The sequence below is a fragment of the Lygodium microphyllum genome, chromosome 11, assembly GCF_053477565.2.
Source record: "Lygodium microphyllum isolate KBCC chromosome 11, Lygodium_microphyllum_v1.1.10, whole genome shotgun sequence".
In the NCBI taxonomy this organism is placed as follows: domain Eukaryota; kingdom Viridiplantae; phylum Streptophyta; class Polypodiopsida; order Schizaeales; family Lygodiaceae; genus Lygodium; species Lygodium microphyllum.
This window is the reverse complement of record NC_141145.1, coordinates 142,759,607-143,336,322: the sequence shown is the minus strand read 5'-3', so window position 1 is coordinate 143,336,322 and position 576,716 is coordinate 142,759,607. Positions and strand designations below refer to the sequence as shown.

The window sequence follows — 576,716 nt, the reverse complement described above, 5'->3', positions numbered from 1 at the left end:
CACGCTCATCAACCTCCTGAGGAAGGCAAAGCACTCTGTAGAGAGGCTTTTCTGAGTAGATTTGCAAGATTCTGATCAATCGAGATCTTGACAAGATCAACAGACTTGTCCTCAACAACCCCACGTATGAAGTGATACCTCACCTCAATGTGTTTCGTCTTCGCATGGAAGACAAACGGATTCTTGGCTAATTGAATAGCACTCATAGAATCCGAATGCAGTGTAGGGATAGCATCAATACCAAGGTCAGCAACCAAATGACCCAACCAAATGGCCTCCTTGCAAGCTTTAGTGGCTACAACATACTCGGCCTCTGTACTAGAAAGGGCGGTGCATTTCTACACCCTAGGCATCCAAGAAACAGCACCTCCAGCATATGTGAAGACATAGCCGGAAGTGGACTTTCTACTATCTGGATATCCTGCATAATCAGAGTTAGTGTACCCCACTACTCCTGTATCCTAGCTATCATAGCATATGTACATATTTGCAGTGCCCTTCGGGTACCTCATGATACCTTTCACGGCATCCCAATGCTTCTTGCCAGGTGTAGCCATATAGCATGCCACAACACCAACTGCAAAGGCAATATCAGGAGGACGAGTGGCTATCATGGATACATAAGACTGCCCACTGCGGATGCATAGGGAATCTTGGCCATCTCGGCCCTCTGCTCATCTGTCTGCGGACAATTAGCCTGTGATACCTTCACATAAGAAGGCAATGGACAGCCAATAGGCTTTACGTCCTGCATGCGGAAGCGCTCAAGGACTTTATGAATGTACTCCCAGTGTGACAAGTAGAGGAGTCCCTAATGACTGCTGCGTCTAATGCGCATACCAAGTATGTGAACGGCATGTCCCAGATATTTCATCTCAAAGCTCTTCTTGAGCTGAGCCTTAAGAGCATCTAGCTCATCATGAGCTTTCCCTGCTATTAGCATATCATCCACATAGAGTACCAAAATCAATAAAGAACCATCATGGGCTTTCTTCGTGTAAAGACACGGATCCATAGCACTCCTACTGTAGCCCTGTGACTGCATAAAGGCATCAAACTTATGATACCACTCCCTAGGTACTTGTTTCAAGCCATAAAGACTTTTCTTCAATTTGCACACTAGGTGCTGCCTACTAGGTTCTGTAATGCCCTTAGGCTGCTCCATATAAATCTCATCATGCAAGTCCCCATGTAAGAAAGCCGTCTTGACATCCATCTGGTATAAATCCAAGTCAAGCTAAGCAACCAAAGCCAAGACTAAGCGCAGGGTGGTCATCTTAACCACAGAAGAAAAGACCTCATCAAAGTCCACACCATGCTCCTGCTTAAAACCCTTTGCTACGAATCTAGCCTTGCATGCCGGCTTGGGGTGACAAGGGGTGCTTTTCAATTTATACACCCACTTGCATGGCAAAGCCTTCTTGCCTGTAGGCAAGGAAACCAAATCTCAAGTGTCATTCTTATGCAAGAAGTCTATCTCAAACTGCACAGCCCTCTCCCATGAGTGACTATTACCCCTGCACATAGCCTCATCATAAGTGAAAGGCTCTCCTACATCTGTAACCAAGACATAATGCATCGAGGACTGAAATCTATTAGGTGGACGTCTATCTCTAGTAGACCGTCTCACGGCAGGCTCTGCTGCCTGCCCAGCTGCCTGTCCAGCACCCTGACCATGAGTATCTGCTGCAGCTGTAGGCTGTTCAACTGGCTGTGCGGGAGCTCTCGGCTCCTCCTGAAATATGACCCTACGGATCTCAACAACTCTCTCAGGCTGCTGATGCATCTTGTCTTCATGGAAGACTACATGAGACTGCGGATGACTTTTCGCGTGTGCGGATCCCATAGGCAGTAATCCATCTCGCCTGCATCTCCATAACCAAGGAAAATGCATTTGACACTTTTAGGATCCATCTTACTTCTCTTATCCCTGGGCACATGGCAAAATGCCTCACATCCAAAGCCATGGAGATACGCATAAGAGGGACATTTTCCAGTCCATACCTCCTCGGCAACTTGGAAATCCAAACCACTAGAAGGTGATCTGCTTATGATATGCACAGCTGTACTAACTACCTTAGCCCAAAAGCTCTGTGGTAGGCATGTGTGGCTAAGCATACTACGTACACGCTCCTGGATGGTTCTATTCATCCGCTCAGCCAAACCATTTGGGGGGGGTGTAGGGGGCGGTCAGCTGACGCTTAATACCCCTCTCATCACATAACTGCTCAAAAGCACGTGAGACATACTCACCCCCATTATTAGTCCTTACACATTTTAGCCTATATCCAAACTGGTTCTCAACCAATGCAAGCCATCTCTGAAACACAGCCAAGACATCGGATTTTAGCTTAATGGGATAAGCCCAAACTTTCCATGAAAAATCATCTATGAAAGTAACAAAACACTTGGCACCACCCATAGACTGACAAGGCATGGGCCCACAGACATCCGAATGTACCAATGCCAAGGGCTCACTCATGCGTGGCCTACCATACTTTTTATGCGTAGACCTAGTCTGCCTACCATAAAGACAATGCTCACATGAATCAAAACATGCAGGAGTGCGGCTAAGCATACTACGTACACGCTTCTGGATGGTTCTATTCATCCGCTCAGCCAAACCATTCTGGGGGGGTGTAGGGGGCGGTCAGCTGATGCTTAATACCCCTCTCATCACATAACTGCTCAAAAGCACGTGAGACATACTCACCCCCATTATCTATCCTTAGGCATTTTAGCCTATACCCAGACTGGTTCTCAACCAATGCAAGCTATCTTTGAAACATAGCCAAGACATCGGATTTCAGCTTAATGGGATAAGCCCAAACTTTCCATGAAAAATCATCTATGAAAGTAACAAAACACTTGGCACCACCCATAGATTGACAAGGCATGGGCCCACAGACATCCAAATGTACCAATGCCAAGGGCTCACTCATGCGTGGCCTACCAGACTTTTTATGCGTAGACCTAGTCTGCCTTCCATAAAGACAATGCTCACATGAATCAAAACATGCATAATCAAGCGGTGGTAAGTACTGCAAACCAGAAAGTATTTTCATTTCCTTCAAAGACATATGGCCCATACGGGCATGCCAAAGAGATACATGTGGGATAGAACCCACAGACAAAACATGATCAAGGGAAGAAGTTGATACAATCAAGGGATAGAGGCTGCTAGTCTTGGCACCTCTCACAATCACAAGTTTGCCACGAGTGATCTTCCATGCAGAGTCTCCAAAAGATACATGATAACCTGCATCATCAAGCTGTCCAGCTGACATGAGACTGTGTGTCAAAGCAGGTACATGATGTACAACTTGCATAACAAAACTGCTACCAGAAGGAAACTGCAGCCTAACATCACCAATGCCCACAATATCAAGAGAGCTATCATCATCCAAGCACACAGAACCCGAAACAACATGGTATGAAGGAAACCACTCTCGGCAAGGTCTCACATGAAAGGACACACCTGAGTCCAAGAGCCAACACTGTGTATAGATAGAGTGTATCTCTGTCATCTGTGAAGCACTAGAAGAAGCTGCAAGGATATAATCATCATCTTCAACATCCTCAGGCTGCATAACATTGATCTCTTCAATTTTAACACTAGATTTTGCAGGCAATATGCTGCGATCAGAAGACTTATCCTGCACTTTGTCTTTCCCCTTATCTTTGCGCCTTTCATTGTGCAGTTCATGGCATTAATATGGCCCTTTTTCCCACAATGGTGACAAGTAACATCTGCATTCCTGCCATTGGATTTGCTACGTGACTTCCCACGAGACTTGGACTGAGATTTCTGAGAATCTCGTCCACAGCCACCACTGCCATTGCCATGCTTTCCATATCCATCATTCCTGCCTCTAATTGTCATAGCATGTGACACACGAGAGGCATCCAAATTCTTAGGGTTAACCTCTTCCTGTAGAAGAGCACTCTCAACATCAGATAATTTCAAGGTAGCAGTAGAGGCACCTAATGCAGTGTGGAATACATCCCATGACTCGTTTAAGAGTACCAAGCAAGAAAAGAGGAGTGACATCCTATGCAAAAGTGATGTCCTGTGAAGTCAAGTTCTTGAGTATAGCATGGAACTGGCTCAAGTGAGCAGACACAGTCACATTCTCCTTCATGCGCAGATTCATAAGTTGCTTTAGCCAATACATCTGACTCGCTAGACTTTTCTTGTCATAGAGATTCTTGATTTTATCCCACAAGTGCCATGCACTCTGCTCTTCCTTAAATACATTGTAGTGAACCTGTTCTATGAGAGATAATACAATAGTGGACTTGCATAACTCATCAAGCTCAAGCCATTCCTCATCTGGCATAGTTACAGGTGGATGCTCGCTCAACCTCAAAGGTTTGATTTGTGATTTCTGCACCAACACCTACCAAATCTGGCTCTTCCAATAAAAGTAATTCGTACCATCAAGCTTAGTGATGTTGAAAATAGCATACTCGCCTTAATACAAGTTGAAAGACTGTAGACAGTTCAAAACTGCTTGCTGTTTATTGTAGAAAATGACCAAAAAATCACAAAAATCGAGAGAAAATGGCGAGAAAAGTGTAACCAAAGCTGCGCCCACCAAGTACTAGTGAAAGTACATCATTTCAGACTATTTCAGCATAAAAAATTAATGTCAGTCCATACATATGCTTGCTGTAATAAATTACAGATTTCAGTAAATGAGAGCTAACAGTGCCAAAATTGAATCCCAAGGCAATCAGATACTGCCAAGACCAAAGATGGCATCATGTGGGCATAACATAGGCATATGACAATCGATAAGCATGAATCCACCACCCAAACATGTCATACAAACATCTTCCAGTGAGTGCCTTAGGCACACCCCCAGTCAACGGGGCAAAGTGTTCATGCCACTACCAAAACTTGACACAAGTAGGTGTCAACTCACAAAGATACGGACCCAAATCTAGGACTCAGCTCATAAGCATACAGTGAACCAATACATATAAACCATGCATCATCCCAAAGGGTAAGAAATCCCAAAGTCTCAAGTGTCTGTAACTGCTCAAAAGCATGTAACTGCTCAATGCATAAAAGCACCGCATGCTCAATGTTTGATAAGCATTCAAGAATGCTCCCACTGGCACAAAAGCCATATGTATGAGCTCAAGAGCTCAAACCAAGGCAAGACACAGTGCCAATGACATAATTCCAAGACAATACATCAATAGTACATCCTGAACATGTAGGCGGTAGAGCATCCGTATGTAGCATCCATAAGCATGTAAGACATCAAGTACAGCCCAATCCAAACTTTGACAAGCCAAGTAACATGTAAGACAACTCCAGATAATCCAAAGTGCATCTAAGGTAGAGCTTCAATGAGTACTTAAGCTCAACGTATGCAGAGGGTAATCAACCAGGACATGAGCATCAAGCCGTAGGCAACGAGTATGCATAAACCCAAGGAGCATCACTGTCAAAGCATATACCAATGTCAAGCATGAACCATGTAAATGAGTGCGTAATGTCAAAGCTCTTCCAAAAGCATCCAGAATGAAATCCAAGCTCGAAGTCGTACCCCGAAGATCAATACTTCATGGCATATATCCAAGACATAGGCTGGAACCAATAGGCATAACCCAAGGCATGTATAATAGCTTCAGCCCGCTTTTATTACAGCCAATAATGACTGCCAAAATTGAGAAATTTCAGCATGCAAATCAACTCGAAATGGTTGCCAAACAATAGGCATACATTCCCCTAACATGTAGGCATCATACGGGACAAACCGAGCATCAAATGACAATGCCGAGCAAGCATAAATATCAAATGTTACTGTATCACTGTTATAAACTACTTGTGGACTATTATGATAGTCCCAAAATAGTGCTAAATCAGACCAGAAGCAATGTCAATGCTCAAACCTTCGATACCAAGCATCAAAGCATGTGCAAATGCCTCAAATGAAGCCTGTTTAAGTGCCCCATGGCCTGGAGCTTGAGTAGTAACCTATGATGTAGATGGAGACCAGCCTGGAATTAGGCACAAACAATGTGCTGTTGTCCTGGGTGGCTTGCAATCCACATGGCACAAATGGGGTGGAGGAGGGGCTCAAGTAGGTGCCCAAGGGGGCACACAACAAGCCTCAAGGGGTCTTGATCAAGGGCAATGTAGATATGAAGCAATGGAGCTTCAATGGTGGATGCCCCAAACTACACAGCCTGTGTGACCTAAAAAACAATATAAAACCCTGTGGAGAATGAAGCAATACCTCTGATGTAATGCCCTGAGGGTGCCCAACAATGTCGGGAAGAAACTCGGGAAGCTGGGGAGTGATGGGGAGCTTGAAGGAGTCGGATATGCTGGGAAGGAGTCGATGGGAAGCTGAGAATGCCATGAACCAAGCTCAAGAGTCAGGAAGTTGAGCTTTGATATCAGTTGAAAGGAGAGAAGGATCGAAGCTTGGACTCGAGAGATCAAATTATCACTAAAAGAATAAAGAATAAAGTGATGGTGATGGGCACCCGCCACCTGTAGTGTGCAGTGGCGGTGACTGTCAGTGTAGTAATACACGGGTGGCTAGGCGGAGGTGCCATTACCCCCAACAGATGGTGATGATCCTTGCTAATGCATAAGCAAGCTTCCAATGGGAGGCACAAGTGAAAGAAGCGTAACAAAATATGGCATTACTTGTTATTGGTGGCTATACCAGGAAAGGAGGTCACAAGATGAGTGATGTGGTCTCACACTGATGTGCTTCTTTTCTTAGGGAGGCTTGAAATTGGGGGGGATGAGAGCATAGAAAGAAGCCTTTAAAAAACATGGATTACTTGTTAGTGGTGGGTATGTCGGGCAAATAGTTCATGTGATAGGTGTTATGGTCATAGATACACTTTTTCTAGGGGGCAGGCTCAATAGTGTGTGTGAAGGTTGGGTACATCCTACATGTAGAATAAAGATAAATGGAACCAAGTGCAGGTGTAAGTGAATAAAAAGGGAAAGACAAGGGAGGGAGTTAAGTTTAATGTAGAACCCCGCCGACCGGGGGGGGAGGGGGTATGTTGGAGTATACACATTACTCTATGGAAGCACATTGTTAATAAACCTAGTATCTCTTCCATGTACATTGGTTACCTCCCAAACTTAACCAGGATTAGGTAGTGAGTGCTTGCATTAATGGATAGGTATACCTTGCATTGCCAAGGATCACCCAAGAATCAAGGGTCACTCAAATGATTCATAATATAAGGGGATGTTGAGGATTTTGAAGCTCATGCTAATCACATTTGGGGATCTTTCTCATAGTGTTGTTATTGCTCTCCCTTGCCCTTGCACTGTCTTGCTCTCCCTCGGCCATGCTATCTCTCTTGCTTAATTAGTCTCGTGTTCTCTATTGAGCCTGCTCTCTCTTGCTCTCTCATGCACTTCACCCTTGCTCCCTCAACATGGTAGATCAATGATCCCAATCAGCTCCATGGATGGCCCATGTTACATGTGTAAGGTGCCATCCAACAACATAGTAGGTGTGGGCTATTACAAACTCCATGCACCATTAGATACACTTCTTTTGGGGGGCAGGCTCAATAGTGTGTGTGAGGTAACAAAAACTCATCAATGTAAAGTATGCCATGGATCACATTGTCCAAACAAAAAGATGATTACTAACTAACCTAGAGTTATGAGGTTATTGCGAAAAACTTGATTGGGGTATGCATAAGATCTGGAGAAGATGCCATCGATGAAGTTTTGCTGGAAAATGTGACCTGTATAACCTTGGTCCAAAGTCGACATTTGGGGCTACTTTTTTGCTGTGTCCCCAAATTCTAGGCTACATAGTAAAGCCATATAGGCCACATTTTCTGGCAAAAATTCATCCGTGGCATCCTCTAAATAGATGCACCCCTCGATCAAGTTTTGTTGCAATAAAATATATCAAACTTAGAAAACTTACTTTCTCTAGCTTATCTTGCACCTTTAACTCCTCACCCATGAATGATGCACCCTTTTGAGAAAAGGGATCAAGAAATTTCCTTATCCTTGAAATCATGGACCTCAGTTCAAAGAAGTCATGTTGTAAAGCTTCAAAATCAGTATCAAAGATGCTATAACCTACGTTGGCTGCAGCAATGTCCTCCTAGGTTATGATTACACTCACTATGTCTACATTCGTGCCATCATGTAAAGTAACTTCCAACCTCTACCATCATTGGATTCACATCCATGTAATGGTAATCAATGATGTCATCTATTGAATCTCTAATGAGATTCAAAAAGAGCTCTTCCTCCATCTCGAAATACTCTAGCACATTAGGCAATAGCAAGTATTGTATGCCCTCAATCTCTATAGGTGTCAAGGAGGTGAGATTGGGTTTGGCTCTCCTAAAAATGATGGCACTATGATAGCCTAGCCTTGCTTTGCCACTATATGATACTCCTCTTCAAGGTTAATGGGCTCCTTCCACATGCTCTTCTTTATTGTAGGCAATAACAAGAATTGTTGAACCTACATCTTGATCATTGCTCCCCTCCTCTATGGGTACGCCTAGGGCAAGCAAGTAGGTGACTAAGGCAGCATCGTGCTTGTTAACTACTTTTTTCTCATTCTTTCCACACTGCATGCCCATTAGCTGGTCCAAAGGCACCCATGATGTGGGACCAATTTCTCTACCTAAATGACTGCTTTGCATCATGTATAGCCAATAACTCTACATAATGCACATGGTTCAGTATGAAAATTATATGTCCCAATAAAGTAACAGTGGGATCCTTATGGGATACCTAATAGAATTTTTAGTAGTTAGATTTTGAGATATACATTCTCCAAAATTGACCCTCGAGTGTTAGAGAGGATAAATAATAAATAAATTTAAATAATACAAAAATATTACTTGAATTTCAAATTGCATGAAACTCAATGAGAAAGTAGTGTCTATTATGCTCTACCTATAAGTAAGAGAATGTGCTCTAGATTGAAAACCTTCAAGGTTAATGGGCTCTTCCACATGATCTTCTTTCTTGTAGGCAATAGTAAGAACTATTGAACCTACATCTTGATCATCGCTCCCCCCCCTCTATGGGTAGGTCTAGGGCAAGCAAGTAGATGACTAAGGCAACATCGTGCTTGTCAACCACTTTTTTCTCATTCTTTCCACTTTGCATGCCCATTAGCCACGGTCCAAATGCACCCTGATAGATATGATCCCTCAATAGAGTATGAGTGAGGGGCAAAGGTGCTCACAAAGTCTTCCTTGACCTAGAGATTGAGATTTAACACTAAGAGAATGTGCCCTAGATTGAAAACCTTTGAGAAGACCTCAAAGATCTCATCATGCTGGGTAGTGAATTATGTATTGTGGATCCACTCTCAAAGTGCACGTGAGCATCCATTACAAGAGGTAGGAGAGATGTGTTGGATGTGAGGAGATGAAGAGAGTTTGTAAAATGAAATAACAAAACCAATAGTTAAACTAGACTTATCTTAAAAATCCTAACTTTTACAACAAAAAGGGCTTGTTCTCACATGATTTTAACTTATGTTTTTAACTAATGTCTTTAAAAAATTGATATACTTGTCTCAATGTGCCAAGTGAGGCTTGTTCACTCCATTGACTAATCTCAATCTCAAGTCCACGATCCTCTCTCTCTCCCCCCCCCCCTCCCCCCCCCCCCTTTTGACACATGGACATGCATGTATGCATCGTATTTAAACAAAAAGTGTATACATATGTTTTTTAAAGTGCAAAAATAAACACATAATCTATCAGCTAATTTTGAAGGAAAGGTGCATTCTTCCCCTCCCCATTAATGAGAATTAGTGCATATCCTTCTTATCTCAATTTTAAAATGCATGTGCACAAGTTCAAAAGATACAAAATTAGCATAGGTACCTTTTCTTTCTTGATGAATGTTCAGGCGAGTCATATTTTTATAAAAATAAGAATATGCATAAACATGTTCAAATAATTCCAAATAATGTCATGAGTATATGACAAGTTGAAGAGTAATAGATACTTAGAGGATTGTGAGCATTGGGTATTGCAAAGTACTTGTATCCTATTACCCAAACTTACAAGTACTTGTATTCTTTTGTAAGTGTAGGACATTGCAAAGTACTTGTAGTTTATTACAAGCATATGATATTTCATCTAATTTGAAATAGAAGTTAGTAGGTGGATTCATCGTTAATGTCATGATTTCTTGATGCATTATACACAAGGGCCAATCATCCTCCATTTGCAACACTCAGGGCTCATGACTCTCTCAAATGATGGTAATATCCATAGCTCACTATCACGTGTTCTTGGTCAAGGCACAACCATTCACGTTTTAGCATCCTCCAATTGTGATACTTGAATAACAAGCACAGAGTTTAGCGAATGACAAAGTACTTGTATTTGGAAAGGAAAGTTAGCCAAGCAACAAAGTACTTTGATACATCTTTTATGTTGCAAATGATCTCACCTTGAAAGATGAATAATTATACATGTCAATGATTCAATTCCCTTCTCATCTTTCCTATTGTGCACTTCCATTGAGAGAATATTTATTCTTTTCTCTAGCATTATGAGCTAGGCAATTCATGTCTCTGAATTATTTCTTAAAACCTTACATGATAAGCATTTTAATATAGATAAGGAAATATGATTTATGCCATAGAGATCAACCATAGAATTAAGAGGTATTGAACCTTTTGTAATTAGGCCCATACATTGGAATTAAAACACTTGTGTACATTGGCACAAACATAGATTGAATTTGATATCATTAGATTGATTGATAGTTACAAGGATGTAGCCAAATAACATGCAGATTTGAATGGACACCTTTGGTTGGAAGCTGAGATGTTTTATGGGTCAATAAATTGTGTGATATATGGGTAGCACAATATAGGATTTACAAGGTTGCCAATCAAATGGCATGTAGATCCAAACAAGCACAAGGGGTTGACATTTAGAGAATTTCTAAACCTTGATCTCCAAAACACCCAATCCATTTGGTACAAAATGATAACTCACCACAACAAAGTGGATTGAGAGTTATGTGCTTCACTTAAACCTATATTGCACCTACATGTTGTGGTAGAACATATTATCTCAATAAGAATGAAAAATAGCTACTTGTTCACATGACTTATGGCAACATAATAGGGAAAAATTTTCTTATAAAGCAAGTTGTAGACAATATGGAATCTTTGACTTGCATTGTATTGATCAATGCAAGAAAATTGATTATATAGTTGTGGTCATCATCAAAACCTATTGAAACTATTAAATATAAGAAAATATCAATCTCCTCATAACCAAACATGTCTAATCAATCATGTGAATTTTGGTAGCATATAAGCATGCAATTTTACTTTTAACTACCTTCTAGAAAAGAACAAATAATCTGTGCTCTATCCTACCTTGATTACTATAATAACAATTGATTTTAATATTAGAGTTGACATCAAGTCCTATTTTAAAGGAAAAAGTGCATTTTTAAATGCAAGGCACCTCTAAAACTATTTGTAAAAGAGTGTCAAGCTCCCTCTATGCAAACTATAAAGGCTAATGGGAAGTAGAAAGAAAGTTAGGAAGATAGGAGGACAATGGGAAAGAGGACCTAGGCCACAGCCGCCATGTAAAAAAGGGGATGACCACCTAAGAGGGATTTAGGGTTTTGTATATAAAGTTGAAAAGTGAATGAGAAGCTCATTCTTTGGTGTGTGGCAAAAGTGGACTTATCTACTTCTCTTCCTCTCTTCTCTTTGCTTGCTTGTATGTGCTTGAGAGAGGGAGTGTGAGGGAGTGAGTGTGTGAGGGTGAGGGATCTTGGAGGTGAAGCTCTCCATCCTCTCCTCTCTTCTTCTTCTCTTCTCTTGTCTTGTGTGCAGCTATGGAGAATGGAGCTTGGACATGGAGGCTTGAGGGTGCTTGAACTTGCATCAGGAATCGTGGAGCTATGGATGTGCTTGAGGGAGGAGGCAACTCATTCGAGCATCGAGGTAAGTTCACTACACCTTGGTAGGATCGAAGGCGCATTGGCTAGGTGAGAGATAGCCATAGGTGCTTGCTTGAAATACTTGAAGGGATAAGCGGTCCGTTGGTCTTGGTGGTTGAGGATCTCTCTCTCTCTCTCTCTCTCTCTCTCTCTCTCTCTCTCTCTCTCTCTCTCTCTCTCTCTCTCTCTCTCTCTCTCTCTCTCTCTCTCTCTCTCTGTATCTATACCTCATGCCCAAAATAATATTTGCAAAAAAATAACATTTAGAGTTAGAATTGACATCAAAACCTATTGAGAAAATATCATAAAAGAGAAAACATAGAGAGAGACCTAAACGTGTGCTTTGCCCAAAATTTGTAGTTGTATATGGGGAAGAAATTGTAGAGATAAATGAAGAGATCAAAACTATGATTACCCTCTCCACAATGCATCAATAGCAATGAAATTTCACCGAACTAGAGAAGAGAGGAAAGTTGTATGTTGCTCAATTTTTTAATCAAATTGATTTCATGAGAGGAAAAAAAGTGAAATTAAAAATTTGCCAAAAAATGGAAAAAGTATGAGGTCAGAGAAACTCAAGATTAGTGCACTATTCATTCCCTCCTTTTAAAAATCCCCCACTATCCCTTTTTTAAATCACAACCCCATGATTTTGAGAGAGAAGATACACCCTCCATGGATGTCAACATCTAACCTTTTGTTGGACAATTGAGATCAAAAGCAATTTACATTGCGAGAGTTTAGCCTTGCATATAGATGCCAAGATTTAAGGGCCGCCACTAATAATATGCTACTCATGCCATTGTAGTGGGGGTCAAGGAACTAGGCAACATGCATCTGTTGGTAGTAAAGACACCTCTGTCTAGACGCCCATGTATTACTACATTGATAGCACCCGCACCTGCACACTGCAGGCAGCGGGCGCCTATCACTGTCACTTCATTCTTTATTCTTTTAGTGATATTTGAATAAAGGGAAGGCCTATCACATATTGTGACAATTGGACTTCCCACATTTGGAGTCTCTCTCTTTCTTGCTCTTGCTCCATCCGCCATAGCTCTCACCTTCGTGCTCTCTTCCTCGATCCTTCTCACCTTTCAACTGGTATCAAAGCTTGGTTCTTCAAGGTCTTAAGTATGGTCGGGTACTCGTTCAACATTTATTCGAATACCTACACTCTTGTCTTCACTCTTGGCAGTAGCCATAGCCACACGTTTCGAGCTTCCGGTCGGTCTCATCCTTCTTGGGTAAGCATTGGGCCTTCTTGGGAAACCTCAGGGTATTTATCTACAGGTATTGGAGCTCTCATTCCACTCTTTATTTTAGTCCATAGGGTTTGAAGAACAAGGCATACATGGCTAAACCCATGAAGGCTTGGAACTGAGCTCTCTCTCTTCTATACCTATTGAGGTCTCTTGGGAAGCTTCTTCGTTGGGAGCCATACAAGCTCCCTAACCATCAAGTAGTGCCATAGCTCCCTCAACAACATAAAAAACATTATTTCAGTAGGTTGTGCCATTTTCTTAGCTTGTCAAAAACGTGGCATTTATCTCCAATACCTCTTCAGGCCATTGGCACTACACAAAGGTCTCATGTGAGGCATAGGAGCATGCTTCATCCATGGCATTGAAGGCTTGAGCTTGGCATTGATATTTGGGTCTGATATACTTCAGTCTAGGACTATCATAATAGTCCATAGGCAGGCTCCAAATAGTGCTACATTAGCATTTGATGTTTATACTTGCTTGGTACTAGCTATTGATGCCATTTGGTACCCGAATCATGCCCGGATGTTATGGGAAGCTATGCATATGATATGCCATTGATTTGGTGCCGATTTTGGCCCTATTTATGCTTGGTACTAGCTATTGATGCCATTTGGTACCCGAATCATGCCCGGATGTTATGGGAAGCTATGCATATGATATGCCATTGATTTGGTGCTGATTTTGGCCCTATTTATGCTTGATACTAGCTATTGATGCCATTTGGTACCCAAATCATGCCCGGATGTTATGGGAAGCTATGCATATGTTATGCTATTGATTTGGTGCTGATTTTGGCCCTATTTATGCTTAGTCTAATAGTGAATTTACTACTGTAATAGAGCGAGGCTGAAGCTATTTAACTCAGGTTATGTTATGCCTATTGTTCTAGGTGCTTCTTGGATGCTTGTTATGACTATTTGGATGCAAATGGAGGTTGGAAAATGTCTTGGATGGCTTTGGAATGTATTTTGAGCCTCGTTTGAGCTCTGTATTGGTTGGCACTTACTTCACATTGGTCTACACTGGCATGCTTTGTGACAGAAGGCTATACCTATGGTCCATGCATGACCAATTGGTACATGCTTTGAAGTTAGTGATGCATGCTTTGAAGTTAGTGCATGACCAATATGTTAGTGATGCATGCTACCTACATTGTTTGAGCTTTTTTGCCACTTGGAGCTTCAAATTTGGATACTTTGGAACCTCTTTTGGATGTTTCTTGGCTTGTTAGAGATTGACTTGGGTTTGTACATGATGTACTTGGATGCAATCAGATGCTTGACCGCTTACATGCTCTTGATGCTCTCATGATGTATGGACTTGGCTATGAGATGTCTTATGCATTTACATGCTATCTCTGAGCTTGGTTGCTCATTTGCCATTGACTTTTGTGCCAATGAGAGCTTTATGCTTATGGTCTTGGATTTACCCAGAGCTTGTAGATTATGCATTTGAGATATTACTTGAGATTTGAGATTGGGATCTCTTACACGTCCTTGACTATGATATTTGCTTGATAGATGCTTCCATGTCTGCTCTTGGATGCTTATGAGCTTAATTGATTCGTCTTCATTGAACATACACCGACCTTTTTCAGGTCTTGCCAGTTGTGTGCACATCTTGCTTATTACTTAGGGGATGTATTGGTTGTATTGATGGACTCTCTTGATACATTTGGGTGTTTAGCTCATGTTCATTGGCTGTCTTAGTGCCTCTGTTATGCCCACTTGATGCAGGATTAGACTTGGCAGTCACTATTGTCATTGGATCTCTATTAGCTCACTGTTTGCTCTCATTTACTCACTATTGTCATTTATTATAGCAAGTTGTTTTATGCACACTGTTATGTATTTATTGGGCTAAATCATGTCATTTTGATGTACTATTGATAGTACTTGGTGGGCACCATCATTAATCACTTGTATTTCACCATTTTGTCTTGGTTGTCTTGTGGTTTTGGGTTATTTATAGCAGTATACATCAAGCTACTTTGACTATCTACAGCTTGCATTATGGCTAGTTCCTCCACTGATAATGCTATATTCAACATCACTAAGTTGGATGGTACGAACTATGACTAATTGAAAAAGTCAAATATGGCAAGTGTTGGTACAAAAATCACAAGCTAAACCAATGAGATTGAGTGGGAAGTAGCCCCCAATGATGCCTAATGATAAATGGCTTGTGGAGCCCCAAGAGGAACACCAAGGAAAAGGGGATTCTACTGCAAGAAAATCTATCTTGTAACATCAACAAGCTTTTATTTCATTTTTTTGATGACCAAAACAAAGAAAACAACAAATCTTTACGCAGCATCATAGTAGATATCTCCCACGGATTTGATAGAATCAACTATAATCTTCAACATCTTCATAGAATCCATCAATAGAACAAGGAACACAAAGGAATACACCATTTCTGAATGGAAATCAATCACATAGTATTCATCTTCAATGTCTTCATAGTTTTCTCTCTTAATCTCTCATATATAGCCTATTTACACTGTTTTGATAGAATTGACTATTCTGGCTCTCTCTCTCTCTCTCTCTCTCTCTCTCTCTCTCTCTCTCTCTCTCTCTCTCTCTCTCTCTCTCTCTCTCTCTCGATAGTACATCATCTCCTCACTAAAATACTCAATAATGATTCTCCATAATCCTTCTTAGGTCGTGGATGCACCTTCCAAGAGGTATGTCTGATATGAAGAGGCACCAGAGCCACTACAGTGTCTCTTCATAGCTCACTATTGTCACTGTCTCTCCAATCTTCTCTTCAGTCTTTAGTAAGCTACTTCTTCCATTTTTTTTAGCTCTTAGATTCATCCTTTCCAAAATTTAGAAAAAAATTTCAAAGTCTCATATACATTCTAGAGAACACTTACAGAAGATCTACAGAACAGTACAGACCAGGAACAGAGTAGAGACAGAACAGAGACAGAGCATGTATAGAGGCTCTACAGAAGGTTTACAGAGGGTTACAGAAGGTTGTCAGAGAACATCAAATCCTCATAACTCATACTAAAACCATTCCAAACTATAAAAACTATTCAATAAACTTTCAAAATATTTCAACCTTAATCAATCATCAATCCATGCTTCATACAGAAGAAAATCAGAACAAAATAGAAGCTATACAGAAGGTATCAGAACCAATCAAAATCTCAACATAACCTATCAGAACATCACAGAGCTTCATATTTCTACTAAGAATCATCATAAACTTCCAAAACATAATCAATATCATCCAAAATACTCTCAAACACTTCCATTAACAACCATACATCACTCTAAATCCATTAAAAATCAATAATTCAAACATAAAAAACAACAAAAATTAGTCAAAAATTGAGTCTTTTTCCACTCTCAACATATCCCCACACTTAGAAAGGAAGCATCCTCGCGACCTAAGGAAAAGAAGAATATAAGTTCACTAAAGAGCTCAATTTAATCTTCTTCAGTATCTTTAATAATCACTCCACCACGACCCCAACTTATTATCTGTATCTCTAGAAAAGAATACTACTAAATGAAAACTTCGTTATTCATTAACACATCTGATAATCAATTGAAGAGTCATAACAAATTTATAAAGGATATAAGAAGTTCTTCTTCATCATTTCGAACTATCCAACCAGCATCACCATCACTACAATTCTCCAAAAATGTATCTCTTAAAAGAAAATTGAATAGGCAATCACCACGATCTCATCACATAAGATTAACCAACCCATAACACAAACACTAAACACAAAACAACCATCTGAATGACACCTCCAAAAAGAGATATATATCATTAAGAATCATCCAAAATACATTGCAAAGGCATCAATGAAGGTGATCCCTTTTGAAGGCTTGGTGATTACGAAAATGATCCATGGATAAGGACTCATCCACAAATGTCTTGGGAGGATTTTGAAAGAACTGAAGGCAGCACATCATTTCTAGCAAAACAAGGTATCTGCTAGGTAGACATAGGGCATGAAAATATAGGACATCCAACTGTTGGGAATCAATGTTCACATTGATATTCATACAAAGCTTTGGAATGGCCTTTTGATCGTTATGGGAATGCCTATGCATATATGCTAAGTACCAAGCAAAATAGGTTGTCAATCTCACTGAACGATCAAGAGATTTTGAATATTGGTGAGAAAAATGGAGGTAATTCTAGTATGCTTGAATAGCAGTTGTCCAGTCCCCTGGAATTAATGGCCAATTAATCTGTGGTCCTGTGAGAGAATCAGTTGAGCTCCATCCTCTTCTTCTTGGAATCTGCTGATCAAATCCTTTGTACCCACTAACCAACTGAGGGGGTTGAAAAATAGAAGTGGCAGGAGATGGAAGTGGAATAAGTAAAAGAGGATGAAGAGATGAGTAGGAAAAATCATAAAAGGAGGAATAAGCTAAAGAAGGAGTGGCTGAAAATTTAAATGAATCAGTTAGGAAATGTGTCAATCGATAAGCAGGAAAAGTAGAAGGTATATGGATAGATGGAGAAGGGCATGGCGGAGAAGGGGAAAAGACTTGATCTTCAATGAAATAACAATAGGTAAAGATGGGAATTTGAGGAAAAACCAGAGGTTGGAAAAGGAGAGGTAAGATAGCTGCTGAGTTGGATTGATAAAGGGAAAAATAAGCATAATAGTGATGGGCCATTTGTTGATAGTATAATAAGCTAGGAATAGAGGGACCTAAAATAGATCGTCTATGGTAGGCATCAAAGAAGGATGAATCAAATGGATGGTTATTGGAAAGACAAGCTAGGAGATCCGCCCTCGGTTGGTTAGTGCTTTGCACATAAGTAGAAGCTGTATTCTAGCATTGGTTCAGGACTACAGAATCAATCATTGAATGCCATGAAATATTAGGACAAGTAGCCACTTTAGAAGAATAGCATTGGAACATGTCATCTATCCTTAACTCCAAATAGTTGACATATAAGACAGCTTGCAAAACCACATCCCCCACATATCAAGCTAGATCTACACCATCTGGAATCAATAGATCACCTCGTAGATACATATAAGATAGCAACATGGTATCCGTCGTCATAGAAACTTCAAAGACCATATGGACAACTTCTGTTAGCAAATCAGAAGACCAAGCCCCACTCCAACCATCCTCTAGAAGAGGGAGATCCATTGTTGAAAGCTTCATATAGAAGGCCAACTTCTACATTTGATAGTGGACAAAAAAGAAATGGTCCAAAGGAACATACTCCTGAAAGTGCTCAAATGTAGACCATAACAAATCCATCCTGGACTGCAATATTTCCACTTTATCTTGAAAGAGCGGACATAATGTGGCCTGTCTCTGGAGAACTGCCAAGTCCTGCTGAGATATAGAAGGAATAATAGGAACACTGGGGCTTGGAGGAATGGATTGTGACTGCGCGAGTTGGTCCTGCAACTGCTTAATTTGGGAAGCTTGTGATTCCAATGTATTATGAGCAGTCTGCAAAGGTGACAGTTTCGTATCTAAAAGAGTCTTAAACTCTTGGGCTTCTTTGGACATTTTCTCTTTCTCCTTTGAAACTCTAGTGACCTCTAATTGAGCCTCTGCTAACTGAATTTTCAAAGAAGATATTTCATCTCTCTAGATCTCAATCATTTGTGTCTGTTGTTCCATTTGCTTAAACAGATTGGCAAGAGTGTCTTTAGCAGAGGCTAACTCTGTGGTTATCTTATGCAACTGGTCTTTGGATTGCATCAATTCTTCATAGAAAGAAGCATATAACTGTTGAACACAGGTTGTCACTGAGAGTTCAACAGAACTCTGGATGTTGTTACAAAGGAAAGGAATGGCATCTCCTGACACTAAACTGTTCACTGAAGGAACTGATATTTCCAAAGAACCCTCTCGATGTGCCCTGAATAAATTGTTGCATGTGAGGTAGGCAGGGAGGTCACTACCAGAAGTAGCAAGAACTGTTACTGAAGGAATGACTGGGGGAGTTTTCTCTGCCACATGCTTCAAGTGCTTCTGCTGAATGACCAATGAAGGAGGGGAATCAAGATCCTCTATGTCAATGGGTTTTGAATCCTCTGAAGGTGGAGGGGGAGGTACTGGATCAAATGGAGGAGGGGGAAGCACACCCTTCTTAAGGCCTGAATATATCAAGAAAGCATATAAGTATGAACCATAAGTGACATTGGTAACATTCACTTTGGTCACTTTGATAAAATGTTGATCCATCTTCGTAAGCAGGTAAGTACTCCAGTCAATGGCAACCCCTTTTAACACCATTCTGGAGGCTATGAAGAGCTCCTTGGACAAATAGTGAGATGGTGTCTTGGTACAGCATGGCCCCTACACATATGTGATTGAAAGCTTCATGCAATTCAACAAGCAGGCACCCAAGACCCCGTATCAGGCAACAAAAAGAAAAACTATAAACCGCACCCGTAATCGTATCACACAAGCAAACCATAATACCTCAAAAATCTAATCAAGACCTAACCATAACTTGGATAAACAATGTCAACTTAAAGGACTGTACGTGCCCATCCCACGAAGCGTATTTATTCAAAAGGGAAAAAAAGTGCAGTGAGGGGAATGATTTTAATGAAGGGTTCATTTTAATCAATTATTAACAATGGTTGAAATTTTATTAGGTTGTAAATCTTAATAAGAAAACGGCGGTTCCTTTTAAAAAAATTAATTACAAATTATTAGGATGAAGCGGCGCTTAAACGAAACCTGGACTTCGATACCCAGATTGGGGTCTCTAAATGCAAATTCATTAATTAGAAATTCATAGTGATGTGGAGTGCTTTTTTGCCAGTGCGTGTTTTTTTGTGATGGCTGTTTTATTTTTTATTTAAAATTAAAGTGCTTCTGAAGTACACGTAGCGCGTGCAAAGTGAATGATGGGTTGATTTTAAGTTATTAGAAAAATGTGTGTTTAGCGCGAGCGCGCGTGCCATGGTGGTGTTTAGGATTCATTTTAAGAATTAAGTGTGAATTTTGGAGTAGTGAAAAATAAAAAATAAGAGAAAAATAAAAATACCTCAAAGTGGATATGTGTATATGCAAGAAAATGGAATACACACGTCTCAATCCCAAGATAATGAAAATGAGTCCCAAAAATAAAATGCCAATAATTGAAAAGTTTTAACAGAATAAGCTTTTCAACAACAAAACCAACATCTTATAAAAATGTCAATAAATTTGGTGTGTTTTGATTGTGTGATTTGGTGAATGTTCAGTTTTTTTATGATTTGTGTTTTTTTCCTCTTTTTTTAATTTTTTAAATGATTAAAACGGGATATAAGACACATGAATATGTTCTAAAGTGTAATGGTGGGATTTTAACAATCCAACAAGTATCAACAATGTGTTTAAATTTATCCATAATTTTTCAATTGATTTTTGAAATTTAAAATAAATTTTCATGAGGTGAGGTATTAAAAATAGGGTTTTGGCTTTAAATAATACTTTGGCCATTTATGAAAGTACTTTCAATTGAGAAATTATTGGAAAAAGGGGCAAGGGGGTTTGTAAAAATTTTGAAATTTTCTTGGAAGTATTTTTGAATTTTTACTCATTTTTAATTAATTTTGCTCATTTTGCATGTATTTTTGAAAGAATTTTGAAGTTTTGAATTTTTTGCAATTTATTTTCTTGAATTCCCACTTTAGAAAATAGTGCAAATGATTTTAGAAATGTTAAAAACTTTTTTAGGAATTTTTTTACAATTTATTTGGAGTTTAAATGAATTTTTGAAGTTTTTTGGTTTTTTATGTTTGTTTTTATGTGTTTTTGTGTATTTTTAGGGTTTTTCGGGTTTTGAAATGAAAAGTCGGTACAAGATCTGCATTTTTCGGGGCCCGCAGGGAAGAGGTGAGGGAGGAGGAAGAGAAGGCAGGAGGTGGGGGGAAGAATGGCCGCGGAGGAGGCAGAAAGCGGGGGCGTTGTAGGCGGAAGAGGACGGAGAAGGCAGGGGCGCTACAGGCGAAGGCGACAGGGGCAAGCACTGCAGGCGGAAGAGGAGGGAGAAGGCAGGGGCGCTGTAGGCAGAAGCGGAGGGAGAAGGCGGGGGCGCTGCAGGCGAAGGTGGCGGGGGAAGAGGGTGTCGCCGGGGGCGTCGCAGCAAGGGAGAGGAGGAGGGCGTCGGAGGATGCGACGAAGAAGGAGGGAGGGGAAGAAGGGGGGGCGAGCCAAGCGGGGGAGGAGGGAGAAGGGGAGGGGAGGTTGTGGCGAAGGCGAGAAGAAAGAGGAGGGGAGGTCATGGGGAAGGAGGCACGACGCGAGGAAATGATAGGTACATTTTAAAAAAAAAACCATTGTTTCTTTTTCATTTCTTTTTCTCTTCTTTTCTAATTTTCGTTTTTGGTTTTTGTGTTAATGATTAGGTTTTTTTTTTCTTTTTTTTTTGTTCTTTGTACTTGTGTTTTTGTTTTTGTTGTTGGGTGGGGTTGTTTTTTTTTTTTTTCTAAAAAAAAATTCTATTAGGATTGTTGTTTTTTGTTTTTTTTTAATTATTTATTTTTATTGTGTTTGTGTGTGTGTGTGTTTTTGTTTTTGTTTTTGTGTTTTGTTTTCCTATTCTTGGTTGGTTTGTGTATTTGTGTATTTTTTAAAAAAAAATTGTTATGGGTGTTAAAAATGAGTGCACCCTTATCCCGCATGCTTGCGCGGGGCGGGAGTAAAAAAAATTTGCATCGACGGGATCAGACGGGGCGGGGATGGCGACACATGAGTCACATAAGTCACGGGGGCATCTCGAGGCACGGAAAACCAAAAACAAGCGCGTTCATGCGCGACACGAGAAACGCGCCCACACGGCAAAAAGGAAGAAAATTTAATAAAACCCAAACCGTACGTTGGATTGAAAAACCGTAAAAAGAAAAAATGTGTCGGGAGACGAGGGGAAGATGATAGAAAAAGGTGACACTGGTTTTGGGGCAAAAGCAGGGTGTTCACATGGAAAAAATGCAAAAAAAAAAAATCGAAAAACACATACGTGTGTTAATATTGGAAAATCCGCTCGTCGAAACAAAGTGCCAAAAAAATGAAAAATGGGCAAAATAATGTGTCCAAAAACCCTATCATGACAAAACACAGTTCCGATCAAGATAGGATGAGTTCACATGGAAAAAACCTCAAAAACGGATCCGAAAATGGACTCGAAAATTAATACGAGAAGAACCAATTGCCGAAACAAAGTGCAATAAACATGAAAAATGTCTGAGGGAAAGGGATTCATAGGGTTGGCACATCAAAACCCAGTTTGGGGGGATTGGGGAGGGTTCACATGGAAAAGACACAAAAAAGACACCTGAAAACACTCGAAAAAATTAATAACTAAAAATCCAGGAGTTGGAAGAGGGGGAAGGAAAAATGAAAAAGTGGGGGAAAGGCTGGTGGGACACGACTGTCAAATGAAACTAGAATTTTGATGAAAATGGGGCATGGTCACATGGAAAAATGTGAAAAATAGGCACGAAAAGGGTCCGATAACTTGCAAAAATTAATAATGGATGAACCGTGCATCAGAATGACATGGCATAAAAAGGAAAAATGTCAGGGAAAATGGATAGGGTAGGGCTGGCACATTAGATCAGTGTTCCGAAGCATAAAGATGCATTCACATGGAAAACTGACCAATTTACGGGAATTGCTTCAAAAATTAATAACTTTAGAACCGTCTATCGGAATAGGGATTGGTAAAAAGGAAAAATGGGTAGTTCAAAGGGAAAAACAGGGCTATGAGGTTGGATTTAGATTCTAGGGAACGTAGGGTGCATTTACATAAAAGAGCATGAAAACAAATGACAAAGGGAAATAGAGAAGGAACGACCCCAAGGGAGTGGAAAAATAGACAGGGGGTAGGTAAGGGACCCCATTAGGGTAAAATGAATTCATGGTATAGATGCATGATCTGAACAGGGTATATGCATGGGGGTATGCAATATAGATGCGTAGGGACGCGTCCCCATACTTAAAACCTTAACAGGAAGGGTAAACTGAACAACAAGGACCTAGTACCACACATCAGACCAACCACGAACATCCCCACACTTAAGACATAACCATCACTGAGAAATAGAAGGTGTAGGGTTAGAAAAACTTGGCCCATATTGCCGAGGAGTAATGTCGACTATCGAGGTTGCGTCTTGTATCGTTGTCGACTGCAGGAAGGACCGAGGTGTCTTCACAGCACATGTCCTTTGTGGCAGAGACCATGCAGCAGCACCTAGGGAGGTAGCTAATTGAAGGAATCGCATGAAATTCATAGATGACAAGGGATATTACACTCAACTCACGATCACTCAAATGGAATAAAAGAGCAGTCACTCGCCCCATTACTAACATCACTCGAGGTAATATTGATGGAAACCCAGATCTCACATCCGATTTAGGAATCGATAAGAGAATGGTGTAGAGAGAGTATACCAGGGTGCACAATTGATGGTGCATTAGTGCGTCCAACCCATCTGGCATAAGTGTAAGGAGGAAGGTCAGAGAGCCTTGCAGTACCGTATACAGAACAGAGTGATGTGTCCTGTGCTGATGGCAGAGACCCATCCCATGGGTGCAGAGGGAAACGAGAACGTACCTGACTCCAATGGTCGTAATGTCCCTCAATCCTCACCTCTTGATAATTGATTGAAGAAACACCAATCACACTCAGCCCACCCTTTGTCTTACGCTCTGTTGAAAGATACAGGGGGTAGCCCCTTCCCAAAAATCCATTAATGTAATCCTAACTGTCACTTGTGCAGAGGTTGTATGCCTTGTGTGCTTTTGATGGTGCAACTATGCATCCCGCCCTATGCCGGCATACAATGCAAGAAGGAAGGCTAGGGAGCCTTATGGTACAGTGCACAGGAACAGATCATGCGTTGTGCATTGAGAGGCCCATCCCGTGCGTGCAACACTCCGTTCACACATCTCACCTCTCATTTGATTTGAGGGGAAAGACTGGCCACTCACCCCACCCTCTGTCTCACTCTCTGATAGATACAGAGGGCAGCCCATACTCACATCCCCATTCTATTAGGATAAAAGCTCACATCACTCAAGGGGTTGGTGATGAAGGATATACGAACATATATTGTAGAGACAATGCGCCCAGGGAAGTGGCTTCCAAATTACTTGCTGAAAAGGTTTGTTGATGAGTCAGCTATCCTGAACTGCGGGATGTTACCACCTTTTCCACAGTCAGCTTCCCACTCAAGGGTGTTTCCACCTTTTCTTGGAACCAGGCCTGTTATGACAGGGAATTTCTTTATTTTCTCCCATAACAGTTTTGTTTGTTTTGTGTTTTTTTTTCGTATTCTTTTTCTTTTTCTATTGTCTTTTTTTTCGCTACGAAAGAGAATGGTAGAAATACCATGTGTCAGGACCAACCTCACTACCGTTGTTGAATCAGACGAGAAGAGAACAAGGTCGGATTGAGAGGTATTTGTGAGGGGCTAACAGAACGAGACCACCTCATGAGAAGAATCATAAGGGCTATCAGAAGCAAGAAGAGAAGGACAATGCAACGCCCAAAAGGAGAGGGTAGGTCAACTGTGATTGTCAAGATCCCTAGGGAGAGAAATACTTCTTCATATGATAGCCATTGATCAGGAAAGGATCATCAAAGGCATCAACGGTCTGCACCTGAACAGAGCCATTAGGATTGACAGCAACTACCTTGTACGGGCCCATCCACCATTGTTGAAGCTTGCCAAGAAACTTGCCAAATCTCAAATCATAGGCTAGGACAAGATCACCTTCTTTGAACTCCTTGTGCTTGATGAAACTATCATGATAGGCTTTGCGTTACACTTGAGTGGTTTCCATACACTGTAGGGCCATCCGTTGTATCTCATCTAAACATTCCAAGTGCAGGAGGCGACATTGAAGTGACTCATTATCTCCCAAGCGTTCTTTAACTGCCACTCGCAAAGAGGGCAATTCCAGTTCAATAGGGAAGACAACTTTTGTACCATACACTAGCTGGAAAGGGGTCTGTCCTGTAGCTGCCTTATGGGAGGTTTTGTATGCCCAGAGGGCCTTTGTAAGTCAATCGTCCCAGTCGCGAAGATGTGCGGCAATCGTTCTAGTCAGGATCGAGCAAAGGATGCGATTGGTGACTTCAACTTGGCCGTTGGCTAGATCTAGGGTAGTAAGGAGTGGACTTGCGATGGTGGATCTTATACAGCTCCATTAACTTCTCCATGGTTTTGTTAAGGAAATGAGTAGCTCTGTCACTTACCAGCTCGAGGGGACTGCCAAAGCGGGTGATAATATTCTCGTACATGAACAGGGCTACGCAGCTACCATCGTCCCGCTTCAACGCTTTAGCTTCACACCACTTTGTGACATAATCCGTACATACTAAGATGTATCTGTTCTGCTTCCGTCTGGTGGGTGGATCAATGGGACCCACAAAATCAATCCCTCAATTCTCAAACGGCTTTAGGGAAAGAATGGGTTGCAGTGGCATGGCACTTGTTTTGGTGGGTTTTCCCATTTCGATCACAAGCATCACATCTCTTGTAGTAGTCATGTGCATCCTTGTGGAGGGTAGGCCACCAATATCCTGCTAACAGAGCCTTCTTGGCTGTCACTTCTCCTGTAAAGTGTCCACCACATGGTTTGTCATGGCATGCTTTCAATACTATGCCGTTTTCATCCCCTACAACACATATTCGTAGCACTTCATCTTTGCCTCTCTTGTACAATGCACTGCCTAGAAAAGTGTAGGGGACTAATTCCAACAGAAGCTTCTTCTTCTCACGGCTTGAGATGCCAAGAGGATACTCTTGAGTGGCCAGGAGGTTGACTATGTTTGCATATTAGGGAGTAACTGTTTCAACTAGAAACAAAGAAGCATCAGGAAAGTCTGGATCATCCTATTCCTCTTCTGCAGTTTGAGGGATCCATGATAGATGATTGGCTAGGACATGGGAATGGCCAGGCTTAGTGACCACTTCAAAATCGAACTCCTGGAATAGGAGCAACCATCTCATCAGTCGTCCTTTAACGTTTGCTTTCTTCATCAGGAAGGACAGGGCTTCATGATCCACATAGAACTTGAAATGCGTTGACAATAGATAGTGCCTAAACTTCTCTAGTGCAAACACCATTGCCAAGCACTCAAGCTCTGTCTCACTGTGTCGTTCCGTTCCCTATCAACAGTGACCTTCCCGCTTGCATAATATATTGGTTGATCTAATTTAAAGGAGCCCTTTTGATAGGTGCTTGGATAAGGCGCTGTTTTAAGGTATTAAAGGCTTCTTCATAGTCATTAGTCCAAAGAAAATTCGCATCTTTCCTGAGGAGCTTGTGCAGAGGGGGGAGGCGAATTTTCCTGAGGAGCTTGTGCAGAGGGGGGAGGTGTGTGTTGAGGGGGGAGGCGAATTTTTGAGGGGGGGACGTCATGGGGGGGGGCGCATCGCGTCGTGTCGTGTCGCCTTGGTTGCAAAATGTGCAATAAATCTTCTATAGTAGTCCACATGGCCAAGAAATTCTCTCAATTGCTTGAGGTTTGTTGGTGCTGTTAAGGCGGCAATCTTCTCAATCTTTGTCGAGTCTGTGGCAATCCCTTATGCAGAGACAATATGGCCTAGAAGAACTCCTAATGAGACGCCAAAGACACATTTGTCGGGTTTGAGAGAAATCCCATACTCTCGGCATTTGTCAAAACATTGCTCTAGGTGTCCCCAGTGCTCACGGATTAAGCTATAGACACAGGAGTCATCAAGATACACCTCAATGAAATCATGCAAATGATTCTCGAAGGTAGCCATCATTACACGTTGGAAGGTGGCAAGAGCATTATAGAGCCCAAATGGCATCACTCTATAGGCATAGGTCCCCCATTCTGTGGTGAAGGTTGTTTTGGATTGGTCATCTTCTGCGATTTGTACTCGGTTATATCCGATGAATCCATCCAAGAGGGAATAGAGCTCATGACCTACCACTATGTCCAATAGTTGGTCTGTAAAAGGGATAGGAAAATGATCATTCTTTGTCTTTGAATTGAGCTTTCGAAAGTCCACACATATTCGAAGTTTCCCGTTCTTCTTGGGTACTACCACAATGGGCGAAACCCATTTACTGTTAGCCACGGGATAAATGAACTGGGCTTCAAGAAGTTTTAATAATTCAACCTTCACCAGAGTAGAATAATTAGGATTCATACACCTTTGTCTTTGTCTTACAGGTTTGGCATCGGGCTCTAGATCAATGTGATGTTGGCATACTGTGGGATCAATTCCCTTTAGGTCTTTGTATGACCAAGCAAACGCGTCTAAGTTCTCTTTGAGTAGGTCTGGCAGGACCACTGGTTCTTCTTCTAGAAGATTGAGACCCACTTTTAGGTGATGTTCAGTACCGTCAGTATCCAGGAACGTCACTTGTCTTTCACCTTCCACTTCACGGATAAATGTCCCACGGATTGCTTCTGGATAGAGGTCTACTAACTCTTTCAAGGGGGTTGTGTCCTCGTCTGATATTCCACTAGAACCAGTGTCCTCCTTCTGAATAGATGACTCATTTGTCTGTTGGAATTGTTGGAAGGGTATCAGAGCTTTGTTTACTTTTGTGTGAGTGGTAACTTCTTCTGGACTTAGGGATTCATCTTCAGAGGATGCGTCTAGGAATGTCACATAGCACGGACCTTTTAGAAGCCGAGGCTTTGATGGCTCTCGCTTTTGTTGGCAGGGGGCATCATCATCATCTATTCTTTGGATTGAACGGTCAGGGCGACAGGAGCCACTGGTGAACTTAATTTTTATGCCTTTAATCCATTGCTTATACAGATTTTGCATAATTTGTGGTCCATTGATCAACCCAAATGGAACCATGGTCATTCCATCCAACACCCTGAGATCTTCGGCCTCTGAGGTCTCTATAGGGATATCAATAAGATCATCTGCTATCATAGGAAATTCTTCGTATGTACTTTCATAACCTGCTTTATTTCTTCCTCATCATTTTTATCCTTTGCTTCTGGAGGCTCTGTCTCTGCTTCTGTAGAGGTTTTGTAGGAGAAGAACAGATCTTATGCCTTTGCCTCTGCTTCTGCTTCTGCTTTTATTTCTAGCTATGTCTCTGCTTTGTATCTGTTTTGTCTCTGTTACTGTCTTTGCAACTGCCATGTAACAGGGAGAACAATACATCCATGCTTCTATTTCATTGTCAGAGGTGATTTCAAAAGTCAATTCTAGTTGAGGCATGAGGTATTCTCCCATGGACAAGGACTTTGCTTCCCTTGGTAGTTGACTTATAGTGCCCACTGTTAGAGACTGTGCCTCTGTTTTCTTGGGAAAGATCTGCTTAACAGCCTCTAAATCTTCTAATGTACCATCAGTTACCTCATTGGAGGAGTCAGTTATGACTTCGATGGATGTGGATCCATTGCCTTTTTACGATCCATACAACTTCAACACCACTTTGTTGGATCCTTTGCCTAGGGTTAGGGTTCCTTTGAACCAATCCGTCCCAAAGCCAAGGTCTTCCAACAACAAAGGGTATGAGGTCCCATAATGGTGCATAGATCGAATGCTGTAAGCGCGTAGTGAGTATCAGAAGGTCCCCAAGAACAAAAGAACTCTACTTTTTGCACACAAATCAATGTAGAAGACTTACACGACATGAACAAGAGACCAATTGGGTGCAATCTCCCCCTATGCCTTGTGTGAGCGCTCCACAAAGTATGTATTTTATGTATTAATCATCTTCAAGCTCAAATAATAGCCCAAATTACAAAATAGCATGCTTTAGCTTTTGAGTTTGCTTTTGTGCCAAATAGAAATAAAGCTAATGGGCATCTAAGAAGTCGGGCATACCCAATATAATGTCCAAATACAAATATCTAAATTGTGCGCCCATGTGCATACAAAAGTAATAAACAAATATCAAACGCCTTGATAAATAGGCGTGAAAAAATATAGGCGCCATGCCTAAGGTATGTGCCCATCAAAATATTGATGATGAATTTGAATATACGCTATCCTCAAATGCTTTCCACTGCCACCACTGCTATCTCTACATATCAACTGAAGCATTCATAATTGTTAGTAAAATAATACAATTAAACCGACAAAAGTGAATACCTAGCAGTCTTCAGCTACATAAATAAATTAATTGGTTAGAAATCAATCATAACCTTAATTTATCATGAGTGCGCACTCTAAACTCATAAACATTTATTAATTTAAATATGTATTTTGTGGAATCACCCGCTATGGAATCACCCATGTACACACTAAATTAACAAAACGCCAAAAAAGGATAGGCATCCCCATCGACTTCTCGCACAAAGAATCCACTTTGTGTATGAGCCCCGGTAATAAAAGTTTATGGAATCCACCGTAAAACCTCACGGAATCCACAGTGGCACAGAATCCACTGTGTAATATGCCTCCTAGCATCATACCCCCGGGGTGGGATAGCAATTGTCCTCAATTGCTATTAGCTCAATGTGAGGCTAACAGAGTGGGGAAAGCATTTAAGTCTCTAAGGTGCATCCATTGGACCTCTTCAACAGGATGCTTTTAAAACTTGACCAAATATCTAGAATATCCACTGCCAATTCTAGTGGTCATAAAGTCAGTATCTATAATAGTTTCAAGCTCAAGGATTTCAGTCTCTTCATCTAGTAAAGGTGGATTTTCATAGACAAGGTGTACAGGTAATTGGCCTCTAAAGAGTCGTAGTAAACTAATATGAAAGGTGTTATGGATTTTCCAATGTTGTGGTAATTCTAATTTAAATGCATTGTCATTGATTTTGTGTATGATCTTGAATGGTCCATAGAATCTAGGTGCTAATTTCACAAGTGGATGTTTATCGATGCTTTGTAATCTACGTTTTTCTATTCGTAACCAAACATAGTCATCAACTTTGAAATTCATAGCCTATCTTTTCTTATTTGCTTGCTTTGTATATGATTGCTGGGCTTTGGCAATCATGTCTTTAACTTCATCAAAAATAGTAGTGTGCATGTTAGCAATATCATCAGCAGTCTGAATTTTATTTGATAATGATGCAACAGGTGTAGGCAATCTATATCCATAAATAACTTCAAATGGTGCTTTGTTTGTAGGTATATGTGGTGTATTGTTATATGCAAACTAAAGTAAATGTAAATGTGTATCCCATGTGTGTGGTTTTGAAATAGTGTAAGCACATAAAAGATCTAAAATAGTACTGTTAGTAGCTTCTGTTTGACCATTAGTTTCAGGATGAAATGCAGATGAAAAATCAATCTTTATTCCTAAGTTAGCAAACAAAGTAATCCAAAAATTATTACAAAATCTAGAATCACGATCAGAAATAATAACTTTTGGTAAACCATGATTAGTGAAAATAGCTTTCAAAAACAATTGAGCTGCTTGAGATGCTGTTAAAGTTTTCTTGCATGGATTAAAATATGCTTGTTTGCTAAACTTGTCTACAACAGTCCAAATCATATCATGGTTAGCTTTAGTGTTAGGTAAACCAGTGATAAAATCCATTGAAATATGTTCCCATGGTCGTGATGGAATAGATAAGGGCATCAGTAAACCATACTATTTACCATGGTGTCTTTTAACTCGTTGACAAACTAAACATTCAGAAAAAGTTAGATACATTAGTGTCCATATGTGGCCAATAAAAATCTTCAGTCAATGTACGCAAAGTAGATATAATACCTCTACGACCTTGATATGGAGGACAATTGATCTCATTCAAAAGAAAAGATCTAAATGGAACTGTCACACATAATCTCTTTTCATAAAACATGAATCCATTATTGTAAGACAATGAATAAATAGGAATCCAATTATTTGCAATTAATTTATTCCAATCAGCATGAAAAGTAATATCTTGATGATAAGTATCTTTCATAGGGATAAGAGAATCAAATGATATCACAGAGATATTATGAATTGTCGGTCTTCTACTTAAAGCGTCGGCTACAATATTCTCTTTTCCTGGTTGATATTGTATAAGGGGATGAAAACTTTGAATGAAAGCTGCCCATTTAATATGTCGGTCAAATATTTGGGATTGACTAAGGAGATGTCGAATGCTTTGTTGGTCAGTTTTGATCATAAATTCAAAACCCATTAAGTAATGTTTCCATTGACGTAAGGCTTGTACTATAGCTAGCAATTCTTTATCATAGGTAGAGTATTTAAGTTCAGATGGTTTCAATTTATAGCTAGAGTAGGCTATAGGATGATTATCTTGCATAAGTACGGCTCCTATTCCAGATCCACTAGCATCAGTAACTACTAAAAAGAATGGTCTATTGAAATCAGGTAGTTGTAATACAAGAGCATGGGTTAATGCATGTTTCAATAAATCAAAAGATTTTTGTTGCTTATCAGACCAGTTATAAACAATACCTTTCTTTAAAAGTTTAGTCAAAGGTAATGCAAGTAATGAGAAATTTCGCACAAAATTTCGGTAAAAACTAGCAAGACCTAGAAAAAAATGTAACTCATGCACATTTTTGGGTATGGGCCAATTTAAAATTGCTTCTATCTTTTTAGGGTCAACCTTAATACCTTTTGATGAAACAATGTGTCTTAGATATTCAATTTCTGTTTGAAAGAATTCACTCTTTTTTGGATTAGCATACAATTGATTATCTTTTAACAACTTGAAAACTAAAGACAGATATTCATAATGCTCATTCTCATTTTTATTGAATACCAATATATCATCAAAGAATACTATAATACAATACTGATATTTCAGAAATATATGATTCATCATTCAACTAAATGTAGCTGGTGCATTAGTTAAACCAAAAGGCATCACTAGAAATTCATAGTGTCCAAATTGTGTTCTAAATGCAGTTTTGAATATATAAGATTTATCCAATCTTACTTGATAACCAGATTTAAGATCTATCTTACTGAATATGGCAGAACCTTGTAGTTTATCCATAAGATCATCTACCCTAGGAATCAGATATCTATTCTTAACAGTAATTTTATTTAGGGCACGATAATCAATGCACATGCGATAAGTATTATTATTCTTCTTTACTAATAAAACAGGTGCACCAAATGGAGAACTACTAGGTCTAATTAATTCTCTGTTTAGCAATTCCTCTATTTGATTTTGAATTTCTTTCTATTCAATTTGGTTATGCCTATATAGTGATTTACATGGTGGTTGTGTACCAAGAATTAAATCTATTTTGTGATCTTCAGGTCGTGAAGGTGGTAGTCCAAGTGGTAAATCATCAGCAGAACAATCTTTAAATTGAGCAAGAAATTGTGTATGCCTAGGATGCATATGTTTTTCTTTAGCTTGAAGTTCATTCACCCATATTAAATAAGATTTGCTACTTTTACGTAATGCATGTTTAGCTTGAGTATGAGTAAGCAGTGGAAATTTATTAGAAGCGTGCATACCATTCAATGTGATTTGTTTTCCTTGAAAATAAATTTTAATTGAATGTGTAAAATAATCTATGTCAGGATTATACTGATGACGCCAAGGCATACCTAAGATAATATCACTAGACTGCAAAGGTACAACTAGGAAATTTCTTCGTTTAGTGTATTGACCAATTTTAATTTCTAAGTTATGCACCTCTTGTGTTCCATTATATCTCATGCCTAGGAATGCTGCTTTAATGCAATAATGTGTAGAAACAGTCTGTAAATTCAATTCTTTCACTAACTTTGCAGAAATAAAATCATGTGTGCTACCATCAACATGTAAAATAATCTTTTCTTTACCATGCACAAAACGTTTCATTGTCAACAAAGAATGTAGAGTTGGCATACCTGGCAAAGTATCCGAAGTTGTACCAATGTCATCATCATCTTCCGTAAAGTCATGCATTTCCTCACGTTCTTCATCTTCCATTGCTGCAAGATAATTGATATGGACAAGTGGCTTTTTCGATTGACAATTGGTTGCTGGATGTCTAGGTTGATGGCATTTGTAACAAACTATTGGTTTGGCTTTAGATACATTGTTGGCAATGGTAGGAAGTCTAGGAATATTAGGATTTGGCTGTGAGGATGGCTTAGGGTTTGGATTGGTATTTGATGGCAAAGCAGGTGGTTGTGTCCAAGACTTACGAAAGGAAGATGGAAGAAAACGACTTTGATTGAATCTTCTAAAATTTGAATTGAATTGCTTGGAACCATAGTTACCATTAGCTTGAAATTGTTGTGGACGCTTGTCTCTTCCTCGAATCTTGTCTTCAGTGTCGTGAGCCAAGGAAATTGCATCTTCAAGGGTTGTTGGCGTGAACATATTAACTTTAGTATAGTAATGTCCAAGTAAACCAGACATAAACTTGCGTTTGTGAGTCGCTTCATGTACATCTTCAAGCATGCATAATTGCAGTAGGGCATTCCAAAAACGTTCAGTATATAGGGAAATAGGTTCACGATCTTTTTGCTATAGAAGATCCCATTGCTTTATGGATTTTTCATGGAATTGAGGAGGAAGGAAATTCTGCAAAAACTTCTTTTGGAAACTCTCCCAGGTAGTGGGACAATCAATGCTCTTGCGAACCACAGTCCACCATAGAGATGCTCGATCAACTAAATGGTTAGTGACACATTTAATTTTGTCTTTCTCAGCATATGTCTCTTCATAAAAGTAATCATCAAACTGATTGATAAATGCAAGTATAGTCTTTCCATCTCGAGATCCATTGAAAGTACAAAATTTGAACTTTCTTTTACTTATCTTTGTTTCTTTGCGGATGGATTGAGCTTCAAGTGTCGCATCGATAGTACATCGTATAAGATCTTCGGGTTGCGGTCCATCTTTGTCGGTGGTAGATCGTTGCAGATTGGCCAATTGAACTTGCAAAGCTTGTCGGGCTCTTCGTTCTTCATCAAGCTGCATCATAATCAAATCCAACTTTTGTTCCATCGTTGGTTCGGAAGATCACCTTCAGCCATAAAATCGTCCATATTTTGTTCCGTCATCCTGTGAAATCCAAAAGACCTCACACTCTCGAAATCTAATTAGCGGGATGAGCGTAGCTCAAAGTCGAGTATACAAGGCTTATAAATTTTTGTTGGGCTTTTGTAGTCTTTGTCTTTTGCAATTGTGGTATTCGTTGTCTTCGTAGAAGTTGCGTATAATCTTCGTATGACCTGCGTATGACCTTCTGCGTTTGCTGAAACTGGTTCAGCAAGTTTGCAAATAGGAACAGGGTCTTCTAGAGAGCAATAAATGAATTTTGTGCTTCTGCTATGAACAGTCTTTATGAAAATAGTTGGTTAAGTCTATGGTGACTTGATTGACCTTTGTGACTTGCAGGAATTACAAGACTTGGAGGACTTGGGAGATTAGGAAGCTTAGTAGCAGGACCTGCGTGATCGTCGTGTATAAGAGGACGTTTGCTGCCGTTTTGACGCCACCCAGTACACACTCATGCCACTCGATGACAAATTTGATAAGTAAGCTTTTTAAAGCTTACTATTAAGGCTTAGTAAGCTTTTAAGTTAAAGCTTTTGAAGCTTTTGAGTTATGGAAGCTTACTGTTGACTGTTTGGAAAAAAAATCTTAAAGAAGGAGATGTAGAAGTGGTCCTCCGCCTCCTCAGACCGGTCCTTCACGACAGAAGCTGCAGATTGGGGTTCTTGACTGCCAGGAAGTCACCGGTATCGACCGTTCACGATGAAACTGACTGTAGAGCTCGATCGTTCCAGGAGCTCCGCCTTCGTGCAAGATGGCAAGCGATTGGAAGCTCTCGATCTCAGCTTCGCTCTGATACCACTGGTGTATAGATTGGATGCCGTAAGCGCGCATAGTGAGTATCAGAAGGTCCCCAAGAACAAAAGAACTCTACTTTTTGCACACAAATCAATGTAGAAGACTTACACGACATGAACAAGAGACCAATTGGGTGCAATCTCCCCCATGCCTTGTGTGAGCGCTCCACAAAGCATGTATTTTATGTATTAATCATCTTCAAGCTCAAATAATAGCCCAAATTACAAAATAGCACGCTTAAGCTTTTGAGTTTGCTTTTGTGCCAAATAGAAATAAAGCTAATAGGCGCCCAAGAAGTCGGGTATATCCAATACAATGTCCAAATACAAATATCTAAATCGTGCACCCATGCGCATACAAAAATAATAAATAAATATCAAACGCCTTGATAAATAGGCACGACAAAATATAAGTGCCATGCCTAAGGTATGTGCCCATCAAAATATTGATGATAAATTTGAATACACGCTATCCTCCAATGCTTTCCACTACCACCGCTGCTATCTCTACACATCAATTGAAGCATCAAAACATTGACGATAAATTTGAATACACGCTATCCTCCAATGCTTTCCACTACCACCACTGCTATCTCTACACATCAACTGGAGCATTTACAATCGTTAGTAAAATAATACAATTAAACCAACAAAAGTGAATACCTAGCAGTCTTCAGCTATATAAATAAAAAAATTGGTTAGAAATCAATCCTAACCTTAATTTATCACGAGTGCACACTCTAAACTCATAATCGTTTATTAATTTAAATATGTATTTTGTGGAATTACCCGCTATGGAAAAACCCATGTACACACTAAATTAACAAAACGCCCGAAAAGGATAGGTGTCCCCATCAACTTCTCGCACAAAGAATCCACTTTGTGTATGAGCCCCGGTAATAAAAGTTCACGGAATTCACCATAAAGCCTCACGGAATCCACCGTGGCACGGAATCCACCGTGTAATATGCCTCCTGGCATCACATAAGAATTTGGTTTGACCACCAAATATGTCAACCAATAGTCCCTTCGTACAATGGTTGTTTGTACATATGGGAGGATGCCCAACGGTTTAATTCTGCTTTGGTCTGCCAATCTGATAAACCACTATGTAGGTTGAATTCCTTGCAACCCTAAGTCCTTCATTGTCACATCCGTCATTATATTTATTGATGAGCCTTCATTAATCAATGCATTTGAAATAAAGCATCCTTCTACCCATACACTAATCTCTAGGGTTCCGAGATCTAGGAAGGCATTAGCCACATCTACTTCCTTTACAGGCTCTAGGGTCTTATTGGTCTTGGTCGTTGTTGAAGGAGTGATCCTTAGTCCACGTCTTCTTATCAATATGCTTATGAATTTCTTTGGTAGCTGAGAGACAGCATTAGCAACTTCCAGAATGTTAAGTTAGGTTTAAAAGTGTCTGGGTCTTTGACCAAGTCATAATCTTTGATAGGATCCACAGGCTTCTCCAACCGGATGGGGAATGGGGCTATACCCATTTTCATCTTTCCTTTTTCTTCTAATAATTGTAGCATTGGCACTTCCTCTGTTTGTGGAGGTTCTTCTGCATCGTCTATCTCCTGGACCTCTGGTCCTATTTCTGGGACTGTCTCTGTGACTCTCTGTGGCACTACAGTGCTCTATACTACTGTTTTGTCTTGTACTACTCTGTCCCTCTGTTGACAGGTTGAACTTCAGAGTCTTGACAGGATAATTATTTTTGTTCTGAACAACTGGTTTCTTCTTCTTGGTGTGCGTGACAGCAGCAACCTCCAACTCTGCCAAATTGGAGGCAGGCTCTTGTACCTTCTGTTGACTATCAGTGCCATTGGCCTTTACAAGGATTGGACTTGGACAATCATTTGTAGTGTGGCCTTCTCCTTTGCATCTGCTGCATAAGGGCTTGTAATCCACAGATCGTCCAGGGTTTGGACAATTCGGGGAGATATGACCCTTTTCTCCACACTTGTAGCATTCCACTTCTGATCTTTGACCACTGCCAGACGGTCGACCTCTGTAACTTTGAGAGGAAAACCTCCTTGGACCGAAATTAGGACCAAACTCCCTAAGCTTTGATCTAATATCTTGTGTTGTCATTTTGAATTCTAGCAAGTTGAATCTTGCATTTCATCTTTCTGTCTTCGTTCGTGCATCTCTTTCAGAGAGCAAATATCCTCTGTATGGTTCTTCCGCAAACACTAGGAACAGAAGGCTCCAGGAATGGTTGGTTTTCAAGTACATTCAGTGGCTAAATGTCCAGCTTGATAACACTTTCCGCATCATGTATTAGAGTGCATCACATCTCTCCCAGCTCCCGTAAGGGTGGATATATTGGCGGTATTCACCTTCAGCATCTGTAGCTGCTCTGTAATCACATCCATAAGCTCTTTCTTGATACTTGCAACTGAGTTGGATAAGTAGTCCTTTAGATTTTCACCTCCTGAAGTACTTATAGTAGGGTTTTGGGAAGCTTCTATAATTATTGCATACACTAATTGGGTCGATCCAGAGGGTCCTCTATTCTAATTCTGATTCTAAACTCCCGTTGAGACTTGGGGTTGTTGATTCTAGTTGGTAGGGTTCTACTGTTGTTCAATCGCCATTGGAGAAATCGTTTGAGGCCATTATTGTTGTGGTTGAACCATCATTTGAGGCACTGTCATCTGTGGTGACCACAGAGGATTAGGTGCATTATACTGTGGCACTATTTGCATCTGGGGATAGGGGTGGGGAACAATCCCTGGGATTGCATTTGGTGGATATACCATTCCTGGCATGGGAGGAGGTAAGACTCCTCTTCTTGGAGTCATTGACAACCTTGCTTCAACTTCGTCATACAATCTTGCACCTTCCACTGCATCTTGCAGATTTACTGGTCTTCTCAATTCCATGAACTTATGAACTTCTGGTTGTAGGCCTCTAAGAAACACTCATTTCTGGATGCCTTCGTCCAAATGATGGTTATTCCATCTCTTCAGGATGGATTCCATTCACGAGACATAAGCTTCTACTCTAGAGGACCGACTTAGGTTCATGAACTCCTCTCGCATCCGCTCTTCAAAACCTTCACGCCTGAATTTAGTGAGGAATGCCAACTTTAGGTCGTCCCATATGCCAAAAGTTCATGATGCTTGTCTCTCATACCACAGAAACGACGTGCTCTTGAAAGTGGCGAGGAATATCACTAACCAGTGCTCAAGGGTTCTGGCATTGTTAGCCACACATGCTACCATAAATTTTGCTACATGAAGATCAGGACCTTCATTGTACTCTCCCTTAAAAATTGGCAATGGGATTGCATTTGCTGGCCTGTCATCAATATTTCCAGGACAAATTTGACTAGGAAGGGGACCTTGAGTCGCCATGGGGACTTCTGTAAAGAGTGCTTTTAGGGCGTCAAAGGAGGCTTCTACTGCAAGCTCGTTCTCAACTTTGATTTTTGCCTTCTCTCTTCTCACGTACCTCTAGACTCGTTCTAACGCTTGCCTCTTAATTGCGTCATTCATCAAGGGGTTGGCTCCAACCAGTTGGTCTGTACTCAATAGAATAGTATTAGAGAGGGCTTCAATCTCTAGGGGATTCTCTGGCCAATATCTCCTCTACTTCTTTCTTTTCAACATCTCTGAATTCGGCTTTCAAACCGCTATAGAGAGGGAGATATTCCGTTCTGAAAGTATCAAAACTCATTCTTCTTAGGATCGTTGTTGTGCCATTATAATAATGCTAGCTTCCGAGGGTTTCAACAGTGTATGTTGTGAAAAACACTCTATCTACCAACTTCCAATGGGTTGCTAATTGGACAAACAGAAGATTGTCAGTGCACCAAGCATCCAACGTATCTTGTTATTGAGCATCCACAAACAAATTTCAACTCTTTTTCTTCTTGTTTTTGTGAACCTCCACAGACTAAGACTCCTCAAGCTTCTTCATAATCTCCCACTTGATGATGTCTGGAAACTTCTCAATGAATACCAAATCTTCCATGGATTGTCATTCTCTCTGCTTCTATTCTTCAGTTTGTTCCCAAACAATTAGCCACCAACATGTAAGTTTCTGCTGCTTCAACAGGAAGAGGAAACAGTCCACCACATAGAGCATGTATCATAAAGGTGATATGTTTCTGCCATTGTGGGATGAACTTCTTGTGGAAAGTGGCTTTGGCAACATGAATCTCCAACTCTTCAATGGAAGAAGAAACTTTCCAAACATCCATTGAATTCTTCTCTTCTTGGCAATGCCATTTCCTTCATTTTCAGCCTCTGCTAATGCTTGTTGACGGCAGGTTTCCCTGGCTGTGCACAAAAAACATGGAGCCCCAAGAGAAACACCAAGAAAAAGGGGATTCTACTGTAAGAAAATCTATCTTGTAACATCAGCAAGCTTTTATTTCATTCTTTTGATGACCAAAATAAAGAAAACAGCAAATCTTCACGCAGTATCATAATAGATATCTCCCAAGGATTTGATAGAATCAACCATAATCTTCAACATCTTCATAGAATCCATCAATAGAACAAGGAACACAAAGGAATACACCATTTTTGAATGAAAATCAATCACATAGTATTCATCTTCAATGTTTTCATAGTTTTCTCACTCAAACTCTCATATACATTTATACTATTTTGATAGAATTGACTCTCTCTCTCTCTCTCTCTCTCTCTCTCTCTCTCTCTCTCAAAAAAAAAAAAAAAAAAAAGTACATCATCTCCTCACTACAATACTCAATAATGATTCTCCATAATCCTTCTTAGGTCATGGATGCACCTCCTAAGAGGTATGTCTAATGTGAAGAGGCACCAGAGCCACCACAGTGTCTCTTCATAGCCCACTACTGTCATTGTCTCTCTAGTCTTCTTTTTAGTCCTCAGTAGCTGCTTCTTCCATTTGTTTTAGCTCTTTTGAACTTAGATTCATCATTTCCAAAAGTTAGAAATCTTTTTCAAAGGCTCATATAAATTCTAGAGAACACTTATAGAAGATCTACAGAACAATACAGAACAGGAACAGAGCAGAGACAGAACAGAGATAGAGTAGATACAGAGGCTCTACAGAAGGTTTACAAAGGGTTACAGAAGGTTGTCGAGAACATCAAATCCTCATAACTCATACTAAAACCATTCCAAACTATCAAAAACTATTCAATAAACTTTCAAAATATTTCAACCTTCATCAATTATCAATCCATGCTTCATACAGAAGAAAATCAGAACAAAATAGAAGCTATATAGAAGGTATCAAAATCAATCAGAACCTATTAGAACATCACAGAGCTTCATATTTCTACTAAGAATCATCATAAACTCCCAAAACATAATCAATAACATCCAAAACACTCTCAAACACTTCCATTAACAACCATACATCACTCGAAATCCGTCAAAATCAATCATTCAAACCTCAAAAACAACAAAAATCAGTCAAAAGTTCAGTCTTTTTCCACTCTCAACAGCTTGAGCTTGATGAATTGTGCAAGTCCACTATCATATTGTCCCTCATAGAACATGTACATTACAATGTAGTTGAGGAATCACAGAGTGCATGGGATCTTTGGGAGAAAATTAAGAACTTGTATGACAAGGAAAGTCCTGGTTCCTAGATGTATTGGTTAATACAACTTATGGATCTCTGCATGAAGGAGAATGTGACTATGTGTGCTCATTTGAGCCAGTTCCATGCTATCTTGAAACATTTGGTTTCGCATGACATTGATTTTAAGGAGGATGTGACTCCCTTATTCTTGCTTTTGGCACTCTTAATGACTCTTGGAATATCTTTCGTGCTACTTTGTGTGCCTCTGTACTACACTTAAGCTATCTAATGTTGAGAGTGCTCTTCTTCAGGAAGAGATAAACATAAAGAATTTGGATGCTTCACGTGATCGAATGGGATTCTCATAGATCCTGCTCCAAGTCTAGTGGAAAATCATGCAACAAATCCCATGGCAATAATGCAAATGTTACATGCCATCATTGTGGGAAAAAGGCCACACTAGGCCACAATGTCATGAACTGTGCAATGAAAGGCACAAGGAAAAAGGAAAAGGGAAAGTGTATGAGAAGTCCTCTAATTGCAGTATTGTACCTGCAAAGTCCAGTGTTAAGATTGAGGAAATTAATGTTATGCAGCCTGAGGACTCTAATGGAGAATATATTCTTGTGGCTGCTTTATGTAATGCCTTATAGATGACTGACACTCACTCTATGTATGCCCAGTGTTGGCTTTTGGATTCGAGTGCATCCTTTCATGTGACACCTTGTAGAGAGACGAGTTTCATACATATCGCACTATTTCTAGTTTTGTGCATCTTGGTGATAATAGGTCTCTTGATATTGTGGGCATATGTGATGTTATGCTGCAGTTTCCCTCTAGCAGCACTTTTCTTATGCATGATGTATGCCATGTACGTGCATTGACCCGCAGTCTTATGTTAGCTAGACAGCTTGATGATGCAGGATATCATGTGTCTTTTGGGGACTCTACATGGAAAGTTACTTGTGGTAGGCTTGTACTTGTAAGAGGTGCCAAGTTTTGCAATGTCTACCCCTTGGTTGTATCTGGTTCTACTCTTGATCATGATTTGGTAGTGGTTTCTATCTCACATGTATCTCTTTGGCATGCTCGTTTGGGGTATATATCTCTTAAAGGAATGAAAATGCTTTGTGCTTTGTAGTATATCCCACCTTTTGACTCTTCTGACATTGTGTCATGTGATCATTGTTTGTATGGCAAGTAGATTAGGAACTCACATAAGAAATTTGGTATGTCAAGCATGGGTGAGCCATTAGCTCTTGTGCATTCTGATGTTTATGGATCCATGCCTTGTTAGTCTCACTAGGGGGTGCAAAGTACTTTGTTACATTTATTGATGGCATTTCACGTAAGATTTGGACTTATCCCATAAAGCAAAAGTTAGATGTCTTGGCAGTATTTCACTGTTGGCTTGCTTTAGTCGAGAACTTGTCTGGGCATAGGCTGAAATGCCTAAGGACACATAATGGGGATGAGTATGTCTCAAGTGCTTTTGAGCAATTTTGTGATGAGCGGGGTATTAAGCGTCATAGTTGACCACCCCTTACACCCCTCCCCAAAATGGTATGGTAGCTGAGCGTATAAATATGACTATCCAAGAGAGGGTACGCGTATGCTTAGCCATGTAGGCTTACCAAAGTATTTTTGGACTGAGGTAGTTACGACTACATTGCATATCATTAATAGATCACCTTGTAGTGGCATTAACTTCTAGGTTGCAGCAGAGGAGGTATAGATAGAAAAGCCTCCCTCTTATACTCATTTGTGTGTCTTTGGATGTGAGGCATTTTGCCATGTGCCCAAGGACAAGCACAATAAGTTGGATCCTAAAAGTGTGAAATGCATATTCCTTGGCTATGGAGATGCAGGTGAGATGGGATATCGTCTTTGGGACCTGCATGTGTACAGAAAGTCATCCGTAGCCATGGTGTTGTGTTCCATGAGAACAAAATGCATAGGCAGCTTGAGAAGGTAGTGGAGATACAAAGGGTTATCTTTTAGGTGGAGCTTCTTGCTCCTGTACAATCAGTTGGATAGCCTACAGCAGCAGTTGGCACTCATGGCCAAGATGTTAGACATGATGTTGGACAAGTAGCACAGCCCTGTAGTGACTTTAAAATCTCACATAGCACATTGTACGATGATTAGAATGAAAAGTTTATAATTGATACTTGTAACATAAAAAATCGCATAAGCTATTATCAATATAGGTAGAGCATTATATGTGTAGTGTGTATTGTATACTCACTACATACATGGTGCATCGTCAAAGTCAAGGTACTTGAAACTCTAGACTTAGTATATTAAGTAAAAGACATTTCAATTTACATCTATTTGACATAAAAGACTAATGTAGACAATTAATTAGATACGGCCACAAGAAAATATCTTGAACACCACAAAATAAGAATAATGCATTAATTAAATTCAAGGTGTAGCTTGTCAGATTTTACAATTGGAATGCCCACATGGGGTGCTATAGATAAAAGGGATATTAATTCCTTTGATGTCTTTCTTTTTTGAGGATACTTCTCTAAGGATTATACATTCATTGACTTGAATTTTCCCAAATAATCAAAATGAGTATCAAGGTTACAAGGTGTATACTTTAGTAAATGATTGATTACATAGCCGACACAATGTATCTCTTAATGCATATTATAAAAGAGGGAATTACTAGAAGTACATTTTGGAGCTACCTAACAGTGCTTTGTGCTCTAGGACTTTCTAATGGAGGGATTTATATCTGCGACGAGCATTGAAAACTACTACTTTTAGGATACAAAATAGCATGTCCCCAATCCACTATTCCTACATATGTTTTGTGTGTACAAAGGTCATCATGCAAAAAAAAAGATATGCACAAATCTATAGTACATAGGAAGCCATTAATAATGGCCCATATCCTAGTCTCTATTTGTTGTAGGTTCCTTGATATCACTATAAATCTTTTGCCATTGGCTTGATTACATCTTCTTTTAGTAAACTTAGCCATTGTAGTTTACCTTGATTTTGCAAACAAATGCAAATGTTCCCTTTCCAATATGAGTTTTGGGCAAAAAAGTAATATTCGAGGGCCCTAACATGTATAGTGAGGGGGTCTTATAAGCTAATATGTACCCCTAGAGCTTTGTTGTACTCTCTTGTGTACCTATTTGTGTTGTATTATTGTCAATAGTTCCACACACATGCATGTTTATGTGACAATCCTTCCAATTGTGCTTTCTCTATACATTTGCAAGAGTTGATACACTCATTGCATCCTCTCAAAAAATGATTGGTGTAAAGTGGGTTGAGATAGTCTTCTTTCCACAACTAAAACTTGAACCATGATTCATCTAATTTCCCCAAACAATAACTTTGATATACAAAAGCTGACATTCGAATGATGGGATGGAAAAGTTGTTGGAAGGCACTTGAATATGTGTGCTAACAAATTGGCAATGAATTGATCATGTGCACCATTTTCATCACTATTAAAGACTACATGAAGATGATGTTCATCGCCTTGATATAAGTGTTAGGACACAACTTCACTCAAGCATTTTCTATGGCTCTTAGAGATCATAACCTCACCAGTTGCCATTATTGAGACAATCACAATAAAATTAATTGAATAATATTTTGAAAAATCATATGTAACCTTAAATTAAAAAATTGCAAGCAATGCCATGTAAAAAACATTGCCAATTCAAAAAATATATATTGTCAATATGTGTTAAAATGTGTTTGTAAGTACAATAGTCAAAGAGTGAGCTAATTGAGTCAATGCCATGTACAAAACATTGCCAATTCAAAAAATATATTTTGTCAATATGCGTTAAAGCACATTTGTGAGTACAATAGTTAGAGTGTGAGCTAATTGAGTCAATGTAGGACATAAATAAGAAAATAATGTCTAAAACTATGATCGAAAAGTTATATTGTGTGTGTGAGTACAAGTCTCTAACATGGTAAAAGTACAAGCATTACAAAGTTTAAATTTATCTTATGGCAAGCCTCTAATACATGTAGAAACAAATGTTTTATTGTTGTGAAACTATTGGAGTGCAAGTGCAAACCTCGGACACTAGTAGTAGAAAATTAAAGCAAATCTTTTTCGTATATTGTGATGTGAGTATATGCCTTTAAGATAATACAAATGTAGATACCATATAGCTTGAATATGTCCTTGGAGTATGACAAAAGCCTCTAATATACACAAAAATGAATATTTTATTACTAAAATTTACTATTGGAGTGTGAGGGCAATACTTGAACATTAGCAATAACAAATCCAAACAAGTATTTTGCTTTTGTTGTTGAGTGCAATCGTGTTTCTCTAACATCACAACACAACACAAGCAAATTAATCCTAACATTCCAATTCTAGAGCGAGAGGCAAGTCTCTAACATACACACAAAGGAAGACTAAATTAAAAAATAGTCTTGAAGTATGAGCTAGATCACTAATATAAGAAAATATGTTTAAAGTGTGAGGTAAAAATTCTAAAAAACAAAAGTATTAAAAATATTAAATTAGATTTAAAATAAATTTGAAGTATGGAATAAACCTCTAATATTAAAAAATATTTAAAAACACAAGTTAGATTGAAAAACAAAAAAAGTTTTAAAAATTTGTGAAGAGCTGACTAAAGGCTTGGAAAAGCTAGAAGGCAAGAGAAGAGGAGAGGATGCAAAAAATAGATTTCAAAATTTACTTATGTATCGTATATTTCATAACTCATTTTATCTAGATATTTTTCAATTATTGGGGTGAATTTTGAATAATAAAGTAAAATATATTTGACAACCATAATTTAGAGCAAACAATGCAACCTAGATTGTATGCTTTTATTTTATTTGGATCTTTGTAATGCAAGAGCTATGTCTGAGTGTTAACATATTCTCTTTGCTTCTTTTGACCCATTTTATATCAAATTAATATGTAAAACTATTTTATAACTTCAAATAGACTATTTGCCTTCTGTGCATTACCACTGTGCCTTGAATGTCCTTATTCGGTAATGAGACTTATCCATTCTTTGGGTGGATCAAATAGACAAAATCCCATGTTTCCTCACAAACCAATGATTGTGATTATAAATAATATGGTGTGTATAAGAAAAGAGATGGAGTCAATCAAGAGCTAAATGATAAGTTCAAAGGCCTAAAAACTATTTGCAAAGTTTCTTATCATATAATGTGAAATTATCATGCACCTTCTTGAAGGCTACGAGATCTTTCTTGGACAAACACATTTTACCACAATATACAAAGACTATCTCTAATTCCTCCAAGACTTTAGTCTTCTTGTTCCTTCTCCTCCATCATCTCCATGGTCTTTGACTATATTATGTAGCAATTTCCCATTAGGAAAAATATGTGCTAAAAAAGGACCCTTTAACTTAGGAGATTATCACCTTCTTAAGCATGAATATTATGATGTGGACCAATAGGAGACGGGGTGGTGTGCACATTTTATCCACTCCCTTTCCCACCTTGGACCTATTAATTTGGCTTTGTTCAAAAAGTAGTAGTATTCTCAAAATAAAATTTTCAAAAAAGGGGATTGTGGTTTGAAAGTTGTGGAGGAATCCTCAAAATTGAAATTGAAATTTGTTTTATAAAGGGAGAAGTTTTGGTGCCCAAAGTGTGAGAAGCATGAGTTGCACTCCATGTATGCACATGATTCACAATGGGTGGACAACCCTAGATTTGTGTACAGGTGGGAGTTGAACCTAAGACCTCTAACTAGTGGAGCATAGGCCCTACCACTAGGCCAAGGGCCAATGTTATTTATAATATAAAAATTAAATTTTATAAACAAATTTTAAGTAAATTTCCTTTTTCTTTTTGGCCAAAACAGCCCATGATTTTGCTCATAACCAATTTTGCTGCCATCATTTCATCTAGTCCTCCTTGGATTCCATTTTTTTGATTTGCCATGGAAGACCAAACTCCTTTTGGCCTTAACTTTACCTATTAAGGGTTTCCTACTAACACTATTTCCACTTTTGGACCTTTGAGGATCTGGCTTGATAGCAACATTGCTACCATGGAGACCAATGTTTGATATGGCCTTTTCAATGGTCATGATAGCATCATCGCTAGCTAACTTAGGTTGTATTTTCCACATAAAACCTATGATGTGCAATTTTTTAAAGAACTCTATAGAAGGCATGTGATGTGCACACATGAACGTGCGAGAGGAATATCTTGAATGCCTTGGAAGTCTGTATCTTTGATACATCTATCGCATGCATTATTTCAATTAGCAATAATGTAGTCCTTGGTTGGGGCCATGTGATAAATGCAATGACTCTTAGCATAAGCACCCCTTGACACATTATACATGCACTTTATTGTCTTGAATTCTATAGCCATGTGTCAGTCCACTTTACCCTTCAATACTTAGTCTCTTCCTTACTTATTGAGACCTTATCATATCATGTATGGAAGTTTATTGAAACATATAGTGCAACACATCAAAATCTTTAGAATCAACTTGAAATACTCCTAACCACTAGATGTCTTGGCTCTAATTACACATTGAAGTGTACTGAACTCTCCATGCCTTCATCCCCCTTAGTACCTCACCAAAAATCCCTATTCATTAAGTGATACGAATTGTCTCCATTTTCTTAGCCTTCATAACCTCAGTTTCATCTAGCTTGATAAAAAATAGCAATCCCATTCGCATGACATACTCTAGCCTATAAAACCTAATCATAGTTCTTTTGCAGAGTCCTTAGGTCAAATAAGTTGTTCAAACTATTATAGTTTAGCTTTATTTTCTTTCTAGGATAGTTCTTGCTTATGATGTGGAAGGGCACCAAGAACTTCCATGACTCTTTGATTGATATTTTGTCTTATTTGCTAAATTGAATATGGCTTTGGAAGCAAATATCCCTTTTCTTATTCAATGTCTCTTGCATGGCTTTGAAGAGTTAAGTGTAGCTTTATCTATTGATCCCCACTTTGTCCATAGGCTTTGGATATCCTCTTTGTCCAAGCAAGACCTTTGTAGAAACTTTTCAACACATTGTTTCTTGGCCTTCTTGAACCTCTTCTTAGCCAACATATCCCTTATACTCTAGGAGGAATGATGTTCTTGTAAGTTTGTGATACTCTCTCTACATTCCTCTTTGCTTTGTTCGGATGAAGAAGGGTCCTATAAGTTACAAAAACAATAAGCATGGATTCATAATGCAATCATATAATGGGCACTTACTTACAACTTGATATGCCTAAAACAAAATAGAAGAATGTAAAACTAGTTTCAAGTGGGTGGGTAACTGTTACCATATTGCTCTTATTCTTTTGCTCCAACCTTCATTTTTATGCATGAGACTCAATATTCTTCAGACTTCTCTATCTTTCATACATCTTAAGATTGTTTTTTTTGCATTTGGTTGCATGTAAACTAGGTTTGGAGACTCCTTATTTTTATTGGCTCTCCTCTACTTGTTTTCCCATTGTATCCCTTTCTTGATGTAGCAATTGATTCTCTAACTTAAAAAGGGTTGAATGGGCTACTAGATTTTATGCATATTCTTGTTGTAGGACCAATCGGATACAACCTACAAGTAGTCTATAGATCAATATTATTTGTACCCTCGAACCTTAGTACTTCTATTGTACTTGGTATAATTATAGTAACCTTATTTCTTTTACAAATAGGCTCATACTCATCTTCCATATCAATATGAAGACTGTATAGACATCCAATATGAAGATTGTATAGACATCTTTTATAGCAATCCATGAGTATTACGATGTGATCAAGTCCATGCTTGTAATAGAGTTACTAAGAAGTGATTTATGTTTGCAATAGGGTTCAAAGGCCACCAAAACAAAAATGTGAATTCAAGAGGAAAGACTTTGAGCTTGGTATTGAAGCTAACAAGTGCATGCAACACTACCATCATCAATTTAGAAGGGAAGATTGTGAGTAGTAGGGTGAGGCATGGAAGGCAACAATTGCATGTGATGCTTTTGTCATCAATGATTGACAATGTACATATTCCCTTGAATTGGGATTTTTTTCCAAGAAGGTTTTTAAGAAATTACACCACACTTTATCTCTCCTCAATTTCTTACAAGGCCAAAAAGTGACTTCAATTTTCTCCTAATGCCATAGAGTTTGGGTGCACTAAATCCATACCAAAAAAGTTCATTGCCAACGAGAGTGGCTCAAAAACCTCAACCAACAACAAATTAGAATGATGCAGAGTCAAAATTGGATGTTGTGCCTCACTAGGGTATTGATATGGTAGAGCACATGATGACTATAGAAGATCGAAAGGAAACCTTGGTTATTGTATCTTATTGAGATATATGCTTGAGGTATTCAAGAAGTGAAAAAGAAAAAGTGATAATGAGTGAGATATCTTAGTAATTCTTGAAATTTCTCAAGGCATTATGAGATTTAGCCAACATTAACTACTTCCCCATCTCTTGTGTAAGATGGACCTAGTAAGAAGGTAAAAGAAACACCCAACTAATCAAACCACCTAGAAGAAAAAAATGCATATGATGGTGATAGATGGAGTTATGGGTGCTATTACCTTTTGAATTGAGCATTTTTCTAGTGAGAAGTCTTTGTGATAGCATCATTTCTAACCATACCCTTCATGTCTAACTTAAAAACTTGATCATTCTTTTAGTGAGAAGCCTTCATATCTAACTATAGCATCATTTCTAACCATACTCTTCATGTCTAACCAAAGTGAAGGACAAGGTTTGTGGTTATTATGAATTATGAAATTCCTAAGAGAAGTAACAAGTCAATGATGACGATAACTGATTTAGGGTTGCATCAATTTAAAAAATCCTTTAAGTTAGTTGTTGCATTTCATCTATTCAACTTTTAAATCGACTAGGTGGGCTTTTAGATCAATGACGAATGCATAATAGTGTAGATAATGCTAACAAGTCCTTGGAGTTAATGATTATCAAGGAGCCTCTAAAAGAAGAGAGACTACATTCTCAAAAAAAAAGAAAGGTTCCAGATTTTGTCAATATTACATGGCCCCACTAATCTTAGATTTGTAAAGATTTTTTTCAAAGAATTCATATTGATACTAGTCTTATACCCCCCATCATTTTGAAATATAAGTGGCACTTTTTTTTCTCTTTTGAGTTTGAACTTTGTATGGAAATCAAAACTTTCGACCCTTCAAAGGCTTATTAAAACTACTTAGTCCTTCCTTATCGTGAGTAATCAATGTCGAAAGAGCAAACACCTATATAGACTTTCACAATAAGTGACAATGCCAAGGATCCAACACTTAAGAAGGTTGAACCAACAACAAAATCATGAAGGTCAACATTAGGAAAGAAAGGGGATGAGCTTATCATCAAACACATAGACTTTCACAATAAGTGACAATGCCAAGGAGCCAACACTTAAGAAGGTTGAACCAACAACAAAATCATGAAGGTCGACATTAGGAAAGAAAGGGGATGAGATTATGACCAAAGTCCACCATGACAATGGTGATGTCTATAATAATTTTTTTGTCAAAGTAAAAACCACCACAATAGCTCCCAACCTTCATGTTCAACATCTTTGGTTCCAAATGGTGTAATGTTTCAATTGTAGGAACCAAAACAATAGCAACCTCTATAGTAGTTGGTTGATGTTCCTTCAATTACATATTTATGATCTAAATTTTCCAATACAACCTAGTTCTAGATTGCTACAATTCTCCAAAGTTTCCCAACCTCCCATCAAGGACCACTATCTCTCAACTCCTTCCAAAGCAAATGTGGATCCACAATAAGAGCAACTCTCAACTCCTTCCAAAGCAAATTTGGATCCACAATAAGAGCAACTCTCAACTTCTTCCAAACCTAGCAAAGAGAAGGAAGCCAAGAATAGTGTGATCAAGGACCCACTAGAATCACCAATTCACAAGTGTGTTGAGTTTACTGGTGGTCATCCACTTAAAGAGGTATGCTCAACTAAACCCAACCTCCTCTTGGACTTAATTTGACCATGCTAAACATCAAACATGAATCAACATAGGCACTCATTGAGAAAAGTGGCACAAAATTACAAACTTTCCTTAAACAAGTCAAGGGAATGATGATTGTGCTTGCAAAAATTTATCAATTGAGGGATATAGGAGCCTTAAACAAGAAACATGCACAATGTGCAAAAGTTCTCCATGCTATCTAGAAAGAGCATGAGCATATTTTATGATAAATATGTCACCATAGTTGAGGAGACCAGACAAAACCTACAAGAGTACATAGCTAAGCACACCCATTTTATCATCTCATATAAACTTAGTATCATTGAACTTATGGAAGGTTTGGAGGAGGAAAGCACAAAGTGATACTTGTCCTTTAGAGTGGTATCTATTAGGATAAAAAAGACAACCAAATAATGACCAAGATTGGACAAAATCGGGCCATAAAAATGGCTAAATATAATCCCGTGTATGTTGTCTCAACATCCATGAGAGTGATGTGCATAACATGTCAAATGGACCTTGGCTTTAACATAACTATGAAGCACCATCCTTTCTTAGACAAGGTGTTAATAGAATAAGAGATTCACATTATTTTCAATATGCTAGGAGTAGAGATGTCTTACATGATGCTCGCACTTACATCACCTAATAGACATCAAACCATATGATTTGGATGTATATGATTCTCTTTGATATAGCCCTCACTTCTATGAATCACTCCTTCCAAGTCCATCCCATGTTGTCCACATAAATAAACAAGCCCCATGTATCTGGAGTTACGAGGTGTAGTTATCATACTATCCGGCTTGTTGTTTCTTGCTATTATCTGGCATTGGGTGTATTGGGACCTGGATCTGCTTCGCGATGGTTGCATGGTTGTGGGGCGAAAGATGACTCATTTTCTTGCATGTAGGTTCTTATGGCCCTTCAGACTTCAATAAAGGAATAGAGTCGTAGCTTTCTGATTCACCCCTAGCCACTTAAGTACTCTTGAATACTTAACGCTAATGCTACAACACCGCACAGGTCGATACACGTAGCGCTTAGTATCCATTGTTTACGGCTAGGACTATTGGCCCCACTCTTATGCATTAATAAGATCTAGACATTTAAAACATTCCCCTCACACCAAGATTATAGTCAATTTAACAAAGAGGAAATGCAAAATGACCTAGCTCTTTGAATATTTGAGTCATAACTCCATGCTATGCTAATGGTTTGTACTAATTGTCAATACAAAGGATAGGTGACAACATTGTAGGAGAGAAGCTAGAATGAATTGAAGGAAGGGGCCCTTGATTCACTTCAAGGCCATGGTTAGAACTAGGGAAAGGTAGAGTAAAATGCATAACATTTCAAAATATTTTATGTGTGTCTCCAAAACCAATTTAGAAAACATGGTATAGACGAGCAATTTTCACCCCTCCAATGAGAATGTGTTTGTTGTGCCCAATTGACCAATAGAGCATTGACAATTGTCACACCCAATTGACCAATAGAACATTGACAATTGTTGCACCCAATCAACCATTAGAACATTGTCAAAAAAAATTATATATCAAAACCCTTTGATATAAAAGAATAATTAGATTCAATCAAGCTCTTATTAAGCTTATATAGCATTGATGATATAGTAGAAAAGAAAGAAGGTATACACCTCAAGCAAAGAAGTTAAATATATTGTTATTATGGATACTTGTTTTGTGCTTTGAAGATGGTTTGATTGTCTCATCATAAGGCATAGACAATAATGATACTAGGGAGGGTGCATGGGATAGAGTAGACTCTAGTATTGGTGGCACAATGTGTCTTCTATCCTTTCCCATACTATTGTCCTTTTCGATGCCCCTATGCTCTTTGCGGTGTTTATTGGTGCCTATATTATTTTGAAAAACAAGAGGAAAAATCATGGCAAGTATTCTACCCACAAATAAAAGTAAAAGGCCCATATATTTGTTGGTATTGTAAAACCCACTATCTTTGACATCAATCTTGAAGGAATTTGTACTCTTTTTGAAAAAAAAAGGTGTTATCTTTCCCTTTGACACTTGCTTCTCTAAGCTTATCATATCTAACCCACATATTAGCACATATCATAGCACATCAAACGAGAAGAGTGCAAATGTACAAAAACAATATACAGTGATTTTCAAAAAAAATTGTAGTATCTATTGTCTCTATCTCTTATGTGATATTATGCATTGCTAGACTTTGAATATATTATATTTTTTGTTTTCTATGTATTAACATGGAACAAATATGGTTCTCTATTGCATATTTGATATTTACAAGAATTTTATTGATTCAAATTTCCCCCTTTCGATTTTCTTTTGAATGCTTAGGAGCTCTAGTGCAACATGAGCCTCAATTACTATATCGGTCTCAATGTCTCCTTTTGCACATGATGAAGCCTTGCCTTTGACTTGGACCCTTGATTAATTGCAATGAAAATAGCTAGTGAAAGTGTCAATCGATAGAAGGAAAACATAAAAAATACATGATAATGGATTGCATATATGAAATCATGCTTTTCCATAGCTTTATCTATTGTTTAGAAATGATGTTATGAGAGTAGCATAACTCCCATGGAAACTCTTGAGTTTTCCATGTTATTAGTCCCCTTTCAAAAGATGACTTTGAGTGCATATAATTATCACCATGCAAATCTAACCACTCCTCCAAAAGAGGATGTATAATCTCAAATCCCTTTACTAAAAAGGAGAAGGCCATGACACCATCTACAAAAACCATTTGATTGTTCACTTTCTATGATCACAAAAAGCAATGGAAACTTATCAAATCAAGCCGATTAGAATCCATTTTTAAACCCAAGTAAAACACCTATAAACTAATCTCTTCTTGATTGTGTCAACTTATGCATCTTCTCTAAGTTCCAACATTCTTAATGTCAACAAAAGCAAAAGGGAGAATAGCTTCACCACATGAAGGCACATGTGGACTTTAAAGAAATCTTCAAATCCCTTTGCTAACTTGATACCATCTACTTGCAATACTTGAATCAATAATGAGGCCTCCCCAAAGAGATGGTAGCAATAGGTCTCATGATTTGCAAGTATACACATAAATTTTTCATATTAGTTAAGTGTGACACTGAAGGCATTTTTTGCCTTCATCATCATCAAATTCTATTGTATTTTCTTTATCCTATTCCAATTAAAAATAGAAAGATGTAACTTTAGGATATTACTAATCATTTGATAAATATGAACATGGCACTACATCAATGTTATTTATAGATCACCTTTTGGGAGTCATATTGGCATTACAAATTGTATAATGGTCATCATGTTTTTTTCATCCCATTTAAGTTTATATAGCATTGAGAAAAAATCCTCTCCATGAGACAAGTTGGCTATGCTTGAGTATTTGTACCCCTTGTCTCTCAATTTGTTCTCTTCTTTGTTAATGAATTGTTTTCTTTTAGACTCATAAGTAGCATGAGGTAAATTTAAGTCTTTCAAGAATGCCTCCTCTTTTCTTAGTTCATTCTTATATTCATCCTACAATATAACAAAATTAACCATTATTCTTTCTAATCAAGTGAATGATGATGTAAGAAGAAGCAAACCAATTAGAGAGCATTAGAGTGCTATCAGAAGAAGGCATGCACTTTTGCACCAAATGGCATTGCCATGGTGTTGCCTTCTTTCAATTTCATATTTAATCTTAGCCCAGCTCCTATGTTGTGCAATGAGCTTTTCTAGAAATGTTGTCTTTGTTGGCAACTCTAGAATTTTCAAACAAGAAAGTTTCATGATCTAGGTTGGGTTGATATGTGCCCTTGTTATATAGTGTGAAGAGCAAACAAAGAGTTTAGAACACATAAACTCTAAACCCTAAATTAATAAATAAAGCTACATGGTGGTAATGTGTTCAATGCATGTTTGACAAGAGGGACCCTCAATCACAAGAACTAAAAAATAACACAAAAATTTATAAAGAAAATCCTAAACACTATTGTACAAGAATGCAAAAAATAAACAAAATTTTGACACTCTTCCTCTTGGATGGAGAGATGAGAAAAATGAATAGAACCTTTAGTATGATAATGTGCATAGAGAGAGAGAGAGAGAGAGAGAGAGAGAGAGAGAGAGAGAGAGAGAGAGAGAGAGAGAGAGAGAGAGAGAGAGAGAGAGAGAGAGAGAGAGAGAGAGAATAACAAGGAATGCTTAACATTAGTTCCATGATTATTGGATGGAGAATGAAAAAAATGAGCATAACCTTTAGTATGATAATGTGCACAAAGAGAGAGAGAGAGAGAGAGAGAGAGAGAGAGAGAGAAGGAAGGTTTAAGATTAGTTCCATGAGGCTTAGAGAGAGATCTTAGCATCAAGCAACAAATAATACAAAAGAAGCACAATGTACTTACACATATGGTGTATCCAATGCAAGCGGAAATTCCCCTTCCTTACCTTGGACAACTTTTATGAAGTGACACTTGAGTCTAACATGCCTTTGGATGCTATCATACGTTACATACACTTTCACTTGGGAAACTTGAAAGCTTAAAAATGAAAATTTTGGAGAGAGTACCCTTGGGATGTTTTTAGTAGCACTACCTTTAGGGCTCGTAATGGTGCATGCATGCATAAATTAGCAAAAGCCAACTATTGCATGGGCTGATATCATATCCTCGTAATACTTTGTGTCAAGGCATTGCTTTACATGAGTTATGATTGAATTGCTTGATTGATTTGCAAAAGTTGTGATTAAATTGCTTGATTTATTGAGAATTTTAGTTGTGAAGTCTATTTTCCTATAGAGAAGGGATTACATTATAAATCCAAAATCTTCTTTTTCCCTAGGACTCATGGATTCTTTGTATCTCTTGCCACTAGTCTTGTCAAGGAGCCATAAAACTAACTTAAAGCCACATAAGTGGCTAAAACATGATTTGTTATGATTTCACTAATTTGCTAATAACTTATGTATTACGAAAGAGTTGTAAGATTGATCAATTCTAGATTAATAACCATAATAGAAAATTTGAATGAATCTTATTTCATGCTTTTGATTGATTTTTAAAATGGCATTACAAAGAAAGCCACAAAAGTGATATTACTTTTGCTCTACACCCTTAACTTCAAGTGCTTCAAAAAGTTGACAATTCTTATTCAATTGATATAATATCTATATGGATGAGTTTCATAGATGTCACAAGTATTTTTAGTAAAAAGTTTGAAGTGTTCCAAAATTTATTGAGAAAATTGTCAAATTAAACCATCTTTTCATAAAACACCTTTAATTATGCCCCTCCAAAAATATATTTTCTTAACAAAAAAGCATATTTGTATTTTTTTCAACTCCTATCTTGTGTTCACTACAAATTCTTGAAATGAATTTCATTGAGAAGATATATTCAAAGAGAAATGAGAATTCAAAGAAGGTATACAAATAGCCACAATTGTGGCTTTTTTGCTACTAGACTAGTGTTAAACACATGACTTTATCTAGTGGACCATCCCTTTCATGTTGACTACTTGCTTGGCTTAAGTACCCTTCAAGAGAGTCTCCCCATGCATCCACATATGCTTGAAGCAAAGAAAATGCTTAGGGGATGAAGTGCTTTTTGTATTACCACTCCACAAGCATTGGTAGGGTAGAAGTTATCTTAGATGAGTCTTGTTTTACATTGTTTTGCACTTCGAAAAGTATAAAAGCATCACATTTTGGTGTTTGGAAAACATAACGTAGTTAGGAAAAACTTCTAGGAATATGCTAAGGGCATCCATCTATTCAATTAGGCATGCCTTCAATAGCTCAACACACCACATGTATCTTGCACATGCCTTGTCTCATAGTCATGCATGTATTTGTCTTTTTAATGCATGTTGTTTGTTCCACTTTTATCATATGCCTTTGAAGTGACTTCAATGCATGTTACTTGAGCTTCATGTGCATTCTAGTTGTGCATGAAGTTCTCTTGACTTATTTTAACTTTAGGAATGCTTGGTGCTATTGATCCCTCTCCCCTATTTTGATAATGTTGGTCCATTTGGTATGCATCCCCTATTGAGTTATGGAATGATGGAGAAGACCAAATAGACTATCCCTTTTGATTTATCTACACTTTGAAGCTAGGAATTTTCCCTAACTACATAGTACCTTAACCCATCAGATATTATTAGAAAATACCTCAAGGACTAATTAGTACCATTGACATTCTTGGTTGAATAGATTGATTTCTCTATTGCATTGTAATCGAATTGGTTGTGCATTGGTTGGTCATGCTCCTTAGATTTCTAGAATTCCCCACAGAGTCAATTCCCTTGAGAAATCAATTCATTGAGGGGCACCCCTAGTTATACTTGAATGAGCTTGTTGATTCTCCTTATCCCAATTTGGTTGACCTAACACATTTCTTATTCATTGGCAAATCAAAGGTTTAATAGTCTAAATGTAAAGCCTTGAAAATCAACATACTCACTCTTAAAAGTTGTAATATCCTACCCCTCAATGGTAAAACTAGAGGATCCTTGTGTGTAAGGTAATGAACCTGAGACTACATATGTTGGATCATTTGGCTTGCCAACGCTTGGTTCATAGTGGGCATAACATTGTTTGGAGTATAGTTAACTTGTGTTGGCAATAAGACATCAAAATTAAAGAGGGGAGGAAATACCTTAAACCTCAAGGTAAAACTAGAGAATACCTTGTAGTTTGATTAGGACACTCTAGCACACACATTACTGAAGAAGTTGAAAGAACATAGATCATTGGGTTATTGAGAACTATCTTGGAGCATTTGCAAAACATTAGGCGTATTGATAATTAAAGAACTTCTCATCCCAACTAACACCTTATTACTAGAGGCAAAAACTTGGGAATACCTTGAGGGCTAGATGAGACCCTAGAAGATTGCATTTGAGTACATAATTAGAAGTTATCAAACGTTATGCACTCTTCCTACTAGTCAAGCAATAATGCAATCGAAGGCTTGAAAAATCATCAAAATCTTTAGGAAGACCTAGCCTATTCTCTTATATAAAACTTCTAGCAACATTTTGAGGGTAGTCTAGGAACATTTTGAGAGCCAATTAATCCATAACAAAGCCATGATTTTTGTGTAGTCTAGGGACATTGTTTCTAGGGATTGTAGCTCACATCTTGCAACTCCTTAACCCAAGAACTTGAAATTCTAGGACCCTCCAAGTGAATTATTAAAAGCAAAGGACATATCTTGAGAGATAATTGGCCTTGCACATCCAAACCTCATAACATCTTGAGTTGATTCTCTTACATTTATGCTTCTCGTTCTCTCTAAGAACACTTCCCATGTTTGGATTCGCTCTAATAAGAGGCTCCAAAATTACCAAAGCCCTAATATCTTACTCCTCAAGGTAAATTCAAGTAATAGCTTGATAGTTGGAAAAAAAATACTTGGAAGAAGCTTTAACAATTTAAACTTGACCTTGGCATTCATTTGTTGATGAGAAAGTGGCATATCTTACTTTTGAGCTATCAACTAACAAAGTCTTGATTTAGACCATCTAGAGGAATACCTTACCCCTCAAGGTAGAAACTAGGACAATATCTCGAGGACATTCTAGCTTAGGCAAGAGGAGGATCACATAGAATTGACCTGATTGCCTATCTCAAACCTTGCAAATGAATCTTTCAAAGACTTCGCATGTGATCTAACTCAACACACAATCTTCATTTTGACCAAAATGCATAATACCCCATCTCTCGAGGTGAAAATTCTAGAAATACCTTGATAGCTAATAGATCTCCTTTTGATTTAGGTAAAGATTAATGCAACCTAAGTAGACAAACATATTTAAGCTAGGCAAGTGACTTGTGCATCATCTTAGAGAATGTGGAGCTCCAAGTATGCTTTACAACAATGTCCTAAAAACACCTTATCACTCAAGGTAAATATCCAAGAATATTGTGAGGAATAATTCTCTTGGTTGGAGATCTAAATGGACTTCAATTCTTAACACTAGGCAAACACCCTTGCCTAGAGAGTGGACATAAGCCAACACCTTGAAAAGCTTGTCTTCTAGGCAAGAAACCAAAACCATCTAGTAGAGCACCTTAACTTAACCCTTGAGGCATTATCCAAGAATAACTCAAGGGAAAGAATCAATACTTATTGACCTATAGAGTTAGGCAATTTAGAGAAGTACTATTTAGTCATACAAACCTAAATAAGATTTGGATTCCAATTTTGTGAAGACATAAGCCTTCAAGGTGTCTTCATCAAGGGACTACTCTTTAAAAGAAACTCCCATCCTCCTACTATTTGACCACATAAAAGATCCTATAAAAATAGATGACAAAGATGATTGTCAATGTCATAAAAAATCTACTTTGACCCTACTAGAACAATCTTAGAATTTACCTAGAGTCATCTAAAATAAAAAACAAGGGAAGGAAAGTAGGATAAATCACTGCCAATGTAGGAGCTACAAAAGAATAAGGAATGTCATAGAAAGTGTTATACCATAGATTTAGAAAGAAGCCAACATAATACAAGACAAAGAGCTAAAATTATTTGGAGAATAATGGGTAATGTAGGTGTAGGGAGCTCATGCTCAAGTGCCAAGACCCATAGACCGCTTACACATTCTACGTATTTCAAGTGAGCACCTATGGGTATCTCTCACCTAGCCAATGTGCCTCTGATCCTATCGGGGTGTAGTGAGCTTACTTCGATGCCCGAATGAGTTGCCTCCTCCCTCAAGTGCATCGGTAGCTCCACGATTCTTAATGCAAGCTCAAGCATCCTCAAGCCTCCACCTCCAAGCTCCATCCTCCATAGCCACACGCGAGACAATAGAAGAGAAGAGAAGAGAAGAAGAAGAGAGGAGATGGTGGAGAGCTTCACCTCCTTAATCCCTCACCCTCACACACTCACTCCCTCACACTTTCTCACTCCCTCTCGCAAGCACTCACAAGCAAGAGGAGAGAAAAACAGAAGAAGAGTCTCTTGTTTTGCCACACACCCAAGAATGAGCTTTCATTCACCTTTTGAATTTTATATACATATCCTAAAATCTCATGGGCAGTCATCCCCCTTTTTACATGACCGCCATTTTGTGGCATGGCCCTCTTTTCCATTCCCTTCTATTTGGCCTATTTGTCTACCCTTTTACAATTTGCACAAGAGCAAGCCTAGTGCTCCTTTACAAAAGTTTTGAGGTGCCTTTCACTTAAAATTGCACTTTTGCCTTTAGCTTAATTTTAGAGGCCGTCCTTGAACCTTTGATTGTTCTCCAACCTACTTCTTCCATCTCGATCTGGGGTTAACATTAGGAGTTGCGAGAAATCCAATTGAATTTGTATCAAACCTCTTGGAACATAAGTTGCTTGATAACTCCACATCTACACAAACTAGTAATGACTTTGTATCAAAACTCTTGGAACATAAGTTGCTTGATAACTCCACATCTACACAATCTAGTACACTACTTGGAACAAATTTGATGGGTGGATTATGACCAAGTTTGAGAAATATGAGTGATAAGATGTCTCCATGAATATCAAGAAAATTGAGCCATATAGGGTGATGATGAATGGTATAGATTTGTACAAAAGTTTGAATAATCATATGAGACTAAAAATCTCACATCTAGTGACAAGAAATCACAATCTTTTAAATTGTGCTTAAGCAAAAATGAATACATGTGGTTCACAAGTCTAGCTAATGTAGAAAAGGCTAGGTTTACAACTCTAGTAGGTATGTTCATTCAATTACTTTTTGAGGCTTGCTATATGTAGACAATCCTGTAGACAAGCTAATGAATGTGGGCCAAAAGGAGGATGAGAGCTAGTAGAGGCTATGTGAAAATCATCCAAGGTAGACTCCAAGAAAATTCCAATTGTAGAAAGGAAAACTCGAAAGCTTGTGACAGTGTTCTTCATAAATGGCCTCAAATATGAAAATTGTATAGCTCCCTAGTTGGAGACTCAAGTCTAAATGGATCTAACCTTAGTGGAGTTTTTAAACAATCCATGAAAGTTGAATAGGAGAAACAAGGGAAAACCATGTGCCTTTAGCATCATAAATATCTAATGAATAATAGTAAGAAAAAATAGTCAAATCTATCCTAAAAGGTAGCTGATCTCAAACAAGAATTGTTCAGGTTTTTTGAAAGCCTTAAACTTAGGTATCAACATTCGTTTTCTGCAGATTGATTGGCAAGTGTGCACATGCCTTAGGCTAATAGGAGGCAATGGCTTGATGGTCTAATTTGGAGGTTAGTTTGGGTTGTTTCCTTAAGGTATTTATGGATTTTTTCTTGTTTATATTAGTATAACTAGTGGATAGATTTGCAATGCCCAAGGTGTTGATTGATTGAGAATTTTAGGTCTCAAACATGTGACTCTTGGTGACAATGTTCTTGGGATAGCCTTTCATATGGCACTCTACTTTTGAGCCTTAGATGAGTAACAGAAGTGGAGAAGAGACTAAGACCTTAGGACTTGCAGATCATAGCAAGCTTAGCTACTTAAGGCTTTTGAGAACCCATAGAGGACTCTATGGGCCCAAATCTAGTCTTATCAACTCACTCAGAGGATTATTGTGGACAACTCCTTTTTTTCCTACTGCAGATCTATTTCCTTCTTTTGAGCAATGATATTAGGCCCTTGCTAGTGTGGTTCCCATTGTTTGTTTAGAATGGGTGTCAAAGGTTGTTCAGTTGCCTTAGGCTATGCCTTGGGAATAGGTTTGTAGCTAGCTTTGGTGCATTTGGGGATCCACAAATGACAAGTGCCTTGATACTATCCTTGCACCTTGTGAAGAGCTTTGGATACTCATGTGAATGATATATTGGGGCCTTCTTGATTTGACTTTATGCACAATGGTTTATTGGCTTTAGGAGGCTGTGACTTTATATGGGACTTATCCTTAGGTTGCCCTTAAAAATGAGAAGTTTTCTTTGTTTGAGAATATGGCTTCAACTTGCTAATAGGTTTTAGATTCTTGGCTTGTGCATCCAATAATGTTTTGAGCAAGATGCATCCTTCATGTCAATTAAAGGTGCATGTGATGGAGTAGGAGTGTCAGGTTCCATGTGCCCCACTTGTCAACATAGTTGACATTACAATAGACTTGATACTTGAGAGGTTTCCCTAAGAGTACTTTAGTCCCCCACGTCTCCCTAACTTGATAGAACATAGAAGAGGAGATGAATGCTATCAATATCTACCATGATGATAAGCCTACACTATTCTAATAAGTAGTAGGGTCTGTCCCTTCAAGGCATCCATTTAATGATAGTGGGATTCAATAGTGGTTGACCAAGTTTATTTTAAACATAATAAGGCAAGGCATTGAAATTTGATCCTTCATAGATGAAGTGTCTACATTAGCAATATCTTTTTCTACTATCAACTAGACTCAAAGGTACATTCAATGAATGATGGGATCATCCTTTCATTCAAAGTTATTGAGGACAATAACTGTGATATTGCTATATGAGTTTGGAATTAAGGGACCTAGCTAAGACACCGATTGAGTTATGCATATTCTTCAAGTTTCTCATATCAATTTTATTCCACTACCATGGTATCACTATAATGGGAACATCAACGTCCTTCTTGGAAGCTTCATCTAGTTAATGCCTTGGAAATAATACTTCTTAATGGAAGTCTATTAAAATGACCAATGATGTCTTCTTTCACGATTTCAAGTTCTACATTTTTTATCCTAATAATTAAAAAACATAGACATGATAACACCATATTAGAGAATTTGGAAATTTTCCAAGTTCTATTTTCAAATAAGTGATAAATATTTGACCTTGTGGCTAAATCTTGGTCCATATTTGAAAGTGGGATTTGGGAAGGTAGCTTATATAGTACTTAAGGTAGACTCCACCTTTAAGTAAAAATAAGATTTGACTATGTGGTCAAATAATAAATGTATGGAAATTCCCAAATTCCCTCATATAGCTTTTGATAGGGTCCGAGGCCTCTAAGTTTAAGTTTTTTCGTATGTGCAAGAGCACAAATCTCCCTTGTCAATTTATTACCATTCAACCAAATGATTACCCTTATCTTTGGTGCCTTTTAGCATACTTGCACTACTTACTATTCAAAGACTAGGGATGAGAAACTCAACAAGTATGATGGCATTAAAGTCTTATATGAGCCTAGCCAGTGGTCCTATAGTTCTCTAAACTCACTTATCCAAAACTAGTGCTTCCAAAATTCTAGAAAATATGACATAAGGTATATTGTTGTGTAGATGATTATTCTAGATATACTATTGTATATTTTCTCACAAGGAAATCACAAGCATTTTCAAAATTCCAAGAGTACAAAGAAGTGGTGGAGAATAAGCACGAGTTACAAGCCAAGGCTTTATGAACCGATAATAATGGAGGAGAATACACCTCCAATGAGTTTTAAGACTATTGCAAACCTTTGGAATTCATCACACGAGCTTACTATACTATGTCATCCACAACAAAATGGAATTCTTGAAGCTAAGAACTACACTCTACTAAGTGCTACAAGAGCTATGCTATCAGTGGCTAATCTTGACAAAGAATATAGGAAGAAGCCATTGCTACCACAACTTATCTCCAAATTAGGTTGTATTCTACCTCTCTTCATAATCACTCCCTATGAATTATGGTTTCAATGAGCTGAAATCTCTCTTAGTTTCAACACCTATCCTTGTATGCTCGGATTCCTTTAAGGAATTCATTATATGTGCAGATGCAGTGGGAGAGGAGTTGGGGTTGTTCTATATCAAGATCATGGATTTATAGCCTATGAAAGTCGCAAGCTTGATGATAAGGAGCATCAACTACATGTCTATGAACAAGAGATGTTGGCAATTTTACATGCTATTAAAAAGTGGTATCATTATATATATAGTAGCCATTTCAAGGTTAAAAGTGATCACCGTGTGCTGAAATATTTCCTTTCCCAACCAAATTTGTCCCCTAAACAAAGGAGGTGGCTAGCTACTCTTCAAAGCTATGATTTTGAAATATCATATATGGCTGGAAAAGATAATATTGTGGTAGATGCTTTATCAAGAATGTGGACATGTTACATCTCTACAATTCCAATTGTGCATAAGGATTGGATACATGATATCCAAGAAGAGTATTTGCTTGATGAGCAAGCATCAAAGATGATGAAGGAATTTCAGCAAGGCAAAGCAGAATAGTATCCCGATTTCAAATGGCACAACTATTGAGAGTGGAAAAAGACTGAAATTTTGACTAATTTTTGTTGTTTTTGAGGTCTGAAATCGTGTTTTTTTATGGATTTAGAGTATGTATGGTTGTTAATGGAAGTTTTTGAGAGTTTTTTGGATGATATTGATTATGTTTTGGAAGTTCATGATGATTCTTAGTAGAAATATGAGGCTCTGTAATGTTCTGATAGATTCTATTGAGGTTCTGATTGGTTTTGATACCTTCTATAATAGCTTCTGTTTTGTTCTGATTTTCATTTGTATGAAGCATGGATTGATGATTGATGAAGGTTGAAATATTTTGAAAGCTTATTGAATAGTTTTTGATAGTTTTGAATGGTTTTAGTATGAGTTATGAGGATCTAGTTTTATAACCCTCTGTGGACCTTCTGTAGAGTCTCTATCTTTGCTCTCTTCCTATTCTATTTTGTTCTATAGATCTTCTATAAGTGTTCTGTAGAATGTATGTGTGACTTTGGAAAAAATTTCTAACTTTTGAAAAGGATGAATCTAAGTTCAAAAGAGCTAAAACAAATGGAAGAAGCAACTGCTGAAGACTAAAGAGAAAACTGGAGTGACAAAGACAGAAGTCAACTATGAAGAGACACTGTAGTGGCTCTAGTGCCCTTTCATACCTCCCATACCTCTTGGGAGGTGTATCCATGACCTAAGAGGGCTAATTAAGTGTCATTATTGAGTATTGTAGTGAGGAGATGATGTATTATTGAGAGAGAGAGAGAGAGAGAGAGAGAGAGAGAGAGAGAGAGAGAGAGAGAGAGAGTCAGAGATAGCCAATTCTATCAAAACAATGTATATGTATATGAGAGATTGAGAGAGAAAACTATGAAGACATTGAAGATGAATACTGTGTGATTTATTTCAATTCAAAAATTGTGTATTCATTTATGTTCCTTGTTCTATTGATGGATTCTATGAAGATTATGGTTTATTCTATCAAATCCGTGAGAGATATCTACTATCATGCTGCATGAAGAAATGTTATTTTCTTTATTTTGGTCATCAAAAGAATGAAATAAAAGCTTGTTGATGTTACAAGATAGATTTTCTTGCAATAGAATCCCCTTTTCCTTGGTGTTCCTCTTGGGGCTCCATGTTTTTTGTTCGCAACCGAGGAAACTTGCCATCAACAAGCATCAGAACATGCTGAAAATGAAATAAATAGCATTGGCAAAAAGAAAAAAATTCAATGGATGTTTGCAAAGTTCATTTTTCCATTGAAGAGTTGGAGATTCTTATTGCTAAGGCCACTTTCCACAAGAAGTTCATCCCACAATGGCGAAAACATAGCACCATCATGATGCAAGCTTTATGCGGTTGATTATTTCCTCTTCCTGTTAAAGCAACATAAACTTGCATCTTGGTGGCAAATTGTTTGGGAACAAACTAAAGACCAGAAGTAGAGAGAATGACTATCCACGAAAGATTTGGCATTTATTAAGAAGTTTTCAGACATCATCAAGTGGGAGATCGTGAAGAAGCTTCAGGAATCGTGGTTTGTGGAGGTTAACGAAAATAAGAAAGAAAAGAGTTGGAATTTGTTCGTGGATGCTCAATAGCAAGATATGTGGGATGCTTGGTGTTCTGACAATCTTCTCTTTGTCTAATTAGCAACCCATTGGAAGTTGATAGACAGAGTGTTTTTCACAACACACACTATTGAAACCATCAGAAGCTGGCATTATTATAATGGCACAACAATGATCCTAAGAAGAATGAGTTTTGATACTTTGAAAACAGAATATCTCCCCCTCTGTAGTGGTTTGAAAGTCGAACTCAGAGATGTTGAAAAGAAGGAAGTAGAATAGATATTGGCCAGAGAATCCCCCATAGACTGAAGCCCCTCTCTGATTATATTCTATTGAGTACTGAACAACTGGTTGGAGCCAAGCTGATGAATAACGCAATCAAGACGCAAGTGTTAGAACGAGTCCAGAGGTATGTGAGAAGAGAGAAGGCAAAAATCAAGGCTGAGAACGAGCTCGCAGCAGAAGCCTCCTTTGATGCCCTAAAAACACTCTTTACAGAAGTCCCCATGGCGACTCAAGGTCCCCTTCCTTGTCAGATTCGTCTTGGAAATATTGATGATAGGCCATCAAATGTAGTCCCATTGCCAATTTTTAAGGGAGAGTACAATGAAGACCCTGATCTTCATGTAACGGAATTTATGGTAGCATGTGTGGCTAACAATGCCAGAACCCCTAAGCATTGGTTAGCAATATTCCCTGCCACTTTAAAGGGCGTGTCATTTCAGTGGTATGAGAGACAAGCAACACTAACTTTTGGCACATGGGACGACCTGAAGATGGTCTTCCTCACTAAAATCAGGCGTGAAGGTTTTAAAGGGCGGATGCGAGAGGAGTTCAATAACCTAAGTCAGTCCTCTGGAGAAAGAGTAGAAGCTTATGTCTCGCGAATGGAATCCATTGTGAAGGGATGGACTAACCATCATTTGGATGAAGGTATCCAAAAAGGAGTGTTTCTCAGAGGCCTACAACCAAAAGTTTGCAAGTTTGTGGAATTGAGAAGACCAGTCAATCTGCAAGCTGCAGTGGAAGGTGCAAGATTGTATGACAAAGTTGAAGCAAGGTTGTCAATGACTCCAGGAAGAGGAGTCTTACCTCCTCCCATGCCAGAAATGGTATACTCACCAAATGCAATCCCAGGGACAATTCCCTACCCCTATCCCCAGATGCAAACAATGCCACAGTATAATGCACCTAATCCACTATGGTCGCCACAGACAACAGTGCCTCAAATGATGGTTCAACCACAACAATAGTGGCCTCAAACAGTTCCTCCAATGGTGACTCAACAACAGTGGAACCCTACCAACTGGAATCAACAACCCCAAGTCTCAACAAGAGCTCTGAATCAGAACTAGAACAAAGAACCCTCATCCCAACCAATGTATGGATGTGATTACAAGTACTTCAGGAGGTGAAAATATGAAGGACTACTTATCCAACTCAGTTGCAACTATCAAGAAAGAGCTTATAGATGTGACTACAGAGCAGCTACAAACACTGAAGGTGAATACCACCAATATGTCCACCCCAGTGGGAGCTGGGAGAGATGTAATGTGTTCTAATACATGGTGTGGAAAGTGTCATCAAGCGGGACATTTAGCCACTGAAAACCAACCATTACAGGAGCCTTTTGTTCCTACTGCTTGCGGAAGAACCATACATAGGATGTTTGCTCTCTCTAAAAGAGATGCACGAACGAAGACAGAAAGATGAAAATGCAATATTCAACTTGCTAGAATCCAAAATGATGACCCCGGATATTGGACCAAAGTCTAGGGAGTTTAGTCCTAATTTCGGTCCAAGGAGGTTTCCCTCTCAAAGTTATAGAGGACGACAGTCTAGCGGTGATCAGAGGTGGAATGTTATAGGTGTGGAGAAAAGGGTCATATCTCCCCAAATTGTTCAAACCCTAGAAGATCTGTGGATTACAAGCCCTTATGCAGTCAATGCAAAGGAGAAGGCCACAATGCAAAGGACTGTCCAAGTCCGGCCCCTGTCAAGGCCAATGCCACTGATATCCAACAGAAGGTATAAGAGCCTGCCTCCAATTTGGTAGAGTTGGAAGTTGCCACTATCACGCGTGCGAAGAAGAACAAACCAGTTGTCTAGAAAGAGAACAACTCTCCTGCCAAAACTGTGAAGTTCAACCTACCAACAGAGGGACAGAGCAGTACAGGACAAAACAATGTTGTACAGAGCACTGTAGTAACACAGAGAGTCACATAGATAGTCCCAGAAACAGGACTAGAGGTCCAGGAGATAGACGATACAGAAGCACCTCAAGAAACAGAGGAAGTGTCGATGATGCCATTGCTATAAGAAAAAGGAAAGATGAAAATGGGTGTAGCCCCATTCCCCAACAGGATGGAAAAGCCCATGGATCCTATCAAAGAATATGCCTTGGTAAAATACCTAGGTACTTTTAAACCAAACTTAACATTTCGTCAGTTGTTGCTGATCTTGTCTCCCAGTTGCTGAAAGAAATTCAAAAGCATCTTGACAAGAAGACGCAGACTAAGGATTGCTCCTTCAACAATGACCAAGAGTAATAAGGGACCGGAGCTTGTAAAGGAAGTAGATGTGGCTAATGCCTTCCTAGATCCTAGAACCCTAGAGATTAGTGTATGGATAGAAGGATGCATTATTTCAAATGTATTGATTGATGGAGGCTCATCAGTAAACATAATGATGGATGTGACAATGAAGGACTTAGGATTGCATGGAACTCAACCTACGCAGTTGCTTATCAGATCGGCAGACCAAAGCAGAATTAAACCATTGGGCATCCTCCCATATGTAAACACAACCCTTGCAGGAAAAGATTACTGGCTGGCCTATTTGGTGGTCAAACCAAATTCTTACGGGACCTCATATCCTCTGCCGTTGGGAAGACCTTGGCTTTTTGAAGCAAGAGCCAGGACGGTCTGGCTCAAAAGAACCCTAACCCTAGGCAGAGGACCCAATAAAGTGGTGTTAAAGTTGTATGGATCGCAACGAGGCAATGGATCCACATCCATCGAAGTCATAACTGACTCCTCCAACGAAGTAATAGATGGTACATCAAAAGATGAAGAGGCTATTAAACAGATCTTTCCCAAGAAAACAGAGGCACAATCCCTAACAGTGGACATTGTACGCCAACTACCAAAGGAAGCAAAGTCGTTGTCCATGGAAGAATACCTCATGCCTCAACTCGAATTGACTTCTGAAATCACCTTTGACATCGAGATAGAAGCATGGATGTATTGTTCTCCCTGTTACATGGCAATCGTAGAGATAGTAACAAAGACAGAGCCAAAGACAGACACAGAGGTAGAGATCTGTTCTTCTCCTACAGAGCCTCTACAGAAGCAGAGACAGAGTCTCCAGAGGAAGAGGATGAAAATGATGAGGAACAAAATGAAGCAGGTTATGAAAGTGCGGATGAAGAAGATCCTCTGATAGCGGATGATCTTGTTGATGTTCCTACAGAGACCTCAGAGGCCGAAGATCTCGGGATGTTGGAGGGAATGACCATGGTTCCATTTGGGTTGACCAATGGACCACAAAGTATGTAGAACCTGCATAAGCAATGGATCAAAGGTATTAAAATTAAGTTCACCAGTGGCTTCTATCGCCCTGACCATTCATTCCGAAGAAAAGATGATGATGATGCCCCTTGTTAACATAAGCCAGAGCCATCAGAGCCACAGCTTCTAGAAGGTTCGTGCTATGTGACATTCCTGGATGCATCCTTTGAAGACGAATCCCTAAGTCTAGAAGAAATCACCACTCACACAGAAGTAAACAAAGCTTTGATACCCTTCTAGCAATCTCAATAGACAAATGAGTCATATGTTCAGAAGGAAGACACTGGTTCTAGTGGAACATCAGATGATGACACTACTCCCTTGAAAGAGTCAGACCTTTATCTAGAAGCAATCCGTGGGACATTTATCCACGAAGTTGAAGGTGAAAGACAAGTAACATTCTTGGATATTGACGGTACTAAACATCACCTAAAAGTGGGTCTCAATCTTCCAGAAGAAGAACTAATGGTCCTGCAAGATCTACTAAAGGAGAACTTAGACGTGTTTGCTTGGTCATATAAAGACCTAAAGGGGATTGATCCCACAGTATGCGAACATCATATTGACCTAGAGCCTGATGCCAAACCTGTAAAGTAAAGGCAAAGGCATATGAATCCTAATTATTCTGGTCTTGTGAAGGCTGAATTATTGAAACTTCTTGAAGCTGAGTTTATTTATCCCATGGCTAACAGTGGATGGGTTTCACCCATTGTGGTTGTACCCAAGAAGAACGGGAAACTTTGAATATGTGTAGACTTTCGAAAGCTAAGAAATCGAAGATGAAGAAGGATCATTTCCCTATCCCTTTTACAAACCAACTGTTGGACATAGTGACAGGCCATGAGCTGTATTCCCTCTTGGATGGATTCAGCAAATATAACCAAGTCCAAATCACAGAAGATGATTAATCCAAAACAACCTTCACCATAGAATGGGGGACCTATGACTATAGAGTGATGCCATTTGGGGTCTGTAATGCTTCTGCCTCCTTCCAATGAGTAATGATGGCTGCCTTCCAAAATCATTTGCGTGATTTCATTGAGGTGTATCTTTATGACTTATGTGTCTATAGCTTAATACGTGCACATTGGGAACACCTAGAGCAATGTTTTGACAGATGCCGAGAGTATGGGATTTCCCTCAACCCTAATAAATGTGTCTTTGGTGTCTCATCAAGAGTTCTTCTAGGCCATATTGTCTCTGCACAAGGAATTGTAATAGACCTGGTGAAGATTGAGAAGATTGCCGCCTTGACAGTACCAACAAACCTCAAGCAAATGAGAGGATTTCTTGGCCATGTGGGCTACTATAGAAGATTTATTGTACATTTTGCAACCAAGGCAGCCCCTCTGCACAAGCTCCTAAGAAAAGATGTGGATTTCCTTTGGACTGATGACTGCGAAGAAACCTTTAATATCCTAAAACAGTGCCTTATCCAAGCACCTATTTTGCAGCCTCCTGACTGGGCAAAGGAGTTTCACGTGCACACAGATGCATCAATCGAAGGGCTAGGTGTTGTCCTATGTCAAAAGGACCCCTCTAAATTAGATAAACCAATACATTATGCAAGCTGAAAGGTCACTGATAGGGAGTGAAACTACACAGAGACAGAGCTTGAGTGCTTGGCAATGGTGTTTGCACTAGAGAAGTTTTGACACTATCTATTGTCAACACATTTCAAGTTCTACGTGGATCATGAAGCCCTGTCCTTCTTAATGAACAAAGCAGATGTTAAAGGATGACTAATGAGATGGTTGCTCCTAAGAGTTTGATTTTGAAGTGGTCACTAAGCCTGGCCATTCCCATGTCCTAGCCGATCATCTATCATAGATCTCTCAAACTGCAGAAGAGGAACAGGATGATCCAGACCTTCCTGATGCTTCCTTGTTTCTAGTTGAAACAGTTACTCCTTGGTATATACAGAAATAGCCAACCTCTTGGCAACTCAACAGTATCCTCCTAGCATCTCAAGCCATGAGAAGAAGAAGCTTCTGTTAGAATCAACCCCATACATGTTGTTAGGCGGTGCACTATACAAGAGAGGAAGATGAAGTGCTGGGAAGATATGTTGCAGAACATGAATTTGGCACAGTATTGAAAGCATGCCATGACGAACCATGTGGTGCACACTTCGCAGGAGAAGCGACAGCTAGGAAGGCTCTATTGGCGGGATACTGGTGGCCGACCCTCCACAAGGATGCACATGACTATTGCAAGAGATGTGATGCTTGTCAGCGAATGGGAAAACCCACCAAAACAAGTGCCATGCCACTGCAACCTATTCGTCCCCTAAAGCCGTTCAAGAAGTGGGGGATTGATTTTATGGGTCCCATTGATCCACCCACCAAACGGAAGCAAACCATATACATCTTAGTATGTACGGATTATGTCACAAAGTGGTGTGAAGCTAAAGCTTTGAAGCAGGACGATGGTAACAGCATAGCTCTGTTTATGTATGAAAATATTATCACCCATTTTGGCAATCCCCTCGAGCTAGTAAGTGATAGAGGTACTTATTTCCTTAACAAAATCATGGAGGAGCTGACAGAGCTGTATAAGATCCGCCATCTCAAGTCCACTCCTTACTACCCCAGAGCCAATGGCCAAATTGAAGTCACCAATCGCATCCTTTGCTTGATCCTAACAAGAAAGATTGCTGCACATCATCGCGATTGGGATGATCGACTTATAGAGGCCCTTTGGGCATACAGAACCTCCCATAAGACAGCTATAAGGCAAACCCCTTTCCAGCTAGTGTATGGTACAGAAGCCCTCTTCCCTGTTGAACTGGAATTGCCGTCTTTGCAAATGGCAGTTAAAGAACGCTTGGGAGATGATGAGTCACTGCAATGCCGCCTCCTACACTTGGAATGTTTGGATGAGATTCAGCAAATGACCCTACAGTGTATGGAAACCACTCAACCGCGACGCAAGGCCTATCATGATAGTTTTATCAAGCACAAGGAGTTCAAAGAAGGTGATATTGTCCTAGCCTATGATTCGAGATTTGGCACGTTTCCTGGAAAGCTTCAACAAAGGTGGATGGGCCTGTAAGTACCAGGTACTTGATGTCAATCCTAATGGCTCGGTTTAGTTGCAGACTATTGATGCCTCTGATGATCCTTTTCTGATCGATGGTTATCGTCTGAAGAAATATTTCCCTCCTTGGGGATCTTGACAATCATAGTCGACCTACCCTCTCCCTTTTGGGTGTCGCACTGCCATTCTCTTTGTGCTTCTGATAGCCCTTATGATTCTCCTCATGAGGCAGTCTCGTTCTACTAGCCCCTCACAAATACCTCTCAACTCTACCTTGTTCTCTTCCCGTCTGATCCAACAATGGTAGCGAGGTTGGTTCGGACACATGGTATTTCTACCATCTCTTTATTAACAAAAAAAACAAAACAAACAAAACTGTTATGCGAGAAAAGGAAGAAATTCCCTATCATAACAGGCCTCGTTCCAAGAAAAGGTGGAAACACCCTTGGATGGGAAGCTGATTGTGGAAAAAGTGGTAACACCCCGCAATTCAAGATAGCCGACTCACCAGCAAAATCTTTCCAGCAAGTAATTTGAAGCCACCTCCCTTGGTGTGTTATCTCTACAATATCAGTCCGTGTGTCCTTCTTAACAGGCAACCTTTCTTATAAATCATTGAAGTATCAGATTTGTTGGCTGCCTCCATGGGTACGCCTCGCCTCGTCTTCAAGATCCTAATGACAGTAATAGTCGACACGATCTTCATCACCAACCCCTTGAGTGATGTGAGCTTTTATCCTAACAGAATGGGGATGTGAGTATGGGCTGCCCTCTGTATCTATCAGAGAGTGAGACAGAGGGTGGGGTGAGTTGCCAGTCTTTCCCTTCGAATCAAATGAGAGGTGAGATGTGTGAATGGAGTGTTGCACGCACGGGATGGGCCTCTCAATGCACAACACACGATTTGTTACTGTGCATTGCACCATAAGGCTCCCTGGCCTTCCTTCTTGCACTATATGTTGACATAGGGCAGGATGCACAGTTGCACCATCAAAAGCGCACAAGGCATACAACCTCTGCACAAGTGACAATGAAGATTATATCAATGGGTTTCAGGAACGGGTTGCCCTCCTGGATCTTTCAACAAAAAGTGAGACAGAGGGTGGGCTGAGTGCCCACCGGTTCTCACCCATCAAGGGGGAGAACTTTCCTATAAGGACATCTCACATACCCAAGTAGCGGTCTGTAGCCTTAGGTAGTTTTATTCTTCCAGTGAAGACCACCTGCATCTCATCCAGCTCTATCAAAGATACGAACATCATTAGTATCATGTATAAGATTTTTGCAAACAAAGTCAATCATGAGAATATTTCAAAAACTATCATTTCTAGACAATGCCAATGGTAACTTTTTCAATGGAGTCTCAATAACTTATATTCTAATTAATAATCTTATAATCAACTCATAGTTTGAGTTTAATTTATGTCCATATACATGCATATACCTAAATATGATGGTGATTCGATTAGTTTTTAAATTACTAAAAATGTAGAAAAATAAAACTAAATGATTTACTTTTCATTTTCAACTAAGTTATGGGGAAAATGTATATCAAACATGCATTATTCATAAAGGAGCCTAGGCTATTATTTTTTAAAAAATATTAATATTACTTAGGTATTTTAATGACAACTTAAATAAAAAATCTTCCTAAGAGTCTAATAATTTCAGAGATTTTTATAAATGATAAATTTATAGAATTAAAATATAAGTTTTTTATTTTTTCTCTTACTAATTTAGCCAATAGCTTTAAAAAATCAATTTTTTTCTCGAACCTAATTTACTTATAACTTATTTTATTTATATAATAATTTTAATTTTCAATTAATTATTTATAAATTTAAATTTATTTTTTAATCTCTAATTTTAGTTTTCAATAAATTTTAACATATATATTCTCTCTCTCTCTCTCTCTCTCTCTCTCTCTCTCTCTCTCTCTCTCTCTCTCTCTCTCTCTCTCTCTCTCTCTCTCTCTCTCTCTCTCTCTCTCTCTATCAATTTTAGTAATTAATGGATTTAACTTTAAAGGAGAATTATTAGAGAAAGTGTTAAGGGTAATTATAATTTACAAAGTTTTTAAAGCCAAATTATTCATTTAATCATTTTTTAAAGAATTTCAAAATAAAAGTAATAAACCTTAGTCATGTCAATTGTCATGTGTTTAGCATTAGGGGCAAAGGGGGGACCTGCAACCTTGACACACGTTTGTGAGGCCATAGTAAGAATGCTAAATTGACATCGCCTAAATGGGATTTTCTTTCCTCGCAGATTTTGTTTTATTAAAGGGGAAGGAAAGGTTGAAACAAAGGAGGGAAAAGTTTTTTTATTTTTTCCTTTTGAAGAGGTAAAGGGAAGTTTTTAAAATCAAATTTTCCTTTTGACAAAAAAAAAGTGGGCCATAAGGGGGGGAAACCCTGCTGAGTGCACCCCCCATTTGTGGGGGGTCCCCCCCCCCCCTTTCCCCCAAGTTGTATATTAAGCCCTTTTCTTATTTTTCTTCCTTCTTCTATTTTTTAAAAAATCTATCTCTTCTATTTTTAAAGTTAGTTTAAGCATGTGCTTGAGTATTCAAACATATATTTAAGTATAAAATTTGATAGTTTGCATGTGAGGAGGAGAATTTTTGGCATGATTGTGTGCATTTATTAGGAAAATTTTGGGTATGTTGCATATAAGAGGACTTAAGGGACTTGGTTTCATTTTTAACCACTTTAATACATTGAGCAATGTGTTCATCTTACACCTTTGCCAACTTTCATGGCTTCTTTTCTCTTTCTTTGTCTTCTTTCTCTATTGCCTCTCCTCTTCTAATTATTCTCTCTATTGCACTCATATTGTTTGTCTCCTCGAGTTCATTCCCTTACAACTAGTATGAGAGCTATGTCTTTGATCCATTTCTTTCATCTCTATATTCTTAGTGTTAATTCAAGAAAATCCAAAAGCCAAGTTGTACAACTCCATTAATATTGTATGTTCTAGCCAAATGATCTTTTACTATTAACAAAGGACAAGTCTAGAGTTATTTGGGACAACATTATTTAAGAATGGAAGAGAATTGTGATAAGTTCAAAAGGTTATGTCATTCTCATGATCATTTTGGGGAAAGAAGGTCATCTAGACTTGGAAGAGGGTTTAGTTTTCACTACTTTTTGAAACTATGTTATTCTTCTCTCTTTTCAAGCTTCCATAGAGATTCTTAAGCTCATATCTCTCTCTATTTTCATATTCTCTAAGTTCTAACTGCAAAATACTTTTTATGTATCTCAAGCAACAAATAAAATAGGCTTTGGAAGAGACTGAAATAGATCATGATGCAAGGAGATGCAAGGAGATCAGCTCAAAATTTGCACTTTATGCTAGAGTGGACAAGATCACATTTTTTGCATAATCTTCATAAGAAGCTCCTCAAAATCACTCCCAAAATGGAGATCAACACAGCAACCCAAGGTAATGGTAGTTTTCAAGAATGAATTGGCCAAATGACAATAGCAAAAATTGGGTAAATTATAATTAAATAATTTTATTTTAACTATTACTTTAAATTCATTATTTTTCTCTTTAGATTATGCATGTAGTCTCACACACATTGGCAATATTATAAAATTTAATCCCAAAGTGGTTGAGAAGGCACTACAATTGATTATCCTAGCTAAGAATTGACTTGATAAAAACCTAAGAAACCTCAAAATCAACTTTAGTTAGATATTTTCTATTTATCAATATAAAATGAGATAAAAGCAAGGGTAGTTTCATGCTCAATATGGTTATAAACTATGAAAACATGATGTTTTCTAATTATCTTTAGATTTTGAATGTGATGGTTATCCTACCCTAAGAATCTATGCTTGTGGTAGCTATACAAAAAAGAGTTAAAAGTGGTATAGGCCATTGGGATCCCCATACTAACATATCTTAGCATCTTGCAAGATATTCGAATAACTCACCTTGCAATGTGACGATTCTATACTCTTGCAAGAGCTAGGTGTTTGTTTTGTGATCACTTGAGTACATGATAAGGCAAAGGACAAAGTGGTAAGTGCCCCCTTGATGTAAGAGGGCTTCGAAAGCTCAGAGAATCTTAGTAGGGCTCTGAACTCATAAATTCCCAATGACTATGAAAGGAGTGTGATATTATAGTGTAAATCCCTTGTGACAATGAAATGAGTGAGATTCTCGGGTAAGTTACTCATGAATATATGTGTGCATCACGTGGGTTCAAAATAATGGATTTTTAAAATACCATTTTAATATTTTTTTTACATACAGAAGGGTGTAATATAAAGGGGTTATTTACATATTGAAGAATTATGTTTTATTCAGTTAAAATTCGCAGATAAGGATACTTATAAATAGGCCTTGAACGCACGTGATGTAGAGGACATATATATAGTAACTTCCCTGAGAGTGAGATTACACACTATGTGACCTTATGGGGCTAGAAGGTCACATTAACCTAATTGCTTAGTACTCATACGCACAATACATCATTGTGGCATTAGAATGCCCCATTAGCCTAACTAATCAATACTCATAAGCATGCTACATCATTGTGGCAAATCAATTACATGACAAAGTGGGTATAGGCTAGGACTCATAAGAATAATACCAAAGGAGGTGAAAGTGCATGCAGGATACAATGATCCTTAATAAAGAAGTGAGCAGTGAGAGAGGCTTGAGAAGTGAGCTCACCAATGCATAGAAGATTTTTCTTGAGATTTGGAACATAATAAACTTTATGTACCTTAATGATATAATTGGATGAAAGCTCCACTTGAATGGTACTGTAGCCTTTAGCTTACTAGGTGCTATTATCACCCATGGTTACACTGAGTGGAGTAGACACCTCTTTAAAATTTACCAACCATTCTTTGTGAAAAATCATATGATGAGTCTCCAGAGTCTAGGAACTAGGTGTATTCTTCTTTGGAGTCTTGATAAGGTACCCAGACACTTGTAGTTAAGCTGGTGATAGTGTTTGATTAATCTTATATGTCATAGTTTCCAATACTAACAAAGTGAGCTTGCCCTCTTGAGTGATTTTTGTTAATTCTATCTCTTTGGCAACAATCCTTCTCTATATGACCTTATCTTTTACAAACATTGCATATGAGATGGTAGTGAGAATTTCTAGAAAAGGATAAGGATTGAAATGTTTGATGAAAATTGGGTTTGTGATGAGGATTCCCAAGGATTCATTTGAAGTTGGATTGAGGAGAGAACTCAAGCTTTGGGTGAAGGGTGTGAACTCTTTTGTGAAGATGTTTTGGGTTGTGGGTGGTTATAGCTAGGGCTTTGGTCTTTTGAGTAGAAGAAGTGAAAAGAGTATCCCTCATAACTTGTTCTTGCTTGATTCTATTGATAAGAGGCTTAAGTTTGAGTATACTAGTGGAGGTTTGAGTGGTGATAAAGGCTCTTTAGGAGAGAAGAAACATAGCTTGTAGTTCTTTAGAGATGACTAATCCAGATATTATGATTTCATCTAGTAGGGACTACCACTGCTGTAAGAACTTACTGGTAGATTAATCTTCATGCCTAGTGGCACTCGCAAACTTTAGGAACATGGTCATTTAATATACAATATATATGTGTTCATAGGAATTATTGAAGAAATCCAAATACCCTTTGTAGTGATGGGTATTGTTCTTACTAGTTGCCCTTGTTGATCTCCACAATGGATCGGAATCTTCATCCTTGCAGTTGCATCTCTTTACATCTAGTATTATTTGTTTGCTCCTTCTTGTTCACGTCATTCTTCATTGCTATTGATGATGTTCTAGAGGTTATCTTGTGATAGGTATAGTTCCATCCCTCGGGGGGAGGGGGGGTCACTATGTATAAAAAAGTGTGTAATGTGAGTTTAAAATAAAGGAATATAAAAATTCATAGGCTTATAGATGTACATTTATAGAAGGTAATATTTTAAAAGCAATAAGTCTGTTCACAAAAGGCATCTTTATATTGAACATGTAAAGTTTCTACAAAAGGGTATTATTAAATCATAAAACTGGTATGGATCTTTAACAAAAGGGTATGATGAACCTCAACAAGTAAACATAGTACCCCTAATCTTTAGGGTATTATGCTCTCTCTCTCACTCACTCTCTCATACAAGAGGTGGAGGATGAGTGAAAAGATCTAACATTGAAGAGACATTCTCTAAAGTGGTCAAGCACTTGGACTTAGATTTTGTAAAGCCAACCCAAAAGAAGAGAAAGAGTGATTGTTACATTATTTTGTGGAGTTGCATGCTCTCTCTCTCTCTCTCTCTCTCTCTCTCTCTCTCTCTCTCTCTCTCTCTCTCTCTCTCTCTCTCTCTCTCTCTCTCTCTCTCTCTCTCTCTCTCTCTCTCTCTCTCTCTCTCTCTCTCTCTCTCTCTCTCTCTCTCTCTCTCTCTCTCTCTCTCTCTCTCAAAGATGTGAAAAAGATGGAATGAATCTTCATTCTTCTATTAGAAGTTAATCAAAAGTAATAGGCACATTTGGGACTAAAGTATTCTCTGAAGGCAACTATCAAGATTGTTTATACTTCTTTTATTATTAATAGATAGAATATGCATGTAGCGTGAAGGTTTGATTTGTCTTCTTTTTCTTATTCCTCTATTTATATATGAAACTAGGTTCAAAGGAGTATGGCCATGAACAGTTGATGGCATTCTTTTCTCTTCTTAGGAGGTATAAAAGTATAATTTTTAGAACACTCCAATTTAAGATGCAAGGGACACATAATTAGCAAGTAGCGATGTAAGTCAGTAACGACAGGATTTTGTAACACATGCCTTCAAAAGTGATTTTACCTATTATCATAAGGCACATGTTAAGCTTCCTAATAATAACTATTGTAAAAACCTTATGTTTTATCTTTATCTTTAACATAACATGTATTTCCTTCACACACACACACACACACACACACACACACATGCACTTTCTTTATATATATACATATATATACATCCACACACATATGCACATAAGCACAATATAGATGCTTTTTTGTCATGCAAAAGATTTGTGGCCAAACTTTCTTATGTAGTTTTACACACTAAAACTAGGGTTTCAAATGGCACAAAGCTCTCATGAAATTAGCTTCACATACATCATCATTGTCTCTTTGTTTACTAGTTGCTATGACAAGATCATTGTGGATCTACTCACATGGAGTGGTGATATGACAACCAAAATTGTTTGATAGTACCCATCTCATTTTCACATAGGTAAAAGGGACTTTGTAGCCCCATCATATGCTAGACCCTACTTTGAAGCAACCATATAGTTTCTAGAATGTGCATTGATGAAGTTACATGAAAATATGGATTCATAGTCCATTGAAAATGGCCAAAGTTGCAAGAAATGTTTTGTTAGTGGCATGAAATAATTGTGTAAGATTTTGTCAATAGTATATGGTGCAAATTGTGAGGCTCTCTCATAAGAGCCTAAATAGGACTCAAGGTACAATTGGATATAAGCATACACATAGTGGTTTGACTTAATGGAGGTTATCTATGGATAAATCAAGGTATTATGCATCAACTTTGATCTCAATCATGGTGGTGGGGACTAGTCTATTGGTCATATAGCTTTGCAAAGTATAAGTCATTGATGATCACAAAGAATCATCATGTGTCTATCTTGGCTCAACCCATTTTTCAACACACTCAATTGCCCGACCACCCGCCGCATGCATGCTCAACCGCCCATGCGATCCACCCACCCAGTGTCAACATGAAGCGCACTATCAAAATTTAATCATACATGGTGGATGAAATGCCTTAAGAAGTGTAGAGTGAACTAGTTGGGTAGTGGCTCCATAACGTCTTTATTGTTCCTTCTTGTGGCCATTATTGCAAGAACATGTGTAAATATAAATGCATTCTCTCTCCCTCCCTCCCTCTTTCTTTTTTTGAATGGTCTCCCAAGAAGGAAGGAGAAGCAAGCGTTAGATAAAGGGCAAGAAGGCAACACACGACCCTCATCTAGCTCTCTCAACTACGTGGAGACTAATGAGGGGGACTTGTAGTAGCACCCATCAGTCACACTTGCTTCATCAGCAACACCCATCAATAGCATTATGAAGTTCGTGATCAACCCCAGCAATGCCATCAAGAGCGTCATCAATGGTTAAGTGCCCATGATCAATGTCAGCAGGTAGTTGCAGTCGTATCAAGTTCAGGACTACCCACAACAATGCCATCGATGCTATCATTTGTGGTCGAGTGCGCGTGACCAGAGCCAATAGTCAAAAGCAAAGTCAATAGAGGTTAGTAGCTCATTTTGAAGGAATACATAAGGCATTCATTGGCAATAAAAGATATGACTTTTAGCATAGTAGTAGCCATACAAATAACGTGTTTTGTATGAGTGCAATGATTCCAAGTAGAGGGTGTTTTCTTTTCCATAATACATGACTTGAAATCACATTATTCCCAATAAGAGTTGTGTTAAATGATAATGGAACCCCTTATGTGTACAAACTCTATAATAAAAGGAAGTAAGGTTATTAGAAACTCTATAAACTAGGGAACGGTGCCATGCCCTAGTTTAGAGAGAGAGAGAGAGAGAGAGAGAGAGAGAGAGAGAGAGAGAGAGAGAGAGAGAGAGAGAGAGAGAGAAAGAGAGAGAGAGAGGGAGGGAGGGAGAGAGAAGCCTTCTCATTGGCAAATATGAATCACTCAAAACATGTTTCTTGGTGTTTGGAAGGACTTCATAATGTTCAAATATCAATTATCAATATTTCTTTAGGTAAAAGATTATTGTGTTGTTCTCTATTGGAGGAAATGAGGGTTTGATCACATCCTAATATTATAATAAATGCTTGAATCTTTCAAGGCCTTTTTTTTTCTATGATTCAATCCACCATTACATGATGTGACATTTATATTGATGGTAGAGTTCAAACTAATGAATGCATATATTGTTGCTTTGTCTCAACCTTTTCCTTGACGTGCAAACATCAAACCACAAAGAGTTACATGCAATATAAGTGGCCCCTCTACCCTACAAAGTGAAATGGTTGAGTGAAAGTAAAGGGAAAAAAACTAAAAGCCTTGCACTACTAGATAGCAGGGAAATTTTACAAGAGTATAATATCTTTTACAAGAGTTTACTTAGGTAATATTAAATAAATTGTTTGACTAGTATACTTTTTAGGGTTAATACTTTCATTGTAGGATTTATTGCATGTGTAAATATACTATTTTCATATGATCAATACACATTTATATGATTGCACTTGGCACAAGTTAAGAGGCCATAGTTCTCATCTAGTGTACTTGGTTTGTGCATGCCATTGTTAACATCATTTTGATGCACGAGTGATCACAAGCACACCTTAGGAACATTTAATATGGGTCATCATACTGTTTAGAAGTACTTTTCTATCCCCCATACAAAGCTCACATTTTTCTTGTATCTAAACATTAGTTATTGTCTAGTATACTTGGTTTGTATGTGTACATGTAGATTCATTCACAATAAGGAGTGTTTTAGGCATTAGAAGAACTCTCTCTCTCTCTCTCTCTCTCTCTCTCTCTCTCTCTCTCTCTCTCTCTCTCTCTCTCTCTCTCTCTCTCTCTCTCTCTCTCTCTCTCTCTCTCTCTCTCTCTCTCTCTCTCTCTCTCTCTCTCTCTCTCTCTCTCTCTCTCTCTCTCTCTGGACTCATTAGTGAGATTCTTTCTCTTCAATTATCTTTTAAAGGTGTTTAAATTTTGAAAATATTGTATATAAGACGATAGAATGTTAATTAAACCAATACATAACCCATCATCATAGTCCAAATCATACATGATCCATGATTGGAGTAACAAGTTCTAACATATGAAGTGACCTTGTATATAGTTCAAAACCTTTTTGGAACTTTCAATGGCATTCATTCAAGAGAGAATATATCCTTTACACTATGGCTACAGAGTACTTTACACTATGGCTTTTGCAAATGGAATACACTAAACATGGTAATACACAAGCCCATTTGGCTTGGCACTACAGGATACTATATTTAGTGTCATTATTTTCACATCTAAAGAGACATAAACTTTACATACTCTTACTATGTAATGTGTTACCCAATGTAGTAACTATACATAAACTACTCATAATCTAATAGAAGTCTAATGCAGGATCCAACTGAGAATATTACTAAAGAGATATAAAGATTATTGATAAAGCATGACGTTGATCAATTTATGGAGTTTAGGAAGAATAGTTAGTGATGAATTGCACTAAAGATGGTATCTATGTCCCATGTCTTTATGATTTTGGCACTAATATTCTTTTAGAAAATAAGGCATTTACATCCATTCCAAAGAGAAAAATCAACCAAAACCCAAGCTACCACCCTACCCTATTCATCCCAAGTCTTTTGATGCTAAAGCATGTGAGCTCATATAGGTTTCATTCCCTATCAAAGGATCAAGTAATGAGATGATGTAAGTTATGGGGCGGGTCACTATTCTCTCATCCCATCTGAGTGCCCGTGAGTTGAGTGACTATCCTTCGTCAACGACACCTCCCCCGACGGGCTTCATCAACCAGCTACCTCCCTGGGTGCTGCTGCATGGTCCCTACCATGCTGGCTAAATGCTGGAGCAAGCCGTGGTACCTCTTGTAGCCGACTCCAACCTTTCTGTAGCAGTGACGGTTCCTTCGACCATTCGCGAAACGGGCCAAGTTTTTCTAACCTTATCCTTATGATTGCAAGTGTGCGTTATGTTTTAAGTGTGGGGATGAGTCCCTGTGTGTCTATGATGCATACCCCTCTGCATATGCTTCACTTTAATTTTGCATGTATGCCATGACCTGATTTTACCCTGATGGGGTCCCTTCCCCACCCACTTGTCCATGTTCAACCCATCCTTGGCACCGTTCCTTCTTTTTTTTCCCCTTTATCCCTTATTGTGACGATTTTCTATGAGAACGCATCCTACGTTCACTGAGACCCCCATCCAACCTTACAATCTTGTTTGTCCCTTCGACCTGACCATTTTTCCTTTTTACCAACCCCTGTTCCGGGCGACAGTTGAGTTATTAATTTTTGAAGCATTTCCCATAAAATGGACGGTTTTCCATGTGAACGCACCTTTATTGCTTTCGAGCAACAATCTGGCGTGACATCATGTCCTCCATATTCCTCCTGACATTTTTTCTTTTTGCTCCTTGTCCTTCCAATGCACAGTTCATCCGCTATTAATTTTTGCCCGTTTTCGGGTCATTTTCGTGCATATTTTTAACATTTTTTCATGTGAACATGTCTTATTTTCACTAGAATTCCAGTTTCATTTGATTGTTGTGTCCCACCAGCCTTTCCCCACTTTTTTTTTCTCCACCCTATTTCGACCACTATATTTTTTGTTATTAATTTTTTAATATATTTTCAGTTTTGCTTTTTCTGTTTTTCACATGTGAACCCCTTCTAATATCACCAGAAGTGAGTTTTGACATGATAGCCCTGTGCATCCCCTTCTCGCAGACATTTTCTCTTTTTACTACCCTTCATTTCGCTACTCGGTTCTTTCTGTATTCATCTTTGCGCCCATTTTCGGGTTTGTTTTTTTGGTTTTTTCCATGTGAACGCGTCCTCTCTCGGTCGAAACTGTGTTTTGATATGATAGGTTTGTCGGACACATTATTTGGAATAATTTTACTTCTTTCTGTTCTGCATTCCAATGTGTTGATTTTCCAATATTAATCCCCGTATGTATTTTTGGCATCATTTTTCGTATTTTTCCCATGGAAACGCCCTAATTTGATCCCGGCCACCCCATTCTAAATTTTTGCACTCTCCCCCTTACCTTCCGGCCCAATTTCCCTTTTTATCGCATTGTGTTCCGACAAATGGTTTAAGAGTTATTAATTTTTCTTTGTTTTGCCATGTCCCCATGCGCCTTGCCTTGCACGTGAACGCGCACATTTTTGAATTTACGCCCCTTGACATGCCTCGTTGTTGTTGCGTCCTTTTGCCCAACATCCTAGCCCCTGTTGTTTCCTATCCCTTCAAAATTTTTTTAAACCTCACCCCGCGCATGCGCGCGGGATGAGACCAACTCCCCATTCTTTCTTTTTCTTTATTTTCAAAAAGAAAAACGTTTTAAACAAAACAAACAAACAAACAACCAAACCACAACAATAGATCAATAAATAAATAAAATACCAACAAAACCATTACCAAAAACACACACACACACAAAACCACCAAAAAAACACACAAACAAAAAAGCAAAAGAAAAACAAACAAAGCAAACAAAAAAAAGAAAAAAAAAAGAGAAATTTAATAAAAAACACAAAACAAAGCACACAAAATAACAAAACCCAAAGAAGAAGACAATAAAAAAAAGGAACCCCCCCCCCCCCCCCCGACAGTTTCCCTTCCCCCCCTTCTTCCCTCTCTTCTTCTTTCTCTCTCCCCGTTCTCCTCCTCCTTCCCTTCTTCCTCCTTCCTCTCCTCCTCCTTCCCCCCTCTTCTTCTCCTTCTTCCTCCTTCCTCCCTCTCCCCCTCCTCCCTTCTCCTTCTCTCTTCCTTATCCTCCTCCTCCTCCCTCCCCTTTTCTTCCTCCCCTTCCCCTCCCTACTGCCACCTGCGTCGCTCCACCGCCTGCACTCGCCGCTCACTGCACTCCGTCCGCCACCTTACTACCCGCTGCCTGCGCCCACCTGTGCCTTCTCCTCCACCACCATCCCCTTCTCCTTCACCTCCACCTCTTGCTACTCTCCCACTCCTCCTCCTCCACCACCACCTTCATCCTCCGCCTCCCCCCCCCCCCTTGCCCGTCCTTTTGAAACTAACCACCCCCAAATTTAACCCACCCCGAACTTTATCCCCACCCCCAAATTTAACCCCCGCCTCCAAATTTAACTCCCACCCCCAACTTTATCCCCACCCCCTAATTTACCCCCCCCCCCCCTTATTTGACCCCCTCCCCACATTTACCCCTCCCCTTCTCTTAATTTACCTCACCCCTCACCTAAGCCCCTTGTCCCACCCCCCTACCTCTGCCCTTTACCCCTCCACCCTTGTTCGCCCCCCTTCGTGCGCTGCAGTCGCCGTTTTGGTGTCAGTGGATATTCGCGTGCATTCACGAGCGAGGACGCACATCCGCCTTGTTCATGCGGCAGGGTCTTGCAGCCATTCGTATGTAGTCACAGTCATCAGCAGTCGTTCATATGCAATCATGGTACTTCAAATCCCGAAATCTCTAAAAACACATACAAAATTCAAATATTCATTAAAATTCAATTGAAATCCAAAAAATCTTGAAAAATCTCCAATATTTTTGCAAACAATTGAAATATTTTTCAAAGTGGAAACCTTTAAAAATTTACAAAATTTTCAAAAATCAAAAATTCTTTTCAAAAATATTAAAAAACTGGTCAAAATTCATTAAAATTTGATAAAAATACCGATATGATTTCAGAAAAAGTTCAAAAAATTCTACAAACTTCTTTGTCCCTTTCGTCAATCATTTCTTGATTGAAAATGCTTTCATAAGTGGCCAAAGTATTATTTGAAGACAAAACCCTAAATTTTTTACCCAAATCCATGCAAAATTCATTTTCAATATCAACAATGAGCTGAAAAATGTGAATTAAATCTGATTACCTTTTTGACACTTGATGCTCATGATTGATTGCTGAAATTTCATGTTCACATCCTTTTTTTTAAAACACCAAAACATATTTTTTTATAAAAAATTTAAAAAAATCATTACCATAAATCCCAATCAAATCAACATCCCAACATATCCATCTTTTTGTTTTGGTCATACGTATCATTTGTTTTATTCTTTGTGGTCAATGTGCTGGTTGTTTTTTTTTTCGTTTTTCTGTACGACAAGATAACTCGTTTTAGTCGACCTTTTGTCCGTTGTGTGGAATATTTGTGGATTGCACCTTTCCTTTTTTTTTTAGGACATGGTATCAGACTTTGTAGATAGGCCCACCTATTGCCAAGTTAAATCAACCGACCATTGCACCCACCAAATAAACAAAATGTATTTCATTAATGTTTAATTTACAAGTAACCCGACCGTTAATTGTAAAAGAAACCTCGTCATTGCACGAGCACATGGCACAATAACCCACATAATTTTCTAAAAATAAATCCACAGTGCATGCGCACACGCGCTACAAACACAATTTATAATGAACCCCCATCATCATCCATGCATGCGCTTTGCACCACAGATCATGTAAGTTGTAACAATGAATTGCTTTTTTAGGGACCCCAAGTCAATCAAGTCAGTCTAAGTAGGGGTTGGGATTGCAGAATCGACTCAGTATGCATTAATGGTTAATTAATAATGAACCGCAATCTAATTTGTACATGGTTAAAATGAATTCGATAGTGTTCACCCATCCACATTCATTGCATCATAGGTTTGCGCAATGTGTTTACGGGGATTGAGATTTATTAAGTTAGAGATGTTGGTCTTATTCATCTATCTTTATTTAGTTGGTCCAAGTCTTGGATTCTATTTGAGTCTAGTCATTGTCTGGGGTACGGTGTGTTTGAGTTTTTTTTTATTGATTGCTTGATTCCACGGGGTCTTGGGTGCCTGCTCGTTGTATAGCATGAAGCTTCCGGTCGCACGAGTACGTAGGTCTTGTCAAATTTTTTTTGTAGGATGTGGATTGTTTGCGGAAGTTTGGTCCAGTCTGGTCTGGTCGTTTATCCTTTGTTTTGATATTCTTCTCAGTGTTGATTTGTCTGGGTTTTGTAGGAAATTTTTCGTCTTTTTCCTTGGTTGTGTGTGTGGGTCTTCTGTGTAGCCTGAATGGCATCTACCTCTATTCCTCCTATTGTCATCCAGCTATGCCGTTGCTAGTGCATGACTATGCTCTTCTCCTAGAGCCGGATTGCATTCACCGTGCTGGTCTTCATCCTTTTGTGGCTTTGAAGTTTTCGCCAGTGGGACAACATGATTTGCTACTCCTTCTTGGCATCCTACAAGAACCAATTTGGCTTGATTTATAACCGACACTTTTGCTTATCCACAGCCAATATCAGTGATGCATTGTGTTTGCCTCTTTCAATGTCTTTCGTCCCTAGTGGAAATCAATTATTGACAGATGAGGAGATCCTTTCTCTCTTGCAAAAAGAAACCTCTACCCCTTTGGTCTCCAGCAAAGTTATCACCGGTTTTGGGGTTTCTATAGCTCACATCTCCTCCCCAGTATGGAAACAACTTTGCCAGTTTCTACAAGACATGTTCATGTCAGGGAAGCCTACTTCCAAATGTCTCTCCAAGGAGTTGTTCACTACTTCTGTTAGGATCCTGGAGGGAGCCAAGTTCAATTGGGCGGCATTCATGCTCGCAAAGATGGATCATCATTTTCAAAGAGTTGGGAAAGGTCAGGGCAATAATGTCTCCTACGGTGTTTTTCTTCAAAAGATTATCTCCCTTGCACCTCCTCCTAGCGGTGTGCCACTTCCTAATTATGCTCCTCTTCTGAAGCAACCTCCACCTTCTATTCCAACTCCTCCTCCATCACAGCCCAATTCTAATTCGGAGGATGAGCCCCCTACCAGATTCTCTCGCAGTAAAAGATTACGTCCTAAAGGGCCCCTTAGTCCTATTTCTATTTTAGTTTCTAATTCTCCTACACATGACTCCGTTCCTCCTGTTTCTACCAGTTCCCTTCCTTCATTCTTGTCATGTCCTAATCTATTTGCAGCACAAAGGGATGGGCAATTGGATAAACAGATCCCTGCTTCCTAACAAAAAATGTTAGCTAGACCTTTGCTTCCTCAGCTAGTTTCTGGTGTCCAGGCTACATTGGAGACTTCACTAACGACTTATCTTCAGTCCATTTACATAGGGATGTATACTTCCTTATAGGACAAAGTGGATTCCCTAACTAGTCAATTGAGTAAGGCTTTGGAGGATCTAGCATCTGAGAAAGCTGCCCTCACGGATATTCACAAACAAATGATTGAAGCTACTACCCTGATGGATTCCGAGAAGGCCACCATTCAAAAGTTAAAAGCTCAAGTAGTTAGCTTGGAAGCAGAGAATGCATCTTTGACTAAAGAGAAGAATTCTGCCCTTGAGGAGATGATTGACTTAGCCAATAGGGTGGATACTTGTGAGGGTCAGCTATAGTCTTCTCAGGAAACTATTGAGTCACAAAAGAAGATGATTGCAGAGCTTAATCAGAAGATTGTTACTCTTTCTGTTCCTCCACCTCCTATGGCTTCTTCTATAGTATCTTCCAACAAGGAGCTTGACCAGTTATAGCAGAAGGCGAAGTTGTGTAATGGTTTTTCTACTAAGGTCGAACACCTTCAACAACGTATGAACTACGTACATGATGATTTTACTAGTTATGCTGAGCTGGTGTCACCCCCACTGTCTTTCTAGATCAAGTATAATCGACAGTGTTTTTCCTTGTATATCTCTTTGAGCAATGTGGATTTAGAACCTCTAGAGGATGGGTGGCATAATTTGTGGTCTGCAGATTTGTTGAAGTCTATGTTTGACAAATTTGTTGATAAGCTAAATTCGCATGAAGTACAGTTGCTGTCTTTCATGTATCTTACGGGTCATTTGTAGATTCCTGATGAGGAGGATTTGAATTTCTATGTGGGAGATGTCATCTTACAGGCTGTGATGTATATACATTCAGTGGAACTTCTTTAAGCTGAAGGGTTAAAAACTTATCATGAGTAGATGTCTTGGTGTAGAGGACATGCTTGGCATCTACCTTCGGAGGATGTTGCTTTGGAGCCTTGTCATCTCAGGGGTGTATTCCACAAATCTGATATCAAGCCTTTGCAAAATCAACTATTGTGTCATATTGCTGATCATCCATTATTCGCTGATTCTTTTTTCCAAGATTTTGCTTATCGTTGTTCTTTTTATCCATTAGATCCCACTGATCTTTTGTCTTATTCTCTTATGTCCTATGGTTTCCCATTGTATATTTCCCTCCTCACTTCCAACCCTAACACTATTCCTATGTTGTCTTTTACTCCTTCTAATTCCCCTCACATTCCTATTTTTACTTTTTGTCCTTTCATTGTCGATCTGACATTATCGCCTACCCTTTTTGGACCTTCTCCTGTAGTTCCTCCTGTTCCTTCTATTTTCTCAGCAGATTCCTGAATTTTCCATCTCTTCGATCTTCCTTATCTCTTCATTTCCCTTCTTTTTATGATCTATCCTATCCTCCTTTACAATGCTCTCCTCTTATTCCATTCCCCTCTCCTTCCGATTACATTAACGTTCCTCCTCAATTAGTGCTGGATACACTAGGGTATGATAGTGACATACTTCGTCGACGACAATGGACAGTGCATGATTCTGTGACAGGACCAGTATTTAACTGGCCTTTCATTCTAGGGTCCTGGGATACCTCTGCAGCATGTTTGAACTCTTACCTTCATTTTTCTCGAGTGCATGCTCATTCTAAGGATACCTATGTATGTCTTGCGGCTCATTTTTGCTGGTATCTTGCTTTTATGCGTCAGCAGTCTAATTTGAACACACGCAAGTGTATCCCCCGTTTGATCATCAATCCGAATGTGGATGTGATTGTTGCTCATATGGATATTCTATATTACTTCGCACAAGCTTTCCCTACCAAGTTTCTTATTTTGCTGGAAAGGATGTGTTGTATACAGTTCCTCCAGAAATGTGCATTTGCATTTTGTAGATGAGAGTAAAACTCTGGAGCGTCTCAAGTCTAGCATGCAGTTTAAGAAGAAGTGTTTGCATCCTGCTTAGCAATGGAGCTCTTTTTTTATGTATTAGTTTTTTTTTTTTAATGAAAATCTTTTTTTGTGCTCTCCATTTTTGGGAGCATGTGCCATTCAGATTACCTAGTGTTGTGTCTATGTGAGTTGTATATATGGTATGTATGTATTGTTTATCTTTGTTGGATGGAGCTGAAGTTGAAGATGGATTGATGAAGAAGATGTTGGACTACAAGCTAGCAGAAGATGATGCTAATCCAAAGAAAACTCGTATATCCTTTATGACTTTGTGACTGCTAATAATTTTTATATTTAAAAAATAGAGATAATATCCACAAGGGTGTTTTCCTTTCATTTTAGTATTTTTTAGATACAAGTGATAAGTTGGGGTCATGGTGGAGTGATTGTTGAAGATACTAAAGAAGATCAAATTAAGCTCTTTATTGAACTTACATTATTCTTTTCCTTAGGTGGCGAGGACGCTTCCTTTCTAAGTGTGAGGATATGTTGAGAGTGGGAAAAGACTGAATTTTTGACTGATTTTTGTTGTTTTTGAGGTCTGAATTGGTTTTTTGATGGATTTAGAGTGATGTATGGTTGTTAATGGAAGTTTTTGAGAGTTTTTTGGATGATATTGATTATGTTTTGGAAGTTCATGATGATTCTTAGTAGAAATATAAGGCTGTGTGATGTTCTGATAGGTTCTATTGAGGTTCTGATTGGTTTTGATACCTTCTATAATAGCTTCTGTTTTGTTCTGATTTTCGTCTATATGAAGCATGGATTGATGATTGATGAAGGTTGAAATATTTTGAAAGCTTATTGAATAGTTTTTGATAGTTTTGAATGGTTTTAGTATGAGTTATGAGGATCTAGTGTTCTCGGATGACCTTTTATAACCCTCTGTAGACCTTCTGTAGAGCCTCTGTCTTTGCTCTCTTCCTATTCTATTTTGTTCTATAGATCTTCTATAAGTGTTCTGTAGGATGTATGTGTGACTTTGGAAAAAATTTCTAACTTTTGAAAAGGATGAATCTAAGTTCAAAAGAGCTAAAATAAATGGAAGAAGCGGCTGCTGAAGACTAAAGAGAAGACTGGAGTGACAAAGACAGAAGTCAGCTACTATGAAGAGACACTGTAGTGGCTCAAGTGCCCTTTCATACCTCCCATACCTATTGGGAGGTGTATCCATGACCTGAGAGGGTTTATTAAGTGTCATTATTGAGTATTGTAGTGAGGAGATGATGTATTATTGAGAGAGAGAGAGAGAGAGAGAGAGAGAGAGAGAGTCAGAGATAGCTAATTCTATCAAAACAATGTATCTGTATATGAGAGATTGAGAGAGAAAACTATGAAGACATTGAAGATGAATAGTATGTGATTTATTTCCATTCAAAAATGGTGTATTCGTTTATGTTCCTTATTCTATTGATGGATTCTATGAAGATTATGGTTGATTCTATCAAATCTGTGAGAGATATCTACTATGATGTTGCGTGAAGAATTATTGTTTTCTTTGTTTTGGTCATCAAAAGAATGAAATAAGAGCTTGTTGATGTTACAAGATAGATTTTCTTGCAGTAGAATCCCCTTTTCCTTGGTGTTCCTCTTGGGGCTCCAACAACGGTCTTTTATGGTATCATGGTAGAGTCTACTTGACACCACAATCTTCTTTCAAAAACCGTATCTTACATGAGATACACTCTTCGCCTTTAGCGAGACACCATGGATTGTTCAAAACATTTGATAATATCCATAAGAGCTTCTATTTGAAGGGCATTTGGAGGGATGTCAAAGGATTATGTTATGCAATGTCTTTCGTGTCAACAAAATAAGGACTCCTCTCTTCTACCCACGGCTTGCTTCAGCCACTCCCTATTCCTCAAGGAAGGTGGACTGATATTACTATGGATTTTATTATGGGATTACCTACAACTAAGCATGGATGGAATAGCATTTATGTGGTAGTAGACTGGTTGACTAAATTAGCTCGTTTCATCCCCACCAAGACTCAATTTATAGCAAAGCAAGTGGTTGAATAATTTATGGAATGTATTTTTAAGCTCCATGGTATGCCATTGAAGATCATATCCGATTGTGATACTAAGTTCATGGGAAGGAGCTTGTTCACTTCTATGGGAACAATTTACAGCATATCATCCCCAAATGGATGGCCAAACGGAGCGTGCCAATAAATGGTTGGAAGTCTATCTTCAACATTTTTGCCACCATGGCACTCAAGCTTCGTGGGATCATTGGCTATATCTTGCTGAGTTTTGTTGTAATAACACTCATCATATGAGCATTGGCATGTTGCCATTTGAAACGCTTTATGGATACAAAGTGCAAATACCTTCAGTTCTCTTTCATGAAGATGTGAATCCACAAGCCAAGGTTGAAGTTGAGAAAATGGAAGCTCTTTTACATCAATGTAAAGAAAACATTAGAAAGGCAAAAGATGTTATGAAGGCTTATGCTGATGAAAAGATGAGGCTTTTGGAGTTTGAAGAAGGAGATTGGGTATTTATCAAAGTGCCTATATCTAGGTATGCTTCTCTCAAAGGCGGTCATAATAAGTTGGCTCATCATTACTATGGGCCTTATCAAATCCTCAAACAAGTTGGCAATCTTGCATACAAGCTTGATTTGCCTTCTTCAATAAGGATTCATTCTACCTTCCATGTTTCCCAACTTAAGAAATATGTGGGTCCAGTTATAAAGGTTTTAGAGGAGTTATCTCCCATAGATGAAGATGGTCTCATCCCTTATGAGCTTGAAAAGATTATTGGCAAAAGAGAAAAGGTTTTAAGAAACCGTTCACTGCTGGAATACCTTATTAAATGGTGAGGTTTGCCCATGGAGGAGTCTACTTGGAAACCATCATCATATCTTGATTCTTTTCCATGGTTTTTGTAGGAAACTGAGTAAATTCTGAACATGACATCTTGCTATATTAAAATTCTATCATAAAAATAATTGATCTATGGTCATCAAAATTAGATTTTTATAGCATGGCTGGATACTAGGGATTATCCTCTACATTTCTATAGTTCATACGTGGTGATTGGACATTTTTTCTTCAAGTTACAGCCATTCTTGTGCAACAGCGTCTTTTGGACAATTTCCAATAGTATACTCAGATTTCATATTGGTTCTTCATTGACATATGAGATCTTCTTCAACTTGGAGTTTCATTTCAGCATGGATCCATTACTTACAAAGATATCCTTGTAATCTTTCCTTGTAAATTTTTCCAATTCTAGCTGAGGACAAAGCTCTTTTAGGCAAGGATGGCTTGTGATAAAGCATAAATGCATTAGTCTAGAGTAGGCTAGGTTTAAGTATAAAAGGTAGAGATGTAACATGTAAAGGATCTTTTGCCATTTTGAAGAATACATGTTTTGAGGTTTCCTTCCTCCCACCATCTAAAAGGATGCATACTCTTAGCCACCAAGATCATGGGGTGCATACTATGTCCCACCTTGGCATGAGGGTTGCAACATTCATCTATGATTCTCATCCTTTCATGGCAATATAATTTCATGCCTAGCCACCTTGGCTATGGTTTCTTGGCACATATGGTGTATTTCTTATATTTCCAGTTATCTTGTTGCTTGATGTGAGAATTAGCTATTTTAGAGAATAGAACTCCCACAATTGCAGTCCATGGGATAACCCCTAACACATGCTTCATAGATAAGAATCCCAATGTGTCACACTTGAAAGTATTTGGCTATATTACATATGTTCATGTGCCAAATGAGCAATGAAAGAAGCTTAATCCAAATATTTAACCATGTATTTTTACTAGATACTCTTTAGATCACAAAGGATATGGTTGTTATAATCCTATCACAAGTGAGTTTAGAGTGAGCAGGGATGTTATTTTTAATGAAATGAGCAATTGATATGCATCTAGTGGTGATGCATTGGATGATGATGATGTGGATGATGATAATTATGTATAGAAAGAAAAAGTAAGAATCACGTAGCCTTAGTAGACTAAGGAGTAGCCCTACATATTCATGTGCATCTACAACTATTGCAGGTAAAGACAAAGGGAAAAAGAAAGTATCAGATGGTAACTATGCATCTACTAGTCTTTTGGGATTTGGAATTTGATGGAGATTCCAATGGTTCAGAGAGTTTGAATGATGATCTTGGTATTCCTTCAGTCAAGACACTAAGTGTACAGAGAGCACATGGTAATGTAAAGGCTCCAACGAGTGATCCAATGGTATGTAGGTCTAGTAGGGCCAAATATCCTATTAAAATATTTGGTTTTGAAGGTTATACAACTCACCATTATGCTTATATGATAAATGTGGTTGAGAATATTGAGCCCACTTGTTTTGAGAATGCTATTGGTCATGCTCATTAGGATGTAGCAATGGATGAGGAGATGTCTATATTAGAAGCTAATAAGACTTGGGATCTCATACCCTTTCCTAAGGGCAAGAAAGTATTGGTTGTAAGTGGATTTACAAAATCAAGCATAATGTAGATGGTTTTCTTAGCATGTACAAGGCTAGGCTAATTACAAAATGTTATACTCAAATATATGGCATAGATTATGAAGAGACATTCAATCCAATTGCTAGAATGGTAACTGTTAGATGCATGCTTGCTTTGGCAATAGCCAAAGGTTAAAACTTGCAACAAATGGATATTAAGAATGCCTTCTGTGGTGAATTCCAAGAAGAGGTGGAGTAGCCAATAGGCTATGAGGATTTAGATCATCCCACGTATGTGTGCAGGTTAAAGAAAGTGCTCTATGGGTTGAAGCAAGCACCTAGAGCATGGTCTAACAAGATGGAAGAGTATCTTATCAACATTGGCTTTTATGTTTCTAATGTTGACTACTCACTTTATGTGAGAAAGGGAGATATAGGCTTGGTAATCATAGTCATCTATGTGGATAACTTGATTATTACTGGTGATAGTGGAATTGCTGAAGTTAAGGACTTTTTGAAGATGAAGTCATCATAGTCATCTGTGTGGATGACTTGATTTATTACTGATGACAATGACATTGGGATTACTAAAGTTAAGAAATTTTTGAAGATGAAGTTTGAGATGAAGGATTTGGGAGAGCTGAGGTACTTTCTTGGTATTAAGGTGATCAGATGTGATGATGGTATATAGATGTCCCCAAAGGTAGTATAACTTGGATATATTATCCAAGTATGGTATGACAACATGTAAGCCTCTTTCAATACCGTTAGACCAAAATGTGAAGTTGAGTGCTGATATTGGGGATGAGATAGAAGACCCTACTTTGTTTAAGAGGATAGTAGGAAGTTTGATTTACATGACTATCACAAGTCCAGGCTTGAGCTATGTTGCTAGCCTTGTCGATCAATTTATAGAGATACCTAGAAAGCCTCAATTAGATGAATATTTAGGTATCTAAAGTCCACTTTGCATTATGGACTTTTTTATAAAGCAATTAAGAATATACATGTGTTTGGATACATAGATGCAGATTAGGCCAGTTGCACGTTTGACAAAAGATCTACTCGCAGATTCATGTTTTCCCTTGGCAGTGCAAAAATTACATAGAGCAACAAAAAGCAACCTACAGAGGCTGAGTATAGAGGTGCTATTATGGTAGCATGTGAGGTGGTATGGCTACAAAAGTTATTGGGTGATTTGGATATGCAAGGAGATGGTCCAATTGTCATTCACTATGATAACATGAGTAGTATACAACTAGCTACGAACCCAATATTCCATGCTAGGACAAATCACATTGAGGTGCATTACCACTTTGTGAGAGAGAAGATACTTGCAAGAGAGACTGACTTGTTATATGTCAACACACATGATCAGATAGTTGACATTTTCACAAAGGCATTGGGTGTAGAGAAGCTTTGAAAGTTTCTAGAGTTGCAAAGATATAGTTGAGCTTGAGGGGGAGTGTTGAGATGGCAAACTCAACACATGAGAACATTGATGATGGACCGCCTGGCTAGATGGGTCTGCATATCTTCACTTAACATGTCGATGGTCATTATGATCCTCACATGGCCACTACCTTATCACTTATTATATTTCATTTGTCGTACCTACCTAGAGCTAGCATAGTTATAGTGCCAATTGATTAGTATAGGTAGTTATGCATTGTTTGACTTAGTAGGCCACTTTTCTTTATATTATATATTATCTATAATTTGTGCACATTGTATTATGTGTAGAAGAAGAAGGAAAAACCAATAAGAAAACATTTTGTCTTCCATCTCCCTTCTTATATTCTTGAGTAAGCTTTCTCTTGTGTGTATGGTGTGTGTTTAGTGCAGCAACTCAAGCAAGTCCCCCTACCACATGATTAACAGACCCCTCTACTACTTCATTTATAGATGATACATTCAAAGATGGCTTTGAGACTTGAAAAAATATTTATCACTTAGCATAGCCTTGATGATAACCCTATGAACACAACCCTTTAGGAGTTACTACTGCTATAACTCTGAATTTTAGTAGCATTTTCTTTGTAAGAGAGTGTGCATCAAGAAGATCCCTTCACCATATATCTTATTGTACATGTGTGTGTGTCTGTGTGTGTGTGTGATAGATAATTATAACAATGGTTGTGACGCTAGGTTTTTTTTTGTAGAGGGGGTGGGGGTGGGGGAGGGGGGGGGGGTTGGTTGCACAAAAAATGGTGGGCTACTTGCTCCTCACATGCACACTAGCCAAACTAAGTAGAAAACATAATCTTGAAAATATCAAGTGTAATGATAAAAACCTAGTGCCAGCTAGATTGCCAATTGTACTAAAAAACTTCTTAAAGTTTATCTCAAAGATAATCTACACAAAACAATATGATATTTTAATTGGCACTTTATTGTGAGATCCATAATCTATGTAGAAACAATACAATTGATTCTTTTAGTCCTTGGTTAAATAGTATTTAAGATCTACATCTATATTCAATCACAAAATTAATTCAAAATTTTTATTGTGATAGAGTTATATTTTGTTCATAGTAAGACTATTAACCTATCATTTTTAGGCTCTATCAAAGCTCAACAATCAAATATAGATGGATATATATTCTTTCATGTGTTTCTTCTGTCTCTTGTTCAAGCTATCTTTCATCTCACTAACTTATATTATTGCTTCAAACCAACTAGTTCTCTTTTCTCAATTGCATAAAAAGAAAGAAGTTAAACAATTCAAAAGTGGATGTAGTGAGCATTACTATATTCCTCTACACTCATTTTAGTTCTATCTTCCACACAATTTTTGGATAAGCTCCACAATTCATATGTGTCACACCTCTTGTTTTTCCATCTCTCCTACTTTTGATGATCTATTGCGACCACTCCAATGCCAAGAGGAGAATAGAGAAGAAAAGAAGGATCGATTTCCAGTAAGCTCTAAATTAGAGTGTGGCTCCTCTTGATCCCTCCTTTGATTTGTCTACTACTGCCACTCCAACACCAAGAGAAGAAGAAGAAGAAGAAGAAGAAGAAGAAGAAGAAGAGGATGGAGAATTGAGATTCTCACAACTTATCTGTGTGTGTGTGTGTGTGTGTGTGTGTGTGTGTGTGTGTGTGTGTGTGTGTGTGTGTGTGTGTGTGTGTGTGTGTGTGTGTGTGTGTGTGGTCAAGCAAGCAAGAAGATAGAGAAGAGAAGCTCTCAATAATTTGCACACACAAGAATGAGCTCTCTATCCACTTATACACATCATATGTAGAAGGGTTAAATTTTCACTTTATGTTGGGTACCCTTTACCCCTTTTCCACCAGTGACTAGTTTTTTTGGTTTTAACATTTCACTTCGAGTATTGTGGACATGGTCTTGAGGTAAAAGCAAATAGAGTTGTATGTGACCCCTTTATCAATTTTGCAGATCTTCTAGTTTAACCTTAGGTGATATTACAACTTACATAAGAGTGATCCTAACTCTCACTTTGTTTATACAAAAATACGAGAGTCCCAATCTGTAAGAATGGAAAAATCTAGTCTAGCCTTAGGTGATATTACAACTTTCATAGGAGTGATCCTAACTGTCACTTTGTTTATACAAAAGTATAAGAATCTATAAGGATGGAAATTACATATTCACCTCGCACACACATGGTGCCTAAAGTAGCACATAAAGTTTTTAAAATTTACAACCCTTTAAAAAATTAATTTGAATACATTGATTGAGATTTTATGCTTTTGGAATCTTACACTGCTATATTTAGTGGCTACTATTTTTAATAGTTCCTAAACTAGGTTAACATTTTCCCCCTCCTAGATCAATGCTATCAACATTGCACTCTTTGTCAAAGGTAGCATGTTTGGCATAGAGTGCATGGATTTGAGTTGTGAGGTTGTGGGAGGAGCAAAAGGATGCTATTGATGACGAGGATTGATATACCATGGTTGAAGAATATAGTTGGCCTTATTCTTAGATGGAATTTGAATGGTTGACTTCTTATCAAGGTCCTTGAGGATTGTGAGTCTCACTATTGGTACGTTGACCACAGTTCTTCCTTCTTGGGTGGAACTTGAAGGGTTATGGAGGATTGATTGTGAGTTATTAGAGGCTAAAGGCTTGCTATAGCAATAGAGGTGATGGCTTCAGATCCGTTATGAACTTCTATCCCTACAATATGAACCTCACATCTATTCAATTCCTAGGAAGAGTGCTAAAATTTTGTTCTTATGCATATGACATGTATTATTGGATTGGCTCTAGATAAGCCTAAAGTGTTATCGCATACTTAAGGATCCAATCTGTGTACAGGCTATGGTAGAAATATTATGTTAGTATACATGCTTACTTAAGTAGTACTTAGCTAGAACACTATTTTTGTTTGTTGCACTTGTTGGGGATTAAAGATGCATGTGCTTAGCTACCCACACTTACTCTATACATTGTACCCACACACTTGTAGCTACAAGTGGCAAGTGCCCATCATTGTCACTTTATTATTTATTCTTTAAATGACAACAGAATAAGAGAAGGTAGGTCACACATTGTGACTATTGGAGTTCCCATATATTGCCTTGCTCTCTCTTGCTTGAACCTCCATTGCCCTTACTTCTGCTTGTGCTTCTACTTTAGCTCCATCTTTCAATTAGTGTCATAGTAGGCATTCAAGGAGCTTCACTAACATTGCATTCAGCTTAGGAATAGAGCTTGACTTACACCTTTCTTCCCAAGGCTTAGCGAAAGCCTTGTTTAGTACTTACTTACTGAGCTAAGAAGCAACCATTCTATCCATTTTGAGTGGATACAAAGCATGTTGTAGAAGTCATAGATAGTAATGGCAACTTAATAGCACTTTCATATTTTGGCTGTAACTTTTGCATACAATATCGAATTGAGGTGTTCCATAGCTAGAAACAAATAGCATGATGAGACTATGTATTTGGGCACTCATAAAGTTGATTCTATATAGTTTTCAATTCTCTATTTTATATAGAATAAAATAGTTCTGATTTGGATAACACACATAGGTTACAAAGCTTTATGTATTACATGTCTATATGCTATGCTAGTCAACTGTATGTATATATTGATGCTCGATATTGATGTTTATGCCTAGATATGTTTATGGTGACCTATGAAGCTTACATTTGGGCTCTGTTGGACGTATTTGGGAATTATCCATTTGCTTCAATGATTCTTCACTTGCAGGTTGAAGATATATTGAATCTATATACTTTTGAATGTATCATTAATATGCTTAGGCTTCCCAAAAATGTGCTTGATATATTGAGCTTTTTTATGCTCTTGGGGATTCCATATTCACTTCCTATGGGTGCCATTTGTATTTATATTGCAAAGCTTCTTTCTTTGAGTCAGTGGAAGACTCTTTATACTCTTTTGGTTTATGCTACACTATTATTTGGAAAGATTCATGACTGTGGAGGACTAATTACTTTTGAGCTTAGATACCTTATACCTATCATTGTCTGTGGTGGATACATGCTTGATACGCATTGTTGTATGCATCTATACATCTAATACCCTACATGTTTTGATAGTTCTTGGTACTTGGCTACTATATTGCCAATTGCATTTTATATATCTTGGTTGCTACCTCGATATTCCTAGCAATGGGATCTTAATCCTTTGGTCATTTGCCTATAGATGTATGGTCATTTACTATAGTTTTATGGTGGAGAATAATATTGAAAATTGTTTACAAGTAGTTTCTTTGAGAGCAAATGCCTTGTTTGAATACTCTAGTATCTATTGGTTGTAAATAGCTTTATATTCTTTAGTTCCCCACTTCTTGCCCAAGCTTTTGCCTCAATTTTTTTGTAATTACAACAACCCATACTCTTATACTTTGTAGTTATTTGCAAACATAATGTCATGTACTTCAAAGGGATCCAATGATAGTGCTATTTTTAATATTAAAAAGTTGGATGGTAACAACTTTTATTATTAAAAGATGAAAATATAGAAGGTATTGGTGCAAAAGACACATATTAGGCCATTGAAGGCAAGGGCATAAAGCCAAAATTTTGGGATAGAGATGATTATGATGAGCTTGATGTTTACTATCATACTTTCTTTATCTAAGTTATAGGTGTATTTCAATGTTATTTTAATTTATGGTGGTGCATATGATTTATGGAAGAAGATATGTGACCTTTATGACAAGCATAGTTTTACACCTTAGTTATATTGGTTGAAAAAGCTTGTGGACCTTTGCGTGAAGAAGGGCACCCCTATGTCTACTCATTTGAATGAGTTTCACTCAATTGTCGGCCAGCTTATCTTGTAGGATAGTCAATTTGAGGATAATATAAAGTCTTTGTTCTTGCGGATCTTATAGCAAGGCATTTAGTTTAAAGCTAGTGTAAAGTCTTTGTTCTTTCTTGTCTCGTAGGGCATTCGGTTTGAGGATAACATAAGGTGTTTGTTCTTGCTTATCACACTTCTATAGTCATGGAATACATTCGATACTGCTATGAATGCTTTACTTCAAAAGAAGTGAATATGAAGAACATTGATGCAACTCCTACTTCTCATGCACTTATAGTTAGAGGAAAAAATGGTGAAAATAGGAATAATAATAATGGTAGAGACTGACAACCCAAGAGGGACAAGTCTTAGCCTTGAGGGCAATCATGTAGCAAGTCACGCAGTCATAAGCCCTCTTTGACATGTCATTATTATGGGTAGTATGGTCACATTAGGCTGCGATATTATAAAATATGCAATGATAGGTACAATGACAAAGGTAAAGGAAAAGTATATGATAATGATAAATCTTCTTATAATCGCAGTATTGTGCCAAAGTCCTGTGTGTAGATAGAGGAGATAAATGCCTTGGAGTATAGTTCCAATTATTACATACTTGTTGCTTCATTAGTTGATGCTCCTCAGTTGTTGACGAATACTCCATCTTCTTACTCTCAGTGTTGGCTTCTTGATTCGGGGGCTTCATTTCATATTACTCCACATTGGTATTAGTCTCATTGCTATTGTACTATTACAGGTTTTGTCAGACTAGGAGATGACACATTGCATTGGATATGATTGACATGGGCAATTTTAGACTACAAGGTGCTCCTTTTGCGCTCTATGATATACATCATGTCTTGGCTTTGACTAAAAGCTTTATTTTAGCTGGACAACTAGATGGTGATAGGAACCATGTATCTTTTGGTGATCCTTCATGGAAGATTACCCTTTGGTAGTCTTGTTTTTCCTAGAGGTGCCAAGATTGGTAGCTTCTATCGGTTGTTTGTCTTTGGATTTGCTAACTATGTTCTGGCTATGACTAATCTTTCACATGTATCTCTATGGTATCAATATGTCTTTGAGAGGAATAAAAGTCCTTACTTATTTGCATTATCTTCTATCTCTTGATTATTCTTGTTTTGATTCATGTGATCATTGTTTCTATAACAAGCACACTTATTGCTTGCATAAGAAGTATTTATCTATGTGTGTGGGTGAGTCTTTGGCTCTTGTTCATTCAAATGTCTATGGTCCTATCCCGATTAGTCATTGGGTAACACAAAGTACTTTGTTACATTCATAGATGGTTATCCGCATAAGGTTTGGGCCTATCCTATTAAGTAGAAATCATATGTTTTGCCTACATTTTAGCACTTTCTTGCTATGATTGAGAACCAGTCTAGGCATAAGCTAAAATAAATGCCTACAATCTCACAATGGGGATGAATATATCTCTAAGGCTTTTGAGCAACTTTGTAATAAGAGGGGTATCAATTGACTACTCTAGATACCCCACCCCAAAATGGTATTACAAAGCACATCAATAAGACTATTCAAGAAAAAGTTTGCAATATGCTTAGTCAAGCATGATTACCATAGCATTTTGGGACTAAGATAGCTACTACTCCTATTCATGTCATCACTAAATCTCTATGCACTGCTCTTGGTGGTAGAGTTGTAGAGGAGGTATAGTCTAGTAAACATCCTTCGTATGCACACTTGTGAGTCTTTGAGTGAGACTTTCTACTATATTTCCAAAGATAATCACAACAAATTGAATCTAAATTCCATCAAATGTATATTTCTTAAATATGGTGATGTAGATGAGATGGACTATCACCTTTTAGATCCATAAGTTCAGAAGGTTATTTGCAGCCATGATGTTATCTTCCATGAGAAAAAGATGCATATAAGACTAGAGCATGTGATTGAGGTATGTGGGGTGACCTTTTAGGAGGAGCCTCATGTTAAAATACAATTAGCCTTAGCGAGAGAGCCTGCTATAACTATCGATGATATCGTGGCGGCCTAGGATCCACCTATTGTATATAGGGTCATGATGTTAGACAAAGAGATATACATGCCCCATAGTCTTAAGTTGCTCCACTAGAGCTTCATGTCCTCTTAATCATTTCAACCCTCTATACATCATATTATAATGACAGATATTGGTGAGCCTCACACTTATGAGGAGGCTATGTGTAGAGGTGATAGTCACTTTGGAGAGAGGGCCATGCAATTTGAGTATTGATTCACTGCCAAAAAATTATACATGGGATTTGGTTCCTTTGCCCAATGGAAAACATGCATTGCCATGCAAGTGGGTATATAAATTGAAGAGTACTCTTGGTTACCCCAAGTCAGCATATAAGGCCAAATTGATTGCTAAGAGTTTTAGGTAGGAGAAGAGAGTTTATTTTTATGAGACATTCTCTCTTATGGTTAAGATGACTACCCTATGATTGGTATTAGCATTGGTTGCACAAATGGATCTGAACTTGTATGAGATGGATATGAAAATGGCTTTTCTTTATGGGGACTTGCATGAGGACATTTATATACAACAGCGTAAGGGCTTTGAGGAAAAGGGCAAGAAACACCTAGTGTGCAAGTTGAGGAAGAGTATTTATGGACTTAAGCAAGCACCAAAGGAATTGTATCATAATTTTGATGCCTTTATGCATTGATAAGGTTACTTCCATAGTGATATGGATCCATGTCTTCACATGAAGAAGGCCCGTGATGGTAGCTTATCATTTTGGTGCTATATGTTGATGACATGCTGATTGTTGGGAGTGCTCATGATGAGCCGAATGCTTTGAAGACTCAATGCAAAAAGAGCTTTGAGATGAAGGACATGTTGTATGCCTCTCACATACTTGGTATACACATTATACATAATCACTCTAAAGGACTCCTCTACTTTCACAAAAGGAGTACATTTATAAAGTCCTTTAGTGATTCCATATATAAGGTGACAAGCCTACTAGTTGCCCATTATCTTCTCATGTGAAGATTAGTCAAGAAGATTATCCCCAATCAAATAATGAGAAGGTCGAGATGGCCAAGATCCCCTATGCATTCACAATGCATAGAGTTTAATATATGCCATGATAGCCAGTAGACCAGACATAGCATTTGCAATGGGAGTTGTAACTCACAACACCTAGCAAGCAACATTGAGACACCTTGAAGTGTATCATGTGATACCTTAAGGGTACTGCAAATATATGCATTTGTTATGGTGGCCAATATACTAGAGTTGTGGGCTACACATACTCTAAGTATGCAGGGTATGCATACAAATAGTATAAAGTCTATCTCTAGATGTGTCTTTACCTTTCCTAAAGGTGTTGTTTCTTGGATATCCATGGTGCAAAAATGCATGGCCTTGTCTACTACCAAGACTAAGTACATTGCAACCACCACTAAGGCTTACAAGGAGGCCCTATGGCTAAGCCATCTACTGGGACAAACCTAGGTATAACTATGACTCCTACATTGCATTTAGACTCTATGAGTGCCATTCACTTGGCATATAATCTAGTCTTTTATGTGAAGACCAAGCACAGAGGTCCATTATCACTTCATGAGGTAGATCTGCTCATTAAAAGTCTCCTAGTGGAACATTATACCTTCCTTAGGAAGATGATAGGCATAGAATGAGATGACATCTATTCCTCATCCTATTGTACTTCTATGTATAGTTTGTACTTCATCACTTTATTCTTGTTTTCTCCACACTTGAGCACATTCACATTTAAATAGAAGGTTGTGGGGGGTTAAAGATACTTATGCCTAGCTACCCACATTTACTATGTACATGCTCACATATTCAAAAATACACATTGAAAATCATCAATAATGTGCTCTCATGGCAACCTTGAAGCTTCTAAAGGCTCATAGACGTCATATTTGTAACATGTTAATTATTGTAAACAACTTGCACAAGTTATGAATATTGCATTCTTAGTGGTCTTGCCTCTGACTTATGACTTGTATCTAGATATTTGTATATATGAAAGAGACCTTCAAATTTTCCACTTTTGATGTATCTTACAAGATGTAATTTTTGTGTCGCTTTGTTGGCCTAAAGAAGATGGATGTCATTTTATTCTTTATTCTTTCAAGTAATGAGCACCCATCACTGTCATTTTATTCTTTATTGCAAGTAATGAGCACCCATCACTGTCATTTTATTCTTTATTCTTTCAGTGGCAATATAATAAGAGAAGGCAAGTCATACATTGTGACTATTGGAGTTCCAATATACTATCTTGCTCTCTCTTGCTTGAACCTCCATAGCTCTTACTTCCACTCATGCTTCCACTTTTGTTCCACCTTTTATTACTTCTCATTCATAATCATTAGGAAACATCAATCCTCCATGGTGATCAGTAGATGATACACGAAGGAATAGATCTTTGTCATTGGTCACCTTGCTATACACATATTTAATGCTTTGGTATTGGGGTGTTGAATGGCTTAGGGGGGATGGTGCAAGTGACTTACAAATATAGGTTTAACCATAGGTAATTCAAGACTTCCTAGGCACATCCTATGCTTAATTCACCCTCTGCTTATTTGGGGGAAGTTGAAAGTAGAGGCTAGGGGATTAGAGACTATGTTGATTGTTTGAGGCCACAAGATATCTCTAACTTGAGGACCTTAAGTGCTATGGAATGATCTAGGTACCTTTTTTCTCTTCTATAATCAATATGTGTTGGGCTTTTAGACAATGAAGATTGAAATACAATGGCTACTTGGAAATAGCAGCCTTGTAGCTCTCTAGAATGGTTACATGGAAATAGGTTTGTATGATAAAAGTTGAGGACCAAGATGATTGAAGTACAATGCCTTGATGTTAATAGGGTTGTTATTGAAGAAGAACTAAGCTCCATTTACATGTTTCTATGAATAACTCAAGTTGTTGAAGTGGATTGCAACTCCTCTAGCAAAAGGTTATGTTTGGTAAGGTCAAATCAAGGTTTATTTGCTTAGAGAGGGCAAGGTATGGTATGGTTATTGATGAACGAGTCTTGACTTCCTTCTTGAGTTGTAAAGAAAGTAAAGTTGATTTTTCCTCCTTTGAGCCTATTATTCTTCATAAGACCATAAGAATAAGATCTACAGCCACTTCTTCATAAGACCATAAGAAGTGGTTGTAGATTTTTCCTCCTTATGAAGAAGTGATTTTTCCTCCTTTGTAGATCTACAAGCACTTCTTCATAAGACCATAAGAATAAGATATAGCTGATCAAGAAATATAACTTGAAGTGCTATGCATTTCCTCTTTGAATTTTTTATTGTGTTTTAATGCTTTTAAAATTATTATTTTTAATAGTTATTTATGTACAAGAAAGAATGGGTTTTTCTACTTATTACAAAAGGAATGTGACTTAAGGAAGAAGCCATTGGTAGAAAATTGGATTATATTGAAGAGAAGGGTATACGTCTAGATTATGGGATCAGACAATCAAGTACATAGTATAATATACAATACATGAGATCATTTTACCTTTGCCTAACTTGCTAGCCACATGCATCTCTTCTTTGGTTAAAAAAGTATCTACTAAAGGATGATTTACCATACATATGATAGTTTATAGTGGAAGCCACTATCACTCTAAGGCAAGTGCAAGCTATATATGTTGTATTATACTCAAATATCTTTATGACCCTCACTTTGGATTGCTATTGATTCTAAATTAGGTGAGAAACATTACTACTTTAACCGAATCCTTTGGTAGGGCGCCTTTAATTCCATCTATTGTTGTTTGTTGGTGGCAAAAAAGGTGCTTGTGTTCCTCCCAAATATTGGGCCTTCTTTTCCTTGACTTCTTCTTTCATTTGAAAATCAACAATAAACAAGGATTTTAGTGATTCCACAATTTATGAAGATTTCATGGTTTCAATTTAATCCTCCCTATTGCTTGAATTCTTAAATCCATTTCAAATCCTTTCAATATTTTTCCATTTTCTTTTCTAGGACTAAACAAAACAATCTAATCAAGAAATCCATTAATCAACAAAACAATTGTTGGGTTTCATGTTGACTTAGCAAACTATCTTGATTTCATTCTACGATTGTTGTAAGAGTTCTTATTTCATGAGATCTTTATATCATCTCAAATCTAAGGACAATAATAAGGTTTAAAGAATTTCAATCTAAATTCATAATCTCTAGTGGTTAACACAATGCTAGATTATAGGAGTTACACCTAAATTTGGTATATACTTGACTTATTATTTAAAACGAAAAACTTGATTATCTCTAATTTGAATGAAACTAAGCACTAGGACGGGATTAAAATTATTATTTATCATAACTAGTTAAATCTATTGTGTCATTAATCATCTCTTCTATACTATTACTTTTGGCACTTGATATATGGATGGTGGGGGTAGTAATGGAATTACACTCATGTTTGCAACAACCAGCTTCGCTTCTACTGTGTCCATCATGGGCTCTGCTCTATTGTTGCACAATGCTTTGGGGACATTGGGGATGAAATCTCCTATCGAAGATGCTCCTGTTAGTTGTAGGTGAGTTGATAGCTCCATTTTAATAGCCAATAACCATGCAAACTTTTGGGCATGTAATGAAGTAATTTTTGGAAATTATGGCACTCAAGATCTAAACTAATTAAAACTAAGTCAACATGTGGAATAGATCAAAATCATAGTAGTGAAATTTTTGGAGACAATTGGCTATTATAGACTAATAGTGTGAGCAAGTAACATAAAAGGGGCATTTTGGGGCTGACTTAGGGACTGATTACAATGAAATCAATGGATTTCCAAAAGAGAAGCTTGAGATTAGTCCAAAGGAGTTTTATACTGATGAGAGAGCAAGAGAGAAGATGATTCAAATTTAGGGTGCGCATGCCTAGGCAAGAGACTGCTAATTTGTGAAGCTTTAGCAAGCTTTCTTTTATTACTATTTTTCCTATTTTCTATCTATTTTTCATTGTAATGTGGTCTTATGGGTCTTTTTCACCTCTCCAAGGTTCATGAACTCATGGGCCACTTCTAAATGCCTATAAACATTAATATTTATTTCAAGAATGCTTGCAAGCACTACTATTTTATGTCAGCACCTTCTAATTAATGTGGCTTTTTATGTCGGGTACTTAAATGCTTAGGTCATCAGCTAAGATAAACTATGGAAATATGATTGTACGAGTAATAAAAATAAATTTATGGGATTGTCTTAATGGTTGTGATGGGTTTAAAATATTATATGATTATTTTATTAGGTGAATTGCACTGCTAAATCTTATCTGAAAACCTACATATACTATAGCTTTCTAATAACGTAGAATAAAACTGATGTAACCAAGTTGCACTGGAAATAAAATAAACTTATGAGATCATTTGAATTTGTCAAGATGGTTTTTGATAAGTCATGTTCATTGAATAAAGTAGGTCCTAGAACAAGTATATTATATTCCCTACCCCCAGAGGAATTGAGGTATCCTCACCTTGAGAGAACTCGGGGGGTGGAAGTGACTTCATCTATCCAAGTAGCATCTTCTTCAAAAAATTATTTCCATTGTACAAGATGCTCATGATAGTTTTATTTCTAAGGGTTCTCTCCTTTGTATCAAGAATTCTTTTAGCTATACTTTGAGAATCCCTTGTTTGGGCATTATAGTTTGGCTAATCATCTAACACATGATCAAGGTTAAGAACATATGCTTTGAGGAGACTAATATGAAACATATCATGAACTTTGATATTGTTTTGAGAGTTGCAACTTGTATGCATGTCTTCCTAGGCACTTAACAATCCTGTAAAGACAATAGTATCTTAGGCTCAACTTTCCATATCTTCCTCCTGAAATATCTACTTTGATCTCTTTGGATCTACATATGTTTTATGGTTATCCTAAAGTGGCTTTAATATCTTGGCAAATTACCATCACTTGCTCCTATATATATTCAAGTATTCTCTTCAATTCTTCCACCTTAAGAATAGGGTCCAAAAATTTTACGGGGAACTAGTAATATTGGCCGTACATTGCTTGGAATGGGGTCATCCCAATGCTCTAATCATAAGAGGTGTTGTATGCAAACTCCATTAAGGTTAAATACTAAATCCACTACTTGGGTTGTCTAATGCAATATACTCTCAGTATATCCTCATTCACTTGATTTACTCTTTCTATCCAACCATTAGTTTGGGGATGATAAGTTATACTAAAACAAAGCTAGGTTCTAATTTCTTAAAAAAGGCTTGTCTAGAATCTAGAGGTAAATAAAGTATCCCTATCACTCACTTTTTTTTAAATAATCTACCCTACACAAAGATCCTCATGATGGTTAAGGTTTTAAAGATAGTCTTTGGAAGATATGGGCTAGCTTTGGTAAGTATACTATGATTAGTATTGAATCATAGCCCCCTTGTATAATGGGAAGTCATATAACAAAATCCATGTTAATGAGCTTCTGTTTCATTTGAAAAATATTAAGAGGTTGTAACTTCCCTTTGACTTTTCCTTTTCCTACACTTTGCCCTTTCCCTTTCATTGCACTTGTCATCATGCATTTTATTGCATTACAGCCAAATATAACCCTACTTCACACACTAGTGACAAGTCAATGTGGATTTATGGCCATGGGACTTACTACATGACTGACAACGAGACTTCTGAGAGTCTCTCCCATGGTGGTCATTACCACTCTTACCATTATTGCCTTTGACTATCAAAGCATGAGAGCTATGGGAAGCATCAACGTTTTTTTGTTAACTTCTCCATTCAATAATGCACCCTCTACAGCCTACAATTTCAGCCCATCAGCAAAGGCAGGCATATTTGCACATATTGTAGTACAAAATGTGTCCCATGACTCAATAAATGTAACCAACAAGAATAATGGCAAAAGATTGTCCCTAAAGCTAATCCCCTATGAAGACAAGTGGCTGAATATAGAAGGAAACTCATTCAAGTGGACAAACATGGAAGTCCCCTCCTTCATACAAAGGTCCATGAGTTGCTTCAACTAATACATCTAAGAGGTAAGGATCCACTTATCATAGACATTACAGATTTTGTCCCATAAGTGCCAGGCTATTTTCCCTTTAGAGACAACATCCTATAATGAATCTCCTTAGAGAGTGACAAAATAATTGTAGATTTACATAGCTCATCCAATTCAGCCCAATTCTCTATATTAAAACATTTGGGGTTTATACCCTCATGTCCCAATGGCTTATTTTGTAATTTTTGTACCAAAACTTGCCATATTTGTGCCTTCCGATAGTTGTAATTAGTGTCAACTCGTTTGTCAATTATCATTTAATCCACCAGTCATCATACCAATAATGAAAGCACGATGCAAGCAAATGGGCTACTATAAATTACTACAAATCAGCCCTAAAATTATAGCCAACACAAGGGCTAATCAAGATAAACCACCAAAATAGTGAGCTATCCACTAGTTGCAACAATCAACGAACAGTCAAGACAAAGTGTCTGCTCTTAGAAATGATGCTAAAAATTGCAATTACAACATGCTAAAATAAATATAGTAGCGAATCCAAAACCGTGTGGGAAAATCAACAAAAGACCAAGCTCCCACTATGAGAAATATCCAAGAAACAATGGGGATATGAGGAAGCAACTAGCAATGAAGATGCATACAATAGATACCAAGATCTATCACATCTCAATGTGTTAGTGAATCATACATCCAATAGGCATAGATATCATGCATGTAATAGGTCTCAATAAGAATGAAAGAGAACTACCAAAATGCTCGACTAAGCAAGAGTAATAAAGCTCAATACATATCCAAGCAATATGTACCCATCATTGACATCACACTGACAAAGATAGGTGCCAGATCCAAAGCACAAATCAAATCAACCCACTAAAGAGTAACTACATCAAATAAGCATATGAGAGCATGTGTGCAACTCAATGAGTCCCATTGTCTCAATGAAAGAAGCTCAATTGCATAAACCCAAAGCTCTACTCAAATGCAAAATATCCAAGTAGCTCAAGTGACTCCCAATGGAACAAAATCAAGTGCCAACCGAGCAAGACAAGCTCAATATATCATAGACATGACATTCGAGCATCCAAGATACATGAACCAAAACCCGGGAGTATGTAAGTCACTAAAGTAACCAAGCCATGTAACTGCAACTAATATGAATGCCACCAAGCTCAAAATTGAGGCTCAAAAGCATCCCATAGCATATTCAAGTGCATAGACCAATGCTAAGTATTAATACATTCATATGAAGTACCCAAATGACATTTAAGAGCAATAGACATACATTTTCCCTAATAAAAAGCTTGTTGCTTTGTTATAATAGCAATGCAAAAACCTTTGAAAGCTAAGCCAAATGAGGGCTCAAATCAACCAAAAATCATCCCAAGATAATGTCATAACATCCACAACCATCGGGGTACCAAATGAGCATTAGTAGATATAAACAGGGGCTCCAAGCCACTGAAGTAAACCCTCCTAGATTTGTATTATAGTAGGTTTTCTATATATTATAGCAACTAATAGAAGTTTGGGGGACTTGAATCAATGCCTAAAGCATCTCAAGACATGGGCCAAGCATTCATCAATGATCCCAACATCATATGAGCATCAATAGGCATGGGTAGAAGCTCAAAGTGAAATGGTTATCTTTGTTTTATGATAACATGTTATCTTGAATATCCACCCACAAATAGAGGTTTAGAATCTCAAGATTTGTGTCCAATGATGAATGTTAATGTTGAGAGGGTAGGGAAGCAATGCCTAGCGATCAACAAGTACTAGAGTAAGCAGTAGTACTACTGTTAATGCTAGGAAGAAGAGGCCTGAAAACAAGTGCAATATGAGTTGTCCACACTGACTTATTTGTTACTATTGTTAGCCACATTGGAACACTTATTAGTGCTCAATGATTCCTTTGGAAAGGCCTTGGCAAGCTCAATCAACCATGGAGTAAGTCAAGTTCAAACAATTACCTCAAATGGAAGAAATGGAAATTGTTAAACCTTGAGCTATAGGCATTGACAAGCTAAAGCAAACTAAAGAAAGGCTCCTCAAACCAATGTTCTAATACCAATTGAAGGGAGAAGCCCAAGTGAGAGCACAAGCAATCAAAAGCACTAGAGGTGAGCTATGGTAGATGGAGTAAGAGAGTAAGAGAGAGAGACTCAAGATGTGGGAACTCCAACATTCACAATGTGTGACCAGCATCCCTTATTTTATTATTTCACTAAATAAATAAAGAATGAAGTGACAATAATAGGCATCTACCATATGTACAAGCATGCAAGTACCATTAATGTAGTGAAAACACATGCAACATAAGCACACGTGCCTTTACCCCTAACAAGACATGATAACAAGCATCATCCAACTGTCTCTAGTAGAAATAATGGTTTTTGTCAAACTCATGACATGATGTGCATCATGAAAAACAAAAGAAGTACTCCTAGGAAATTGCAAGCAAACTTCATTGATGCCAATGATATCACATACATGATCATCTCCCAATCATACAGAACCTAAAATGGTATAGTAATAAAACCAACTACGAAGTGGGGTCACATGAAAGGAAGCCCTTGAATCAAGTAACCAATACCAAGAGAATGAGGACTGACCATCAGTCAATTGTGTGGTAGCAAGTAAAGAAGCACCCAATATGGTGTCATCTAAATTGTACTCTAATGTATTGATCTCTTCAATGTTGACAATGGATTTAGTAATGCACTAATCATCCAATGAATTTTTATTTTTTATTATGCATTGTTATTGGCCTTTATCATGCCTATCCTAGCACATCTTATGGCAATGTGATCGTATGTTGATGACCAACAAATATGTGCAAGTAAAGGCACCAAAATGTGCTTGTCATGGAAACATCTTTTGTAGAATGATCCATTGCAAATGTAATTTTTGTCAAAAATCATTTATGAAGCAATGTAACAATGTGGGTCCTTAAGCTCACATCTTAAAATATTGAAAGGAAAAGTAAGGTCAAACACCTTCATCTCATTCCAAAAATTGAAGGGTCTTTAGACCTTAGCCAAAATGTATGCAATTCAATTTTATAATATCAAGAAAGGAAAATGAGGAGGCTTGTCGGGTGATTTGAGGAGGTGGGAGGCTGAGGTGGTTATACTCTCTCTCTTCCTTTATCTTCTCCTCTCACGCTTCATTTTCTCCTCTCTCCCATTTTGGCACAACTCTCATCTTTCTTGTTCTTGCTTTTCTCTCTTGTGCTTCATGCTCATTTTTAATGGAGAGTGAGGAAGAGGAAGAGGGTGAGGATGGAAGAATTGTCCAATTTCTTGTGTGCCTCTTTCTTGTGTGATTGGAGAGCATGGATTCTTGGTGAGAAGGAGAGTTTTCTTGCAGGTTTTTATGGCCAGCAAGTGTGCTTGTAGCCTCTCTTGGCCGGTTCGTGGTTCTCATGGTGCTGTGGCAAGGTGCTCTTCATATGTGTCTCTCTACTACCTATATTAATGGCATATAAGTGAAGACTTATGACCACAAGATATATATGAGCCTACCCTTGACATCTAGACTTAGATCTATTCTGTAATGGGTCTCTACCACAATGGTCATTATTGCCTCTAGCATCATGCCAACCTCAAACTATGAGAGCATGAGAGGTGCGGAATGCATCAGCATTCTTCTTATTAACCTCTTAAATAAGTAAATCTCCCTCTATATTTGAGCATTCAAAGCTACCCTTATGAGCATTAGTGCTTATGGTAGTACAAAATATGTCCCATAACTCAAAGAAAGTAACAAGCAATAATTTTATTTCTATCAAGTGAATGTAGGATAATACAAGTGACTACACATATTAATGGATCAATTGTTCAAATTACCAAATGCACCATCAAGCAATGAAGACCTACCTAAAATATATCACTAGAAGAGGCTTTAAGGACCACATCTACAAAGATCATGCTTCATATACGTGTGCCTCCATAAGTATTTGCTTGGCTACTCTCTCTACCAACAAATAAGGCACAATATTAATGAGAAGGTAAGCCTCTATCAATGGTAAAAGCTCAAAAATTTTGGTTCGTCATCAATCAAGCCATAATTTTAGTAACACCATACCTCAAGTTTCGTGAATCACTCCATTGTTACATCTTCGACATCGACCAAGTTATTTCTTCTTAAGAGCCTCCTTAAGTATATTAATCTTGTCATATTCTTCTCACTAAGACTAGAACGTTTTTTCATATTGCATTGTATTTTAAAATAAAGAAAAGAACAAAGAAAAATATGCACGTAGAAATATAGCACCACACCTAGGGGCCCTTAAGTTAGGCATGCCTAGTGGCTTCAATCAGGTACTAGCAACATCCCTAACCCCCCTAACCTTACTTCCTATTCCCCCACGTAACTCATGGCACATCAAGGGTAGGACACACCTAGGGAGCCTCGACTTGCATATGATTAAAACTATCTCCCTAAGTCACTTGCATAAGTTCTTCCAACCTTTTCCGATCTCTCATAGCTATAGTAACAATACAGGAAGCACGATAACTAGCAAGTGAACTGGGTATTACTCAATATTGTAGTCCTACTCATCAGCATTGTAGTCTCTTTTCATTGAAAGAAACCTTCACCATCACACTTATGATTGTGAATCCATGCATCTCATAGTACTTTGAGGTCCTTCTCATGATTCCCCATTGACTCCGTTATCCCTCAACAACAACAATAATACTTCCCATCAACTAGTTATCCATTAGTGCCCTGGTTCATTGATGATCGATGAACTAAAGACATTTTGTTGTCTTCTAACTATCTAATAGCCTATGTAAGAACATGCATTTACATAGTAATTCTACCACCTATACATGGATTAGGTCCTCAAGTGTGGGAAAACACTCTGGCTTTTGCCTCAAGGACCGATCTCCCAATCCATACATACATCATATGCATGCAAACTACCTAGAATTCCCCTAAGGAGAGAGCATGAGAGGTTTTCCCTTGCAAGTAGGGGCAAATCTGGCAGCTTACAAGTTCTACCTCAAGCTAACATTCTTTATGATTCCCAACTTCAAAACCAACCATTTGATCCCAAATGGCCTTTGCAAGAAGATCCTATTTTCAGGCTTAGATGATTATGTTATTTATATTATCTCGAATGTATTACTTGGTATCTTTGGGCTTTTAGATGTTATAACATACATATATTGTGCTTACTTTGCTCTTGGATGCTCTAGTTTGCTTCTAATGGGAGTACTTTCAAATTTTATTACAGATCTTGGCTTTTAGACATTATGGGAGTCTCTCATCTATGCTCATTGGTTTATGCAGACATTGTCTTTGCAATTATTAATCATTGGGGGCTTATCTTCATTTGATGTTAGAGGCAGTTATGAGACCGTCGTGGTAGAGATCCATAGCAGAATAGATCTAAGTCTAAATCTCATGGGCAATCTCGTAGTAGTAAATTCTATGGTCCTAAGTCTTCACTTACATGTTATTATTGCAATTAGCAGGGATACATACAACCATAGTGCCATAAGATATGCGAGGATAGGCATGATAAAGGCAAAGGGAAAATACAAGATAAGGCTAAATCCATTATCAAGATTGAAGAGATTAATGGATTTGAGTATATTATAGATGACTACATATTGGATTATTCTTCACTTGGTGCCACACAATTGACTAATGATCAATCCTCATTCTCACAGTGTTTGTTACTTGATTCAAGGGCTTCCTTCAATATGACCTTGCATTGTAATTGGTTTTATACCTACCATACCATTTCACGTTTTGTACAATTGGGAGATGATAATATATGTGACATTATTGGCATCAGTGATGTTCACTTGTAGTTTCTTATATGTACTTCTTTTATTTTGCATGATGTACATCACGTCATTGCTTTGATAAAAATCCTTATCTCCGTTGATGGATAATTGGATGATGTTGGCTATCATATCTCTTTTGGTGATTCTACTTGGAACATTACTCTAACCTCATTTTTGGTAGAGGTGCCAAGGTTGGCAATATTTATCTCTTGCTTATTTTTAGATCTACTAATCATGTGCTGGCTATCACTTATCTTCCTCACATATCTTAGTGGCATCACTACATTGGACACATGTCATTTAAAGGAATGAAAGTTTTAACTCCTTCGCAATATCTTTCACCCTTGGACTATTCTAGTTTTGATTCTTGTGATCGTTACTTATATGGCAAGCAGACTTGTGATGCTCATAAGAAGTTTGGCTCTATGCACATGGGTAAGTTGCTAGCTCTTGTTCATTTTGATGTTTGTAGTCCCATGCCCTATTAGTCTCTGGGTGGTGCTAAGTATTTTGTTATGTTTATTAATGATTTTTCACATAAACTCTAGGCTTATCCCATAAAAAAGAAGTCAAAAGTTTTAGTATCTTTCAGCACTTTGTTGCTTGCTTGAGAAGCCCATCCCATAGGCATGGTCATTAGATCTACAATCTATTTGCAATGCATCAAAAGAGAATACATAGGATGCAAAAAGTCAAGGTCTTAGAGAATAATACATCTAGCATGTGCTACAAGTCTCTACAAATTGTGAAACATCCCTACACATGGCTTTTCACCAATATCTCTATATGAATCTTCTCAAAGGTAGCCCATAATCCCTTGTGACTAGCCCATAAGCTCTGATGAGACTCTTGCTCAGTATACAACTCAATACCCTTGTCACACATCACTCACTATGGGATACCTCTTTTGTGATTTAGATGTTTCCAAGAGAAAATGTCACACAGGTTTTCAAAACTTTTTTCTCAGAGTGGCATTGCTATTAGCGTCGCTATATATGTTGCAAATAGAACTTGCAATGCTAATAGCGACACTTTTAGCAACACCACTATTTTGCGTTGCAAATGGACGTTGCTATTGCCCCATTTCCTTGTAGTGGCATATGACAAAATATACGTGAAAAATACCCAAAATATGTGTTAAACCTAGTGGTGGCATATGGATGGCAAATATGTTATCTAGAGCCAGGTATGAAGTTGAAGAGTATTTGGTGCTTGATGATGATGAGGCAAAAGTTGCAACTACTAGACTTGTTCATGACTATCATATTTTCTTAATGGAAACTTTTTCAGAGGAATTATATGATGGAAAGTGGCTACAAATCAGAGAGTATTTGAGTACCTCGTCTAGGAGAGATGGATGGATTGATGATGATCTCAAAAGAATCAGGAGAAAGGTGTATAGTTACTTTCCAAAGAATGGCTTATCTGTGAAATTTTCTTGAATAAAAAATAGTCATTTTCTATTCAATTTGTAAATAACCCCTTTATATTATATCCTTCTATATGTAAAAATGTATAAAAATGGTATGTTTCTCTCACTCATCCTCTTCTCTCCTTCCCTTCCTCTCTCATTTCTCTCTTTCTCTTCTCTTTGGTTCCTTTCTCCCCTTTCTCTCCCTCTTTCTCCCTTCCTCCCTCCCTCTCTTTCCATGCATCTCTTTGCAAAGAAAAACAAAAAACTAAAAGAAAAGAACACAAAAATAAGGCAAGAAGAGGCAATGTACCTACCTCAAAGGCTTAAAGATGAAACCCTTTGTGCCTCCTCTTCACACCTTCCCTCCCTTCTCCCTTGCACACTTCTCTTTATTCTTCGTGTACAACGGTGGGCAACGACGATGGTGGTGATGAGCTCCGCTCCCCCCCCCCCCTTCTCTCTCTCTCTTCCTCTCCCTCTCCCTCTCAAAGCTTTAAGCTCTCTTACTCTCTCTGTCATTCTTTCTCAAGATGATCAAGGCATTAAGCATCAATTGATTACTCCCTATACCCCACCCTAAAATGATGTTGTCGAGAGCATGAATAGGACCATTTAGGAGAAGGCTCATAGTATGCTCAATTGTGAAGACTTATCCCATACATTGTAGGTTGAGGCAGTTACTACTACAATTCATTTGATTAATAGATCCCCGTGCACTACTCTTGGTGATAGAGTTGCAGAGGAGGTATAGTTTAGTAAAACTCCTTAATATGGACACTTGAGAGTCTTTGGATGTGAGGCATTCTACCATATTCCCAAAGATAAGTGCAACAAGTTGGATCCAAAGTCTGTTAAATGCATCTTTCTTGGATATGGTGATGTATAAGAGATGGGCTATCGTTTGTTGGATCCACATGCTAAAAGAATTATCCAAAACCATGATGTTGTGTTTCATGAGGATAAGATACATAAGAAACTTGAGCAAGTAGTTGAGGTGTGTAGAATAATCTTTCAAGAGGAACCTCCTATTATTGTATAGCTAATCTTCCCCCTTAGGATAGCATGTAGTTATTGTTGATGCTCCAATGGCCAAGGATTTGCTTGTTGTTTGGGATCATGTCAATGTTAAACAAAGAGAACAAGATGCACTAGCTCCATAAATAATTTTGCAATGCTCTACTAGAGCCTCGTGTCCTCTTTATCACTATGCACCCTCTATAGATTATGCCAAGATGACAAGCTTTGCTGAGCCCATTACTTGTATGGAGATTATGCACAAAGGTGACAAATTTTTCTGGGAGAGAGCTATGCAGTCAGAGTTTGACTCATTGCGAAAAAACCATACTTGGAATTTGGTTTCCCTACTAAGTGAAAAATATGCACTGCTATGAAGTGGGCATATAAGTTGAAGAGCACTCCTAGTCACCCTAAGCCAACATATAAGGAATGTTTAGTTGCAAAGGATTTTAAATGAGAAAAGGGAGCTGGCTTTGATGAGATCTTCTCTTTTATGGTCAAAATGACTACCCTTCACTTTGACCATCAGTTTGGGGATGGTAAGCTATACTGAAACATAGTTGAGTCCCAATGGCCTCGAAGATAGCCCTCTAGGAGTGTGATGTGAAGAGAGAATCACGATCACTAATGATTCTTCTGGGTAACCCATGCAGTTTGAATATTTCCTTGATGAATAATCTTGCGATGTCTGAGGCTTTGTAGTTTGTCTTGACAGGGATGATATGTGCATTTATATGCAGCAACGTAAGGGCTTTGTAGAAAAGGACAAGGAACACCTAGTGTGTGAGTTGAGGAAGAGTCTCTATGGACTTAAGCAGGCGCCTAGGAAATGGTATCATAAGTTTGATGCCATACAAGAATCAATAATCTTACTCCGGCAATGCTATGAATCCATATCTGCACAAGAAGAAGGCCGTGATAGTAGGCTTATAATTTTGATACTCTATATTGATGATATGCTGATTTTACTGAAAGTGCTCTTAGTGAGCTAGATGCTTTAAAGACTTAGCTCAAGAAGAGCTTTGAGATGAAGAACATGGGACATGCTTCTCATATGCTCGGTATGCATATTATGCACAACCAATCTCTCTAAGGGACTCTTCTACTTGTCCTAGAAGGAGTACATTCACATGATGTTTTAGTTTTATATGCAAGTTGGTAAACATATTGGCACTCCTTTACCTTCCACATCTGAATGTTAGTTAGGTAGATTGTCCCCATTCAAATGATGAGAGGGTTGAGATGGCCAAGATTTTCATATGCACTTATTGTGGGCAACTTGATGTATGCGATGATAGCCACTAGACCTGACATAGTATTTGCAGTGGAAATTGTAGCTCGTTACGTGGAAACACTTGGCCAACTACATTCAAATGTTGTGAAGGTTATCATGAGATACCTTAAGGGCAATGTAGACTTGTGCCTTTACTATGGTAGCCAAGATATTGGAGTTGTGGACTACACTAACTCAGATTATGCAAGACATGCCAATAATAGAAAGTGCATCTCTAGCTATGTCTTTATCTTTGGTGGATATGCTATTTCTTGGATGTCTAGGGTGTAGAAATGCATTGCCTTATCTACTATCAAGGTTGGGTAGCCACTAAGGCATGCAAGAAGGCCCTATGGTTAGTCCATTTGATTGCAAACCTTGGTAATACTTCTATGACTTCTATACCATATTCATATTCTATGAATGCCATCTAGTTGGCACCTAATCTGTTCTTTCATGTGAAGTCCAAATATATTGAGGTGTGATATTACTTCATCATAAAGGTCGTTGAGGACAAGCATATAGAACTTGTCAAGATCTCTACAAACAAGAATCATACTAATCTGCTCACTAAAAGTCTTTTAGTGGAATGCTATGCTTTCCTTAGAAAGATGATGGGACTAGGGTGAGATGATGTCTTTCCTCATCCAATTGTACTCATATCTACATGTTGTAATTTTCTCCTCACTCATGACACATTCACCTTTAAGTGGGAGGTTGTTTGGGGTTAAAGGCTTCATGTACCTAGGCACCTATATTTACCTTATACTCAGTGCCCACATACACTACATATAGTAGTTGTCCATATCATTGTCATCTTTATTCCTTATTCTTTACTATGATAGAATAATAAAGGAAATGCAGGTCATATAGTGTGATTGTTGTAGTTCCCACACATTGGTCTTTCTCGTTGGGTTCAAAACCTCCATAGCCATTGCTCTTGCTTCCACTTGTGCTTTTCTCTCTCTCACTCTTGTTCACCCTTTCATTAACATCAATTGGAGAGATTATGATAGAGATCTTATTTTACACTTTCTTATAGATCCCCTCCCCCCCAGAACACATCACATACATACATGAAGAGTTGTGTCTCCAAGGTGGTAGTCAAGTTTAGAATCATTTTGTATTGTTTAGCATGTTTGAATGCATTATGTAATATTTACTTGACTAGGCCCTCCCTTATATATTAGTGGTATTTACTACTATGAAATATTTACTTGATTAGGCCCTTCCCTATGGCATATCAAGCAAAGAAAAATATTATTCTTAAGCTATCCCTCTATCTACATATACTTTTGGTAAAAATAGAAATTTTTTTTATCACACTATAAAAACTAGTTGGGAGCTACATGATACCTTTGTATATCAGTTGCCAAGTATCTAGCTTTTATGCATGCATGCACTTATGAAAAAAAAAAAAGACTTTAGAGTTGAATTTTGAAAGTTGAGGCCACTATGAAAAGAGTAGCATGATGAGAAAAAGGACCCTCATGGTTTTCGAGAATATGTATGTAATCTACCACTAGCAAGTACTAGGTCTTGATATTGAAAGACTTGGTTTTCTTCAATTTTCATGTTAATGATGTTGTTTGGAATAGGCAACACCTTAAAGACATGAAGCCAATTCAAGAGAGTGATGAAGAAGGAGAATAAGACAATGAAGGAGAATAAGAAGATAAAAAGCATCTTGAAGCCTTTACCATGATCTTCAAGAAGAGAGGAGCTAAACCTATTTTTCCAATTGATGAAGGACTTCTCTAAAGTATGTATCTCTTTTGAAAATTTTAAACCCTTCAACTCAATATATATAAGCCTTGGCTATACTCATCATGCTTAAAAGCCCAAGTTTCTTAAATGATTGAAACCTTTGAGCCACAATGATCAAGCCAACAAGAATGTCGTTGAGCTATTTAAGGGTGGACACTTAAGTCCTTAAGCCATGCAATGACCAAGCAATTGCAAAATATGGTCATGCCTAAAGTTTTGTGCACCATGAGTTTGAAGGGGGATAGGGAGATATGAAATCCATGATGTGCATTGAGGAGATGCATGAGAAGTGCACTAAGTAGCTTTGATTATTTTATCCTATATTTATTCATGTCTTAGTATAGAGTTTCCCTACACACATTGCACCATAGGAATCAACTTTTCCATCTTCCCACTCTGCTCATTCGAAGATTCACCTAGAAACCAATTAGGTGTGATTACACCTAATAAAACTACTATGAAATAGCACAATTTGTAATGGCTTTATAAAGGCATCTCATTCTCATGGAATAAATAGTTCACTTTTCTTGTTTCAATGATGTGATTCCATTGCATTTTGCACTCTTTCATTTCCTCTCTTATTGATCTCCCACAAAATCTCAATACATTAGGATTGTGATAAATATGTATACACATTTATCTTTGCTAGACTAGATATGCAAGGTGTTAAGACTTCATTTCATTATGTTTGATACACACACAGAAAGAAAAAAGTATTTGATTGCTATCCCTCTCTTTCTCTCTTTTCACACACACACACACACACACACACACACACACACACACACACACACACACACACACACACACACACACACACACACACACACACACACACACACACACACACACACACACACACACACACTCTCTCTCTCTCTCTCTCTCTCTCTCTCTCTCTCTCTCTCTCTCGTAATCAAGTGGCTATTAGCCCCTAGTGGTGGTAATGGTAAGCCATTTGTTTTATCAACCCATTGATCTAGGCTCAAATCTCCCTTTCTAATTCATGTACTAAATGACCATGTGGATATATCAATTGAACTCAAGACCATTTGGTCATCATGCATTCAACTTAACTAATTGAGCTACACCTATTTAGAGACACACCTCTCGTAATCAAGTGGCTATTAGCCCCTAGTGGTGGTAATGGTAAGCCATTTGTTTTATCAACCCATTGATCTAGGTTCAAATCTCCCTTTCTAATTCATGTACTAAATGACCATGTGGATATATCAATTGAACTCAAGACCATTTGGTCATCATGCATTCAACTTAACCAATTGAACTACACCTGTTTGGACACACACACACACACACACACACACACACACACTCTCTCTCTCTCTCTCTCTCTCTCTCTCTCTCTCTCTCAAAAACTTATAAAGCACTCAAAAACCGATTTCCAAAGTGAAATTTCTTTCCTTTTGATTTAGTTACAAATTTGAAATGGCTATATTCAATAATGGAGATATTGCATGATTCTCAATTGTTCACACGTTTAAACAATTGCATGATAAAAAAGACAAAGTACTACTATAGTTTGGTGTTGTACATGATACATATAAGAGACAGTCCATGCCTACATATATGAGACTTTAGAGGACAACAAAGTGTTGCACCTTTCACTCTCCTTCTATTTCTCTCCATTAGCATGATCCATACCTAAGAAACAACTTATTATTTGGTAATAGGAGTTTGTGGTATGGTTCCTTTTTTGTAGGGTGAAGAACTAATGCATATATTTCAAGAGGAAGGTGTTTTATCATAGTCTTTTAGTAGCAAACATAAGCTAAAACAATAATTCGCAATGTGTGTTTTTTTTTGTTTGTTGCAGAATTGTCATGTAAGAGGAAGAAGAAGAGCTATGGTATATCACATGAAAACTATTATCAATGGTAAAAAGCATGGTGATGTGATTAGGTAATTTTTGATTGGAATATTTGGGCTCCACTCTAAGATTAGTGGCCCACAATTTATATGTGTCCATATACATTTCAAATGTTTGCAAAATGATAAGGTGATACTTCCATTTGATTTACTATGCTGATTAAGGAATTGTGAACACTATGGCTTGGAATCCGCTATAGTTTCATGTTAGTGAGAAGTAAGGGCCCCAATTGCCTTGATTTTATAGAGAGCACACAATATTGGGGGACAAAGGATGATTGCTCACATGCCCATTTTGTCACCTAGGAGGAGGGGGAGACATAGGTTTCCTTATTCTTACACTCCATTTTCTATGCTACTTTGCATCACAATTAAGTTGTTGTAGTTCCACCCCTTAGCACGACAATGTCATGTGTTAAGATATCCCTCGTGTGATGTGGCTTGCTCATACCTCATTGAACACAAGGGGCCCAACTACCACAACTCCATAAAGAACATTGTGATACTAGAGGGCAAATGATAGTTACTTCAATGCCCATTGTAGCACCTAAGAGGGTGGAGATACACATTACCCAACTCCTAAGGGCCCTTATAGATGTTGTAGATGGTTTGCATTGAAGAGAAGTTCACAAACATGTATCAAACAACGCCCATCAAAATTGCTACGCCCTTTTACTAAGCCGAGACTAGATTTGACGATCTCCCAATCACAAGTTAATTTCTTAACCAATTACACTAACTTAGTGGGATGACAAGCCGTTGTGATATGTTATGTGTGTGACCAGCTCATTTATAGACCCCTCCTTTTTAGAAAGCCTTGATGCAAGTTTGTAAGCAGCATAAGCCTCTCACTCCCTCCCCTCATAGCAACACTCTATTTCTACGCATGCTTAAGGATATTTGGCCCGCACACAAGAAGTTTTTGATATTTTTCCATGGGGAAAAAGGGGCTCTTTTCCCTAGCTAGGTGTGGTTGGGGGCAAGGGGCCTAGACCGGCAGCGCCCTGCCTCTAACCACATCTAGCTAGGTATGCAGTCTCTACCTCTCAAAAGCTCATGTTGATGTCGTAATTCACAATATGAGAATTATGGTGAGAGTTTGTCTAAAACTTTATTGTGATAGCTCTAGACTCCTAATTTCTAAACCCTTGGGGGACAAAAAAGGACAAAATAGAAAACAAACACACGTACGTGTGAATAAATCCGTGAATTCATCATGTCTTCATTCTTATCAAGCAAATCACGTTCTTAAATATATGAAACCAGATCACTGACGGGGCTACACAAGTAGAAACAGAGAGAGCACAGCTGAAATGGGAAACGAACAGCACGATGCGATGGAGCCTCCCTTGCTACCCTCACAGAAAGCCGATTCCAGGTTTCTTTTCATTCTTGGGTGCATTCATTGTTCTGATATGTGTGATAGACTTCTCGGGACATGCCATGTTTTCAACCATTGAAAATTCGGATGAGCTGACGCCTAATCATTAACATGACTATGATGGCCCTTTAGTGAGGAGAAGCACCCACTTGCACCTGGGGATGTAATGAAGGCAATCATTAGACCTGGGGAAGGTGCTGCAACCCCCCAAAAGGGTGATCAGGTATGCCTCTTTGACATTAAGTTATCCGAGGAATTCCATAAGGGATATTCTAGAATTCAGTGCAATTTTTTGGTGCAAAATGCATCTATATTATCTGAGGATCTCCATAAGGGATATGCTAGAATTCAGTCCATTTTTTCATGCAAATTGCAGATTGTCATGCATTACACAACACGGACTTCTGATGGAGTCGTTGTTGAGTCCACTCGACTTGATTTCGGAGGTGCGTTGTCATACCTTGTGGCTTAGTCTTGTAATCCTATCGAGTTGCCATTTCCAGACAAAAGTTCAAGACTTGCTACATCATATCTTTCTACCTAGAACTAACACAGATTAGTCTTTTGGTATGAGTGGAGAAATCAGTGTACAGCAAGAGAGAGCTAGCTCTACGGAGTCCCAAACCACCAGATTTTCCATGTACCTAAATAGTATACAAGATTTCAAAAAGCTCATAAAGTTCTCATTTTCAAGCCAATGAGATTGAAGATATTTGAGTACTTGCAATTTGAAAAATCAACCAAACAATCTGTTAAACCAAGACCATTGTATTTTGGTGATAAAAAATCATACCCATGAAAGGAAAACAACACCTCTTTTTTTTAAATGTAGGAAAGAATGCTTATGAGGTATCTCTTTCTAGAGAAAGCATATATATATATATATAGATATTGGTTAGAGAAGATAAACTAGGTGGTTCCTCAAACACTCCCCACTCCCCTTTCTTTGCCTTGGGCACCAAAGTCCCCACAACGAAAGGAGAGTATTCACTTTTCTCCTTTCATGGAGTGAGTGTAATTGGTGGATGAGTCAGCTTAGGTTGTAGTTTTCTAAAACTATTTTGAGAGTGACAATCCTTGGCTGGAAACTTGGTTTCAAAGTTGACACCATACTACAATAGATTGGGACAGTGGGACAACATAACACCAAGTGGATCATGCAAAATCACACAGGCACCTCAAAGCTGCTTGAAATTGTAGTTCGAGTCAGCTTCTCAAAACACGATGATGGGAACAAGGACTTATCGAACTTAAGGGTGAACTTGCATAAAAGGAGGCAAAAATACAAGTACAAGCAGTATGCGATTTGGCTAGTTTCAAAGTAGCATTCAATGCAATTATTGCGAGAAAGAACAGACAAACAAAAATGAAAGCAAAGTGGATGCTGAACACAGCAATGGGTGAAGGCAATTAACTAAATCACATAGATGACGTTACAGTCTTCAGCTCTTTCATGAGGTGCAATGTGCAGAACCATTTGAGACATTGGGATCACTTCACAATGTCTAAAGACTAAAATGATGACAAAAAATGCTTTAATTTAATTGGTGAAGCTACAAGTATGGCAGTAAGAACTTTACTGGCTCAAGGTTGGACTTACGCAATTTCTAGCTGGCAATGCCACTAATGGTAGTACATGTCTGGCCAACTTCCAAGTGCTAACTAGCCTTAAATGTAGAATACATGCGGAAGCAGGAATTGAAACTGATTTAAAACCTGAACACAAATGGATGAAGGCAACTGATGTGAGAGATGGGAAAGATCAAAGCTCAGCTGAGAGCATATAGTTGATAGTGAAGAGAATGTGAGAGTGAAGACACGACTCCCAATACATTAATCAAAGAGTGATGCGCAAGTACAAAGTACAATCCTTAAACCTTAGGGTTGTTAATATGTGTTCACACCCGAAAGGTGTAAAACACAATAAGTGTCCAAACTATGTAACATAAGCACATAAAATGAAGAAGAATATAATTGGGGAAAAAAGCCTCTCATAAGGAGAGTAAAAAGTGCCAGAGTGTCCTACCGAGGATCATTGATACTCCTCTGTGAGTGCAGGCGTGAGTCAAACCCCATAGGCATGAGTCAAACCCAACAAAACCCCTTGGAGTGAAGAGTGATTAGTATACAAAGATCATCCACCAAAGGAGATTTAATTTAAAGCATTGCGGAATGCTTCAAATTTGTCTTGAGAAAGAGCTTTGATGAAGATGTCTGTCACATTACTGGTAGTAGGAAGTAGACAAGGCTGATATCTCCTGTATGTAGCCTCTTCTTGACAAAGTGATTGTGGATCTTTGTGTGTTTCGTGTGTGCATGAAACTTTGGGTTCTATGCTACTACAATGGCACTCTGACTATCAGTAAACAAAGAAGTAGGCTACGTGATAGATACATCAAGATTAGCGAACAAACGTCTCACTCGAAGAGAACTTGAGCTTACAAGAAATGAAGTTGTACAAGCTCCCGTGATCCAGAATATACCAGATACTTAGAAAAAACATAGAAGATATCCATGAGATGTAACTACAATAAATTTTCTCTTGTTATCAGGATATATCAAATACAATAGGTGGTTGTTTCAAAAGACTGCATGCTTGTGAGTGATCAGAGTAGCGCAACGAAAGCATGGTGGATCCATAACCCACAGGTTCCAAAATGATACCCTCGGATTCTCTCGAGATGAGAACATATTGATTTCTCTAAGGGAAGGAGGATGTAATATTTCCACACAATAAAAGTTAGTTGGTTAGTTCGAAAGTTAGTTAGTCAAATAATGAGTTAGTAAGATTACTAACTAAAGACTAACTAAGATAAAAACTAACTAACATTAATAACTAATAATTTTTATTTAATTAAAAATATTTTATCTAGAAAAATCGAGTCGTAAACTTGATATTTTTCTCGGATTGACAAGGACCGTAGCCACCCTTCACATAAGTTACAACGTGAATGAGACTTATGAGCTATATTAATCACTAGTATTAATGTGTATAGTTTGGATGGTCCGAAAATATTAGATTTTGGGCCAAAATTGTATATTTTGGATATTATCTTTAAAAAAGATATGGAGATTTTTAGAACTGGATGTCATTTAAAAGACAAGACAAGTGATGTTTTAGTTAGTTTTGGAGATTTTATAAAAAGAAAACTAGAGAAAAGTGACTGGCGAAATCGCGTGTGCCGTGATCGTAGTCTACAGACAAAAAACAATACTTCGAACAGAGAAAAGGAGTGAATTGAGAGCTTTCTAATCAAGCGTCTCGGGGTTTTACTCCTATTTCATAGCCAATGGAACCATTGGATTTATGATCTGAGCATCAGATCACTGATCTTTCCAAGATCCCCCTCCACAAAGAGCTCCACTTCTCAGCTACAAGCCCTCTTCTCTAACTCACTATAAATAATGCATGGGGAAGGCACAAGCAGGAGACCATGAGAGGCTGTGAGAGAGAGATAGAGAGAAGGATACCCCTCCAAGAGATTGTGAGGGAGTGCTTGAGAGAGAGAGAGAGAGAGAGAGAGAGAGAGAGAGAGAGAGAGAGGAGTTACCCTGAGAGGCTTCACAATTTCCTCTATCTCGATCCTCACCTTAGCCATCTTCTCCTACGCTCTCCCATCTCGAATCTATTCCGCCTTCTTAATCTCTTGAGCTTACTTGCGGACGATGGCCCCCAAGCGAAGAATGTCACGTGTGGATGGCAATCCCATAACCAACAACAAAGCTTCAGACGAAGGCATCACCGTCAATCCAAATTGCGGTACCGGTCGTAAGTAATGTATTTTCAAATTGATAGATGCTTGTTTTGATTCTTGTATGAGATACGTTAGGCCCATATTATGATGCACGAGTATAGATCATTAGAAGGGATAAATTTTATCTCACAGATTGAAAAGGTCAAGCTTGCAAAGTGCATGTATTAAGGAAAGTTAATTGCACCTAGTTGCATATGGCTTGTTCCTTGATAGAGCAATTACAAGGAGGAATCGTTCAAGGGTTATGAATGGCATAATCATGATATTAAAAATTATGTGTATAAGTGTTAAGTAAAATTTACATAGAATCGCTCTTTGATCCCAAGGGAAAGAACATATATGCGATGGTAATGTTATCACGACTATTCTTGCATTGTTTGGCAAGAATACAATTGGTTTTTTTGTTGGTTGATCTAACAACATCCTAAATACTTTTACATTCAATTGGTTGTTAGTTGTTGTTTGGATGATTATTCCAAGTGCTTGTGATTTATGGTGAATGCATGGCAAGGGTCTGTGATGACAAGTCGTTATGGGAATAAATAAATGTTTTCTTGGAAAATGATATTAGGCCTGAATGCCTTGTTTGTGCTTGATTATTAAAGGATTTAATTAAGGAAGGATATTTTGCACGGGTGGATCACCTCCACGATCACACTGTGAATTAATCCAAAGAGGGCATTACTCGATTCATGGGTCGAAGGTCGAGTGGTGAAAAGGCCAACCACGGGAATGATGTTTTGCTCCTAGACAGCTTGCGAGTCAGTTGGAGCTTTGGACACCCCTTGCTAGGTCTAGAATGGAGTTGAAGACCTCCGTGGCCCCTAACGTCTGGGCATGTTGGGAGATCCTATTCTTGATAAATGATTGAGTTTGTGGTGCCATGTGATTTGGACCAGTTACTTCTGCAGGGTAGAGGAGATACTTCTGTTGGACAAAAGGGATATATAATTTCTCCTGTATGGGTGGGAGACAAAGATTAACTTGAAGATAAGTTAAGGAACTTGTTTGTTAATAGATTGCTTTACTTTGTTTTTGTGTCTGTGCAGTAAGTTATGCGAACGAACCTTGTTCCCTAAAAGGCTTAATTAATGAAGCTGACTTTAAGTGTCACACATAAATGTGGTAGGACCTAATTAGAAAACTAAAGCTATTAAGAGAAGCGGGTGGGCGGAACCCCCGATGGGTCCGTCCTACGGCAGGGTGGTCCCAGAGAACTGGGAGGCTTCTCACAAGGTTTACCGTCTTTGACTTTAGGAACTGTTAGGATAGAACCTTGATTCATGCCATTTTAGGGGACCGGAATGGGACTATGCCTTATGGGCAGAGATGTTGAGCGCGCATGCCTCTCGTTTCCCATTCTCTTTGAACCAAGTGCGGTATAGATCTGCTTCGGATTAGGTATCTCTGCGTAAAGTAGGATGTCCAAAACCCGATGTTAAAATGTTGTGAGGAGACCTTGACAACTAGGAACCTAAATTTCAGATCGATCGTAGTGGGTTCGGCTGTGAACATTCTGTTGTGAGGTGGATTCGGAAAACCCTAGGCGACAAAACTTGGAACATTCCATGGGAGTGCCGGGTAGCGACGCTTAGATTCGTTTCTCGATAGACCGCTAAAAGCGTGCTTGGACAGCCGATAGGCGAGCACTTTACAGTAATGACCTTACTTCTTATAATAGTGGCACTTGCCCTTCTTGGTTTGCATGTCTCTTTGTTTCTTGTTGCTCTGTGAAGATCCAGAACTTCCAGAACTTTGCGGAGCATTTTTTTTAATTAGCTGCCCTTGCCTTTTTGACTCGCCATAAAAGGCATGTTCAAAGACTTTTACATCCATCCCACAGTTCTTTCTGGTTTGCTCTTCTTCTAGAAGTAAATCAACCAACTGAAGGGAAGCAAGTGGCTACGGAGAAATTCTCATGGTGAGATTTAGGGTTGTATGAAAGGCCAAATGAGAGGGCGGCAATGAATTTAGAGTAGTAGAGATTAACTGTGCATCCGAATAATACTCATCTACATTCATTGGCGGCTCACATAAGTCCTGAATTTTGTTAAGATGATCTTGCATGGAATAATCTTCATCCAACTTTACATTCTCAAGCTTTTTCTTCAAGAAAGAGATGCGTGTCTCATTTTTTCCAGCAAACATTTGCTCAAGTGTTAGCTATGCTTCTCATGAAGAAGTTGCAGACCGTATGTGTGGGATTATAGACCGCTGAATTGCCAATGCAATCATTGACAATGCTTGAGCATGCCGTGTGTCCCAAGCCTTTTGTGCTGTTGGTCTTTGGGGAAGTGATTGAGCTGGAGTGGGCCTTTGACCACGTCCTGCTGGAAGAGGTGTTGCAGGAGCCACAACTCTAGGACGAACTTTTTCACCATTAACATAATCCGAAAGATTTTTCGCAATTAGCACATTTTTCATCGTGAAAGTGTCAGAGTCCAGCGGTGTGGAAGCGTAGGACTGAGAGAGAGAGAACGTAGAGAGAGAGAAGAGAGAAAGAGTGGAAGATGAAGATCTGCTGTATAAAGTGTGCTGTATACAAAGATATGCAGATATATATGTCACAACTCTATAGTAACAGAATTTGTATCCTTTTTCATTAATTTGTCAATATAATGATTTATTAAATTTATTTCCTTTGCACTAATTAGATATAAAGAAAAGTGCATTGGAGCTGGCCACTGATGAGTGGTCACAGGTTATGGTGGACCCACGCGGTGGGTTAGAGAAAAGATAGTTCACACTTCCACCTATATGGCCCGATTGGGCGCCTGTGACCAGAACTCATATATATCAGGGTTAGACTCGCACATAGAAAGGATTGATGCCTTGAAGTGTGGGCTAGATCCACCAGAACAGACAGTTACAATCAACAAGATGGCATGATCATGAAATGCTTGTATAATGTGCATGTGTGGGCTGAAAGCTTGAAATGCACATTTCTTTGTATAGGAAAGTCACATGAAGATTCTGATACCGTTTTTGGGATGTACACGGAAAAAGCTTTTATATGACACCCATATTGGGGGGGGGGGTCCCTAAATTTTAGGAGATTTCTAAATTTTAGGAGGTCCCTAAATTTTAGGAGCCTCGAATTAGCCTAAAAATGCTAGTCCTAAAAAATAGGGATGTCATTCTAAAAATAGTAAGTTCTGTACTCTGACTGTGCTTACTAAATTTGGTTGTTTCTATTCTTGACAGTATTCAGCCCAAAAAGGAAGGCCATAGAGAAGAGACAAGTGTCAAGACACTTGCCACACAAGTTTCCAAGTGTCCCACCACTTGTCACATCTCATGACATGTGGCTGGACACTTGTCTTGTGCTACTCCACTTTCCCCTTTTGTACTAGCTCTTCCCTCTCCTATAAATAAGAGCTCGTTTTTCTTCATTGAGCATCATTTTTCTTTGCTGTAAACTCATGTACAGCACCCACAGATAGCCAGAAACTGGTCCCGTCCATCGCCATCATCATCCCCCACTTCTCCATTATCAAATTCCTCCATATTCCCTTTTCTATCACTGCTATTTTACAGGATAGCAAGCCTGTAAATTCATTACAGCACCTCCTTCTCGAGCTCTTTCTTCCATTTTAGCAACAAGAAGCAAGCCCTATCCATGTATTGCTGATCAACGATGGAGAAAGGCTGATTTCCCCTCTTTCTTCTCTCATACTGTAAAGAAATCAGTTCTTATCATTGCATAATAGATAATGCATGTGTGTTTGTACATCTTTGCATGATCTTGTGAGAGTGAGAATTACTTCTCCTTACTCTCAGGTTGATTGTAACTGAGCTCTTCCCTAAGAGACTTGGGTTGAGCAGAAATACATTCCTTCGGGGGGGGTTGCCCACCTTCAACCCTCAATCTTGTCTCCATTACTTTTACATTTTCATGGCTGTAATTTTGTGAGTAATTTTCATTTTCAGCTTTAAGTGTTCATTCTCTTTTATATTAAATCTCGAAAACAAGCGAATATCATAATTATTAAGCATACTACGTTGTTCAGGGCGTTTACAATATACACGGGTGCAGTGCGCTGGATTGCGTGTCTCCACCTCGACGATGCAACTTGCTGTTCATCTCGAAGTCCGCTGCAGTCTGCACGATCTCCTGTCTGAAATCTGCGAACAGAGACGGAATCTGCGCGAGCCTCCAGCCTGTAATCTGCAAGTAGAAGAATGTGGGAGACGGCTGGAAATCACGGCTATAAATAGCCAAGAACTGGGCGCCAAATAACTGCTTGTGGGCTGCATTAAATGCAGCCGACTGTACTGTACCAGATCGGACTGCCATGTGGCAGTCCGACTGTACAGCCTGGCAGTCCGACTGTACAGCCTGGCAGTCCGACTGGATTGCCTGGCTCTGATCGCTAACACCCCCTCTCAGAGCCTGGGCGGGGCAGAAGCCTGAGGATCTGGTATGTCTCCGAAGTAGAGCCTGGGGAAGCGCCTTCGTAAACAAATCTGCAAGATTGTCCTCCGTCTTGCAGTACGCCACGGTGATGGTCTCATCCAGAAGCTTCTCTCTGATAAAGTGGTATTGGATCTCTATGTGCTGGCATGAAAAACAGGATTCCGTGCCAAGGCAATGCAACTCTCATTGTCGCATTGCAGCAAAGTAGGACGAGTCTGGGGGCAGCCAAGCTCCTCCAACAATCTCCGAAGCCACACAGCCTCACATGTGGTGGAAGACGCGGCCCGATACTCTGCTTCTTGCTACTCCATGATATAACACTTGTACCCAAGGTAAAACAGTAACCTGTACTAGACCGCCTGTGGTCCACATCACCGGCTCAATCCGAGTCGCTCCATCCTGCAAGAACAAGATTTGAACCACCTGTGCCGGTTGGATAATGAATCTCTAAATCAGACGTCCCCCTCAAATACCGAAGTATCCTTTGGGCAGCCTGCCAATGCACCATCTGAGGTTCACTCATGAACCCCGCCTAGAGCCGAACAGCAAAACAAAGATCAACATGAGTGTTGAGGAGCCAAATCAATGATCCAATCAACTGACGATAGCGGGACGCATCCGCCAAGGGAGAAGCTGAATGGGAAGTGGCCTTCCAGTTCGGATCCATAGGAGTAGAAAGGGTCCGACAATCCTCCATCGCAAAAGAAACCAAGAGCTCCTGTACATATCTCTGCTGAGAGATGAAAATCCCCCTCTGAGACTGATAAATCCCATGGCCCAAAAAGAAATGGAGTAGACCCAAGTCCGTCATCTCGAACGTCTGATGTAAAGCTGCCTTCGTCTCTTTGATCTTCTGTGCATGATCACCTGTGACAATCAAATCATCAACATACAACACAAAAAGCACACAACCAGCCTCGGAAGTGTGTACATAAAGTCGTGGATCGGCCTTGGAACACCGATATGCCAACTGTGACTAAAGGAACGAATCAATCTTCTCGTTCCATGCACGCGGAGCTTGCTTGAGGCCATACAAGGCCTTCTTCAACCTGTAGACTTTCCCATCTGAAGATCCAAAGCCAGGAGGTTGCTCGACATAGATCTCCTCCTTCAAATCACCATTGAGGAAGGCCGACTTCACATCCAACTGGTAGACATGCCATCTCCTATGGCCAGCCAAGGCAAGAACAACTCAAATAGTCGCCATACGAGCAGTGGGAGCAAAAGTGTCATGACAATCAATCCCTGGGCGCTGTGCAAAACCTTTAGCAACAAGGTGAGCCTTGTGCTTGTCCAAAGAACCATCACTAAGGTACTTGGTTTTGAAGACCCATTTGACGCCAATCACCTTCTTATTCGGGGGGCGTGGCACAAGTGACTAAGTGCTATTCCTCTCAATAGCCTCCAACTCGGCTTCCATAGCTTTCTTCCATGGTGCAGACTGTAAAGCCTCCTTCACGGAGGTGGGCTCTTGATCCTGCATAACACGGGTCATCAAACAATAGTTAGAGCAAACAAGCTCCGTAGAATGTGCGTGGTGCCTTTGTGACTGCCGCGGACCATCCTCCGGTCCCCACTCCTCAGGGACCCCCTCCATCCCTGAATCACGGAGTGTGTCACGGGCCCAATGAGGAGGAGGCCGGACCTCTCCTCGTCTCTCTCCATCAGCTGAAGACTCTGGGATATCCACCGGTGGTAACTCCTGGGGGGTGACCGGTGGAACAATAGACTCTATGTCAGAAACAGAATCAGAATCAAAAGGCGCAGGCTCCAAAGGAACTGTCGCGGGAGCCGAACTCTCCCCTGGATCTCCAAGAACGGGATGCTCCTCACCTGCTGCTATGGCCGGAACCTCCACAAACCGCACATCTTGATTGGTGTACACATCCCGCTTGATGGGATCATACAAACGATAGCCTTGGGACTGGGAGCTGTAGCCAACAAATACCTGTCTTTGGGAAGCTGCTTCAAATTTATTGCGATGAGCCTTGGGAATGTGAACATAGGCATCACACCCAAAAACCCTAAAATAAGAAACATCGGGCTTAGTCCCAAAGTAAGCCTCAAAAGGTGTCATTCCATCAACGGCCGAAGTGGGGGATCGGTTAAGGATGTGGACTGCAGTAGCCACAGCCTTTGCCCACAGAAACTGAGGTGTCTGTCGGTGCTCCATCATGGTGCGCGCCATCTCGATCACACTTCGGTTCTTCCGTTCAAGAATTCCATTTTCTTGAGGAGTGTTGGTGTTAGCAAACTCCTGGTGAATACCTTTATCTGCACAAAAACAAGCAAACTCATTAGAAACAAATTCAGCATCCTTGTCGGATTGCAAGGTCTTCAATCTCCGGCCTGATTGGTTCTCCTAAAAGAGAAGCCAATCCTTGAAGTGGGAGAAAGCTTCTGACTTCAATGCCTAGAAATAGGCCCATGTCATCCTGCTGTAGTCATCTACGATCAACATGAAGTACGAGCTTCCTCGCAAGGACTCGTTCCGCATAGGGCCACAAAGATCTGTAGATACAAGCTCCATCGTTGAAGTAGACTGCTGCGAAGCTTTGTTGGGAATCGCATCCCTATGCTGTTTCCCATGAATGCAGGAGACCCATGACTGCTGGCTCACCACTATGTCTGGCAACCCTCGAACAAGCTGTCCACGTGACGCCCTCCGAAGATAATCATAGTTGAGGTGACCAAACCGAGCATGCCATAGCTCTGACTGTGTTTGAGAGGTAAGAAGAAGAGTAGAGAGGGTGGTAGAAGACTTCAATTTGTAGATGCCGTTCTCCTCATATCCAGATGAGAGAACCTTGATCCACGATCAAGGACCCGCACCGAATTATTGTCAAACTCTACCAAAAGTCCAAGGGAACAAATCTTATGAATTGATAGAAGATGATACCCTAAACCGGGTACATGCAAGACCTTTGAGGTATGGGTACCACCGCGTCCATCTGGAATAAGCTGCATCTCACCCCGTCCTGCAATAGACACCGAAGAGCTATCTCCAATGAGAATCTGCCCACGCGAAGGTCGCAACTGGGCAACACCATCTGATGAAGGAGTCATGTGCCGGGAGGCACCACTGTCAACGATCCACTCTCGAGCTTGGGGAGCTGTCATCGCAGCATCAGAAGCATTCGGTGTAGAGTCCTCAATGACAGCTAGATGAAGAAATGCAGCTGATGACGGTGCAGCCACCACTCTAGAATCCTTCGTGTCCTTCTTGTTGGTGTCCTTCTTGTCTTTGTCAGGGCAATCCTTCTTCCAATGGCTGGTCTTTTCACAAATATGGCATGTGGATTCTTTGTCCTTGTCCTTGTCCTTCTTTGACTTGTTATCCCCCTTCTTCTTCTTTGGGTCCTTCCTCTTCTTCTGAGAGGCTTGACCTGTCAGTGCCTCCGACTTGGAAGCATTCTGTCCCTTCAGTTGTTCCTCTTGGTCCAAGACCATAGGAACCAACTCTTCCCACCGAAGAGTGGACTCTTGCCCCGAAGCAATGAGGGCGGAGTAGAAAGCACCGAATCGTGGCGGCAACTGGGACAAGAGTGTGATCGCCATGTCTTCGGAGGAAATCGGCTTCCCCGCATTCTGAACCTGCATCTGAAGCTGTCTAAGCTTGTTGATGTGCTCCTGCAAACGAAGAAGACTTGTTCATGGACAAGGTCCGCATCTGCACCTCCAAAGAAACCCGCTTCATAAGGGTCATCTGGTTATACATCTGATCAAGCTCCAGCCATATCTCCCGAGCCACCATCAAATGCTCGATGTGGGCTATCATGGCTGTAGTACAAGACAGAAAAAGAAAGGAATGAATCCTGGCATTCAGTTTGTCCCAGTGAGACTGCGCCTTGGCCAACTCCGCACGAGCATCGGAAGAGAGTTTGGACTCATCTCTCACCGAGGGCCGGTCGATCTCCTCCTGTACAAGCTCCGCCAAATCGTAGGACTTAAGGATGGCTAACATCATCACGCACCAGATGCGGTAGTTGTCGCCATCGAGCTTCTGATCTGTGGGAAGAGCCGGTAAGACAGGCACCTTCCGGTCCATAATCGTCTGGAACTCCAAGTCAATCTCTGTAGATATCTTCACTTGTAATGCCTTCACAAATGCAAAAGCAGCCCCCTCTGACTGTGAAAGCTCAGCCTGCTAGGGCTCTTCCGGGTCCCGAAACTTCTTCACCTGCCGGAGGCGATGAAAAAGCAAAACCTGCACTTGAAAGCTGAAAACTCAAACTTCCTCCTCGTCAAACAGCAGCAAATCCACCACCTGGACTCCTTTCCCGCACGCCCACGCTCGGTTCAGCCTTGTTCCGAGGCGCAGCTCTCCTGCCTGCCCTCAAACGCTGAAAACACAGCCTTGTACCATGATGGAAACTCCTCTTCAGGTTGGTTCTGCACTCAGTCAGCCCTTCAACACTGCTCTGATACCATGTCAGAGTGTAGCGGTGTGGAAGCGTAGGACTGAGAGAGAGAGAACGCAGAGAGAGAGAGAAGAGAGAGAAAGAGACAGTGGAAGATGAAGATCTGCTGTATAAAGTGTGCTGTATACAAAGATATGCAGATATATACACGGGTGTAGTGCGCTGGACTGCGTGTCTCCACCTCGACGATGCAACCTGCTGTTCACCTCGAAGTCCGCTGCAGTCTGCACGATCTCCTGTCTGAAATCTGCAAACAGAGACGGAATCTGCGCGAGCCTCCAGCCTGTAATCTGCAAGCAGAAGAATGTGGGAGACTGCTGGAAATCACGGCTAAAAATAGCCAAGAACTGGGTGCCAAATAACTGCCTGTCGGTTAAATGCAGCCGACTGTACTGTATCAGGTCGGACTGCCATGTGGCAGTCCAACTGTACAGTCCGACTGTACAGCCTGGCTACAGTCTGACTGGACTGCCTGGCTCTGATCACTAACAGAAAGACCATAGAGAATAGTTGTTGCCATCCAATCTATCCTCCTTGGATACATATGTGAATACATTACTCTCCGTGATTTCCCTTGGTAAATGTCACCTTTTCAAAGAGAACAAGAGCAAGAGCTAAATTTGGAACAACTTGAAAATCTGGAAATTTCCAGAAATTACAGCAAGCTCTACGCTGTAATTAACAAATTTGATCACACACTGTCAAAACTGTCCAATGCACAAACAATGCTCAGCAGCACAAAAAATGCAAAAGCTCCAAAATCTTGTTATTCACAATGTACAATTTCAGTCAGACTGAACCTAATGTACATATGCCAATGTCTACATTGAATCAAAAAACCCCAAAATTTTGGCCTGAATTTCAAGAAATTTCTGCAATAAATGTGTCCCAGACATGTCTAGAAGCAGAGATAGCCTGCCAGGGCAAAAGTACTTGTCTGAAATTCAAATGTTGAATTAAAAAAAAAATGGATAAATGTCTCCTTTTACCTCTAATGCTGGCTTTGAGCCAATTGGCTTGGTGGTGAGATGTTGGAGGAGACCCGGAACAGGCAACACAGCTGTGGATTGGAGCTGCTGGCGGTTGGATGGCTAGGTTGGTGGCAGTGGCTCTCGACAGGGCGTAGGCGACCGGGGCAGGGCGCAGGTGGTGCTGGAGCAGGGCACAGGTGGCACGGGCGATATAAGTTTCTCTCGATTTGTGGTATAAAAGAGGATCTTGGTACCGATTCCATAAAATAGTCTTTCTATCTGTACTCTAGATTTTGGTTTGATGTGGTATGTTGCTAGTTTCCTTGTCTACAATAGAAAGCCCAAAAGGCTTCAAACTCCTCTTAAAGTGTACAAAAGGAAACTGGAGAAGGGAATTTGGTGCTGCTAGACTGGCTGCTCTAGTGTGTTCCAATCTTGTACTTTTGTAGTTGGTGGCTGGATGCCAGAAAATTTATTTTACTGCGTGTTCTGATTTTTGGTGGATGTGGTATGCTGATGACTGTATGGTCTCTTGACAGGTAACGGGATTCCTAAAATGTATGTGTTGGGAAAGAGCAAGCTGATAAGGGGCTGGGAAGAGGGAATACCTACAATGGGGAAGGGGGAAGTTGCAATGGTAATTCTTAAATATCTCATTTTATGACAATATTCAGCAAGATTTATTGCTTATTCTTTTCAGTTTCACCATGCTTGTTCGAATCTACAGCTACATTTGCAATCATGTTCGGCGCCATGATGAATACATTTGTATGAGCTCAACTAGTTTTAACATTGACTTCCAGAATATGGGTGGCCTATTCTTGTTTGTTTGTTTCTTTGATTTGAGTTGCCCAAGATTGTACAAACATAGTCTGTTTGTCCTTCTAACAAAAACATAATTGATGATTGATGGTTGTAACATCTAAATCTGAGGTTTTGAGATGAATTTCAATGAAATGGTCCACTTGCAATAAGCTTTTCGACTTGCACCAAATGCAGAGCTTTGGATGGCTATGGAGTTGAATACCTCTTCAAAGTGAGGTGTCATCCACTAGTCAGCTTCTTCAAATTGTAGTGTCAAGATGAATTTAAAAAAAAAGATGCCATTCTTGATAAATCTCTGGTCTTTCATCAAGTATACAGCTATAGATGACTAAGGACTTGAATACCTCTTCAAAGTGAGGTGTCATGATAAGTTGGCTTTAGCATTTCAGCCTTATGATGTTTAAAGAGATCCTTGCTTGAAAGAATTAAGACTAACAATCCACGAGAATAGTGTGCAAGTATCTGTGTTGCCATGATGTGGCCAATCACCATCTTTTCTTGTTGTTTTCAAAGTACTGAAATTGAATTTGGTTGCTGCTCCAATTTCCCCCCCGTACCCTAGTATTTTACACATTTTGTGTGCAGTTGGTGCATCTTGAGTGGTTTGTTGTTGACTTAGCTGTATCACACATGTTCAGTCAGTTAGTTCATTGTACATATTCATTTCTATTTGCAGAGTTGCGATGTGGTACCTCTTACCTGACATTGTTCTTCTGACCTAGCACTTATGTGACACACTTATGTGACATAGGTGGATTGGCATAGTGAAGCAGCAAGAGTGTCAAGGCTAGGGTAATAGCTGCACTTATGGGGGTGAGGTCTGCTGAAGTTGCAGTTTGAACTGCCGAAGCCATTTCTTATGGCAACAGGCTAGATGCAAGTAGAGTCTTTCTTATATGTTCGTAATTGATTTGGCATTGCTATCATGGGATGTTGATTTTGTCAGGAGATTCAACAGGCCAAATTTAATGGCCCAATTTTCTAGACCTTCAGTCCTTTATTCTTTTTGAGGAATAACACTGTTGTGCATGATAGTTCTGTTTAATTGGTGAGACTCTGTTATTGATTTTCAAGAATCTTAGGCAGCTGCTCTTTTGAAAGAGAGGGAAAAATAATGAAAGCAGTTGAGGCAGTTTTCAACAATGAATGGATGAGTGTAATGGCAATGCTGGTGGTACGATTGTGTTGATCGTTGCTGGTCCTGCTCATGACTGCTTGCTGCATTTCTGGGTCCCCCCGAGTCTATTAGAGTATGTGCCCAGTTCCATATCAGGGCATGATTGAACCACATTTTCCCCTTATTCAGCCTTGGCCAAGCCATTCACTTTATGCCTATGTTTAGGCCTCCTCTACACATGCTCCATTGCACATTCCATATAGTATTTTGCCTTCAGCCTGGAGGCCCTTATTTCATTATTTGCCTTTGCATCCATCTGTTCCCTTCAGTGGTCACTCTCCTTCTGTTGTGCCTCTGATTTCTTCATGGTATGAGAGCATCGTGTACATCATCGTGCAAGGTGAAACTATCTGTTCATGGGAGTGTTGCAGTTTGGAGCTGCATTTCCTTGCAACAAGAAGGCCTCACAAATGATGCTTTTGCTGGTGCAGCAGTGGTTGGTACTTTCTCGACCTTTCCAGGCAATTGTTTGTGTTTGTGGCTGCAGGAGGCTGCAGTTGCAGCAGCTTGCAGACCCATCCTGGTGTGTTTTGTGTTGTGTCCCTTTATAGGTTGTACCATACACCTAGGAGCTGCTCCCACCCTCCATCACTCCTTGGGATAATGGACCGTCTTTTGTTGTCAGTGATTAGGGGGCTCTAGTTTCCCTCATCTCTCTTGTTTCAGATAAAGTGTTCACCACTTGTGGTAAGCAGAAAACTGCTCAATCTCTATAGACTTATCTTGTTGACAGGTTTGTTGGTATGGACAACCTACAGCACTATTAGCTTGGGAGCAGTTGGTGAATTTCATGTTAGAGGGAGCAAATCTCAATGGGATTGACCTCATAGGTCAATTGACCAAGGTTGGTAAGTCTTTTGATGAGAGTGACTATGTTATATATTTCTCAGAACTTGTCAGAGTCTGTTATTCTTTCAAGCTACGATTGATGTTCAAACGAAGTTGCCAAGTTGACAACTTTTTGCATTATGCTTCAAAAGGAGATTATAGCTTCTACCCCCTCCTAGTGAAGGTTTGTGGATGGTGACATGACAAGAAGTGTAGCAGCGGTAATGGCAATGAGCATTAGTCTTGTGATCCCCCCTGCTCTGATAAGGATGAGGATGCCATTACAAGGAATGCCACCAGCATATGGACGATGAAGAAGCAATTGATTTTTCGAGGTGGATGAGGTCATGGTTGTGGATGTGATGGTTGGACAGATGCCCACAAATCTCCTATAAAAGGATTTGTTGTGGACATTCTTTCCCCTCATCATTTCATCATTAGCCTCACATCCAGCTGGTGCCCTCCTATTGCCATTGTCTCCATCCTACCCAGCACCCATTTGGAGCCATTGCCCGCATCTTTAACCTATTGCCCACTTGTCTGCTGCTGTCTTTGGTAATAAATCTCCTAGAGAGGCATTGTAAGGCTACTGTTGTATAGTTAGTTCTCTTGGGCACAGTTATGCATTTCCTCTTTATCAGGTCAGACAGTTCTATTCAGTCTATAGGCATTTATCAGCTTCACTGGGCAGTGGAGCAAGCTCAGCATGTTGCGCAGGTTGCCACGTGGCAGCTGGCAGATTTGTGCAGCATTTTTTGTCATTATTTTATTCAGCAATTGCAGTTTTTCAGCAGTCGTCCAGTTCCCTCGAGGTTCGATGAGGACGCCCTTGCTAAAGGTTGTGACTATCCTCACATCCGGTAGTGTCAGGTGTATCCTCTGTGCTACATAGTCAGCCTCACACTTGGTTGCCCTTTTGAAGGGTCTTCCTAGGAGGGTTTCCTTTCCACAATTCGCACTATTTAGAGGGACATGGAATAGGATAGGCAAGCTTTTCGTTTCAATGGTCACAAGGACTTTGCACTTTCCCATAAGTGCTTGTGGGTGTCCCCCATAAGGACTAAAAGTTGCATTAGTCGGTGTGAGCTCTGGTTGGCCTAGTAGGGTCCATGCTTCATAGGTCAAGATATTAAAATCTACCTCTTCATCAATGAAAGCATCGATAGTATGCTCTCTTTTCGCGGTGAGTTTGACCCTAAGATGAGCAAGCGGTACTATGTTTTCATTTTCCCGGTCTTGGCTTATAAATTTAAGCCTTCGGACAAATGCCCTTGAGTCCCTAACCGCACAACCAGATGTGGATTCTTCACTGATGTCTTGGATCGTCTGTGTAGTGCTATTCAAGTTGCATCTATCGTTAGGACTGTCATATCTAGTCATCCTCGCCATTGTAGCTTGATGTTGTTGCTTTCTGCTTTGACTAGCTGCAGTTCGAATGCAACACGTACGTGCTTTTGCAATGTGACCTTTTTGCCCTTATTGGCTAGATTGGCCCATTGAGGTTCTAGGGTCTTTGTTTCGGGTATGAACTTTTGGTTGCTCTTTTGCAAGTGAGAATTCATGCTTGTGTAGAGCCATTACTACACTAGGGTCTAATTTGGAGGTCTTGTCATGGCGCATGTTTTCTCTCCAACCTACTTGGGGGAGGTGCGGAGGGGGCAGATCCCCCTCTGCGGGGGTCCAGGGGGGGAGTCCCTCGCGGTCCATAGGGCCGTTACGGTAAATGCCATGCGCGTTTTGGAGGACCGTTTATAGCCAAGTTTTAAACTATTTGCTCTAGATTTCAGCCCAGTGATAGATCTATGATGTGGTTTCGGCTCTATATGGTTTCTTGGTCAGTTTCAATGTCTATATATTAAAATTTGAAAAAATCCAAATTCGGCCCAACAGGTCTGAATTGTAGGGGTCAAATGCCCGATTTGGCTCGTTCGAGGCCGACGGCCGAATGTAACTGGGCCGAATGTCAAATTCAGCCAGTCTGAGTGTGGTTATTCGAGGGCTGAGTGGGCCGAGGGGCGAGTGGTGAATTCGGCTGGGCCGAATGTCAACTTGTTCGAGTGGGGTTGGGCCGAGTCGGTAGGGCGAAGGGCCGAATACTAAAGGGCCGAAGGGCCGAGCGGTCCGAGGGCCGATTTTGGAACTCAGCCCAGAATCGCCGTCACTCGGATGGGCCGAGCGCGATGCGATTTTTGCTGGACTTCACAGAATTCTTCGTTCCGAGCGATTGAGGGCTTTCTACCTGTTGAGCACCTCTAGATCCAAGCTACTCATGTAGGGGAAGGTGTGAAATTACCTGGGCTGGGCAAATAACTCCTAGATGACCAGATCGAAGTAAGTCCACGCAATGAAGCTCTCTCCCTCTCTCTTACTCTCTTGAAACCTCGCAATGTAAAATGTGGCCTTTCTTGCCACTCCTGGCCCCTTATCACCCTGCCTAGGCCTGCACTCACCTTAGTTTTGCTCCCTTCACCAACAATTAATCCAAAATTTCATTTTTTTCCCTTCTTTTTCCTGTTTCAGCGTGTTATATAGCAATAGAAAACCCTATTATTTGCTGCAATGTTTTGCTCCTATCCCTCCTAAATGCAAGAAAAAATCACAAGGGAAATACCTACACTACTCCATCATGCTTTTCTAAGTCCAAAAACCAAAAACCTACTTGCTAAGGAGATTGAATATCTCTTCAAACTTCGTCGCTTCCTACCTATCTACCTCAAGCACCGGTTCGGGGAAAAACCTATTTTGATGCTTGATTCGAAGCACATAAGTGCTTAAGGCTTGAATCCATTGGTCTCGACAACGGAACCAAAATGTGGGAGCTTTCGCTCAACTGCCAAGACCCACGGACCGCTTATTGCTTCAAGCGTTCCAAGCCGAGCACTAATAGCTACCTCTCACATAGCCAATGCGCCTTCCATATCTACGGGTGTAGTGAGCTTACCTCCATGCTGATCGAGTTACCTTCTCTCCTGCGCACTCTGGTAGCTCCACGATCCAAGTGCAAGCTTCAAGCAAGCTCCATCCTTAAGCTCCACGCTCCAAGTTCCATTGCCACGAGCAAGAGAAGAGAAGAGAAGAGAAGAAGAGAGGAGAAGATAGAGAGCTTCTCCTCCCCGGTCCCTCACCCTCACACACTCACTCCCTCACACTCTCACACTCCCTCTCTCAAGCACAAGCTCAAGCAAGCAAGAAGAAGAAGAAGAAGAAGAAGAAGAAGAGAGCCACTTTTGGCCACACACAAGAATGAGGTTCTCATTCACTTTTCAACTTTATATACAAAACCCTAAATCCTCTTTGGGAGGCCATCCCCTTATCCCCTTTTTTACATGGCGGGCCGTGGCCTAGGCCCTTTTTCCCATTGTCCTTCTATCTTCCTAGCTTCCTTCTTACCGTCTATCTAGCTTTACAAATTGCACGGGTGAGAGCCCGATGCTCTTTAAATTAAACCATGATGCGCTTGCGCTCTTTTACAAAAGTATTGACTTGCGCTTTTTCTTTTGCGTCTTTTTCCTTTATTTAGGGCTTTTTTGCACTTCTTGTGCTTCCATATTTTTCTTGGCGCGCCTTCATCTTCTATTTCACTTTTGCCTTGGCCATGTCTTTTACTTTAGATTTTCCAGCTTTTCCACCTTGTTCGTTTGAGGGTTAACAACCTGGCTCCCTCCTCATTTATTTACATCATCACCTACAAGTTCTGTGGAGAGAGGGAGCTAGTGCCAGTGCCTAGGAGCCGGAGACTCACTGTTGCATGCGTCATTCTTGTGTTTGGTATATGGATTTAATTTCTCGAGCACATTTCTGAGTTCTGTTCTTTTGTAGTGCTCTTCAGCTTTCTTTCTCTTTTGTCTTGTGTTCAGTAGTTTATTTTAGCACTTGTCTATGCTTCCATTGTTGCATCACTTTTTACAAGTCTACCTCTGTGAAGGAGGCTTTACAGTCAGAGCATTAGAAAAAGGCTACGAAACAGGAGTTAGATGCAATTGAGCAGAATGGCACTTGGGATCTAGTACCTTGGCATGCTCATAGGCTGCATAGGCTGGTGATTGGAGTCAAATGAGTCTCTAAGACGAAGTACCATAGTGATGCACTCTAGATAAGCACAAGGCATGGCTCATTGCAAACACACTCATTGCAAAGGGCTTCACTCAGCCGGCCAGGGGTGAATTTAAATGACACCTTTGCATTTACAACTCGAATGGCTACTATTAGATGGCTAGTTTATCAGCTTGATGTGAAGTTTTTTTAAATTAGTGGAGATTTAAAGGAGGATATCTATATTGAGTAGCCTTCTGGCTTTTCCTCATCAAATGGCAAGGTGCACAATTGAAGAAGGCCCTTTATGGCCTCAAATAGGCTTCATGTGCTCAGAATGAGAAGATAGACTTGTTCTTCCAAGGGAAGTTAGGATATCGGTGTTTCTCTTCCGATCCCTAGTTGTATGTCCACATCTTAGTTGGAGGGCATGTGTTGTTTGTGTTTTACGTGGATGATCTCATCTTGATAGGTGACCATGCCCAAAAGTTCTAGCAAACAAAGGAGTCACTACATGAGATGTTTGAGATGATGGATATGGGCCTTTTCCAGTTCTTTCTAGGTCATAAGATTTAGTAGACTTTGAGGGGGATTTTCATATTCCAATAGTGGTACATGTAGGAGCTTTTGACTACGTTTGAGAGGGAGAGGTATATGGCTATTTCTACTCTTATGGTTCCAAATTGGAAGACTAGAGTCTGTGGAGATTCACCGGTGGTGAATGCTACCTACTATAGGCAATTGATTGGGTCATTTATATGGCTCCTAAACACTCGGATTGATTTGTGCTTTCTTGTAGGTTTGCCTATATGAGTGAACCCAAGCTGGTTCATTGGAAGGTTGCTATGAGGATTTTGCAGTTCTTTAGGGGGATCCCTGACCTAGGTATTTATTATTTAGTACAGCCTATTCTAGAAGTTTACTATAGCTTTTGAGGATATTTACAAGAAATAATGTCAAAAATATAAAAAAAGGCTAAAATTATAAAAAATCCTCGTAAATTTGAACCATCCATACTATGGACGCTAACACTAATGACTAATATGACATTGACTCTCTAGATTAATAAGAAACTCGGATGATGATGTACTCGAGGATTTTTCACACTATGTCCATGTAGTAGCACAATATCGTAACTGCATAAGCCTCTGAAGCAATCAGGGCATGTAACCACAACCAATATCAATGTAACGGAGCTCAAATTTGAGCTCAAAAGATGCCATAGTTTATGGCAAAGTATACATAACAATCGAAGTAGCGGTATATCCATTGAGTATCCAGTAAAGCATCAATGAACATTTGGCATAAGCTTTTCATTGATAAATGACATTCAGTCCTATTATTACAGCAATGAAATCTTTGAGAAAACTAGACCAAATGTGTGCTTAAATTAGCCCAAAAGCATAACCATACCGTCTCGGCACCAAAATATTATCTCTAAAGCATCAAACATGCATTATGAAATTTACTGTTTACTGTCCAAACTAAAACTGTTTTGTTCTGTGTAAAATAGAGAATATAAAACTACACAGAGTCAACTCCATGAGTGCCCAAATTTGTAGCTCTCATTGCACTCTTCATTTCTAGCTGTAGATTACCTAAATCTGATACTGTATGCAAAAGTTATGGCCAAAATATGATAGTGCTATCAAGCTGTTATGGCTGTTTACGACTTCTACAACATGCTTTATGTAAAGAAATGCCCTAACACAGAAACATAAACGGAAACCGTACGACAAAGCACAGATTGATAAAAGAGCACAGTTAGGGTTAGGATAACTCAGAGACAATGAAGAGAGTGAATGAATGAAGTGATATGATTACTGAATATACGATGCTCATGCAGCAAACACACTATGTAGCGAATGAATACTATACCTCGAACTCCTGTATCTCAAGGATCAGGGCAGGGATAATGAGCTAGAGAGTGTCGTACTCTAAATGGATCGCGAATCGCAATAAGGCAGCCTCCAGATGTGGAACACCAGCAGTGAGAAGCTGGATCTGATGCAGACAGCAATGAGGGGAGAGAAAAACTAAAAACATTGGCAAGACAGCTTGCAGGAGAGAGAAAGACTAAAAACGCAGGCATGATAGCTTGCAGGAGAGAGAGAGACCAAAAACGTAGGTAGTAGGATGTGGCAGGCTGTACGGCTGTAGGTCTGCACAGGAATAGCAGTCGCTTGGCTGGAATCAACTCCAAATTGCGTGAAGAGGGTTGGAAATCAGACGCCAACTGATGGAGACAGCAATGGACACCTTCGGTTGAGATGTCCTCCGCAAACGGAGTGTGGGCAGCAATCTGAAACACTTGAAATTTGCAAAAACGAGATTAGAGAAGAGTGGAGGGCTGGCTGCCTATTTATAGAAAATTAGGGTTCTAGATCCTCTCCCATTTAACTCTCTCGATCCGCTCCCCATTTTAGGGTTTTGGCTAAAATAAGCCTAAAATTAGCATGTTTTGGGGCTGTTTGAGTGGCTAAGTGCATTTCTTAGCATGACACTTTATATCCACTTAAAATGGATAAAATGGCTGCTCCTCAGCTCAATAAGCACTCAACAAGGCTACGAAGTAGCCTGTTTCTACTACATGTGAGATGTTGTGGCTTCGACGATTGTTACGAGAGCTTGACTGTCCTCTTGTCCTCAAACAGGTCACAGTATACTGCATTGTGACAATGAGAGTTGCATTGCTTTGTCACGGAATTTCATATTCCATGCTAGGTCGAAGCACATTGACATATAGTACCATTTCATTTGGGAGAAGATCTTGGATGAGACCATTAATGTGGTTTATTGCAAGACCAAGGACAACTTGGCAGATTTATTTACAAAGTCTCTTCCTAAGACCGTTCATTGATAGCACTCTAGATCCTTGAGTCTTATGCCCTCCTGTCGAAGATCTGAGAGGGGGTGTTAGAGATTTATTCATCCCTTGGACAGGCATTGTCAGGGTATTGTTGTATTGTTAGTTCTCTCGGGCATAGTTACGCATTTCCTTTTTATCAGTCGGACAGTTCTATTCAGTCTATAGGCATTTATCAGCTTCATTGGGCAGTTGAGGAGGCTTACCATGGTGCATAGGTTGCCATGTGGCAGCTGGCAGATTTGTATAACATTTTTTCTCATTATTTTATTTAGCAATTGCAGTTTTGCAGCAGTTGGCCTGGCTGACCTGATTATCTTATTATATTTCTTTATGCCTATTTATAGACAGCCTGCATAGGTCACCACACTTGTTTGTTTCATGTGGAGAGAGAGATTGGCTTGCATAGATATTTCGATAGCCCATTTGTATATCTGCCACCTTTATTTCAGCATTGTTTTATTGCAGATTTGTGCTTTTTACAAACTCTTTTCTCTCTCCCCCTCATCTCTTTGTTCATTGTCTTTCAGTCTTGTCCATACACTTCTGCATTCGTTGCACTCTGACACTACCATGAGTTGGAGGACCTGATAATCTCGGCAAATTCCAGCCTTCTCGAGCAGATCTTGAGTGCAGATGAAGTTACAAATGTCCATAATACAATACAAAAGAATAAATGAATTTAATGTCTAAAAACTGTAAGCATCATCACTGTCACGATAAAGAGTAGAAGCCGCCCCCTCTCAAACTGGAAGGGAAAGCAAGAGGGAAGCACCCTCTCCTCGTCAAGCTGAAGAAGTAGGGGAGGGTGTACCTAGGCCGATCCTGGGAAGCAGGTATTGAAGAACAGGCCGGTTGACCACTTTGGTCAAAATGTCTGCAAAATTATTTGATGAAGGCACAAACTCTAGGCGAATAGTGCCTAGCTCAACCTGCTCTTAGGAAAAGTGAAAGCGGACTCCCACATGCTGCATCCGTGATGTGATAATCGGATTGCCTGCAAGGGCAATGGCACTCTCGTTGTCGTAGTAGACAACTGTGGGAGAGACGAGGAAAATGAAGTGCCGCCAGTAAACTTCTCAGATAGATAGCCTTGGTGGTGCCATCGAAGAGAGCCTGGTACTCAGCCTCGGCCGAGGAATCCGCCATCGTCTCCTGCTTACGGCTGGACCAAGAAATGGGAGCCGTGCCCAAGGTAAAGAGGTAGCCACCATGGGAATGCCGAGTGTTAGGATCTCTTGCCCAATTAGAATCAGTGTATCTCTGCAAACATAAACCAGGGTCCAGAACCATATGTCAAGCCATAAGAATAAGTACACCGTAAATAATGCAACATACGAAGACATGCAATCCAATGTGACATCCTAGGTGTTGTGAAATACTGATTGAGTATGCTAACTGAGTAAGCTAAATCTGGCCTAGTGTGAATTAACCAAAGAAGTTTGCCTACAATAGAGTGATAGGTATGTTCATGTGCCATTTCCATGACTGTCCAGTTTCTACGCTCTGCGATTCCATTCTGAGAGGGGGAGTTAGTAGAGGTGAGTTGGCGAGAGATGCCATGCTTCTTTAGAAACTTGAAAAACTCATGGGAGATAAACTTACCATCGGTATCACTCCTCATGCAATCGACATGACGACCAGTTTGGTTATGAACCAGCAACACCCAAGCAAAAAAATATGCGAAAGATCAGACTTATGCTTGAGAAAGTACACCCACATGTATCTAGAATGATCATCCACAATAAAAAAGAAGTACAGTGCGCCATTCAAGGCAGCAGTGGATATCGGCCCACAAAGATCAACATGAATCGATCTAAGAGGCGCCTTAGCTCTATGTGAGGTTTGTTGAGGAAAGGAGAGAGAGAGAGAGAGAGAGAGAGAGAGAGAGAGAGAGAGAGAGAGAGAGAAGGGTATTGATCAATTTGTGCCACAATGGAGACCCATCTAGGGCAAGCAACAGCAACTAACACCTTCTAGAAGGCATGCAACAATAGAATTAATCCCTCCTAAGGTTGGCGACAGTAGATGGGGCCAGCAACTGCATTTTTGGGGCTCCTGGGCAGCAACCGACAACTTCCTACCAGTCCTAGACAAGGCAACAATCAATTTGGAGAGTCCCCCATGAAGAAAATCTGAGATTTCTCCTTGCAGCTTTCTCTCATCTTCTCTAGCCTATTCTCTTCTAATTTCAGCAAATCTCAGCCTTCAGGAGCAAATCTCAGCCATTTTTGGTGGACAGGAGAAGGATTTTTGTTGTAAACCTTAAATTTCTACAGAAATTAGAGTTTAGAGCCACCTTGGGACCTGTGCCAATAGAATGCATTGTACATTGAAATCAACACGTGAAATTTATGGAATTGGCAGTGATTCCAGATGCCAAGCCAGCCATTGTGAAGTGGGGCAACATTTGGCTAGTTGATGGTTCCATTTGTGTAAGTCCTGGGTGAAAATCAAGGGGCAATTGGCCCAAATTACTTGTTGATTGCTTGAACAACAAGGGGCTTTTGGATCAGCAAAGGAGGCTGCGCAATCTCAAACTTGTACTCAATCCATTAGCAATAAAGTTAAGGAAATATCGAAAGGGGCACCATTTTTGGGGCCAATCAAGCATGTATTGTACTAGATTGATAAGGTAATATGTGTATTTCAGTTTATGCTCATTTATTAATTGCTGTAATTAAGTGCTTGATCAATGATCAGGTTTTATGACCCTATCCAAGTAGGAAGACTGGTTTCACCTCCAAGTCCCTATATCTAACACAAAGGGCAAGGACTTTACCATAGCCAAGCCACGTAGCACTTGGTAGACTCCTCTAAGCGAGCAACCAAAGAAAGAATGAGATCTTTCTTAGTCTAAACATGTCTTCGAATCTCCTCCAAAAGTCAATAAGGAAAGGTAGAGAAATTCCATGTGCACCCCAATGGTGAGTCATCGTTGGCACTACTCTGATCTTGGCCATCTTTATCCTCCTCCCCAAGCTAGTGGTGTATCCAAAAGAGGGACTTGCCTAGTGTCTCTACTCAAAGCATGGTGATCACACGATAAAAGTGCACAAATGAGCCTTGGGTGCTATTTTATAGAACTTCATCGTCCTAACCCTTTTTATGCCAATACTTCCAAGCGCCTAGGTTGATTATCCAACAATGGGATAGTAATCCTTTAATTCAAGGTATTCCCTTCTACCCCTTTTAACCCATGTTTCAAAGTCGTGATAACACTCCCTTAGAGCCAATAAAAAGAAGAAAATTGGATCCATAGAAGCAAGCTCCAACAGTGGGTCTCTAGTGAGGTTGGTTGAGACTTCTCCTAAAGTGTTTTGTCTGCTCTTGAATGTCAAGCTTCGAAATCATTCCACTCTAATACCATTGAAGCAAATGCTAAGAGAAATGAAGAGAACTACAAAAACTATGACACACAATAGACACAAAAAGAGTTTGTATAGAAATGAGAATGATGCAATCGGACCTCAAACCTTTGTGTCTCAAGGACCAAGGTAGAGATGAGTTGTGTGAGGAGTTGGAGATGCCAAGAACAGCTCCATTAATGACTCGTAAACAAGATGGTTCCCCAAATGTGGTAGCATCAATCCATCATGAATGATGATGATATCAGCAGCAGCAAAATGCAGTCCCTCGAGCAGCAACCTAATGAATAGGCTGGAGAAGATGAAAGAAAGCTGTAGAGAGAGAAATCTCAGATTTTCTTCATGGGAGACTTTTCAGATTGATGGCTGCCCTATCTAGGACTGCCAGGAAGCTATTGCTTGCTGCCTAGGAGCCCCGAAAATGCAGTTTCCAGCCCCGATCTGCTGTCACTAGCTTTTGGAGGGATCAATTTTGCTGTCTCATGCCTTTTGAAAGGTGTTGGCTACTGTTGTCTGCCCTAGATGGGTCTCCACTGTTGCACAAATCGATTAGTAGCCTGCTCTCTCTCTCTCTCCCCCTCAACCTATATGAATTGAATCCATCTCTCTAGCCTGCAAAAACGTTTTCTCAGTTTGCATGGGCATTTTTGCCAAGTGGCAGCCTTCTAAACCCCTTTTCTAGCATTTTCTAGCTATTAAATTATTGAAAATTAATTTAATCCCTTTTGACCTTGCCCAAAATTGAATGTGCCCATCCTTAATTAAATTGGCTAGGCCATTTGCAACTTGGAGTGGTCGCTAATCTCTGTTAGCCCTTAGAGTGGCATTAATTAATTAATTAATGCTAGTCTCTAGTGTCACCAGTGACACTTATTAGCCAAACAACTATCTTGGGGTCAAAACTAGCACCAACAGACTACCAAAACCTAGTTGGCATAACTTATCATAACTTTTGCCTTTGACACCCACTACATCTTCGGGGTCCTTGGCATGTTACCATGAAATAACTGTCATGTGCATCACATGTGCTAAACAACCTTACATATTTGATTAATAGCGTAATCAATTGTTATCAACAAGATTAGAGCATCTCAAAATTTCACATCCCCATGACAAGAGGAGACACAAAGACACTGCATTTGGGATTGCCCTAGGGCCTACGAGATTTGAAGGAGAGCCCTTAGGATGACATTTCATAGTACTAAATCTCTATGATTCTTAGATGGGGGACGATTGCTTGGTCACGGATAGAAGCCTAGATGGGGATATGAGTGTAAGGGTGGTATGCCTATTTGTCTTGGGGCAGCTTGTGATGATCGTCATGCTAGATTTCGAATAGAGGGTGTGGACCCAAAGGCGTTGTCACAAATGGGAGCTCATAACTTGTAGTATCACTTGGCACGTATGGGACACTGCATCAAGCCATGCCATAGATTTATGATATCTCTCTTTCTAGGATTCGAATAGGGACTGTGCAGACTCTACATAAGAGATGGGAGAGGATACAGGGAATTTTAGAGACTATGAGGAGTAGATATGCTTCTCTTAGGAGTTGGGACTTGGGCATTTTGGAAGCCATTGTTAGCCCATATAGTTTGAAACTATAGATCTCTTGATTGACTGTTCATTTAGGCCTTGCAAAGACATTCCTTGTTGTATATTTTTGGCATGGAAGTCCCTTACAATGCTGTTTAGTAATTTGTATTTTGCCTTAAAATACATTGTCTTGAGGGGATTTATTAATAGATTTTTACTCTTTTTGGAGAAAAAAAGGAACTTTTGTTTGATGCACAAGAGAAGAGGTACGAATTGTTGCTTTGAAGTATTGCCAATTCAGTCATGACATCTAGGACATCTAATGGTGGTCTAGTGGGACACCCAAGCAAAGTCCTCATGACGTCTCTAATCTTGCTGTCTACTAGTGCAAAATATCCATACAGTAAAATACTTGTGCCGGTTGATTAGAGCACTAGATGCTCTGCTAAAGATCTCCATGGCTGCAACAAAGGCCCTAAAGTTGCTCCCATCCATGTCTAAATATATTGTTATGCCATTTACAAACTCCACATCAAGGTGCTCCTCGAACTCAGGTATGAGCAACCTTATATCTCTAATAACAACATGTGTCATTGAATTGAAAAACATCATGGCCTTTGCTGCAAATAAAAATAGTAAGTGGGCTAATGGACACCTTTGTCTCATTGATTTTGAATGATGAATCTCTTTCCTCTAGCCCCACCAATGGGAACTTGGCTATGTGTTGAAGAATAGAGGGCTGCGACTCCTCTCACCCACTGCTATCGAAATCACATCATCTGTGGTGTCCTCCAAGAACTCCCAATGTACACGGTCATATAGTTTTTGAAATGGAGAAGCAGCACAATGAATCTTGCTTCTTGGAATGTGTAAGAGCAGTGGACTCCTAAAGGTGGAGATCTCCAAGATGTGCTGCTCTCGAACAAAACTAGTTTGAGTGGGGTGGATAACGTTTGACATCAAGGGGGCCAATCTAACAAGATTGCCTTTGTAAGGATCTTATTAGCAATTCCAAGCAAAGTGATTGGTCTCCATCGTTTAATATCCAATCTATCCTTGCTACCCTTAAGAATGAGATGGATCAATCCCTTAGATAATGATTTTTTGTAAGCAATGGTCTCCAGTGTTTAATATCCAATTTGTGCCCCCTACCAAATGAGATGGATAAATACCTTGGATAGTCTCGCTAGCTTGGTTATTGATGCCATTATCTCTTCAAAGCTGCAATGAGACATTTACTGATAAGATCCTAATAATTTAAGGAAAAGGACTTGTCCAATCCATCATCCCCTAGACACTTGCTTGAGTGCAAAACCAAAAGTGCCTTTTCAAGCTCATGTGTGGTCAATGGTCATCTCACAACTAGTGCATTTATGGAAACATGCTATTCCATCTAATTAATCTCCATTAACTTGCATGTAAATGATTGGGAGAGCAGGCAGTACTATATTTAGGAGTAAGGGCTGTCATTATGCATTTGATTATAATATAAGATTAGACATTCTCTTCAAACTAAGACCTTGCTACTAGATTTTGCTTGTGTTTCATGTCACGGATACTTTCACCCTTGAAGGGAAATTCTAAGGAATAGTTGTGTGTGTGTGTAAACACACTTTTGTGTGAAGATACACCCTGAGTTTATGTGAAGTTTAGATGCATTGAGTAACTATTACATCCTTGGACATCTGGATGGTGGCCAGCGTCATTGTCTTGGGTCATAAAGTTATCTGTTGCATATGCACTAGGGCTGGTTTTGTGCATGCATACGGTCATCCTTGATCTGAAGGGAAATTCTAAGGAAGACTCCTCCCTGTGTGTAAACTCGTGTGAGAAAACACCCCTAAGTGTGTGTGCAAGTCTGTGTGAACTTTAGAACCATTTAGTAACAGTTACATATTTGGATATCCGAATTGGTGCCAACATTGGTCACAGATGTAGCCTTTGGGTCACAAAACTTCATTGACGTTGGGCATTAGAAAGTGGAAGTAAATCTATGCAGATGTCAGAAAACACAGTCCTTGGTCTAGAGCCTTCTCTTTTCCTTTCCTATCTACATGGACACACTCCCCCCCATGATCTTATCCAAGGTAGCAAGAAAGATAAATTTCTTATGGAAACAAGTAACAAGCTTAAAATGAACATACTAAAGAGTTACTCAAAACTCATGATAAACTGGTGAATCTGAAAGTTACTGAAAACTCCCTGAAACTCCTGTTTCGATTTCCATTTTTATTATTGTCTCCATTTTGTTTCATTGATTCCTCACTACTTAGTTGCTGTAAACACCTTGATGCTTCAAGCCTTTGCTGTTTCCAATAACTGTGGTGAATATCCTCAAGTAAACATACCTAAGGTGGATCGGCTAAAATTATGACGAATATATATTAAGCTCTGTTGACACTATTGTTCCTTTAACTTGTTCAAATGTCACATTTCTTATCAATTTTCAATTACCTTTTATGCAACAGATAAAGATAAAGCCGGAGTTCCACTATGGTGATCAAAAGTGCCCAGTAATAGTGCCAGAGTCCATCCCCAAAAATGAAGACCTAATTTTTGAAATTGAGCTTTTAGACTTTTATCCTGTGAAGGTAAGCAAATCTGTTCTGCCCATTTTATGTTCTTGTTAGTATTAACTGAAGTTGAATTCACTTGATAAAGCATATTTTGTCCCAAAGGTAAGCTGCATTCTAATCTTAGCCATGTATGGGTTGTCAGACCAATGCGGGAACTCAAAGCAGTAATATGAAGGTTGCATTTTCACAGTCAATAAACCAAATAAACAATGTGGGTTAGAGAAGAGAAGAGAAGAGCAGATTTCAGATCAGAACAGAGGAGCAGAGGGCAGATTGCAGATTGCAGAGCAGATTTTGGAGCAGAACAGAGCAGATCTCAGATCACAGATCAGAGATCAGTCAGATGATTTGGTGAACATAACCCATCTACTTTACTGCTGCAGTAGTCATGTCTGAATTGAACACCCTTTTATCGATCAACCCCGTCCTGATGTGCAACCACCAGTCAAATGTAGCAAACATACTTCCGATGCTTTGATGGAAGACCATGAGGAACCTCTGCTAGATAATCACCGGCCACGCTTCTATGCATAGGTCGCATCAGCCATTGAGGAATCACAAGATTTAGATTGGGAACACTTGCTGGATTTTGCTAATACGTTATTGGGAGATTATGTCCAACACAACCATGAGACCTTCCATGTCAAGGATCAGGATGATGCTTTGGAAGCTGCCGTGGATACAAAGAGTGTTGCGTTCATTTTTGGCATTTTATGAAAGAGGGGTTATCCTTTTCTTTACAGGCCGAATCCCGATGCTTTCATGGATTCACCACTGGTTGAATTCCCTTCTCTTGGGTGACTGTGTGGAAGAGATTTTTGTGGGAGCACGGGGCTTTTATGAAGTAAATTGTAATGTTAAAGTTAGCCATGCTTCATGATAATCTCCTAGCCAAAGTGCCTTTGTTTTTTGAACTCCGCCTTGTTCATGCCGTGCCTTGGCAACCGTTGACTGATTTTCAGTGCTTGCTTCTGCATGAGTGCATAGCGTGGGTAGATGTGGAAGCTTATCCTATTGTGTATTGGCCTTTGCTAAAGAAAGCTATGATAGCTTTTGGTACAATCCTGGTGCCTTCCAGTTTAAGGGCCACCAATCGTAACCACATGTGTATGTTATGGGACACCTCTCGCAAGAGGCCTAACTGGCTGCGGCTTAATCGCCTTAGCATGCCATCATTGCATTTTCGTTTGAAATGCGGCATTTTTGCTGGCCGTTGTTTCTCTTGTGGGCGGTTGGGGCATTTTGTGGCTGAATACCCAGAAAAACATGCATCTCCAGAGGCTGGGAGTGCCCCAATTATTAATGAGGATCTTATGGTTGACAACCTTCCAAATGATGAAGCCCTTGCCACGATCAATGCAGACAAGGGGATAGAGCCTATGCAGTCTTTTGATCACCCGGATCAAGGTTGGGTGGATGCACGCCCTAAAAGAAGCGAAGAGTAATGTTGACTTTTCAGTTGCTATGCTTGGTCTTGCCTAAGACTCTCTACGTACCTATGTTCAACGAAAAGATAAGGCCCCCATGGCATTTCCAGATAATGACATCGCCTCTTTTGGCTCTTGGACGCCTTTTGTTGCAAAAGGTTCTGCAGATTGTATTAAAGATCTGTGTCAAGACATGCCTTTAACACACGGGTGAGGTAATTATGCCATTGGATCACCGTTATTGAAGGTCCACCTGAAAAAAAGGAAGAGGATCCCTCTACCTCAAAATGGGCAAGTTAGAGGATGAACTCATTTGCAGTTTTGGTTGATTTTCTTGATGAGGGAACTCTTGAACTGCTAGCACAAAAAGTTTAATCGAGGCAAAACTAGTCTTGGATTTGATCATCTTTTTTTTTTTTTTTTGCAAGTAAAATGTGGCTAATTATATTACTCCTAAGGCTGATTACAATAAAGTGCACGTGCTCAATAGACTAGTTGGAGATGATGCAAATCACAAATCCATCATGTATACAAGCCTCTCAAGGCGGTCTGGGGGTGGATGGGGGCAAGAAGCCATGGGGGGGGGGGGGTGTATCACCATTTGGGGCTGCCTGCTTGCATCATGAAGAACAAGTCATGGCCGTCCCAAGTGAGAAGAAGGTGAAGACGGAGCTCCTAACGAGCTCGAGACTCTCCTTGCACTTGGTCCTAATGGCTGCGGAGGGAGTGGATGATGGAGGTCCAAAGCTTTGGCAAAGTTGCATATTTTGAAAGGCGCTCGAAGAACCTCAAAGGCTTCTTGGTAACCGTAGTGGCCGGCCATAGCCACTCTCCAGGGTCCCACTCTAGCTCATTAAGTGGCTTGCTCTCCCATATCCAAAGACACCACTCTCGAAACTCCTCCCGGGGCACATAAGGGTCCAATCGCCAGGTCTTCTCCTAGAGTCCAACCACACGAATCCTCCTCCAAGGAAGGACAACAATCTCCTCATCTTATTGCCCTTTGTCAAGAACCAATCCCCTCCCCCCATTTTGCATGGTGAAGAAAGTTCCATAGGGGGCATTGCCCACTCTACTTGCCACTTGTAAGGGGATACCTATCGGTGAGAATCTTGCAACCCACACCTCACCAGGCTCCACTGGCTCTCGGATCAGGGGATCTAGCCACTCCTGAGGGATTGCTGAGTCAATCTCCCTGCGCCTCACCTCAGCTCCTCACTGACAACTTGATGCCCCTTGCAACACCTGATTTGCTATCTTGTACACCTCCCGCCACGTCATGATAGTACGAGCCAGGCCAGCCTCCTAGTCAGCCCACTGGATGTGGGGGCGCTCACCAATCTGCATCCCGTCCCAATCTCTGACGTCTCAATGTAGTCGAGGCCATCATGCTACCCACGCTCACCTAATTTTTACCACTTCTACCTTGAACATCGCTTCTTTGAATGCACTCACTAAACATATTTTTATTAATGTTGTGGAAAAAGGACTCCTTGCATGTAGGTATCTCTTGGATATCTTGGAGCCATGTTTGCACCTTGAAAAGCATGGGCAGTGGGGCGATTTTGGATGTACAGACCCATATGGTGGCCCTTCATTGGTCACTCTTCAGAGTAATGTGTATTGATCGTCATCCTTGGGTCTTTATAGTCTAACTTTTTTCTGGAAGACCGAGATATTGTACATGGTAACACTAGTATATAGGCATCATGGTGGCGCGTGCTTAATTTGAATACTCACTTTTCCACACCCTCCATTTTGGTAAATCATTTGGTTTGTTCTTGGAGGCTTGTTCTTCAGAAGGCTCGTTGGCATCCTACAAAGGATTGTCTAGAGGCAAATTTCTTTTATTTGGAATTGTTGGTGTTGTCGCGGTTGCTCTCTTGGGATAGGAAACAGGAAGACAGGCCCAAGTTCAATTGTACGGCATATTTGGGTTTGTCTTTTGTTGTGGGTGCCACTTTGATGAGCCGTGGGGACCTGATGTCTTTTCATGCAACGATGAGACTTTTCCGGATTTCTCGTGGATACACAACTTATGGGGTCGAATTGAAAGGTTGATGTAGCCCATGTAGCCTTTTCTTTCACTTGAATTCGGATTGCCCTTGGTAAGCTTGGGATCTTGCTAGTTGTCTTTGTCTTCAAAAGACTTTAGCTAACCAAGTGTATCATATCTTGATTAAGGATAAGCATCGGCTGGTTACTAAAGCCAATATGATTTGGGACATGCATAAATCCAAGGCTTGGTGGAAAATGACAATGATAGTGTTAGCAGTCATGTTTGTCATGCCTTGTCATCTCTTGCTTGTGAGCCTCAGTCTAAGTCAGACGAGGACATTAGGAGCTCTGACATGTCTGTCATGTGTTATGATGGGGGAGGCTAGTCACTCTTGACTGGTTGTCTTAGGATGTGTATTTCTTTTTGGCCGCTTTTAGTGGGTAGCCACTGGCTGCTCGGCCACTTTTTTGATCACTGATGTGGGGCGCCCATTTTAGGGCATTTTTAGGGTTTGCGCCCATTTTAGGGTTAGGGTTAGGGTTTGTCCTTTTGCCTATTTATAGGCAGCCCCCCTCCCCACTTGATCACTTGTCTTCTTGCAGATTCCGACACTCCTCCTCCGTAGTGGTGCTGCCATCGTCATCAGCCTGATTTGGTGCCCTCACTGACGCTGTGGGCTGCGTGCAGGGATTGATCAGTCTCCTTCCGCCTTCCCGTTTGTATTCAGCATTCATTTCAGTCAGTGCAGATTTCTCTTCCTTATTTTCTGCATTCTCTCTCTCTCTCCCTCCGTGTTCGTATTCCCTCTTCCGTAGCGCACTCTCACATGGTATCAGAGCCGAAGGAGAGTACACGGAACTGAGATTTACGCGAGAGATCACCCAAATCTTTGCATTTGCTGCTGGCCTCATCCCCAACAGCCAAGGCGGCCCTTCCAGGAGGTCACCATCCTTGCGTTTGCTGCAGGCGCCCCCTACAGAGACTGCCACGTCATCAACCACCACTTCTTGCTTGCGTTTTCAGTCAGGGCGGCCACTCCTACAGCTGGGCGACATTCCTCCAGTCAGCGTTTTGCTGATCTGGTTGTTGTTCCATCTCCTGGCGGTTCTTCTCCTGCTGGTGATCTACTCCCAGGCTGCGTTTTGGTGCTGGCGGCTTCTGTCTCGGTGCTATTTATCAGACAACCTTGCGTTTTGCAGCTCCAGGTGTCTGTAGGCCTCCCCCACCTGCGTTTTGGTGATCGGTGACCATACTGCTGGTCATTATTCGGCATCGGCAAAGTTTTCTTTGGTGTTTTGTAGATTGGAAGATGTCTTCTCATTAGTTTACGGGCTTTGATGACTCAGATGACGAGCTTTTGTCTCAACACTCATCTGAATGGAGGCGTGATTTCTATCACAAGGACCGTCGTCCGGAGTCTATTCCTCTTTCCCGTCCCCCTTCTATTCATGTATCTCGGCGAGCCCCTTCCAGTGGGCCGAAGATGCAGCCTTTGGTACCCCTTGTACAGGTACCCGTCCTTTCTCAGCTGCCCAAAGAGGACCGGTTGGATGGCTCCAACTTTTCTCTATGGTCCTGCAAGGTGGAGTGTATCTTGGACTTCTTTGATCTTTGGGAGCTTGTTTCTGTTTCTGTTCCCCGGCCTAAGGTGGATCCCGTAGATGGGACTTCTATGGATCGTGTAGCCTTATGGGATCGGCTCAATTCTAGAGCCAGATCTTTTCTCTTTCTAAGTTTGCAGGATTCTGTCCTTGTTCATGTTCACAGGTTGAAGACTGCAGCAGACGTGTGGAGAAAGCTCGCGTTTCTCTATCAACAGAAGACATTTGCCCACCGGATATCTCTCGAAAAGAAGTTGTGGATGCTCGCTATTGATGATAGTCCTTCCATGAAGGACCACATCAACAGATTACAGGATATGAGGGATGAGCTTGCATCCCTCGGTCGGACGATATCTTTTGAAGACATGGCTATGATTCTTTTGACGCAGGTGCAATCGCCTCGGTTTGATGTCTTCTACACCAACCTTCTTACTTCGAGGACCCGTGCCCAGCTTCTATGGAAGGAGCTATCCCCGCTTGTCTTGGAGCATGACGAGTGACTCAGAGAGGTCAGTGCTAGTGGATCCGACTCCACTAGAGCCTTTGTTGCAGGTTCAGGAGGACAAAAGAAGAAGAAGAAGTCAAAGGCTAAGAAGAAGGACCGTTCTTCAGGCTCTGACTCAGATTCAGAGAGACCGAAGTGCCCACACTGTGGGAAAGGGACACATCCCGAAGAGAAATACTGGAAGAAGTACCCTCACCTTCGTCCGGGAGCGAAGGATGGATCTACATCGGAGCCTTCTTCTACCTCTACACCAGCTGTTACCCATGAGTCAGTGTTCCTTCATATCCATGCTTTGGAGGAGGATCCTTCTTCCGTGGCTGTAGTGTCTTTTGCGCAGCCTTGGTTAGTGGACAGTGGTGCTTCGAGTCATATGACTCCCCGAGGTGATTTGTTACAGGATCTCCGTCCATCAGAGGGTTCAGTCACTGTTGGTGACATTTTATCGGTGCCTATTAGTGGTGTTGGCACATTGCCTTTGTTTATTGACCGACCTTCGAGCTCCTTTTCACAGGCCCTACATGTTCTGGATTTGGGCCTTCCCCTCCTCTGAGTTTATGGCCTTACGAGGCTTGGCACATGAGTGATCTTCACCGAGCATGCCGTTATTATTGAGGATTCTTTTACAGGAGCTGTCTTATCTACAGGTTGGTAGGAGAGCGGGCTTTACAGGCTCCATTCCCCTTCTTTGATGCAGGGTCCTCCAAGGCAGTCTATTGCTACACCCGTTCCCGCTTGTGCACCTTCTATTCCACAGGTTCCTTCCCATCCCCCACCTTCTCCTCCGGTGGTTCCCTCGTACCCCCCCATCCCTTTCAGAGGGGGACGATCTCGGTGATGCGGCTGTGGATTCCCTGGCCCCTAGTGTTTTAGAGGGGGATTCCCAGGATCATGAGGAGCTCCTTCAGCGGCAATCTACATCGATGGACTTCATCGACATTGGCATTCCTCTTGCCACCCCAGGATCTATTTTTTCTTCTGCCTTGTCATCTAGGATCTGAGCAGGGGTGTTAGCAGTCGTGTTTGTCATGCCTTGTCATCTCCTGCCTGTGAGCCTCAGTCTGAGTCAGATGAGGACATTAGGAGCTCTGACATGTCTGTCATGTGTTATGATGGGGGAGGCTAGTCACTCTTAACTAGCTGTCTTAGGATGTGTATTTCTTTTTGGCCTCTTTTAGTGGGCAGCCTGGCTGCTCGGCCACTTTTTCAGTGGCCAATGCCCGGCCACTGATGTGGGGCACCCATTTTAGGGCATTTTTAGGATTTGCGCCCATTTTAGGGTTAGGGTTAGGGTTTGTCCTTTTGCCTATTTATAGGCAGTCCCTCTCCCCACTTGATCACTTGTCTTCTTGCAGATTCCAACACTCCTTCTCCCCCGTGGTGGTGCTGCCATCATCATCAGCCTGATCTGGTGCCCTCACTAACGCTGTGGGCTGCGTGCAGGGACTGATCAGTCTCCTTCCGCCTTCCTATTTGTATTCAGCATTCATTTTAGTCAGTGCAGATTTCTCTTCCTTATTTTCTGCATTCTCTCTCTCTCCCTCCGTGTTCGTATTCCCTCTTCCGCAGCGCACTCTCACAGATAGAAGGATGGTTGAACAAGATCCCATTCAAATGCAAGGTCTTTCTTTGGAGAGCGATCATTGGTGGGCTTCCCCTTGCTTTGGCCCTTTCAAAGCACTGAATGTCAAATGGCAATTTCTTTTTTTGTACAACCAGCGTGGAATCTTCACATCATAGATTTATTTCTTGCCCTTTTGCTAGGAAAATTTAGGCTCTTTTGACAGATATTTGGCAAGCGATTGTTGGTCTATTGCTGCGACCTTTGATTGGGTTTTTGCCAAGGCCAAATATACCAACTAGTGCGGCCACATATAAAGGTCTTGTTCCATTTTTTCGGATTTTGGGGCTGTTGGCATAATTGGCTCACTTGGAATGCTTTTTTCTTTGACTCTGCTATGGGCATCCAAAGACACATAACCATTTTCAAGGGTCTTCTACACTGGCTGTTAGATCTTATGCAGCATGCTAATATTCAGCTCCTTGGCATACGCAATCTTTGCTGCTTCTTTGTCGTGATTTTGGACTCTTTAGGTTATTTGATCTTCTGTAAAGTAAGTTTAAGCACGATGGTCTAGAGCCATCTTGCATCTTGTATTAGTGTAATCTTGTATATTTTTCGTAATTAATACAATTACCTAGAGAGAGAGAGAGAGAGAGAGAGAGAGAGAGAGAGAGAGAGAGAGAGAGAGAGAGAGAGAGAGAGAGATCCTTTATGTTTCTTAAGGCTGATGGCTCGAATGTTAATCGGGCAATGGTCGTGTGGAAACTTTTTGCTATGGCATCGGGACTTCATATTAATGCTCAGAATTCCACTCTGCTCTCTTGTACAGAAAATGATTTGCAGGCTTTGGGTTGGAATGGTATTGTGATTCCTAAGGGGAATATAACCAGACACTTGGGTTATCCTATTGGTGTGAAGGTAGCTCCTTGTGCGTTGTTGGATTGGATGGCATCTCGTATTCATGATCGGTTTATGTACTGGAAGTCTCAAGGCTGGCTTCTCCATGTGAGACTTAAAGTTACTCAATGCATTATGATCAGCATGATTTCGTTTTTCTTGCCATTGCTTCCTTGGACTAAGAAGTCTCTATTGGAATTGGTTCAACCTATCCGATTCATGTTATGGAAGAAGAAAGGAAATCATCTAGGTCAGGTGTGGATTTCATGGCAGCACGTGACTACTCCTAAAAGGATGGGGGGAGCAGCTCTCTTGGATGTTAATTTTCATATGGCCGCTTTGAGGTTAGCTCTTGTGCAGGCACTTTGTGCACAGACTCATCCTTGTACAGATATAGCAAAATTTTTTATAGAAAAGATAGGCATTTCTCATGGTAACACGATTATTCATGCTTCTTGATGGCATGTGCTAAACTCCACAAGATCTATTAAGGTCTCGGAGATTTTTCCTCCTTTTCCATATGATCACATCTTGGCAGGGGATGCTATGTTTTGCAGTTTGGCACCCCTCGGATTTTCGCAAAGAGGAGAATTCCTTGCTAGATGAGGTACTGGTCTCCTCTAGGTTGTTGGATTGGCTTGAAAAGGATTTGCAGAGAGATAAGTTTAATCGGATGGCTTGTCTAGGAATACAGATAGTCCAGGATGGTGTCATTCCTGGGTAGGGCCATCTTTACTCCTTTCGGTGTATTTGTCAACACTTTCGGGTGCCTAGAGGATATCATGTTATTTGGACAGCCATATAGGACAGAATTATGAGCTACTATCCTTAGCATGCATTACAGCTTTTGTCTCCTTGGTGCGATTGGATGTTTGTGATTCCTTATGATTTTGAGAAAAGATCAGCCAACCAGATATATCATCAGATGGTAGAGGCCAAGAGATGGGTCACAGATAAGGAAAATAAAGTATGGCATTCTCGGGAAAGCAAAAAGAAGTGGCAGGACAGATTCATCCAGCTCAGGAAATCTAAGGTTTCGTATCAGGGAAAAGTGTTTATGTGGAGGCTACTTATTGGGGCTCTTCCTACTGGGAATGTGCTGTGTGCTTGTAAGATCTTTGTTGGGCGATGTATATTCTGTACTACATGTGATGAGACAATGCTTCATCTTTTTGTCTCTTGCCCTGTTGCAAGACAGATTTGGAGTTTTATTTTCTGTATCTGGTCCTTGTTGACTCGACAACGGATATTAGCTCGTTCATGGATCTTGGGGAAGATTACCTCCATGACCTCTTTGAGTTTAGATTATTCCTGCCTTTTCCATTTCCTTAGATGGACAACCTTGTGACATATTTGGCGTATTCGGAATGCCTTCATTTTTGATTCAGTATTTGGTATTCATGGTCATGTGGACCGAAATAGGGTTGGATATTGTTTGCTCCACATTAGTTGTACTTTCAGTGTGACATTTTTGTGTTAGAGTCACTATAGACTTTCCTTCATGTTTGTTATTTTCAATGCTGACTTGATGGTTTGATGTAAATATTTACTACTTAATTTAATTATCTTCACGGAGAGAGAGAGAGAGAGAGAGAGAGAGAGAGAGAGAGAGAGAGAGAGTGTGTGTGTGTGTGTGTGTGTGTGATGTTTGTATGCTAGGTTTTGGTAGTCATTTAGCTTCACATGTGAATTGCTAGGATTTTCTAGTTGGCCAGAAGACTTGCTTCATGTGAGTTGTTACCATTCTATTTGGTTTGTAAAAAATAACACGTGTGCTCACATACCATATTAAAATAAGTGAGAGTGCAGAGACATAGTAGGATTTGCGGGAAGTAACACAGAGTGTGTATAGCAAACACTGAGAGAGAAGAGAAACTCAGAAATACAAGAACATGGTAATGATGCACTGAATCATGCTATGAGAAGAAAAGCTGATATAGTGGAGCCAAAGCTCAAAAGATAATTACATTGTCTTGTTTGAATCAGGCGGCAACACGTGTGGTGGTGACCGAAGATGGTCAAGAATGACTGAAGAGAGAGAGGCGGTAGAAGTGAAGAATGAATGAAGTGACTACCTATTTATAAGCATAAGTTGTCTAGGGTGGCACACCACTGTGTGGGCACCCATTGAAAAAGTGGCCGAAATACCATTGATAGCATTGATAGTTACAGCCATGCTTTATGCTAAATTAATGCTTTTCTATGGTTGACAGTGAGAACAATTTAAAAACATAAGTTATGGATGCATTCAATGAGTTTCTAGCAACAATTCTCGATTGATTATCAATTTTATGTTACATATATGTTGGCTGGAAATTTTCTACAAGTTTGGGGCATGTATCATGGTTGGACAACAGTGACTAATGTTGTGATTGTGATATCTTATGGTAATTTCAGTGCAGTATGCTTTTCCTTTGGCACAATGCGACACAATTGAGGACGATTGCAAGGATTTCACAAGGGAGGCTTGTCATGAGGACATGGAATTTTGAGATGCTTTAATCTTGTTGATAACATTTCATTAAGTTATTAATCAAATGTGCAAGGGTGTTATTAATTTTTTGTTATATATATGTTGGCTGGAAATTTTCTACAAGTTTGGGGTATGTATCATGGTTGGACAACAGTGACTAATGTTGTGATTATGATACCTTATGGTAATTTCAGTGCACTATGCTTTTCCTTTGGCACAATGCGACACAATTGAGGACGATTGCAAGGATTTCACAAGGAAAGCTTGTCATGAGGACATGGAATTTTGAGATGCTTTAATCTTGTTGATAACATTTCATTAAGTTATTAATGAAATGTGCAAGGGTGTTAGTACATGTGATGCACATGGTAGTTATTTGATGATGATAGTCCAAGAATCTTGAGGATGCAGTGGGTGTCAAAGGCAAAAGTTGTGATAAGTTATGTGAGCTATAGTTTGGGCGTCAATTGGTGTCAGTTTTGAACTTCGAACAGTTATTTGGCCAATAAGTGTTGGTGATGACACTAGGGACTAGCATTAATTAATTAATTAATGCCAATCTAAGGGCCCCTGCAAACTTGGCCAAAATAGATTTAGAAGGTTGCCACTTGGTAAAAAATGGGTTTAGAAGGTTGCCACTTAGCAAAAATGCCCACGCAAACTAAGAAAACGTTTTTGGGGAATGGGTCTCAGCCATTTAGTTAGTTTATAGCTTGGGAGAGAGAGAGAGAGAGGGAGTTGCTAGTCCATTTTGTGATCAGAGAACAACAATTTGATGCAGAAGACGGCCATTTGGGGGCCTCACTAGGTAGAGGACAGTAGGGAGTCATCTTCTAGGACCTGGCAATATTATTGCTACTTAGGTGACAATATTTTAGAGATGCCTGGTGGTAGTTGACTGCATTAAATGTAGGCTGGAGCAAGCAACAGGTAGAATTTAGCGTTTTCTCGGAAAGAAAATCTGATTTCTCTCTCATCTTGTCTTTCTCTCGCCTTCTCCAATCCATTCTTATGAGATCTCAGCATTTCTTAGCCATTTTGAGTAGATGTTAGCCAAATTTGGTGGACAATAGAGAATTCTCTATTGAAACCGTAAATTTTTGCAGAAACAAGGGTTTGACAGCCTCCTTGAGAGCCCCTCCAATTGGTGAAGGCATTGTACATTGAATTTTGTACTTAAAGCACTTTACTAGTTGGTGGTTCCATTTGTGCAAGTCCTAGGTGAAAAATCAAGAGGCAATTGATCTGAATTGATTTTGTGGATTGTTGCTAGAATAGAGAGGCTTTTTGGAACAACAAAGGAGATTGTGAATCTCAGGTTGTATTCATTCCATTAGCAATCAAGTTAAAGAAATACCGAAAGGGGCGCTAGTTTTGGGGCCAAGAGGTTGTGCAATCTCTAAGATTATTAAGGTAATTTGTGCATTTTAAGTTATATTCATTTGTTGATTACTGTAGTTAAGTGTTGAATTAGGGAATTATCGCCCTTTCCAAGAAGGGATACTGGTTTCAATCCTGTTGGATGAGTTCAAGGAGTGGCTTGAAGGAAAGTTTACATCAAGCCAATTGGAAGCAAAGGTTGTCAAAGGCTTTGCTTAAAGGAGGAATTTTGGATGGATATGAGAGGCATTGTCATTGCTGTCACTCCGATCTACAAGGTGCTTCGCATGATGGATATGGGGGGACCTACTATTGGCCTTCTCAATCATCTTATGGCGCATGCAATGGAGGAGATACAATTATCGACTATCTTGGATGGGGAGGCTGTTAAGAAATCCTTCACCCTTCACCTGCAGTTTGCGTTTTTGCGTTTTGGGTTTCTAGCCCCAAAAATGGGCGCCATCCTAGACTGATTGTGCCTATTTATAGTCCACTCTCTCATTCATTCCTTACGGCTGATTCATTCAGTCCGTCACCTCTTCTCTCGAGCCTCTCCACTACCCTCACACCTCTTCAAGGGAACATTGCGGTTCATGGCTGTCTTCATCATCTTCCTTGTGCTACGGCACCCTTGTTCTCTTGTATCACATTCACTTTATGATTCAAATCTTCATTATTCCATTCATTAGAGTTTCTTCTCTCTTCTCAGAACTTCTCCATGTTTACTGAGTTCACTCCGTGTTTCTTCTCGCCAACTCTACTGTCTTGTTGGTACATCATCTTTTGACATGGTATCAGAGTTGGATCTGCTCACCTAGCAGCGAAGATCCTCCACTCTAGTGAAGGCAGACACCGGTGGCGGGTTCGGCATCTATTTCTCTTTTTGTTCCGCTGTATCAAAATCTCGTTTCTGTAGATTTCAGGTGTTTCAACTTGCTGTCCACACCCCGTTCGCACAAAACATCTGAGCCGAAGCTGTCCATTGCTGTCTCCATCAGTTGGCGCCTGATTTCCAGCCCTCTTCACGCAGTTTGGAGTTGATTCCAGCCAGGCGATTGCTGTTCTTGTGCAGACCTGCTGCTATGCAGCTTGCCAGGTCATCATATTCTTGTTGCCTGCGTTTTTAGTCTTTCTCTCTCGTCACCTGCGTTTTTCTATTGGTTGCAGTCTCTTACTGCTGGTTACATCCTCTTCCCATTGACAACTCACATCTAGCCCTTTTACTATCCTCCCACCCCTTGAGGCGAACATTGCGGTTCATGCTTCACACTGCCCTCACACCCCTTGAGGTGGACATTGCAGTTCGTGGTTCATGGTGGCTGACCTCTTCCTTCTTCAGCTAGGCACACTGGTATCCATGGCTTCTTTACCTATAGATGGCCAGACTATTAGGTGCTTCTACTGTGGCATCGCTAGACACACCATCGATGCTTGCCAACTTCGACCTTTGCTCCCCACCCCTCTGGAGTACATGCATCTTCCATTAGGCACTCCTTGTGCCACCTTTTCTTTTTGGGCCACAGAGATCGTTCTGCATCGGCTATCAAAGTACTATGCTCAAGGCAATAAAACATATCCGATGCGCACTAAGTCCTTTCGAGCACATAGAGGATCGATTGATGTATGACCTCAAGGATATCGTGCCAATGCCAATGGCAGTCTTTTCCCACTTATTTTTAGGTACAGTGGCTTCCACGACCTACAACTCTGCAATCTGCTCCACCGGGAGACAATGATTGTTTGATACTGTCTCCTCGTTAGTCTGCTCCTTTGAGAGATAGTGGTGGCTGCTCAACTCCTTCCTCTTCTTCGGCTACCCAGTCCGCTCTACTAAGAGACAGACTGTTGCCCACCTCTTGCTCATTGTGAGCCCCACGCTTCCCCATTCTCAACTACTCAAGTCGAGAGCCTAGAGGCTACCTCTTGGAGCTCTTCGGCACCCCAGATACCTTCTTCGGCTCGGACCGGCGGCACTTCCTTTGTTATCGGACATTTCAGAGTCTGTGATCCATGAGTTTCTGGATTCTGTATCTACTTCAGAGGGGATTCAGAGGGAGATGTTATTTCTTTGCCCTCAAAGGGGGCATCTACTTTTTCTTCGGCTTCAATGGGGGCCTCTCCACCTTCCACCTCAGAGGGTGAACCTACTCGACATGAAGTTCTTCACCCATCCTCTACTTTCTTGGGGTGGCTGTCTTCGACCAGTCATCTCTTCTACTGATACCCAGGATCTTCAGGTACCACCTAGATCGGGACCTCGGAGGTTCAACCACGACTTAGTGACGAGGCCTTCATATTCTTTCCAGTATGGATTCACAGAGCTCATGGCTTCTTTGCCGAGATTGAGTCTCGGGTTTTCCAATTCACTCTGTCTACTGTTCTTTACTGTAGGTTACCTTTCAGGTGGAAATCTTGGAATTTGGAATCCTCTACATCTTTTTCCTCCTCTTCTCTGCTTGCCTTGGTCACTTGGTTAGCATGGAGCCACCTCCTGAGATCAAGTACGGGCATATCCTTATGGTTCTCGACACTACATAAAGTTTGACATTTCTTCTATGCATTGCATGTTTTCATCATCTTTGTACTAGGGTGCTTGGGCAAGTGAACAATTTTCCCATGAGGGACACTGTCCAAGTAGCACGTGCTGCATAAGCATTACATCTCGACCTCACTCTTCTCTTGTTCCCCTTTTTGGGCCTGAGAGGGGGTGTTGAGAAACCCTTGACCCTTCATCTGCAGTTTGTGTTTTTGCGTTTTGCGTTTAGGGTTTGTAGCTCCAAAAAGGGGCGTCATCCTAGATTGATTGTGCCTATTTTTAGGCCACTCTCTCATTCATTCCTTACGGTTGATTCATTTAGTCCATCACTTCTTCTCTCCAGTCTCTCCACTATTCTCACACCCCTTCAAGAGGACATTGTGGTTCGTGGTTCATGACTGTCTTCATCATCTTCGTTGTGCTACGGCACCCTTGTTTCCTTGTATCACATTCACTCCATGATTCAGATTTTCATCATTCCATTCATCAGAGTTTCTTCTTTATTCTCTTCTATTCTCTTCTCCATGTTTGCCAAGTTCACTCTGTATTCCTTTCCGCCAACCCTACTGTCTTGTTGGTATGTGAAACCCTTCACCCTTCACCCGCAGTTTACGTTTTTGTGTTTTTGCGTTTTGCGTTTAGGGTTTGCAGCCCCAAAAAGGGGCGCCATCCTAGACTGACAATGCCTATTTATAGGCCACTCTCTCATTTATTCCTTACGGCTGATTCATTCAGTCCGCCACCTCTTCTCTCTAGCCTCTCCACTAGCCTCACATCCCTTCAAGAGGTCATTGCGGGTCGTGGTTCGTGGTTGTCTTCATCATCTTCCTTGTGCTACGGCACCCTTGTTTCCTTGTTTCACATTCACTCCATGATTCAGATCTTCATCATTCCATTCATTAGGGTTTTTTCTCTCTTCTCTTCTCTTCTCCATGTTGCCGAGTTCACTCTGTGTTCCTCCCCGCTAACCCTACTGCCTCGCTGGTACGTCATCTTTTGACAGAGGCATCTTCTTAATTATATTCTTTTTATTTTTTATTTTTAAAAATGATTGATGCTTCGTTTTGGTCTTAGAATTTATAATTGACATTGTCTCTCTCTTTTTCTTTTCAAATCTCATCCCTAAATCTCCCTCTAAATCTTTACTCTCTTACACCTATTATAGTGATATCTTCGATACCACCCCTAAAAGAGATGACATTCTTTTTTGGATGAAGAAGAGATGGGAGTGGATGAAGTGATCCATATATAGATTCGCGGCACTATCACATCCCGCCCTCGAAAAACCCGCTCTTTTCATGGATGCCAATGTCCTTGTTGATTGTGATGTCTTTATTTCAAAGGCTTTGGCGGAAGAGCATCATGGTGCCTTTCTCCAAGAGCTCATAAATTATAGTGATCAAAGAGGCATCGCTTTCGCATCTAGCATTTAGTGGAAGTGGGAAACGTTAGTGAAGTCCCTTATTTGGTGAGGGTCATTTGGTTACCAATTTGTTTTGTTTTGTTTTGTTTTTTTTTTTTGAGTTGATGTTAAAAGAAAAGTGATTTTTTACTTTAATCTTTTCTTGTTTATTATCATTGACCTCTACCTATACCTCACTAACCACCTCCTCATCAACCTCTCTCTTACAAGCTCCTCTACTCTTTTTTCTCCTCCATCACTTCTCACTACTTGTATATTCTTATCTTCCTCTTGTCTCTCATTCCCTTTGTGTAGCTCTATTTCTATTTTCTCTTTGTTTACCTTCTTATCTTACCCTTTTCTTTTGCCTGTCTCTACCTATGTCTCTATGTTCTTTTCCTTTATCACAATGCGTGAGCTTCTTCATGGAGCCTTCACATTACACACAGCTCAACTTGATTCTTAGCCTTTCTTTTTGTATGTACTACTTTTTGTTCTTGCCACTTGGCACTTGTGACTTGCTATACCATGATCCATGAATCACGATTCATCATTGTAGCTAGCTTCTTTTTTCAATCCATTGTTCGGTACGGTACTTAGTGTACGGATTTGACCGAACCTGACGAATCATACTTGACTACCTTGATGTTGTGTGTGAGGATTCTTTTTTTCAGAAATTCAAGAAATGTGAGTGTTGTAGTGATGTCTTATCCGATCATTTTCCTTTGCAGTTTGATATGAGTAGGCAACCTGTGGATCCTTTTGTAGGTCTCTTGGGTAGGTTGTCCTTGCAATCTAATTGTTCCTTTTTTAGTCATGCTATCTTCAAGGGATGCATAAGCCAATTGCTTGAAAGATTTCTATGCCACTTTCCATTCTAAGACTTGGACTTGTTTGAAAGACCGATTCTTAATGTGCAAAAGGTGTCAAGGCAATATGGGATTACCAAGCTTTGCTAACTAGGTAGTGTTTGCATACTATAGAGGACATGTTGGCCTTGGTTTATCTAATGTTGCTTGATTCTCCGTAAGATGCTTTTTTGGGCTCATTATCCGCAAAGTTGGATGTACTTATTCAAGGCTTTCAGTTGTGGTCTTATCAACAAGCTAAACTCCAAGATCTGACCAATGGTCTTTGAGAAAGTTCTTATCAAACTCATAAATTTTTTTTGACCTTTGTATGCATTCCTTGCACGGGAGAATATGGTGAGGCTGCAAAATGCAGATGGTCACATAGTCAGGGACCCCTGATCTATTGTTTGTATGTGTCAGGACTATTTCACAGACTTTCTAGGTTTGTAGTAGGCATGTTCTCCTTAGGCTGCTCAGGCTCGTGTAGCCTTTTGTACCTTGGTCAGAGATCAGGTTTCTTGGGACATGCAAGGCTTCCTTGATGCTGATATTTGTGAGGGTGAAGTTATGGATGCCTTGTTGCACATATGGCCATAGATTATGTAGATACATATAGGAGGAGGTTGTTCTAGTGCAATTGGACTTGGAGAAGGCATTTAACTTCCTGGAATGGTCTTTTCTTGCGGATCTCATGCGAGCCATGCGCTTTGGGCCTTGTACGTCTAGGTTGATCTACACCATTAGTATGGGTGCTACTTTTGGTGTTATGCTAAATGGTGGAGTCATTGAGCCCTTTTCCCGTGCACGCTTGGGTTGACAAGGTGCCCTTGGAGCCCTCTCTTTCTCTCCCTTTGCAACAACATTTTGTTGGTTAGTTGCTGGCTGATGATAGATTTATGATTGTGAAGGCAAATGCCTCTAATATTCACTAAGCTTTAGATGTTTGGGAATTGTTTGGACATGCTTGCGGTCTCTGTATCAATGTTGCTAAATCCTCCCTTATTGCTTGCACTGGCTCAAATTTGCCAGAATTGGGATGGCAAGGCGTGGTTGTTCAACAAGGAGACATTGTTAGGCATCTTGGTTATCCCTTGGGTGGATGTTGATATGCAGGGAAGACTCTTGCTGAAATGGATATCACAAAAATTGGAACCCAAGTTTGTTTATTGGAAATCTCAAGCTTGGCCATTTCATGTGCACTTAAAGTGGCGCAAATCATTATGGTCCCAATTCTCACTATATATTTTGCCATTGTTGCCTTGGAATAATGTTACATTAAAGGATCTCAGCCAACACTTCCGTTTCATGGTATGAAAGAAAGATTCTATACATGCTAGCATATCATGGATATCTTGGAGTCATGTTTGCACCTTGAAATTAATGGGTGGTGGGGTTGTTCTGGATGTGCCCTTCGTTGGTCTCTTTTTCAGGCAATGTGTGCTTGCTAGCAACCTTGCACTGTTATTGTTGGTGCTTTTCTTGAGGATCGGGACCTTGGGCATGGTAATATGAATATTCAGGGTTCATGATGGCATGTGCTTAATGCTGAGATTCTGTTCTTGACCATTTGATGTGTTCATGGACAAGGGTGCTTTGCAAAGTCTAATGGCATCATGCGGCAGAGGATGGATTGGTTTCAAATTTGTTACAGATGGAAATTCCACTAGTGTCTTGCTTGCTTTCTTGGGAGGACAAATGGGAGGAGAGATGAAACTAGCCTTCCTTCCATGGATGGGTGATAATTTCCTCGATCAAGTACTTAATTACAACAATCCATAAATAAGCATAAATTGAAATGCACCCTTTACCTTAATATTCTTGGACAATAGGCACCATGTTGCCCCCAAAATTGGTGGTCCTTTCGGTATTTCTTTAACTTTATTGACTAATGGATTGGTACAAGCTGAGATTCCACAATCTCTGTGGTTGATCCAAAAGCCCCTTGCTATAAATGCAATCAACAAACAAATTGGGCAAATTGCCCCTTGATTTTCACCTAGCACTTGCTCTAAAGGGACCCCAACTAGCCAAATGTTGCCCCAAATTCTCAATGGATGGGGTGGCATTTGAATTCCTTGATAATTCCACAAATTTCGGGTGCTGAATTCAGTGTATGATGCTTTCTATTAATTGCATGGGTCCCGAGGTGGTTAGTAAACGCTAATTTCTGCAAAAATTTAGGGTTTGTAGTAGAACTCCCTCTGCTGTCCACTATATTTGGCTGAGATTTACTTTGAATGCATGAGATAAGCTGAGATCTTTGGAGAATGGGCTAGAGTAGGTGAGACAGTGCCAGAGAGAAATTTCGGAGATTTTTCATGCGGAAATGGGTGAAATTGACTGCTGTGTGCTCTGATCAGCCCAGATTGTTGTCACCTGTTGTCAAGGAAGTGCCCAACTGGTATCACTTGCATCATTAGGGTCTCCTACAGGTGCTGGCAGTCTCGTGAATGTCTCTTCTGCAGAAAATTCTGATTAGCAGCCTCTTCTCTCTCTTCCATAGGCTGAAAGTTCAGTGAATGGCTGAAACCAGGCCGAAAAAATGTTGTCTCAGTTTGCATGGGTATTTTTGCGAAGTGCAGCTTTCTAAAACCAAGTTTTAGGATTATCCAACCATTAAATTAATTTTGAAAATGAATTTTAGCCCTATTGACCTTGCCCAAAACTAAATGTGCTAATTTATAATTAAATTGGCTAGGCCATTTTGCAACTTGGAGTGGTGCCCAACCTTTGTTGACCCTTAGATTGTGGCATTGAATAATTAAGTAATGCCTAGTCCCTAGTGTCACCATTGATACTTAGTGGCCAAACAACTATCCCAAGGTCGAAACTATCACCGATTGACCAACAAAACCTAGCTGGCATAACTTATCATAACTTTTGCATTTTGCCACCCATTGCATCCTCGGGGTCCTTGGCGTGTTACCATGAAATAATTGCCATGTGTAACACATGTATTGAACAACCTTGCACATTTGATTAGTAACTTAATCAAATGTTAGTAGTAAGATTAAAGTATCTCAAAATTTCATGTCCTCGGACAAACCTTCCCCTTAAGGCATGATAGCCACAACATTGGCCTTTGTAAAAATAGATTAGTAACTGATGCAAAAATTGATCCTAGAATCGGCCATAAACCGTCCTCAAAACTTATCAAAAACCGAGCTGAAACTAATAAGAAATTTTCCTTAAAACTAAGGCAAAAACCCATGCTAAACTGATCATGAAGTGATGCAAGTTTGAGTGCCCGGGTGAAACTCATACTCATTCGCATATATCTCACAATGACTAGTACACGGAGTAGTTTCCTTATGAGAGACGTACTATCAGTGTAGTACCTTGGATGCATGTTGATTTCATCCGAGATCCACTACATAACTAAGCTGTCCATCAAACTAGGGAAGTCAAGATGCAACCTTTCCATTGAGCATTGGGCAATACTCTAGACCTTCTATACTCTGTTGAGCTTGAAAGAGCCCAATCCAAAGTTGGCTCCAATTGAAACACATTAAGGTAAAGTGTATCATTGAGGGTAATCTACCAAGTTACCCTCCATCCAATTGCATTCTTTCATAGGTGAAACAATGCCGAAGCTTTATTAAGAAACACATGGAAACTTTACCTCTAACTTAACTTGCCTCAAAACCTCCACTAGGTTCTAGGCCTTTTTTTCTCTTGAAACTTGACATATTGGCCCTACAAGAGGAGAAGATTAGTGTTGAGGAAGTGGTAGGTATGGTGTTTGTAAGTTATCAATGCATTATTGAGGCTACAATCAAGGGAAAAAGACTTACGAAGATGGATTTAGAGGGACGAACTATGTAAAGACCAACTTAATGAATTGCCTCACTTGAGGCATGGTGTGCCGTAGCAATAATCGAGCCAATGCACCTAGATCCTAAGAATTTGATAACTTGGGAACATGCCTCCCAAACTTGATATGCAAAAGCAGAGGAGCCAAGCGGAGTAAAGTTAGGACTTTAAAGCCTCCAATCCTCAAATGTAATTGTGTTGAGGGTATATAGGAATGAAAATAAATAAAAGAAAGAGTCCAAATAGGTAGATATTGACTAGTTGGATAGGAAAAGATGTGTTAAGTTATCTAATTTGTAGTGTAACAGACACTAACTAGTTTAATAGGAAAAGTTGTGTTAAGACTCCGTGAATGAGTCTGGCAAACATTGATAAGATTGCCTTTGTGTACCTGGCATGCTAGTAGGACCAGATGCATTAGCTAACATTCCTATTTGCATACTTTGAACTATGACAATGTGATTGTGCATGGGAAGTTCTTTACTACTAGCCATACCAATATATATCTTCCCATGCATTGCATACATTACTAGCTGAATTTCCATCATGACCAGCATTGTATGGAGCATTTGCATGATCAACATTAATACCATGAGTTCCAAATGTAGTTGTTTACATATATGCATTGCCAGACTTGGCGATTTATACCCCAGCCACATACCAACATTGCTCTACATGAGGTTATTCATATTACCAGCTATATGCAGAGATCAAATTCTAATAAGTTTCAATTCATTTTTTGATCAGTTTGAGAATTGTTTATAGTCACTTTGATATCAATTTTGCATCTGTCTTCGCATCAACTGCTGATTAGTCCTTGCAATCAGTTTGTGATCAGTTTGAGCTCACATTTGCAGTAGTTTGTGTTCAGTTCTCAGATCAGCAAAAGTGATAACTTTATGATAAAATTATGGTCAGTTTTCAATGTTTACATTTAGTTCCATGGACAATAGTATGTTAATAAATGCCATTGACAATTTCAGCAATGGTTTATGTTGGGAATATGCTTTACTATGGTTTTGAAGTTAGAACACTTGAGAAACATCAGTTATGGATGCATCTAGTGGGTTTCTAGCATTAGTTCTGGACTATTTCTTAGTAGTATTTGATGTTTATGCAGGCTAGAAATTCTTAGTAAGCTTTGGGGCATATTGCATGGTTAGAAAACAGTGGCCAATGTTGTGATTGTGCTGCCTTAGGGAAATTCGAGTGCAATATGCTTTTCTTAGGGCACAATGCACTGTAATCGAGGATGATTGCAAGAACTTGAAAGGGGAGGTTTGTCATGAGACGTCAAATTTTAGGATGCCTTAGTCTTACTGACAATATTTGATTAAGTTATTAATCAAATACACAAGGTTGTTTAGCACGTGTGATTCACATGGTAGTTATTTCATGGTAACAGGCCAAGGATCCCAAGGATGCAATGGGTGTCAAAGGCGAAAGTTGTGATAAGCTATGAATTAATGCCAGTCTAAGGGTCAATAGAGCTGGAGGGACATTTAATTATTGATTATTTATTTCATAATTAAATTTAGACATGATTAGAATGGTTGAAATTAATTTTCAGGATTATTTAATTCTTAGATTAATTAAATGGTTAGATAATGTTGAAAAATGGGTTTAGAATGGGCAAAAATACCCATGCAAACTGAGAAAATATTTTTGGGAGTTGGATCTTAGCCATTCAGTTAGTTTATAGTGGGGAGAGAGAGAGAGAGGGGGAGGGGGAGCTGTTGATCCATTTTTTGATCAAAGAACAATGATTTGCTATAGAAGATAGCCATTTGGTGGCCTCAACAAGCAAGCGACAACAGGGAGACACCTTCTAGAGCTAGCAACAACATTGCTGATTAGATGACAACGTTTTTGGAGGTGCCTAGTAGTAGGTGATTGCATTAAATGCAGGTTAGAGTAGGCAACATGCAGATTTTAGGGTTTTCTCGCAAAGAAAATCTGATATCTCTCTTATCTTGGCTCTCTCATCTTCTCGAGTAATTTGTCAAAAGATCTTGGAGTTTCTCAGCCATTTGGAGCAAATCTCAGCCATATTTGGTGGACAGCAGGAGAATTTTTGTTGTAAACTCTAAATTTTGGCAAGAATTAGGGTTTAACACCCACATTGGGACCCAACCCAATAGGAGAAGGCATTGTACATTGAATTCAGCACCTGAAATTTGTGTAATTGTTAAGAATTCAAATGCTAACCCATTAATTGTAAATTAGGGCATCATTTAGTTAGTTTGTGTTTCCAATTGTGCAAGTTTTGGGTGAAAAGCGAAGGAGCAAATGGCCCGAATCGCTTATTGATTGTTATTACAGCAAGGGGCTTTTGAAACAACAAAGGAGATTGCAAAATCTTAGCTTGTACTCATTTCATAAGCAATTAAAGTTAAAGAAATATTGAAAGGGGCACCAATTTTGGAGCCAACAAGGCTATCCATTGTCCAAGATTAAAGTGGTAAAGTGTGCTTTTTCAGTTTATGTGAATTTAATTCTTGTTGTAATTAAGTGCTTAATTTGGGAATGACCACTCTCTCCAAGAAGAAAGGTTGGTTTCATACATAGTGATATTTATGGACCCATGTGTGTCAAATCCATCGAAGGATACTTCTACCTTGTTACCTTCATTAATGACATGACTTGTCGTTGTTGGGCATATGCTTTGAGGCACAAATCTAAAAGTGTTTGTAAGCTTTAAAAGCTTCTTGGCAAGCTGATTACACTGTGTACAGATCGAGGTGGGGAATACATGTCATGAGAGTTTTAATCCCTTTTTGGCGAAATGGGGTATTACACATCAGTGTAGTACGCTTTACGCACCTCAACAAAATGGTGTGGCTGAAAGAACAACTTGCATTTTGATGGAAATGCCATGTTGTGTTGTGTCACACATTAAGTTGCCCCCAACCTTTTGCCTTGATGCTATGATGTGTGCAATGTATGTGCTGAATGGAGGCCCACTAAAACATTGGCTGAATGTATGCCTTATAAGGCTTGGAATGGCCGGAAACTAGTGCTATCACATATTCGTGTCTTTGGTTGTTTGGGATATGCTTTGGTGCCATAGCTACAAAGGCATAAATTGCAAGACAAGGCTATCAAATGCATTTCTATTGGTTATAGTGCAAAGCATAAAGGATATCACTCGTATCAACCCCCCATAAACAAGATTTTTGTTAGTGGAGATGTAGTATTCGCTGAATATGCTGGTTGGCTCTTCATGGACTGCAAAAATCAGCCCAATATGGGGTCTATGGGCGTGCTTGATAGTTTGTTGCCACTATTTTTGCAAACTCCACTTGATTTTGGTTAATTTCAGCATCCTATTGAGGGCTTACAGCAGCAAATCAGAAGCAAGCACATGCTGAACAATAGCCTGATTTTCAGCCCATTGATCAAGGAATTGCTGATGATGAAGTGGCCGATGAGAGGGCTACTATTTGAGAAGTTAAAATAGCCCCTAGATGGCTGTTAGATACATTACGGGACAGCAAACAATCCATTCCACTTTTCGGTAGAACAAGAGCAACCACTTGCCATGCATAGGGTAACTTTGTTGCATAGGCACTCATAGTTGCTGCATGCAATGAGGATCGTGTCTCTTTACATGAGGCTTTATAGGATGAGCATTGGATGGTAGCTATGCAGCCATCAATGGAATATATCTATAAAAATGGTGCATGGGAGTCATGTGACTTGCTGGTTGGCAAGTGTGCTTTAGGCACAAAGTAACTTCACACATTAAAATGTAGATTCGATGGTAGCATTGATTGCTACAGGGCACATCTTCTTGCCAAGGGGTATGCCCAACAACATGGGATTGACTATGATGAAACGTTTGCACCCACTTCATGTATAACCACTAATTGTAGTGCCATTACTTTGGCTGCCCATTTTGATTGGCATGTGCATCAGTTGGGGTTGACTGCTTTTTTGAGTGGTGATCTTCATGAGGAGATTTACATTACAAAATCTTCTGGCTTTGTTGAGAAAGGCTAAGAAAGCAAAGTGTACTAGTTTAAGGGAAATATATTGAGAACTTGTATATTTGATTTCTCTTGGATTTAGTAATTCTCACATTGAAAGTACACTTTATGTCAACAAAGATGGGGCCTTAGGAGATATAGATTTCAGTCTTAAAAGCTTAATTGTAGCATGCTTTTGATGTGGCAGATCTTGGCAACTTGCACTACTATCTTGGCATACAGTTTACAAAATTTGAGGGGGGCATCGTTTTGCGATAGTCTAAGTACATTGGGCAGCTCATTGAGCCATAGTTGTCAGGTACGAAAGGTATGGTACGCTAAAATACAGTACTAAATGGTACCTTATGATTTTATAAGGTATGGTACGATATTAGTACAAGAAAAATTTAACATGGTTTAAAAAAAAAAACCATAAATCATGAAATAATAGAGTACATGTTTAAACTTGAAATAGCCATTTTATTACAAAATAAGATGAATACATGAGGGTGTCCATCGTGGTCACATGGACTGCACAAAACATGCGATACAACTACAGCCTAGATTCTAGTGTGTCATAGTGGCATCATGCATATGGATACAATGATAGCAGATACAAAAAAGAGAGGGACCTATGAATCTATGATGAGGTATCACTATCATCATCATCATCAAAACCATCTGAGTGCTCATCAAGAGAGTCTGAAGATGACTCCTTGGCATCGGATAATGAGACACACTCATACTCATCCTCACTGATGAGGTTACCATCATCATCAAATGATGGCTCCCTAGGTGGCGGCTGTGTAGGGAAGGGGGGGATGTTATCATGAGACACAGGATGTGAGCTACTAGAGCCGTGCCTTATATATGTCTACAAGCCACTCAAACCATCCCTCCTTGATGTTAGAGAATGTCGAATAACCATGCTCCTGCTACCACCTACTCGAACTCCTTGCCCACGAGTACGTTGACTGCGAGTGTTACGAGTATCTGTTGCTATAAGCTCTATATAGAGCTCTGTAAAAATCATCTCCTTCTTCTCATCCACCTGTTGATGTACACTTGGAAGAGTGTTGCCTGTAAACTTAAATGTATAAATATTCACCTACACAATGTACGTAAGATTGTAAATGCTAAAGGCTAAATTGTAAAGTATAGACTTTAAAATTCAAAGTTTAAACCAATAATATTTAAATTTTATGGTGTGTTTAATCTTTACGTGCTTCGGACTACCCATGCTCATCATAGCCCTCATCATGCATAAGTTAGTGCGGCAATAGACTAGCTGCTCTAACTATCATGTGCTAAGCCGATTGCGAATCTGTGTGAATGAGAGAATAGGCACTCCAGTTTCTCTCACATACGGTCGAAGAGCAATCTTGCACAACGACCCTCATGGCTAAGGGTTGAAGGGTCTCCAATGCGTATCCAAAGTTTTGCCACCAAAATAAAGGCTTCACAAGTGACTCTCTCCTCCAACAAGTGGGAGAAGCAAAAGCCACATGCCCTCTTTGATCTGCATAGCATCCTAGGTCCTCCAGTATTGCATTGTGGTCATCCATAGGGACCACACGAGTCAAATAAGCAAGCTGGTCCGAGCGGAACTCTCTATCATCTATGAGCGCCGGTGACTTGTAGGCCCGATGTACCAAGGCAACAAAACCATGGATGGGCTTATGCATCCATGATGCCCATCTCCTCTCTACTATCTCTAAAACATGTGTACGCTGTCTCTGTGATCACTATACAAGCATGTGCCTCTACCAATGTTGCTCTAAAGAAGTGAATGAGAAGGCCCATGGTGGACCCCTCACAATCACTCATATGTAACACCCTATAAAAAGGAGTCACGACAATGACAACAATATAGACTTTTTGCCAAAACTACTCATTAAGGCACAAGCGTTGCACGGCTTTGGTCTCCTCTGTCTCATGCTCATCCCACTCATTCCATAGAGTAGATACCGTTGTTTGACGCAAGGTGGCATCATACTTATCCCACTCATTCCATAGAGTAGACACCACTATCTGGCGCAAGGCAGTGGACCGCACCTCATAATGGTGCTCTAGCAATAACCACATGTAAGCAAAGCGAGTTGAATAAGGCTTCTTCAACTCCAGTGTGCTATGCTCAAGATACATCGCAAGCACCTTTACCTTTACTGTAAAGAAGGTGACAACTGATGTAGCTTTGTGGACCACCCTCTTCACCCACTTGAGCTTCCCACTGTCCTCCATGAGCAAGTCCAAACAATGACTTGCATATGGAGTCCACACAATCATGGGAAACTCGGCCTCAAGCAAATGGCCCATGTGCCTTATTAGTAACGACTTGCATCACATTGAAGGGGTCCATCTACAACCATAATTTACAAATTACAAGTAAGTATGCTAACAATACTTGGAGGTTAGAGAGAGAAAGAGAGACTCGAGAGTTGAGCCTTCCAAGTTTGAACTTTCAAGATTTAAGAATAAAGAGAGCCTGGGGGGAAGAGATAATCAAGATAGATATTAGCATAGAAACAAGAAATGGCCGGAATGGCCCCTTGCCACACGGAATCGTCATCCCCGGCACGAACCTGGTCATGGGATGTGTTGCAAATCTGTGGAACGTTCCTTGTCCTGTTTCAGATAGGGAATGCAACAGGGAGCGCGGGATAGGGAACACCACGTGGCACCCACTTACCTTTGGCCCACCGCTGCTCCTGCCCGATTGGCTGCGACTCTGCGCTTTTCCGCCCGCTTCTCTCTTGCCTATTGCTCCTGCCCGATTGTTTGCGCGTTCCACCCCCAGTGACTAGTTGACCTGGTGTCCATTCCCTGTTCCCCCGTCAGGCCAGCCGTGCCAGTTCCCCTCTCTGCTCCCACCTACAACCTCTCTTCTTCCTTCTTCCTTCTCTTCTTCCTTCTTCCTTCTCTTCACTTCTCCCTTCTCTTCTTCCTTCTTCCTTTGACCTTTTCCCTTCTCTTCCTTCTTCTCCTCTTCTCTTGAGTCTTCCTTCTTCTCCAAGCTACAAGTTCATCATTCTTCTCCTCTTCTCTTCTTTCTTCTCTCCTCTCCTTTTCCCTTCTCTCTTGACTCTTGACTCTTGGGCCTTCTCCCTTCGCTTGAGACTCAAGTTCTTACTTCTCTCGAGCCATTTTTATTTCAATTTTCAGCTTGAAATGGCTTCATCTTCCTGTCTCGCTCATCGGGTTGGTGGTTGAGGAAGAAGGTCCAATGATTGGTCATGGTGGGAAGAACTAGATGTTGACTGCCTATTGAGTGGTGGAGGATCTCGACCATGGGCTTGCAAGCTTTGCCCATACAAGCGAACTAGTGGAGCAAACAATGTTGAGAAATAGACAAATGATGTATGCTCCAGAAAGAGCTGTCCTAAATCCCATATGCATAGTGAGGATAGTGGAGAAGCTGGAAAGATATAAAAGTATGTACTTGGTTCACTTTTTTAAATGAATGCTATTGTACTTTGTACTTAGAGTCTATAACTCTATCCACTCAAGATTGTGTTTATGAGTCGAAGCTAATCTATCTTGGAACCTAATTGACTTGAGTAAAAGTCTGTGTCTAGTCATCAGTCTTCTTCATGTCTCTTGCTTACAAGTTCAAGCCTCCATAGCTAAACTGTGTTCAAGATCCATGTTTGCTAACATGGTATCAGAGCCATGGTGAGCTCAGTTTAGCCCTTCCTCCTACTTCTCCAGCTTATCATAGCTCAACTCCAACTCAGGACAAGTGGTTGAGTTTATCTTCTACTTTATTTTCACATATCTCTTCTTGGCCACCGTAGCCAGACTGCACATATCTTCAGTGGAGCTCTTAGATCTCATCATACAAGCAATGTCAGCTTAAGGTGTCTTCTGAAAGCTCTTCCTTTGCTCTCAGCACAGCTCCCTATCACATCAAAGTGTGACATTATCCATCATGGAGTCTAGAATTATGAAAATCGAACATCGCTGTCTCTGCTACACCCTGTGACAATCGTACAGTCTGAGTGACGTGTGGAGGCTGCGACTCATCCTGCCCATATGGGGCATTCAAAGCCTATACTATAGGCTATTCCCCATCCAATCCTTGGCTTGAATGGTTGCACCTAGCTCCTGTTGCAACAAAAAATCAGGGTTGTCTGAAACCCTAAATAGTGGAAGCCATGGCTAGGAACTTAAAAAGCTTGGCAACCTTGTCTTTTCTCATTGGCATCATCAATAGTGACCTTGATCACTCTGAAATTATCTCTGAAGCCTACTGCAGATCTGTAAGGATCCAAGGAAGTTCAAAGATTACCTAGCAACATCGAGCCAAATATCAAGATCTTCAAGACATAGTATCTATTGATACTCAAATAGAGCTTCTTGGCACTTGAGTTTTTCAGCTTACTCAAAAGTAACTCACCTTCTAATTCTAGTTTAGAAGAACATTCTCAGGTTGTGTAATGATTTAAAGTCACAATTATCAAATCCCTTGTAAATCTCAATCTTCTTGTAAAAGGATAGACACTGTCCGAGAGTTCTTGTGGTAAGACCTCTTACTAAGATGACCGAAGTGGAAGAGATAGCAAAGTTTAATGGTGAAGGCTTTCATGCCTAGAAGGAGAAGACCATGTACCATCTTATGCAGAAAGACTTGTGGGACTTGTTTGAAGATGATGTAGATAACAAGAAGGAAGATGATGAAGATGGGTTCGTTGAAGAAGACCAATTCAAAACCAAAGAATCGAAGAAGATGAATAACAAGGCACTAGGGATCATTGCCTGGGGACTAAGTGATGATGTGCTACATCATATATCTAGCATTAGAAATGCTAAACCGCTTGGGAGGAACTTGACAGAATGTTTGGTATCTAAGCAAAGAACTCAAAGGTAAAATTACTCATGCAGTTTTATAAGCTAGATATCAAAGACAGTGCTTCTATGACCATGCGCATAAACAAGTTCAAGAGCCTAAAAACCCAGTTTGCAACTCTTAAGAAGAATATTGATGAAGATGAAGCAATAGCCGTAGTACTTGCAAGTGTAAACAAGGATCCATATGAGAACCTTGTGTCCACTCTAAGTAATGTTCCGAGTCTCTCACTCAAAGATATTGAGCACTCACTGCTTGATGGAGAAAGAAAATTCAAAAGCAAAGATGTAAAAGAGACCAGCTCAAGGGAAAACCTCTTATACACTAGAGGAGCTACTAGACCCAAGGGAAGAGGTCGAGGATTTAACACCGACAATAGGAGTCGGATGACATGTCATTATTGTGGTAAAACTGGCCATATTGTCAGTGAATGCTTCCATAAGAAAAGTGCACAACAGATGCGGAATGACCACCACCAAAGTCAATTCATGAACGAAAAATAAGAAGAAGATACTTCCGCTACCATCAACAACTCTGACAGATTGTTCTAAGGAATTTGTTTCCATAGTGGATCTCTATGTTTCCCTCAGTGGATTTGATTTGTAAAACCCTCGCCAAAGATGTAAGGTCTCAAGCTTTAACTTGACTAGGCTGCCTATGAGCTAGTCTTTTAAGCCATGTTATCATGTAGGGGAGGCAAAAGCCAGCAAGTGTAGGAACTCATTATTTAAGGGGGGGTGTTGAGAAATAGACAAATGATGTATACTCTTGGAAGAGCTGTCCTAAATCCCATATGCACAGTGAGGATAGTGGAGAAGCTAGAAAGCTATAAAAGCATGTACTTGGTTCACTTTTTTAAATGAATGCTATTGTACTTTGTACTTAGAGTCTGTAACTCTATCCACTCAAAATTGTGTTTATGAGTCCAAGCTAATCTATCTTGGAACCTAATTGACTTGAGTAAAAGTCTGTGTCCAGTCATTCTTCATGTCTCTTGCTTACGAGTTCAAGCCTCCATAGCTAAACTGTGTTTAAGATCCATGTTTGCTAACAAACAAGGTAATCCATTGAGCCGAGCATTTGTATTTCAAAATTTTATTGATTTTAATTTTTTAAAGTTACTTAAATATTAGAATATGGAATACCAATTGCCACTTGTTCCGTTCTATGCATAATCAGGTTGGAGCTCATCTCCTTTATGAGCCAAATTTAGAGGTACAGTTTTGTCCGAATGTGACCTTGGAGAAGCAAAGGGAGCTTCATGACCGTGTAGCAGTTCAACAAGCTTATCTTGCATCTAGATCACAACGTGTTGCAGTTAACCCTGCAACTTTTGTGACGCCATTCCCATTAGATGTGTCTAGAGCAGGGTCAATATTAGGAAGTGCTACCTCCACACCTACTGCAGGCATTGCATTGGCCATGGCATCAACGCCACATGTTGCATGTACACAGAGCACACTTGATGCTAGTTGGGATCCTAAGCAGAAGGAAGAGGTGGATACATCAGTGGCATGTTTTTTTTATCATGACCACATTCAATTTTGTGCAGTCAGATCAGAGTATTTTAAATTGATGCGCAAGAAGATTGGCGAGTATGGCCCTTCGTATGTATCTCCATCATGAGAGACCTTACACACCACTTTGCTTGACAAGGAAAAGTGCCTTGTTGAGCAAGCAACAATGACTAGAAAGAGCATGTGGGCTAAAAATGGAGCTTCCTTGATTGTTGATGGTTGAAATGATACACGCAAGCAATCCATTCATGGTATGGTCACTTATTTTTGTAGGAAAATGCATTTTATATCTTCACATGATGCATCGGGACAAGAAAGTTAGCATATATACTTGCAGCAGAGTGGGTTACAGATATTGAGCTTATTGGCCTAGAGCATGTTGTGGGATTTGTTGCAGATGGAGAGCATGCAAATAGGGCAGCAGGTGCTATTATCCAGGGATATTATCTGCATATCACAGTTTCATGTTGTATGGCTCATTGCTTGAATAACCTACTAAAGGATATTGGTAACCTGTCATGGATTGCACTTGTCATAAAGTAAGGAGCTCAAATGGTTAGCTTTGTTTTGAATCACCAGTTTCTTCACCATCACTTCTCTTTGGGGTCGAAGAAGACACTTTTAAAATACTTTGATACCAGATTTGCCTTTAACTTCTTGATGCTAGGTAGATTAAGAGAATGCAGCAGTGCCTTGAAATAGTTATTTCTTAGTGATGAGTTTACCTCATCAACATTGGCAGATACTCCTATAGGTATCTTATGCTTGGAGAAAGTAAATAACTCCACTTTTTGGGATGATGTAATGTGGACAGAGGCTATGGTATCACCTATTGTGCATTTATTGAGGGTTATGGATGCTATGCATCCTTGCATTGGCAAGATATATGAGACTATGGATAGGCTAAATGAAAAGTTGCCGAAGTTGGCACCAAATGATGAGGCATATGAGGAGATACGCCATTTAGTTGTGACGAGGTGAAACTCCTATAGCTTATCCATGCATATTGCTGCATTTGTTATGGATCCTGAGTTCCAAGGCAAGGGTCAGGAGAATGCCACTGAGGTTATGGATGCATGGAGACTTATATTATCTCGTCTAGTGTCTAATCATGGCACTCGACAAAAGATCAGAGATCAACTTTCATGTTATAGGACCTTTCGGGGTTCTTTTGGTTGTGGGGATGCACAAGAGGATTGCTGTAAGATTGGGACAGCTTTGTGGTGGGCGTACTATGGTTCGGATGGTCTTGAGTTGCAGCAATTAGCAATCCGTATTTTGAGTCAGTTAGTTAGCTTCTCTTGTTCGGAGCAATTGTGGAGTACATACGCTCACATTGTTTCAAAGAAGAGGAACTGTCTTGATGTGGAGAGGGAAAACGATCTAGTATTCGTTAGTGCTAATTTGAGGATGTTATGTAACAGTATGACAACAAAGCCCGATCCATTCACAGAGTGGGAGATGCAGTAAGTAGAGACACATGGTGATGTTGAGGGAGATGCAACAATTCATGGTACACATGATGATGAGGCTAGCACTTCAGGAGTAGCTAGAGCAGCCTCAGATCATGATGATGATCTTTGATTTAGTTTACTTATCATCAGTCTCATGATACATGACACATGTATATTGTATATGATATTATGATCATTGATGATAGTGTGACACTTGGGGTATTGTGCCATGCCGATATTGTATTTGTACTTGTAGTCTTGCAGTTGCCCTTAGGGCTATTTTCGCATGCTGCATTTTGCTTTAGTCTAGAGATTAGACTTTATATTTTGTAGTCTTTTTTGGGGCAATGAGCATGTTCTTTCAAAGATTAGACTTCATATTTGTAATTTTTTAAGTTTTTTGGCAATGGAACCATGAGGATGTTCTTTCAGCTTAGACTTTTAAGTTTAGTTCATTATTCATTGTTTTATCATTTATGGCATATGTATTATATATTTTATAATTGAATAGCTTACCTCTTGAGCCTTGTAAGTTGCAATTCAATTTCTAATGAGTAGTTTTAGAATGATGCATGATATCTTAAAGTTAAAACTTAAAATGATTTGTCCTTCTGGATTATATACCTTGGTTTTAACACTCCAGAGTCCACATGGATTATGAGTGAAATATTAATTTTTTTTCATGAATTTTAATTTTTAAAATGCCGTTCCTATTCCCACATCTCCATTCCCTAGGTTTGGTGTCCTCGTCCCTGTTCCCCGTTCCTGTTTCCTGTTTCATGTTTCTATGGATATTAGAGAGAGATTAAAATAGGGAGATATATAGTTATGCATAAATCAATTATAATAATGAAAGAAAGTGAAACAAATTTAAAAGGCAATGACAAATGTATATCTTAACGATAGCTTGCCAAATGTGGCGGTAGATAAATGCGGCCTTCGTTTTCCTCCCCCTCTTGCTGGTATCTACGACCTGCTAAAAGTAAGTGCCGAGTGGACATGAGACGAGTATGTTGATGATGCCCCACTTCTTACGATCACTCGATCCGTTGGTGAGAATGGAGCAATTATATTTCATCCATGCGGCTAGAATAGGATCAAGGGCTCTATCATTTCTCTCCTCTTCATCAGCCTTTTTTGTCCTCATGTCGTTGTATGTGCCACCGGTTCATCCTTCACCTAGACCCACATTGGCAATGGCTTTTGCTATCTTCTTCCATTGCTCTTGCTTTAAGACATTGGATGCAAGATTGCACTCAATCACTGTGTGTGCAATTTCAATGTCCGTAAGGTGTTGTCTTTCTCTAAGAAAGGCAACCGATCCACGCATATGATGGGGAGCTTAAGAGAGAGAGGATTGTCTCTTCAGCATCTCATGAGCCTCCACTCTTTGTCTTTTATCAGAGCCGGATGCAGATGTGGAGCCCCCACTAGCGATGGCAGACGCCTCTCCCGCATTGGTTGAAGATATGCCCATATTTGATGCTTCCTCGTTAGTAGGCATAGGAGTTGGTGCTGATAAGTCACTTTCTCTTCCTCTTGTGGATCTCCCTCTTATCTTGGAGAGAACCTCCTCCACAATGTTTTGAGGGATCTCCTTGTATGGAGCAACTTGCCTTTGCGTCCTGAAAAGATGTTGGAGAAGCGGAGTTGCACCACTTGTATAGCGCTTCCTGCAATACTTGCATGTCCAATGGTGGGAGTTGGACTTCTTTGTGTCCCTCTCCACATGGATCGCGTGCAAATTGAAGGCCCCCTGCTTCTCACGAGTCATGGTGCCGATGATGGATAAAGAGGCTTGAGAGAGAGAGAGAGAGAGAGAGAGAGAGAGAGAGAGAGAGAGAGAGAGAGAGATGCTTGAGTCTCGACTCTTGAAACTTGAAAGTTGAAAGAGAGGGAGAGGCCCAAGGGTTGGGGTAAAATTGAAAGAGCAAGAGTGAGAGAGAGGGGATCGGAGATAAGAATGGCAAATGCTTTGATAGGGTGTAGGATAGAGGGGATGGGAGATGAGATTTGAGAATGGAAAATGCTTTGATAGGGTGTGGGAAAGAGGGGATGGGAGATGAGAATGACAAATCATGAGTCCATTCAAAATCCAAGAGAGGAAGATGAGAATGGTAAATGCTTGCTGAATTGGTATGGAAGCATGGAGGAGAGGAGCACCTTTTGTAGATGAGAGAAGGGTCAAATAGTGAAAGAGGGGTTAACTTGAAAGAGGGCTGCTAGTTGGATGGAATCTAAGAAGGGTTTTGGGGGGGGGGAGGGGGGGGGGGGGAAGTGCATAGCTGGAAAAAGGGGTGAGATGAGGTATCCAAGGTTTTCCACCCTCCGAAAAAGTGCCATGCAAGGGGAACGCACCGGATTAAAGCGTAGTAGAACGTGGGAGGACGTGGAGACGTGGTGGCAAAAGTGGCCTTGTTTTATTGTACGGATACGTATGATGTACGGAGACAACTATGCATTGGGCGTTTTCAGACGCAAGACTGTAAGGCTATCTCTACTTTAGTTGAGACAGGCCACATGTTTGCACTTGAGGATGCAAGAGATCCATTTGATGCTTCTCTTTATGAGTCCATTCAAAATCCAAGAGAGGAAGATGAGAATGGTAAATGCTTGCTGAACAGGTGTGGGAGCATGGAGGAGAGGAGCACCTTTTGTAGATGAGAGAAGGGTCAAATAGTCAAAGAGGGGTTAACTTGAAAGAGGGCTGCTAGTTGGATGGAATCCAAGAAGGGTTGGGGAGGGGGGGGGGGGGAGGGGGAGTGCATAGCTGGAAAAAGCGGTGAGATGAGGTATCCAAGGCTTTCCACCCCCTGAAAAAGTGCCATGCAAGGGGAATGCACCGGATTAAAGCGTGGCAAAACGTGGGAGGACGTGGAGACGTGGCGGCAAAAGTGGCCTTGTTTTATTGTACAGACACGTACAATGTGTGGAGACAACTATGCATTGGGTGTTTTTAGACGCAAGACTGCAAGGCTATCTCTACTTTAGTTGAGACAGGCCACATGTTTGCACTTGAGGATGCAAGAGATCCATTTGATGCTTCTCTTTATCAGCAAGCTCTTGGCTGTTTATTATATTTGTGTAATACATGCGGGATATTTAGTTTGGGGTCTCTCACTCGGTGCGCTTTATGCACAGCCGTGGTACTACACGTTGGCAAGCTCTTAAATATGTCTTTCGCTATCTCAAAGGCACTCAAACATTGGGCCTTTTCTATCCCAAAGGCAGTTCTCTTTGCTTGCTTGTGTTTATAGACGGTGATTGGGCTGGTTGTTTTGACACGAGGTTGTCCACTAGTGGTGATTGTCTCATGCTTGGTGATTCATGCATTTCTTGGCTGAGTAAGAAATAGTTTGTAGTGGCCACATCTAGTTGTGAAGCTGAATATAGTGCAACATTTACAGCTACATTGGAATGTGTTTGGCTCGGATGCCTTTTGGCCGATTTTAGTATGGGACAAGAATTGCCTACTCCTACCTATACTGATTGTTAGAGTGCCATGGCAATTGCGAGGAATCCAATTTTTCATCCTTGCACTAAGCACATGAAGGTGCATTGTCATTATGTTAGAGAGAGGCTCCATGTAAGGGAGTTTGACTTGGTTTATGTCCCTACATACGACAACTTGGTAGATCTGTTTACAAAAGCTCTCTCTAGAAAGAAGTTGGAAGCGTTTCGCAAGGCTCTAGCCTTAATTGATTTGCCTATTCCATGTATACCTTCACATCATTCACTCGAGGGGGATTTGTCACACTTATAATCTTCCTCCTAAGTTCTTGTGTGAATACACCCTTACCCACATGCACTTTTAATCTTCTAGTTGGAGAAGTGTTTTTTTCCCCGTGTGAATACCTTTCAGTGGGTGTGGTACTTAGCACCCCAAGGATTGTACTTTCATTCATTCTCACATAGTGGGTGCGACATTTGAGTAGTCTCTTCTCTCTTGTTGTTCACTTGTTCACTCTAAGTGAGTGTGTATGCTCGTGTTGCTGAATCCGAACCTAATATTGATTTGCTTCTTTTGTGCTTTGATTTGATTAAGCTAAGTAGTGAGTGCTTATTTGGATGACTATTAGATAGGTTTATACATAATATGTGGCTGAAATTTCAATGATAGAGCTTATGGAAATGTCGAGAGAGACATCTAATATATGAGACATGGGTGCTCAAAATTGTAAAACGAAGGCTACAAAAGATAAATGTTTACTGCTAATGACAAGTATTAAGCAAAATTTCGAGTGTAGGGACACTTGTTACTTTCAAAATGACACATGTTGAAGACAAAATTTTTCTTTGCAGAATTCGGGAGCCTTTGATGTGAAAAAAGTTTCCATTGGAGTAACTTGTAGAAATAACAATCTCCTAAAATGTAGGAGTTGCCAAATTTGGATTCTAGATAGTTTCATTGTATATGTCCACCCATGGCTTGTTTCTTTGATCATGAGCATATGGTTTCGCCTTTTGAAATCTCTCATTATGTGGGTTTCTAGTTAATTTGACTACCCGACTGAAAAAGGCTTAGTGATCTCGACTTTTTGGTGAATCTAACTACCAAACTAAACTTTTAGTTTCTCTTAGGCATCTCATCCATGAGCCAAATTTATAGGGCATTTTGGCCATTGGCCATCGTTGAATGAAAAGATGAGAAGTTAATCATAATTTTAAATACTCAAGAAGAATATAGAAATCACATTTCAAGCTTTGTGAGTGTGAACTCAATTTGAATCATCGAGCCAATAGATCTTGATAATAGCTATGTTTCAAGGTTGGTCACGAATCTCAAGGATGAGGATCCAAATGGGAAAATAAGGCTCTCTCATTTGTTTTTTCTAATGTGATTAGCTTCTACTAGTATCATAGATCAAATCAAGAACTCATATTTGTGGCCGCGCATGGCAATGTTTGTTGTATTCTTGAAACTTAAGAATGTGCAAGAAATCCCCCATAGTTCATCTTGTGCTATTATTTGTCACATATCCACATCCCGTAGTTGTGAGAGCAATATTTGTCTCCAATGCATATAAAAACATGACCGTCATACTTGCAATCCTTCTGTTTCCCTCTCATGCTCTAAAACTTGATCGGGGACATTCTTGTAAGTCCTTAGGTGGAGTTTCTTTCTCCACCTCAGGAATCTACTCTGCAGACTTCTAAAGGTTTTCAGCCTTGTGGGTAAGAGAATACACTCAAACTTGTATGATAAGAGTCATCAGTCAATAAGAACCGGGAATTCAATCAGGCAAAAGGTAGGCTATTGATAGTTGTTGGAATGTACGTTTCTTGGTGCTATGGAGCAGATAATTTAGTGGAATGCACATGTCTTGTTTGTCTTGCCTCCATCTCTTGCCACCTCAAGTTTCTAGATGGCAGATGTAAACTAGGATAAAATATGCTTTATCATCTGAAATGAGTTGGAAGGGCTTTTGTATGTGATGCATGCTGCACCCATACATACACATTTTTCTTTTTGCCTTTTTAGCATCTAACTATGAACCTCTCCAGAATCACTATTTTGTAGTGCCCAAGCATTTATGGTTTCTTGTGTCTTATTCTGCTTTTTCTTTCTTCAGGTGCTTGCAGAAGACTTGGGTGTGCTTAAGAAGGTACGTGCTTGTGTAAATGATTAGCTGTTTCAAGAATATCAAACTCAACAATTTGCTGCAAGCTTGTACTGATCACATTAAAGTTTTCTTTAGGATTTTCACGTTTTGGTTGGTAGGATTGTCGCCTAAAGTTGTAATAATTGTTGTTGTAATTATCTTTATTGTGTGTATTTGTTGATTAATCCCACAATTGTTGTGTTTTCGATGCTGTACTAATGAAACTTGTGCTTATTGGTTGATCTCTTGAGTTTTTGTGCTTATTGGTTGATCTCTTGAGTTGTTGTCTCTGTGCTCTATTAAATATTTGTTTTTGTTGTCACAGCCTTTCAGCTTCTTTATCACAGATACTTGTTAATATCTAGACTTGTTGCATTTGTATGCTTTGCTAATAAAAACTTTTACTCAGTGGTCTTAAAGGATAATGATGATGCATGAAGGAATTTTTTGTTGTGAGTAAGAGGTTGGGTGCAGGTAGCCCCTTTAGCAGCGATCAGTTTATTCTTGTTGAGGAGTTTGAAAAAGCACAATGAAACATCAAACCGTCACTAGGCACTTCTTCCCTCTTAAAAAAAGAAAGAGTGGGCGTATGGATGCATGAATTTGTTAATTTAGCAAATGAAGCAATTTGGCAGTAAATCTGGCTGAGCTATTGCTGTTTAAAAAATAATCAAAGAAATTTCTATTCATAAGAGCTCAGGAAAAACCTTCATCCAGGTAAATGCAGAGTATAAAATAAACCGTATAAGGAACTACAAAGTAGATAAAAATCGAAGTACCAAGTAAACAGCATCTGGCAGGCTGTAACACCAGACCATGTGCGAACTCAAAAGTGTTAGAAGGTGCCAGAGTCCCAAGAACAAGAAAAAACATGTATTCTCCTCCATTCATATGCTCAGAGTCAACCAGGAGGCTCCAATCTCCCTTGGAGTGTTTAGACAATCTTTTTCCAGAACATAGAGAGGGTCTCTAGAATGGAAAGTGCTTCAGGTCACTGGCATGATTGCAGCTCATGGTCCAAGTGAATCAACCAGTAATGCCAGCAATGAGCTTCCATTTGTGCGATGCCCCTTTGTCAAAATTACCCAGGAGGCTCCAATCTACCTTGGAGTGTTTACACAATCTTTTTCCAGATCATAGAGAGGGTCTCTAGAATGGAAAGTGCTTCAGGTCACTGGCATGATTGCAGCTTATGGTCCAAGTGAATCAACCAGTAACGCCAGCAACAAGCTTCCATTTGTGCGATGCCCCTTAGTCAAAATGCCTGTGAGGTGGAGTGAGAATCATGCTTAAGTGCTAACCAACAATAGTAAGGAGTGAATACCCTCAATATCCTCTTATCCACATGCTAGGCATCTATCCATGACATAAGTTATTGCCCCCAGGTTACTATCATAGTCTCAAATGTACCATGAAAGATCATCATCAGGGCTCTCCACACATCTTGGACCCTAGGGCACTCCTTTAGGCTGTGTCTCTGAGTCTCCTTTGGCTCACACATGCTAGATGAAGCAACTAAGCATACCAAGCTATTGCTTTATTCTCAAGCAATCTATTTAGGCCAAAAATAACATGGTCCAACTGACATGATCTTAGTTGTGGATAGGGGTAAATTATGCATAGGGCTGTTGCTAATTATGAAAGGTGCATGGGAGGTTTGGGGTGGGGGAGCAAGATAGAGGGGAAAACAAGGAGAGACAAAAGCAAAGATTATACTCCATATGTGAAAAAAGGGGGTATTTCATTGCTCCTGCAGTGGTTGTGGAGCTGTTGAGTGGATTGTTGCTAGGGTGTATGTGGCTTGAAATTTTATTGATTGATATATTGGTAAAGATGGCTACATCACTACCATACTTAGAGGGTAAGGGCTTCGAAAGGAAAGCTATGCTGATGTCCTTATCCATGTTCTAGGAAGTGCCTACAAGTTGTTTGATTAAGCTTTGCATATAGTTGAAGTGTGAAGGAGTGAAGCTGGAGACTTCATCTGATGCAAAGAACTCAATAAAGTAGCTCAAACTTGGAACTCATGGCTTTGGTCCGAATAGTGTCTATCTTGTCACTCCCATGCTACTTGTTCTTGGCTTGTCATTGTATACATCCAAAGGTAGTGCTTGGGCAACATCTTTTCGTTTCTTCTCTTTCCCATTGACAAAACTCTAGAGTTTGTTTCATACAAATTAGCTAGTTCCTATTTTTGTGTATGGAATTCTGATATAAAGTTTTCTGTGCGTACTAGGCATTCCCCCATATTGCCAAGACATGCTTCGCTCCAATGGATGTTTGAACTTGAAAGAACCATCCTTGTAAGCCATAAGGACTGGTTATTAACAATGGAGCTTTCGATCTTGTTGTAGAGATTGAGTTGAGGCTCAACTAAAACGTTTTAGATGTTGTACTAGTATCCTAGTCCACTTCTATTTGGCTAGGTGATGCTTGTGTTTTCAATTCTAATGAAGTGAGAAAAAATGTTCGATGAAGAGGCAACCGAGAGAGTCTCTACAATGGAGACATCCTTAAGTTGATGACATTGCCACACCTTCCATTCCAATGAATCAAGTAATGATGCTTCTATTTGGCTAGGTGATGCTCCTGTTTTCAATTCTAATGAAGTGAGAAAAAAAATTTGATGAAGAGGTAACCGAGAGAGTCTCTACAATGGAGACATCCTTAAGTTGATGACATTGCCACACCTTCCATTCCAATGAATCAAGTAATGATGCTGGCAACGAACTCCCATCAATGATAGTGCTACTGATTTGGGATTGGGATCTTGCTCAAATTGAAACCAACCTTCCTTCCTCAGATAGAGTGGTAATTAACCCATTTAAGCACTAATTAAGGAAAGCATAAGATTCACAGAAAGTAAAATACAAATGCCAATCAATCTTGGTCAGTAGACTCCCGTTGGCTACCCCTTGCAGTATTTTTAAAAGCTTCTATTGGAATTGGATGAAGTAGATAGATTTCTCTCCAATCTCCTTCACTATCCAATGTTTGTTGTTGTAAAAAATGACCAGCAACCCTTCTTATCAATTTTTGCATTGATCTAACAGAGTTTGGCCTCTAATAGACCCTTGGCTGGTCAAATCTAGTGCCAAATTCAATAGGGATGGCTGGCCTTTTGGAATCTCTGGCAATTCCTTGAATTGTAGCTGCTAATTCCAAGAACTAAGCCTTCAATTTCTTGGCATGTGACCCAAGATGGCTGCGAAACCCTAATTTCTGCCCTAAATTAAGGTTTACAGTAACAAAAACACAGTTGCTGTTCACTAGGGCCTCAAAATGGCTAATCTGCTGAGGGATTTATTGTAGAGGACAGAGAAAGCTGAGGAGAGAGAAATTTCCAATTTCTATCATGGGAAAGTACTCAAATTTGCTTCTCTGCTTGAAATGACTGAAAGATTGCAGCCCACCACCAACACGAGCCCCACATGCAGTAGGCTTTCCCTATGGGCCCCAAGCTTAATAGACAACTTAGCCCTTCCCTCACTTGCATGGGTAAGTTTTGCCAAGTGGCAGCCTTTTAAATGCAATTTTCAGCCATGTAATAAATCTTCAAAATTAATAATTTTAAAAAATTAATTCTAATCCTTGTCTTTGCCTAGAAAAGCAACAATGCTCGTCCACAATTAAATTGGTCAGGCCATTTTGACTCTCAAGTGGTACAACACATTAATTGGCCCTTGGATTGATATTCATTAATTATTTAATACCAAGTTTATAATGTGGCCACTAACATTGATTGGCCAATTAAATGTCCTAGGTCATAAGTGATGCCAAGCACCCACTATTACCTAACTATTATAAGTTATTATAACTTTTGCCTTTGACACCCACAAATATCTCAAGGTCGTTGGCCTATCATTATGACTTGACTGACTTGCACAACACATGCACCTCACATGTGCACATTTGATTAATAACTAAATCAATGGCTAAGCAAAGCATAATAAATTTATATCCTTGAGAGAGACCTCCTTTGTGAAATCCTCGCAATTGTCCTCAATTGCACTACAATATGTTGAAAGCATGTGTTACCACTATTGGAAATACATGCTTGTATCATAGTCAAACAACATGTGCATCTATTGCTTAACCATGCTTATGCTCTTTTCATGTCTAAAATTCCAACCACTTAAACCTTTATGATCCACACACATGAATCATAACCATTGTTAGAACCATAATTGCAAAACCCAACATTGGACAAAGTAATGCGTAAACTAAGCAGAATAAGTGTGTCGTAGCAATGATGTATCATGTGATAAAAGCATACAACATGTGCAAACCGCATGTAACTTAGGCAAATGTACTTTTGTTGCATGACCCACAAATATACATTGCATATCATCCATGTCTTCCATACATGCATTGTAAATGTACATCATATTATCTAAATGCACATTCCATGTACTGAATACATGCTAGTGGCCTTGCAAATGTATAGTTTTAGAGCCTAGATACAAGCCATACACATCTATATACCAACTCACAGTGACTACTAGATTGAGTAGTGATTCCAATGGTAGAAATACTGTCAGCATAGAGTACCCTAGATGCAAAAAGTACATTGGAGATCCACTACATAATTCAGCTATCTATTGTCAGGGGAGTGGAGGTGCAACCTCCCCCTTGAGCATGAGGCAATACTTTGGACCTATGCTTTGTTCAATCTGGATAAGCCTGATTTAGAGTTAGCTTCAATTGAAACTCATCAAGGTAAGGTGCAACACTAACAAAGATTTGCTATGTAACCCTTCTCCATCCATTTGCATCTATCAATAGGTGAAACAATACTGAAACTTCACCAAGAGGCATTGAAAACTTTACCTTGGACTCTTCATGTCCCAAAAGCTACATTAGGATCTAGGCCTTTTTTCTTTTGGAGCATGGAGATCCTTTGTACGTTCACATTGCTACAATTCTATCTTAACCAACATGAACCCTAGCATCTAGTTGACAAGCCCATGTATATTTGATATGCTAGGAGCATCCGATGCATTAGGAAACATCCTTGTTTGTAGACTTTTGACCATTGCAATGTGACTCTACATGGGAACTTGCATACTATTGGCCATACCAAGATAGATTTTACCATACATTGCATGCGTTACTTGTAAAAAAAAAAAGAGCTACCACAAAGAATACAAAAACAATCGTGGAACAAACGCACAGACTAATAAAGAACATAGTTAGGGTTAGGTTAACATAGAGACAATGAAGAGAGTGAATAATGAAGAATGAGTACTGAATAGAATATAATGCTCAATGTAGCAAGCACACTTTGCAGTGAAGAATACTAACCCTTGAACTCTTGTGGTTGAGGTCCAAGGTAGAGAGTATGAGCTAGGGAGAGTGTTGTATTGTGAGGCATCTTGAAATACAACAAGGCAACCTCCGTATGTATTTGGCTGTAGCAAATGCATATGTAGGATGCTAGATCAATGATAGACATGTAGAGGACTGTGTGAAATCAACAAACATAGGCCAAGATGATGACGTTGCAGCTGGTCAAGTGCTCTGATTAGCCAAACATAGTATAAGGGAGCTCCAAAATGGCAAGTAGAATAGTCAAAACACAAGAGCATTGGTGACGTTTGAGGTTAGGTGGAAGTACATGATGCAAAACGTAAGTAGATTGGAGGTTGCCAACTATAGGCAATAACATTTGTGGTCCAAACACAGTGTTTTGGATAGCGTGTAGCAATAAACACAGACTCTGAAGTGTAGATAGCAATCACCTTGATGACCAGCAGGGCGAAGATGGTTGGAAATAGTCTAAATCTGCGAGGAATGGCTGAGAAGCAAGTGCTTAATGTTAGAAGACCATGGTGGACAGCTTTGCCTAAGATATGCCCTGTGTATGAGGTGTGGATAGCAAAACTTTAGCACCTACGAGTTGCAAAAACGAGATTAAGACAGAGTGGAGGGTAGTTTGCCTATTTATAGAAAGATTGGGTCTCTTGAATTAAGGCTTTTGCTTATGGGACACAAATGCTTTCCAAGAATGCATTTCTTTTGGATAAAAGATTTAATTCATTAATTTATTGAGTTTTTGGGCTGTCTTAATAAAGCTAATGCGTATTTAGCTCAACACCCCTTCTTAGGCCCAAATGTGAAAGGGACTTCACTAGCCCAGGCCCAAATTTTTCTTTTTTTTTCTCGAAGGTGTTCCACTCGAAAGTTATAGGGGCACCGACAAAGGGTACATGTGAGCTGCCCAGTGATCTATCAAGACTACAAAGGTGATGATTATCTTACTGAGAGAGCCTAAGTGATCACCCTAGAGAGACCAAGGTATCGGACAAAGGGTGCTTATTGGATGCGTAGGCCTACCAAGACCTACAAAGGTGGATGGACCCATGGTAGACTTTGCTCTCCTTTTTTTTGGAGGGCTTTTGATTGTTTCAAATGAGTTATCTTTAAGTGAGTTTTGAAGTAGTTTTCGTCCTACTGAGTAGTTTGAGTCCCTTTGGGGAGAATAAAGGAATGGTCAAGACCCAAGACTTGATAAAACAAACAAGCTATTCCAACACCAGTAGGTGTCAATGACCAAAAAATATATGGAGGGTATGCGGTGGAAGTAGAAAAGATAGCTGAGCAAGGAAAGCAAGCAAGGGGAATTGCCTTGGAAGACTGCCATGTCAGTTGTTGCAAATATGGTGAATCTAGAGTCGACTACCTCAAAAGATTGAGAAGGAATAAATGTGCATAGATGCATGTTTATAAGAATGGAATGCTAATGCATTGGAGTTATGTAAGAGGCAATGTAGGTGATCATACTCATGCAAAATGCTATGCAATAGTACACTTGGATAGTGCTCTTGTAGGGAAATTATTCACTTGTCCAAGTGTCCTTTTACAATTATGGTCATCTAGAGGATGTAGATGATGATACAATGTACAAAATAAAAATGTATTTGAAGCAATAACCTGAATCAAAATCTTGTTACTCTCGAGAGAAGAAAGTTGCCCCCTCTCAAGGTCGAAGAAAAAGCTAGAAGAAATAACCCTCTCCTTGTTAGTTTGAAGTAATAGGGGAGAATGCACCCACATCGATTGGGATAGCAAGTATTGTAAAAGCGGGCGGTTGACTACCTTGGTCACAATATTTGTGAAATTGTTGGATATTGGCACAAAATCTAGGCCAATGGTGCCTAGCTCAGTGTACTCTTTGGTGAAATGGAAGTAAAATCCAACATGCAACATCGGTGGTGTGATGATCAAGTTACCACCAAGTGTGATGGCACTCTAGTTTTCATAGTAGATGACAATCGGAGAGTCGTAAGAAAATTATAGAATAGCCGGAAGGCCCCTCCAGTAGATAGCCTTTGTGGTGCCATCAAAGAGTGCTCGATACTCTTCTTTAGCCATGGAAGTAGCCATTGTCTCTTGCTTGCAGCTTGGCCAAGAAATGGGAGCTTTGCCCAAAGAGAACATGTAGCCACCATGAGATCCATGAGTGTTGGGATCTCTAGCCCAGTCCAAATTAGTGTACCCCTACAAAAAGCGCAAACCATGACTATAAGTGAGACCATACGAAAAAGTATGTTGAACATATCTCAACACACATATACAATCAACCCAATGTGACATTTTAGGTGCATTGCAATATTAAGTAAAGAAACAAAGTATGAAAGATCAAGTCTAGTATGCATCAACCAGAGAATTTTTCCTACTAAAAATCTATAGGTGTGTTCATGGAAAGGCTCATCTAGGGAATGCCTAGATAAGTGGACGGTGGGGATAGAACTTGTTTGATCGGTATAATACTATTCCACTAATTGAAGAGTGTACGTTTGCTATGACACAAAAATATAATCCCTAGATGGAACTACTTCCATTTCCCAAAAAGAAGATAACTTACCAATATATGTCCTCGCGAATGTAGAACAAAGTTGGGCCTTAATATGTGCGATAGTAGCAAAATTAGAGCTTGTAATGAGTAAATCATAAACATGTAAGAAAATCTGGCTGACCCTCTCTGAAGTGGTTTTTTATACAAGTTCAGGTCATGGGGGGTATAATGGAAGCCATGAGTCTAAATGAACTCATCTATACTATGGAACTAGGAATGTGATGCTTGCTTGAGCCCATAAACATCTTTCCACAAAGGAAAGACCTTATCTTTATGGTAGCAAATGGAAATTGGGGAGGTTACTCCACATAGACTTGGTCTTGCAAATAACTGTTCTGGAAGGCACTTTTGACATCCATTTGATAGATCAGTCAATGGTAATGAGCGGCAAGGACAACCAAGAAACAGAATGATGTCAACCACATAGTGGTGTGCAAAGGTCTCCTCATAATCTATGCCTTGTTTTTGTCGAAAACTTAGCACTACAAGGCGAGCCTTGTATTTATCCAAAGTTCCATTAGGTTCCAATTTGATGCTTAAGATCAACTTGGTCACGATGACTTTCTTGTGGCTCATACGATCCATCAAGGTCCATGTCTCGTTTCGATCAATGCTTGCAAGCCCCCTTTCCGTTGCCTCTCGTCATTGAGGATGCTTTAAAGCCTCCTACCAACTCTTCGGCTCAGAATGCACTATGTAATCTGCCATATAGACAAACACAAATGAAACACTAGTGCAAGCCGGGTAGATCTTCTAGGGCCCTTTGGAGTGGAATTTGATGGAAGGATCTCGGAATTCCTCATGGTCAATTGGTACCAATGAGGTAATAGATCTTACGGAGGAGGCCTGGGTGCTAAAGAATTTGCAAGTGGATCAAGAGTAGGTAGCGGACTATGCTAAGATGACGCTATCTTTGATGTGGAAGGAGGGATTGACTCAAAGGCTAGTGTAGTGCTATGTACAATGTTCTCATAAAACACAATATCTATTTGGAGAATTCTCTTGTTTGTTTGAGGATTCGACAAATGATAGGACCTAGGCTTTCGGCTCAAAAGTGTAGGGTACAAAAATTAGGAGATTAGCTCAGGGAGTGAGCTTTTCTATCTCATCATCAGGGGTGTGAAATGGGAAATAACCGACTTGACAATAGTGGAGACATTTCTAGCCTTCCATGAGCAGATAACCTCAGGTGGAACAAATTGTGGGTTTGGTTGGGGTTCCAACCCTTGCACAAGATTCCACAAGTTCTACGAGTCAAGAACATGCCTTATTAGATTTGACCAAGTTGTATAGTTAGATCTGTTAAAACAAGTCCTGTCAGTAAAAGCATGTTTGGTGGATGAGAATGAAGAAATGTGTGGTGTTGGAGTGGAAGGAGGATAATAAAGATAGCAAGAGGGATAGGGTGGGTTGGGTGAAAAATTAAGAAAGGGACCCATAAGTACTTGCAGTGCTGGCACGAGGACTCTCAAACTCTTCGCAATTGTTGGTTGAGGTACAATAGCATAACTATAAGGCCCACTAGGAATCGCCATGGAGGCAAACTATAGTATCAATTGGTCGGCACCAGGGTAAGCATGGGTAGGGACCCCATGCTGGGTGTAACCCAAAGGTGCATAAGATGGAGGATGAACCTCTCCCAATGGTGTATGACACCACGTGGATTAGGAGGTGTAGAGGTTCTAAAGGTTTTGCCTATGTCTCAAGAATCCCGAAGTGTGGTATGTGCAATGCCATGGTTCATGAGGTGTTTGATAGGCAAAGGCGAATGGTGTGAAAGGTCATGGTGATGCAGTTGAAGAAGTGGGTGGGATGGATGGATTTTGAAATAAAGATATATTAAGCTGATTTTGATTAATGGAAGGAAATTGAAACGAATACGATGATGCAAAACACAATGAAGAAGAAAGACCATACTCATTGTGACTTTGAGAACCTTTCAAAGTTGGCAATGGATGCCACATTTGCTCAGTCTTCAGCATAGGATTCTTTGGGGATTGAATAGGTATGGTAGTGGTTGATGTCATCTTCTCTTCTATTATTCTTGCTTTTGCAATGAGCTTTCCGATCAAGGGCCTAGGTTTCCTTAGTGAGTACCTAGCCTTGACACTATGTAAAGAAATACTTTGCCACATAGAAAACACAAAAACAATTGTACGACAAATGCATAGACGGATAGGCAACATAGTTAGGGTTAGGGCAAGGCAAAGATTGAACATAGTAAATAATGAAGAATTAATACTGAATAGAATACAACGCTCAATGTACCAAATACATTATGCATTGGAGAATACTCACCCTCGAATTCCTGTGTCTCAAGGGCCAGGGCAGAGAGTATGAGCTAGAGAGAGTGCCATACTGTGATAGATCGCGAAACATAGCAAGGCAGCCCTTTGTATGTGTCTAGTGTGAAGAAATGCTCTGCATGCAAAAAGCACAAAACCAATCGTACGACAAGACATAGATTGTTGAACTCAGAGCATAGTTAGGGTTAGGGTTAGGGTAACTCAGAGTTAGTGAGAGCACAATGAATAATTAAGTGAATGAATAATGAATCATTGTTGTCTCCGTATGTACGACGTACGGTACGATTCATATGGTACCGTAGGGTATGTATCCGTACGAATTCGTATGTGATTTTGGGCCTATTTGGGCCACCTAGTCTGCGCGTCCTGGATCTTGCATTTCCTATGCCCCTGCCTTTACTCCTGCGCGTTCCGCCTGCCTGCGTGGCACTTTTTGGGGTGGTGGGAAGCCTTGCATACCTCGTCCCACCCCCTTTTCCAGCCATCCCTCTCTCCCCCCCCCCCCCCCCCCACCACCACCATCACCACCCAAAAGCCCTCGTTGGATCCCTTCTAGTTGGCAGCCCTCTCTTTGACCGTTGACCCCTCTTTGACTATTTGAACTTTGACCCTTCTCTCATCTACTAAAGGTGCTCCTCTCCTCCATGCTTCCACAACAATTCAGCAAGCACTTACCATTCTCATCTTCCTCTCTTGGATCTTGATTCTTGAATGGACTTGTGATTTGTCATTCTCGAATCTCACCTCCCATCCCCGCTTTCCCGCACCATATCAAAGCATTTGCCATTCTCAAATCTCATCTCCCATCCCCTCTATCCTGCACCCTATCAAAGCATTTGCCATTCTCATCTCCCATCCCCTCTCTCTCACTCTTGCTCTTTCAATTTTACCCGAACCGTCGGGCCTCTTGAGTCTTCCTCCCTTTCAACTTTCAAGACTCAAGTTTCAAGAGTGAAGACTCAAGCATCTCTCTCTCTCTCTCTCTCTCTCTCTCACAGAGCCATTGTATGCACTCTACTGGATGCACGTAAGAGAACTATACTTTTAGACAATAGTCGAGTATACCTCAAGGGAATAGATTTTTATGTAAATGAGAATCACATCCCCATGCAACAGGAGGAACGTTAGAAGCAATACAATAAGGGAAAGAAATCTAGTGATAACACTTCAAAGGATGCTTAGGGATGCGCGACCCATGGGAGCTGTGCGCTTGTGAAGGTGTTGTTTTGGAATTGTAGAGGGTTTCCATGGCAAAGCTATTCAGCACTATCTTGGAAATGCAATTGAGTAAATGGGTAGAAAGTAATAACAAATGAGCTTATGGACAGTTTTCGCCCTAGTCATAACACCATAGACCATTTGGTTACTTTATATGTGCTTATGGATGAGAGTCGGCTTGAGGGAGCAACCTTGTATTGCTATTTTGTGGATTTTAAGAAGGCTTTTGACACCGTACTAAGGGTTGGCTTATGACAATGAATGCAAGAATTAGGGGTTCCAAGTGATCTATGCATGGGAATTTACAGGATATATCATTGAGTGGTATGCCGCGTCAGAGGTCGCAACGGGTTGTCACAAGTATTTGAGAGTAATATGGGAGTTAAACAAGGTTGTCCGCTCTCCCCTACATTTTTTGGTTTATGCATTGATAAGCTAGAGGAAATACTTCTCACGGCTATGTATGAAGAGAAAGCCAAAAGCTTGCATATTGGTATGTTTCCCATCTTGCTCCTACTTTATGCAGATGATGTGGTCTTCTTTACATATACTGGGAAACGTATGCAGCAGTTCATGGGGATTCTTGAACGGTTTTGTCAAGATAGTGGTTTGACGGTGAATGTATAAAAAACAAAGCTAATGGCTGTGTGCACCAAGCAATCAAAGACCCCACCAAAAGTACATTATGTGGGATAGTCTATAGAGGTAGTATCCACTTTCAAATACTTGGAGATTGAGATACCTGTAGACCACAGATGGCATACATGTGTAGAGCGGCGGTTAGCGGCAGGGAAAAGCAAGTATTATCACTTTGAAAACGGCTGCAGCCGTAAAGATACTAAATGCTGGAAAATATGCTGTATAATTTTTGATGCATATGTTCTACAGATGGTATTATATGGAGTGGAAGTGTGGGGGGAGGGAGCATCTCCTTATCTGCATGAAATGACATTGAGAAGCTGCAAAAAGCTTTTATTCGTAGACATTTGGGCATCAAAAGCACCACACCATATGTACTTATGCTTTTGGAAACTGGCCGTCGGCTGATTGAGGTACATGCTATGATCCGAGTACTGAGATATGCCACCCGAGTACGCCAAATGGATGACAGTAGGCTCCCCAATTGGGCATGGGATGCTAGCACATGCCTACATAAAATGTGGAAAAGTAAAGTGCTTTCAATAGGATGGGTGCTGGATATGCAAAAATGGTTTAAAGGGTGGAGAGTGGATAGATATCTAGATATGGCATCTGAAAATGCATGGACACATTTCAATTTGACCTCTTACGAGCGTATCAAGTAAAACATCAAAGCAAGGGAGCAAATGGTAAACTTGCTTATTACAGTATGCATATCTATCCTTCATGTTGGGAATTCTACATGCAGGCAGAGGCACACATGTAGCCATACATAGCCAATCCGCTCTCAGTGGTATTTAGACGGAGTATTGCACGACTTCAAACTCGATCACACACTTTATTGATCGAGACAGGTGCATGGAGTGCACAGGCAAGAGAGAGGAGGTTATGCAAGTTGTGTGGACTACAAAGTGTAGAATCAGAGGAGCACATGATTATGACATGCCTAGCATATGCACACATACGGGCTGACTTTGATATCCCTTTAAAGGGGCAGGGCCACTTTACCAATTTCTGACCACTACTCCTATATTGAAGTTAGGGGCTCTCATCACCCGCATGTTACGCTTTCAGGAGAACCACACTGCATAGATTATTCTTTTACTGTAGCTATCCTTTCCTACCATGGAGAAGGAGAATCATTGTATATTTGGAAAGGTCCCATGGGTCATAATTTGGCCTTCCGTGGACGATAATAAACTCTCTCTCTCTTTCTTTCTCTCTCTCTCTCTCTCTCTCTCGGGCCTCTTTATGTTACTATTACTTTTTTGTTGATTTCTTTATTACATATTTTATTTGGTTTTTCTTTATGGAAGGATCCCTCTTGAAATCTAAACGCCTGAGTTGCATGGCCAGTTTGTGAAACAGACAGGAATGTCTAGTAAGTCAAGACTGGACAGTTAAGGTCCAGTATAAGTCTGGAAGAGACTGATGGCATTGTAGATTGACAAGCCTGGAAGAGACTTGTGAAAGTGTATATGGACAAGTGTGTTGAAGAACTAGCCTGGAAGAGACTAGTTCAAAGTGAAGATGGACAAATCTTCAAGAGATTAGTCCATGTGGGGTCATCAGTGGAAATTCACTTTCAGTTGAGCTACATTACAGATTTGGATGTAGCCATAGTCTGCAAAGATGGTCAGAAGACTAGTGGGATGCAATGGAAGCAACTCCTAAAATTTAGGGAGTTACTATTTTTGGACCCCAGAATCTGTTTGCGTCATTATCTTCGTTTTTGCACGAGGATTAATTCTCTGGTCTGTGCCGAGGTCAAATTTTGCACCGATCATAGAGAATTTTAGACCGAAAGGTTTAAACAGGGAAATTGCTATATGTATGCCATGTGTCACAATTTGGGGATAAATTCCCAAAAGAGAGAGAGAGGGCGAGCACAAAAAAACGAGTTTCAATGCATGGGGGGCTCATTTTTGAAAAAGGGAGATGGATTGCTGCAGATGGAGAGCTCTTGAGAGCTGGTCTACCTTGTCCATGATGCACAGAGGGATGGGCTTGCTTCCTACTCTCTCTCTCTCTCTCTCTCTCTCTCTCTCCTTGACAGTACGGTTATGCTGCAAAATCAAGGGCTTTTCTTCTGATTCGGGTACAGCTGTGTGGAATATGTTGTTTTTGCATGAGGCAAGAGCCTCCTTTCTCCAAGAACAGGAGCAGTTGTATGCTTTCCCAGCAAGGACAGATGAGGGTGGTAATCTCACCAAGTAAGTGTTTGAAACAGCACTGAATCAGTACTGTTTTTGGACTGTTCAGAGGCTATTTCAGAGCCCAATTGATGCTAGAATCAAGGGGCAATTGGCGCAGATGATGCAGGACAGTGCAGGGAGCAGTATGAACTGAAAAGAGGTTTCAGAATAGGTCTGAACCAGTAATTACAGAGGGCTGAATAGTACAGGGAACAGTAAGAGTTGTAATTAGGTTTTAGAACAGGTTTGAACCAGTAATCACAGCAGAATTGCAGGTCAGAACTAGTGATTACAGCAGAGTTGCAGGTCTGAACCAGTAATTTCAGCAGGCTGAAATGGTCAATTCTGCACTCCAATCAGAAGTTTCAGACTTGGGCAGAGTTTCCCCTCTTGGTCAACTTGTTTTGGGTCAATAATTGTACTGTTATGCATAATTGCCGAGGCAAGAGCCTCTTGAACTGGTACAAAGTTTGCTAACTGCATTCCCAAGCAGATACTTGTGTGGAAAACGCTGTTTTCCTGAGATTTCTTGCGTGAAATCTCGCAGGATTCAAAGGGCAAGTGGCCCATAAGGTGCGGGAGCCCGTTGGCTACGCACACAAGTGATTGGCAGGTAAAATAGGGCCCAAAACAGGAAATTACAGCCTGCTGTATATTTTTGCAGGTTTGGGTTTTTGGACATTTTTGGTGTCTATTTGCTCTTGAAGCTTCAAGGAAGCTCCAGGGACAGTGTACATGTATTTTGGAGCAGTTTAAAGACAAAAACCAGAAAATGCAGTGTGCTGAATTTCTTACCAGGCACTTCATTGAGTGTGTTTAGGTGTATGGAGGCACCAATTGAGTAGGGATAATGACCAGGTCAAGTTGTACTGCCGTTATGGTGTCGAAATCGGGTTGAAACTGTGTTTCCTTCTCCACTTTGTATAGGGACAGCTTGTAGGCAGGTTATTGTGGGATTATCCCTTTGTTAATGAATAAAGAAATACCGCAAGGGGCGCCTGACTTAGGGGCCAACAGGGTGTCTGTGATGCAACAGGAGCATTCTAGCTTCTTGTATTTCTTCTTGCTTCTGTGTCTTTAAGTTCAGGTAAAGTGGACGACTGTAAATTGGGTGAAAGTATTTATTTATTTTGGTTGTACACTACCGCCCTTCCCAGTGAACAGGCCGGTTACACTTTATCCGTCATCGGCACCATGACTCCTGAGAAGCACGAGGCCTCCAATTTGCATGTGATCCATGTGGAGAGGGACACAAAGAAGTCCAACTCCCACCATTAGACATGCAAGTATTGCGAGAAGCGCTATACAAGTGGTGCAACTCGGCTTTTCCTACATCTTTTCAAGATGGGGGGGCAAGTTGCTCCATGCAAGGAGATCCCTCAAAACATTGTGGAGGAGATTCTTGCCAAGATGAGAGGGGGATCCACAAGAGGAGGAGGAAGTGGCTTATCGGCACCAACTCCTATGCCTACTAACGAGGAAGTATCCAATGTGGGTGTATCTTCAACCGATGCGAGAGAGGCCTTTATGATTGGTGGTAGGGACTCCACATCCACATCCGGCTCCGGTAAAAAACAAAGGGTGGAGGCTTATGCGGTGCTGGAGAGACAATCCTCTCCCTCTCAAGCTCCTGGTCATGCGCGTGGATCGATTGCCTCTCTTAGAGAAAGGCAATGACTTGCGGACATTGAAATTGCACGTACGGTGATTGAGTGCAATCTTGCATTCAATGTCCTAAAGCAAGAGCAATGGAAGAAGATGGTAACAACCATGGCCAATGTGGGTCGATGTCATAGTTGCATTCGTACTACGTATGGACTAGTTCGTTCCGTATGGTTCATACCGTACCGTACGGTATGTATCCATGCCATTTCGTATAAAAAAAAAGCTATTTTTGGCCTCTGAAGACTAGACCATACAATATCTTCCAACTCCTAAGCCTTATGTTTATTATCATAATTCCATGCCTCTCTCTCTCTCTCACACACACTCTCTCTCTCTTTCAACTTCCAAGATGAGTATGCAATTGCAAGAGCATCCCTCCCCCCCCCCTCGTCTCTCTCTCTCTCTCTCTCTCCTCACACACACACACACACACACACATACACACACACACACACAAAAGAATGAAGAGCCTGTTTGTCCATCCACCCTAAACTTTGCTTTGTTCTTTGATGTATTACATATATGCTCCCATCTGTCTTCTAGTAGCACATTGCGCATGTTGTGTATGAGGTTTTTCCTTGTTATCCTCATGTATTCATCCTATTAACTCAAGTGACATTGCTATTTTAGCTCTAAACATGTGTTTATAATCCAAAATAACCAAGTTTTTGTTTTTGTTTTTTTTTTTCATACTAATATCCTACCGTACCTTATAAAATGATAAGGTACCAATTAGTACCGTACCGTATCGTACCTTTTGTACTTGACAACCCTGGTCCATGTGAAGGATGGACTGGTGTTACATACAATGACATTAGGACGAAAAAGATTGATGAAGAGAAGGAGGATTGATAGAGCCCTTGATTCTATTTGAGCCGTATGGATAATATAGGGTTGCTCCATTCTCACTGATGGTCATAAGAAATGGGGCATCATCAACATACTCGTCTCATGTACACTCGGCAATTACTTTTTGCAGGCTGTAGATACCGGCTAGAGAGAGAGAAAAACGACGGGTGCATTCATCTACTGCTACATTTGACAAGCTATCATTGAGGTATACATTGCATTTTGCTTTTTAAATTTGTTTCACTTGCTTTCATTATGATAATATCATGATTTATAATTGAAATTTGTTTATCCATAACTATGTATCTCCCTATTCTAATAATTAATTTCTCTCGAGTGTCTATGATCTATCTCGATTCTCTCTCTTCCCCTAGGCCGCAAGGCCCCCAATCCTCGAGCCCCATCTCTCTTCATTCTTGAATCTTGAAAGTTAAAAGTTGAAACTTGAAACTTGAAATACTCAAGTTTCAACTCTCTCTTGACTCTCTCTCTCTAATCTCCAATTTTCAAGTATTGTTAGTAATAAGTATACTTGTAATTTGTAAATTGTGGTTGTAGGAGGGCCCCTCAAATGTGGTGCAAGTTGTTACCGACAATGCATCGAATTGTCGGCGCATGGACTATTTGCTTGAGGCCGAGTTTCCTACGATCGTGTGGACTTCATGTGCAATTCATTGTTTAGACTTGCTCATGGAAGACATTGGAAAGCTCAAGTGGGTGAAGAGGGTGGTCCGCAAAGCTACATCAATTGTCACATTCTTCACAGTAAAGGTAAAGGTTATTGGGATGTATCGTGAGCATAGCAAAATGGAGTTGAAGAAGCCTTCCTCAACTCGCTTTTCTTACATGTGGTTATTGTTGGAGCGCCTTTATGAGGTGCGGTCCACCCACCTTGCGTCAGCAGATAGTGATGTCCACTCTATGGAATGAATGGGATGAGCATGAGATCTATAGAGGGGCCAAAGCCATGCAGCGCTTGTGCCTTAGTGAGCAGTTTTGGCAAAAAGTCCATGTTGTTGTCATTGTCGTGACTCCCCTTTATAGGGTGTTATGTATGAGTGATTGCGAGGGGTCCACCATGGGCCTTCTCGTTCACTGCTTTAGAGCGGCATTGGCGAAGGCATGTGCTTGTACTGTGATCACAGAGACACAGTGTGCACATGCTTTAGAGATAGCAGAGAGGAGATGGGCGCGGATGCATAAGCCCATCCATGGTTTTGTCTCATTGGTAGATCCGGCCTACAAGCTACAGACGGTCATGGATGATAGAGAGTTTTGTTTGGATGAGCTTGCTTATTTGACTCTTGTGGTCCATGTGGATGACCACAATACAGTGCTAGAGGAGCTAGGATGCTATGCAGATCAGAGAGGGCATGTGACTTTTCCTTCTTCCACTTGTTGGAGGAGAGTCACTTGTGAAGCCTTTATTTTGGTGGCAAAACTTTGGATACGCACTGGAGACCCTTCAGCCCTTAGCCATGAGAATCCTTGCGCAGGATATAAAATCACAAGGTACCATTTAGTACCATATTTTATTGTACCGTACAATATCGTACCTTTCGTACATAACAACTATGTAATGAATATACAGTGCTCATGTGGCAAACATACTATAGAGTGAATACTGAACCTCAAACTCTCGTATCTCTAGGATCAAGGCAGGGGTTATGAGCTCTAGTGCGTGTCGTACTCGGAACGGATCCCAAGTGACAGCAAAGGCAGCCTCTGAGTGTCGAACACTAACAAAGGCAGCTAAGAAAAGCTGGATATGATACAGATGATAGTGGAGGGGAGAGAAAGACTAAAAACGTAGGTACCTGAGGAGGGAAAAAATTGGCTATTGTGCAGAATAGGTAAACACAAGTTGACTATGGTGGATGACAGGTGGAAATTGATAGCAACAATGCAGATCTAACGGCGACAGTTGGAGGAGAGAGACTGACTGCAAATGCAAGCAGGAGGATGATGGTGATTGTTACAAATGATGGCGTTTGGCCATGGCAGCAACAAACACAAGTTCCTTGATGTTGGTGATAGCTCAAGGAGGTAGATGACAGGCATAGAGGTTGGAATCAAACGCGAGCGGATAGTAGAGTGCGGTGGAAGGCTATGACTCGGATATCCTCTATGTAAGGGTGTGGGCAGGAGATGTACTGCTCTTGGAACTTGCAAAAACGAGATTGAGGGAGAGTGGTGGGTTGTATGCCTATTTATAGAAAGTTTAGGGCATCCAAATTAGGGTTTTGCATGTGGGACACAGTAACTCTCTAGGATCGCATTTCATTATAAAATAAGAGGTTTTCTTCACTAAGTGTGCTTTGAGGCTGTTTAAGTTAGGCTAATGCATTTTTAGCTATTCTTCTTAGGTACACTCTGCAATTCAAGTTTAAGAGAAGATTGAGTGTTTCCTTGGGATGCACTAGCCTTGTTTTGATTTTGATTTTGATTTGAGTTCTGTGTGCCCTTGCCCTATTGCCCCCTTTGAGAAGATACAAGTAGAGACTTCTCTGTTGAGGACATATTATGAAATTGATTGAACAGACGTGCGTAATGCAACAATTGACACTCAAACTCATAAAATGTGGGCATCCGAGGTTGTGAAATCACGTATTGCACAAAATGGAAATATTGTTATGGTAGCTTATTAAGAAATAGGGTAATTTGATCGTTAGAGGACTTAGGAGCCCCAGTGGTTGAGAACTCAGTGAGGAAACACTAATATTCAGCCAACTTGACTTTCACGTCATCCTTGTCTGTGATTTTGAAATTTTGGAGCTTATGATCCAAATTGATGTGATGAGTCCTATCCCGAGTTGCATAGTGGTCAGTTAAGTGTGCCCAATGCTCGGATGCTTAGTCCAAATTCTGAAGCTGAGAGTGAAACTTAGACAATAAGCCTTGCATAAGCTCGTCAATAGTGGAGGCATTACGAGCCTTTTATGAGTGGACGATTTCGTATGGAATAAGGGCGGGATTAGGTTGTGATTCCAAACCTTACTCTAAATCCCATAGGTTTTGAGAGTCCAAGACATACCTCATCAAGTTTGACTAAGTGGTGTAGTTTGATCCATTGAAATAAGTCTTGTCATTAAATGGATGCTTGGCGGATGAGGAGTTAGAACCATGAGGTTTCTATGAAGATGGATAGATGGGATAAGATGGTGGTGGTAGGGGTGCATAAGGGGGAGGGGGTAGATGGATAGGTAGAAATAGGCTGTTGATGTCCAATGAGTATATATTGTTGTAGAGGTACTGAAACGGACATAGGGCCATATGATTTTGTAGGAATTGGTGGAGGCAATGGGACATGGTAGCCTTGTTGTCCAAAGATCGGTTGGGGCACTATAGAATGATCGGATGGTCCACTAAATAATGCCATAGAGGCAAAATGCAATACCAAATAATCCACACTCCAGTATATCTAGGATGCACTCCTAGAGGGATAATCCAAAAGGATGTGTGTGGGAGCTCGAGCCTTCGTCACAGGTACACCACCTGGAAACGGGTATGTAGAGGTCCTAAAGGGTGTGCTTAAATGTGCAAAACGCCCCTGTGTGGTCTATGGTGGTGGATAATGTGGTGCACTTAATGGAGGCGGAAAGGAAGGTGCAGCGGAAGATGAGGGAGGGATAGGTGAGAGCCCAATGGATTTGTGATGGATGTTGTTGTTAGAAACATGGTTGGTTTCTTTTGTCCATTAAATGCACTAGATAAAGATACACCTACTCTATATTGACCATGAGAAATAAAATCATTTGAAGGAAAAGGATGGATAGGAATACTTACAAGTTTTTCTTTTAGCTTCTTATCTAGTTTTGAGTTTATGAAGAAATACATGTCTTCCTTATTACTCACAAACCAAAGCTTGTTTTGAAGAGTCCCTTCTTAATGAGCATCTCTCAATCCAACAAAAAATACAAAAAAAGTTGGTATAGAATCTCAAGTAGTAGTGTTTGTACTCGACATTCTATCTCTTTACATCCACCACATCCCTCCTACCTGCTACTATGGATGCTCACGCGCACTTTGATGAGTGGATCGACGAGACTATCTTTGCTGGCTAGGGTGATGAGATATTTCAACTTTTCTCCAAGAATTTCAACCTTGAAAGTGTGCTCTCATCGCGCTGGATCCTCCCTTCAGGTTTTGGAAGACTTTGTGAGCACCATTGCTACATGCACATACTCCATTGAGGGATTCGACATGACTTGGGTGCCTCTGGAATAGCTCATCGTATTTCAGGCAGGGAAGAATCACGAAAAAGTGGTGAATAGGTGTCTGGCCCACGTGGATCCAAAGAAGTACTGAGAAAGTGATGTGTAATCTAGGCCAGGTTTCACTTGCGGATTTCATCCAAATGATGATTGGTCCATCTCTTCAGGATGGATTCCATTTGCGAGACATAAGATTCTACTTTTTCTCCAGAGGACTGGTTCATGAACTCCTCTCGTATTCGCTCTTCAAACCTTCACACCTGAATTTAGTGAGGAAGACCAACTCGTCCCATGTGCCAAAAGTTTATGCTACTTGTCTCTCATACCTCTGAAATGCCACACCCTTGAAAGTGGTGGGGAAGATTGCTAACCAATGCTCGGGGGTTCTGGCATTGTTAGCTACACATGCTACCATAAATTCTGCTACCGATGCATAGTGGAGATTCTAAAAGTCCTGCAAGATCATTAGTTTTGTGCATTGAATATAAAGGAGAAAACTTAGACTTACCTTCAACCTCCTGTTGAGCCCTATGTATAAGGATGAGATTATACTCGGTAGTAGAAATTTGATATGGTTTGTGGACTACTCCATGGGAGCTGGATGGTTTTCTGCCCATGTCAAATCGGGCAGTAGCAAGCTAGGAGGCTCACTCCAAAGCATTTCTCTCCATGTGTGGCTGTGGAGACTCGAGCAGTGTTGTGAATGTGTGTGAAGTCATTTGACCCTTTTGTTGTTCTTGCTTTCGTGAATGAGCTCTTTGATGAAATGCGAAGGTTTCTGAGAGAGTATATAGCTCTGATACTAGGTGAAGAAATGCTCTAAACGCAAAAAGCACAACACCAATTGTATGACAAGGCACAGACTGATAAACTCAGAACATAGTTAGGGTTAGGGTTAGGACAACTTAGAGATTGTGAACACAATGAATAATAAAGTGAATGAATAATGAATAGATAGTGCTCATGCAACAAACACACTATGCTATGAATATTGAATCTCAAACTCTCGTATCTCTAGGATCAAGGCAGAGGTTATGGGTTGTGGAGTGTGTCGTATTGCGAAAGGATCTTGAATCACAGCAAAGGCAGCCTCGGAGTGTTGAACACCAGCAAGCGCAGCCAAGGAAGGCTACATCTGATATAGATGATAGTCGAGGAGAGAGAAAGACTAAAAACGCAGGTACTTGAGGAGAGAAAAAATTAACGAATGTACATAACAAGTAAATGCAAGTTGACTATGCTGGGTGATAGGTGGAAATTGATGGCAACAATGCAGATGCTAATGGCGATAGCTAGAGGAGAGAGATTGACAACAAATGTAAGCAAGATGATAATGGTGATAGCTTGTATTGATGGCGATTGGTCTTGGCAACAACAACAAATGCAAATTCCATGATGTTGGTGACAACTCTAAGAGGTAGGTGACAGGTACAGAGACTAGAAATAGGTGTCAAGTGATAGTAGACTGCGGTGGAAGGCTCTGATTGTGATGTCCTCTATGTATGGGGTGTGAACAACAGAGATATGGCTCCTAAAACGTGCAAAATCAATATTGAGGGAGAGTGGTGTGCCTATTTATAAAAAGTCTAGGGCACCCAAATTAGAGTTTTGCATGTGGGACATAGTAACTCTCTAGGATCACGTTTCTTTTCAAAATAAAGAGGTTTTCTTCATTAATTAAGTATGTTTTGGGGCTGTTTAAGTCATGCTAATACAATTTAGCTTAACATTTGGGTGCAGCAAACGCAAGAGTAGGATGTCAGATCAGTGACGACATGTATAAGTCAACACGTAGTAGTGATGGTGATATTTAGGGATGGGCGGCAAAAGGTGATGCATAATGCAAGTAGATTGGAGGTCGTGAGCTGTAGGGGGCAACGCGTTTGGTCGAAAGGCAGTGTTTTGGGTACCATGCAATGATAAACGCAAACTCCTAGGTATAGATAGTAGTCACCTTGATGACAACATGGTGGACATGGACGGAAATAGTTTGCATCCATGAGGAATGGGTGTGAGGGAAGCACTTGATGGTAGAAGACAATAGTGGACAGCTTTGGCTGAGGTATCCTCCAAATATGTGAGGTATGGCCGAGAAGCAAGGGCTTGATGGTAGAAGACAATGGTGGACAGCTTTGGCTAAGGTCATTCGCATACGCGGTATGGAGAGCAAAGCTCTGGCACCTACAAGCTGCAAAAACGAGATGAATATGTATTTATAGAAAATTTGGGTCCTCCCAATTAGGGTTTGTGCTTATGGGACACAGACACTCTAGAAACACATTTCTTTTTAATAAAATATTTTATTCATCATTAATTGAGCTTTGGGGCTGTTTTAATGAACCTAATGCATTTTTAGCTCAACATTACTAGCTGCATTTGTCCTTATGTAGGGTTTTCTAGCTGCATTTTCCTCATGAGAAACTCTATAGTGAGCATTTGTATGGTCAACATTAATCCCATGAGACATTACTATACATAGGATTTTGTATGGCACTTGCCATACACGGATATCTTGGGCTTGCATACTAAGCATACATGGTTGCATACCAAATATATTTCGTCCTTGCATCCCCCTTGCTGAAGCATTAACAACCATTGCTTGGAAAACTAAACCACCACCAAAGTAACTCGGTTGACCCACATGCATGCCTTGCTATTCAAAAAGCATTGGATTGGCACTTCCGAGTTGGCATTGCATATGCATCAATTGCCGCACTAGCATCATTTGCTTATGCTCATTACCCACATTTGGAAATCATGCTACTACATTGGCTCTTTCTTTGGTACATCTTGCTGTGCTGAAGCACTTGAAGATGATTTTCTCCTGCTGCCTTTGCTATCCTTCTTTGGGGAGTGCAAGAAGTACATAACCAAGGATCATTTGCCAGTTGCACAAACATTTCAGTTGCTTTCCTCAATTGATCTTCAAAATGGTCATCAAATTCTTCTTCCTCTTGTAGGTTATCAGCTCAAGAGGCCTAGAAGGACCTACATTTTGTTGTACACCGACATTATCTGCTCGCTGCCCATGGTGCTGAGTGCCTTGTCGAAGATTAGGCATTGCATTTCCCCTACATTTTTTGAATTTTCGGACTAAGAGGCATCATCACTGCAGCTTGATCCCATCTCACAATAAACAAACACTCTTGCTGTAATGCTTAGCTAAATACAATTTCAGCACTAAAGCAATGTTTCTGACTTTCAAACAGATGGTATGAGTCCAACAATTCAAGGGAGTTGTTGGTATCCCGGCAATGGAACCGTGTTACTAGCCTTCCTTGTTAGATAGGGTGGTAAATAACCCGATTAAGAACTAATTACAACAAGCATAGAATTCACATAATCTGAAATATAAATGTTACCAATCAATTTTGGACAATAGACTTGGTAGGCATTATTAGAGGATGGAGATTTGTTGGAGATGTCCATCCTCCTCAACCATAAATATAAATGTCCTGCCTTTCCTAGTTGCAAAGTTTGCTGAAACAATGTCCTTGCTAGAGAAGAGATCGATCCAAGTCTGAGAGGTACCTATATTTGTTCACCACTCTAGTGGAACTAGCTCCCGTGAGATCGTGTTGTCTTTGCCTTTGAGATTCTTGTGGTAACTTCTGGAATGCAAACTAACTTCCTATTGATACAACCACCTGTAAAGAGAATCTCTCCTATCATATGTATGTTCTTTGTCCAAGAATGTGCCCAAAGTCCAAGAATGTGCCCAAAGTCTAATCTCCAATAGTGATTGAAGAGAAGAGGTTGTCTTCTCTTCTCTTCAAAGTTTGACTATAGTGGGGTTAGTTGGTGAAGCCCTAGTAATACAAATCTCCATGCTCTAATAAGGGGAGCCTTTTCATAGTGGAGCATGGAGATCCTTTGCATTTTGACATTGCTGAAATTCTACCTTAACCACCATGATTCCTTGCATCTAGTTGACTCGCCCCTCATGTATACCTGATATGCTAGAAGTACCAAATGCTTTAGGAAACATTCCTATTGCATACTCTGGACCATTGCAATGTGACTATGCATGGGAACTTGCATACTATTGGCCGTACCAACATACATTTTCCCATATATTGCATGCATTACTAGTTGCATTTTTGTCATGTAGGCATTACTAGTTGGATTTTCCTCATGATCAACTCTATACAGAGCATCAACATGACCAATATTCATATCATGAGTCCCAAACACAATGGGTTGCATAAATGCATTGCCAAACATGGTGTTACCTTGTGCCACCCCAAGCATCATGCTATTATTTTTATTATACATAGGATTTTGTATTGCACTTGCCACACCCAGATACATTGGGCCTTACATACTATGCATAGGTGGTTGCATACCAATTACCTTTGGTCCCTCCATCCTCCTAGTTGAAGCATTAATAGCCATTGCTTGGAAAACCAAAGCATCATAAAAGTTACTTGGATGACCCACAATAGCATACATGCCTAGCTTTCTAGAAAGCAGTGGATTGGCACTTCCAAGTTGGCCTTGCATATGCATCAATTGCCCCACTAGCATCATTTGCTTATGCTCATTACCCACATTTAAAACATCATGCTATTGCCTTGGCTCTTCCTTCAGTGCATCTCTTTGTCTTGAAGCTCTTGAACACGATTTCCTCCTCTTGCCTTTGTTGTCCTCCTTAGGGCAGCTCAAAAAGTGCATAAACTGAGGATAGTTTGCCAATTGCACAAACATTTCAGTTGCTGTTCTCAATTGATCTTTAAATCGGTCATCAAATTCCTCTCTCTTGCAGATCATTAGCTACAAGAGGCCTAGGGCTTGCATTTTGGTCTACCCTAACATTATCCGCCTGTTGCCCATGTTGAGTGCCTTATGCCAGATTAGGCATTGCATTTCCCCTATATATTGTGAATTTTCAGACTGAGAGGCATCATCACTGCTTGATCTCATGTCACTATAAGAAGACACTCTTGCTTAATGCTAAGGGGAATACAATTACGGCACTAAAGCAATGCTTCTGACTTCCAATCAAGTGGCGTGATCCCACCAATTAAAGGGAGTTGATGGTATTGTGGCAATGGAACCATGTAACAGGCCTTCCTCTCGAATACAGTGGTAGTCAAGTTGTTTAAGAACTTATGGGACATAGAAACTGTCTACGAAAGTTTGATAATTTTGATGAAACTTTCGTGCTAAGTATGCTTAGGTTGTTTTAAAGAGATTATAAATATATGGTGTGTTTTTAATCTCTGTAGCCCCTCTAAGGCCCAAAACTAGAACCCAAGAGGGATTGCAAAGCATACCTCGTCCCATAATTATCCTAAGGCCTCCCACCCCAAAGCAACTATGGCATTAGACAAAGGGTGTAGGTCACGATTGCCCAATGACCTACGAAGATCATAGAGGTGATGATTATCTTACCTCGGGAACTAAAGGTCACCCTAGAGAGGCCAAGGCATTGGAAAAAAGATGCTCATCAGTTGTCCAATGGCCTAGTTGGACCTGCAAAGGTGATGAAACTTCTTTGAACTCTTTTTCTTCGGGGTTTTGTTATGATCCTATCAAGTAATTGTGCCTTAGGGGCAAATAGAAGGGATGGTTAGATTCTTCAATATTGCAAAATAAAAAGCAATCCCAACTACTCGTGGGTGTTGGTGATGAACATTGTATGGAGGGTATGTATGGGATGATTCCAGAACAAAAGTACTGTTGTAGAGACTTTCTAGTGAGTTGCCGTGAATTTGGTGGATTCAAAGTCAACCATCCCTTGACTAAAAAGGGATAAATATGCACAGATGCATGTTTAAAAAAAGAGAATGCCAATGCATGGGCTAGTGCAAGGGGCAATGCAGAATGTCATGCTCAAGTAAAGTGCTATGCAGTGGTTACACTTGGACAATGCCCTCACAAGGGAATTGTTGACTTGCCCAAGCACCCTTTTACAATCATGATCATCAAGTTGTTATGGATATGATTGAAAAGCACAAAATGTTATTAAAGAAAAGCTAACTAAAACCTTGAAACTCCAAGAGAAGAAGTTGCCCCCTCTCACCACTAGGGGATAGTGGAAGGGAAAGCTACAAGAAACCCCCTTTGTTAGGTTGAAGTAGAAGGGGAGGGAGCACCCATGCTGATCCAGTGTAGCAAGGATTGGTGAATCTTTTGATTGATGAGCTCCGTAAATATATCTACAAAATTGTGTGATGAAGGCATAAACCCTATGTGGATGGTGCCTATCTGAACATGCTCTTTGCTAAGATGAAAGTGTACTCTAACGTGCCTTGTCTTCGGACTGATGATGGGGTTACTAGCTAGTGCAATGCTCTTTGGTTGTCTCGCAAAAGACCACAGTTGGAGAGCCATAAGAAGATTGGAGCTTCGCTACCAAGCTCATGAAGTCGATAGCCTTTGTGGTGCCAGCATATAGAGCTCATTCTTGAGCCTCAATAGTGGAGGCAGCCGCCGTCTCCTGCTTACGATTGGACCAAACAACGGACACAGTACCTAGGAAGACCATGTAACCGCCATAGGAACGCCAAGTGTTGCAATCTCTTGTCTAGTCAGAATCTATGTACCTTGCAAAATCAAATCGTGGCCACAATGTAAACCATAAGAACAAGTACACAATACACGCAAACAAGGAATCCAATGTAACTTTTTTTGTGTATTGAAATAGTGACTAAGCAGATAAACATACCATGCCAAATTTGGAATCTTGTGAATCAACAAAAGAGCTTTTCTACCATAGATTGAGAGGTGTGTTTATCAAAGAGTTGACCATGGGGGATGCTTAGAAAGCTTCATAGTAGGATTAAGTGGAGTAGCCAAAGGCTGGTTCTAATTGGTGCAGTATTGATCCACTAATTGAAGGATGTATTTTTGGTGAGATACAAAGATTCCGTTGCTGAAATATCTCCATGCCTAGAAAATAGGATAGCCAACCTAAATCAGTTATCTCAAAGGTAGTGCAGAGCTTGGCCTTTATATTTACAATGGTTGCAGAATTTGAGTCTATGATACAAGCCATCAACATAGAACAAGATATAGCTAACCCCCTCAGAAGTGGTTTTGATATATAAATTTGGGTTAGAAGGGAAAGAATAGAAGCTGTGAGTTCGGAAAAACTCTTCCATCCAGTGGAACCGTGAATATGGTGCTTGCTTCATCCCATAAACAACTTTTTGCAAGCGAAAGACCTTATCTTTATGGTCTGAAAGAGAAAACTCGGTAGCTTCTAGGTTTCTCCACATAGACTTTCTTCTCGAAATAGTCATTCATAAAGGCACCCTTCACATCCATTTGATGAAGTTTCCACTGTAACTAGCAAATGGAATAATGCCAATCGAGCAATCGGCACAAAGGTCTCTTCATAGTCAATACCATGCTTCTATCGAAACTCTTGTACCACAAGGCGAGCCTTGTACTTGATGAAAGCTTCATAGGATATTGTCATTTTAGTGAGAAAAATCCACATAGTCTCAATGATCCACTAAAGTCTATGTTTCATTTTGGTTAATGCTCTCCAGCTCCTTTCCATTGCCTCCATTGGGCATGCTTTAGAGCCTCCTGTTGAGTGTTCGGCCCAAAGTGGACTATATACTTTGTCATAAACACAAATGCAGGTGTAGCAATGTGTGCGAGCCTATTAGATCTTCTAGGTACCTCTAGGATGGACTTTGATGGAGGGATCCCCAAATCTTGTGTGGTTTATTGGTAACGGTGAGGTAATGGATCCCTAGGAGGGGGCATGGGAGTTGAAGCCTCTACATGAGTAGTTACTAGACTAGGCATAGACGACACTAACTCAGGTAAAGTCGGCTAAGGAATTGGCTTGGAAACCAACGCAAGGGATTGCACGATATCCCTCTTGTTAAAGATAACATCTCTTTGTGTTCGGGGATGAAACAAATGATATGCTTTAGCCTTGTAAGAGGAACCTAGGAAAATCAAGATCTCAAGTATGAGCGCAAGCTGTCCTATCTTGTGATCAAGAGTGTGCATGATTGCATCACTACTGAAAACTCTAAGGCGGGAGATGAGAGGCTGAGTACCAAAGATTGCCTCGAAGGGGTCTTTTGAGAGACTACCAGAGTTGGGCAGCAACTAAAGGTGTAGACACCGAAATGTTAACAACCTTAGTCCATAGATGCTTAGGTAGCTTTGTTGTGAACAACATAGAGCATGCCATGTTCATTATAGTCCCATCCATATGCTCTATGACTCCATTTTGACAAGGGGAGTTGGTAGAGGTGAGCTAGCATTGAATGTCATGCTTGTGTAAAAACTTAGAGAACTCGTGGAAGATGAACTTATTACCACCGTCACTCGTCATAGTATCTATCCAGACAACTCTCTTGTATAGAGAATTATGTTAAGGCGTAAGATTTATGCTATAAGAAATAGACCCCCATATATCTCGAAAAGCCATCCACAATGAGAAAGAAGTACAACGCGCCATGAATGGTGGTGGTCGATGCTAGTGCATAAATTTCAAAGGTCAACATGAATCAACCTAAGAGGCCCCTCAATTGTATGGGCGGAGTTCTTATGAAATTCGAGTGCAGGATTGTTTCCCAAGCTGAGACAAGCTTTACAAACATCCTTGGATAGCTCCTATTCGCACTAAGTCACTTCATGACACTGTGACCAATGCTACTAGCACCTATCTAGATGTCAAATGGCATAACACTTATCCTTTTATGAATGATTGTTGTCCTCATCAATATCCTTAGGGGTAAAGTGAGGAAAATACTCTTGAAAAAACGTACCGACTATCATGAGGACATGTATTTTTGAAACCTCACTTAACATGTGGATTAATTTTTAATCACATGGTTAGTAAATGTTGCACATGAGAGGTGCAACTGGGGTTAAAGTATATTTACAAGCCCGGGACCCGAAGAAATCACGGGATGTCAAAGGCACAAGTTGTTATAAGTTATGCCGCACACGTACTTGGTGGTATTTGGTGCTAGTTGTTGGCCTAGGGCATCCAATTGGCCATAAGTGTTAGTTGGTGACTGGCGCAGAGATACTCGGGAATGAAAGTTGCCTAGCCAATTTAATTATTGAACAGTCAAATTATTTTTCAGGGCACGGAAATAATTATTAGACTAATTTTTAGTATTGAAAGATTGAAAAGTAATATTTAATTATGGATAATGTTGGAAAAACCATTTGGGAAGGCTACCACTTGTCACAAATGCCCGTGCAAGACTAAAAAACGTCTTTAGAGGCTGGAGAGGCATTTTTAGTGTATTCAGCTTGCAAGAGAGAGGAAGGAGATGCTGCTGGTTTGATTTGCAGCCATTGGAAGACCTTTTGAGGCAGCCAGGGGCAGGGGAAGACCAATCAACAGCAAGTGACAGCATCTACAGGTTGTTGAGACAGGGTAGCAGCAGTAAATGATAGAATTTATTCAGTTCTTTGCATCTACAAGCTATTGAGACAGTGCAGCAACAGTAAATGACAGATTTTCTTTAGTTCGCGAAGAAAGTCTGAATTTTCTCTCTCATTTTCTAGCCATTTCACAGCCTTGCTCCGAAGATCTTAGCATTTGGATCCTTGGAGATTGAGAAATTGCGAATTTCTCTGTTGTAAACCCTAATTTACAGCAAAAATTAGGGTTTAATAACAACAATCTCGGGAAGCTTGCCAAAAATTGGAAGCTCCAATACTTGGATTTTTCAGGGTTGAAGGTGAATTTCAGCTAAATTCAGGTGGAGGATTAGCCAGCCATTGAATTTGGGGCATTTCCATCGTCGATCAAATGGTTGAAGGCCAATTAAGTGCCCGAATCAAGAGGCAAATCAGATTGAAGACTTGTTGGTCACTTTGGACAGCAAGGGGAGTTTGGATTGCGAAGGGGATCGGGAGAATCCCATTGTAAATCAACTTTTTCTTCACTAAAGCTAAAGAAATACCGAAACGGGTACCAATTTTGGGACCAATCGGGTGTGCATTGTCCAAGATCAGTAGGTAAATTTGTATTTTCAGATTTGCACTAACTGTTTGCTATTGTAATTAGGTTGTAATCAGGGATTTATCACCCATCCATGGAAGGAAGGCTGGTTACAATGACTTTTCAATGGCCTCTGCCTTCGGGCAGTTTTTCCAATTGACCGAATACTTGGGATAAACGGTCCGGCAAGTGTCCAAAGGTCAATAATCAATTCAAGTTTGAGTGGAACATATTGAGTAGTATCCTCAAGCCGTGCGACTTCCTCAATTGGAGCAATTAGTTGACCCATCTCCAATCATTCTTTCAAATGTTTAAGGTCTGAACTTGGATTTCCGAAGGTAAAATCCAACTCATAGAATATGTTACTTACCTTCTTGGTAATTTGGTAAGTACCATAATACCTCAAGGACAATTTATAGCACTTGATACTAGTCATCGAATTAGAGTCCTTTGGGACTTTAAGATAATCACACATACCCTCTTGGAGCTCTTGAGGAGTACGATGTTGGTTAGCATAAAACATGGCACAATTATGGGCCATTTTAATGATTTTCCTAGCAATTGTCAACATCTCCTGCATGTCATACAGAAAGTCAACTACAGACTACATTTTCACCCCTTTGAGCTGTATGGTAATTGGTAGTTTCAGCTCATAATCATACGTAAGCATAAAGGGGCTATAATTGGTAGCCAAGTGCTTAGCATTATTATAAGTAAAGTCAATTTGAGGAAGGTAATGTTTGCAATAAGGTTGCCTATGGGAGACATATGAATGCAATATATCCTCCATGGTTTGATTTGTTCTTTTGGTTTGTCCCTCCATTTTAGGATGCTCCAAGGATGACATGGACAAGCAAGTTTGCAATTCTTAGAAAACTATTTGTGAGAAATGGCCATTGAACTAAGATCCCAGTCATTGACTATTTCATTAAGTAAACCATAAAGTCTATAAAGTTGTTCAACAAAGAGACTAGCCAACTCATGGCCTTTCAGGATCATCTTTGTAGAGATGAATCAAGCCATTTTTATCAATTAAGCGACCGGAACCTGGATCGTCTCATGACTTGGATTCATACGGGGCAATCCTATTTCAAAATCCATAGAAATATTAGTTTATTTTCTATCGAGAATTTGTAAAGGATACAACATCCCCACTTATTTGTGCTGTTAAACTTTATTAAGCTAATGCCATGGGCTCTCACACACATAAGGCTCGACCATAGTCTTGATATGCGGCTAATAAAAATTGGGAGTAACCAAGGCAAAAATTAGGTGTATGCCAGAGTATCTTGCGCTCGGTGCATCATAATAGATTAAATTTTCTTGTGCATATCTTGATCATTGAGTACACATGCTTTGCCTTATTAAAAAAATAATCTATTACGAATGAAATACTTTTCCACCATCTTTTTCTCAGTAGGTAGTGTTTGAGTACCCAAAGCGACAAGCTTGTTGGGCTACTAGATCCCTCTTAAATTGATTGCCAAGTCTTACCAATGTGAAGATCATTTTGGCAATGCCACAGAGAGAAATATAGAAAGAAGTTGAGATTTTGGAGAAGGATGAGGCATTAACTTTGGGTTTTTGACTAAGAGCATAAATAACTATATTAGTTTAATCCTTCCTATAATGTATCTCGAAGTCAAATTCCTATATAAGCTTTGCCCATCTCGCTTTGCTGCCACGGAGATTAGGTTCATCATAAAGGTATCTCAATGAATGGTGGTTGGTCCAAATAATTATTTCGATGCCATACAAATAATGACATCGTATGTTAAGTGCATGGATGATTGCTAATAGTTCATTCTTTTGGGTGGTGCTATAATGTGTTTGGACGCGTTGGTGAGCTTACAACTCTCAAATGCAATGGGTTGGCTGTCCTGATAAAGAACATTTCCTAAAGTATAATCGTTCGTATCCGTATGAACCTCAAAAGGTTTATTTGGATTGATAATTTGCAATATTAGTGCAATAGTAACCGGCCGTTTGAATGTTTGAAAACTTGGATTGAGCTCACTAGTCCAAACAACTGGTGGACTAACGTGCTTTTTCTTGCTTTGGATAACCTTGAGAAAATGTCTTACGGGTTCAATAATGTGAGTATAATTCTTTATGAACTACCAAAAAAATCCAGTAAATCCTAAAAAAGATTTTACTTGCCTTATGGTATGTGGAATAGGCGAATCAAACATTACTTGTCTCTTTTAGGATCAATCTGAATGCCATCAATCAGGATTACATGACCAAGATATAAGAGCTCTGTGCGAAGAAAATCGCACTTGGGTAATTTTACAAACAATTTCTCTCGTTTTAAAAATTGTACGACAATATGCAAATGCCTTGTATGTTCCTCCTAGGATTTATTCGACTATAAATAAGAATGTCATCGATGAAAACGACTATCCACATTTTGAGATACGGAGGATATAAATCATTTATTTGCTCGAAAGTTGTAGGTGCATTGGTCAATCCAAAAGGTAGGTCTAGGAATCGATAATGTCCATACTGTATTCAAAACAAAGGTTTCAGGACATCCTTTGAAGCTATCCATCTCTGATGGTAATGGGACCAATGATTAATTTTGGTGAACTATCGTGCAAAGTTCATCTATAAGGTAATATACATCCTAGGTAATGGATACTTATTCTTGATGGTCATCTTATTGAGACCTTTATTATACACAATGTAGTACATTGTGCCATCCTTTCTTTTAGCGAGAAAGATAGCCACCCCATGGGTATTTACTCGGTTTAATGAAACCTTAGCTAGGTAATCTGAAAGTTTCCTAGCTATCTTGTCTTCCTCTTTTAGACTAAACCTATAAGGTTGCTGAGAGACTACATTAAATGCATTGCTGATCAGGTGTTGGAGGTGCCTTGCAGTAGGTGACTACATTAAATGCAGGCTCGAGTAGGCGGATTTTAGGGTCTTCTTGTGAAGAAAATCATATTTCTCTCTCATCTTGGTTTTCTATCATCTTCTCCAGTAATCTCAAAAGATCTCAGTATTTCTCAGCTACTTGGAGCAGATCTCAGTCAAATTTGGTGGATAGTAGTAGGACAACCTTGTTCTGGGATTCCAATGGCAATTGGAAAAGGTATTGCATATGGACCAGTGTGTGAGGATTGCCCAAGATTACAGTCATGATGATCGAGATGCAAACAGACAATGATATGAAAGGATAGATGTCATTGAAAGAATGTCGATTAAATCGTGAATGCACCAAGAGAAGACGTTGCGGTCTCTTATCCTTGGACGGTGGAAGGGAAAGCTATGGGAACTCTCTCTCCCCATCATGCTGAAGTAGAAGGAGAGTGGCACCCATGTCAATTAGGGGAAGCAATTAGTGAAGGATTGATACATTGATCAGCTTGGTCAAAATGTTTGCAAAATTATTCGATAACTGAAGAAATTCTAGGTGGATAGGCCCTAGCTTCACCTATTCTTTGGTAAAATGATAATTAACACCAACACGTTTGGTCTTTGGAATGATGATAGGGTTACCAGGTAGTGCTATCTTACTCTAGTTGTTGTAGAAGACAATAGTTTGTGTGCTACATAGGATGTGTAGGTCTGCCAACAAGCTCCCTAGATAGATGGCCTCTCTGCCATGTGGTGCCATCATAGAGATGCTAATACTCATCCTTGGAAGTGGAGGCATTCATTGTTTCTTGTTTGTGGCTGGACCATACAATTAGAGCCATGTCTAGGGAGAAGATATAGCCACCATGGGAATGATAGGTGTTAGGATCTCTTGCCCAGTTAGAGTTAGTATACCCTTGTAACATAAAGCCCTTACTACATACATCAGAATGCACTTAGTCCAAGACATTGGACTTACATCAGACACCAAGGTAAAGTGAAATTTTTATTTGCTGTCCAAACTGACACTCATTACAGAAATCAAGTTTAGAGCCTTTTCCATCAACCCTCTTCAGAGAGGTAAGGACATCAAGTCCTTTTTGGCTCATATGGCCTAATCTCTTATGCCATAACTCCAAGTGGCTATAAGTTTCAGCAACTACAAGAAACTTGCCATTCAAGGCTTTACAGTGCAAGCAATACAAAGTGCCCTTCTTGGTTCCTTTTGCAATCAGCATGGAACCCTTTTTCACTTTCCGTAAACCACCACCAAACAGTGTGGTGTAGCCATGCAAGTCAAGCTGATCAACATATAGTAAACTCTTTTTAATGCCAGGCACATATCTGACATCTTTCAACACAAGCTCTTGACCATTGTCTAAAGACAAGTGTAATGTGCCAATCCCATCAATGCTACAAGCATGGTTATTTCCAAGATACACCTTTTCATAACTGCTTGCATTGTACATAGCCAAACACTCCAAGCAAGGAGTCACATGGAAAGAGGCACCAGAGTCTACAATCCAAGTCTGAGTGACACCATCATCAATTGACAAGAGTGCATAAATCACATCAGCCTTGGTAATCTGCATATCCTGCATGTGACATACAAGGGCATCATAATCAACTGCACATAATACATCAGCCTCTGTATTTGAAAGCTCTTCTATGACCATGCTAGAGGTCACATTGGCCTTCTCTTTGCCTTTGGTTGTCTCCGATACATCTTTCTTTTCTTCCTTCTTCTTTTTATCTTTTGCATTCTTCTTTCTCTCTTGTTCCTTCTTGTAATACCTGCAATCAGGTTTCTTGTGGCCCTTTCGACCACAGTGATAGCAAGTAATGCCACTCTTTTTCTTTCCTTTGCTTTTGCTCTTGTTTCTCTGCCCTGCATTTGCATTTTTATTTTCAGCCTTGCCTCTTACATTATAAGCTGAGTTGTTGCTTTCTCCACTAGACATACGTCTATAATTTCTTCATTCAAGATAGAACCCCTCACTCAATCATATAAAAGATTGGGGTTATTGTTGAGTGAAACCAGCAAGGTTTCCCACGAGTCCGGCGGTGTCATGATCAAAAAGATCACCCTCAACTTATCATCAAAGTCTAAATTTGCATCTTTGAGTTGATTTAGAATCCCTGTAAATACACTCAAGTGCTCAAGTGCAAGCTTTGACTCATCTAGTCACATATTCACCTACTTGCACATTAAATGCACCTGATTAACAGGTGTAGTGATCTCATAAGTAGTTTTCAGCTTCTCCCATATTGCATAAGACACCAATTAGGCTCTGAAAGGTGTTTCGCCGATCCGACAAGAAAGCCATGTGAAACCTACTACCATGCCAGTGTCGTGCTAGAGCTTGAGGTTCATGTACCCATGGCTTTAGCATGGACAAGTTACCCCCCTTCCAATACTCCCTTGATGCACCATCTCTTGATTTGAGTAGGTTAGAGATTCACAGGATCATCAGGATGGATCTCACCCTGTTGGATGTCAGACATGGTTGATGCGAGGGCAGGAGCTAGGAACAAAGATGGCTTCCTATCGCAAGCATTTCCTTTGTACTACGGATGATGGATTTATTGTTCACCCCAGATACATGGACACCCACCTTTCCCATGTGATCAAATGTACTATTGGCTAGTTGCGCACCTCCTCACATCAGCTAGAGATTGAGAGTATCTAAACCCTTAATGTCTGTCAGATAGTCATCAGTGACACCCATCTTTATGTAAACCACAGCCTTTTTATTCACTTTGGCCCAATCTGCATTAGACATTAGTGCGGGCATATCTTCCTACAAGGTATCCTCACAATCCTTTAGGAACAAAATGCCTTGTATACGATCTTTCCAAAGGTCAAAGCCATGACCATCAAACCGTTTGATCTCCATCAAACTCTTGATGTTTGAACTGGAAGAAGCTGCAGCCATTTTATTAAGAACGCAAGAGTAAATGCACTAATTTGCAAAAGCACAAGTTGTACTAGCAAAATGCACTGCTTTTCTTTCTCAACTAGAAGTAAAATTTTGCTGTTTGTACATGAACCAGCCAAAGAATGGACAAAATATGCAGCAATTTACCAAATTCCGTGCAAATCCCCAAAATTTCAAATCCAAAATTGCATTAATGTCAGTCAATTTGACCAAGCTGAGTAAAGCTTTGCCAATACATAAAAAGCCTCAAATGTCTGGGATCTAATGTCAGGAAATTTTACTCAAAAAGGAAAAATTTCGACAAAATTGGCAAAATCCCCAATTTAATTTGGTTTACCTCTCACAATGTTTGCAATTTTTGACTCGGAATTTACTGTCAGGCCTAGATGAGATCAAATCTGGGAAAAGCCCCAAATTCTTTGCCTAGATTTGCACAGATTTTGAAACTTTCCACGCGTGAACTCCCTCAAGGAAGAGGATAAAGGAATTCAAGGAAAAACGAATTTCTGGTTTATAAAAAATGGCGGAAAGGGGGTCTGTTGAACCGTCAAGCGGGTCGCATGGCACCGCCTGCTGTTGTGTGAGGTCCGGCTGCAGGTGCGCTGACCTGTCGTGTGGTGCCCCGACTTGACACTGCCTGCCCACTGTCGCCCAGTCGCTCGCCAATCGCCTATCGTCGCCCAGTCGTTGGTTGTCGCCCAACACGCTTCAGCCCGCGCTGTCCATACCGTCATGCCCAATACGCTGCAGCCTGCGCCTGACTGCCTTGTCGCCCGTCACATGACCACTATGCCTGCCCGCCAATGGACCTCTTGCATCAGCTCCCCGACACACTGGTCGCCAGGAGCTCGAATTGTTTGAAGGTCGTGTTCTCCCTTTGCTCTGATACGAGTTGTTCGACCAATAGGGGCTCAGTTGAGAGAGATGGAGATCGAGCAGGAGTGAGCATGTGAGCGTGACGGCTGAAGAGAGTGTAAGCAGAGTGAAAGGTACGAGCCGATTCGAGTGTACCAACAATGTGTTGGTACACAAAGAATAAAATGTATTTATACTTAGGGCACGTAAAGGGTGCGTTCACATGTACAATGTGCATGTACTATACACGGAGGCTACCGGGCCTTTATATCCCAACAACACAAACAACCCAAAGGGAAATAATGTGCCTATGTTTGAAGATCCCACCAGTGGTATAGAAGAGTTTGAGGCGAACTTTCCTCCTGGTTCTTCTTGTTGGATGTGGAGCTTTTAGATCAAGGGTTAGGTTTCTTCAGATAGTACCTAGCTCCGATACCTTGTAAATAAATACTCGATCACCAAAGATTAATACGTGTATGACAAAACACAAAGTGATAGTAGAAGAATAGAAAGGTGAAGATAGCAACTTAGAGACAATGAAGATTGAAGAATGAATAATGAATAATATGGTGCTCAATGCACTAAACACACTATACAGGAGTGAATACAAAACCTTGAACTCACATGTCTTTAAATGAACTGTGGCAAAGATAATCTGGAGAGAGTGTCATACTTTGAATGGATCCTGAATCGCAGCAGGAAGCCTCCAAATAGTGACCAGCTGTGCTGTAAACAGCAGTGCAGCTTCCTCTATTCTGAAAATGCAGGCTGCACCAGATGAGGACTGATCTGATGAGCCGTGCAGCAGTTTTGACATTGAAAGCAGGGAGGCAGTGTGGAAGCAGGGTGACAAGCGTAGACTGAAATTACAAGTCTCAGATGCAGGCAACAATAGATCTGTTGACCTCAGTAGTGTGAGCTGTGCAGAAAATGCAGCCTTTGCTGCAGGTTCTTGGCATAGTTGCCTTTGTACGTCGTATGGTACTGATCATAACATACGATACGGCATGCTTCCATACAAATTTGTACGGTCGAATTGACCATTTCCGGCGACCACGTTTGGTGCATTCCTGCATGTTCCTGCAGATTTTTGGGTTTGTTTCGTCTTGCGTGGCACTTTAAGGGGGTGGGAAGCCTTGAACACTTCAGCCCCGTCCCTTTTTCAGCTGTTCACTCCTCCCCTAGCTCCCTTGATTTCGTGAAGCTCTAGCCTTTCACTCTTTCCTCTTTTTTGCACCCTCTCAAGGATAAAGGTTCAAGCTCTCCCATCCCCTATCTCACTCTTGCTCTTTCAACCTTACCCCAACCCTCTCCCTCTCTTTCAACTTTCAAGACATAAGCATCTGATTCTCTCTCTCTCTCTCTCTCTCTCTCTCTCTCTCTCTCTTTGAGATGGATGGGAGCATATGGAAAGACCACTGGTCATGATGATCTCACGCATGATACGAGCGAAGAGCTCGACCCCACATGAGATTATCAGAGCTGAGTTGGGGGCATCACCCATGGTGGCTGAGGCCTTGGTTCAGGCAGTGACTTTCATACATAGACTATGGGAGCTCCCCCAAGATAGATACCCACAGCTAGCCCTGGCCTCTTCTAGACAACTAGTAGCAGACGGTGACAGACACTGTTGGTATGCTCAGATGAGCACATGGATGCGTCTACATGGTCTGTAGATTGACAGACTACCCCCCTTTGACTATAGCCTGGATTGCCCTACACTTGACCTAAGCCGATCAGAGCTAAACCATGTGATCAGAGCAGACATACTGAAGTTAGATACGGAGAAGACCTGGATCCGACCCCCCTCGCCCCATGGCACGAGGATGGCACACTACCAGACCCACTTCCTCCAGGTATCTGAGGATGGTTTCATCACCCGACCCAATTACATGGACACACAGCTGCCTCATGGACTACGCACAACTATTGGTCAGATCCGCACCTCATCCCACCACCTGAGGATTGAGACAGGCAGATGGGAGGGTATACAGACAGAAGAACGCATATGCCCACTATGCGACAGAGAGCCAGAGACAGAGGAACACTACATCTGCAGATGCACTGTATATTACGACATACGAGGTAGATACCACTGTCTGTTTCGAGAGGGTTTTGGACCCCTGAGACGGATCATGCAGTATGAGGATCAGAGATGCTTGGGATTTTTCCTCTTGGAGCTCCAGAGGCGCAGAGCAACAATTCTACGGAGTAGGAGGCCCCCACAGCTCGGCTCACATAGACAGAGAGCAGTCACTGACTTTTTCATGGATACACGACAGAGTATGGCAGATACCACTACTACTGCCACACAGCCTATAGGAATACATCATCATTGGACCTCATCTTCTGTAGGTGTCCCTTTGGATAGAGCAGTGGCACTTAGCCGGTCTAGGCGCCCATGTCCACCCGGACGAAGGCCTAGACATCCACACCACAGACAAATTAAAGCCATCATTGAGCGCCACAGGAGACAGATGCCAAGACGCCTTAGCTATGCAGAGATACACTTCCCTAGAGAACAGACATATCATTGATGGAGAGTTTTCCTTTCTCTACTCTCACTTTCAGATCACTGACATGTTTCCCTTTTATGGGACACTATTTCATTTCATTTCATTTCCTTTTCAGTCTTATAGGCATGTTTTTCATCTTTCTTCTCGTTCTAGATGAGAAACACACCATCATCATTGTATGTACTGTTTTGGTCTCATAGGCCACATTGGCCTTTTAGAGACGTTAATATACTCTCTCTCTCTCTCTCTCTCTCTCTCTCTCTCTCTCTCTCTGACCTCTCTATCCTACATTGGCATCATGACTTGTGAGAAGCACGAGGTCTTTAATTTGTATGCCATCCATATGGAGAGGGACACAAAGAAGTCCAACTTCCACCATTGGACGTACAAGTATTACGGGAAGGGCTATACAAGTGGTGTGACTGGGCTTCTCCAACATCTTTTCAAGACCCCTGGGGGGAATTTGCTCCATGCCTCTAAATATCACGGATGAGATTCTTGCCAAGATGAGAGGGGATGCACTAGAGGAGGAGGAAGTGGCGTATCATCACCAACTCCTATGCCTACTAATGAGTAAACATCGAATGTGGGCATTTCTTGAATGGATGCGGGAGAGGTCTCTACCATTGGTGGCGGGGGCTCCACATCTTTATTCAGCTCTTGCAAAAGACAGAGTGGGGGTTCCTGTGGGATTAGCGAGGCAATCCTTTTTGTCTCAAGCTCCTGCTCATGTGCTTGGGTCGGTTTCTTTCTTAGAGAAAGGCAATGACTTGGTGGATGTTGAAATTGTACGCATGGTGATTGAGTGCAATCTTGCATTCAATATCCTAAAGCAAGAGCAATGAAAGAAAATGGTAAAAGCCATTGCCAATGCTAGTTCCTATGAAGGATAGACTGGCCTCTCACATATAATGATATAAGGACGAAAATATTGATGAAGAGACGAAGAGGATTGATAGAGTCCTTGATCCCATTGAGGCTGTATGGATAAAATATGGTTGCTCCATTCTCATTGACAGATGGAGTGATTGTAAGAAACAGGGTATCATCAACATACTTGTCTTATGTTCAATTGGCACTTACTTTTTGCAGGCCGTAGAAACCAGCAAGAGTGAGAGGAAAACGTTGAGCGCATTCATCTACTACCACATTCAGCAAGCTATCATTGAGATATACATTGTCTTTTGAATTTGTGTCAATTTCTTTCATTATAATTTATTCATAACCATCTATCTCCCTATTCTCTCTAATATCTATCTCGATTCTCTCTTTTGCCAACCGTCTCTTGCTTGACTCTTGAATCTTGGAAGTTGAATTTTTTGAGACTCAACTTTCTTTTTCTCTCTTTAACTTCTAAGTATTGTTAGTAACTTGTAATTTGTGGTTGTATGTGGGCCCCTCGAATGTGGTGCAAGTTGTTACCAACAATGCATCAAATGCCAGTGCATGGGCCGTTTGCTTGAGGCCGAGTTTCCTAGGATTGTGTGGACTCCATGTGCACGCCATGGTTTGAATTTGCTCATGGAGGACATTGGGAAGCTGAAGTGGATGAAGAGGGTAGTCCATGAAGCTACATCGATTTTCACCTTTTTTATGGTAAAGGTAAAGGTGCTTGTGATGTATCATGAGCATAGCACACTCAAGTTGAAGAAGTCTTCTTCAAGTCGGTTTTCTTACATCTAGTTATTGCTCGAGTGCCTTTATGAGATGTAGTCTACCTTGCGCTAGATAATGGTGTCCAATCTATGGAATGAGTGGGATGAGGATAAGACAAAGGAAGCCAAAGCAATGTGGCGCTCGGGCCTCAATGAGCAGTTTTTGTAGAAAGTGCATGCCATTTTCATTGTTGTGTCTCTCTTTTATATGGTGTTACGTATGAGTGATTGCGAGGGTCCACCGTGCGCCTTCTCATTCACTTCTTTAGAGTGGCATTGGTGGAGGCATGTGCTTGCATGGGGATCATAGAGACATATCTTGCATATGTTCTAGAGATAATAGAGAGGCGATGGGCATGGATGCATAAGCCTATCCATGGTTTTGTAGCACTGTTAAATTTGGCCTATAAGTCGCTAGCAGTCATGCACAATAGAGGGCTTTGTTCAGACCAGCTTGCATATTTGACCCTTGTGGTCCCCGTGGATGATCCCAAGGTAGTGGTGGAGGAGCTAGGATGCTATGCAGATTAGCGATGACATGTGGCTTTTACTTCTCCCACTTGTTGGAGGAGAGAGTTATTTGTGTGAAGTTTCTATTTTGGTGGTAAAACTTTGAATATATGATGGAGATCGTTCAATCCTTAGCCATGAGAGTCCTTGCTGAGGATTGCTCTATGAGTACAGGTAAGAGAAACTGGAGTGTCTATTCTCTTATTCACACAAAGATTTGCAATCAGCTTAGCACATGATAGTTAGAGCGGCTAGTCTAGTGCCGCACTAACTTGCACATGACGAGGGCTATGATGAGCGTGGATAGTCTAAGGTAGGTAAACACTTAATCATAAAATTTAAAATTTGTTGCTTTAAATACTTTAGAATTTAGACTTGAACATTTAGAATCTTATGTCCATTGTGTAGGTGAATGTTGATATATTTAATTTGATGGGCAATACTCTTCAAGTGTACATCAGGAGGTTGATGTGGAGGAGGAGATAATCCTTACGGAGCTCTATAGAGAGCTTACAATAGTAGATACTTGTGACACTCGCAGTCAATGTGCTCGTGGGCGAGTAGTGTGAGTAGGTGGCAGTATTGGTATGGTCATTTAGCGCCCTCTGAGATCGAGGAGGGATGGTTTGAGTCATGAGTCGCTTGCAGACATATGTAAGGCGGGGCTCTAGTAGCTCCCATCTTGTGCCTCATGATGACATCACCCCCTTGCCTACAGAGTGGGCATCTAGGGAGTCATCATTTGATGATGATGGTAACCTCATTAGTGAGGATGAGTATGAGAGTGTCTCATCATCTGATGTCGAGGAGTCATCTTCAAAATCTCTCGATGAGCACTCAAATGGTTTTGATGATGATGATGATAGCGATGCCTCTTCATAGATTCATAGGTCTCTCTCTTTTTGTATCTACTATCATTGTATCCAGATTCCACTTTGCACTATGATCATTGATCCATCATTAATGTATAAAAATGACGAAGATTGTAACTTGAATGAAATGTAGCTCAATTGTAGTGCCATGGCTCGAAAAGTGGTATGCAAAAGTATTGAATCCATTCCACACATGAGCAAAGTGTGCTCTTATCCAACTGTGATGTAATTCATGCCAAATAAGTACAACTGGATAGAGAATTGTGTCTGAAATGGGAGGTGCCAACAAATTAGAGCGAGGACTATTCAACAATATTGAGTAGCACCATCAAATTTGAGTGAGGACTATTCAATAGTATTTGGTAGCCCAATGAAGGTAGAGCTAGCAATCACTTATGTACAAGTGGATGGATCTCCATAGCAAGTCGCATTTTAAGGCTCTTTTGATAGTCATCTATGTATCTTATTTTGTAATCAAATGGCAATTTCCACTTTAAACGTGTGTTCTATCATGTAATGTTTTGTAGTTTTTTTAAAAATCAAGTTAAATTTTCTTTTTGTACTAATATCATGGTGTACCTTATGAAAATATAAGGTACCATTTAGTACCTTATTTTATCGTACTGTATTGTATCATACCTTTCGTACCTAACAACTATGGTTCCAGGCAGTGGGCTGTGCTCAAAAGGTGAATGTCGGCTGATGTAGGGGCCTAGCTGATGGATAGCACCATGAAGTGACGTTTCCACTTGGAAAGTGGTGTAGAGAGTGGTGAAGAGGGTGCCAACAATTTGCAAGGCAAGGTTGGGGCTGAATGGTGGGCAGCTTTCTATTTACAAATGAGGAGTCTCACAAATTTAGTGTTTTGGCTCATGGGACATAGACACTTTGGTTGTTCTCTAGAAAGTTTGGTTTGGGTTTAAGGGCTAATTAAGATTTTGACCATACTCTTGCCATCTTGTTGACTTGATTATGTATGAAAGGATTTTATTGCTTGATGCTGACTTGATTATGTATGAAATGTTTTTATTACCAATCAAGCAATATTGAGATACATTGGAATGTCTATGCTTGGTCTTACAGTTCATCAGCTGTTGTGAAACATTAGAATAAGCTTAGGATGCAGTAGAGGCCAATGTGTGCCTATGAGGGAGCACTACTCCACCATCATTTCAAGAGCTGATGGGGCTTCTTGTTGAAGAGGAGTAAAAATGGAAATATCTTTAACAAGTTAAAAATCATGCATGCTTGGGGAAACTGCAAGGGAAGTTAAGGTGAAACAATCCATTTCAAGTCACCTAACTCAACAAAACCCAAGAGTAAGGACCAAATTGGAGAATTAGCTCCATTTGTAGGACAACGGGAAGGAGAACCAAGAAGAAAGCAATTGTTGCTATCGCAGGAAGCTAGGGCATCATATTCAGGAGGTGCAAGAAGTGGCCAATCAAAGAAAAGATTTGTAGAGAATTATGTATTTTTGCTTCCTTTTCAACACCTACAAAAGCAAGTTTTGCATGATATGATTGGTGCTTTTTACTATTGTGGTTATTATCTAAAAGAGGACATGTTGGAAACCACATTAATGATAAATCTTGTCCTCCTTGGTGGTTCAAAACAGGAATCTCTAAGAACATCACATATATCGAGTATGTACTTCAAAGCTTTTGTTCAGCTATATCTAGATAGAAGGTGCAATGTGCTAGTAGTAACTGTAACTTGTAACGGAAATAGGCACTATATTAGTCTGTGTTGCTAATGGAAGGGATGTTTGCCTTTGTGAAGTTTGTATACATGCCTTGTCTGAAAAATAAGAATTTAGTAATGGATTTTTTTCTTTGAAAAAAGAAAAGACTGTGGGATTGACTTTCTTTCCAGATAAACAAATTGTTCAGGCCCCAAATAAGGAAAATTTGTATATCTGAGTCCCAAATTGGCATTTTGCCTGCTTGAAAGTCAAAAAATTGAAACTGAACCATTTCAGAAACTCTGAAGCACGTTCCAAGACCATCAAATGAAGGGGACATGAGCACCAAAATTGTTTATGTTTTTTTGTTGTGTGTTTTATTTTGCAGTTTATGAGCTCATCTCCTTTTGTGCTCATTCCTATCTATGCCAATATGTAGGTTTATTCAAGCTTTTATCCATCACACCATTTCTCGTTCCATGCTTCTCTCTTGCTTTCTATTCCCTAACTGCAGGTAGTTCTCTTTGTTTGGAGCAAGGTGCACCATGATCAGGGATAGTGAATGGAGTCATACAAGTATCATGAACAATTATGGAGATAGTGGTAGCTCAAAGTTGTTGTAATGCATATATTGTCATTGGCCTTAATTTAGATGGGGAATGTGGCCAAAGTCAAGACGCATCTTTAATCTTTACAATGTGAGTGGTAAAGTCATGGATAATTGATTATTGCTCCCGTGCATGGTGGTGTTTTTGTGAGCTTTGACCTGTGGAGATGCGAACACCTTTTGGTGAGCAAGAGGCATGAAGATGAATGCGCTCGGTGGCTGACTTCTACCTTAGTGCCTAAAGCTGGATTGAGGATGTAAAGCTAGTGGTTCTTCAAGTAGTGCCAACAGTGATGTGGATTTAGATGCAAACATGTGCTTTTCATGTTGTGGGCAGAACATGTGTTTTGAGCCATTAGCTGGATGGATTATCTAACAGTGTCAGCTTGCTACAAAGAGCCAAGCTGGGGAGGTAGAGATGTAATACTGAGAGGACACTCCGGCTAAATGTAGATAGACTATTTTATGTGAGGGATGAAGGAAGAGATCCATGTATAATATTAGTATCCTCACTTGAAGGCACCTGAGTCTATTGAAGGTGAGCGTATCTATAGGCATATTTGGCTTCTGTTTTTGGAGATTGGTGTAAATAATGTAGTTAATGCTAGAGAGTTAAACAAGATTGTGTAGATTCCATTTGCATCACATTTTTGGAATTTGTTGATGGAGGATCTTGGGAAAATTTCATGGATAGATGTGATCTTCAAGACTTGAAGGAGAACCGTGAAGTTTGTTCTTAAGAGTCCTAGAGTCCATGCTTGTCACAAGGCTAACAATGACGTAGACTTGTTGAATCCGTTAGCCACCAGATTTGCCATCTGTTTATAGTTGTGGAGAGGCTTATGAGAGTTTGTCAGGGCTTAATGATGACCACCATTACTACGTCCCTTTGATTGGATGTCTCACTACCGGGTTGTGAGTGGCCTAGGTTCAACTAATTTGTTGGTGGAAGAAATATAGGAATTGCTGCTTTGACATTGGTAAGTAAACAGTGAGCATGTGGTAGACTTTATTCATATTGATGCTTTTAGTTCATGTTTTTATATATTTATGAAATAAATCCTGACATGCTAATTTTGTACATTTGTGAATTTTATATCCTGGAAGCGTAGACTATTTGTATGCTTATTCAATCTACATTAAAGCTAGCTCTTAGTGAATTTGAGGATCATAATAGAAGCACGTGTTCACTAGCAATCTCTATTCAATTTAAAGTAAATCTAGCTCTAAGTGAATTTGAAGCAGCATACTGGTTTCTTTCATCTAGGCATAGTTGCCAATAAGAAACCCATATTATAAGGTTAGGAAAGATGTTTCATACTTGAGCATTTCATAAACATATGAAACTATTTCAAACTTTAAAAAAGGCCCTACCATGAAGATATTTGTGAGCTTTTGCAATGATCATAATTACATGGCAATTAAGGAATTGTGTTTTAACTGCTCACAGATTCTAAGGGAGGGTGAGGGGTGGGAAACACCCAGACAACCGTATGAAGTTAGAGTCTGGTAAGAAATGATGATCAAAATGCTCTGATTATATGCAACATTTTTTGAATCATTTCAAAAATATGTAAAGTAATATTTGATAGCCTATGGCACTGATCAAATATAATGCTTGCATCTTGATGTAACTGCTTTTCCCAGTGAATGTGAACTTTGAAGTATTGGCTAGGGTTGTGGAAAACTCCATGTTTTTAAAAATCCCAGCTGGTAGTAAATGTAACCTTGTCTGCCATGTGCAATCTCAATACTGCGACTTGGTGTGAAGTAGGTCAGAGAAGCATTCTATGAAGTATGGATCTTTTAATCTTTCATTATAACTAGAAGACTTCTTTGAAATCGAGAGTCCAAATTACAGGACATAACGTTGGGGGGTTTTTCTTCTTGGCATAATGGTTTAGTACATCAGAGCTAACACATTGTGTAAGCTGATTTTGCAATTATATATTTAACATGTTATATTAACCAGGTTGAGCTGGAAAAGGAAGAACCAGGAGGATTTTTCTCCATTGCAACATAAAGAACCCTTTCATTTTACTTTTGGTAAAAAGGAAGTAAGCTGCCAAAGCCTTACTATTTTGATGCTATATCTATAATTCTCTCTAAATACTCTTTGTCCTGGATTTATGGAGAAACTTTTAAAATGCTTCTTTGTATGGCCATTGAAGTACTTTTTTTGATCTCTGATACACGGTGAGATGCACATTATATTGAAGAAAGTATAGCCTGCATACATTCAAGCACGAGTAAAAGAATGTAAACAATGTGATATCTCTCCAATGTTCTTTGTATTATCAAGGCGAGTTCCAATGGCCCAACTACATAGAACGAGTTTTAGCAAGAAGTAGCGAACACACTATTTGCATCCCTTAAATCTCCAGCACATTCGTGAGAGTGTTCATGAGAGTATGCGGGGACCTTTGCAACACACAAATTAGGGAATTCAATGCTTGCCTCGGAGCCATTACAGGATTTAAAAGTATGTATCCTTATTCTAGGCATTCTATCATTGTTAGTATTTCTAAGGTGGGATGTGATTAGCCTAGTGGAGTGCAAATGTGTTCCTAAGTGATTTTTGTCTTATTCGTTTTTGAATAGCGTCTAGCTCTTTTAGCAGTATTCGATGCTGTATATAGCAAGGGGAAGTTTGGGAAATCTATCCATTTATTTAAGTGGACTTAAAAGGTGAGAGTGAGCCTTTTGCCAGTACATCTTACTAAACAGGATTTAAAAGTATGTATCCTTATTCTAGGCATTCTATCATTGCTAGTATTTCTCAGGTGGGATGTGATTAGCCTAGTGGTGTGCAAATGTGTTCCTAAGTGGTTTTTGTCTTATTCATTTTTGAATAGCGTCTAGCTCTTTTAGCAGTATTCGATGCTGTATATAGCAAGGGGAAGTTTGGGAAATCTATCCATTTATTTAAGTGGACTTAAAAGGTGAGAGTGAGCCTTTTGCCAGTACATCTTACTAATGCTTTTAATAATTCACAGAAGGTCCAAGATGCCTCTAATGCTTCATATATAGCAAGGGGATGTTTGGGGATATCTATCCATTTATGTAAATGGACTAAAAAGTTGAGAGTGAGCCTTTTGCCAGTACATCTTACTAATGCTTGTAACAATTCACAGAAGGTCCAGGATGCCCCTAATACTTCATATATCCATATTTGCTAGATATCCACAATGGTGTATCTTCGGGCCATGCCATAAACCAAGGATAGGATAAAGCTGATTATTGAGGCAATTTAGATAATAATTGTTGGCAAGAAGTTGATGCATAAAGTACCTAAGCATGTACTGATCCCTAGATTGCATTTACACAATATTTGTTCATCTTGAGATAGCATGGCATGGTTTGCGTGAAGAATCGGACTTGAAAATGGTTCTCCTGTGGCTGACCCATGCACATACTGCAGAAGAATAAAATTATGATTTCACCCTTGGATTGTCACTCTTTAAGCCATTGTTGAGGTCAAGGGGCAGCCTTAGAATGAATGCTCAGGCTAGCGAATACTTTTAACACTGTGACACAAGAATCACCTGCAGACCTTGAAATCTTATTGCTCTTCTATGGCTTACAGTCATGCCACTCTCATGTAACAATAATCAACTCCACCGACTTCAGATGAGCTTGGTGATAATAATGCACACAAATGCACTATAGAATAAAAAATTATTTAATGACAAACTGATACAATTGATGGCTGAAGGTTCTTTTGACCTGTTTTCTCTATCAGTTCTGATGGTGATTGAGACAAATGCTAGATAGTGGAGGACCTTGAGAGTAGAAGGTTTGAGTGCTCAACAGCCATGACATGTTGGAGAGTAGCATTTCTTGTGTATATATAGGCTGGAGATTGGCTACTAATAGATGCGCATGGGCAGTTCATCTTGGCTTACCATTGTTGCATTCTGACAACCAACCTGCTGGCACCACCCAGGCATAGGAAATCTGGTACTCTAGGGAATATTCTATGGAATGTTTCATATATACTGTTAGGCTGGGGTAGGTGTCCCTGGACATCTGCCAGGGGGGCTGCTGACCCCCTTGGATGCTCTAGTGTGGGTCAGCCATGGACCCCATCCTAGGTGCATGTGATGACTTACCACCTAGTGCTTAAGTGCCTTGGGTGTATACTCCACTATCTTCATTAAGTGTTTCCGTCTTTGGTTTTCCCCTTAAATTGAGCCTCTTTGAATGGAAAATCACAAGAGAGCCCTTTCGAGCAACCATAAGCCAATTTTATGCTTTAGTATTCTCAGCAGGATCTGATAAACACAGTATTTGCAGCCTTTTAAATCTCTAATGCATTGGCCAGAAAAGGCCCTTTTTATGCAATCCCCAAGTTAGGCAGATTGATGTGTGAGACATATAAAGGCTTGTTTTATAGGCTGTGCTATCGTGAGTAATATTTCTCAGGTGGGATGGGATGATTTTGATGGGGGATTTTTTGGCTTATTTTCTCATTTATGATGGCGGCTGCTTGAATCAGCGTTGCACGGTGTATGTAGCAAGAGGAAGGTTGAGAATTTCTACCCATTTGAACAGGTGGAATTTTGGAGAGAACCTTTTGCCTGCACATTTTACTCACACTGGCAGAACATAATGAGCTCATGCAAGGTGTCCAGAATGACCTTATTTTTCCATACTGACCATGCCATGAAACTATATTCAGAAAATTTAGATTATGCATTGTTGTTCACACTGTTTGCTCTTCTTTGAAACAGCTTACCCATGCACAGTGGGTCTTGAAAACAGTCCTCCTGTGGGTCATCCCTCTGAATACTCCATGACTTCTCTTTTTTGAGCAGTATTGTTAAGGCAATCTTGGAAGTGTGGTGGACATAGAAAACTTTTTTCTAGGGGAGAGAGAGAGAGAGAGAGAGAGAGAGATAGAGAGAGCCTTTCTTTTTGATTCGGCCTCTAATGTTCCGGGACATATTGTGAGGCTTAGAGGTCTCCTGCATTGGCAGTTAGATCTCATTCGACACTCTGACTTACTCCCTCGGGAGGACTTACTTCCCTGGCATATGGCAATTGCCTTTGCGTCTTTGCCATGACTTTTGTAACTCGATGGCTTAGAGCCATCATGTATCTTGTAATCATGTAAACTTGTACCTTTTTTTCGTAATTAATACAATTACCTTTTACGAAAAAAAGAGAGAGAGAGAGAGCGGCCACCAAAGCACTCTTTAGGGATTGTGCAAATCTAAAGCCTGGTGGAAATGGACAATAATGGAGGGATGGAGCAATAAGTTGCCATTCAAATGCAAGGTATTCATTTGGAGAATGTTGGTGGGGGCCTCCCCCTTGTGTCAGCTCTTCAACTCAGTGGTATTTCATATGGGAATTGTTTCTTCTGTACCACTATGGTTGAATCTTCTTGTCACAGATTCATCTCGTGCCCTTTTGCTTAGAAGATGTGGGCCTTTCTCTCGAACATTTGGCTTGTGGTGGTAGGGACAAGGATGCGTCCTCTTCACTGACTGGGTCTTTGGTAAAGCTAAATACCATGGTCTGCCACAACCTCATATGAAGATCTTGATTCAGTTCTTTAGATTTTGGGGTTGCTGGCATATTTGGGTCACTTGCCATGCATTCATTTTTGATGCTGCCTTGGGCATTCAACGTCATGTTGTTAAGCTTAAGGGACTTCTCTAGTTGCAACTTTACCTTTTACATCATGTTGATATGTTGGACAGAGATGACTTAGTTCCTTGCCATATGGCAGTCTCCTCTCATGACTTTGTATTTTCTATGCACGATGGACTAGAGCCATCATGCATCTTGTAATCTTGCAACCTTATACTTGTACCTTTTGTAATTAATGCAATTACCTATTACGAAAAAGAGAGAGTCATTTCTAAGTCATGCTATCTTCAAATAATATATGAGCCAGCTGTTGGAAAGGTTTTTGTGTGATTGTTCATTGTTGGAAGGCTTGACAACTACCTATTACCAAAAAAAAGAGTCATGTTCTAGTCTTCTCCATTTGCAGTTGGATCTTATTCAGCATGCTAGCCTTCTCTTGAGGGAGAATTTCATTGCCTGGAATGTGGCAGTTTCTTTTGCTACTTCACTATGACTCTTGTCATTCTTTAGTTATTAATACAATTACCTATAATTGGAGAGAGAGAGAGAGAGAGAGAGAGAGAGAGAGAGAGAGAGAGAGAGAGAACCACAACACTTGCTTGCAGACAGTGACGATCTGCTATGCAATTGGTAAGCAGTGACGACCTACTTGCAAGCTACGCAACTAATCTGCGCAGAAGAAGGCCAAAAGGGTTTAGTTGATGTGCGACCTCAACAGTGAGAGAGAGAGGTACACATAGATTGAGTTCAGTAGAGCAGACTATAATGAAGCATTCAACCAAGAAAAGAAATCTAACTAAAAACTGGAATAGACATGAAATAACAAGAGAACTATTGCACCTAGACATCTTGCCATGTATTAATGATGAGAGTTCCAAAAATACATGACAGCCATGGCTGATGCTTCATCTAGCAAAAAGAAAGCTAACAACAAGAAAGTGAACAGCCAGACTTAGTGAATGAGCCAAAAGATGTCTTCTCTTAGCCTCTTGCCTTCTTTATCCTAACCCCTCATCTCCAAAGTTAAGGGCACATTTACATAGGCAAGGGCTGAATTTACAAGGGCTGGAAATTACAAGGTATGAAATTAGCATGATTCCAAAGCACAAAAATATCAGGGTATTTTCCTACATGACAAACCATCCCGTCCTAAGATGGTTTTGTCCTCAGAACCAAGGATAAATGGACAAAATCCATGCCAAGGATGATAGTAATCATGCCCATGTAGCTTCGATATGATAGGAAAGCACTTTCCATGTAAGAGAGAACTTATGTATACCAAACTGTGAGTAAACTGGCTGCTGTCCAAATAGGGCTGATTTACAAAAACTGTCATAACTTTTGATACAGTGGTCCAAATGACACATATGAGGTATAGAAATGAAGTATACAATCCCTAGCATCACCCCTTAACATCAAAATCAATTTTTGATAAAGTCAGGATAGTTTTATTGCTGACAGTAATATCTCACAGCAAGCTGCCCCTGCACAGTCCCTGCACAGTCTGTTATGTATCATCCTGCAATAACCAAGGAAAATCATTCACATAAGTGGATGGTTGCCAAGAAGATTCCTCTATTGACAAGTCTTGCTTCATCCATTGATGGCAACTCTTCCAATACCTGCACATCAGGTCCAACATACTTTTTAAGCTGTGAAACATGAAATACATCATGTATTCTAGTGGAAGAAGGTAGTTGGAGCTTATAAGCTCCAACTTTGTCCACTACCAAATATGGTCCATAAAATCTGTGAGCAAGCTTAGTGTTCCCACCCTTCAATGAAGCATACTGTGTCTTGGGCACTTTAAGAAACACCCAATCTCCAACTTTGAAGTCCAAATGTCTTCTCTTCTCATTGGCATAGGCTTTCATTACTTCTTGTGCTTTCCTTATGCTGTCCTTACATTGTCTCATGAGCATCTCCATCCTTTCCAACTCTTCCTTTGTTTGGGGGTTGATATCTTCATGAAAAAAAATTGATGGGATTTGGACTTTGTACCCATAAAGTGCTTCAAATGGGGACATACCTATACTCATGTGATACGTGTTATTATAGCAAAATTCAGCAAGGTGGATCCAACGATCCCATAAAGCTTGTGTACCATGACAATAATGCCTAAGGTACACTTCCATGAAGTGATTAACTCCCTCCGTTTGTCCATCGGTTTGGGGGTGATAGTGTCACAACTCTATAGAAACAGAATTTGTATCCTTTTTCATTAATTTGTCTATATAATGATTTATTAAATTTATTTCCTTTGCACTAATTAGATATAAAGAAAAGTGCATTGGAGCTGGCCACTGATGAGTGGTCACAGGTTATGGTGGACCCACGCGGTGGGTTAGAGAAAAGATAGTTCACACTTCCACCTATATGACCCGATTGGGCGCCTGTGACTAGAACTCACGCATATCAGGGTTAGACTCGCACACAGAAAGGATTGATGCCTTGAAGTGTGGGCTAGATCCACTAGAACAGACAATTACAATCAACAAGATGGCATGATCATGAAATGCTTGTATAATGTGCATGTGTGGGCTGAAAGCTTGAAATGCACATTTCTTTGCATAGGAAAGTCACATGAAGATTCGGATACCATTTTTGCGATGTACACGGAAAAAGCTTTCATATGACACCCATATTGGGGGGGTCCCTAAATTTTAGGAGATTCCTAAGTTTTAGGAGGTCCCTAAAATTTAGGAGCCTCGAATTAGCCTAAAAATGCTAGTCCTAAAAAATAGGGATGTCATTCTAAAAATAGTAAGTTCTGTACTCTGACTGTGCTTACTAAATTTGGTTGTTTCTATTCTTGACAGTATTCAACCCAAAAAGGAAGGCCATAGAGAAGAGACAAGTGTCAAGACACTTGTCACACAAGTTTCCAAGTGTCCCACCACTTGTCACATCTCATGACATGTGGCTGGACACTTGTCTTGTGCTACTCCACTTTCCCCTTTTGTACTAGCTCTCCCCTCTCCTATAAATAAGAGCTTGTTTTTCTTCATTGATCATCATTTTTCTTTGCTGTAAACTCATGTACAGCACCCACAGATAGCGAGAAACTGGCCCCATCCATTCCTATCATCATCCCCCACTTCTTCATTATCAAATTCCTCCATATTCCCTCTTCTATCACTGCTGTTTACATGACAGCAAGCCTGTAAATTCATCACAACACCTCCTTCTCGAGCTTTTTCTTCCATTTTAGCTACAAGAAGCAAGCCCTATCCATGTACTGCTGATCAACGATGGAGAAAGGCTGAATTTCCCTTTTTCTTCTCTCATACTGTAAAGAAATCAGTTCTTATCATTGCATAATAGATAATGCATGTGTGTTTGTACATCTTTGCATGATCTTGTGAGAGTGAGAATTACTTCTTCTCACTGTCAGGTTGATTGTAACTGAGCTTTTCCCTAAGGGACTTGGGTTGAGCAGAAATGCATTCCTTCGGGGGGGGGTTGCCCATCTTCAACCCTCAATCTTGTCTCCATTACTTTTACATTTTCATGGCTGTAATTTTGTGAGTAATTTTCATTTTCAGCTTTAAGTGTTCATTCTCTTTTATATTAAATCTCGAAAACAAGCGAATATCATAATTGTTAAGCATACTATGTTGTTCGGGGCATTTACAGTGGTATCAGAGCTTTGGCTCGGTCCTCACCCCCAACACTGGTAGTGCTTACAACTATAAGTTTGTTTGTTTTCAGCCCTTGCATTGAGTGCTTGAGTATATTTTTTTTCTTTAGTCTCAATGGATCAATCGAGTGCTATCCTTCAAGCCACTCAAAGTCTTAGAGAGGAGAATCAGCAAATTCGTGAGCAACTTCTCAAACTAGAAAAAGTTGAGAATCCCAAAGAATTCAAGGAAAGAAGCCCATCTACTTCAAGGAGACAAAGCCATACCAATGAAAGGAGCCGATTAAGAAGTCCAACTACTTCTAAGAGGCAGTCCCATTCTACTTCAAGACAAAGAAAGAGATTGCGTCGAAGCTCCTGCTCTTCTTCAAAGTCATCTGGCGCCTATTCTGATGGATCCTCTTCTAGTAATGAAGAGTCTCAGCCTTCTCGTGGAAGACCTCATCATCGTCAAAGGCGTCGACATTCTTCACCCTCGTCTCCATCTTTATCCCCATCAAGCACTTCATCATCTTTAACCTCAAGATCCGAGCATGGACGAAGGCATAAGAAGAATAAGAAGACTAAGTCACTATCTCAACTTGAAAAGAAGATCAAGTTCAGTATGTATGATGGTTCTCGAAATCCTGATCTTCTTCTGAAGTTTATTCGTCAATTTCAAATTTTGTATGGTCGTGACAAGTATAAAGAAAAAGAAAAGATTAAGTTTGCAGCTTTACATTTAACCGACTTAGCCCATACTTGGTGGACGGTGTTGGAATATGATCATGCTGCCCCAAAATCATGGCGGTCCTTTGTTCGCCTGATACAAAGCCAATTTCTTCCTGTTCATTTCAAAAGAGATGTAAAAATGGAATGCGATCTGCTTTGGCAAAAGAAAAATGAGTCACTTGGTGACTATACCAAGAGATTTTGGGAGCTACTTTTGAAGGTCCAACATTTGAAGAAGATCAGCAGTTCGGAAAAGCTTAGGAAGTTTCAAGGAGGTTTGCATTTTAAACTTCGTACTGCTCTTAATCATTATCATTGTTCTAGTCTAAGGGAACTCATTGACCATGCTGAGACATGGGAAATGGAGCACAATGGCAACAAATCATTCCAAAAGAATGATAAGAAGAGAGTAGCTGATGATGAGGAGTATTCAGCCCCAAATGAAGGACAAAAACAGTGGCAAAAGCAGCCATCAAATCAAAAGAAGATGAAGCCCTATGCACCTCCTAATGCTCCTCAATTTCGCTCCAATCTATACCCATAAGTAAAGCAGCTTTCCGAAGAAGAAATGCAACGCTTCATGAAAGAAGGGAAGTGCTTTAAATGTGGACAAACAGGCCACATAGCGAAGCAATGTCCAAACAAGGGACAAAGCAAGGTTTCTGACAACAAGCCTAAGTCGCCAGTGAAAATCAATGCTATTAGTGATGTAGTTGCAAACACAACTCACACTCTAGAGACACGCAAATTATTAAAAGCTTGGGGACAGTTGCAAGGTAAGCAAGCACTATTCTTGATAGATCTTGGGGCGAATGAAAATATTATTTCCTTGCAATTAGCTAAAGAGCTTGGATTAAAGAATGAAGAGATGGACACTCCGACAGAAGTTCGCCAAGCTTTGAATGCTGATGAAGGTGACACAGTGAAGACTGTGATACCCTACATTGGCAAGCTCAAGTTTCAAATTCAAGGCTACAGTGACGAAGATACCTTCTGTATCGGAGACCTTGATGGTTGCGATGTGATTCTTGGCATGCCCTGGAATCATAGAGTAGATTCAACCATCTTCTCTCAGAAAAAGAAGGTAGAACTTACCAAAAAAGGCAAGAAGTACGAGATCCAAGCTGGAGTTTCTAGAGACACCATACCTATGGTAAGCCATATGCAAGTCTCTAGAGCAATTAAGGATTGTGTTCAATGTTGTTTGCTTTATGTCACTGATGTAAAAGATAATATGAATGCTCTTGTAAAAGATAATATGAATGCAACTTCAGCTCTTGGAAAAGTATAAAGATTGTTTTTCGGAAGATCTTCCTTATCAGCTTCCCCCAGAAAGGCCAGAAGACCATCATATTGATATTATTCCGGGTAGTTCTCCTCCTAATATAGCACCATACCGTGTGAGCCGTCCTCAACAAAAAGAAATCAGAAAGCAAGTCGAAGACCTACTCAACCGTGGGCTAATTAGGCCAAGTAGCTCACCATTTTGTTCACCGGTTCTTCTTGTTCAAAAGAAAGATGGCACATTCAGGATGTGCATTGATTATCGAGCCCTCAACAAAATCACTGTGAAGAATCGGTTTCCTATTCCCAGAATTGACGACATTTTGGATCGTCTAGGAGGCTCAAAGGTTTTCAGCCGCATTGATCTAAAGAGTGGTTATCATCAAATTAGGGTAATACCACAAGACGTACACAAAACTGCTTTCCGCACTTCATACGGTCTTTATGAATTCTTGGTGGTTCCTTTCGGATTAACCAATGCACCAGCCACCTTTAATCGAATGATGGAGCGCATCTTTAGAGAGCATCGACAATATGTCGGTACTTTCTTTGATGATATTCTTGTCTTTAGCAAGAATGAAGAGGAGCATCATCAACACTTGGAAATTGTTCTACAATTACTACAACAAAATCAACTCTTGGTAAATGGTAAAAAGAGTGAATTTTTCATGCATAAAATAAATTACCTTGGGCATGTCATCTCTTCTGAAGGGATTCAGATGGATCCTGAAAAGATCAGGATAATCCAAGAATGGTCTCATCTTCGTGATGTACATGAGGTGCGATCGTTTCTTGGCTTATGTTCTTATTACCGCCGCTTCATCAAGCATTTTGCACATATGGATTCTCCACTTCATGACCTTACAAAGAAGAAGATCTCTTTCCAATGGAAGGAAAAAGAGAAGGCAGCCTTCACAAGGTAGAAAACAGCTCTTACTTCTGGACCTGTTCTTATCATTCCAAATCTGGTAAAACCATTTGTGGTGGAAGCAGATGCTTGCGGTGATTGTATTGGTGCAGTGCTAAATCAAGAAGGCCATGCCCTAGCCTTTGAAAGCCGCCATCTAAATGATGTGGAGAAAAGGTATGACATTTATGAAAAGGAGCTCTTAGCAGTGGTTCATGCTTTGAAGATATGGAAACATTATCTTTTAGGCAATGAATTCCTTATTAAAACCGATCATCAAAGCTTGAAGTATTTCAAGACTCAAAAGCATTTGCAGGAGAAACATGCAAGATGGGAAAGGTGCTTAAAGAAAGTCATGAACCCCCTTATACAGGGCATAGAGGGAGGGCAGCCACTCTAAGTGCAATTGAGCGCTACTTTTATTGGCCAACATTACGAAAAGATACACATAACTTCATTGAGGCTTGTCTGGTATGCCAAAAATCCAAATATGATAGGCAGAAGATTCCAGGATTGTTGCAACCTCTTCTAGTGCCCAAAGATCCATGGGAATCTATCACAATGGATTTCATCTCAGGTATTCCAAGAACACCTCAAGGTCATGATATGATTTGGGTCATAATTGATAGATTCAGCAAACAATCACATTTTATTCCATGTCATAAAACATTGAAATCCGCACAAGCTGCAAGACTTTTCATTCAACATATCTTCAGATTACATGGTATGTCTTCTGAGATCATTTCAGATAGAGACTCCAAATTCACAAGTAACTTTTGGCGTGCTTTATTTGAGAATTTGGAAACCACTTTAAAGTTCTTCTGAGCTTTTCATCCTCAAACTGACGGCCAAACAGAGGTGATGAATCTCACTCTTTTGGATATGTTGAAAGCTTATGTTAGTGAACATAAGTCACAATGGGAGAAATATCTTCCATTATTGGAGTTTGCTTACAACAATACAGTGCACTCATCCACAGGGAAAGCTCCAAATGAAATAGTACAGGGTAAAGTGATTCCTCCTCCAATTATTCGCACTAAAGATAAGATTTTTGCTGCTGATGAGTTTGCTTCAGATTTAAAAACAACAATGGATCAAGTTCGAGCCACTATCAAAGTTGCGCAAGAGCGACAAAAGAAGCAAGCAGATAAACGAAGAAGACCTTTGGCTTTTGAAAAAGGTCAATATGTCTTGCTAAAGTTTGATAAAAGCAGGCTCAAACAAGGTTCTGGTCAAAATTCATCTTTTCCAAAGCTCTCCAGTAGATACTTTGGACCCTTCAAAGTTATTGAGAAAATAAATGGAGTTTCTTGTCGACTTGAGCTTCCTGCTCATTGGAAAATACACAACGCTTTTCATGTAAGTTTGCTAAAACCTTACATAGGACCAGAACCAAAGGAACCCATTACTGAAGATCCCCCAGAAGTTGAAGAAACAGAGCAACTCTTGGAACCTGAAAAGATTTTGTTTCTCAAGGATCAAACCACGAGAAGTGGCCTTGTGACACGAAAATCCTTACTAAAATTCAAGAATCTACCCACAACAGATGCACAGTGGGTAGATGAAAAATTCATGAAGGATTACCCAAATATTCTAGAGCAATATCAAGAAGCTTTTCAGCTGAGGACAGCTGAATAAAACCAGAGGGCTGTCACAACTCTATAGAAACAGAATTTGTATCATTTCTCATTAATTTGTCTATATAATGATTTATTAAATTTATTTCCTTTGCACTAATTAGATATAAAGAAAAGTGTATTGGAGCTGGACACTGATGAGTGGTCACAGGTTATGGTGGACCCACGCGGTGGGTTAGAGAAAAGATAGTTCACACTTCCACCTATATGACCCGATTGGGCGCCCGTGACTAGAACTCACGCATATCAGGGTTAGACTCGCACACAGAAAGGATTGATGCCTTGAAGTGTGGGCTAGATCCACTAGAACAGACAGTTACAATCAACAAGATGGCATGATCAAGAAATGCTTGTATAATGTGCATGTGTGGGCTGAAAGCTTGAAATGTACATTTTTTTGCATAGGAAAGTCACATGAAGATTCGGATACCATTTTTGCGATGTACACGGAAAAAGCTTTCATATGACACCTATATTGGGAGGGTCCCTAAATTTTAGGAGATTCCTAAATTTTAGGAGGTCCCTAAAATTTAGGAGCCTCGAATTAGCCTAAAAATGCTAGTCCTAAAAAATAGGGATGTCATTCTAAAAATAGTAAGTTCTGTACTCTGACTGCGCTTACTAAATTTGGTTGTTTCTATTCTTGACAGTATTCAACCCAAAAAGGAAGGCCATAGAGAAGAGACAAGTGTCAAGACACTTGTCACACAAGTTTCCAAGTGTCCCACCACTTGTCACATCTCATGACATGTGGCTGGACACTTGTCTTGTGCTACTCCACTTTCCCCTTTTGTACTAGCTCTCCCCTCTCCTATAAATAAGAGCTCGTTTTTCTTCATGGATCATCATTTTTCTTTGCTGTAAAATGTACAGCATCCACAGATAGCCAGAAACTGGCCCCATCCATCCCCATCATCATCCCCCACTTCTTCATTATCAAATTCCTCCATATTCCCTCTTCTATCACTGCTGTTTACAAGACAGCAAGCCTGTAAATTCATCACAACACCTCCTTCTCGAGCTTTTTCTTCCATTTTAGCTACAAGAAGCAAGCCCTATCCATGTACTGCTGATCAACGATGGAGAAAGGCTGAATTTCCCTTTTTCTTCTCTCATACTGTAAAGAAATCAGTTCTTATCATTGCATAATAGATAATGCATGTGTGTTTGTACATCTTTGCATGATCTTGTGAGAGTGAGAATTACTTCTTCTCACTGTCAGGTTGATTGTAACTGAGCTTTTCCCTAAGGGACTTGGGTTGAGCAGAAATGCATTCCTTCGGGGGGGGGTTGCCCATCTTCAACCCTCAATCTTGTCTCCATTACTTTTACATTTTCATGGCTGTAATTTTGTGAGTAATTTTCATTTTCAGCTTTAAGTGTTCATTCTCTTTTATATTAAATCTCGAAAACAAGCGAATATCATAATTGTTAAGCATACTACGTTGTTCGGGGCATTTACAGATAGGCTGTACTAAGAGTGAGAAAAGTACCCATAGAAGAGAATAGACTTCTCCAAAAGTTGCCAATGAATTTTGTATCTCTATTCGATACTATTCTCATTGGCATACCATGCAGCTTGAACGCACCTTCCATAAATTTCTCAGCCACTTGCCTTGCTGAAGATTGTATTTTGGTTGGAATAAAGTGGGCTGATTTAGTCAATCTATCAACAACCACATAGATACTATTCCATCCATGACTAGTAGTAGGTAATCCCGTTATAAAGTCCATGGAAATGTCGGTCCATTTGCTCGTAGGAATAGGTAAAGGCTGAAGGAGTCGGGTTGGTAATAAGGTGGAATCCTTATTTTGGTGGCACTCTAAACACTTAGATATATGCTCCTTGACGTCCTTCCATAAACCCTTCCAATAAAAACTTTTATGGACCTTGTTAAAGGTTTTGAAAAGACCCAAATGATGAGCCGTTGGTGATGAGTGTATCTCATGGAGTACTTTCAGCTTGAATTTACTGCTAGGAACCAAGTACACTTTACCCTTAAACCATAAGAGTCCATTATGCACTTTGAAATTTGAAAATTCTTCATCATGTCCTTGCTGTAATTTCTGTAAAATCTGGACAGATGCTCATCCAGCACATACTCTTCTTGGATGTCGTTTATCCAATCCTTATAAATTGTAGACATTGTAGATAAATTGCATGCCCACATTCTAGATAACACATCAGCCACAACGTTATCCTTTCCAGCCATGTATGCTATTTCAAAATCATATGACTGCAAGGTAGTCAACCATCTTTTTTGCTTGGGAGAAAGGTTGAGCTATGCGAAAGAAGTGACATTAGTTGAAGTAGGCCATTCTTTGATGTATTGCACCTTCTTAGGATCCACTTTGATTCCATCTTCTCCCACTATATGACCCAAGTATTCAACTTCCTTTGTCATGAATGAACACTTAGTTGCCTTGGCAAATAGTTTGTGCTTCCTCAATATATCGAAGATCTCTTTTACATACTGTAAATGGTCCTCTTTGTTCTTGCTATAGATCAAAATGTCATCAAAGAACTCCAAAATTGTCTGAAATAGCAAGGGCTGAAGTATCTTATTCATAAGAGATTGGAATGTGGTTGGAGCATTCTTCTCAACACCATGTAGAGTTACTTGCTGTCCACACCATTGAAATTCCATTTCCAGCTTGTTAAGATTCATAGTAAATCTGCCCAAAGATTTCAGCCAATTGCAACCAAGTATAATGTCAATGGGACCCATTTGTAATGCGATCAAACTCACTGATGTAGTGCACAATGGAGATAGAGTAATAGGAACATTTGGGCAGCATTGATTACTATTTTCAAAGTCTCCATTTGCCACTTGGATTTTGAGGGAAGAAGGCATATCATGTGTACTCAATTTTAGCCCATTGAGTGATTTGGAATTAATGAAGCTATGTGTGCTACCCGTATCAATGAGTAGGTGAGCGGTCCTTCCATTGATTTGGCATTTGAGGCATAGGGTATTGCCCCCTATTGAACCACTCCATGCATCATTTGATATGGAACATAGCGAGGGATGTAAATCAGTCCAAGAATCATCCATGTAATGACCACCTGAATCAAAAGAAAAGCCATCCATTGGGTCATAAAACTCATCATGGATACTCTCTTCATTTTCATGCATCTCTTCTTGAGTAGTAGAGCCTTCAAGCTGTGCTAAACTTCCCTCAATAGGTTCAGCATTAGAATCATCTTAAAAAATCATTCTAACCTTCAAATTCTTAGCCTTACACTTGGACTTATGGTCAGATGACCATTTCTCCCCGCACTTGAAGCATAATCCTTTGGCATAAATTTCTTTGAGCTTGTCATTAGACACATGCTTGCCTTGGTTAGGGGCTAAAATTTTGACATGAATATCAGTCCTTTTTCCATCATTTTCAGCATTAGATCTGAAATTACTGCCTTGTTTTAGTCCATAAACAGTGGGGAAAGTTGGTATCTTGCTGTAGGTATTGTTGTGAACATTTATTGGCTTCCCACCATGGTGAAAATCAGTCCTTACATGCCCATAATGGCCTGATGTTTTTGGGGACTGTGTAGGCTGAAATAAATGCCCTGTTTTTGGCTGAAAACTCTTGTATTTCTGCCCATAACGCTCAGCCAATTGAATGGCAGCTTGCAAAGATGTAGGCTCTATGGCTCCAACTTTGGATGATAAGATAGACTCCAAACCAAATATATACTTGTTCAATTTGGCACTATCAGAGACTCCATGAACATACATTGAGAGGTTTAAAAACTGATTTGAATACTCTCCAACCGAGAGACCACATTGCTCAAGGGTGTACCATTTCTTTTCCAAGTGCTCTTTTTCAATGGGAGAGACGAAGACTTCAATCATAGCATTCTTTAGTGCTTCCCAAGATAAGAAGTCATACCCAATTCTTGTTATTTATCTCCACCAAGTATATACATAGCCTTCTAAATGAAGGGCTGCAAACTTCACTTTGGCATTTTCGGGCCTTGGATAAAGGGAGAAGTACATCTCCAATTTGTCAAACCACTCCTCCAACTCCGTAGGTGAAGGATTCTCTCCTTTGAAATTTGGGATGACAATTTTCTCTTTATACTCTCTCTCATATTGAGGTGGTTGCCCATTGAGGTGCTGCTGTCCATTATGATGTTGCTGTCCAAAAGAGTTACCAAACGAGCCTTGCCTAGGGAATTCATAATTCCAAGTTCCTTGTGCATATGGGGTTTGCTGTCCATACTACATATCATAACATTGTGGCTGGAAATAATGTCCTTGATGTTGTCCATGCATAGGAGTGCTAAATGGTGGTTGTTGCCCACTGTTTTGTTGAGGCCAACCATGATTGGATAAAGGGCTTGGCCTATCAGGCTGAACTTGAGTATGAGAATTGTGTTGTTGCTGTCCATATGAGAATTGTTTATGAAATGGATGGCAACTGTGGATGTCCTCTTCATGCCTAGAGCTTGCTTGAACCCTATCATGTGGATCTTGCCCATGTGGCTGAGAATAGGCCTATGATTGATGGGGTTGAGGCTGAAATGAAGTGGGCTGAATAAAATCTTTAGCCTTTGATGATTCCCCAATCTCAAATTGTCCTACCACCTTTGGAGTAGAGGGTTTGGGTTGCTCTTCAGCCAAAGGAGGGTTTGGAACATTAGGACCAGCTGTAGGCAACATCTTTTCACTAAAGATAGCCACTAACTTGTCAATACCCATCCTCACACCATCAAGGCCTGATTTCACGTCTTTAATATCATTTGAGAGTTGTTGTAGACTGTTAGAGTTCATGGAAGCATGGGACATCTCAACTCCATTCATTGGTTGATTGATAGGAGAATGAGTGGAGCTTACATCAACCTCTTCATTCTCATAATGCATGCGGTATGTAGCTTCTTGAGGGGTTTCATGTTCATGTTCATGTTGGTATTCTCTCAGCTCTTCATTGATGGTGTCCAAAATAGGATCCCTTTTCTTATTTCCTGTCTTGTATGTACAGCAGAAGTAAAAGTCAAATATCTTGAGTTCTAGTGCTCTGAATAACGAACTCTTTGGCTCTGCTTGAAGCTTGAGAAGTCCCCTTTCTAACGAGCTATCAAGCTCTGCAAATGGATAAGTATAGACAATTCTCGAAATGCTTTTTGTTGACAGCCAGACACACTCTGTAATCAGTGAATGCCTTGTTTCAAGTGTCTTTTGTACTTCTCATCAAACTTTGAACAAATATCCAACACCAAAACACTCAAAGGAGTAGGGAAGAGCTGTAGGGTACTGAAGTAGATGAAAATAACCTATGCAATTCCAAAACTGAAGCAAATCTTGCTTAAGAATACCCAAGAAATGGTCAATATGAATCCAAGTCAAAATTCAATGAAAGAGACACTCTTTTGCCCATAGGAAAGCCAATGAACATGTATGCCCTGTTCATACCCCTGGATACATCAAAGTACTTACTCTTCCAAGTGTAGGACTGAAGTAGATTGCATTGTACATTCATTGCATACTCATCTCCTGCATTCCATTTGTCCAAGGGAGAAAACATCTTACTGTCATACTTCATTACCATGTTGCATCCATAACATTGAACCATTTGTTCATAGATGTTCATTGATCAATTTCTATTGATCAAACAACCAAATACCTGCTGGAATGGCACATAACAATGCAAGAACTAATGCTCTTCAAGCATAAAATGCCTTGCCAAGAGAATTATACCATTCCATGAATATGGCATTACAAGATTGCATCCCCAACTGACCAAGAAAGTTTAATGGTTGAAGAAGAAGTAGGTAACTATAAGAGACTTCTTGTAGACTATTGAAGCTTAAAGAACTTCAATTTCAGCTTGAAAATAAGTAAAATAATCCTTCCAATGATAATTTCAGGAGGAGGCATTTACTTAGAGTATCATACCCCTGAGAATGCTCCATCGGTCTTCCATAGGCAATAGGTTGATGAAGAGGAGTCAAGTGGCACAAGATTCTTCAAATAGATCATTGTTGAGCCTTCAAATAACAAGAAGAAGTCTAAGATTTGAAGAAGAATTCCAAAACTATTGCTCTAGGCAATACCTATGCTGTCCAAGTTCTTCAACCTTCAAGAAATGGTTCAATCTCTCGCCAAACTTAGTGAATGAGCCAAAAGATGTCTTCTCTTAGTCTCTTGCCTTCTTTATCCTAACCCCTTATCTTCAAAGTTAAGGGCACATTTACATAGACAAGGGGTGAATTTACAAGGGTTGGAATTTACAAGGTATGGAATTAGCATGATTCCAAAGCACAAAATATGAAGGTATTTTTCTTCATGACATAGACACACATAGAGAGAGAGAGAGAGAGAGAGAGAGAGAGAGAGAGAGAGAGAGAGAGAGAGAGAGATTTCTGATATGGCGAATATGCACGTGTCAAATGGTATTGGTGTGGCTTTTCTTGATCAACATGTAGGGCATGGAGATGACAAAGATTCGGCGGAATCCGATGGTGACTCTTTGGCTGAGGACTCTAAGTAGTTGATGGATGGGGATGAGATGGGAAAGCGTTGTAAGATGTCAGTCGGTTCATGAATCGGTTTTATATGCTTTGAATTTTCCTCAGCAAGATGTTCATGTTTCTTGCTTACAGACTCATGGGTTTCTTTAGTTTATGCTTGCGATTGCCAAAAATCTTATGTTGGATTATGTTCATGCCAATGAGGTTAAAGCGAGCTCTTTACCAGAAGGGGATCAAGTGGTTGCTATCATGGAAAATAACTTGGTTTTACAAGAGATTGCTGCTTTTCATGAGAGGAAAGCCATCTTTTATTTTACGGGAAGGACTTCTTTGATTACTATGATTCGTTGTTGGTTACACTCCAGGCTTGTCAATGTTGAGGCGTGTCAAGATGATGTTTCAGGGCAAGTGCAGGCCCCTCTCGTTGAAGAGATTTGTGTTGGGTGGAGAGGTTTCTTTGAAGTCATTTTTCGTACTGTGGATGTGCGTGCTCGCATTATGCAACATATTCCTTTGTTCATGGATGGCCAGCTAGTACATATGGTCCCATGGAGGCATATGGTTGAGTTTCAGGAGGTGCCTAGGTAGGCATGCCCAATTTGGTTAGAGGTGGTTGATTTTCCTGCACATCTTTGGTGACTTCTTCCTTTGGTTTTGAGAACCCTTAGTGAGATGTTGGTGGAGCTCCTGTTGGTCTCTCGCAATGGGAATAGGGTTGTATGCTTTGGGACACATGGAAACCTCTACCAACCAAATTTTTTTTTGAGGTCCTTGGGTTGCAAACATTGGTTTTTGAGCTTAAATGAGGCACATTTGCTGGACACTATTTGAGATGTGGCCAATAGGGCCATTTTATTTCCGAATGTGATAGAAGCCCTGAGGTGTTGCAGCGTTCTTTGGATCTTGGCATGGCTATGCAAGAGCATGATTTCGAGCAGACGGCTTAGCAGCAAGATGTTGCTCTAGTGCCCCTTGCCGTGCATGGACATGATGATGGAAATAAGGATGTCTCCGAATTTGGTATTGAGCGTGCATTGCATTCGGTTGGTCGTAATTTGCCTCAGGATGATTCTTAGGTCACTATGGTAGATGTAATGGTAGTAGGAATCTCGTTCGACTCCTGCTCACCTATCTCCTCACCCTATTACTCAAACTTTTCAACACAGAGGTAAGGGGTTTTATATGAAAGCTCAATCTTCAGGTGTACTTGCAGTTGGTGTGGATTATAAATGGGCTTCTAATTCTGCTTTGCACTTTGATGTGCGTGGGAGGCTTGTGCCTCCTCTCGATGTTTTCCGTTGTTAGCAACAACGGTTCCCTGCTCGTGCTTCGATTGCTAGTATGCAGAGGGTGGATCTTGTAGATGCAATCCGTAGTGAGATGGAGAGATTTCAGGCTGCTAAAGCTACGGATGTGAAAGGAAAAGGGAAAGGGAAAGTAGTGATTCAATAGTTTTCTCTCTTGTGGTTTATCATGAGACTTGCTTTATGGAATGTTAAAGGCATTTCTTCAAGCAATAAGTAGTATTAGTTTTGGAAAATTGTGTTAGCTGGTGATTGGGATGTTTTTTATGCTTTGGAGCACAAACAACATGCTTTGGCCGGATCTTCTTATGTATAGAAGGATTATACAGTGTTTTTTGGTGGTCGGTTTCCACATGAATTTGGAGTTTTGTTGGCCGATAGATCTTCCTTGCATGCATCCTGGGTTTCTCAAGACCCTCATGGCAGATTTTTGATGCTGGAAATCATATATTAGGGAGAGGTTTTGTGGGGCTGGTGGGCGTGTATGCTCCTTCTATTGCTCAGGAACACCATGATCTTTGGGATGACTTGCATTGCCTTGCCATGGCTCGTCAAGGTTTTATTATGGGAGTTTTGAATGTATGTGTTTCTATGGATCGTGCGACTTCATCGCAATTGGTCATGGATGGTCCTGAGCGGCAGGCTTGGGATGCTTTGAGAGCTGCCAGAAATACGCTTGGAAAAATATTGTGCGTTTGTTGGATGAGCAAGGTGATATGGTGATTGATCCTGCTTCCATCATTCAAATGTGCATTGACTATCATAAATCTTTGTTGGGTCCACATGAGATTCTTTTTTATGCCGTTCACTCTGCTCGTCGATACATTTGTGATTTTGTTAATAATCAAGCTAAGCCTGAATGGGTTGATTTGATGGAGGCTAATATCTCAGAGGTTGAAGTGGAGGATGTGTTGTTCCATTTACCACGAAGGAAAAGCCCTCTGGGTGGGATGGGCTTCTTAATGAGTTGTTTTCAGCTCATGTTGAGCAGCTTAAGGTCCCATTAGCTCACTTGTGTAAACAAGTGTGGAATTTCGGTAGGATACCCTTAGATTGGAAGATTGTTGTTATTCGATTATTGTCTAAGGTTCCTTCGCCGACCTTTTTGAAACAAAGGTGACCCATTTCTGTTAAAATCTTCTCTAAAATCATTGCCAATAGATTGCAAAAAATATTCCCGATCCACGTCAGTATGGTTTCATTAAGGAATGGAATATAATGTATAACATTTTGAATGTTCAACTAGGGATTGATTATGCCAAAACCTCAAGCGAAAGGTTGTTATGCTTCAGCTTGATGTTGAAAATGCATTTGATCATGTGAGCTGGTTTTTCTTGCGGCAATTGATGTCCACCATGGGATTTGGTCCTCGCATGACTTTTCCTGTTGATACTACTAGTCAAGGTGTTGTGGCTTGTATTGCACTTAATGGAAGGATCACAGGTGAAATTGCCTTGTCTCGGTCTCTTTGGGTAAGGTTGCCCTCTCAATCCTTTGCTATTTGCCTTGGTCACTAATCCGATGCTCTCACTGTTGGATAAGTTGGCTGATCAAGGTGAGATTGTTGGTTTGTCTCTTCCCAGTGCTGTCCAACTTTTGGGTCAATCGTTGGCTAATGATTCCTTTACGTTTCTTAAGGCTGATCGCACTAATGTTAATCCGGCAATGGTTACGTGGAATCTATTTGCTTTAGCGTTGGGACTTCATACTAATACTTGGAAATCTACACTACTTTCTTGTACGGAGAATGATTTGCAAGCTTTGGGTTGGCAAGGAATTTTGATTTTTGAAGGTGATATTACTTGACACTTAGGTTATCCTAATGGTTTGGATGTAGCTCCCCGTGCCTTGCTTGATTGCATGTCATCTCGTATACATGAGTGGTTCATATAATAGGAATCTCAAGGTTGCCCTCTTCACATGAGACTCAAAGTTGCTCAATGCATCATGATTAGTATGGTCTTGTTTTTTCTGCCATTACTTCCTTGGACTAAGAAGTCTCTTTTGGAATTGGTTCACCCTATCTAGTTCATGTTGTGGAAAAAGAAAGTGAATCGTTTGGGCCAGGTGTGGATTTGGTGGTAGCATGTGACTACTCCCAAAAGGATGGGGGGAGCAGATTTATTGGATGTTAATTTGCATATGGTTGCGTCGAGACTAGCACTTTTGCAGATACTATGTATAGAGAGTCATCCCTGGTCAAATATTGTAAAATTTTTCATAGAAAAGACTGGTATCTCTCATGGTAGCACGGTTATTCAAGTCTCTTGGTGGCATGTGTTTAACTCCACGAGGCCTATTAAGGTTTCCTAGTTTTTTTTCCTTTCTCATTCAATTGCATGGTGGCAAGAGATATTACGTTTTGCAGTTTGGCGCCCTCCTAATCTTCGTAAGGAGGAGAATTCGTTGCAAGGAGAAGTGCTGGCTACCTCCATGTTGTTGGATTGGCCTGATAAAGATTTGCGGTGAGATATGTTTAATCGGATGGCTCGTTTGGGGTTGTAGATAGTCCATGATGGTGTCACTCCTAGGCAGCTCTGTCTTTATTCTTTTTGGCGTATTTGTTAGCACTTTCGAGTGCCTTGAGGTTATCATGACTTTTGGTCGTCCATACAAGACAAGCTTTTGAGGTTCTCTTCTTTGTCTGCTTTATAGCCATCGTCTCGGTGGTGAGATTGGATGTTTGTGTTTCCTGATGAGTTGAAGAAAAGGTCAGCTAATTATTGAGCTTGAGTGCTGACAGAATCTGTGATTGGAATGAGCAGTGATAGAACTGAGAGATGAGAGAATCGAGTAAGAGTGTACTAGTGTGTTGCACAGTACACAAAGAATAAAAATGTATTTATATGTTAGGGTACAAGTGAAGGGTGTGTTCAGACCCGTAATTTTATACACACAGGATAAATGGAAGTTTACACCCAAAGGGGCTTTACACCCAACAACCTCCCACTTAAAGGCCCGAGGTGGTGCTTTTAAACTATCCGACTTCCACTATTCGAATGCAATGCTCATGCTGAGCCTTTGCAAGGCTTTTAGTGAGAACATGTGCACGATTATCTTGGGTGTTGACCTTAGTCAATGTGACAAGGCCATCATCCAAGACCTGTCGAATGAAATGATACTGAACATGTATGTGTTTGGTACGTGCATGAAACATGGCACTTTTAGTGAGACATACTGCACTTTGGCTATCACAACCAAGCATTGGAGTACGTGAAGAGAGACCAAAATCCTTGACCAAATGGCCTAGCCAAATAGCTTCCCTAGAAGCTTCTGTGGCTGAAATGTATTCAGTCTTTGTGATACTCAGTGCTACAATTTTCTGCAACCTTCAACACCAAGAAGTAGCTCCACCAGCCAAAGTAAAGACATACTCACTGGTAGACTTTCCAGTGTCAAGATCTCCTGCCATGTCTGAATCACAAAACCCCTGCAGCTCTAGTGTATCCTTTCCATAGTATATACACTTGTCTTGTGTACCTTTTAAGTATCTAAATATACATTTCACTGCTTTCCAAGGCGGTTTGCCATGGTTAGATATGAATCTACTAACAACTCCCACTACATGAGCAATGTCTGAGCGAGTTGCAACCATGGGATACATCAAAGAACCACAAGCAAAGATCCACCACCAAAGGTAGTAAAATACCTTGTTGGACCAAGTTGCCCAATTGATAGTAGACTTTTCTTTATGCCAGGTTCATATTTGACATCATGAAAAATCAGCTCTTGATCATTTTCAAGGGCCAAGTAAATGGTATCTACACCCTCTATTTCAGATGCATAATTGTTGCCCGAGTAAACCTTGCCTAGGTAACTTGAAGTGTATTCAGAAAATGACTCCAAAGAGGGAGTGACATGAAAAGAGGCACCCCTATCCACCATCCATGATTGAGATAGCCCATCATGAGCTGTGTTAACCCTTAGACGAACAAGGTGGAAAATCCGGAAAATCTAAAGCGGAAAACAAGGCCAACCCAAAACTGAAACGGAAGACGAAGTCGCGCCAAGAAAAATATGGAAACACAAGAAGTGTAGAAAAAGTCCTAAATCAAGGAGAAAGGTGCATAAGAAAAAGTGCAAGTAAATACTTTTGTAAAAGAGCGCAAGGGGCGCCATGATTTATTTTAAGAGCTCCGGGCTCTCACTCGTGCAAATGGTAAATGTAGATGGGCGGTAGGAAGGAAGCTAGGAAGATAGGAGGACAATGGGAAAAAGGGCCTAGAAGTGAATGAGAAGCTCATTCTTGTGTATGGCGAAAAGTAGCTTTCCTTTTCTTCTTCTTCTTCTTCTTGCTTGCTTGCTACACTCATAGAGATAGATAGTGCGTCGGCTATGTGAGAGGTAGCCATTAGTGCTCAGCTTGAAATGATTGAACAATAAGTGGTCCGTGGGTCTTGGCAATTGAGCTTGAGCTCGTCTCTACAAGCTGAAAGTAAGGCATCAATCACCTCCTTTTTAGTGATGTGCATATCACCTGGTGCCACCATAATATCTGCATCACTACATGAGGCTGTAACAAGTATCTCTCCAGTGTCAGAGAGCTCTTCAATAATCACACTAGATGCAACATTTGCCTTTGCAACTTCTTTTGAGGGAGAGTTGTCATCATCTTTCTTGTCATCCTTTTTTTTCTTTCCTTGTTGTTTCTTTCTTTCTTGATCTTTCTTGTAGTAGTGACAATCAGGCTTTTTGTGCCCTTTACGTTCACATTGATAGTAGGTGATGTTATAAATTGTTGTATTGCTTGTTGGGTACATTGTTGAAAAATAGTTACAAATGCTTCAAGTAGCAGTGACACTAAATTCCTTTTTGAAATGAAGAGATTTGATGGCACTGGTTTCGACTTGTAAAAGGATAGGGTGCAATGCATTTTGTTTCTAAAGGATTGTGATGATGCTCTTTTGGAAGTAAAGCGTGCAACTATGACAGATGAGGATTGGGCTAGACTCAATAAGTCGGCCATTGCATACATTAAAACGGCTGTATCTGATGATGTACTTACGGACATTAAGCGTCTTGATACAACTTATGCCATATGGAAAAAGTTGTTGGATACTTATGAAAATACAACTCTAATAAATCAAGTGCATCTCATGCGCAAGCTTGTAAACATGGAGTTGGATGAGTCTAAGCTAACATCAAAGCATTTGAGTACTTTCACAAGGATTTTGAGCCAACAGGACTTTGGTTTGCAGCCCTTCAAGTCATTGAAGGCCATTTTCTTGTTGATGACTTTGCCTGATAACTAGGAGTCATTGATTGTCTCATTGAACAACAATCCTACTTTAACCTTTGATGGTGTTAGGGTCTCTATTCTCAATGAGGAGATTAGAAGAAAGTCCAATGGAGAAAGCAGTGGTTCAGCTTATCATCTTAGAGGTAGGTCAGAAAAGAGGGGTATTGTAAGAAATAAATTCAAAAGTATGAGCAAAAACAAGGGAACACAATGCTTTTCTTCAGGTCGACTTGTGCTGGTCGTTTTTCCCACTACTAGATTTGTGGTGGTCACTCTTTCTTGAGCTCGACTTGATTCACACTATTCTCATTTGCCACATGTGTCTTGTCCTACGACTTGTGCTACTCTTCGGAAGCGCAAACGCTGTAACCAAGAGCTTTGATACCAATTTGAGTGTTGATAGAATGCGAGACTAGAATGAGCAGTGATAGAGCTGAGAGACCAGAGAATTGAGTAAGAGTGTACCAGTGTGTTGGATGATATACAAAGAATAAAAATGTAGTATAAGTGAAGGGTGTGTTCACACTTGTAAGTTTATACACACGGGATAAAGGGGATTTTACACCCAAAGGAGCTTTACACCCAATACTAATTGGATCTATCATCAAATGGTTTAGGCCAACATATGGGTCACTAGAAAGGCTAATAAATTATGGCATATTCAGGATAGCAAAAAGAAGTGGTAGGAAAGATTCCTCCAACTCTAGAAGTCTAAGGTTTCTTACCAGGGTAAAGTGTTCATGTGGAGGTTGCTTATTGGGGGTCTTCCCACTGGGGATTTGTTGCTTGCTCACAAGATCTACTGTGGTTGCTGTGTGTGGTCCTCGGTGACTCAGCAAGAGATATTAGCTTGTTCGTGGATTATGGGAAGGGGGATTTGTATGTCTAGTTGGCAATCAGATTATTCGTGCCTTTTCCATTTCCTTAGATGGACAGCTTTGTGGCATATTTGGCGTACTTGGAATGCCTTTATTTTTTGATTCAACCTTAGGCATCCATGGTCATGTGGTCCATGTTCATGGTTTAGTGTTATTGCATATCTCACCTATGGTTTCAGCTGATCTAGTTCTCCTTGAGGTTGGTGCTCCTGGCTAGATATTATTCGCTCCACATTGGTTGTACTTTCTGTTTGATATTTGTGTGATAGAGTCTTGGTAGCCTATCATTTGTGTTTGTTCTGTTTTTCTTAGGTGATGTGATGGTCTCATGTAAATATTGCTATTTTATTCAATTATCTTCACGGGGGGGGAGAGAGAGAGAGAGAGAGAGAGTGTGTGTGTGTGTGTGTGTGTGAGTTTTTAGTGGACATGTTCCACTTAAATCTAGAGTTACGTTGGCAGTCAAATCATCCTTGCAACCATCTTTGGTTTCTCAGGACCCTCGTGGTAGATTTAGGATTCTGAAAATCCTACATGACAATGAGGTTTTGTGGCTAGTGGGGGCATATCCTCCTAGTGCTCGAGAATGTCGTGAACTCTGGATGATTTGCACTACTTGGACATGGCTCTTTGTCTTGGCTTTGTTATGGGTGACTTCAACGCATGTGTATCTATGGATCATGCAACGTCATAGCACTCTATCATGGATGGTCCTGAACGAGAGGTGTGGGATGCTCTGGGTGCTGTATCCTTGAAATAGGACATGTGGTCTTGGTTGCATCCTTCTCAGGCCAAATATACTTATCGCTCTCTTCAGCATCCAAAGACTTGGGCCTGACTAGATCGGATCTATATTTGCCAGAGTGATGCTTTTCTTTCTAAAGTTATTGATATGTGGGTGGAGAGACAACATGTTTTGTCAGATCACTATCCTTTGGTCTTGGAGATGAATCGGAGATCTGTTCATGCTTTTAAGGCCCTCCTTGCCCACTTGCCTCTTCGTTTCAATCAATCATTTCTTTGTGAAATCAGTTTTTGGAATATATTCAGCAACTGATTACTTCTTTCAGCTCCAGGGTCCTCACTGAAGGGATGCAAGCTTGGGCTGTATTTAGGGATAATGCTTAATCGTTATCCCGACAATATGGTATTTAGCATGCTTTCTCTTTACGTGCTGAATTGCAGTATGTGCAAGCATTGTTGACCCACTCGTTGTCTTTGTGTTAGTTGGGGGACTCCAATGATGACTTGCTTACATGCATTGAATGGTTAAAAGGCAGAGTTTAACCTTTCCAAGAAAATGAATATGCTAAATACGAATTGCTAGCTAGAGCAGAAGATTTCCACAACAATAATTGTCAATCCCATAATTTTTTTGCTCAATTGCATCAGAAATATGCTCGTGAAAATATTGTGGGCTTAATGGATGAGCAAGGTGTCATGGTGACTAAACCTACTTCCATTATCCAGATGTGTGTTGACTTCTACAAATCGCTGTTGGGCCCTCAAGAGACTATTTCAGATGCGATTCTTTTTACTCGCAGATATATTTGCAATTTAGTTGTTAATAAGCTTAAGCTGGAATGGGTTGATTTGATGGACGCTGATATTTCAGAGAAGGAAGTGGAAGAGATGCTGTCTCATTTGCCTTGAAGGAAAAGCCTTGGTTGGGATGGGCTTCCTAATGAACTGTTCTCGGCTGAATGTGGAGCAATTTAAGGACCCATTATCACGTTTGTGTCAGCAAGTGAGGAATTCTGGTGAGATGCCTTCAGAGTGGAAGCTTGCTATCATTTGGATATTGCCCAAGGTCCCCTCTCCATCCTCCTTGAAGCAATGGAGACCCATCTCTATTATGGGTTCTTTATATAAAATCTTTTCTAAAATCATTGCCAACAGGTTGCAAAAAGTATTTCTGTAGTTGATTCATCCATGCCAATGCGGTCTCATTAAGTTCCGGAATATAATGCACAATATTTTGAATGTTCAACTAGGAATCGACTATGCTAAAGCTTTAGCCCCTAGCAGGTGGTTATGCTTGAACTTGATATTGAAAAGGCATTGATCATGTTAGCTGGTTTTTTTTGTGACAACTAATGACCACCATGGATTTGGGCCTCATATTATCTCTCTTGCAGATACTATTAGTTAGGGTGCTGTAGCCTGCATCGCACTTAATGGTGGGATCACGGATGAAATTGCCTTGTCCCGGTCTCTTCGACAAGGATACCCTCTTAGCCCTTTATTGTTTGCTTTAGTCACTCACCCCATGCTTTCATTGTTGGACAAGTTGGCTAATCAAGGGGAGATAGTTGGTCTGACTCTTCCTAGTGGGGCGGATGTAAATATTTCAATATTAATATACACTTATTCACGAAAAAGGCCGGTTGTCGAGAAAGAAAGAAAGAAAGAAAGATATATTAACGTCTACATAAGGCCAATGTGGCCTATGAGACAAAATCCAGAGTACATCCATGTCTAATGTCATCTCATTAGTAAGGTAAAGATAACATTACAAATAAGTCGGTGGCCTATGAAACAATACTGAAAATAACTATATGATGGGACTATACTTGGGTTGAACCATGTGTAGTGTTATTCCATCAATAGAAAAGAAAAGGAAAGGAAAGGAGAACCAAATCTGATAGAACCATGTACAAAAGTGTAGTGGGGACTGTGGGATATAGGTGATCTCAAGATCTGCACATGATCTCAGCTATAATGCGGTCCCTAGGTGCTTCATTGATATGCCTGGTGTTGAGTGTACGGTGTCTTGTGATAATGGCTCTAATCCGACTATGGTGTGGCCTCCTCGGATGTGGTCCTGGTAGACGGGGTCGTCGTACTCGACGAAGGGAAGTGGCTCTATCCAATGTGACACCACGGTGTGGTCTATAAGGTGTCTGGCGGGGTGGCTCTGTCTGGAGAAAAAGACCTAGGCATCTCTGGTCCTCGTACTCCATGACGTGACGAAGGGGTCCAAATCCATCACGGAAGAGGCAGTGGTACCATCCTCGTATGTCATAGTATACTGTGCATCTGCATATGTAGTGCTCCTCCGTCTCAGGCTCTTGACCACAGAGCTGGCAAGTCCTATCCTCTGCTAGGGTATTTGTCCATCTGCCTGTCTCCATCTGAAGTCTATGTGAGGAGGTGCGAATCTCTCCGATAGCAACCCGTACGCTATGGGAGAGATGAGTGTCCATATATGCTGGCCGAATAGTGAAACCATCATCAGAGAGACATAAGAAATGACTCCTGTAGAACTCCATCCTTGATCCTAGAGGGAGTAGTGGATGGGTCCATGTTCTTGTTGTCTCAATCCTCAGGATAATCAGATCCTGATGATTTTGAGAAAAGGTCAGCTAATCAGATTTATCATCAAATGGTGGAGCCCAAGAGATGGGTAACGAAAAAGGCTAATAAAGTATTGCTTACTCGGGATAGCAAAAAGAAGTGGCAGAAAAGATTCATCTAGCTTTGGAAGTTTAAGGTTCTGTATCAGGGTAAAGTGTTCATGTGGAGGCTACTACTTGGGGGTCTTCCAACTGACGATGTGCTACGAGCCCACAAGATCTTTGCTGCTCGTTGTGTATTCACTACATGTGATGAAAGGATGCTTTATCTTTTTGTCTCTTGTCTTGTTGCTAGACAAATTTGGAGTTTTGTTTCCTGTGTGTGGTCTGCGGCAACTCAACACCGGATATCAGTTCGTTCGTGGTTTATAGGAAAGATGATCTCCTCGTCTTCTTTGCATTCAGATTATTCCTATCTGTTCCATTCCCTTTGATGGATAGCCCTGTGGCATATCAAGCGTACTCGGAATGCCTTCATTTTTGATTCAATATCGGGTATCCATGGTCATGTGGCCCGTGTTCGTGGTTTAATATTATGGCTGATCTCCTATATGTTCTCAGCTGATCTGGTTCTTCCTAACATTGCTACTTCCTGGCTGGATATTGTTCGCTCCAGTCCAGCTTTCCTTTCTGAGTGACATTTCTGAGTTAGAGTTGTGATAGACTTTTAGTTGTATTTGTGTTTTTTCTTTGCTGACTTGATGGTCTGATGTAAAAAATGTGAGACTTGTATCCTTTCTGTTTGGTTGGCTCGAAGGCCGGATGTAAATATTCCAATATTAATATACACTCATTCATGGAGAGAGAGAGAGAGAGAGAGAGAGAGAGAGAGATGGGGTCGTCGCCTGTGCGTCGTGCCCTGCTGCCGCCGTTTTGACCTATCGAGCCGCCGTTTTGACCTATCGACAGGGGCCCCTGACGTCGCCCCGTCCTGCGCGACCTGTTGCCGTTGCCCACGTGACCTGTGTCTCGCGCCCCCTGCCGTCGCCCTAACCTGCGTCCCATCGCCCCGTTTCGCCTGCGTCTCGCGCCTCTTGCCGTCGCCCTAACCTGCGCCCTCTATCGCCAGGCCCCATGGACGCCCGCCATCTGCCCGCCACTTCTACCGTTGGTCGCTGGTTCTGTGCCAGCGAGCAGCGCCCTTCGCATCTACCCCTCGCCGTTTGCCTTCTGCCTGACCCCGTGACGCCTGCCCCGTCCACGATTGACCGGTGCAGAGCATTCCGTCCGTGGTTGACTGCTCTGCGTCAACGAACAGGGCTGCTACAGCCGCGTTGACACCTCACCGGTGCCTGACCCGTTACCCCGGGTGGTTCCCTGATTTTGCAGGTCTGCGGGACTTGCACAGGGAGAGAGAGAGAGAGAGAGAGAGAGAGAGAGAGAGAGAGAGAGAGAGAGAGAGAGAGAGAGAGAGAGAGAGAGAGAGAGAGAGAGAGAGAGAGAGAGAGAGAGAGAGAGAGCGAGAAGACAGCAGTATGGCTGGCCTGGATATGGATTTTCTCGACCGGACGGTGGCAGCCCTTGGCCTTGATTCCGATGCAGAGGAGTCCGAGGATATGGTGCCATGCACGGAGGAGCTGCCTCCGGGTTCTGAACTGCCGGGTTCTGAACTGCCGCCTACCGGCAAACGCTCCAAGCATACTTCTGATGAGCCAATGGGTCCTCAGGAACGTTCCTATGCGCAAGTGCCCTCTGATCCTGTGGATTCGCAGGAAATTGACTGGGAGCATTTGCTAGACTTTGCCAATACTGTGCTTGGCGATTATGTCCAGCATAATAATGAATCTTTTTCTGAAGCGGGAACGGATGATGTGCTAGAAGCCACGGTGGACCCCAAATTAGTCTTGCGATCCTTCTCGGTATTTTATGATCGTGCAGTTATACTTTTCTTCACTGGCAGGATCCCAGTGCTGTCGCATATTCGCCAGTAGATGCACCATTTATTGCAAGGGGAGTGTGTTGAGGAGATCTTCCTTGGACCTCGCGGCTTTTATGAGGTGCTGTTGAAATCGGAAACGCATCGAGCTGAGCTCTTGTCCAAGTTGCCACTATTCTTTGATCGCCGCTTGGTCCATGTTGTACCATGCCGCCCCATGGCCGACTTCCAGCGTCTGCTTCAACAAGAATGCTCGGTGTGGGTGGAAGTGGAAAATTGTCCGGTGGTCTATTGGCCAATGTTGAAGGATGCGATGGCGGTTGTGGGAACAGTGCTAGTTCCCCCAAGCCTCAGGGCAATGAACCGCAACCGTTTATGCATGTTATGGGACACGGCCAGGAAAAGGCCCGAGTGGCTTCGCCTCAATTGTTGAGGCATGCATCCTTTGCATTTTCGCTTGAAATGGGGCAACTTTGCGGGACACTGCTTTTCATGTGGTAAATTGGGGCATTTCATGGCTGAATGCCCTGAAAGGCAACCGTCTTCGGAGGATACGCAGGTTGTGCTGCCCAAGGATGACATGGTGCTTGATGCCCCGCCCCAAGAAGCCCTTCAGTCACCTCATGTCATGGATAAAGGCAAACAACAGGTCCTGGGTTTGGATTCCTGTCGCACTGACTGGATTGAGGCATGTCCCAAAAAAGGTAAAAAGTTGGATGCAGGCCGGGCGGATCCTGGGCCTACTGCTTCCCAGGATTCCGTGCGCACCTATACGCGCAGAAAAGAAATGGTCACTTCACAGCAGGCTGCGCGTACTACGGCCCCGTCTGCCCCCCGTAATCAACCTCCAAGGAAAGTCTATATCGACGGCCCCAAAGGCCCTCCTGCTAAGCTGGCGTTTGATACCAAAGGTAATGTGATTACACCCTAGGATCGGCGTTATCCCCGCCCCACTCCCAAGGCAGTGGATTTCCCTTCTACCTCTAAAGCAGGTCGCCAAAATTCGTTTACAGTATTGGCTGATTTTCTGGATGAGGGCGTCCTGGATGCTCTCGCGGAAAAGGTGAAATCGAGGCAACAGGCGCCTCGTTCCTGACTTCCTTTTTTGAAGATATATGAAGATAGCCACGTGGAATGTGCGAGGCATTTGCTCTCGCCATAAGCAACATGCCATGTGGACTGTCTTGCATGAGAACCAGTGGGATGTATTGTGTGCAGTTGAGCACAAAAGTCACGGTGAAGTAGGAAAAGTTGTGGATTGTCATGGATTTCGTCTGTTTTATGCAGGCACCCATGCTACGCACTATTCGGGCGTTCTGATGATTGTCCATGAGAAATATCAGCATGTCCTTATTAAAAATGATGTGCAGGGCCGCTTTCTGGTAATCGAAGTCTTATTTGAAGGAGAGATTCTATGGTTATTGGGCCTCTATGCTCCGAATGATCCCGCATCCCGACGGGATCTTTGGTCCACTTTGCAGGCCTCCATGTCACTTGGCCGAAGGGGGTTTTTGATGGGAGATTTCAATATGTGTGTTCACTCTTCTCAGTCCACTTCAGGGCATTCGGTAATGGATGCGCCGGAAAGCCGGGTGTGGAATTCCTTTGCTTTGCACGTACTTAAGCAAGATCTTTGGTCGTGGCTTCACCCTTCTTTTTCAGGGTTTACTTTTCATTCCGCACAATATGCAACTAGTTGATCGCGGCTGGACAGAATGTATATCATGCAGGGGGACAATTTTCTTCCCGAGATGCTGGAAATGAAGGTCTTGCAGCAATATGCGTTGTCGGATCATTTCCCCCTCCAGCTTGAGATGCGGGCACAATCTATTGCATCTTTTATGCAGTTGCTGGATAGGCTCCCTTTACGTTTCAACTCCTCTTATTTGAAGCATTCAATTTTCCAGGGCTATATGCAGCAATTGATTGAGAGGTTCTTACTGGACTTCGCCTCTGAGGGCTTGCCTTCATTTGCACGGTTGCTCTCTAATGTACAGCGGGTTGCTCGGCAATATGGGATCCATCATGCCTCGCTTTGTCGCCGTCGTCGATCTGCAGCAGAGGAGTTACTGGCTTTGGTCCGTTCCTTGCTCCTGGATTCCCCAGATGATGATTTTCTGCTGTCATTGGAGAGGCGTTTGGCCCATCTTCTTCAAGTATTTCAGTTGAAATCTTATCAGCAGGCCAAGCTGCATAACTTGACTGACACATTGCAAGATAGTGCCTGCCAGTCTCATAAGTTCTTTCGCGCCTTGCATGCGTCTCCGGCTCGCGACAATATGACCAGACTCCAGGATTTGGAAGGTCGCATGGTCACTGATCCGCAGACCATTGTCAATATGTGCAGAAATTATTTTATGGAACTTCTTGGTTCTTCTCCCTTGCCTTCTAGCCAGGTTACGCATGCCCGCTCGGTCTTCTATCATCTGGTCCACCAGCAGGTTCCATTGGATATGCAAGCCACTTTGGAGGCGGATATTTGCGAGGAGGAGGTTATGGATGTTTTGTTGCACCTGCCTACGGATAAAAGTCCTGGCTGGGATGGTCTCACTAATGAATTCTTTCAGAACTCGGCCACGCAGTTGGTGAAGCCATTGGTGGTCATGTTTCAGCAGGTTTGGGAAACAGTGGTCATGCCCTCCTCATGGAAAGAAGGCCTTATCAAACTGATTCCAATGGTCCCTTTGCCATCAAAGCTGCAACACTAGAGACCAATCTCTTTGATGGGCTCCATGTATAAAATCTACTCCAAAGTGCTGGCGAATCGGCTTCACAAGCACCTTCCCGCTATTGTGCATCCTCTCCAATATGGTTTCATTAAGGGCTGCAACATTCTGCATAATATCTTAAATGTGCGAATGGCTATTGACTATGCGCGACACTCCGGTCAGGAAGTGGTATTGATTCAATTGGACTTGGAAAAGGCGTTCGATTATGTGGACTGGTCTTTCATTGCAGATCTCATGTCTGCTATGGGCTTTGGTACCCGGATGTCCCGATTGATCTACACCATTAGTGTTGCGGCTTCCTCCAGAGTTATGCTCAATGGTGGGGTTACAGAGCCATTTGTCCTTGTACGCTTAGTCAGACAGGGTTGTCCTTTGAGTCCTCTCTTCTTTGCCCTGGCGACTCACCCGGTCCTTTCAATGTTATCCTCCATGGTAGATTCTGCTCAGCTGGCAGGGTTATCTCTTCCTTTGGGCCAGCACTTCATTAGCCAATCTTTGGCTGATGACACCTTTATGATTTTGCAGGCGGACAGGGACAACATTCGCAAGGCATTAGATGTTTGGACGCTTTTTGGTCAGGCCTCTGGGCTTCGCATCAATGCTTTTAAGTCAGCCATTCTCAGTTGCACGGAGCCTGATTTACAGTCATTAGGCTGGCAAGGCCAGGTGGTTTCCCGTGGCTCTATTGTCAGGCATCTTGGATACCCATTGGGGGTGGATGTACGGCCAAAGGACCTGCTGGAGTGGATTTCACAAAAACTGGCGGCGAAGTTTATGTATTGGAAGTCGCAAGCGTGGCCCTTCCATGTCCGCCTCAAAGTGGCTCAGTCAATTATGCTCCCAATGCTAACGTATTTCCTGCCATTGTTGCCATGGACGCCTACTACTTTGAAGGCTCTCACTCATCCCATCCGTTTTATGCTATGGAAGAAGGATTCACTGCAGGCAGGCATTTCGTGGATTTCATGGTCACATACATATATTCCTAAGCGCATGGGTGGTGGAGCTATTTTGGATGCAGAAACTCATATGCTAGCTCTCCGTTGGTCCCTTTTTCGTGCCATGTGTGTGGATCATCACTCGTGGACCATCATAGCCCGTTATTTTCTTGAGGACAGCGGGCTCCGCCATGGTAACACCCGGCTTCGGGCCTCTTGGTGGCATGTCCTTAATGCTGACTCCCGTTTTTCCAGTCCCTCTTCCGCTTTGTTACTGCACTTGGTCGGCTCTTGGAAAGTGGTGCTCCAAAAGGCCTGTTGGCACCCGGTAGGGGACCGCTTGCAGACTAACTCCTTTCAGCTGGAATTGTTGGCAGTATCGAGACTACTTTCATGGGAAGATAAACATCAGCTCAGACTGAGATTTAACCGCATGGCCCGTTTAGGTGTGACCTCGGTTGCGGATGCTACCCTTGCCACTCGCAATGTCCTCGTATCGTTTCAGATTGCTAGGCGACTCTTCAAGATCCCGCGCGGATACTGTGATTTATGGGGAAAGCTTTCATCGGAGCTTCAGGGTAGGCAACCCTTTCCTGCCCTGGCTGTGGATCGCCCTTGGCAGGACTGGGACCTTGCAGGCCGGTTGAGTCTGGAAAAGGCCTCTACTAATCAGGTGTATCATCTTCTCATTCAGGATCACCAATGGCTGGGTGAGAAAGCTAATACTGTTTGGGGACTGTGGAAATCGCCGACTTGGTGGCAGACAACGCTGATGGAGGGCTGGCTAAATAAGGCACCTTTGAAATGCAAGGTCTTCCTTTGGCGGGTAATGATTGGTGGTCTTCCTCTTGCCTCGGCCCTTGCCAAGCGTCGCATCTCGAATGGCAATTGTTTCTTCTGTACCACAACGGCGGAATCGGCCCGACATCGTTTTCTTTCTTGCTCGCTCGCCAAGAATATCTGGTCACTCTTGTCGCACATTTGGCGCACTGTGGTGGGATCCTCACTAACTCCTTTCGACTGGGTTTTTGTGCGCCCGAAGTATCCCACACCGCCACAGTTGCATATGAAGATCTTATTTCACTTTTTCAGATACTGGGGATGCTGGCACATTTGGACCACGCGCAATGCTTTTCTCTTTGATTTGGCCTCTAATGTACCACGCCATATTGCCAGGCTTAAAGGGCTCTTGCATTGGCAGCTAGATCTCATTCGACACTCTGACTTGCTCCCTCGGGAGGATTTGCATCCTTGGCATATAGCAATTGCCTCTGGGTCATTGCCATGATTGGTGTAACTTTTTTAGTGCATTACTACGGGGATTTCCCACACGTTGGCCTAGGGCCCTCGTGTCTCTTGTAATCAGAAAGAGAGAGAGAGAGAGAGAACTTCTTCACCTGATGGCTTAGGGTCATCAACTATCTTGTAATCAAGTAATCTTGTATTTTTTTTCGTAATTAATACAATTACCTTTTACGAAAAAAGAGAGAGAGAGAGAGAGAGAGAGGATTTAGTACCTTGGTGTCGAGTGGTCTCTTTAGTGAATGTGTCTTGATTTTTGTATTCTATGGTGTTCCTTTTACATGTTTCTTGTAAAAGAAAGTTGAGCTTATGCACGATGGCTTAAAGTCGTCTTGCATCCTCCAATCATGTGATCTTGTAATTTCTTTTTGTAACTAATACAAGGACCTATTACAAGAGAGAGAGAGAGAGAGAGAGAGAGAGAGAGAGAGAGAGAGAGGGATTAGGATTGTGATGGTTGCGTGCTTGCCTTGTTGCGTAGGGTTTGGACCTATTGTTGACTGCCTGCCCTTGCTCTATGCCCTCTCATTTGCTTGCCCTTTGCAGAGCCTTGTTGCTTGACAGCCCTGCATTTGCGAGCTTCTACCCCATTTGTCTTCAAGCTGCTGTGGGCATTTGTGCGTTCTGCACATGGAGCAGTCATTTTGACCCTGTGAGTGGCAGCTTGTTTCATGGCCTGAAGGCCGCTTGTCCTTCTGTTCATGACTGCCACCAAGGCTCTTCTCACTCTCCTTCAGTTTGGGACTTTCTTCTCCATCAGCAGCCCCTCTTTTTTGATAAACAGTTGGTGGATATTGTTTCTTGCCATCCAATGGCGGATTTCCAATGTCTGCTCAAGGAGGCATGTTCGGTATGGGTGGAAGTGGAACGATGCTCGGCTGTCAATTGGTCCCTCATCAAGGATATTATGGGTGTGTTGGTGCCCCCTATTGTGAATGCAACTAACAGAAACAGGATGTGCATGCTTTGGAATAGAGTTGGAAAGAGGCCCAACTAGTTGCGCCTCAATTGCAATGGTATGCGGCCTCTTTGGTTTCTCCTCAAGTGAGGTACTTTTGCTGGAAACTGGTTATTTTGTGCATAGTTGGGTCACTTCTTTGTAGAATGTCGAAGTACAAAGACTAGTCACTACCTTGGTGGACCTATGGATGAAGAGCAAAACACGCTCCCTTGTCCTATTGAGCAACAGCTTATTGAGTTGAGCCACTCAAAATGTAAAACACCATCTCCTTCCTCAAATTTGGGTACACAAGGATGGACGGAAGCCCGCCATAGTAAAGCTAAAATGAAGGTGGCTTCTGTGCCGCAATACCTGCTTGCCCTTCATCAGCATTGAACCCTTTTCGCACTTACTCGCGTCGTTGAGATGTGCAGATGACCTTAGTCTCTACTACTCGCAAGGATTCGTAGTCCCCCCAAACAAATGCAATGACAACAGCTGGCATGTGATCCATCAAGCCTATTGGCCTTTGATGTAGATTGTTGAGTGATTACTCCATGGGATTGCAAGTACCTAGGTTCTACCTCCAACGCTGCAGATGGACCTTCTTCCTTACAAGTGGATCCTCAAAGGCACAATCCTTTTGTAGTGCTACGAGACTTCTTTGAAGATGGTGTATTGGAGACATTGGCAGGGAAGGCCTAGGCCATGTGGCAAAATCTCGATAGCATTGTTGATCCTGTGTCCATTGATTCCTTGGGCTCCTCTTGTATACTTATCCTTTAGTATTTGTTAAATTCATTGCAATCAGTTTATATATGATGGCCTATAGCCACTCTGAACTTTGTAATCCCGAGAGAGAGAGAGAGAGAGAGAGAGAGAGAGAGAGAGAGAGTTTAGATCTGTTAGCTCTATGTTGACACATGGAGGCTTGGCTGGTGGCACATGGAGGCTTGGCGGTGCAGAAGGAGGGAGTTTGTAAGGGAGTTTGTAAGCGTTGCATATAGCAGTCTATGGAAACCCCAAAGCACTGCCTTTGGTCGTGTGAGGCCGCACAGCTCGTGTGGAGAGGAGTTTGTCGCATCCTTCGCCGCATAGCACCTAGTCTTGGATGTATCTCTTGGGGAGCTTTCTGTTGGCAGGCGGTCAGCCAGGGCCGTCACCTTTTGTATGAGGCTGGGATGCAGGATACGATATTCATTATCGAGGCAGGGTCGTGCACAGTGGTGGGTTTAGAGGCTCTACCCATCCGCTAGGTACTGGAGCCCACAACAGACCACTCTGAGGTATGGGAAATCATAGGAAGTCTTACTGGTTGGCATATCTGGAAGGCGCAGTGTCAGGTGGCTTTCGAGTGAGAGACTTTTAGTGTAGGTGACCTTAGCAGAGTTCTGGACCTCCATCATCGACTCCCTTCGAGGCCGATGGGATCAGGTGCAGGGCGAGTCCAGGGCTCGTCAGGAGCTTCGATGTCATTTCATGTGCACTTGGGGCGGCCAGGACCTGTTCTTCGTGATGCAGGTAGGTAGCCCCAAATGGCGATACACCCCCCGTCCATGGCTTCTTGGTCCCATTCTCCCAAGACTGCCTTGAGAGGCTTGTATATATGATGTATCTGTGACTTTCATTAGCTCGAGCTTGTCTATTAAGCATGAGTACTCCATTGTAATCAGTTTTTTTGAGTAATATAATCAGCCACATTTTACATGCAAAGAAAAGTGGCAGGATAGATGCATGCAGCTCTGAAAATCCAAGGTTCCGTATCAGGGAAAAGTGTTTATATGGAGGCTACTTATTGGGGCTCTTCCTACAGGGAATGTGTTGTGTCCTCATAAGATCTTTGCTGGTCAATGTGTATATTGTACTACATGTGATGAGACAGTGCTTTATCTTTTATTCTCTTGCCCTGTTGCAAGACACATTTGGAGTTTTGTTTCCCATGTATGGTTCTCGTTGATTGAGCATTGGATATCAGCTCGTTCGTGGATTATGGGAAACATGACTTCTGTGCGTCCAAATTATTTCTGCCTTTTCCATTTCCTTAGATTGACAGCGTTGTGGCATATTTGGCGTACTCGGAATGCCTTCATTTTTGATGTGGCAATCCGAGTGTTGTGGCAAATCTCCTCTATGGTGTTTGCTGGTCTTGTTCTGTTGGGTGGTTTAGTGTTGTGGCGAATTTCCTCTATGGTGTTTGCTGATCTTGTTCTATTGGGTGTAAAGGCCCTTTACACTCTTTCGTGTATATATTACTTCACACATGTGAACTCACCCTAGCGGGTGTAAGTGTACCATACCCTAAGTATAAATACATTTTTTAATTCTTTTTGTGTACCACACTTTTACACACCTATCTGTCGACTCACTCTCACTGTTCAACACTATTCAGTTCTGGATCATTGAGCACCTCGATTAATGTGCATGCTCTTTGCTCTCTCTCTCTCTCTCTCTCTCTCTCTCTCTCTCTATCTATCTATCTACTTCCGCTTCAACTCTAAAAACTAGTATTAGAGTCAATGGCTTACGCAACCAGGCAATCGTGACCGGTAGCCACTGCTCACAGTGTAGTTGTCACCATTGGGACCAACAAGCGTAACAGTCTATCAGGCTGTTGAGGAGTAGGCGACTAGGTAATAGACGTTAGCAGGAAAATAGTGCAGCCAAAGGGTGCCAGGCGTCAAGGTCAGGTTCAATAACCCTAAACTTTATCTACTAACTAACTAAACTAACAAACATAAAAAACTTACTAATCCAAATAAATAAACATGAAAAATATACATACATACCCTACGAATGGGAAAATATTAAGTAACACACACACACACACACACTCTCTCTCTCTCTCTCTCTCTCACTAACTATATATATTAAGTAACTACTATATATATATATATTACTAACTAAATAAATATTAACTAACTATTATTATATATATATAACTAACTACTATATATATAGCAGGCCGCTGACATGATCCAGGCAGCAGGGGCCACGACACAACACGCAACTAACGAAGCAGACTTGATGGGTCAATGGACCTGTCGTTCCGTGGGTCTTTTTTTTTGCCCTTTGCAAAAACCATTATTTTCCTCAAAATATTTTTTTGAAACTCCTTTCTACGAACGGAGGTCACGTGCTAGAGACACAAAACTCAGATTTGTGCAAATTTGAGCGTGGAAATTTGGGGCTTTTCCTAGATTTGTGCCAGACACACGTGTTAGTGACTCCTCATCAATAAATTGTAGACATTGAGTGCACGGGTCTTAGAAATTTTGGGGATTTTCAAATGCAAGTGAAAATTTTGCTTGTTTGAGTCAATCTCTTGGAAATTGTGCACTCTTGGACCTGGAAAATTGGGGCTTTTGCAGAATTTGTGACATTTCTGCAACATTAGCCCGTACTTGATGCTTTGGAAGATGTATTGATGCAATTGGAGTAGATTAATTGCAGAAATTTTGGGGCCTTTCAGACTAAACAGCCAAATTGGCAGCAGATTCAATGCTGAGTGGGAGTCTTTCGAGTTTTGGATGCTTCAAATGTTGAAAAAGGGCAGCTTCTCTTGGTACATGTATTGCTGAATACACAATATGCAGTGAAAGAGTGGTAAATACAGCATTTGGGTCATTGCACTTGGGAATTTTGGTGATGTATTTCTGAAGTGGGAGCTGTCTTTAATGCAAATGTATCAGTTTTGATTCAGGTATATGCTGTAATCAATACTTGAGACTGAAATTGCAGCTAGTCATTTGCTTCTTGGACACCTTGGAAGTACAAGAGTGTGTACTTACTGTTACAATTCTGCAACCTAGCTATTGGCTGAAAGCATTCAGCCCCTTTATTGCAGTTGTGTATTGCTGAAGATGGCTTGTAGTGCATCTACATTTGACACAAAGAATCTCTTTGAGATTCGTAAATTCAATGGTAATGGTTTTGATCTTTAGAAAGATCGTATGCATGGTATACTCTTTGTAAAGGATTGTGATGATGCTTTAGCATAACATAAGCCTGTTGCTTTGCTAGATGAGGATTGGGCTAAAATGAATAAAAGGGCCATTAGTTACATTAAAATGGCCATAGGGTTGTTAGGTATGAAAGGTATGATATGGTACGGTACGATAAAATATGATACTAATTGGTATCTTATGATTTTACAAGGTACAGTACGATATTAGTACGAAAAAAAAAACCAAAAACTTGGTTATTTTGGATTATAGATAATAAAACACATATTTAGAGCTAAAATAGCAATGTCACTTGAGTTAATAGGATGAATACATGAGGATAATAAGGAAAAACCTCATACACAACATGCGCAATGCGCTACTAGAAGACAGATGGGAGTGTATATGCAATACATCAAATAACAAAGCAAAGTTAAGGGTGGATGGACAAACAGGCTTTTCATTATTTTGTGTGTGTGTATGAGAGAGAGAGAGAGAGAGAGAGAGAGAGAGAGAGAGAGGGTGGGAGTGATGCTCTTGCAATTGCATATTCATCTTGGAAGTTGAGAGAGAGAGAGAGAGAGAGAGAGAGAGAGAGAGAGAGGGTGGGAGTGATGCTTTTGCAATTGCATATTCATATTGGAAGTTGAGAGAGAGAGAGAGAGAGAGAGAGAGAGAGAGAGAGAGAGAGAGAGAGAGAGAGAGAGAGAGAGAGAGAGAGAGAGAGAGAGAGAGAGACGGCTGGACAGAATGTATATCATGCAGGGCGATGACTTTCTTCCCGACATGCTGGAAATGAAGGTCTTGCGGCAATATGCGTTGTCGGACCATTTCCCCCTCCAGCTTGAGATGCGGGCACACTCTATTGCACCTTTTGTGCAATTCCTGGATAGGCTCCCTTTACGTTTCAACTCCTCTTATCTGAAGCATTCAGTTTTCTAGGGCTATATGCAGCAGTTGATTGAGAGGTTCTTATTGGACTTCGCCTCTGAGGGCTGGCCTTCATTTGCACGGCTGCTCTCTAATGTGCAGCGGGTTGCTCGCCAGTATGGGATCCATCATGCCTCGCTTTGCCGCCGACGTCGACATGCAGCAGAAGACTTACTGGCCTTGGTCCGTTCCTTGCTCCTGGATTCCCCTGATGATGATTTTCTGCTGTCTCTGGAGAGGCGGTTGGCCCATCTTATTCAAGTGTTTCAGTTGAAATCTTATCAACAGGCCAAGCTGCACGACTTGATGGACACAATGCAAGATAGCACCTGCCAGTCTCATAAGTTCTTTCGCGCCTTGCATGCATCTCCGCCCCGCGAAAATATGACCAGACTCTAGGATTCGGAAGGTCGCATGGTCACGGATCCGCAGACCATTGTCACTATGTGCAGAAACTATTTTATGGATCTTCTTGGTTCCTCTTCCTCGCCTTCTAGCCAGGTTACGCATGCCCGTGCGGTCTTCTATCATCTGGTCCGCCAGCAGGTTCCAGTTGATATGCAAGCCGCTTTGGAGACGGATATTTGCGAGGACGAGGTTATGGACGTTTTGTTGCACCTGCCGAATGATAAAAGCCCTGGCTGGGATGGTCTCACTAATGAATTCTTTCAGACCTCGGCCACGCAGTTGGCGAAGCCATTGGTGGCCATGTTTCAGCAGGTGTGGGAAACGGGGGTCATGCCCTCCTCATGGAAAGAAGGCCTCATCAAACTAATTCCAAAGGTCCCTTCGCCGTCAAAGTTGCAACACTGGCGACCAATCTCTTTGATGGGCTCCATGTATAAAATCTACTCCAAAGTGCTGGCGAATCGGCTCCACAAGCACCTTCCAGCTATTGTGCATCCTCTCCAGTATGGTTTCATTAAGGGCCGCAACATTCTGCATAATATCTTAAATGTGCAAATGGCCATTGACTATGCGCGGCACTCTGGTCAGGAAGTGGTATTGATCCAATTGGACTTGGAAAAGGCATTTGATTATGTGGACTGGTCTTTCATTGCAGACCTCATGTCGGCTATGGGCTTTGGTACCCGAATGTCCCGCTTGATCTACACCATCAGTGCTGAGGCTTCCTCCAGAGTTATGCTTAATGGTGGAGTTACAGAGCCATTTGTCCTTGCACGCTCGGTCCGACAGGGTTGTCCTTTGAGCCCGCTCTTCTTTGCCCTGGCGACTCACCCGGTCCTTTCAATGTTATCCTCCATGGCAGCCTCTGCCCAGCTGGCCGGTCTGTCTCTTCCGTTGGGTCAGCACTTCGTTAGCCAATCTTTGGCGGATGACACCTTTATGATTTTGCAGGCAGACAGGGACAACATTCGAAGGGCTTTAGATGTTTGGACACTCTTTGGTCAGGCCTCTGGGCTTCGCATCAATGCCCTTAAGTCAGCCCTTCTCAGTTGTACGGAGCCTGATTTGCAGTCCTTAGGCTGGCAAGGCCAGGTGGTTTCCCGTGGCTCCATTGTCAGGCATCTTGGATACCCATTGGGGGTGGATGTACGGCCAAAAGCCCTGCTGGAGTGGATTTCACAAAAATTGGCAGCAAAGTTTATGTATTGGAAGTCGCAAGCGTGGCCATTCCATGTCCGCCTCAAAGTGGCCCAGACAATCATGCTTCCAATGCTAACGTATTTCCTGCCATTGTTGCCATGGACTCCTACTACTTTGAAGGCCCTCACTCATCCCATCCGTTTCATGCTATGGAAGAAGGACTCACTGCAGGCCGGCATTTCCTGGATTTCTTGGTCGCACGCATGTACCCCTAAGCGCATGGGTGGCGGGGCGATTTTGGATGCACACACTCATATGTTAGCTCTCCGTTGGTCCCTTTTTCGTGCCATGTGTGTGGATCACCACCCTTGGTCCATCATAGCCCGTTATTTTCTTGAGGACCGCGGGCTCCGCCATGGCAACACACGGCTTCGGGCCTCCTGGTGGCATGTCCTTAATGCTGACTCTCGTGTTTCCAGTCCCTCTTCCTCTTTGTTACTGCACTTGGTCGGCTCTTGGAAAGTGGTGCTCCAAAAGGCCCGCTGGCACCCAGTGGGGGACCGCTTGCAGACTAACTCCTTTCAGCTGGAATTGTTGGCAGTATCGAGACTCCTTTCATGGGAAGATAAACATCAACTCAGACCAAGATTTAATCGCATGGCCCGTTTAGGTGTGATGTCGGTTGCGGATGCTACCCTTGCTACTCGCAATGTCCTCGTCTCATTTCGGACTGCGCGGCGACTCTTTAAGATCCCGCGTGGATACCGTGATTTGTGGGAGCAGCTTTCGTCGAAGCTTCAGGGTCGGCAACCCTTTCCTGCCTTGACGGTGGATCGCCCTTGGCAGGACTGGAATCTTGCAGGCCGCCTGAGTCTGGAAAAGGCCTCCACTAATCAGGTGTATCATCTTCTTGTTCAAGATCACCAATGGCTGGGAGAGAAAGCTAACACTGTTTGGGGACTGCGGAAATCGCTGTCATGGTGGCACAAAACGCTGATGGAGGGCTGGCAAAATAAGACACCTTTCAAATGCAAGGTTTTTCTTTGGCGGGTAATGATTGGTGGTCTTCCTCTGGCCTCGGCCCTTGCCAAGCGTCGCATCTCGAATGGCAATTGTTTCTTCTGTACCACACCGGCGGAATCGGCCCGACATCGTTTTCTCTCTTGCCCGCTCGCCAAGAATATCTGGTCACTCTTGTCGCACATTTGGCGCGCGGTGGTGGGATCCTCGCTAACTCCTTTCGATTGGGTTTTTGTGCGCCCGAAGTATTCCGCACCGCCACAGTTGCATGAGAAGATCTTATTTCATTTTTTCAGATATTGGGGATGCTGGCACATTTGGACCACGCGCAATGCTTTTCTCTTTGATTCGGCCTCTAATGTACCCCGACATATTGCCAGGCTTAAAGGTCTCTTGCATTGGCAGCTGGATATCATCCGACACTCCGACTTGCTCCCCCGAGAGGATTTGCATCCGTGGCATATGGCAATTGCCTCTGGGTCGTTGCCATGATTGGTGTAACTTTTTCAGTGCATTACTACGGGGCTTCCCCACACGTTGGCCTAGGGCCCTCGTGTATCTTGTAATCAGAAAAAAGAGAGAAAGAGAGAAAGAGAAAACCTCTTCACATGATGGCCTTGTGTCATCATGTATCTTGTAATCCAGTAATCTTGTATTTTTTTCGTAATTAATATAATTACCTTTTACGAAAAAAAAAAGAGAGAGAGAGAGAGAGAGAGAGAGAGAGAGGGAGTGATGCTCTTGCAATTGCATACTCATCTTGGAAGTTGAGAAAGAGAGAGAGAGAGAGAGAGAGAGAGAGAGAGAGCGTGTGTGTGTGTGAGAGAGAGAGACTTGGAATTATGATAATAAATATAAGGCTTAGGAGTTGGAAGATATTGTATGGTCTAGTCTTCAGAGGCAAAAAATAGCATGTTTTTGGTACAAAATGATATGGATACGTATTGTATGGTACGGTACTAACCGTATGGAACGAACTAGTCCGTATGTAGTACAAATGCAACTATGAATGGCGGTCATAGATGATATCCCGGTTGATATAAAGGGGCTTGATACTGCCTATGTAGTTTGGGAGAAACTCAAGGCTACTTATGAGAATACAACTCTTGTCAATCAGGTACATCTCATGTGGAAGTTGGTCAACTTGAAGCTTGATGAGTCCAAGCTTGCCTCAGAGCATTTGAATTCTTTCAGTGGTATTTTGAGTCAGTTATACGATGTAGATTTGCTAGCTTTTGATTCTAAATTGAGGGCTATCTTCTTACTCATGACCTTGCCCAATTCATGGGAAGCATTGGTTGTGGCATTGAGCAATAACCCCAACTTGACATTTGATGGTGTGCCCACTGGTTCTATTCTAAATGAAGAGATTAGACGCAAGGCAAGTGGGAAAAATAGTGGATTAGCCTACAATGTAAGAGGAAGAACTGAAAAAAGATATAATGTTGCAAATGAAAACAAAAATCATAGCAATAACAAGGAAAAACAACAAGATGTAACTTGTTATCAATGTGGTCGCAATGGGCATAAAAAGCCCAATTGTAGGTAATTTAAAAAGGAACAAGAATACAAGAAGCAAGCAAATGCAAAGGGGAAAAAGAATGACAAGGATGACAGCTCTACCCCTAAAGAGACGGAAAAAGTAAATGTGGTATCTGGTGTTGTTATTGAGGAAATAGAAGATGATAAAGATGCTGATTTGCAGGTTGCATTTTCAGATCTGCTTGCTATGATAGTGGAGGATATGCATATTACTAAAAGAGATGTAATAGATGCTTTGTTGTCAGCTCATGATGGTTTGTCACAATTGTGGATTGTTAACAACGGTGCTTCTTTTCATTTAACTCCATCTCTGGAGTGTTTTTCTACTTATGCAGAAGGTAATCTTGGAAAAGTTTACCTTGGCAACAATCATGCATGTGATATTGAAGGAATGGGCACCATACACTTGGCTCTAGAAAATGGTTAGGAATTTATTCTTCATGATGTTAGGTATGTTCCTGGCATCAAGAAGAGCTCTTTAAGGGAACGGGATTAAGTGGATTATGTTCATTGCAATGAGGGTAAATTGAGCTCTTTAACGGAAGGGGATTAAGTGATGGTTGTCATGGAAAGTGACTTGGTTTTATAGCAGATTGTTGCTTTCCATGAGAGGGTAGCCATCCTTTTACTTTACGGGAATGACTCTTTTGATTACTAGGATTCGTGCTTTTTTGGAGTCCATGCTTGTTAATGTGGAGGCGTGCCAAGATGATGTTTCAGGGTAGGTGTAGGTCCCTCTCGTTCAAGAGATTTTTTATGGACTGAGAGGGTTTTTTGAGGCCCTTTTTTGTTCCCCGGAAGTGTGAGCTCACATTATGCAAGGTATTCCTTTGTTCATGGACGGCGGTAAACTAGTACATATGGTCCCATGGAGGCCTATGGCGGAGTTTTAGGAGGTACTTGGGCAAGCATGCCCAATTTGGGTGGAGGTGGTTGATTTTCGTGCACATCTTTAGCGACTTCTTCCTTTGGTTTTGAGAACCCTTGGTGAGGTGTTGGTGGAGCCCGCTTTGGCCTCTCGCAATAGGAACAGGGCTCGTATGTTTTGGGACATAGGGAAACCTCGACCAACCGAAATTCGTTTTGAAGATCTCAGCAGTGAGAGAGACAGGCATAGACAGATTGAGTTTAGTAGCGTGCGCGCGCGCACACACACACACACATAGAGAGAGAGAGAGAGAGAGAGAGAGAGAGAGAGAGAGAGAGAGAGAGAGAGAGAGAGAGAGAGAGAGAGATTAACAACATAAAGTAGAAGATATAGAGATAATGATGACTTGATGGTTTGATGTAAATATTTACTACTTAATTCAACTATTTTCACGAAAAAAAAAAGAGAGAGATCTATTAACGTCTCTAAAAGGCCAGAGTGGCCTATGAGACCATAAGGAATATATGTGGTGTCATCATCTCTCATTAGATAAGAGTAGATATAAATTATGTGTAAGTTTACATGGTATATTGGAATTAGTATGGAAATTGAAAAAGTTGGAATAAAACTAACTTTAAAAAGATCAAGAGTGTAGGGTTTCTCCCCCTTAGTCTATGGAATCCACCAAGACTCTACAAGCTAGCTCCAACTGAGTTACTGTGCCAATCTGCCTCTATAACGAGCAATCATGATGCCAGGGTTGTCTCCGTACGTAGTACAGACTGATCTGTACGGTACGTATCTATACGATTTAGTACGAAAAAATGGGCACTTTTTGGTCACTCTACTTTAAGTCTACAACTTTCTTTTTTTTCTTTCTCATTTTTTTTTTCCTTCTTTCTTTCTACTTTATTCCCCAAGCCTCTCTCTCTCTCTCTCTCTCTCTCTCTCCAGCCTCTTCCTCTCTCTAGTTGCACTAGTACCATGTACGAAAGGTTTGATACCATACCATACTCTAGGTACTGTACCTTATGTATTAGTACCATAAGGTACCAACTTAATGGATGTATCTTTCCTATTCGAACTGCACTTTGGGAGGAGCTAAATGCTCCTTATATTAATATGATTGTCCCATCAGATTAAATATTTGAGATTCAAATAATTTCTCTCAACCTTCTCTCTCTCAAGCCCACACTTCTCTTATTTGTATGATCATGCATGTATGATGTATCCACTCCCATCTATGTAGCTATAAGTTTTAGGTAGTTGTAGCGCATGTTGCACATTCCACATTAGGTTTTGGCATGTTACCCTCAAGTACTTATCTTATATACTCTAATAGCATTGCTTTTTAGACTTGAAATATCTATTCTATTATCTTTTGTCCAAAATAATCAAGTTATTTTTTTTGTCGTACTAATATCGTACCGTACCTTATAAAATCTTAAGGTACCATTTAGTACCATATTTTATCGTACCGTACCGTATCGTACATTTCGTACTTGACAAGTATGTGTGATGCAAATGTGGCGCATATGGGCACGTCTATGTTGGCGAGTAAGTACTCTAGGGCGTCATGCTTTGCGTAGCATTGTAGCTCTGTCAACTATGATGGCTCCTGATGCTGTATCTCGGTAACGCCTATCGGTAGGAGATGTAGTGTCTGGGGTGGTGGTGGTTGGGTGTAGCATTCTCTCATCCGACTGTGGTGTTCGCCCTCGCCCCCTGAACTGCACCCGCCTGTGCGGCCCCCTGGACATCATTCCCTACCAGTGCTCACCCCCACTCCTTGGACACCATCCCCATTTGTGCCCGTTGCCCCTCCCCCCTTGCCCGTCGCCTCCACCTAGTTGATATATATATTTATATAAAAAAACAGCAATTCCCCCCTCCCCCCCTCTGGGAGAAGGACTAGCACTGTTTGCATAGCAATGGCTTGGTTGCATGATGGACATTAACTGGTGGGTTGGTGCAGAGGTCCCACACTTGAGCATTATCTTTTGAGCCCCTCCACAATGGAGAACTCCAAGGGATGTGATCGAGTGGTCCCCGGCAGAGGTAGCCCACTTCTACCAGTGTACAGAGTCACGACTCTTAGCATGGCTAATAGATGCACTGATGGTACCACCTGGAGCATCTATCACCCCTATGGTCCAGCCGAGGGCCACGATGGGGGATTGGAGTTTGCCGTCCAGACCCGCAAGAAAGTGTACTCGCATGCCCTACAGTTTTTCCTCTCCATCAGCAGCCCCCACACCGAACATATACTTGTTCGGTTAGTCACAGGTTTCCCCATGAGCTTACACCTTGCATCCTGCAATGTGAATAGTCTCCACTACAGTGGAGCACGTGGTTCCAGGAAGTTGATTGTTCGGTAGGAGCTGTAGCCTGCCCTTTTCAGACGGATCGACATCTTACTTCTACAGGAGCACAAGCTTACCCCCACCTACGCCCAGCTGATAGGCAAGGTACTCCCGGGCAACTCACACACTTTTTTTGCAAATAAAGTGTGGCTAATTATATTACTTTAGAAAAAAACGTGAATACAAAGAAGTGCTCATGCTCAATAGACAAGTTGGAGTTGGTGAAAGTCACAGATACATCATATATACAAGCCTCGCAAGGCAGTTTCGGGGGGATAGGGGCAAGAAGCCATGGAGGGGGGGTGTATCGCCATCTGGGAATACCTCAGAGCTCTTGACGAGCTCTGGACTCGCCCTGCACCTGATCCCATCGGCCTCGAAGGGAGTGGATGATGGAGGTCCAGAGCTTCGCTAGGGTCGCCTATACTGAAAGTCTCTCTTTGTCTTAAGCCATTTGACACCGCGCCTTTCAGATATGCCAACCAGTAAGACTCCCTATGATTTTCCATACCTCAAAGTGGTCTGCTGTGGGCTCCAGTACGTGGTGGATGGATAGAGCCTCTAAACCCACCACTGCTCACAACCTTGCCTCGATCATGAATATCGTGTCCTGCATCCCGGCCTCATACAGAAGGTGACGGCCCTGGCTAATGGCCTGCCAACAGAAAGCACCCCATCAGATACATCCAAGGCTGGGTGCTATGTGGTGCAAGATGTGGCATACTCCTCTCCACACGAGCTATGCCGCCTCACATGACCAAGGCACTACTTTGGGGTTTCCATCAACTGCTGTGTGCAGCACTTACAAACTCCCTCCTTGTGCCTTTGGGCAAGCGAGCTTCCCACCGCCAAGCCTCCATGTGCTACCAGCTATAAAAAGTACGATACCCTCCTCGGCCTTCAGCTGTCCCATAGGCGACGCCAGAAGGTCCGTCGAAACGGCTCCGTGATACTGTGCTCCGCCCAGTGCCTGCTACCTGATGGCGCCCAATCCATGTCCTGCTACATCAGTACGTGTTTGCCAATCCTAGTGGTGTACTTCTGGAACCTCGGTGGCTTCTTGGCGATCGCAATGGCCGGCCAAAGCCACTCTCTGGGATCCCACTCCAGCTCCTCAAGTGGCCTTCCTTCCCAAATCCAGAGGCGCCACTCCTTGAGCTTCTGCCAAAAGACCAAAGTTTCCAGCCGCCATGTCTTCCGCTGAAGGCCAACCACCAAGATCCTCTTCCATGAAAGGGTAGCTATCCCCTTATCCTATTGCTGCCCTCTGTCAAGAGCGAGACGCCCCCCCTCTTGCAGTGTGAAAAAGGTCCCAGGTGGAGCACCACCCACTGTTCCTGCTATCTATAGGGGGATGCCTAGTGGTGAAAACCTAGAGGCCCAGGTTCTCGGATCAGGGGAGCAAGCCAGTCTTGAGGTATCACTGCGTCTATCTCCCTTCTTCTCAGCTCCACTCCTCACTTGCAGCCTGTTGCTTGCTTCAACACCTCCTCGTCTGCCATCCCGTACACTTCCCGCCATGTCCTGATGGTACGAGCTGGGCTAGCCTCCCAAGCAACCCATTGGATGTGGGGGTGCTCACCAATCTTTGCCCCTTCCCTGCCGTAATGTGGAGGTTCCAAATCACGGATTGACGGTCTATCTCCTTCTGGCAGCCTGGGGAGCTCTGGATAAGGGCCTTACGGAGACCCTGCCACACACGGAGTAAGCTGCGTAGGAAGGGTGATCTATGGGGGATGATCTAGGCCGATGTGAAGATCTATCTTAGGGACGGCCTCCACTCACTACCAAGCCTCGGTCTACAGTCCTGAAGACCCTCCTGCAATAGGACCTTCCAGGTCTGCCCTCTCGGTGTGAGGCCGCAGACAACTAGCTTGCCTAGGAGGGCCATACTCTGAAACTCTAGGTCTATGATCCCAAGCCCTCTCTCTGACCGATATCGTATAATGGTCGTCCACGCCACCTTGGCGGTGGAATCCCTAGAGCCGTCTGAGCCGGACCAAAGGAAATTCGGCACTAGGCGGCAAAGTTGCATTACGCAGGAGGAGGAGAAGCACCAACACGAGGTGAAGTACCAGGCTGTCGCTAGGAGGACCTGGTTAACTACCAGGGCTCGGCCGGCTAGTGAGAGGCGAGCGGTGCTCGAGTAGGTCAGCTTCCTTTGAATAGAATCGAGGATTGGAAGAAACTGCTGGACAGGAGTGATGTCGAGTCCCACCTAGAACCCTAGGTACCGGGCGGTTTGCCCTCTGCTCACCCATCTAAATCCCAGGTGGACACCCCACTCCGTGCTAGAGTCCGGTTCTGTGAGGAAACCAATTGACTTTCGCCAGTTGATTTTCGTCGTGCTTTATGTAGAGTGTTGTATCATTAGCATATGCTGAGTCTAACAACTCGGTCTCCTCTCTTACTGGAAGTCAGAGGCCACGTAAACTGCTGACACGTGACCTAAGGAAGTGAGACATCGCCTCTGCAAAGAGAAGGAACAGGTAGGGGGCGAGGGGGCAGCCCTGTGGGACCGATCTCTCTAGCCGAAGCTCCTCCCCTCGCCTCCCTTCTATGAGAACCCTGTTGGTGGCCAATCTGTAAAGTGCGGAGACCCCGGAAATCCAAGCGTGGGGGAAACCCAACCTCACCATGGTGCCCTCTAGGAAATCCTAGTACGGCCAGTCTCTGCCCACTGTATTGGGCCCACTCTATTGCCTCAAAGAAGGTGAATACATTGTCCAGGATGCTCCTATCCTGGACAAAGCCTATCTATGTGTCATGGATGATGTCTGGAAGCAAGGGGTGTAGTTGCCTACCAATCATCTTTGCGAGTGCCTTGTAGGCCATTGACAGTAAGGTGATGGGTCTCCATTGGGAAAGCTCCAACTCGTCTCCCCCTTTGGGGAGAGAAGATTGATAAGGCCTGCCGATAGACTCCCTGGCATTTGTCCTGAAGTCACAATCTCCTGAAAGGCCAACAGTAGGGGGTCCTTCACCACTTCCCAGAAGGTAGTGAAGAAAGCCTTAGAGAGGCCATCCTCTCCCTGGCATTTCTGCCCATTCTGTGTATGGGAAGCCTCCTCTAGTTCCTTCTCTATGAAGGGGGCTAGAAGGGAGCGTCCCATCTCCTCTGGGATGACACACAGGATGTTATCCCAGACCTGCTGTCTACATCACTGTCCTCTAGCTGAGGCTGTCTCCATCATTGTCCTCTAGCTGAGGCGACTATAGTAGTCAGTGGCAATCTCCATCACTTCGTCTGGGCTAGAACGGGTCCTCTCATACTAATCTCGGAGGCTGCGTATCTGCTCTCCTAAGGTGCGAGGTTGGTGCACTTGAAAAAACTCCCTGCACCTCGTGTCTCCCTTCTGCGCCTTGAAAGCTGCTGAGGTGCGGGAAGAGAACTCATAGCGCCTATCCTCTAGGCTAGCAATGGCCTCTTACGTACGCACCTCCTGTGCGTGGAGAGTGGGATCCCCTGTTGGTGCCATCTGTAATAATCTCTGCATGGCTGCAAGGTCCTGCTGGAGTGCTCTCTCCTCCTCCCAGCTCTGTTGCTTGGCTTGTATGGCTGCCTCTTGGAAGATTCTACTCGATTCAGCTAGGGTCTTTGCAACCTTCTTTGCAATCTAGCCCCTCCTGATCCTCTCTCTGGTCCAATTCTGCTCTATCTGTCTCGTCACCTCCTTCCTCTTGTAGATCGAGTCAGGGATCCGACAAGATTGTGTATCTAGGGCAGATGCTGGGGCATCTAGTGTCAAGAGAATCGAGCAATGATTGGACAACGTGGTGCCCCCCAACTGCCCACTCTCCCACATAAAACTTGTCCAACCGCTCCAGTAGGACTCCACCTAGCCACATGTATCCCCAAGAGAAGTCCAGCGACCTCTCCCTCCTGTGGAAGGCAGGGTCTCTCCAGGCATCGCATGCTCCTACTCCCAGTAGAAACACCTCCCATGCCCCCTACTCCTCTCGGGACATGCCCTGGTAGTTCCTCCCTTTGCCTTGTTGGTCCTCCCAAGCCTCCACGTTGTTGAAGTCTTCTCCAACAATCCAAGAATCGACATCTGGGAGTCGTTCCGCGATCTCCACGCAAAATCTGCTGTGTGCCCTAACCTCTGTAGGGGCATAGATATTAAGGACTCCAAGGCACAAGTCCCCAATATCCAATCTGATCCATAGCACCCTCCCTGTTGTTATCGTCCCGTGGTCTCGAACACAAGCGGTAAGACTTGGACCAATAGAGGTGCACACGCCTCCACTCCTACCGTGGGCATCTATGGCGAGCTCCCAATAAGTGTGCAAGCTGCTTGGGAGCATCTTCCCTACTCGCTGGGCCTGGGCGAGGGTGAGCTTGTACTCCTGTAGAAGTAAGATTTCAATTTCTTGGAACCACATGCCCCACTGTAGTGGAGCCTATTCACATTCCAGGATGCAAGGTGTAAGCTCATAGGGAAACCTGTGACTGCCTGAACATGCATCTATTCGGTGTGGAGGTTGCTAATGATGAAGAGGAGCTATGAGGCATGCAAGTGCGCTTTGCCGCCGGTTTGGACGGTGAGCTCCATTCCCCCATGGTGGCCCTCGGACCATAGGGGTGATAGAAGTTCCAAGTGGTACTATCAATGCATCTAGCAGAGCCATTCGGAGAGTCGAGACTTTGTGCACTGGTAGAAACGGGCCGCTTGTGCCAGGGGCCACTGGATCACGTCCCTCGGAGTCCTCCACTATGGAGGGGCTTGAAAGATAATGCTCAGGTGAGGGACCTCGGCACTAGCCCACCAGTTAATGTCCATCATGCAACTAGGCTACTGCTGTGCAAATAATGCTAGTCCTTCTCCCATCCACTGGGAGGTGTGGTCCGCCACTTGACTCTTCAACTCTTCCTCTATCTGTGTCGTCGTCTACTCCCCTGAGTGAGAGGACTGAAGAAAAAAAGTGTAGTTTTGTCCATCTCCCATCCACTGGGAGGTGTGGTCCGCCACTTGACTCTTCAACTCTTCCTCTATCTATGTCGTCGTCTACTCCCCTGAGTGAGAGGACTGAAGAAAAAAAGTGTAGTTTTGTCCATCTGGTAGTGCCAATAGATGGACCTTGCCCCCCCTTGACTTACGAACCACGAAGATCCCCACCTTTAGAGGTTGTGGGAACTCTCCATGCTCCGCAACAGGTGTGCCTGTCTTGGGAATGTGTGACGGGCGGCAGGGGTGGATGAGCTGGTGGCTGTATGGGAGGGGGAGGACTGCTGGTGTGAAGAGGATGTAGGCATGTGTGGCTCATCACCTCCTGTGGGAGGAAGGGGGGGGGGATCGCTGAACCAAGTGCGGATCAGGGGGAATGCTCGATGCAAGAGGTGGTGGGGGGGAGGATGATCGAGGAATGGTGGGGTCGACGGAAGCACATGGCGGGTGTGGGGGGGGGTTGGTGATCCTGGAAGTCGAGGGCTGTGGGCCAGGGTCATTCGGGGGGGGCATGGGACATGGAGGGCGGTGGATGTGGGGGCTGTGGGGAGTCAGTAGAGGTAGTCTGTGGCGTAGGTGGTGGATGTGGGGGACTGCAGTTCTGCCGGGTGGGGCCCCCTCATCCACCACCCTCCTACTCTCTGTTGCCTAAGTTGGGTCTGGACGCTGGCTGCACCCCCCCTGCCGTCTCCCTCTCTGTCGTCTCTGGACCCGTGTAAAGCCATCACCGTCCACCTGGCAGGCCTGTCAACAGAGCCACCTTGGCTCCGAAACACTTGCAACCTACTACCTGATGCCCAAAGTCATGGCAGCGTAGGCACATCCCCTGGCTGCCCCATCACAATGACCTGCTGCCTAAAGGAGTGCCCACCCGCCTCGATCTCTAGGAACTGTGGGATATTCTTGACCGAGTGTCGGAGAAACCTGTTGTGGAGTGCAAACACCTCCACAGTAAAGCCGCTGTACCAAGGGACCATGTATATGACCCCCTTCGTGGACGCATATGGTAAACTGGCGAGTAAGTCGCAAGCTGTGTATGCCGAACTGAGCCGGACCATGAAGATCCCTTGGCCCATTAGGACCGCCTCCACGATCTGCGCTGTGCCGATGTACAACATGGAGTGAAGCCAGTCCCGAAGCTGGGCCCTGGCTGGGGAATGTTAGGCCTACTACTTGACCATAAATCCTCATTTCCTTTACCTCTAGCTCCTTAGCTCGGGCGGCTAAGAGCTTCTCCTCAGAGAGGACAACGCAAAACGACCAGAGGTTTCCATTGCGCGTCCCTTTTGCGAGGACTACCAATCACGTCGCTGTGCTACCTAAGGGGGGGAAGTTGCTTCAGATCGAGGGAGCAACTTGGAGGGTGGGGGGTCAATGGCAAGGGGGGAGACCGCTTCTATTTGACACATTGCGGACGGATTCGGGGTTCCGGATGGAGGCAGCGCATCGAGGGGGAGGGGGGGCAGCGGGCTATCAGGGCAGGGGGAAAAGTCTCTTCTAGGGCGGCTAGGCCTTTGTGGGGGGGGGGGGGGGGGGGGGCAACAAACTGTCTGGGGGGGAATTGATGGGGCGGGGGCGTTGTCTGGCCTGGGCGGACATGCCAGGGCGGGGGGGCGCTGCCAGGCGGAGGGGAAGAATCCAGGCGGGCGGGACGTTCATGTCTAGCAGATAGGAAGGAGGAAAAAACGGGAGGAAGCGGTCAGATGGGTGGACTGACGGGGGGGATTTGGAAAAAGATAGTCCAAACTCAGGTGGGGGCACCCTGCAGTAGGCGACGGGTTGGTTGGTGGCGGCCAAGAACAGGTACCCACAGGTTGGCGGCGGCCAAGAACTGGGAGCACGCCACAGGTACCCACGGTAGGAGTGGAGGCATATGCACCTCTATTGGCCTGAGTCTCACTGCCTATGTACGAGACCACGGGACAATAGTTGCAGGGAAGGTCCTATGGATCAGATTGGATATTGGGGAATCGTGCCTTGGAGTCCTCAATGTCTATGCCCCTACGAAGGTTAGGGCATGTAGCAGGTTCTGGGTGGAGATCGCGGATGGACTCCCAGAGGTGGACTCCTGGCTCATTGCAGTAGACTTCAACAACCTGGAGGCTTTGGAGGACCAGCAGAGTTGAGATAGAAACTACCAGGGCAGGGCTGGGGAGAAGCAGGAGGCATGGGAGATCTTTCTACTGGCAGTAGGAGCATGCGATGCCTGGAGGGACCCTACCTTTCACAGGAGGGAGAGGTTGTTGGACTTCTCTTGGGGATATAGGCAGCTAGGTGGAGTCCTGTTGAAGCGATTGGACATGTTTTATGTGGGAGAGTGAGGAGGCTCTCGTGGGGGCAGATCAGCGGGCAGTTGGTGGGCACCACCTTGTGTGATCATTATGCGGTTCTCTTGACACTTGATCCCCGAACATCCACCCTAGACACAAGATCCTATCGGATCCCTGACTCAATGTACAGGAGGGAGGAGGTGACGAGACAGATAGAGCAGATTCGGAACAGGGAGTGGGGCAGAAGAGAGAGGCTGGATCCTAGAGGAGGTTGCAGAGGTCCTAGCCTAGTCGAGCAGTATATCTACCTAGAGCCAGCCATACAGGCAAGGAAGAAGTGCTGGGAGGAGGAGAGAGCACTCCAGTGGGACCTTCCAGCCACACAGAGATTGTTATAGGAGGCACCAGGGGATCCCACCCTCCATGCACAAAAGGTGCGCATGCGAGCAGCCCTTGCTGGCCTAGAGGATAGGCGCTCAGAGTTCTCTTTCCGCACCACAGCAGCTTTTTGGCCGCGGAAGGAGGACATGATGTTCAGGGAGTTTTTCCAGGTGCACGAGCCTCGCACCTCAGGAGAGCAGATACGCAGCCTTTGAAATCAGTATGGGAGGACTCGTTCTAGCCCAGATGAGGTGATGGAGATTGCCACCGACTACTATAGACGCCTTTTCCAGCAGGAGACAGCCTCAGCTAGAGGAGAGCGATGTAGACAGCAAGTCTGGGATCACATCCCGTCCCTCGTCACAGAGGAGATGGGACGATCTTTCCTAGCCCCCTTCACAGAGAAGGAACTAGAAGAGGCTTTCCATACACAGGACAGGCAGAAATGCTAGGGAGAGGATGGCCTCTCTAAGGCCTTCTTCACTACGTACTGGAAAGTGGTGAAGGACCCCCTACTAATGGCCTTCCAGGAGATTTTCACTTCACGAGACAAATGCTAGGGAATCTTTCAGCAAGCCTTATCAGTCTTCTCCCCAAAGGGAGAGACCGGTTGAAGCTTCCCCAGTGGAGACCGATCACCTTATTGTCAGTGGCCTATAAGGCATTGGCAAAGATGGTTGGTAGGAGACTACGCCCCGTGCTTCCAGACATCATCCATGACACACAAACAGGCTTTGTCCAGGATAGGAGCATCCTAGACAATGTATTCACCTTGTTTGAGGTGACAGAGTGGGCTAGGCATAGTCGGCAAAGACTAGCTCTACTTCTCTTGGATTTTAAGAAAGCTTATGATAGGGTGGAGTGGGATTTCCTAGAGGGCACTATTCGTGGGATCTCCTCACTTTACAGATTGGCCACCAACAGGGTTCTCGTAGGTGGTAGGTGAGGGGAGGAGTTTGTTGGAGAGATCGGTCCGGCAAGGTTGCCCCCTGGCCCCGTACCTTTTCCTACTCTTTGCAAAGGTGATGTCTCACTTGCTCAGGTCACACGTGAGCGGAGTACACGGCCTTCGACTTCCAGTGAGAGAGGAGATTGAGTTGTTAGACTCAAAGTATGCAGATGATATAGCACTCTACATAGAGGACGATGAGTTGATGCTGGAGAGAGTGAGGCGAGCGCTTGAGGTGTTTTGTTTTGCAACGGGAGCGAAAACCAACTGGTGAAAGTGGGTTGGTTTTCTCACAGCTCCGGATTCTAGCATGGAGTGGGGCGTTCACCTGGGATTTAGATGGGTGAACAGAGGGCAGACCGTCTGATACCTAGGGTTCCATGTGGGACTTGACAACACTCTCCCCCAGCAGTCTCTTCCAGTCCTCAATTCTATTCAAAGGAAGCTGCCCTACTAGACCACGGCTCGCCTCTCACTAGCCGGTTGAGCCTTGGTAGTTACATCGCCTCATGTTGGTGCTTCTCCCCATCCTGTGTAGTGCAGCTTGGCCGCCTAGTACGGAATTTCCTTTGGTTCAGGTCAAACGGCTCCAAGGATTCTAGGGCCAAGGTGGCATGGGCAACCATCATACGACATTGGTCAGAGGGAGGGCTTGGGATCATAGACCCAGAGTAATAGAGTATGGCCCTCTTGAGCAAGGTAGTTGTCCGCGGCCTCACACCAAGAGGGCAGAGTTGGAAGGTCCTATTGCAGGAGAGTCTTCAGGAATGTCGACGAAGGCTTGGCGGTGAGTGGAAGCAGTACCTGAGATGGATCTTCAAGTCAGCCCAAATAACCCCCCCCCCCCCGGATCTCCTTTTCTACGCATCTTGCTCCACGTGTGGTAGGGCCCGTGCAAGGCCCTAATCCAGAACCCCCCCAAGCTGCCTGGAGGAGATAGACCCTCATCTGGTGATTTGGAACCCCCTGGTTAGAGATCGAGAAGGGGCACAGATTGGCAAGCACCCCCACATCTAGTGGGCTGGTTGGGAGGCTTGCCCGGCTCGTACCATCAAGACATGGCGGGAGGTGTACAGGACGGTGGACGAGGTGGTGTTGTTGCAAGTATTAGGCTGCCAGAGAGGAGTGGAGTTGAGGAGAAGGGAGATAGACGAAGCAATACCTCAGGAGTCGCTTGCTCCTCCAATATGAGAGCGGATAGAGCCCGGAGAGGTATGGGCCGCTAGGTTTGCACCAATAGGCATCCCCCTACAAGTGGCAGATAGTGGGTAGTGTTCCACCTGGGACCTTCTTCACCGTATAGGACGGGGAGCATGTGGCTCTTGACAGAGGACAGCAGGATGAGGGGACAACTGTCCTCTCATGGAAGAGGAGCCGGGTCATTGGTCTACAGGGAAAGACATGGCGGTTGGACCCTTTTGTCTTTTGGTAGGAGCTCAGGGAGTAGTGCCTTTGGATCTGGGAGGGCAGGCCACTTGATGAGCTGGAGTGGGATCCGGAGAGTGGCTATGGCCGGCCATTGCAGTCACCAAGCAGTCACCAAGGTTCCTGGAGTATACCGCCAGGATTGGCAGACACATACTAATGCAGGAGGATATGGATTGCGTGCTGTCATGTAGCAGGCACTGGGCGGAGCACAACATCACAGAGCCTTTCGGACGAACCTTCCGGCACCGCCTACAGGATAGCTAGAGGCAGAGGACGGTATCGTATTTTTGATGGCTGGTGGCACATGGAGGCTTGGCGGTGGGTAGCTGACTTACCTAGATGTAGAACGAGGGAGGTTGTAAGCACTGCACACAACAGCCTCCGGAAACCCCTAAGCACTGCCTTTGGTCGTGTGAGGTGGCGCAGCTCGTGTGGAGAGCAGCATGCCGCATCCTTCGCCGTATAGCACCCAACCTTGGATGTATCTCTTGGGAAGCTTTTTGTTGGCAGGTAGTCAGCCAAGGCTATCACCTTCTGTATGAGGCCGGGATGCAGGACACGATATTCATTATCGAGGCAGGGTTGTGTGCAGTGGCCGGTTTGGAGGCTCTACCCATCCACTAGGTACTGGAGCCCACAGTAGATCGCTCTGAGGTATGGGAGATCATAGGGAGTCTTACTGGTTGTCATATCTGGAAGGCATGGTGTCAGGAGGCTTTCGGTAGAGAGAGACTCTTAGTACAGGGGACCTTAGCAGAGCTCTAGACCTCCATCATCCAATCCCTCTGCGGCCGATGGGATTAGGTGCAGGGCGAGTCCAGGGCTCGTCAGGTGCTCTGATGTCATTTCATGTGCACTTGTGGCAGCCAAGACCTGTTTTTCGTGATGCAGGTAGGCAGCCCCAGATCGCGATTAAAACCACCCCCCCCAGTGCCCCAAAATGGCTTCTTTCCCCCATCCACCCAGACCGCCTTGAGAGGCTTGTATACATGATGTAGTTGTGACTTTCATCAACTCTTGCTTGTCTGTTGAGCATGAGTACTCCATTGTAATCAGTTTTTTTAAGTTATATAATCAGCCACAATTTACGTGCAAAAAAAAAAAGCATGTACTTGTAGGGGATCCTCAAACTACATTGTAATGAGATATGGCCATCTATCTTGTTCTTGTCTTGACTCCAACCATGTATGAAATAATATTGTGTAGATGTTGGTATATTGAAATCATAGTTGTGAGGTACGATACGGTACAGAGCAATAAAATACAGTACTAAATGCTACCTTATGATTTTATAAGATACAATACGATATTAGTACAGAAAAAAAAGCATCATGATTTTTAAAAAACCATAGATCATTAAATGATAAAACAAATGTTTAAAGTGGTAATAGCCATTTCATTACAAAATAAGATGAATACATGAAGGTGGCCATCGTGGCCGCATGGGTTGTGTACAACATGCGATACAACTATAGTCTAGTATATACATGGTCCATGGATGATACATGATAGTGGCATCATGCATGTGGATACACTGATAGTAGATACAAAAAAGAGAGACCTATGAATCTATGATGAGGCGTCACTATCATCATCATCATCAGAACCATTTGAGTGCTCATCAAGAGAGTCTGAAGATGACTCCTATGCATCGGATGATGAGACACTCTCATACTCATCCTCATTGATGAGATTGCCATTATCATTGAATGATAGCTTCCTAGGTGACGAGTGTGTAGGCAAGGGGGGGATGCCATCATGATTCACGAAATGTGAGCTACTAGAGACCCGCCTTACATATGGCTGCAAGCCACTCAAAACACCCATCCTCAATGTTGGAGGGCATCAAATGACCATGCCCCTACTGTCACCTAGTTGAACTTCTCGCCCACGAGCACATTTGACTGTGATTGTCATGAGTATCTGATGCTAGAAGCTCTCTATAGAGCTTTGCAAAAATCTCCTCCACCTCTTGATGTACACTCAAAAGTGTGTCGCCCGTCAACTTGAATGTATCAACATTCACGTACACAATGCGCATAAGATTGTAAATGCTAAATTCTAAATTGTAAAGTATAAACTTAAAAGTTTAAAATAGCAAAATTTCAATTTTACTGTTAAGTATTTACTTGCTTTGGACTACCCATGCTCATCATAACCCTCATTATGCAAAGTGCAGCAATAGACTAGCTACTCTAACTATCGTGTGCTAAGCCAATTGTGAATCTTCATATGAATGACAAAATAAGCACTCCAGTTTCTCTCACATGCATCTGAAGAGCAATCATGGGCAAGGAACCTCATGGCTAAGGGCTGAAGGGTCTCCAATGTGTATCCAAAGTCTTGCCACCAACATAAAGGCTTCACAAGTGACACTCTCCTCCAATGAGTGGGAGAAGCAAAATCCGCATGTCCTCTCTAATCCACATAGCATCCTAGCTTCTCAAGCACTGCATTATGGTCATCCACAGGGACCACATGAGTCCAATAGACTAGCTGCTCTGAACGGAGCTCTCTATCATCCATGACTACTGGCAAGTTGTAGGCTGGATGTACCAAATGCAGTAAAACCATGGATGGGCTAATGTCTCTAGAGCATGTGAACGTTGTATCTTTGTGATCACTATACAAGCACGTGCCTCTAGAAATACTGCTCTAAAGAAGTGAATGAGAAGGCCGATAGTGGACCCCTCCCAATCACTCATACATAACACTGTATAAAAGGGAGTCATGACAATGACAACAGTAGGGACTTTCTACCAAAATTCCTCATTTAGACACAAGTGCTACACGGCTTTGGTCTCCTCGGTATGATGCTCATTCCACTCATTCCTTAGAGTGGACACCATTGTTTGGCGCAAGGCGGTGGGACCGCACCTCATAAAGGCGCTACAACAATAACTGTAAGCCAACTAAGTGGAAGAAGGCTTCTTCGACTCGAGTGTGCTATGCTCACGATACCTTGCAAGCGTCTTGATCTTCACTATGAAGAAGGTGGCAACTAATGTAGCTTTGTAGACCACCCTCTTCACCCACTTGAGCTCCGAATGTCCTCCATGAGCAAGTCCAAACAATGACTTGCACATGGAGTCTACACAATCGTGGGAAACTCGGCCTCAAGCACATAGCCCATGCACTGACAATTGAATGTAGTGTTGGTAAAAACTTGCACCACATTCGACGGGCCCACATATAATTAGAAATTACAAGGATTAATACTTGGAGGCTAGAGAGAGAAAGAGTGAGTTGAGCCTTTCAAGTTTCAACTTTCAAGATTCAAGACGATGGGGGTTGGGGGGAAAAAGAGAATCGAGATAGATATTAGAGAAAATAGAGAGATAGATAGTTATGCATAAATTATAATGAACGAAAGTGAAACAAATTTAAAAGGCAATGTATACATCAATGATAGCTTGCCAAATGTGACGACAGAGATGAATGTGTCTGTTGTTTTTCTCCCCCTCTTGCTGGTATCTACGCCCCATAAAAAGTAAGTGCCGAGTAGACACGATACGAGTATGTTGATGATGGCCCATTTCTTATGATCACTCCATGCGTTGGTGAAAATGAAGCAACCATATTTTATCTATGTAGCCCGAATAGGATCAACGGCTTTATCAATTCTCTCCCTTCATCAATCTTTTTTGTCCTCATATCATTATATGTGACATCGGTCCACCCTTCACATGGACCCACATTGGCAATAGCTTGTATCATCTTCCATTGCTCTTGCTTTAGGATATTGAATGCAAGATTGCACTCAATCACCGTGTGTGTAATTTCAATATTTGCAAGTCATTGGCTTTCTCTAAGGCAACCGATCCACGCACATGACCAGGAGCTTGAGAGAGAGAGGATTGTCTCTTCAGTGCTGCATGAGCCTCCACTTTTGGTCTTTTACCGAAGCCGGATGCAGATGTGGAGCGGCCACCACCAATGGTAGAGGCCTCTCTTGCATTGGTTGAAGGTTCACCCACATTCGATGCTTCCTCATTAGTAGGCATAGGAGTTGGTGCGATATGCCACATCCTCCTCCTCTTGTAGATCCCCCTCTCATCTTGGCGAGAATCTCATCCGTGATGTTTTGAGGAATTTCCTTGCATGATGCAACTTGCCTCATGTCTTGGAAAGATATTGAAGAAGCCGGGTTGCACCACATGTATAGTGTTCTTGTAATACTTGCACATCCAATGGTAGGAGTTTGACTTCTTTGTGCCCTTCTCCACATGGATCGCGTGCAAATTGAAGGCCTCATACGTCTCACAAGTCATGGTGCGGATGACAAATAGAGAGGCCCAAAGGATAGAGAGAGAGAGAGAGAGAGAGAGAGAGAGAGAGAGAGAGAGAGAGAGAGCCGCTAAGTTGGCTTTTGATTCTCGAGGGAATGTGATTACACCATGGGATTGTCGTTATCCCCGTTCCATCCCCAAGACAGTGGATATTCCGTCTATCTCTAAAGCTGGCCGTCAGAACTCTTTTGCTGTGTTAGCTGATTTTTTGGATGAGGGTGTCCTTGATATTCTAGCCGAAAAGGTTAAATCAAGGCAAGTGGTGCCTCGTTCTTGATCTTCTCTTTGAATATACATGAAGATAGCCACGTGGAATGTGCGAGGCATTTGTTCTCGCCATAAACAACATGCCATGTGGACTATATTACATGAGAATCAAAGGGATGTCTTGTGTGCGGTAGAGCACAAGAGTCACAGTGAAGCTGGAAAAGTTGTGGATTGCCATGGGTTTTGTCTATTTTATGCAGGGACACACGCCGGGCATTATTCTGGTGTGCTTATGATTGTGCATGAGAAATATCAACCGGTTTTTATTAAAAATGATGTACATGGCCGCTTTGTGGTGGTTGAAGTTTTATTTGAAGGAGAGATCTTCTGGTTGCTGGGCCTATATGCTCCGAATGACCCTTTATCCCGCCAGGATCTTTGGAATACCTTGAAGACCTCCTTGTCACTTGGTAGACGAGGTTTTTTGATGGGAGATTTCAATATGTGTGTTGATTCTTCGCAATCCACTTCAGGGCATTCTGTGATGGACGCTCTGGAAAGTCGGGTATGGCATGAGTTTGCTCTTGCTGTACTTAAGCAAGACCTATGGTCGTGGCTACACCCTTCTACTACAAGGTTTACCTTTCATTCGGCGCAGTATGCAACTACATGGCCGTGATTGGACCGCATGTACATTATGCAGGATAATGATTTTCTTCTTGAGATGCTAGAAATGACAGTCTTGCAGCAATATGCCTTGTTGGAACCATTTCCCTCTCCAGCTTGAGATGCTTGCACAACCCATTGCTCCTTTTATGAAATTGTTGGATAGACTCCCTTTACGTTTCAACTCCTCTTATTTGAAGCATCCACTCTTTCAAGGTTATATGCAGCAAGTGATTGATAGATTCTTATTGGACTTCGCCTCGGAGGGCACTACTTCCTTTGAACGATTGCTCTCTAATGTGCAGCGGGTTGCTCGGTAGTATGGGATCCACCATGCCTCTCTTTGTCGGCGGCGTCGACACGCAGTGGAGGACTTACTGGCTTTGGTTCGCTTGCTGCTGGTGGACACTCCAGATGATGAATTTCTGCTGTCACTGGCAATGCGTTTGACTAACCTTATTAAAGAGTTTTAGTTGAAATCCTATCAGAAGGCCAAATTGCAAAATTTGACTGAGAATTTGCAAGATAGTGCTTGTCAAAGTCATAAGTTCTTTCGCGCTCTGCATGCCTCTTCTGCTCGAGAAAATATGACTAGGCTCTAGAATTCAGAAGGTCAAATGGTCACTGACCCTCAGACCATTGTCAATATGTGCAGGAATTATTTTCTAAATCTTCTTGGTTCTTCTCAGGCACCTTCTGATCAGGTTGCGTATGCACGTTCAGTCTTCTATGATATGGTCCGCCATCAGGTTCCACTTGATATGCAAACTACTTTGGAGACAGATATTTGTGAGAAGGAGGTTATGGATGTTTTGATGCACCTGCCTAAGGAGAAGAATCTCGGTTGGGATGGTCTCACCAATGAATTCTTTGAGAGTTCTGCTACGCAAGTGGTGAAGCCATTGACGGCTATGTTTCAGCAGGTTTGGGAAACAGGGTTCATGCCTTCCTCATGGAAAGAAGGGCTTATCAAATTGCTTCCAAAGGTTCCTTCGCCATCACTGTTGCAACATTGGAGACCAATCTCTTTGATGGGCTCGATATATAAAATCTTTTTCAAAGTACTGGCAAATCGGCTCCACACGCATCTTCCGGCCATTGTGCATCCTCTTCAATATGGTTTCATTAAGGGCCTCAACATTCTGCATAATATCTTAAATGTGCAAATGGCGATTGACTATGCAAGGCACTCTAATCAGGAAGTGGTTTTGGTCCAATTGGACTTGGAAAAGGCTTTTGACTACTTAGACTAGTCTTTCGTTGCAGAACTCATGTCTACCATGGGCTTTGGCACTTGGATGTCCCGCTTGATCTACACCATTAGTGATGCGGCTTCTTCGCGAGTTATGCTAAATGGTGGTGTTACAGCATCCTTTGTCCTTGCACGCTCTGTGAGACAGGGTTGTCCTTTGAGTCCTCTCTTCTTTGCCCTGGCGACTCATCCGGTTCTTTCGATGTTATCCTCCATGGCAGCTTCTACTTAATTGGCCGGATTGTCTCTTTCTTTTGGTTAGCACTTCATTAGTCAATCTTTGGCTGATGACAACTTTATGATTTTACATGCGGACAAGGACAATATTCACAAAGCATTAGATGTCTGGACGCTCTTTGGTTAGGCTTCTGGTCTTCGTATGAATACTTCCAAATCAACTATTCTCAGTTGCACAGAGCCCGATTTACAGTCACTGGGCTGGCAGGGCCAGGTTATTCCCCGTGGTTTCATTGTCAGGCATCTTGGGTACCCTTTGGGGGTTGATATTCGGCCAAAACAACTGCTACAGTGGATTTCACAGAAATTGGCAGCGAAGATTCTATATTGGAAGTCGCAAGCTTGGCCCTTCCATGTTCGCCTCAAAGTGGCTCAGATAATTATGCTGCCAATGCTCACATATTTCTTGCCATTGCTGCCTTGGACTCGTACCACTTTGAATGCTCTCACGCAGCCCATTCATTTCATGTTATGGAAGACGGATTCATTGCAAGCAAGTAATTCGTGGATTTCGTGGTCACATACATATACTCCCAAACGTCTAGGTGGGGGGGCCATTTTGGATGTTGAAACTCATATGCTGGCTCTTCGTTGGTCTCTTTTTTGTGCCATATGTGTGGAGCATGACCTGTGGGCCGTGATAGCCCGTTATTTTCTTGAGGACTGCAGGCTTCTGCATGGTAATACACAGATTCGAAGCTCCTGGTGGCACGTTCTTAATGCAGACTCTCAATTTTCGAGTCCTTATTCATCCCTGCTTGTTCACTTGGTCGGCTCCTAGCAATTGGTTCTCCAAAAAGGCGAGTTGGCATCCAGTGGAGGCCGGCTTACATACTAACTCTTTTTAATTGGAATTGTTGGCAGCCTCGAGATTACTTTCATGGGAAGGCAAACAGGAGCTCCGGCCAAAATTTAACCGCATGGCCTGTTTGGGATTGACTTCTGTTGTAGATGCCACCCTTGCCAGCCGTAATGTCTTCGTATCGTTTCGTACTGCCAGGCAACTTTTCCGAATCCCTCGGGGATACCATAATTTGTGGGAACAACTTTTGTTAGTCCTCCAGAGCAGGCAACCCTTTCCTGCCCTTGTTGTGGATCGCCCTTGGCAGGACTGGGTCCTGGCAAGCCTGTTGAATTTGGAAAAGTCCTCGGCTAACCAGGTGTACCATCTTCTGATTAAAGATCATCAATGACTGGTCACTAAAGCCAATATGGTATGGGGGTTGCGGAAATCTCAGTCATGGTGGAAGGCAACTGTGATGGAGGGTTGGGAAAACAAGACACCTTTCAAATGCAAGGTCTTTCTTTGGAGGATAATGATTGGTGGTCTTCCTCTTGCCTCGGTCCTTTCCAAGCGTCGAATCTCTAACTGCAATTGTTTCTTTTGCACCACTACTGTGGAATCAGCCCGTCATCGATTTATCTCTTGCCCTCTCGCTAAGAAAATCTGGTCGCTTTTGTCAGCAGTTTGGCGAGCTATGGTTGGTTTCTCGATGAGCCCTTTCGATTGGGTTTTTGTACGCCCAAAATACCCCACACCGGCACAGTTGCATATGAAGATCTTGTTCCATTTTCTTAGATACTGGGGATGCTGGCACAATTGGACCACTCGAAATGCGTTTCTTTTTGATTCGGCATCTAATGTTCCCAGACACATTGCCAAGCTTAAAGGCCGTTTGCTTTGGCAGATAGATCTCCTTCGGCACTCTGACTTGCTCCCTCGGGAAGACTTACTTCCCTGGCATATGGCAATTTCCACTGTGTTTTTGCCATGACTTGTGTATCTCTGTCTGGGTTTTGTACTGACAGTTGACACACGCTAGCGTACAGCCATCGTGGATCTTGTAATCATGTAAACTTGTACCTTTTTTTCGTAATTAATACAATTACCTTTTACGGAGAGAGAGAGAGAGAGAGAGAGAGAGAGAGAGAGAGAGAGAGAGAGAGAGAGAGAGAGAGAGAGAGAGAGAGAGACACACACACACACAAAGATGCTCGAGTCTTGACTCTTGAAACTTGAAAGTTGAAACTTGAGAGAGATGGAGATGGAGAGAGAGATGGAGATTGAGAGAGAGATGGAGATGCTCGAGTCTCGACTCTTGAAACTTGAGAGAGAGATGGAGATGGAGAGAGAGATGGAGAGAGAGAGATGCTTGAGCGTTGATAGGGTGGGTGAAAGAGGAGAGAGTGAGAGGCTAGAGCTTCATGAATCACAAATCATTTCAAGATCCAAGAGAGGTAGATGAGAATGCCAAATGCTTGCTGAATTAGTGTGGAAGCATGGAGAGAGAAGCACCTTTTGTAGATGAAAGAAGGGTCAAACAGTCAAAGAGGGATCAAGTGTCAAACATGGCTGCTAGTTGGATGGAATCTAAGGGGGGCTGGGGAAGGCGTGTATAGCTGGAAAAGGGGGAATGCACGGCAGAACGCAGGGAGATGCGGGAAGACATAGTGGCGAAACAAGGCCAATTTTTCTGTATGGTATCATATGGATACATACGGTACGAATCGAACAATACGATCAGTACCGTTCAACGTACAAGTGCAACTACTCTTAGAAACTTCGCGATCAGACGACTCTTGTATTAGAGCTTCCAACATATATTAGTGAGGTCAAAATTCCTCAACTCTTGCTTGAAGATATAATTGGGACAACTATAGTGGTTGAGAAAGACTTGGCTTTGTAGAAACTATATCATCATATTCATATTCTGTTATCAACAAGAAGCCTTTGTTATATATCCTAGAAACTACTTTGCAATGTAACTACTTCATAATAAGAACTTCTTCCCTTTGTAACACTCTCAAATCAACATTGAGTCTCAATAATGATGTCCACCTCCACCAAATCACAAATGAAACCTTTCGAAAGAAGGTTTTGGAGTTGCTAAAAAACTTATGTGCTTTCAATTAATGTTTTGGTCTCACCTTTCAAGAAAAAAACAAGTGTAACAAGAGAAAATAAATCTATAGAGGGTGTAATTAAAGTGCCTTGCCGATTCCTATCAATGGTTATTGGTTGAAACCACCAATTTTTCTTAAGCTCAAGGGGATGATAGTGCAGTTTGTGGTTGAATTTTTGCATGATATGCAGATCTTCACAATTGCGACAGAAAGCATTGAAATGACCCAAGATCATTCTATATTTTATGCTCAAAATCATACTCCTCAAGAGCTCTGAGGGCATATTGGTCTACGTTAAAATCCCAAAACACAGCGGTTCAATGACTACTAGCAAGTGCTATAAATGATCTTTGAGGTACTGTGGTCTCTTCCAAATTATCAAAAGGATAAATAGTGTCTCCAATGAGCTTGATTGCCCTCTAGATATCGAAGTTCATCTGGTGTTCCACGATAATTGAAAGAATGATTGAGGCAAGGTGAACTCATGGTTCTAATTTAGGAAGTTTTGTCGCTTGAGGACAATGCTTGTTATATTCCTTTCAAATGGAATTTGGTTCTTTACTATAGGATTAATCAATCCCATCTGAGTATTTATCGAGATTTTTTAGTCAAGGGGAAAAACCACTCAGATATCGAGGCTACTTGGGGGCCAGCATGCTTGTTGAACAGTCTAACATCATTTTTCCCACTTTGTCCGCGCAGGTATTTGTGAGGACAACAATCATTTATAAGGGGGAAAGTTTAACATCCTTGGACATGTGGATGGGCAGTAGTAACATTGGTCATTGTGGTTATGAAGTAATGAGGGCCACTTTAGGGTTGGGCATCTCAATTTCATTTATAGGACTCAAGGTCCTATTGCGCCCATCATTGTGCAATCAATACTTGAATTGTTGGGCCATAGGCCAATGCATCTATATTGGGATAGTGTGGGTTGGTGTTATGGCACGCCAACTCTTCGGATGTGGTTGTGATCCGCGTTGCTACGAGATCAAAAACTCGGGAGTGAGTCTATTTGTCTCTAGATGGCAAGTGGGCTTGATGTCCATTTCTCATATGTTTGTGGATATAGCTTATATCTTGTGGTTGGCTCAGTGCTTGCAAATAGCCAAATTCTCATGATGGTCAAAGTTGTATAGCTCGTACTTTTTTCAGCAATATTGTAATTGTTTCACTTGACAATTATTATACTTGTTTTCTCTAATTTCATGCCCCAATTGACTTATATTGACCAAAAGTAATGGGTTCGTTATGTGGAAGTCTAAGCATGAGGCTTTGTACAACCCCATTGACTACAAGTATTTGGGCTACCTAGTGGATGGTTTGAGCTTTAATTGTTGGATCCATCCTATGCAATAGTTGAGTTCAGAACTTCAATCTAGTTATATGGTCCTAGACTTCCAAATGTAGATTGAAGCAAGGCCGATATCATGCAGGACATGCTAGCTATCTTGACTATAAGATTGGAGATGAAAGCTCTGAGTTGAAAGTACAAAGTAGACAGTAGAGGGAGTGAGAGTGAAGACACAGCTCAACACACGATGCAATTACCAAGTGTGTAAGTGAAAGTTCAAGGTGTAGCTGTTAGACCTTAGGGTTGTTAAGGTGTACCGTGTGTTCACAGCCAAAAGGTGTAAAGTACAGTAAGTGACTGAACTATGTAACATAAAGAAGAAAAATAGAAAATATTGTAACTAGGGAGAAAAACCTTTCGTAAGGAGAGTAAAAAGTGCCCCAATTTCCTAGTGCGGATCACCCACACTCCTCTATGAGCGTAGGTGTGTGTCAAACCCAACAAACTCCTCTAAAGTGAAAAGTGATTAGCATACAAGGATCATCCACCAAAGGAGATCAAATTTAAAGCATTGTGAAATGCTTCAAATTTGAAGCGTTGTGAAAGGTTGATATTTCCTACATGTAGCCTCTCTTTGACAAAGTGATAGTGGATCTTGATGTGTTTCATGCATGCATGAAACACTGGATTCCATGCCACTGCAATGGCACTCTGATTGTCAGTAAACAAAGGAGTAGGCTCTATGCTAGATACATCGAGATCAACCAACAAACATTTGAGCTATATGTATTAAACTTTAGTAGTGAAAGCTGCCTTGTATTCAGCTTCACAAGACAATGTAGCAACAGTGGATTGTTTCTTGCGAAGCCAAGAAAGAAATAGTTTCCACTTGTAGAATGACGTGACTCAAAATCACCTACCCAATGTGAGTCACTATAAGCATGTAATTGCACTGGTCGTCTCCTTGGCATAAAGCAATTAAAGAATCCTAGTACCTTGCAAGAAACAAAAAACACGCTTCAGAGCTTGCCAATGTGACATGCGTGGCTTGTGCATATATCTGCTCAGGGTTGAAACTACAAACTGAATATTTGGCCTCGTGTTGCATAAATAAATGAGACATCCAACTGCTGGAGCATATGTATGGATGTTGAACAAATCATTATCATCATGCAAAGATAGCTTAATTCGAATCTCCATTGGTGTGCTAATTGGCTTGCAATCCCAAAAGCCAAATCACTCAAGGAGTTTACCAATATATCTAGATTGTGACAATCCAATGTCTCTAGCATCATGAATAAACTGAATGCTGAAATAGTAATACAAAGGCCCCAAATCTGACATTTCAAAATTTTGCTGCAAATTTTTCTTGAATACCGAAATATGATCAACATATATCCTTGTGAGCAAAGGATCATCTACATAAAGGCAAATGAATAGCAGGAATCCCCCCTCTTTGCATACGTAAAGAGTCTAGACTCTGATGGGTTGTTAATGAACCCTTGGCTGAGTAAAAAGGCATCAATTTCTGCATACCAAGCTCGTGGAGCTTGCTTCAAACCATACAGAGCCTTTTTTAGCTTGCATACCAAGTGTTCGGATCCCTCAACTGCAAAACCAATGGGCTGTTGTACATACACTTCTTCCTTATGTTCCCCATGTAAAAATGCAGTTTTAATATCAAGCTGTTGCATAATCCAACCATACTGGGCAGCCAAAGCAACCATACACCAAATCATAGTCATACAGGGTGTAGGAGTAAATGTCTCGTCATAACCAATGCCCTTCTTTTGCATGTAGCCTTCTGCCACGAGCTTGGCTTTCTTCTTATCAATGGTTCCATTTGCTTTTCTTTTCAGCTTATAAACCCAATCAATACCAATGGCTTTTCTTCCAACAGGCAATGTCACTAAATCCCATGTTTGATTCTTTATGATAGAATCGAATTCAGCTTGCGTTGTTGCCATCCAATGCACACTATGTTGTGCATCCTCAAAACAATCATGCTCCTCATCATTAAGTGTGTGTGCTGCCATAACAAACTCCATTGTATTAGCATGATCATGCAGACGCACTTGTCTTCTAGTACGACCTGCAATAGGAGCATCCAAATGACTATCTTTCATAGTTTGGAAGTGCCATCTAGGCTTTTGCCTAGGTTCCTTATTATGCACATGCTCCTAATGAACCTCCAAGTCAACATCTTGCTGAATATTCAAATCAGCCATAGGCTGAATTTCTGCATTGCTTAATGGAGCAATTGGCTGAACATTTTGTTCATTTACTGAAAGTCCAGCTGCTCAGGGACTCTCAAATCCCATCCTGATTTGTGTAAGGGTCACGCAGTTCGTAGGAGCAATCGAGAGATTTATGGCCAGAGCTCCCTGGCACTCCCGCCTCCTCCTGCCTAACGGATTCCTCTCTGAGCGACCTCTCGCCGTGGGCCTGATCCAAAGCTCCTCGCGGCGGTACAAAACAAGTCCCCTTGAAGTAGGGTTGTACATCTAGCCATGGGGAGGCATAACACGATCTTTTGTCTTATTAACCTGATTATTAATTTATTACAATTAGATCTAATTGTTGCAAGCACAATCAATCTTTCCTATGCAACCATCAATGCGTGCACAAATAAAAAAGAAACAGCATCAAGTGTTTTTAGCATAGGAAGCAGCCCCACCTAAATCTAGGGTTTCTCTTTTAAGGTCCCACCTTAGAAATAGGCAACAACCCTTCAAACACATCATTTGCAGCTTGATATGTGTCAAAACCAGCAAGAGATAATTTTGATTTTTCATCAAAATTCACATCCCTATTGACAAAAACTTTTTCGAAAACAGGATCATACAATCTGTATCCATTGCTCTCACTATTGTACCCTACAAAAATGCATTTGACAACCTTGTTGTCCAACTTCTTTCTCATTACTTTGGGAATGTGAGTATATGCAAGACACCCAAATGTATGAAAGTGGCCAATTGAAGGTTTACGGTTGTTCCAAGCCTCAATAGGCGTGACATTTTTCAATGCCTTGGTAGGGCACCCGTTCAAAACGTGACAAATGTACATAATTGCTTCTATTCAAAAGCCATGTGGAAAATTCTTAGCTTTCAACATACATTTGGCCATGTCCATGAGTGATTGATTTTTTCTTTTTGTAAATCCATTCTATTGTGAAGTATATGCAGTAGTATATTGATGGGCAATGCTTTTCTACTTCAAAAAATTATTCAGCAAAGAAGTCATGTATTCCCCTTGTGGGTTTGAATGGAGTCTCTTAATTTTGCAGCCAGACCCAACTCATTTATGAAGATGATAAAATAATAACATCCACCCAATGACTTTGTCTGCATAGGTCCATATACATCTGAATGCACAATCTATGACCTGGCTATTGCCTTAAAAGAAACATCGCAAGGAAAAAAGAATCGATGCATTTTCTTCAAAATGTATTCCTTATAAATATGCTTAGGAGGTCTCTCCAAGAGAGTTAAACCATCTAACATCTGAGTACACTGCATGAGCATGAAACTGCTATAGTTAGCATGCCCCATGCGGGCATGCCATAACTCTACCTGTGACATAACAAGAGTAATAGTAGATGTCAAATAGAGTGACTATTGAATCGAATGAGCATCTAACTCATAGAGTCCATGTCATAATGTGCTAATAAGTACCAAAGTCAAGAAAAAGAAATCTCTAACAATGCATTTGTCATCATCAAAAGTGACTTGCATTCCACATTTAGCTAAAGAGGAAATGAACAATTATTATTATTTAATCACTGGCATATATAATGCATCCTACAAACGGAGAGTAGAGCCATCAATGGCTCTCAAAACAATCTCTCCAACACCTCTAAGACGATGAGATGCATTGTTGGCACATTGCACAGATTTGCCAAGAGGAACTACAATAACAGAGGGAAAAAAATCCCTAGAGGATGTAATATGCTAAGAAGCACCACTATCAAAGAACTGAGTGCTAGCATCCTCAGTAGAGCTAAATGCTCTATCAGCCCAAGAAGAATCATAACTGCAAGTGTAAAAATAGTAGTCACGGTCAACAAAAAAGGACACAGACTCTGTAGTAGTAGAAGGTGCATCAGAAACAGACATCCCTAACTCCTTTTTCTCATTGGCAATGCACTTCCTACATTCTGTGACTTCTTACAATAACGATGCTTGCCCTTCTTTGCTTCCATGCTGCCCTGCTTCTTGTTGCTCTATAAAGTACCTAAACTTCCAGAACTCTACGGAGCACTTCTATACTAGCTGCCCTTGTCCTTTTGTCTCGCCATAAAGGCTTCTTTAGAGACTACAACATCCACCCCACTATTCTTTCTTGTTTGCTCTTCTTTTAGGAGCAAACTAACCAATTAAAGAAAGGTAAGTGGTTGTGGAGAAATTCTCATGGCGAGATTCAAGACTGTGTTGAAGGCCAAATAAGAGGGTGGCAAGAAAATCAAAGTAGTGGGGATCTTCTTTGGGTCAGAATAATGCTCATCTACATTCATTAATTGCTTAATTTCGCCACCCCACTATTCTTTCTTGTTTGCTCTTCTTTTAGGAGCAAACTAACCAATTAAAGAAAGGTAAGTGGTTGTGGAGAAATTCTCATGGCGAGATTCAAGACTGTGTTGAAGGCCAAATAAGAGGGTGGCAAGAAAATCAAAGTAGTGGGGATCTTCTTTGGGTCAGAATAATGCTCACCTACATTCATTAATTGCTTACGCAAGTCGTGAAATTTGTTAAGATGATCCTGCATGGCATCACCTTCATCCATCTTCACATTCTCAAGCTCCTTTTTCTAGCAAGAAATACGCCTCATTTTTCCTAGCAAACATTTGCTCAAGTGTGAGCCATGCTTCTCGTGAAGAAGCAACAGATTGTATATGTGGGATTATGGACCATTGAATTGCCAAAGCAATCAGTGACAATGCTTGGGCATCTCGTGTGTCCCAAAACTTTTGTATATCTCATCTTTGGGGAACTGGCTGAGCTACAACTGGCCTTTGACCACACCCTCCTTGGGGAGGTGTTCCAAGGGCCAGAACTCCAGGACAGACTTCTTCACCACTAATATACTCCCAAAGATTTTTTGCAATCAGCACATTTTTCATCATGAAGGACCAAAGAGAATAGTTATTGCCATCCAATCTATCCTCATTGGATACATAGGTGAATACAACATCACTCTATCCTTGATTGGCCATGATAAATGTCACTATTTCAAAAAGCATAACAACAAGAACTCAAGCTGGAACAACCTGGAAATCTGTAAATTTCCAGAAATTACAGCGTACACCAAGCTGTAATTAGCAAAACTACGTCACAATTGATCACAACTCTCCAATGTACATGCTCTCCAATGCACAAACAATGCTCAGCAGTGCAACAAATGCAAAAGCCCCAAAATGTAGCTGTCCAAAATGCACAATTTCAGTCTATTTCAAACAGAATCTTCAGTACATGTGCGGATGTCTACTAAACATCCAAAAGCCCCAAATTTTCCGACCCGAAATTCAAGAAATTTCTGCAATTTGTGTGTCCAAAAAACACTTCCATGAGCAGAAATGCACTCCTCAAGAAAAAGCCCCTTTGCTGTAGTTTGGATTTTTTGAATTAAAAATAAGAAAATCTCTCTTTTACCTTCAATGAAGTGGCCTGATGGGGTGGGAGGATGCTAGCTGCGCAGCTGTTACGTGGAGCTGGGGGCAGGTGTTGCTGCAAGAGCAGGGGGTAGGTGCTGTGATAGACTGGCAAGACAGCGGCGCTGGCTGCGTTGGCGTGCTGTCATACCTAGGAACAGCGGCGTAGGATTGGGGGCGGTGGCACAGTGTTGGCACTGCTGGCCACTTCTGCAGAGTCAGGTTGCTGTTGGTGCTGAGGGGGCAAACTATTTGTGCTGCAACTAGATGAGCAAGAAACAGAGGTTGAACAGATGAGCTTGGAGCTGACAGAGCTTGAGGTTTGATATGAAATGCAAGATTCGAGATGGAAGCTCTTAGCTGAAAGTACACAATAGACAGTAGAGAGAGTGAGAGTGAAGACACAGCTTAACACACGATGCAATTTCTAAGTGCCTAAGTGAAAGTAGAAGGTGTAACCCTTAGATCTTAGGGTTGTTAAGGTGCATTCACACCTGAAAGGTGTAAGGTACGGTAAGTGATCAAACTTTGTAACATAAACACAAAATAGAAAATAATGTAATTGGGGGAAAAAAGTTCACATAAGGAGAGTAAAAAGTGCCCCAATGTCCTACTGTAGATCACCAACACTCCTCATTGAGCGTAGGTGTGAGTCAAACCCAACATTGACAATATTTTTCTGATTGGATGAGATGGTCATGGACTGTGGTGTAGCTATTGTCCATAAACCTTTGCTTGCAATGTATATTTGGTTGCATCTCTTGGGCTTATCCTCATTTGCATCACCTTCCAATAGATAACAAATCATTTGCCTTTGTCTCTTTTATCGGTGGCAAGAGGCATTGCTATGTTTCCACTTGATGTACTTGCTACTCACTACTCTTGGACTCTTTGGCTGATAGGCTGATGTGTGCATACACTAGGATAGTGTGGGCTGGTGGTATGGGATGCCTGCTTTTTGGACATCGTCGTGACGTGATTTGCTGCTAGTCCATTTGGCTTTATGGATCGGAGTTGAGTTTAATGTCCATTTCTCATATGTTCATGGATATAGCTTGTCTCGTGTTTCATGTGCAGGTTGGATCCTAGGTGGATGTTTCAAAAAGGATAGTTCACTTAGTGGATCCTAGCTTGTATCGTGTCCTATGTGGAGGTTGGATCCTAGATGGATGTTTCAAAAAGGATGGCTCACTTAGTGCTTGTGCATGCACTATATATTTGGTCACATCTCTTGGGCTTATCCTCACTTTCCCCCTTCCAATAGATGACAATTCATTTGCCTTTGTCTCTATATCTATGGGAAGAAGGATTGCTATGCTTCCATAGAACATACTCATTTCTAGTATGCTGTTGGACGGACATTTTCTACTTGTCAATCTGCTCTTATAAGAAAATAGGTATGTGCAATGAGCTAAATACAATGCAGCTCTGAAGATGTAGCATTAGTGTTGTGATGGCATATTTGTTGGTTGTCTGATTAGTGAAGCTGCCTTTGATTGCATTACAATTGTAGAGGTTATAATTGCTGAAAATCCATCATGACTATGCGGGGGTCTTAGGAGGAGTTAAAATCAAGCTAGGGCACTGGTTGTCTGGACTAGCTGTGATTGTATCAATGTTTACTACACTGTGGATAGTTGATCGTCCCATGTGTTGTTACGTTGATGTGATTAGCTGCAATTGCATTGATGTTGTAGATCATTGTCCAATGAAATATTTTGAGCGTGCCAATGATTCTACGTTAGGTGCTACCTTGACTATAGTGGTTTGACGATCTCATTCAAATGACGCAGACCACTTTGATGCACTACATGACCCAAGAAAAAGATTTCTAAGCTGCCATCTATGCACTTAAAAGCTGGCATCCTTGTTTATCGCAATTGAGCGGCCTAAAGAGTGGTAATTAGAGACATGCAAGTGTTTGTCAACAATATAAACTACATTAAACCACTTTTAGAGGGCTTGGCATGACTATGAGAATGATCTACGTGAGTATTCATTTTAGGCATTGAATTAGGAGCTTAATCAAGTTTACACCTTGGTTAGGAGATTATGACCTAGTATACACTTGCGTGATGCAAGAGATACAGGAGAGCAAATGAATCTCCAACATAAAGTTCTTCTATGAAAGCCACAATATCATAGACATGACAAACATGATCAACCATAGTGGCTGAAATTTAGTGGTCACAGAGAGCATGAGGAGACATTTGATAGCCCCATTCTCAGAGGACGACAGTACCAAGGCCTTGCTTGCACTACCATCACGGAAGTGCCCAGGGGACAATGGGTCAAATAGGACTTTCTTTTTGAGCTATTAGGATGCGATAGCATTTCAAGAGATCATGGCATTTCGAGATATGCCGGAGATGATGTCTTGAGGGTTTGATTGATCTCATCCTAAAGGGCAGCAATGATAGAATGGGAATGACCCAATGGAGATTGATCACTTTGCCAAGAATATTATATAAAATCCTAGCCAAAGTGATTAGTGTGAGACTAGCTCTCTTGATGTCGCACCCTATTCACTCTTCCCAAACTAGTTATGTTCCTGAGTGCAATACCCTAGACAATATAGTCACCTTTTGGAACTTTTTAGAGGGTACCATGTTGAGGGTGGATCTCCCAGAGTAGTGGATTAGAGATATAATGGCTCTATATTTAGTAGCCCATAGCTAGGTCCTCATTTGTGGACTAGAGTTGCCAGATTTAGTATTCAGGAGTCAATGAGGTAGGGATGTGTCCTTGCTCCTCTTCTTTTCTTATTTGTTACAAAGGCTATGAGCTTCTTCTTGAGGGATAGGAAGAGGATAGTTAGGTACGATCCATCTAGTCCGTAGACTTGGTATGGTACTGAATGTACAGAAAAAAAAATGATGGATAAAATCTTGTGTTTTGTACAGTCACTAAAAAATTACTTGTTTTAACACGAGTTTTAATTTTAACTTTTGAAATTAGAAATACACACGAGAGTCAAGTTTAAAGTATCAACAATGATTCATGAACGTGACAAGTGGTTAAGACAAAATATATACTTCAATTGATTGAAAGCATGTACAATAGGTCAAAAAACTTAAAAGTATCTTGGGCAAGTCAAAAGTATCATATTCAAGACTCAAGTACAAAAAAGGTCATCACTAGATAACTTTGACACCTGTGGAACAAAATCCCCATCGCTAAGGAGATTGCCATGCTCATTATACTCTAGGTATTAAACAGGAGCATCCTCTAAAACACAAGCAATCGGAGCTGAAGAGCTTCTAGAACCATGCCTCCGATAGGTTTTGATTGTCACACTAGTGTGCTGTTACAAACTACAATACCTCGAGGAGTGGCATGCCGTCCCCTACATTTACGTATATTTTTATGGTCAATCTCCTTCCGCTCCATACATATCTACTTAAAGATGGTGTTCTGCTCCTCTCTCTCTCTCTCTCTCTCTCTATATATATATATATATATATATATATATATATATATATATATTCACACTTTTGACTGTGGCCTCTCTTAACTTGAACTCATCTACATTTACTTAAAAATCAAAGTTAAGATATATGAGATGACTTAAAATTTTATATTCTTGAATTTAGAATAAGTATAGAGCCAAGTTTAAAATTACTTCTTGTACCATCAGTATCTCGTGCATGTTTCTAAGCATATGCAAGTTAACATGGCATTAGATAAGTTGTGCTAATTACTTGATGCTAAGTTCATTTTGGATCCTTTTGTGTATAAGAGAATAGCTAACTAATTTTTGTCACAACACTAAATGAACAATCCTATTTAAGTTAACAAAATTACTTCAACTTGTTAAAAGTGAAAATTAACTAGAAAAGTAGAAATTTGTACTTGAAACATAATGATAAGATTTAAATTTAAATGACCAAAGTTAATATTCTTAAAGCCACCTTTTGCACATTGGATAATTGATACTCAAATGACTCCCACCAGAATAGTGGCTTAACCGAAGAGGCTCTTTTTTATCATACAACACTAGGAAAGGTCGTTTCTCTTTGGTCTGTAGAGTTGATTAGCTCTTGGAGGAATGGACCATGCAAATGCTCATGCAAAGCCTTCGAGAGATTAACATCTCTATTCAACCCTAGCTCTTGGTCCATGAAAAGAGAGGGGCTTTTATAAGTGGGATGTAAGAGAGCTGCTAGGCCATGGATAGATATATTCATCTATTTTTCACCTCTTTTCAATGCGATAGAGGATGTCATACCGTCACAGGATAGGATATGATCCAGGCATAAAACTAGTTTAAAGAGACTTCCATCATTCTTGATACGCAGATTGCACGGTACTAACATATAATTAGATTCCTTTTGAACGCAAATTGATGATTGCATTTGCATCCATCACTATTTCCTTCACCTACTCCAAGTTGTGTATATCTTCCATGAGAAGGCCAAGGCAGTGTGTGGCACAAGGTGTCCACAGTATAGAGGGGAATTCTTTCTCAAGCAATTGTTTCATCCTTCAAAAACTTGAAGCATTGTCGGTGATGACTTGGATAACGTTGTTTGGTCCCACCTATATACACATAGAACATAGCTTGGCCTAGAGATAGAGATAGGTAATTGGGAAATATATAGAGATCAAGCCTCTACTAATGGAGATGAAAATGTATGTAGAGAGAGGTGGAGATATTCAAGATTCAAGAAGCATAAAAGTTTAAAACATAAAACATAAAGCATAAAAAGTAATATTTAAGAAGCAAACATGAAAGATGATTTATAAAACATAAAATATTAAAGAATATAGACTTATCTCTATAATGTCTTGTTAGATGTGCTTGTAGATGGATTGGCTAGTCATCCTATTCCCCTGTGCTTTCAGTCACTTCATCTATCGGAGACGATGGAGTACCCATACTTTATTCAACCGCCAGGAATGGACTCAAGGGCCTTGTTGATCCTCTCTGTTTCCTCATCTAGCTTCTTTTTGTGCATGTCGTTGTAGGTAACTCCATGCCACCCCTCGCATGGACTCACAACGGTGATAGCCTTTACTATTCTTCTTCTTTCTATCCACTCTTAGAATGTGGAAAGGGAGATTACACTCAATGATGATCTGTGCAATCTGAATTTTTGTATTTGTTTGTTCTCTCGAAGAAATGAGGGAGGGACTGAAACACATCTGCTTGGCTCAACAAGCGTGGCTTGTCTCTTAAGGCTCTTAGATTCATGGGTGCCAATGGTAGTGAAGGCTGCCAAAGCAGATGAGGAATCAGAGGGGTCTATGAAACCCTCCATAGTAGCCATAGGTGTAGCCGAATGGGTGGCTTTAGGGGTCCATTTGTTGGGGGAGACTATGTCTTGTTGAGCTTGTGCCATACTAGTGGAGACCTTGTCCGATGCCATTTGAAATGGGGGAATATTTCTCGATGATGTCATTAACCACTGCTTAAAGGATCCTCAAGTACTATTAGTGGCTTTCTCAAGGTATGATGTATAAAGAGAAAAGGCTTCATGAAGGGCTTTAGGCATGGTGATAGAATCTAAACTATAGATAAGGGTCAAGACTCAAGAGTAGATAGAGATGGTAAGAGAGAGGGAGGTGTAGATGGAAGTGGTAAGAGAGGTCAAGATGTATAGATATAGGAGGTGGTGAGAGAGGTGGAAGAGGATGTGGAAAGAGAAGGTCGTATGAAGTAAGTCTGATGATTAAAGAGAGGAAGATGGAACTTGGAAGAGGAGGAAGAAGAAGTGAGAAGAGAGGAAGAGGAAGAGAAGTTGGTAACTTGGGAGAGAGGAAGAGAGAGAGGAAGAGGAAGAGGAAGAGGAAGAGGAAGAGGGGGAGGTGACTGGTGAGCTTGAGCAAGAGGTGCAGGCTTGAGGCTTGAGTGGAGAAGGCTTGAAAGTTATGGGTGGAGATTGAAGTGGGAGAGGGATTTTTATAAACAATCCCAGCCAAGAAAGAGCCCAGAAAATGGTTTTAAAAAGCAGTTAAAAAATGGTCAACAAGTGGTCTCTACCATGTGTGCAACGGTCGAGGTTCTAACAGTCCTGGTTGTTGGGGAATTGGATGGACCCAACCAGATTGGATGGATCAGACAAGAAGGTTCCATTTGGGATGGGACCATGGATAGGAATACAAGCATTCGAGGCATTGGACTTCCCGTCCTAGAGATTGAGGAGTTGCTGGATGTAGAGTTTGTAGATGACACATCTATTTACATGGATGGGGATCAGGAGAATTACAGGGCCATTGTAGCTTCAACAGAGGTCTTTTACAACCCTTATGAATTAGCACAAATCCTATGAAATTTGAGTTTGTGACACTTTGCAGATAGATTGGAAGCCACATGAGAATTTCAATTGGGTCCACCATGGCACTTTTGTGAGATACTTGGGTGGCCATGTAGGCATTGATATTTATTCAGAGGAGGAGTTGGAAAGGGGCCCCTATTACTTAGGATAAGACAAAAGCTAGTATATTGGAGCACAACAAGACTATCACTAGAAGACAAGGTGGTAGTGGCAAATCAAGTTTCACTAGCCACCATGTGGTACATAACTTCATGTTCAGCTATCTCTAGGTCATGCATTGGCCAAGTGAAGCTACTCATCATGAGACTCATTTGGTTGTGTCGAGATGGTAGCCTGACGAGAGCTAAGGTAACTCAGGATGTTATCATCCAGCCTAGATCTAAGGGTGGTTTGGGAGTTATTGACCTAGATAGCCAAAATAGAGCATTGATGGTAAAGCTCATTGTGAGGGGCCTTCCTTTGGGCAAGAACCATGGAAGAAGCTACTATTATGGAGATTAGATACTATTGTTCCTACTCATGGAGGACCATGGTAGCTTAGCATGCATTAGATATTTAAGCACATCTGAGCTACAGGGTTTGGGAATAGTTTTAAGGTCAGATATGTTGCATCTATTATTATGACAAGACAATACATTCTGTACATTGTATCTTGTAAAGACAAGCGATTGTGCACTATAATTGTATCAATCTACAAGCTTTCTAGCACAAGACAACCTAAGCAATTGTTCAGCATAATTCTTATACACACTTATGCACAAGCTTTCGCTATTACAAGCAGCATTTTTCACCATGCAAGGTGATTTTTATCTTTGTGACAGAGTCATAATGGAGAGCATCAAGGAAGGTGTACGCCTTGAATTGAGGATTGACACAGCAACTGATTAGACATGGATTGGGCTCTGTACTAGAGGAGAGATCCTTTTTGCAATGGTAGCCACTAGCAGAAAGAGTGTGTTTCCTTTCTCAATAGAGATGGATGGCAGACTTAGGTGAGAGGACCTCGATCAATCAGACTTGTATGGCAGATGGATGGAGACATTGGGCATACAGGAGCAGGTTGCTACAGAGATTGTAGTGGGTTTTTGGAAAGTGGGTATGGAGAGATTCATTTGCAGAGATTTTTTGAGATATGTCCTTTGGCTATACCACTACATTGGGAGGAGGATATAGATGAGCAGGATCAAAGTAGTGCCAACTGCAGCTAAGCATTGGACTAGCTAGGGTATATCATAGCCTTTACTTACAGACTTTTGGAGGAGATGGAGAACAGCTTTAGACCAAAAAAGATTTCACTCTTTCCTTGGTTACTAACACATAGGAGTCTAGCAGTTAGTACATGGCTTGGTGATGGTAGAGACCCTATTCCTTGCGCTAGATGTGGGGACCATGAGGAGACTCATAGACATTGCATTTGGGATTGCCTGAGGGCTCAAAAGGTCTAGAGGAGAACTCTAACAAGTTTAAAAACACTCTCCTTCCCTCTCCCTCTCTCATGATTCAAATTTCATTCATCTCTCTCTCTCTTACATACACACAATGGCACCATTCAAATCTCAGAATTTGAAATCTCTCTCTCAACTCTAAACCCCAAATCACTCTCCCTTTCTATAAAAATCTTTCCCCCTGTTGCCACCCCAACCATCTTATTCATCCTTTCAAATTCTCCACCTCTCCTACTCCTTTCAAGCTCTCATCCCTCCTACTCTCTCAAGCTCTCTTCTCCCTTAATCTCTCAACCCTTCCAACCTTTTCCCTCAACCCCTCTACTCCTTCAAGCTCTCTTTCCTTTCCACTTCTTTCTTCAATCACCTCATCCTCCACCTGTGACCCTCGAGGCTCTCTTGTTGGGTATCTCACACGCCTTACTTACGCCTACGCTCATATGGGAGTGTGCGGGTGATCACTAGGACACTGGGGCACTTTTTACTCTCGGTAGGAGAGGTTTTTTCCCCCAGATTATGTGTACTATTTTGTATGTGCTTGTGGTGCACACTTACGGGCACTTACTGTGTTCGGGTGTGAACAGCCCCTTATAACTCTAAGGTATAAGGGTTATCATTTGTACTTTCAGTTTACACTCAATTCAGTACTATTGCATTGGGTGTCGTGCTCAACTCTGTCTCTCACTCTCACACTGTCTACTGCACTTCAGCTGCACCTCGATCCTCTCCCATCTGACATTTGGTATCAGAGCTCAGCTCAGAGCAGTCTTCAGTCTGCAGTCTGCAGCCACCGCCAGTTCTGCCCCAGCCGCCTGTTCCTGCCCAGTCCTGCCTGCGCCTGTCAGTCCGTCAGCGCGCAGCACCAGACGACTCCTCTGCCCAGCGTGCAGCTCCAACAATCAGAGCGCCACCTGTACCTGCGTGCTGCCACCTCTGCCCAGCGCGCCACCTGTACCTGCGTGCTGCCACCTCTGCCCAGCGAGTCCTCTGCCCTGTGTCTGCCCAGAGTGCCCCTTCGCCCAGTCCTGCCTGCGCAGCCTCCCTGCGCTGAGCTAGCCTGTGCCGTCAGCTCCAGCTGCCAGCGCGACACCTGTCTCCACCACCCAGTCCTGGGTACCGCCTCCTCTGCCCAGCGCGCGCCCAGTCCTGCCTGCGCGTGTCACTGGACCTGCACGCCTGTACCTGTGCGTCAGTCCGACTGTACCCAGCAGTCATTATCTCGGGAATCGTGCCCGTCATCAACACACAGAGGTAACATTCTGCACTTTTCTTTTACACAGGAGTTCGTGCAACAGGTTCAGGTTCAGCATTGGGAAACGTGCTGAACAGCAGGTTCAGTTTTCAGCATTGGGAAACGTGCTGAACAGCAGGTTCAGTTTTCAGCATTGGGAAACGTGCTGTGTCTGTCTGTGACACATTGAATGCACATTTTGGGGCTTTTGTAACAGACATTTGTGACAGAAATTTTGGGCAGAAAATTTTGGGGCTTTTGATGTTTTAGTGCTGCTGAGCACTAATTGCACCTTGGGAAGCGTGCATCAGTGACAGTTTTTTTTGACAGAGTACCCTTTGCACATTAATTGCAGACTTGTGTTTGCTGCAATTTCTGGAAATTTGCAGATTTCCAGCCCGTACTGCATTGACATTGCTCTATTACCTTTTGGGAAATAATGGCAAATCAGGGAGGAGATGTATTCACCTATGTGTCCAAGGAAGACCGATTGGATGGGAACAATTATTCCCTTTGGTCTTTCATGATGAAGAATGTATTAGTGGCCAAAAATTTGTGGGATTATGTCAGTGGAGAGGAAGCACGACCGGGAGTTGTGGCTCCCGCTACTCCTCCTCCAAGAGGACGTGCAAGAGGGCAACCTCAGCCCCCTCCACCTCACCCCGCTCAGCCACTTCCCCCAAGAACTGCAGCTCAGAAAACTTGGGATACACGGGATGCACAGGCTATGTCGCTGATTGCATTGGCAGTTCAGCGTTCTATCATTCCTCATATTCGTTCAGCAGCTTCTTCACAAGAAGCTTGGTTGATATTGGAGCAGATGTTTGCAGGAAAGAATGAGACTCGCATCTCTTTCTTGAAGAAAGAGCTAGAGACTCTAAAGATGAATGAGGGTGATTCTATGCAGGATCATCTCAACAAAATTCAGGACTTGCGGGAGCAACTCATGAATGTGGATGAGTACTACTCAGATGCGCAGCTGATTTCTACGACATTGAATTCACTGCCTCCCTCTTACTTGGCTTTTCATACTGCCTTGAACCTCACTATGAGGATTTCGAAAGAGCCCATCACTTTCATTCAGCTTGTCAGTTTGCTTCTAGAGGAGGAACAAACTAGACGGAACAGTGGTGTGGATGGTATAGCCTCTGAGCAGGCTTTTATGTCAAGGCAGAAGGGTAAAAACAGCCAAGGGAAAAATGCTTCGCAGAGTTCTGGTAGTAGTAACACTTCACAGACAAGTCAGAAACAGGGGGGCACGCAAGCCAAGAAAGGAAAATGCCATTACTGCAAGAAGCCTGGCCACTACATCACTGAGTGCAGGAAGCGCATCGCCAAAGAGAAGGAGGAGTCAGGGATGTCTGTTTCTGCAGCTCCTTCCACTGCTAGTGAGTCCGCGTCCTTTGTTGCAGACAGGGACTATTGTTTTTACACTTGCAGTTATGATGTCTCTTGGGCTGATAGAGCATTTAGCTCTACAGAGGATGCTGACACTTGGTTCTTTGACAGTGGTGCTTCACGGCATATCACATCTCGTAGAGATTTGTTTGCTTCTCTTGGTGCACCTCCCGTTGGGAAGTCTGTTCAGTGTGCTAATAATGCATCATACCCTGTTCGTGGTATTGGGGAGATTCAGCTTACAGCCATTGATGGCTCTATTCTCCGCCTACAGGATGCTTTGTATGTGCCTGGCATTAAGAAGAATCTGCTTTCCATTTCTTCTATGGCACGTTGTGGTTTGCAGGTCACCTTTGATGATGACCGTTGCATGGTCCGTGACAAGGAACACATGACATTGGTCTTGACAGGTTCTCTGTGTCATGGGTTATATGAGTTGGATGCTCTTTCGGTAGATCAGTCTGCATATTTGACATCCACTCTTACTCCTGCTATGTTAGAGGTAGAGTTATGGCATGCTCGTTTGGGGCATGTAAACTATGGCAGCTTGATGCTATTACAGCGTACTCAGATGTTGGATGGATTACCTCTCTTGGAGAGACCTCCTGAGCATTTATGCGAGGGTTGCATTTTGGGGAAAATGCATCGTTTCTCTTTTCCCCGTGATGTTGCTTTTAGAGCAACAGCCAGATTGCAGCTTGTGCATTCGGATGTTTGTGGGCCCATGCAGACACAGTCATTGGGTGGTTGTTACTATTTTGTAACATTTATTGATGACTTTACACGTTTGTGCTGGGTCTACTGCTTGAAAAAGAAGTCAGAAGTGTATGATGCATTTTTGGCTTTCAGTGCACTTGTGGAAACTCAGTCTGGTTGCAAGATTAAGACTCTCCGTTCGGACCGAGGGGGGGAATACATGTCCTCTATGCTGAATTCTTATTTGCAGCAGAAGGGCATTATCCATCAGTACACTACTGCATATACTCCACAGCAGAATGGGGTAGCAGAGAGGAAAAATCGGTCACTCATGGAGATGGCCAGATGTATGCTGAAGGCAAAGAGTTTGCCTCATAGTTTTTGGATGGAAGCCGTCATGTGCGCTTGCCACATTTTGAACAGATGCCCTACCAAGGCCTTGAAAACCGTCACACCTTTTGAGGCTTGGCACAGCCGCAAACCTTCTGTTGGCCACTTCCGTACTTTTGGGTGTCTTGCATATGCCCATATTCCACAGGTACTTCGAAAGAAGTTGGACAACAAGGCTGTAAAATGCATCTTTATGGGATATAGCAGCGAAAGCAAAGGCTACAGACTCTATGATCCCGTGACCAAGAAGGTTTTTGTCAGCAGGGATGTTGTATTTGATGAAAAATCAGAATTATCCTTGGCTGGTTTTGATACATATCAGGCTGCCCGTGATGTCTCTGAAGGGCTGCTGCCCATCACATTTGGTGATTCAGTTGGTACTTCAGAAAATGAACCTAATGTTCAGCCAACTGCTCCTATGGAACATGCAGTAAATCAGCACATTGCTGAAACTGAAATTCAGCAGGAACTTGTACACAGTCAGGAAGCAAGACAGGTGCCTAGATGGTACACGCAGACTATGAGAGATAGTCATTTGGAAACACCCTTGGCTGGTCGTACTCGAAGGCAAACTCGACTGCATGATTCAGCACATTCCATGGAGTTGGTTATGGCAGCATGTACTCATGATAATGAGGAGCCTGAATGTTTTGAGGATGCACGACATAGTGTGCATTGGATGGCAGCCATGCAAGCTGAATTGGATTCTATTCATAAGAATCATACTTGGGATTTGGTGTCTTTGCCAGTTGGCAAGCGTGCCATTGGTACGAAATGGGTCTACAAATTGAAAAGGAATGCAGATGGATCCATAGATAAGTACAAGGCACGGCTGGTAGCTAAAGGCTACGCACAGAAAAAGGGCATTGACTATGAGGAGACCTTTGCTCCTACCTCCCGTATGACGACCATTCGGTCTATGATTGCCTTGGCTGCACATTTTGGTTGGAAAGTGCATCAGCTGGATATAAAGACTGCATTCTTACATGGGGAACTTCAGGAAGAAGTGTATGTACAGCAGCCCATTGGTTTTGCAGTTGAAGGCTGAGAAAATTTAGTATGCAAGCTGAAAAAAGCTCTATATGGTTTGAAACAAGCTCCACGAGCTTGGTACGCAAAGATAGATGCCTTCTTGCTTAGTCAGGGGTTTGTAAACAGCCCATCTGAGTCTACCCTTTATGTACATAAAGAGGGGGGATCCATGCTGATTTTGTGTCTATATGTAGATGACCTTTTGCTCACTGGAACACGTGCTGATCAGATTTCAGCATTCAAAAATAATTTACAGCAAACTTTTGACATGTCTGACTTGGGTATTTTGCACTATTACTTGGGCATCCAGTTTGTACATGATGCTAGAGGCATTGGATTATGTCAGTCAAGGTACATTGGGCAACTTCTTGAGAAGTTTGGCTTACAGGATTGCAAGCCAGTTTGTACACCCATGGAACCTGGGCTCAAACTGTCATTACATGATGACAGTGATTTGTTTGATATCCATACTTATGCTCCAGCAGTGGGATGTCTCATCTATCTATGCCACACTCGGCCAGACATACAGTTTGCCGTTTCAGTTTTGAGCAGGTACATGCATCAGCCTCGTATGTCGCATTGGCAAGCTGTGAAGCGTGTGTTTCGTTACTTGCAGGGTACTAGAGCTCTTGGATTGCTTTATGCCAAGGGGGGACCACTGCAGTTACATGCTTACAGTGACTCTGATTGGGCTGGTGATTTTGATACTCGTCACTCCACTAGTGGCAATTGTTTCTTTCTTGGCTCGTCATGCATTTCTTGGCTTAGCAAGAAACAATCCACTGTTGCCACGTCGTCATGTGAAGCTGAGTACAAGGCAGCCTTCACTACTGCAGTTGAGTGCGTATGGCTTAGACGCTTACTTGCTGATTTGGATGTATCTGTTACGGAGCCTACTCCTTTATATACTGACAGTCAGAGTGCCATTGCAGTGGCACGGAACCCTGTGTTTCATGCTCGCACGAAACACATAGAGATTCACTACCACTTTGTCAGAGAGAGGCTACATGCAGGTGATATCAGCCTTGTCTACTGTCCTACCAATAGCAATGTGGCAAACATCTTCACCAAAGCTCTTCCACGAGACAAATTTGAAGCATTTCGCGATGCTTTGAATTTGACGCCCTTTGGTGGCGGATGATCCTTGTACACTTGATCACTCTTCACTCCAGGGGGGTTTGTTGGGTATCTCACACGCCTTACTTACGCCTACGCTCATATGGGAGTGTGCGGGTGATCACTAGGACACTGGGGCACTTTTTACTCTCGGTAGGAGAGGTTTTTTCCCCCAGATTATGTGTACTATTTTGTATGTGCTTGTGGTGCACACTTACGGGCACTTACTGTGTTCGGGTGTGAACAGCCCCTTATAACTCTAAGGTATAAGGGTTATCATTTGTACTTTCAGTTTACACTCAATTCAGTACTATTGCATTGGGTGTCGTGCTCAACTCTGTCTCTCACTCTCACACTGTCTACTGCACTTCAGCTGCACCTCGATCCTCTCCCATCTGACATCTCTCTATACATCATCAATGGCACCCCCTCTCCATGAGGCCTTTCGCTTGCATTGTGCCTACTTCGAACAAGTGAAGGAGAAATCCAACACTTACAGGCGGCAATGCAAGTATTTCCCAAAGCTCCAAATCTCATCCGTCACTCGCATTCTCATCCACCTTTGCAAATTAGGAGGGGAGGCCACACCATGCCGCAGTATTCCCAACGATATCTATAAAGATTGTCATCGGAAATACTTGCTATCGAAGCAACGCAAAGGCCTTTTAAGGCAAGTGAGGAGGTAATCCCTCCTAATCATGACGTCTCGGATGTAGAAGACGATCCCTCTCCAACTGTCTCAGTTTCTTCCATAGGACGGGTCTCTTCTATCCCGTCTAGAAAAAACCATTCTAGTGGTGCACCTACGCCCAAGAGACAAGCCACTCTTGCCCAAGCAACAAAGCAAGTTTCTGGTCCTCTCTTCTTTCTCAAGGAGAGGCAAAGGCAAGCGGAAATAGAGATTGCACACACCATAATTGAGTGTAATCTCTCTTTCCATATTCTCAAAGTGGATTGATGGAAGCGAATGGTAAAAGCCATTGCTGCCATTGGTCCATGCGAGGGATGGTATGGTGTCATATACAATGACATGCGTACCAAGAAACTTGATGAGGAGAGAGAAAGGATTGACAAGTCCCTTAAGCGCGTGCATATCAGTTGGTCGAAGTATGGATGCTCTATCCTATTCGATGGATCGAGTAACCGCTCTTTTTGACAAATAAAAGATGGGAGTGGATGAAGTGACCCATACATGGGTTTGCGGCACTCTTGCATCTTGCCTTAAAAAAGCCCTCTCTCTTCATGGATGCCAATGTCCTTGCCGATCATGATACATTTCATCCAAAGGCTTTGGCAGAAAAACACCATGGTGCCTTCTTCTAAGAGCTCATAAATTATAGCAATCAAAGGGGCACTGCTTTCGCATCTACCATTTGTTGGAAGCAGGAATCGTAGGTGAAGTTCCTTTTTTTATTGGAGTCATTTGGCTACCAATTGCCCCACCTCTGAATAGTGGCTTTACACATTCTTGCACAGGTTTGAAAATCTCTTCTTTTTTTTCATTTAATTCTAGTTACAACTTGCAAGTTTATAAGTTTAAATTTACTTTTTCTTCACATGGTTTAGGATTGTTCGTCGCGTACATATGAGAGGAATTGATTCCCCTATTCCCTCATGCACACCAAAATTTATAATAAGCATAGCACACGACAATTGGAGGGACTAATTTAACGCATGCTATGCAACATGCATGAGATATCTATGGCAAGACAAGTATCCTATATCCAATTTTAACACTTTTTAGTTCATAACTTTATTCATAGATTATGAAATATATTTAGAGAAGTTTCATTTTTTAATTTAAGTTTTTTATCCTTTAAATGTATAGATAAATGTGGATTCACTTAAGCTCTCCGATAGCATACTTAAAAGTGTGACTCACTAGAGAGACTTGAAGGAGTAAATCTTTAGGAAGCTTTACTTAGAGCTCGAGAAGATAGACTGGCGGGTCTCTGGCACTCGTGCATGCCAAGCCCGTGTTGTTATTCGCCCTCGTGCCGGTAACAATGGAGCTTCCACTTTGGCATCCATATCAGTCGCATGTGATGCTCATGGGGCCCTTGGATGCTATAGGAGGCGTGGGAGTGGCTCAAGAAATACTCCTAGTTTGGGCCAGGAGGACATACCTATCACTACCTCTCACATAAAGCTTAGAGAGCCCGAGTATGATGACAAGAGCAATGTCCTTAGTGAGGGTAATTTTGTTGAGGAGGGTAATGCCTCCTCAAGTGGCGATGAGAACGCTTCCACCTTCGATGCCAAGAGTGATATGAGCACCTAGAGTAATCATGTATCTTGATTCGGATTGAGCTATGGATGATGGCTTTTATCTCAATCCATTTTTGTATACTTTTTGTGTGAGATTGCACATCTGGCTCATAATAAAGTTGTTGCTTTCATTATTCATACAGCATGCTAGACTCTTGAGTCTTGTTCCAACTCTCTTTTGCAGTTTTGAATCTCTAAGTTTATGTTTTAACTTTTAGGTCGAAACATCAAGCATAGACTTAAAATTACATGTATTTTTTCTTTCATCGGACTTAACATCAGACATAGATCCAAGATTTATTAGTCCGATTATTACCATACTAACATCGGACTTTACTAAATGGATGCCATCGGACGTGACAACCCTGAGTGGTGGTGGTCAGAAGAAAAGAATGCACCTCATAAAAAATGACAGCATCCAACCACACCCACTCATTAGGACTCCAAGTAAGCTAGCATACAGGATATACTGTACAGAACTAAGAGACTCCACTGTAACTGCAACACCTGTAGAAGGATGATTGTAACCTATGTTTGCTACTGTGATGGATATGAAAGTTTATCTTCAGACAAATCCGGGATCATTCCCCATTGTGACTAAGCAAGACTCCCAATTTTTGTTCAGAATCAAGCACTCAAAGACATTTGTTAAATGAAAGCTTGGCACACAGATCAAGAATGGACTACATGTTAACTTGTAGTCACATCAAATATCCTCTCTCACATGCAAAAATAACCTGTTTTGGAGAATGATGCATGTGGGCTTGGGGGAATCAGATGGTCATGGTGCTGGGTGAAGTAAAAAAGTCATTTTAATGTCTGGCCAGGGGATGTATTACACAATCAAAATAGTTGCACTGGTTTCATGGAGTAGCTTATCATGGAAAAGGAATGTAGAACAACTGAAAGGTGAAAGGCTATGAGGAAAGGGCATAATCTGTAATTTAAGGTGGAGGATGAGGAGAGGCAGGTGGGCAGATGGAGGAAGAGAGGCAGGCAGTGGGATGCAGGCTAAAACAAGGTGAGAGGGCTGAAAAGGGAGAGGGGATGGGTGCAGGAAGCGTGGGCAGAGCAGTGTTGTTTAGTATTTTTCATATTGTGATATTATTTTTCTTTTTGCTGACTAAATCATTGGCTTCACCCAATTCGATGTTGATGACATCGATTGTGTCAAGGTTGTTTATAAGTGTTCAACTATGGCATGGCTTGCAGATTCAAGTCAAATATAGGAATCTGAGATACACAAATGGTCAGTGTTTAAGTGATAGGGAAGAAGAAATACTAGTAGATTCTAACATTAGACCTCGAAGAAGATTCAGAGTGATTGTTGAGGTCTCTTAGATTTGTGCCTTTATCTGTTTTCATTAGTCTGCACAATGCATGCAGACTATGCATAGAACTTTCATGCTATCAGCTGCTTCAATTAGAATTGTGGATACTATCTGTCTCTGATGAGTATTGTGAATGTACCTGTCAATGTGGTTGTGCTGATTGATTAAATCATTTCCATTTTGATCATAATGAGTTCAGGCTGATATCTAAAGGTCGTATTTGCTAGGTGCCAATGGGACTTGAAGTGGGGATTGGTTCTATGACAAAGCACGAGAAAGCTATACTTTTTGTGTCTGGTTCTCATCTCACAAAGGGTTCACTAACCCCACAATTACCTGCAGACATGGATGAGTTAGAGTTTGAAATTGAAGTTGTTCAGATCATCCAGGTAAGGATGTGCAAGGATACAGTTCTCTTGAATCACACATTTGGATAATACATAAAGTTAGATGCACCTTGGATAAAGCCTAATTCTAACAAACATCACTGTTTAAAAGGTCCGAGACCTTGTCGGAGATGGTCGAGTTGTGAAAAGGCGTCTTCAAGATGGAAGAGGTACTAGAGAAGCTTAATTTGGTTATTTAGGAATGCTTGTCTTCTGCATTTTTGTTTCCCAATAGTGGATGCTTTACTCTCTCAAAACCAGTCCATAATGGCAAACAATTTAATCATGCATGCATACATGCACAGGTGTGGGAAACAGGGATCATGCCAACCTCATGCATAAAGGACTTTTGGAAGCAGTTTAATAAGTCCTTTCCATGAGTTGGCATGATCCCCGTTTCCCACACCTGCTGAAACAAACCCTTCAATGGTTTTGCCAGTTGGGTAGCAAAAACCTCAAAGAACTCATTGGTGAGACCATCCCAACTAGGACTTTTATCCTTGGGCAAGTATAACAAAACATCCGTAACCTCTGCCCCACAAATATCTGACTCCATACAAGCTTGCATGTCTTGCGGAACCTGATTGCGGACCATATCATAAAAAACTGAACGGGCATGAGTAATTTGGCTTGAAGGTGGAGAAGTGGAACCAAGAAGGTCCAGGAAATAATTCCTACATATATTCACAATAACCTGTGGATCATGGACCATTTGACCTTCTGCATCTTGGAGTCGAGTCATATCCTCTCGAGCAAGAGAAGCATGGAAAGCTTGAAAGAACTTATGAGTCTGACAAGCACTATCTTACAAAGTCTCCGTCAGATGTTGCAATTTGGCCTGCTGATAAGATTTCAACTGAAACTCTTTAATAAGATCAGCCACACGCATTGCCAGGGACAACAGAAATTCATCATCTGGAGTGTCCACCAGCAGAGAATGAACCAAAGCCAGTAGGTCCTCTGCTGCTTGTCGACGCCGCTGACAAAGAGAGGTATGATGGATCCCATACTACCGAGCAACCCGCTGCACATTAGAGAGCAATCGTTCAAACGAAGCAGTGCCTTGAGAGGAGAAGTCCAATAAGAATCTATCAATCAATTGCTACATATAGCCCTGAAAGATTGCATGCTTCCAATAAGACGAGTTGAAACGCAATGGGAGTCTCTCCAGAAATTGCTTAAAAGGTGCAATGGGTTGTGTAAGCAGCTCAAGCTGTAGAGGGAAATGGTCCGACAAGGCATATTGCTGCAACACTTTCATTTCGAGCATCTCAGGAAGGAAATCATCATTCTGCATGATGTATATGCGGTCCAACCACGGCCATGTTGTTGCATACTAGGCAGAATGGAAAGTAAACCCTGTAGAAGAAGGGTGTAGCCAAGACCAAAGATCTTGCTTAAGAATGGCAAGAGTCAACTCATGCCACCTACGACTTTCGGGCGCGTCCATTACCGAATGCTCCAATGTGGACTGCGAAGAATCTACACACATATTGAAATCCCCCATCAAAAAACATTGTCTGCCAAGTGACAAGGAAGTCTGCAAAGTATGCCAAAGCTCCCGGCGAGATAGAGGATCATTCAGAGCATAGAGGCCAAGTAACCATAAGATCTCTCCTTCAAATAAAAATTTCAATTACCACAAAGCGGCCATGTACATCATTTTAATAAGAACAGGCTGATATTTTTCATGTACAATCATGAGCACACCAGAATAATACATGGCATGTGTCCCTGCATAGAACAAACGAAAGCCATGGCAATCCACAACTTTTCCTGCTTGAGTGTGACTCTTGTGCTCAACAGCACACAAGACATCCCATTAATTCTCATGCAATACAGTCCACATGGCATGTTGCTTGTGGCGAGAACAAATTCCTTACACATTCCACGTGGCTATTTTCATGTGTATTCAAAAGAAAATCAGGTACGAGGCACAGCTTGCCTCGATTTGACCTTTTCTTCAAGAATGTTCAGGACTCTCTCATCCAAAAAATCAGCCAACACAGCAAAAGAGTTCTAATGGCCAGATTTGGAGCTAGACGGCATATCCGCTGTCTTGGGGATGGAACGGGGATAACAACGATCCCATGGGGTGATGATGTTACCTCTAGTATCAAAAGCCAGCTTAGGAGGTGGACCCTTTGGACCATCCGAATACACTCTCCTATTGGGCTGTTGACGGGGAGCAGAGGAAACCATAGCAAGAGCAGAGTGCTCTGAAGACAACATTTCTTTCCTGCGCATATAAGTACGCATGGAATCTTGTGGGGCAGTAGGCACAGTATCCACCATGCCAGCAACAAGCCTGTTGCCTTTTTTTGCGTGTACATTAACCCAGTCATTGCCACGGGAATCCAAACCCGAAACCTGTTGTTTACCTTTATCCAAACCTTGAGGTGGTTGGGTGGCATCCTGCGACGGAGCAACACGCACCATATCTTCCAAGGGTAGTGCAACATGCTCAGCTTCTGAAGTGTGGTGCTTCTCTGGGCATTCGGCCATAAAATGCCCCAATTTTTCACAGGAAAAGCAATGTCCTGCAAAGTTGCCCCATTTCAAACGAAAGTGTAAAGGATGCATGCTAGAGCAATTAAGACGTTGAACGTAATCGCCAAGCAGAGTGTTGGCAAACTCCAGCAAATGCTTCCAGTCAACATCCTGAGAGTCCACAGAGTCAGAAGCAACCTGAGCGTAGGAACGATCCTGACGATCCATTCTCTTCCGAAGTATGCTTGGTGCGTTTGCCCGCAGGCTGGAAGTCAGGACCAGGGGGTATCTCTTCTGTGCACGGAACCATATCCTCTGGTTCCTCGGTGTCAGAATCCGGACCAAGAGCAGCCACTGTTTGGTCTATAAAATCCAGATCCAGACCGCTATCTTGTACAATTGGGTATGCGGGTCAGAGGCCGAGTGAAGAGCTCACGGGAGGCAAAAATGCACAAGTCTCTCTCTCTCTCTCTCTCTCTCTCTCTCTCTCTCTCTCTCTCAGGCAAAACGGGCCCTGCACTGGACTAGCAGCTTCAGTCGTCGCCTATCCCAATAACGTGAGTGACAGGGCACAACCCTGACAGTGCAGGTGCAGGAGGGCGAACCACTGGGCGGGCAGACGACGGCAGGGCTGGACAGTCGACGAAGCAAGGCAGGGACGGGGCGATGTTGAACAGGGCCCAGGTCCGACAACAGGACTGGAGAGTCGGCAGCGGCGGCGCAGGGCACGAATCAGGTGTGGGCAGAAACCCTAACGCAGAAGGCAATAGGCGCGAACCTGGCACAGAGCCCGTAGTTCAAGTGGGCGACAACAGGGCTGGAGATGCAGCTGACGGGCCGCCAGATGCAGGCAATGGCAAGAGGGCGGCTGCAGGCGACGACGAGGAGACAGGGCGACTGCAGACGTGGCGGCGTGACAGGGCGGGACGAAACAAGGCCATGTGACGGAAGGGCGACGGTAGGGACCCCCGCGCCCAGGACAGGACGAGCTCACCTGACGAAGGGCAGACGGCAGCGACCACAATCCGCCATCGCTCTCTTCTCTCTCTCTCTCTCTCTCTCTCTCTCTCTCAAGGAGGCCTAGAAAGCGTTCCAAGATCCCCGAGCTATACACCCATCACCTGCCCAGGTACGTGGCATACATGTGCTACCTCATTATACTAGGTACATGGACAGCCCCCATTGCCCTAACCACCATAGGACAGACCTACATCAGCCACCTTTTTCAGCACGAGGGTTCAGGACACCATCAATAGGCTCTAGAGCGGTCGGGCCCAGGACCCTGATGGACTAGTAGCAAAGGACCTGTCACATACTAGAGATATCCTAGCACGCCTTGTAGCCCACATATTCAACAAGGCCTTGAGTGAAGGCTTCCCTGCTAGTTTGTTAGCGTATACTATAGTATCAATCCTGAAAGCTAGAGACTCCATGGTTCCTACGAACTGTTGAATGGTCATGGTTGGCCACGTGTTGGCCAAGCTTTGTGGATCAATACTAGATCAAGAGCTAAGCAAATGGATAGAGAAGCACCAACACCGAGCATCTGGACAGGTAGGGTTTAGGAGGGTTTACTCCACTTTTGATCATATCCTCACACCTCGAGCCATCATCAAGGAGAGCAGGGCACAGAGGAGGCAGGTATTGTCACGCGGACGTGAAATTTTAAGATGCACTTAATCAACTTATTAATCAAATGTGCAAAGTTATTTAGCACATGTGATGCACATGGCAGTTATTTCATGATAATAGGCCAAGGACCCGAAGGATGCAATGGGTGTCAAAGGCAAAATTTTTGATAAGTTATTCCAGCTGGGCTTTGGGGATCAGTTGTCAATTGATGTAAATTTTGACCCTAGGACAGTTATTTGGCCAATAAGTGTTGATGGTGACACTAGGAACTAGCATGAATTAATTAATTAATGCCAATCTAAGGGTCAGAAGGGGTTGGGAACCACTCTAGGTTGCAAATGGCCTAACCAGTTTAATTATGGATGGGCATATTTAATTTTGGGTAGAGTCAAAAGGGCTAAATTTAATTTTCAGGATTATTTAATTCTAAAAATGAATAAAATAGTTGAATAATGCTGAAAAATGGGTTTAGAAGGCTGCCACTTAGCTAAAATGCCCGCGCAAATTGAGAAAACGTTTTTTGGATTGGGTCTCAGCCATTCAGTTAGTTTACAGCTTGGAGGAGAGAGAGAAAACAGCAATTCACTACAGAAGACAACCATCTAGGAGCCATAGCAAGTAGGGGACAGCAAGGAGTCACCTTCCAAGGGCTGGCAACAGCATTGCTGATCCAACGAGAGCATTTTGGAGGTGTTTGCCAGTTAGGTGACTGCATTAAATGCAAGTTGGAGCAAGTAGCTCCCAAAGATGCTAATGAGGGGAAATAGTTGGTACCTCTGGGGCAAGAAATGCAAATGCAAGGCTATCATGGAAGTGTCAATCCAATGGATTTTGGATAGTCGAGCATGTATACTATGATGGGACAGCCAAGATACTTTGATAGAAGCATGATTTTTTACCCTATGGTTGGATAGGGACCACATACGGGAATGTATGGAACAAATCCCTATGGTATGTAGCAGCCAATGCATGGTATGCAAGGCCCAATGTATTTGGGTATGGCTGAAAATGTGCAAAACCCTATATATAGCAACATTGGTTTGATGCTTGGGGCGCAAACTAGCATGTTTGGTAATGCAACTGCACTCTCGAATGCTTATGGGGCTCATGGAATGAGCGTTGGTCATGCAAATGCTCCATTTCATATTGGTTTTGATGTAAATTCAATGAATGCATCCTTTTTGCAATAGCTAGTATATGGCAACTTAACACCCAAAGGGCCAACAAAAGACTATGATAAGGGTGGAAAAGCAGTGAAGTTTGAGTCCTTCAGTGGTACACAAGGTAGGCTAAAAGCTTTGACTTTCATTCAAATGTGTAAGATATGTTTGATTTGTGAATAAGAGGGTCACATTACAAGGGATTGTCCCAATAGGTAGCAAGTTGGAAAATCAAAAATCAAGGAGATTCTAAAGGAAAGAAGCCCAACATATCAGTGGAATCGGTACCCAATTTTATCAGTAATCAGCCTAATGATGATACTATTGAGTTTTGTAGAGCATGGGGCAAAATTAGGAATTAGTGTGCATTGATTTTCTTTGATAATGGTGTATGAGTCAACTTCATCTCTGTTAATATAGCAGCCAGTCTAGGCATCAAAGAGGATGAGATAGGACCCATGGGGAAAGTTGGAATAGCATATAAAGGCCATACAAAGCTCATCACCCCGCTCATTGGAAAGCTTTGGTTGCATATACAAGGATATGTGGATAGTGAAGAGTTTTTCATTGCTCCACTAGAGGATTGTGAAGTATTGCTTGGTATACCACGGTGTCACCATATGCATGTAATGATTTACTTTTGTGTAAAAAAGATCACTATTCAACATAAGGGAAAGGCACTCACACTTGATATAAAGATAAAATGTGAATCTTCTCTTATTGTATATGTAGCTACCATTTTATAAAGTAATGAAAAATCATCTTTTAGTGTACTCGGTTTTAACTAAGAATAAAGATGATAGTGAGAATGTTCGGAACATGTCTAAGTTCAAGAAGGAAGGATTCAATGTCATTTCTGAAAATGTATACTGATTGCTTCTCTCAATCACTTCCAAAGCAGCTACCGCATGAAAGACGAGAAAATCATGGGATAGATCTTATCCTTGGAAGTATCTCATCTAATAAGACACCCTACAAAGTCAGTGCATCCCAATAGGAGATTATGAGTCAAATAAATTAGTTGTTAGAAAAAGGGTTGATTAAGTCTAGCTCATCTCCTTTTTGTTCTCCACTATCTTTGGTGCAAAAAAAGGATGTGTCAAGGTGTATGTGCATTGATTATTGTGCTTTGAACAAGATCACGATAAAGAATCGCTTTCCAATTTCTTGGATTGATGATATTATGAATAGATTGCAGGAGGACTATCATATTCAGTCATATAGATTTGAAAAGTGAATATCATCAAATACACATTAGACCGTAAGATGTGCCTAAGATATCTTTCAAGACATCTTTTGGATTGTATGAGTTTCTTGTTACGCCTTTTGAACTTACAAATGCTCCTAGCACTTTTAATCGGATGATGAATCGCATCTTCAGGCCACACAAAGGATTTGTGGACACTTTCTTTGATGACATGATTATCTATTCAAAGAATGAGGCAAAGCATAGAAGACACTTGGACATTGTATTCAATGAACTATGTAAGCATAGACCGGTTATCAATGACAAGAAAGGTAAATTCTTTTTGCATGAAATCCACTTTTTGAGGCATATTATATCGGCTAATAGTATTTGCATGGATCCTACAAAGATTGAGGCAATATAATCATAGCCGCCTTTGAGAAATGTGTATGAGATTTGCAGCTTCTTAAGTTTATGTTTTTACTATAGGAACTATGTACACAAGTTTGCCTTAATTGCATCTCCATTGCATGCTGTGCAAAAGAAAGATGTATCATTTAGATTGACAACAATGGAAATTTCAGCATTTGAAAAGTTGAAGGAAAAGATGACTTCAAATCTTGTGCTTGTCTTGACCGATCTCAGGAAGTCATTTGTGGTTTAGTGTGATGCATGTGGTAACAACATTAGGGTTCTTCTTATGCATGATGGCTAAGTTGTGGCTTATGAGAGTCAAATTCTCCACGGTACAGAAAAGAATTTTCAAGTCTATGAGAAAGATCTTTTGGCTGTAATTGATGCGCTATCTACATGGAAATACTATTTGTTGGGGGCTGATTTTACAGTGTTTATAGACTATTAGACTTTGAGGTACTTTTTGACGCAAACAAAGTTGTCAAAAAAGCACATGAGATGGCAATTTTTTTCTCTGTTTCATTTTCAGATTTTACATATTAATGGTAAAAAGAATGTTGTGGCTGATACACTATGATGGAAGTCACAAATTTCAGCTATCAACATGGTGTATCACACTAAATTGGATGCCATGAAAGAGCAATATACTGCTGATTCGGACTTTGCTAATATTTATGATCAACTTTGCAATGGCCAGATGCATGAGCACTTTATGCTAAGAGATGGATTTCTAATGATGCATGGATGACTATGTGTCACAAAGCAGTTAAGGCCTAGAGTTATCATTGAAAGTCATGCTCCTCTGTATGCAGGACATAGAGATTACTTTGAGCCATGATGCAGAGTAGTTTGTTAGGACATGCATCATATGCTTGAAGGTAAAGCATGATAGGCAGACCCTCGGATAACCACTTTATTTGAAAGGGGTTGTTTGAGAATATGAGTACCATGCTGAAATTCTCATCATCCTTCCATTTGCAAACAAGTGGTCAGTCTGAGAAAGCAAATTCCACAATGTTAGATCTTTTAAGGTACTATGTTTCAGACCACAAGATATAGTGAGAGCATTGATTACTCTTAGTTGAGTTTGCTTACAACAACACAGTCCATAGTTCCATTGGCAAAGTTTCATTTGAGGTGGGTGAGGGTAGCAAGAAGGTACCACCTATCTTGCAAAATAAGAATAATCTTTGAGGCTGATCGTTATGTGGAGAACTTGGATGCAACGTATGCAAATATAAAGTATGCACTTCAGAGATCATAGGAAAAGCAAAAGAGGGTAGTTGATCATCATAAACATGCTTTGTAGTTTGTAGAGGGCGATTATATATTGCTGCATTTTGAAAAGGCAAGGCTGAAAAAATATAAAAGGAAGAGAAAGACTATATCTAAAGTTGAGTATGAGATACTATGGGCCCTTCCAAGTGTTAGAGAAGATCATCGATCTGGCATATCGGCGGAAATTACCTCCACATTGCCAGATACATCATGCCTTTCATGTCAAATTTTTTTAGATCTTTTCATGGTGATATGCTAGAGGGTATGTCTGTTGAAATTCAACCTAAAATTGAGGAGTTTGACAAGATTTTGTTACCTAAGTAGATTTTGATACATAAGGAAAGAAATGTCAAAGGTAAAGTCTCCAGGAGATACTTCCTAAAATTTCAAAATTATCCACTAACCAATGGATGCCAAATGGATAGAAGAGGATGACTTGGCAGACTATCCTCAGTTGTTGTAGCTTTACCTAGATGCGTTTCAATTAGAGTTGACTTTAGTTCGGGTTCAGTCAGGTTGAGCAAAGTTGAGGTCCAAAGTATTGCTTGATGCTCAAGGACGGGGAAGGGGAGAGGGAAGCGAGATAGCACTTCGACTCTGCTTGTTGTGGACAGCTCTTGTATGTAGTGGATCTCAGATGTATTTAGCATGCATGCAAGGTACTATGGTAACGGTATGTTTGCTATGAGGTTACTACTTAGTGTACTAGTCACCATGAGATGTATGTAGATAAGTATGAGTTTCACCCAGGCACTAGAACTATACTTTTGCATTGATTGATGGTCACTTTTTGCAATGAGTTTGTGATCAATTTGGAGTCACATTTGCAGCAGTTTGTGATTAATTCTCGGATTAGCAAGTGATCAGTTTATGATCAGATTATGCTTAGTTTTCAATGGTTTATATCTGGTTCCATGAATAATAGCATGTCAGTAAATGCCATTGATAGTTTGAGCCATGGTTTATGCTGAATTGATGCTTGTCTATGGTTGATAGTGAGAACAATTGAGAAACATGAGTTATGGATGCATCCAATGAGTTTTTAGCAACAATTTTGGACTGATTTTTAGTTTTATGTTATGTATATACTCACTAAAAATTTCAACATGTTTGGGGCATGTAGCATAGTTGGACAACGGTATGCAATGATGTGATTGTGATGCCTTATGGAAATTCTAGTGCAGTATGCTTTTCCTTTGGCACAATGCAATGCAATCAAGGACAATTGTAGAGATTTCAAGGTCTGTCATGGGGACGTGAAATTTTGAGATACTTTAATCTTGTTGATAACATTTGATTAAGTTATTAATCAAATGTGCAAGGTTATTTAGCACATGTGATGCACATGGCAGTTATTTCATGGTAACAAGCCAACGATCCCAAGGATGAAGTGGGTATCAAAGGCAAAAGTTGTGATAAGTTATGCCAATTAGGCTTTGGGGGTCAATTAATGTCAATTATTTGGCCAATAAGTATTGGTGGTGACACTAGGAACTAGCTTTAATTAATAAATGAATGCCAATATAAGGGTCAATAGAGGTTGGGACCACTTCAAGTTGCAAATAGCATAGGCAATTTAATTACGGATAGGCACATTTAATTTTAGGCAATGTCAAAAGGGCTGAAATTAATTTTCAAGATTATTTAATTTTGAAAATTAATTTAATGGTTGGATAATGCTTTAAAAAAAGTTTAGAAGGCTGCTACTTAGAAAAAATGCCCATGCAAAATGAGAAAAGGTTTTTGAGGGTTGGGTCTCACCCATTCAGCTAGTTTACAGTTTGTGTGTGTGTGTGTGTGTGTGTGTGTATGTGTGAGAGAGAGAGCTACTAATCCTTTTTCTGGTCAAAGAACAACAATTTGCTACAAGAGACAGCCATTTGGGAGGCTCAACAACAGGTAGGAGACAGCAAGAAGTCACCTTCTAGGGGATGGCAATAGCATTCCTGATTAGGTGACAGCATTTTGGACATGTCTGGCAATAGGTGACTGCATTCAATGCACTTTGGAGCATGTAGCAGGCAGAATTTAGAGTTTTTTCATAAAGAAAATCAGATTTCTCTCTCATCTTGGCTTTCTCTCACCTTCTCCAACCCATTGTCAAGAGATCTCAACATTTCTCAATCATTTTGAGCAAATCTCAGCCAAATTTATTGGACAGTAAAGAGATCTTTGCTATAAAGTTTTGTAGAAGTTAGGATTTAATAACCAACTCGGGACCCATACCAATTGGTGAAGGCATTGTATATTGAATTTAGCATGTGAAATTTGTGTAATTATCAGGAAATTCAAATGCTAGCCCATTCATTGTAATTTGGGGTAACATTTAGTCAATTGGAGATTCCATTTGTGCAAGTACTGGGTGAAATATCAAGGGGCAATTGTCTCGAATCGATTGCTGACTATTGCTACAGCAAAGAGACTTTTGAAACAGCAAATGAGATTGTAAATCTCTGCTTGTTCTCATTCCATTAGCAATCAAGTTAAAGAAATACTGAAAGGGGTGCCAGTTCTAGGGCCAATAGGGTGTCCAATGTCTGAGATTATTAAGATAATTTGTTAATTTTAAGTTATCTTCATTTGTTGATGGCTGTGATTAAGTGCTTAATTAGGAATTACTACCCTTTCCAAGAAGGAAGGTTGGTTTCAGGTATATTACTCCTTTATGGATATCCGTAAGGCCTTTGACATAGTACCACAAGTTAGCCTCATGCAGAGACTACAGGACCTAGAGGTTCCGATGGAGATGAGATGGGGGATACTAGCATTATACATGTCTATTACAAGATAAGTACAAGCACCGGGAGGGCTATCAGAGGAGATCACCAAGACCATTGGGGTGAAACAAGGATACTCACTCTCACCTACTCTCTTCAGTCTTTATATTGATTAGATGTCAGACTACATTGATGGACTTGGAGGGGAGGGAGGGGAGGGAAGGGGGGGGGGGGGGAGGGGGGGGGGAGGGGGGGGGGAGGGACTACTGTATGCCAATGGCAGCGCTCATCTCCAGCACCTTGGAGGGATTGCAGCATCACCTAGATGCACTACAAGCCTTCTATTAGGAGATGGATCTCACAGTGGACCTTGGGAAAACCAAGGTTATGGTGTTCAACACTTCCTCCCAATGGATTCAGCAATCAATACCCCATTTCACATGCAAAGAGAAGATAGTGGAGGTGGTCCAAAGATATGTTTACTTGGGGATTACCTTGTCAGAGCCAAGATTCACTTTGCGGAGAGTAGCAGAGGATAGATTGACACGAGGCTAAGCAGTTCTACGGTCGATGGAGATTGAGTGTGTACACATACAGTTCTAGGAACCTCAGACAAAGCTTTGGCTATTTGAGAGTTTGGTCACACCAATACTTTTGTATGAAGCCACCATATGGGAATCAAGCCTATACCACATGAGGAGAGCCACACAGGATCAATCACTAGTCAGGGGAAAAGACTTAGCCACAGAGAGATGCAATGCCTGTTGCCCATGCCCAGCTGGTTCATGCCCTCGTAAGAGGCATCATTAGTAGATACAGAGGATACTACACCACGAGGGGACCCTACCTCGCAGCTTCAGCCTCTCCATGCTAGATAGACTCATGAGAGGCATCCTAGGATGAGTGCTTGCTAAGCAGTTCAAGATTGTATCTAGCTTAGACCTCAATTTGTACTCATCAACTATGTATTGTTCCAACTTTTTTAATCAATTTGGTTAGTTATAGCATTAGTTGACAACTTTCGTGGGACATGGGAAATTTTGAGACTTCTCAAATGTAACATTTTGGTCTCATAGCCCAATTGGGCATTTTGTAGATGTTAATATAACTTTCTTTCTTCTTTCTCTCTCCCCCTGTAATAGGTAATTGTATCAATTACAAAAAAAGAACAAGATTACTACATTACAAAATGCAAGATAGCCGTATGTCAAAGAAGTACAAGATTCCGAGATTAGTAAACAAGTATAAAAATCACAACAAAGTACTAGTAGAGATTGCCTTATCTCTCTCTCTCTCTCTCTCTCTCTCTCTCTCGCGTGAAGATAGTTGAATTAAGTAGTAAATATTTACATCAGACCATCAGGTCAGCATTCTCTCTATATCTCTTACTTTCTGTTATATCAGACCATCAGGTCATCCGAGAAACTCTCTCTCTCTCTCTCTCTCTCTCTCTCTCTCTCTCTCTCTCTCTGTGTGTGTTTACATTATGTTACATCAGACCATCAGGTCCTCAAAGAAAGTGACGAAAGACTATTAGGACTATGACACAAAGAGAAAATCACATTGCTGGTGTAGAGCGAAGAATGGCCAGCCAGTGGGCAGCAATGTCAGGAAGAACTAGGTCAGTTGATATCATAGAAGAAATCTGCCATAGCACTAAACCTTGAATATGGGCCACATGACCATGGATGCCCGAGATTGAATCAAAAAGAAAGGCATTCCGAGTTTGCCAAATATGCCACAAGGCAGTCCATCTAAGGACCGGGCTGTTATCCAGAGCTAAGTCGCCGAGAGCCAGACGCGAGAAATAAAACACCAGATCTGTCGCGCTAGTGGACAATAGGCAAAAAGATGAAGCAATGTTTCATCACATGTAGTGCAAAATACACAACGACCAGCAGAGATCTTTCACGCAGGCAGCACCTCTCCAGTTGGAAGACCACCAATCAGCAGTCTCCACAAGAAGACTTTTCCCTGATAGGGAACCTTAGACTTCCAAAGCTGAAGGAATCTTTCTTGCCACTTCTTTTTGCCGTCCCTAATATGCCATAATTTATTCACCTTTGTAGTGAGCCATCTCTTGGCCTCCACCATCTAATGGTATATCTGGTTAGCAAACCTCTTCTCAAAATCATCTGGAATCACAAACTTCTAGTCACGCCATGGATACAATGGCTGTAGCACTGATAAAGGAGAGAACCTTTGAAGTGTGACCTGTATGGATGACTAGATATCACAATATCCATGGGGTACTCGAAAGTGTTGACGAATACGCCGAAAAGAGTAAAGATAGGACTACCCAGGAATAACACCATCAAAAACAGACAGCAACCCCAAACGAGCCATCCGATTAAACTTGAGTCTATGCATATCTTTGTTCGGCCAATCCAACAACCTGGAGGAGGCTAAGACCTCTCCTTGTAGTGAATTCGCCTCCTTGCGAATCTCAGGAGGGCGCCAAACTGAAAAATGTAAGATCTCATGCTAGGATGCAATCAAATGAGAAAGGAGAAAAGATTGGGTGGTCTTAATTGGTCTTGAGGAGTTAAGCACACGCCACCAGGAGGCACAAATAACCGTATTACCATGAGAGATACCAATCTTTTCAATGAAAAATTTTGCAATGTCCAACCAAGGATGAATCTGTACACATAATGCCTGCAAAAGGGCCAACCTCGAGGCTTTCATATGCAAATTAACATCCAACAGGGCTGCTCCCCCCATTCGTTTAGGCATAGTCACATACTGCCACGAAATCCAAACGTGACCCAACCGATTCTCCTTCTTTTTCCACAACATAAACTTGATAGGCTAAACAAGTTCCAAAAGGGAGTTCTTAGTCCAAGGAAGGAGTGGCAAAAAGAATGATATCATACTGTAATACTTTGAGCAACTTTCAGTCTGGCATGTAAAGGCCAGCCTTGAGATTTCCAGTACATGAACCTATCATGAATCCAAGAGGCCATCCAATCCAGTAAGGCCCGGGGTGCTACCTCCACCCCAATAGGATATCCCAAGTGTCTAGTTATATTTCCCTTTGGAATCACATTTCCATGCCAGCCGAAGGCCTGCAGGTCAGTCTCCGTACAGGAGAGAAGTGTAGATTTCTACGTATTAATATGAAGACTAGCTGCCAAAGCAAAAAGATTCCATGCCACCATTGCCCGATTAACATTAGTGCAATCAGCCTTAAGGAACATAAAAGAATCATATGCCAAAGATTGACCCACAAGTTGAGTACCACTGGGAAGAGTTGAGCCAACTATCTCGCCTTGATCAGCCAACTTGTCCAACAATGAGAGCATCGGGTGAATGACCAAAGCAAACAACAAAGGGCTGAGAGGGCAACCTTGCCTAGCAGATCGAGATAAGACCATTTCTTCCGTGATCCCTCCGTTAAGAGCAATACGAGCTACAAATCCTTGACCAATAGTGTCAACAAGAGAAACCATGCAAGGGCCAAATCCCATTGTAGACAATAATTGCCGCAAAAAAGGTCAGCTAACATGATCAAATGCCTTCTCAATATCGAGCTAAAGCATTACTACTTGCTGTCCTGAAGCTTTAGCATAGTCTATTCCCAGTTGAACATTCAAGATGTTATGCATGATATTCCGACCTTTAATGAAACCATATTGACGTGGATGAAGCAGGTGCGGAAAAACTTTCTGCAATCTGTTCGCAATGATTTTGGAGAAGATTTTATATAACGAACCCATAACGGAAATAGGTCTCCATTGTTTCAAAGAGTTAGGGGAGGGAACCTTGGGCAACAACTGAATGACAGCAATCTTCCAATCGAATGGCATGGTACCAGAGTTCCACACTTGCTGGCACATGCGAGTCAATTATCTTCACTATCTAATTCAATTATCTTTACACAAAAAAAAAGGGAGGAGCTATGGCTGGGTCGATCCCTACAGTTTTGGCATGAGTCTTCTGCCTTTTGTGCCAATTTTCTACCCCCCTGCACCAGCCTTCTTCTGGTCACGTTGACTTGGGAGGCCTTCTGCACTGCCCGTCAACCACTCACTCTGCCTGGTGCTGCCAACTTTGCAACCCACAGGCACTGCACGTTTGCAGCAAGTGCTAGAGACAAAGACAGTGCCAAAATGCCACACAGGTGCCGCCCTGCAACCAGCCAACACAGCACACATCCTGTTTTGGCTGTTCAACACTTTCTGTATTTGTGCCTCCCGTGTGCAAGGGCAGCCCGTTGAAGACCGAAACAGATACAGAATGAGCTGCTAACAGCCCCTGCACTTTGATTTTTTTTCTTTTCTTTTTGGGGGGAGGGGGGGGGGGGGGGGGGGAAACAGGGCGGGCGGGTGGGGCAGGTGGTGTGTGGGAAAGGAAACCCAGGGAGAGGGGAGTTGTCCCTCCCTCTTTGGACTCTCCATGGTTTCGCATTATAACTGACAGACTAGTTTTTTACAGTCACTACTAAATATTTTACCTATCTTGAGAGATGTGTTTGTGTATATTTATTTCATTTATTGTTTTGGGATCCTTGTATTGTATTTTACCTTAGTCATTGAGGTGTGTTTTTCATTGAATCCTTCCTTCTGGGGGAGCAGAACAGCACGGTTACATAGAGTTTTCTCTCCTTAGAATTGTTTGTAGGGCATGGAACAGAATGTTACACATCTTAATAATTTCATTTAATATACAGGGGAATTTCCAATGGATTGCCCATTGCAGGACAGTGTGCTACATATTCATTATAAAGGAATTCTACCTGATCTTGGAGGCATGGTGTTCTATGATTCACGTAAGGATACAAACACTGGAGGAGAACCAGTAACGTTTGGTTCAGATGAAGGCCTTGTAAGTTGTGGCATCCTGATTTGCTAAATCTTTACAGGTGTTGGAAATTAAATTGTCTAGGAAGGCATCAGAAGTAGCAAGAACAAGCAACTCAGGTGGCTTTCAGAAAAGATGTCCAGATATCAGGCCATTTAAATATTTTGTTGCCATACTTCCTGTGACAAAGAGTGAACAAATGCACACTTAGTTGTTTCTCGGTACAGTGGTTCTCAGGGTGTCAGAAATATTTTGAAGCTGTGACAGAAAGCTTTAAATATTTGATTTCCATGTTTCCAAACCTGTTACCTTCTTCATTAAGATGACTTCCTACATGATGCTGCAGTATGCTGCAACCTTCTCGTACAGCACAGTTGAACTTCAACCATCTTTTTGCAATGTGTTAAAAAATTCCCACACAACACAAAGGGTATTCCATGTAAAAGAGCTGGGTTTGTGTGTGTGTGTGTGTGTGTGTGTATACAAATACAGTCTTGACATAGATTAGTATAACTGCTATTGTGGTTGAAACTTTTCTTGTTGAAAGTGTGAAAAAGTGGTAATTTCTGCACCCATAAAGATCAGTGCTGCCTTTTAACTTTTTTACTCTGTAAGATGGCAGGATTAGCTTGCAAAACTTACCAACTTCTACATGATAACATAATTACCAACAAAACAAAAACAATATTAGCATTTGACAATGTCTAGGGCAGAATCTCAATAGTTTATGGAAAGCACAAACCAATCATCTCTCATCCCATAGAGCTGGTAAATTTTGAGCAATTTCTAGCAGCCTTTTGGAATGTGTGAACTGTGATTAATTTAGTCATCCTAGTTCTTTGCGAATGGTCTGGGAGTGTGTCCTTATTCTAGGAGGTTGGCCAATCCTAGATTTGGTTTCAAACCAATGTACCACATGAATACTGTTTAGCTCTCTTACGTTAGCGCTCTTAAGTAAGGTTTTCCATTAGTGCAACACTGGATTTCGGTCTACCTTGTTTAGTATTTAGCTTAAGATTTTGGTTCGTATTCACTTCTAGGTCTATTGTAATGAAGCCTGGTTGTCATCCCAATTCATCTTTCACACTAGCTTATTCCATCAGGATTCTCTTTCTTTTTCAATTGATCATAATAGCTTGTTTATAAATTGTGTTTACAAACTAAGATTAATCCCTGATTCATAAACAATAGGTTGCTAGTAAAGAATTATTGGAGGGCAGGTGTTTTCTTAGTGTTTGTACGTAACAATTCCAAGTACTGCATGAATCTTTCAAGCATAGGAAGGGCAGTCATTGTGCAATTACCATAATCGATTATGTTTGACTGCTTGATACATTGTAATCTAGTGAGGTTACTGAGCTTGGTCCTCTTTTTTGGTCCCCTTGATAGAGAGTGATGGAACTATGTGCTATATGGTAGTGCTTAGTATCATGGTTACAAAATTGTGGACTTCTCTAGGACTAGCGAGTGGGCTCATTGTGACAATAAGAGCTACCATTTAAGATCAGCCCGTCTTTCTTGCTTCTAAAGCTCGGCTTGACGGTCTTTGAGGCTTACACTAAGGTCTCATATGCTCTCATCTGGTGTGCTTTTCCGAGCAGAACATATTGTGCATCAATAACAGCTATTACTGCCTTCGTTTGAGTTCCACATAGCTTTTTCGGGCATTGTGCATCAATAACAACTATTACTGTCTTCATTTGAGTTCTAGGAGTGTACAGGAGTGACAATATATTCAGAAGAGATTTTATACTGTATTTTCTTTCCTAATGGTTGGTCAACTTGGTGTGTTGCATCTTGAGCAACCAGCACAGTCATATCCTCGGAATGGTCCTCTGGAATTCAAGGCGCACATGTAGTCGATGAGTGCATGTATGCATGTGTGGGAAAGGGAGGCTGACTTTTGGTGCTCTTGCTCATAGCTGTATGCTAATGGATGTAAAACCATTTGGACATATACCTATTGTTCTGGTTGATCCATGATGCTAAGCCTATTACTTGATGCAGTTATGAAATACAGGGAATGTTGAGGTGACATACATATGTAGATACTGGTACTTCGTGCAATGCATTGAAATATGGATGATACTGATATCACATGCCAGCAATTGGTAATCATGAGTGGGCATCACAATACTGACTCACTGGATATTGGTCATTCTCAAGAGATACTATAAGCCTTTAATGATCAGCTGAGACTATGATAGCAACATGGGGGCCAGTAGCTTGGGTCACAGATAGGCCCAGCATGATGATATCAGGATTTCTTGGGAAGCCACTCCTTTCTCATTGATGGCCAGCGCATGAGCAGGGGATGCCTACTCCAGACTACTCACAGAGAGAACGGACTAAAGGGAATTGCCACAGAGCTGATTGCTGGTCTCATGGCTTGGTTGACAGAGACTATTCATCCTCTCCGCAAGCAGGGTGACACAGAGAGGATAAGGAGAGATGCTTTCATGCGGACATGGGACTCTGGCACCTTCTTTCACCTAGCACCACATAATCTGACATTATGGCCCACCATCAGCCCCTCACAGAATCATCTTTGTACTCTGTATTATACCTCGGGGGTCATATAAACATTATATTGGTTTAAGTGCTGTTTCATTAAGATTTCTGCATGCGTAATAAGTCCTCATTTGTCAGCACTACCTCATGCTTAGCTCTATCAGTCTGTGAGAAAGGCATTATCCCTAAAAGTATTAGGCACAATCCCTTAAAACCAAATCCATATGCAAAGCACCAAAAATCTAGCAAAGCTATTAGGGACTACTATCCATTATTCAAAATTTTGAAGTATTGACCCAGCCAAAATAGTATTATAGTTTTGGTGGCCCTACCCAGGGAGTCACCCTCGACATAGCCACCATTGGGAGGTACAGAGCTTGTCATCCATGCCCAGTTAGACAGTTCTGTTCATGAAAGACATTCTAGCAGTTTCAAGTGGCATCTCAAACTTTTTCTCCACATTACAGTGTGATCATCTGTACTGGAAGGATTGATGCCTTGCTCAATATTTTGAACTATTCAAGTCAGTACTTCTCTTGAAAACTACTAGTCTAACATAAATAACCTGTACAAGAGGACTAATCAACAGCTGCTCCCCACAGGTTCCTGAGGGGCTGGAAATGGGTGTCAAACTAATGCTTCCAGGAGAAATCGCCATGGTGACTAGCACCTCTGAATATGCCTATGACAAATTTCCAAGGTATATTACTTGTTACAAGTGTCACAATTCAAAACAAGTATGACTAACGCTTATTAAAAATTGCACGATTGGATAGGGTTTGCCACAAGATACTGTACTGAAAGTAAAGCATCTTGACGATTTCCCATGGACATAGATTTTTTAAGTTGAGATCAAGCCTTTTCAGCTGTAAGCCTTATGATTATTATTTCTTTTCTGCAAGGACTTTTGACCCACAAAAATATAAACAATTAGTATTTTAATGAACTTATGCAGGCTAACATGCTTCACTGCAAGTATTGAGTGCTTTAAACATGCAGGTTCCAAATCTAAACATAGAATAATCCATTATTCTAATATGTTATTAATTTAGAAATTAGTAAATTTGAAGCGATCTATTGTAAACAAGAGCACTGCTGTCTGATGGCTTAAAGGCTTCTTTTACAATGGCCACTCACACAGAAGAGCCAGAGTGCATCTATTGCCATTGATGTCATCTCATGCATGGTGATATTAACAGAATGTTGTAAGATGGCTGTGAGAATCTTTTGCAAATTACTAACTAGAATAGCATATACTCCTGGCCGATATAGGTGGTCATAACACATTTATGTTGTTCTGACTGTTTGAGTGCAAGTTCACGTATTATTCACCAGAAAATCCAACACTAAAGAGATATTGAACACATGTAAGGTCTTCTTATAGCCTGAACACTCTAGGACTGTTTATAACCACTAATTTAATAAGATGTAAGTTTATAAGGCTTGCCTCTACCGTAAACTCAAGAAAGAAAAGGTCTTCCCACTATTTCAAGTTCTGTTATATCCAGTACCGCTTGGATGGATGGGTTTAATTGCCACAGAAAGGTTAGCTTGGTATTAAGGACTTCTGTCTATGCTTTGCCTTATTTTTCATATTAATTCACAACATATCATTGTGCATTTTAATTTCAGAATTTTCCTGTTACAAATATTGGAGCCATGAAATCAGAACTTCTGTTGCAGGCCCAATCTTGTTGCAGAAGGTGCAACTGTTCAGTGGGAAGTTGAACTCCTAGACTTTGAAAAGGCAAAGGTGTGATGGTTTGTCAAGAGCCTAATGGTTTGGTAGCACAATGAGTGGTATAGCAATGTTTTGGAATTTTGAACATGACTGTTGATGAAACTTATTTGTCTTCAGCCAAGCAATATCGTGAGAAATGTACGGCATTGTTGGTCCCATGATTTCTAAATTGTAGAAGCATGTATCTGCCTGATATCCCATATATTGAATCTCTTCTGTCAGATGCTGCTCATCTCTCATGGTGCTAGCTTGGCTATGATTGTTCAATATCCTCAACTCCATGAAGAATCAGCTTGGCTCAACAGTTGAACAAACATGCTTTACTTCTTCACTCAACTTCCAAGAGGAAAATTTGGCAAACTGGCTTCAATCAACAATATTAGGATATTTTGCATGTACGACTTAACAATCAAACTTTAATTCTGGTCAAGGGCAGGGATGTCTCCATACTTTGTGATGGTACAGCTACCATAGTTCATTTCCCAGACCTCATCAAATGTTCCATCCCTCACATTGCCCAGATTGGCTTATCTTTTTTGTGTGTCATTCATAGGAATGGACCTTGATAGAGTGCAGTAGTGGAGGGGTGTCCTCAGCACCCATCAGTTAGGGTGATGTTCCTACCTTGTCACTCATATCCTTTCCTCAAGCCATCACAATCCCCTCAGTGCATTGGGGGATGTATGGTAGAAATGGTTTACTACACTGGCCTCCTAGGGCAGTGTTCTGCCTGAAAGACAGTAGGCCACTTTGCAGTGGACTGCCCCAAATGAGACAGGCTGTCAAAGACAAGACAAGACAAGACTAGAAGAATTGGTGATACATGGCTTGAACTAGAATTAGAGTGAACTTACCTCACAAGAGCCTCACAATTGGTATTGGCAAGACTGAAGGGGTTGTACCCCCAGGCTCCTATTTATACTAGAGTTGAGGAGGTTAAAGAGAAGTTCGTAGATGATGACATCATCAATGACATAAGTGATGACATAAGCAATGCTGATGTAACTGCTGATACAAACAGTGTTCTACAATCTTCCAAAGTATCTTCTAGAACCTTCTTAAAATGTTTAAGAAGATTCTCGAATCTTCTAGAAGTTGCTAGAAAAATAGTAGCTTATGACATTACCCTCTCCTTCAGCGATGCGTTTTACGAGGAGCAGTGAGGTCTCTTGGTAAGACTCTTGGCTTCAATGGATGTCGTTGATAAAACTCCTTGACTTAGGTAGTGTCTTAGCATGTTAAAGCAGGTCCCTCCCCCCCCCCCCCCCCCCAAAACCCTCCCACTTCGGGGAAATAATAATGCATGTGATTGAGTACCTTGCAAATATCTGAAGATCTGCTGAACAGCTTGCCAATGTGCAGTCTGTGGGTTGTGCATAAACCTGCTCACCTGAGATGTTGCACACTAAATGTGAAGGGTTTTTTGAAATAAATAAGATAGTTAACAGCCTAGCTGTAAATTACAACATTAGACATATCTTCACGATCATGCATAGACAACTTTAGGCATAGCTCCATAGAAGTGCATATAGATTTGCAATCTTGCATATTAAATCTATATCAAAGCTTGTCCACATAGATATGTTCGAGGAAAAGTCGGGTTGTGCCTTGCTAGTAACTGTCTTGTGGGTAGGGATAAAGTGTGTCATCTTGGTAAATCTATCAACCACCTCAAGTATAGAATCAAACCCCTTGGAGGAAGGTAGATTTGTGATGAAGTCCATTGACACAAATAACCAATGGTGATTAGGAATCAACAAGGGGTGGATTGATCCATAAGGTTGATGTGGCAAGGGACTTTGGTATTGTTGGATGTATCACTTATGCATACAAATTCTTTGACTAATTTCCACATTTAAGACCATCAGTTAAAATTTTTCTAGAATAAAAAGCTACCGGATATACTCAGCCATTATTTCTAGTTTGGGAAAGGATAGCACCCAGAGAAAAATCCGATGCATTAGTCTCTAAGAAGAAAAGCTTGGATTGATCTACATGTATCAATATGGGGGATCATAGTAAAGGCTTTCTTAAATGTTTGAAAAGCCTTCTTTGCATCAAATTTGCACACAAATAATTCTTAATGAAGATTTGGTGAAAGTATATGAATCCCAAGAAGCATTACACATCTTGAGTTGATCTTGGTCCCATTCAAGAATAGTCTTCACCTTCTTCCCATCCATTGAGATTCCATGTTGAGAGACAATAAATTCAAGGATTTCCACTTAAGTTGAGAAAATGGGCACTCTTTCCACGTAGCATACAAGTCCTTTTCTTGCTCTTTTCATGCTCTTAAGTTGAGAAAATGGACATCAAAGCTAGATCACTTGAAGCCTGTAAAAACAGGATTGTGTTGAATGGAGAGCAACTTGCCTATTTGTAGAAAGTTTTGGGACTTCGAACCTCTCTCCATTTTACCTCTCTAGAATCGCTCTTGGTTTAAGGGTTTTTATACTAAAGAAGCATTTTTGGAGTTGTTCAAGAGTCTAATCAGCATGTAATGCATATTTTAACTCAACACTCCCTATTGAGGCAAAAGACAAAGCTAGAAATGAAAGCCAACCCAAAGTTTTGTTTGTTTTGATGTTTTTTCCCCAAGGTATCCCACCCCAAAGCAACCAAGGCATCGAACAAATGGTGCACATCAGCTGCCAACTGGCCTACCAAGATGATAGAGGTGATGGTCATCTTACCAAGGGAGTCCAAGTGGTCACCCTAGAGAGGCCAGGGCAGCAGATAAAGGGTGCACATTGGCTTCCGAGTAGCCTACTAAGTCCTGCAAAGACAAATGGAATCACAATGAACCCTTTGTTTAAATAAATATGGATTGTAGTCAATAAAGTAACTAACAGGAGACTAACAAATGGTCAAACCCAAGACCTTCACAAAACATGCAAGCCATCCTTATGACTATTGGGTGTTAATGACGAAGGAATGGGCTAAGGGTGAAGTGAAGAAAATATAGGGGTTATGTGGAGAGATAAAAAAGATGTGTGGAAAGCAAGCTAGTCAAACTAAGCAAGCAAGGGAAATTACCTTAAGAATTGTCATGTGCAATGCCATAAATATGGTGGATCTGGAGTCGACCACTCCAAAGACTAAAAATGGGAAAATACACATAGATGCATATTTACAAGAACACAATGTCAATACATTGGAGTTATGCAAGAGGCAATGTAGATGTGATCATGGATTTCATCTCTTAGTGGTGACAGGATGTTGTTTACAATTTATTTTTCAGACATTATGTATATTGTACTTTGTATCTTCATCCACCCCCTCTCAAACTAGAAGGTAGACCTAGAGGGAATCACCCTCTTTCCATCAATCTAAAGAAGTAGGGGAGGATGTACCCAAGCCTATCTTGGTAGCAAGTACTAATGCACTGGTTGAGTGACTGTCTAATGTGTCTACAAAATTATCTAATAAAGGCACAAACTCTAGGGGAATAGTACCTAGCTCAACCTACTCTCTGGTGAAATGGAAATAAACGCCAACATGCCACATCCAAGGGGTAATGATGGGTTTACCAACTAGTGCAATTGCACTCTAGTTATTGCAAAAGAGAGCCCAAGAGATGGGTGCCGTGCCCAAGGTAAAGAGGCAGCTACCATGGGAACACTAAGTGTCAGGGTTTTCTACCTAATCAAAGTCAGTGTGCCCTTGCAAATATAAACCGAAACTATGCGTCAGGCCAGAAGAACAAATATACCTCAAATATCTCAAAACACAAAATGCAATCCAATGGGACATCCTAGATGGAATGAAATACTGACTAAGCAAACTAACTGAGTAAGCTAAATCGGACCTAGTGTAAATCAACCAAATGAGTTTCCCTATCACAGATCTATAGATATGCTCATTGAAGGGCTGATCTAGGGGTTCCTTCAAAAGATGGCCAATGGGATTAAGAGGCGTACTTATAGGTTGTGTCTGATTTGTGTAATATTGGTCTACTAACTAAAGAGTGTTGTAATAAACTAGTTCTCACAGCAAGTCAATTGAATGCGAAATTCATAAAATATACCATTCTTTCAAGAAATACAAGAAATACATCAAGTTTGTAAAATAGCCATAGCCAAGATAGCTAAGCTTGAAGTAATATTGTCATGGAAGGCTAAGAATCAAAGATGTAAGCTGCAACATGAATATTCACCTCATGTCAAGGTGGGACATGGTATGCACCCCATATCTTGGTGGCTAAGAGTATGCACCCTCTTAGTTGGTGGGAGGAAGGAGCCTCAAAACATGTATAGTTGAAAAATGGCAAAAAGATCCCTCACAAGTTTCATCTCCCCCATTTATACTTAACCCTAGCCTCCTCTAGAATAAAGTGACTTATGCTTTATTACAAGCCATCCTGGCCGAAAAGAGCTTTGTCCTCAAAGCTGAATTGGGAATAAATCACAAGGATGATTACAAATATAGCTTGAAGCATTTGGAATTCATGCTGAAATAAAGCTCCATGTTGATGAAGATGGACCACATAAATGGAACAAGCTGCTGTAAATTGTCCAAAACAAGCTATAGTACAAAAATGGATCGTAACTTGAGCTAGAAGTTTTCCATGTTTGAGATATAGAAATGTAGAGGATAACATGTAGTACCCAGCCATGCCTTCAAAATTGAAGTTTGAAGCCAATAAGACAATTTACTTTGTCACAGAAATTTAATACAATAAGTTGTTTACTGCTCTGTTTATGGATTGTTCTCTTGCTAAAGCCATGGAAATTGTTTCAAATATGATGTTTGTCGCCATGAAGACTCTTCGATAGGCAAACCATTCCATTTGATAAGGTATTCAATAAGAATACGGTTCCTTAGAACCTTCTCCCGCTTGCCAATAATCTTCTCGGACTCATAGATGATTAAGCCATCATCATCCAAGGGAGGTAATTCTTCAAGAATTTGAATTTGAGATCTTTTTAAGTTGAGACACATGAAAGACATTATGGATTCTTGTGTTGGAAGGTAAGTCTAGTTGATAAGCAAGATCCCCAACTCACTTGATAATACGATAAGGGCCATAAAACCTATGAGCAACTTTGTTGTGTCCTCCTTTAAGAGAAGCATAACGTGACTTGGGAACCTTCAAAAATACCCATTCATCTTCCTCAAACTCCACATGTCTTCTTTTCTCATCCGCATAGACCTTCATTGTCTCTTGAGCTCTATGAATGTTATCCTTGCATTGCTTCATAAGGGCCTCCATCTTTTCCAACTTCTCACGGGCTTGTGGATTTACATCTTCATGAAATAATGCGGAAGGTACTTGTACTTTGTAGCCATATAAAGCTTCAAAAGGAGATATGCCAATGCTCATATGGTAAGTATTGTTGTAACAAAACTCCGCAAGATAGAGCCATTGGTCCCATGCATTTTGTGTCTCATGGAAAAAGTGCCTTAAATAAACCTCTAGCCATTTATTAACTCTTTCAGTTTGCCCATCCGTTTGCAGGTGATATGCAGTGCTAGGAGTCAAAAGAGTCCCCATTGAAGAGAACAAACTTTTCCAAAAGCTGCCTATAAACTTAGTGTCACGATTGGACACAATCTTCATTGGCAAACCATGAAGCTTCAAAAGGAGACATGCCAATGCTTATATGGTAAGTATTGTCGTAACAAAACTCTGCAAGATAGAGCCATTGGTCCCATGCATTTTGTGTCTCATGGAAAAAGTGCCTTAAATAAACCTCTAGCCATTTATTAACTCTTTCAGTTTGCCCATCCGTTTGCAGGTGATATGCGGTGCTAGGAGTCAAAAGAGTCCCCATTGAAGAGAACAATTTTTTCCAAAAGCTGCCCATAAACTTAGTGTCACAATCGGACACAATCTTCATTGGCAAACCATGAAGCTTGAAAATACATTCCATAAATTGTTGAGCCACTTGCTTTGCTGTAAATTGAGCCTTTGTAGGGATGAAATGGGCTGATTTAGTCAACCAATCAACTACTACATAAATGCTATTCCACCTATTCTTAGTTGTAGGCAATCCCACAATGAAATCCATAGAGATATCAGTCCACTTGCCTTGAGGAATAGAAAGTGGCTGAAGTAAGCCACTAGGTAGAAGAGATGAGTCTTTATTTTGTTGACACGGAAAACACTGCATTACATAATCCTTTACATCCCGCCAAATGCCCTTCCAATAGAAACTCTTATGGATGTTGTCAAACGTTTTGAACAGCCCATGATGACCCGCTAAAGGTGAAGAATGCATCTCATGCAAAATATGGTCTTTGAAAGAGGATTGTGGTGTCAAGTAGACTCTACCATGATACCATAAAAGACCGTTGTGCCAATTAAAATTGGGATACTCTTCTCCTTTTCCTTGTTGAAATTCCTTCATCATCTTTGATGCTTGCTCATCAAGGAAATATTCTTCTTGGATGTCATGAATTCAATTCTTATGTATGATTTAAATTGAGTATAAAGAACATGCCCACATACGTAATAAAGTATCCGCCACAACATTATCTTTTCCAGCCATATACGATATTTCAAAATCATAGCTTTGAAGAGTAGCTAATCACATTTTTTGTTTAGGGGATAAATTTGGTTGGGAAAGGAAGCATTTCAGCACACGATGATCGCTTTTTATCTTGAAATAACTGCCATATATATAGTGATGTCACTTTTTGATAGCATGCAAAATTGCTAACATTTTTTGTTCATAGACATGTAGTTGACGTTCCTTGTCATCAAGCTTGCGACTTTCATAGGCTATAACTCCATGGTCTTGATACAAAACAGCCCCAACTCCCCATCCACTAGCATCTGCACATATAATGAATTCCTTAGAGAAATCCGGGCATACAAGAATAGGTGCTGAAACTAATAGAGATTTCAGCTCATTAAAACTCTTGTCGGCTATGGAGTCCCAAAAGAAAGCTTCTTTCTTCAGCCTATCGGTCAAAGGAGCCGCCACATGAGCATAATTTTTTATAAACCTTCTATAGAAGAAAGATAATCCAAGGAAACCCCTTAAGGAAGTAGAATTCATAGAAGTAGGCCACTCTTTGACACACTTCACCTTGTAAGGATCCACACGAATGCCTTGCTCTCCAACAATGTGACCCAAGTATTCCACTTCATCTTCCATGAAAGAATACTTTGATATTTTGGCAAAGAGTGTATGTCTTTTTAATGTGTCAAAGACCTCTCGAACATGCATCAAATGCTCAACCTTGGATTTACTATAGATGAGGATATCATCAAAGAATACAAGGACTGTTTTGAACAAGAAATGCTGTAATATATTATTCATGAGTGCTTGAAAAGTAGCGGGTGCATTTGAAAGCCCAAATGGCATAACCAAGAAGTGATATAACCCGCTTTTAGTTCTCAAGGCTATTTTATATTCATCCCCTTCCTTCATTCGAATTTTATGATAACCCGAACGAATATCAATCTTGGTGAAGCCTTTGCATCGTTGAGCTTATCCAAAAAGTCGCCGTGGACTTGTTAAGCTCCCTATAATCAATGCGCATACGAAAAGATCCATCTTTCTTCTTTACCAAAAGCACAGGAGAGACAAACGGAGATTGACTTGGCTGAATTAAACCCATTTTCGGCAATTCTTTAACTTGTCTTTCCACTTCTTCACTTTCAAACTTTGACAGGCAATAGGGAGATTTGTTGATGGGTTTTGTGTTGGATAGCAAGTCAATAGAGTGGTCTACCTCTCTCTTTGGAGGCAAAGATGATGGTTGTTGAAATAAATCTTTGTATTCTTCCAATAGCTTTTCCATTCTTGGATCCTTTTGTTTTGAAGAAGATGATGGCTTATTTGGTGACTGCTCTTCATCCACTTTCGCAAGCAAAGAGTAAATATGCATGACCGTGCATTGATTTCTTTACGCATCTTATTCCTAGAGATGAGTTCCTTTTGCTTTTGACCAATGCCCTTCAATATCATAGACTGTCCATTCCATTGGAATTCCATCAGCATGTTTTGTAAATCCAATCGCAGCCAATGACAATATCTATGGGACCCATTTCCGAGGTGATCAAGTCCACTTTCATAACACATGAAGGAGATAGGGTAATAGGTGTGTGTAGGTATACTTCATTACTTGATTCATAAGCTCCATTAGCAACTTGAATCTTCAACGGCGCTTGCATTTGTTGAGAAAGCAGTCTCAACCCATGCAAAGATTTGGTATTAATGAAGCTATGGGTGCTGCCCGTATCAATCAAAAGACGAAATTTTTTGTTATTGATCAACCCTTCAAGTCTAAGGGTATTTTCCCATTTATAACCGGTCCAAGCATCATGAGAAATTACATATAAAGAACCACCCGGATCAAAAGGAAAAATGTCCACAATATCATAAAATTCATCATTATTTCCTTCCTCTTCATCATACATTTCTTCAACCATAGGGTTTGCTTCTACCTGAAATACATTCCCCTCTTCACTTTCATCCTCATCTATCTCATCAATGATAACAAAGTTGAGCTTGTTGTTTTTAGATTTGCATTTCAGCCTATGGTCTTGTGACCACTTTTCTCCACACTTGAAGCATAACCCTTTTGCCCTCATGTCTTTAATTTATTCATTTGAAAGAACTTTGCTGTAAGTGTTGTTTTAAAATCCCTTTTGTACATTTTCAGCCCTTGCAAAGCTCTGTTTTGCTTCAGCCATTGGTCTATAACCATTTCCTCCACTTGGTTTTAATCCATAGACCGTTGGATATGTAGGCAACTTGCTGTAATTACTATTGTAGTTGCTATTTCCCTTGGTTTCTTGCCCATATTCATCCCTTTGCTAGCCGAAATGTGTTCCAATTTTTGAAGGCTGATTAGGTAGTGAATACCCTGCACTTTTTGGTTGAACTCCCATTGAATCTCTTCTATATTTCTGCCCATATCTTTCAGCATATAAAATGGCTCCATGAATTGTCTTAGGCTGCATTTCACCTACTTCTGAAGAGAGGGCTAAATCTAAACCAAAGATATATTTGTTTATATTTGCCAAATTATCAATCCCTTCAATGTACATAGAAAGGTTAAGGAACATGTTAGAGTAATCACGAACAGACATGCCCCTTTGTTGAAGACCATACCATCTTCTTTGCAATCTTTCTTTTTCCATTGGAGAGACAAACACTTCCAACATTGCCTTCTTAAAATCCTCCCAAGAAGCAAAATTGTGACCAACTCTTTGCATATATCTCCACCATATATGCACGTAGCCTTCAAGATGGAGTGCTGCAAAATAGATCTTGGCTTCATCATGGCGAGGAAAAAGTGTGAAGTACATCTCCAATTTGTTTACCCATTCTTCCCACTCCGTTGGGGATGCATTATCCCCCTTGAAGTTGGAAATGGTTATCTTCTCTTTATACTTCCTTTCATTATAAGTTGGTTGAAAGTTGTTGGAATGTGGCCCAAAAGATGATTGTCTCAAAAAATCTCTATTCATTGAATCTCTTCCAAAGGAATTTGGTCTAGGATTATTACCACCATGATTCGATTGTCCCAATCCAAAAGAATTATGTTGTCCATTAGTGGGCTGACCATAAAATGACTTATATTTGTTGGTGATATCATAGAATGACCTTCTTTCATCACATCTTCCATCCTTATCATGAAACTCCAATTCTTTTTGCTTGATGGAAGATTGAGAGGGAAAAGATGTGTAGAAGGGGTCACATCCATGAAACTCCTCATTCTCCTCTCTTCTTATATCCTCTTCTTCATAAGTAGCTTCACGTCTTGGATTGAATTGAGGACGAGCATGGTGCTTTGATGATATTGGTGGCTGGTAATGAGTACTCATTGTAGATGGGTCTCCTCTCTCAAAGGTTGACATAATAGGCTGATCAATTCCCTTTCCTTTCATATTGGATGGCTGAACTGAAGTATTTTCAATATAATTAATGGGTAGAATGAACTCAAACAGCATATCCAAGACAGTCTATTTAGGTGCAGTCCACTAGACCCCCTGTCAGTAAATTGACCATAACTTTTGCTCCCAATGTCTGATTACTAAACTTTTTGGTTCAAATGAAATCCTAACATCCCCTTTTCAAATCAAGCTATTAAGATCCCCATTCAGATCACGACAGAATTTTTTGTAATAGGAACTGTGTACCTATCTAGAGAATTCCTGCAACTTGTTAACACCCTGTGGGAACCTTGTTTGACCCTAAAATGAATCCTGTAGTACTTGTAGACCTTTAAAGCAATTAATAGACCTATGATAGGCTGTAAGGCACCTATGAGTATCCGATAAACACCTGCAACTGATAGGTACCTGTGTCGAAGACCTGTAAATCTGCCCAAGGATGTTACAAACTGCCTTGTTCGGTACCCCAAGTCTTCAAATCTTCATCCACTTCTCCCAAGTGGTCTTCCATGGTCCACCACCTGTGGTGAGGGATAAAACAGCAAGACGGGCACCTAAATGGGCTCTAAAACTCTGGAAGGTGTGCAAAGCTTCTTCTGGGCCAGATTGTGCACCCCTACGGAATCTTGAATAGCAAGGGAGGGTCACCTCTCTTTTGTCTTACTATCTCGTTCAGCTTCAACATTTTTCCTCGGTTAGAATATACATGGCAGATCTAGTATTCTATCAATCAAAGTATGATATGCATGGCTGAATCAAGATCTTGCCATTTCATGATATGCAAGAACAAAATGGAATAGGACTGAATTGAAATGGATATGGGTAAGGAATACCTACAGTAGTGACTCACTGCTTTACAATATAATTCTACTTACCAATTGAATCTTATTTTCAGCCATATTGCATTCCATCATAACAAGCCTTTCAAGGTTAGGATTAGCACAATTTTTCCAGCAAGTGGAAGGGATTAACAACAATTTACTGATTTTTATTGAGTAAAATGAAAAGAATTCAGCATGACACCATTCAGCCCTAAGTTGGGTCTACATACAATTCAAATGGTAATTCTTAGATGAGATTACTCTTAATTATCCATTTTCAACAAATGGATAGCTTAAGCAATTGGATTTTTAAGGGATTAAGAACAAAATTAAGAATTATCTCTTGTACTGTTGAAGTGAAAATTTATGGAAGCTCTAATACCTGTATGAGACTTGAAATTCCTGAACTCCCACTTGATGTAGCCAAGAATACATTCAAATTGCAATTCCCATGATGAAATTGTAGCTCATAGATTCCAATTTATCTTCAAGAGAGCTCCAATATCCAAAATTTTGATATAAGTGACCCTTGTAGCCCAAATGTGGCTGGAATCTTGGAAAGAATTCAATGATGAGCATCCACAAAGGTAGAAGACTTCAATCCCTAATAAAAAAACTCTTCCATTGAAGCTTTGAAGCTTGCATATGCTGTCCATACACTTGCAATGATAAGAAGAAGCCCTATTCTTGCAATATTGATGCAAGACCATGAATTCTTAATATAATCCCGTGCATAGAAGCTTTAGGATGCATCAAGAACCAAAAGCCCCATGATACCATCCTTCAAAGTCCAAGAATTCCGAAAATTCAAGTGGTTGCCCTGTTTTGACTCCATAGCCACCGTTCTTTGAAGCTTCAAGTTCAAGAATGCATCAATGTCGATCCCTTGACTATTGAAGAAGCTTCAAGATACTTGTTAGAGCAAAAGCCCTTTGATCTTTGAAGAAATTTCAAAAGAAATTCACTGCTGCCCTGAATCTGCCATAGCCAGGGTTTTGAAAGCTCAAGAGTGATCAAGGATGATCAAGGAGTGTAAGAGACCATGTATGCTTGCTGAAGACCTGAAAGAAACCTTGACAAAGCTTGCTCAAGCCATAGCCAAGCTTCATAGATTGAAATTTCATGGAGAAGATGAGCTGGAAAATTAGCACAATTTGTGCCAACTGTTCTTGCTGTCCTAGCTGATCAAGCTCAACAAGTTTGAGTAATATGCTACTCTACCTGAAGCTTATGACACAAAGAATCAAGCTCTGATGTCTCTTCAGGGGGAAATAGCCATTGGAAGAAAATTTCAGCAATTGAATCCATGGATTCTTGGAGAAAAGCTTGAGAGGAAGAAGAGAGAGAAATTGTCCCCAAAAAGTAATCTCAATTTAAACTATGTAACCCCACTTAGACTGAGATTACTTTTTGGGGTTAAAAGTAATCGCTAGTGAGAGATGTTATGCTCCTATAGAAACTTAGAAAACTTGTGGAAGGTGAACTCGCTCACTGTCACTACTCATGTATCTTGCACGATGACCAATTTGATTATGCACTAGTAGCATGAAGACTATTGACAAAATGAGGTATGGTGTTGCTTCTCGAGTTGATTAGCTTTACAGATATTCTGCAATAGCTTCAGGTGTGGAAGGCTATCAACCATCTATCAACACAAAAACTCATAAAGAGAGTCCTATCCGAGATGTCCTAAGCAAAAATGCCAAAGATGCTTAGTGCTTGTAGACTCCCGTGCAATGGCTAAATCTTGGAAGCAATGGAACTCAAAGCCCTCAGTTGTTGGCTCAAAAAGGAACTGTCATTTGGTACAAGCTACTAGGTTGTGCCTCACTGCAAGCAATCTTTAAACCAGTCTAAGAGTCGAGAACCTCAACCAGGTCACTGTAAAGAAGACCACTTGTCCCAACTAGCAAAGTTGGTGAGCAAATAGCAAGTTTACCCCAAGCTAGAAAATGTAGTATACATCATCTAGCGTAGCATGATCCAAGACCTAGTGAGTGGCAAAATTGATGCAACCATGAGCCTAAATCTTGATCGAGGACTTGTTTTCAACTCGGCCTCTCCCAGTTGCGAGGGCTCTGGAAATGAAAACATCCTCGAGGGAGCTCATATGATGAGTAGCTCCACTATCGACAATCCAAGGAGTAGTTGAGATACTTGATTATGACGAATGGACCTGGGCGATCACCTCATCAGGAGGCAACTCATAGATATGGACAAGACTCACATTCTCAAATGTCTCTATGGAGACGATGTGGGCTTCTATAGACCTGTCAAACAACCCCTCTAGCATTGAGAATGTTATGAGGTGTGATGGCTGATTGGTTGCAACGTGAGTCTAGCCTCGCCGTATCCCTATTGAGAGTTACCACCACCCTGTCTGCCCTATTGGGGATTTCCTAACTCAAGGGTGGAGGTTTAAGTCCTAGCTTTTGGTGTTGTGCCTCCTGCCTTTAATCAACACTCATCGTCAAAGTGGCCAATCTTTTGACAATGTTGACAATACTAATTTTTCTTTGGTATATTCTGTCACCCAGATTTCAAAGATAACTAGGAGTTTTCTTAGGTCTCACTAACTTGATTTTGATTTTGATTTTGATTTTGTTTTCTATTTGGATTTGAGTTTTGATTTTGTTTGCCCTTCCCTTGTTGCCCTTTTTGAGAAGCAGCAATGAGAGCCCCCTCTATTTTTTTACAAATAAAATGTGGCTAATTATATTACTTCAAAAAAACCTTGAATACAAGAAAGTGCTCATGCTCAACAGACTAGCTAGAGCTGATCAGAGTCACAGATATATCAATACAAGCCTCTTAGGGCAATCTAGGGGTGATGGGGGCAAGAAGCCATGGAGGAGGGGGGGAGGGGGGGGTGTATCACCATCTAGGGCTACCTGCTTACATCACGAAAAACTGGTCCTAGCCGCCCCAAGTGCGCACAAAATGAGATCGGAGCTCCTACCAAGCTTGAGACACGCCCTGCACCTAGTCCCATCAGCCACGAAGAGAGTGGATGATGGAGGTCCAAAGCTCTACTAAAGTCGCATGAGGGGGGGGGGGGTATATATTGCCATCTAGGGCTACCTGCTTGCATCACGAAAAACTGGTCCTAGCCGCCCCAAGTGCGCACAAAATGAGATCGGAGCTCCTACCAAGCTCGAGACACGCCCTGCACCTAGTCCCATCAGCCAGGGAGAGAGGATGATGGAGGTCCAAAGCTCTACTAAAGTCGCATGTACTAAAAGTCTCTCCCCACCAAAAACCTCCTGACACTGCTTCTTCCAAATATGCCATCTAGTAAGACTCCCTATGATCTCCCATACTTCAAAGCAGTCTGTTGTGGGCTCCAGTACCTGGCAAATGGGTAGAAGCCCTAGACCAACCACTATACACAACCCTAACTCAATAATGAATATCGTGTCCTGCATCCCAGCCTCATACAGAAGGTGACGGCCCTGGCTGATTGCTGGCTAGCAAAAAGCTCCCCATGAGATATATCCAAGGCTGGGTGCTATACAGCGGAGGATGCGGCATGCTCCTCTCTACACGAGCTGCGCCGCCTCACACGACCAAAGGCAGTGCTTTGGGGACTCCAAAGGCTACTGTGTGTAGCGTTTACAACCTCCCTTGCTTTTGCATCTAGGCTAACCAACTCCCCATCTCCATGTGCCACAAGCCATAATAAATACGATACCCTCCTTGGTGTCCAGCTATCCCATAGGTGTCGCCAGAAGGTCCGTCGGAAAGCCTCCATGATGCTGTGCTCTGCCCAATCCTTGTTGCATGATGGCGCCCAATCCATGTCCTCTTGCATTAGTACATATCTGCCAATCTTGGTTGTATACTCCAGGAACCTCGATGGCTTCTTAGCAACCGTAGTGGCCGGCCATAGCCACTCTCCCGGATCCCACTCCAACTTATCTAGTGACCTAGCCTCCCAAATCCGGAGGCACCACTCCCAAGCTCCTTCCAGAAGACATAAGGGTCCAATCGCCATGTCTTCCCATGAAGGCCAACCACTCAAATCCTCCTCCATGGAAGGACAACTATCCCCTCATCTTGTTGCCCTCTATCAACGGCTAGACACCCCCCCTCTTGTACGGTGAAGAAAGTTCCATGTGGAGTGCCTCCCACTCTACCTGCCGCCTGTAGGGGGATACCTGCTGGTGAAACCTAGCGGCCCATACCTCCCTAAGCTCTATCGGCTCTCGTCTCGGGGGGGCAAGCCACTCCTAAGGTATTGCTGTGTCTATCTCCCTTCTCCTCAATTCAACTCCTCTCTGGCAACTTGATACCCGCTACAACACCTCCTCATCCATCATCTTGTACACCTCCCGCCATATCCTAATGGTACGAGCCGGACTGACCCCCCACCCACAGCCCCATTGGATGTGGAGGCGCTCACCAATCTGTATCCCCTCCCGATCTCTAACTTGGGGGTTCCAGATCATCGGCTGGTGATCTAGGTTGTCGTGAAGATCCATCTCAGGGACAACCTCCAGTCACTGCCAAGCCTCAATCTACACTCCTGAAGACCCTCTTGCAATACAACCTTCCAGGTTTTCCCTCTGGTGTGAGGCCGCAAACACTAGCTTGCCCAAGAGGGCCATACTCTAGTACTCTGGATCTATGATCCCAAGCCCTCCGTCTGACCGATGCCAGATGATGGTTGCCCACGCCACCTTGGCCCAGGAATCCTTAGAGCCGTCTGACCCAGCCCAGAGGAAATTCTGCACTAGACGGCAAAGCTGTACTACACAAGATGAGGCGAAGCACCAACACGAGGCAATGTACCAAGCCGTCTCTAGGAGAACATGGTTAACCACCAAGACTCAGCCTGCTAGGAAAAGGCGAGCAGTACTCCAGTAGTTCAGCTTCCTTTGAATAGAGTCAAGGATTGGAAGAAACTGCTAGGCGGGAATGATGTCAAGTCTCGTGTGGAACCCTAGGTAACGGACAGTTTGCCCTCTTCACACCCATCTTAATCGCAAGTGAACGCCCCTCTCTGTGCTAGAGTCCAAGTTTGTGAGGAAACCAACCGACTTTTGCCAGTTCATTTTCGCTCCCGCTTCAGTACAGAACACCTCAAGAGCTAGTCTCACTCTCTCTAACATCAACTCATCGTCCTCTACGTAGAATGCTGCATCATCTGCATGCTCTAAGTCTAACAGCTCCGTCCCTCTCTCACTGGAAGAGGGAGACCGTGTAACCTGCTCACACATGACCTAAGTGAGACATCGCTTCTACAAAGAGTAAAAACAGGTACGGGGCCAGGGGGCAGCCCTACAGGACTGATCTCTCCAATCAAAACTCCTCCCCTTGCCTGCCACCTATGAGAACCCTACTGGTGGCCAATCTCTAAAGTTTTGAGACCCCACGGATCCATGCCTGGGGGAAGCCCAACCTCACCATAGTGCCCTCTAAGAAGTCCCAATCCACCCTGTCATAGGCTTTCTCGAAATCCAGGAGTAGTACAGCCAGTCTCTAACCACTATGTTGGGCCCACTCAGTTGCCTCAAAGAAGGTGAAGACATTGATTGTCAAGGATGCTCCTATCCTGGACAAAGCTTGTCTGTGTGTCATGAATGATGTCTGGAAGCACTGGGCGGAGTCGCCTACCAATCATCTTTACCAGTGCCTAATAGGCCACTGACAACAAGGTAATCGGTCTCCACTGGGATAGCTCCAACCGGTCTCCCCCTTTGGGGAGGAGAATAATAAGACCTACCGAAAGACTCCCTGGCATCCGTCCAGAAGTAAAAATATCCTGGAAGGCCAGCAGTAAGGGGTCCTTTACCATCTCCCAGTAGGTAGTGAAGAGGGCCTTAGAGAGGGCATCCTCTCCGGAGCATTTCTACCCATCCTGTCTATGAAAAGCCTCCTCTAGTTCCTTCTCTATGAGCGTCCCATCTCCTCTATGACGAGGGATAAGATGTGATCCCAAACGTGTTGTCTACATCGTTGTTCTCTAGTTGAAGCTGTCTCCTGCTAGAAAAGGCACCTGTAGTAGTCGATGGCAATCTCCATCACCTCGTGTGGGCTAGAACGAGTCCTCCCATACTGATCCCAAAGACTACATATCTGCTCTCCTGAGATGTGGGGCTCGTGCACCTAGAAAAACATGGTTAACCACCAAGACTCAGCCTGCTAGGAAAAGGCGAGCGGTACTCCAATAGGTCAGCTTCCTCTGAATAGAGTCATGGATTGGAAGAAGCTGCTAGGCGGGAGTGATGTCAAGTCTCGTGTGGAACCCTAGGTAACGGACGGTTTGCCCACTTCACACCCATCTAAATCACAAGTGAACGCCCCTCTCTGTGCTAGAGTCCAAGTTTGTGAGGAAACCAACCGACTTTTGCCAGTTCATTTTCGCTTCCGCTTCAGTACAGAACACCTCAAGAGCTAGTCTCACTCTCTCTAACATCAACTCATCGTCCTCTACGTAGAATGCTGCATCATCTGCATACTCTAAGTCTAACAGCTCCGTCCCTCTCTCACTGGAAGAGGGAGACCGTGTAACCTGCTCACACATGACCTAAGTGAGACATCGCTTCTACAAAGAGTAAAAACAGGTACGGGGCCAGGGGGCAGCCCTACGAGACCGATCTCTCCAATCAAAACTCCTCCCCTTGTGTGCCACCTATGAGAACCCTACTGGTGGCCAATCTCTAAAGTGTTGAGACCCCACGGATCCATGCCTGGGGGAAGCCCAACCTCACCATAGTGCCCTCTAAGAAGTCCCAATCCACCCTGTCATAGGCTTTCTCGAAATCCAGGAGTACTACAGCCAGTCTCTAACCACTATGTTGGGCCCACTCAGTTGCCTCAAAGAAGGTGAAGACATTGATTGTCAAGGATGCTCCTATCCTGGACAAAGCTTGTCTGTGTGTCATGAATGATGTCTGGAAGCACTGGGCGGAGTCGCCTACCAATCATCTTTACCAGTGCCTAATAGGCCACTGACAACAAGGTGATCGGTCTCCACTAGGATAGCTCCAACCGGTCTCCCCCTTTGGGAAGGAGACTAATAAGACTTACCGAAAGACTCCCTGGCATCCGTCCAGAAGTAAAAATATCCTGGAAGGCCAGCAGTAAGGGGTCCTTTACCACCTCCCAGTAGGTAGTGAAGAAGGCCTTAGAGAGGGCATCCTCTCCGGAGCATTTCTACCCATCCTGTCTATGAAAAGCCTCCTCTAGTTCCTTCTCTATGAAGGGCACTAGGAGGGAGCGTCCCATCTCCTCTATGACAAGGGATAAGATGTGATCCCAGACCTGTTGTCTACATCGTTGTTCTCTAGTTGAAGCTGTCTCCTGCTAGAAAAGGCACCTGTAGTAGTCGATGGCAATCTCCATCACCTCGTGTGGGCTAGAACGAGTCCTCCCATACTGATCCCAAAGACTACATATCTGCTCTCCTGACATACGGGGCTCGTGCACCTAGAAAAATTCCTTGCACATCGTGTCTTCTTTCTGTGCCCAGAAGCCTACTGAGGTACGGAAAGAGAACTCCAAGCGCATGGCCTCTAGGCTAGCAATGGCTGCTCATGTGTGCACCTCTTGTGCGTGGAGGATGGGATCCCCTGGTGCCTCCTGTAGTAATCTCTGCATGGCTGCTAGGTCCCGCCAGAGTGCTCTCTCCTTCTCCCAGCTCTGTTGCCTAGCCTATAAGGCTGCCTCCTAGCAGATATTGCTGGACTCGGCTAGGACCTCTACAACTTTCTCTACGATCCTATCCTTGCTGCCCCACTCCTTAGTCCAAATCTGCTCAATTTGTCTCTTCACCTCCTCTCTCCTATAAATCGAGTCAGGGATCTAACAAGATCGTGTGTCTAGGGTAGATGGTGGGGGGTCTAGTGTCAAGAGAATCGGGCAGTAATCGGACAGAGTGGTACCCGCCACCAATTTCCCTACCTAGCCTCCATGAGAGCATCCCCACTCCCACATAGAACCTGTCCAATTGCTCCAACAGGACTCCGCCCAGCCGCTTGTATCCCCAGGAGAAGTCCAACAATCTCTCCCTCCTATGGAAAGCTAGGTCTCTCCAAGCATTGCGTGCTCCTATTACCAGTAAGAAAACCTCCCATGCCTCTTGCTCCTCCCCAACCATGCCCCTGGTAGTTTCTGCCTCTACCCTGCTGGTCCTCTAAGGCCTCCAGGTTATTGAAGCCTCCTCCAACGATCCAAGAGTCCACCTCTGGGAGTCCTACTACAATCTCCACCTAGAACCTGTTGCGTACCCTAATATCAATAGGGGCATAGACATTGAGGATTCCAAGGCACGAGTCCCCAATATCCAATCTAATCCATAGAACCCTCCCTACCACGATCGTCCCGTGGTCTCGTACACAAGCAATAAGACTCAGGCCAATGGAGGTGTATACGCCTCCACTCCTGCTGTGGGCACCGATGGCATGCTCCCAGTAAGTGTGTGAACTGTCCGGGAGTACCTTCCCTACCCATTGGGCCTTGGGGGGGGGGGGGGGGGAAAGAGATGGGGGCAAGGCACAGCGTAGTGAAGAGGTTGGGCAACATAGTGTCGGGAAGGGGGGAGGCAGCACGATGGCGGGCGGCAAGCGAGAGAGATACACGACGCCAATCAGCGGGGGGTTGGGGAGCGGGGGAGGGGGAGGGGGGGTCGATGGTTTGCAATGGCAGAGGCGAGAGCAGTGGCGTGTGGGTCGAAAGCTACTAGTAACATCTTTTGTTTTTTTGAGAGTCCCCTCTATAGAGGTCAAACTATGAAATTGATCAAACAACCGAGCATAATACAATAGCTAGCACTCAAATTCATAGAATGTGGGCATAGTAGGATGTGAGATCATCTACTGCTCAAAATGGAAGTATTTCCTTAGTGGCTTGTTAAGAAACTGTGTAACTTGATCGTCCAAGGACTTAGAAGCCCTAGTGGTAGAGAACTCGGCAAGAAGATTTTGATATTTAGCTAATTCAACTTTCAAGTCATCGCAGTCAGACATTTAAACTCATGATCCAAATTGATGCAACAAGTTCTATCCCAAGTCGTGTAGCGGTCACTCAAGTGTGCCCAACACTCGGATGCTAAGTCGAAATGTTGAAGCTATGAATGAAATTCAAGTGATAGACCCTACACGAGCTCGACAATAGCGGAGGTATTTCTAGCCTTCCATGATCCGACAACCTCGTATGGAACAAGGGCAGGATCAGGTTGGGATTCCAACTCTCACACAATATCTCGTAGGTTCTATGAGTCAAGAACATGTCTCATCAGGTTTGACCAAGTAGTAAAGTTTAACCCATCAAAATGATTCTTGTCAGTAAAGACATGTTTGGCTGATGAGGAGTAAGAACCACGACGTGTCAGATAAGGGGAATAAGATGGATAAGGAGGTGGTGGAGGGGGATAAGTAGGAGGTGGAGAAGGTGGGTAGGCAGAAATAGGCTGAAAATTTCCAATGGGTGCCGAATGATGTGGAGGCCATGGAACATGAATGTTTCCATAAAGTGTTGGTGGAGATGGAGACACCCGGACGACACGTAAGGTGTGTCCAACTGTTGGCTAGGGCACAACAAAATGACCGAAATGCCCTCTAGGTAATTCCATGAAGGCAAACTGTGAAACCTATTTATCCACTCGGTAAGGACTGGTGGTATTCCTAGGGCATGAAAATTCCAAAAGTGTGTATTGGGGAGAATGATCCTCCATCACGTGGTGTGATGGAGGAAAAGATGAGGTTCTAAAGGCTATGCCTAAGGTTGAGGGACCCCCTCCAAACGGTGTGATGTGTGATGACATGAAAGGTGCACTTAATGGAGGCTGAGAGGAAGGTGCAGCAAAACTAGTGGGTGGAATGGATGGGAGGTTAAGTGGATTTGTTATTGGTGTAGAAGTGAAAAATGATTGAGGTTCCTTTTGTCCATTAAATGCAAATGATGAAAAAGATGATTCACCAAAATCAAATTGACCGTGAGATATAAAAGTGGAAGGAAAAGATGAATGAGCACTTACCAATGAATCTTGCAAGTTTTTCTTATCTTTTCTTGAGTTCCAATGGAGTAATCTATTTTCTTCAGGGCTTATGAACCAATACTTGGTTTGAAGAGATCCTTCATCATGAGCATCACCAATATCTTGCAAAAAAGAAGAAGTAAATTCAAAAGATTGAGAAGTATTGTTGGTACCACACTTGAGCTTTATCTTTCGAGCCCCTCCGCAGTGGAGGGCTCCGAGGGATGTGATCGAGTAGCCCCTGGCATAGGCGGCCTGTTCTACCAATGTACAGAGTCACAACTCTCAGCGTGGCTAATAGATGCATTGATTATACCACCTGGAGCATCTATCACCCCTATGGGGGACTAGAGTTCGCCGTCCAGACCTGCGGCAAAGCATACTTGCATGCCCCATAGTTTCTCATCCTCATCAGCAGCTTCCACACCGAAAAGATGTCTATTCGGTCAGTCACAGGTTTCCCCATGAGCTTACGCCTTGCATCCTGGAATGTGAATAGTCTCCACTACAGTGGGGCACGTGGATATAAGAAGTTGAGCAAGAGCTGCAGCCTACCCTTGCCGGACGGATCGACATTTTACTTTTATAGGAGCACAAGCTCACCCCCTCCCAGGCCCAGCGGGTAGGGAAGGTACTCTCGAGCAGCTCGTATTGGGAGCATGCCATAGGTGTCCACGGCAAGAGTGGAGGCGTATGCACCTCTATTGGCCCGAGTCTCACCGCCTGTGTACGAGACCACAGGACAATAGTGGTAGGGAGGGTTCTATGGATCAGACTGGATATTGGGGACTCGTGCGTGGGAGTTCTCAATGTCTATGCCCCTACGGAGGTCAGGGCACGCAGCAGATTCTGGGTGGAGATCGCGGATGGACTCCCAGAGGTGGACTCTTGGATCGTTGGAGGAGACTTCAACAACCTGGAGGCTTTGAAGGACCAGCAGGGAAGAGGCAGAAACTATCAAGGCATGACCGCGGAGGATTCAGGCAGCTAGGTGGAGTCCTGCTGGAGTGGTTGGACAGGTTTTATGTGGGAGAGTGGGGAGGCTCTCATGGGGGCCAGATTGGGCAGTTGGCGAGCACCACGTTGTCTAATCACTGCCCGGTTCTCCTAACACTAGATCCCCCAGCATCTGCCGTAGACACTCGATCCTGTAGAATCCCTGACTCGATCTATAGGAGGGAGGAGGTGACCAGCAAATAGAGCAGCTTTGGACTAGGGAGTGGGGCAGGAGGGACCGGATCGCAGAGGAGGTTGCAGAGGTCCTAGCCGAGTCGAGCAGAATCTGCCAAGAGGCAGCCATACAGGCCAAGCAGTAGAGCTAGGAAGAGAGAGCGCTCCGACGGGACCTTGCAGCCACGCAGATATTACTACAGGAGGCACTAGGGGACCCCACCCTCCACGCACAGGAGGTGCGAGCGCGAGTAGCCATTGCTGGCCTAGAGGACAAGCGCTCTGAGTTCTCTTTCTGCACCTCAACAGCTTTTTAGGCACAGAAGGGGGACATGATGTTGAGGGAGTTTTTCCAAGTGCACAAGCCTCGCACCTCAGGAATGCAGATACGCAGCCTTCGAGATCAGTATGGAAGGACTAGTTCAAGCCCAGACGAGGTGATGGAGATTGCCATTGATTACTACAGATGCCTTTTCCAACAAGATAGGCAGCAGATTTGGAATCACATCCTGTCCCTTGTCACAAAGGAGATGGGACGCCCCCTCCTAGCCCCCTTCATAGAGAAGGAACTAGAGGAGGCTTTCCATACATAGGACGGGCAGAAATGCCCAAGAGAGGATGGCCTCTCTAAGGCCTTCTTTACTACCTTCTGGGAAGTAGTGAAGGACCCTCTACTAATGGCCTTCCAAGAGATCTTCACTTCAGGACAGATGCCAGGGAGCCTTTCGGCAAGCCTTGTCAATCTTCTCCCCAAAGGGGAAGACCGATTGGAGCTTTCCCAATGGAGACCGATCACCTTATTGTCAATGGCCTATAAGGCACTGGCAAAGATGTTTGGTAGGCGACTACGCCCCGTGCTGGTGGACATTATTCATGATACACAGACAGGCTTTGTCCAGGATAGGAGTATCCTAGACAATGTATTCACCTTCCTTGAGGCGACAGAGTGGGCTCAGCACAGTGGGCAGAGACTGGCCGTACTACTCTTGGATTTTGAGAAAGCTTATGATAAGGTGAACTGGGATTTCCTAGAGGGTACCATGGTGAGGTTGGGTTTTCCCCAAGCTTGGATTTGTGGGGTCGCCGCACTTTATAGATCAGCCACCAACAGGGTTCTCATAGGTGGTAGGCGAGGGGAGGAGTTTTGGCTGGAGAGATCGGTCTGACAGGGCTGCCCCCTAGCCCCGTACCTGTTCCTACTCTTTGCAGAGGTGATGTCTCACTTCCTCAGGTCCTGTGTGAGCGGATTACGCGGCCTTCGACTTCCCGTGCAAGAGGAGACTGAGTTGCTAGACTCAGAGTATGCAGATAATACAACACTCTACATAGAGGACGATGAGTTGATGTTTGAGAGAGTGAGGCTGGCTCTTGAGGTGTTCTGTTCCACAGCGGGAGCGAATATCAATTGGCTAAAGTCGGTTGGTTTCCTCATAGACCCGGACTCTAGCACAGAGTGGGGCGTCCACCTAGGATTTAGATTGAGCAGAGGGCAGACCATCCGGTACCTAGGGTTCCAGGTGGGACTCGACATCACTCTCACCCAGCAGTTTCTTCCAGTCCTCGATTCTATTCGGAGGAAGCTAACTTACTAGAGCACGGCTCGCTTCTCACTAGCCGGCCGAGCCCTGGTGGTTATCCAAGTCCTCATAGCGACGGCCTGGTACATCGCCTCGCGTTGGTGCTTTTCCTCATCCTGCGTAGTGCAGCTTCGTCGCCTAGTGCAGAATTTCCTTTGGTCCGGGTCGGACGGCTCCAAGGATTCGTGGGCCAAGGTGGCGTGGGCAACCATCATACGGCATCGGTCAGAGGGAGGGCTCGTGCTGGTGCTTTTCCTCATCGTGCGTAGTGCAACTTCGTCGCCTAGTGCGGAACTTCCTTTGGTCCAAGTCAGACGACTCCAGGGATTCCCGGGCCAAGGTGGCATGGGCAACCATCATACGACATCGGTCAGAGGGAGGGCTTGGGATCATAGACCCAGAGTTTCGGAGTATGGCCCTCTTGGGCAAGCTAGTTGTCCGCGGCCTCACACCGGAAGGGCAAACTTGGAAGGTCCTATTGCAGGAGGGTCTTCAGGATTGTAGACCGAGGCTTGGCGGTGAGTGGAGGCCGTCCCTGAGATGAATCTTCACGTCAACCCAAATCACCCCCCCCAGATCACCTTTCCTACGCAGCTTACTCCGCGTGTGGTAGGGCCTCCGTAAGACCCTAATCCAGAGCCCCCCAAGCTGCCAAGAGGAGATAGACCGTCAACTGGTGATCTGGAACCCCCAGATCAAAGATCGGGAAGGGACACAGATTGGCGAGTGCCCCCACATCCAGTGGGCTGGTTGGGAGGCCAGCCCGGTTCGTACCATCAAGACATGGTGGGAGGTGTACAGGATGGCGAACGAGGAGGTGCTGCAACGAGTTTTAGGCTACCAGAGAGGAGTGGAGTTGAGGCGAAGGGAGATAGACGCAGCAATACCTCCGGAGTGGCTTGCTCCCCCGATATGAGTGCCAATAGAGCCTAGGGAGGTATGGGCCGCCGGTTTTTCACCAGCAGGCATCCCCCTATAGGTAGCAGGTAGAGTGGGCGGCGCCCCGCAAGGAACTTTCTTCACCGTTCAAGAGGGGAGGTGTCTAGCCCTTGACAGAGGACAACAGGATGAGGGGATAGCTGCCCTTTCATGGAGGAGGATTCGGGTGGTGGGCCTTCAAGGGAAGATATGGCGCTTGGACCCCTATGTTTTCTGAAGGAGCTCAAGGAGTGGTGCCTTTGGATCTGGGAGGGCAGACCACTTGATGAGCTGGAGTGGGATCTAGGAGAGTGGCTATGGCCAACCACTGCAGTCGCCATGAAGCCATCAAGGTTCCTAGAGTACACTGCCAGGATTGGCAAACACATACTGATGCAGGAGGATATGGATTGGGCGCCGTCACGTAGCAGGCACTGGGTGGAGCACAACATCACGGAGCCATTCCGACGGACCTTCTGGCACCGCCTATGGGATGGCTGGAGGCCAAGGAGGGTATTGTATTTCTTATGGGTGGTGGTACATGGAGGCTTGGCGGTGGGAAGCTGGCTTGCCCAAATGCAGGAGGGAGGTTGTAAGCGTTGCACACAACAGCCTCTGGAAACCCCAAAGCACTGCCTTTGGTCTTGTGAGGAGGCACAACTCGTGTGGAGAGGAGCATGCCACATCCTCCGTCGTACAGCACCCAACCTTGGATGTCTCTCATGGGGAGCTTTCTGCTAGTAGGCAGTCAGCCAAGGCCATCACCTTCTATATGATGCCGGGATGCAGGACACAATATTCATCATTGAAGTAGGATCGTGTGCAATGGTCAGTTTGGAGGCTCTACCCATCCGCTAGGTACTGGAGCCCACAGCAGACCGCTCTGAGGTATGGGAGATCATAGGGAATCTTACTGGATGGCATATCTGGAAGGCGCAGTGTCAGGAGACTTTCAGCGAAGAGAGACTTTCAGCACAGGCGGCCCTAGCTGAGCTCTGGACCTCCATCATCCACTCCCTCCGCGGCCGTTGGGATCAGGTGCAGGGCGACTCCAAGGCTCATCAAGAGCTCCGTGGCCACTTTATGCATACCTGGGGCGGCCAGGACCTGTTTTTCGTGATGCAGGCAGACAGCCCCAGATGGCGATTACCCCCCCCCCTCCATGGCTTCTTGCCCCCATTCCCCCCAGACCGCCCTGAGAGGCTTGTATTCATGATGTATTTGTGTTTCAGCTCCAACTAGTTTGTTGAGCATGAGCACTCCGTTGTAATCAGTTTCTTTGAGTAATATAATCAGCCACATTTTATTTGCAAAAAAAAAAGAACTTGGAACCATCATGCCTTGAGACCAACTTGGTTGGGCTGAACATATGATTTTACTAGGTCTAAAGTTGTTGAGGCTTCTTGGTCCACGTGTATGTTCCAAGTTGAATTGGTGGTGGGGCAGAAGCTCGAAGTCCAGCTTCGACCTAGGCTTGCCTCCAAATTCACTGTTTGCTTAGTCATTGTGAACACTTCCTTGAGTGACAAGGGCTCTTATTTCTCTATTCCTTCCAGGCCCCCTCCATATAAAAAACCATGCAATTATGTGATAGGGTCCGTGTCTGAGTTGAACGATGAGTGCTTTGTACTTGCCCACATACTCTCTCATCTTGCCTGACTACATTTTCAGGCCTCTCCATTCATCCCTTACCTTCTACATTTCATTTAGTGGAACAATGTAGGTGTGCATTTCATTCCTTAGCTCAGGCCAAGACACCTTGCCTAGGCCCGACTCTTCCCTTTTTCTTTCTTTGGCCAACCATGACACGACAGCTTGATCACTGACTTCTCTATGGCATGCCTTTGAGACCCACATCATGCTCATGTAAGAGCCCATCTCATAAATCCATCATTCCAAAGCACGATTCCCTCTTTCTCTTGAACTTTTGGGGAGGTTGAGGCTTGTATCTTCCATATTCATCCTCAAAATCTGAATCGCTGTAGGAAACCTTGCTTCTGTTTCTATCCTTCTTGCTTTTCCTTTTGTCCTGTTTTTCTCTCACAATTGATGTGTTGAGGCCTTTTAGCATTTCGGCCATGGGTCAGCTCGATCATGATGTGCATTGATGGGTAGGTATACTGATCTTTTCCTGTCCTTTATTGTTATACACTCACTCTTTCTCGCAGAGCTCTTCTCCACATCAGTCTTCTTGATCTCAACTTCAGAGTACTCTTGCCTCCAACTTTCCCTAGGCATCTTGCTTCCCCACATGATGAAGCCTACTAGCTTCTAAATAGGTAAGCTTTGATATAAAAAGCTTCTGGTGGATACTTCCTACCCTTTGTCGTATTAATCCAAAATCCTCGCTCTAGGAAAGCGGAGATGGACCACACATGAAAGGAAATGCTGGTTGTAGTGCACTGTATAAGGAAATGGAGACAGTACATTCAAGATAAGCACACCAAGGTTTACACAAAAAATCTCTCTCAAATATTTTCAAACTCAGCCAAATTGATGCCAAAATAGACCATGTGGCAAGGTTTTTTGGCAGAGTTCGATATAGAGATCTTACATTAGCTGGCTCTAGCAAGGAATGTCTAGTGCTCTCAATCGCATTATCCAGCCGAGCTTCAAGCCATGACCCTTACCAGAAATCATTTTCTCAAGTCAATACAAAATTTTACAACAGAAAATGCAGAGATGGAACAACTAATAGTTGATATGGTAGCAGGTAAACAACCGTGTGGGATGTACCTTTTACATGATGGAGTAGTCTGTACACAAGGCAAGATCTACATCCCCAATAATCTGGAATTGAAGAACACTCTCATCCGCAAGGATCATGATTGCAAATTAGCTGGGAACACCGGTCAAAGCAGAGAAAATTCTGTGTTTGACTACTGCCGAACATGCCCAACCTGCAAAATGGTGAAGGGGCAACAATGGAAACCTGCCAGCATACTTCTATGGATGCCTATTCCATCACACGCTTGGGATGCAGTGAGCATGGATTTCATTACAGATCTGCCCCAATCCCACAAGTTCAGCACCATCTTGGTGGTGGTGGATTACTTCATAAAGAAGGCTAATTTTATCTCCACGGCCACCCCATGCACAGCTCTAACTGTAGCCAAACTCTTCTTCATTGGCATCTTCAAATATCATGCATCCTACACAAACCCCTTTTAATAAAGTAAGCATGGCAATAATAGAATCTTCTCAATTGATAAACAAACATGGTTAAAACTAATATCGCTCCTTTTTGGACAGGAGTTCCATCTACAAGTAAAAATGCTTGAAATGTTATAATGAATTTCCTGAAAGGGTATAATATTTGGGGCTACTTTGGATGGTATACACAGTACCATTGAATGCGTCATTTTGTGTCAGCATGCTTTATTTGCAACATTAAGTCCTGTACTGTTCCACATCAAGCACCCATTATGCATTTGTATAGAGTACCACCCATGATGTGGCAGTTCGTTTGTGTCCAGTTCCCTAGCTCTTTCTGACTGTTTGTAAAGTCTTTATTTTAATAATAAAAGGAACTTTTCTTGAAAAGTAAAGAAGTACAAATATTTTGGCACTCCCATGCCTCTTTAAGCCTAGATGGGGCTAGTTAATAAGGCACACAAGGGGTCTGTAAAGTCATTGGAAGTCTTTAATTTTTCTGCCTTCCTACTCAATTTATGCATCATCAATCTATACACTTCCAGGCATCAAACTTTGAACCGTACAATGCTCTGAACAACCTTGAGATTATTCAGCAAAATACAGACTTTGAGAGGGGTTTTTACTTTCTTTTACTGTATACACTAGAGCTGAGTTTTTGTTCTCTCTTTCTTTTATTCAGGACTGGTCCGACTTGACGTTTGAAGAAATCATGGATGAAGCTGAGAAAATAAAAGCAATAGTAAGATTTTTGTTCACAAGTTTTACATACTTTGGGAGAATGTGATTCAGACATTGTTTCTTCGTCAATTTGTTGATGAGTTTGCATTTGCATTTACTTGCTTACTAAATTGGAGGCTTTAGTCCTGAATTTACCTTCAACAGTACATGTTTGTCCCTTGCTTATGTAGAACCTTTTAATGGATACCACCAGCAATGCAGGTTGTACCAAAACATTGAGGGGAAGCTGGTATATAACTTTCACCACCAAGCACAGCATGATAATTAGCATGTCCATTATCTAACATGCTTACAGAGAATACAAGCTGCCTAAAAGTGTGTATAGCAAGAAACAAGGGATGTGATAATCTTGGGTCAGTACTGTTTGTGTCATTGCAGCCTGTGCTATTCCTATTTTAATGACAGGCTGTAAGTTATACCTTTGTCTTCTATCATTATTTAGACGGGCATGCTTATGAAAGCTTCTAAGGAGAAACAGGAACAGAGTATGAGATGGAAACAATTGATGCACAATACTGGTATTCATGTAGTATTATGTAAGATTTTCCCTTTGCCATCCACCCAGCCTTCCATGCCACTTTGAATTAGCTCACCATCGAACCTGTGCTGCCCCACTAGCCTTCATGCAACCCACAGCCTGTTCACCCAACCAGCCTGGGCTCCACCCTGAAACCACCCGGCCCATGCTGCATCTCTTTCCCCAATCTCCTGCAGCCTGCGCACTTCCCACCAACCACTTCTCCCTGCTTCATGCACCTCCTTTCTCTCACCTAGCTTCCCATTCTTGCCCTTCTTCAGCTCATTTCCTCAGCCTCGTCCCATTCCTCTTCAGTCTCTCTGTCCCCCCTCGGTGATGCAATTGGCTCAGCGAGACTTAGTGTTGGAAGTTTCTCCAAACACCATGCTAAGGATGGGATTCCCAAAGTAGTGGGTTAGTGAACTTGTAAAGCTATACTTTTCAATACACAACAAGGTTCTAGTCAATGGAGCTAGAGGGGAGAGATTCATCCCCGACATCAGTAAGACAAGGTTGCCCCCTTCCTCTTTCTTTTAGGTGGCAAATGTCATGAGCTCTTACTTGACAGATAGGTTCATAAGTATCCCAACATAGTATGACTCTCAATAGATAGATCAGGAATCTCATGAGGACCTTAGTTTGTTTCCTCATGGGACCTCAATGAGATTTCTTGGATGTGGGCATTGACATCACTTCGCAGCAGCTGGCAGCCTTACTTTTGAGCATTAGACAGAAGTCGGTTTATTGGACTACAAGAAGACTTTATCTAGAAAGGAGGGTGGTGGCTGCTAGATAACCATGTCATACATCATATGGGTTTGTGCAGGTCATGCATTGGCTAGGTGAAGCACATCATCAAGAGCTTGATTTGGTGAGGAAAAGGTGGGAGCCAAAAAGCCAGAGTGAAGGTAGCTTGGAACGCTAAGACTTTATCTAGCAACCATGTCACACATCACATGGGTTTGTGCAGGTCATGCATTGGCTAGGTGAAGCACCTCATCAGGAGCTCGATTTGGTGAGGAAAAGATGGGAGCCAAAAGGCCAGAGTGAAGGTAGCTTGGAATGCCATCATTCAGCCAAGATTAAAGGTGGTTTGGGGTTAACTGATTCAGGTTGTCAGAGTGCTCATAAGGGACCATGGCAACCTAGTTATAAAATAGATTTTTGTGCAAATCATGGCAAGAGATCTTGGGAGGAGTTTTCAGGTCAGATTGCAATTGCCATTGTAGAGCTTGGAGATCTATATCATCTGGTCTTCATTAATTGGCAATCACATGATGTCATTGTTTTATTGAGGCCATCACTTGATCAATCAAGCAAGGTCATAGCTAAAAATATCGTTGTGTCAGTCTTTTTGAAATAAAAATATTGGACTATTATGATCTAGTTCTCCAAGTTCCCAACGGGCAGGTGACAGCATGTGCTTGTAGTCTTGCATGAGTGGAAGTGGATGGTATTGGTATGGGCCTACTCAAGTGGAGGAAGCAAGCTATCCATGGAGCTTGTGTCAAGTGAGGCAACAATTTCTACTTTAACTGCTTTCACCTCAAACATGGTTCATTGAGTTGGGGACATCTACTTTCTAGTGCAATTATTGAGGTGCATCCAATCTTGATTGTGCTAAATATCTATGGTTTGTCGTCGGTGCTCTCGCTTGTGTGGCTAAAGGTAGTGCAATGGTAGTCATTGCTTCAACTTCAAAGAGGGATTTTTGTAATGAAGGACTTCTCCTTTACAATGTACCGATGTGCATCCATCAGGCTTTGAATTTGTTGGAACTTCCAAGGTGTGTCCTACCTATGCTCTTGGAGAGGATGTTTTTAGTTGAAATTTGACAAGTATAGGTGCCAAAGGTCAATCAAAGGTTGGCTTTTTTGTTGGTTATTTGATTACTGGCCAACCTATTTACATTAGGTAACCTTTGGAGTATACAGGTTTGTGCTCTATAATTGTACTCTTGATTCTCATTGCGGATTTCCTAACCTCATACATTTGTGTATTGTGATATATTCCATGGATCCTTTCTTCATTCTTCCACCCTTCTAACGATTGAAAGGGTGTCCCCTTTGGGAGTAGAGTACCCATAGATGAATGAAATTGCCACATGTAATCTCTGATTGCCAGTCTGTCGTGTACTGCCCCCAACTATCTTCTGCCACTTTCCTTTGCCTTCGGCCCACCTGGAGCAGGGCTGCGCACTGCTCTTGCTTGCACTGGTGGCAGCTCTACCCATTGCTGCTCACCTCCTACTTGCTGTGTGCAACATCTTCTTGCCATCAACAACTTGGACCTTCCCTTACCACACCTAGTTACTTGTACAAGAGTTCTTCCATTAAGGTCCTTGGTCATACATAAGAGTTGCGGGTTATAGGGAGTTCACTCTTGCCCTAGAGGTGGGAATCTTTGTGATTTGCAAATCTCGGAACAGCAAGGTATATGTACTGGTTTCTCTTGATTAAGTCATGGAGACTTCTCATGCTTCAAGCAATTGTAGTGCACAAATAAGTAGTTTTAATTTTCTATCATGGATCCATTAAGATCAAAGATTTGTAAAGGGTGTTTGAATGATTGTGACTTGAGGGACAGTAGCTTGGGACATGAATAAAAGGCTTGGCATATGTATACAAGGATTTTCAAGGGAGCCAATTTTTCAATTCTTTGGTCAGTAGTTGAGCCTAATTTCCACTCCAAACTTCTTGTAGACACAATGAACAGAGGAACATTTAATAGATGGGAAGTGATTGCTAGTATTATTGTTTGGCTCCTATTGACTACAGATGTAGTCATGCCATAGATTTGCAGGGCATACATGACATAGAGAGAATCTCTGGGATTTGCACAAAGATTACTCATGCACTCCACAGGAGATTGGAGAGATTACATGGTGACTTTAAGCACAGGAGGAGAGACATCTCTTCTTTGAATTTAAAAAAGTAAGAGAATTTTGGCTTGGCACTACGTCTGTTCTATCAGTTCCCTTGTGCTTCCAATTTATGCCTCTTTCTGTAGATCAATCATCATATGACACTACAATTGACATACAAGATTATTGTGTTTGTCATCTTTTTATATTGCATCTTTTGTTGCATACTCACACATGTATGCAGAAGAATTTCCTAGTTCATGTTTTGAAAGACATCATGCTGGCTTGCATACTAATTTTCTGGCACTTCATCTCTATCATTAATATGAGTGTATTTGAAAACTTGGTACATTTATGTCATAGCAGTGGCATATCTAAGCTTACTTTCCTGTGACAAATATTACTTCCGCATGAGATCGTATGTTCATTGTATGCTTCTTGGTTTGAAGTGATGGCTCTTTATCTCAGGGAAACAGGTTGTACAAGGAAGGAAAATTCTCCCTTTCAAAAGCCAAGTATGAGAAGGTACTGGAGTATTGGCATCCTCAGTAGAGTCAAAAGTATAAGCCATTGGAAGTTTGAAATGCTGCCTGCATGTACATTGCCCTGCTTATACCAAGAGCTTGCACTGCACCTCAGAGTGGGTGATATCTCAAATGGACTCTTTACCTCCTATTTTATGGATTGAAACACAGATAAGGTGGTACTTATAGTCTCAATCTAAATAAGACTTGGCCATTCAATGTCTTTGACATCTGCCTCCAATGGGACTTGCACCTTAAGCCAATGTGCAACAAATTTTAACTTTGGCATCCAAAAGATTTAGTACACCTACATGCTTCATGTGGAGAAGAGAAAAAGAAGACCCTGTGGATTTTCAGTCGCCACCTAATATCAACTAGTTCTCCATTGTAGTGAAATTATGTTGTTATGTAACAATTACTAAATTTGTGGATGTTGAATGTTGCAGCTGTTGAGGGATTTTAATCATGTACATCCACAGGGTGAGGAAGAAGAAAAAACTTATGTTCAGACCAGAGTAAGGATCTTCTCTTATACCATTTTTCTGTTTCATGAGCCTTTCTAGTTGGCCAATGGAAACGTCTGGCTCAGGTAGTAATGTGGTTCTTTTGTCATTTGTAGTCATTGTATCATGACATGATGGATTGAAAATTGTTCATGTGTTAGTTTTGGAATATGCAAACCGTCCATCTTTGTACTAGCTCCCATCTGCTCCAACCTCCCTTTTGTGCTTCTCTTTCTAAGCCAGTTTCTATTCATTTTGTGGTAGCATTCTCCCAAATCAACAATTTCTTGCTTTTTTTTTTTGCTGGTGTGATAGGTGGTCAATATGGTTCCCTAACCAATTATAGATAAGATCCTTATGAGATCGATGTAGAATACAAAAATACGATACCTTCATCAAAAAATTTATTCTACACTTTTATTATATTGATCTGGTTCTCAAACAGAAAGATGGATTTTCCTCTACTTGGTGGAAGGAAAACTTGAAATAACTTTGAAGTTCTAAAGTGGCAAATATTTTCTATGGACATGTATGGTGGGCAATTATCTCAATGGGTGTCGTAGTATTTATATCTGCCCATCCTCACAACCATCTAGAGTTTATTAGACATTTTCCCGGTATGAATGGACACTAAAGGCTTCTACCCTTTGTGAGAAACTGGCTGCTAGGTTTCAGGGTTGCACCCTCTCAAGAAGCTTTTGGAAATTGGAGTCTATGGCAGAGCTTCGCTCCTTTCAAGTCTTATGCTTGCTTAGATGCAATCTTGGTCACTATACCTCTTTGAATTGATTGCAGTGGTGTATAATTGTCAAAAGTAGATGCAGCAATGGAAGTGTAGAAAACTGTTGTAATAGACTGCATAACACAAGAGAGAACAAAGAAGTGGATGCAGCAATGGAAGTGTAGAAAACTGCTGTAATAGACAACATAACACAAGAGAATAGAGAAGAGAAATATTGCAAAGAAAAGGACACTGCACAAAGAACTCAGAATATGGTACAAAAAGAGTGCAGGTCACTAGCAGTGTGGGCACTGGCAGTGGCTCCCACTCTCCAGTGGATCTACTGTAGGAATATGCAGAGTGAATGACTAGAGAAGGAAATGGCCAGCCTATAAATAGGCCCAAATTCATGATCAAGTTGGCCAGCCATAATGCAGTCGGCCATATAAAAAGGAATAAGATAATCAGGCGCCCACATAAACAGGTCACATCATGTACCAACTCCTGAAAACAGAGAAGAATCATAGCAGCTCTCTATGTTTGTCAACAATGCCTCTGAAGTAGCACATAGAGATGTGCTAACAAAGTAGACTCACCATAGTTTCAAGAGTTCAAGCAGTAAAGAAAGCACTGAGAAAGAATCAATAGTAACCTAAGTTTAGTGAAATGAAGACAACAACCAGATACACAAGAATCCTCTCTGAAAATTGAGTAGTGAATCCTACAAAAGCTAATAAGGGGACAAGCCAGCTGCTGCAAAAACATATCAAACATAGCCAACAGATAGGAGAAAACACACCAAAACAGGTAAAGAACAACCAGATGCAGCCAGGGAATATCAAAACACAAAAGGTACAATCCATGCACAGCCTGAAAACACTGTTGCCAGCCAGTAAGAGGTCATAAAGCTCAAAATGTATATGTAGCATGGATTCTGAAGAGTCAATAGCAGGTCCCCAGCCTGAAAGTTGAAACACTCCCAGAAATAGGAAACGTAAATGGCAAGCTGCAAAACACAGGCTTGAAAATCAGTAAACAGGCCATTTTGGCTGCAGAGAAGGTCATCCAAGCTGAGAAACTGTCAGAGCAGTCCGAGATGATCAGCAAAGGAATGAGCAGACCTGCAACAGCAGAAAATAGCACACCAGCACAACTCAAATGGCTGATACCAGGTAGGCGCAAAACCCCAACCTAAAAGCTAATACCATGTCAGAAGTGGATGTAGCAATGGAAGCATAGAAAACTGTTGTAATAAACTGCGTAACACAAGAGAGAATAGAGAAGAGAAACACTGCAAAGAAAAGAAGAACACTACACAAAGAACTCAGAAGAAAAGAGATGCTAAGGAAATGGAATCCACATGCCAAGACATGGGAGAGTACAGAAACAACTTGAATCACCGGTTGTGTTGGCACTGGCACTGGGTCCCTCTCTCCAATGGATCAATTGTGGGAGTATAGAGTGTGAATGATTGGAGAAGGAAATGACCAGCCTATAAATAGGCCCAAACTCATGAGCAGGTCAGCCAGCAGGCATAATGCAGTCAGCCATATAACAAGGAATAAAATAATCTGGTGCCCACATAAACAGGCCACATCATGAAATGACCAGCCCACTGGAACATGCATAGGCTCACACATGCACTGAAAACTCTGCTAACAATAATCCCATGCTTGGCATGTTGACAAATATTGCTATCTCAGATACTCTCTGGACATTGTCTGGTTGTAACAGACTCTGCTTCCTTGATGCTTAATTGTATTATCTTGAAATGGGGGAGAGAAACTCCTTGGTTTCAGTTTAGAAGACAGACGAATGTGGCTCCTAAAAAAACTAGACGAAACCATATCTGTGTGTCTATACTTTTAGTGTGAGAACTCAAATAAATAAATGACAAAGAGTCGCGTTTTATCATTAGCATACAACACCTTTTGGTGTGGTAATTTTAACCACCTCCAGAGGATAGACTGAGCAGACTGATTGGTGAAAGAGTTTCCTCACAAAATGCTGTTGTTCATCTTTGAGATAAGACATACACACCTAAACACCTATAAGGGAGACTAGCTGTCCAGAAACTGAAGTTTTAGCTTTATCACTTAGTTGGTAAAGTTTAATGGGTGAGAGAAGGGCTTGAATTAGAGGCTGTACATGGGCAAGCTCTAGAAAATACTCCCACAACAACTTTGTTATGCCAATTGGATAGAAAGAGAACATTTTCAAGGCGAAAACTCCTCTGGAATAAGGGTTGTCATTATAAACGTTTTTAAGGGGTTGCATATACCTCAACAGAAACAAAACATTTCAAGAGTGCAACATCCAAATGGAAATTATCTAGTTTTTCTGGAAATTAAAACATGAGTGTTTGTCTCATGTTCAAGAGCTATTTTCCACATCCTTCTGTGTCGACTCCTGCTCATTTATATGACCAGGCACCACATCAGCTGCATTCATCCAAACTGTAACTGCATTAAGCTGATGATCTTGAAAGTCCCTTCACAGGATTGCAACTTCAGAATCTACTTCCCAATTCAGCAACATGAAGTCATGCAGCCTTTAATCATGACCCCATGGTTAATATTTGTCAAGTGACTTAGAAAGCTTGCTTTCTTAAGCAGGGAATTCCTCCTTTGTGTGGTAGACTTGTGTCTTTCCAAAGTCGTGCATATCCCAAAAGATGTATGCATTATGAGCAACTTGGATTTCTGACCAGAAACACAGTAATAATACATTCTTTCACTCCAGTCAACCTGATTGCAAATCACACTTCCAGGTCCGCTTTGGAGAATTATGTTGCAGACTTTCTCATTCCTTGTATTTATATGAAAAATTTGGCAAGAAGTATGATTTCAGTCCAATAGAAGTTAAGCAATAGATTCCATAGAAGTCCTTAGTTCTATTCTGTGAACATAAGCATCCTGCCATCTTTCGAGATTTCAGAAAATTTTAAACCAACCATTCAGGTTGTCAATTTCAAATTTATTGTAGACATAGAAACAGCTGTATGTCAACATAGCTACTATCAAATTTTAACGAGGGCTTGATTTTTTCCAGTGCCGCTTGAACCTGAATGTAGCAGCATGCTACCAAAAGCTTGGAGAGCATGTTAAAGCCATTGAATCGTGTAACAAGGCAAGTTCTTTAAACTCACTCAATTCTGGGAACAAGAAACACCTGTTTAGAGTAGACATGCTATAGCCCTTGTCACATTTGTCAGGAGATTTTAACAGGTTCTTGATGAAAATCCACATCATGTGAAAGCTCTATATCGTCGAGGAATGTCATACCTGGCCATTAGGGACTTTGATGAAGCAAGACAAGATTTCAACATGGTGAGTTAGTAGACTAAACTTCGGAGCTAATTAATAATGCTTTTCATGCCAACTGCTCATTGATTCTTTTATGTCACCAGATGCTAAATGTTGAGAAGGCAGCAGAGTCAGATGCCAAGGCTGCTCTGTTGAAATTGAAGAAGACTGAACAGGTAGACTTCAGTTCTAGTTGTCTCAGTTTCAAGTTTGTACCACCTTGTCTAAATATAATATCCTGACTCTTATACTCGTGTGTACATGTGTTGGCTGCAAGCGACCAGAGAATATGAACAAGATAAGCACATTAATGCTTGGTGCAAATTTTTTACAGCTTGCATTAAGCTGTCCCCTGATATGACCCTTTGGCCTTTGTGTAAATTCCTTCTCTGATCTTTACATCTCTCTTGTATCTCCTTATCTTCTTAAAACTTTGCTGGCCCAATAATCTTTCCTATCTCCTGTTAGTAACTGTTGTCTACTGTTGCATCATCTCATCTTGCAAATCTCCTCTGATCAAATAATTATTTTCATCTCCTCTTACTCTTATTTACTGACAGTTGTCCAGGCTATCTTGTCACTTGGAGAAAAAGATTTGAAAGGACCTTATGCTTCCACTTTGTTAAAGAGCCATGCCCTTGCATATTTCATGTCACATCTGGCTAGTGATGTTTTCAGATAATGTAAGAATGCCTTATATAGTGTGCCAGCCCGACCACCTTGAGTCTTAAATACAAGGCATTCCCCAATCTTGTCATAAGGATCCTATGGCTCGTACCGGTTCAAAATGAAGCAGGCAATCTAAATGCTTAAATCTTTGTGTCAAGTACCTTAATCTCAGACTTCAATTGCAAGCTTATTGTCTGGCATATTTGGCATATTGTGGAGTACATCTGTCAGTTTGATGGGAAGGTAGAACAACATTTACTCATGTCTCACTTGAAGGATGCATTCAATAAGCCGATGCAAGTCATTCAATTTCATTTAGTTAATCCTTGCACATTCTAAAAGGCGTTAAGTACCCTCAATATATCTAATTGAGTCTGTTTTCTGTATACCTACAATGAGTAATTTAAAGGTCGGTATTCTTGGTTACATCTTTATCTTCACATCCTGAAGGTCTTTTGGTCGAAAATGGTACTAGGAAGCTGAGGCCAAAGCACGTAAACAGTTCAAGGGACTGTTTGATAAGAAGCCAGGGGAGTTATCTCAGGATGATAAACCACCTAATGAAAGAGAGGCTGCAGAGCCTATTGAAACCATGGAAGGAACTGTTGACAGCACTACCGAGCCTGTTTCACCTGCAGCAAGACCTGCAGGAAGGTGGAGAGCTTCAAATTTATGGACCAGATGGACAAGCATCTTCCCTGGAAGGTGTACCATACTTTAAAGATTGTACGAAGACCCTACCCTATACAGACATAGAGCTAAAAATGAGGTGGTGGACTCTAAAATCGAGATCTTTTCCACCAGCCTTCACAGAAAACCGGTTCTTTAATGTATTTTTCTGTATGAATTTCCAAAAAATGAGGTGAAACTCAAGGTTATCCTTGAAAATCAGCCATTTTTCGAACATTTTAGTTATAAGTGCAGCTGTTGTCACATTTTTTCCCACATAAATTGGTCACACTTCAAGCTCTTCCTTTTTACCATTGGATGGGAAAGACGTTTTTCCTGGACACAGTTCTCCACGATTTAAGCTTTACTCTGTACATCCTGAAATTTTGATCTGCTCCAAATCTTGAGTATCACGAATCTCACGTTTGTAGTGTACACCCTGAAATTTTGGTCTACTCCAATTCTTAAGTATCACATATCTCACATTTGTAATGGATCCCGGATACATCTTTGAAAAAATAACCGCTCAGGACCCAATCCAACCAGTGCTCACAGATATCTTGCCCTAAATCTGATCAAGTGGGAACTCACTATCGCAAGGATTAAGAGGAATCAGAGAGAAACAATCATGCTGCAAACCTAAAGACGACAATGAGCTGTCTTCAATGCAACCACAGACGAACTGTGTTCAAGGCAAACCTAAAGACGATATTGAAGTGTCTTCAATGCATATCCGGCAACTCAAACCCTTAATAGTTTTAGTATCATATCGATGACCACTCAGTAAACCTTGGGAGATTTTGATCATCAAATTATTTCCCGCAACTCAGCTAGTTTGAGTGTGGGTAGAGTTTTGACATGTGCGTGAGTTCAAACCATTCTCTGCTCTTCTCTGGCAGCATGATAAAATCCTCTGGCGTCTAAAAGCAAATTATTTCACAATTCACTCAACAGAAAGAAAGAAAGTCCACAAATTTTCTATGGAGGGGTATTTACAATAGCAAATCCTTCTAGTGTTCTGCCACTATATGCATGCCTTTCATTTTACTGGCCTGCACCTTCATCCCTCATTCTATGTAGTATGGTTTACCTGTGAAAGTGTCGTCTTGTTCAGTGTACATCTCGCATTTACAATCTCTTGAGAGCCGTCTTTTTTACAATGCCTCTGACATTTATCATGACTTGCCTTTTTACTGTGATGCCATTTAAGCTCTCAGTATGTGGGTGTGTTCTTTTTGTGGGCTTACGCTTTGAATGCCTCGTTGCTAAAAAACAGACAGCGTAGCCAAATAAAATTGTAGACCTTTACCAAGCTACTTCAGCTACATTTAGATGCACATTATATTAGTCTTTTCACTTAAACGTTCCGCCAATGCAAAAATATTGCAATAGCTAAGAAATTCATTGTTTCACATACTTGAAACAATCGAACATTGAAAACTTTGATTTTTTAAGGCTTATTACAATTTCATATCCACACATAGATGACCTAATAAGGGTGACATGCCTTCCATTCTTGTGGTACTTAGAACTAGGGCTTGTAAGTTGATAGTAGGTTTAAATAAAGATGCCACTATGAGTTCTATGCCCTCCCACCACTCTCATTACGACCAATATGAGGGGGCCTTAGAAGACTTAACAAATTAAGTAGCTTCATTTGATTCACTGCTTAATGACCTCCCTCTTCTCTTGCCAACTTTGGAACCTTTGGCATGTTCTATCTTGTCTTCTTAGTCCTTTGTTAGCCTTGAGTATAAGCCCCTTAGCTTATAATTTGATGTGCCATGGAAAGTCTTCATAAATTATGTGCAACCTTATAATTTTCATTAAATGAAAAAGAAACCAATATCTTGTTATATGAAGGAAGTTCAAGGTCTCTTCCACAATGCAGCTCTCCAATGGGTTACTCTATTCTTGAATGATATTATTTGCACTTAAACAATGAAATGTCTAACCCATTTAGATGCTCAATTTTTTTATATTAAGAGCTCTCAAGCATTTGTAAAATCTACCAAGCAAGTTGGAGATGTAGATAGTTCTATAATTCTAACCTTCAACCCCCACAACCAGGATCAAATGTGAGTACCCCTATATTCTTTCAAGGGCTTATTGTAGTCTTAGTTCTTCTACACAATTCTTACTTTCAACTTCCTCTATCTATTTTTGATCTATCATAGTCTTAGTCCTATTACACAATTCCTACTTTCCACTTCCTCTATTTTTCTCTCATTCTCCTATGCCCAAGCACACAAAGAAAGCATGAGTAAAAAGATGAAATACCATTGTTACCTTATCTTGTAGCCGAGACTTGAATGCAACTTTGGTATATTCATCAATCATAGCGTAGCCTCCACATATCTCCATAACTCTTCTCCAACCTATGTATATAATTTGATATTTTTTGTCTCAAACTCTTGGTGTTTCTCTTGTTGTCTGAGGTTCATTAAGCACCAGCAAAAGCTCAAGAGCATGAATAGAGAAGAAAAAGTATAAGCTATGGTAGTGGAAACTCCTTTTATAACACGACAATATAGGAAAAAAGAAAGGTAAGAACACAAGTAGATGACAAAGGTGGTGATGTTGATGTCCACAATGGTATCATTGGCATTTCGTAATGTGTGTGTGTGTGTGTGTGTGTGTGTGTGTGTGTGTGTGTGTGAAAGGAGGCACATCAATAATGTATGAGCAATACTATCTTTTTAGTATAGTGAAACTCTAGTGTGTGTGTGTGTGTGTGTGTGTGTGTGTGTGTGTGTGTGTGTGTGTGTGTGTGTGTGAGAAAGGAGGCACATCAATAATGTATGAGCAATACTATCTTTTTAGTATAGTGAAACTCTATTATTGCAAAAGAAGATTGCATCTCATACATGAAGAAACATAAGGATGCAAAAGAAGATTGCATCCTTCAAGAATAGCATGAAGAAACACAAGGACTAGCTGACAAAGAGCACCAAGAATGCTCAAATATATGGGCTAGAGACCAAACTAAGGCCAATATTGGAAGAAAAAGTGTTCAAGTGGACATTACCATGGCAAGTCTTCAATGAAAGAATTAAGTGACTTTGGAGTTTGCAAAATACAGAAGATAAGGTTGGAATTATTAAAGCAATCAAAATGTTTCAAGCTAACCAAATTATGGGTCACATACGAACTTACACTAGCGCAACCTAAAGCATGATAACATGAAATTGCCAACATGAAGATAGCTAGCAAGACAAGTAAATGAGCAATTTATCAAGGTGGCAAAGTTGCCATAGAGTTCAAAAAGCCTAAGAACTAAGTTACTTTTCAAGCAAATGAGCAGATTATCAAGGTGGCAAAATCATAATAGACGTAGTAAATTACTTTTGGGTCATGATGTATGAAGTAACTTTGATAGCTTTTGTAGTTTGTTTTATTTTTTGTGCTAACGAGGCCTCTCCGTGGGTTTTTTTGTGCTAGTGGCTCCCTAAAGTGGATTGTAACTAAAAACTTTAATTTGCATCGTTGTTTTATGTATCGTCTAACTCCCTCATCCCGCAGTATCAAGTTGTGTTGGATGCCCGTTGATAGCTCCACCCTCACACGTGATGTGGTCCCTTGCTGTGCCTTCAACTTGCCTTGTACATGCTACCTTGATATGAATATGAGCTTTTGCCCTCAAGATGGGCCATTCTACAAACTTGTGAACATTCTGTGAGTTCCATGTCGTGTTGAGCTGGTGTCATGATGTGTTGGGTTGGTGAAGTTGCAATGCAATGCAGCGAGTTTAGTGCTCGTTTGGAGCCTGGAGACAAGGTCGAGAGAGTGCATGCGTGGGATTCTGGGGCCATGTCATCACACTCATCTTTGAGGCATGTAAAAGGATGTTTATATATATATATATCATGTAGCAAAAGTGAACATCTAATCATAATACAAAGGTTTTAAAAAGGTAAGATAATAGGCTATCATATGCATGGATGAATTTTTCATTGATTTTCACACTTCAATAGATTAGGATTTGTCATGAGCGGGTATCCTAATACCTTATATCTCTCATGTTCAAAGGGCCATTTCCATTGTCCATAGGCTTTTGCAATGAACTTATAGTCTGCATAAGAGTGAGCTTAGCACTCAAACTTTAAAAGTAATTTCTCATTGTGCTGCAAAACCTCAAAAATAAATATTGACTTAGTAATTTAATGCACCAATGCTTAGATAATCCAAAACTAATTATTGTGATTTTTTTATGTTTGATGTTTTTTGCACCTAATATCTAGTTAATATTTTTAGAAGCCTTGATTTTCTTCTAATTTTTTATTTTTCTTTAATCGGCTCATCTTGGCTTTCTTTTATATCTTTTGACCATCTTTGCCATCACTTTTTTTGTCCTTTTCTTTTTCTTTGATTATTGACTATATTGACTTTCTTTGACCTTTGTTGACTATCTTTAACTTTGACTCCACCTTTAACTTACTATTTTTTGCCTTTGTTGATTAGGGTTAATATTACCCTCCTCATTATCAAAGCACTAGTGTCTTAGCACTACTTGCCTAAAATATGAGAAAGGAAGAGGGCTTGAGTGGAAAACATGAGAGAATGCAATGGGACAAGGGATGTGGTGGTGAGGTTATAACAAGAGATGGTATCATTGGTAGCATTCGTGACTCCTTAAAAGAACTTGCAAGGAATATATACTTCTAAGGGATGTGATGTGTTGTTGTCAAGGTCGATGGGTGGGTGTGTGATTGAAAGATGTTTGTTGAGGTGGCCTACCCTTGATGATCCCTAAAAAGTGAAATGTGGGAAAGCATACTATGGGGTTAGAGATGTAGTCAGCCAACTAAGGCTATCATGCACCTCTAGCTTGAGAGCCCTTCGCTGAAATGTAAGTGTGTGTATATATCTAAGTTGGAGCACTTACTCTCTTTTCTTTCTTCTATTTTTTCTCTATTTTTTAAAACTCTTCACGCTTATAGAATAGGTTAAAGTAAATGTTTTATATAGGCTCTACATATGAGGAAGTCCTTCATTGGAAACCTCCTTATTTAGTGTTGTTCGTGGAAGAAATGGGCGTCTATCGAAAAGTAACATTACTAGTGACTATGTCCTCCAACAACTTTAGGAATGAATTCAGAGGTAGTTGCGTATGCTAATGAAAGAGGGATCAAGATAGTGTTGGGTATTTGACTCACGCCTCACTTACGCCTACACTCATATGGGAGTGGCGGTGATCAATAGGACACTGGGGCACTTTTTACTCTTGGTAGGAGAGGTTTTTTCCCCCAGACTTATAGTCTTATTGTCATATGTGCTTATGTGCTTATGTTACACACTTATGAGCACTTAGTGTGCGTCGGGTGTGAGCAACCCCTACAACCCTAAGGTTTAAGGGTTGTACTATGTACTTTCTAATTACACTCTTTCAGTCTATTTCATTGGGTGTCGTGCTTCACTGTCTCTCTCACTCTCACACTGTCTACTGAACTCTCAGCTGCACCTCGATCCTTCCATCTCACATTTGGTATCAGAGCAGTCTTCTGTCTGCTGTCTGCAGCCCCCGCCAGCTCTGCCCAGTCGACCAGTTCAGCAGCTCGACCTGCAGCTCGTCTGCCCGCCAGCACTGCCTGATCCTGATCGCCAGCCCCCGTCAGTTTTTCCCTAAACTGCCTGTGCAGTCGCCAGCTGCCTGTGGTACGCCGCCTGTCTCCAGCGCCGCCTGCCTGTGGCACGCCAGCTGTAGGCGCAGTCGCTACGAGACTTGGGCGACGCCTCACAACTGTTGCGCCATCCTGTAAGTCCGCTCCAAACGCCCGCCCGACTGCCCCGTCTAACTAGCGACCTGACATTTGATCGTCCGCCTGCAATCCACGTCAGCACCGTCGTTTGCCCTGACCACGTTAGGTATTTTTTTAACAAAAAATCTATCCCTTTATTCCAGAATCAATTTCTGGGAGAGGAGGTTCATACGCAGCAAGGACCGCATACAAGATACAAGTGTGGGCTAAATTTGATGCAAATTTCTGGACTTGTTCATCAAAAATTTTGGGGCTTTTATGTATTTTGAGAACAGTTGCATATGAACTGTTGTTACAGTCACAGAAAGACTGTTTTGAACAAATTTTTGGCAAAACTTTTGGGGATTTTGATATTATAGTGTTGCTGAGCACTGTTTGCACCTTGGGAAGCGTGCATTAAAAGACAGTTTTTGACAGAGTATGCCCTTGCACATTAATTGCAGAAGTGTGCTTGCTGCAATTTCTGGAAATTTGCAAATTTCCAGTCCTTACTGCTTTGACATTGCTCATTTGTCTTTGGAAATTTGTCATCATGGCAAATCAGGGAGGTGATGTATTTACATATGTATCCAAGACAGATTGGACGGAAATAATTACTCGCTATGGTCATTCATGATAAAGAATGTATTAGTGGCCAAGAATTTATGGGATTATGTCAATGAAGAGGAAACTCGACCGGGAGTTGTAGCTCTCGTTACTCCTCCTCCTCAAGGAGCACGTGGACAACGGGGACCTCAGCCCGCTCCATCTCAGCCACTTCCTCCAAGAATTGCAGCTCAAAAAGCTTAGGATACACGTGATGCACAGGCCTTGTCGCTGATTGCTCTGGTAGTTCAGCAGTCCATCATCCCTCACATTCGTTCAGCATCTTCTTCACGAGATGCATGGTTGACTTTGGAGCATATGTTTGCAGGAAAGAATGAGACTCGGATCTCTTTCTTGAAGAAAGAGTTAGAGACTTTGAAGATGAATGAGGGTGATTCTATGTAGGATCACTTGAATAAGATTCAGGACTTAAGGGAGCAGCTCATGAATGAAGATGAGTACTTTTCGAATGCACAGTTGATATCCACCACCTTGAATTCCTTACCTCCTTCGTACTTGTCTTTTCATACTGCATTGAACCTCACCATGAGGATTGCCGAGCACCCACTCACTTTTATTCAGCTGGTTAGTTTGCTTTTAGAGGAGGAGCAAACAAGGAAAAATAGTGGTGTGGATGCTATAGTCTCTGAACAGGCTTTTGTGGCAAGACAGAAAGGCAAAAACAGCAAGGTGAAAAATGCTCCACAGAGTTCTGGCACTTCGGGCACATCGCAGAATCAAATACAAGGGGGGACACAAGCTAAAAAAGAAAAATGTCATTATTGTAAGAAGCTAGGCCACTATATCACTGAGTGCAGGAAGCGCATTGCCAAAGAGAAGGAGGAGTCTGGAATGTCTGTTTCTACTACTTTTTCCACTACTAGTGAGTCCGCGTCCTTTGTTGTGGACAGGACTATTGTTTTTACACTTGCAGTTATGACATCTCTTGGGCCGATAGAGCACTTAGCTCTACAAAGGATGCTGACACTTGGTTCTTTGACAGTGGTACTTCTAGACATATTACATCTCGCAGAGATCTATTTGCTTTAGTTAGTGCACCTCCCGTTGGGAAATCTATACAGTGTGCCAATAATGCATCATACCCTGTTCGTGGTATTGGGGAGATTCAACTCAGCCATTGATGGCTCTATTCTCCGCCTGCAGGATGCTTTTTTTGTGCCTAGAATCAAGAAGATTTTGCTTTTTATTTCTTCTTTGGCACGTTATGGGTTGTAGGTCACATTTGATGATGACCGTTGCATGGTTTGAGATAAAGAACGCATGACTTTGGTCTTGACAGGATCTTTATGTTATGGTTTATATGAGTTGGATGCTCTTTCAGTAAATCAGATGGCATACTTGACATCCACTCTTATTCCTGCTATGATACAGGCAGAGTTATGGCATGCTCGTTTGGGGCATGTAAACTTTGGCAGCTTGATGCTTTTGCAGCGTACTCAGATGCTGGATGGCTTACCTCTCTTGGAGAGACCTCCTGAGCACTTATGCGAGGGATGCATTTTGAGAAAAATGCATCATTTCTCATTTCCCCGTGATGGTTCTTTCAGAGCAACAACCAGATTGTAGTTGGTGCATTCAGATGTTTGTGGGCCTATGCAAACAATGTCATTGGGCTGTTGTTATTATTTTGTGACATTCATTGATGACTTTACACGTTTTTGCTGGGTCTACTATTTGAAAAAGAAGTCAGAAGTGTATGATGCATTTTTGGCTTTTAGTGCACTTGTTGAAAATCAATCTGGATGCAAAATTAAGACTCTCCATTCGGACCGAGGGGGGGAATACATGTCCTCTATGCTGAATTCTTTTTTGAAGCAGAAAGGCATAGTCCATCAGTACACTACTGCCTATACTCCACATCAGAATGGGGTAGCAAAGAGGAAGAATCGGTCACTCATGGAGATGGCCAGATGTATGCTGAAGGCAAAGAGCTTGCCTCGTAGTTTTTGGATGGAAGCAGTCGTGTGCTTGCCATATTTTGAACAGATGCCCTACCAAAGCCTTGAAGACCATCACACCTTTTGAGGCTTGGAACAGCCGTAAACCTTCTGTTGGTCACTTTCGTACCTTTGGGTGTCTTGCCTATGCCCATATTCCACAGGTACTTAGAAAAAAGTTGGACAACAAGGCTGTTAAGTGCATTTTTATGGGATATAGCAATGAGAGCAAAGGCTATAGACTCTATGATCCCGTTACAAAGAAGTTTTTTGTCAGCAGGGATGTTGTTTTTTTATTAAAAATTAGAATTATCCTTGGCTGGTTTGGACACATATTAGGCTGCCCATGATGTTTTTGAAGGGATGTTGCCCATTACTTTTGGTGATTCAGCTGGAGCTTCAGAAAATGAAGCTAGACAGTTACCTAGATGGTATTTGCAGACTATGCAAGATAGTCCTTTGGATGCACCCATGGTTGGTCGTACCAGAAGGCAAACTCATTTGCATGATTCAGCACATACCATGGAGTTTGTTATGGCAGCAAGTACTTTTGATAATGAAGAGCCTGAATGTTTTGAGGATGCACAACACAGTGTGCATTGGATGGCAGCAATGCAAGTTGAATTAGATTCTATTACTAAGAATCAAACTTGGAATTTGGTGTCCTTGCCATTTGGGAAGAAAGCCATTGGAACGAAATGGGTCTACAAACTGAAAAGGAAAGTAGATGGATCCATTGATAAATACAAGGCACGGCTTGTAGCTAAAGGCTACGCACAGAAAAAGGGCATTGACTATGAGGAGACATTTGCTCCTACTTCCCGTATGACGACCATCAGGTCTATGATTGCTTTGGCTGCACATTATGGTTGGATAGTGCATCAACTAGATATCAAGACTGCATTTTTACATGGGGAACTTCAGGAGGAAGTTTATGTATAGCAGCCCATTGGTCTTGCAGTTGAAGGCTAAAAACATTTGGTATGCAAGCTCAAAAAGGCACTATATGATTTGAAACAAGCTCCTAGAGCTTGGTATGCAAAAATAGATGCTTTCTTGCTTGGTCAGGGGTTTCTAAATAGCTCATCTGAGTCTACCCTTTACGTATGTAAAGAAGGGGGATCTATGCTGATTATATGTCTTTATGGTGATGACCTTTTGCTCACTGGAACACATGTTGATCAAATTTCAGTATTCAAATAAAATTTGCAGCAAACTTTTGACATGCCTGACTTGGGAGTTTTACATTACTACTTGGGCATCCAGTTCATACATGATGCTTAAGGTATTGGGCTATCATAGTCAAGGTATATTGAGCAGCTTCTTGAGAAGTTTGGCTTACAGGATTGCAAGCCAGTTTGTACCCCCATGGAACCTGGACTGAAACTGTCATTACATGATGACAGTGATTTGTTTGATATACATACATATGCTCCTACAGTTGGATATCTTATTTACCTATGCAACACTAGGCCGGACATACAGTTTGCAGTTTCAGCTTTGAGCAGGTGTATGCATCAGCCACGTATGTCACATTGGCAAGCTGTCAAGCGTGTTTTTCGTTATTTACAGGGTACTCGATCTCTTGGGTTGCTTTATGCCAAGGGGGACCACTATAGTTACATGCTTACAGTGATTCTAATTGGGCTGGTGATTATGATACACGTCACTCCACGAGTGGCAATTGTTTCTTTCTTGGCTCTTCTTGCATTTCTTGGCTTAGCAAGAAACAATCCACTGTTGCCACATCGTCATGTGAAGCTGAATACAAGGTAGCTTTCAGTACCACAGTTGAATGCGTATGGCTTAGACGCTTGCTAGCTGATCTGGATGTATCTGTTACAGAGCCTACTCCTTTGTTCACTGACAGTTAGAGTGCCATTGCAGTGGCACGAAACCCAATGTTTCATGCCTGCACGAAACACATTGAGATCCATTATCACTTTGTCAGAGAGAGGCTACATGCAGGTGATATCAGCCTTGTCTATTGTCCTACCACCAGTAATGTGGCAAACATCTTCACCAAAGCTCTTCCTCGTGACAAATTTGAAGCATTTCGCGATGCTTTAAATTTGATATCCTTTGGTGGCGGATGATCCTTGTACTCTTGATCACTCTTCACTCCAGGGGGGTTTGTTGGGTATTTGACTCACGCCTCACCTACACCTACGCTCATATGGGAGTATCGGTGATCAGTAGGACACTGGGGCACTTTTTACTCTCAGTAGGAGAGGTTTTTTCCCCCAAACTTATAGTCTTATTGTCATATGTGCTTATGTGCTTATAGTCTTATTGTCGTATGTGCTTATGTGCTTATGTTACACACTTATGGGCACTTAGTATGTGTCGGGTGTGAACACCCCCTACAACCCTAAGGTTTAAGGGTTGTACTTTGTACTTTCTAGTTACACTCTTTCAATCTATTGCATTGGTTATCGTGCTTCACTCTGTCTCTCTCACTCTCACACTGTCTACTGAACTCTCAGCTGCACCTCGATCCTTCCATCTCACAGACAGTTGGCAAAAACCCACACATGCTTGGACAAAGGCACCAAATTCCTAGGTTGAAACTTAAGATTATCTTCTTCCCTATTGGCACTAACATTGAACATCAATGGGAAGTTATGCCTTCCATGTTCCTTTGGGGTCTAATCCATTTACCACCTTCAAGGTAGATTAGACAAGTGCAATCCTCTTTTTCCATGTTAGGTGCTTTTACAGAAGGAAAATCATGCATCCTTTGGGGTCTAATCCATTTACTACCTTCAAGGGTAGATTAGACAAGTGCAATCCTCTCTTTCCACATTAGGTGATTTTACAAAAGGCAAATCATGCACCTCATTAACACATAGAATGTTCCACCTCCATGTTGGTTACACTCTATGTGCCTCTTTGGCTTCAAAGAAAATCTAATCTTCCAAGGCTTCTATTTTAGTCAACTTATCTACAATTTTGAGCAATACAGTTCCTCTTAGATTTTCCAAAAATATGAAGTCAAATAGGATGGGAATATCCATTTGACTTGTACTAGTAAGAACTTAGTAAGATCCTCTAATTTTTCCTCCTCAATGAGTCTTGGAATTTCAAGAAGGATGTTTGGGACTACTTGGGTGCTCATCTCAAATCTCTTAATGATTTTTCTTTTTTTTTTAAATTAGGCTGAAGAGATGATTGTGCTCTAGTTGAGAAAACTCTAACTGATCCTTACAATTATTCAAGCATTTTGGTGGTGGAGGTGAGGGTACTTCTTAAGCGACTAGTTGTGATTGAGATTTTCATGGGCTATTTGTAACTTGAGTTTAAGGCTCTCCACATTATCATCCTTGATTGGCTCTATGGTTCTATTTATTTATTTTAAGAGTATTTGTTTTGGAGGGCCATGGTTTTGTTCAACACCAACACCTATGTTAAAAGTCAGGAGAGAAAATGAGACAAAGGGTTGGAGCAAGAGTTAAGAGCAGTGTGCTCTCTCCCGATCTTCATTCTTCCATCTCTATTATTCATCTACATACACACAAGTCTACACTAGTAACAAAAGAGATAGTTCTAACTAACCATATTAAATATGATTGAGTCACCAACTCACTTATTGTACCACACATGTTGTATAGCTAGACTACTATTGTACTAAAGAGTCAGTAGTAGAGCTTGATTCTCAACACTCCCCCTGAAGCTCAAAACAGATATTGCACTCCAAGTAGCTCTCTCACAAGTGATTGCACTTATCTTTACCTAGTGACTTGGTAAAGGTATCAATTACTTGGTCTTTGGTTGTGACATGCAAGAGATCTATCTTCCCTACAAGTACCATCTCTCATATGATATGATAATGTAAATGTGTTTTGGTCTAGCATGATACATTGGATTCATGCTAGAAGTACACTGGTCATATTATCACAATGCAAGTGATGACCGGAGCATCTATTTTGCATATCCAAATCTATCAATAACTTTAGCAACCAAGCAATCTCACAAGCTACTAATGTGGCACCTATATACTCTACATCAGTACTAGAGAGTGCAACTATTGGTTGCTTCTTGTTACTCCAACTAATCATACCATTGCCGAGGCTAAAGGCATAGTAGACCTTTTGTCATATGGACAACCTTCCCAATATGCATTTGTATACTCCATGAGCTTTAAGTGCTTATCACTCTCATAAAAGAGTCCATAGTCTACTATAGCCTTAACATAGTACGTAATTCTTCTCATTGCATCCAAGTGAGGTTTTCTAGGCTTCTACATGAATTGACTAATAAGTCCAACTGAGTAACTAAGATTAAGCCTAGTAATGGTAAGGTAGATGAGACTTCCTACCATCTACCTATACATAGTAATATCTGAAATTTCAACTCCAATGTTAACATCCAACTTAGTAATCTAATCCAGTGGAGTATCCAATGGTTTGCAATTTGTCGTACCATATTTCTTTAGCATCTCAAGTGCATACTGTCTTCACATCAGCCAAAGTCCATGAGCTAAATTCACAACCTCAATGCCTAAAAAGAACTTCAGTTCTCCCAAATCCTTCATATCAAATTCAGTTCTCTGCATGGCCATTTTTCTTAGTAAAGAGACTATGATCAGCCTTTCCAACTGCAAATCCAAGGCTCTAGAAGTACTAACCTGTGCATGTCTTGGAGCCTATTTCAGCCCATAAAGTTCTTTTTACAACTTGCAAACATAGTACGAATACTCAAGTATACATACCCTCATGATCCATAAACACCTCTTCTCCCAAGTCTCTGTTCATAGATGCATTCTTAACATCCATTTTTTGTGATTTCCAACCCTTTGCTACACCCCATCTAGTTTTGAGCAATGGCTAGGCTAGAGATGATAGAGCCTTTGCAAGAGGTCATAAGGCTATCGCGAGATGATAGGGCCTTCACAAGATGATAGGCCTTCACAAGAGGTGATAAAGCCTTCACAAGATGATAGGATTTTTGCCTTTTCTCACTCTATATTTTTTTCCTTCCTCTATCTTCTTCTTCTCTTTCTCTTTCTATCCTCTTTTTCTTTTTTTCTTTCTATCTTCTTATTCTCTTCTCTTTTCTTCTTAACTTCTTCGCTCTCTATTTTGACTAGCCAAAGACCAAGCTACTTTAAGTCAAGTTTCCAAGCCAACTCCTAAGAGTTGTTGCACTCGATAAATTGAATTTCTTACTAATACTTCGCACTCTAACTAAACCTTCCAAGCTTTTACTATCAATTACCATGGTAGTCCAACTAACATTATAGAATATCTAGAATTTGAGCAAACTTTCTCAGTTTCTATTGACATCCCTTTTCACTCACAACTGAGTCTCTAAGTAGATACTAGAATTCTAATTCTAAGCTAACTATGGCTTCCCTTCATCTTTCATGAGGGGCTCATCATAATTTGCTCATGTCGCTTTGCGATAATTTATCTAGCAATTGTATTTTGTTTGACTTTGAGGAAGTTTGTTTCAGGGTCTAAATTTTCGGATCTAGAAATTCATCCATTTAAATTCTTTTTTAAATTTCCTTCTCCATCTTTATAACTTAATTCCTTTGATTTAAATGGGAAGTATTCAAAGAAATCAGCCTAATGTTCATAAAACCCATAAGTCTTAATTTCCTTTTAAAACATTGCCCCTCTCTATAACATATGATGCATCATTGCACTTTAAATGTTTAAACAACGGTTATTTTATTTTAAAATATTGATAAAAACTTCATTCATGTCTTTCCTTTAAACTAAGCAACAAACAAAGTAAAGGCAATCTCCTTTCTCACTCTTGCACATTCACATAGAGTGTTCATTTTTAAACCCAGTTTTTCCCCCTAATCATTAAGATGTTCCATTGGTCCTCTTCTCTTCATTAAAATGATTAGTAGTTAAAATGAATGGGTTTTCAGTTCTTATTTTTCAGTGTTGAGGCTTACCCTCCTGCCACTAGATACCTTTCACAAATGGATTTCAAATAACCACATTAAATGTTTTAAATAATTAGAGTATTTTGCTTTATTTATCTATGAAAAAAAAATCTAACAAAGTGTATGATTCATTCCACACTTTCCCAGCCCTTTAGTTTCAGTGTCAACACACCATAATGCGGTAAAGAACTACATACATGTCGCTCTAACAACTTAAATGCATAGTTTGACTTAAAAATTTGATTTTAATTTTTAATAAGCTTATAAAAATATGATAAAATCACATGAAATCAAAACCATGTTTCTTTTCATGCTCACAAATTCTCAATTGATTTTAAGCCCTTTTTTAAAAAGTAAAAAGTGTACTTTTTACTTTAAAACTTATTTTTTAATTTTCTAAAATAGATGGATTTTTAAAATTATAAGAAAATTTATAGAGACTCCCTTCAATGTTTTGAACACTTTACAAATATTATATTTAATTATTATATATTTTGTAATCTTTATACATTTTTCCATTTCTATTTATGCATAGTTCAATGTGTTTTTCTAGGTTTTTCATTTTTAAAAAACTTTTAAACAGAGTCTAAAAATCATATAGAATGCAGAGAATGCACAATCAGGATTCATCACATAAATAAAAAATATTAAGCATGGTAAATTGAAATTTTTTCATACATTTCATTGATAAAGAAATACCATGCTAGGAAAATTAATGGGTCTTGTAGTAGTTGCACCTTTCAAAGCATGTGTCTTCTACAATCTACTAAGGAAGTTGATCTACCAGCACTCCTCCTCTCATCCTTTACTTCTTTTAAGATGTTTTAATTATTTCATGTGAATAGGCTTTAGTATGGACTAAGGTTTATATTATAAGCCTTTTAAGGTTTAAAAGTAGGCCTTATTGAGAGAATCTAAGCATCATCTTCTCCATGAATATGTTTGCCATGAAGTCAATTTGCATAGAAGTGTTGTTGCCAAGATAAAAGAATGATTAAGGGATAAGAATCAACTCTGAATTCGATTAATAAGCCACATTGTTGATGATGATGGCTATGGTAGGAGAAAAAGTAATGGGCAGACAATGATGACCATGGCAATGGCTATGGCTATGGCTATGGCAAGTCTCCCCACAAATATTGCAATCTATTTCTTTTTAATGTCATATCTCTTCCTCTACTTGATGGATAGGTGCACCCTCCCAAGAACATCGCTCCCCCTCTATTCTCAACGACATCTCCCTCTTTTCATTTTCTTATTTTCTTTTTCCTTTCTAAAAATTTTTGAAAACCTTTCCACTCTAACCTTATAATTCATCCCCCTTAATCAATGCAAGTCATACGTGTATGTTATAATCACATATATCTTCGAATATTATGAGCTTTCCCGCCCATAAAGAAGGATATTGTGAGTTTGATCCCCATCTTTGGTCATAGCAAAATGCTTAACCAGTTATATCTTATTGCACAAGGTAGGAGAGCCAAGCTTCATTTTGGTAATGTGCTTGTTTGAACTATTTTACATGCTAAGTTACTATTTGTCTTTTTGCCAAGATTATATTTAGAAATGCAACTGTCTCTACCCTTAAAATATGTCTATCATATATACCATGGAACAAAGGAATTGCCAACTCTACTACTCATACCATGAAATCATCCTCAATGATTAAAATTGCACATCTAGTAGTTTTAATCCGACTCATTTGCTCTACCTAACTATATTTCTAAACCAACTATGGCTTGCAAAGAATCCTCTAGATTTACATATATATTCTATACTACAATTAATGAACTCTATATAATATTTTCCTAAGTCCACTCTTTTCCCTAGTACAAAACTCTTTTGAATTGGGATTTTCCACTTGCGAAACTACACAGACACTTCTCCCAAAGCATCACCTACAACTACATCTGCATGAAATTAATTCAAAAATATGGTAATAGTGTATTAGATGTATACAATGTTGTTGAAAAGTTTTGTAATATTTGATAGGTTTTTGTTTGTGTGTGTGTGTGTGTGTGTGTGTGTGTGTGTGTGTGTGTGTGTGTGTGTGTGTGTGTGTGTGTGTGTGTGTGTGTGTGTGTGTGTGTGTGCGTGCGCGCGCGCGCGCGCAAAAATGGCAAGCAAAAAGACTGACCAATGGAATATTGCTAAAGGCTTTTATAGCCTTAGGAGGGGGGAGTACCCCTCCTCTCACCTCTCATTCAAAACGATGAGTCTTTGATCTTGACTTCATTGATTTGGCCTTATGTATGGTTGCGAAGTGGCTTGAATGGGAGCCACTAACTAGCTGACAAGATGGTGGTGATCATGACAATGATTTTCATGATGATGGTGAGAAGGATTTATCAATGTGGATGGTGACAGGTGATTTCGGCAAGGGAAGATGGTAGTGGAAGCTTCGGTCATCGACAAATGGCGAGATAAGCTTTAAAACTTTAAAGTTTTGTTGCTTTTAGTTAATTCGCCTCCCAGCCCTATGTAACATGCGGTTTTGAGGGAGACATGAGGGGGGAGAGGGGAGAGGGGAGAGCGGTGGATTTTTATGCAAAAATATTACATCCTCTTTCCCTTAGAGGAATTAGGATGTCCTCATCTCGAAAGAAATTGAGGGTATCAATTATACAATACTTCCTCATCAATCCAAGTAGCATCCTCGTCAAGATAATCCTTCCATTGAATAAGGTATTCTCTAATGGTCCTACTTCTTAGGGTTCTTTCTTTTACATCAAGTATCCTATCAAGCTAAAGCTATAGGAATCCTTGGCTTGGCATTACAACTTGTCGATCATTAAGAATATGATCATTAGAATTAGTTTAGTGTTAGGCATTCTTGCCCCAATGCTTGAAATGGAGTCATATAAATGATTAAATGATAGGATACATTGTAGGTCAATTTAACCAAGGGTAGTTACTATATCCACTACTTGTATTCTCTACAACAATAATAAGCTCAAAGATCCTCAATGACTTGGTTTACTCGCTTTTTTTTTCCATCTATTTGAGGATAGTAAGTGGTGCTAAAACAAAGTTGTAATCCAATGGCCTCAACCAAGCTTTTCTAGAAATGATAAGTGAAGAGAATCATGATCGTTGATGATACTCTTAGGCAATCTATGAAACCTAGAGATCTACTTAACAAAGAGTCTTGTAATATTTGAAGCCTTATAGTAAATCTTGACTAGCATAAGATGAGCAACCTTTGTTGACACGTCTACAATCACTAAGATTGAGTTGTATCCTCCTTGAAATAAGGGTAATTGAACTACAAAATCCATACTAATAAACTCTCATTTCATTTTAGGGATGTCAAGTGGTCAAAGCTTCCTTGGCATCTTGACACGTCCTTTTACTTGCTTGTAGCTTAGACATTCAATAACATATTTAAGTACATGGCCTTTGAGTTTATCCTAATGAAAACTTTTCCTTATGGCATTAAGAGTCCTTGTATAGCTAGGGTGTACTAAGAATGGGGAGTCGTGAGCTTCCTAAAGTATCTTCCTCTTGAGTTCTTGACTCGAAGCAATGCATAGTCTTATCTTGAAGTAGACAAGTCCTTCATCAACAGAGAAGTTCACTAACTTGAGCTTGAGTTTAGGGTCCATCTCTTTAGCTAGGATCTCCCTTAGCATTTATTGATACTTTCAATCTTTAGTCACTTCTTCTCTAGACATCTCTATAATGGGATTACTGGGCATTGATATCATGGCAGCTAACTATCCTACTTTAGAGGATTCCTCTAAGATGAGAGAATTAAGATATGATTTATGTCTTAGGGAATTCGCTACAATATTCTCCTTGCACGGTTTGTACTTGATTTCAAAATCATATTCTTGTAATTACCCATCAATCCTACCTCATGTTTAGTTCTGGTTGAGTAAAGATCCATTTGAGACTTTTGTGGTTAATGACTAAAGAGAATTTCTCTCCAAGAAAATAGTGTCTCTAAAGCTTGAGAGCATGAATCACAAGTAACTCCAAATCATGAGTAGCACAATTCTCTTCATGAGTCTTCAATGACCTTCTTGCATAAGTGCACAACCTAACATAAGAGAGCTTGCATCTATCCACAATTTTAAACTCTTGGTTTAGGTTAGATAGTTTCAAGATAGGAGGTATCACTAAGCTTTTCAAAATTAGACTATTCAATGGAAGTCCATACAATAGCAACATGTTTCTTGAGTAAACCGGTAAGGGTATAGCAATCAAGGCATAGTCCTTTTTTATAAAGGCCCTATACCATCTGATAAGACCCAAAAATCTACGCACTTCCTTAACTATTATTGGGGGTACCCATTCTTTCACATCCTTGACTTTGGCAAGATCCACTACAATTCTCTTATTGGATACTATGAATCCAATATACTCAATCTATCTTTTCAAAAACACACATTTTTTCTTCTTCACATAGAGTTATGCATCTTAATTGTTTTTAGGACGATGAGGAGTTGTAACTCATGGTTTTGTCCTTCGTGGAGTATGTGCGGATGTCATCAAAGAAGACAAGGACAAAGTCATTAAGATAGGGCTAGACGATATCCTACATTAGCATGGTGAAGATTGCAGGAGCATTTATCAATCTAAAAGACATCTCGATGAACTTATAATGGCTATATCTCATGTTGAAAGCAGACTTCAAAATGTATTTTTCCTTTATCCTTATCTTTTAATTTGATATCAATTTTGGAGAAGATATTTACTTCCTAAAGTCGGTCAAGTAGTTTATCTATCCTTAGAATCATGTACTTATCCTTAATTGTCACCTTATCCAAGCCACAATAAACCATTGATGCAAAGGTGGAGGGTTCCATCCTTCATCTTTTGAAACACCATTGGGACTCACCATAGAGAATTTCTCAAATGCTAATCCAAGAGTGTCTTGAGTTGTTCCTTCAACTCAATAACTTCTAGGATCGGCAAAACTAAAGCGGCTTCTAATGCTAGTTTAATATCATGATCAAATTCCCTCTATGGTGGAAGTTCAGTCAACTCTTTTGGAAATACATCCAAATATTACTTTAGCCAAGATGGCTCATCCTCAATTTCATTACTCTGCTCAATCTTATTAAGTTTGATTAAATAGATAGGTAGTCTTTTTCTTAATCACTTCACAATTTAAGAATCTTTCGCTAGTTGAACGTTGGTTTTTCCTGCTTCTCCTTGAGTAGTTACTTGCTCTTCTCCCTATAGATTTTGGAATGTGATTTGGCCTCTCTTTCAATGAATATGAGCATCATTGGGGATCAGCCAGTCCATTCCTTTTGCGAACACTCATAGGCTCCCAAGTTCATAATTTTGAACCCCATATTGGAAAGATTGCCTCCTAGATTAAATTCCACTTTACTAGTTTGCTAAGTAAATCACTTCTTTTTCATTTGCTAATTATACTAACAACTTCAATGTAAGTTTAGTGCCTATTTCTAATCTTCTTGCACACTTTCATGACATGAATGAGTGGGTACTTCCACAATCAATCAAAATTTTGAAGGCTTTACCTTAGTAAGTTGTTGGCGTCTAGATCACTGAGAACTGGTGATTTGGCACTTTCTTATTAAGGACATGTATTGTAGCTCTCTCCATATTTGCCTCCAATGCAAGGTCTTCACCTTCTTCTATTCCTTTAACAATCACACCAACAACCTTTCCCTTAGCCATAGTTGCTTGATTCTAGCAACAACATTGTCCTTGGTGAAAGGTTTGTCGAACATTGTCTCTTGAAGTGGCATGGCTCATTGCAATGGAAACATCATGGAGTTTCATTATTGCTACTTGTAGATACAAAGTTTCCAACCACATTTATTTTGGCCTTCTTCCTTTGGCCAAGTTGGTGTTGACCTTGGACTGTTCTGGCATTGACACATAGTCCTTTATATGGAGAACTTTGTCCCCAAAATTTTCCACTCTTAGGTTTTGATTGAAGGTCTTGAATAATTGGCTTAGCTTGAATTAGTGTGTCTTGCAAATCAAATGGACGTATTTCTCCAAGGCCTATATCCAATGGAGTGTTCAATCCATTGTAGAACTTTATCGAACTTTGTCATTTGATGGTAGATGTCCATGGGTGGAGCATACTTTAGAAGAGATACAAAATTTGAGTAATACACTTCTAAACTTAGCCCTAGCTATTTTAAATCAAAGAATCCATTTATATTTAAAGTATGGTAAGTTTACGGAAGGTATCACCCACGCAAAACTTCCTTCAACTTATCCCAAATGATAGTTTCTTCTAAAACCCTTTGGTCCTTACACCCTTGTTTCCACCAAAGGCGAGATTCACTTGTGAATTTTAACTTAACTATCATAGCCTGGTTAGGAAGACTAGTTCTTGCTATAATGAAATAATCATCCATGGAATCAATCTAAACCTCTACCTTAGATTCAACATCCTTTCCCTTATCGCAAAACTCTGGTGGTTTGATTTGCTTAAGAAGGAATTTCTTTTCTTATGCTTTGGTAGGGCTAAGAACAGAGGCATAGTAGGCATTGTACCCTATGATTGAGGAAATTTATATGATCAAACATACACATCAGATGCTAAAATTTTTGTCTCTCACTTAATTATTGCAGTATTATATTTGTCAAATTTAAGTTTACAAACATGAGCTTAGAGTTAGACATCCATTTCTATAAGTTTTTAATTTCAAATGACCATACCTTTTGTGCCATAGCTCTTGAAAAATCATCATGTTCTCTTCCATATTCATTGCATTCAAGTTGGGAATCCTATTTGAATGGCCTTCCATGCTTAGTTCCTTTCACAATCACCTTACGACCTTCTTTCCTATCCTTTCTGAGATATCTATTTTCTTTAAATTCAACTTTCTAATCCCTTTCAAACATAGCACCAACTAATGGCAAGTTCCTTGTTAAAAAAGGAGCAAGAAAAACATCATTTATATTAATCTTCTTGCTCTCATACATCATGTGGATATCTCATTTTCCTATAGTTGCATTTGGAGTACTATCAGACAGCAATGGATACCATTAGACTAATACTTGTAGATAGAGATCTCAAGTATTCTTTGTGAGAGGTCATGTGGGAGCTTACACCACTATCAATTCACCAAGGTTCTTGAAGCATATCTTCATCTTAAACCTTAACATTGTTAGCAACATCCTATTTAACATTAGATAGGAAATTTTCCTCCCCAAAATGAGAGGTTCCTTCTTCCATGAAGTTTCCATGCTTTTTCTTCTTCTATTTCAGCCGGTAATCTTTTCCTTATGCCCTCTTTTATGATAATAATTGCATTCTAAGTTTGGTTTAGAAGAGTCTATTCCTCTTACATGAGTATTTACTCTTATAGCATTGGTATTTCCTCTTCTATAGGAGGGTTAAGAGTATCCAACATGGTTTTGATTGTTGGTGATGTAGGAGTTGTTGCGGCCACCTTTTCCTCTACCACTTGTTGCATTTGATCTTCCTCTTCATCTTCTAGTGAAGAGAGTTGCATCATGAGAACCCTCACTTCTTCCTTTTCTACTCTTAATGGCTTCTCATCTTTGATCCTCATCAACAAGAATTTTTTGAAGCTCATCCAAAGAAGACTTTTGGTTTTGGATAATCAACCCTTACATCAAGCTGTCATATTCTTCACCCAATCTATTTGTAATCCCTTGATGATCTCATGCTTCAACATCTTATCTCCAACATCCACTAGCTTGTCGTGAAGCTCTTTGAACTTCAAAACATATAAGGTAGCACTTTCTACTTTACTCTAATGGCTGCTTGTGATCTAATTTTTTATTTCCAATTGCTTTGAGGAGCTTTTACTTCAAATAAGTTCAACTTCTCCCATGCATCCTTGGGAGTCTTCACATCTATAGGTTGACCAAGAACCCATTCTTCACATTATGCCTTATCAAATGGACACCAAGTATATATTTTTTTCTTGGCTTCATTAGCAACTTTAGTTCTTTTATCTTTATCTTCCACCATATTCTCACATTCATGAAGATAGAGAATTCTCTCGATACAATAGCTCCGAGTCCATTATCTCAAGCAACAATCTAAAATGAGTAAACTTATCTCTACCAAGTGATTTGGTAAATATGTCTGCCAATTGGTCTTCAATCGTCACATAAATGAGGTCAATCCTACCTCCAAGCATCATTTTCTTGATGAAATGGTAATGTACCTCTATATGCTTTGACTTAGCATGATAAACTGGATTGCTTGCTAGGAGCACACTACTCATGTTATCACAATACAGATTGATTGGTTTATCCACACCAATCCCCAAGTCATCTACCAACTTAACTAGCCAAGCAGCCTCACATGCAGCCAATGTTGTACCCATGTATTTCGCTTCTGTACTTGAGAGAGCCACTATAGGTTTACTAATCCAACTGACCATGCTACTTCCAAGAACAAATGCATATTCACCGGTTTATCTCTTGTCATACACATAACCAACCCAATCTCCATCACTATAACATGTAAGCTCAATAGGCTTACCATGTAGAACAGCCCATAAGACAATGTACCCTTCACATATCTCAAAATCCATCTCATGACATCTAGGTGAGATTTTCTTGGCTGATGCATAAACTAGCTAATCAAACCAATTGCATAACTCAAGTTCAATCTAGTGATAGTCAAATAGATCAAACTCTCAACCATTCACATTCTCTATCACATTTTATGTATCAACAGCTAGCTTTACATTTTGCTCCAGTGGTGCATCCATGGGTTTGCATTCTAGCATACCATACTTCTCCAACATATTCTATGCATATTGTTTATGTATCATCCATATCCCATAAGGTGTATGCATAACTTCAATCCTTAAGAAAAATTTTAGCTCTCCCAAGTCTGTAATCTCAAATTCTTTTTGCAACATAGCTTTTATATCATCAATTCCTTGGATGTCATCACATGTGATCACCAAATCATCTACACATAGCACCAAAATCACATGTCCTATCTATGTTTTCTTGCTAAATCAGTTGTGATCAGCTTTATCTAGCTCAAATTCAAGTGTCTACAAAGTAGAAAGTAATCCTTGCATTCTAGGCCCATGGGACTTGTTTTAAGCCATAAAATGCTTTCTTCAATATGCATACATACAATGAATAATCGGGATGCACATAGCCCTCTAGCTAGTCCATATAAACCTCTTCTACCAAATCACCATTTAGGAAAGCATTTTTAATGTCCATCTAATAAAGATTCCAACCTTTGGATGTAACCAATGCAATAACAATCCTTATAGTTGCTATCTTAGCAACTAGACTAAAGATTTCCTCATAATCCAGCCCATACTGCTAGGCATATCCTTTCATGACCAGTCTAGCTTTATACCTCTCTAATGAGCCATCAGACTTACATTTTACCTTATACACTCACTTGTATCCAATAGGTATTTTTCCCTCATGCAACTCAACCAAATCCCATGTTTTATTTTTCAACAAAGCCTCATATTTAGCATCCATAGCCTTGCACCACTTTTCATCTTTAATTGCTTCTGCAAAAGATGTAGACTCTTTGTGTTTCAGCACTTCTTTCATGTATGTATAATATCTCACTGAGTATGCACTATAGGTAATCTTATCCATAGGCTTCCTTTCTCTCTCTATGATCTCCGCAACATAGGTGAAGTAGATTTTGCTCTCTCCTAAGGCAATACATATCCTTGCTTACCTCCAGGTGTAACCACTATAGGTATGCCAAACTCCCTGTCTAGATTCTTAGAAGAAGAGTCATACCATTAAGTCAATGGATCTATAACATCATCAAAAACCTTCTTTTTTCCTGTATCTCTCCCCCTCACTGACGTATCCATGTCATGGATGGAGTCCCATGGCTGTGGATCCATCCTGTCGTCCAAGGACTTACACTACCATATGTATTACAAGAAGGTCCACTAGTAGAAATAGTGTCTTGATGTCCATTTTCAGCATACGTGCCCTATGAAGTGTCATCATATACTATAGCCCGCTTAGCACCATACTAAGATGCTAATTCATCGAACACAACATCACGACTAAGCAATATCCCTTGTGTAGTTGGAATAATGCACTTGTATGACTTTATTTTATGGGAGTATCCAATAAAAACACACTTCACTGCTTTAGGGTCAAGTTTCTTCTGTTTATCATGTGGAACATGGACATAGGCAATACTATCAAATGCTTTCAAACGTCAGATATTAGGCTTATAGCCATAGGGCTACTCATAAGGTGTCTTTTCATGTATTCCTACTGTAGGTGTTCTATTCATCACATAGATAACCGTAAGTACTACTTCAACCCAATAATGCAACAACATATCCTTCTCATTCAACATGGCCCTGACTACCTCCATAATCACCCTCCTCTTCCTTTCAGCAACTCTATTCTATTGTGGAGTATAGTTGCAAATCAATTGCCTCCTGATCCCATGTTTTCCTAAGTATCTGTCAAACTCCTTTGACATGTACTCTCCACCGCCATCAAATTGTAAGCATGAGACATAACAATTAAGCTCTTTTTTAGCATGAGCTTCAAAATCCATAAAGCTATCCAACACCTCATCTTTATGCTTTGGGATTTATATCCATATATACCTACCATAGTCATCCACAAAGGTCAATAGTATCGAAACCCACCAAGTGATGCATTATGCGTACATCCCCAGACATTTGAGTGTACAAGCTATAAAGGCTTGTTGCTATTCCATGTATTTCTATCAAATGGAAACCTGGCTTGTTTCCCAAATTGACATTCTGAGTATATATGTCCCAAATCAGCATACTTAAACCTTGGTAGCTCTATAACAAGCTCCTTGTGCTACATATTTTTTAGCTTTTGGACATTTATATGTCCAATCCTCTTGTGCAAAACATCAATGTCTCAAATATTTGCCCCATCATGAACAAACATATCAGCATTCAATTCAAGGATGTTTGCATCTAGTTTAAACATCCTACCATGTCTCTGGCCTTTAGCAACCAATCTACATCCTCTGCCTCCATACTCCTCTATGAAGTAGCAATCTCTATTAAATCGCACCTATAGGTTCTGCTCAACCATCTAACCTATAGACAATAGATTCTTGGTGATTGATGGAACATGCAATACATCATGCAAGTGCTTTTTTCTACCATAAGGCATAACCAAAGGAATAATCCCTATGTGTGCTATGTCATGCTAAGAATCATCTTCAGTATATATATATATAGCCATTAGCACGTGTTTTGAGCTCATCAAACCAATTGCCATGTGGTGTCATGTGGTTTGAGGCACAAAAATCTATATACTATACATCATCAAACTTTTTGTGTTGCTTGCCCTTGTTACGTACATAAGTTATAGCAAATAATCTCTCACCAATCTTTGGCTCTACATGACTAGAAGATGCATAGTGTCCCTGCTATCTACCCTTCTAATCATCAGTGTGATTCTTCCAACACTCTTTTGCAATGTGGTCATGCTTGCCACCCATAGTAATGGCAAACTTTATCTTTGTTTTTATTTTCATGAGTAGACTGAGTGTGGCATGATCCTCTACCCCTAGATTAAGATCTCCCCCTCTCACAAGAGTATCCACCACATCTACTAGCAAATCCCTACTGACCTTGCCCATGTTGAGATGCATGATGTTGGGTTCCACTGCCACAGGTGGAACCTCTGTCCCATGATGACCACGGCCTCTCTAATTAGAGTAAAATGTTGCATCTTTGTTTTTTGAGCTACTCGAGCTCGTAATCAAATCCAAATTCACTTCTTCATAGATAAGCAAGGATACAAGTTCACTAAAACCAAGCATTTCAACCTTGACTGAAATTGACCTATCAAAAGACTTGTATTTTAGCCCTATACTATTCAAGGTCACAACCACCATATCATCATCATCTACTTCAGCTTTTAAAGAGCTAATTGATCTACAATAGTCTTTATCTTGGTTACATAATCTTGAATGAACCATCCTTTCTTGTCTGTTGTATTAAACTTCTACTTTAAAATTGAATTTTGTGTGCAGTGGTAGTCGTGCCATAATATCACATTAAAATATTCCAATCATCCTCAAGTGATTTGCAATTCACAGTGATCTGCATGACCATTGCATCAGAGATACATAAAGACAACCAGTGCAATGCTCTTTGGACTCTTTTCATGCATTCTCAATGTGCCCTAAGTTGATCAACTATTGGATTCTTTTTAGGAAGTTTGGGCTCAGCCTCCACACATGTAACCAAGTCCCAATAACCCTTGCCAATGAGAAAGTTCTCCATCCTGAACTTCCAAATAGTATAGTTGTTGTTATCAAGTTTCTCACCCACTATTTGAGTTATGTTATCTATCCTATCAGCATTTGCCACCTCTATAACTCTATGTATTCAATGCAGCCTAAAATAGACAATACCTAACTCCCTGCAGACCAAGTACAGTACACAAAACAATTTTAGTCCTTAGATTTATGATAGTAAGTTAATTGCAAAAATTAACGATTTGTCAGCTCATAAACATGGCAAACATCTCCAAACATATGTCATAACAACCATGTTCAGTAGCATACTAAGTAGGTTTCATTCACTACATGCTCCCAAAAACATTTATAGATCACAATCTACAATTTCTAACAACAATTCTCTGTGCAAAACTGAAGCAATTTCAAGCCACAAACATCCTCAAATCACATTAGACATGTGTCATGACTCATAGTGAACAATACATGATCACATAGGCATAAATGCTTGCTCAGTTTCCCATAATTGTAATAGACAGTTTTCAGCTAGTTCAATGTTGTAACAAGTAGTCAAAAACAGTCATGTGGCAAAGTTTAGGCATTGGTGGGTACCAAGCAAGTGTCACATTGCTTCAACTGTCAAGCATAATCTATCATACATTCACATATAGATTTCAGCCTATAATTTTTAGATCTGTAAAAGCATTCCAAAGTTGAATTTTTTGTTACTATTGATCATGCCAAACTGTGCAAAATTGTAGGCATATACATTGGCAAACATTTCATGAACTTGTTTGTGCCCAACACAAGCATTTCAGGGTTGAATCCATCTAATACAAAACAAGCATTATGTAGGCTGATTTCTCAAGACTATTTACACTTCCTTTCAATCTGAACTAAGGGCTATAATAGATGTTACCATTGTTGGTTATGAAGGTGATTAGTGGCCTCTACCACATATGCTCTTTGCATAACAATGCAAGGCTCATATTCTTGTCTTGAAGATCTTGGTGCTATCCTCTTCATTCCAGCCAAACACAGGTGCCATGCTGAATACTTCATGCAAATTCTAGGATTACTACTCATGTTTTTTTCTCTATTACTAATGATGCTTGCTTTGCATATGCAACATCAACTCCATACATATGCTTTATAACCATCAACTCAAGGGCTCAAATTCTCTCCCATTGCTTAGCTTGAACTGCTTAATGTTGCCCCTCACAAGCCAAGAAAAAATAGGTGCAATTTATTCTGGTCATGTTTTTTATGATGTTTTAGATATTGTGGTCTATGCTCATTACCACAAGATTCAATATGTGCCAATAATATGTGCAAACAAGTGTCAATAGGCTTCTGATCACTGTTTGGTAGGTAGACTATAGAAACATACCTAGATCTTGAGTTATGGCTGCTAACACTTCAGTATAGCTTTACTCCTGCAAACCACTCACATGTCTCTTCATTCTAGCTCCTGCAACTCCAATGGCAAGATTCCAAGCTTCACAAACTTTGTAGGGTTATGGGGGTTCATGGCTCTGATACCATGTTAGAAGAATGAGAAAGAGACATGGGCAAACACATAGCAAATAGCTCTAGTGTTCATCTTCATTATTCCATGACTCTTACTCTAACTAAATAACACAAAGTACGATGTACTACAACCTAAGTTAAGAGACTTAGTGTAATTGCTAAGTTCGACCAACTTTATTGCACACACATGTTATCCAACTAATCTATTGATGGATAGAGTCGGCAAAAGTATTGAATGAGTTTGCATATCTCAACAGCATGACACTATCCATGACATTGGCATCTCATACAAGGAGGCAAATGTAAAATTGGATGAACTTAGAAAGATCAATAGCAAGCTAATGCACGAGTGCAAATGAAAGAAAGAGCCAATCAATGAGCTAATTGTAAATATCGTCCACTGAAAGTGCTGTATTAAAGCATGCAAGGAAGCTCAGAATGAAAACCTAGGTGAGACTAAGCTTGGATCATCTATTAGAAGATTCCTAAAGGTGAGTACATTGGAAAACACTTTGAGCAATCCAAAATTCAAGGCTGTGAAAGAAAAGGTGATTAAGTTTAGATTAAAAGATGTGTCAAACAAGTTCTCAACTATGGATACACAATCCATTTGTGATAGGATGGTATTAATATATCGACTTACTCAAAAATATTCAAGGGTGTCAAGGCTAGGTTGGATTGTGTGTTGAAGAGCCTCTTCCTAAACCTTCAAAGTTAATAGAGATGCAATGGCAACTTAATGCAAAGTTTTTGGAGCTAATAGGAGATCCTATGCATATTCAAGGCACTAAAACACTATGGGATCTCCTATTGCTATATTGGTGATATAGAATTATAGTAGCAGATAAAGCTCAACTCTCGCAAAAGAGAGTAAATAAAAGTGTTGATGAATTGACTGTAGACATGATTAAATAAATCACTTTGTGTCACTAAAAGAGTGTGTTATGATGCCTCATGTGCCAAGGAAAACCATATTAAGTGGCTAAAAACAAGGCTTTGAGGAGACAGGAAAATGGATTCAAAAAAAGCTAAGGTAGTAAGATAAAAAATAAGTTCAGTGCGAACGCAATTCATTATTGAAGAGAGAAAGAAAGAGTATGTATATGTGAATGAGTCTTCAAGTTTAAGCACTATGTAAGAGGATTTCACTTTCTATCTTATTCATCGAAATTTCAAATGTCTTACCATATAGGAAAGATGGCTAGTTCTAAGATAGATGTGAAAAATCTTCCCCTCAAAGCCCCATATCATATTCAGCTTTATGGAGTATTTACTAGCTTAGATACAATCTTGAACAATGGCACTTCACAACCTATGAATGGACCACCTCCTTTCTTGACCTAACCCATCTTTCTCAAGCCGTCCTAAGAGGGGTGCTCCTCGACATCCCTATAAGAAACCCAAGTAGAAGCCAAGTACAATGACCCTAAGAGGTCATGCAATGTGTACTCAATTCACTTAGTTCAAAGTAAAGTTATTTTATTTTATTTCTTGAAATGTATGGTGCTTATTTTTTATTTAATGTATGTATACATCAAAAGTAGTAGTATATACGCATCGAAAGCAGTAATAGGTACATATACACATGCATCATTAACATATCATACATTATTGTTACACTTACATAAACCATATATTTATTTAATAAATATTTATTTATAAGAACAAAAAATGCATCTTATATTCATCAAAAAAATACATGCAATGGATGTAAATGAAGACAAATACAAAGAGCCAATAGCCAACAAGAACTCTCATTCATTCCTTGGCTTTTTCATCAAAGGAGAGGAGAGACCAGCTTTCGATAAAAATAGAAGTTCCTTCTTTGCTTCAAAACTAATGCACTTCTCCTTTAGCTCTTCCTCCTAGAGAAGTGAATCTAACACTTTTGTGAGCTCATGTAATGTAGTGAGCATATACATTGCTCCACCACATGCTTGGTCAAACAAGTAGAGAAGCTTTGATCGCACCACTAGCACAACCTTCTCCAAGCTAGATATCAGAGATATCACTCAAAAATATCTAAACAAGGCTAAAATTTTCATGATTTTTTCCTCTCCTCATGGTGAGCGCTTCCTATGGAAGACCACCGAGTCGGCAACAAGGTTGCCAATATACTCCTTTAAGGCTAAATCATTTTGTCGATCTATATGCCAAGATCCTCCTTGCCTTGATATCAACTCATTTGTATATAGTATATCCTAAATGACACAATCAAATTAAAAAATATAATTAGTAATTGATCTAAATTTATCAAAATGGAACAAAACTTAACTATAGGGTACATCAAGTCTCCCAAAGTCCATTGGTGAAATCTTATAAAAAAATGATATATGTAGTTCATGTCAGCAAAGACAGCCTCATTGAGTTTGTCATTATAATATACTATAAAATCATTGGAAGAGTAGAGTGCTTGGGTTTTGGGAGGCTCGAGATGGTGGTCTTGTTGCATCAATTCAACATGTGTACGGTGTGAAGGACTTAAAGCTACCTCTTAGGACTACTTGACAATTTTTTTTCCCTCAAATTGTAAGTGGTTGCTTTTATGTTCTTAACTTATCATATGTTTTTGAGGTTTTAATTCTCTCCTGTCAAACATTTTTCCTTCAAATATTGTTGAGGATTAACCTTTAGGAAGCTTTTCTAGGATATACAAAGCTCTACATGAGGATGTGAGTGAGACAATGATAATAAAAAGTCATCGTAATATCTTTTACATCGCAAGATTTTCTTCTATAAGTTCATATATATAATGCCTAGATTAGTTAATTCATATGGTTCTCTTGAGTTACTTTCTTGTCCACCTCTCAATTCTTTGGAATGGCCCATTTCATAAGAGTGAATGCGTCAGACATTAAAAATGAATATCATACATTACAATTTAGCTCATTGAGATTCAGGAGAGCTTCAAGATTAGTGGGTCTTTTATGGTTTGTACCAATCTTTGTTTTTGGATATATCTTCAAAAGCACTAATGTGCATCAATGTCCCTCCATGTTCATTTGTAAGGACATAATTGAGAACTATCTTAATTTCAATTTTGAAGAAGGATGGAATGAGGTGGAAGGAATGCATGAAGATGAGATCTTTTCATACAAAGTAGTGGTCTCTCTAGTATTACCTTTTGTTACTTGATTGCATGTTCATCATTGTACATGCATTTCTATTACCAACATTGGATGAAGAAGTAGGTCAATGGATTTTCTTGGAGTCTACTAAAGATATGGGTCAAGAATTTGATATTCAAATTCATATACCAAGTGGAATGATCGAGTCAATCACAATGAGTGATTGTTGGAGTCTCCTAAATCTACGGGGGCATCTTGTCTTGATGGGTAGCATTTGTACAAAAAGCTTCAACTTTATTATTGGTGGTAGAAAGGTGAGCTTGTTTAATATTGGAATTTTTTTGTTTTGGTTGGAACATAGTATTTTGAATCTTATTTAATTGATTTTAAGAAAGAATAAGATGTTATTGAGTGCTTTGTAACAAGTCAAAATCTATGTGTACAAACTAATGTATAAAACATGAAGGATGAATAGAAGGTGGGATTTTATTTTTTAATTCTTTATACATATTTTAGATTCTCTAACATTTTATATTTTGAATTTTCTTTACTTTTATTATATTTACTTTTTAAAACTTTATTTAAAAATTTAATAATTTTTTTAAAACTAAAACTTTAAGTCCATGGTATATAAAAACAATTCACGTGGTCTCATTTTCATTTTCCAACTCTCCAACCACTTCTCTTATCGTCGCAAGCACCCTTGCACTTGCCTCCTACACCCCTTCTTCCATGATGGATCACAGTCTTAATAGCTTCCTGCAATTCCTTTTGGGCATGGAATTTGTTGGAAGATCATATCTTTATAAGATCTTTTGTTCCAATATCAAGTATTATGATATGGTATTGTGGCATGATCCAAACTTGCAATACCCTATCAAGTACATGAACACATACTTATAAGAATATATTGTCAAGTTTGAGGATTCTGGCAATGAATGGGTGTTGAAGTATATCAATATCATGAAGGCATTATGAAAATGACTAGGCCATTTCTGTGCAAATATCACCTCCACCTACTTCAAGCTCCTCACTCCTCTTGTGGTAGACCAGGGATTACAACTTTGATCAACATGGCATTGACTACCTCCTCTCAAGACTACCACTTTTGTTTTGTTACTCAATGAAGGTGAGGACCGTGTGTAGTCATAGTGAATATTGAAGAGCATGTGAGAGGCTTACTAAAAGGATGTCCTTGATCCAAAGCCTTCACTAATGGACAATGCTAGAGAGGAAGTAGAGGTTTGGAGAAGAGGTAAAAGCTCTAGAGCTTATGGTCAATAGAGCTACAATTGTTGTGGATAGCATCTTAGGAGGTGGCTCAAGTAAGCAGCAGAAGGCCACACCCTCTACTATCGATGTAGAGCATCACATAGATAGCATGAGCAAAGTTTTTATCAATGATAAAGAATTTGTATTTCTCCATGATGTGGAGAATTTTCTTGGAATGAGGAGGGACAATGCATTGTCGGTGTTGGAAATCACCAAATTACTTCCCCCTCATGCATGATGATCTGCCTATGAAGTACAACAACCCAAAGCTAGAATACATAGACAACACAATCATAGCTCTTGGAGATGCCATGGACCTAATAGAGCATGCCACAATTGGCACAGTTTGAGACAATGCATACTAGCTTAGTGGCAAGACAGGTATCCTTGGAAAAGTAGCAAGCCCCCACCCCTCTCCCCCCCCCCCCCCCAATCAATGAGTCTAAGTCACCAAACCCTTGGAGATTGTTATTGATGTCAAGTAAGAAGTGTATCAATAGTCCATCTAGACACTTTATTTTACTATGTATACTATTTTGGGCTAACTTCATGTCAATGTAGGCCATGCTTGATATTAATGATTTTGCAAGTTTCCAAAAGGGCCAAGGATCTTTCAAGAAGGATGCCTCCATAGGACACTACATTGGCTGGAACCTCATAAGTGACATAGCTATTGTCCATGCCACATTCATCCCAAATGAACGGGCTTAGCTCAAGGTAGGGTTGCTACACCAAAGGCTACCATGCGGGAGAGCATCAAGGTAGGGTTGCTATGCAAGAGGCCAAGAAGATATGGAAGCAGGTCCATGAGATAATCAAGCACCTAAAAATGGCCTAAAACTTGTATTGAGCTTTAAGATTATAATAAGCATAGCCCTATAAAGGAAAATCCATTTGTACTTTGCACTATAATACAAATATATTTTTCTTGTAATCTATCTCTCGAGCATATTGTCTATTTTTTAGTATTCAACTATGATAAGATTGAAGTATTTTATGAATCGACATTATGTGATATCGATGTTAATATTTTTAGAGTATGAAAGGTGCAAAAAATGCAATTAAAATTTATCAATCAAAATTTTTGGTTTGACAAGTCAGAGTCCTTAGTTTTGGCTCAAAAAGCCCAAAAATGCCATCAAAAAGATGATATGAGAAGTGTTATCATGCCCATTCATGCATCGTAGTGTCCAAGGCATCTTACACTGCTCAAATCACCTTTTTATGGCATTTTTTAGTTTTTTTAAGCCAAAACTAAGCACTCTGGCTTGTAAAACCATAATTTTTTTATCAACAACTTTTTTTATAAAAATCTATACTTCATTGCTTATATGATGCATACTTACTTGTCATTCGACAAAGCAGAAAGATTAACTAGATCATTGGCTTGATAAATCAATTACTGTAATAAAGCATAAAATACCTTAGTCTAGGATATGTGAGGGTTGGGTATAAAAGGTGGAGATGTAACATGTGAAGGATCTTTTTGCCATTTTTCAAGAATACAAGATTGAGGGATCCTTCCTCCCACCTATCATAGGGGTGTGTACCTATGTCCACCATACCAAGAGGTGAATATCTTGTTGCAGCTCATCCTTTGATTCTCATGCCAATGTATTTCTCTTTCATTGGTAATACAATTCATGATAGCATGGTCACCTTGGCTATGGCTATCTTTGGCAATTAAGAGTCTTTTCTTGTATTTTTCCATTTTATGTTTGATGTGAGAAATGCCACTTTTACATTGGTATTAGAGCATGGACTTTGATCCATGGGAAGGGTCATTTTCATGGTGGATCTAGTCACAGGCTTGGTACAAGGTAACTAGGAGGACAAAATTTGGTCACATGACTAATTACAGTTCAAACCGTGACTAGCCATGGCTACCTACATCAAGTTATCACTATTTTGGAGGTTCTTGGAGGTTCTGTGGTGAAAATAGCAGCTCGTGCCCAATCCATAGGTCATTTTGGAGGTTTCTTGGTCTTAACTGTGGTTAAATAGGGATTAAGGAAGATTAAACATGGTTACTTTTTTTAAGCAAGGGTTTCTTCTTCTCTTTTCTCTTTCTCTCAAGCTTCCCTACAAACTACCATGGAGATTTCTTCTCAAATCTTCTTCGCATGAACTCCAATGGACAAATGGCTTACATAGAATTTTTATATGGATCATGAGCTCTCTATTGAGTACTCCTATGGCATAGTTTGCCTTTCATTTCTTCATGAGGTAGAGGAGTGTGTTTTAGGGTTGTTTGCACCATTTTTTGATGGACACACTCCCTTATGAACGTGAGCAGAAATGGAGGTTAAGCTAAGCTTCTAGCTTACTGAAGTTCACCTACAAGCTTTCTCCCAAGTCTACAGCATGACAGCATGATTGAAGCAAACTTCATCACTCTCTCTTGAATTCTTGAAGCTTCAAAACCTATGGCAGATTTGGGACAACATGAAATTTCTTCAAATTTCTTCAAGAATTCATGGGGCTTTTGATCTTTCTTGCTTCTTGAAGCTCCCCTACACCTCAAGGACCCGACATTGAAGGCTTTTTGTCAAGGTTGGAGCAACTCTTCTTCTCAAATTTGGGGAAAAACAGGGCAGCCACTCAATTCTTCAAAATTTTTTGTCTTATAAGGCTCAAATCATGGGGCTTTTGTATTCTTCAGCTTCAAGAAGGTCTTAAATCTACTACATCAAAGGATGGCCAACATTGGAGCAATCTATCAAGAATTGAAGGCATGTTCTCTTCATGAAGGTAAGAAGGTTCTGAATTCTCATAAATTCTTGATTCTAATCTAGAATTGAGGCTTCTTCAAGGTTCTTGGATTATCTACAGCCCTTTCTTGAAGACATTCAATCAATGATGGCATTCCCATAATCAATTGGAGCTCTTTGATTGCTTGGAATTGAAGCAAACATTATGAGGTTAATCTTCTCTTGAAGCTGAGCCTGTATCCTTCAACTTGGATCAATTTGACGGTGGTTTTCATGAAGTATTGACCGATTGTGATTCATCTATCATTCTTCATCAACAATCAAGAGATATTCCTATTGCTCATTGTTAAATCTCTCTTTCCATCCTATTGTTGAGCTAAGTCCTATTGTTGATAAGAGAGATATTGAGCAATTTGAGCTTCTAAATTTACTCTCAGATAACATGAGAACTCAACCTAGGGCTGATTGATGTTGTTTACTGATTTACCATCTCTGTTCATTCATAAATTGATGCCCAAATGATTGTATAGAGTGATTCATTGCTCATATTTTGGGTCTAACTTGTACTTAACTTGGTTGAGCTAACATTGATGCTTAGGACTGAAAAATGCCAGTGAAAATGGTAAGTGGGATATTGTAAAGGCAGTGAGTCACTGCAAAGGGGTAATCCCTATCCTTAGCTCTTTCAATTTTAGCATGTTTTCCCATTTCCCACTTGCATTTCAATAAAGAATCAAAGGCTTTTTCCGTCTATGCATAGCATCACTATTTTCTTAGACTAGAATGTACTTGCCATGTCGATTCCCGTGAGGAAAAGCAGATGCCAGGCGAGTTGGGAAGACAAAAGAGAGGTGACCCTCCTTTCCTAATTATGATCCTGGACGAGGTGCACAACCCGGCACGAGAGGAACTTTGCACACGTCCCGTAGTCTCGAAGCCCACATACTTTTCAAGTTTAGGTACAGGTGCAGGTACATTCATTTGACAATGATTGGCAGAGAGAGTAGTGTATTTCATACTCTCTTGATACCTACAGGGTCACAATTTTCACAGGTTTATATAGCAAGTACCCACTATTTACAGGTCATTCTTGAGCCCTACAGGTGCCCCACCACCCTCTCCAAGTGTCTACAAGAGTTGCAAGGTTTATTCTTACATAGGGAACTCCTACAAGTTCAAACAGGGCACTTACAGGTTGTTGACAGGTTGCAGGAATGACCAGGACAGCAATAAAGATCTTATTACAAAAAATTCTGTATATATCCATAATTTGAGCTTGATATCTTTTTGGATAGAGAGCATAATAAGATTTTATTTGAATCAGGAAGCTCAACTATCTGACATCAGTAGCTCAATATATTTCAGTTTTAGTGACAGTGGGTACAGTTGGACATCACCTAGACAGCATAACAGGGACTCACTGTTTGTCGGTATTTCACCTAAGATCTTCATCCCTAGTTGAAATCTCTTCAAATTCAGTATATCCCTACATCATAAGCTTTCTTTGGAGCTATTACACATCGGGATTGAAGCAATACTTTGAGAGATACAAGGGATTTTGTGACTGACAATCCATTATTGCTGCAACCATTTCTAATGGCCAAAGGCAAAAGGAAAGACCAAGTGATGGAGACAATTCAAGAAGACATCAGAGAGTATAAAAATGAACAAAATATCTCCAATGAAGCCCTCAATCAAGATCAATATGATGATGGTGTAAGCATTGGTAATGCCCATAGTGTGCAACTTGGAAATGAAGAGAACCAAGCATTCCATGAACCTTTTGGGGATCCTACACTTTCAAATGAGTTACATATGATGAGAATTGGAATGCATGATGGTTTTGAACAACTTTCTAAATCAATGGAAAATATGGAGAAGACGACCAATGCAATGAATGAGAGTATTCAACAATTGGTCAAGTTCATGCAATATGGGTTTGAAAATATAGTAGCAAAGAATATGAAGGATGGGTTTGATGAGGTATTATCAGCCATCAAGGTTCAAAATACACTTTCTTCTCCAAATAGACCCACTACTCATGGTGAAAATACTTCAGCCCAGCCATCCAATGCAAAAGGGAAAGGGATTGATCAACCAATTATGTCCACTTTTGAGAGAGAAGAGCCTTATACATTGAAGAATACCTATGGTCAGCCATCAAAGTATCATTTCCGTCCACATTTTAATCCAAGACATGAGGCAACTTATATAAGGGATGAAGACTTAAGAGAAATGGAGAATGAAGAGTTCCATGGAAGATTTGAAGAAAGAAGGTCATTTCAAGACATTACTAACAAAGAGAACACAATCTATGGTCAGCCCACTAGTGGACAGCATTATTCATTTGGATTGAATCAACAAAATCAAGGTGATTATGCTTCTAGACCAAATTCCTTTGGAAGGGATTCAATGCATAGAGAATCTTGGAGACAACCATATTTTGGACAACATTCTAACAATTTTCAGCCAACATATAATGAGAGAGAATACAAAGAGAAAATCACCATTTCCAACTTTAAGGGGAATAATGCATCTCCAACGGAGTTAGAAGAATGGGTAAACAAACTAGAGATGTACTTCACTCTTTTCCCTCACCACGACGAAACTAAGATCTACTTTGCGGCACTCCATCTTGAAGGGTACGCTCATACATGGTGGAGATACATGCAAAGAGTCATACTTTTGCTTCATGGGAAGATTTTAAAAAGGCAATGTTTGAGGTGTTTGTTTCTCCAATGGAAAAGGAAAAGTTGCAACGAAGATGGTATGATCTTCAACAAAGAGACATGTTCGTGTGTAACTACTCCAATATGTTCCTCAACCTCTCTATGTACATTGATGGAATTGATGATATGGTAAAATTAAACAAATATATCTTTGGTTAGATCCGGCCCTTTCTTCGAAAGTAGGTGCAATGCAGCCCAAGAGCATTCATGATGCTATTCAATATGCTGAAAGGTATGGACAGAAATATAAGAAAGATTCAATTGGTTTTCAACCTAAAAGGTGCAGGGTATTCTTCATCAAATCAGTCCTCTAAGTTTGGAGCTTATTTCAACCAATCAAAGGACACTTTTAGGCAAGAAAATAGAGGATATAACAGTCCCAATAGTTGTAACAGCAAAGTACCAATCTTTTCTACTGTTTATACCTCAAAACAGGGTGGCAATTATGCAAAAAAATAGGGGCAAATTTTCAAAAATATGGCTAAAGCAAAACAAAATTTAACAAGGGCTGAAAATACACAAAAGGGATCTCAAAACAGCACTTACAACAAGATCCTTTCTAACGATCGAATTTGGGACATACAGGCCAAAGGTTTATGCTTCAAGTGTGAAGAGAAGTGGACACAAGACCATAGGCTGAAGTGTAAATCCAAAAATAGCAAGCTCAATTTTGTCATCATTGATGAACCGGATGAAGATGAAGGACAAGAGGATCAAGAAGAGAATGTATTTCATGTGGATGCAAACCCTATGGTTGAAGACATGCATGATGAGGATGATGGAACCAATGATGAGTTTTATGACATTGTGGACAGCTTTCCTTTTGATTCGGGTGGTTCTTTATGTGCCATTTCTCATTATGCATGGACCGGTTGTAAGGGAGAAAATACCCTTCGACTTGAAGGGCTGATCAATGGAAAAGTGGTTCATCTCTTAATAGACACGGGTAGCACACATAGCTTCATAAATACCAAATCTTTACATGGGCTGAAATTGTTACCTCAACAAATGCAAGTGCCATTGAAGATCCAAGTTGTGAATGGAGCTTATGAGTCAAGCAATGAAGTGTGCCTACAAACTCCTATTACTCTATCTCCTTCATGTACCATACAAGTGGACTTGATTACTTTGAAAATGGGACATATTGATATTGTCATTGGCTGCGATTGATTAAAGTCCATTGGAAAATTTTCATTGGACTTAGAGAACATGCAAATGGAGTTCAAATGGAATGGATAGCATGTAGAATTGAAGGACATTGGTCAAAAACAATTGGAACTCATATGCATGAAGAAGTTAAGAAAAGAAATCAATGCACGATCATGTATCTTCACTCTTTTGCTTGCGAAAGTAGATGAAGAGCAGCCACCAAATCAACCATCTTTTTCTTCAAAGAAAACGATCCAATATTGGAAGAACTATTGGAGGAGTACAAAGATTTATTTCAGCCACCATCATACTTGCCTCCAAAACGAGAGATTGACCATCCTATCGATTTGTTGCCTAATACCAAGCCCATCAACAAACCTCCCTATTGCTTGTCAAAGTTTGAAAGGGAAGAGGTGGAGTGACAAGTCAAACAGTTGCTGCAAATGGGTCTAATTCAGCCAATTCGATCTCTGTTTGCCTCTCCCATGCTCTTGGTAAAGAAAAAGGATGGATCTTTCCGTATATGCATTGATTATAGAGAGTTGAACAAGTCCACGGTGAAGAATAAATACCTGATTCCATGTATTGATGATCTCTTGGATGAACTTAAGGATGCAAAGGTCTTCACCAAGATTGATCTTCATTTGGGTTATCACCAAATTCGAATGAAGGAAGGAGATGAGTATAAAATAGCCTTTAGGACCGAAAGAGGGTTATACCACTTCTTGGTCATGCCATTTTGGGCTCTCAAATGCCCCCACCACTTTTCAAGCTCTCATGAACAAAATATTGTAGCCTCTCTTATACAAAGCAGTCCTTGTATTTTTTGATGACATTCTGATTTATAGCAAGTCCAAGGAGGAGCATTTGATGCATGTATGAGAGGTCTTTGACATATTAAGAAGACACACACTCTTTGCCAAAATGTCAAAGTGTTCTTTCATGGAAGAAGAAGTGGAATATCTAGGTAACATTGTGAGGGAAAAAGGGATAAGAGTGGATCCTAACAAAGTGAAGTGTGTCAAAGAATAGCCTACACTGACTTCTTCTACCTCTTTGCGGGGATTCCTTGGATTATCATTGTTTTATAGAAGATTCATCAAAAATTATACTCATGTGGCGGATCCTTTAACCGATAAGCTGAAGAAAGAGCCTTTCTTTTGAGATTCCATAGCCGATAAGAGTTTTAACGAGCTGAAATCTCTTTTAATTTCAGCACCTATTCTTGTTTGCCCGGATTTCTCTAAGGAATTCACTATATGTGCAGATGCTTGTGAAAGAGGAGTTGGGGTTGTTCTCTATCAAGACCATGGAGTTATAGCATATAAGAGTTACAAGCTTGATGATAAGGAGCGTCAACTACATGTCTATGAACAAGAGAGGCTGGTAATTTTGCATGATATTAAAAAGTGGCATCATTATATATATGGCAGCCATTTCAAGGTTAAAAGCAACCACCGTGTGCTGAAATATTTCCTTTCCCAACAAAATTTATCTCCTAAATAATGGAGGTGGCTAGCTACTCTTTAAAGTTATGATTTTGAATTATCCTATATGGCTGGAAAAGATAACATTGTAGCGATGCTTTATCAAGAATGTGGTCATGCTCCATCTCTACAATTTCAATTGTGCATAAGGATTGGATCAATGATATTCAAGAAGAATATTTTCTTGATGAGCAAGCATCACAGATGATGAAGGAATTTCAGCAAGGCAAAGCAGATGCATATCCAAATTTCAAATGGCATAATGGTCTTCTATGGTATCATGGTAGAGTTTACTTGACACCACAATCTTCTTTCAGAGACCGTATTTTGCATGAGATGCACTCTTCGCCTTTAGCACGACACCATGGGTTGTTCAAAACCTTTGATAATATCCATAAGAGCTTCTATTAGAAGGGTATTTGGAGGGATGTTAAGGATTATGTTATGCAATGTCTTCCATGCCAACAAAACAAGGACTCTTCTCTTCTACCCGACGGCTTACTTCAGCCACTTCCTATTCCTCATGGTAAGTGGACTGATATTACCATGGATTTTATTGTGGGATTACATTTAACAAAGCATGGGTGGAATATCATTTATGTGGTGGTAGACCAATTGACTAAATCAGCCCATTTCATCCCTACCAAAGCTCAATTTACAACAAAGCAAGTGGCTGAACAATTTATGGCATCTATCTTCAAGCTTCATGGAATGCCAATGAAGATTGTATCCAATCGCGACACTAAGTTTATGGGCTGTTTTGGAGGAGTTTATTCTCTTCAATGGGAACTCTATTGACTCCTAGTATAGCATACCATCCGCAAACTAATGGGCAAATAGAAAGAGTTAACAAATGGCTAGAGGTATACTTGCGGCACTTTTTCCATGATACACAAAATGCTTGGGACCATTGGCTTCACATTGTGGAGTTTTGCTATAACAATACTTATCATATGAGTATTGGAATGTCTCATTTTGAAGCTCTATATGGTTACAAAGTGCAAGTACCCTCCACCTTATTCCATGAAGATGTGAATCCACAAGCCCGTGAGGAGTTAAAAAAGTTAGAGGCTCTTATGAAGCAATGCAAGGACAACATTAGGAAAGCTCAAGAGACCATGAAATCCTATGCGAATGAGAAAAGAAGACATGTGGAATTTGAGGAAGATGATTGAGTATTCTTGAAGGTTCCCAAGTCACGATATGCTTCTCTCAAAGGAGGGCACAATAAACTTGCTCATAGATTTTATGGTCCATACTGCATTGTCAAACGAGTTGGGGATCTTGCTTGATTTACCTTCAAGCATGAGAATTCATAATGTTTTTCATGTCTCTTAGCTTAAAAAGTATGTTGGTCCTCAAATCCAAGTTCTTGAAGAACTCCCTCCCTTGGATGATGATGGTTTGATCATCTATGAACCCAAAAAGATTATTGGTAAATAGGAGAAGGTTCTAAGGAATCGAATTCTTGTGGAAAACCTTATCAAATGGAAAGGTTTGCCTATCCAATAATCTTCTTGGCAACAAGCATCATACTTGGAACAATTTCCATGGCTTTTACAAGAGGACAGTTCATGAACAGAACAGTAAACAGCTTGTTGTAATAATTTCCTATCAAAAATTTAATTGCTTTATCTTCATAAAAATTTGATTTTGAAGGCATGGCTGGATACTACATGTTGTCCTCTACATTTCTATATATAGCACATGGAAATCGGGCATTTCTAGCTCAATATATGGCCAATTTTGTATACATCCTATTTTGGACAGCTTACCGTAGTGTGTTCCATTTACATGGTCATTTCTTCATCAACTTCTTGATTCTTCATCATCATTAGGGCTCTACTTCAGCATGATTCCATATGCTTCAAGATATCATTGTAATCATCCGTATAATTTATTCCCAATTTAGCCTTGAGGACAAAGCTCTTCTATGCTGGGATAGCTTGTAATAAAGCATAAAATACCTTAGTCTAGGATATGTGAGGGTCGGGTATAAAAGGTGGAGATGTAACATATGAAGGATCTTTTTGCCATTTTTCAAGAATACAAAATTGAGGAATCCTTCCTCCCACCTATCATAGGGGTGTGTACCTATGTCCATCATAGCAAGAGGTGAGTATCTTGTTGTAGCAATCATCCTTTGATTCTCATGCCAATGTATTTCTCTTTCATTGGTAATACAATTCATGACAGCATGGTCACCTTGGCTATGGCTGCCTCTAGCAATTAAGAGTATTTTCTTGTATTTTTCCATTTTATGTTTGCTTTAAAATTACTCATTCTACTTGATCACCCATTCTATAAGTAAGCATTCAATGTTTTAAAGGCATTGCAAATTTAACCATTACACCGTCATACACAAATACAATATGAGATATCTAAGGCACAATAAAAAGCAAAGGTTTTTCATTACATGTTAAACATCACAAAGTATATTGCATTGCATTGTGTTACAAAAACTCTAGTCCCTTGGTAGCTCTAATCTCTCTCTCCTCTTATCTGTCTAACTAACTTCATGTCTCTTTGTATGATGGTCACCCACTTGGCATGAATCATGCACACATATGTGTTCTTAAAAAGGGTGCCAATGTACACTTCTACAACTTCTTGGATAGCCTCTACTACAATCCCTTGCATGCAAAATTGATATCCATAAGAGTGAAGGATTTCCTTCACAAAGCATGCAAAGGACACTTTCTTGATTAGCAGGTCTGTGCTCTTTTGGTATTTGCGGATCTCCCTAAGAGCTTCCAAGTGATGGTTCTTCCTTTTCTTTAGCTTTTTCCTTGGGACTTATTCGGCTAGGACCTCATTGTGGTTACCATCCTTGTGCTTATTGGGCTTAGAGTTGGGACTTGAGTACAAATTGCTCAGCAAGGGCTAGTTTTGGAGCGAGGAGGAGGAAGTTGTCTAGCTTGCTTTGTTTTTAGCTTAGGGACAACATGGGGCCCTTACCACCTATTGAGTGTCTCTCGGTTGCATCTCCATTAGCCTGGATACATTCTATCATATCCAAGGGCCTATTGATATTGTCGTCAATATTTCCCTTGTCATCATTCTTTCCACCTTCCTCATCCATAGAGGCATCGCTCTCATTGTTCTCTGGCGGCTTGTTGTTGTTAGCTTCCACATCCTCACTTGCTTCTTCCTTTTCAAAAGATTCTTCTTACTCATGAGCTCTTTTCAAAGTCTCCAAGGCCGATTGAGGGAGGGTCTCAGAGCCGTTGGATGGACTGGGGGGAAAGGACATGTAGATGACAAGGTTGTGCTACTATTGGAGTCATCCCATCAGCTAAAATTGGGAACCTCTTTACCTTGCCACGATGGAGGAGTGAAAACTTGTCCTTGGCCTTGGCATGATAATGGATATCATCATGTAGTTTTTTTAGTGCGGGCCATGAGGTGGTTTATAAGAGAAGAAGAGAAAATAACAATAGAAGTATGAAATAGGAATGAACTAAAAGATCTTTTTATAAGTGGAATTGAAAGGTGGATTTAGCATAGTTCTAGGATCATTAGAATACAAGGAACCATCCACCCAATGTTTAATATTTTTCTTTTTCTCTAAATGATATTGGGAAGCTGTTGTTGCATCTAGCCCATGCTTGTTATAAGGGGACTTTGCAATAGCTTACTTTTCATCTATACAAACATGAAAATCCACCTTTCTCTTATGATTGCTTATGTCCTTAAGTAGTTCTATTAGAGCAGGAGAGAAAATGGAGTAGATTAAGTTTTCATGATATAATACTAATGTAGAAGGGTTAGCGGACAAAAGATAGTATGAAAAATACTCTTAAATACCATTTTTTGGGAGAAAAATAAATCTAAGTTACTAATGTAGCACTTTTGGAAGAGTGGTGGTACCTTCTTGGAGGATGAACTAATTTAGAGGACCTTTAATGCAAAAAAATATACAAAGAATGAGTATTTCAACTTGTAATATGATTGGGTATCTTTTAAGAAAAGAAAACTTGTAATATGATTGGGTATCTTTTAAGAAAAGAAAACTTAATTTTGTTAAAAATTCATTTTTTCGGAAGAAAACAAATCTGAGTTGGTGATGCAATACTTTTGAAAGAGTGATGGTCCCAACTTGGTGGATGAAAAGGGCTAATTACCAAGATAAAAAGAAAGGGAGACACCTCTCCTTTCTAGGTAGAGTCCACCACAAAAAGTGAGTGAAGCCTAGGAATGTAAGGGTATCAGAGGACAAAAAGACATGCAATGACGACCATTGAAGATGGATTAATCCAAGATTAAGGATTTCTAATCAATTTCTTATGAGGCCCTTTTTGAGTCTATATTCTCCCTAATGGCTACTCTAATGCCACTCACTATATCTAAGTTTGTGCCATTATATTTTTTAACCTCTGCCATCATTGGATGCACATCCACGTAATCATAATCAATGAGGTCTTCCATTGAATCCTTGACTAGGATGAAGACAAACTCTTCTTCCTTCATTTCCAAGTATTGCAGCACATTCGATTAGAAGCAAGTACTGCACACCATCTACTTCAATGGGGATCACGGAGGTGAGGTTGGGTTTATTGACTTGTAGCTCTTTCGAAGAGGATGGCACTATGAGAACCAACAACCCTTGCTCCACCACCACTCGATGTTCCTTTTGAATATTTATTGGCTATTCTCCCTTGTATGTGATAGCAACAACCTGTGGAGTTGTACCTTCATTGCTCTCCCTCTCTATGGATAAATCCAATGTAAGGAAGTAAATCATCAATGCATAATCATGCTCCATGAGCTCCAAAGTTGTTGTACTTGGTGCATTGTCCATGGAAATAGTGCATACTCTGTGTGAAGGATCCATGTGGATCAAACACATATTCACTAATTTTTAGTGGTTCTTCCCTACTTGAAATACCATGAGTTGTTCCAAAGGCACCCAAAGTCATGTTAGATCTCTCAATGGAGTATGTGCAGGTGGCAAACGGTGGTCATAAAGTCTTCCAAGACCTAAAGGGGGAGTCCAATGGTGAGAGCACATATTCAAGGTTAAAGTTATTTGAGAAGATCTCAAAGATATTATCACCCTAGCTGGCAAATAGAGTCTCATGGATCCATACATTAAAGTGTACGTGAGCATCTATCGCAACAAGAAGGAGGGATATGGTGGATATAAAGAGATGAAAAGAGAATGTGTGAAATGAAACAATGAAACAAGAATTAAAGGAGTTTTATTTTAAATACCCTAAGTTTTAGACCATTAAAGAATTGTTCATGTACAATGTTTAGTTATTTATTATCTTAATGTATTTATAAAATTCGCATGCATATATAAACATGTCAATGTGGTAATTACATGTTGTATTAACTATGATTTAGAATGAGTCCCCCTCATTATGTAAGTGTGCACATGTATATCAAATATCAATAAAAGGATGTTATATATGTTTAAAAATCCATTGTAAATTGTAAGAATACACACGTGCTCTATCAATTAATGTGGAAAGGGAGATTCCTTCTCATCATCCTCACATGGATGTTTGGATGTATACATCTTATCTCAAAAAAATAATGTGTATACGTGTTCAAAAGAATCAAGATTAGGGTAGGTGCTTCTCTCTCGGTTTGTAGTTGGATGCATGCATCTCAAAATTTAAAGTACATATATACATACATATATTTGAATAATTTTAAATATAATTATATGAATACACAAGTTAAGAAATTAAAATTTTGAAATATTACAAGTGTATGATTTTACAAAGCAACAATATTTCATTAGCCAAAAATTTTCAAAAGTTTACAACTGGTTAATATTACAACAACTTGTGGACTTGAAATTTTAAGAAGAATTTCTAAAATATATGGGGCCACACACTTTCCATGGGAATAATATCCTCAGCTCAATTTTGAATCTTCTTGCCATTTGATTTAAAATAGAAGCTAGCATGTGGATTCACCATTGACATTGTCATTTCCTAGTACATTATACTTAAGGGCCAATCATCCTCCATCTACAACACTTTGGGCTTGCAACTATACTTTTACTTGTGTCTTGATCAAGGCACAACCATTCACCCTTGAGCATCCTCCATCTACGATACTTGAACACTACACATAAAGTCTATCTTGCAACAAAGTACCTACAATTGGAAAGGAAAGTTACCTAGTCCACCCCAAAGTAAGAAAATAGTAAACCAAGAGAGTAAAATTTTACCTAAAAGCCATGTCCCTTATTGTGACTCAACACTCTACTGTGTCAGGACTGTGAGTGTCTTTCGATGTCCAAGTTTTTCCTAGAATCCGTATTACATAATCCTTTGATGCAATTTTCATGATGTACATGCTTTTCGTACATCTCAAACCCTCACATTCCTTGAACATATGTGCAAAAATCATAATTGGTAGGAAACCAACTTAGATGTACATTCTTTGAGCTAGTGCTTGGCTTCGTAGAGTTGAATATGTATGTCAAAATTCAGTGTGCTACACATGTATAAAATATCACTACTACATAATGGCTATTTTATGCTATTGAGATTCAATATACGTGTGAAGACTCAAGGGTTCCATATTCTCAATCCCCTTAGGCAATATATACCTGAAGTCATAAAGAAATACAAGGTTCTTTGCAAGTTTCTTGGCTATATGTCCCTCAAAGAGTAGTTTACAAATTTTGAGGTGGTAATACTTTAAAAAATATATGAAACTATCAACATTTCGCCACTCATAGCAATCTGAAGGGTATACTTTTGTAAATACAAGACAATTAGTTACATAGATATCATGAAATTACTCATTCTCAATGTGGTGCAAAGACTTATTATTTGTAATGTTTCATTGAACTATTACAGTGGGTGCAATATGTATTTGCTTTTACATGAATACATATTATACCTACGCCTCTGTTACAAGGTAAGAATCAACCTTCCTTTGTTTGAGAGCTAAAACTTTGCCCTTTTAGTGCTTTGATATATCTGCAATTGCTAATGCTTTCACCTTGAAATCTCCCTTCATATTTGGGCACATATGTACCCAAGATAAGCAATGATATGTATCTGTGACCCAATTCCCTTCTCATCTTTCCTATTACATACTTCTATCAAGAGAATGCTTGATCTTCTCTCAAACATTATAACCTAGGCAATAAATGTAAAGGAGTATATGTTAAGCCCTAAACAATAAGCATCTTAGGTCCAACTAATAATCACTAATATATCATACAAATCAACATGGCGTTAAGAGATATTTACACTTTTGTAAACAGATATAAACATTGATATCAAAAGGCATATAGATATGTACATCGACACAAAGTAAGGATTCAATTTCAAGGTATCACTTTAATCATACCATTTACTTGAAATAGAATAAAAAGAGTAGTACAAGAATACTCAGATAATTTCACCAAAAGAATTACATTATAATGAATAGAATTTTGATCTGACTCAATATATTGTGCAAAAATGTAAATATTAAAGAGTAGTGACACTAGGATAGCAGCCACATGGCATGGAAATCTGAATAAGCTCATTGGATTGACACTTGAGATATTTTATGACTCAGCACATTGTATGTGATATGGATAATATGATACAAGAGTTTCATGGATCATAGCCAGTTGGCATGGACATCCAAAATGGACACATAGAATCAATAAATCAAAGGATTTTTTAACCTCGACTTCTAGCATATCTATATCATCCAGCACAAAGAAATCACTCACCACAGCAAAATAGTGGATTAAGAGTTTTGTGCTTCAAACCTACATGTCACAAAAATATAGCACTTCAATAACAACTAAAATAACTAATTATTCATTAGTTATTGCAATATAAAAAAGAGACTTTACCTATAAGGTAAAATACGTGCATTACTCTATTGATTACAATAACAACAATAGATTTGAAAGTTATTATCATCAAAATAGACATGAGAAAAATGTGACTAAATTATTCAATTGATAAATCCCTTTTAATAAAAAATATCTATATTATTGAGGGTTGAAATGACTCTGTTTTTGTTGTTTTTTGTTGGATTTTTGGGTGATTTTTGTATGATTTGAATGATGATTGATTGATTTGGAAGTGTTTGAGAGAGTTTTGGATAAGGTTGAAATTTTTTTAGAAGCTCATTATGGTTTTTGGTGGAGACACGATGTTTTAATAGTTTCTCTTAAGTCTCTATTGAGTGTCTGATAATGTCTAATTGCTTTTGTTTAGCTTCTATTTTGTTCTATTTTCTTTCTATATGAGATGATGGAATGATGATTGGTGGATTTTAAGAGTGCTTGGAAGCTTATTGAATGATTCTTGATGGTTTTGAATGGTTTAGTTGAGCTGAATGCTTTCTGTTAAGCTTCTGTAGAGCCTATGTCTCTATTATGTTTCTGTTATGTATGCCTCTGCAAGTGTTTTGTGGGATAAATGTGTAGCTTTGAGAAGTTTTCTAATCTTGGGAAGAGATGAATACAAGTTCAAAATAGCTCAAAGAAGTAGAAAAAGTACTTGTTGAAGACTCAAGTAGAAACTGAAGTGACAGTGACATTGTTGAGCTGCAAAAGGACATTGTAGTGGCTAGCTCCAATGACCCTTCATATCAGATATATCTCGTGGGAGTGGTATCCACGACCAAAGAGGGGCTATGGATTATTATTATTCATTATTTCAATGTACTATTGAGAGAGAGTTGTGTGTGTGTGATAGCCGATTCTTCATCCTAAAAACAATATATCAATGAGTGAGACATCATGAAAAAGATTATAAAGACTATGAAGCTATTGAAGATGAATACTATGTGAAGATTTACATTCAAAGTGGAGCACTCCTTTGCGTTCTCTTGTTCTTTTGATAAAGAATATGAAGAGTTTGTTAAAGTTTTGTTCTAATAAATCCATAAGAAAATTATTATATGATGTTACGTGAAGATTTGAGAAGATTGGTGTTGTTTTTCTTCTTGTGATTAATTAAATTATGAAGAACATGCTTGTTGATGATACAATAAAGATTTTCTTGCACTAGATTCTCATTTTTCTTTTTGTTTCTTTTTTTTTATCTTTGTGTTTTTCCATTTTTCAAGTTCATTTGAAGTGGTATTTGAATCCTTAGAATTTTGGGATTTGTGTATTGGGTTGTGTTTAAAATTTGGTTTTTAGGTGTCATGTCACATTTGATGTGAATGGGACTTAAAGCATTTTGATTAGTCTGTATGATGATTTGTTTTTCATTAGATTTGTTATTTGTTTTTCTTGCTCTTTTGTTTTTAAATAAATAAATTTGAATAACCAAATGGCTACACAAAAATTAAAAAATGCAAAAAAGAATTTTTATGAAAATAAACATCCATTTTTTTACATTTTTTAAAAAAAATCCAAGTATTTTCTCATTTTATAAGTTATTTTTTAATACAAATAAATATATTTCAATGTGTTTTTAAAAAATTTTATGTATTTGTGATTGTTCATAATCATGAAGAAAAATTTTTGAATTTCTTAGAATTTTTTAGATATTTTATTGAATTTTTATGAAATTTTTGAGGTTTTTCAAAAAAATGATTTTTTTATTTTTTAAATGTGGAGGATTAAAACAATCTAGATTGGGACAATGGGGTACCTAATGGCAAGCATGTGAATTGCAACTCCACTGCACGTGCAAAACAAGACGTGCATCCTTACACATGAACAGTGGCTTACAACATATGTACGCACAAATGCGACCAAACACGCACACGCCCGCATGTGAACAAGAGCAATCACGAGCAACGCCCTACACTCCCCCACTCAAACAACGGCAAAAACGATCAACAAGCCCTTGCACGTGATAAGGGGCTTGCAAAGGGGCATTCACACACGATGATGAAACCCAAAGCATGATCAAGGGGGTAGAAATGGGGTATAATATGTATGGGGGGGGGGGAACAATTTTGGGGATAGGGGGGTTGAAAGGTAGGGTGGGTGAGTTCAAGGATGGGCGGAGGATAGCGGGCGGGGGTAGTAGGGGGCGAGGGAACAACAGGGGGGGTAGGCGGGGAGAACGAAGGTGCAGGCAGGGAAGAGTAAGCGGCCAGGGCAGAGGCACAAGCAGCGACACGACGAAGCGGGCAGTCAAGATGGAGACATTGGGCAAGCAGCAAAGGCGGAGCCTGGTAGCAAGCGACGTTGTAGCCCAAGGAAGACAAGGAGGAGGAAGAGGGATAGAAGGAGGACGAGAAGAAGGGTGGGAGGGAAAGGATGACGGAGAAGGAATGGGAGGGTGAGAAGGAGGAAAAGATGGGAGGGGAGGAAGGAGGGAAAAGGGAAAGGGGGAAGGGGGGAGGAGGGAGGAGGGAGGAGGGAGGAGACGCGAAAAGGGGGGTCCGAGAGAGAGAAAGAGAGAGGGAAGAGAGAGGAGAGAGGGGACTAGGAAAATGGGATGGTAGGAGGGAGTTTTTTTGTTTTGTTTTTTTTTATGTTTTTGTTTGCATTGTGTTTGGGTTTTTTTTTTTTATGAAAGCATACCCCCCCGTCCTCTCGTGCACCAATGCGGACGGGGAGTAAAAAATATTACGTTGATAGGAATGGATATGAACAGGGGAGAACCTAGGGTGGCTAAACGCAATATGACGAACGCCCAGCATACGTTTCGAGGCAAAAGCTACCCGAGGCAAAAAAGCAAAAATTGAACAAAAAATTTATTTCAAAGGAATCCACACATCGAATGAACACGTCTCAGGAAAAGGAAAACTGGGCAAGGTGATGGGAGGAATGGCATGAACAATGCATCCAGTGCATTCAACAGCAATAGGAGGGTTCACATGGAAAAAGATAAAAAATTGACCATGAAAAATCACACGAAAATTAATTTTGCAAAATCCGTTAGTCAAATTGAAATGTAAAAAGAAGAAAAAAAAATTGTAATGAGGAGACGAACATGCTTGTCATGTTAGAATGCAGTTCTGACGAGAGTAGAACTTGTTCACATAGAAAAAAAGAAAAAACAAAACTTGAAAACGTAATCAAAAATTAATAACAAAAAATCAAAAAGTTGGAATGAAATCTAGCAAGAGGCAAAAATGTGTGGAGTGACAAGTTGGAGAGGGCTATCCAATCGAAACATGGTTCTAATGGCAAATGGGATAGTTCGCATGGAAAAAACGATAAAAACACATTCGAAAATCTAAACAAAAATTAATTTCAAACAATCCGTAAGTCAAAACAAGGGGAAACAAAAAGGAAATATATACGAGAAATGGTGGGTGATAGGGCTGTCAAATCAAAACGTAAAACTGATGGAAGAAATGCATATTTACATGAAAAAACGGCAAAAACGCATAAGAAAACACAATTAAAAATTAATAACAAAAAATCGAATTGTCAAAATAAGGAGAAAAAAAGAATAATATCCAAAGGGATGAATAGCTTGAGGCTATCCAAAGAAAATGCCATTCCGACGAGAAAAGAGCATGTTCACATAAAATAAAATAAAATAATTGCATAAAAATAAACTCGCAAACACACAAAAATAAATAACAATCAATCCGTGCATTGAAAAGAGAGGTTGTAAAAAGAAAAACTGTCCGAGAAAAGGAAAGGATCAAGGCTAATACATCAAATTGTAGTTTTGGCATAAGAAATACATATTCGCATGGAAACACATTTGATTTGCGTAAAATTCTTCAAAAATTAATAACTCAAGAACTGTAACTTGGAACTAAGAGGCATAAAAGGGAAAATTAGCCAATTCGAAGGGACAAACACGGTTGTAGAATCATACTGCAGTTTTGGTGAACGTAGGATATGTCCACATGGAGAATAAGCAAAATGATAAAATAACCAACATGGCAAGAAAAGACTGTGAAAATGGGTTAGAATAGGGCGGGTGGTTGAGGAAGGGACCTCAACAAGGCATAAGGAAAATAGAGTATCATATAAGGATCAATTAACAGGGTGTTCATGAATGTATGCAACCAAGATGCGCAAGGACGTGTCCCCACACTTAAGACATGAATAGATCGGGTTGACTAATCAACAGGGACCTAACACTTGACCATGATCCATACCCATACATCCCCACACTTAAAACATGATGTACGCATAAATGAACGCAAAAGGTGTAGGGTTAGAAACACTTGGTCTATTTAGTTGGTTGAGAAAGATTGTCATTGACACATACCGAGGAATCGAAGTCATCCATCAGGAGAGGTACCAAGGCTCGCCACAGCATGCTTGTAATATGGCAGGGACCATGCAGTAACACATAGAGAGATAGTGATGTTAATGAAGATTCGATAAGTCGTCCATAGTGACAAGATATACATTACTCAATCTCAACAATCACTCATGTTGGAATGATAAATCAATCGCTCGCCCCATCACTCACATCGCTCGAGGATAATGATTGAAACCCATATCTCACACCTAGTTTAGAAATCAGTAGGAGGGATGGTTCTCAAAAGAAGGAGTATGCCAGCATGCACAATTGATGGTGTGTCAATGCGTCCCACCCCATCTAGCATAGGTGCAAGAAGGAAGGCATGGAGCCTTGTAGTGCAGTGCACTGAATAGAGTGATATGTGTGTAGTAATGGCGGAGGACCGATGTTCCCCGTGTGTAGATAGGAGAACAAAAATGTACCTAACACTGATTGTCATAACATCCCTTAATCCGCACCTCTCAGGTGATGAAAGAAAAAACAAGCACGCTCAGCCTCCCCTCTGTCTCACACTCTATTAATAAATACATGAGGGAAACCGAGTTCCTCAAAGACTAGTCACTCACCCCACCCTCTGTCTCACACTCATTTGAGAAATATAAAGAGTAGCCCATACTCATATCCCCATTCGGTTAGGATGAAAGTTCATGTCACTCAAAGGATTATCAATGAAGGTCAGCTTCATCTAGGTGATGATGTCCACTTGTATCGAATGATGAAGAGGTGTACCCATGGAGGTAGCTACCATATCTGAAACTTTCAATTTGCAGATGAGAGATGTCATCTGTTTGTAGGAGTCGAATCGAGTGATGGAGTTATAGGATGATACAATGCACCAAGGGAGGAATCTTTGGAACTATATCTATGAAAGTTTGACTAATGATTCAACTGATCTATACTACGGGGTGTGGCCACCTTTTCCATGTAATGAAGCATTCAACCAAGAAAAGAAATCTAACTAAAAATGGAATAGACATGAAATAACAAGAGAACCATTGCACCAAGACATCTTGCCATGTATTAATGATGAGAGTTCCAAAAATACATGACAGCCATGGCTGATGCTTCATCTAGCAAGAAGGAAGCTAACATCAAGAAAATGAACATTCAAACTTAGTGAATAAGCCAAAAGATGTCTTCTCTTAGCCTATTGTCTTCTTTATCCTACCCCCTCATCTCCAAAGTTAAGGGCACATTTACATAGGCAAGGGCTGAATTTACAAGGGCTAGAAATTACAAGGTATGGAATTAGCATGATTCCAAAGTACAAAAATATTAAGGTATTTTTTTCCTTCATGACAAACCATCCCGTCCTGAGATGGTTTTGTCCTCAAAACCAAGGATAAATTGACCAAATCCATGCCAAGGATGATAGTAATCATGCCCATGTAGCCCCGATATGATAGGAAATCACTTTCCATGTTAGAAAGACCTTTATGTATACCAAACTGTGAGTAAACTGGCTGCTGTCCAAACAGGGCTGATTTACAAAAACTGTCATAACTTTTGATAAATTGGTCCAAATGACACATATAAGGTATAGAAATGAATTATACAATCCCTATTATCACCCCAAACATCAAAATCAATTTTTGATAAAGTCAATATAGTTTTATTGCCGATAGTAATATCTCATAGCAAGTTGTCCTTGCACAGTCTGTCATGTATTATCCTGCAATAACCAAGGAAAATCATTCACATAAGTGGATGGTTGCTAAGAAGATTCCTCTATAGGTAGGCTCTTCCACTTAATGAGGTACTCAGTAAGAGTACAATTTCTGAGCACTTTTTCTCTCTTTCCAATAATGCTTTCAAGTTCATATATGACAAGTCCTACTTCATCCATTGGTGGCAACTCTTCCAATACCTGCACATCAGGTCCAACATACTTCTTAAGCTATGAAACATGAAATACATCATGTATTCTAGTGGAAGAAGGTAGTTGGAGGTTACAAGCAAGCTCTCCAACTTTGTCCACTACCAAATATGGTCCATAAAATCTGTGAGCAAGCTTAGTGTTCCCACCCTTCAATGAAGCATACTGTGTCTTGGGCACTTTAAGAAACACCCAATCTCCAACTTTGAAGTCCAAATGTCTTTTCTTCTCATTGGCATAGACTTTCATTACTTCTTGTGCTTTCTTTATGATGTCCTTGCATTGTCTCATGAGCATCTCCATCCTTTCCAACTCTTCCTTTGTTTGGGGGTTGATATCTTCATGAAACAAAACTGATGGGATTTGGACTTTGTACCCATAAAGTGCTTCAAATGGGGACATAACTATGCTCATGTGATACATGTTGTTATAGCAAAATTCAGCAAGGTGGATCCAACGATTCCATAAAGCTTGTGTGACATGACAATAATCCCTAAGGTACACTTCTACGAAGTGATTGACTCTCTTCGTTTGCCCATCACTTTGGGGGTGATAGGCTGTACTAGGAGTGAGAAAAGTACCCATAGAAGAGAATAGACTTCTCCAAAAGTTTCCCACGAATTTTGTATCTCTATCTGATACTATTCTCATTGGCATACCATGCAGCTTGAACACACCTTCCATAAATTGCTCAGCCACTTGCCTTGCTGAATATTATACTTTGAATGGAATCAAGTGGGATGATTTAGTCAATCTATCAACAACCACATAGATACTATTCCATCCATGACTAGTAGTAGGTAATCCCATTATAAAGTCCATGAAAATGTTGGTCCATTTGCCCATAGGAATAGGTAAAGGCTGAAGGAGTCTGGCTGGTAATAAGGTGGAGTCCTTATTTTATAGACACTATAAACACTTGAATTCATGCTCCTTACCATCCTTCCATAAACCCTTCCAATAAAAACTTTTATGGACCTTATCAAAGGTCTTGAAAAGACCCAAATGACCAGCCATTGGTGATGAGTGCATCTCATGGAGCATCCAAAAGGAGGTTTGTAGGCTTCGAATTCATAGAAGTCACATCAACTGCTGCATGAAGCTAGTCCCCTTTTTAAAGAGCTATCAATTGTTGAAAGTAGTTGAGTACAAAGAATTCTATAAACAGTTTACTGTAGCTATCTGGAAATTCCTGCAACATCTGCCAATACTGAAAATAACCTCTGCAGTAAACCAAGGATTCAACAATCCCATTGTATGCTACAAAGGAAAGGTCCAATCAATAGAATTTTGTTGGAAAACCCTGTTCCAACTCTTTTATTATTGACCCAATTAACAAATGCCAACAATAGCATTCATAATGCTCAGCATAACTCTGTCCCCATTTGCCACTTACATTGCATTATGTTGCCATACATTTGCATTTGCATCATGTAACCCATGCCAAATATACCATGCTGAAGGCTAAATTCTTGTTCCCTTGAGTGGTACTTGCACCTGAACTTTAAATGCATGGGATGTGAGACTTGAGGGGTGTGCAAATTTCCCTCTCAAGACGATTCGTGCTCCCCTTCAGGGTCCTTGTCAGTAGGGGAGGGTCACCTCTCTTTTGTCCTACCAACTTGCCCGGTTTCCACTTTTCCTTGTGGGTATATACATGGCAATTCAATGCTAGGCTCTAAAAATCAACATGAAATGCATGGAATGAAAAGAATTTGATTGCCCTTTTATGATGTGCAAGAACTCGAATGGAATAGGCTGAAATTTAAATGGGGATAGGTAAGGGATAACCTCAGCAATGACTCACTACTTAACAATTCTTCTTCCACTTACCCTTGGGTAAAATTTCACTCATGTCAATGAAACAAATAGGCAAAAAATTCAATATCAGGGTTAGGTAAATGAAATGAGAATTTGAGGCACTTGTAAGTGATTATTTCAATGAATGAGAGTGATTATACAATGATCAATCACTAAGATAGCTCTATGGATTTCCCATGAAATGCATTTGATAGAATGGATGGGATTCTTTATCATTTTAATCCCTCTTTCATCAATTGGACTTAGCTCAGCAAGAGGATTTAAAGAAAGATTAAAAGATGATTAGAGTACCTCTTAAGCTTGTAAGAGAAGAGTGTTGTTGTTGATGAAGGAATCTCCCACAAATAGAGCTTGACTTCAGCTTCAAATCCATCCAAGAATTCCCAAATCTCAAGAATGCTCCATAAAGAAATAGGCCTCGGCTTCATTGAGTTCCATGGTTGCTCCAATAGCTTCAAGAATGGTTGATGTAGGTAAAATTCTTCTTCTACTTGTTGTAGAGCTTGAAGGACCAACGAAAGAAGCTCCAATGTAGTGTGTAGACTCCAAATTTTAAAGAGAGAAACCAAGATTTCAGTGACATTGAAGGTACATGATGTCCATTACCTTCCCTTGATCAATGTTGGATCAAAACTCTCCAATGTTGGACCAATGTTGATGAAGGCTTGAGGGAAAATGCTTGAGGACGCTCCATGGATGATTTACCACCAAAACCCCCTTCATTTGCTTCAAGAATTCAGAAATTATTTGGTGTTGTCCCAAACAATCGTGTCTAGGGTTTCATGAGAGAAGGGAAAGCTCAAAGATGGAAGAAAGGTTGTCAAGGCTTGAAGGAGAGCTTGGCCAAAGGTAGAAGAGTGCTAGTTAAGCTCTCTAGGAGCTCTCTTGCACCATTTTTTTCACACTGATGCAGGAGTATGTTGTTGGCACAATCGCGGCAGCAGCATACTCTTGTCCTTCTTCAAAAAAAATGAGCTAGTATAGGTATATGAGTATTCCAAGTGAAGCTAATGATGAGAGGAACAAGGCTATGTGATCCATTGGCATGATAGAGATCCAGAAGAAGAGATTAGATCAGTCCATTGCCATGGATTCTTAAGGGCAGCTTGAAGGAAAAAGGAAAGAAACCCTTGTTCTTGAAAAGTAACTCAAGTTTGAACCAAACTAAGTCTTGTAACCTTCGTTTTGTCCAACTTACCCCAATTTTTTGGTCCAAAACTTGGTCACGAGTTGCCAAATTGGTTGGAACCCGCCATTGTCCACTGGTTCATGCCAAGAACCTCCATCTTAGTCACGGTTTGTAAGAGTTCTCGATGTCAAGCCATGGTTATGGAAGAACTAACTCCTGATTGAATTTTAACTGTAGTTTTCACTCCCTAGTCACTGCAACTAAATCTATTGCATGAAAATGACTTCTGACAGGATCTAAACTAATGCTTTGATACCAATGTAATGAAGCATTCAATCAAGAAAAAGAATCTAACTAAAACTAGAATAGACATGAAATAACAAGAGAACTATTGCACCGACATCTTGCCATGTATTAATGATGAGAGTTTCAAAAATACATGACAGCCATGGCTGATGCTTCATCTAGCAAGAAGGAAGCTAACATCAAGAAAATGAACAACCAAACTTAGTGAATGAGCCAAAAGATGCCTTCTCTTAGCCTCTTGCCTTCTTTATCCTAAACCCTCATCTCCAAAGTTAAGGGCACATTTACATAGGCAAGGGCTGAATTTACAAGGGGATTGATAGCAAGTACCTTATAGGGGCCTATCTAGTCTTGTTGGAGCTTTCTTAGAAACTTGCCAAATCTTGAGTCATAGGCTAGAACTAAGTCACCTTTCTTGAATTCCTGATGCTTAATAAAGCTATCGTGATAAGCCTTCCATCAAGACTGGGTGGCTTCCATACACTGTAGGGTCATTCTACGAGTCTCATCCAGACATTCCAAGTATATGAGACGGCACTGCAATGACTCATTATTACTAAGGCTTTCTTTAATAGCCATGCATAGAGACGGTAGCTCTAACTTGATAGGGAAGAGTGCTTATATGCCATACACCAACTAGAGAGTTGAATTTCATGTAACAACCTTATGGGAGGTTCTATATGCCTAAAGGGCCTATGTAAGTTGATCTTCCCAATCACGGCGATGTGCAGCAATCGTCCTTGTCATGATTGAACAAAGGATGCAATTGGTTACTTCGACTTGGCCGTTGGCTCTAGGATAGTACGGTGTGGACTTGCGATGGCATCGGATGTTGTACATCTCTATCACTTCTTCCATAATCTTGTTAAGGAAGTGAGTCCCTTTATCACTAAGTTGCTTTAGGGGTCTGCCAAAACAAGTGATGATGAACTCATACATGAACAAGGCCATGTTGTTTTCATCATCCCGCTTGAGAGCTTTGGCTTCACACCACTTTGTGACTTAATCAGTACTACATACCAAAATTTATCTATTCTACTTCCTTCTCGTTGGCAAATCGATGGAGCCAACAATACCAACTTGAGAGCGTTTCAATAGCATAGGTTGTGAAAAACACCCCATGTACTAGCTTCTAGTGGGTTACTCGTTGGACAAACAAAAGGTTGTTAGTGCACCAAGCATCCCATGTATCTTTTTATTGAGCATCCACCACCAACAAATTCAACTATTTTCCTTCTTGTTCTTATGAACTTCAACTGACCACAACTCTTGAAGTTCTGCACAATCTTACACTTAATGATGTCTGAAAACTCTTCAATGAAGGTTAAATCTCCCATGGATGGTCATTCTCTTTGTTTCTACTTCTTTTTTCAATTTTGTGGGAAATAATTAGCTATTATGATACAACTTTATGTACCTTCAGAGAGAAGATAATGAAATCAATATGTGATATAAAGCCCGCATCAAGATAGTGACATGCTTCTGCCTTTTAGGGATGCACTTTTTATAAGAAGTGGCTTTGGCAATGAAAATCTCCTATTGTGATATAGGTCTTCATTGTCATTTCCCTTAAAAATGGACAACAGAACTACATTCGCTAGCATGTCCTCAATATTTTCAAGACGTATCTAGCTAGGAAGGGGATCTTGAGTTGCCATAAGGACTTCTGTAAAGAATTCCACAATGGCATCAAAGGAGGCTTCTACTACTAATTTATTCTCAGCTTTGATTTTTGTCTTCTCTCTTCTTACGTATATCTGGACTCATTTTAGTGATGGCCTCTTGATGGTGTCATTCATCAAGGAATTAGCTCCACCTAGTTTGTCTATACTCAACAAAACAAAGTCAAAAGGGCTTCAGTCTCTAGATTACTCTCTTGCCAACATTTATTCTATTTCCTCCTTTTCAATGTCTCTGAATAAAGCTTTTATTCCACTACAAAGGAAAAGATATTCACTTCATCTGAGATATCCGAAACTCATTCTTTTAAGGATTTCCATAGTGTCATCATCCTGACAATACCAACTTCAGAGTGTTTCAATAGCATAGGTTGTGAAGAACACCCTGTGTACTAGCTTCAAGTGGGTTGCTAATTGGACAAACAAAAGGTTGTCTGTGCACCAAGCATCCCATGTCTCTTGTTATTGAGCATCCACCACGAGAAAATTTTAACTTTTTTCCTTCTTGTTCTTATGAACTTCAACTAATCACAACTCTTGAAGGTTCTACACAATCTTACACTTAATGATGTCTGAAAATTCTTCAATGAAGGTTAAATCTCCCATGGATGGTCATTCTCTCTGTTTCTGCTTATCTTTTCAGTTTTGTGGGAAACAATTAGCTATTATGATACAACTTCATGTAGCTTCGGAGAAGACAATGAAATCAGTCTGTCAGATAGAGCCCGCATCAAGATAGTGACACGCTTTTGCCATTGAAGGATGCACTTCTTATAAAAAGTGGCTTTGGCAATGAATATCTCAAATTGTGATATGGGTCTTCATTGTAATCTCCCTTAAAAATGGGCAATGGGACTACATTCGCTAGCCTGTCATCAATAATTTTCAAGACATATCTAATCAGGAAGGGGATCTTGAGTCGACGTAGGGACTTCTGTAAAGAATGCCACAATGGCATTAAAGGAGGCTTCTATGACTAATTTATTCTTGGCTCTCATTTTTTCCTTCTCTCTTCTCATGTATCTTTGAACTCATTTTAGTACTTGCCTCTTGATTGCGTCATTCATCAAGGAGTTAGCTCCACCTAGTTTTATATGTACTCAACAAAACAAAGTCAAAAGGGCTTCAGTCTCTAGAGGACTCTATTGCCAATATTTATTCTATTTTCCCCTTTTTAATAACTCTGAATTTAGCTTTTATTCCACTGCAAAGAGAAAGATATTCAATTCTTCTAAAGATATAGAAACTCATTCTTTTAAGGATTGTCATAGTGTCATTGTCCTAATAATACCAACTTGAGAGCGTTTCGATAGCATAGGTTGTGAAGAACACCCCGTGTACTAGCTTCTAGTGGGTTGCTAATTAGACAAACAAAAGGTTGTTAGTGCAGCAAATATCCCATGTATCTTGTTGTTGAGCATCCACCACCAACAAATTTCAACTCCTTTCCTTTTTGTTCTTATGAACTTCAACTAACCACAACTCTTGAAGTTCTGCACAATCGTTCACTTAATGATGTCTGAAAACTCTTCAATCAAGGTTAAATCTCCCATGGACGGTCATTCTCTTTATTTCTACTTATCTTTTTAGTTTTGTGGGAAACAATTAGCTATTATGATACAACTTTATGCAGCTTCAGAGAAGACAATGAAATCAATCTGTCAAATAAAGCTCGCATCAAGATAGTGACATGCTTCTGCCATTGAAGGATGCACTTTTTAGAAAAAGTGGCTTTGGCAATGAAAATATCTTATTCTAATCTGGGTCGTCATTGTAATCTCCCTTAAAAATGGGCAACGGGACTACATTCGTTAGCATGTCATCAATATTTTCAGGACATATTTGACTAGGAAAGGGATCTTGAGTCGCCATAGGACTTGTATAAAGAGTGCCACAATGGCATCAAAGGAGCTTTCTACTACTAATTTATTCTCGGCTTTGATTTTTGTCTTCTCTCTTCTCATGTATCTATGGACTCATTTTAGTGATTGCCTCTTGATCTCGTCATTCATCAAGGAGTTAGCTCCACCTACTTTGTCTATACTCAACAAAACAAAGTCAAAAGGGCTTCAATATCTGGAGAACTCTCTTGCCAACATTTATTTTATTTCCTCCTTTTCAATGTCTCTGAATTCAGCTTTTATTCCACTACAAAGGGAAAGATATTCAATTATTCTGAAGATATCGAAACTCATTCTTTTAAGGATTTCCATAGTGTCATAGTCCTTATAATACCAACTTCAGAGAGTTTCCATAGCATAGGTTGTGAAGAATACCCTATGTACTAACGTCTAGTGGGTTGCTAATTGGACAAATAAAAGGTTGTCAATGCACTAAGCATCCCATGTTTCTTATTGTTGAGCATCCACCACGAACAAATTTTAACTCTTTTTCTTCTTGTTTTTATGAACTTCAACTGACCACGAATCTTGAAGCATCTGCACAATCTTTCACTTGATGATGTCTCAAAATTCTTAAATGAAAGTTAAATCTCCCATGGATGGTCATTCTCTTTGTTTCTACTTCTCTTTTCGGTTTTGTGGGAAACAATTAGCTATTATGATATAACTTTATGTAGCTTCAGAGAAGACAATGAAATCAATCTATCAGATAAAGCCTGCATCAAGATAGTGACATACTTTCGTCATTGAGGGATGCACTTCTTATAAAAATTGGCTTTGGCAATGAAAATCTCCAATTCTTCCAAGAGTAGCAAGGATTCACCGATATTCTATTGTTTTTCTTCCTCTTCAATAGTATCACTTCTTCTATTTTCAACCTTTGTTGGTGCTTATTGATGGCTGTATTTCCTGGTGGCGCACAAAAAACATGGAATCCAAAGAGAGTCCCAAGCTTTATAGTCTTCATAATCTCTCTCATGTTCTCATAGATATATTGTTTTTAGCATGAAGAATTGGCTATCTCACATACACTCTCTCTTTCTCATATTTTCTCTCTCAATAATACATTGGAATAATGAATAATAATCATCCATAATCTCTCTTTGGTGGTGGATACCCCTCCCAAGAGGTATATCTGATATGAAGGGTCACTAGAGCCACTACAATGTCCTTTCACAGCTCAACAGCGTCACTATCACTTTAATCTTCACTTGAGTCTTCAACAGCTACTTCTTCTGCTTCTTTGAGCTATTTTGAACTTGTATTCATCTCTTCCTAAGATTAGAAAACTTTCCTAAGCTATACATTCATCCCACAAAACACTTACAGAGACAATAGAACAGAAACATAACAAAGACAAAGGCTCCATAGAAGCTCTATAGAAGCTCTACAGAAAGCATTCAGCTCAACTAAAATCATTCAAAACTATCAAGAATCATTCAATAAGCTTCCAAACACTCTTAAAGTCCATCAATCATCATTTCATCCTCTCATACAGAAAGAAAATAGAACAAAGGAGAAGCTAAATAAAACCAATCAGACATTATCAAACACTCAACAAAGCTCAGCAAAAACTATCAGAACATCATGTCTCCACCAGAAACCATCATGAGCTTCTCAAACCTTTTCAACCTTGTCCAAAACTCTCTCAAACCAAATCAATCAATTATCATTCAAATTATGCAAAAATCACCCAAAAAATCCAACCAAAAATAGTCAAAAACATAGTCATATCAACCCTCAACATATATAGTTGCGTGAATAAAAGTAATACAAAATTAGATGAATTTACCTATAAGCTGATCTATTGTAGATAAGATTTTGGGCAAAACACATGCCCAAAACTCTAATTACTCTCACCAGATAGCTTCAATGGAGATAAAATTCACCAAATAGAGAAGAGAGGAAAAGTAGTTCATTAATAAACTTTTGGGTCAAACTGATTTCGTGAGAGGAAAAAAAACAAAATTGAAAATTTACCAAAAAATGAAGAAAATATGAAGTGAGAGAAACTCAAATTTTATGTATTATTCATTCACCCTTTTTTTAATCTTCCACTACCTCTTTTTTTAATCAAAAACCTAAGACTTGGAGAGAGAAGATTCACCCTCATGGATGTCAACATCTAGCCTTCTTATTGGACAATCCAAAAGGCCAGATGTTAAACTATATTATTTTTAAGGGTCCATTTTTTAGTCCAAATTTTTCCTAATATGAGACCTTTGGCACTTAAGTTAGCCTTTGAGTTAAAGTGGAAATCTCTTGTGCATTCATGACCATTCTTCTTTTATTGTTTTAAGAAACACATACCTTATTAAGACTACAAGGTGGTTTTATGTATACAAATAATGATTTTTTTTCAAACAAAGAGACACATAAGATGTATACAAAATTCTTCTTGCTTCAAAAGAACAAGTTTCCATGAACTTGTAAGCTTGGATACTTGCATAAATTTGTAAGCTTGGATACTTGCATAAATTTGTAGCCCTTTGATGCCATACAAACATATATTCCTATGTCTTTCAATCGTGCTTATAAGCCATGCAAGTGATCTTTGGTTTCTATGATAGTAAGAAACTTTCCAAGGTTCTTAGGTCTTCCAAAAATTTGTAGCTAGGCGAAAGCTATGGTGCACCTGCAGAAAAGAATGATTTGAAAATATTTATGCTCAAACACTCATGTATTATTGATCAATGAAATTGAAAAGTGATGCTATGTATGTCAAACAATTTATGCAAGGATGAAGGATTTGCATGCATTGAATAATGTGCCTAAAGTGCTCCTCTCTTCCACCCAAAAATCTCACAACCACTCAAAAGAAATAGGCCAATTTATGTGGGCCAAGGGAAACCCCCACTAACAAAGACCTACATGACTCTCAAGCTCTCCTTGCCACATATCCCTCTTTTCCCATGGTTCCTAACTTGTGTGACAGAATATCCCCAAATGTGCATACAAAGAAACCTCCACTTGTATCCCCACATGCATACCTCCCAAAACCTAGTGAACTTTGAGATTGCCCAAAGCTAATTCTCTCTCTCTCTCTCTCTCTCTCTCTCTCTCTCTCTCTCTCTCTCTCTCTCTCTCTCTCTCTCTCTCTCTCTCTCTCTCTCTCTCTCTCTCTCTCTCTCTCTCTCTCTCTCTCTCTCTCTCTCTAGTTGGGTTTGCCAAGTAGGTAGCTAGTAGGATCTACAAGGTGGATCCTATCCTTTGTAGGAAGGGGTATGATAGAAAATGGATCAAGATAAATAACTTGGGGTTATGTTTGTCGTATTCTCTCACAAACTGCAACGTGTCAATCACGTACAAGTCGTGCACCAGCAACACTTAGCGTAAAAATACTATAAAGAAATGCATAAAAATGATAAAAATAAAAAAACTATACCTAAATTCGAAATGTATGAATCCTTGATTTTCTAGATATTAGACCCACGACCTGGAGGATATGGCACAAATGGCCTATCAATATAGCATGGCATGAACGAATGATGGCATTACTTTTCACTTGTTATTCTACAAAAACAATAAGTATTACAAAAAGTAAAATACATATGTGGCGTGCTCCCCCCCCCCCCCCCCCAAAACCAGCTCCCAAGGGAGCCAAACTACCACCATGTAAATAAGACAAATCTTATTGCAAGATTTTTATCTTCTCCGATAGAAAATAGAGGGGGGCACATGGGGGACATGCAGACCGTTGTAGCTAATCCTCACAATGTTTGGCATCAGCTCTCTCTCTCTCTCTCTCTCTCTCTCTCTCTCTCTCTCTCTCTCTCTCTCTCTCTCTCTCTCTCTCTCTCTCTCTCTCTCTCTCTCTCTCTCTCTCTCTCTCTCTCTCTCTCTCTCTCTCTCTCTCTCTCTCTCTCTCTCTCTCTCAAGGGATGCCTTTTTGCAACATGACCTCGACCGTTCTATGAAGCTCCAAATGCTCTTGTTTTGGGATTGCCATCTTAGCACACCTTCAAATGCAACTCTCTGGATGGTGAGCTTAAGTTTGGTGATAATATCCAACTTCTAGCAAATGCTAATGAGCAACATTTTAATGCATGCATAGGATAGCCCAAACCTGTATTTCCAAAAGAACGCCCGTATGTTATTGCTATCATCATTTTCTACCTCTTCTCTATACTGCTAGTGAGGTAAGTAGAGATTTTGTAGCTACGGTGTGGAGTAACCTTGACAGAAATAGAATTGATCTCAAAGAGAGAGAGAGAGAGAGAGAGAGAGAGGGGTCCAATGACCTCAGCACTATCTCCAACGAGGTCTTTAAGACCTTGGGGAGTTGGGATCAACGGCTGTCATTGACCCCGAAAAAAGGCACGCATCCGAGCCGCTACTTTATGCAAAAGTAAACCCAACCACATTTAAAAATCCAACCAACAAATGGAGACCCAACCAACCAAAAAATGGGAGTTGACGGAGGAACGGCATCTCGAAATTCAGGGATGTTTGCTGCCACATACAAAAGTAAACCCATCCCAAGTTTATAAATGCAATGCCAGCCATTGAAATTGATTGCATGGGCTGGCAGTAAGAAGATAATAGATCCTGCGGGGCCCACTATCTCTAATACAAGTTTTTGAATCGTAGAACACAAGTAAACCCAGATATAATAGTAAACCCAGCCATTAAAGTAAACCGTGTCTTGGAAGTAAACTGTGTCGACCTGGAACCGAAAGCCAAAAAGCTCTCGATATTACCCATAGGAAAATCCTGCACGCAGGGTGCATTCATGTGATGTTGTGAACGAAGGTTTGAGGCCCATATTGCAAGCGCATACAAGCTCACGAGATCATTGGAACAAAGGTTTGAGATTCATATTGTGATTTCTTGCTCATGGCTTCCACTACAAGGTGCATATCTCTCTCTCTTTCTTCCTCTCATATTTGCATTGGATGCATTGTGACATTGGAATGATGTTTTGGTGATATATACGTATGTAGTCAACATGCATGGATTATGGAAAGTGACATTGAGATCGATGATCTCGACACCGATGAAGAGACATCAGATGGATCATCAAGTGATGAGGTTGAGATGCTTGATTTCTTTAGTGGAGACAATGATTCGGCACCACGAGAAATCACTATCAATGCACGAAGCCCAGCTACATGTACCTCATCAAAGTACTTCTCTTTCAATAGAGAGACTTACGGCTTGATGGTCAGTGATTTGAGCAGGCAGAAGGCCATCACATTGGAGGTACTCAAGCAACTCCATAGGAGGGAGTTGCTCGACTTGAAGAAGTGGAGAAGAATCAGAGAAGGTCTTTGCATTGGTAGAAATGGCGATGGACACATTACATTGGCCTTGAAATCAGAGCCATCATTGCGCATTGCATGTATAGAGGAGTGGGAGAGCATATTCCTTGAAAATCACATAAACAAGGTTACAGGTGCTCACGAGGGTATCAATGTCACAATTGATTCCATCAAATCCACGTGGTGTACTGACTTGAGAAGGCATGGCATTCCTCTTGTATATGTGAGAGATCTCATCGGCGGGTGTACTTGCAAGGTGTTCACAAGGGTCCATGGTTATAAAGGCCCATTTCTATTTCATGGGAAGGTTCTGGAAAGAAGAGCACCCATCTTGGAGCTTACTGTAGATAGATCTCTTGTTGAGCGGAGGCTTCAAGAAATCATGCTTGAACACAATGTTAGGTTGGGCAAGGTCCACTCGACCAAAAAGCATAGTTTAGGGAAGACAATAGTGGAATATGCATGTCATCGCAGTGGTAGAGCAACTCGAAAGGGCTCCCAAATCCATAGGTTGCGAACCTCGAAGAAATGTGGTTGCCCTTTCAAGGTGCAGATCGAGTACAAAGATGATCTCCATGATGTCACTATATGGGTCCATGGACCACACGAGGGTCATGTACCTAGATCTCGTGCTGACTTGTATCACTTGCCAGTGCATTCAGCTGTGATTGATTGCTGTAAGGATGACATGTTTGACGTTGGGACATGTCACCACGTCGCGAAGATGAGCCTAACCAAGGAGCGGTTTCATTTGAAAAATGCATCTCCATTGGATCGTGTCATTTATAGGTTCTTCATAATACCAAGAGAGGTACAGACACTATCATACCAAATGCGAACTGAAGGTATGTTACCTTCTAAGCCATTGCTCTATGATATTAGGTTGCTTTTGAGCGTCAATGTTCTGCGTGTCGTCCTGCTGCAGGCAAACTTTCGAAGGATGATTGGACGGCAATGTGTTTGGAGGTTCTCCGTCTACGAGATCAAAATAAGGTATTTGTCATATTCTCATTAATGTTTATAAGCTGCGAAAATTAGTACATCTATTTGATAGTATCATCTATATAGTCTTTTAGGTATTCTATTGCCAACCATACAATCCTCATGCCATAGAGAACAAGGACAAACCATTCGTACTGATAGTCCAGGATGAATGGATGTTGCAAATGAGTAAGAGGTTCTCAAAGAACAATGCTTGGGCAATCGATAGCACATTCAAGACCAATGTGTTTGGTCTTCCACTTTATGCGGCAGTTTTACCAAACCAACATGGGGTGGGTAATCCCTATTTGGTTTATGCTATGCACTAGTGACAATGGGTCAAACCAAGAGATTATGTCTTTGCAAATCACCATGAGACTAGTCCTCTCTAGGATGGGAGATATTCGCCCTGCTGCCCTGGTGATTGATAAGTCCTAGCCAGAGCTGGAGGCGCTCTCGAAGGTTGTTCTGGAAGACCCTCATTATTGGACCACTAACTACCTTGGTGGCAACAAACATCAACGTGCATGCCATATTATTCTATGCTGGTTCCACACAAAGAAAGCATGGGTTGAAAATCTCTTACCACAAGTACACCTTGTCAATATCATTTTACTTTTAAGCATTACCTTTTTGTGAATTCCATGAGCTTGATAGTGAGTACTTCACATGTTCTTGCGTGAATCAAGGTCCCTACAGATGAGCGCGATCATGTGTATGCCTCTTTGTCCAATCTTATGCATTTCCCTACAGAGTTGCAGTTTGATGATATGTTTGAGCAATTGCTTCATCATTATTCCGCTCATCCAAATGTGGTCTGATACGTTACCAATGGATGGTGTGGGAAAGATTGTATTTGGCGTGCAAGATGGCCCAAGTTTGGTCACATGTTTCCACATGGAAATGTCGACACAACCAACCTCATTGAGAGACTTTGGCAATATATCAAGTACACTCTACTTGATGCTAGGATCAACAGGTCCATTTTGGATCTGCTGCACGCCCTTGTCGATGACTCGTCGTCGGGGTCTAGAATGGGTGGATCAGCTCTAGAGTTTTTCAAGCAAAAGCAAGAGATAGGTAATGTGGTCAATTTCCTTTCTATTTCCACATTTGACCTTTCCTTGAAACGCATTGTTGTCTTATACATGTTTTTTATGCCAGCTGATTCTGAGTGCTTCAAAGTCTATGGGTCAAGCAAGAGTCATACGGCTAGATTGGCAGCAGGGGAGAAGATTCTTCAGCGATATGAGCAAGATCCCTCCTCTCTTCAAGTCATTAATGAGGGGACCATGTTATTTAAAATAGCGAGCACAACCTAACATGCAAAATGGTATCATGTAAGTGTACAATCAAACTACTGTGATTGCCCTGATTGGTCAACTGACTGTAAATATCTTCATGGTTTGAGGCTCATATTGAAGAGCTATTTTCCTCACCTTCATGAGGTTCTCCCCATCATCGATAGTGCGCATGCCTTTGATGACATAAAGGAAAGACCAGGTGGCGATGAAATCCTAGGATTGGAGAGACCAGGTTCCGATGGTGGTGTGCAGGAAGGGGATCTCGTGTCCTCCATTGCAGACTTTAGAGGGCTCCTTCAGAGGATCGAGGATGGGATTCCATCCTACACAGCAGCACAGATGGATGCTTGTATGCGCCAATTGGAAAGTGCTAAAGAGTCTCTTGTTCACATGTTCACACCACAGGAGATTGACATGCCTAAAAAGGGTGTGATCTATCAGATCCAAGAAAATATCACACAGACACGCCTAGGGCATGGCAAGGATCATCGTCATCATCCAAACAAGAGGGGGAAGTCTTCATCACAACCCAAGCATCCATCTATCACATGCGTGTTAAGGCGAAGCATCAACGAGGGAGGGGTCGTGTGAGGTTTAGCCCAAAACCTCGCATATATTGTCCTCATTGCTGCACCAAAACATTTTTTGGTGGACCCTCTGGCAGTGTATTCATGCCATACTTGCCATGCACTGCTCCCTCTATCCTTGCGGTATGCTCTTCGTCCAGCGGATTCTATCTTGATCAGCAGGGCAGTGCGATTGTATGGTGAGTCTTACATTGGCACTTGTCGTATTTTGTATTGCACCTACAACAATGAGAATGAGGAGTGACAATTTTCTCTCTCATTCCCTGATGGGTCCACGATCACAGAAGTTTTGGCATCTAGGTTCAGAATGTTTGTATTGTACACATGATTGTCCATTTAAGTGAAATCCCATTGGCATCTCATTGTTGATTTTGGTGTCTTATTCTTGCATCTATTCTATTCATTGTCCAAACACTAAAGCCTAAACCATTACCCTAAACCATATCATAAGATCCTAAAGCATTAACCATGTGCTCATTGTGCGAGGATGTAACCATACGCTCATTGCTTTCGTTGCATTCATTCTATTCATTGACATGATAAACAATGACATAATAAACCTTGACACAATAAACTTTGCATTCGTCTCTAACAATGTATATGGCAAACTTTGCATTCGTCTCTATCAATGTGTTCACACAAACTTTGATGGTAGAAAATTTGCATATGCTTGCATAATGTATGGCAAATGACAACAATTCATCATGGGCACATAGATGCATACAAGGAAACTTTACATATGCAAATGCCACTCTTGGTCCTCCTTTTTGGCTAAAAGTATACAACAATATTCACCTCCAAGGATAGGTCATAATTTCAATATAAGCCTAGTACTTAGATAGCTCTAGAACTTTAAGACTTGTATGTAGCTTTCAAGTTCTCATTTGAGCTAAAAGAGGATTTAAGATTTCTTCTTAATCTTGAGTTTTGGAAGAGTTAAACTTCCACACCTTATTTGTGTCCATCGAACCTCCTTCTTTCTCATACAACTCTTCGTTAAACCTTGGAGTCGCATCATCTTTCATTTTGCATTTGAGTATTTTGGTTCATAGCTCTTTTTAGTTTACTTTATTTCATGTTTCATGGTTGGATTCAACTCACTCAACTCTCTCAAAAGAGAGTTGAGTGAGTTGAGTTCAATCCCCCTCACTTAGCAATTCTAAATCTATCATCCAATTTTAGCCATGTACATAAAACAAGGAACTATGGTGAAGTGAGTTGAGTAAGACTATGTCAAACAAAAAGGCATGAACAAGAATGCAGCACAAGATAATGTCTCTTAATATTCAATAAGTACTTTACGACATAATAAACCATGACGTAATAAACCAGAGACCATAAGACCTTGACGTAATAAACCATAAACCATGACGTAAGAGACCATAAACCATGATGTAATAAACCCCAAACCATAGCGTAAAAGCATTACCTTGACATTAAAAAAACCTTTACATTAAAAAAACTTAACAAATGAAACCTTGCATATGTATCATTACATAAGAGACCATAAGACCTTGACAAGTGAGTACATGTCTGCCGCAAACCAAGTACATGACCATAAGTGAGACCATAAGTCCATGACTGCCACAAACCAAGTAAATGTCCATAACCATATAATCCACACAAGATCACCTCTCCAACACTCCAAGTGCCCACTGGTAAAGGTCCTCCTTCAAAGTTGTAACATAAGTGGCATTGAACCATTTTCTTGTTAACTGCAATACGATAAGTTGATGATGAATTGATGTATGCACACTAGACCATTCAAAGTCGCATAGCAAAAGCAATTATACCAGTATAGACTTACCCAGTTTTTGGTTGGTTTCCCAACCACGCCACCCTCGATGAGTAGTAAGCCATCACATAGAATCCACAGTCTACTGCATTTATTTGTTGAGGGGCCTGTGAAAAGAGATTCTAGTCATCTTTATGTGAACAACCCTATGTTACATTTCTAAGTGACAACATTACTTTAACACTATAGTGACACACCTTAATGTGGATGAGCTTCATTTTATCCACGTCCGATAGAAACTTGGTGCACGCTGGGTCTATACAAAGTCTCGATAATGCAAACACGGCCCTGAAACACAGACACAAAAGCAATGAACATAATACATATGTGACACAACATATTACATGGATGCATATAGATTGTTAAGATATATGTATACATAGGGTAGACATGCTATGAAATCAGTGCATTCCAACGAGTCAAGGCATACGATGGCGCCCTGATCACCATGTAATTTTTCAACCCTTTTTAGCATAGGGTTGAAAACCACAAAAAGGCACCAATGTGACCTATACATCAAAGATTGCTATTAAAACTAGTGCATCAAAGGGCTATGATTTATCATTTTCATTAAGTATGCATAAATGGACTACAAACCTCACAAGCACTAGAAGAAATATAAATGTGGCCCTCGTGGGATCGCAGCTATCAAAGTAATTTCTCAATGACACACCATCGTCTTGTGGCTCAACCATATTGATGTATGGAAACCACAGACTATCCACGAAACATACATCATGCACGTGCTCTCTTGGAATCACATACTCCATCCAACTATGAATGAAAGTCAAAATTAGTTTAGTAAAATAATAAAATCCCTAGCCCTAATCATCAGGCAACCACCAAGAAAGCTATAACTAGTTTAGTAAACTTACATGGTGAACAAATTCATAGTACGGGTGGATGCTTCCTCTACGCACCGCAATGCATCCAATAAAGCATGGTCGACATCCACACGGAGTTTTGAACATAGAGCCACGAACTTGATATGTACGGAACTCTCTAACCTAAAATAATACCAGAAAGCAACCACACACAATGCAACCAAGCATAAGTACAAGAAATACAACACAATGAAAGCATTACAATTAATAAGAATGCACCTTAAGGTGGTACTTTTTTGCCCCCTCGTCTTGACAGGAGAGCCATTCTTAAATATGTCAACCAAACTACATCCAATTGTGAATATGCAACGGGGTGCGTCGCTTGGATACTCAAGAGGGGAGGAGATGGTGATTAAGATGGGTCGAGGTGATAGGAGGAGCGACGTGAAGCGCTTATTCCCCTCGCCCTACAATGCCATAACCATAAACATAACCATAACCATAACCATAATCCTAAAGCATTAACCTAACATAACATAACATAACCATAACCATAACTATAACCATAACCTAACATAACCATAGCACAACCATGACATAACATAACCATAACCACAACTATAACCATAACCTAACATAACCATCGTAATCCTAGCATAAGCATAACATAATCCATAACTATAACCATAAGCCACAAACTTGCCCATAAACTAACCTGAAAATCCATAACATCGCCAGTGGGGATGGAGGACCAGTTCACAACAAGCTATTCATCTCCATCTGAAAGTTTCGCTCCACTGTTTGCAACTCAGGATGGTGGTCTAAGACTTGACCCTCATCATCAATATGAGGCACATCCTCAGACTCTCGTGTGCGAGGCCGTTTCTCAGGAAGGCAACTTGTGAGTGAATATACATATATAAAAAACGATAAACTCAAGACCAAGGTAATAAAATTGCATTCACATATGACACTATAGAAGGAAAAACAATATCGGGTAAGAAACTTACATATTTTTTGTAGTCATCCACTATTCGACTCTGAGTTCTCCGCACACGCTTATCTCTTTTGGAATCATATTTGCCCATCTGTCTACTCACAAATGCCTCCACATACTCCTACCTCTCCATGGTACTCTCAGCATCTTCGAGTAAGTCCCATAATGAGCTCGCTCTCACATACTAAGCCTTCTCGTACTTACTTCGGGCCAAACTCAACTTTCTTTCAAGGTTAGAGAACCGAGCCTCTGCCTGGCGATGCCAAGCACCAACAGTATGGCAAGCATGATGTGTGCCTATGGAACGGTCGGTCTTTCGACATGGAATATCAAAGTGGATACCATGCTCATCCTTCAAATGCTCTATCATCCTTGCCCATCTCTTTATGTTGATATGCCTCTTCGGACAAAGAATATCAACACGGAACTGATGGGCAAGAGACCCATCAGGCAGTGTGATCTCCATGTACGGTGGGTTCTCCTATGCAAAGTGACATTCTATTAAGTATCACATCTTAGGAGTATGCTTACTAACAAAATCGAAAGTAGGATAAACACTTACCTGAGTGTAGCTCGAGACATCTCTTTCGATGGATGTTTGAGATGCACCTGTCGCAAGAACCCCTCTACGAGTACATCAAGGAGATGATGCAACCTAAAAAAAAGAAACGGAACTACATAATATGTGAGAAATCAATAATGAACGTCAAGAAAACCCTAAACTAATATTAAATAATGCATCTTACTCTAGTATTTTTTTGCGAATGGACATCCGACGAAGGATGGCTGCGAGTGCGTGGAGCCATTTGTCGGATGTAAAAGCGTGCCTACCTACTCATAACCATAACATAATCCATGTCACAAAATAACAAAAAGTGAGAAGTTTATAACTACTCATAACCAAGTACATGTCAACTAAGTGCAAAGGAAGTGAGTACTCCATAATATAATCCGTGACACAGTATCGTACATAAATACTCATAATCCATTAAAAAATCCATGTCACATAATCCATGACAAGTATGTTACAACAAAAAGTGAGTAGTTCATAACTACTCATAACCATGACATAAACCATGTAACATAACAGAATCCATAAAGTAATCCATCATGACAAGTACATGACAACAAGAAATGAATAATCCATAATGCTTCCCAAATATTGTGAGCTCCATCCTAGATTAGCAAAATAATCAATATGCTCTTCAAAAAATGAGTAGCATGGCTTACTTTTGTGGACATGCTCAATGAAAGACAAAAGATTGAATATGTCATGATTTGTGACCAATGGTGGATGCCACATCCAATCTAATGACTAGATGTGTTCAATTTAGTAACAATAAAAAAGTCCATCCATCAAATAATTGATGTATCCTATTCAAAAAATTGGTAGGCTATCAATAGTAGGTCAGATACCTCTAATGTTACAATTCTTCACCAAGCTATCACCTCACTACAACCACTTCCAAGTACTAGTGCCTTGCCTTATTGTTCTTAGTGCAATAATATATATTTTGACATTGTAACATGGTTGTTGGGCTTCCTATATGATTCCAATTAACGAATTTTGAGAAGGATTGAGACTCAACACATTCATACAATTCCCAACACTCGCTAAAATTGACCTATATAGATGATCTATAGGTAGATCTATGATTTGCACATGTATTAATTGCCATATCCCTAATGGTATGCGGTCATTCAGTAGATTTTGGGGCATGGAAAAAGCTAAAAGTGATGATTGGTGGGCTTGCAACTACATTAAGGATAGTCTCATTAATGTGGCTGCAACCAAGATCGAGGTTCTACATTGTAATCATATTTGAAAATGACATTAGGCTTGTGACTACATTAGGGACAGTCCCATTACTGCGGTTGTAACCAAGATTGAGGTTTTTCATTGTAATCATATTCCAAAATGATAGTGACGTTAGCAACATAGAGACCTAATCAACAAACCTTGAAAATGCCAAGTGATGGCACTTGGACTATGCTATGGTTGTTGGGCTTCTTATATGATTCCAATTAATGAATTTTGAGAAGGATTGAGACTCAACACATTCATACAGTTTCCAACACTTGCCAAAATGGACCTATATAGATTATCTATAGGTAGATCTATGCTTTGCACATTTATTAATTGCCATATCCCTAATGGTATGCGGCCATTAAGTAGATTCTGGGGCATGGAAAAAGCTAAAAGTGATGATTGGTGGGCTTGCAACTACATCAAGGATAGTCCCATTAATGTGGCTACAACCAAGATCCAGGTTCTACATTGTAATCATATTTGAAAATGACATTAGGCTTGTGACTACATTAGGGGTAGTCCCATTAGGCTTATGACTACATTAGGGGTAGTCACATTACTACGATTGTAACCAAGATTGAGGTTTTTCATTGTAATCATATTCCAAAATGATAGTGATGTTAGCAATATAGAGACCTAATCAACAAACCTTGAAAATGCCAAGTGATGGCACTTGGACTATGCTTAGCATGTATGCAATATGGTACTACTAACTCCAAGCATTGGCACTTCCAACATAAGTAACTCTTCCAACATCAATATGTTTGCATCCAAAGAGAGCATTGTTATGAGATTATTGTAAAATTATACAAAAGAATTGAAAGATGCAAGGTTTTTCAAATATTGTGAGCCCCAAATGTTAGTCTAATCCATATTCAATCACATTGACGCTAGTCTAATCCATTTTATTGATCGAGGCAATCAACCAAGAGCGAGAGACCAAGACAAAATGAGACAAGGTGTGGCAATTTATGAATAGATTAAAAATCATTACTTGGTGACATGAAAAGGTTACAACATTCTAATCCATCGTACTGCCTTGAATCCTTCAAAGGCACCAAGAATACATAATATGGCTTCAACACACACAGAATTTAGGATCCTCATCTATTGCGTATTGAGACATAGACAGTGAAGCGTAAGACATCTACGAAGAAGACAACATGATGAGGATCATTACCTTCTGTCCTAGCACGAAAGCAATAAACAGAGGCTGCCCCAAGCCCAGCAAAGCGCGCTCGAACAGCGACTAGCCGCAAGTCATAGGCCTCGACGTGCTCTCCCACGCTGCAGGTAACGGGACATGGTTGACCACAAATGTGCGCTCCAGGTGTGCAGAGAAACGGCTGTTTAAGTGGGTACGGGTTTTACAGAATCAAATTTGTAAACGGGGCAAAAGATGTCGCTTGAGTGGGTTGCAATTTACAAAGACATGTATGGAAACTACACATGACCAGTCCGCAGAGAGGAACCACTTGTCGTAACTAACCAGTCAGCAGAGAGGGTGTCACCACGCATGCAGGGTCAGCTAGGTAGGCGAAGAAGAACAGGCGCCTCCTGTGACGGCCTCAGCAAACAGGTGCCTCCTGCCAAAACATAGCTACGAAGTCATAAATCAATGTCAAATATATAAAGGGTGCTTGCCTAAGCATGAAGCTGCTTGGCAGCTCTTTGCACTATCTCCCACGGTGCCTCCTGTGACTGGGCAACCTCCTATAACGGCAGCCTCCTTAGACGTTGCAGCTTCCTGAGATGCAGATGAAGACTGGGCAACCTCCTGTCACGCAGATGAAGACGCTGCAACCTCCTCCCATGGTGCCTCCTGTGACTGGGCAACCTCTTGTAACGGCAGCCTCCTTAGACGTTGCAGCCTCCTGAAACACAGATGAAGACTGGGCAACCTCCTGTCACGCAGATGAAGACGCTGCAACCTCCTGAGACGTTGCAGCCTCCCACACAGACGTCACGCTGCAACCTCCTATGTCACGAGCTGGGCACGCTACTGTGGGAGGGATGAAGACGCCGAACTGAGGGAGGGATGAAGACGCCGAACTAAGGGATGCACACACTATTATAGGTATGAGAGATAGAGAGAGAGAGAACGGAAGGAACAATGCACGCAGCAGGCAAGTTTGCATTCGTGAGAAACAAAGGCACGGCATCTACAACTTGGCATGCGCACACGTGTCAATGCCACCCTGTTCATTGGCGGCGCTACATTCTCTGGGCCCCTCCCAATTATAAGGAGTTAAGGCGTCTCCAGTTTCGCATGCGCACACACGTCTCCCTTGTACCATCGATGGCACTTTTCTGACTTGACGAGTTTAAGATTGTGGGCGGGCTCACCAAAAACGGATGGGTTTACTTGCCCAGGGGATTAACGTCCGCAATGTGATCATGAGGAGAGGGATCAATGACAGCCGTTAATCCCAACTGCCCGAGGTCTAGAGTTGAGGGTCCAATGATGCTGGCATTTTTAAAGAGAGAAAGGGGAATGGCTTCTCCACGGGCCCACCACCTCCGTTCCTTGGCATTATGCACATGATGCAGAAAAGAAGACGTTTGTCATTTCCCATTCCTAATGGTACCATTGGTAGACCTACTACAGCTAATAATAGTTATGCTACATCCAAGCCATAATGACGATCATCAAGACGCTTGTCTCTTCTGTAATTCCTGCATGTTGTTGCTCTTGACTATCTGCCCTCTCCAGCGAGACCACAAGCTACTACTCATCATTTTCGAGCTACCCTCCATCCTACATATAACCACCACCTAATTCAAACAGCATGTTGTGCCCCATCTCGGGGCGACCGACTCGAACCTGCATGCCTCGAGCCTCTACGGAGGCTCTACCTCATCTCCCACCTGAGCTCTAATTATAGCTACGGCCTGGCCTGGCTTACCTCCACCTGACTGAGCCGCGCTTCACCAGCCAAGAGGTCTCGACACCGCCCTCCCCTTCGCCAACACTAGTACGGTTACACGGACGAGTCCAGCATGGCCATGATCGCATCAGGCACTAAACCTGATCTCCAGCATGGCCTCACCCTCGATGACCTACGTTCCAATCTGGGCGAGAGAGAGAGAGCAGAGAGAGAAGAGATGATGATGATGATGATCCGCTTTACCCCGGATGACCTGCGTTTCAATCTGGCTAAAGAGAGAGAGAGAGATCATCGTCTCCCTTTGTCCGCCTCTTCATCTCAAAGGCTACCTACCCTCACGATAACCTACCTGTGTTCCAATGTGGACGGAGAAAGAGGCAGAGAGTATGATGATGATGAGAGAAGGAGACAGAGCCACACCACACTTAAGTTCCAATGTGGACGGAGAGGGAGAGGCAGAGAGTATGATGATGATGAGAGAAGGAGCCAGAGCCACACCACACTTAAGTTCTTTTACTTCGTGTGGAGGGGCCCTATTATCAAGGCACTACGGTCACACACAAGTTTTGATTTGTATGGACTCTTTTATACAGCCTAGGAAAAGACGGAAGTTGATGGGAAAAAAAATGAGTGGGTATTTTAAAAACGTTTTTAAAAAGAGAAAAAGAGAGAGAGGGGGGGTTACATTTTGCCACGTATGCATGTGTAGTAGTCTTTCTAGTATCATCATTTTTTGCGATACTTGTTCCACTTATTAGAGTCCCATAATTTTCGAACAACGAGTCAAGTACTTGAGCCACACTTCGATAAACCTGAGTATATGAACTTAGATAGGCCAAATGGACCTAGGCATGCCATGGCCCTGATGGTCCAGTGCACCCTCAACGACTTGCAATCCAATCTAGGCAAGGGGAGAGAGAGAGAGAGAGAGAGAGAGGATCTTCTTTGTTTGCCTCTTCATCTCGAACATTGACCTACCCTTCCACTTCACTCTCAATGACTTGTGTTCCAATCTGGTCCGTCGCAGGGCAGAGAGAGAGGAGATCTCGTAGGATACTTCTTCTACTCATTCAAGCAGGATTTGGCCCACCATCTAAGGTGAAGGATCCCCCCTTAGGATCAAATTTGCCAACTAAGTCAAAGATTGAGAAACACTAAATATGCAAGTGCCTAATGTAATCTATTCTTACTTATTATTTTGGCTGGAGGTTCGATTATCTCCCAAACCTCCATTTTTCTCCCAAGCCTCCCTTTTTCTCCCGAAACTTTTGAATTTGAATTGCAAGCATGCATGGGAGGTTGAGGTGGCTTTAATGCCCCACATCTTCACGTCCTCCCTCTCTCATGATGAGGATGAACTTAGATATAGATTGCAGGGTGGAGAAGGTTTCGCTTTCGTTGAGGAGCTTAGTGAAGGTGCTTCAGGAGCTTCAGGAGATTCAGAGCTTTCGTTCGTTCATGTTCGTTCGTTGAAGGAGCTGAAGGAGCTGAAGGTGCTCTCTCTCTCTCTCTCTCTCTCTCTCTCTCTCTCTCTCTCTCTCTCTCTACCCCCAGTCACGCTGCCCCCCCCTTCCCCCCTCGCTAGTGACGCGCCTAGCCCTCCCTGCCAAGTCATCCTCCCTCCTATCGTCGCTGCTGCCCCCCTCCCCTGCGTGGCAGTTATTAATATTAATTAATTAATAGTTACTTATTATTTTAGTTAATGTTAATTAATGTTAGTTAATGTTAATTAATGTTAGTTAATGTGATTAATGTTAATGTTAATGTGAATAATTTTAGTTAATGTGATTAATGTTAATGTTAATGTGAATCTGTTAATGTTAATGTGATTAATTTTAGTTAATGTTAGTTAATGTGATTAATGTGAATGTTAGTTAATGTTAATGTGAATGTGAATGTTAAATGTGTTAAATAATGTGAATATGAATGTGAATGTGTTAATATGAATTTGAATGTTAATTAATTTGTTTATTATTATTTTATTATTATTATCATTATCATTATTATTATGTTATTATTACATTACATTTTTATTATTGTATTGTTTATTTTATTATTATTGTTATTGTTATTATTATATTATATAGTTATATAGTTTTGCTAATTTTGTTAATGGTTGTTATTTCAACTTTGTTATTGTTAGTTATAAATATGTATTATAATATAAATATGTATTGTTAGTTTGTTATTATTATGTGAATGAATGTGAATGTTAATTAATGTGAATGTGTTAATGTCAATGTGAATGTTAATTACATTTTTTATTATTATTATCATTATCATTATTATGTTATTATTACATTACATTTTTTATTGTATTGTTTATTTTAAGTTAATGTTAAATGTTAATGTGAATGAATGTTAATGTTAATGTGAATGTGTTAATGTCAATGTCAATGTGTTAAAGGTTAATGTGAATGTTAATTAATGTGAATGTTAAATGTGTTAAATAATGTGAATGTTAAATAATGTGGATGTGAATGTTAATTAATTTGTTTATTATTATATTATTATTATTATCATTATCATTATTATGTTATTATTACATTACATTTTTATTATTGTATTGTTTATTTATTTTATTATTATTATTGTTGTTGTTGTTATTGTTATTGTTATATTATATAGTTATATAGTTTTGTTAATGGTTGTTATTTTAACTTTGTTATTGTTAGTTATAAATATGTATTATATTATAAATATGTATTGTTAGTTTGTTGTTGTTGTTGTTGTTGTTATTATTATTATTATATGATATGATGTTATTATGATATGATGTAATGATGATATTAGTTTATTAGTTTATTGTTAGTTTCTAGTTTATTTTATTTATTGTTGTGGTATTATTTTATTTAGAGTTAGATATTGTTTTAGTTGTTGTTGTTGTTGTTATTATTATTATTATTATATTCTTTTGTTATGTTAATAATTAATAGTTAATGTTATAGCTAATAGTTATTATTAGTTAATAGTTATAGTTTATTTATTAGTAATTATGTTATGTTATGATATGATTATGATGTTATTAGTTTATTATTGTTTAGATAGTTTATTAATGTGAATGTTAAATAGTTAATGTTAAAATATGAATGTGAATGTGAATGTTAAATAGTTAATGTTAATGTGAATGTGGATTAATTTTTTTATTATTATTTTATTATTATTATTTTATTATTATTATTATTATCATTATCATTATTATGTTATTACATTTTTATTATTGTATTATTTTACTATTATTATTATTGTTATTGTTATTGTTATATTATATGGTTATATAGTTTTGTTAATGGTTGTTATTTTAACTTTGTTATTGTTAGTTATTATATTGTATTGTATTATAAATATGTATTGTTACATTTTTATTATTATTATTATTATTATATGATATGATGTTATTATGATATGATATGATGATGATATTATATTCCATTTATTGTTAGTTTATTGTGGTATTGTTATTGTTATTTTAATTTTTGATTTAGTTTTTATTGTATTTTGATTGATTTAGTTTATTATTATTTTATTAGTATAAATATTTGTATAAATATATATACAAAAAATACTAATAATAATATAAATAATGTGAATAGTGATAATATAAAATAATTAGTTATAGTTGTAGTGAGTAATGATATAGTTGTAGTGCACCACCTAAAATACCAATTCACTGGTCATTGTGGCGTTGGCTTTGATCCTTGACTAGATACATCCATTGTGACAAAAAGCCTAATCTTCTCTCAACTAAGGAGCCATGAGAATTTGCTTGAAATAATCCAAATGCATCTTGAAGACCTACTTGAGTCTTATGTGTGAGATAAACTTAAGATATTTTCAAGTTAATTGCTCATAAGAATGAAAAAGTTTCCCTTGATGTGCAACTTACTTCTTTGAAAGTTTCCCTTAATAGGTTTTTGGCAATGTTAACCCAGATGAATCACCGTGTGGGATCATTCCCTTTCACTCGAGAGCATTGCCCTTGATGTGCAATTTGCTTCTTTCAAAGTTTATATCTAGACTAGATAGGTTTTTGGCAATGTTAACTTGGATGAGTCGTCGCTATGTAAGCACGTCCTTGAAAATCTCCTTTTTGAAAAACATTATCTATATTTTCCAAATTGAAAATCACCACATGCTTTATATATATATATATATATAATCTTTGCAAGACTTTTTAAATGAGTTGTGTTTTATTCGATTGATGAAAATCTCCATTTTAAAAAACATTGTCTATCTCTTTCAAATTATTAAGATTTTTTTATCTCATTTTAATAGTTTGCATCTTACTTGAAAGTGCTTGGACCAATGTTGATGATCTATTATCATAATAATAGTTTATTAGTTGATCTATTATCGTCTCGCTTAGATAGATATATTATATCTCATTAGTTTATATTTATATATTTATATATATTATATTTTATATTTTATATTATATTTATATAATATAATATAATATAATATAATGATAATGATAACAATGATAATGATGATGATGATGATGATTGCTGTTGTATTGTTTATTAGTTTATTGTTAGTTTATAGTTTATTTATTTATTGTGGTATTATTTTGTTTAGATTAGATATTGTTTTATATTATGTTATTGTTGTATTGTTTATTATTATTTTATTATTATTATATTGCATTATATTTTTATTATTGTATTATTTGATTATTATTATTAATGTTATATTATATAATTATATAGTTTTGTTAATGGTTGTTATTTTAACTTTGTTATTGTTAGTTATTATATTTTATTATATCATAAATATGTATTATTAGTTTGTTATTATGTATTATTAGTTTTTATTATTATTATTATTATCATTATTATTATTATTATTATATTATGATTATGATATGATATGATGATGATAATAGTTTATTAGTTGATCTATGAAAGTGCTTGGACCAAGCGTCGAACATCTTTGGATCTTTAACACATTCGAGCCTTTGGCAAGACGTATTAGTAGGGCTTGCACAGAGAGAGAGAGAGAGAGAGAGAGAGAGAGAGAGAGAGAGAGAGAGAGAGAGAGAGAGAGAGTGGAAGGAGAGGAGGTAAGGCATGGCAATATATTGGTGAGTGTCATGTGCTCGTGCATGATTATTTACACGTGTTTGTGCATGACTATTCTTTTGTCTTTGAGTCCAATACACTTTCGATTTAAGGTTTTCAGTTGGAAATGTGTTTGTCTTCAATTGCTTTGAGATTTCTCTATTAGGACTCTTATACTCTATTGAAAGTTTCGTGTAGTCATCATGGAACAAAGCAAAGCTATGGACGATGTTCCAGACATAGTGCATTCGACTCCATTGAATGCAATTGATTTGGTTAAATCAAAGAAACAACCACAACATCATCTCTTCGACGCTTGCCTGCTTGGAGCCATTCGCATGGGTATGGGAGATAGTTATTCTAATAATTGTATTTTCACCAAGGTATTGTGTTCTTTTTGGGAAGATAGTCATTTGTGTATTTTGTTACAGCCAAAATGTGGAGTTTAATGGAGTGAATAAAGTTAATGTGCGAAAGATGAAAGAAGTGGCGAGGCAGCAGGGAGGGCATGTTAATAAATCCACAAGGACATCAATGATCCGAAGAAACCCAAAGGCTGCTTCAAGTTCTTTGGAGTTTAAACGCCTCGAAACTAAGATGAATGAGTTGATGGAATTGCAGACAAGTTTATCCACACATGTCGATCATGCACTTACTATTTACTCTACAGAATTGCATGAACAAGCTAAGGGTTTGTATAGTGTTGTATGCGAGACAAAGCACACCCAGAGTGTTCTTCAACAAGTCTCGAGTGGTTTGGGTGGTGAAATAAGGGAACTTTCAGCAATTGTCTCTGAGACAAGTCTCGAGTGGTTTGGGTGGTGAAGTGAGGGAACTTTCAGCAATTGTCTCTAAGACAAGTAGGTTGATGAATTTGTTGTTGAATGATATGTGGGCATCGTTTTGGGGGCTTGGAGATGACCACGAGCCTATGATTTGCCAGAGGGGTAATCGACTACCGTTTTTGCAATTCCAAATGAATGTTAATAGGTTCAATGCCTTGCTACAACAATTGAGTCATCAAATGAACTATCCCAATTGAGGAGGATTTGCTTGGCTAAGGCTTATGATCTATTATCGTCTCGTTTATATCTTACTTGAAAGTGCTTGGACCAATGTTTTTTTTGTGATGTGTGCTTCCTTTTTGTGAAGCTTATATTGTATATTGGTTTTAATGTAACGATGTGATACCTCTTTCCCAAGGTTTGATCTCTCTTTGTCTCTAGAGCTCTTCAACATTTGGATGAAGGTTATGATCTATTGTTGTCTCGCTTATGAAGATATGAAATACTTGGGCCACTGCTTTTTTTGTGATAATGTGTGCTCCCTTTTTTTGTAATGAGACTACATTGAGTAAACTTTATTGGGTATCTACAGTGTGGTGTGATGTCTGTTTCTTGACGCTTGATATCATATCAAACAATGTGGATATATAACTTTATTCATTTTTATGGTGTAATGCATGTGAGTAATATTTTCTAGTTCTATGGTCTAATTGTAATATTCTCTCTCTCTCTCTCTCTCTCTCTCTCTCTCTCTCTCTCTCTCTCTCTCTCTCTCCAGTGTTTGGTTCAATTTATTGGGGGTGATGCATTCTTCTCTCTTTTAAAGAGTTTGTAAACATTGATCTATAGTTTATTTATACATATAATTATTATGTCTAGTTGCAATGTATTACGTATCAAAGAGTAATATTCTCTGTAAAATACGTTTCAATGTCTAGGTACTTGCTATGGATTGGAATAAAGATTGTGTATTCTTTCTCTTTTCAAGAGTTTGTAAATATGTGATTCTAGATTGATTCTGCTTTTAAGTCTTTTTGGAAATACTAATCCCAATCAAGTCTCTGGTTGAAAGAATACATGTTTTCTCTTGATATGCAGGCTTTGTGAGAATCCAAACAATATGGGATTAAATAATCAAAGAACTAGCAGGGATTATGTGTTGCGTATTCATAGGTATAGACTCAACTCTACACGATATAGATGATGGCAGATTGCTAGGCTTAGGGCTCAAATGGCAAGACATGACCAGAGGGGGTATAAAGAGATGTGTTCTACTATAGTTGAGTGCCGGAACGTTTTGCAAGGAGGGGCTCTAAATCATGATAGCTTGATTCGTGAGGGACTTCATAGTTATGCCAATGCTATACCTTCTTCTTTTTCCTATGGGTGATGATGGTTGGCATGTAAAGGTACCTTATAGTGGTGTTAATGTTCCAATTAATATACATGGATTGTCTAATAAGAACTATGTTACTCAGATGCAATTTTATGCATTTCGACTACAAGTGCGTGAGGACACTGAGGTGTGCATGTTGCGGGGTGGCCGATTGTTGCAACAATTTATTGTTGATGCTTATTGTAGTATAGAGCAATGTAGGTTAGCTTGGTGTCGTCAAAATCAATCAGTTTTACGCTCGGAAGTTTATAAGGGCTTAGCAGATATGGTGGGAGTGATGGATGATGGGCCGATGGGGATTATTGGTGCCTCTATTGGAAAAAGGGTGGTTTTGCCGTCTTCTTTTACTAGTGGGCCAAGACACATGTATCAGTTGTATCAAGATGCCATGGCTATAGTGCGAAGTAAGGGAAAACCTAATCTATTTATAACGATGACATGTAATCCAAAGTGGTTAGAGATAACTAATGCTTTATTGCCTGGACAGACTGCTTATGATCGTCCTGATTTGACTGCTCGGGTATTCCATAAAAAATATGCTGATATGATGCCTACGTTGTTGAAAATGAATCTGTTTGGAAATGTTGCAGGCTATGTTAGTGTGATTGAGTTTCAAAAGCGGGGGCTACTACATTCTCATACTTTGCTAATTTTGGAGCACCCTTTTAAACCCTCTGAAGCATGCCATTATGATAGATTTGTTTGTGTTGAGTTTCCTGATAAAGCAAAGTTTTCAGCTTTGTTTGAAACTATCTCAAAATGCAATGTCCATGGTCCTTGTGGTGTAATGAATCCCAAGAGCCCTTGCATGCGCAATGGTCGATGTACTAAAAATTTCCCTCGGAGGTTTGTGAATGTAACAACTGTTAATAGCTCTGGCTATCCTGTTTATAGAAGACGAGATGATGGAAAGACAGTCACAATAAAGGGTAATACTATTGATAATCGATGGATTGTTCCATACAATTCGTACTTGAGTAAAAAAATACAATGTACATATAAATGTTGAGGTATGCTCAACTTGGGTGGCAGCAACTGTTAAGTATTTGTATAAGTATATATACAAGGGACATGATCGTGCAACGATTAAATTTTTTGTTGGAAACTCAGGGTTAAATGGTACGACCATTCATGAAGTGGATGAGATCGAGAGTTATTTAGATGCACGGTATGTTTCTGCTTCGGAAGCGTGTTGGCGAATATATGACTATGCATTGCACAATGAGAAGCCTGATATACAGCGGTTGCAGGTGCACTTGCTTGATGATAATTATGTGGTGTTTCAAGATACAGACAATATATCAGATGTTATGTAGAATGAAGATAACAGGAAAACTACTCTTACGGAATGGTTTGTGTACAATCGTATTCATCCAGAGGCTCGAGCTATTCGGTAACAAGACTTCCCGGTGTATTGGGTGTCGAATGCACAACGAAAGGTATGGACGGAGAGAGAGCGTGGAAATACATGTGGTGGAATATACTTTGTGACGCCCACATCTGGTGAGCGTTATTACTTGCGAATGCTCTTGACAGTGTCTCCAGGATATATGTCTTTTGATGATTTGCGTACTATTGGCAACGTGGTGTACAACACCTTTAAGGAAGCTTGCATTGCAAAGGGCATGTTAGAGGGTGATGATGAGTGTGTTGTGTGCTTGGAAGAGGCTGTATCTGTACAAATTGGTGCCCAGTTGCGTGCTTTGTTTGCTACAATTTTGGTCTTCTGTGAGCCTGCGCAGCCTAGTCAACTCTGGGATAGGTTTATGTCATCGATGGTGGAGGATATTTTGTATAAGTTACAGCTAGAGCATGTGCATATATCTTCTGCAGTTCTACAACAAGAGGCATCAAAGAGGGCTTTATTGCATCTTCAGGATCTTTTGCGCGACAACATGGGTGAAGATTGTCTGACTTTGATGGATTGCCAGAACCTCATCGAACAGATTCTCAGTTGTGTGCTCACCCTCTTTTAAAAGATGAATATGTATATGATATACTGGAGCAACGTAGAGTTTGTGTTTGTATGGAGGCAATGTTGAATGATGGACAAAGGGTTGCATATAATGCAGTTATAGGTGCCATTGGTGGAAACTTTGGGGATGTTTTTTTTTTTATGGTCCCGGTGGGTCTGGAAAGCCTTTACAAGTGTCTACTTGCTAGGTTGCGCAGTGATGGTCATATAGCATTGGCAACGGCATCATCTGGCATTGCTGCTTTACTTCTACAGGGCAGTCGTACTACTCACTCGAGATTTAAAATTTCATTGGATCTATGTAATCGATCCACTTGTAATATTCATGTTCAAAGCGATCTTGCTCAACTATTCAGACAATCGAGCCTTATTTTATGGGATGAGGCTCCCATGATGCACAGGTTTGCATTTGAAGCTGTTGATAGAACTTTAAGAGATATTATGAGCTGTGGTAAACCATTTGGTGGAAAGGTTACTTTGCTTGGGGGTGATTTTAGAAAAATCCTGCCCGTCGTGATGAAGGGCTCCCGTGAAGATATTGCTAATGCAGCACTATGTTGCTCTCATTTATGGCAGTACGTTAAGGTGCTAAGGTTGTCTGGGAATATGAGGATGTCAACCGTTGGTGATGTAATGGATAATGGATTTGTTGCTTGGATTCAAGGGATAGGGGATGGAGTGGGTATTACGGAGAATTGTGATAAGTTACATATTCCATCTAGCATGGTGTTGAAAGGGTGCTCTATTGAAACCTTGGTTAATAGTGTGTACGGTGAAGTGTCCGCGGTGAGAGACTTTGGGGCATATTTTAGTGAGTGTGCTATACTTGCAGCGCGGAATACAGAGGTGGCTTCTTTGAATCATTCTGCATTGCAATCGATGCCAGGAGAAGTTATGCAGTACTATAGTGCGGATTCAATTGCAGAGACGGGTGATAGCTCATTTTTGTACTCTATAGAGTATTTAAATACACTGGACCTTGGAGGTGGATATCCTCCCCATCTATTGTTGCTAAAGATGAATGCACCTATTATTCTGCTTAGGAACTTAAACCCAGCAGAAGGTTTGTGTAATGGTACACGGTTGATGTGTAAGGCATTCAATAAAAAGGTGATAGATGCTGAAATAATAACAAGGACAAATGTAGGGGAACGAGTTTTTATTCCTAGGATCACTTTTATTCCTAGCACCTTGCAATTTCCATTTGCTATGAGGCGAAGGCAATTTCCTATTCGATTGGTGTTTGCTATGACGATCAATAAGTCGCAAGGCCAGACATTGTTTGTTGTTGGTCTTTACTTAAAGACACCAGTATTTACACATGGACTGTTGTATGTTGCATTTTCAAGGGTGAAATCCTCATGCGGTGTGAGGGTGTTATTGGATGAGGATGGAAGCACTATGAATGTCACAACGAACATTATGTACAAGGAGGTACTTCAGAAGATGCAATGAGGTGCATTGCTTTTTTGCAAAGATGCATACAAATATGAATTTTTTGGAGAGTGGAAGATATGCTTGCATTTTTTTAGAGATGTATCTATTGAATTTTGATGGCTTTGTAGTCCTTGCTTGGTGTGTATGTGAGATAGCCTCAAAGCTCTATTCAATTAGCATATACTCGATGGTAATTGAGTATATATTCCCTACACTGTATATAAGTGTTTGCTTGACTTTTGCAGATGCCTACTCCAAGCTGGGGTTATTATCCAGCTTCTGAGTATCAGAAGGAACTGCAATGTAACTTGCGCGCAGTGACAATGGATGATATTATAAGTAGAACGCTTGCAAGGGTCATTGAGCGTTTGTATGATGATGTCAACATAGAGATTTTACTTTCAGTCTTTATTGAGGTGGTGCATTGTGGGTATACTCAGTGCTTTCAAGTGCATATGGGTGAAGCTGAGCAGGACAAGAGGTTTCGGCGATCTCACACTGATAGAATACCGAGGGGGTGGCCGGCATATGAATTTAAGAACCTCAATTGTTTTGTGACGCTACATCAAGCTGTGACAATGCCTGCCAAGTGGTTTGCAAGTATTAAGCCAAGTATTGTTATTCCACTGTTAAGTGATCTTTGTCAATTGTTGGATGTGTTCATATTTACATTGTGAGCTTTTAAAATTTTAGGCGCAAGAAAGAGAGGAAAGACTATCATATCCCCTGTACCATCACCGGGACGAAGAGTGGCAATGGGACTTGCTTCTCCTGAGCATGTTGTGTTGGAGAATGGAATTTTTCCCAGTGATCCTCAAAGAAAAGAAAGCTTCATTTTGGTTAGGCCCGATGGAAAGTTTCAACATCTTTATGGCGTTTGGATGTAGATGTATCTATATCTATTTATCATAGGTGTAATCAAGAAGTGGTACTTCGTGGTTTGTTGATACTTGGATTTGTGGTACAAAGTTTTCAACTGTGGGGCAAGATTTGGTTTTGGGCTTTGCTTCACCTATCTATATTTGATGCTTGGATATGCTTACACTTTGTGGTTCATTTCAACGTAGCAATGTTATTTTTGATTGTAACATCGAATGATCATGTAGAGCTACTTCTAGCTATTGCGCATAGCAGGTATTGTTGTTTTAATGTTAAGTCCCATGTACCATCAACAAGACGAAGAGTGGCGATCGGACTTGCTTTGCCTGGTCATGCTATATTGGAGAGTGGAAATACTATTATGTCCCCTGTACCATCAACAAGACGAAGAGTGGCGATCGGACTTGCTTCGTCTGGCCATGCTATATTGGAGAGTGGAAATTTTCCTAGTTATTTCTCAAAGAAAAGAAAGCTTCGTTTTGGTTAGACCCTATGGGAACTATAAATTTTTTTGTAACATTTGGATGTAGATGCATAGGCACAATCAAGGAGTAACACTTTGTGGTTTGTTAATACTTGAAATTGTGGTGCAAGGTTATTGGTGCAAATTGGTGCAATCTCTAGAAGAAACTTTGGTTTCGAGCTTTGATTCACCTATGTGGGTTATTAATACTGAGATTTTGCATGCAATGCTTGGACAAACTTAAATTTGTGGTGTGGCTCATATATCTTTTATTTGTGGTTCGTTTCACCGTAGGAATGTTATTTCTCATTATAACATCCAAGGATACAAGTTGTTTCTAATTGTTGTGTAGAGCAAGTATAGATACAAAGTCTATAAGTTCGGTGCATAGTCATTGCATGTATATACGAGTCTATGTACTCTTTGATGCAAATGCATATTTGGTCTTTTATACATGTGTGTAAGAGAGAGAGAGAGAGAGAGAGAGAGAGAGAGAGAGAGAGAGTGATTGAGTGAGTGAGTGAGTGTGGATAAAAGGGGGAAGATGTAAATGGGATGAGAGATAGAGGGGTTGAGTAGAGGAGAGTAAAATGTGATGTTTTTGTGATAGGCATTACGCACCCCACTTCGCGACAACGAAGCTGCCGCAAACCGAGATAGTGTTCCTTGCGTGCAAAGCGCGCCAAGAACGCTAGTATGAGATCAAAGCAAAATTGAATTGTCTAGAGTGGTGGACTTTCCATATTAGCAAATGAAGATAATGATGATGTCGAGTATTTCTAAACACGAAGAGAGAGAGAGAGAGAGAGAGAGAGAGAGAGAGAGAGAGAGAGCATTAAAGGTTTCAAGCCTGGGAGAGAGAGGGAGGATGCATGCCACATGGCCATATTAGATGCATAGAAATGGAGCTTACATGTGTGACCTTCCTTCCGTAGACTCCCACTTGTCAAAACACCTTCCATCATTTGCTTTCAAGACTTAAGGCTCCACCTTACCTTTAATAACATTTACTTTAATCGTCTCCACCCTACCTTTATTAATCTTACCTTTAATCGTTTCTAGACCCACACGCAAACCTTTATAACATACTTTAGATTTTCTTTTTAGCTTTTTATTTTGGAAAAGAAATTGAGATTCGGGGAGCATTGTATGAATGACATCAGGCTGATTTTAGATTTGTGGAATTCATCAATTTTCTTTTCTTATTATTAATGAAAGGTTGGGGGCTAGGGGGGAGGGAGCCCCTTCCCATCCAAGCCACCATGTGATGCTTCCATGTTTCGTGCAATTTTTTAGCGTGCCTCACTTCTTTTTCACGACAGCTTTTTTTTTAATTTTAATTTTTTTCCTCGTACCCTTCTCCCCATCCACGAAGTGCCATGAGGCTTGATTTTTAAATGTAAATTTTGCAACACCACTTTTTTAACATGAATTTTTCTCGCACGCATATTCAACCCCCTTTGACAATTTCTTTTTTTAATATTAATTTTGCAATGCATCACTCGTTTTTAAAATTTTAACACCCCCTTGACAATTTCTTTTTTTAATATTAATTTTGCAATGCATCACTCGTTTTTAAAATTTTAACACCCCCCTTCCAAATGCCTTGTTAACTTTTAACGGTCTCCACCTTGCTTTTATTAAGCCTTACTTTAATCATCTCCAAACCTACACTCAAAACCTTCATGATATACTTTGGAATTTTTTTAATGCATTCGTCAATTATCCTTTCTTATTATTAACGAAAAGTTTGGGGGTGTCATGTAGCACATAGGAAGCCCCTCTTGCCTTCCCTCCACGAAAGCATCGACCCACAATTCTTTTATTGTAAATTCCAAGGCAACTTTTTTCCCCCCCTGCACGCGCACAATGCCCGAAAGAAAGAATTGGCTGATGGAATATGTTTCTCTCTACACATGGCAAAATTCGATTCAACAAGTGTGTATAACCTTTTATTATTGGTTGCTTTTAAGTAATCAAAACTGCATTTGAACACACACTTCCATCGCTAGTGTGAACTTCACCCATGGTCTGTTCGAGAATTGGTTGAGAACCCAATGCATAGTTTAATCGGTTAAAGAAAAATTAACGATAGCATGTCCCATTCCAGTTTTCGTCTAAGATGGTCGGTCACTTATGAGTGAATTACCGTTGCAAGATTTGATTTACTGACCGCAAAACACAGAGAAGCTCTGCAACAATGAAAATTGTGAGAAACAATCCCCGAGAGCTATAACCCAAGAGACATTATGATTGGCCAAAGAGTTGATTACACCCCAAGAATGAACACAATGACCCGAGGTTTAGAAAATCCACTCGATACTTAACCCACGTACTATATTACGAGCTACACGATAAAAATTCGCAATCCTAAGAGAGCTCATTTAAGGACTTAAGGACTTGAGGAGAAGACGAGAGAAGGCGGAGAGGCAAAACCCCTTTAAAAACCCTGGTTCATGTGTGGGTGACATTTGTGCGCGCCGTACATGGGGAACATCTGGAACCAGCTTTCAGCTTGATCTAAATCCTCTTCACTAACTAAAGTTGAACTTATTCATAAAGGGTCTCCAGCTGGCAGAACTTTCCTTTAATTTCTTCGGTGTTACATATTGGAGAATTGGCACCACTGTCTTCTCGTTACAAAAAGTGACCCACAGATTCGAAACACTAAATTCAAGCACGTCCAATCCAATTCAAAAAGAAAAACAAGTAAACGAGCCCCTCCGGGGAGGGATTGTTGATTAGAAAAATGGCGAGTCCGCAATAGTTTTAACCCTCAATACAAAAGAATACTCCTCTAACTTTCGATACAAAGAATGCACTGATTCTCAAGAAAAATCAGGAAAATTGCGACCCAGCCAATTTGGCGAGCCAAAGGAACCGGGAAGACAAAAAGCACTCTTCAGACAGCCACTCCCTTCACTAACTGGGAGAAGGCGATTATAACTCTTCTCTCGTTTCAGTAAGAGTGAATCAGATGAAGTGTGGATGATGGTACAACGCTTCAAAATTGGGGGAAAGCCACTCTTCTCACAAAACAAGAGCGACTTTGTCTTGGGTGATCGATGAAGCTGGGCGGGCAATCAAGGGCTCATAATGGTCGGCACCAGATCCACACCAGCCTGCTAGCAAGGGGATAATGGTCATCTTTCTATCTTTTTTTTTTCGTCATCTCTCTCTCTCTCTCTCTCTCTCCCTCCCTCCCTCCCTCCCTCCCTCCCTCCCTCCCTCCCTCTCTCTCTCTCTCTCTCTCTCTCTCTCTCTCTCTCTCTCTCTCTCTCTAGGGGCCAAAGCACAACAAACATTATCTTGATCATCTCAAACTATGAGTTGGCGTGATACAACTTGATAGAATTATGATCCGATGTATTCAAAACTACAGTTACCATTTCCTATCGTGAATAAACGGGAATCGAGATACAATTAACCAGAATATCCAACGTCTCACGTACCAGTGCCTTTCATGAACAAAAATGCCGGTGAGTGTTGCACCTCTCCCAGTGGACGATGTGTCAAGAAGAATACGCAGTGCTCTTCATCCACCATAGCATCAGCTCCATGAGCCTGCACCTGATAAGAAAATGGCCAAATCACCTGTTGCTCACAGAAGGCTTACAAACACGGCGAATAATACAATTTTGACAGCATGTATACCACAAAAATTTCTCGGTTGTACTCAGACGCGAGGCTCTCGATAGCAATGTCATCCCCAAAGGCCGCTGCACGGCCTTCTCGATTCTCCTCTATGCTGACCAGCCCCTCCTGCGTGTACAGAAGCGTGATTATGTCGTACTCATCGTTAGCATCGCCAGCAACAGACATAAACTTGGCCCAGTCTCCTCCCTTACGAATGCTGATGCATCGTTCTTTGTAGACGGTCTCGGCCGCTTCTTCCCTGCTCAGATCCGGGACGTAAGTCAACATGACAGGCAAGATAAAATCCGTCAGCAAAGCCACAGTCAGCATGTCACTACGGCGATATGTGAGCCTCGAATATGAACCACAGGTCAGAAACCTGCTTAGTCGGTATGAAGGCTAACATTAGATATCCATACGCCGCGCCGTCATGCCCGTCCAAAAACGACTGTCATGATGCGAATGAAACGTGAATTAAGACACGGTCCAGATCTCCACCATGTGCTTCCGGGAGTAGGCATTTACGCAATGGCAACTCCTTTGGTCTTGATACGAGAACGTGTCGAATGAACGTGGACAAGACACTATACTTACGCAAATCAAGGGCGTATACTATCAAGGCACAAGCAGAGACAGGGCTAAGCTAGTCAATTCCTTCTAGAAACGCCATCGTAATGCAAAACCTGCCCGGATCGGCATGCAAATACTTGGCTACATTCAAAGACAAACCTGGACACACCGCATTGCACCAAATCTAGAACAGCTCGATCAAGGGACTCCCGTTCGTCCTTCTTGGCGAGAAGCTTTACTTCTTGAACAACGTGAACCCCCCATCCCGACGCCAGATCTGGAGTGTAGAGGTTGTGAATAGCGCGATCAATAGCAGCCTTGTCCGCCCGTTCGTCCTCGTAGTTGCGGAGGAATCTCTGGACAGCCTTCCGTCTGACCTGCTGCGGGGAGTCCTGCAAGGCCATGGCCTTCTGCGCGGCAGTGAAGAGGCAGTTTCCGTCTGCATCTACGTCTCCTCCGTGGTGCAGAGTGAGGACACAGGAAACGGCCTTGGTAGGGTGCTTCCAGAAGACACCTTTCGAGGCGAGCTTGAGAAGAGCCTGGCGCTGCTGAGGCTCGAGGCCAGGGACGGCATCCCAGGAGGAGGAGGGAGAGGCCTCGTCGTCGTCGTCGAAGAGGGAGGAGAGGCAGTCGATGGAAGATTCGTCGGGAGAAGGAATGGAGACTTGCAAGGAGCCGAGCCAAGGGTCGAGGGATGGAGCGGGGCCATGGAGGGGCTGCGGGAGGGGTTCCAGGAGGGGAGCGCCGTCGCACTGTATGAGCTTGCCCATGGCCGGGAGACGCAGACGGGATTAGGGTTAGGGTTCCGCCTGCAAAGGAGAGCGACAAGAGGTACAATTGTTAGAGAGGAGAAGCAAAAGGAGGTTCCAGACGCTTCTTGCTTCCTTGATCCCTCCCCCCTCTCTCAACCCCTCTCTCTCTCCCTCTCGTCTCATCAAATGCCGTTGCTCCAGCGCAAACAGTCTGCCGGGTTGTGGTAGGTTCTCTCCCATCGCACGACTCCCCACGTGTTGCCACGTGTAGCATGCCGAGGCGGCCCCACCATTTGGCCAACACATCCCGATCCGCGATCCGCTTGCAGACGCTTCGATCCCGCCAGATGGCATCCATGATCCAACTCCTCCCTCATCGCCTCCCAGTAAGAGGCTTTCCACGCACCATCCAACCTCCCTCCAACGGTTGGCGCGCCTGTTCCCACCAGGGTGTGGGTTGCAACCAAGCTCCCAACCGCTCGCAAAATCAGCAAGTCCCAATGGGATTGTGGCTTGCCATTGGTTCCCAACCCCAAGTGGGTTCCGGTCACTTTTTACCAACATCACAGCATTAATTATAATTAAATGTATTTTTTTAATCATTTCCATTTCTCCTCCCTCCTTCCCGCCATAGGGCATGCTTGTTTTCACTTGCCTTATCTTGCCCCTCCCTTTCTTTCTTCTTCTCCTACATATCTTTGATGCTTCCCCTCCCTCTTTTGTCTACTAGGCAACTAACCTCGATTTCCAAGTGCATGCTACAAAGTTTGTTTGTAGGCAAGTGATGATTTTCTCCATCTCATTCTTCTACTTTCTACCTTCCACTACTAGCTGATTGTTTGTCATTAGCTTCCACACATGCATGTTGCAAACTTTGTATGTAGACGAGTGATTCCTCTACTTGAGGGTTTTCCCCTTGTGTTTTTCTTCCTCATCACATTTTTTTGCTTTCGCCCTCCCTTTAATGGCTAATTGATCTTATCTTCCACATGTTCATGTTGCTAAGATCCTCTTCAAGCAAGTGAGGCATCATCTCCGTGTCCATAGGTAAGGCATCTACCTTATCTTTTATTTGTTCACAGTCGCGCTTTCCTCCTTCACATGATTTCAACAAGCAAGCTTTGTTGCTACCTCCTTCATCACACATCCCACTTTTCTCCATGTTTTCTCCTTCATCACGAGTGTATTTCCACAAGAAAGGCATCTGCCTAACTTTTTTCTCCAACATCACAATTTCTACACTTTTTTGCAAGGCAAGGTCTACTACTACCTTCTCCATCTCCTGTTTTTGTTGTATAATGAGGCGTTTTCTGTAAGTGGGTGAGTTTGTCAAGGCCATTTATATGGCATTTTCTCCTTCATCACCCAGGTGTTTGATTTGCATGGCACCTTCTAAAAGAATTGTGGCAACACTTCTTCTTCTTCTTCTTAACAGAAAATCCTCATATATTTGGAGTGGTGAAGGTAAATCTTCGAGAAATTTTATCACCATAAGCAGACATTTGATCTTCCCCATTATCCTTGTCATCTAGAACTGCATCCATGTTCCTCTATCGCACTACGCTCCTCATTTGCAAATCCTTGTTTGTAACAATAACTTCCATGTCTCTTTATCTCCTACTTTGTACTAAAAATCAATCATGCACATGCATTCTTGAGGATGGTGCCTTGATGCAAGCAATCCAAGTACAACATGAATGTTCATGCATTCTTGAGCAAGACACCTTGATGCAAGCAATCAAGGTACAACATGAACACCACCTTTGCAAAGTTCTCACAAAGTATTGATAAGAATCTTCTCCTTTCTTCTTGCTACGTTTGCATGATATTCTACTTTTGTTTGTTGTGGACAGCATGCCCTTGCTCTAAGATTCTATCCTCCCTCTTAACTTTCGATGAAGATTGTCTTATTCATTTTGTAATAAGTGTGAGAACCTTGTTGAATCAAATCATCTCCATGCTAACCTCGTAACATCACCATGGAGATCACATGCTGAAATACATTTATCTCTAGGTCTAATTTTTTTTCCCCATTGACATATCTCCTATTGCATGTCATTTCTCCTCTTCTAGAGTGTTTAGAGTGTTTAGAATAGCATCTATCTCCCTAGAGTGTTTAGAGTTGCATGTCATTTGTCCTCTTCTAGAGTGTTTAGAGTAGCATCTATCTCCCTTCCTCTTGTTGCCCTTGGCTTTGTGCTAAAATTATGTGATTTCTAGTACTTCTACACAAAGGTGAGTTTGTTCTAACCCATCTAATTTTACTTCTTTTGCTACACCCCTCCACTTACAATTAGGTGACTCCACATTTGTTTGCTACGCCCCCACACACAATAGGCCTGATTATGTGCTCCCTCATTTGACATCTAGCTATGTCAACTTTTCAACACACCTCTCCAAACATGAACTCACATGACCCCAATGACTTCTCAAATTCATGTATCCCCTTGACCCAGATGGATAGCATCCTCTCATCCTCTTTGTCTCAACATGAAAACTTTCTTCCGTTGTCCACTTATATGCTCAACACTCCCACCATCCATGCCCCATTTCATCCCATCTTGATCATCCCTTCTCTAACAAGCTTGCCTAAGACCCCACCACCTCCTCAAGCTTCATCAATCTCAATTAACAATAGGTTGTATGTTTTGTTCCTTCACCATCCACCATCCCTACTCCTCAGTCTCCAAGCAATAGCATGAGAGCTACATTTATTTTTGCCCAAATTAGGCCTTTTGACACATGCATGCCAAGTAGCCAATCTCCTCTGACTCCTTGCCTAAACCCCTCTCCTTCAATGCCTGATTCTATGACCAATGCTACAAGTGTAAGCTCACGATAAAAAAACATCCTAGTCTTAAAGGTTGTTAGCTACAATAAATTGACTAAAAATAATTGGGATATCTCAAAAACTTGAATTCTAGTTGCAACAAAGATTCATTTTGATTACCTTAGAGATAAGGAAACGCTCCCTTCTAACATCAAGAATAAGCATTAGAAATGGGAGTGCATTGCATAGATGTGTGCAAAGGAGGGCGTTAAGTGTTCACGAGCTCAATGTTGCAATCGTTGAAATTGAGTCCTCAAAGATTGGAAGGTGATATTTGATTATGAAAGGGCAATTCCATCTTGTCACAATTCGTATTAGAAAATGGGGTTTAAAAAGCAGAGAGAGCAAAGAGGATACCAACAACATTTGACCTAGATATGTGCAAGGCAATAGAGGAGACGTATGGACGTTCTCGTGTAGTTAATTCTTGTGGACCACTTGTTGACAATAACAAGTCCATAGTAGCTACTTTATGTCTGTATTTCTTTAAGTTTTTTATAGCATTTTGATGAGTTTCTCATTGCTAATAGTTTTTTCCATGCGAATATGACAGCATGCTATGGATGAGGACGATGAGGGGGAGACAAGCTCAAGTAAGAAAGACAACTAGCCTAGCAAAGGGGTAAGTCCCCCAGTATTGATAATGCTACTATTGATGGGAATAAGCAAACTAGCTCTATTACTTCTCAAGCTGCAGAGAGAACCATTGTCAAGCTAAAGCGCAAGGCGAGTCAAAAGGTCTCAATGGTCACTGTCTTGGAAGATGCTTCCAAAGCATATCAATTCAAGAGGACAAAAGGCAGGAAATTTGGAATGCCAACAAGAGTTCTTGGAGATTACTAGTGAGGAGTTCTTGGGCACTAAGGAGTTCAATAAAGAGTGACTTCAATTTGAAAGGGAGAGGATAGAGTTGGAGAGGGGTAGGGTCTAGGGTGAGAACAAAGGGTATGCTACATTGTTTCAGCTTACGAATGCTATCTCTGGGCATGTTTATGCAATGAATGGTAATATCAACCCACTACAATGAAGTGGCACTTCACTAGTCTTCTGATACTTCATTTGATTTCTAGAGCATGTACATTTTGCTTCTGGGTTGCATGTTGTTCTAGAATGGCTTTCTTCATCATCAAACTTACCCATGCCTAATCGAATAGACCTTATGCTCTTGTGTTTCATTGAAAGATCATGGTATATATTCTTATTGGTTTTTTTGGCATTTGCTAGTTTTGAATCTGCTTTTGGTTCAAGTCATCTTTCTTGGTTTCATTGTTCTATATTTTGTTATTGTATTTGCTACTTATTCCATAAGATAGTCAATTTTGTTGTAGTAATTTGTGACAAGGACCTCTAATGCACTTGTATACAAGAACAACTATTTGGTTTGGTGAACTTTTAGGTTGGTTAAATCATCATTCATATGTCAATTGTGGGCTTAATTGCATTAGTCTTGACATGTTATCAAATGTCAAAACAAGGCATGCGTTGTCTTCCTAATGTACAAGTGTTTTGAAAATTTGATGTTTGTTTTATGGGAACCTATATGGTTGTTGTTAATACATATTAACATTAATTTTCACAGTGGGTTTGTTGAATGTTAAACAAAATGGACATGATATGCTTAATATAATGAGTTAATGAAACGGCCTCTTTTGAGGGGAATATGGTTCCAAAAGTAGCAAGTTTTGTTGTTGTAATTTGTCTTAAGTAATGAAAGAGATGGTAGAGATCTTTAATGTAGTTACTTGCAAGAGCAACTATTTCATTTGGAGAGGTTATAGGTTGATCAATTTATGATTTCTATACCAACCTTTTGCAGCCTATTTAATAATGATTTTTTTTGGAATGCCCATGCTTGTTTTCTAAGAATCTATATGTACATTTTGATGAAATGGCAAGCAAAGACAACATAGATGGATGTTGATGAGGTATGTTACATTCTAATCCTCATTTATGCATTCTAGAAGAGGCCTAGCTAAATTTAAGTTTGGAGCCTTATGGCCTAATTTGGAGGTTTAGATATGGTTGTAATTAGCTTTGTAACTACATTTTGATGAAAAGCAAAGCAAAGATGATGTAGATTTTTGTTGTTATTAACTTTTTAACTGCATTTTGATGAAATGCCAATCAAAGACAATGCAAATGGATGTTGATTACTTTGTAGTTGCATTTTGACGAAATGTCAATCAAAGACAATGCAGATGGTTGCTGATAAATTGTGTTAGATTTTGATCCTCTACAAAAGTTAATGCCTTCTAGAAGAGGGCTAGTAAAATTTATGTTTGGAGTCTTATGGTCTAATCTAGAGGTCCGAATATGGCTATAAGTAACTTTTTAATTGCATTTCAAGGAAATGTCAAGAAAGACGATGTAGATGGATGTTGATGAATAGCGTTACATTCAAATCCTCCAGAAAAGCTAATGTCTTCTAGAAGAGGCCTAGTAAAATTTAAGTTTGGAGCCTTATGGTCTTATTTGGGGGTCATTCATCTCATGGTGAAATTTTTAGGTAATGTGCATCAAGACATATAAGAGAACCTTCTAGCTATGTAATCATTGTCCATTGTTTGTTGAACTATAAGGTTGGAAAGTTTGTTCTTGAAGGGTTAGTTGAAGAATAAGGTTGGAATGTCTATTGTCAAAAGGTTAAAAATATGTTAGCGTTTAGATTGATAGACTTAAACTAACAATATTTTCTAAAATTATGCAATAACTTACTTTGAGATGTTGAATTAGTGTACTCCAGAACCAATAACAATTGCATAAACCAAGCAAGTCCTAAAACAAAGCTTCACAAAGAGAAAATGACCTCTAAAATCCAATATCTACATTGTCTATAGCAGTGAAGCAACAGTGGAGGCTAGTGGAGATGAAACATGGTATGGGTATGTAATGGGACTAAGCATTGTTGTTTTCTCATTGAGGGTAGCAATTTTATTTTGAGTGACCATTGCAAATCCAATCATAGTACTTGCATGTAGATAATTGTATGATATAGCTTACAGACTCTTTACTACACATTGAAGCTCCTTGTGAGCATTTGAAAGTATATGTTGACATCTTGACATACATGTAGATTGCTAACCTAATACAAGCTGGTTTGTTTATGAAAACATAAAGCCCAACATTAAAGACAAATCTTGGGAGATCAAATCATCACAGTCCAAATCCAAACACTCCTACACACAACCCATACAGTTTTGCAATCCTTAAGATTTTAGGCAAGACACTTCAGCTTGCATGATAACCATCCTATGCCATTTGATTTTCTAGTTGCTTCAAAAAAAACATATAAACTAGCACATTCAAACCTATCATCTTAAACTATTAAATGTTTTAGTGGACTACATTAGTGTATGAAACTAACTAAAATGTGAATATTTGACCTCCAAAATTGTTTTTCTATCTTTAGTAGGCCTGTGATCATCATTGCTCACTAGATGACCCCTTTCCGATGACTAGGCCGATTCTAATATCTATGCTAACCCCATATCATGTCTCTAGGTTAAGAATTGAAATTAGCTTGATATTAGATCTAAAAAAGCAACTTGTGGCCCCTAGTTGTACAAGAGATCACAAGTTTTCTTGCTACTTTGGGATTTTGAGAAAATTCACTCCATGTTTTTGGAGATGTCCCTTTCAAAGGATGCATTATGGGGTAGAAAAATGAGCCACAAGTTTGATTGTTGCTATGGAACCATTAAATAAGGACTCTCAACCACTTGGATATCCCATGTCTTTGTGAACTGCCCCACAATCTCCAAGTCCATGCTTGAGTTTTTAGCTACAAAACCACTGGGACCTTGGATGAGGAACTCTTCTTGTATTGGCTAGATGGATGATGGGGCCCTTTGTGATTTCCTTAACTCGGGAATTCTTGGCAAGTTTGATTATGCATTCTCCCTAATGGGAACAACCAACAACTTTCCTCAATACTCAATGCTCTCAAGTTGTATATCATCATCATTTGTTTGATCTTCATTGCCCAAGATCAATTACTAGAAAATGAGCCTTAGGCCTTGAAAGAGGGGAAATTTCAAATGTAGCTTCTTTCACTCTCATGTTGCACCATGGGTAGAGTGTGATAGTATAAGGGTAGGCCTTTGAAGGAGAAGAGCATGTTCTCAAGTGTTTCTCTTCTACAAAGTGCATTCTCATATTGCACCATTGGATAGTAGCTTGTGGGTGATTCTCCTCTATGAGCGTATGGAGTTGAGGCATCGAAATCTAGAGATTTTCTTGTAGATAGTTGAGATTATATTGTTTCTCTTTGGGGAACTCATTTGAGATATATGATTGTAAGGATACAAGGAGCCCTATGATCACAATATATTGCACTCCATGATCATAATCAATTGTGTTCCTATTTCCTTTGTTGAATCATGCAAGGATCATAGCAAAGGTTGAAGTTGAAACACAAAAGGACATGTGATGCTCATGGTTAGGGGGCTAGTGCTTCTTAATGTGTGCACCATTATAAAAGCCCAAGTGTGACTCATACAAACATCCTTGCTATCTCTAGCTCTAATATGGTGCTCTCCTACCTTATAGAAATGTCCTAGGTATCTCTAACCCTACCATGGCAATATCCTAACTCTTATCATGGTAATAGCATGGTTATCTCCAACTATACGATGGTGATATTATAACTTAATATCAATCTAGTTGAGACATTTGGCATGTGAAGTATAGAAAAAGAGTGCAAAAATATTAATATCTAATATTTTTTAGGGGAAAAGGTAGAGACATTGTGTGACAACCTTTTTGCTTTTAGACTTGCTCTGAACAATGGAGTACAATACACACAAAAAGCTACAGAATGATTGGCATGCCATTGAATTGCAAGATTTTAATGAAAACTTACTCAAAGAAATAACTCAACTATCAAATCAACAACAATGAAACTACTTGAAGGATGAGCGATGACATAGGCAATTGAAATAGATTCATCGTTGATGCATGAATGACAGAGAGACCAAGACAAAAGGTCCATCATCATTGACTTGAATTGTAGCATTAATAACAATCTAGAGCACATCCCTGAGAGCACCACAAGATTGCTCCTACATATGACTCAAGGTGCCCATATCCACGATGAATTGGAGACACATGGAGTAATTTTTGCAGTGATCAAACTAATCCACTCCATCCTCCCTCCTTGGTTTCTCCATCACTACATGAATAACATTAATTTCCCCACAACAATTTGGGAGGCCTTGATGTCAATAAAATCCATGTTTAACACACACCAAAGAGTCAACATCCCTTGGCCAATGAATGAATTTGTGCTTGTGATGTGAAAAAGCATTAACAAATTGCATAACAATGCTCAAAATAGTGGTTGTGCTTAGCTCAAAGTGCTTGCCAATGTCAACCATTCACATGGCATTAGCTAGATGCAAAAGAGAGATTGCAAACATTTTCTCCACTAGATTCGATCTACCATTTATGGTGGCTAGAGGTGGGGGAGTTGCACCTTGCTAAATATAAGACAGCATGAAGTTGTTTAGTCCTTGAAAAGGAGATAAGGGAATCCTAAAAGCTTCTCTAAATCTTGCATAGTTGCCTCTTATGGCTAGGATGTAGTGGTTCCACCAATCAAAGGATTGAGGTTTGACATAAAAATGATAAGTCAACAAGCCCTAGTGGCTGATGATGAAGGAAGTCATGATAGTTGTTTGAAAGGTATGCAAAAGAGTAAATAGATACGATGGGAAAGTGGAATCTGTGCATACCCAATAATAGACATGTAATTGACTTGTGTTTTCTCAACCTACATCAACCTTGCTTGAGAAGAACATTGCCTCATAATTTTCAAGAGAATCACTACCATGGGTGAGGACATAATAGCCAAAAGAACTCTGTGTTGCATCATGTCCATGGTCTGCAATTCAATAACAAAATAGACACTCAAGAATGGAAAGCATAGATGACATGAGATAAAGGAGTAGTCATAAACACATCTACATAAGCTCAAATTCTCCATAATTAGAGACAAGCTTACCTTTTGACAATGTAGCCAATGCAATCAGGATAATGTGAAGAACATAAGACTCATTGTTTACTACAAATAGTGGACATGGATTGCTTGCTTTAGAGAAGAATCTAAATGCAATTTGTGCATATTGTCCAATCCCTATAACATAAGTTCAACATTTATGAGAAGGCAATTCAAAAGCTAATGAATCAACAAGTAAACTTGTAAGTATTAAAATGTTGTTTCGTATCTCTACAATGGCATCATGCCCTGCTAGATGTGCATAGGAATGGAGAGAGAGATGCCTTTTTTAAAAATTAAAAAATTGATCGATAATTTCCAAATTAGTGGCTAGTGATTTTCGATCTGGTGACCTGTAATTTTATGTCACCTTTGGTGCATGTGGCCTTCTAGGTATCCCAACCTTGGTGGAAATAGGTGGGTGTAGTCCTCCACATGGTCGATGTGGGGACGTGTGATTTAAGGCTATGTTCACAAGAGATGGTAGATGAAAGACTTTGTGAAAGCATGTAAATTAGCTAAAGGAGAAGAGAAGTATATGTGGACCCACTTGCAAATGGGTAGCCTCCTTCCCTTGGAAGAGAGACATTTCAACGTCAAATAGGTCAATATGGTAGGCCCAAGGGCTTTGAGCCCAATAAGGTTTTCCCACATTTTCACTAAACATGTGAGACATCCACTTTTCCATGCATTACCTCCACCTTGTGTAAACAAGAGTGATAAGCAAAGTACTTTCTTTCATTATCATTGTCTAAATCCACCCTAACCAATAATGCTTTTTACAATACTCAAGTTTCAACCTAAGATGACCAAAGTTGATTTAGTGGCTCCTTAAAGGAGTTAGGGTTATGACACACGCAATCAAATTGACTTGCATCACTTCATAAAATTGGACTTTTCATTGTGCGATTGGGTATTTTTAACTTGAACTCTGTTAAAAGGGGGGTCATGACCAAGCAACTCAATACCCTCTTTTTTAAAGGGTAAATTCACTACTAAAAGTTAATGCAATGTGCCATTAAGGGACCTGTTGTAAAAGGGATAAATATTCTTAGTGCAAATAAAAGCAAAAATTTCTTATTATCATTGAGAAACATGTAACAACAATCCACAATGTCGACTTGCATGTGGCCATGACTTTCCTTTATCAACAATCCCACTTCTACTAGTTGATGGACCTACACATGTCTCCATCCTTAGAGATGGATAGCAAATAGAGTTAGTAAGGGGAGTGAGAATGCTCAATCACATAGGGTACTACAATAACCCAAACCCCCACCTCACCCTATTACATGTAATGAAAAGTAATGTGTTATCATAGGGTTAGTGGATGTAATAATGGGAAACCACTCTTTTCTCACGGCATCTCCCATTAGTGAATTGATCATAATCATGAGTCATTAATGCAATACAACTTGCCATTGAGTTACTCAATTGTGCAAAAACTTTGCTGAAATTTACCTAGCATTTTCCTCTCCTATTCCATAATTGTGCAAAACCTTTGTTAAATTTACTTTAAACTATGGCCCGTAAGAGACATCCTAAAGGAAAGGAGGTTGTTAGAGAAGGCACTTCTCAAGAACTCGAGGAAGATACCCCATGGAATAACTTAGAAGATGGCATTGAGAATGTAGACCATATTATATCAAGTTGTGATAATCAGCTTTGAGTTGTTTATTTTAGAATTGCTTATTTTCATTTTCATTGTTTGTGCGTTGTGACTTAAGTTACATGAACGAATGCTATGACTAAAAGGACTAATTAAGGAAGCTAATTTTATTTGTACAACTTAAATGTGTTGGGTAAGTAGATAACTAAAACTATCTAATAGATGAAAGTGGGAGGGCGAGATTCCTAATGAATCCGTTGCCTGAAGGCAAGGTGGTCTCGGCAAGCCTAGAGCTTCTCTACATTTAGTGTAGGGAACATTGACCACATAGAATTAGTTAGCACCTTAATTCTGTGTCATTTTAGGGAAATGGAGTGAGGCTTTTCCCTACGGAAAGAGGAGTCAACGTACACATACTCTCCTCGTTTCTTAGTCTCATTGAACCAAGTGTGATATGAGTCTTGGGCAACCTAGCACAAGTAGATGCTCAAAGATCAACACGAGTTAATTTGAATAGGTGATATCAATTTACTTAGAACTTGAAATTCAGGTTGATTCTCATGGGAATGGCCACGATGAAGTATTGCAAAGTGGATCCAAGAGAGTTTATGCAACAAACATCATGCTATTAGAAGGAGTATTGAATGAGCAATGTCACTTAGAAGATTATCTCGATGGACTACTAAATTGTACCATTGAGGATGTCTCAGAGTGGGTATATCACACATGGTATTAGAGCAAAAATTGAATTAATGCATAAAAATATTTATTTGCAACCTTATTTAAGAAAAAGTTTGATACAAATATGATTCACCCTCTAACAATTGATTCGATGGAATCTCTTTCACAATAATGAAGATTGGTGAAAAATTTTGTATTTCGAGCAATGTTTACATTTGTGATGTATTCCCTTGATTTTGATTGGCAAGATTACATAATGAGAATCTTGGAGATTCAGGGTAATGAACCTAGGTGTCCACAAATGTTTACTCAGAATGGATTGGCTAATACCCAATGATGCCCACATCCACTGTGGAAAGGGCCAAGTCTCCTTCCGAAATTTTGAAGGGGAACTAGTCATGACTCAAGGAGAGGCTGATAACCAAAAGTACAGCTGGCAAAAGCAACCTAGATAATAAAAGGTGTTAGAAAGGGCCTACCTGTCTATCTGATTAAATTAAAGAAGCTAGATCAAAATTAGGAATCTGGGAAAGAACCTTCATGGTTAAGGGAATATGTAGACGTATTTCCTGAAGAGCTGACAGAACTTCCTCCTCAAAGGGAAGTCAACCACGAAATCAAACTGGCACCAAGACTGCACCAGTCATGCAAAGAGGGCGTATAAGATGTCCATCCTGAAAGCTATTGAACTGAAAGAGCAACTCAAGCAACTGTTAGACCAAGGCTACATCCGTCCTAGCAATTCGCCATGGGGAGCTCCAGTGCTGTTCCAAAAGAAGAAATATGGAATGCTTCAGCTATGCATTGACTACAGAGGGTTGAATCAATCAACTATAAAAAATAAATACCCCATTCCAAGAATAGATGAATTACTTGACCGTCTTTAAGGTGCGAAGATCTTCTCTAAGATAGATCTCAAATCTGGATATTATTGTTGAGATGACAAGCTCAATGCATGCAGACATTAATGATGGACCCCCTGGTTAGATGGGTCTACAGGTCTATACTTAGCACGTCAGTGGTCATTATGACTCTCACATGGCCACTGACTCATTACTTATTATATTCAGGTTGTTACACCTATTTACAACTGGCATAGTTATAACAACAGTCAACTAGTGTAGTCGGTTATGCATTGTCTGACTTAGTAGGCCACTTTCCTTTATGTTGTATCTTATCTATACTTTTTGTACATTGTAAAGTGTGTGGAAGAAGAAGAAGAAACCAGCAAGAAAACGTTTTGGTCTCCATCTCTTTTCTTGTGTGTTGAGTGACCTTCTCCTTGTGCATTTTGTGTGTGTTCGACGCAGCATCTTGAGCAAGTCCCCCCACCACGCAATTCTTGACATGGTATCAGAGTTGCACCACTGATTGAGGCTGGTTTTGAAGGCTAAAACAAAGGAGAGGAGCCAAGGATTCGAGCAAGCAAGCAACGGGTAAGCAGCTCTTCCATTTTCTACTTCTTCTCTTAGGCAGTGCCTATGGAGGGACCGGAAGCAGAGCAGAGCAAAAATCTCAGATTGCAATGAGATTTGGTGTGCGCGAAGAGCACTGTGTATTCTGCAAATGAGCCCTTTACGGCATTGCTGTTGCTATTTTGGCCATCCGAGGTCATTTCAGGCCCCGTTTTAGACTCGCAAGTTTGCGGATAGCAGTTCAAGGTATCCTGCAATTTCAGTTCTGTCTGTTGTATACAGGTGCACAGATTACAAATTTCAGATCTGTAAGTTCAAAGGTGTTTACTAGCAAATAAACACAAGATTTATTTGCAAACTGGTTGCAGATTGCATGTATTGTTGAGCAGACAGTGAAAAAGACTGTCTGGTGTATTGCTGTGCACTATAGATCGAGGGTTGCAGAAGATTTGCTTGATGTTTGGTATTAGTTTTGTGATAATGGCAGAGAACAGTGGAAACCCCATCATTGAGAAGCTCGACAAGAACAACTACCCTTCACGGAAGTTCCGTGTCACAAACTTTCTTATTGGAAAAGGCCTCTACGAGTTTGTTTCAGGTGAAAAAAAGGAGTCGGAGGTGAGTGATCCTCCAACTGCAGAAGAGACAAAGGCAGAGAAGGAATGGAATGCAAAAGACAAAAAGGTCATGTATTGGTTGTCTGTAGTAATTGACAATAATATGCTGGGACATTAGAAATGCAGAGAATTCATATGCAGCTTGGACCATACTTGAAAGTATGTTTTCCGTAAATACAAAGGCACGAAAGATTCAACTCAAGCAAGAGTTGAATACATTGAAGAAAGGGAAGATGTCTATCAATGAGTATGCATTGAAGGTAAGGAGCATTGCAGATGCCTTGGCAGCGATTGATGCAATGCCCGATAATGATGATTTGGTGTCGTCTACCTTGGGTGGAATTAACAATGAAAAGGCTTGGAAATCTTTTGTAACTTCCGTATATGTCCGAAAGCCATTTCCAGATTTCGATGAGTTGGTCTCCCTTATGATCACTAAAGAGATCAACATGCAGAGTGAGACATCTGAAAAAAGTGGTGAACACGTCCAAGCTTTCTACTCCAGTTCAGGAAGGGGACGTGGCAGGTCCTCTTCAAGAGGCGGTGGTACAGGACATGGTAATGACAACCAACAAAACAGATTGAATAAGCAATTTGGCGATATGCAGGTTTCAGGAGGTTGTGGTAGCTTTAGAGGCAAGGGGAGCTTTAGAGGAAGAGGTGGATGGCAGAACAGAGGTTCTAACAACTCTGGTATTGTGTGTCACTACTGTGGCAAAACAAGTCATATTGCAGCCAAATGTTATGCTAAGAAAGATGATATTCATAGTGGTAAGTTGCAGCAAGGAAACTATGCATCGTCTTCATGACAGAATAAAGACAAAAATGAACGTCTATTTGTTATGCAGCATATGTTGAATGTTGTTACAGGAAAGAGAACACATGATGATGTCCGGTATGTTGATTTAGGTGCATCCAATCATATGACTAGCCATGTAGAATGGTTTGGAGAGATGCAGGATTTGCAAAATACATATTATGTGCAGACGGGTGATGATTCATGCCACCCAATTTCACACATTGGAAAAGTTCCCTTGTCCTTGCATGATGGTAAGACAAAGAGTCTTTCAGATGTATTACATGTGCCATCTATTACAAAGAACTTGGTGTCAATCGGTCAAATGGTAGAGCAAGGGTTGCAAGTCAGATTTAATGCAAAGGGCTGCTTTGTAGAAGACTTCAATGACAAGTGCAGGTTGTTTGCAAAGGGAAGTAGAGTTGGACGTATGTTTACCTTGGATGCTAGAATTCCTACTATGAATGCTAAAGAAAAAGGCGTGATCTAGACCCTTGCAATGTATCAAGGTAAAACCTTTAAGATTTTGATTGATTATGGAAGCACCGGCTCATTTATCTCACCAAAGCATGCAAAAAGACTAGAAATAGACACCACATCTACGTCTAAGTTGTTAGTAGAATTAACAAATAGGAAAGAGATATTTTTTGCTTAATAGACTAGAAGAGTAAAATTTAACTTCGAAGGCAATCTTTCCAACATGGGGTTCAGAGTTATGAATCCAAGAGCTTATGAGTGATTGCTTGCGATAGATTGTTGGCTAATTCTCAATGGTGCTCATATTCATTGTGGAAAGGGCCAAATCACATTCCAAGATAAAAAAGAAGAGTTAGTAATCCAACTGGCAAAAGCTTCTCGAATCATGAAGGGGCTAAGAAAAGGATCCCTATCTACCTAATCAAACTTAATAAGATTGAGCAAGAAAAGGAAGTTGAAGAAGAACCAACTTGGTTAAAGGAACATGCAGATGTGTTTTCAAAAGAGTTGATATAAATTTCCCCACCAAGAGAAGTTAATCATGAGATTAAGCTAGCAATAGAAGTTACTCTAGTAGCAAAGCGACCCTATTATATGTCTATTCTGAAAGTCATTGAGTTGAAAGAACAACTCAAGCAACTCTTGGACCAAGGATACATCAGGCCAAGTAATTCACCATGGGGAGACCCGATGATGTTCCAAAAGAAGAAGGATGGAACCCTTCGTCTTTGCATTAACTACAATGGATTAAACTAGGCAATGATCAAGAACAAGCACCTAACTCCAAGGATATATGAACTACTTAACTATCCTCAAGGTGCAAAGATCTTCTCAAAAATTGATTTAAGATCATGTTATTACCAGATAAGGATCAAAGAAGAAGACATTCCAAATATTGCATTTAACATAAGATATGGCCATTACAAATTCATCGTGATGTCTTTTGGATTAACCAACGCACCTGCAACCTTTAATAGGCTAATGTAAGAAATCTTTCGGCCCTATCTTGATGACTTTGTCATTATTTTCTTTGATGATATTCTAACCTACTCAAAGAAAACTGAGGATCATGAGCCACAACTCTGAGCTGTCCCCTTAAAACAATGAGGACACACAAGCTTTATGCCAAGAAGAAGAAATATGCCTTCTTCAAGAGATAAATTGAATATCTTGGATTTATAGTCTCTGACAAAGGGATTGCGATAGATCCTATCAAGGTTAAAGATATGCAAGAATGGGCAACCCCAACAATGATTAAGGAAGACTTTTTGGGCTTGACATGATGGTACATGATTTTTATCAAGGACTATGTTTTGATTAATGTATCTTTAACTAATTTACTCAAGAAATAGGTTGTTATTGTGTAGACTCCCACTGAACAGTCTAGCTTTGAGAAGCTTAAACAAAGCTTGATCACAGCTCCTATCTTGAAACTACATGACTTGAGCCAATAATTTGAAGTTTTCACTAATGCAAGCTCTCTTGCATTAGGTTGTGTACTCATGTAAGAAGGCCATCCAATAGCCTATTCTTATAGGAAGTTGAAGATTTATGAGAAGAATTACGCTACCCATGATCTGGAGCTACTAGCTATAATTCATGATCTTAAATTATGAAGACACTATTTGCTTGGCAATAAGTTTACTTTAGTCATCGACCATAAGAGTGTGAAATGGATCTTTACTCAACTAGACCTAAACATGAGGCAATGATGATGGATTGAAGTCTTGTGAAAGTATGACTTTGAGATCAAGTACAAGCCATGTAAGGAGAATGCCATTGTAGATGACCTAAGCTGCAAAGTGAAGCCCTAAGAGAAACATCAAGAAAATAGGGAACCTACTGCAAGAAAATCTATCTTGTATTATCAACAAATATCTTTTTCATATTTGATGTGACTACAACAAGGAAAAGAACACCAGGAACAAGAAATCTCCACGCAGCTTCATAGAAACAATTCTCCCACGGCTTTAACTTGAACCAAATTGATTATGCTCTTCATATTCCTCATAGAATTCATCAAGAAACCACAAAGATATAAGAGAATACACTACTTGGAATGGAAATCATTACATAGTATTCTTCAAAGGTTCCATAGCTTTCTCTTGCAATCTCTCACTCATAGATACATTGTTTTGCATAGATTTGACTATCACACACACACACACACACACACACACACACACACACACACACACACACACACACACACACACACTCTCTCTCTCTCTCTCTCTCTCTCTCTCTCTCTCTCTCTCTCTCTCTCATACATGCTCTCTCTCAATGGTATAATGATTGTTGGGGGTAAAGGCGCCTCCACCTAGCCGCCCGTGTATTACTACAATGACAGTCACCACCACTGCACACTGCAGGTGGCGGGCGCCTGTCACCCTCACTTTATTCTTTATTCTTTTAGTGATAGTTTGAATAAAGGAAGGCCCAGTCACACATTGTGACTGTTGGAGTTCCCATTTCTTGTCTCTCTCTTACTTGCTCTTGCTCTCCTGCCATAGCTCTTGAGTCCAAGCTTCGATCCTTCTCTTCTTTCAACTGGTATCAGAGCTCGGCTTCCCGAATCTTGAACTTGGTTCGTGGTATTCTCAACTTCCCATCGAATCCCCACTCGCATTGGGTCTCCTTCCCGGCAGCCATATCGGACTCCTTTGAGCTCCCGTCACTCCCTGGCTTCCCAAGCTTCTTCCCGGCATTGTTGGGCACCTTCAGGGCATTACATCAGAGGTATTGCTTCATTCTCCACATGATTTTGTATTGTTTTCAGGTCACATAGGCTATGAACAGTTTGGGGTAGCCACCATTGAAGCTCCCTCACTTCATATCTACATTGCCCTTGATCAAGACCCCTTGAGGCTTGTTGTGTGCCCCCTTGGGCACCTACTTGAGCCCTCCTCCACCCCATTTGTGCCATGTGGGTTGCAGGCCACCCAGTACAGTAGCACACTATTTGTGCATGATTCGAGGCTGATCTCCATCTGCATCACACCATACTACTCAAGCTCTAGGCCATTGGGCACTTAAACAGGCTTCATTTGAGGCATTTGCATATGCTTTGATGCTTGGTATCAAAGGTTTGAGCATTGACATTGCTTTTGGTTTGATTTAGCACTATTTTGGGACTGTCATAACAATCCACAGGTAGTTTATAACAGTGCTACAATAACATTTGATGTTTATGCTTCCCTGGCATTGTCATTTGATGCCCGATTGGTCCTGTATGATGCCTACATGTTAAGGGAATGTATGCCTATTGTTTGGCAGCCATTTGGAGCTGATTTGCATGCTAAAATTTCTTAGTTTTGATAGTCATTCTTGGCTGTAATAAAAGCGGGCTGAAGCTATTACACATGCCTTGGGTTATGCCTATTGGTTGCGGCCTATGTCTTGGATATATGCCATGAAGTATTGATCTTCAGGGTACGACTTCAAGCTTGGATTTCATTCCGAATGCTTCTGGAAGAGCTTTGACATTACGCACTCATTGACATGGTTCATGCTTGACAGTGGTATATGCTTTGACAGTGATGCTCCTTGGGTCTATGCATACCTGTTTGTCTACGGCTTGATGCTCATGTCATGGTTGATTACCCTATGCATACGTTGAGCTTGAGTGCTCATTCAAGCTCTACCTTGGATGCATTTTGGATTATCTGGAGTTTTCTTGGATCTTACTTGGCTTGTTAGAGTTTGATTGGGATGTATTTGATGTCTTACATGCTTATACGGATGCTCTACCACCTACATGTTCGGGATGTACTATTGATGTATTGTCTTGGACTTATATTATTGGCACTGTGTCTTGCCTTGGTTTGAGCTCTTGAGCTCATACATATGGCTTTTGTGCCAGTGGGAGCATTCTTGAATGCTTATCAGACATTAAGCAGGTGGTGCTTTTATGCACTGAGCAGTTACATGCTTTTGAGTAGTCACAGACACTTGAGACTTTGGGATTTCTTACCCTTTGGGATGATGCATGGTTTATATGTCTTGGTTCACTATATGCTTATGAGTTGAGTCCCAGATTTGGATCCGTATCTTTGTGAGCTGACACCTACTTGTGTCAAGTTTTGGTAGTGGCAGGAACACTTTGCCCCGTTGACTTGGGGGTGTGTCTACTCACTAGCAAATGTTTGTATGACATACTTGGGTGTTGGATTCATGCTTATCAACCGTCATATGCTTATGTTATGCCTGCATGATGCCGGCTTTGGTCTTGGCAGTATATGATTGCCTTAGGATCCGATTTTGGCACTGTTAGCTCTCATTTATTGAAATTTGTAATTTATTACATCAAGCATATATGTATGGATTGACATGGATTTTTCATGCTGAAACATTATGAAATGATGTACTTTCACTGGTACTTGGTGGACAGCAGATTTGTTTACACTTTTCTCGCCATTTTCTCTCGATTTTTGGTGATTTTTTGGTCATTTTTCTGCAGTAAACAACAAGTAGTTTTGAACTGTTTACAGTCTTCCAGCCTGCATTATGGCGAGTTTGTCCATTGATCATGCTATTTTCAACATCACTAAGCTTGATGGTACGAATTACTCTTATTGGAAGAGCCATATTTGGCAGGTGTTGGTGTAGAAATCACAGATCAAACCTTTGAGGTTGAGTGGGCATCTGCCTGCAACTATGCTAGATGAGGAATGGCTTGAGCTTGATGAGTTCTGCAAGTCCACTATTGTATTATCTCTCATAGAACATGTTCACTACAATGTATTTGAGGAAGAACAGAGTGCATGGCAGTTGTGTGATAAAATCAAGAATCTCTATGACAAGAAAAGTCCAGCAAGACAGATATATTGGCTGAAGCAGCTTATGGATTTGTGCATGAATGAGAATGTGACTATGACTGCTCACTTGAGCCAGTTCCATGCTATACTCAAGAACTTGACTTCAGAGGACATCACCTTTGCAGAGGATGTCACTCCTCTTTTCTTGCCTGGTACTCTTAATGAGTCATGGGATGTATTCCGCACTGTATTATGTGCCTCTAGTGCTACCTTGAAATTATCTGATGTTGAGAGTGCTCTTCTGCAGGAAGAGGTTAACTGTAAGAATTTGGATGCCCCTCGTGTGTCTCATGCTATGATAGTTAGAGGCAGGAATGATGGATATGGAAAGCATGGCAGTGACAGTGGCAGTGGCCGTGGACGGGATTCTCAGAAATCTCGGTCCAAGTCTCGTGGGAAGTCACGTAGCAAATCTTGTGGCAAGAATGTAGATGTTACTTGTCACCATTGTGGAAAAAAGGGCCATATTAGGCCACAATGCCATGAACTGCACAATGAAAGGCGCAAAGATAAGGGGAAAGACAAAGTGCAAGATAAGTCTTTTGATTGCAGCCTAGTGCCTACAAAATCCAGTGTTAAAATTGAAGAGATCAATGTTATGCAGCGTGAGGATGTTGACGATGATGATTATATCCTTGCAGCTTCTTCTAGCACTTTGTAGATGACAGAGATACACTCTATGTATGCACATTGTTGGCTCTTGGACTCAGGTGCATCCTTTCATATGACACCTTGCCGAGAGTGGTTTCATTTATACCGTACTGTTTCAGGTTCTGTGCGCTTGGGTGATGACAACTCTCTTGATATCATGGGCATTGGTGATGTTAGGCTGCAGTTTCCTTCTGGCAGCAGTTTTGTTATGCACGATGTACACCATGTACCTGCTTTGACATGCAGTCTCCTGTCAGTTGGACAGCTTGATGAGGCAGGTTATCATGTATCTTTTGGAGACTCTGCATGGAAGATCACTCGTGGCAGACTTCTGATTGCGAGAGGTGCCAAGGCTCGCAGCCTCTATCCTTTGATTGTATCTGCTTCTTCCCTTAATCATGTTTTGTCTGTGGGTTCTATCCCACATGTATCTCTTTGGCATGCCCGTTTGGGCCATATGTCTTTGAAGGGAATGAAAATGCTTTCTGGTTTGCAGTACTTACCGCCCCTTGATTATGCATGTTTTAATTCATGTGAGCATTGTCTTTATGGCAGGTAGACTAGGTCTACGGATAAGAAGTTTGGTAGGCCACGCATGAGTGAGCCCTTGGCATTGGTAAGTTCGGATGTTTGTGGGCCCATGCCTTATCAGTCTATGGGTGGTGCAAAGTATTTTGTTATGTTCATAGATGATTTTTTACGAAAAGTTTGGGCTTATCCCATTAAGCTGAAATCTGATGTCTTGGCTGTGTTTCAGCGATGGCTTGCATTGGTTGAGAGCCAGTCTGGGTATAGGCTCAAATGCCTAAGGACAGATAATGGAGGTGAGTATGTCTCTCGTTCTTTTGAGCAGTTATGTGATGAGAGGGGTATTAAGCATTAATTGACTGCCCCTTACAACCCCCCCCCCCCCCCAAGAATGGTTTGGCTGAGCGGATGAATAGAATCATCCAGGAGCGTGTACGTAGTATGCTTAGCCACGCAGGCCTACCACAAAGCTTTTGGGTTGAGGTAGTTAGTACAGCTGTGTATGTCATAAACAGATCACCTTCTAGTGGTTTGGATTTCTAGGTTGCAGAGGAGGTATGGATTGGAAAACCTCCCTCTTATGCGCATCTCCATGTCTTTGGATGTGAGGCATTTTGCCATGTGCCCAGGGACAAGAGAAGTAAGCTGGATCCTAAGAGTGTCAAATGCATTTTCCTTGGTTATAGGGATGCAGGAGAGATGGGTTACCGTCTTTGGGATCCGCAAGCGCGGAAAGTCATCTGCAGTCATGATGTAGTCTTCCATGAAGACAAGATGCATTGACAGCCTGAGAGAGTTGTTGAGATCCGCAGGGTTATATTTCGGGAGGAGCCGAGAGCTCTCGCACAGCCAGTTGGACAGCCTACAACTGTAGTAGATGCTCATGGTTAGGGTGTTGGACAGGCAGTTGGGCAGGTAGAAGAGCTTGCCATGAGACGGCGGTCTACTAGAGATAGATGTCCACCTGATATATTTCAGCCCTCGATGCATTATGTCTTGGTTACAGATGCAGGAGAGCCTTTTACTTATGATGAGGCTATACACAAGGGTGACAGTCACTCCTGGGAGAGGGCTATGTACTCTGAGATAGACTCCTTACATAAGAATGACACTTGGGATTTGGTTTCCTTGCATAAGGGCAAGAAGAATTTGCCATGCAAGTGGATGTACAAGCTGAAAAGTACCCCTGGACACCCCAAGCCGGCATACAAGACTAGATTGGTAGCAAAGGGTTTTAAGCTGGAGCATGGTGTGGACTTTGATGAGGTCTTTTCTCCTGTGGTTAAGATGACCACCCTGCGCTTAGTCATGGCCTTGGTTGCTCAGTTTGACTTGGATTTATACTAGATGGATGTCAAGACGACTTTCTTACATGGGGACTTGCATGATGAGATTTATATGGAGCAGCCTAAGGGCTTTGCAGAATCTGGCAGGGAGCACCTAGTGTGCAAATTGAAGAAAAGTCTTTATGGCTTGAAACATGCACCTAGGGAGTGGTATCATAAGTTTGATGTCTTTATGCAGTCATAGGGCTACAGCAGGAGTGCTATGGATCCGTGTCTTTACATGAAGAAAGCCCGTGATGGTTCTTTATTGATTTTGGTCCTCTATGTGGATGATATGCTGATAGCAGCAAAAGCTCATGATGAGCTAGATGCTCTTAAGGCTTAGCTCAAGAAGAGCTTTGAGATGAAAGATCTGGGACAGGCCGCTCACATACTTGGTATGCACATTAGACGCGACAGGCATTAGGGACTCCTCTACTTGTCACAGAGGGAGTACATTCATAAAGTCCTTGAGCGCTTCCGCATGCAAGACATAAAGCCTATTGGCTGTCCATTGCCTTCTTATGTGAAGGTATCACAGGCTGATTGTCCGCAGACAGATGAGCAGAGGGCCGAGATGGCCAAGATTCCCTATGCATCTGTAGTGGGAAGTCTTATGTATGCCATTATAGCCACTCATCCAGATATTGCCTTTGCAGTTGGTGTTGTGGTACGTTATATGGCTACACTTGGGAAGAAGCATTGGGATGCCATGAAGGGTATCATGAGATACCTGAAGGGTACTACAGATATGTGTATATGCTATGGCAGCCAGGATACAGGAGTCGTGGGGTACATTGACTCTGATTATGCAGGATATGCAGATAGTAGGAAGTCCACTTTCGGCTATGTATTCACATATGCTGGAGGTGTTGTTTCTTGGATATCCAGGGTGCAGAAATGCATAGCCCTTTCTACTACAGAGGTCGAGTATGTTGCAGCCATTGAGGCTTGCAAGGAGGCCATTTGGTTGGGTCGTTTGGTTGTTGAGCTTGGTATTGATGCTATCCCTACACTGCATTCGGATTCTATGAGTGCTATTCAGTTAGCCAAGAATCCGGTCTTCCATGCAAAGACGAAACACATTGAGGTGAGGTATCACTTCATACATGGGGTCGTTGAGGACAAGTCTATTGACCTTGTCAAGATCTCGATTGACTAGAATCCTGCAAATTTGCTCACGAAAAGCCTCTCTACAAAGCGCTTTGTCTTCCTCAGGAGGTTGATGGGCATGGGATGAGATGACGTCTTTCCTCATCCTGTCATACATGTGTGCATGTTGTACATGGGCGTGGGATGAGACGGCGTCTTTCCTCATCCTACCAAAAGCACGTATGTCATAAAAAATACATCAGAGGACTATGTAACAAGGATTCTAGGCAAAACGTGGATATCAAAAATAACTCACAGTCTTGAGACAGTGGAGTGTCGAGTCACAACAAGGGACATGGCTTTCACGTAAAAATTTTCTCTCTTAGTTGACTATTATCTTACTTTGGGATGAATCGGCTAACTTTCCTTTCCAATTACAGGTACTTTGTCGCATGACAAACTTTATGCCTAGTGTTCAAGTATCGTAGATGGAGGATGCTCAAGGGTAAATGGTTGTGCCTTGATCAAGACATGCATGAAAGTGCAGCTATGGATGCTACTGTCATTTGTGAGGGCCGCGAGCCGGAAGTGTTGCAAATGGAGGATGATTGGCCCTTGAGTATAATGCGCCAGGAAATTACAATGTTAATGCAAAATCCACCTGGTTGCTTCTATTTTAAACTAGATAGTAGGAAAATTCGAAGCCGAGCTGAGGATACTATTACCAGCTGAAAGTGTGTGGCTCCACATATTTTAGAAATTGTAGAGTCTCCCTAAAAATCCCAACACCACAAGTTGTAATATCCAACACTTGTAAATTTTTGGATTTTTTTTGCCAATAGAATATTATCACTTACAAACTTACAGTATTTAAAAATTATGGTATTTATGCAAAATCATACACTTGTTATACACTTTTCACATCAACACATTTACATATGCATGTAAACTTGCAAGACATGTCAAGTCAACGCTGTCGCGTCACAGCATGACCCCCTCGTGTCGCGTCGTATCACAGGCTGTTATGCCCTTGATATCCCCCCCTGCGTCATGGCTCACTCATAGCATGCGTAATGTGTTTGTCTAACTCCCATAGGGGTAATTTGGCGTTTGGAGTCGCCGGATCACACCGCAAAAGAGTTCTTGGCTCACAAGGATCCACATTCAACCATCTTGGACCACGTTGCACTAGGGGCATTACGGATCATGTTCCCACCTCTCCTTATACAGAGTCATTTTGACTTGAACTTAGAGCAGGGAGCCCAGCTGCCTCATTTCTTTTGAAACTTGATTTCTAAACTAATTGTACATTTGGATCTTAAGCAAAACATTAATTTTTGACCCTCTCTATCAAGAAGTGAACTAAAGAGAGAGAAAGAGGAGAGAGAAGACTGCAAAAGAGAGAGGATAGAGTGCAAAAGTGAGAGAAAGAGAGTGACAAGGAGAGAGAAAGATAGAAAGAAGTAAGAAGCCATTGAAGCTAAGAGCAAGGTAATGAGGAGAAGGACAATAATATACTAATGTGTCCAAAAGATGAGAAAAATTACATGTCCCCTCCTTTTATACCTATGTCAGTGTGACATGGTATTACCATTATTTTCACACTAAATCACTATTCTTCCCAACTTCTTACAATCCATCCCGTCCCAAAGTTTTTGCCCTAAAAAATAAACTTATAAGATAAGAAAAGGAAGGATAGAACAGATTACTACTTAGTTTTTAGCTTTACAAATGGAAAAATGAATGAAAGATGAAAGACATATGGACTGAAATGAAGGAATGGAAGAAAGCCTCAACTATACACATAAGCAAGAATGCTTCAAAAGTACTTGGAGCCTTTAAGTCTTCAACAAGTGATTGGCTCAAAATGAAGTAGACAGCTTGCTGTAAGAATTGACCCTATTGAGCCAAATATGCTGTAGAAGTATCCAAACAAAGCGTGCCACATGTCAAAATGTAGCTCTTGAAGAGTAATTTGACCCATATAGGTGGTGTAATTCTAAAAATTAGGCAGAATAAAAACTATTCAAAAATAGTTTATTGTCCATATTTGTACCATAACTGGCTCCATAGTCAATAAGCTTGAGTCCCACCAATGTCTCTTGTAGGTAAGGAAACTCAACTAATATAGATTCAGGCCTCCAAGAAGCTTCCTTAGGTGGTAAAGCTCTCCATTTGATCAAATATTCAATGATAGAACGAGATCGAATCTTCTTCTCATGCTAACCTATGACAACCTTTGGGATGCACTGAATAATATCTTCTTCATCAATAGGTGGTATCTCATCAACTATATCAATAGGATCATTATAGAAAGGCTTGATCTGACTAACATGGTATACATTATGAATCTTAGTGAAAGAGGGTAGCTCCTATTTATATGCTAGGTCTCCAATACGCTTCAGGATTCGATAGGGGCCATAAAATCTCTGAGCAAGCTTGTTACTGGATCCATCTTTCAAAGTAGAATACCGAGACTTGGGAACCTTCAATAAAACCAATTCTCCTTCTTGGAAATCTAAAGGTCACCTCTTCTCATCTGCATATATCTTCATTTGGTCTTGGTCTTTCCTAATATTCATCTTACACTGTTGAAGAAGGGTCTACATTCTTTCCAATTCTTCTTTCCCATGAGGATTAATTCTTTCATTAAAGATGATTGTGGGTAAGGGCACTTTATAACCATACATAGCCTCAAAGGATGAAACTCCAATACTAGCATGAGTGGAGTTATTGTAGGGAAACTTAGCCAAGTGTAATCAAGAATCCCATGAATTTTAGACATCATAATAGAAATGACAAAGGTAAGTCTCCAACCATTTGTTTACCCTTTCTATTTGTCCATTAGTTTTTGGATGATAGGCCATAGAGGGAGCCAATTTAGTGCCCATGGATGTTAATACCACCTGCCAAAAGTTACTCATGAACTTTGAATCTATGTCATGAACAATCACCTGCGATAATCCATGTAATAAAAAAATTTGCTCCATAAAATAACTGGCCACTTGAGAAGCAGTAAACTGGCTTTTGGTTGGAATGAAATGGGCAACCTTGGTGAGTCTATCTACCACCACATATATATTATTCCATCCCCTTTTGGTAGTAGGCAAGCTAGTAATGAAGTCCATGGTAATGTGCATCCATTTGCTTGTAGGAATGGGTAATGGCTACCACAAACCACTTAGCTTATGGATGATGTCCTTATTCTGCTGATGACAAGGCACACACTTCATGACAAAATCTTTGACATCTTTCCACAATCATTTCCAATAAAAGCTTTTGCTGACCTTGTCATAGGTTTTGAAAAATCTAAGGTGTCCAGCTACTAAAGGTGAAAAATGCAACTCCTTCATAAAATTCCATGTAAAAGAAGAACTAGAGGGAATGAAAATCTTGCCATTTAACCATATTAGGCCATTTTAAAGTTGATAATGTGAATTGTTTTCCATTGGACCTTGCTATAATTTATGAAAAATATGGATGAGCTCTTATATCCAAAAGATAAGCTTCTTGTCATTCTTCAATCCAGTCACTATGTAGCTTAGTCACATTGCTAAAACTTTGCAAGCCCATATACGAGAAAGAGAATTAGCCACTACATTACCTTTGCCCCTTGTATGAGTGATGTCAAAATCATAATTTTGTAATGTAGCTACCCCCACCTATGCTACTTAGGAGTAAGATTGGATTGAGTGAGGAAATACTTAAGGACCCTGTGATCACTTTGAAATCTGAGTCAGCTGCCATACAAATAATGGCACCATTCTTTATTGCATGCAAGATAGCCAACATCTCTTAGTCATAAATATTCATAGTCATTTCCTTATTTGTAAGCTTATGGCTTTCAAAGGCTATTACTCCATGCTCCTGTAACAAAATAGTCCCAATGCCTCCACCACTGGCATCATACTCTATGTTCTTCCTTCGAAAAATCTGGGCATACTAGAATAGGAGCAAGCTACTATCTACAAGAGTATCCCAAAAGAAAGCTTTCTTCTTCAACCTATCAGTCAAAGGAGTTGCAATAGCTGCATAATGCTTGATGAATCGCGATAAAATGAAGATAGACCAAGAAATCCTCTAACTGAAGTAGTGGTAGTAGGTGTTGGCCAATCTTTATTACATTGCACCTTCTCGGGGTTAGCTTGGATCCCTTTCTCACTAACAATATGTCCCAAGTATTCCACTTTATAGTCTACATAAAAGAGCATTTCTTCTCCTTAGCAAAGAGTCTATGATACCTCAATACAACAAAGGCTTTCCTCATGTGTGATAAATGGTCCTAAAGGGACTTACTATAAACCAAAATTTCATCAAAGAATACCAAGGAAAATTGAAATAGGAAAGGCTACAAAATCTTGTTCATCAGACTCTGGAAGGTAGCTGGAGCATTTGTAAGCCCAAATGGCATCACTAGGAAATGATAGAGCCCTCGATCAATCCTAAAAGGAGTCTTGATTTCATCACCCTCTCGCATACAGATTTGGTGATACTGTGACCTCAAGTCAATCTTCGTAAAGAATTTAGCCCCCTTGAGCTCATCAAGAAAATCATCAATTCTAGATATAGGGTACTTGTTCTTCAATGTGATCTTGTTAAGATCCATGTAATCAATACACATCCTAAAAGATCAATTTTTCTTTTTAATTAACAAGACCGGAGATGCATAGGGTAAAGACCTAGGTTCAATGAATCCCATTTCAAGAAGATCCTTAATTTTCTTGGCTACTTCTTCACACTTACACTTGGACAATTTATAGGGTAGGTTCTAGTTGGGCTCCAAATTAATGGGGTGATCTATTGCTCTCTTGGGAGGCAATGAAGTAAACACCTCAAACAAATCCATGTACTCCTCAAGAAGAGTTTTCAAGGCTAGATGACTTGTTGAATTTGTGGACTCATCTTCAACCTCTTTATTCAAGTGCAAAACAAATATTTGTGAGCGCCTCTTGTACTCCTTTTTGAGTTGTTGAATGGTAAATAGCTGAAAATTTGATTTACTAGGAATTCCTTGTAAATGGATGAGTTGTCCCATCAAAGATAAACTCCATACACAGTTGTGAGAAATCCATAATGATTTTGCCTAATGCCATCAACCAATCACAATCAAGTACAATATCTATGGGCCCCATTTCAAAGGTTATTAGGTTTACTTTTGCTTCATAATTTTCAACAAGTTGTAAAGAAGCATGTGAGCATATTTGAGTGCTGATTACTTCTTCACCATTGGCTACTTGAACTCTTATGGGCTATTGTAAGTCAGTGGAAAGACAATTCAGCTTGTCCATAATGGATTTATTCACAAAATTGTGTGTATTGCCACTATCTATGAGGATGAACATGTCCTTTCCATGAATATTACCCTTCATACAAAGTGTATTAGGGCTCTTAGACCCCATCCAAGCATCCATGGAAATGGAACAACTAGTGGCAACAAGTGGCACATCATAAATCCCTCCTGGGTTGAAAGGAACACTCCCACTTGGATCAAAAGGAAAAGAGTAAGCCAGATCATAAAAATATTATTGCCCAACTTCTTCCTCAAGATCATTTTCAGTAGTAGGTACAATTGCACTAGCCTCATCAATGTCATCTTCAAAATCCTCAAAGACTAACATGCTATGAACCTTGGCATTTCACATTTTCAGCAGTAGGTACAATTGTACTGGCCTCATCAATGTCATCTTCAAAATCCTCAAAGACTAACATGCTATGAACCTTGGCATTTGCATTTTTGTAGACACACTTGGTGGCATGATCAACTATATTTTTTTCCACATTTGAAGCATAAGTCTTTTCCCTTTCTTTCTTTGTAGAGGTCCATAGGAATAGACTTTGGATTCATATTGGCAAAAATAGATTTAGGCTTGTTGTCCCCTTGTTTGAAATCTACTCTTGGACTATTTGTTGCCCTGAAATTGATTTGAGGTCTTGAAGCATTGAATAATGGATAAGTTGGCACTCTTAATCTCCGAATTGGCGCATGATTGTTGCCATAAACATTGCCAACTTGTCCCTATTTTAAAATAGTCATTGGTTGTCCATAACTAGGCTGAAATGGGGGCTCCCTTCTATATTTCCCTCCATAGTGCTCCGCAAGCTCAATAGCTTTGAAAATAGTGGTAGGGTTTTATGCCATAACATCAGCTGATAAGGATGGCTCTAAACCATATATGTACTTATGGAGTTTAGCTTCATCACTCATGCTCTCTACATACATGGTAAGATGGAGAAATTGGTTGGTATACTCTCATACACTTAGGCCTCTTTGCTCTAATCCATACCATCTCCGTGCCAATTTCTCTTTTTCAAGAGGAGAGACAAAGACCTTAGCCAGAAGTGTCTTGAATGCATTCCAATTCTCTATAAGTATATTCTCCTTCTTAATGTATCTCCCCCAAGTATGCACAAATCCCTCCAAATTCAATGAAGAAAAATGAATCTTCATATCATCAGTTCTAGGGAATATATCAAAGTAAGATTCCAATTTGGAAATCCATTTCTCTAGATTGAATGGTGAAGATGATTGACCATTGTACTTTCCCATGATGATATTATCTTTTAGCTCTCTTTCATGAAAGGATTGCCGCCCTAAAATAGAATGGTCATGAGTATTAGTTATGGAACCCCCAAAATAAGATGGAACTCTCCCAATAGGTGGCTAAGAACCAATATGAAACCTTCCCATTGTGGTAGAGAACCTCTAGGAAGTTGGGTATTTAGCCCAAAAGCTTGAGAATTGGCACCATTCAAACTACCCAATTAGTCATCATGCCTTTGTGAAGTCTCACCTACTTTATATTAGCTATTTGGAATAACCCTTTGTCCAATGATACCATGACCTTGACCATTTTGCTTAGGCGGTTGAAGTGGGACTGAGGGCTCACTATTTGAATTAGCTTTCTCCTTAGCTTCTTTGGTTCCCATTTACATTTGCATCTATTGGGAGAATTGAGCCATTATTTGAGTATTAGATTCTGCTAACTTGTTAATGAAATCCTTTGTTTAGATAGTGGAATCCACCAACTTCTCAATGGAAGACTTCGTTTGACTAATAGATAATACCATATGCTCTACTCTTCATAATAGCTCCATGGGCATGCCTATTCTCATGTTCACACATGGTATTGTTGAGTGCACTAATTTTCCCATGCACTTGAGGCTCTTCAAGGCCCACTTGAGATGTATTATCTAGGATGGAATCTCTGATCCTGGGCCTTATTTTTACCTTTATGCCCTGCCATAGTAGTGTAGTCCTACAATAACCCCTCTTAGAAAATTGACTATAACTTGAGCTAGAAAACTCTGATTCACAATTTTTTTGATTCAAATCAAATCCAACAACGTCGTCTTTAAGATGAGCTATAGCATGTCATAATAGGTTTAGGACAGAAAATTCTACAATTCAATCTACACCCTGTTTCAACCCTGTTTTAACCTGTAAATACCTTGTTTCCACTTGTAAGAGTAAAATGGTGGTCCTAAATGGCTACCAAACCCTATAGGAGGATGGATAGGACCTGTGGCATCCTTTAGTACATGTACTTATACTTTAGTAAAATGAAGTTGCTACCTATAAAGACTTGTATATATCCTATAGTATCTTATAAACTCCCTATTTTATATTGTTTTGCTCTTAATGGTACTTGAGTCTTTGAAAGACCTCAATCTTCAATTCTCCACTCGATGTACCTATGTGAGGGATAAAATGGTAGAATAGGCTCCCTACACGGGTTCTGAATCACCGGGAGGTGGGCAAAGTTTCCCCTGGTTTGGTTGGTTGCACCCCTTCGGGATCTTTATAGTGAGGGAGGGCCACCTCTCTTTTGTCTATCTCCCCCAGCATCTATCTTTTTCCTCGGTGGGAATATCAACATGGCAGTAGCATACTAATCTAATAAATCATCATGAGATGCATTACTAAAATATATTTTTAGCCCTTTTCGTGAAATGCAATAGGATGGAAATTTTGACAAAATGGATGGGAAGAGGAACTTACCAATGCAATTCAGTGATGCACTGATTGCTAGTATTTACCCTTTACAATATTTCAATCTTGGGTAAAGGAAATTAGCCAATCAAGTCAAGGTTATACATCAAAATATTATAAATGATATCCATGACGGAACAAGATTGGAATGAATGCTAAGATTCAATGTAATAGATTCCATTAATAGAAAGAGCACTAATATCTGATTTATTAATCAATTTAGATAATTAATTGACCAATAATCTCTCATCAACAAGTGGAAAAGCTAAAGCAAGTGGATTATTGAGAGATTTCAAAGATTAAGCAAGTGGAATACCTTGATTGAGCTTGAAGAAGATGATTGATGTCAGCTTCAATCCAATTAATAGAAAAGTCCTCCATAATCCACAATGAATCCATCATAAAGCTTGAAAGATCGATAAGATCAGCCCATATAAGCTCCAATATGGCTGAATCCATGAAGAATCAATGCCCCGAGCTAGCTTGAACACTTGAATGTCAAAAATTCAAGCCTCTTGAAGAAAAGCCCCAAAATAAACCTTCAATTTGAGCTTCAAGATCCTCAATAGGTTGAAATCATTGCAATGTTTTCAATCTTGGAGTCCATTTAGCTTTAAAACGATGGTAGAGAAGCTTTGGAGGTCAAGAAGGCCCAAAGATTGAAGAAATTTAAGCTCCTAGGTCTATGGCTATGGTTGCTCTACTATGTTCTAGGGTTTTCAGCAAAGGGAAGGAAGACCAGAACAACTCAAATCTTGTTGGAACTTGCTGGAGATGTTCCCCACTGAGTGCAGAAAGATCAATGCATTTTTTGGTGCAATTTCAAGGCTACTGCCTGGTCTATTCTCTACATCAACTACTTAACATAGGTGCTCTATCTAATGTACATGAGATAAAGAATCATTGCCCCATGGTTTGACCAGAAGAAAATGTCATTGGGGAGCAAGATTGATGGATTTCCTTGCAGCCACCATTGAAGCTTCAGCCAAAATCTTGGAAGAGAGAGAGAGAGAGAGAGAGAAACTTCACTTGAAAAGTAACCATAATTTATTTCCCTTCTAAGCCCGGTTAACTCCCATTTGACCATGTTAATTTGATGAGACTTGCTATTTATTTCCCTTCTAAGCCCGGTTAACTCCCATTTGACCATGTTAATTTGATGAGACTTGCTATTTTAGCCTTCCACCACCATATCCGTCGTTGAAGATCTCTAGACATAGTCTTCATCTAACTGTGGATGTCCTGCAAGCCACTGCTAGTCACTGTCCATGTCTATACTTGTAGTACTTGTCTGAAATTGGTTTTTATGGTGAAAAATTAGACTAAAATTGAAGGAAAAAATGGATCAAAGACCAACTCTCTAATACCACTTGTCAAGAAGTGAACTAAAGAGAGAGAAAGAGGAGAGAGAATACTATAGAAGAGAGAGATGGAGTGCAAAAGTGAGAGAAAGAGAGTGATGAGGAGAGAGAAAGACAGAAAAAAGTAAAAAAGCCATTGAAGCTGAGAGCAAGGTAATGAGGAGAAGGACAATAATGTATTAATGTGTCTAAAAGATGAGAAAAAATACATGTCCCCTCCTTTTATACCAATGTCAATGTGACATGGTATTACTATTATTTTCACACTAAACCACTATTCTTCCCAGCTTCTTACACTCGCTAATTGAATAAATATCCAACCACTATTCAACTAAAGTAGACATCATGTGTGATCTATAGTGATTTGATTGTTGAAAAGACTCTTAATGCAAAGAAGACATCCATGCATTATCACATAATACCACACTCATTTGAGGTTTTTTATAATCTATAAAAAAGATTCAACAAAACACACACACACACACACACACACACACACACACACATTACCTTTGTAGCCTATTTTGTCTTTGTTCTACATGGCACACATACATGGATACAATATATATATATATATATATATATATGATCTCAACACACACACACACACACACACACACACACACACACACACACACACACACACACACACACACACACACACACACACACACACACACACACACACACACACACACACACACACACACACACACACACACACACACACACACACACACACACACACACACACACACACACACACACACACACACACACACACACACACACACACACACACACACACACACACGTACGTGTATGCATGCTCAGACATACATGCATCATTAGAATATTCTTCATACACCATGTGGGCTCGTGCAACCCTAAACAGTTAGGCTATGGCATGCAAGATAGGTAGATTAATTTCCCCTAACCCGCTACCAATTATCTTGATGTCTTGTATAAACATCTTCTTATACTAAGGTAGTTACACACAACCCTTACTATTTCTCTTCTAATAGTGCCATGACATGGAAAAGAAACGATAGAGGGCCAACATGTTAAAAGCACTCTATGAAATTTGAAACATAGTATTGACTATATATATGACTACTCTTATACTTAATTTACCATAATTTGATTATTTTATGTTTAAAAGTAATATAAATTGTAACCAATTACGTTTTTTGAAAAATATCTTAAAATAATGTGGTTAAGAATGAGATTAAAATGTTGAGTAGGGATAATATAACAAATCCAATTCTCAAGAAACTTATAGGATACATTCACTATTCTCTTCAACGATTTTTTGAATTTTTTGAAAACTTTAAAACACTATTTTGGTAATTATAAAGTTTTTACTCATGCCGATTGAATTTATAACTAATGTTATAATTATCCATGTTATACTTAATTTTTAACCTCACATCTATAAATTGTCCATGTAAAACCAAATTATGAGTAATAGTTCTTAAGGAATAGAAGATCCAATGAAGTCCCCCATCATGGATCCTTCATCTATTGTATGACATGTTTAGTTGCTATGGAGTTATATCTCTACATAGTATGGGTTATATTTTCTTTTTTTCATCGTCTAGTGCGTCTCACCTTAGGCTTGAGAGCAAATAGATTGATTGAGCTATATGTTCCATGATTCTCCACACATTAATTGGGTTAGGGATTTTTTGGGACATAAAGATTCATGAAATGTGAAAATATACATTTCTTATCCTCAGAAGAGGGTTAACATGGTCCTTACAACATAATGAATTATTGCAAAAGTAGTTGGCCCACCCTTTATAGTCATTAGTATAGAAATTGATTTACTTATATCATCATCATGCTAGATCTCATGCTCCTACCATAAAAGTATATCTTTTATAGTATAAGATATTAATGCTAAAGTCTCTTCACTTATGGTAAGCATCCACTTGGCCTCAAGAACAATCGAGTCAATTGAGCTATGCCTATGTTGACGTGCTCTTTTTTAAGCGTAGAGAGGTCATTGGGCTACAATGAGAACACACACACGCACACACGCACCCACATGCGCACGCGCACGCGCGGGCACACACACACACACACACACACACACGCACGCACGCACGCACGCACGCACGCACGCACGAAAGAATTTCATTATATTGATGATTAGCTATGGAGGGCCAACATATCTAAATTTAAACTACCAATTAGAATACTTGAAATAAAACCCTTAATAGCCAATCATAGATCTAACTAGGTTCTCCAAGGAGAGAACTAGCCTATCAAATTATTTAACTCATTGCCCTTGGATTCCTTTCATGACTGTTTGGCTCCCTTTTTTAACTTTTTCCTCCTTACAATATACTTAAAAGCCCTATTTATAAGTCAAGGAACTTATCACATCCACTTTTTCATGAGCCTTCCAAGCTCTCCCTCTAGACACATGCTTTCCCTCCACCTCTCTCATTGATACATAGCCTCTCTCTCTCTCTCATTTTCTCAGACCCTGTCGCCATACATGTGTTTGCTATACACAAGCACCATACGGCCTACCTTGTGAGAGACGTCACTATTGACGACTCTCTCTAAAGTTTAAGGCCTATAGGAAGGTGTATCATGAGCTACAGCATGAATTGACACCTCCCTCATCATTATTGTCCATTGTCACCCTAGATATGATGCTATATTTTTCCACATTCTAGGTTGACACTCTAAACATTGTGAGCCCCCTAGCCATTAAGGTCTAGCACTTCCTCCTATACTACGATGCCCCTTGAATATAAATGATATGATGTGGGTAATAGTTGTAATCTATGTATATATATGGTATTAATGTCTGTGCATATATATGTTTTTATGATAGCCAACTTTGCAATGCTCCTTGCATATAGCGATATTGATCTATCTTGATACTATAGGCCCCCTATCAATTAATGACAAGCACTTCCCCCTCTATTGCTATGCCCCCCTAAATATAATAATTGCAAAGTCTATTGGCTTGAATAGCCTAACACACCGTATTGCTAAACACTACGAGCCTCCCATGCTCCAGAAGTATTACAAGAACTTGATATTATGATTTTTTAAATATTGAAAATAACACTATCAATTGATGAACTTGCCATAATGACTGCAAATGTCTACAAATGACAAGAGTAAAGGTTGCTATAAATTCAATCTAAAAATCCCCAAAATTAATTAAAAAGGACATACAAAAGGGTGGAAACAAAAGAGAGTATAGCTATCCACAAAGTACAATCAATAGAATGCCAAAACAAAGTGTTTGCTCTCCAAAAAGAATGCTCAAAACTATAATTATAGCAATGTTAAAATAAAGATAACAACATATGCCAATCCAATTGTGGGCAAATAGCCAAGAAAGCACACCCCTAGTGCCAAGGACATCCAAGTAGTAATCTGAGATATATAGAATGCAACTACCAGTGTACCAACCAAGTACCAATATTAGATGTCTAAGCATATGGAGTGTCATATACATAGATGCATACAACCAATGCATGTGAAATATCCACCGCTAACAACCCACTGGCAATGGTAGGTACTAGGTATCCAAATGCTTAAAAGCAAATTCATCCACAAGAGTTAGTACTAGCAAATTTGTCCACAAGAGTTAGTGCTTGCAAGAACAGTGTATGCATATAATACATAAGCAAGAGTGATAACCAAGAAATTTGTGCAAATAAACGCATCAAAATGTGCTCAACATGAAAACATCTTTTGTAATAATGGCACTTTGCTTTTGTACTTCTTGTTTAAAAAATCATTTGTAAAGCAATGTAAAAATGTGGGTCCAAAGGCTCACATTTTAAAATGTGAAAGGAAAAGGAAAGGTCAAACACCTTTATTCCATTTTCAAATGAAGGGTTTTCTAGACTTTAGCCAATGTATGCAACTTGATTTTATAATTCAAGAAAGCAAAAGGAGGTGGGAGATTGAGGTGGTTACACCCTCTCTCTTCCTTTATCTTCTCACCTTATGGTTCATTTCCCTCTATCCCTCATTTTGGCACAACACTTGCCTTCTTGTTCTTGTCTCTTTCTCTTGTGCTTCATACCCATTTTCATGGAGAGTGAGGAAGAGGAAGAGGGTAAGGATGGTTCGGATCTCTCAATCTGTTGTGTGCCTCTTTCTTGTGTGTTTTGAGGATATGGTTTTTGGTGAGAAGAGGAGTGTTTTCTTGCAATTTTTTGTGGCCAGCAAGTATATTTGCAGCCTCTCTTGGCTGGTTTGTTATTCTCTTTGTGTTGTGGCAAAGAGACTCCCACTATCTCAAAGAACCAAGCTGTGCCAAGTGAGTACAAGCATCTTCCGCTAGAAACAAATCCAAAATGCAAAGTGAGCAAGAAAATCTCAAGACATATACATCAAAAGCATTTGGAAGCCCAAGTGTATCACAAATACATCTGGGAGAATAAGTATCTACCAATGAAGCTTCAATACCCATAAGTAAGCATGGAAGCTCAAAGTAGTTGATCAAAGCCCAAGTACATTAAATGTAGCTCAAATCCAAGTACCGAAGCATGATATAACCATATCTAGGATTATACATCAATGCTAGACATGATTCTAGACATGTAGTATACCTGAAATACCATTTAGGTGTAATACACATTCAAAGCATGAAGCTCACTCTTGTATGATTTCTGCCCATACTATTATTACAGTGACAAACACTTCAATGACTAAGCTAATCAATCACTAATAATCCAAAAACCTTTCTAAAGCATCAGTGTATCATCTAGGCATTACAAAACATTTCCCATAAGCATTAGTAGAGCATAAATCAATTAAATGCTTGCTATCCAAACTAGAACTGTTCTATTTTGCGTAAGACAAATTTCTTTTTACTTGTATGTGTGGGTATAATTTACATTACAAAACAATTCATACAAGCAATCCAAATCTAGATTTATATTACACCATTCTTTGGTAAGTATACTATTATTCCACAAACTGAGAGAGATAATGATAGTAAAAGATGATAAAAAATTTGGTCCTTGCTAACCGTGTGCTATGTCTGTATTTTTTCAACAAAATAAAATTCATTTGCACTAAGGATTCGTGTAATCTTGTGAGATGCAAGTTCTCTTTGTGGTAAGCATGGATTAGTGTATAAACATATTTACATTTTCACCCATTCCAAATACTTGAAGGTACACATAGTACAAGTGCTTGCATGCCAAATATGCCTTCCCTTTTGCTACCGATCCATAAAATCTTGACAATTACATGTTGGGTTCTTTCCAAAATGTACATATCGTAACAATCTTACAAGACACTTGAGTTATGTAGAAACAAAATGGAATTTTGATAGCCTTCATAACCATAAAAATCTCTTCATTGTGAAAACTTTCCCTTCCATTAAGTTTTTTAACTAAACCCCAATTATTCGCTAGGGGATCTAAACTTCATTTGATTATTCTCAATTATTCATCAACTTTAAATTCTCATCCCTTTCCTCACTAATGACATTGGAACTCAGTTTAGAAGTTGTTATAAAATTCGAGATACATGCTTGACTTTCTTATATACTTAAAATATATATGGCGAATATTATGTTGGCATAGAGGGGAAATAGATGAGAGAAAAGAAAGATGTAGAGAGAGAGGTAGAGAAATTGGCAACACACTAGGGACTGGAAGATGGGCTAGTACCCCCCTTGTGGAGTTATATTATTGACAAGGAGCAAGCTCCTCTGTTACATATAAGCCATTTCTTACTTGTAGATCTTGGAAACAAGATCACCATTCCTTGCATGGTATACAACCGGCTAACACTTGCACAACTTGGAAGTTGGCACCTTTTGATCCTTTTTGAGTCTCCTTCTCTCCTACAAAATATAAGTAGGGCTCTCCTCTTGGCGCTTGATTTCAACAGAGCTTTTGTAGCACGTGCACATTCTCTTCTCCTCTTGGAACTTGATTTCAGTAGAGCTTCCGCAGCACTTGCACCCTCTCTTCTCCTCTTGGAACTTGATTTCAGCAGAGCTTCCGCAGCACTTGCACCCTCTCTTCTCCTCTTGGAACTTGATTTCAGCAGGGCTTCCGCAGCACTTGATTTTAGCAGGGCTTCCGTAACACTTGATTTCAGTAGGGCTTCCGCAGCACTTGCACCTTGTCTTCTCCTCCTAGAACTTGATTTTAGCAGGGCTTCCGCAACACTTGATTTCAGCAGGGCTTCCACAGCACTTGCACCTTCTCTTCTCCTCTTGGAACTTGCAAAGTGATGCTTCCTTCACCCCTCTCTCACACCTAAAGAGAGCCTCCTCTTTTATAGGCTTTCAAGAGCTTCTCTTCTTGGAGAGAGAGTTGAGTTGTTCTTCATGCAAGATGTGGTTGTTCCACTCTGCAACACTAATTTCGAGATATCTCTTTGTGCTTTGTTTGGATGAAAAAACGTCCAACACGAAAGTTGTAGATCTCGTTGTTTCCGATAACCCTATCAGCCCGTTTTTAGAGATCATTTTTCTATTGCAAGATATTTTAAAAATGGATTTTCCAAAAAAAAAACTTTTTAAAGTGTACTCTTAACTTGTGGTCCATGCAACCACTTTGAGTCATAAATAAGGAGAGTTCATTAGCTTGCCTTGGGCCTTAAGATTGAATTCCACACAAAAGCTTGTGTCATTTTAGACCTTAGAAAGAGAAAATCACTTCTCTCCTCACTTCTAGAGGATCGCGTTCTCTCATCTTTCTTAGTGAGAGAATTCCCTCTCTCATCTTTTTTAATGAAATAAAAGACCTTAGACCTTGACTTGTAGGGGAGAGGATGACCCCAAATGAATGCAATGCTCATTACACACAAGTAAAACATTCCCAGGCATCCCTGGATGCACACATAAATACATAACACAATGCTAATGCACTTCCTCTTCTTAGAACTCAATCCATCTTCATTTATGTGTAACTCCTTGGTTCTTAAGTACACTCTTACACTTGGCAATCACTTCTTTCCCCCTTCATAACTTGTATTGCCTGTACTAGATATCCCCCTCACAGTGCTTTGATCACCCCATTAAGTGATACACTAGGAATACTGGTCTCTAAATGGTCTCATGGCCATGCTAAAATCATCATCAACACTTAAAGAAAAGCGAGTCATTAATTTATTGACATGAATTTATTAAATAGAGAATGCGTAATAAGCAATCAATTTAGTGACATCCCTCTGGCTTCTAAACAATTGACCTCAACTGTAGAGGGGATACATAGTCCTTAAGAAGATCTGGAAAGTCTTGTAGCTCTCTCTCAGTCATAAATTGAGTGTCCAATGGGGGATAATTCTTAAACTTAACCAGATACTTTCGTAATACCTTACCTGACCTTAAAGTATTGTCTTGATGGTGTAAAATTCTTTCAGGCACAAGGAACTCTTCTGTTTCTTCTATGTCAGGTAAATCTTCCTTGATTGGTTCCATTGGAGGTTCTCCAATATAGGGATGCAGCAAACTTATATGGAAAGCATTATAAATGTTCCAATGACTTGGTAGATCCAAACAAAAAGTCACATCGTTTATATTATCTGTGATTTTGAAAGGGCCATAATAGCGATTAAAAAGCTTAACCACTTTACCCTTTTGACCTTTCTGCTTCTTCAAGCGAGCCTTCTCAAACTTAAGAAGAATATACTGTCCCAACTTGAGATCTAACTTAAGTCGATGCTTATCTGCTTCGCGTTTATGCTTCTCTTGTGTCCTTTAGATAGCATCTTTTACTTGAGTAAAAGTTGTATCAATGTCTCTAACAAACTCATTTGCTCTGCAAAGATCTTATCCTTCGTAAGAAGAATGGGTGGTAAATGAGACTTACCATAGATGATCTCAAAGGGTGCCTTACTAGTGCTAGAGTGCATTGTATTATTGTATGCAAACTCTATTAAAGGAAAATACTTTTCCCATTCTCTTTGATTATCAGAGACATAGGATTTCAAAAGGTCCAAAACAATAGAATTAACACTTTCACTCTGCCCATCCATTTGAGGATAATAAGAGGATGAAAACTTTAACTTTGTCCTGAGGTTCTCAAAGAGAGCTTGCCAAAAGAGGTTAGACATGCGGGGATCTTGATCACTTATAATGGACTTAGGCATGCCATGATGCTTGAAAATATGAGCAATGAATAGCTTAGCCATATGATCGGCTTTGATTGTCTTTCTCACAGGTATAAAGTGAGCTTGCTTTTACTGAATCTATCAATGATAGTCCAGATTGCATCATTGCCTGCTTGTGTGCGAGGAAGCTCCATGATAAAATCCATGGCTATACTTTCCCAAGGCTCATTAGGAATAGGTAATGGCTTCAGTAGACTAGGTGGTTTATGCATGTCATACTTTACTTTTGGGCATATCTTGCACTCGTGGACATATCTTTCAATGTCAGCTCTAAGAGTGGGCCAAAAGAAATATCTTTCCAATGCTTGAGTAGTGGGTAGAATACCCCTATGTCTAGCATATGGAGATGCACGTGCTTCATCCATTACCTTGTGTCGCAATGGTAATGCTACACAAATTGCTTGATGATGATACAAATAACCATCTTGAATCGAGTAAGGTGTAATTGAATGACCTGAGTTAAGCTGATCCCATATGGTTGAGAAGTCGGAATTAGTTGCATACATTTTGGGTAAATCCATGAACTCATTATGGTAAACAGTTGTGATTAGATTCACTCGAGGTCGTCGTGATAGAGCATCTGCTACCGCATTCTTAGTTCCAGATGTGTGAAGGATTTGAAAATGAAACATAGATAAGAAATTTGCCCAATGCATCTGTTTCTCTGAGAGCTTCTTCTGAGTGAGGAAGTATCTTAGACTTTGGTGATCTATGTTAATAACAAAATCTGCACCAAGTAAATAGTGTTTCCATACTTGAAGAGCATGTACCACCGCCATAAGCTCTTTCTCATATAATGGAGCATGTAGCTCATGGTCCTTGAGGTGTTGGCTCTCAAATGCTATTGCATGATGCTCTTGGTTAAGCATAGCTCCAATGCAATCCCCAGAAGCATCGCAGTGAACTTCAAAAGGTTTTTAAAGATCCGAAACTATGAGAACTGGTTCTTGAGTCACAAGAAACTTAATTCTTTCAAAGGCTTGTAGTTGCCTTGATCCCCAACAAAAGGCATTCACTTCTTAGTAAGGTCATGTAGAGGAGATGCAACATACGCAAAACCTCGTATGAACCTCCTATAGTATGAACATAGGCCCAAGAAACTTCTAACTTCATGTACAGAAGTAGGTGTAGGCCATTCAACAATGGCTCGAATCTTCTTAGGATCCATTCTCACCAATTTGTGAGAAACAATATGGCCTAATTAATGAATTCCCGAAAGAAAAAATTCATTCTTCTTAGCATTGACCTGTAGTCTATGCTTGCGAAGCTCTTGAAAAACAATAGATATATGTTTTCTATGCTCTTCTTCAAGCCGTGAAAATATTAGAATGTCATCAAAGAAGACACTTGTGAACTTTGAGTGAGGTATGAAAATCCTCTCCATCATTCGATTGAATGTGGCGGGTGCATTAGTTGAACCAAATGGCATGACTAAGAACTCATATAGTCCAAATGTCGTACGAAAAGCTATCTTATGAACATCTTCAAGTGCTATCCATATCTGGTGATAACCGCTCTTGAGATCAATGCGACTAAAGATACTAACCCCTTGCAACTTATCCAAGATATCATCTATCCTTGGGATAGGAAAACGATTCTTGATTGTGATCTTGTTCAAAGATCTGTAGTCTATGCACATACGAAAAGAACCGTATTTCTTTTGAACAAGTAAGACTAGAGAGCAGTATGGAGAAGAGCTAGGTTGAACTAACCCTTTTTCCAACAATTCATTTACTTGTGTTAGGATCTCCTCTTGTTGACTTGCACTTACTTGGTAAGGCGGTTGGTTGGGTGGTGAACTGCCTGGGATAAGATCAATTGTATGATCTTCCGGGCGCTTAGGAGGTAACTCTCCTAGGAGTGAATCACTATAACAATCGTCATATTGTTTAACAAAATCATGTCTAGCTTGATCAATTAAAGAGAGGGGTTGTTTTAAAGTCTGAGACTTAGAAGCATTAGTTGGTATTGTGTGTTCATTAGAGGCACCAAGTGCCCTTGAATCATTAGTTTCTTTTGACTCTCTCACAAAAATCATGTACACAAAAATAGCTTTCTTCATTTCTTTAGAAATGTTAACATGACTAACCATTAGCACATGCCAATCTCCAACATCAGCAATGCATACTATGTTCCGACACTTGAATTGAAATGCAAGGGTCTTCTTAACAAAATGGGGAAGAGGTCTAATCTTTAATGCCAAAGCATGCCTAAGATAACATCACAGTTACCTATGGGTGCAAGTAGAAAAGATTCTTGGTCACGGTAATCCCCAATTCTAAGATTCAACTTCCCTTGAATAGGAGTAGAATTGGTTGTAAGTAGTTATGTATAGTGGTCAAATAGGACTATTTGCATATCGAGACATTCTTCTCTTCTTCTTTATGTGGGAATTAGAATCATCCTTCAAATGCCGAGCCTAATCCAACTGGTGTTCCCAATTGATCCGGTGGAATTTGTAGACTTTCAACATTATTTGCTGACATAAAATTATTTGTGGACCCTAGATCAAAGAGTATAAAAACTTGTTGATTGTTGAGTGTCCCCCAACCCTTTAAGAGTTGTCTTTTCTTCTCATTTGAATGAGTGTTAGCTTGCACATCCGGAACAGAATTTGAGGATGGCGGAGGAGGATCTTTAACCACATTTGCTTCCTTCCTTTTGTGAGGACAATCAGGCTTCATATGCCCTACCTCACCACAAAGAAAGCACCTTCCTTCCTCTTTGTACTTTTGTATCTTAGAGGGTGAGAGATACTTGCGCTTCTTCCTGTTACTCTCTGGCTTTGAATATTGGTCATGGGTAAAGGTAGGTCTTCTTCAATTAGTCCTATCAATTGGTTGATCATAGAGCTACGCTTGTCTAGCTCTATAAGAACTCATCTCCAACTTTCGAGATGTACCAGGTGTATGCAAACTTTCAGCTATGATGGCAGACTCCATCATGCGAGATAAGGTTTCATGTGGATACACCTTCATGGTTCTGTGTAAATGAGGGAGTAGGCCAGCTTCAAACTTCCTTTTCTTCTCTTCATCGTTGATCTCCATGAAAGGAGTAACCTTTAGAAGAGTAGACCAAAACTTGTCCACATAACTAGTGACCTTTTCATGCTCTTTCTGGCCTAGCCAATCCCACTCCTTCTTGACATCATTCTCAAAATCAGGAGGCAAGAATTGAGCATAAAACTTCTTCTTGAACTTTTCCCAAGTCGTAGGTTTCCTTCTCTCCAAAATGAGAGTCAACCACCAATTGCTAGTGCATGCCTACATGCCTTAGCTTGGACTTTTCTGAGAAATTACCATAAGAAAAAGCAACTTCAAATTGCCTGACAAAGGCCAACGCCTTAGCAGGATCTCTCTTATCGGAGCAAGAGTCAAACTTTATGTCCTTATCCCCAAACTTGAAAGTCTTAGTCTTCTTAAGCTTGCTCCTCTTATGGTCCCTCTTTGTCCGTTTGTGGATTGCACGAGACTTAGAACCAAGAGAGTAGAAACTAGAAGATGATGAGGAGAAGGAGAAACTTGAGTAATCATGGGAGTAGCTGGTTGCTGAGGGAGATGACTCCCTCCTTATGCGCCTCACTCGAGGTGAGGTCTTTTTACTCTTCTTGACCCAAGAATCCTTCTTCCTTCTAGGAAGCTTCTCACAAATTGGATGCTTTGCATCTTCACCATCAATTGGCGCAATGGTGTTTCCTCCAGTATCACCATCTTTTGGAGGATTCGGTCCTTCATAGGTAGCTTCTTCCCTTGCCCTTAAGCTGTCAATCAATTGATGTACTTGGGGAATCTCCAACAAGCTACGATACTCTGTCAACTGAGCATATAACTGCTCACTTGTAGGTGCTTCATTAGTTACCATCTTTACCTTTTTCTTGCAAGGATCACCTTTACTTTGAGAAAATCAAAGAGACCTACTCTAATACCACTGTTATAAAATCTGAGATACATGCTCAACTTTCTTATATACTTAAAATATACATGGCAAATATTATGTTGGCACAGAGGGAAAATAGATGAGAGAAAAGAAAGATGTAGAGAGAGAGGTAGAGAAATTGGCAACACACTAGGGACTGGAAGATGGGCCAGCCCCCCACCCCCCCCCCCCCCCCCCTTGTGGAGTTATATTATTGACAAGGAGCAAGCTCCTCCATTACACATAAGCCAGTTCTTACTTATAGATCTTGGAAACAAGATTATGGTTCCTTGCATGGTACACAATCGGCTAACACTTGCATAACTTGGAAGTTGGCACATTTTGATCCTTCTTGAGTCTCCTCTCCTACACATATTGTGTAGGGCTCTCCTCTTGGCGCTTGTTTTCAGCTGAGCTTTTGCAGCACTTGCACCTTCTCTTCTCCTCTTGGAACTTGATTTCAGCAGAGCTTCCGCAACACTTCAACCCTCTCTTCTCCTCTTGGAACTTGATTTCAGCAGCGCTTCCGTAGCACTTGATTTCAGCAGGGCTTCCATCGCATTTATACCTTGTCTTCTCCTCTTGGAACTTGATTTTAATAGGGCTTCCGCAGCACTTGCACCTTCTCTTCTCCTCTTGGAACTTGCAAAGTGATGCTTCCTTCACCCCTCTCTCACACCCAAAGAGAGCCTCCTCTTTTATAGGCTTTCAAGAGCTTCTCTTCTTAGAGAGAGAGTTGAGTTGTTCTTCATGAAAGATGTGATTGTTCCGCTCTGTAGCACTAATTTCAAGATATCTCTTTGTGCTTTGTTTGGATGAAAAAGCGTCCGACATGAAAGTTGTAGATCTTGCTGTTTTTGATAACTCGGTGGCCCGTTTTTAGAGATCGTTTTTTTATTGCAAGATATTTTAAAAATAGATTTTTCAAAAAAACAGCTTTTTAAAGTGTACTCTTAACTTGTGGTCCATGCAACCACTTTGAGTCATAGATAAGGAGAGTTCATTAGATTGCCTTGGGCCTCAACCTTAAGATTGAATTCCACACAAAAGCTTGTGTCATTTTAGACCTTAGAAAGAGAAAATCACTTCTCTCTCACTTCTAGAGGATCACGTTCTCTCGTCTTTCTTAGTGAGAGAATTCCCTCTCTCATCTTTTTTAATGAAATAAAAGACCTTAGACCTTGACTTGTAGGGGAGAGGATGACCCCAAATGAATGCAATGCTCATTACACACAAGTAAAACATTCCCAGGCATCCCTGGATGCACACATAAATACATAACACAATGCTAATGCATTTCCTCTTCTTAGAACTCAATCCATCTTCATTTATGTGTAACTCCTTGGTTCTTAAGTACACTCTTACACTTGGCAATCACTTCTTTCCCCCTTCATAACTTGTATTGCCTGTACTAGATATCCCCCTCACAGTGCTTTGATCACCCCATTAAGTGATACACTAGGAATACTGGTCTCTAAATGGTCTCATGGCCATGCTAAAATCATCATCAACACTTAAAGAAAAGCGAGTCATTAATTTATTGACATGAATTTATTAAATAGAGAATGCGTAATAAGATTTAGTGGTAGAATGAGAATTATAATCTTCATACGAGTGGATTCTTTCCCAATAGTTATCCTTTCCTTTGTATACTTTCATCATTTACCATGAAATCAAGTATATCTATGGAATTGTTTGCCAGCATACTCCTATCATATGAGTGTTGGAATTTTGTAAAAGTGAGGACCATACAAGATCATCCATCAAAAACTTAGTATCTTTCTTTATATATGGCTCTACTAACCTCACTAAAAATTAGTTTAAAAAAACGATTATTAAAGCTTACACATTTGTGGATTATTTATTGTGCTAGCAAGAAAGGATGTGAATTGGTGAAAATAAGTATAAATTATATGCTCAATCAATCACACACACACACACACACACACACACAGACCATCATCTTGCATGTCTTTGCTAACTTGACATCATGTTATAATATTAATCTTCATAGGCTATAAAATACAATAACACTTCTTTAAACTAATCATGTGTGTGTGTGTGTGTTAGAACTTCCAATACACACACACACACACAAGTACATGCACATGCACGTGCATATACACACAAGTATATATATTCTATCTATTATTGAAAGGTTTATCAAACCTCTCTTTTCGAAGCACAAGAAGCTTTCCCAAACTTGAGAAAGCTCTCACATTTTTTCTTCTTTTTAAAAAATTTTCTCAATAGAAAGAACAGACATAATGTTAGGAAAGAGAGCATTACTTCTCTCTCACACACACACACACGCACACATTGTGAAGCAAGCTTGCTTGATTGTTGCAATTCCTCTTTCTTATTGAGTATGATCATGATTGCATCATCATTCTCTTTCTTATTGAATATGCTTGCGATTGCATCGTTGAGCATTGATGGATCTGTGGAGATTTCCATCTCTTCTAGTGTAGCCACAAGTTGCTTGGGTGAGAGTTGGGGGCCATCATCCTCGATCCAAGTATCTTCTGCCCTTCATGTATTGAAATGCTTTGATAAGGCTTCATATGTGTTGCTCGTTATGATGTTGTCCAGACCTATACAACATATTTCCCTTTCTCTCTCTTCACACACACACACACACACACACACACACACACACACACACACACACACACACACACACACACACACACACACACACACACACACACACACACACACACACACACACACACACACACACACACACACACACACACACACACACACACACACACACACACACACACACACACACACACACACACACACACACACACACACACACACACGCTAACAAATCCCATGATCGAGTATGACATCCATAATTCAACGCTCTGTCTCTATCTGTCTGTCTCTCCCCCCGCATGGATGCTCACAAATCCCATGATGATCAAGGATGATCATTTAGTATGTGCTCTATATATATATATATATATATATGTATGTATGTATGTATGTATGTATGTATGTATGTATGTATGTGTGTGTGTGTGTGTGTGTGTGTGCAGATGCTCACAAATCTAATGATTGAGCATGGCATCTAGGTGCCATGGAGATAGGATGTTAGTGCATATCCCCTATGTGGGACATGGGGCACGACCTTGGTGGAGTTTGAGACTGTTTATGGGAAGGGTTTATTTGCAATCTCCCTCTCTCTCTCTCTCTCTACACATCTTAGGGGTAAGAGAGAAAGAGGTAGAGGTAAAATTTTAATCTTTAAGGACATCTATCTACTCTTGCAAGGCTCACACACACAACATATGCAATGATGGGCAGAGCCAAGTGAAGCTATGCGGTATAGTGGCAACACAGGTCATATACACAATGGGGGTGAGAGAGAGAGAGAGAGAGAGAGAGAGAGAGAGAGAGAGAGAGAGAGAGAGAGAGAGAGAGAGAGAGAGAGAGAGAGAGAGAGAGAGAGAGAGAGAGAGAGAGAGAGAGAGAGAGAGAGAGAGAGAGAGAGAGAGAGAGAGAGAGAGAGAGAGAGAGAGAGTGTGTGTGTGTGTGTGTGTGTGTGTGGGCAACTCAACTGTCAGGTGCAAAGACATTTTCTAAATTCTTTAATGTATTTAAATATTTAAATATTTTAATTTTAATTCAAACTTTACAAAGGAATGAAAAGTCCTCTCTCTCTCCCCCTCTTCATGCTTAGACACTTTTTAAATGCACAATAAGCATTTCCAAGGGCAAATTAATAGGGAAGAAGAAAAATTATAGGGCTTGATTTGTGTCTTATGAATGTTTGTGTTTGCATTTGAGAGTACACAAACCACTTACCTTTACTAATCTATGTCTTACCTTTCACACCCCATACACTGCATGCATGGAAATTATTTTGTGTGTTTGGATAATAGTAAGTTTTGCTTGAAAGGGATTCTAGAAAACCCATGTTTGCTGACACTCATATGCATTCTATATCTCTTTTATCTTTTAATGATAAGTTTTTGGGGGTGCTACTACATGTCTTGTTATGATGCCCCATAACCTCTCACTTCCAACTTCATGGTGGGGCATGGTGGGGGTATTCCTTGCATGCCCAATGGTCCTTTACATGCTCGGATAGTCCCAGCATGCCCCGACTAACCTCACACACCTTGGATCCATACCCTACCTTCACAGCCGGCGCTCGACTTTATAAGATGTTTGTTTGTAGATTGCAAAGCTTTGTTGGTGGGTTTGAAGGTCACAAAGCTTAGATAGTCTTGTTGGTTCCTCATGGCACGTTTATGTAGGTCAGCTCACTTGCTTCAAGCCATAGCTTTTGCCGCTCATCCCACCACCCAACATTGCTCACCGCCCAATGTGGCACTTGTAGTAATCTTTGCCAAGGTGGGTGACAAACACATGATGTATATGTGTGTGTGTGTGTGTGTGTGTAGAGAGAGTGTGTAAAATAACTAGTTCTCATAGCAAACCAAATAACTAAAAATTCATGAAATATATCATACTTGCAAAGAAATACAAGAAATACACCATGTTTGCAAAGAAACAATAGCCAAGGTAGCTAGGCATGAAATAATATTGCCATGGAAGGTTGAGAATCATAGATGAATGCTACAACATGAATACTCACCTCATATCAAGGTGGAACATGGTATGCACCCCATATCTTGGTGGCTAAGAGCATGCACCCTCTTAGTTGGTGGGAGGAAGGAACCTCAAAGCATGTATTGCTTGAAAATGGCAAAAAGATCTCTCACATGTTACATCTCCACCCTTTTATACTTAACCCTAGCCTACTCTAGACTAAGGTGACTTACGCTTTATTACAAGCAATCCCAGCGTAAAAAAGCTTTGTCCTCAAAGCTGAATTGGGAACAAATTACAAAGATGATTACAAAGGTGGCTTGAATAATTTGGAATCACGTTGTAATAAAGCTCCATGTTGATGAAGATTAAATAAGTTGATGAAGAAGGACCATATAAATGGAACAGACTGCTGTAAACTGTCCAAAACAGGCTGTAGTACAAAATTGGCCATATCTGAAACTAGAAATGGCTAATTTCCATGTGTGAGATATAGAAATGTAGAGGACAACATGTATTATCTAGCCATGCCTTCAAAATTTAATTTTGATGCCGATGAGACAATTTACTTTCTCAAAGAAATTTAATACAACAAGCTGTTTACTGCCTTGTTTATGAATTGTCCTCTTGCTTAAGCCATGGAAATTGTTCCAAATATGATGGTTGTTTCTATGAAGACTCTTTAATAGGCAAACCCTTCCATTTGACAAGGTATTCCACAAGAATACGGTTCCTTAGAACCTTCTCTCATGTGCCAATAATCTTCTTGGGCTCATAGATGATCAAACCATCATCATCCAAGGGAGGTAGGTCTTCAAGAACTTGTATTTGAGGACCCACATACTTTTTAAGCTGAGAAACATGAAAGATATTATGGATTCTTGTGTTTGAAGATAAGTCTAGTTGATAAGCAAGATTCCCAACTCGCTTGACAATACGGTAAGGAATATAAAACCTATGAGCAAGTTTGTTGTATCCTCCTTTGAGAGAAGCATAACGTGACTTGGAAACCTTCAAAAATACCCATTCATCTTCCTCAAACTCCATATGTCTTCTTTTTTCATCCGTATAGACCTTCATTGTCTCTTGAGCTTTATGAATGTTGTCCTTGCATTGCTTCATAAGAGCCTCCATCTTTTCCAACTCCTCACAAACTTGTGGATTTACATATTCATGAAACAATTTGGAGGGTACTTGTACTTTGTAGCCATATAAAGCTTCAAAAGGAGACATTCCAATTCTCATATGGTAAGTATTGTTGTAACCAAACTCCGCAAGATGGAGCCATTGGTCCCATGCATTTTGTGTGTCATGGCAAAAGTGCCTAAAATAAACTTCTAGCCATTTGTTAACTCTTTCAATTTTCCCATCCGTTTGTGAGTGATATGCAATATTAGGAGTCAAAAGAGCCCCCATTGAAGAGAACAAACTCCTCCAAAATCTACCCATAAACTATGATTGCACACAATCTTCATTGGCAAATCATAAAGCTTGAAAATGCATTCCATGAATTGTTGAGCCACTTGCTTTGTTGTAAATTAGACCTTAGTTGGGATGAAATGAGCTGATTTAGTCAACCAATCAACTATCACATAAATGCTATTCCACCCATGCTTAGTTTTAGGCAATCCCACAATAAAATCCATAGAGATATCAGTCCACTTGCCTTGAGGAATAGGGAGTAGAAGAGACGAGTCTTTATTTTATTGACACGGAAGACATTGCATCACATAATCCTTGACATCTCGCCAAATGCCCTTCCAATAGAAGCTCTATGGATGTTGTCAAATGTTTTGAACAGCCCATGATGGCTCGATAAATGTGAAGAATGCATCTCATACAAAATACAGTCTTTGAAAGAGGATTGTGGTGTCAAGTAGACTCTACCATGATACCATAAAAGATCGTTGTGCCAATTGAAAGTGGGATACTCTTCTCCTTTACCTTGTTGAAATTCCTTCATCATCTTTGATGCTTGCTTGTCAAGTAAATATTCTTCTTGGATGTCATGAATCCAATCCTTATGTACAATTGAAATTGAAGAAATAGAGAATGCCCACATATGTGATAAAGCATCCACCACAACATTATCTTTTCTAGCCATGTAGGATATTTCAAAATCACAGCTTTGAAGAGTATCTAGCCACCTCCTTTGTTTAGGAGACAAATTTGGTTGGAAAATAAAGTATTTCAGCATATGGTGATCGCTCTTCACCTTGAAATGGTTGCCACACACACACACACACACACACACACACATATATATACACACACACACATACACACACACACACACACACACACACACATAGTGATGCCACTTTTTGATAGCATGCAAAATTGCTAACATCTCTTGTTCATAGACATGTAGTTGACGCTCCTTGTCATCAAGCTTGCGACTTTCATAGGCTATAGCTCCATGGTCTTGATACAAAACAACCCCAACTCCTCTTCCATTAGCATTCGCACATATAATGAATTCCTTAGAGAAATCCAGGCATACAAGAATAGGTGCTGAAACTAATAGAGATTTCAGCTCATTGAAGCTCTTGTCAGCTATGGAGTCCCAAAAGAAAGCTTCTTTCTTCAGCCTATCGGTCAAACGAGCCACCACATGAGCATAAATTTTTATAAACCTCCTATAGAATGAAGACAATCCAAGGAAACCCCTCAAGGAAGTAGAATTCGTATGAGTAGGCCACTCTTTGACACATTTCACCTTTTTAGGATCCACTTGAATACCTTGCTCTCCCACAATGTGACCCAAGTATTCCACTTCATCTTTCATGAAAGAACACTTTGACATTTTGGCAAAGAGTGTGTGTCTTCTTAATATGTCAAAGATCTCTCGCACATTATTAAATGCTCATCCTTGGATTTGCTATAAATGAGGATATCATCAAAGAATATAAGGACTATTTTGAACAAGAAAGGCTGCAATATCTTATTCATGAGTGCTTGAAAAGTAGCGGGTGCATTTGAAAGCCCAAATGGCATGACCAAGAAGTGGTATAATCCTCTTTCAGTCCTAAAGGCTATTTTATACCCATCCCCTTCCTTCATTTGAATTTGATGATAGCCCGAACAAAGATCAATCTTGGTAAAGACCTTTGCATCTTTGAGCTCATCCAAGAGGTCATTAATGTAAGGAATTAGGTATCTATTATTCACCATGGATTTGTTAAGCTCCCTATGATCAATGCACATGTGAAAAGAACCATCTTTCTTCTTAACCAAGAGCACAAGAGAGGCAATTGGAGATTGACTTGGTTGAATTAAACCCATTTGCAACAACTCTTTAACTTGTCTTTCCACCTCTTCCCTTTCAAACTTTGACAAGCGATAGGGAGGTTTGTTGATGGGTTTTGTATTGGGCAACAAGTCAATAGGGTGATCTACCTCTCTCTTTAGAGGCAAAGATGATGGTTGCTGAAATAAATCTTTGTATTCCTCCAATAGCTCTTCCATTCTTGGATCCTTTTGCTTTGAAGAAGATGATGGCTTATTTGGTGGTTGCTCTTCATCCACTTTCGCAAGCAAAAGATTGAATATACATGACTGTGCTTTGATTTCTTTACGCATCTTCTTTATAGAGATGAGTTCCATTTGCTTTTGACTAATGCCCTTCAATATTATATATTGTTCATTCCGTTGGAACTCCATCAGCATGTTTTGCAAGTTCAAAGAAAAATTTCCAATGGTTTTCAACCAATCGCAACAGCCAATGATAATATCTATGGGACCCGTTTCCAAAGTGATTAAGTCCACTTCCAAAGTGCATGAAGAAGATAGAGTGATAGGAGTGTGTAGGCATACTTCATTACTTGATTCATAAGCTCCATTAGCCACTTAGATCTTCGATGGAACTTGCTTTTGTTGAGGAAGCAATCTCAACCCATGCAAAGATTTGGTATTAATGAAGCTATGGGTGCTGCTTGTATCAATCAAAAGGTGAACCACTCTTCCATTGATCAGCCCCTCAAGTCTAAGGGTGTTTTCTCCCTTACAACTAGTCCATGCATCAGGAGAAATTGTACATAAAGAACTGCCCAGATCAAAAGGAAAGCTATCTACAATATCATAAAATTCATCATTATTTCCTTCATCCTCATCGTGCATTTCTTTAACCATGGGGTTTGCTTCCATATGAAATGCATTCCCCTCTTCACTTTCATCTTCATTTGGCTCATCAATGATGACAAATTTAAGCTTGCTATGTTTGGATTTACGTTTTAGCCTATGGTCTTGTGTCCACTTTTCTCTGCACTTAAAGCATAACCCTTTGGCCCTCATGTCCCTTATTTGATCATTTGAAAGGACCTTGCTATAAGTGCTATTTTGAGATCCTTTTTGTGTATTTTCAGCCCTTGCAAAGCTTTGTTTTGCTTCAACCATTGGCCTATAGCTATTTCATCCACTTGGTTTTGATCTATAAACGGTTGGATATGTAGGCAACTTGCTGTAATTACTATTGTAAGTACTAGTTCCCTTGCCTTCTTCTTTTTTGAATTCATCATGATGTCATTTGGTTTGACAAATGTCGCAGCTACCTTCAACAAGTTAATGCATGACATTTTAAGACCTCATCTCAATGACTTTGTTCTTGTATTCTTTGATGACGTCTTTCATATTGCTAATTTTTCCAAGATCCCCTCCATAAAGAGCTCTTCTTGTTAGCCACAACTCTTCTTCTTTAATTTAGCTATAAATAAGAGACATGGGGACTAATTTAGGGAGGCACAAGGAAACTAGGAGAGGCTGCAAGAGGGAGGTAGAGAGAGGGAGGTAGAAGGATACCCCTCCAAGAGGTTGCGAGACGGAGCTATAGAGAGAGAGAGAGAGAGAGAGAGAGAGAGAGAGAGAGAGAGAGAGAGAGAGAGAGAGAGAGAGAGAGAGAGAGAGAGATATATATATATATATATATATATATATATATAATATATATATATATATATATATAGAGAGAGAGAGAGAGAGAGAGAGAGAGGAGTTACCCTGAGAGGCTACGAGGGAGAGAGTTAGCTCAACCCCCCCCGTCTTGGTCTTTGACTAAGCCATCTTCTCTTTCTTATTCCACCTTCCCTATCTCTCGAACACGCTCATGGACGATGGCTCCAAAGAGACAAGGTGAAAAGACCATGGAAACCACTGCAACCGATCAAGAAACAAGTATTGCTAAAGATACGAGAGTGCCCGAGGTTATCGAAGTTGCCACTACCAACGGACCATCGAATGTGAAGAATGCAAGTGTATATATATATATATATATATATAGAGGAGTTACCCTGAGAGGCTACGAGGGAGAGAGTTAGCTCAACCCCCCCGGGGGGTCTTGGTCTTTGACTAAGCCATCTTCTCTTTCTTATTCCACCTTCCCTATCTCTCGAACACGCTCATGGACGATGGCTCCAAAGAGACAAGTGAAAAGACCATGGAAACCACTGCAACCGATCAAGAAACAAGTATTGCCAAAGATACGGGAGTGCCCGAGGTTATCGAAGTTGCCACTACCAACGGACCATCGAATGTGAAGAATGCAAGTGTAAGCAAAGACAAAATTCCCAATGTCATCCTACCAAACCAAGTTATTCATGTTTCAAAAATATGCTATTATTTTCATATTGCAACATAAAATAATAAGGTTTTTACCAAAAATTTACACAAAATGTTAGCTTCCATACTTTTCACTTACATGAATTGACAATTTTATCTAGAGAGAATATTAATACATGCATAAATGGTTAACTACTACCTATGATTTGTAGTTAGATTAATCAAGATTATAATTCATAAGATCATGATGGAAATAGTTGCAAGAGGATATTGCTCAAAATGAGTAAAAGACTATATGAGAACTTGAGATTAATAAAATAACTTGATACATTGTCAATGCGACAAGGTTAACGCATGCTATGAAAAGTGAATGTCTATTTAAGGGTCTTGTAAATCATCTCATTAAATTATTATTGTAATATTTTTTCTAAAGGAAATTTGCTTATGTTGGGTAAGTTGGCCCCAAACGGGAAATTCATGCCTTGGTTAACATGTTTTAAGAGATGTACTCAACACTTCTTTATGGGGAGGAGAATCCTCAATCATTAGAATGTAAGGTTACTTTAGGATAAGGTCTGCCTTGACTAATGGAAGTTGTGAGCTGCACAGTGGTATGATTGTCATTGTATCATTTGATATACATTTGAAATGACTTTTTGTGTTTGCTAGAATTTGGATCTCTGATTAAAAACATTGACAAACAGGATAAAAGGAAAGGTCGTGCTAGGCTACCCCCAAGCTAGTTGCAAGTCCTTACTCCAAGGGGGTCATGGTTATCGTTTCGAGAGGCTTAGACCAGCTTCGTAGCGAAAGGTCTATCTATAAGGATAGCCTCGGGCAGTAGGAGATGTGGGTGCCAAGGGAGGCTCTAGTCGTAAATTCTGCATTACTCCTAGAATTTGATGAACCCCTTCGTGACCCAAGATGGGATACTGGAATCCTAAATACTAGTTACAATGGTGAAATCTTGGTAGATAGAATACCCTCGTGAAATTTTGTATATATTTCACAAGGTCGAAAAGATGAAAATTGTAATAAACTTCCAATATAATAAAGAAAATTGTTTTACTCAAGGGTTGTTTAAATTGTATGTGTGTCCATGAGATAAATTATGTGAAGGAACATGTGGACTAATTAGGAAGTGGGAGCTTGAAATTATTGACACTAGCGCCCGGGCTATTAGGAGACCCGTTTGATTTTAGAAACCCAGAAATTTAGATCGCGGTCTTAGTGGGTTTAGCCGGAACACTTCCATTGCGATGTAGACTCACTGGGGTCTAAGCGACAAACCTCGTGATGTTCCAAGGGAGCATCGGGCGGCGTCATTTGCAAAACCTACTGATGGACGATAAAAAGGTGCGCCTTGGAAGACACCTCACAGAAAACTTGCCAACAAGGGGAAACTTATCAACTCAAAATTCATCAATGTAAAGTTCATCAACATCAATACAATACCCAAACTTATCAATACCAATATAAAACTCATCAATGTCAAAATCAACTAGTTAAACTTGTCAAGTAAAAGAAATGTATTAACTGCTAGAGCTCATGGATTATAAACTCATCAACAATGAAAACTTGTCAATAGTCATAAATCTGACAATAGGGAAAACATGTCAATAGTGAGAAACTCATCAACAGTGCAAATCAATCAGCTACTATTAGAAATGTGTCGATGTAGAAAGAGACACAAAGTTCATCAAGGGCCGTGAACATTAAAGCATTTTTCAATGTGATAACTCACAACGTAGAATATAATATTATTTTTTGAATATAAAATAAAAATACAAAAAGAACTTGATAATGTTGTACAAAAATATTTCTGATGACATGTTAATTGTTAAATTAACAGCACACTTGTTTGGAAAAAATCAAAAAGCATAATTGATCACAATCATGTACCAATTTTTTTTTGCACAAATTACATTGCTTATGATAAGATACAAAAGCCTGGTTGAGCATAAGTTATAATGGAGATAATTGAAGAAAGACTTATAATTGTTAGAAGGAATTCTCAAGACCCATATGAGGAGGCATTCGACAAGGAAACCCCAAGAATAAAAATAGATCAAGGCCAAAAGAAATTTGACCTAGAATCTTAAGGCATGTCACTTGAGATTAGCACAATGGAGAAGCAAGAATTCTTGAAGGATTTGCCTTAGGAATTAAAAACTCTACTCTCAAAATTTTGAGCTACAACCAACAAGGATTAGTAAGGCGTCACAAAAGTCGTCAACAAACAAGAAACTCATCAATAGGGGAGGAAACCATTCAATGTGAACAAAGTTGTCAACAAATTAGAAACTTCTTAACAAGGAAAAACCCATCCATGCAAGAAACTTTTCAACAAGGGGCAAAACTTGCCAACACCCTAAAATTGTCAGCTTCAACTTCAACATATCAATACCAACTTATCAACAAGAGGAAACTTATTAACTCTAAATTCATCAATGCAAAGTTCATCAACATCAATACAATACATGAGCTTGTCAACAAGCTTAGCAATGTCGAAATCAATAGTCAACAATCATAAATCTGAGAATAGGAAAATCATGTCAATAGTGAGAAACTTATCAACAATGGAAATCGATCAACTGTTAGAAATGTGTCCATGTAGAGTTATTAACAGAGGTTATTGACACAATTTTGTCAACAAGGACCATCAACATTAAAGCATTTTTCAATGTGACAACTCACAACATTGAACATAAATTTATTTTTGAATAAAAATAAAAATAAAAATAAGAACTTGGTAACATTGTATGAAAATATTGCTAATGAGACTTGCCATGTTAACTATCAAATCAATAGCACACTTGTTTGGAAACAAGTAAAAAGATGAATGAACATATGCATGTACAAAATAAATTTTTGCACAAATTACATTGCTTATGATAAGATAGAAAAGCCTAGCTGAGCATTAGTCACATTGGAGTTACTTGAAGAAAGACTTATAATTGTTAGAAGGAATTATCGAGACCCACCAAAGCCATAAGGGGAGGCATTCAACAAGGAATCCCCAATAATAAAAACTCACCAAGGCCAAAAGAAACTTGACCTAGAAACTTAAGGCATATTGCTGAAGATCAGCACAATGGAGAAGCAAGCATTCTTGAAGGATTTGCCTCAAAAATTGAAAATTGCACTCTCAAATTTTCAAGCTACAATCAATAAGGAGGTTAGCAAGGTCCGTCGATGAACGAGAAACTCATCAATTGTTAGAAACTCATTAGTAGGGGGGAAATAGTTCAATGTCAATTAACTTGTTGAAAAATTAGAAACTTTTCAACAAGGACAAACCAATTCATGCAAGAAACTTGTCAACAAGGGGTAAAACTTGCCGACACCCTAAAATTGTCAACATCAACTTCAAGACATAAATACCAACTTACCAACAAGGGAAACTTGTCAACAAGGGGTTATCAACTCAAAACTCATCAATGCAAAGTTCATCAGCATTGATACAAAACCCAAACTTGTCAACACTAATACCAAAACTCATCAATGTCCAAATTAATTGGTCAAACTTTTCAATGGAAACAAACCTATTGTCAATAGTGAGAAACTCATAAATAGTGGAAATCAGTTGTTAGAAACGTGCCGATGTAGAAACTTATTAACAGAGGTTGTTGACACAAACTTCATCAAGGATTGTCAACATTAAAGCATTTGTAAATGCGACAATTCATAAACATAGAACACAAATTTATTTGTGAATTAAAAATAAAATAAAAATAAGAACTTGATAACATTGTACAAAAATATTGCCAATGAGCCTTGGCATGACTATTAAATCAATTTGCACACTTATTTGAAAGAAAGCAAAAAGCTTGATTGAGCATAAGTATGCACCAAATAAATTTCTACACAAATTGCATTGCTCATAATAAGATATAAAAGCCTTGTTGAGCATAAGTCATAGTGGAGTTAATTGAAGAAAGATTTATAATTGTTAGAAGGAATTCTCAAGACCCATCACAACCATAGGGAGAGGCATTCGACAAGGAAACCTCAAGAACAAAAATGAAAGAAACTTGACCTAGAATCTTAAGGCATATTGGTTGAGATTAGCATGATGAAGAAGGAAGCATTCTTGAAGGATTTCCCCAGGAATTAAAAACTATGCTCTCAATTTTTTGAGTTATAACCAACAAGGAGTTTAGCAAGGTGTCACCTATAGGATTAGAAGTCAATTATTGTACATTGGCTCTACTAAGGACACATTGGACAAGTTGTTGGACTTGACCATAGCCATGTAGTGAAAGAGACAAGACATTGAAAATAAAATGAATGACATAAGGAGGTTGTTACTAAGTGCTAATGTTTTGGGGTCTTACACTAACTCAATGTGACTGACTTAGAATAGTGTACGTTGATTGATAACTCATTTTCCATACATGTAGATACCCAAGTGGCCAATACATTGCTCACAAGAACAGGAGCAACTCCCAACTCTAGGGACCAAGCTAAGATTCTATTAGTTGCGAAGAAGATAGACAATTGTAGGGCAAGTGATGACCCACATAGCTTTATAGAGAATTTTGAATAGGCGTGTGAGGCACACAGTCAATGACAAGAAGGCCCAAGCCTTCAACTTATACTTGAACGATAAGGGTCAAACTTGGTTCACATGGCTCGATGCTAATGAAACGGTGCACTTTTCCAACCTCAAGGACTTCTTTATTATGCAGTTTTTTGAAGGTGGATATGGGGACAACCTCATTGTATAACTCATGAACTTGCAATAGTAAGAGGAGGAAAGCATGTGAGAATATGTCTCCAAGGTTCAAAGCCTATACAAGTGAATCCCTCTTGTTGAGAGGCCAAACCCCAAGGCAATCTCAATGTTTTGACCCCAAAGTATAGTTGCAACAAGAAAAGGCTAAGGCAACTTTGCATGAGAGAGAAATCAAAGAGAGTTGAAGGGCCCAAGAACAATTGAAGGTAGCATGCACCAATTTACAACAAACCATTGATTGCAAACCTACTCAAAGTAGTCAAAAGAACTCAGAATGAAGTAAGAAGGACCTTGGAGGAAGCATCAAAAAGGATGATAGATGAGTTAGTTAGTTCAATGGTGGCCAAAGAGACTCAACTTAAATCACAAGCAAAAATCTGTAAATTCCTCATGACAAGACAACAAGAGCTCTATAAGAAAACCATTCAAGTTATCTCAACTTAAAATGATGATGATATAACTAAGCTAAAAGCACAATTGAGCTTGGCCAATGCAATATTGGGAAATATGGACTTTGGCCAACTACAAGATCCTTCAACTTTGACTCTCCAACTAAAGAAGCACTTCAACATCATCTGAAGGGTGTTGAATATGAAGATTGAGAATTGGAAGCTATAGGGCTAGGCAAGCTAGACATTTCAAGATCAGAATCATCATTTCCATTGCAACCACCAGAGATTATTCTACCCTAATAGATTTTATAGACCTTAAGAATTCAATGAGCCAGGGGAAGGCTCAAAACATGTACCACTAGGACGACTACTAGTAATGGAGTTGTAAGAGAAGTGCAAGAGCATCATATGGCAGTGAAGGCCCTTACTCACAAAGTCACTGACCATCCACTCAACTACACTAGATATGAGGAGCAATGAGAAGACTTAGAGGAACCAATAAAGAAGTATCAAGAACCACAAGTAGGTCAGAGAGTACTATTTGATTTTAAGGTGTCTACAAAAAAAAGTTGCAAGAGGCCTTGCCCCAAAAATTGTGCAGACAGTGACTAGAGCAACCAAAAACCTTACCCTATGGTGAGCTTGTCAACTCTTGTAATAAAGCATAAAATACCTTAGTCTAGGATATTCTAGGGTTTGGTATAAAAGGTGGGGATGTAACATGTGAAGTATCTTTTTGCCATTTACAAATCCATTTCACCTTTTATTAAAAATTAATTATCTAGTATTATTGCATATACTAAGTTTCAAAGTACTTTATATATCTTTTAAAAATTTTGTTAGTTATTGATCAATTTTTTTGAAAAAATAAAAATTTACAAGCATATCGATTGAGACCTATTCCAATATTAGATTTGATATTTATACTAACTCGTTATGTATATTCTTGATCATATTCCTAGTTATGACATTAAAACAACATTTTCATCACTAGTAGATGTACCAAAGCTAGTTTCATCTCTTCTTTGAGATTTCATGATTAACCATTCATTAAATTTCATGCAATAAACTATTAATTGTTTCTAATTTAATGCATTTTCTCCATTTCACTTCTTTTTTGGGCTTCATAAATAAGCACTCATAAGTTTTTAATGCATTTTAATTAGTGCTAATTTGCTGCATTTTCTTCATTCACCACAATGCAATCATTATTACCCAAATACAATGTGTAGACAATCATTTTAAATCAAATCAAGTAGAACAAAATCATTTAATTATGCATACTCACCCAAAGACATTGTTTACTCAATAGTCAATAATCCATATCTCTAATTAAAAGTTTTAAGAGAAGAACTTGATCAAGATGAGAGAGTTAGCTTATTCTTATGTCTCCCCTCCACCAATTACAAATAAATCTCCTTTAATCCATCATATTGCAATGTGTGTGTGTGTGTGTGTGTGTGTGTGTGTGTGTGTGTGTGTGTGTGTGTGTGTGTGTGTGTGTGTGTGTGTGTGTGTGTGTGTGTGTGTGTGTGTGTGTGCGTGCGTGCGTGCGTGCGTGCGTGTGCGTGTGTGTGTGTGTGTGTGTGTGTGAAATTAAATATAGATCTAGAAATAAAGAATTCCTATATGAAATAAGGATAAGCTAGTTTTTGGCCTTTGATTATAAAGTCTTCTTTTCTTTGCTTGTAGTTGATCTTTTAAGAAAAAGCTCTATGCTTGATAAAGTTCATGTTCCATGTTTACTTAGCCATTTGACAAGTTAACTATGTTAGATGCTCATGCAAGTCAGGTTATTGTTTAAAAATTATGGAATTCCCACTATGCCATTTTGATTTGGCACTTAAGAAAATATTTGATGAGCTTGATCCTTTCAAATGCAACCTTGCATTGAATGCTCTTAGTAAATTATGCCCGAAATTCCCCAAAAAGTTTATAGTCTAGTCTTTGAAATGTGCTATCACATTAGAAGTCTTTGCTCATTATTTTATTAGCTATCACTTAATAAATAAATTGTTTCCAATTCTATTAAGTTTTCTTCACAAATTACTTAGCAAAGTAACCTTCTTGTTTGCTTTCTCTAGGTCCATCTAGACATGATTATATACAAAAATCTTAGGCAACTTTATATTTCCTTAAGAGCCCAATTCTGTAATTTAACTAGATTTTGGCATTTTTGTTGAGTAAGGATACCTAGATCTATTCAACTTGCCTACAGTGACTACTTTCTTAATTTGTCTCCACTTTATCGACCAGTAGCTATAAAGAGATTACATTATAGATGAAGTTCCTATTTCATTAGTTTCCATCAAAGATTCCTTTTCTTGGCCATAATATCATATGTTCAAATTAAACTTAAAAACTACCACAAAATAAGTGGTAGATAAAAACAAAATTTGCTAAAATATGGCAATGTGCCTTATATTAGAGCAAGAAATGAGTTTTGGAGGAAAAATCGATGGAAAATAATCAAAAGTAGTTCCATTTGACATGGCTTGAGCCTATAAGTTATCCTTTTTGCCAACTGTAATTTACATTGCCCAATTAAACCTTTACCTAAGCAACTATGTGCATAAATTCAATTGTCTAATGGTTACGATATGAGTGAACATTGAAGAAGCCAAGAAAAATGATTGCTTCATTTGCCTTGCTATCCATACCTAACAAATGGATGTTACAGTAGTGCCATTTGAATGTGGGATTTAAGGTTTTTTTTTTCTTTCATCACTGAGAGTGACTTGTTTTGATATCTTCTTACCTTCCTATTTGATGTGAATCATCTAGATTAAAGGGTATGCTAGGGGCATGAGTCATGTTTTAATCAAAATTTACAATTGTGTTGCATGGTCATAAGCCAGAGAATTAAAATATAGTTTAGATATTCTCAAAGCAAAACTTACTTATTCTATATGTCTCCCCTTCATTAATCACTAAAATCCCAAGTCTCCAAGTAAGCATGTTATATTGGGGCTTTACTTATTGAAAATTTTTAGCTTATATCTTGGTAATCTACTGTAAAGAAACCCTATTAGGGTGTTCCAATTCCAAGTATATTGGATGATTTTAGTGGCCTGTAGGCACAAAATGGACTTTATGGGATGGTCATTTGGACATCATCATCTTATGTAGTGGCTATTTTTTTGTCCATGGCCTATTGGATGTTTGATGTAAGGCCAATAATTGATTGGCACGGCTTGTATCCCTTTAACTTGCTCTTCACTCATTGACCTTGTCCCTCAATGTGGTTAATATAGGTACTTTTGGGTAGCAAAGCTTATACATCTATGCACCTATGAAGGTTCATCAAGGCCTCTTTTTCTCCCCCTTTTTCACTTGTCTATAACTCAAAAATTACTAGACCTCCTACAAAGGGAAAAGAGTCAATTGAGCATCTTAGCCATTGATAGGATTTTTGCATGCATCCAATCTTTAATAATTCTTCACTTTACCTAGATCACGTTGAATGAGAAATTGCCACTTTGTCATAAAATAACTTATAAGCTAACGGTTCGCACCTTAGCCAAGTATCCTACAAAAATACTTACAAAAGTAAGAATGATTAAAGGGATGGCCATACAAATATGTGTGTCATGGCATCATAAGATGTTTTGCTTAAATTAATTGGTCAATTTTAAAAACGTCAAAAAAAAGGAGATGAGAAGAACGATGAGGGGTAAAGAAAATAGAAATGCTTCCTAACCAAAAGACCAAATTGCCACTAATGTATGATTGCTAAAAGGTTAGGGTCTTTTGAGTGTCCCCCATCAAAGAATTGCACATGTAAGTCCCCTTGCATATAGCTCAAGTGGTGATTTTGCTTGTGCAATGTGCATTTTCAGGTTGGGATGCAATTTGATGAGCTAGTGGAACCCCTCCAACCTAAAATAGTAGTGTTTGTGCATCAAGTTGAGATTGCGAGAATCCCATGCAATGATGATTGGCCAAACTAGGATAACCATGAAGTTTGGGTAAAGTAAAATAAATAATTTTATTGCATTACACTTTAAATTTCTTGATTGTCTCATTTAGAATCACGTGGATGGTCATGTGCGCATTAATGGGCATAGAAAAGTAACCTTGAGAGTGCTAAAAAAGAATAACAAAAATAGTATCTTATTTCCAAATTGTATTGGCCAAAATTTGACTTAATTAAGATCCAATAAACTTTGGAACAAATGTTCCATAGTTTTTTCCATTTAAGGAATGAAAAAGGGGATAAAAGCAAGGACAAGTTTGACATGATTGCTAGTAATTAAAATTATGCCTTTTCTTTTTTGTATAACTTCTTTTGGATGTATGTATGCAATGGTTATCACCATACTTGTGGACAACTAGATGAAAAATAGCATAAATCGGTAAAGATTCTTGGGATCACTATATGTCAAGACCATGGGCACGCTCCTATTGTTTTCGGAGTTTGACCTACAAAGCATAGGCCATCTCTCACCTGGCACATTCACACTTGCACGAATACACATTATCTAACCTATAATGCAGTGAGCGTGCTTACCTTCACTTACCACGTTGTAGTCACAAATTGTTGGCATGCATTGTTGCATGGTCCACACGCATTTCACCTCGCTTGACTCCTTGCGTCCATGGTTGCTTGATGTGATGAATGATTGTAGGTTGATAGAGAAGGAAGAGAGAGAGAGAGGAGCTTCACACATGTGTTTCTCACCCCTTGACACTCTCAATCTTGCACTCTCTTATGCCCACATGCACTCAACACAATGAAATGAGAAGAAGTAGATAGGCAAGAAGGGAGGAAGCTTCTCTCCTTGTCCCTCACTATCTCACACTTCCTCACTCTCCTTCTCTCCTTCACTCTCACAATGACCACCAAAGAAGTTAAGAGTGGAGTGTCCACACTCACTGAATAGCTTCTACATTAATTCTTATCCTTTTTACACACATTTGGTTAGGGTTTCTTTTTTTAAAAAGGCATTTAGCTTCATGCACTTATGTGTTCTTATGGACTCAATCTGGTTTTTCAAAAAATAGCATCTATAATTTGCATGAGAGAGAGCCTAGCTCATGTTTTCCAAAATCAATATCTTTGACAAAAGAATTTCCATATCACATAATCCAAAACAATTTGTAGCTCATGTTGCATTCTCAAGAGCATTAACATTACCCCCCTCCTAGTTGACTACCAATCCCATGGCATGTTGATGTAGAACAAAGTGCTAGGGATGGTAGATGATGTGATTCTTTTGGGAGGCTATAGGTGGGTGTGATGGAAATGTAGCTCTACAAAACTATTGGGGGTATGTGAGAAGGTAGAATAAGGCTTGTGGATATCATGTTGGTGAAGATAGTGATTGGCCACCGATGTTCTGGGTTCTTTATTTATTTATTTATTTATTTTTGCAATAGTGGGTCTTCATAGAACCTGCAAGGTATGTGCTCTCCTAGGGGCATGCCTACATGTGTAGTGCTTGTGCTTGTGCATGTGTAATTGGGAGATGGGTCACGAGCTCCAAGAAGGCTTGGGTGTTGTGCCGCACTTTGAGGACCTAACTATTGTGTAAGGTTTTATTGTGCATTGCATACTCAGGGTGATCGATCAACCAAGGAAGCTTGAGGTGTTCTACCCTTAATGTGCCCTAAGGTTGTCTAGTGTAGAGCACAAACAGAGAAAATTCCACTAGACATGTTGTCATGCTGATTATTTTTCTTTGTATGAACTCTTTGGATGTTGCATGTGTTTGGACAGCTTTCTATGGATGGGAACAAAGTAGCAAGTAGAAGAGAGGAAACATGTAGGGATATTGCTTAATTAATGCTTGCATGCTTCAAAAGCTTGATTTTTCTTACCTACTTGGCATACTCTAAGTTCATCATTCTTAGTAAAGGCACACTCTTAAGTGCTTACTGGAAGAAAGCTCTTGCAAACCAAGATTGCATGTACATCCAAAGCCGTAGATCACTCAAGAGGATTATTTAACTATGTTGTGGTATGAAAGGGGGAGATAGTTGACTAACTATTGATGTAAGCTAGATTTGTGTTAGCTGGCACATTTAAACAAATATTTGTTCTTGGCCTCTTCATGCCTAATGCCATTATGACAGTGCGTGGGATGTGATGAAGCAATAAGGTGAAGGCTCCCAGCATATGTAGAGGTGGGCACAAGCAACATGAATTTTTGGCAGAAAAAGGTGGGCATGAGAAACACCAACCTTTGGAGGTTAAGAGAAACAAAGAAAATCAACAAGATAACTAAAAATGTTTTAAATCAAAATATTAGGAAAGCAAGCGCCAACTTAGCATGAAAGGAGGGGAGAAGAATTTGCATGTAGGATGAAAGAGGAACAATGGCCATCTATAGAGGGAAGGATAGATAAAAAGCAAGGGATGTGAATGCAAAGGACCTCAAAGGAGAGGGAAACATGCTACCTACATGAAATCACAAAGAAAGGAGGAAGGAGTGATACCATTGTCTTCCAAGCTCCTAGAACTAAAATCAACATTAAGATGGCATGTGGAGGCATGAGGGAAGATGAGGACAAACACCACTGCCTTGATTAGAAATTAAAAAACGGACCAACCTTCTACAAAATATGATGATCCTTAGGCCTTCTCATCACCTTGAGTATCTTAGTTGTTGACAATATCATGAGGACCCACAATCTCAGTCACAAGCTTCAGATGGGACGAAGACACAACCCATACCAATATACACCTTTGAGAGGCATTTTGTTCTAGGATCAAGTAGTGGTCATAATTGCTTGTTGATGATGTAGAACTGGGATGGGACCATGCACTATTTGCACATAGGTAAGAAGGAGGTAATAGATTTTGCCAAGGTGGATTTCCATGATTCATGGAGATAGAACCTCAACATATGAGGGAAGCCACGGAAGAGTTGTTGTGAGCAGTCACAACACCAACAAATTGTTTTGTCGTAGGAAGAGCAACTAGCATTAGTGTTCCTTAGACTTCTTTATCCATTAGTTAGGAGGAGAATTGTTGTCTCGACTGTAGAAAAAGCAAAGTGTCCACCATGAGAAGCTTTGACATGCAACTTACAAGTGATTGAGGAGACTATGAAGAATGCCACTAAGCAACTAGTTGTCATTCACCACAAGAAGAAGACCTAATGCAGTATATCAGGGAAGATGGGTTGAAACCATAGAAACTTCTCCTGAAGCTATCGTGAGTGAAGTGTGGGATTGATCGAGATTGTTGATTGCATATCTTGAGGAGGAAAGATGGTTAGACCTGTCCTTTGTATTGAAGTTCAATACTAAGCTTTGAGAAGGCCATGCTTTACTATAGTGAAGGCATTGCAAGACAAGGAATTGATCATCATGGGAACAAGGATGATGAGCATTGACAAATCATTTGCTTTGACTTCACCATGCAAAAAGAATGAAATATTTGGGTACTGTAATGATGTTAGTTGGAATTGATAGAAAAGTAATATCAAAACTAATGTACTAAGGAACATGCAAGTTGAAGATATCTATCCAATTCAGAGCTTGTGATTGAGACCAGCATGTTAAGCATGGATTGTTGTCCTAGGCAAGGCAACTACTACAAGATTATTGCTTAAAGGCTAAAGGGGACACATTTATTGTATCTCCAAACTTCCTATACAACTTCCCTTCTTTCTACTCATATGGGAAACTCTTTTGATTCTATGCTATCTCTATGTCTTCCTACACGTATACAAAGGATATAATTGATGATGGACTAAAATCCATGGCTATGTGAGCTCAAATTCATGTAAAGGAATTGTATATCAAGGATTTGAGTTGAGATGTAGCCATTGAGAATGATTGGTTCTTTGGATCTTATATCAGAGAGCTATTGTATTTGGAAGTGCAAAGTAATGGAAGCTAGGGATCACATTGGAAAGCATTGCAATGTCAGGTTCCTTGCTAGCTTGTTTGAGTTTGGTGTTTGACCAAGAGTCAATGTTCTCCTAAGGGTGATTGTTGAGAGAGGAGTCGAGTTAGAGGCTAGTTACCTAGAGTATGTCTTATGTGTATTGAGTTATTTTCTTGCAGGATCTGACAGGGTGACTACTTTAGCATTTTTATAGTGTTTTCATCTTTCTTTATTGAACATGTACTAGTGCTTACTTGTCATGATTGCTTCACAAGACCCTGCATCTTTCGGCCATCGAGCATATAGACCTTTGACATCTTTGGTGTATTTGCTGTGAAGGTGGGGGTAAAGAGTTAGGTATGGATGTAGATGCATAACTACTTTTTGGGCAAGATATAGAGTAGGTCATGGAGTACCTTCAACAACTACTTGAGCTTAGATACATAGATGATGTAGTTGGGATGCAACTTGTGGTTATATGTCTAATACTCATTGAAGCTTATAAGTCTCTGATGACACTGGATGATTCTAGGGATAAATAGATTCTTTGTATGCAGAAGATATATGTGGAGGCATGAGGCAAGATGAGGACAAACACCACTGCAAGCTCTTCCAAGGCATTTGTAATTTATGCCACTTATGAATTTTGGTAGAAATTTGAGAATTTATGCTTGAGGCTTGTTATTGCGTATAAGGATCAATAGCAACAATGGAAGAAACATAAGGAGGATGCACAAAGGAGGAGGGAAGGGGAAGAAGACAAAAGACAGATAGCATAGGCATTCTAGATGTGGAAAGAGGAGGAATTAAGGATGTAGATGTAGCAAGAGGGTGATGAACTTATAGAAAAAACACAGGATTTTGGCCAAGCTTCACTATTTGCTACCAAGGCTGAAAGGAGCCTTGCTACGGATGTTTTTGATCCATCTACTTAGGATTTGAGCACTTATGTAGCAAATGCCTATGTTGAAAATATCAAGACTGTGATTAGCCCTATAGAGGATGTGCATGTAGTGACTAGTGATGCTTCGAGCTGCCATGCTGATGATGTCTCTATCGATACTATGGATGTGTTGAGTCACCACATAGATGATGTTTATGGATATACTTTTGTTGCTTTGAGTACCCATGCAAATGATACCTTACAAGAGCCTAAAGCCAATAAGATGGACAATGCATATGTAGTGTTTTTGAGTGCTTATGAGGAAGCCTATGAGGCTCATGTACTACTTGATGCAGTAGAGACTATTGATGTGTTAACAAGTCATACCACAAATGCCTTAGAAGAGCTTGAAGTGAAGGAGCCAACCATTACATATACATGTTTTCTTAGTGTGTATGAAGAGGTGTATGATGCTCATATTTTACTTGATGCAAGGGCTCAAAGGTAGTAGATTGATGACTTGCTAGATGCACATGATTTGTATGAGATAGTTTGTTAGCTACGAGAGGCAATGCCTATAGAGAATGTTGGATGTGTGGAGAATGTTTCAAACGCATTGTTAGATGTGTTAATAGGCAATTCTAAGATGCTTCAGGATATGGACTGCTTTGATATTTTTAATGATACTTAGAGTGTAGTGGATGCTAGTGATGATGTTGGATGTGCATTGGAAGGGTCAACAAAAGTAGCTTTCCATGCAAAAGATTCAAAAATAGCATGTGTGTTACTATGTATTTGTTGATGGATGTATTTCGAGCACATATATGGAGATTACTATGAGCTACCCAACCATGAGCTTATGACCTTGGAGAGGATGCTTCGTATGGTACCAAAGTTGTGCATATGCAAGTTAGTTTGATTTATGATCTGGGTGGGTGCTTGCTTATGTGCATGTTCAGCAAAGGAGCTAACTATTTGGGTGTTTGACGTGGTTGGATGCACCAGTGGCATATCTGGAAGATGTGTAGATTTGGAGAGGGTGGATGTCATGTCGATTATTGTCCTTTGTGTGAACTCTTTAGATGTTGCATGTGTTTGGAAAGCTTTTTGTGGATGGGAACAGTGCAGCAAGTAGACGAGAGGAAAATAATAAAACATGTAGAGATATTGCTTACTTAATGCTTGCATGCTTCAAAGGCGTGATTTTGCTTACCTACTTGGCATACTCTAAGTTCATCATTTTTGAGTTCATCATTCTTAGTAACGACACACTCTTAAGCGCTTATCGGAAGAAAGCTCTTGCAAACCAAGATTTCCTATACATCCAAAGACACTGATCACTAGGAAGGATCATTTGATTACATTGTGGTATGAAAGCAGATATAGTTAACTAAGCATTGATGTAAGCTAGCTTTATGTTAGCTGGCACATTTAAATAAAAATGTGTTCTTGATGTCTTCATGCTCAGTGCCTTTATGACAATGTGTTGGATGTGATGAAGCATTCAGGTGAAGGCTCTTAGCATATGTGTAGTTAGACACAAGCAACATGAATCTTTGGAAGAAAAAGGTGGGCATAAGAAACATCAACCTTTGGAGTTTGAGAGAAACAAAGAAAAGCAACAAGATAACTAAAGTTGTTTTAAATCAAAAGATTAGGAAAGTAAGTGCCAACTTAGCATGAAAGGAGGGGAGAAGAATTTGCATGTAGGATAAAAAAAGAACAGCCAAGGAGAGAGAAGTAGGCTGCCTACATGAAATCACAAAGAAAGGAGGAAGGAGTGATACCATTGTCTTCCAATCTCTTAGAACTAAAATCAACGTTAAGGTGGCATAGGCATGAGGGAAGATGAGGACGGATGCCACTGCCTTGATTAGGAACTCAAAAATAGACCCACCTTCTACAAAATACAATGACCCTTGGGCATTCTCATCAGCTTGAGTATCTCAATTGTTGATGGTATCACGAGGACTCGTAGTCTCAATCACAAGCTTTAGATGGGATGAAGACACAGTCCATACCAATCTGCACCTTTGCGAGGCATTTGTTTCTAGGATCAAGCAGTGGTCATAGTTGATTGTTGATCATGTAGAGCTAGGACGAGACCACGCGATATTTGCACATAAGTAAGAAGGAGGTAACAGGTTTTGTCGAGGTGGATTTCCATGGTTCATGGAGATATAACCTCAACATATGTGGGAAGCAATGGAATAGCTATTGAGCAGTTAGTTAGCACCAATGAATTACTTTGTCACATGAAGAGCAACTAGCATTAGGGTTTGTCAGACTTCTTTATCCATTAGCTAGGAGGAGAACTACTGTCTTGATTGCAGTAGAAGCAAGGTGTCCACCATGAGAAGATTTGACATGCAACTTGTGGGTGATTGAGGAGACTGTGAAGGATGCCACTAAGCAACTAGAACTGGTCATTCACCATAAGAAGACTTAGTGCTGTATATCAAGGAAAATGGTTGGTTTGAAGCCATGGTTTAAAGCCATAGAAGCTTCTCTTAAGGCTAATGTGAGCAAAGTGTGGAATTGACCAAGAGTGCTGATTGCATATCTTGAGGAGGAAAGATGTTGAGTTAGACTTGTTCTTTGTATTGAAGTTTGATACGGAGCTCTGAGAAGGCCATACTTTACTACAGTGAATTATATCTCAAGGTTTTGAGCTTACTCTCGAGCTATAACATTTGAGAATGATTGATTCTTTGGATCTTATATCAAAGAGCTATTATATCTAGAAGTGCAAAGTACTGCAAAGTAATGGAAACCAGAGATCACATTGGAAAGTATTGCAATGCTAGGTTCCTTGCTAGCTTATTTGAGTTCAGTGTTTAACCAAGAGTCAGTGTTCTCCTGAGGGTGATTGTTGAGAGACGAGTCAAGTTAGAGGCCAATTTCTTAGAGTATATATTGCTAAGCATGTAATCCTTGAGTGATTCTCTTAGGTGGATGTAGAGGACTTTGGGTATAAGGGATGGATACACAATGTAAAAAGACTATCCACCATATCTTCTAATAGTGCTACATAGTAGGAAGGAAGGAGAGTAGTGCGCAAGTGTAGTTGTGTCATGGCCACCCTATCAATGCCTACATTGACATTGAAAAATAAGTAAAGGGGGCACTCTTTCTTCATATGGTGTGATGTCTTGTTCCAACAACTTGACCAAGAGATGGAGGCAGTTACAACTGGTAATGATGGCTGGATTGGGACAATTAGAAACGTCTTTGAGGAACATAAAAAGTATGGCCAACTGTTTGCATGTATCTCCACCATGTATGAGTGTACCCTTCAAGATGGAGTGCTGCAAAGTAGATCTTAGCTTCATCATGGCGAGGAAAAAGAGTGAAGTAGATCTCTAGTTTGTTTACCCATTCTTCTAACTCCGTTGGAGATGCATTATTCCCCTTGAAGTTGGAAATGGTAATTTTGTCTTTGTATTTCCTCTCATTATATGTGGGTTGAAAATTGTTAGAATGCTGTCCAAAGATGGTTGTCTCCAAGATTCTCTATGCATCGAAGCCCTTTTAAAGGAATTTAGCCTAGAAGCATTACCGCCTTGATTTTGTTGATTAGATCCAAATGAATGATGTTATCCATTAATGGGCTGACCATAGATTGTCTTCTCTTTGTTAGTAATGTCTTGAAATGGCTTTCTTTATTCAAATCTTCTATGGAACTCTTCATTCTCCATTTCTCTTAAGTCTTCATCCCCTACATAAGTTGCCTCATGTCTAGGATTAAAATGTGGACGGCCATAACACTTTGATGGTGGCTGACCATAGGTATTCTTCAATGTAGAAGGTTCTCCTCTCTCAAAAGTGGACATGATTGGTTGATCAATCCCTTTCCCTTTCACATTAGATGGCTAGGCTGAAGCATTTTCACCAAGAGTAGTGGGTCTATTTGGAGAAGAGGTTGTATTTTGAACTTTGATGGGGTTGATAATACCTCATCAAACCCATTTTTCATAGTCTTTGCTACTATATTTTCAAACCCATATTGCATGAACTTGACCAATTGTTGAATACTCTCATCCATTGCATTGGTTTTCTTTTCCATATTTCCCATTGACTTAGAAATTTGTTCAAATCCCTCATGCATTCCAATGCTCATCATATGTAACTCATTTGAAAGTGTAGGATCACCAAAAGGTTCATGGAATGCTTGATTCTCGTCATTTCCAAGTTGTACACTATGGGCATTACCAACACTTACACCATCATTATGTTGGTCTTGATTTTGGCCTTCATTACTGTTATTTTGTTCATTGTCATACTCTCTAATGTCTTCTTGAATTGTCTCCATCACTTGGTCGTTCCTTTTGCCTTTGGCCATTGGAAATGGTTGCAGTAATAATTGACTGTCAATCACAAAATCCCTTGTATCTCTCAAAGTATTGCTTCAATCCCGATGCTTAATAGCTCCAAAGGAAGCTTATGATGTAGGGATATACCAGATTTGAAGAGATTTCAACTTGGGATGAAGGTCTTAGGTGAAATACTAACAAACAGTGAGTCCCTGTTATGCTATCCAAGTGCTGTCCAACTGTACCCACTGTCACTAAAACTGAAATATCTTGAGCTACAGATGTCAGATCGCTGAACTTCCTGATTCAAATAGAATATTATTATGCCCTCTATCCAATAAGCTATCAAGCTCCAATTATGTATATATACAGAATTTTTTGTAATAAGATCTTTACTGTTGTCTTGGATTTTTCTGCAACTTATTAACAACCTATAAATGCCCTGTTTGGACCAGTAGGAGTTCCCTGTGTAAGAATAAACCTTGCAAACCCCTGTAGGTACTTGGAGAGGGTAGTGGGCACTTGTAGGACTCAAGAATGACCTATAAATAGTGGGTACTTGCTGTATAAACTTGTGGAAAACTGTGACCTTGTAGGTATCAAAAGAGTATAAAATGCCATGTTCTTGTTTGTGCCAATAGAACTTCTAACACCTGTAATTCCTTGATGTAATTGAAATGTCTCTGCCAATCACGTCAAATGGATGTACTTTCACATGCACCTAAACTTGAATAGTACATGGGCTCTGAGACTACGCGAGGTGTGCAAAGTTCCTCCCGTGCCGGGTTGTGCACCCCATCAGGGTCATAATCGGGAAGGGAGGGTCACCTCTCTTTTGTCTTCCCAAATTTCCTGGCATCCGCTTTTCCTCACAGGTATCGACATGGCAAGTAAATTCTAGGCTAAGAAAATAGTGATGTTATGCATAGATGGAAAAAGCCTTTGATTCTTTGATGAAATGCAAGTGGGAAATGGGAAAATTTGCTAGAATTGAAAGAGATATGGATAGGGAAATACCCTTTGCAGTGACTCACTGCTTTTACAATATCCCACTTACCATTTTCATTGGCATTTTTCAGTCCTAAACATCAATGTTAGCTCAACCAATTCAAGTACAAGTTAGGCACAAAATATGAGTAATGAATCACTCTATGCAATCATTTGGGCATCAATTTATGAATGGACAGAGTTGGAAATTAGTAAACTACATCAATTAGCCCTAGGTAAGGTACTATATGATCATGACATCAATTATTTACTCTTAATTTCTTCCCTTTCAGCAATTGGAAGGCTTGAACAAGTGGATTAATAGGGAAATTAAGAGTAGAGAACAAGAATTACCTCTTGATTGTTGTTGAAGAATGGTAGATGAACCACAATTGGTCAATACTCCATAAAATCCATCATCAAATTGATCCAAATTGAAAGGTATAGGCCCAACTTACAGCAAAATTTTGTCCCAATAATGGTTGCTTCCATGTAACATAGGCATTACTTCCAATAGAGAGCTCCAATAATTCAAGAGAATCCAATGCTTGAAGAAATATCCATAATGCTTGTAAGAGAAGGTGCTTTGAGCCTTGAAGAATCCAATTTCTTGATAGAATCAAGAATTGATGAAGATACCATACACTTAAGCATTCAAGAGAGTGAAAATGCTCTCAATCTTAATGAAATGCCCCAATGTAGACTGATTCTTGATGGAGTTGCTTCAATCAAACCTCCTTGGAGTTGTAGAGCACAAAAGCCCCATGAAATGGAAGAAGATAATCCAAGATTTGGATTCTTGAAGTTTACTACCCTATTTTGACTCCATAGCCACCATATTTTGAAGCTTCATGTCCAAGAAGGCTTCAATGTCGGTCCCTTCAGTGTTGAGGAAGCTCCAAAATACTTGTTAGAGTAAAATCCCTTTGGTTCCTTGAAGAAATTTCAAGAAATTCACTGATGTCCTGAAATCTGCCATAGCTAGGGTTTGAGAGCTCAAGAGGATGGGCTTTAGTTGAGCATACTAGATTGGAGGCTCAGAGATTGATGATTATAGATTGTACAAGCCATAGATGATGCCATTTGCTGTTGAAATCGTGGAGGAAGGGAGCAGGAAATTCAACGCAAAATGCGCTAATTTAGCCTACTGTCCTTCTTGGATGACTGCCATGATCAAAAAGGCATATAGCCACTCTATGTAGAGCTTAAAGTATGGAGATTACATTCCTATAGGTTACTTGCACCCTTGAAGGGCCTCAGAGAAGAGCAAAGCTAAGATCCACCATGAAAGCTTGAAGAAAGCTTGAGTTTTCATTTCCTTTTGTGATAAGACACATGCACCGAAATGCCCAAAGGGTGTGAACTGCTTACAAAATAAAGGACCCATAAAAAATAGTTTTAATGATGTTTTTTCTTTCCTTTCCTTTCCTTTTATGATAAGACACACCCACCCAATTTTCCAAAGGGGGAACCTCCCCTAAAAATATTAGTTGAAAGACACAATAGCCACTATGCAAAATAGGAAAGGTAGCGAACTAAATGAATAACAAAGCTCCCTCTCACTAGAATCCTCCTCCTCAATGACCTATTAAAAATAGGTTATATGATGTATATTTTTCTCTTCTTTAATATCCTTTTATGATACGGCACACACACCGAAACCCCCACAAGTAGCACCTCCCCTCAAAATATTAGCCAATAGCCACAGGAGCCACATATGTGCAAATAGCATAGCTAAAAATTTGAATGAACAATAAAGCTGAATTGCATCAGAATCCTCCTTGATGAACCTAGCAAGGAAGAGGATGAATCAAATATTTGAACATCTCAAACTTATGAGCACACCATGCGAACCTAGGTGTCCAACTAAGTGATTATATTGAGAAAGACTTGTGTGATATCCCAACTTTGATTTAAAATCTTTCCGACTTCTCGCAAAGTGCACTTGAAGAACTCTATAATCATCAAATAGAGAAGATCTCAAGCAAAAAAAAAAAACCCCAAGGACCATAACCCGATACTTTTTCTAGATTGACAAGGACTATAGCCACCCGTCATGGAAGTTACCACTTGAACGAGAGTTATGAGCCATATTAGTCATTAGTGACAGTGTCTATAGTATGGATGGTCCAAAAATACTAGATTTTTTGACAAAACTAACATATTTTTTATATTTTGGATATTATTTATTATAAATATCTTAAAAAGCTATGGAAACTTCTTGAACATGGTGTCATGTAAAAAAAGCAAGTGGCTTTTTTAGCCAGTTTTGAAAATTTAATGCAAAAAGAAGGATTGGCAAAATTGCGTAGGTCACAATCATAGTTTACAAGCAACAAATAGCACTCTGAACACGGAGAAGAAGAATGAGTGATATGCAAGATTTCTGACCAGGTCTGTAGGTATCTTAGTATTTTACTCCCCTTTCAGAGCCAATGGAACCATCAAATTTGCGATATGAGGATCAGATTGCATCTTGGAAGCTTCAAATTGCCAATTTTTCCAAGATCCCCTCCATAAAGAGCTCTTCTTCTTAGCCACAACCCTTCTTCTCCAATTTAGTTATAAATAAGAGGCATGGGGAGTAGTTGAGGGAGATCTGAGCAAGAGGGGAGAGGCTCTTCTCAGGAGTATAGAGCAAGAGGAAGGAAAATGCAGAGAGGTAGAAGGATACTCCCCCCTCTCAAGAGGTGACTGCGGGCAAGAGAGACCTAAAGAGGGGGAGAATTAAAAAGAGAAAGAGAGGAAAGAAGATCCCAAGAGGCTGCAAGAGAGGGAATCAGAGAGTGGGCTAGAGAGGAAACAAATTAACTCATGTCTCGGTCTTCAACTTGGCAAGCTCCTCTCATGCTCTCCTATCCCGAATTCAATCCACCTTCTCTATCTCTAGAATCCACTTGCGAGTGATGGATCCAAAGCAATGAGGAAGAAAGACCATGAAATCCACTGTAACCGGTTAAAGAACGAGTCTTTCCAGAGATACGAGAATGCTCGAGGTTGCCGGAATTGCCATTACCAACCAACAAAACATCGGGTGTAGCAAGCACAAGCGCAAGCAAAGAAAAAATTTCCAATGACGTCCTGCCAAACCAGGTTGTTCATAACTCAGAATTAGGCTATAATTTTCAAATTGCCACATAAAATAATAAGATTTTTTCCAAAATTAAGTACATAAAATGTTAGCTTTTGCATTTACACTTACAGGAGATGTCAATTTCATCTAGAGAGCATATTAATACACGCACAAACGGTTACCTACTACCTATGATTTGTAGATAGATTAATAGAGATTATAATTCATAGAATCATGATGGAAATAGTTGCAGAAGGTTATTGCGCGAAATGAGTAAAGGATGTTATACGCACTCGAGATTAGTAAAATAACTTGATATATTTATTGCCAAATGCAACAATGGTTAGGAGTTAATTAACGCTTGAAAAGTGAAAAACTATTTAAAGAATCTTGTAAATCATCTTGTTAAATTATTAGTGCAATATTTTTCTAAGCATCGACTAAAGGAAATTTGCTTATGTTGGGTAAGTTAGCTCTAAACAGGAAATTCGTGTCTTGCTTAACAACGTTGAAAGATTTGTACTCAATACTTATTTATGGGAAGAAGAATGCTCGTTAGAATGTGAGGTTACCTTGGGTTAATGATCTACCTTGGCTATGTAAAGCTGTGAACTATACGATGGTGTGATTGTCATTGTTTGAAAGGATTATGTGTATTTGCTAGAATCTAGATCTCTAATAAAAAACATTGACAAAAAAGATAAAAGGAAAGATCGGGCTAGGCTATCAACAAGCTAGCAGCAAGACCCTACGCCAAGGGGGTTAAAATTATCGCTTCGAGAGGCTTAGGCAGGCTCCATAGCGAAAAGGTCTGTCCATAATAGGGATAGTCTTGAGCAATAGGAAATGTGGATGCCATGGGAGACTTTGGCCATAAATTCTACATTACTCCTAAAATCTGACGAGCCCCTTCGTGACCCAGGATGGGATCCTGAAACCCTAATACTAGTTACAAGGGAGGAATCTTGGTGGACAGAATACCCTCCTAGAATTCTATATATCTTCCGCAGGATCGAAAAGATGGAAATTGTAATAAACTTTCAATATAATAAAGGACTTTTGTTTTTTATTCAAGGGTTGTTGGAATTGTATGCGTGTCTAAAGTAAATTACATGAAGGAACTTGTGATTTAATGGACTAATTAAGGAAGTTGGTTGTATATGTTTCAATAAATGTGTTGTAGGTAATTAAAAAACTAAAGATGATACCGTCATCAAAGGAAAGAGGGTGGGCGTGACCCGCGATGGGTCCATCCAATGGTAGGGTGGTCCCGGTTAGTTGGGTGATTTTCTAAATTAATGATAGAAATACGAAGATGACGATAAATTGACCAACTAATCATTAGGTAGAACTGAGTTGCATTGTTTTAGGGGGTCAGATTGGGATTTTGCCTTATGGACACGAGGGTTGATGTACCACACTCCCCTCCATCTCCCATTCTCTTTGAACCAAGTGCAATGGCAAGTTTGCTCCAGTTCAAGTAATCCTATAGAAAGTGGGAACTCGAAATTACTAATGCTACTAGTTGTTAGGAGATCCATCTAATTTTAGGAACCTGAAAATTCAAGTCGATCCTAGTGGGTTCAGTCGAAACTCTTCCGTTGCGATGTAGACTCGATAGGGCCTAAGTGACAAACCCCGTGATACTCCAAGGGAGAGCTAGGAGGCGTCATTTTGGAAAGTCTACTGATAGACTACTAAAAGGTGCACCTTGGATTGAGACTGACGGGGCGGACACCTCACAACTTGAGCCCCCAACCTTGTGATTATGAGCCCAAGTGTTAATTGCTAGCCCATCACCTTGGTGACATTTGTCTTTTTCTCCTTTCACCATCTTCGCTACCTTTCCTCCCATGGTTGTTGCATCTATTATACAAATGCCTTTATACCAAAGGGGCAAGCAATTGACTACATTTGTCTATATTATCAAATAAACAACTTCTTGTTGTTATCAATCGACAAAAGTAAATATAAACCATCATTTGAATGCTAGTTTTGCTCAAATTTTCCAATGTATGAGTGTTATGTGATATAAGTTTCCCCAATCATGATTAAAATAGCCAAAAACATAGAAAAGGTAACATAAACTAGCTTATTGTCTTCATTGCTAAGATCAAGGAAGACTAATTTGGAGAAAAGCGGAGTAGAGGGCATAGTCAAATGATTGAAATGCATGTAAAAGTTCCTCCTTCAAGGTTTTAAATCTCTAGTGGTTTAATTCTAATAAGTGTTTGAATCCTTCTATTGACATGATAAATGTTAATTAAGCAACTAATCAAGATAGGGGGATAAAGAGATTTAAAACCTATCTTGATAACTGGTTTTTATCATGTTGTTGTAGTTGGTTTTGTGATGAGGCATGGCTAGAACTAAGGCTACTACAAGGAAGCAAAAGGTTGATCCTAGGAACATTGTTGAGAAGATCCATTAGTCCTCTAAGCCATCCAAGGCACCAAAGAAGCATAAAAGGATATTTTCACAAGGTGTAAGATGTCTTAGAAAAATCAGAAAGTCAATGAAGGTTCTCAATAATGCAATTGCAAAGTTGCCATTCTAGGGAGTGGTCAGGGAGATATGTGATAAGCATAGTCTTGATAACTTTAGGTGGATAAGTAGTGCTCTTATTTGCATCCAGGAGGCTACAAAGGACCTTTTGATTGAATTTTGTCAAGAGCATACATTTGTAGTGTCCATGCACATAGAGTGACACTTTTGGATAAGGGTACAATTATCCTATGAAGATTGAGATATAGATCCTCTAAGGTTTGGAGCTAGTTTCTCTTACAAATAAGAAAACGTATAATATTCATAATGTGCTACCATACATGAAGAAGAAGGAGGACATAGGTCCTAAAGTGGAGGATGTCACACATGAGAGAGATACAAGATGACATGAGAAGGAGGAAAATGCTACAGACAATCAAGCAGACAAATGGAGGGAGCATAAGAGGAAGAAAGTAGAAGAAAAAGAAGTAGAGCAACTAGAACCTCTAGAGGATGAGTTTTTTGATATACTTGATAGGGTCATCCTAGCAGGTTTTAGTGTATATTGCTTCTTGCTTAGTGATATAAGCAAGAGAAATTATTGTTATTATTGGACTCAGAATGTATGCAGATCCTTAAGGATAAGAGGAGAGAAGTAAATGACTCCATTCTTCTTGCTAGACTGAGATATAATATATCTAAGTTTGTTTGTTATTAAGAATGATCTTTTTCTATCGATATTTTTTTTCGTATACTCGCTAATTTATTAATTTTACTAGGTGTATCACACATGAAATCCCTTTTGATATATAGCAAAATGCTGAGGCTTGCAGTAGAGTGCAAGGAGCAAAGAATAAGAATCAAGAAGGAAGTTGTGCCAAGTGAGTGAGAGAATTCAAAAAGACTATATGCATGGATTGATAAAGGAAGAGAGAAGTTGCAACTTCCTCAACAACCCACAATCACACGACTCTTCTTTCCTCCTTTCTTTTGTTTATTCTTCAAAATGAAAACATTTACATGATTTTTGAACCTTAGGCTTAGGCTTTCAATTTTGTGTATACATGGCTATAGCTTTGAACTTTATTAACCAAAGAAAGAGAGGATTTGTATGCATTGGCATTAAAATGTGCAGATCCCCTAATAAGCCAATAGCATTTACAAAAAGAGGATACAAAATATATCGCAATATCTATGAACAAGGCTACAAAACATGGCAAAAGTAGCAAAATAATGTAGATTTGGCGTTGTTGAACCACTTACAATTGATAAATTTGGTGCCAAAAAATGATCGGCCAAAGACCAAGTCACTTTTAATCGGTTTGCCAAGTCAACTCCTAAGAGTCGTTGCACTAAACAAGTGATATTGGTAACTAATTCCTATGATTTATTTAGCCTTCCTTCATATTTATGACACTCATTCGTAGTAGTCCAACTAATCTAATGTCTAGAACTCAATAAGCTTGCTTAATCTTGCACTTTCTCTCTTAAATCTTCACGGCTACGTCTCTATTTTGGGCACTAGGATGCTAAGCCTAGGAAAACTATGGTTTCTCCCCATCTTTCAGGGGCATCTCCTCATAAATTACTCTTGCCACACTAGTGGCAGATTATCTAGGAAGTTTTGTGTTTGACTTTAAATTTTTTTATTTCAAGGTATATATCCAATAGATCTATCTATACATCTCCATTTAGGTTGTTTCTTCTTCCCCTTTATGTAATTATTTCCTTTTATTTACTTACTAATAAATAAACATTCAAGACAAATCATCTAACGTGCCATAAACCCATAAACTTTAATTTCCCTTTTTATGTCTCCCCTCTTCGAATTGCAATTCGTCATTTTTTTTAAATGTTTAGATAATTAGTTGTTTTTATTTTTCGAGGGTAGCGTCCTTTCTTTCCTTTTCTTGGCTAAACATCAATCATGATTAAAGCAAGTTCTCTTTGCACTCTTACATGTACACATACATAGTTCATTTTAAACACCATATCTCCCCTTAATTATCAATTATCCTAGTGGCCCCGCACCCCTTATCCTAACAATCATCTAAGAATTTTTTTTAAAATATAAATAACATGTAATATTTTAATATGGATGCTGAGGCTTGCCCTCATGCCATCATATAATTAAATTGTTAATTTTATGTTGTTTATAATTTCTTTAATGAGTGTAGTTATTTTCTAACTTAGAAACTATCATATAATACCCTTGCACTTCTCTTTATTCTCCCCATATGTCATAGATTAACACACTGTGTATACTCTTAATTGTGTCAAATCAAAGACACCATGTTTATATAGATATTTCCTTAACAAAAATAACATTAAATTGGTCTTTTCCTTTAAAATTTACAAAAAAAATCATTAATGCATAAGAAATTATCTTTTCAACTTTTCCATGAAAATGTTACACTTTTTATTGGTGTAAAACATAAATTTTTAAATGAAAATTGTAATTTTTACTCAAAAATAACTATTTCTAAAATTTTCAACATGTTAAATATTTTCAAAATATCATTAAAAATTTTCAATAAACTTTCAACATTATAAGACTCATAGAAAAAATATTACATCTCATAATTATTTAGCCAAAGATTTTATAAAAATTCATCTATGCCGTTTTAAAGCCATTTTAAAGCATTTCTAGCTATTTTTTATTTTAAAACAAATAGAATTAGACCTTCATGAATACAAACAACCATTTAGAATAGAAAATCAAGTCTTAAGAAAATTTATAAAAATTCTAAACTGAGAAATAATTCATGTTATACCATTTATTTTTGTTAAATAAGATAAGACGCTCACTTGATTAAACACGGGTCGAGATTGCATCTTTGGAAGTCGTGTCTTTTGCAATCCAGCTAAGGTCTACCTTTGCAATCCATCCAAGATCTACCTTCCATCGAATTGTCTCGCATGTGAGCTCATCATTCTTTTTACTTCCTTGCCGCTCCTTACTTATTGATTGACTTACCACAGTATGAATGGCCTTTAAGAGTTCAAAGCTATTAAGCTTTAATTAAAAGCTTTAAATCCATGGCTATGGCTTCTTCATAGTCAATGACTTATAGAGAAGTAGAGAACTAATTGGATATCTGGCCCATCTCCTCACCAAACTATGTGCAAAGTAGGGCGATTTGAAGAAATAAAATTCTCCTCCAAGCCTGTAATCTCAGTTTGGGTGGGTACATTGAAGCTCTGAATTGGCTATTATGGGGAAGGGAGAGCAATGGAGGAGTAGAAGAGAAATTGGAATCAAATCTATGTCAAGGAAGGTCTAAAGGTCTTGTCCAAGCTTCAGAAAGCTTTGTCTTGTAGTCTCTTAATCAAAGCGTGAGTTTTCTAAAGGCACCCTTTATTCTTAATGATCGCCATGGTTTGCCAACATCTCTTCAAAGGTGCCCCCCCTCTTCATTGTCGTCATCAATTGATCTTTATTGATGGATTACTGATCCTATAAATCACTACTCTCTCTCTCTTGATGAATTCTGCCTCCCCTCCATTCTCCTTCGACGATGGAGCCTTCTCTCTCTCTCTCTCTCTCTCTCTCTCTCTCTCTCTCTCTCTCTCTCTCTCTCTCTCTCTCTCTCTCTCTCTCTCTCACGCATTTGTTAATTATAATTATCTCTCTTTGATTACTCTTTCATGGAGAGGCAATGCTATTAAATGATCACTTTGATGATGAAAAAACAAGGACGGGAAGATAATCGTTGAGAGTACTGTGCGCATTGCAGCCATGGCCACTTGCTCTCTCTCCTCGTGCAACCAGAAGGTGCTCTTTCTTGATCACAACCCCTCCTTCTTGCTTCTTCACACTACCTTTCCATTGGAACCGACACCCCCTTTGAACTATTCACCAAATGTAAAAGCATTTTGCTTAATATTCTTTACATTATGTGCATTGACTTTGAATAGATTTTGCAGAGTAATTATCCCTATGAAAACACTTACATTGGATATATGCCTTTCCCCCTTTAAGCTCTCATAATTGCTAAGCTATTTCCTGGAGCAGTTACATACCATACACGATGTATGTTTTAGGGCCAAGATCTAGTCGCATAACATACTCTAGAAGCTTAGATGTCAAATTCATAATCCCATGCTTGGGTGCGTGTGTATTCATGAAAAGGAGATACACAAATGAACTCAGCTCCATGCCGTGGAAGTCTTTCCTCAAAGAAGTTTGGAGGGGGGCTAGTCTTTCAATATCAACATTTCAGGCCAACCGTTTTTTTTTGTACATTCGCCCCTCTTGATTACTCTTTGAAAAATTTATGAATATTAATTTCTACTTTGACACCACTCAAAATAGTCCAAAGCCTTCACACTTGGTCTTTGTTAAAAATTTGTTTTTCATTGTTTCCCTACTTCACACCACATAACCATGGGTTCCCAACTTAGGCCCTTAGTTCCAGCAAGAACATTTCTAACAATAACTGCCTCACCTCGAAGCCAATATTTTTGGAAATGATGTAAGCCTTCTTCTTTTACCATTTGCTCAGTTGGAAGGTAAATGTAGTTGTCTTTGTTATCAGATCTATAAGCTGCCCTATGTAACCATGCCTCTAAACAATCAGATATTGAAGGTTCTAGACTTTGTTCTTGCGGATGTATTTTAGTAGTTGTTTCATGCTCAAAAGGGCCAAAACACTACACTCCATCTTCCTCTCGTATAAGAACTTCCTTGTGTCGACATCTCCTGGCCAACAGACTACTGAGACATGTCCTCCAAAAATAGCAACAACGAGCACCGCATCTACATTAAATTAATATAATAATTTGGTAAAAATGTACGAATTGTGTACAATTTACTAAATTTTTTTGCAATGTTTGGCATTGTTTCTAGGTGTTGTCATTCTCCCCCACTTAATTGCGAAGTGTCTTCACGAGAATAGCTACCATGAACATCACGAACATCCAGCATCACGAACACCGCTACCATGAGTATTGGTAGGCAACCTTGAGAAAAAAAATATAGTCTCCCCCACTTAATTGCGAAGCGTCCTCGTGAGCACAACTACCACATTTACAAAATGGCACATAGAAAACTAGTAGACACTGAAAAGGTAGGAAAAATACTTATTTGTGTCATATTATTAAACAAGCAAGACAAATGTTTCAATTAAGTTGTGTAAAATTGGTGCAAACTAACATTCCCCTTACTCACTCTCCCCACTAGAGTGCATAACATAGTTGCACCCAATGCATGGAGCAAACCAACTAGGAAGCATTCTAGAGCCGTTAAGCAACAATAATCTCTCTAGGCAATGAAATGCCACACTATTTTCCTACTAGAAATATTCCTTCTAAAATAGCATCAGTGATAAGGTCCTTGCCTAACAAATAACCCAAACAAGGCAAGCTAATACTACAATACCAAATAGGACTCTTATGGTTTAACTGTTAATCCTCCATGTTCACTAGAACAACCAGTCAATGGTCCCTAACTCTAAACTTTCTTGAGTTATTTTTAAATGGTTGTTTTGTTCTCTTTTTTTTTTGGAAGTCAAAAGAGTATATATATTTATTCTCCTTCCCAAAAGGTCCCACCCCAAAGAGATGCAAGGCATCGGACACAGGGCGCCCCTCAAGGAAATCCCTACATCCTACCGGGACCATAGAGGCAACGGTTATCTTCTTTGGGTTTGTTTGTTTTTTTTTTCTTTTTCAACCCTTTAGTCTTTAGGGTGTTTTTTTCTTGTCTTTTCTTTTTTAGAAGAATAAATAGATATACTCTCCTGAATGTAATTTATTATTATTTATTATTTTAGTTTTGAGTCTCTTAACTATAAGAATGACTAGAAGGCTAGGAATTCATCACTAAATTGAACTTTCAAACATTTCACCTCAACATCGTCGTGCGAGGAATCTAATCTAGCACATAATATCAGTCACCTGGCCTATGCAAATGAAAAGACAAGGATACCCACCAGTTCTCAGCATCTCTCATCTACGCTACTCCTAGTCAAAATTTTGTGGAGAGAACCTTGTTACTCAACTACCTACATCACTAAGAAAGTGACAAAGTTACAAGAGTAAAAACTCTATTGGATTCCTAGGTAGTCACTACATACAGTGAAATTCACTAGTCATGCACACACACACACCATCCCCTTGAAATCACTTTCTAGTGCTAATGTCCCATCCCATGTGAGTTGACTCTCACATAAACGAAATTGTTTATGTATCTTTCGATGAATTTGTGTTTTAAATGTTTTGTTCTATGTTCCTTCTGTAATTACTTGGACTTTGAAATCTCTAAATTATTTCAATCATGTTATATTATTTACTTTCCTTTATTTCAGACAAATATAAATAGATAGATTAGGTATGAAATAACCTGTTATATATGTGGATATTGCAACTCTAAGATAACACATAGTGGTTCTCAAATTGCAAAATCATCAAAATTGCACATAACTCAACCACTAACCACTAAACCATTAATAGGTTAGATTAATAAAGAGTGAAACTCCTTTAGAAACTAGCCACCTAGTCAAACTTCCTCATAATGAGCTCCTAGCATTGGAGGAGTATCCCAACCGTGTGTGCAACTAACTACCTAACCATGTGAAGACTAACTAAACTAAAGTGCACTAAAACCTAAAATGTAAAGGTATCAACAAACTAAAAGGTTTTTTTTTTTAATGTGGAAAATAAAAGATCTAAACTAAAATCCTCAAACTCTCTAAGATCTTCGACTGTAAACAATAACCCTAATCCAAAATCATCCACACTATCTAAGTCAAATCTATCAACTAAACCATCAGATATAGTATGCTCATGAATAGCCTCCAGTGTAGGCACATCAGATGTCATAGACTGGCTATCAGGTGCATTGCTAAAAATTTCCATCACATCATGGAGCGGAGCTGCAACTGCATCATCATAATAGGGCATAGGTGCCACTGGTAAACATCCTAAAGAGTAGCCCTCGGTCGCATCCATATATCAATAGATATAATCCCAATAGGGAAAAATGACAGTTACTTGATCATCGAGGTATGATAGAGTAAGATGGTGAACAACATCTTGATATTGAGAAAATTCATGCTGCTCTCTTCCCACCCTATACTGAGCAACGCCACGCTCAGGTGAGAATGCGCTATCATAATCATTTCATTGGTATGTATAACCTATCATATCTTGCATTACAGTGGTATTGTAACATCAAAAGTATGTGCGACACTGCCAACACAGGAGCTATGCATGCACATAAAGATGGCACTGACACTACCTACAACCAAATAGTGGATGATATTGCAAACAAAAAATAATCACAAATGAAGAACCACAACAGGCCTCTCCCCTCGGTGCATACAAAAACCTATTATGTGTTTGAAAATGTGGAATACTATAAGATCTGATATGAATAGGATCAGAACTATCAGCATTAAGACGAGGGTAAAGCACATCCATCCACAGAAAAGTCATACCTGCATCCCATTAAAACCCCCCAAAAAGAAAGGAAATCCAAATGTAAATTAGTCAGGGGTTATTCTAACCACTAACCTAACTATACCTAACTATCCTAAGTCACAAAATGTTTAAGGTGAGGCAATTGACTCTAAATATCTCATTTTTAGCACTAATATCTTGTACATCTAGAGAATCATTATTGTAAACTTTAATAACCTTAAAATGTCATAATTAACAAAATTTGAGCTTCCTAGGAAATTTATAATAGCGACTGTCACAAAGTAGAACCAAATCGCCCTCTTTAAACTTGCATACTTTAATGTTATGATCATGCCACGCCTTACAACGTTTCTACCTTGCTTCTAAGATTTGTAAAGCTAATACTCTTTCCTCATCTAGTTTCACTAATTGTAAAATCCTTTGCTTCAACGATTCGAGTTCCCCTAATCACAACGATAGGGCTACTCTCAAATTAGGCAACTCTTGCTCAATAGGGAATATAGCATTAGTTCCATAAACTAAGTCAAATGGTGTATTTTATTTTGTATTGTCACCTTGTAGGTAGTTCTATAGGCCCATAATGCTTCATACAGACGCTCATCCCAATCTCGCCTATGAGAAGCAACCATTTTAGTTAAAAGCTCACAAATAATTCTATTAGTTACTTCTACTTGGCCATTAGCCCTTGGATAATAAGGTGTTGATTTGCAATGCTTAATTTGATATAGTTTTGTTAACTTCCTAATTAGACCATTCAAGAAATAAGAACCTTGACCACTTACTAATTCTAGTGGAAAACCAAAGCGTGTTATGATATTCTCATAAATAAAATTAGCCAACTCAATGGCTTTATTTGTCTTAAGTGCTTTTGCTTACACCCACTTGGTGATATAATGAGTACAGACCAAGATATAACAATTAGAACGATATTTGGTAGGTGGATCAATTGGGCCTATAAAATCAATTTTCCACTTCTCTCAAAAGGTGCTAATGCAAATAGGGGTGTCAAAGGTGTAGCAAAACTCTTAGAAGGACGACCAATCCTTTGACATACATCACATTTTCGGCAATAATAACAAGCATCTTTAAATAAAGTAGGCCACCAATACCCAGCTAATAAAACATTTCTTGCTGTTAGTTCACCAACAAAATGGCCACCACAAGGTTCATCATATAATGCCTTAAGAACCACAGGGACTTCATCTTCCCTTACACATCGCTAATGGATACCTTCCCTTGGAAAATTTTTATAAGGATAACTCCCTAATAATCCATAGGAGCATTCTTGCATTAAAATTTGTCACTTTCATCATTTATCAACGCTAGGTGGATACCGAGCTGTGCTAAGAAAATTTGCAATATCAGTATACCATGGAACTTGTTTTTCCATAGTAAAAAGTGATCCATTCGGTAAATCATCCTCCACACCTTCCTCCCTATTTGATGTTAATAAGCAAGAAAGATGATCTACTAGAACATGAGCTCTACCAGGACAAGTAACTATTTGAAAATCAAACTCCTGAAATAATAACATTCAACGAATTACGCGTCTTGAAAGTTCTACTTTATTAAGCAAGTACTTTAGTGCTTCATGATCAACATAAATGGTAAATTTATTCCCTAATAAATATTGATGAAATTTCACAATTGCAAAAACCATTGATAAGAATTCTTTCTCAGTGGTGGTATAATTTCTTTCTGCATCACTTAAGTTATGGCTTGTGTAACAAATTGGACGGTCCACCTTATTGTCATCTGTTTGACATAAAACTACTCCCACATCATTCGTAGATGCATCTGCATGAATATGGAATTTCTTCGTCCAATCCGGGGGTATCAATAATGGTCCTTCTATTAATTTCTAGTTAAGAAATTCAAATGCCTTCTGGTAAACATCATCCCAATTAAAAGGAGTATCCTTTCATAGCAAATTTGTTAAAGGTGAGGCCACCTTTGCAAATAAAAAGTGAATCGTCAATAATAATTTCGATGCCCCAAAAAACCTCAAAGTTGTTTAAGAGTTGTTGGTGGAGGAAGTGCAAAAATCTTGGCAACTTTAGCTGGATCCATAGCAATTTCATCTTTAGAAACTATATGCCCCAACAATGTTCCTTTTGAAACTCCAAAAATACATTTATCAGGATTTAATGATATACCTACTTCATCACTACGTTCAAACACTTATGCCAATCCATCAAGCATTTCTTTTGTTGTCCTGTAGACACAAAAGTCATCTAAAAAAACTTCCATCCATTGATGAAGAAAGTCTTGGCAAGCTGCAATCATAACCCTTTGAAATGTTGTGGGTGCATTACATAAACCAAAAGGCATTACTTTATAAGTGAATCTACCCCATTTTGTAGTGAAAGTGGTTTTAGATTGATCTTCAGGATGAATTCACACTTGATTGTAGCTGCTAGACCCATCCATAAAAGAATATAGCTCATGGCCTGCAACCTTATCTAGTATTTTATTTGTAAATGCCAAAGGAATGATCTTTTCATGTCTTACTATTAAGCTTCCTATCATCAACACAAATGCGAATTTTCTTGCTATTCTTCTTTGGTACTATCACAATGAGATACCCATTTACTATATGCAATAGGATATATAAATCCCACATCAAGAAGCTTAGTAATCTCAACTTTGATTGATTTTGCATACACATGATTTGTTCATCGTTGGAGTTGATGTACGGGTTTTGTGCCTAGTTTTAGATCAATATAATGCTGACAAAGCTCAGTTTTAATACCTTTAGGTCAGTATAAGACCAAGCAAATCCCCCAACATGTGCTTGTAAAACTTCTTCAAACCTCTCTCGATCTTGGGATTCCAATTGGGCTCCTAGATTTAAATATTTCCCTTTTGCCATTTCTATTTTAACTACTTCCACTTCAAGCTCTTCAATAAACAAAAAAGAGGCTATTTTTCAAGGCTTGACCATAGGCACATCTTCTGATATTTCCATTGATACTTTTTCAAGCAGACTATGCCTTGCACTCGGTTTTGGTTCTTCTTTCCTCGCATTCACAGAGTGTATCAAGGATAAAACCCTGTAAGGGACAATAACTAAATTCTCCCCAGTACCCTCAGTCATTTCTATCATATGGACATCCAATATATTAGGAAATAACTTACTAGTATAAATTCCTTGTCTTTTACTCAAGCCATGCAAGATAGGCTTCAAATTTCTATTATATTTTATTGTGAATCTCGTATTTATAGAACCTATTATCTGAGAAACTTGCTCTTGATCACATGGAAATTGAGCATGTAATGTTTGATGATAACAATGTAAAATTCCATTTTGCTTTTTCAAACATTCTTGGTCATTCAAATACCAAGACCATTGAGTACTATCAAGCTTAAGGATTAATGGGTGTGAATCTTCATCTTCCTCACCTTGGATCCAACACCCTAAATAATGTATAACCCATTTTAGCTCTAGAAAGTCCTTAGGTTCCAAAGGTTCAAACCCTCTAAGCTATGGTTCAACTCCATCCCATAGATAGTAAAATTTGTAATTCTCTTTTTGGGATGAGATAATACTACCTCACATATACTTGGCAAGCAATCTTTACTTGATTTCAATTGCCTTCTATGATATCTCCCTAGTTGCCCTTTAGAATAATGATACGGCTTTTGCCTATTGCTCATCGAGCGCTTAAGAGAATGATATAGCCAAGGAGCGGTAGTAGAGTTTGGTCTCGTGCAATCCAATTCCAAAAGTAGCCAAAGATTTACTTCTTATATAAAACTCATTTGTTTGCTCACATTCCACCAAGCATTTCCTAGGAATAGGCGATATTTGTTCCATTTGTTGCACATCATTATTTAATTTACATTCTTGCTCTTCTAAATACATTTCTAGAAGTGCAATTTCTTCTAGATATCACCTCTCCCTAAATTGGATTTCTGACTTTTCTTTTTGTAACTTGACAATTTTCTTCATTACTTCATTCACAACTGTCACTGCTGCCTCATGCTCTATTTCCAAAGCCTCATTTAATTCACTAATTATCCTATCATAATTACCATGACATTCATTAAAAGTATACGCAAATCTATTTGAAGCCGAAGATGGGTCATCTCTATCATCATGTAATATTTTATGTTGTAAAGGTTTGCAACCATCCCTATTTCTTCTCTCTCTTTCTTTCTTTTCTAGTAGCTAATGATAGTAAGATCTTTTAGCAACAACTGGAAGTTGTTCGAACCCAAAAGGCATAATATCTACCTCATAAGGAAATGTTGTAACTAATGTCTCCTAAGGTTTGTCATGATCATTCTCAATAGTATCAACTTCCTCCATAGTTATTGAGGAGCTTATTGAAATTTTGTTTAATTAAATCTAATGTTCTTGCCTCGTTCTCCACCCCCTCTTCTAAGTCATTAGGGGAAAATATTTTCGATCTGTTATATGCAAAAAATTCATCTCCAAGGTCACCTTATTCCTCATCTTTACCAAATCCAAGACATGCATCGAAAAATAAATCATGTAAATCATTGAATTCATGGATTACATCCATAGGATATTTATCCTCCCTTGCTAAAACCATTAAATAGTCTAGGGTTGTATCTTCTAAGGTAGATAACCAGCAAGTAATATCGCTATTAGAGTTATTATTTGATGAAAAATTAACAGCATATTCACCAATACCTACTTGTTCTACTTTGTTAGGCTCATGCACAATATTCACCTCTACTTTTTCTGCTCTTGCTGGTCGTTGTGTTTTAAATAACCAAGCATAAGGCCCTTCATTATTGGTCCTCTCTACTTTTGAATCATAGAATTCACTATTGGATTTTTCATCCATCTCAATGTCCTAACTCCCTCAAAAACCCTTTTGCGATAACTTGAATCTTGACTCTATCATTTCGAGGACCAATCACAATTGAACCTTTATGCCAATTCTGAGTGCACTTTGCTTGGTATAGCAAGGTCGACCCAGCAACATAGAATATTAAGAGATATTTGACAATGAGTGAACTACTAGGTAA

At 40.4% G+C, this 576,716-nt stretch overlaps 4 protein-coding genes across 5 annotated transcripts; 2 read left to right on the top strand and 2 right to left on the bottom strand.

The window, feature by feature from the left end:
* Nucleotides 1-123,482: 123,482 nt before the first annotated feature.
* Nucleotides 123,483-391,814, top strand: PAS1 (FKBP-type peptidyl-prolyl cis-trans isomerase family protein). 2 transcript variants are annotated; one of them, XM_087688279.1, is made up of 20 exons: nt 123,483-123,687; nt 123,823-123,913; nt 124,067-124,136; nt 137,794-137,891; nt 154,355-154,477; nt 192,266-192,298; nt 239,124-239,182; nt 239,646-239,730; nt 332,585-332,746; nt 332,856-332,913; nt 348,293-348,447; nt 351,537-351,634; nt 352,618-352,687; nt 380,829-380,888; nt 384,736-384,792; nt 385,238-385,306; nt 389,067-389,144; nt 389,243-389,344; nt 389,425-389,496; nt 390,440-390,607. In XM_087688279.1, the coding sequence occupies exons 1-20, from the start codon at nt 123,623-123,625 to the stop codon at nt 390,470-390,472; spliced, it is 1,638 nt and encodes a 545-aa protein (XP_087544405.1). In that variant the 5' UTR covers nt 123,483-123,622; the 3' UTR covers nt 390,473-390,607. The 2 variants fall into 2 exon arrangements, with proteins under 2 accessions (XP_087544405.1, XP_087544404.1); XM_087688278.1 differs by having other exon boundaries at nt 123,487-123,687; nt 390,465-391,814.
* Nucleotides 391,815-461,501: 69,687 nt separating this feature from the next.
* LOC148029459 (uncharacterized) lies at nt 461,502-464,381 on the bottom strand. The gene is made up of 9 exons (XM_087688712.1): nt 464,343-464,381; nt 464,159-464,251; nt 463,315-464,077; nt 462,879-463,066; nt 462,651-462,782; nt 462,373-462,549; nt 461,973-462,063; nt 461,788-461,882; nt 461,502-461,695 (listed from the first exon to the last, which is right to left on the bottom strand). The coding sequence occupies exons 3-9, from the start codon at nt 463,324-463,326 to the stop codon at nt 461,692-461,694; spliced, it is 699 nt and encodes a 232-aa protein (XP_087544838.1). The 5' UTR covers nt 463,327-464,077; nt 464,159-464,251; nt 464,343-464,381; the 3' UTR covers nt 461,502-461,691.
* Nucleotides 464,382-477,651: 13,270 nt separating this feature from the next.
* Nucleotides 477,652-479,624, top strand: LOC148029458 (uncharacterized). Its single transcript, XM_087688566.1, has 6 exons — nt 477,652-478,135; nt 478,247-478,469; nt 478,554-478,730; nt 478,860-478,944; nt 479,193-479,313; nt 479,413-479,624. The coding sequence occupies exons 1-6, from the start codon at nt 477,652-477,654 to the stop codon at nt 479,622-479,624; spliced, it is 1,302 nt and encodes a 433-aa protein (XP_087544692.1).
* A 3,323-nt stretch (nt 479,625-482,947) lies between these two features.
* LOC148029457 (uncharacterized) lies at nt 482,948-485,449 on the bottom strand. The gene is made up of 4 exons (XM_087688277.1): nt 484,655-485,449; nt 483,944-484,184; nt 483,742-483,859; nt 482,948-483,411 (listed from the first exon to the last, which is right to left on the bottom strand). The coding sequence occupies exons 1-4, from the start codon at nt 485,263-485,265 to the stop codon at nt 483,320-483,322; spliced, it is 1,062 nt and encodes a 353-aa protein (XP_087544403.1). The 5' UTR covers nt 485,266-485,449; the 3' UTR covers nt 482,948-483,319.
* Nucleotides 485,450-576,716: the final 91,267 nt, after the last annotated feature.

Coding starts and splice junctions, on each gene's coding strand:
- PAS1 (XM_087688278.1), top strand. CDS start 123,623: ATGGGAAACGAACAGCACGATGCGATGGAGCCTCCCTTGCTACCCTCA. Junction 123,914..124,066: donor CCCCCCAAAAGGGTGATCAG/GTATGCCTCTTT, acceptor TGCAAATTGCAG/ATTGTCATGCATTACACAAC. Junction 380,889..384,735: donor CTGAGAAAATAAAAGCAATA/GTAAGATTTTTG, acceptor TCTTTATCTCAG/GGAAACAGGTTGTACAAGGA.
- LOC148029459 (XM_087688712.1), bottom strand. Junction 462,783..462,878: donor CAAAAAAGTACCACCTTAAG/GTGCATTCTTAT, acceptor GTATTATTTTAG/GTTAGAGAGTTCCGTACATA. Junction 462,550..462,650: donor ACTATGAATTTGTTCACCAT/GTAAGTTTACTA, acceptor TTTCATTCATAG/TTGGATGGAGTATGTGATTC.
- LOC148029458 (XM_087688566.1), top strand. CDS start 477,652: ATGGTCCCGGTGGGTCTGGAAAGCCTTTACAAGTGTCTACTTGCTAGG. Junction 478,731..478,859: donor CCATTTGCTATGAGGCGAAG/GCAATTTCCTAT, acceptor TGCATTTTCAAG/GGTGAAATCCTCATGCGGTG. Junction 478,945..479,192: donor CGAACATTATGTACAAGGAG/GTACTTCAGAAG, acceptor TGACTTTTGCAG/ATGCCTACTCCAAGCTGGGG.
- LOC148029457 (XM_087688277.1), bottom strand. CDS start 485,265: ATGGGCAAGCTCATACAGTGCGACGGCGCTCCCCTCCTGGAACCCCTC. Junction 484,185..484,654: donor GTGCAATGCGGTGTGTCCAG/GTTTGTCTTTGA, acceptor GGATCTGAGCAG/GGAAGAAGCGGCCGAGACCG. Junction 483,860..483,943: donor ACAACCGAGAAATTTTTGTG/GTATACATGCTG, acceptor TTTTCTTATCAG/GTGCAGGCTCATGGAGCTGA.